The 408,851-nt window shown below is 37.3% G+C and overlaps 2 protein-coding genes, 1 long non-coding RNA gene and 1 other non-coding gene across 11 annotated transcripts; 2 read left to right on the top strand and 2 right to left on the bottom strand.

The window, feature by feature from the left end:
• The first annotated feature begins 47,407 nt into the window (after positions 1-47,407).
• On the top strand, positions 47,408-70,604 carry NTMT2 (N-terminal Xaa-Pro-Lys N-methyltransferase 2). 2 transcript variants are annotated; one of them, XM_012444558.2, is made up of 5 exons: positions 47,654-47,706; positions 60,677-60,825; positions 63,204-63,379; positions 68,241-68,490; positions 69,212-69,946. In XM_012444558.2, the coding sequence occupies exons 2-5, from the start codon at positions 60,747-60,749 to the stop codon at positions 69,481-69,483; spliced, it is 777 nt and encodes a 258-aa protein (XP_012299981.1). In that variant the 5' UTR covers positions 47,654-47,706; positions 60,677-60,746; the 3' UTR covers positions 69,484-69,946. The 2 variants fall into 2 exon arrangements, with proteins under 2 accessions (XP_012299979.1, XP_012299981.1); XM_012444556.2 differs by lacking the exon at positions 60,677-60,825 and having other exon boundaries at positions 47,408-47,706; positions 69,212-70,604.
• Positions 70,605-99,561: 28,957 nt separating this feature from the next.
• LOC105711706 (uncharacterized) lies at positions 99,562-385,318 on the bottom strand. 6 transcript variants are annotated; one of them, XR_001106126.2, is made up of 14 exons: positions 385,233-385,283; positions 384,312-384,377; positions 382,038-382,212; positions 370,164-370,273; positions 317,756-317,966; positions 306,580-306,736; positions 229,669-229,796; positions 211,022-211,158; positions 196,775-196,866; positions 192,354-192,424; positions 163,956-164,061; positions 110,086-110,140; positions 109,530-109,656; positions 99,562-104,766 (listed from the first exon to the last, which is right to left on the bottom strand). It is a non-coding gene; the product is annotated as an uncharacterized LOC105711706 (long non-coding RNA). The 6 variants fall into 6 exon arrangements; XR_010340354.1 differs by lacking the exons at positions 382,038-382,212; positions 384,312-384,377 and having other exon boundaries at positions 99,562-101,384; positions 102,643-104,766; positions 385,233-385,318; XR_010340353.1 differs by lacking the exons at positions 382,038-382,212; positions 384,312-384,377 and having other exon boundaries at positions 99,562-102,921; positions 385,233-385,318.
• LOC135272436 (U6 spliceosomal RNA) lies at positions 180,157-180,259 on the bottom strand. Its single transcript, XR_010340577.1, has one exon. It is a non-coding gene; the product is annotated as a U6 spliceosomal RNA (small nuclear RNA).
• A 352-nt stretch (positions 385,319-385,670) lies between the features above and the next one.
• On the top strand, positions 385,671-408,521 carry GORAB (golgin, RAB6 interacting). 2 transcript variants are annotated; one of them, XM_012444559.3, is made up of 5 exons: positions 385,671-385,813; positions 393,613-393,967; positions 396,893-396,994; positions 399,433-399,573; positions 406,420-408,521. In XM_012444559.3, exons 1-5 carry the CDS (start codon positions 385,753-385,755, stop codon positions 406,865-406,867), a joined length of 1,107 nt encoding a protein of 368 aa, XP_012299982.3. In that variant the 5' UTR covers positions 385,671-385,752; the 3' UTR covers positions 406,868-408,521. The 2 variants fall into 2 exon arrangements, with proteins under 2 accessions (XP_012299982.3, XP_064226548.1); XM_064370478.1 differs by lacking the exon at positions 385,671-385,813 and having other exon boundaries at positions 393,885-393,971.
• The last annotated feature ends 330 nt before the right edge of the window (positions 408,522-408,851 follow it).

Consider the following 408,851-nt stretch of genomic DNA (forward strand, 5'->3'; position numbering starts at 1 on the left):
CTGGAGTTCTAATATTTGTGAGAATGCAAAATCGAACAACCTTTTGGAAGATAGCTCTATAGTTTATTCAACAGTTAAATGTGTATTTACAATACAACCAGCAATTCCACACCTATGTATCTACCCAAGAAAAATGAAAACACATATCCACAACAATTCTTGCTCACAAATGTTCATGGTAGCCTTATTAATAATTAACAGAAAACTGGAAAGAACCCAAATGTCTATTAAAATGTCAATTGATACAAATGGTGGGATATTCACACAATGGGTACTACTTAGCATTAAAAAAAAAACCCAAACTACTGAAATAAGCAACAACATGAATACATCTTTAAAAAAACTCATTATGACGAAAGAACCATATGGTTTGACTCCATTTATAAGAAATTCTTGAATAGAAAAAAACAAACCCTGATCTATTATGACAGAAAGCAAGCAAGTGGTTGCCTTATGCTAGTGATAGATGGTGGATAGACTGCAGCCAGCAGGAGGGAACTTTAGGGTAATCGTTACCCACGTGAATACAATTATTAAAGCTCATCGAGCTGTATACTTGTATTGATTTTATTGCATATAAACTTTTAAATTGTGTATAAAAATAAATTATACATTCATTATGTTGTATATATTTTTGATGTTATTGTTTTAAAAGATATAATGAGCAAGGAAAAAAGTAGTAAGCCAAATGGGTGGACTAAATAGCATATTAAACACAGTTGGTCAGGCACGGTGGCTCACACCTGTAATCCTAGCACTTTGGGGGGCCATGGTGGGAGGATCACTTGAGGTCAGGAGTTCAAGACTAGCCGGTAAAACCCTGTCTCTATTAACAATACAAAAATTAGCAAGGTGTGGTAACACGTCCCTGTAATCCCAGCTACTCAGGAGACTGAGGCAGGAGAATCGCTTGAACCCAGGAGGCAGAGGTTGCAGTAAGCCAAGATCGCGCCACTGCACTCCAGCCTGGGTGACAGACGGAGTGAGACTCTGATTCAAAAAAAAAAAAAAATACCAAAAAAAACAAAAAACAACTTTTGCTTAACAGAGCATATTAGTGATATTATAGGGCAAGGCACAATAGTACATAAAAGACACAGAAGTATGAAATGTCATGGTACATTTAGGTAACCATATGTAGTTTGAGACAGAATTAGGTTTGGGTGAAACAGCATGAAACATAAGTTGGAAAAAGACAGCAGGGGCAAGGTCATGGAGAACCTGGTATAAGAGAACACGGTATGTAGATATTTCCTGCAGGCCCGAGGAGCCATGGAAGAGTTTTAATATAGGAAAGTCATATGCTGAGATTTATTACTTTTAGGAATATTAATTGCTCTATATTTTATCCACACAGCGACAGAAAACAGGGGTAATAATTACATTTTAATAATACTCCAAGTATGTTGTTTTTAAATTTCAATTCTGATTTGCTTCAACAGTACATAGAAAATCTCTCTTTCTTACCTTGTGATCGCCTTTGGGATGCCATCAAATGGCCAATGGGGCCCAAAGAGTCCATATCCACCGGCTATTAATGCCATTATCTTGCCACCTTTCTAATTAGTTTGAGTTCACGTAGCACATCTTACTTCAAAGGAGATTTCAGTTAAAAGGACCCTTTAAAATAATTCTCTTCTTGGTGGTAACCACTGTTTCAACTAGTATGACATAAGACAATAACTATGACATCATTGGGTTGCTCCTAGGATCAGGAAAGGGAGGGGTGTGGCCCACTAGAAGAATAAATAATGAATTCCTGTGCTTTTTTTCTTTAACCAGATCTCTTACAGCCTGAATAATACTTTGAGAAAATAGTCAAGCAATATGCCAAACTGATGAATCTTAAAGACATACAGTCAAACAAATGTGTTATTCAATACAAATTGTAGAGGTGTATTTAGTCACTTACGCCTATATGTGCACACAAACACACACACACACATCTATATTTGTGAATTCGTATATGTGGATTTATACATATATGTTCAAGTGGAAGTCCCTTGCAAGAGAGCACAGCTACGGTTATGCTTTCACAACAGTACTGTTATGCTTTGTAGAGAGATGCACGTGGCATAGTGAGGAAGGACTACCATCTGACTGTATCCAGCCATTTCATCTGTATTTATTAATTGAAATAAAATTGATGAGCAGGTATTGCTTTAGATTTGGGTATGGAAAAATGAATAGACACAGTTTTTGACTTGAAGAGCTGCACCCAAATTCGGTAGGGATGCACGCAAACTGAACAGATAAATGTAAAGCCATATATTCTGTGGTAGAGCTACATTGTGTCTCTATAGAAATCAAGGAGATGACTGAAATTGTTAGATACTTAATGCTGATTAGCAACAAGGCACTCTCCTAATTACTGAAGCTATAAGAAGTGTAAGACACAGATCTTATCCTACTGGAGTTACAAATCTAAGAATAGGCAATCACGGAACATGTAATTCATGTAATTCATGTCTCAGCCATATTTCCCACATACACATAATCCCTAGTCAAGTTTATTTTCTTCCTGGATTCTGTCATTTTCAACTGTTCTTATCTATTAATTTTGTTCTTATAAAGAAGATTATATACCATCTCTTTTCAATTTATAAACTTATAATTCCATAAACTCACAGTGATAAAAATTTCATTTGAGTTACAGATATGAAGGGGATCAGCTCTCCCATTCAATACACATGTGTTTAGTGCACATTATGCATTCCAGGCACAATTTAGAGCTAAAGTAGTAGCCCCAAAGATCATTTCACGGGATGGAATAAATTCAGGCCATGGCTATATATACTGGCATCCAGGGTTTCCTGAAAAGTCTTAGGAGCTCCTTCTTCACCTCTTTAAGAAGAGGTATTGCCATAACAAAGTGTTTGTGACATATCCTCAGAACCAGAACTGCCAGTTCATTCTAGATTAGTTCCTGGTAACTGCCAACTGGCAATAATAATGTTGAAGTTGGACACAATATATAAATCTATGCTTCCAGAGTTAAAATATATTTTGTTTTAATGGATAACATAATTCCAGCTTTTTAAGTATGAGGCTGAAATTAAATCATGTCATTAAAAAATTTTGACTTTAAAACTTTTACCTTTTGTATTCTTTTTTCTCCCTCCCTCCCTCCTTCCTTCCCTCCCTTCTTCCCTTCCTTCCCTACTTTCCCTTCCTTTCAATAGCACATGTGTTACAGAAATGATTACATATTGGAAATAGAATTGTTTCCAATTTTGGAAATTTTCTCCCAAATCCATGTCTCTTAAATATTGTTATCACTGTATCAGGAAAGGAAGTAGATATATATTGAGGACCATGAGAAATGGTGGAAAAAATCAAAATCTTTCCTGTGTTTGTTAGTGATGAAACATTTAAAAGTCATTTTTAGTTCATGCCTCAATACCTCATTCACATTGCCTATTTTATTTTTTAAAGGAAGAGGTAGAAAGTAAAATGCCTGTACTCCCAGCTTTTTAAATTATAAAATGTTTCTCTCAACTCAATCCTTTTCCTGTCCATCCTTCTCATTGGTGTCTGAATTTTTCTGTCCAAATGAGTCAGACATTTGAGAGGACGTCAACATTGCTCTGAATAAAAGATGCTGCTGAGTCTGACCCACAGGTTCTGGCCTAAAGACAGATGACAGAAGTACACAGACACAGGTGTTTTTCCTGTGACAGTGTGGCTAGGAGACCTATGGCTTACAGAGCCCGAAGGAGGAGTTTGGTCTTGCAGCACCCCCATATGCTGGAGATGTTCAAATTTATTTTAGAACAGATTTAATGACAAAGGTCTCTAGCAACCACCATTTGTGGGCGATTAACATTGCCAACTCCCCGAGTAGAGAGCAGTCATGTGTGCAGATGATTAAAGGTTGGGTCTAGGGAAATAGATAAACAAGCTATTTAAATAAACTCCTCTACATTCTCTTCTTATCTGTTCTTTGCTATTAGCTCAAGGTAAGAGGATTAGGCTGCCTTCAGCAATAACTCTTTCCTGAGGCTTTTGCAAAACATTCCAGCCTTCCAAGAAGGTTTGAGTCTTTCTATAATTTTTCCACCGCCCTGACTGATACCCTACATCTCCCCCTTTCCTGTTTTTTTTTTTTTTTGCATCAGGTTTTGTTGACTGCAGAGTACAGATGTGTGCAGCAACAGGTTTGTCAGGCGCAGCAGTTATAAGTCATGTTTTAGCTTTGCATTCTAGAATTAGTAAATAACATAAGCCAAACATGAGTAATCAGTAACATTCTTTTCCAATCAAGAAGTGACATGTTGTGTTACTTGGCACTTCAGTCCAATGCGTGTCATTAACAAGGGACACTGCTGGGGGTATTAATCCTTTCTAGCTAAGCAGTTGCATTGTTAGAGACTGGGAAGGGAGTGTCTGCCTAAGTAACAGGCAGAAAAAAGGTAGATTTAGAAGATGGGCTCAGTAGAGTGTAGTAAGTACAGGTTACAGGCAAGGTGAGAGAGTAAGAAAGGAATAAATTATCCGGGGTGAATGGTGTTTGTGTTTGGAGCAGGATTCGCTCGGCCTCCTTAGTTGTTTTCTTCAGTATTCCCCAGGTAATGTCTGGGGCCTGTGTCACCTGAGGAAGCTGCATCATCAGGGCTGCAAGTCCTGCAGGGTCATTTTCTTTATCTCTGGTACCAGGTTGGGTCCTAGCCACGCCATGGTATGGTTTGATGTGTTGTGCCGGAATCCAAAGAGGACCTAAGGGGGAGTGAACACAAGCATATCCTCTTCCCCATGTCAGCAAATCATTTGGACCACACCATACACTACTATTCACATCTTTCCATAAAACTGCAGGTTTTATGTCTTGAGAGGTTTTAGCAAAGTGCTTTTCTATAGCCAACTGAAATTTTTCATCTACGTTAAAAATATTAAGGGTAAACAAGGCTTGCGCTAGTAGTGTTACAGGATCCTTACCCATACTCCCCTGTTTTTGTTTCCTGAGCACATTTTTAAGGGTGCAGTGGGCACGTTCTACTATGGCCTGTTATGTGGGATGCCTGTGGAATATTGGACATTCCATGTGTGACAAGATTGTTGAAATTGTGAGCTGGCATAAGCTGGACCATTATCAGTTTTAATTTTGTGGGCTGCCCCATAAATGCAAAAGTTAAAAGAAGATGTTTAATAACATATCAGGTGCACTCTCCAGGAAGAGCATGTTCACTGATTAGGTAAGAATTGGTATCAATGGATACACGTGCATATCTTAGTTTTCCAAATTCAGGGATGTTTGTAACATCTGTTTGCCATAACTGTTAGGTTTTAGTCCTCTAGGGTTAACACCTGTAGAAGGAGGGGCTGTGCCTGTGAGCTGGCAATCTGGGTATTACAGGAGAATTTGTTTAACTGGTCTTTGGGTATGTTGTAACTGTTTAGTTAACTGGTCTTTGGGTATGTTGTAATTGTTTAGTTAAGTTTCTCCTATTTTCGTGGAAAAATTGATGCGATTGGGTGGCTCGGTCAAGCAGTGACATTATAACTTGTAGGTCCGCTTGATCATTGCCATAAGCCAGTGGGCCAGACAGTGAGATGTGGGCCAGTTTTGATGACTAATGATTGAAATATCTGCCCCTATGTCCAATAAGCCAGTAAAATTCTTATTTCCAATTCTCAAGGTAATCATGAGTCTCTGATCAGTGATTAATTGGTTCCAATATACTCCTGTGGCTCCAGTGCTTCCAAAACTTCCCTTTCCCCTTTCCTTTCCCTGGGCATTGGGGACTCAGTATGGTAAAAGTCGTAACTTAGTTATCTTTGATCTGGGGGAAGAATATGTAGACCTTTACATTCCATCATAACTATATCTCACCTTGATAATCACTATCAATTACTCCAGTGGACATAGTAATTCCTTTACTGGAGAGGCTTGATCACACTAGGACTAATTTCACTGTTCCTGGAGGCAGTGGGCCCAAGATCCCAGTAGCAACCCTTTTGATGTCTTCTCCTTCTTTTAGCACTAATTCACTGGAGCAGAGTAAGTCCAGTCTTGCGCTCCCAGTGGTGGCTGCTCTGAGACAGAGGACTGTGGGCTTTCCATTCAACTGAGGAAAGCCACTAGCGTTGCCCTAGTTTGGAGCAGGGCCTGGGGAAGGCCCCTCATGACGTTTCCCATCTGATTACTTAGGGCGTTGCTGTTTTTATCAAATCTGGACTTGCAGTCATTTGACCAATATTTCCCCTTTTTACCTTGGAGGCACATAACAGGGGATTCTCTTCCTGAGTTACCTTGGCCTCTACTATTGGGGCAGTCCTGCTTCATATGACCTGGCTTTCCACATAGAAAACAATTTGATTTTCTCTCCCTTTTCACGTTAGGAGGCTTTAATGCCATAGCCAATATTTTGGCTTTAGGTGTCTCAGTTGCCACCAGTTGGCATGCTCGTATTAGTCCCCTGAAGTAGCTGCCTTTCCTCTGATTGCCTGCATCGCTTGCTGGCAATCCACATTAGCATTTCCATAAGCCAATTGCAACAATAAGATATCAGCAGCCTGGGCATGATTAATTTGTCTCTTACTTGCCTGGGTCAACCAATTAATAAATTCAACAAATGGCTCCTGAGGCCATTGTCGGACATTTATAAAAGATCCCTGTTGAACTCTGCTTTTGGGAATTTTGTCCCAATCCCTGAGAGTGTACAAAAACACCTGTGCATAGGCTTGGGGAAAAAAACTAAATTGCTGTAAATTAGCATAGGGACCCCTCCCCTGGAGAATAGCAGCTATTATGTCTTGACTGGCCACTTGATTCTGGTTGGCTTATTGTTTGCCCAACTCATCATATTCTGCCTTCCAGGGGAGGTATTGACTGGCATCTAAAGTTGTTTTAGCTAGCACTGGCCAATCCCATGGTGTCATATGGAAGTTGTCTGCTATGGCTTCAATTACTCCTTTCGTAAATGGGCGAATGGCTCCGTTTTCTCTGATGTTTTTTTTCTTATCTCTTTATAAGCATACACCTGATTGCCTTGCTGATCTTGTATCACTGGGCAGGCCAAGAGCTCCCCTTCTCATGCTGCTTGCCTAAGACGGGGTCATAGCTGTAGTGTATTGCTTGTCTTTTTTCTAATTTATTGAGGAAGGGGGCTCAGGGAGAATTTCTGTCTCCTCTGTGGCACTTTTACCTGGTAATTGTGGGGCTGAGGGAGAAGGAGGAGGCAGTAAGGTAGGTGATGGTTCCTCTTCCCTTTTATTTTTGGGCTCTTCCATGTAGAGCCTTCTCTCTTTTTAAAAAATCTTCTATCAACCGGGAAACCACATTTAACAACAAGTGAATGAAATCTGAACCTGAAAAACCTTGACTTCATTTCTAAATTTAAAATCTACAGAACTTAAAATATGTTTTAAATTTTGGTTAAAATAAAATGCCCTGCTTTTGAAAAATCTTATAAAACTACTAGTTAACTATTCAGCTCTAAGACACAAGTCCGCAAAATCCTAAGCTCCATTAGTTAGCAAGTTTGGCTCCCGATAATACTTGACTGAAACTGATTCATTCAAAAGTTGAATGCACTTTGAAGGTTCCCAAATAGTTTATACTGCACACCCCGTAATGTAAAAACTCCAATTTACTAATTCTCCATAATAGTCTACAAAAGATTAATTAGAAATTAGATCTTGGGGAGCAAAGTTTTGCTTAAGGTATGTAATCACCACAAAAACAACTAAGGGATCCTATTTTCAGCCAATCCCTTTATAAAATCCTGTTCCAGCTCTTGGCCCTGTAATGAATTTCCCAGGTTGCTGATACACCACACAGAAAATGCCATTTCCTTCTTTCTTTCCCCCTTGAACTTCCTGCTCTAACTGTGCAGGCTTAGTTCATACTGTTTGAATTTACTTATTGTGGTTTGCATAAAATTATCCTTCACTCATCTAAACGTAGTAGATAATGGTTATTTGCCTATAAATCTAACAGGTACTAAGTTTTATTTACCCTCCTGCACTGTGGGCATTCTCTGAACAAACGGGCACTTGTTCTTGAAGCATTTTCCATTTTTATGAGATTTGGAACTGTTGGAACTGCTTGTTGCTTTGTGTGCTTTTCAGCAGCTTGAGGTTCCTTCTTTCACGGTGTTTACTCTGGAGCTGGTGTGAACAGAGGATCTTGGAAATTGTAGAGTGTTAATATCCTGGAGTGTGTCTTGCTACATGTAAAAGATTGGTTCTCTAGGCTGCTGAGAGCTGCAGCAGAAGCAGGCCTTTCACGAGGCACACAGACAAACACACTTAGTCATGAACGGTTGTGTACCTACTCTCACTCTCTCTGATCTCGTATGTGCACGAGCAGGCTGGGAAACCTGACCCCATGTTGACTGGAATGTTGCTTTGCATTTATTTCCAGAATATTTGTAATGGCACATATGTTTCTCGTTAACGCTCATGTTTGATGGTTCTAAGTAACTTTTTAAAAATTAAATAAACCTGTATCAAAAATTGTCACTTTGTGTTAAAGAAGCGCAATTAGGTCCCTTTGGGGGAGCAAACTGAAAAGAAGGAATGAGATGAAATACTTTGGCTTCTTTGTATGTATTTCTGTAAATGAGAGTGGCATTAAGACCTAGTCATACATATGAGGTTCAAGGGATTTTAAATAGCTTTTGAACAAATCAAGCACAAAGTAGCATTGCTTACACAAAGAAACTCATTTAAAACAGCCCATTAATGAAATGTGATTTAAAACCATGTCTGTTTTAAATATATGTTCAAAATTAAAAGTTACTGGGCCAGAAACAGAAAGTTAAGTAAGCTGATACCTGAATATAATAACTGGAATTGTTTCAGCCCATAAGGGCATGATTTGGTAAATTATCATACCTGGTATAATATACTTAGATCAAGAAGACTTCATAAATTTCTAAAAGTGCAGTGATTTGAATCTGTCTTTATTTTACCTAACAACCTAAGGGCCATCTCCAAACTCAACCTTGTAATGCTGTGGCCCTTTTAAGACAAAAAGGAAAAAGCTTATGTATGTATGTATGTATCGATCTCTATCTATCTATCTACCTACCTACCTATTTATCTTCTATCTTCATTTAGCTATCTAGCTATCATCTATATAGCTATCATTATTTATCTGTATCTCTGAATCTAAGTGGCTGAATCAAATATTTTGAGACCCAGATATCAGGTTGATACTGTCTCGTAGCTCTTTACCTATCCTTTTATTTAATTCTTTCATCCCATACATTTTGGATAGTACTTCGTATATTAATCATGTTTTTTATTTCCTATATTTTATAATGCTTTGACATCTTGGGAGGTCCTGGGGACTTAGGGAGGGACTGCCCCTCCCAGAGTTTTCTAATTCCTAGACATTGCTAGCAACTTGCCTGCGGGCATGCTTTTGATACGCAAGCCAACCAGTTAGAGCTCAGACTCTCAATAACCTCCTTTCTCAAGTTCTCATACACCAAGCCAATACTTCCCTGCCTTAAATTACCTGAGGACCAGGTACCAGATAACTGAGTACCACCCTAGATCCCAGAACTCACTGAAATTATTCAAACTCCTAATCCTAAGCAGTGTCCAATCCTAAGCTTACTCAATGTATCTACCCTACCTCACCCATTCCTTCCCACAAAAACCTAATACAGGCTCCGGTCCATACATTCCCCTTCTTTCCTTCTGTCTCCTGACTGACTGGGTACTTCCCCGTGTGGCCCTGTGTGGCACGGCATGTTCCTTCCTCTTGAGAACTGGAAGTAATAAACTATCTTTTCAATGAAATAATTTCCTGTTCTATTGGCTTCATCATGCCTGATTAAAACAAATCCTAGGTGTATTTTAGTACACTTTGGCACTTTTCCCTATCATACACTCCTGGCCTCTCTCTACCCATCTTCATTTCTATTCTTAAAGACCTTTGTGACTCTATTAACAGACATGCCTAGACAGCCTTTTTGGTGAGGTGTACTCTTGTAAAACTCCAATCCCAGAGAAGTCCCTTGGTCTAGAGGTAGTTAAGCACCATCTTAGCTCCTGGCCTTTATGGTGAAAATGCTCCATCCTGGCAGGCCCAACCCAGTCTCCACTGCTGCCTCGGGAGTGGAGATGAGTTCAATTGTGAGACACTTTTCTTGCTGGACCTGCTCCAGGATCTGCTACCATCTCAAGCTCAGAACTACACTTACTAATTATTCTTCAGATCTCAATTTCCCCATAAAATGTAAGACCCCTTTGCCCAATCTTCCGAGCCCATTTCTGTCCTTTCTTGAATATTCTCTCCACCATCTCCACTCAACCATCTTCTTACCATCCATCTAAAGTCCTACCAATCCTTAAGTATTCTGTGAAATCTTCTTCAATAATAACTCCTCTCTCTAAATTTGATTATATTTAATTGAACATTTTCTTATTTGTCATTTTCTCTTTATTTCACATGTTTTCAATTATATTTAAGTGAACATTTTCTTATTTGTTGTCATTTTCTCTTTATTTCACATATGCTTTTCTTATCTTACTTATCTTAAAATACTTGGCACTGTAAGAAAAGCTTGGAATTTGAAGTCAGAAGACTTGAACACATGTCCTAATTCAATTCCTTAAAAGTTATATTAGTCTGCTCAGGCTGCTCTACAAAATACTATGCTGTGATAGGCTTAAAGAATGGAGATTTATTTTCTCATAGTATTGATAGGATGAAAATCCCTGATCAAGGGCTGACAGGGTCTGTCCTGGTGAGAGCTCTCTTCCTCATTTGTAGATGGCTGCCTTTTCACTATATCATCACAAGTCTTTTGCTTGGTAAATGAGCATGAAGAGAAAGAACAAGAGAAAACACTCTGATGTTTATGATAGGGACACTAGTCTCATAGAATTCAGGGGCCATAAACCTTCCAAATGACTACAATTGTATATGTATATATATATTCAAAATAATAAAAGCTATTTATGACAAACCCACAGCCAATATCATACTGAATGGGCAAAAACTGGAAGCATTCCCTTTGAAATCTGGCACTAGACAAGGATGCCCTCTCTCACCACTCCTATTCAATATAGTATGGGAAGTTCTAGCCAGAGCAATCAGGCAAGAAAAAGAAATAAAGGGTATTCAATTAGGAAAGGAGGAAGTCAAATTGTCTCTATTTGCAGATGACATGATTGTATATCTAGAAGACCCCATCGTCTCAGCCCAAAATCTCCTGAAACTGATAAGCAACTTCAGCAAAGTCTCAGGATACAAAATCATTGTGAAAAAATCACAAGCATTCCTATACACCAATAACAGACTTAAAGAGAGCCAAATCAAGAAGGAATTGCCATCCACAATTGCTACAAAGAGAATAAAATACCTAGGAATACAACTAACAAAGAATGTAAAATGTAAAGGACCTCTTCAAGGAGAACTACAAACCACTGCTCAAGGAACTAAGAGAGGACACAAACAGATGGAGAAACATTCCATGCTCATGGTTAGGAAGAATCAAGATCACGAATATGCCCATACTACCCAAAGTAATTTATAGATTCAACGCTATCCCCATAAAGCTACCAATGACCTTCTTCACAGAACTGGAAAAAAACCACCTTAAACTTCATATGGAACCAAAAGAGAGCCCGCATAGCCTAGTCAATTCTAAGCAAAAAGAACAAAGCTGGAGGCATCATGCTATGTGATTTCATATACTACAAGGCTACAGTAATCAAAACAGCATGGTACTAGTAACAAAACAGAGATATAGACCAATGGAACAGAACAGAGGCCTTGGATTCAACGCCACACATCTACAACCATCTGATCTTTGACAAACCTGACAAAAACAAGCAATGGGGAAAGGATTCCCTGTTTAATAAATGGTGTTGGGAAAACTGGCTAGCCATGTGCAGAAAGCAGAAACTGGATCCCTTCCTGACACCTTACACTAAAATTAACTCCAGATGGGTTAAAGACTTAAACATAAGACCCAACACCATAAAAACCCTAGAAGAAAACTTTGGCAAAACCATTCAGGACATAGGCATAGGAAAGGACTTCATGACTAAAACACCAAAAGCATTGGCAACAAAAGCCAAAATAGACAAATGGGACCTAATTAAACTCCAGAGCGTCTGCACAGTAAAAGAAACAATCATTAGAGTGAATCGGCAACCAACAGAATGGGAAAAAATTTTTGCAATCTACCCATCTGACAAAGGGCTAATATCCAGAATCTACAAAGAACTAAAACAGATTTACAAGAAAAAAACAAACAAACCCATTCAAAAGTGGGCAAAGGATATGAACAGACACTTTACAAAAGAATATGTATACGAGGCCAACAAACATATGAAAAAATGCTCATCATCACTGGTCATTAGAGACATGAAGATCAAAACTACATTGAGATACCGTCTCATGCCAGTTAGAATGGCGATCATTAAAAAATCTGGAGACAACAGATGCTGGAGAGGATGTGGAGAAATAGGAACACTTTTACACTGTTGGTGGGAGTGTAAATTAGTTCAACATTTGTGGAAGACAGTGTGGCGATTCCTCAAGGAACTAGAAATAGAAATTCCATTTGACCCAGCAATCCCATTACTGGGTATATATCCAAAGGATTATAAATTGTTCTATTATAAGGACACATGCACACGAATGTTCATTGCAGCAGTTTACAATAGTAAAGACTTGGAACCAGCCCAAATGCCCATCGATGATAGACTGGACAGGGAAAATGTGGCACATACACACCATGGAATACTATGCAGCCATAAAAAACGATGAGTTCGTGTCCTTTGTAGGGACATGGATGAAGCTGGAAACCATCATTCTCAGCAAACTGACCCAAGAACAGAAAATCAAACACCGCACGTTCTCATTCACAGGTGGGTGTTGAACAATGAGAACACATGGACACAAGGAGGGGAGCATCATACACTGGGGTCTGTTGGGGGGAGCTAGGGGAGGGACAGTGGGGCGTGGGGAGTTGGGGAGGGATAACATGGGGAGAAATGCCAGATATAGGTGATGGGGAGGAAGGCAGCAAACCACATTGCCATGTATGTACCCATGCAACAATCTTGCATGTTCTTCACATGTATCCCCAAACCTAAAACGCAATAAAAAATATATATATTTAAAAAAAGAAAATCCCGGAATCACTCTTGATTCCTCTTTCACGTCTCTCACATGTAACTGATCACTGAACCATGATGATCTATTTCCTCTTAAACACCTCTAATTTCATCTATTCATCCAAAAAGCATTAATTGAGAACTTTTTATATGCCAGGCACTAGGAATTTGATGGCAAATTAGATTAGCCCAGACCCTACTCTCATTAGTTTTATAGTCTAACGGGCAGCAAGTTTTCTTTCACTAGGAAAGTGATAGGTACTCTGAGCTCATGGTCATGAGGAGAATGTCAGGATAAGGGAGTAAAGGGAGAAGCATAGGTTCAAAGTCACAAGAAAAAAGAAACAATGCCTGCTACTGACCTAGAACCAACCTTGACAATTTCAATTACTTCCTACCCGATCTCCCCACCTCTCTCTCCTGGAAGTCTATCTTCTGTCTGTTGAAAATCATTTCTTTCTACAACACAAACTTGGTTAATACACTCCTGTTTCAGAACTCTTGTTTCTCTTACTTACAGAAGGAAATCCAAACTTAATGTCATTACTAAGAAAATGTTCTTAATCTTTCTCTTAAGATGAATAAAATTAATTCCTTTTTTTGTCTTTGTTTTTGTAGCTCATCACAGCTCATGTTATTTATTTATTTATTTATTTAAGACAGAGTCTTGCTCTGTTGCCAGGCTAGAAAGCAGTGGCACTATCTTGGCTCTCTGTGTCCTCTGCCTCCTGGTTCAAGCAATTCTCCTGTTTCAGCCTCCTGAGTAGCTGTGACTACAGGCACGCACAATCACATCCAGCTAATTTTTGTATTTTTAGTAGAGTTGAGATTTCACCATGTTTGCCAGGATGGTCTCGATCTCTTGACCTCGTGATCTGCCCACCTTGGCCTCTCAAAGTGCTGGGATTACAAGTGTGAGCCACCACACCCAGCCAGCTCAGGTTATTTATATGACTGCCTCCCTAGATAGACTATGTATTTCTCAAGCCCTTTGATATTTTATAGTCGTATTCAGTAGATACATAGTAAATTAAGTTGAATTCAGTCTTTCACAAGTATCTTTTCTTTACTTGCTGAGATCAATGCACTTGATCTCTTTTATTTGATTATTCTTCTTCCAACCTTTGGATCCCAATTATCCATTAAACTCAGGCCTTGCATTTAACCAAGAAAGCTATTGGAGTGCATTTATCACAGTGATTCACAATTTGTAGAATCACTTCTCAAATATTTAGTTAAAAGAATGATCATTTTCTAATAAAACTGACTTAAAATACCATACTTTTTTCTTTTTTTAAAACAGAGATGAGGTTTCACCATGTTGCCCAAGCTGGTCTCGAACTCCTGAGCTCAGGCAATTCGCCTGCCTCACCTCCCAAAGTGCTGGGATTATAGGCATGAGCTACCATGCCTGGCCAATAACATACATTTTTCTATATAGATACTGACATCCTGACATTCTTGAAATCTAAAATAATTTTGTAATTTGATATTCCCAACTGCTGCTTTTTCTGGATTTTTTCTAGTAACTATCTTAATACATACTTATTAAATAATTAAATCTATAAATGTGGTGTTCAGTTTGATCTAGAAATGTTTACCAACAAATTTTCAAGCTAAAATTTCTAGATCACTATACCAAAGCAATTATTATTGGCAAGAAAACAGTATCCTGAATTTGTTCATGTTTCAAAATGCCCTGCATTTAAACTACCTATCTAGAAATATTTTTATGTATATATCCCTGCACATTGTTCTCCATATAAAAGATGCTATTTTATAACTCTGTGCATTTGCTTGTGCTATTTTCTTTGCCAAGAATATACTTTACTCTTTATTCTCCTTTATAAACCACTCTGAAAACTAGCTTTATCATTTTCTCCCCCATGAAGCATTCCCCAAGCCTCCGGACAGTTGAAGTATCCACAGAATTCTTTTAAAAATCTTTATCAGAGCACTTGCCACATTATACTGAAATTATCTTTTTAACATCTATCTTTCCCAATTGAGTGTAACTCTTCAAGGAAAGAATGTGTGTTTTATTCATTTATTTATTGGAGAATTTCTGACACACAGTGTGCACTCAATAAATGTTTATTGACTACTAGATTTTGATGCTTAACTTATTGTATGTGCCAAATGTATATTTAGGGTTGGCACTAGGCAGAAACGTGGAGTGTGTCTCGTACTCTTTTGCTGCATCTCCTTTCCTAACTTGCCTTTCCTATTCCATTGTTCTCAAGCATTTACAGCAGTCTTCTCTCATGGTTGAGAATATATCTGATTCGTCACTAACACTAAGATGTTATTAGGGAAATACTAAGGGAACGAAGTTTGTAATTTTAGACACCAAAACACCTGAGTAGAAAAGATATATTTTGAAGGGAATGGGACTTTCCAGTTCTGGTTAAATCATATTAAGCATGCCACTACCTTCTATTACTTTTTGCTGCTACAGTTAGGCATCTTGGGAATTCCACATCTATTCACTGTGATTTCTTTGACAATCTCCTAGGACAAAATTCAAAACACCATGTATTTTTACTATTCTGTGACTTCATTCATATAGTTACTCTCCCTGGTTTTCTTCTGTTGCTTATCTCCCTTTAAAATTTTGACTTATTTTTTCAGTGTTACCTCTCCTAGTAATTGCCACTAAAAATATAATTAATTGCTTCTTCTATGCTGTCCCAGCACATCTGTCTAGATTGTAGACTTTATTATGATATTATAAGTTGTTATATTCTTGTCTCTATCTCCTACTTGAGTATAAATTCTTTGGGATAAAGGATTTTGTCTTCTTTATATTTGATTCTCACCCATTTCAGTCCCTAGAAAAAGTTTGCATTACACTCATTGAAGGGTTGTTGTAGTAAATAAAGTCAGTAAAGCAAATGAACCAGCACATACTGGACACTAAAATACAGTTCTATATCTGGAATAAACATTTTATATGGAATAAACAATTTATCTGTAATAAACATTTCTTTCTGAGCTATAGGGTTGCATTAGCCTTAATGTTTCATTCATATAAATGGCATTAATCAAATGAACTGTACATGTTACTGTGAACATAAGATGCTGCTGACCACCTAAGGTAGAGTCTGGATGGCAGCAGAGAAAAATGCAGGAATTCAATAGGTGGTAGATTCATTGACTTAAAGACTCCTCAACTTCTGAAATCCAATGAAATGTTATATTCATGACCGGCCTATTCAGACTTAATGGGCAAAGTAGATGCTGACCATGGTGCTGAAGGTTTGAATTGCATGTAATGAGCTCTTAGATACATGGTCTTTCACATCACAAAAATCAATCAGTGCCAGTCTGGCACGTGTATAATTTATTTGGTTGGTTATATTTTTATGTGTGCCTAAAAATGCTGATATCAAAGCCCACAACTTTTGTGATCAGTTCTAATTAGTGTATCTCAATGTGGAGGACATTGAAATACAAGATACAAGTACCCGTAAACATTCATAAGAGCCAGGTCTCTTCATTAAGAAAAATCAGATTTACTGTGTAGACATTTATCCTCAAGTTCATCTATTGAATAAATGTTTGCTTCCAGTGCCAGAGGGGGCTCTGGAAGAATCAGCTCAACAAGTCCAAGGTCAGGCTGGGTCCCAGAAGAGCAGAGAGGACAAGTGGGCAAGGCCCCAAGTCTCAGCTCCCACTCAACTTCTGACTCTAGATCCCTGAGTCACTCATGGCACAGCCAGAAAATAGGCCCGTCTGAGGCAGGTCACTGTGCCTCCTATGCTGCTGCTGCTGTTTTTGCTGCTGGGCAGGTCTCAGGCTCTGGATGGGAGATTCTGGCTGCAAGTGCAGGAGTCAGTGATGGTGCAGGAGGGACTGTGTGTCTCTGTGACTTGCTCCTTCTCCTACCCTCTGAGGGGCTAAACGAGTTTACCCCAGCTCATGGCTACTGATTCAAAGAAGGGACCGACACAAACATGGGTACTCTAGTGGCAACAAACAACTCAAAACAAGTGGTGCAGATAAGCACCCAGGGATGATTCCAGCTCATTGGGGATCCCCACTACCAGAGCTGCTCCTTGGTGATCAGAGATGTGCAGATGGAGGATATGGCAGTGAACTTCTTTTGGGTGAAGAGCAGAAGCTTTGTGAGATATAATTTCATGAACAGACTCTTTCTGGAACTGACAGTCCTGACTCAGAAGCCTGATGTCTACATCCCCAAGGCCCTAGAGGATGGGCAGCCAGTGACAGTCATCTGCATGTTTAACTGGGCTTTTGAGGAATGTCTAACCCCTTCTTTCTCCTGGATAGGGGAGGCCCTCTCTTTCTAAGGAATTAGAACAACAGCCTCCCACTTCTCAGTGCTAAACCTCACACCCAGACCCCAGGACCATGCTGCATGGACTTCTCCAAAAAGGGTGTGAGTGCATGGTGGACCATCCAACTCTGCACGGCCTATGCCTCCAGAGACCTTGTTATCAGCATTTCCCGTGACAATGCACCAACAGAATTGGCCTCATCCTACGTTTCCTCCAAGAAACCAGGGCCCATGGAGGAGGTGGTTCTGGTGACTCTCGGCGGGGGAGAGGGGATGTGCTGTGAAAATCCTGCTTCTCTGCATCTGCCTCACCTTCCTCAGTGTCAGTTTCTACAGAAGGAAGGTGGTGAGGGCAGCTGTGGGTGTGGAGGCTGCAAACACTGTCACAGGCTAATCCCTCAGGCTTCCAGACTGTGCTTCCAGAAGCCTCCTTGTCCAGTTCCTCCACAATCTGAATGGCTGTGTTTCCTCTCCATTGCTGGAGAATGAGTGGCAAATGCCACAGTCTAGACTTGAAGCCCTTGCAGGGTCAGTCCCCTGCTGGACTCTGCTCCTAATCCTTCTTCTCCCTGCATCACCCAATGTCTCCCCACATCCACCAGACCAAGCCTCTGTGACTCTGAGACTTTGCATGTGTAGTGCCTTCTGCTGAAATGCCCTTCTCTCCCCATTCCTGCCTGTCCAGGTCTTGAAAATTCTTCAGGCTCAGTCTCAAATGTCACCCTGGGTTGTGAGTATTCAGTGTATGGTCTTGATGGAAGGACACTGAATTATGAATTCATAGGCTCACTCAGCAAGTATTGTTGAATATTTGCTATGTGCCAGGATTGCCATAAATACCAGAGCAGCATCCATGGACACAACTGCAAAAGTCTCTGTCATCCAAAGGTCTTGAGTAGATATTTTCTATAATATCTAAAAGTGCATTTAGGTTGCTATACTGGGTAAAGAAAATGTGATACATATATACAGTGGAATACTATGCAGTCATAAAAGGGAATGAAATCATGTCCTTTGCAGGGACATGGATCAGTTGGAGGCCATTATCCTCAGCAAACTAGTGCAGAAACATAAAACCAAATACTGCAAGTTCTCACTTATAAGTGGAAGCTAAATTATGAGAACACATGGGCACACAGAGGGGAATAACCCACATTAGGGCCTTTCAGAGGATGGGAGAAGGGGAAGGATCAGGAAAAATAACTAAAGGGTACTAGGCTTAATACATGGGTAAGGAAATAATCTGTACAACAACCCCCTCATGACACAAGTTTTCCTATGTAGCAAACTTGCATATCCTGCACATGTACCTCTGAACATAAAATAAATGTTAATTTGTTTTTTGCTTCTAGACGTAGTTGTAATATTTATAGTAAGAGGTGAGGAAAGATGTTTGGAATAGGGAAGTTCTAAATTAGGCAGACATGATGACATTAATCTGGAGATAGATTAAGAATGCATTTTTCCATTATGTTAGCATTAATTTTAGATGAAATGTTTATGTGTAAGTAGCTTAGGACTAAACAGACCTCAGTGTGGAAGTAGTGAAATGTCCTTACGCAAATTTCTTTCAAAGTCTGTTTTGGTGAATATTAGTGAATAACAGAATCTGCATATAGAGGAGAAGAAACAAAAGAACAAAATTTTTAAACACTGTTGCTAAAACATTTTTAAAGACAAGATTTTTCTATAACAAAAACTTTTTTTCCCATCCTGTAATTCTGGCTTAATTATCCCACATGATTGTTGAGGGAGTGAATTGAGGTAGTGAACATAAACACATTTGGTAAACTACAACTTCTTATGCAAATGTAAGATGTTGCTATTGCTATGTCAAGCTGGGTCTTGTTTCTAAGCCTTTCCAATTTTTATTCTACTATTCAAACTAAGATACACATACCCTGAATGGTATGTGAAGAGTTTCTCAGGGATACTATGCCTGAAATAGACTAAAGGAATAAATTTCCAGATCTTTGGTTTTGACATATACTTGTTCCTCAGACTGATCTGCCTGACAAAGCACCTGTTTTGGAGGGGCAAGTGTCACCTTCCCACCCCCTTTTCACAGTTGTCCTTTCCTCACTTTTCAAAAGAGGGACTTACCTCTTTCTTTTTTTTTTTTCATTTATTTATTTATTTTTTAATAAACGACTTGGTGGAGGACATACCTCTTTCTTACCCATTCAGGGTATTCCGATATATTTTTCTGTGGACAAAAATATTTATGGCTTCAAACAAATGGATAATTTTAAATATTAATGTGATATTCAGGAAATGATTGCTTTTGGATAATAAATCTATTTGCAAATTAAATTTCATTTCTTTGTTTTCAACAAAATTGAGGAAAACAATCAAGTTGTTAGCTGATATATCATTAAAATAATTTTTGATGATCAATCATATAGAACTTTGGCATATACATTAACAAATATAAGTACATGTATAGGTATACTGTCATAAAATTTCCATTCCCATACTATAAGAACTGTTTATCAGTATCTTCATATTAAAACAAGTTATAATAGAATTTATAGTGAACCCTGTCTCATTATAGTAGTAAGTTATTTATCCACAAATACATTACTGATAGAAAATATAAAGTCCCATCTATCTTATTAAAAATGCATTTCCAGGAACATACCTCAAAATAATAGCTATCCATGAGAGACCTACAGCCAACATCATACTGAATGGGCAGAAGCTGGAAGTATTCCCCTTCAAAACTGGCACAAGACAAGGACGCCCTCTCTCACAACTCCTATTGAACATAGTACTGGAAGTCCTAGCCAGAGCAATCAGGCAAAAGAAACAAATAAAGGGCATCCAAATAGGAAAAGAGGGAGTCAGACTACCCCTGTTTGTAGATGACATGTTTCCATATCTAGAAAACCCTATAGTCTCTGCCCAAAAGCTCCTTCAGGTGATAAGCAACTCCTGCAAGGTTTCAGGAACAAAAATCAATGTATAAAAATCACTAACATTCCTATACACCAAAAACAGTCAAGTCAAGAACCAAACCAGGAAGGCCATTGCATTGACAATTGCCACAAAAATAATAAAATACCAGTGAATAGAGCTAACCAAGGAGGTGAAAGATCTGTACTACAAGAGCTATAAACATCACTCAAAGAAATCACAGATGACACTGACAACATCCCATGCTCATGAATAGGAAGAATCAATATCATCGAAATGGCCATACCGCCCAAAGCAATTTATAGATTCAATGTCATTCCTACCAAACTACCAATGACATTCTTCACATAACTAGAAGAAACTATTTTAAAATTCATATGGAACCTAAAAAGAGCCCAAATAACCAAGGCAAGGCAAGTCAAGCAAAAAGAACAAAGCTGGAGGCATCATGCCTCTCAATTTTAAACTATACTGCAGGGCCACAGTAACCAAAACAGCATGGTACTGGTACAAAAATAGGCATGTAGACCAATGGAATAGAATAGAGAGCCCAGAAATAAGGCCACACATCTATGACCATCTAATCTTCAACAAAGCTGACAAAAACAAGCAATGAGGAAAAGACTCTCTATTCAGTAAATGGTGCTGGGATAACTGGCTAACCATATGCATAAGATTAAAACTGAATGCCTTCCTTATACCATAGACAAAAGTCAACTCAAGGTAGATTAAAAACTTAAATGTAAAACGCAAAACTATAAAAATCCTGGAAGAAAACCTAGGCAATACCATTCTGGACATAGGAACAAACACAGATTTCATGATGGATAAATCAAAAGCAATTGCGAAAAAAGCAAAAATTGACAAGTAGAATTTAATTAAACTAAAGAGTTTCTGCAAAACAAAAGAAGCTATCAACAGAGTAAACAAAATGCCTACAGAATGGGAGAAAACTTTTGCATCATGCATCCAACAAAGGTATAATATCCAGCATTTATAAAGAACTTAAACAAATAAACAAATTTACAGGAAAAGAAAACCATAGCAAAGGACACTTCAAAAGAAGACATACATGTGGCCAACAACGATATAAAGAAAAGCTCGACATCCCTGATCATTAGATAAATGCAAATCAAAACCACAATGAGATACCATCTGACACCAGTCAGAATGGCTATTAATAAACAGTAAAAAAATAACATACTGGTGAGTTTGCAGAGAACAGGGAATGCTTATGCATTGCTGGTGGGAGTGTAAATTAGTTCAAACATTGTGGAAGGCAGTGTGGAGATTTCTCAAAGAACTAAAAACAGCACTGCCATTCAACCGAGCAATCCCATTACTAGGTGTATACACAAAAGAATATAAATCATTCTGCCATAAAGACATATGCATATGTATGTTCATTGCAGCACTATTCACAAGAGCAAAAACATGGAATCAACTTAAATGCCCATCAGTGATAGCCTGGATAAAGAAAATGTGGTACACATACACCATGGAGCCATAAAAAAGGATGAGATCCTGTTCTTTGCAAGTACATGGATGAAGCTGGTGGCCATTACCCTTACCAAACTAACTCAGGAACAGAAAAGCAAATACTGCATGTTCTCACTTACAAGTGGGAGCTAAATGATAAGAACATATGGACACAAAGAGGGCATCGACAGACAGTGGGGCCTGAGAATGAAGGGTGTGAGGAGGGAGAGGATCAGAAAAAATAACTAATGGGTACTAGGCTTAACAACTGAGTGATGAAATAATCTGTACCACAAACTCTCATGACATGACTTTACCCATAAAAGACATATGCACATGTACTCCTGAACTTAAAAGAAAAAAAGGTATTTTCAATAAAAATTAAATTTTATTAAAATTATTTATCAAATCTGAAAAATATGATGTTTTGAATTCTTTATTTTGGAGTGATCAGGGTCCTTGGTTATTTTTCTCTGTCTAAAGTCAGTTCCTTTTAAAATTTCAAATAATCTTGGAGATTTAAATTTCATTAGTATGCTACCAACTCCCAAATTTATATCTCTAAGCTTCCTCTAAACTTCAGAATTATGAAGGCAATCACTTCCTCAACATCTGCTCTTGTTTTTGAAAAACTTTCAAATATTTAATTTTTATGGGTACATAGTAGGTATATCTGTATATATATGTGTACACATACATATACATATATATGGGTTACATGAGACATTTTGATACAGGCATGCAATGAGTAATAATCACATCAGGGTACATAGGGTATCCATCACCTCAAGCACTTATCCTTTTAGTTTACAACAATCCAATTATACTCTTTTAGTATTTTTAATTGAAGAAATTATTTTTTACTATAGTCATCCTGTAATGCTAGCAAATACTCGGTCTTATTTATTTTTTCTAATTATTTTTTGCACTCATTAACCATCCCCTCTTCCCCAGCAACCTTCCACCCCCACCTTCTACTCTTCCCAGCCTCTGGTAACCATCCTTCTCCTCTCTGTCTCCATGAGTTCAATCGTTTTAATTTTTAGCTTCCACAGATAAGTGAGAACATGGGATGTTTGTTTTTCTGTGCCTGGCTTATTTCGCTTACCATCTCCATTCGTACGTCTGAGGTTTCCTCCAAATCTGCTCTACAACAGCTTTTTCTGTAAGTTGAGGGAAACTCAATTTTCCCAGTAGTTTGATTCCTGAGCCTTGACACTGTTCTTGATTCTTTTCTTTTCCTTCTTTCTTTTTTAAAAATCCCACATTCACTCTGTTAAGAAATCCTATGAGTTTTATCTTCAAGCTATACTGGAATCTAATCACTTCTCACTATCCCACTGCTAAAAATGGCTCAAGCCTCCATTCTATCTTATCTGAATTAATGCAGTAGTTTCTTCTCTGGTGTCCCTGAGTCTACAATTGTCACCTTATAGTCTATTTTTATTCAATAACCAGAATCATCTTGATAAAACAGATTATATAATGTCACTTCTCTCATAATCCTGCAAAGTTAACTGTGATGCTTAATTTTATGTGTCAATTTGGCTGAATCATGGTGCCCAAATAGTTGGTTCAATATTATTCTGGAGGTTTCTGTCAGTGTTTTTGGATGAGATTAACATTTAAATTGGTAGACTTGAGTAAAGCAGATTATTTCTGTATTGTAAGTGAGCCTTGTTCAATCAGTGAAAGGCCTTAATAGAATGAAAGATCAACGTGACCAAGAAGGAGTTCTGCTGACAGCCTTCAGAATTGAACTGTAGCTGGGCTCTTCATTGGGTCTCCAGTCTGCTAGCCTGCCTTACAGATTTTAGACTTGCCAGCCTCCATAATTACGTGAGCCAATTAATTAAAATCACTTTTTTATTTACTTACACACACACACACACACACACACATCTATTCATTCTGTTTTTCTGGAGAATCTTAACAGTACCATTTAAAAAGGTTTCATACCCTTATCAAAACATCTTTTCATTTTTGCAATAATACAAGAAAAAAGATCAGTTAAAATGAATATTTAAGTTTTCTGTTTTTTCTTTTTTTGTATGTGTTTATTTTTCTAATATGTCCCTTTCTCTAAGTTTTCGAAATTGTTGACACAAAATATAAATTTTAGATTCTCTACTGCCTCTGTAGTTTTGCCCCATTTTTTATTCTTGATATACTATTTGTGATTTCTGTTTTTTTCTTTATGAGCATTTCCAGAAATCTGACAATTTTATTAATCTTTTAAAAGTATCAGCTGTTAATGCTTAGGTTCTTTCTATTGTTTCTTTGTTTTTGATTATTAATTTCTGTTTTTATCTTTATATTTTCCTCTACTATATATGGAATGCTTAGTTCGTTATTTCTAAACCATTTTTAGTAGCATATTTAATTAAGATTATTCATTACATAGTTTACAATCCATCATCTAAAACTCTTGGCGTCAAATATGTTTCAGAATTCAGTGATTTTAGATTTTAGAGTGCAATATGGTTTATAAACTTTATATTATAAAAATCTCCCATGGTGTCTGTGTCAATACTCTGTTCATATATTGAGTTGGTGCAAAAGTTATTGTGGATTTTGCCATTACGAAGTAATTATAACTTTTGCACCAATCCATACATTAAGACAATAGAGACTATAGTTTGTCTCATATCAGCTTGAGTCAGGTTTTCACGTCAAATTTTCTTAAAGTTGTTTTTCTGAGCTTTTGGTAATTCAGAATTACACACCAGGGATTGCTTTAGGTTTGTCTCAAAGTGACTCTGTTGTTGCTTAATCCAAAAATGTTCTAATTTTCAAAACAACGTATTGGTAAACTCATAATGTCATTAGAAATGTTATTTAGTTTCCAAATGTATGGAGATTTTGGGGTGATCTTTTAATTTTTTGAGGTCTAATACAGAGATATGCTCCAATCTTAAGTGTACCATTCAATCAGCTTTGATTAATGATTTCGGTTTTAAAAGCCACACCTGCATCAAGGCAGAACAGTGTCATCACCTCAGAAAGTTCCTTTTTGCTCCTTCCTAATTGGTTCCCTCCCTATAATATGATTTCTACCACCATAACTTAATTTTATCTGTCCTAGACTTTCTTATAAGTAGGATCAAACAGTACGTAGTTTTTGTTTGGGGGATTCTTTCACACAGAAAAAATGTAAAAATTATCCATGTTGTCATATGTATTATTACTTTGTCCCTTTTTATTGCTGAATAATATTCCTTTCAATATACCATAGCCATTTTGTGGCTATTAGGAGTAGAATTTCTATAAACAGTTTTTTTTTAAAATACATACTTTCACTTTTCTTAGTTAGATACCCATGAGTAGAATTGATGTGTTACATGGTAGATACATATTTAACCTGTTAAGAAACACCAGTTTTCTGAAGAAATTGTATCATTTTGCATTCTCAACAGTACTGTGTTAGATTCCAGTTGCTACTCATCTTCTCTAACATTTAATGTTGCAAATTGTTTTTATTTTTGCCATTCTTGAGTAAGACCACAATCTTATTGTGGTTTTAATTTGCATTTCCCAAATCGCTAATGATGTTGAGGAATTTCTTATGTGCTGTTTCCTATTCATGGAAAAGGAATAGAAGTAAGGCCTTTAAGTACCTAAGTGTTTGTTCAACTTTTTGATCATTTTTTTGCTGAGTTGTTTTTGTTATAGAGTTGTGTTTTTCATACATTCTAGATGTAATTCCTTTGCAGACATATATAAGTATTTTCTGTAGTCTATGGCTTGCCTTTTCATTTACTTACTGGAATTTTTCAATGAGTAGAAGAAAGATTTTAAGAATTTGATGGATCCCAGTTTATTATTTCTTCTCTTTGTAATTCATGCTTTCTTTGTCCACTCTAAGCAATCTTTGCCTACAAAGGTCATAAAGATACTTTCTTCTGCTGTTCTTCCTAGAAACTTGATGGTTTTAGCTTTTCCATCTAGTTCTATGATGAAGTTCATTCATTTTTGTGTATTGTAGGAAAGTGGGGGGGTCAAGATGTTTTGCTCATATGGTTATCCATGCTCATATGGTTATTCAAGCTCCATTTGTTGAAGAGATTTTTCACTCCCAGTTGAATTATGTTGGTGCATTTGTAAAAATAACTTGACTGTACATGTGTGGATCCATTTCAGGACTCTTTCTTCTATTTTCTATCCTTCATCAATGGCACACTCTTTTGATTACCGTAGCTTAAAAATTTTTTTGAAATCAGGTACTATGAGTCTTCCAATATTGTTCTTTGTTTTGAAGATTGTTTTGGCTATTTTAAGTCCTTTGTGATTTTCATATGTATGTTATAATTACCTTGTCCATGTATATTTAAAAGCCTGCTGGGATTTTGATTGAGATTGTATTGAATCTGAATTGATGTGGCAGGGGAAGAGGGAATCGATTGATAGCTTTATTTTATTTAGTATTGCTTCATTTATTTAGGTCTATTTTAATTTCTTTCAGCAATGTTTTATACTTTTTAGTTAAGAGGCATTACAACATCTTTTAATAAATATTAAATTTATCCCCATGAATTTAATATGGTATTAAATTACCATTTACCTATTGTAAATGGTAATTTTAACTTTTTTTTCTAATTGCTACTATATGTAAGAGAAATGCTATTGATTTTTGTATACTAATTTTATAGCATACATTTTTAAAATCACATAGTAAGTCTAGTAGTTTTCTTCGTTTTAAAATTCATTTATTTTACTTTCGGTGCATACTATATCTGGTATTTCCCCCCATGTTATCCCTCCCCACCCCCCTCTCCCTCCCCACCCCCTGCTGTCTCTCCCCTACCCCCGCAACTGCCCCCAGTGTGTGATGCTCCTCTCTCTGAGTCCACGTGTTCTCGTTGTTCAACACCCACCTATGAGTGAGAACATATGATGTTTGGTTTTCTGTTCTTGTGTCAGTTTGCTGAGAATGATGGTTTCCAAATTCTTCCAAGTCCCTACAAAAGAACACGAACTCATCGTTTTTTATGGCTGCATAGTATTCCATGGTGTATATGTACCACATTTTCTTTGTCCAGTCTGTCATTGATGGGCATTTGGGTTGGTTCCAGGTTTTTGCTATTGTACACAGGGCTGCAATGAACATACGTGTGCATGTGTCTTTATAGTAGAATGATTTATAGTTCTTTGGGTATATACCCAATAGCGGGATTGCTGGGTCAAATGGAATTTCTATTTCTAGATCCTTGAGAAATCATCACACTGCCTTCCACAATGGTTGAACTAATTTACACTCCCACCAACTGTGTTAGAATGTTCCTATTTCTCCACATCCTCTCCAGCATCTGTTGTCTCCAGATTTTTTAATGATCACCATTCTAACTGGCATGAGATGATATACCTTAGGAGTTTTTACATAAACAATCTTGTCACTTGTAAGTAAAGACAACTTTACTTTTTCCCAATTTCTATGATTTTTTTTTTCTCTTTGGTACAAGCTAGGATCTCCAGTATAAATTTCAATGAAAGTGACTAGCATGGACATCTTTGTTTTTTCTTAGAAAGAAAGCATTCACTATTAAATATACTATTAACTGTAAATGTTTTGTAGCTGCATTACAAATATTTTGCAGAAATTTCCTTCTAGTATTTGTTTGCTATAAGTTTCTATCATAAATATGTGGAATATGTTTTCTGCATCCATTGAAATGATTTTAAGATTTTTCTTCTTTAATTATATAATGGGGTGATTTATTTTGAATAACTTTCAAATGTTAAGTAAGCTTTGTATTTTGGTGCCAAATCCAATTAGTTATGGTTTGGTATGCTTTTTATGTATTACTGGATTCAATTTGCTAATATTTTGTTAAGGATTTTTGCATCTATATTCATAAAGTATATTTGTCTGCAGTTTTTTTTTTCTTTGACTTTAGTATCAGGAGAATGCTAGTCTCATAAAAATAGCTGTTAAGTATTTCTTTATTATAACTTATTATAACAGTACTCCTTATACTGTTAGGTGTTTATTTTTGAAATATTTGTAAAGTATTAGTATTATTTTTCCTTTAAATATTTGCTAGAATTCACTAGTATATCCTTCTGGGCTTGTTCAATGATTCTTTTCTCTGCTATGTCCAATTTACTGATAAACTTATTGAACATATTATCTATAATCCAATATCATGTTTTTTATTTCTAGATTTTCCATTGGACTGTTATACAATATTCCCCTGTTAAAATTCCCCATCTTTTCATGTAAATTGCCCATTTTTTCATTATGTTTTAAAAATTTTTTTTTAAATTATAATTATTTTAAAGTCCCTGTCTGATAATTCCAACATTTAGGCCATTTCTGAGTTTATTCCATTTTATCATTCCATCATGGGTCATATTTTCTCATTTTTTGAATTAATCTTGAATTATTGATTGAATGCAGGGTACTCTGAGTAAGTATAGTAGGTTAGGAGGTAAATAATATTTACTTTATGAAAAATATACTTCTCTCTGTGAAGTCATTAGTTGCATGATTAAATTAAACTGGTTTGTGATTGAACTGGGTTTGAGTTTTGTGATGGCTTGGTTACGTTCACGGCACCACAGGCTGGCTTCATGTGTTTCCAGTGGTGCGCTGTTGCTGTATTGTACTTCCTGTAAGGCCTGGAGTGCCAGACATATATCTCAGTTCGCTTGCTCTGGACTCAGAATTAGTAAGGTAGTCCTCTGTCTGTTTCTCAGTGCTTCTTCACTTTCCTCAGCATCAGGATGCTATTGCCTCATGCTTGGTGGAATATATGTGGGATAAAGAAGAGGGAGGGAAATTCCACTTGGTTTTCTGTCTTCGACCTCAAACTTAAGCAACCCTTGCTTTCCCAGCCTCGGAAGGAATCGCTGTTAGCAATCCTCTTCCTCCCCCAGTGCAGATATCTGCTGTCTTAGTCACTGCAGGGTCTAGAGCACAGAGGAGTTTCTCTCAGTTCTCCTGCTCTGTCCTCAGGCTTAGGCATGTTCCACCTACCTGTGATTTAGCAGGTGTCTCTCTCAGTGGTTTTGCCCTGCTTTCAATCTATTTCATAAGCTCTCAGTTAAGGACCATGAAAGTGCTGATGGATGCTGCAGACTCTCCTATACCCAAGGCTCTCAGGATTCTGATACTGTCATGCCATTCTACATGCAGGCTTTAGACATTTATTAGAACTTCAGCATTTATTTTTCTTCTTTCCCATGGCTGGGGTAGATGCCTTTCTGGCTATTCTGTTAAAGATAAAACAGTCATGTGTACTGTTTCTTGAGAGAAGCTTGTCGCTCTTCAATATAAGCTCATTAGGTTACCTTGTGACATCAGAATTAAGTCCTTACTTAGCTAACTCATACTTACCATCTAAATTTTACCTCCACCTGTATTTCCTAGGTGAGGGCTCCCCTGAGTTTTGGATCATAAAATGCTTTTGCTTTTTCCTGCTCCCCTTTCCTATGTGTAAGTTATCAAACCTTTACTTTTAAAATGACTGCAGCTTTCTCGAAGGCAGACTTTATGCCTGTCTCCACTCACTGTTACATATCCCAAATCCTAGTGCAGAGCCTGGTGTTGGTAGGCACTCAAGAAAATGTTTGTTGAATTGAATTGAAATTCTCACTCTATTTTCTTGGAGGCATTTAGAGGTCCCAGCTGAAATAAAAAGGGAGGGAAATAATTTCCTTTTTGACTTGAATGATACAATTTAAATCCCAGAGGGTCCACTAACAGTGTGAAAGAATTATCATCTCCTTCCATTTCCAGTATTGCTGGGAAAGTTACATGTCTTTGAAGTTAGGACCATGGTCTCTGCCATTGTACAGTCTTTGTTTTGTGTCCCATCTTCTCAACTAGTAGCTGATGATCTTGGACAAATTGCTTAATCACTCACAGTCTCTCTCCTCACTCATCAAATGGAGATAATACAATCCATCTCATTGGGTTGGTTTAAGAATTGTTGAATTACTATGTACAAAGACCTACTGGATATTTAATAAGTAGTCACTATTGTGTTTACTTCTTTTTAGTCCCCTCCCTTTTGTTTTCTCAAGAAGGAATGAGAAGGGCTCTCTAAAGAGGAACAGGCAATTATGCATGTCTCCTTCCTCTGCATCTAGTGTATTATTAAATTCTTTCTTTTCTTTTTCTTTTTACACTTCTTCTTTTCTTGATCTTTCTTCACTCATTTGCTTAAAGGTTATTGAACAAAATGGGGCAGAGAGAGCCAACAAAGGTCCTTAAAGTAAAACATGAGTATGTCAATATTAATCTACTGAAATTTAATCAGACAAGAATGTTCATCCACTTTGTGATGGTGCTGATATTTAAAGAGGCTGTGAAACTATCCAGAGGCTGAATATTCTTTGTTTCTAAAATTCCAACATGAAGTAAGGTTTACAGGCACAGAGGGAGTTCTGAGAGTTATGCCTTCTAACCCTAAGGCAAACTCAGGAAACTCCTCTGTGAGCTGAAGGCTCTGTATGACCTTCCCAACCCTTTCTTTGGACTCTTTTTCTTCTCAGAAAATATCTTTATTGACTGTGGAGTAGGGGTGTAAGGAATCGAGGAGGGGCTCTCTTTGGGTCTAAGGGTATCCAACTGTGATCTTCTTATGCCAAGAGCCTATGTTAATTGCTTTATCATCAGTGCCTGATCTAATTTGTCCAGTCTTATAGTTCAGTTGCATAAACACAGTTTCGCTACTACCACTTTTCAGCAGTAGCTCACCAATACTGGCAAAGTAACACTACTGTCAAGATAAAAGATTGGACCATCTGGCAGCATCAATCAGAAATAGTGTCATGAGTGCTAAACCAAACCCTCAGTCAAATGGGGCAACCAAAGATCAAGGTTAGGTTACCAGGCTGGCCTGCGATACAGGTAACAGATACAGCAAACTGGAAGAAAATCAAGAATGCAGAGAATCAGATCAAGTTTCCAGGCCAACGTTAGGAATATTAAAGGTAAGGGTCAAGTTGTTAAGGCAAGGAGAGGACCACAGAAAATCAGAACACAGGACAACTGAGGTGAGTTATTTAGCTGAGATCAGGAACTCCATAAGTCAACATCAAGGAGAATGAAAAAGTCTATTGATTCAGGTTTCAGCCAAGGACTGTGTAGAGTCAAAGACTTAGGACCAGTAAGACTAAGTAAGAATGCCTTGGAGCCCAAAATAGTTGGCTACATCTGGAAGTAGCATTGCCTGCTCCTTATCCTACCTTGCCTCCAACCTACCTATTTCCCTGAAACTTCATGGAAAAGGAATAGAAGTAAGGCCTTTAAGTACCAGCCTGTCCTACTCTACTAATTTCCTTTCCAGTCCTACTTTTGTTACAATGGTGAAGTATAGAGTTGCCTCCGTACAGCCCTTATTTTGCTTCTACTATCTTAGTCTCTGAGATTAGACAGATTCCAATGGTAGAGAAATGGTGATTAAAGGTTCATTGGTTCCCTGCCATATCCCGCCCATCCCATTTCTGATTCCTGCTCTCCACAGGCAACTCTTTTAGCTGTTTTTTTTTTTTGCATTTACCTGCTATTTCTAAATAATAGGCTTCTATTTCTGGATATTTTTCAGTTTTAAGTTCTATTGACATTCTTGTCAGCTGATGTTGAAAAGATGTAGTTTTAGGTTCTATTGACATCTTGGTAGGAATAATGAAGATTTAGTTTTCTTATGCCCCTGTCTGCTATCCCCACTTCACTTCTCCCATTTTCTCAAGATGTTGTAACACATTTTTGTTAAATTCATATTAATATTTGTAATATTATGATTATATGAATAGTATTTATAGTTGTGCCATGTAGTTATAAAAATTACATTTTCTATTCTTTATAACTTTTGGTTTTTCCTAGAATCGACGAATACCTCCCTTTTGGTTCCTTAATTTTCTACTTATCTGTCACAATACATTCCTCCACTCTGCTAATCTCTCCCTACTGTATTCAACATATCAGGTCATCTATATGGCACTTCTTAGAGGCCCTTTTGCTGGATTGATGATTTTCTAGAAATTGTTCATGTTGCCATTATGAAGATTTCTTTTCATTAACATCCTGGGGATTTTAAATATTTTTATGATGCATTCCCTGTTTTCCTGGATCTGTAGATTCAAAATACTACATGTGCCATAGTCCATTTTTAAATAATCACATTCTGCCCTTTCATTTTCATAGTATAAGCTTTGGGCTTCAAGGATCTGCTAATTTTTTTCTCAGTGCTGATTAATGGAATTCCAATTCTTAGCCTTAAACATTTCAGGCTTCCCAAGAGCTGGTGAAAGAAATCTGAGAAAAATTATGGTACCTCTCGTGTCCTTACAATGGCCTTAAAGGCCTCACATCCTGTGATCCCTGTGACTTGTCTTCTTTGGTCTCATCTCTAGTGTCCTCCCCCATGTTCACTCTGCTGTAGGCACACTGGTCTCCCAGCTGTTCCGTGAACACATGCGACATGCTACCACCTTTGACACTTCACACTGGCTGCTTCTTGGTCAGAAGGCTCCTTACCCAGATATCTGGAAGACAAACACCTTCATTTCTTTCAAGTCTTTGCTTAAAACATACTTTCTCAAGAGGACTATTTTGATTATCCCGTTTAAAATGACATGCCATCTTCTCTTCTCACTCCAATTTCCCCTTATCCTGATTTGTTTTTTCTTTTTACGTATCACTTAGCTTTCAACTAACTGTATTGTTTATTTTTATACCTTGTCTATTATGTAAACTCTAGGAGGGCAGAGATCTTTGTCTACTTTGTCATGAACATTGCCTGAGTGCCTGAAACAGAACATAGTGCACAATAAGTGTTTGAATGAATAAACTGAAAAGTGATTATTATATTCTTCTTCCATGTAATATGACAGAAGAACTTTATTTTAGTAATATTTTTGATGCAAAGATTACTTGCACAATCAAACTTTTTACTGCTTCCATCTGTCTTCCACAATGTAGATAGAACAATATCTCCAAAATGTTAACCTGGTGATGTCAGCCCCATCTCCACCCCTCCCCCACTCTGCTTAAGATACCCCAAGTGGCTTTCTATGGTTTTAGGATTAGGACAGAATTCTTTGATATGGCCTATAAAGCCCCGCATGGATTGCTTCTTGCCTAAGCCATAGAATTTTTTTTTTTTTTTTTTTGAGACGGAGTTTCGCTCTTGTTACCCAGGCTGGAGTGCAATGGCGCGATCTCGGCTCACCGCAACCTCCGCCTCCTGGGTTCAGGCAATTCTCCTGCCTCAGCCTCCTGAGTAGCTGGGATTACAGGCATGCGCCACCATGCCCAGCTAATTTTTTGTATTTTTAGTAGAGACAGGGTTTCACCATGTTGACCAGGATGGTCTCGATCTCTTGACCTCGTGATCCACCTGCCTCGGCCTCCCAAAGTGCTGGGATTACAGGCGTGAGCCACCGCGCCCGGCCAGCCATAGAGTTTTTGCATAAACTATTCTCTCTTCTTGGAATGCTCTTCTCTCTCTCTCTCTCTCTCTTTCTTTCTTTATTAACTACAGGAGCAAAGCCACATTCTAAAAGGGGAGGGGATGCAAGTGGGGGAAAGCCTGGAAATAGAGTCAGGCAAAAGGTTTGAGCCAGGCCCTTTGATTTGTTGGGGAGCAAAGATTAAAAGAAAAAGGTATTGTCTATTCATACTGCTTTTTGTAGTATCTTTGCATCCTAGTATTAACAGCCATTAAGTCAACGAATTACCTCTTTAAAAAACAGCAACACTATCATATGTAATGGAGGAGTAGCCCTTTTTTTTTTTTTCACTCCAATTATGCTTCTAGTTAACTCCTGCTTATTTCTCAGATCTCAGTTCAAGGGTCAATTTCTCAGGACAGTTTTCTCCAACTAGATTATATTCACCTTTGATAGGCTCTCCCAGCATTATGCACCGCCACTCTTTAGTACTTACGGTAGAGACACATACTTACATGCACATGTGTTATCTGGCTAATTTCTATCACTCCCACTAGAGTGTAAGCTTCACAATAATAAGGGAATGAGACTAGTTTTTTCTTGATTTGGTCCCTATTATCTAGTGCAGTGTCTGGATCATGGATTATAATAGAAAAACTATTTTAAAATAAATGTGTAGGTATAAAACAGCCTGTTTAGGCATCCGCTTTCATTATATATTAGATCTAACTCAAGCATAATTGCATAATGCTCTTGTTAGTGTACTAAGCTTTAGGGCTGGCCGTCTCTCCCTCAGATGCTATGCACTAAATTCTATAAAGTCATACCTGATTTGCATCCCCATTCTTCTATTGGTCTTCTTCTTGTTCTTAACAACTGCCTTATGTGGTTCTTCAAATACGAAATTTTTATTTCAATCATCATATCAGAATATTAATCATATTATTCTGGTGTCACATTGGTTAATACTGACTTGAAATGTAGTTTCAGAGTTTCACGACTCTAAGAACCACCAGTTTTCACTGTTTTATAAAGATGTATCTGTCATTTGCATTCCACATACATTCTAAAAATGTATATAAACTTCTGTAAAATTTCATAAAACTGCTCCAAGTGTGTGCAGAGCGTTCATACAACTCAAGAACTGACTATGACTTTCAGGCCTCAATAAAAACGTACAAGGTCTGGGTAAAAGAAGTGTAGGAGAGGAGGATGGGAATAAGAAATGAATGATGGCAAAACGAAATGGCCAGATGAGGCCACAGCGGATGAGCAAAATGAAGCCAGGAATTTTTTTCACGCTAGACTTCTAGTCTTTATTCTACAGAGTATGTAGAGGTGTGAAAAAATTTATTGTCTTCTGATATTTGGCTTACAACTCTTGTTTTCAAGATTCATTTTAGTTTTCAGAGGAATGAATTCTCTGCATAATGATCATTCTACTAACCTAGTCAATAAATCTACTTGTTTTTCTATCAGAGGTGATAGATTTGCTGTGATCCAGCCACAATCTGTTACCCAGTCCAGCTACTGGCAGGTTTCACAGACTTGTAAAAGAGATGAGTCAATTAGGAATCCAGCCTATAGTTATGAAGTAGAACAAAAGTCTGTAGGCTTCATTTGGCTTCAAATGCAAGTCTGTCATGCTTATTCTCCAGATACCCTGAATAGATGTGTATAAATGTAAATATAGAGATGAACTATTTTAAATTATGTCCCCTAAACCAGCCAACGTTCACAACTGCACAAAACACACATGCCTGCCAAAATACTGTTAAAGTCAGCCTGAAAAAATGACCCAAGGGAGTCAAATAGTTTGTGAGTTTGGCTGTCACTAGACATTTAATTCAGTTGAAGCACCCTTTATAACTGGAATGATAGGAAATGTCATAATGATCCAGAGATCTTGATAGATGCACCAAGAGTAAACGAGGGACAGCTTTTCAGCCTCACTTCATTATTGTCTGGCTTTCATCAGTGAGCCAGAGCCTGAGAGCCAGAGCTTGAGTGGCCCATTGAGTCTCTGCAGAGAAGGACGAGTTGGTAAAGTTTCAGAGGTTACTCTTGCCCAAGGTTGCTATTTTCTAGTAATGTTTCTGAGCTGTGTATGCAACTTAGTTGCTGGTGTCACTGGTGACAAGAATTTATATAATCATTCATTTGGACATAGTTAAACAGAAAAAATAAAAATACACTAAAACAAATATGCTCAACCCTAATATCAATAGAAAGACAACTGTGGTTAAAAACAAAAGGAAACGCAAAACATACTTGGCCTGATAAGTTGTTCTGTGTGAAAAAGGAAGACTGTCCAAGACATAAATCATGGCAACTTCCCTCTGCAGTAAGCACATTTTCCCCCAGAATTATCATTTTATAATCGGAAAAGCCCTAGAGTTTAAAGTATGCCTCGTACAAATGTCACTTCTAAGCTTCAGTGCTAATCCAGAGGAAATATTATCCTAGTGGTCTCCAAGGCCCAATGTCTAGGTGTCGGATACATGATAAACTTACGTGGAGCTTTCTTAGTGAGATATAGTCCTCCAGAGGATTGAATTTTTCAAGGCCTAGTACAACCCAGCCCTTTAAAATAAGATTTAAGCTTCCCTTGTCAGGTTCTTTTAAGAGCTTTTTAAATTTTTTTTATTTGCTGCTTTGACCAGGTTCTAATCCCTAGTCCCCAGTGACAACCTTTGGCCATCTCAACCCTTTCATGTCTCCTTTCCCATGCCTGGGGCAGCTTGCACAATTAAAGGTATTTTTTTCCACTCCCACAGAAGAGCCTCATGGAAATAATTTAAGATAGAAAATCAAACTTTTTTTTTTTTAGTTAAAATAAGACTTTCTTGCTACTTTATGTGTAGTATTGCAGATTTTTAATGATTTTTTCCATTCTATAGGCAGCTCTCTTGAATAGAATAATGACAGAATACCAAGTGTTGGAAATAAAAAATGGGTCTACCAATTTGAACTCTCCAAAGCACAGCTAAAATATAAATTTACTGCATATAGAAAAATGGCTTCCAGAGGTTTCCAAGAGGTCGAGGAAGGGGTTGCAGTGTAGTGCTTGATTGGGTGTCTGCTTTTTTAAAAAAGCAAAATACAATAAAGAAACAGGCTAACACTCCCTATGTAGTTGGACCCGTGGAGGGTGAGGTGAAGCCTGGTGGCCTATATGAGCCTGTTGGTAAAGCCTGTTTGCACTATTTTTCACACTGCTCTTTTATTCTAAGCTTAAAGTCTACTTAAATGCCCACTTTATCACAAATGTACATTGTTTATTAATCCAAATACCCATTTGTATTCTTGACAATAATTTTTACCAAAACCTATAAACAGGAATCTACTTTGTTTTTTCTTTTTGTTTTCTTTTTTCTTTTTTTTACTCTGTTGCACAAGCTGGAGTGCAGTGGCACGATCTCAGTTCACTGCAACCTCTGCCTCCTGGGTTCAAGCAATTATCCTGTCTCAGACTCCTGAGTAGCTGGGACTACAGGCACCCACCACCATGCCTGGCTAATTTTTTTATTCTTAGTAGAGACGGAGTTTCACTATATTGGCCAGGCTGGTCTCCAACTCCTGTCCTTGTGACCTGCCTGCCTCGGCCTCCCCAAAACGTTGGGATTACAGGCATGAGCCACCGTGCCTGGCCCAGGAATATATTTTGATGATTTTTTCTTAAATTTAATTTTGCTAAGTTTGGCCTAGGATTTTAGCCTTCTAAATCTATCATCCTGGGTGGTCGGTTGGGGTCATCCTGATTCAACTATCAACATACTACTTTCGTTTCAGCCTTGTTTTAGCTACCAACTATAGAAAGCTTTGGTCTACACCTTCTTAAAGTCACTAATAAAAATGTCAGTAGATTTTAGTCAAGGCAGAAGTTCATCCCTGAAGATCCTGGAGATAAACTAATGTCAAAGAAAAATCAGAGCCTACAGTAGTTAAAGTTCAAGTGGTGAAACCAGATTTTTGTTCAAGATTATTGCAACAGGGAAAAAGAGACTGCAGTATAGAACTGGGCTCAATTCCAAATACAGCTGGGCAAGTGGGAATTTATAGCCAAGAAGCAGGGTGTGAGGCAGTGGATGGAAAATTACTTGAAGGAAGCATCAAGGGTAAGAGGAGATCTGGCTCAACTGACTTGACAGGATTCTTGCTGGAGACAGGCAAGTGTGATAAGATCCGGAAGGTGGAGGACACAAAATTTGGTCAGATATAGAAGGTGACCAGATACTGAGGGTAAGGATTCTCTCTACACTAACTTAACAAAAATTTTGCTGAAACTGAACTCTATGTAGAGACAGAGAGAGAAGCCAAAAATTGGACCTCATTGATTAGAAGACTCAGAGGTGCCTATTAAAGTTTGGTCAACTGGAAAGGCATCTTGTCAGTCCCTCCTCTTGTTCAAGTAAAGAAGAGGCATTTTTTATCTTCTAAAAAATTTACATTTGCTTCTGGAGGCTCTTAGTAGAACCTCAGTCTGAGGTCATCAGTTGGAATATTTTTCTAGGCTAAATAGCTCTTTTATCTCTTTGGTTGTAAAACATGAACCCAATGTTGAACATCCTGTAATTTGATAGTAGTGTTAGCAATGAGTAAGATTAGTTTTCTGATGGTAGTTTCTAGAATACCAGTTTGCTTACTTATAAAGGAACAATCAGGAAATTATAAAGGGAAGGAAGCCTTGACTTGTTGGTTATAGAATTGAGTATATATTTTTTATTGATCCTTGACGTATCTAAAGATGCCAGATTAAGTCAGTTAGAACCCCACGCTAGCTCAGATGCATAAGGCATCCTCATGGGTCTTCCCATGATAATTTCAAAAGTGAATACCTTATGCGGAGGTTAAGGTGTAAGAGTCATAAGAGCAATGGGCAGCACTTGTGGCCATGGCAAGTCCAGTTTTTCAGATGGTTCAGCCAGTTTGTTCTTGAGAATGCTGTTGGTTTTTTCTATGATGCCTAATGACTAAGAGCAGTAAGAACAGCGTAGTCTTTGACTAATGTGTGTTGCTTTTCCAATTTCCTGTATAATTTTACCAATAAAACAAGATCTCTATCCCTAGAGATGGGAGTGGGGATACTCCAGCTGGGGAAAATTTATCCTGGGAAAACTCTACTGACAACACTAGACAGGTCATCAAGATAGAAAGTCAACAAAGAAACAATGGATTTAAAATACACCCAGCAACTGCAGAATGTCCATTCTGTTCATCAGTACATGGAACATTCTCCAAGACAGACCATATGATAGGCCACAAAACAAGTCTCAATGAATTTAAGAAAATTGAAATTATATCACATAATCTCTCAGACCACAGTAGAATAAAATTGAAAATCAACTCTAAAAGGAACCCTTAAAACCATGTAAATACGTAGAAATTACATAACCTGCTCTTAAATGATCATTGGGTCAACAATGAAATCAAGATGAAAATTAAAAAATTCCTTGAGCTGAATGATAATAGTCACACAACCTATCAAAACCTCTGGGATACAGCAAAGGCGGTGCTAAGAGGAAAGGTTACAGGCTTAAGTGCCTACATCAAACAGTCTGAAAGAGCACAAATAGATAAGCTAAGGTCACACCTCAAGGAACTAGAGAAACAAGAACAAACCAAACCCAGCAGAAGAAAAGAAATTACAAAGGGATCAGGGCAGAACAAAATGAAATTGAAACAATAAAAATACAAAAGATAAATGAAACAAAAAGCTGGTTATTTGAAGATATAAATAAAATTGATAGACCATTAGTGAGATTAACCAAGAAAGGAAGAGAGAAGATCCAAATAAGCTGAATTAGAAACAAAATGGGAGATATTCAAACTAATGCCACAGAAATAAAAAAGAACATTCAAGGCTACTGTGAACACCTTTATATGCACAAACTAGAAAACCTAGAAAAGATGGATAAATTCCTGGAAATATACAACACTCCTAGGTTAAACCAGGAAGAAGTAGAATAACAGACCAATAACAAGTCCCAAGATTGAAATGGTAATTTAAAAATCGCAAATAAAAAGAAGTCCAGGACCAGATGGATTCAAAGCTGAATTCTATCAGACATTCAAAGAAGAATTGGTACCAACCAGTCCTACTGACACTATTATACAAGATAAAGAAAGAGGGAATCCTCCCTAAATCATTCTATGAAGCCAGTATCACCCTAATACCAAAACTAGGAAAGGACATAACAAAAAAAGAAAACTACAGACCAATACCTCTGATGAATATAGATGCAAAACTCCTTAACAACATAGCAGCTAGCGAAATCCAACAGCATATCGAAAAGATAATACACCATCATCGAGTGGGTTTCAGACCAGGGATGCAGGGATGGTTTAACATATACAAGTCAAGAAATATGATATATCACATAAACAGAATTAAAAACAAAAATCATATGATCATCTCAATAGATACAGAAAATGAATTTGGTGAAATCCAGCATTCCTTTATGATTAAAACCCTCAGTAAGATTGGCACAGAAGGGACATACCTTAATGTAATAGAAGCTGTCTATGACAAATCCTCAGCCAACAGTATGCTGAATGGGGAAAAGTTGAAAGCATTCCCCCTGAGAACCGGAACAAGACAAGGATGCCCACTCTCAACACTTCTATTCAACATAGCATCCAAATCAGTAGAGGAAGTCAAACAACTGTCGCTGTTTGCTGATGATGTGATCGTATACCTAGAAAACCCCAAAGACTCTTTTAAAAAGCTCCTAGAGCTGATAAATGAATTCAGTAGAGTTTCAGGATACAAAATTAATGTACACAAATCAGTAGCACTGCTATACATCAACAGTGACCAAGCCGAGAATCAAACCAAGAACTCAACCCCTTTTACAATAGCTGCAAAGAAATAAAATACTTGGGAATATACCTAATCAAGGAGGTGAAAGACCTCCACACAACAAACTACAAAACACTGCTGAAAGAAGTCATAGGTGACACAAACAAATGGAAACATATCCCATGCTTGTGGATGGGTACAATTGATATTGTGATATAACCATACTGCTAAAAGCAATATATAAATTCAGTGCAATTCCCATCAAAATATCACCATCAGTCTTTATATAGAACTAGAAAAAACACAATCCTAAAATTTACATGGAACCAAAAAAAAAAAAAAAAAAAGTCCACATAGCCAAAGCAAGACTAAGCAAAAAGAACAAATCTGAAGGCATCCCACAAGGCCATAATTACCGAAACAGTGTGGCACTGGTATAAAAGCAGGCACAAGGACCAGTGGAACAGAATACAGAACCTGGAAATAAACCCAAATGCTTATAGCCAACTGATCTTTGACAAAGCAAATAAAAACATAAAGTGGGGAAAGGCCATCCTTTTCAACAAATGATGCTGGGATAATTATCAAGTTAGTGTCTCAGCAAGAAAATAACATTTTATTTTTCATTGAGCCTAACAGAATTCTACCATGTATGAGAATAGCTCAATCATTTGCCGAGTTAAAAAGCAGGCACACCACAATTCCTTAAAAGAAGTGTTCTCGACGAAAGAAAAAAAATGATTGGATAACATAAGTTGTAGATGAATGGAGACTTGCCTGGAAATCTTTATCTCACTCCCCAGTCTCGAATGACTGCTACCACAATTTTTATCTGAGCCTAATCTTTAATAAGTGAGTTAGAGAAGCTGAAGACTTTAACCTCCACTTCTTCCTTCCCTCCTTCCCTCCCTCCCTCCCTCCTTCCTTTTTTCCTTCCTTCCCTCCATCCTTCCCTCCATCCTTCCCTCCATTCCTCCCTCCCTCCCTCCCTTCCTTCCTTTCTTAGTGAGTGAAATAAAGAGTAGCCAAAGATGCCAGGTAGATGCTTTCCTGTCCTATGCACCCCAAATTATGATCCTAAAACAAAAGGGGCTGTGGGACACTCCATTACTAAGATGCAATTCTAGACTGGAGCCAAGCGGTTTCATAGCCTGAAGCCATATCTTGCAGAAAGCCTCTGATCTCATCAGTATCTGAGAAGCGTTAAGAAACTGTCCCATGCAAGTCTCTTAGGGGATACAGGGAAGTGAGTGGGAGATGGCTTCACAAACAAATCACTCATCATCTTGTGTTTCAAGAGGTTCACAGGGCATTCTGCCAAGACTCAGATTAGTTGTGGTTCAATCTTGTGTGGCCTATGTGGATACCTGCAAGGGTGCCAGTGCATAATATCAGAGGTAGTTTGGGTTTATTTCCAGGTTCTGTATTCTGTTCCACTGGTCCTTGTGCCTGCTTTTATACCAGTGCCACACTGTTTCGGTAATTATGGCCTTGTGGGATGCCTTCAGATTTGTTCTTTTTGCTTAGTCTTGCTTTGGCTATGTGGACTTTTTCTCCAATAGTCATTGCTGTGTTTTGGTTTCTTATTGCATAAATATATGTTATTTGTCAATTTTAATGTTTTTGAATATCTGGGTTGCTATAGTGTTTTTGTTAGTTTATTTGGTATTGTAATGAAAACTATTTTAAAAAATCCTTGCACATATCTCCTGGTGCAGAAGTGTAAGAGTTATTTTAGGGTATGTGCCTAAGAATGGAATTGTTCGATCTAGGATACACACATCATTAGCTCTACAAGAGAATGTCAAATTATTTTGTAAAATGTTTGTATCCATTTTCACTAAAACACAGTTTATAATGATTTCTGCTGTTCCATGTCGTCACCATGACTTAATTTTTGCGAATCTCACAGTGCATCTTGTTTTGATTAAAATTTGTATATTGTAGGTGATTAATGGGTTGAGCCTTTTTTTCAAATGTTTAATTTGTATTTGTATTTACTTTTCTTTGAACTACCTGTTAATGTCTTCTCTCGGTTTTTGCATAGAATCATTTGTATTATTCTTATTTATTCATATATTTAGTATACTAATTTCTGATTAATTATTCATGGTACCCATTTCTTACCCATTTGTTCTTCGATGGTTTCTTTTGATAAACAAAAGTTCAACATTCTAATTTCAATATAGTCAAATTATACTTTTTATGATTTTTGCTTTTTGAATCTTAAAAAAGTTATCCTTCTTTTACTCTTTTATCATAAAGATGTTTTCCCATGACATGTTCAAAGAATTTTAGAGTTTTTCTTTTCACATTTAAGTCTTCAATCTGCCTGGGTTAGAGGTTTGTGCATGATATGAGATGGGGACGCAATTATGCCAACACCAGGACCATTGTTGAAAATATCTTTTCTCTACTGCAATACTATCTCTGTCTTATGTCAATTTACCATATATGAATAGATTTGTTTGGGGGTCTGTGTGTATTCTGTTTAATTAATCTTTTTACCTATTCCTGTGCTAATAACACCCTGTATTAATTTCCTTCTCCTGAAGCAGATTTTTTTTTAGCTGTGCTTCCCATTAGCACTTATAAGTGGGAAATTCTTCGTCTGAAAATGTCCTTATTTCGTCCTCTGTGCTGAATTTCACTTTTAAGTATTATGAGATTTTAATTTGCGAGGTATTTTGAGTGTATGTTCCCAAACATTTAGCTTACTGTACTACTGAATGAGTATGCTTTTTTATGGCTGTTTTTCTTTCTTGTTTTCCTTACTTCCGACTCTCTCTTCATGATAATTTACTTTTTAACACTAGTTACTTCCCCACCAAGGGATCCCCTGTGAGAAAGAAAACCAAAATGGAGAAATTCAGAGTTTCTACCTTCTCTTGCTGAAGTCATATTTCTTTCTTCTGCATTCATTGTTTTTCTTTCCTGCCTGGAAATTGATGACTAGTAGGCTTGAAATCTATATCATAACTTCACTTACTCAGTATGAATATGGCCAAGAATGGTGTGAGGGGGTAGTAAATAGAGCATTGCAGCTGCCAGAGAAAAATTATTGGCATCAGGAAACAAACGCAATGAGCCAGAAACCAGTTCGAGCTATACCAGTATGAGAAACAGTCACAAAATCCCATGTGACCCACAGAGATAAACAAAAGTTGACAAAGGCATTTTGCAGAAATCAATGTCTTTCACTCTACTCAGGAATTATGAGTATGAAATATAGAATCTTAGAACACTTAATAATCCTCATTCAAATGTAAATAGTTAATGTTCATTTTATAGTGGAAGAAAATCAGTTCTGTAAAAACTGAGAGACTTGCTAATATCAATTGCCAGATAAGCAATACTGAGTGTCTTGAGACAGTGACTGCCATTCTGTCTCCCAGCACCAAACATCCTGACCTTTTCTGCACAGGAGGAGTCATCAAAACATCACTGAAATGGGGTTAAGAATCTGGATATGTGTTAAAATTGCTTGTATACAATACAAGAAGAACTAGACAGACATCATAAGCTATAACTTATCATTAGCTTACTCCAAAGGGTTATAATGATAATAGCTAACTGATGATAATGACTAACTGAACATGTACTGTGTGTTACGCATGGTGGTATTTTACATGGATTATTTCATCTCATCCTCACAATAATCAAGTAAGGCATATACTATTATCATCAGTTTTATATTAAAGAAGAGGAAAGTGAGGCTCAGGGAGACTAAGAAATTAGTTAGTTGAGATAACCCTATATATAAGTAATGGCAATGAATTTCTAACTCAGTTATATCTGCTTAATTCCAGGTAAGAACTTTCCTTCTTAATACCATGAAATAATCTCACTAGAAGTTTCTTTGTCCTGTTTGATATCATCTACTCTATCTTTATCTTCATGAGAATTTATTGAGTAAAAGTGATTCAGGATGGCATTTGTATTAGACAAAACTCCACGTTGCTAGTACAGAAAACCCAACTCAAGCTGGCATTAACAAAAACAGATTTAGATAATGTGCCCACTCCCAGATGAAAACTGGAACCAGGGTAACATTATGTACTGACTGGCTCAGGCATGGATGATATACCCATCTGTGTACCACAAATGATAACTTGAACTGTGATCTGGGCAATTACTGAAGCCAGGGATGGGGACAATCCCATCAAAATTGAATGGCTGTCCCTTTATCTGGGGAGGGAGAAAATGGCAAAACAGAAGCACAAGAAGATGAAGAAAAATAAATCAGAGTCAAATAAATGGAATCTTTACTTCCTCTCTCAGTAAAAGATTGACACACAAATAAAACTTAAAAAAAGATTATGGCTACATTCTGTATCTCCAAAAAATTCTGGCTGGGCTTAGTGGCTGATGCCTGTAATTCGAGCACTTTGGAAGGCTGAGATGGGAAGATTGCTTGAGGCTAGGGGTTTGAGACAAGCCTGGACAATATAACTAGACCCTGTCTCTACAAAAAAAAAACAAAAAACAAAAAACAAACAAACAAACAAAAAAACACCCCAATGTGCTGGTGCATGCCCATAGTCTTAGCTACTCTGGAGAATGAGGTGGGAGGATTGCTTGAGACTTGGGTGGTTGACGCTGCAGTGAGCCAGGATCACACCCCTGCACTCCAGCCTGGGTGACAGAGAGAGACCCTGTCTCAATAAAAAGAATTCATGGATAATGTATGAATTCATTATATATTGTGGCATTTTAACAAATTATCCCCAAATTTAGTTGCTTAAAAGAATTTGGGCCGGGCGCGGTGGCTCACGCCTGTAATCCCAGCACTTTGGGAGGCCGAGGCGGGTGGATCACGAGGTCAAGAGATCGAGACCATCCTGGTCAACATGGTGAAACCCCGTCTCTACTAAAAATACAAAAAATTAGCTGGGCATGGTGACACGTGCCTGTAATCCCAGCTACTTAGGAGGCTGAGGCAGGAGAATTGCCTGAACCCAGGAGGCGGAGGTTGTGGTGAGCTGAGATCATGCCATTGCACTCCAGCCTGGGTAACAAAAGCGAAACTCTGTCTCAAAAAAAGAAAAAAAAAAAAAAAAAAGAATAAACACATTTCTGTGGGTTAGCAACCTGGGTGTGACATAACTGGCTTAGGGGCTCTCATCAAGTTGCAGCCAAACTGTTAATTGGGGAAGGATTTGCTTCCAAGCTGACTTACACAGTTGTTAGTGGATTGCAGTTTCTCCTGGGCTGTTTGACTTAGCACTTGAGTTCCTTGACATGTGGGCCTCTCCACATGGCCACTCACAACAGGCAGCAGTCTTCCCACAGGGCAAACAAGCAAGAGAGAGAAAGAAGACACCCAAGACAATCTTTTAATAACCTCTTCTTAGAAGTGACATCCCATCACTTTCACCATATTTTATTCATTAGAGGTGAGTCCTTAAGTCCAGCCTATACTCAAAGAAAGAGGATTACAGGAAGAGGTGACTACCAGGCAGAAAGAAGGTGGGGATTCTTATGGACTGCTGTGGACTGAATGTTTGTGTTCCCTCAAAATTTTGATGTTGAAATTCTGAGCCCTAGTGTGTTGGGATTTGGAGATGGATGCCTTTGGGAGATAATTAGGTCATGAGGGTGGAGCCCTTATGAAGGGGATTAGTGCTCTTATAAGAAAAAACACAAGAGCTTGATTTCACTGCCTGCCATGTGAGCACACCATGTGAAGTGGGCAATCTGCAAATCAGACAGAGGGCCCTCACTAGATACGGGATCGGCCAGCGCCTTGATCTTTGACTTTAAACCTTCCAGAACTGTGAGAAATAAATGTTTGTTGTTTAAGCCACGTAGTCTGTGGTAATACGTTAGAGCAGACTGAACTAAGATAGGGGTCACCTTAGAAGCTGCCTACCATAATGTGTGCATTTGTGTATATTAGCATGTGTATATGGATGGGCAGGGGTCTGTGGGTACACATGGCATAGGGCCAATAGTGTAATTGAGATCTTACATATTTTCCTGTTAGGAACATTAGGGGAGCAAAACAGTAATCATGGTCCCTGTAGGGAACAGATGGAATTCACAAATTGGGAATTTGGACTGGTTTAATAAAGGGACTGTTTACAAATATGTGGGCAAGTACAAGAAAATTACAATGTGCCAGGCACAGTGGCTCATGCCTGTAATCCCAGCACTTTGAGAGGCTAAGGTGGGCGCGTCACGAGGTCAAAAGATTGAGACCATCGTGGCCAACGTGGTGAAACCCCTTTTCTACTAAAAATAAAAAAATTAGCTGGGCGTGGTGGTGCATGCCTGTAGTCCCAGCTACTCGGGAGGCTGAGCAGGAGAATCGTTTGAACCCGGAAGGCGGAGGTTGCAGTGAGCTGAGATCACACCACTGTACTCTAGCCTGGCAACAGAGCAAAACTCTGACTCAAAAAAAAAAAAAAAGAAAGAAAAGAAAAAGAAAGAAAGAAAAGAAACGAAAATTACAAGGAATCGGGCTTGTCACCTGTCGCATCACTCTCTCTGGGCCTCAAGCAGTCAGGTGAAGGAAAAATGAACACAATCGGGAGAGGATATTTGTATGAGAACACCCCTGTCAGATGTATGACCTTCTGTTAAAGGATATGGTCAGCTCATGGCATCTCCAAAGAGAAGGTGTCAAGGAAATAAATACCTTGACCTCATTTTCCTCCAGTCTCCTCCTGGCACTATCCATTGGCTAAAGCCAACCAGAAGCCAGAGGGCAACGGAGTCCACTGATGTAGGACAGCCTCCTGGGGAACACATAGTAATGTGTGAAGAGTGAACAGTAGATCTGGAGGGACAATCAGAAGATACCCAGTGCAGAAAACAAATGCACTTAAGAGTAAAAAATCATATCCATAGCAGGCAGAGAGGAAGAAACAGGCTTACGTGAATAGTTGTTGTTTACAGCAAGCTAAATGGAAGAGTTTGCTGACAGAGAAGGACATTTAACACCAAAACAAGCTTTCAAATAATTGCCTCTCTTGAAGATCTTTCAAAATATGAAACACATACACATCTCTAAAATGATTTGGGAGAAACCGTACTGATGAAAGGAGCATGGGTGGCTAAGATGACTTTGAAGGGTCCTTGTAACTTGAGGATTCAGTGTTCTAGCAGCAGTGATGGAAATTAGGGAACAAGATCTCCTGCAAAATATTCACAACTCTTTGAAATGGAAATTAGGCTATTCCAATTTAGAAATCAAATTAAGGCAAATATTCAGGGTGTTAACAGGCTGTGCTCTTGCCTGTTTGAAGTGGCGGCTAAAGGAGAGAGGCATGCTTTTTCCTGGATGAAGCAGGATCTCTTTCAGCCTGTTTTCATCTTTACTTAGCACCTGCTGGCTTGGAGTAGTGTTGCCCAAGCAATCAGACAGGGGGATGTGCCAAGAGCCTGACCTCCCTCCCTCTGTGTGCTGCTCCTCCTCCTCATGCCCCATAACAGCCTGTCCTGATATAGATGGACAGGGGACTGGTTTAAAATGACAGTCTCAAGTTCATTTAGGAAGAGAAGGCTAATTCAAAGAAACAGCAAGGCAAGCTTCCTTTCTCTGTGGGAATCATTATTATCCCCTTTGTCATGGCCCACCTGGGAGCCCATTTTGCCTTTAGATCCCGCTGGCAGAAGACCGACGATGAACTTTGTCGACATAGCATGTCTTTTATCCTTCACAAAGCCATTCGCAATGACTTCTTTCAGAGCTATCTCTACCTACTGGAAAAAATTCCCCTGGGTAAGTGAGTCGGAGCTACTAGATTAAGAAACGAGAAATGACTGAAGGGATTGTGTGAGGTCATGGGGCTTCTAGAGGAGAATTTAAAACAAGGACACTTTTCAGATAAAAACTCCACAACCAACGTCAATGGGCTGAAATGTTTCAATGGAATTCTTTCATGGAGAATACAAAGATTAAGTGCCTAAAATAGAATCAGGACTTTATTTTGGGATTTCCATGCACCCTCAGGCACCATGATTTGCTTCTCTGGGTGTGTGTTGCCTGAGTATCAGGCTTATAAAAACTCAGACATGTTTAATAGTTACAAAAAATTGTAACTGGGCAAATTTGATAACTCAAAGATGAGAGTATTAATGCATGAATATATTGAATAAGAGTTAAAAAGAAAGGCTGAATAATAGATCAAAATGTGCTTGGGTATGTGTGTGTGCTTGTGTACACACTTACAATCCTCTCTGGCCTTCTTGAATCACAAGAATAGTCAGAGAGCCTAAAAGAAGCAGATTTCAGCTTGGTTTTTGAACATTAAGAGAAAAATAGTCTGTCTCCATTTTTGTGATTTCCTCTAGTTTTCAGAGAATTGGACGATAGAGCAATGAAAAGCTTATCTGGTTTGTCTGCTCTACTTTTCTCAGCCTCTGTAAAAGCAGTTACTTCAGGGCACCCTAAATAGCACTGGAGGAAATAACTTACCATTAAAGAGTAAAGTACCCTTCTCCCTTTGATTTATATTTTCCCCCAATGAAAGCAAGAAGACTGTGTATCAGCCAGTCTGTTTTCTTAAGGTCGTCTGAAAGCCCCATTGTGCACTTGATGTGGTCAGGGTTTCCAGCTGTGGAAGCAGCTACATAATTCTTTGTATTGCATTCAGGCAACTGAATGTTAGCGGCCTACTGAAACCTCTTATTGTAAATCCATTTATGAGGAATCTTTAATTCTAAACATGCAAATACCTTCATCTCATATTTATATAACTTTCTTATAAAACTTTTTTACATCTATGACTTAATTTGTTTCTCATAGTCATACTATGGAAAAGATAGGGTAAGTTATCTTTATTTATTTTCCTGTCTACCTTCCCTCCTTCTTCCTTCCATTTTACTTTTTCAAATGAGGGAAATAAAATTTAGAGATGATGATATTTAATCTAGATAGAGTAATACCAAAGTAAAGACCAAAGTCCAGGGCTTTTTCTGGTAGACCACACTGCCCATGAGTAATTCTTTTAGGACGTATAATACATCTCATCCATATCCAAAAGGAAAAAACCTAGAGCAGTGTATGTGGAAGGTGATGATGTTCTAGTCACTTTATATACTAGCAGGGCATTGCTTTTCTGGAGACTCTCTTCAGGCCATACCTCAATAAGAGTAGCCTGGTAGCCTTGGTTTCATTAGACCGGAGAAAGATATCAATTACAATGGCTAAGAAGAGAGTCATTAACAGGCAGATGACTGCCAAACTTTAAAAATATTTACTAGAGAGAAAAAGAAGTTACCTTTGAAAGCAGCTGAAGATGAATTAAAAAGTTAAATATAATAGTACCTTCTGAAAAGCAGATGAAAATTAATTTGGCACAGTGGACTATAATTTATATTTAGCCTCAATCTCTTTTTTATCCAATAAAATCATCTTGATTTTGTGTTTTTCTTCTTTGTAAATATGCTAATGGTTTGCCAATAATTTTCACCCTTTAAAAAACATGTTAAGGCAAAGTTTTTGACAAAATATTCCATGGAAGTCCAATGTAAAATACAGGAAAAAGTGAAACTTTCCTGCATAGAATTGGGGGCAGGGTCCCTTTCTTGGTCTGTTCTCTTAGACTTACCAGTGTCTCCTGAGGCACTTCTATAATACCTGTGAGGTTCCATAAACACAGTTTGAAAACCATTACTCTATTCCAAGCCAACACTGCCTTCATTTTACTGATTTGCAGCTTTCCATAAATGGGCATTGCTTATTTGCTCTGACCCTGATGATTTTACCGTAATCAGTTTCCCCTGAGAGTCACAGAGCTAGCCTCGTTCACAGTACCTCTTTGATGATTAGAAATTGAGGGCTAGGTTAGTCAGTATGGACTGGGATATGCTGCAATAACAAATTAACCTTGGAATCTTGGTAGCTGAACACATAAAAATTATTTTTTTTCTTGCTATCATTTTCAACATGCATTATTGGAGGTGGAGGGGAGATTATATTCCACATAGGCATTCAGGGATCCAGGATGATAGAGGCTTTCCCAGCTGGAACATCAGTAGTCACCAGGCAAGGAAAGAGAGCAGCCAAAGAGAGCAGCCAAAGTTTTGTCTACTAACTCTTAAATACTTCAGCCCTAAGGGACATCTATTACATCTGTTTAGAATTCACTGACCAGAACTACAAGAATGTTGGGCAATATGAAGGGAGCACAAGTATATCTGATCACTAGCAAATGTTTCTGCCACAGGGAAAAATACTGTATTTTAGAGATAAAAATACCAGACAGTTCTTATTTTTTATCAATTCAGTCATATTCAATGTAAGAGACATTTATGGAATTTCATTATTGTCAAAATACTCTGCATTAGAAAGGATTCCATTCTTCAGGATTTTATAATGTGATAATGGATGCAAATCTACAAATAATTGTGTAATCCTTTTACACTAAGGGTGCAGGGAAATCAGGCTGTCAGTTCTGTGAATACTTAGATTTTTACAGCTTTTTCCTCTAATGGCAGAAGCCGAATGTTCAGAAATGAATCTGCCTGTAAGTCTTATCTGCCAGTCCAACTTTTCTTCAATTAGAAAGCATCCCTTAATCCTTGATTCACTCATTTAAACTTCAGTTTTTTTTCCAGGAGGTTATAACTTATATTTATGGAATGCATTTGCATGTATTAGTTTACCTATTGGACTCTCATTTCCATGAAAACAGAGACTCACCTATTTTTCCCTCTTCTGTATCTATTTAGCATTTATCATGGTTCCTGGCACATAGGAAAAACTCAATAAATATTGGTTAAATGAATTAAATGGCTTTTTACTAATAATTAATTGCAGATTAGCAAAGTTCTGAGTTCAAATTTTTGCATTGTTACTACTAGAAAACTAACCTCTGCAAGTTACTGAAGCCTCTGAGTATAATTTTTCTTAAAACTGTAGCAGAGTTGTTTGAAGGATTAAATGCAGGTATATATGTAAAAGTCGTTCTCCTCAGTAAATATTAGTTTCTTTATTTCCTTCTGCTGAGCCAGGCCTCTTTCAAAGTCAACATGTAGCTTTCTCTAGAACAGGCACTACCAAAGACAGTAAACGTAATTCAAAGTATGAGAGTTTTCAGGCTGCAGTATTAATTATGTTTTTCAGTCTCAAAATAAAACTTAGCCAAAAGAGATGCTTCCTCCCCAGCTCTGTTGAGGTGTTTTAGAGTCAGCTTCCTCTACTCTTGATGATTTCAAGACTTCATAGAAATGAAAATAAAGCCCTTCTTTCAAAAAGGTTAGGGAACTTCTCCTGTAAGGTCTGCACAGAGAGTTTGTTGTTTGGGGTAATTATATGGAAAGAATGGTGGCTAACCAGACTCTTTGATTCCTTCTTTCCTTCCTTCCTTCCTCTCTCCAACTGCCTATAGTAGGCAGCCAGTCTCACTCCAGCACACTATGTGGTGACATTCATTCATGGGGAAATCTGCTGAAACATCCCTAGCAAGCTTCAGAGATTCATGGAACAGCAAAGACATACATACTAAAAATCTCCAGTGGAAGACTCAGCTATGCTGTTGAACATAACAGATCTTCAGAAAGAACAAGCCCACCATTGTTCTCAGTGTTTTGCTGAGAACAAGTATATCTGATCACTAGCAACTGAGATATATTATCTCAGTTCATTTTCATAACATCCCTATTCAGTGCGCTGTTATTTTTCCCATATTATATTTGAAGAACTGATACCCAGAGGAGTTAAGTAACTTGCCAAAGATCCTATGATGGTGAGCTGAGTAGCAGGATTAGAACCCAGGTGATCTAACTCCATGATCTTTTTTTAAGCACTGCATAATACAATGTAAATGAAAACTTAACTAATGTGGGCAGCAATGGAAGTTTTACCATATTTTATGATTTGACAGGAATAGAGAACAAACATAGCCTATGAAGAGCAGTGGCTTTCTATTGAGATAATCAAGACAGGCAGGCCAATAAGTAGGTTTATATAATTTAGTTACACCAACCAAATTTCTGTTAGAAACTTGGTGTGAACAAATTTCCCAAAAGTGGCTATTCATGAGCCAACAGGAAATAGAACAGGAAAACAAGTTAGTATAAACCTCCAGTGTGTATACCAGTGCTCAAAGGGCCCAACTGGAGATGTCGTGATAACATCTCCATGTTCAGTAACAATCATTGAGGGATAAGTTAACACTCAGCGATTCTTCTAGTGCGATCCACATTTCTGAACACATAGAAGTCAATGAATATTCATTAATTATATTACTGAGCAAACTCTATTACTCTCAGACATTGTTAAAGCCTTAGCCCAACTTCATGTGTAGAACAATGGTTCCATGTGAATTAACAGAAAGACCAGGATGCTTTGCATTTAAATAGGCACATGCTAGGACCTGGTTATAGTGTTTCTTTTCTATGTGATACTAAGTTACCAAGTCTTTCAGATTCTCTTACTCATCTACAAAATGATGATTCTAATTCTAGTCTTATAGAATCATTGTTAAGATTAAGAGAGATAATGTGAAGAGATGACACGAAAGTACCTAGCATAATGCCTGGCACATAGGAGGTATCCTCTCTTGCACTGATCTCTTTTCAGAAGAATCAGTCTCTGAGAAGGAAATTAACTCTGGCTTTTAACTTTGATGGCAAAGATGTAGATTGTTTAGCTACCCCTTTGCCATCAAAGTTAAAAGCCAGAGTTAATAACATTTCCTATAAAGCACTTGGAACTTCCAGAATAAAACTTACCATACAGCTATTGGTATTTCAAAAATTTATTTCGTTCCTTTGATAAGCACTGCTGCACAACTCCTTGCACAGTGATACATTTTCAAATGTTTATCGTTACCTGTGCAAAACAAACGCTGCAAGACCATTTTTTCCTCTTTCACGCAATGAAGAAAATATAATTTTCCTTTTAATTTAGCAGATATATTTTTAGGTACAGAGTATGAAATGGATGACCTATAGGTTTTCTAGTTAAGTGGACCTAGGTTCAAGTCCCAGATACATGACTTTCCAGCTGCTTAACCTTGGGCAATTTAGTTAACCTCTTAATGCTTTGGTTTCTTCTTCTGTGGATGGGTATATAATGTTTATCTTACATATTCAGTTTGATATAAATGTTTTACATATGTGTTACATGTTAACATGTTTGATCAATGATAGTTACTATTTTTTAATTATTTGAGTATGCCTAATTGGGAGGACAGGTATTTCATAAACGATACCAAAGGTGTGACTTACGTGCGCTTGAGTCAGTTAAGCCCTATAACCATTCAGCTCTTTGTTGAAACTATATATTAGTCAAACCAAAAAGCCAGTTTTTATTCCATGAACATTCAAAGAAGGCCCGTCATAAAGTTAGCATAATGTTAAGTGCTAGGGTTACAAAATAAATAAGATACAGCCTCATCCTGAAGAGTTTAGTGTAGGAGAGAGACCTACACAAAGACTTTTTAAAAATGTGGTAACAGAATGATAGAGACCACTATGAAATTCTACAGAGATGCAAAGGAAGCATGGGGACTGCTGAGTCAAATCTCATCATGAAAAATCTGTCTTCAGTATCTCCACTTGACTTCTGGCCTTCTCAGATTTAATAGTAGTCAGAAAGAGAGTTCAAGAAAGTATAGAGAGTTAGGAAGACACTCAGCACATAGGTAGGGGATAGATCTCTTGCTGAATTTGAGAAAGTAGATTGTCCTTCCCTAATTTAGAAGTCAGGAAACACTAAACTAGCCCTCAGTAGAAAATAAAAAAAGCCCCATACAACTTTTAGAATAGGCATATAAACGAACAACCAGTATCAGCCTTTCCAAAAATATATCCAGCTAGTATCAAATGGCAGTATTAAACTCATATATATTATTAACTGGATAAAAAGTCAAAACCCATCGGTATGCTGTATCCAGACCTATCTCACATGCAACGATACACAAAGACTCAAAGGGACAGAGGAAGATTTACCAACCAAACAGAGAGCAAACATAAATAAATAAATAAAAAGCAGGAGTTGCAATTCTCACCTCTGATAAAATAGACCTTAAAGCAACAAAGATCAAAAGAGGCAAAGAAGGACATTACATAATGGTAAAAGGATCAATGCAACAAGAAGAGCTAATGATCCTAAATATACACGCACCCAATACAGGAGCACCCAGATACATAAGACAAGTTCTTAATGACTTATAAAGAGACTTAGCCTCCCACACAATAATAGTGGGAGACTGTAACATCACATTGTCAATATTAGACTGATCAACGAGATAGAAAATTAACAAGGATATCCAGGACTTGAATTCAGACCCAGAACAAGTAAACTTAATAAACATTTATAGAATTCTCCACTTCAAATACACAAAACACACATTCTTATCAGTACCATATCACACCTATTCCAAAAGTGACTACATAATTGCAAGTAAATCACTCCTCAATAACTGCATAGCATTTCACAGGTTTAAATGAAATATTGGTTGGTTGCTTGTTTGTTATTTTCTTCCCTTATTCCTTCCTGTCTCCATTGTCAAGCACAATTATTGGCATAAAAGAGGTTTTCAATTCCCATTTTTAGACTGCATTCTAGCCTGGGCAATAAAGCAATATGCCCGTTCTCTCTCCCTCTTTCTCTTCCTTTTTCTTCCTCTTGTTCATTCTTTTTTTTTCTTTTCTTTAAAAAAAAAAAAAATAGAATAGGCAATGTCCTATTTTAGAGATAAGAAACACCAGACACTTAAAGCCTACAGGGAACAAGTAAAACCTAGAGGGTTTCTCTGCGCAATTCAGAGACTTGGTAATGACAGCTTTCTAGTATCCTGGAACATTTAAACCTTGGATTTCACCAGAAACACTGATAAATTCCCACCTCTCCCCACCCACTGTGGGTGAAAAATAGAATGAGGAGGGTAGGGGTAGCATTTATTGAGCTTCTACTCTAGGTTAAGCACCATACTAGGTGTTTTCACATGCATTATCTCATTTAATAATCCTATCAACCTTGTGTGATAGGTTCTGATATATTTGAGATATCTGTCCCACCCAAATCTCATGTTGAAAGGTAATCCCCAGTGTTGAAGGCGGGGCCGGGTGGGAAGTGTTTGGGTCATGAAGATGGAGGCGGGGCCGGGTGGGAAGTGTTTGGGTCATGAAGATGGAGGCGGGGCCAGGTGGGAAGTGTTTGGGTCATGAAGATGGAGGCGGGATCAGGTAGGAAGTGTTTGAGTCATGAAGATGGAGGCGGGATCAGGTGGGAAGTGTTTGGGTCATGAAGATGGAGGTGGGGCCGGGTGGGAAGTGTTTGGGTCATGAAGATGGAGGCGGGATCAGGTAGGAAGTGTTTGAGTCATGAAGATGGAGGCGGGATCAGGTAGGAAGTGTTTGGGTCATGAAGATGGAGGCGGGATCAGGTAGGAAGTGTTTGGGTCATGAAGATGGAGGCGGGGCCGGGTAGGAAGTGTTTGGGTCATGAAGATGGATCCCTCATGCCTTGGTGCTGTCCTTAACAATAATGAGTGAGTTCTCCTGAGAGCTGATTGTTTAAAATTGTGTGGTACTTCACCCCACCTTTTACTCCCACTCTTGCCATGTGATGTGCTTGTTCCTGCTTCACTTTTGCCTATGAGTAAAAGTCCTCTAAGGCCTCCTCAGAAGCTGAGCAGATGCCAGTGCCATGCTTCCTGTACAGCCTGCAGAACTATTAGCCAATTCAACCTCTTTGTTTTATAAATTACCCAGGCTTAGGTTATTTCTTTAAAGCAATGCGAGAATGGCCTAACACAGACAACTGGTACTGATGAGTAGAGCATTGCTCCTGAAATGCCTGAAATATGGAAGCAACTGATACCTGAAAATGTGGAAGTGACTTTGGAACTGGGTAATGGGGAGAGGTTGGAAGAATTTGGAGGGCTCAGAAGAAGACAAGATGATGAAGAAAAATTTGGAACTTCTTAGAGTTGTTAAATCATTGTGACCAAAATGCTGATAGTGACATGAACCGTGAAGGCTGGGTTGCTGAGATCTCAGATGGAAATAAGAAACATCCTGGGAACTGGAGTAGAAGTCACCCTTGTTATGCTTTAGCAAAGAGCTTAGTTGCATTGTATCTGTGTCCTAGGGATCTCTGGAAGATTGAACTTAAGAGTGATGACTTAGCATATCTGGTGGAATAAATTTCTAAGCAGCAAAACATACAAGATGCAGCCTGGCTGCTTCTAACAGCTTAACCAAGATTTGGAAGCAAAGAAATGACTTAAACTTGGAAATTATATTTAAAGGGGAAGCACAGCATAAAAGTTGAAAATTTGCAGCATAGCCACGTGGCAAAGAAAGCTTTTGCCGAGGAAGAATCCAAGCAAGTTGTGAAACCACCTCTTGCTAGAGAGATTGGCATGACTACAAGTGAGGAAGGTGCTAATAGCCAAGATAAAGGGGAACAGGTCTGGAAGGCATTTCAGAGATCTAAGAAGCAGCCTCTCCTATCACAGACCCAGAAGCATAGGAAAACTGAATGGTTTCAGGGGACCAGGCCCAGGGCCCTGCTACCTGTGCAGCCTCAGAACACTGTTCTCCACATCCCATTCCAGCTCTGGCTGTGGCTCAAAGGGGCCCAGGTGAAGCTGAGGTGTCTGCTCTGAAAGACAGAAGTTGTGAGCCTTGTTAGCTTCCACATAGTGTTAAGCCTGTGGATGCACAGAGTGCAAGAGTGGCAGAGGCTGCCAAGCCTCTAGATTTCAGAGGATATATGGGCAGTCCTGGGCACCCAAGAAGAAGCCTGTTGCAAAGGCGGAGCCCCCAAACTGAGATAACCTTTACTAATGTGGAAGAGAAATGTGGGGTTGAAAGTCCCACACAGATTCCCCATTAGGGCACTGCCTAGTGGAGCTGTCAGAAGGGAGCCAACTGCCTCCAGACCTGAGAATGGCAGACCCACCAGCAGCTTACAACTTCAGTATGAAATAGCCCAGGAGGGGAGCTGCCCAAGAGCTTGGGAGCCCACATCTCATATCAGTGTGCCCAAAATGTGGGGCATGGAGTGAAGGATTATTTTGGAGAATTCAGATTTAATGACTGCCCTGCTGGCTGGGGTTCAAGCTTGAGAAGAACCTTTAACCCCTTTCCTTTGACCTATTTCTCCCTTTTGGAATGGGAATGTTTACCCAGTATCTGTATCCCCATTGTATCTTGGAAGTAAATGACTTGTTTTGATTTTATGGGCTTGTAGGTGAAGGTACTCATCTCCACATGAGACTTGCAACTTGAGACTTGGGACTTGAGTTAATGCTAGAATGAGTTAAGACTTTGGGGAACTACTGAGAAGTGAATTTGAAATGTGAGGACATGAGATTTGGAGGCCCAGGGCAGAATAACATGGTTTGGATATTTGTCCCACCCAAATCTCATGTTAAAATATAATCCCCAGGCTGGGTGCAGTGGCTCATGCCTGTTATCCCAGCACTTTGGGAAGCTGAGGTGGGTGGATCATCTGAGGTCAAGAGTTCGAAACCAGCCTGGCCAACATGACAAAACCCCATCTCTACTAAAAATACAAAAATTAGCTGGGCATGATGGTGGGCACCTGTAATCCTAGCTACATAGGAGAATCACTTGAAACCAGTAGGTGGAGGTTGCAGCGAGCCAAGATCATGCCATTGCACTCCAGCCTGGGTGACAGAGCAAGACTCTGTCTTTAAAAAATCAAAAAAATGAAAATAATCCCCAATGTTGGAAGTGGGGCCTGGTGGGAGGTGTTTGGGCCATAGGGACAGGTTCCTCATGGCTTGGTGCTGTCCTTCTTGTGAGTTCTTATGAGATCTGGTTGTTTAAAAACCCCACCCTTCCCCTTGCTCCTGCTCTGCCATGTGACATGCCTGCTCTGGCTTCACTTTCTGCCATGAGTAAAAACTCCCTAAGACCTCCCCAGAATCTTCGGAGATGCCAGTGCCATGCTTCTTGTACAGTCTGCAGAGCCATGAGCCAATTAAACACTTCTTTTTTTTATATAAATTATTCAGTCTCAGGTGTTCCTTTCTAGTAACACAAGAAAAGCCTAACACAGGTATCATTACCTCTTTATAAGGAAAAAGCTGAGGCTCACACAAGTTATGTAACCTCTTCAAGCTCATAAAACAAATTAGTGTCAGAGCTGGCAAACAAATCCGGGATATCTTACTCCAACTTTTTCCTTCCTCCCTCTTTTTCCTTTTCTTTCTTCATTCTCTTCCTTCCCTCCTCTCTTCCTTCCTTTTTTCCGGTTTTACTGTTACTTCTTTAATGGCTAAATTGAGAAGGGCTCACCTGCAAATCTCTTTTATGGAAGGTCTTACCCTTCATGGGGGCATCTACTAATTGGGTTTTTTTTCCTGTTACAAAGGCCTAACTTGATCAAATATTATCAGACCCAAATAATTTCAAAATTACTGTCTAAACCTAATTTACATATCTTTTGGAGAATTTTAGATCAATTTTTAATTGACAAACAGGTGTAACAGCTGGAATACATAGGCATTTAAAAATAGCTATATTCAACCATTTAAAAAAAGAAGAAAGGAGAGAGGATATTCAGCAGAAATAAGCATGTAGCTATCAACAAAAATTCCTGTTTGTCAGAAAGTCTTCATTTTATTGCCAACTTGAATAATATTGCCTTGAGCTGTTGTTTCTATCTCTGACACTGGATCAATACTTCCTTTCAAGTCTAGATTAAGATTTTGAGTGAGCATTCTGTTTTTCTCAAAATTTTTATATCGAAAACAGAAAAAGTCATCAAATAGCACATTTCCTCAAAGTAAATTTACTTCTTTGCATCTTAGAGTCAGAAGTTGAGACCTTAAGCAACAAAATTCTTTTGTTACCTGCAAAAGATATTCTCAAGGGAGGCATTAGAAAATTCTGAATTTTCTCCAGATAATTCACACCATGTGACATTTCTTTCCTGCTGATTTTTGTTTTTGATAACCCAAATCAAAAGTACACTTCATGGTTAAGGTCTTTTGGAGTCTTCTTGCTGCTACTTGCAGGCATCTGCTGCAGGCCAAAGCCATTTTTTTGTACTATTCTTTGAGCATGCAGCCATATGAATTAACTCCCCTGTGCTAGGTTGTAATCTCCATGAGAGAGATTGAGCTTTATGCTTATTTCCTGAATGTTGTATTAGGGCTTAACAACTGAATTATGAATAAATTGTCTTTCAATGTAAACTCTCTTGGATATTAACCTTTTCCCAAAATTTCATCTTTATTCTCCTTCAGAGTAAATAAACTTGTACTCTATTTTTCTTTTCACTACAAGTAACCAGTTGGAAGGTCCTTGGGAATTCAACTCAAAATGTAGGTCAAGCAATAAATACTACATTAAATCAAAAACAAATAGTGTCTAGTTTTTGTCTTGAACTACCCCAAATTTCACAGAGACACTGCAACTTTTTAATTAGCCAGTATATATATTTCTATAGTAAAAAGCCATGTGCTGGTGAATTATCTGAGTCAATATGCACAATTGCAGAAGCTATCAGGAGGGGAGAACCTGGGGCTGAACATGACACCTCATATATCTTTTTTTAGTGAAATGCTGCTGTCAATTAGGTGAAAATGAGAACTCAAGCCCATAACCATAAAAGCCCACCTATTGAGTCTGATGCCTGCTGAGATTGGCATTCACTTGTGGTCTAAATGTTGCTAGCATAATGGACCATTCCTATTTCTAGATGAAGGGTTTTAATAGACTGCACCAACCAGTTGACTTAAGCAGGTGATGATGAGTGTGGCTGCTTTGCTGCTTTGGTTGGATCAAAAGAGCCCTGGGCTATGGCTTGCCAATGATCTCAGAGCAGCATCCAACCCTGGGCAGCCTCTGTGAGCTGTGATTTCCTAGCCTGATTTTCTGAGGCATCCAGAATTTGGAACAGTCATATTATTGGTGATGTCTGATTTATAAACACTTACTAAGCCACTTGCTGTGTACACAACACTTTACCAAGTGCTAGGGAAGGGAGACTGGTGTAGGTCCATGGTTCTCAATGTTTTTGAACATAAGGACCATCCTTTTAATGTTATATTTTCTCAATTAGTAGCTAATTTGTGTATAAAATGGCAAAAAAGCTTCTATGTATTTATTAAAACTTTAAAAATATTTGTATTTTTAAAATCTATGCATAATATTAATATGCATGAAGGATATAAATAATATTGCTGGTCTCTGGAAAATAATGTACTACATGGAAACTGATTCTTGTTCTTGTTATCCCTTTCAGCAAATTCATGGTGATTCAGGGTACAAACATTGGCTCCAGTGTCTCCAAGTTGGAAAATGCCCATGTAACTCCATAGATGGAACATAGTCATAGTAATATAAGTGGTGATTTTTAGATTTTTAACTTTTAGAATCAAATTTGGAACTATGTAATTGTTTGATTCTGAACACTGTCCCATGTGTTAGTCTTAGGATTATTTGAAGAAAAATGCTCTTAGTTAAAGTGAAATAGGTATTTTTCTTTTTGATTTTTTCTACTCAAATTTATGCCATATTTTGGCTTGCTTCATGCCCTGATCATAACATTTTTGAACCACTGTATATTTTTCTTGGAGCTTTCAATTATCTTTTATTTTTGGTGGTTTAGATTACAAATATGTCTTCCTTAGAATATTTCTAATATCTCCTTGCTTCTTGCCTACTCTATTGCCTTGGATCTAGCTCATTCTACTTAAAGATATTATTTTTGAAGCCTATGCTTTGTCTTGTAATATAAACCGATTTCTTTCCAGATTTGATACATATCTGTCATTTTGGGATTTCTTTTCCTTGGATTCCTGGTTAATTACGTCATCTTTCGTCATGCATCTTCTTTTGATTGTAACCCTCATTGGGCTGGAATATAGCTTCAAGAATCTTCTGAAGAATGAATCTATAGGAGGTAAATATTCTTTGACAATTTGACTGGGTATTAAATTTGATTTCAAAAAATTTGATCTCTGAATATTGGTGGCACTGTCATTGTTTTCCAGTATTTCTGATGAGATCTGTGATATAAGCCTGATTCTAGTCTTATGAACACAGAGTTGCCAAATAAAATACATGATGCCAGCTAAGTTTAATTTTAACATAATCATCAAATAATTTTTAGTGTAAGTTTTTACCCTGGGATGTGTAATATTTCAGGAATACTTATACTAATAAATTATTCATTATTTGTCTAACGTTCAAATCTGTGTGTCCTATTTTTTTTCCTAAATCTGGCAACCCTGTTTGAAGGTCAACCACTCTTTCTCCTCTAAATGACTTTTAGATCTTCTTATTACTCTTTCTGTTTTGAAATGTCTTAAAGATGTGCTTAAATGTGGCTTTAAAAAAAATCTATGCAGCTCAGCACTTTGTTGGATCTTACAGTTGCTTTCAGCTCCAAGGAATTTTCTTCTATTACTTTCTTTAATGATTTTCTTCCCTTCATTTTATTAGTTTTCTATAATTCTAATTAGCTTGACGTTGGGCCTTCTGAATTGCTTATGTAAGTCTAGTCTTCTTAATTCTGTTTTGCAAATCTGTCTTTTTGTTTTATGTTCTGGAAATTTCTTCAACTTTATATTTTAAAATTTTTGGTTATCAAAACTTCAGTTTCTAAGAATTCTTTATTGTTCTTTTAATTATCATCTTCTCAGACTCTTATCTTTAATTTATGGATGTGCCTGTTCTCATATCTCTTCAAAGATAATGTGAGGTTTTTGTTTTATTTTGCCTTAAATTCTCATCTATTTCTGGAACTATTTTTGTTTTCTCTGAGTTCAATTATATTTATCTGAATCTTTGTTTTTCAGGATGCTACTTTATTCTCATGTGTTTGCAGATCATTGTTTATCCACATTTAAGAATAAACAACAAGGTAAATGATTCTAGGCAATGGATAGGCTTTCCTTTGTTTTGTGCTTGTCCCCTAAATAGAGAGGAAGACAAGAAGCCCTACATGTGCAGGTAGATTTTACCAGACTCTGACGAGTGGGAGTAAGTGATAGCACTTGGAGTCTTCTACATGTGAAAATGAGCAGTGTCCTAAAATTTTAATGCTAACTGGTCCAGCTCTTCCTAGGCAATGTATCTATTCTTTTTTAAGACACATTTTCCTTTTCTAGGATTACAGCTGTGCTGTCTGTTGCTTTTAGGAGGGTGCACTTGTCTTTTCACGTGGTTGTTCTCTAGACAGAGTTTTGATTAATGCTTTTTTTTTTTTTTTGGCTTTCATTCTCATTCTTACACTTGCCTTCCTGTTGATTCTAAGTCTGGAATGTAATTTCCTCTTGCGACTATTTTGGTCTGCAAATTCTTTAGCTTTGTTCCATCTGCTTTTTGTTTTCCAGAAATTTATTGGAATCATGAATCCATCAGTGAGATCCTCTCATTTTCCTCACTATTATGGGTTTAGTGTTTTAAGAGAATTCTCAGGGAATATTGGGAGGGAGAGAAGACAAATGCATGTACTCAGCCTACGATCTTGAACTGGAAGTTTCATCCTTTAATCTACTGCTTATCATTTTATTATGAATGTCTTCTGATGAAAATATTCTATATCTGCATGGGTGAATTTTGGTTTGCAAAACACACTTACATGTACTGTCATTTATTCTTCAGAAGTTGGAACACATATTTTTCTCATACATTTTTGAAAATAATGAAATGACAAACTATATGTGGATGTGCCTGGCATACTACCTAGTCAGAATGGCTGCACAATAATATTATGTCTCTTGTTACTAATTTATTTTCACAATGTAGAGCTCAAGGACATTTCTGTAATATTGGTATGAAGACATATTTGGATATGTGTTGCTTGAAAAAGATATAAAAACGGTTACCCGTACCTTATGATTAGAAGTAATTTTTTCATTAAACTTTATTATAAGCTTAATGAGAAATTTCTCAGAAAACATTTGGAGCTCAGAGATAAAATTCACCACAAAATTGATGACATTCTTTATCTTATTGTAGTTAACACTGTTAAAAATTTTAATACAGTGATATAGCTATGGGCTTATTAAACTAGTTATTAAATCATGAAAATGCTACATAATTGTCATTTATAGATGTAATCTCTGAAGATCAGAGGAGATAGGAAGTTTTCCCAGCATTACATAGCATGTAAGCCACAGAGCCAAAATTCAAACCCAAATTTTTTGACTTCAAACCAGTGCTCTTTTAACCATAGTACAAATTCATAGGCTTTTTAAAAGGAAATGCAATGCATAAGGCTAAGCTTTTAAATCTTATAAATATTAATAACTATTAATAATGTTTCATTTGCAGTGAAATTGTATGCTTTAACAAGCCAAGTCATCAATGGTGAGATGCAGTTCTATGCCAGAGCTAAACTTTTCTACCAGGAAGTACCAGCCACAGAAGAGGGTATGATGGGAAATTTCATTGAATTGTCCAGCCCAGACATCCAGGCCTCTCAGAAATTTCTTAGAAAATTTGTTGGGGTGAGTTATTCAACTACAGCTTGATGAAAAGGCAAAGTCCTTGCAAACATTGAGCTCATATTCCTCTGTGTTGTTACTTAAGTCACGACTAAGCTATATGGTTCAGTCAAGAGTTCAGCCTGAAATCCAGTTTTAAGATGTTTAGAAAGGATGAACTATTTATGATATGATAAATGTCGTATCACTGGTTTATCCCACTTGGCATTTCACCCTCCTATTGCCAACCAATCTTACATGCTTCAGAGGAAGGTGAATTAGCAGTGCTGATATAAAATTTGGGAATAAAGAAGACATCTCTTTTAGAGTCTCATAAACATTTGATACTCAAATGATTGATGAGAGATCATGCCCTTTGGGATCTTGGATTGACTTATTGATTCCCTGTAATAAAAATGAGATGTAGGAAGGAAATACATGAGTATGTCCAGTTTAAAAACAATGAAAGTAGAATCCTTTTATACTATTTTGTATACAGTTTTGATTTTACCTTGAAAGAATGTTATCCTTTTGTAGTCTTGCATTGAGTCAACCCTTACTTCCTTACTTTCATATCATATGAAGACAAACAGTATATTGTAGGGGTCAAAATTTTGGGCTTTAAGGCCATCTCAGTTCTTCTACTTAATGTATAAGCAACTTTGAGCTTGTTACTTAAATGCACCAAGTGTCAGTTTTCTCACTTATGACTAGGGCACAACAATAGAAGCTACTTCACAGGATAATGTGGAGATCAAACAAGATAATATATGTCAGGTACCTGTTTTAGTGCACAAAATTAGTACCCAATAAATCTAATTTATTGCTATTACTACTAATAACAGGCTTTCATATAATGTATTCATTGTATTTTGAGGAACTTCATTTAGTTGTTAGAAAAGACTTAACCCCCAAGATAAAGTTGCTATTAGTTATATTAAGGATGCAAAGGTCTAGTTGGTAACAGGTCTTGTTCCAATACATTACAAAGTCATTGGTTTGAAATTTGGAGCCCATTTTACTCTAATAAAAGAAACATAAACATTAGGCCACGGGGTTAGGTCATCACCTGATTTAGTAGCAAAACATCAATATCTCTAGCGTTGAGGTGAAGTTCACTTCAAATCCAATCTTCCTGGAGCACCCAGTGTGTGAGTCCAGAGCCTGACAGTAGAAAAAATGTGATCAGGATGAGGTATCTATGGGGGCCAAAGTGTCTGGACATCAGCTTTAACCATAAAAGACTAGGAAGTCTAGGGATGAAGACCATGGATATTTACAGGTTAGGTTAACTTGGAATATTTCTAAATCAGTGCTGCTGACTGGTTTCACTGAATGCTGGTCCTGAGAGAGTCAAGCTGCTAAGCATTTTAGAAGCATTATCTCATTCATGCCAATTCTTGGAGATAAGTGCTATTATTAGCTCTGTTTTTACAGTTGTGGAAACTGAGGCTTGAAGAGGTTAAATAAGTTGTCAAGATTACACAGCTGGTAAGAGACAGAACAGGGAATTAAGCCCAGCCAGGTCTGCCTGACACCAAACTTCCTGCTCTTAATCACAACATATTTTTTCCATTTGAAGCTAAGAAATCCTTGCTTTATTTATTTATTTATTTACTTATTTATTTGGTGGACCATAGACCTCAACTCTCCTCCAGTCTGGCTGAAAGCAATCCCTCCTGCTTGCCTCATGGTGAGGCTGACTTTGATCCCAAAGTATTTCAGAAGCTTAGTTAGTAATCCAGCTGTCTTGTCACTCTGTGTGGAATGCCAAGCTGACCACAGGGATGCTGGTCAGACAGAGCCCATAAGCACGCCCACAGACCTGGGAAAGGAAACAGCCTTGCACTAGCATATTTATGTTGGAAAAGAGGCAGCCTGCTCCTTTGAAACAAATATAAGGAGTCCTTCTTAGTAGACAAGGCTCATTGTAAAGCTGTGACTTCTAAGTACAAATACAGTCCTTTTTAAGGAATGATATTTTGGTAATTTGACCTTCACACCGTAATCTGCTAGATTAGCATTCAGGTCAAGATACAAAGAGTTAGGGACTATGAGTATCTGACATGACTCATTCTTGTGTCAACTGTGAAACGAAAGATTGTTTAATTTGAAGTTTTGCTTTCCTTTCAACACAGTGACACGAGACAGTGGGAAAAGGTGTTTAAACTAGTTGCAACTGTATTTACTTTAGCAAATAAACAAATGATACCAAGATGATGTCAATGCTATAGTCAATAACTTTCCTGTTTTAGCCTTCTAGTGAGTGAAAGCAGTAATTCATAAAAAGTCATCAGTATTTATTTGATGGTATTTATTATTTGACATTTCTCAGAGATTGGATAGCTAAAAAATCTGGGTCTACTAACTTGTTATATTTTATAGTTTTTATAGTGACACAAGGCCCTTTCGTTTTAGGTTTTAACTCCACTGGATAAACCTAAAATAATGTTCTTCAAAAAAAAATACATAAGCAGAATCCAAACTAAACTGAAATTTCTAATAGTGTTTTACTAGTTTATATGAACTCATAAACACGGCATAATAAATGAAAATAACAAAATGGGTTGGGCACAGTGGCTCACACCTGTAATACCATCACTCTGGGAGGCTGAGGGGGATCACCTGGGATCAGGAGTTCAAGACCAGCCTGGCCAACATGGTGAAACACGGTTTCTACTACAAATACAAAAATTAGCAGGGCATGATGGTGCATACCTGTCATCTGAGCTACTGGGGATACCTAGGAAGGAGGATTGCTTGAACCTGGGAGGGGGATATTGCCGTGTGCTGAGATTGCGCCACTGTGCTCCAAGCTTGGAGACAGAGGGAGATTCCATCTCAAAAAAAAAAAAGGAAAAAAAAGACCGTCTTGTTCTGAAATCACACATTGTATGTAGTTCTAGTCATATTCATTCAAGGGCATCAGGTTTCAATACAGTCACAGTTTCAGGTAGCCATGGTGTCCAAAAAAGTTCATGGTGCTTTATTATTCCAGGATTCTACTTCTAAAACCACTTTCTGCACTAACGAGAGCAACATGATCAATAGAGGCTTTTAGGGCCAAGTAATAGAAAGAAAAATTTGAAATGAGAATCTCTTATTAAGCACACACGTTTTTAGTAAAATCATTGCTAATAACTTAAAATAATTTCTCTATATACTGCTGATTTTTTTATGTTATGAATTCACCTAGAAGAGGCTTCTTTTACATGATTCATGCCTAGGCCTTCTTCTGAATTAGTTCAGTCTAAATTATATTTGAATGTGACATGTGGCGTAGTGTTAAGTAGAAATGGCAAATGCATGGCAATATACTACCACTTCTTCTCATGCTCGAGACAGACATCACTAATCAATCATAGATCTCTTTTCTGCTGAGTCTAAATGAAGTCTTATAATTCTTTTTAACACAGCATTAGACAGACACTACCAAGGGAATCAGAGTTATCACTTGAGGTGACATCCCTAATGTAGAACTGGCTTTGGATTCAGACAGTTCCTATTTCAAATTCTAATTCTGCCATTGACTATGAGATATTAGAAATCTGAGTTTTCTCATCTCCAAAATGAGGATAATAATCTATATTTTGGAGTTTTTTTATCATAATTATTATAGCTAAGAGCTTGTTATGTATAACTAATCATTGTGGCTATTATTACTTCATTTGAAAAGAAGCTACAATTGCTTTACTTTTTGGTCTTCATTGTACTTTTCTAGCATAACGAAGGCCATTTGGGTGACTGGAAAGCTGCTTTTCTGATGTTTCCCTCTGTTTGTACTTCACCTTTGATCCTTAGCCAATTTTTTTTTTTTATTCTTAGTTCCTGAGAAATCAAGAGTAGGCTTTTCCCTTGAGATCTTGATTGGCAACTTCAAGTATCTTGTTACTGTAATTTCTAACACAAAACCTTTTCAGCAGCTATCCCAATTATGACCAAATAATTTAGAACAGCTGAATTTTCATAAATCAGAAAAGTTTTTTAAATTTTACAGAAGCAAGTTTGAGAAAGTTTGCTTTGGCTGATTTCTCCTTACCCCCACCACCTTCCAATTCCCTCACCCCCAGTTCATTAATGCACAGACCTACTTAAAAAACCATTTTTAGAGTTTCATGCCCAATAAATCTTGTAGTTTCTGGTACCAAAAAAAAAACCCAGAAAACAACCGTTAGCATTAAAGGACACAAGGAAACTTTGCTGAAACTACCCTTTATCCATGTGAACTTGCTGCGTGCCATCAGGGCTGTATTTGAAATAAAATCCTGACTTGAGAATGGAACAGTTAGCATTGTCCAGCTCAGGTTTCCAAACTTACCATCAACCCAAGAGGATTAGGTAATTCAGAGCCTTCAAAATTAGCTTAGAAAAGATAAAATTCAATTATCCCAAACTGAAATGTTTCCACTGAATGAATCCATAAAGTAATTTTAAAACTCAGAAAGGTTCTTACTGCTCGGTTCTCTTTTGCTTACACGGCAGTAATGTATAGTGCAGAACCATTTAGCTGTGGATTTGTCTCAAATTTACAGTCATTAAGGTTTTCATAGGGCTATCAATGGCTCATTTTTTGGAGAAAATTGCCAAGTATTTAAATCTAAGATATTATTTTTAAAAATCTCATTTATAATTATTTGGATAAATAAATAAAGCAGAACTGGAAATGTTTCAATATTTTTTGAAAAGATAATTGAATGTATATCTTGATTGTCGTAGTGGGTACATGGCTATATAAATTTGTCCAAAATCGTCAAATTGTACACAAAAAATGGTACATTTTATTGCATGAAGTTTACCTAATAAAGTTGATTTAAAGAGGTAACTAGGGTGTGCAAGTTTCAAGGATGGTTCTCTGCACTTGAGGTATCAAGGTGCCTTTCTGCAGGGGCCTGGGAGAGCTGGAACAGACTGTGCCTTGGACTGCGGCTCCGGGATAGGAAGGGTCAGCAAACACGTCTTATTGCCTGTTTTCAACAGTGTGGAGCTGGTGGATATGACGGAATCTTTCCTCCTTGAAGCCCAGAACTATCTGCAGATCAAAGGTGACAAAGTAGAAAGCTACCACTGCTACAGCCTGCAGGAATTCACACCCCCCTTCAGGAGATATGATGTCATCTGGATTCAGTGGGTCTCTGGTTAGTCCTGCATGGTTTTGCCTCTGCTCTTCTCCCCTTCTTAGCCAGAGAATGAGAGCACAAGGGAAGAGTTAGCTGTAGTACTACGAGCACTTAGCTAGCCTTATGTGTCATGTGAACTCCCACAAAACTTTGATCCTCCAGATTTCTCCCCTGACATTCTCTGTACAAGAAAATTACGTTTCTCCTAGGATTTATGTTGGTTCTTGAACCAACCTAAATGGAGCGAGTGCCTTTGGACCAACCTAAATCCCCGAAGAAATGTAAATACTTGAAAAAATTTTAAAAGTGCAGTCAAAAAGGTTAATCCCCATTTATTGGCAGAACTAGACATTCTTAGATTTAAATCTCCAGGAAATGAGACAGCATGAATTTGATTTTGGAGTATGCGTGTGTGTCACACAAAGAAGTGGTTATAGAGGGGTTCTCCAGGGGACATGGAGGGACTCGTGGGGTAGACAATAATTTATCTCAAGCCTATGAAGTTGACAGGCTACATAAGATAATGAATTTTATAGACAGGGGACAGGGTCTTCTCTAAGAGGATATGTGTCCTCTTATCTAAATTTTCAAAGCCTCCTGTAACTAAACGAGGCTATTAAATCACTCCTGAATGAGTGAACAAATAGTCTCCTGATTCTTAGCTGTGTTCTTCCCCACTCATCTTCCATCCTCTCCACCATTTCATCCTATTTTCCCATTCACCTGGTCCCCCTTGTAGGGCACCTGACTGATAAGGACCTTCTTGCATTTCTTTCCCGGTGCCGAGATGGCCTGAAAGAAAATGGCGTCATCATACTGAAGGACAATGTGGCCCGTGAGGGCTGTATCCTCGATCTCTCTGACAGCAGTGTGACTCGGGACATGGACATCCTCCGGAGCCTCATAAGGAAGAGTGGGCTGGTGGTGCTGGGCCAGGAGAAGCAGGAAGGCTTCCCAGAGCAGTGCATCCCCGTGTGGATGTTTGCACTGCATAGCAACAGACACTCCTGAAAAGCAGTGCGAATGAATGATGGACTGCGCAGTGGTGATTTAGGACGGGGTTGCTCTCCTTCCAGGTGCCCCTTGTAGTACAGATAGGGATGGAGGGAGAAGGGATACAATGTATGTCTCAAAATTATTTATGATATAATAGGTACATGTTTTCAGTAATGGTATCATGCACATACTCTGATGAGATATGCACAAACTCGGTGGATTTTCTGAAAAAAGAGTGAAATATCAGGAAACATGCTTTAAATCTGCTTGCATATATCTAAATTGTACAAGCATGCATGAAAACAGAAGGCATAAAAGACAGCTTGCCTGAATCAATATTTGTAAAAATTGTCTTTCACAACATCCTAGGCAAAAATGGTGTTTTTTTTTCATCACAAGATGACATTAGCATTCTGTGTATCAAGGAAAACAAATAATTTAGCTTTTGGGGTTGTTCAAATAAAGCATTTGTATACTCAAAAAAGAAACAATCTCGACATGTTCCACACTGTCTTGCTTCCTGATGATTAGTATTATAGAACGTTCCAGGGGAGGTGGGGGGATGGGAGAAAATCTAGACTCCTTTCCCCCCTTCACGTCCGCTACATTTTACTTCCTTCCTCTTTGGTCCTACTACTTCTCTTGAACAAACATCTCCATCTAATTAGGAAGCCTCTAGTCAAAATAATCTTGTGAAAACAAGTCCATTATTTAATTTTGTCTTTAGCCTTTCTCTTGGCAGAAAAGGTATTTTGTTTCACTTTCTATTTTGGGTCAGTTTTACTACCCAATGATGTAATATGCATGTAACTTGGTAACACAAGTCTGCATTACAGTGATGGGGGAGTGTCTCCTTTCAGGAGAAAATGCTGTGCCCTGAAACTTCAGCCTTTAACATATAAGTAAATGTCATTGATAATCTAATTTTAGCCTCTGGTTTCCAACATTGTTGCTTCATTGCAGCCGCTCCTGGTCTTGATTGATGTGCAAAGAAATGGACAAGGAAATAATGAAACTGAAAATTGAACTAGCTGGATTTATATGACATTGGTTTAATTAAAAATAATCTAAAATTATTTTTAAAATACAATTCAATTTTTATTAGCAGAATGCTAAATATAACTGCTGTTGTCTTTAAAACACTTCAGCATTTCACATGGAAGCACATATTTGTGTTGATATGTATTGAGTCTTCCATGAAATGCAAATAATCAATTTAAGTAAAGAAGATCAACTACATGGATATGCTATCATCATAAAAAGTGTTTTTCAGGTGACAGCTCTAATTTAAGAGGAAAACAATTATGATAAAACATTTAATACCTTGCTGTAGCTTTACCTTGGTAGTTTCATTTAGTGTGCTGGAAAATTATGTCACCTACTCTGCTCTTGGCACCTTCCAGCTGTATGTTATTTGCCATGTTCTAGGGTAGCATGCCACGCAGAATCTTTGACAAGCAAGCCAGGGACCAGAACTAAATCAAATGGTAAACCATTACCCAACAGACTAAGTGCAACAAAACAATGGTACTAAGTGCAGCAAAACAGTGGTTTCAGGCCTTTGTAATTCTTAGAGCAAATTAGCAGAACCTTCTTTTTAGGCCCATATTGGGAATTTTCTATTTCTTTTACACAAGTGACCATAATTCTCTTAACTCTTGACTTTCTGCTTTGCCAATATTCATAAGCTGATTGACTGACATAGTTGTGCTGTGGGCTATGTGCTGTGGGTTATTCTCTGTTCTAGGCTTCTGAGCTTATGGAGGAAATGACATAATTTTCTTGCAGATACTGGTATATGATTTTCAACTCAATTGGGTCATTGAGATTGATCATCATTCCCTTTTCTCATCCTAAATCACATACTATTTTCCTTAGAAATTTTTCAGGTTTTTATTGCTCTTTACAATTTCCCAATTCCGTATCTCTGCTTAATTTAACTGAGAAAGTAGACACTGGGAGTAAATCGCATCAACACCCCCTTTCCCCTGACCTGGCCTTATATTGTTAATAACAGGTATAAGGTAAAGTGTGGCTCGGGAGAAACTGGAGCCAGATCATGCACACTATAGGTCATGTTAAGGTTTGGACGTGTTATTCAAAGAACAAGTGGAAGTTCTTGAAGGGTGTGAGTGAAGGGCTGATTTTTCTGCCTTTGGGAATAGAGTTGCAGATAACTGTGGAAAGAAGACATTTAGAGTGAGACCTACTCTAGTCCTCTTTGATCTAATCGAGTAAGCCAAACACACTGCTCCTGCTTATTAACACATTTGAAAGCTAGTGATACAAAAGACAACCTACATTATTTCCCAAATACTGGTCCATGGTTCAGCTGCCTCAGAATCACTTGGGGAGACATATAAACAGAGATTCTCAAACTTGATTCCCATAAGAGTATGGTTTTGTTAAGTTGGTCACTGATTCTGATTACTAGTTTTGTTTGAGGACACTGATGGGGAAGAGGTGTGGAGCTGGACACCTCAGAACCACAGAAAGGTAAGGCGAGGGAGGCAAAAATATGGGCCAGGTTTAAGGGAAATCCCTGGATGATGACATCCATTCTCCACTTCGATGCCAGTCCTTATAAGATATGAATCTGATCATGTTATGTATAAACTTCCTTTTTTTGAAACTTTTTAGGTTTGGGGGTACACATGACGGTTTGTTACATAGTTAAACACATGTCACAGGGGTTTGCTGTATATACTGTTTCATCACTCAGATATTAAGCCCAGTACCCAACAGTTATTTTTTTCTGCTCCTCTCCCTCCTTCACCCTCACTGCTCAAGTAGACCCCAGTGACTGTTGTTTTCTTCTCTGTGTTTATAAGTTCTTATCATTTAGCTCCCAGTTATGAGTGAGAACATGCAGTATTCGGTTTTCTGTTTCTGCATTAGTTTGGTAAGGATAATAGCCTTCAATTCCATCCCTGTTCCTGGAAAAGACACAATCTTGTTGTTTTTTATGGCTGCATAGTGTTCCACGGTGTATATGTACCACATTTTCTTTACCTGGTCTTTTATTTGTTAAAAACACGTGCTTTGAATGAAGAGACTCCCCAGACAGGCTTTGTGTGAGCAACATGGCTGTTTATTCACCTGGGTGCAGGTGGGCTAAGGCCGAAAAGGGTGTTATCAAAGGGCGGTGGGATAGGAGTTGGTTTTATAGGTTTAGGGTGGGCAGTGGAAAGTTACAGAGTAAGATCAGTTACAGAGGTGGGGGTAGGGGAAAGAAGTATACATTACCATAAGTTCAGTTACAATGGTGGGTGGGATAATAGTAGTTAAGATGGTAGGGTGGGGTGGGGAGTATTCACATTATTTTATCATAATAACAGTTAAGATGGCAGGGTGGGGTGAGGGGAAGCTTATGTTCGCAGAAGGAAGCTGCGGTCTGGGCTTGCACATGGAGGCCTGACATTATTGATGGGCACTTATGTTGATTCCATGTCTTTGCTATTGTGAATAGTACTGCAATGAACATTTGGGTGCATGTTTCTTTAGGATACAGTGATTAATATTCCTCTGGGTACATATCCAAATGGGATTGCTGGGTGAAATGGTAGTTCTGCTTTTAGCTTTTTGTGGAATTGCCACACTGCTTTCCACAATGGTTGAATTAATTTACACTCCCATTAACAGTGTGTAGGTGCTCCTTTTTCTCTTCAACCTTGCCAGCGTCTGTTATTTTTGACATTTTAGTAATAGCCATTTTGACTGGTGTGAGATGGCATCTCATTGTGTTTTTGATTTGCATTTCTCTAATGATCAGTGATATTGAGCTGTTTTTCATGTGCTTCTTTGCCACATCTATGTTTTCTTTTGAGAAGTGTCTGTTCATATCCTTTTGCCCAGTTTTTAATGGGGTTGTTTGTTTATCCCTTGCAAATTTATTTAAGTTCCTTACAGACGCCAGATGTCAGATGCAGTTTGTAAATATTTTCTCCCATTCCTTAGGTTATCTGTTTACTCTGTTGATACTTTCTTTTGCTGTGCAGAAACTCTTAAGTTTAATTAGATTCCACTTGTCAATTTTTACTTTTGTTGTGATTGCTTTTGGTGTGTTCATCATGAAATCTTTGCTCATTTCTATGTCCAGAATGGTATTGCCTCAGTTGTCTTCCAGGGTTTTTATAGTTTTGGGTTTTACGTTTAAGTCTTTAATTCCTCTTGAGTTCATATTGTGAGTGGCATTAAAAAGGGGTCCAGCTTCAATTTTCTGCATATGGCTAACCAGTTATCCCAGCACCATTTATTAAATAGGGAGTTTTTCCCCATTGTTCATTTTTGTTAGCGTTGTTGAAGATCAGATGGTCGTAATGTGTGGCCTTATTTCTGGGTTCTCTATTCTGTTCCATTGATCTATGTGCCTGTTTTTATACTGATATGCTGTTTTGGTTACTCTAGTCTTGTAGTATAGTTTGAAGTCAGGTAATATGATACCTCCAGCTTTGTTCTTTTTGCTTAGGATTGCTTTGGTGATTCAGGCTCTTTTTTGGTTCCATATGAATTTTAAATAGTTTCTTCTAGTTCTGTGAAGAATGTCTTTGGTAGTTTGATAGGAATAGCATTGAATCTGTTAATTACTTTGGTCAGTACAGCCATTTTAATGATATGGATTTTTTTCTTTCCATGAGCATGGAGTGTTTTTCTATTTGTTTGTGTCTTCTCTGATTTCTTTGAGCAGTATTTTGTAATTCTCATTGTAGAGATCTTTTACTTTTCTGGTTAGCTGTATTACTAGGTATTTTATTCTTTTTGTGACATTGTGAATGGGATTGCCTTTCTGATTTGGCTGTTGTTGGTGTACAGGAATGCCAGTGATTTTTATATATTTGTATACAAATATAATGTATTTTATATATTATACAAAATGTATTTATACATTTTGATTTTGTATACTGAAACTTTGCTGAAGTTATTTATCAGCTGAAGGAGCTTTTGGGGGTGAGACTAGAGATAGTCTGACTATCCAATAGGAAATTATTTGGATGCCTTTTATTTGTTTCTCTTGCCTGTTTGCTCTGGCTAGGATTTCCAATCTATGTTGAATAGAAGGGTATCCTTATCTTGTGCCAGTTTTCAAGGGGAATGTTTTTACCTTTTGCCAATTCAGGATATGGTTGGTTGTGGGTTTGTCATAGATGGTTCCTATGATTTTGAGGTGTGTTCCTTCAATACCTAGTTTATTGAGAGTTTTTAACTCCTTTAATGAAGGAGTGTTAAATTTTATTGAAAGCCTTTTCTGCCTTTATTGGGATAATCCTGTGGTTTTTGTCTTCAGTTCTGTTTATGTGATGAATCACATTTATTGATTTGTGTATGTTGAACCAACCTTGCATCTCAAAATGCTTGCAAACTGAATCCAGCAGTATTTTGTTGAGGATTTTTGCATCAGTGTCCATCAATGGTATTGGCCCAAAGTTTTTTTTGTTTTATTTTGTCTCTGCCAGGTTTTGGTGTTAAGATGATGCTGGCACTCTTAAACACATAGACCAGTGTTACTGTAAAGCAACACACAAACTAGCCAACATAGTAACCAGCAAACAGCACAATAACAAGATCAAATGCACACATATCAATACAGACTTTGAACATAAATGGGCTAAATTTCCTACTTAAGAGGCACAGAGTGGCAAACTAGATAAAAAACCAAGACCCAATGCTATGCTGTCTTCATGAGACCCACCTCAACCATAATTACATTCATAGGCTCAAAATGAAGGGATGGAGGAAAATCTACCAAGCAGATAGAAAAACAAAAAAAAAATAGGGATTGCAATCCTAATTTCAGACAAAACATTTCAAAAACAACGATGATCAAAAAAGACAAAAGAAGGGGATTACATAATGGTGAAGGGTTAAATTCAGCAAAAAGACCTAACTATCCTAAATATGTATGTACCCATCACAGGAGCACCCAGATTCATAAAGCAAGTTTTTAGAGACGCATAAAGAGATATAGATTCTCACACAATACTAGTGGGAGACTTCAACACTATACTGACAGTGTTAGATCGTGAAGGCTGAAAATTAACAAAGATATTCAGGACCTAAACTCAACACTGGGCCAAATGGATTTGATAGACCTTTACAGAACTCTCCACCCAAAAAACAACAAAATATACATTCTTCTCATTGCCACCTGGCACATACTCTAAAATCAATCACATAACTGGACATAAAACAATTCTTAACAAATGTAAAAGAACTGAAATCATACCAAACACACTCTCAGACCACAGCACAATAAAAATAGAAGTCAAGACTACGAAAATTGCTCAAAACCATGCAATTACATGGAAATTAAACAACATGTTCCTGAATGACTTCTGGGTAAATAAATTAAGACAGAAATCAAGAAGTTCTTTGAAAATAATGAGAACAAAGATACAATATGCCAGAATCTCTGGTACACAGCTAAGGCAGTATTAAGAGGAAAATTCATAGCACTAAATGCTTACATCAGAAAGTTAGGAAGATCTGAAGTTAACAACCTAACTTTACAATGGACTGGAGAAGCAAGAACAAATCAACCCCAATGGTAATAGAGATGAGAAATAACAAAAATCAGAGCTGAACTGATGGAAATCAAAACATGAAAAATGAGTCAAAAGATCAATGAATCCAGGAATTTTTTTTGGAAAAAATTAAAATAGATAGACCACTAGCTAGACTAATAAGAAAAGACAGACGATCCAAATAAACACAATTAGAAATGATGAAGAGAATGTTACTACTGACCCCCCCAGATATAAAAACAACCATCAGAGACTACTATGACCATATCTACATACACAGACTGGAAAACTTAGAAGAGATGGATTAATTCCTGCATACATACATCTTCCCAGGACTGAGCAAGGAAGAAATTGATTCCCTGAACAGACCAATAATGAGCTCTGAAATTGAATCAGTAATAAATAGCTTACTAACCAGAAAAAGGCCACGATCTGATGGATTCATAGCTGAATTCTACCAGATGTACAAAGAAGAGCTGGTACCATTCCTACAGAAACTATTCCAAAAAACTGAGGAGAAAGGACTCCTTCCCAATTCATTCTATGAGGCTAGCATCATCTTGATGCTAAACTTTCAATGATTCTCCACCACCAAGAGCATGAATTCCTATCTCCTTAGAATGGCATATAAAGCCTTTTGTGATTTGGCCCTGGCTTTCCTCTCCACTCCTGCAGCTGTACTTAAGTACTTGTAGGTCCCTGAAGGAGCCATGATTTGTGGCATTTTGACATGCTACTTCCTTGGCATATACATTTTATTCTTTTTTTGTCTGGCCCAGACCACTTAGATGTTGCTGACTCCAGGAAAGCTTCCGTTACTCTGCAGATGCTGGGCTAAGTACTCCTATTCTGGGCTCCCCTCTGTTTACCATATCACAGCACTTACGTGACTTCATAATCGGCTATTCACTTGCCATTTCCTCTATTAAATTCTGAGCTCCCTGATAGAGTATTCATGGTTAGAGTCTCAGTCTCTATTATTGGCCCATTGGCCCTAGTACACTTCAGGAACTCAAAAGCTTTGCTGAAAGAATGCAAAGTGACAATTAAAGTAGAAAGACCTAGGACAATCTTGATTTCTAAAGGCATCAAACAGGAATTAGAACAAAGCAGCAGGAAAAACTAAGGGCTTTTTAAGTTCCATGAGAACTACGGTGTGCAAGACTGCTCTAACAGTAATCAAACGATGCAAGTGGCAAGAATCAGGAAGTGCACAGAAACAAGAAGCTTGGTGCACTCTGGGATCAGGCAAACATCTGGGAGAAGACTGTTGCAAGATTGGATTGTGAGGTAAAATCCTGCCTAGTTAGGAAATCTGTCTTTTTTTTTTTAAGAGGAGACAATCCAAGGATATAAGCAATCTGATGTCCATAGTTTCATTAGCTGAGTGTGTACACTTGGTAAGAGAGATAGATATGTTAAAATTGTGAGTAGGTTATATTAATAACAAAATCCTCACTCATTTCCTGCTAAGCAAGAGGTCAGAAGAAACTAGGTTATAGATGACGTTAATCTTTCTGTGAATGTTGATTAGAAGGTGCTCACCTGATGTCACAGATGAGTTAATTGCAAACATGCCTGCAATCCCAGATGAACTTTGGAGGACCTCTTGATTTATATAGTGATTCATGAATGGGTGCACTCCTCATCTACCTGCTTTTTCGAGAAGCTGAGCCACCACTCCTAAGCACCGCATAGAAGTATGCAGTCTTAAAGCATCAGCAGTTTTATAAATTTGGGCCTATCATAAAAATACAAAACAAGGTGAATAAGGTCATCTATTTAAAGATGATCTGCTTTGTATTATGGACACATTTTGGCCCCATCTTGTTTTTTTTCTCTCCACCATTTCCTGTAACTGGCCTGTTTTGAGTGATGTATTGGAGAGAAGGCCTGTGTCAGATATCTTCAACTGCCTGTCATGAGTAATTAAAACCAGTTGTTTTATTGCTTTCCCTAGTCCCAGCTGACTCTTTGATACTTTGGTGTCCATGCCAAAAAACTACCTCTTATAATCATCAGAGGCCAGTGTTTTTGCAGAGGTCACTGCAAGCTAATTAAGCAAATATGTGAAAAATAGATTTAAATTATCTCTATTAGTAGAGTGTATGTATACATGTATTTAGAGTGAGGGTTGAGGAGAGACTTTTAAAATAATAGCTGACTTCCAGAGCTAGTAATTTGGTATCAGAGAACTACGTGTATACAGCACCTTTGTACAGTCATTAAGTTGGCACAATTTGACCTTTTGCTGCATGACAGACACTATACTAGTTTCAGCAAATAAACATATAGAAAATGTCTTAAAAGATCATGGGTCAGTAATGGGACAAACAGATACATAAATGATAGTAATAATTCAGGATAAAATGGACTAAATGAGTGGTATGTACAAAAATTTAAGATAATGTAGATAAAAGAGTAAGTCCCTTCATCTCTGGGATTTGAGGGAGGCTACAGAGATTCATTCATTCAATACACTTTTTTGTTTTTGTTTCTGAGACAGAGTCTTGCTCTGTTGCCCAGGCTGGAGTGCAGTGGCATGATCTTGGCTCACAGCAACCTCTGCCTCTGCCAGGTTCAAGTGATTCTTGTGCCTCAGCCTCCCAAGTAGCTGGGATTACAGGCATGAGGCATTGTGCCCAGCCTCAACACATTTTTTAATGCCTACTATGTGCCAGGCACTGCTCAAGAATGTCAGGCTATATCTAGGAATAAAACCTGAGGTCCTTGGCTTTGTAGAGCTTATACTCTAGGAGAGGTGGAGATGTCATAAATATAAATAAGTAAATTATTTTTTATGTTAGAAAGTGATATATTTTGGGCAGAGAAATAGAGAAGAGGGGGATTTGAATTCACGGGGGATGTTTATAACTTCAAAGAGTGGTCAGTATTGGCTTCATTGAAGAGGTAACATTTAAAGAAATATAAAGATGAGGGCATAAGCCACATTGATATCTGGGGAAAAAGGGAACAGCTAGTGCAATGCCCTAAGTCTTGAGTGTGCCTGGCCCATTTGAGAGACAGCAAGGAGGTCAGTGCAGCTGCAGCAGTGAATGAGGGGGAGATAGTGTAGTCATATATGAGCTTCAGAGATATGACTAGGGCAAGACTATGTAGGATCTTATAAGTCATTGAAAGGACTTTCACTTTTATTCTGAGTGAGAAGGGAAGCAATGCAGAGAAGTGACATATGACTTTTATCTTAAAAAGATTCCTTGCTTCTGTGTCGAGAAATGATAAACAGTGGGGTAAGAATGGAAGCAAGGAGACCAGTTAGACCAGGAGTTGGTAAGCTGTGGTGCATAATCCAAATGTGGCTTATTGCTTTTTGTAAATAAACTTTTATTGGGACATAGCCAGGCTCATTTGCATCACAATAATAGAGGTGAGTGGTTGCCACAATGACCGTATGGCCCATGAAACAAATACCATATGACTCTCTAAGAAAAACGATGCTCTCCCCTATATTAGAATATTGCTGCAATTCAGGAGAGAGGTGATGGTGGCTCAGACCAGGATGGTAGCACTGAAAGTAGTGAGAAGTGTTTGGGATCTGGATATATACAAAATTAAAACCAACTAGATTTGCTGAACGATTGAGTGAGAAGGTGTAATACAGGAAAAGTCAGTGATGAGTGTCAAGTGTTTGGTCTGAACTACAAGGAGAACATAGTTTCTACCATTTGAGATAGGGGAAGTTGGTGGTAAAACAGTTTTTCATGGTGAAAGAAGATGAATTACAGCAGCTTAAACTCAACATTGGTGAGTGCTGGGATGACACCAAGTGAAAACATTTTCAATTTGAGGAGCCAATTGAATATGTAAATCTAAGTTCAGGAGAGAATACTGGGATAGAGATGAAAAATTGGAACCCATCAGCATAGAGATAATGTTTAAGGTCATGATTCTGGATGAGATTACCAAAGGAATGAGTAAAAACAGAGAAAAGAACAAAGGATGAATCCTAGAACGCATAATCATTAAGTTTGGGAAGAAAAGGAAAAACCATTAAAGGATACTAAAAAGGAGTGACCAGTAAAATAGACTGCTAAATTAAATCAAAAGTAGGATGTTCTAGAAGCCAAGTGAAGAAAGTTTATCCAGGAGAACAGAGGAATCGAATATATCAAATATTAACTAATAAGTCAAATTAAGAAGAGAACTGATAATTGACTATGGCAATTTTGGTAGACTAGGTAGGAACAAAAATTGGATTGGAATAGATATAATGAAGTTTGGAAAGAGAATTACAGAGAAGGAATACAGTAAATAATGATTTAAGAAAGAAAATTGCTAGAGTAATGTCATTAAGTAGTTAAGACAAGATAGAATCTTGTTTGCAAATGGGAGGATTGAATTTTAAATAGGAACATGGATACATAAATCCTCCCTAAAGCAGGTGGGAGTTTATGTGTGCAGATTCTGGAGGGGATGGTAGGAGTCTATGGAAACCTTTTTTACTTGCTTTAATTTTCAAAGAAAAACAGAAAAAAAAAAGATCATTATCTGAGAGTAAAGATCAAGGTGGTGTATTGTGGGTTTGAGAAGAGAGGAGAAAGAACAAAATAGCCATCAAGTATATGGTAGAATGAATGGATTGGAAAAGTATAGTATGATCATCAAGCAGCAGACAGGCTAACTTAAGGTTCACAATCTTGTGCATTTGTCTTCAGCTCATTCTTTTGCATGGTTGTAGGCACAATGATAAATTTAACCAGGGTTGTGATATTTTCAAGTGAGTCTAGCAGGGACGAGGAATTGGGAGTGTTACATTTAAGCCATTGATTCATTTTGAGTTGATTCTTTGTATACAGTTTGATTTTGGGGTCTTGTTTCATTCCTTTGTATATGTATTTCCAATTTTCTCAGCATCATTTATTGAAGAGGATGTTCTTTCCCCAATGTATGCTCTTGGCACCTTTGTCAAAAATCAATTGGCTGTAAACACAGGAATTTATTTGGGGCTTCTTTACTCTGTTTCATTTTATCTATATCTCTGTTTTATACAAATATTGTGCTGTTTTGGTTACTATAGTTCTGCAGTATATTTTGAAGTCAGGTAGTATGACACCTTCAGCTTTCTTGTTTTTGCTCAGTATTGCTTTGGGTATTTGAACTCTTTTGTGGTTCTATACAAATTTTAGAATTGTTTCTCTATTTCTGTGAATAATTTCATTTATATTTTGATAAAGATTGTACTGAATCTGTAGGTTGCTTTGGGTAGTATGGTCATTTTAATGATATTAAATCTTCCAATCTTCAAATTCTTCCAAGAAGCGTGGAATGTCTTTCCATTTGTTTTTGTTCTCTTCAATTTCTTTAATCAGTGTTTTGTAGTTTTCCTTGTAGAAGCCTTTCACCTCCTTGGTTAAATGTATTCCTAGGTACATTTGTTTGTAGCTATTATAGATGGGATTGCTTTCTTGATTTCTTTTTCAGCTAATTTGTTATTGATCTATAGAAATGCTACTTATTTTACATGTTAATTTTATATCCTGCAACTTTCTGGAACTCAATATCAATTTTTTTAATGTTATTTCATTTATTTATTTATTTTTATACTTTGAGTTCTGGGATACATGTGCAGAACATGCACATTTGTTACATACATATACACGTGCCATCGTGGTTTGCTGCACCCATCAACCCATCATCTACATTAGTTATTTCTCCTAATGCTATCCCTCCCCTAGCCCCCAACCCTACAGGCCCCAGAGTATGATGTTCCCCTTTCTGTGTCCATGTGTTCTTATTGTTCAACTCCCACTTATGAGTGAGAACATGTGGTGTTTGGTTTTCTGTTCCTGTGTTAGTTTGCTGAGAATGATGGTTTCCAGCTTTATCCATGTCCCTACAAAGGACATGAACTCATCCTTTCTTATGGCTGCGTAGTATTTCATGGTGTATATGTGCCACATTTTCTTTATCAAGTCTATCATTGATGGGCATTCGGTTGCTTCCAAGTCTTTGCTATTGTGAACAGTGCTGCAGTAAACATATGTGTGAATGTGTCTTTATAGTAGACTGGTTTATAATCCTTTGGGTATATATCTAATAATGGGATTGCTAGGTCAATTGATATTTCTGGTTCGAAATCCTTGAGGAATTGCCACACCATCTTCCACAATGGTTGAACTAATTTGCACTCCCACTAATAGAAATAGTTTCTATTTCTCTACATCCTCTCCAGCATCTGTTGTTTCCTGACTTTTTAATGATCACCATTCTAACTGATGTGAGATGGTATCTCATAGTGGTTTTGATGTGCATTTCTCCAATGACCAGTGATGATGAGCATTTTTTCATACATTTGTTGGCCTCATGTATGTCTTCTTTTGAAAAATGTCTGTTCATATCCTTCACTCACTTTTGAATAGGTTTGTTTGTTTTTTTCTTGTAAATCTGTTTTAGTTCTTTGTAGATGCTGGATATTAGCCCTTTCTCAGATGGGTAGGTTGCAAAAATGTTTTCCCATTCTGTTGGTTGCCAATTCACTCTAATACTTGTTTCTTTTGCAGAAGCTCTGCAGTTTAATTAGATCCCTTTTGTCTATTTTGGCTTTTGTCAACATTGCTTTTGTTGTTTTAGTCATGAAGTCTTTGCCCATGCCTATGTCCTGAATGGTATTGCTATGTTTTCTTCTATGGTTTTTATGGTTTTAGGTCTTATGTCTAAGTCTTTAATTTATCTTGAGTTAATTTTTGTATACGGTATAAGGACGGAGTCCAGTTTCAGTTTTCTGCATCATTATCAACTCTAACAATTTTATGGCATAGTCTTTAGGGTTTTTCTATATACAAGATTATGTCATCTGCAAAGTGTGACAATTCAACTTTCTCTTTTCTAATTTGGATGCATTTTATTTCTTTCTCTTGCTTGGTTGCTCTGATGAGGACTTACATTACTACATTGAATATAAGTGGTGAAAGGGAGCATTTTTGTCTTAATCCAGCTATTAAAGGAAAGGATTTCAGCTTTTCCCCCATTCAATATGTTGAGATATGTTCCTTCTATGCCTACTTTGTTAAGAATTTTATAATAAAAATATGCCAAATTTTATCAAATCCTTTTTCTGTATCAATTGAGATGATTGTAAAGCTTTTCCCTTCATTCTGTTGATGTGATGTATCATGTTTATTGATTTGCATATATTGAACTATCCTTACATTCCTGGGATAAATCCCACTTGATCATAGTGTATTATCTTTTTTTGATGTACTGTTGGTTTAAGTTTGCTAACAGTTTATTGAGGATTTTTACATCTATTTTCATTAGGAATATTGGCCTGTGGTTTCCTCTTTTTGGTGTATGTCTTTGCCTGATTTTGGGAATGGGTAATGCTGACCTTCTAGAATGAATTAGAGAGAATTCCCTCTTGTTTGATTTTTTGGAACAGTTTGAAGAGAATTGGTGCTAGTTTTTCTTTGTTAGTTTGATAGAATTTGGCAGTAGAGCTATGGGTTTTTCTCTACCTGGAGACTTTTTATTACCAGTTCACTCTCATTACTCATTATTTGTCTGCTTAGGTTTTCTACTTCTTTTGGTTCAATGTTAGTTGTATGTGTCCCATAATTTATTCAGGGACTGTCGGGGGTAGGGAGTTGGGGAGGGATAACATGGGGAGAAATGCCAGATATAGGTGATGAGGATGGAGGCAGCAAACCACATTGCCATGTATTTACCTATGCAACAATCCTGCATGTTCTTCACATGTACCCCAGAACCTAAAGTGCAATAAAATATACACATACGTATATATATAGATGTACATATAATATACTAAGTCCTCATAATATTCCTAAGAGATAGGAACCATTTTCATCCTATTTCATAGAACAGTAAATTGAAGCATAAAAAAATGTAAGTAACTTACCAGAAATTACATAGCTAGAGTTGAACCTCAGCACTGTAATTCTCTGAGATCCTCAACACCATGCTCTAGTGTAACAGAACTATACCATGGCCTCCTGGAAGAGGTTACTTCTGCCCTCACTAGACATCTGAGGCCTGGTGCTGTCTCTGGGTCTTTTCTGGGATTTCCATATTTTGCTCTAGGCAACTCTTCTCACCTCCATATTAAAAAACCTGCCATATGGGGTTCTGAAAATAAGGACAAATTGTCACAGAATGGGTCCTATCTAGACCCTGCTCTTTTAATTCTGAGAAAAGAGTCTCAGAATTATATAGTCTCAGCTATACAGAACCCAAGTACCTTTTCTTTCTTAACTCCAAGAGTCTGCTCTCTGTTGGTGCTAAATATGGGCAAAAATGACAGGTTATATAAGAAGGACTCCTTTATATACATTTTGGAGTGATGGATGGCTGCTTGGTAATGACAGTGTAATAATGGCTTCCCTGAATCATCGTGCTATGCTTGGAAGAGGCGAGAAGTCAGAGACAACTGATTTCAGAAAGGCAACAGTTCTTCAGCTCAACTTTGTATGGGTCAGGTTCTTCGCTCCCCATGATAGGGATTATATTTCAGTCATCACTAATCTGAGAACAGGATCCAGACAGAGATTAATGAGAAACCCTAACCTTCTCTGGAATGTGGGTAGGTTTGGCTCCAGAACAACTGGCTTAAGAAGCCATAAGCCCAAATTGTCTAAAGTAGGATATTAGACCCTTGGCTAAGGAAAGATGAGTACTCTGAAGACAGACCCTGGTCTGGGGCTTGGTGTGCAATACTCAGATCATGCTCTCACCTTGTGAATTCAACTCTGTGATGATCAGGAAGAAGGTGACTGAGTATGCAAACAGGTATATTTAAATTTTAAGTTTCCCTGAGACATTAGGATGAATTATTTTAAATCCAAAGTGTGATGATCGTGACCCCTCCTTCAGAGAAGCATGTGAGAAGATTAGTTTCAATCTTTGGTGTCCTCCTTCAAACTGATAACAGGATTAATTTGTTCAATTGTTCATTCAACCACTAAACTGATAAGTATTTTTTGGTACCTTATGTATGCCAGGCATTATGCTAGGCACTGGGGATACATGGAACAAACTGATTTAAGTAACTTGAAAATTTGGTGAAGGGTGGGCATGAAATAAATATGCACTCAAATAAATGTATAATTTCAATTGTGTTAAATGTGAAGAAGGATAATAATGAGAGTGGGAGCATCTAATTTATATTTGAAGCTCTAGGAAGATCTTTCTCTTTAGCTAGTAAGTCTTGAATTCTTAGGAGATCCCACTTAGGGAAGGTTTATGAAATGAGGACTGCGATAAGATTCTCTGATGGGATCTCCATAAAAGTCAGAGGATATAAGCGTATTTGGAAGGGGAATAAATTTCCTTTCTGGTCTGCACATTCTCTCACACCATACATTAGCCAGATATGTGTTATTCACAGTTTCATTCCCAGCACCTAGGCACAATGGCTAGCATGTAGTAGGTGTTCATTAATGTTAATTGAATAAATGAATAACTTAAAAGCTGACATTTGTATACTTCCCTGTTTTTGTTTAAGTTGTTCAGGGCAGAGCTGAAAGTAAAGAGGCAGATTAAACTTTAGGAGATGAAATCAGGCCATAAGTCCCAGACTGGGAAGATGACCTACAGAATATGTGAACAGCTTGTGAACAATACCAGAAAAAGATACTGAAGTCAAAGACCAGTGGAAGGAAAAGGAATTATCTCATTATTGAGACTTGCAGGTCAGGATGAGGCAAGAGGTTCCTGCCAATAAGGTTTTCATTCCAGCCCTAGTGACTATCATCTAGGCCTTCATGCTAGAATGGCAGAGAATGCTGTCTCTGCTCTTCAGTGCCTTTCAAAAGACTTTCAATTAGGAGATGAACAAGTTCTGCGGATCTAATGTACTGCATGGGTGGTGAGGGATGTATTAATGAATTTGGTTGTGGTGATACACAATATATACATATATCAAGTCATCATGTTCTACACTTTCAATATATACAATCTATTTGTCACATGAATAGTTTTAGCAAGATATAAAGAAAATGAGAAGAAACCTCTTCAACTCTGGAGAGGCCAATGAGTCAGGAAAAGGCAGAATAAGGGGGAAGGAGAAGTATGGAGAGTTTGAAACAGAGAACAATGAATAAAATGTCTTTTCCTTTTTTTTTTTTCCTAATAACAAACTTTCTGAGATACAGAAAGTTTATTTTGGTTTAACTTTAGATAACTCTATTGATACGGCCAAGTTTCCACACTAATGTCAACAGCATCATTGTGCAGGCTCTGAAATGAAGGATAATGTGGAAACGATCACTGCCTGCAATAGGACATTATAATACTTGCCTAGTCTTCAATCTAAAAGTAGTTAACTTACTTAGCTTCAGTGGGCAAAGATCTCTCCTTTCTTTCTTCACTCTTTAAGCCCTCACTAGCCATATTCCATCCTCCGGAATGCCAGAAGCTTGGGGATGCCACAGCAGGTTAACTGTCTCTCTACCTCAACTTCAACTTTCTAATAAGTAAGAGTACCCAAGTTCTATCACATGCCACTTCTCTCCCTTGTCTTTAACTTAGGAAGGCTTGAGTAAAGCTGGAGTCTCACAAGGACCTGTGCTCTCTGGGCCCTTCTCTCTTTGCTGTTCCAGGAATGGCCAAGCACACTCTGGTGACAGGGGCTTTGCATTTGCTGTTATCTCTGCTTGGTATACACATGGTATACACCTTTTACTCACTTAGGGTCTCTGCTATAAAGCTACTTTCTCAAAGAGACGTTCCCTAATTCTCCCCTTTCCTCCTTATTTGCTGTATTTTTCTATAGGTAACCTCAGAGGAGAATGGATATATATATATATCTTTATCTCTCTACTCTAGAATGTGGGCTCTGGAAGGAGTTGTGTCCAAGGAAAAACTTCCCCTTCACTCTCCGTAGGTTTGCTGAAAATCACTGACAGATTAATAGGCAAAAAGGCATACAAATTTATTTGATCATAGTTTCCTGTGGCACAGGTATCCTCAGAATGAAGATCCAAAGATATAAGGGAAGTTGTTTACTTTTATGCTTAGGTTCATGGGACAGAATCCAGATTGTAGTGTAGAAATATGACTGGACCACAAAAGGCATGATCTAATGCTAACAGACAGAATGGGGAGACCCAGCAAGGCTTGTCTGGATTCTTCTTGGCCTCATGAGCATGTGTTCCTTCCTTCTGGGTATGGGGCAAGTCCCTCTTGGAATAGGGACCTGATGACCTACAGGCAAACAAGGTAGGTCAGATAACTTCTTTACGGCCAGTTTTTACACAAAAAGGTGAGAGGAAAGTTACAATAATAGTTTTAGATTTTATGGCAGGCTTTGATGAAAAGGGGTTCTCCTTTCTATGAACTGCCTTGGGGAAAGAGGGATTCTAGTTTCTATGGGTAGCCTCAGGGGAGAATGGGACTGAGAGACAGGAGGGAAGAAAGGTCAGAGCAAAACTTTTGCTTCTGAGGCTGCTTTCATTTTGCGGTATTGCTTTCTCAGTCCCAACATGATATTGCCTTTGCAATTTTATTGTCATTCAGTAGAATGCTGTCACATAGATGGTCAATACTTTTTTAATTGAAACACAACTCCCAAGGTGGTACAAAACCAAAGCAAGCCAAGTAACCAAAATCTTACCTGTGAGAGCAAAGATATTAGCACTAATACTGAACATATTTCTATTCATTTACTTATATTTTATGTCCCAGTTATCAGGCTTCCTTCCTCATGGATTCCTTTATTCTCACAGTCCTAAAGCTCAACCATATACTCCCCATCCCTGAAAGACTTCCCTACTCTTACAATTCCAGGAAGGACTAACAAAACAATACATCTGGTGACCCACTTAAAATGGGCCACACTTAAAGCTGTCCTGTGTTAAAGGACACCATCTTAAATGGACCACCCTGAATGTTACATGAGATGGTGCCTTTCTGCCAATAAGCTTAGTAGAGTTTTATAAATAAAAAGATGATGTTAGAGAGAAGGGTTCTTTCCCCATCTTTCTTTTTCTGTCTCTGCCTCTGTATGTCTCTTTTTTAATTCACATAGAGAATTTTATTATATAACTCTTCTGCTAAGCCATGCAATGACTAAGCAATTTCAACCCAGGGAAATGGTTCTTTTGGTTTAAGATCTGCCTATGATGATTTATTGATGCCAAAGAGCAAGATTCAGTTTTGTAAAAAACTAGGGCAGACTAGATTCTACAGAAGCAACTTTTCTAAGTGAGGATAGATCCTCTCATCACTTCTTGGTACCTACAGGATTTCTTCTGGGTCCCTAAAAGGAATCTCATGTTCAGGAGGAAAAACAACACAGAAAACAGGCTAGTTGACAGCTGTTTCAAGAATGCAGTTGCTGGCTATCTCCTGACAGGGGGTTCTGTTGTGCTTTGAAGAATAATATGAAAATTCAAGCTCAGAATAAGCTTCTGCAATTTGAAAATTAAAACTCCACCCTAAACCTTCACCAGAATCTGAAGCCAAATCCTTTTAGATGTGCAGGAGGGATCTGTTTACTGTGCATGGAAAATCATTTTCTTTTTATTAGCAAGCTCCAGGGTTTCCTGATGATCTGAAGGGCCCCTGCCTCTCCAAGGGCAGTCCTAGGGCATTCTTGGCACAAACAGAGGCCAGAGAGATTGGAAATACTATTTTGCAACATTTTCTGCCTGGTTTTAAAGTCAGGGAAGACAAACGGTTCTGATAATTTCAGCAGTACCTCTGAATGTGAATTGCTTCATTGTCCTGAGCTGACCTACTGAGGTTAAAAATCAAACCAAACCAAAACAAAAAAATAAAAACAAAAACTGAAACCAACATACCATGAACACTCTTCCCTTTCTCAGCCAGCCTGTTTGACCCAGAAAAAGGTAGCTATCTTGTTCCTAAGATCATCAAAACCAACACAAGACTCTCCTCATTGCTTTTTAGACTCATGGTGGGGAAGGGTGGGGGTGTATGGGTGGATGGCAGGGGGTTCAGTAGTTGTCTTAGTACATTTCTTTTGCTGCTATAAGAGAATATCATAAGCAATAGAAGTTTATTTGGCTTACAGTTCTGGAGGCTGAGAAGTCCAAGATTAAGGGGCCATATCTAGTGAGGGCCTTCTTGCTGCATTATAACATAGCAGAAGGCATCACATGGTGAGAAAACACGATATTGAACACAAGATTGAATTCACAGCCTCAAGTCCTTTTATAATTGGCATTAATCCATTTCTGAGGGTAGGAGTCCTCATGGGAGTCCTCATGATTTAAACACATCCCATTAGGCCCTACCTCCCAACCACTGTTGCACTTGGGATTAAGTTTCCAGCACATGCCTTTCGGGGAACACATTTAAACCATTACAACTGTCTTTACATCTTTTTCTTGATGTCACCATGTTCACTTTTATCTTCTTCCTATTGCTCAATTGCTCACCTCTAACAAGCAAGCCATCCTGACTTCTTCTCATCTCACCGTAAATCCCCACCAAGAGACCTCCGTTAACAGGTTTATCTTGAACATTCCCCCCCACAATGATCTCCCTATCTCTCAACGACAGCAAAAATATCATTCAGGGCCCCAAGCACTCTGCTGCTGGCATCCAGGTGTTTTTTTTTTCCCCACTGTCTTGCCGCTTATGTGAAATAAGACTGTTTCTAGCAATCTACTGACTTTTCTGAGATGCAGGATCATCCCTGGATTTCCTACCCCGAGACTAAACCCTTGAATTTCAGTGGGCTACAGGCTCCTTGGTCCAACCACAGCTCCACCAGCGGCTCCTCCGTCAGCTCCCTCTGCCTTTTAAATGCTCTGCAACCCACACACCTCTTTTCTCTCTATTTTAACATCCATTCACCGACATAAGAACTGCTCTTTGTTCATGTTTCCCAGACTCCAGCTTTTCTAGTGCCAGTGTGCTCCATTTGCTGAGTAATCCTGTCCGCCAACTACGGTTTATTACAAAATGAGTATGCCCTAACCCGCACTTCCATATGGCCTCATGATATTATTACAGTTACATTCCCTGACTACCATGGGCACAATGAAACACATGCTGCGAAGGTAGGTATGTGTTATGCTGGTTCCCGAGGCAAACTTTAAAAGAAAATGAGTGCAGTCTCCTTAGGACTTTTTCCACCATGGGCCCCTTCTTTGAATGGGGCTTCCTAATAGTCACTGTTTCTCAACCAATAGCATGCAATGCTTGCTTCTGAATCTTGTTTTTTAGTCTTTAAAACAGAGAAGTGATGATAAGTGGGGACTGTAATAAAGCCTCACTAGTGTACTTGATAATCTTACGTGCACTATGAAGTTTGAGAAAAGATAAGAGTGGGGCAATGGGTAGAGATGGTTTCATGAAAGAACTACCTTGGGCCAGGCATTAAATAGTTACTTTGTATATGCTCCTTATTTAAATGTGGCAAGAAACTTTCATTTCAGACTTATCATTGGATCAGTCTTTTCAGAGTTTATTTCCTAGCTGCTAATTTTCTGGATTCGTTATTAAGAGCATGAATTTAAGAAGCTGAGCAATATGAGTTCAAATAATTCTTCTTTTCTGTGTGTAAGCATTTTAGTGCCTTAAAATAGGATTATCAATTTCTCATCTGTAAAATACGGGAATGACAACGCCTACTTAATGAGATTGATGTGACAAATAATTGAGATATTTTAATCCAGCTGTGAATTACAGGGACTGTTCTATAGTAGGCAGTAAGTGAGAGCAGGGGTTCTAATTTTTACCTAGACATACGTTTCTGCCCAGGGAGCAGGCACCCAGAATCAATCCTGTTGGTATTAAAATTTTTTCTTTAAGTTTTGCAGATAAAAAGTAAGGCCATGGTTCATAAAGATTCTGAGCTCAGAGTAATGGGATCACGGGTACTCACAGAGCTAGTGAGGAAAAATGAAAGGAAAAGGGAAAGTCGGTACACACACATACACACACACACACACGCACACACTACCCCTCAGTCTTTCAGATAGGGTCTTTAACAGTGAACCAAGGTTCGCTTACAGAGCTCCCATAACAAATGACCATACGGTGAGCATTTGACAGAGGGAAATATACATCCTTTAAGGAATCTCTTAAGTTCTTGCAAATTCAATAAGAATACAAGAATGTCTTAAACATGAGAAGACGTTGGAAACATAGGGAAACCCTCAGTAGTTTATTCTTTGTTAAAACTCACAACATAGAGGTGTATGCCTACATGCAGCCCTCTGAGTTAGGACACATTCTTCCACACTACAGCCTGGAGAAAAACAGATCTGCGTGTCCTTTAATCCGTGACCACTGTAGATCAAGTTACCTCTTTGAAAGAACTTTTCTTTCTCTAGCCAACTAAATGAATAGAAAATGATGTACTTAATTGTTTTCTAAATTGCAATTTTTCTCTCACAGATGTTTTTTATCAGTGTTGAGCCCAATGGGCTCTGTCAGTCACACGGGGAGATGAAGTCATGTGGTAATAAAAGAGACAGGGTTGGGGGAGGAAGGGAAATACCATACAGTATATTGTCTAATTGAAAAATGTGCCACATAAATGCTGAACTTGAAATCTCTCCCTCCCCAAGGGCTACTCACGACAAACAATGTACACATCTTCTGCACTGGAAAGATTAGACTTCTCCCATTTCTCCATTATTAATTCAGGCCAATGCGAGAGTTTCCTTTTTTTTGTCTTTTTTGGGTTAAGTCATTCTGTCATTCTACTGGAACTGTGATGCAAGGTAATAAGATTCCCAAGTGAAAGCTTAAATGCAAAAGGTAATGGCATCAGGTCTAGAGGGTGAAGGTTACAGTGATGATGATAAAGGATAGCATTAGGTTAAACTGTAACTTTGTAGAAGGAAGATGAGAACTAGCAACAATATCCATGGATGTGTCTGAGAAATGGTTGCTAATGATAATGCAACTTAAAATGGAGGGGAGGTTAGGAATAATGGCACTTGGAAAAGTCAGAAAATCTCAGGCTTCAGTGCATGTTAATGAAAGCTGGAACCATGGGTAGAGTGAAGCAGGAAGGACAGTCAGAAGGGAAGCCTGCATGTATTTTTCACAGCAAGAAGGAGAATGCTACAAATGTAGGACTCATGTCAGCATGAGAGATTAGATGACAAATAGAGAGCTGATGCTCACAAGCAAAACCTAAAGAAGTGAAAGGTTTTTACTTCTCCCTCCCCCAATGCCCCATTATGGAAAACAAATGTGAACTGGCTGTGGTACAAAAGTGTTGGCCTAGAAAGTCCTTTGAGAGAGCTTTCTAGTTCTCCATCTATCTTCATTTGCACTGCCCTTTACCCACATTTGACTGTGCTTTAAATTTTCTGTAGGAAGTGACTTGTAACCAATGGGATGATAACTGAGGGGCTTTTATCAGCCCTCCCTGTAAAGAAGACCTCCCTCTTATATCAGAAAAAAAGGGCTCTTTCCTCCTGTCCTGCCATTGTCAAAGAAGGAGAGCATCTGGTCATTATATAAGAAACTCAATGAATCACTTAATTCATTTAATTTAGCTGTGTCTTACATTTGACTAAAACTAACTCCAGGGATTTCTCCAGGTTCTTTGATTGCACTGGAATCTTAATGAATCGTCCATTTCTTTGAAATATGAGGATTATTGCCCAAGTTATATAATCCTTTAACTAAATAGTATTTTTTTGGTAGTAATATTTGGAATAGCTAGATTCAAACTGCATGAGAGAGTCACCATGTATAATGCCAAAGCTTTACAGGGAAAAAATCACATTGCATTACGCTGCAGATGATTAGGGTTTTGTCTGGGCTTTAAAACATACTTCAGCCTTTCTTTTTCTCACTCTTCATCTCTGTATTAAAATAATCATCATCCTCCTCATCATTATTGTCATTGTCATCAGCATCATTGTCACTTTTCTCTTCCTCTTACCTTCCTGTTCTTCTTCCTCTTCTTTTTCCCTCTTCTGCCATCTCTTTCCTGTCTGTACCCTGCCTCCTTCTCCTCCCTTTTCTTTTTCTTGTCTCTTCTTCCACTTCTTTTCCCCATCTTCTTTTGCCTATACTTCTCCTTCTCTTAATTTTTTTCCTCTTTCACTTTTTTCCCCTCCCTCACTTCCTTCTTTCCTTTTTCTCTATTTTTTTTGAGTTTTTACTCTGTGCCAAAGTTTAGTGAAGCCTCTGACTTATGTCATCTCATCACATCTTGGTAATGGACCTAGATATTATTTTCAGACAGGCAAATGGAAGTATCAGAAAGGAATAAGTAATTTATCCATTTACATGGCTAGTAAATATGACTTTGGGTATCTCTAACTCCAAATCCATGCTTTTAGCCAAAACTTCTCTCAGAGAGATGAAAAATATTGGGGAGAAAGGTTGAAGGAATCAAAGTTGTAATTAAACTTTAAATTTGTAATTTGAGAGTATAAAACATAAATTTGCACTTGGAAAATTTGGAAGTTAATTGGATAAGATAATCAAAATACTTAGATGATAATATGCTTTGACTGTGTTCCTACCCAAATCTCATCTTGAATTGTAGTTCCCATAATCCCCACATGTGGTGTGAGGAATCTAGTGGGAAATAATTGAATCATACAGGTGGTTTCCCTTATGCTATCCTTGTGATAGTAAGTTCTCACAAGATCTGATGGTTTTATAGGGGTTTCCTCCTTCACTTGGTTCTCATTCTTCTCCTTCCTGCTGCCTTGTGAGGAAGGATGTTCTGCCATGTTTGTAAGTTTTCTGAGGCCTTCCCAGCCATGCTGAAATGTGAGTCAATTAAACCTCTTTTCTTTATATGATAAATTACCCAATCTCAGATATGTCCTTATAGCAGCATAAGAATGGACTAATACAGTAAACAGAGAGTGGGGTGCTGCTGTAAAGATACCCAAAAATGTAGAAGCGATTTTGGAACTAGGTAACAGGCAGAGGTTGGAACAGTTTGAAGGACTAAGAAGAAGACAGAAAAATGTGGGAAAGTTTGGAATTTCCTAGAGACTTGGAGGGCTCAGAAGACAGGAAAATGTGACAAAGTTTGTAACATCTTAGAGACTTGTCAATTGGCTTTGACAAAAATGCTGATAGTGATATGGACACTGAAGACCAGGCTGAGGTGGTTTCAGATGGAGATGAGGAACTTCTTGAGAACTAGAGTAAAGGTCACTCTTGTTAAGCAAAGAGACTGGCCATATTTTGCTCCTGTCTAAAGATCTGTAGACTTTGAACTTGAGAGAAATGACTTAGGATATCTGTTGTAAGAAATTTCTAAGTGGCAAAGCATTCAAGAGAAAGCAGTGCATAAAAGTTTGGAAAATTTGCAGCCTGACAATGCAATTGAAAAGGAAACCTTATTTTCTGGGGAGAAATTGAAGCCGCCTGCAGAAATTTGCATAAGTAATGAGGAGCCAAATGTTAACAACCAAGTCAGTGGGGAAAATGTCTCCAGAGCATGTCAGAAATCTTCATGGCAGCCCCTCCCATCATAGGCCCAGAGGTCTAGGAGGAAAAAATGGTTTTGTGGGCTGGGCCCAGGGCCCACCTACTCTATGCAGCCTCAGGACATGGTACTCAGTGTCCCAGCTGCTTCAGCTGTGGCTAAAAGGGGCCAACCTACAGCTAAGGCCATTGCTTTAGCAGATGCAAGCCCCAAGCCTTGGCAGCTTACATGTGGTGTTGGGTCTGCAGGTGGATAGAAATCAAGAATTGAGATTTGGGAACCTCCATCTGTATTTCAGAGGATGTTTGGAAATGCCTGGATGTCCACACAGAAGTTTGCTGCAGGGGTGGAGCTCTTATAAAGAACCTCTGCTAGAGCAGTGTGAAAGGGAAATGTGGGGTCGGAGCCTACACACAAGAGTCCCCACTGGGGCACTGCCTAGTGAAGCTGTAAGAAGAAGGCTACCATTCTCCAGATCCCAAAATAGTAGATCCACTGACAGCTTGTATCATGCACCTGGAAAAGCTGCAGACACTCAATGCCAGCCCATGAAAGCAGCCAGGAGGAAGCCTGTACCCTGCAAAGCTACAGAGGTGGAGCTGCCCAAGGCTGTGGAAACCCACCTCTTGCATCAGCATGACCTGGATTTTAGACATGGAGTCAAAGGAGATCATTTTGGAGCTTTAAGGTTTAACGATTGCCTCGTTGGATTTTGGACTTGCGTAGGGCCTATAACCCCTTTGTTTTGGTCAATTTCTCCCATTAGGAATGGGTGTATTTACTCAATGCCTGCACCCCCATTATTATATCTAATAAGTAACTAACTTGTTTTTTATTTTTACAGGCTCATAGGCAGAAGGGACTTGCCTTGTCCCAGATGAGACTTCAGACTTGGACTTTTGGGTTCATGCTAGAATGAACTGAGATTTTGGGGGACTGTTGGAAAGGCATGATTGTGTTTTGAAATGTGAGGACATGAAATTTGGGAGGGTCCAGGGTAGAACTATATGGTTTTACTGTGTCCCCATACAAATCTTGCCTTGAATTGTAGTTCCTATAATCCCCACATGTGGTGTGAGGGACCCAGAGGTAGTTAGTTGAATTATAAGGGTGGTTTCCCTCATGCTATTCTTGTGATAGTAAGTTCTCACAAGATCTGATGGTTTTATAAATGACTTCCCCCTTCACTTGATTCTCATTATTCTCCTTCCTGCCACCTTGTGAAGAAGGATGTGCTTGCTTCCCCTTCTGCCATGAGTCTAAGTTTCCCCACGCCTCTCCAGCCATGCTGAACTGTCAATCAATTAAACCTCTTTTCTTTATAAATTACCTAGTCTTGAGTATGTCCTTATAGCAACATGAGAACAGACAAATACATATGATAGGTTTTTGTTTGTTCATTTTTGGTTTTTTGAGATAGCGTCTTGCTCTTTTGCCAGGCTAGAGTGTAGTAGTGGTGCAATCTTGGCTCACTGCAACTTCCACCTCCCAGGTTCAAGCAATTCTCCTGCCTCAACCTCCAAAGTAGCTGAGACTCTAGGTGTGTGCCACCACATCTGGCTAATTTTTGTGTTTCTTTTGTTTTTTTTTTTTTTTTCAGTAGAGATGAGGTTTCACCATGTTGGCCAGGCTGGTCTTGAACTCTTGACCACAAGTGATCTGCCCACCTTGGTCTCTCAAAGTGCTGGGATTACAGGCATGAGCCACAATGCTTGGCCAATAGTTTTTAATAAAATATTGATAAAGAAGAAACGAAATAGGAATGTGATAGTACTTTGAAATATAGAAAGGCCTTTATATTAAATAACTATTAGATGTGTTTATTAAAACTCACAGGGGATGCTCAAGGATGAATGCATGTGCTATTACAAAGGACTCAACAGTCCTTGGAAAATCCACATTTGTATTAGTTAGAGTAAGCTATCAAGTAACAGAAACCAGATTACTGTAGCTTTACGCTTTACAAAAAGAAGTCTGGAGATGGGCAATTCCAAGGTAGTCACAGTGGCTTAGTGATGTCATCCAGGTCCTCCATTCTTTGTTTCTTTTTACACTACCATTTTGAGTATGTTGGCTTCTGTTCCTTAGACTTGTACCTCATTATGCTAAGAGAGCCATCCTAGCTCCTAGCATCACATCTCACCTAATTATGTTATTACATTTAGGGACAGAGGGAAAAAGTTTTTATTTTCTTGTATTTTTTTTTTTGTAAAAGAAAGGAAATAGTTTCCAGAAGCTGCTTCCACTCTACTCCCTAGCACACTTTCTCTTATGTTTCATTAGCCGGGTCTTTGTTACATGCCCACCTCTGTAACCTCTGTAACGCTGGCAGAGGAACTGGGATGGCAAGAAGGGCCAGAGAAGGAGCTAAACTTCTTAAAAAATATGAGATGTCTGCTTGCTAACTGAATATGTTTGGAGTTTAATTAGCAATGAAGAGGGTGAGATGGATGTTACATAAACAATGAACACTGTCTGCTATACCATCTTATCAATTTCACAGGTAAAAAATGTCTTCCTTAATTTCCCTCAACTGAGAACAAACCTGTGTGGAATATTTTGCCTTGACGAAGCAAAGACGGGGAAGGAGACAGCATCCTATGAAAAGTTATAGTTTCTTTCAAACTTTCATATATTCTGTTAGTATTCTAATATAAATACCAGGAGAATTTTGAGCAGAAAAGTAAAGGAGAATGACTGAAAATTAAAGAACAAGACACAATTTTTTTGAGAGGAGATATGGACAAATGTATATGTAAATAAATAAACATGTCACTGAAGATGGATGGAGCATTATATGTGGCACAGCACAGGAGAAATAGAGTTAACTGCAGTCATGACAAATGGGTGAGACAGGGACTCTGGAAAGGTCTGAAAGATTCAAAAGTAGCTTTCTCACTCTTTTTAAGAACCCAGCACAGTGTGTCAATGGCTGTTAAGAGTAATCTCATGTTCTAGATGGCTGCTGCTGCTGCTGATGTTAATATATGGTATTGGTGTTTACAACATGTCAGCCACTGTTCTTAGGTCTTTCTCCATGGTCACTTAACTATTGTGACTGCACTATAAAGTAGTGTAATATTGGGGTTCAGGGTGCCGTCAGCTCCCCTGAGAGGATGTTTCTCCAGGTTCTTGGCCTCCTGCCCTCAAGAATGAGAGAGGGGACCACGGCACAGTGCACAGTAAATGCCGGACTTAAAAGTGTTTGTAGAAAGTGATTTATTTAGAGAGAGAGAGAAATAAACAGCTAACTCTCACACTGAGAGAGAGAATCCAGAAAGATGGAATCCAGGAGAGGAAAGCAGCTTCCACATTGAGTGGAAGGGAATGAGAGCGTGTTCGATAGGGACTCCAGAGGGAAAATCCAGGATAGAGAAAAACAGCTTCCACAAGCACAAGAGTGTTCATGGAAGGGTATCCAAATGGAGTCCAAAGAAAAGGACTTTTAACCTGGGAGGACCTCCCACTTTCTCTAAGACCCTGGGCCAATGAAAGGAATTCCTTGTAACTTCAGCTAGAGTGATTGACTGTTAGTTTCTTCCCACGCCCGCAAAATTTAAACATAAACCATTAAATCTCCCAGATGGAGAGAGATGGGAGGGGGACATGGTGCTAGGAAGTTCTTGCCCTTAAAACTATGCCCCTTTGTGGACCCGGAAAGAGAACACCTTCTCTCATTCCCCCGCTCTGAACAGAAAAGCCCAACTTCTGTTGGAATTACTGACATTGATTCTCTTTAACTATTTCCTGCTGAAATGAGGCGTAGAAGGCCTAAAAGCCGGGCGGGGCTGACAGCCAGCAGCTGCTTCCTTTCCCTCACCTGCACCGGCAGAGAAAAAATGCGGCTTGCCGTGCCAGTTTAAAACCCACTTCGTAGCTGCTGCTGGGCCGGCAATGAGTTCCCCTGCCCCCGGTCACCATGTTGCTCCTGCCAGAACCACGTGCGTGCCTGGGTCACTCCCCACACAGGGACCTGCAGCCAGCAGGAAAACGCCCTGGGGAAGCCTTTTTCACACTGCTGCCTGGGACTGGGAAACGCCAGAGAGGCCTGCCAGAACCATGCGCCAGGCCACCAGGCTCCCCGATCCCCTGCAGGCTTCGGCAGTACCTCGTCCCTCCCCACTGTTTTCTTCAGCCTGGCTGCGGCTGTGCACACTGCTTAAGATGGGCTGGGTCGTGCCTCCAAGGCTCGGGGCTGCTGCTCCAGTTCCCCGCAGCCCTGCGGCCCCTTCAGGTGTTCTTAAAGAGACAGGACAGAATGGGGCCGGTTTTACTCACGATTTTGACGTCTTCTTCTCTGGCTGTACCCCTCTTCTGGTGTACCCCTTTTTCTGGTGTACCCCTCTCCTGGCTGGCTCGCCAAAATGTAATATTGGGCTCAAGGTGCCCTCAGCTCCCCTGAGAGGATGTTTCTCCAGGTTCTTGGCTTCCTGCCCTCTCAAGAATGAGAGAGGGGACCATGGCACAGTGTGCAGTAAATACTGGACTTGAAAGTGTTTGTAGAAAGTGATTTATTTAGAGAGAGAGAGAGAGAAACAGGAGAAGGAGAGAGAAACAGCTAACTCTCACACTGAGTGAGAGAATCCAGAAAGAAGGAATCCAGGAGAGGAAAGCAGCTTCCACACTGAGTAGAAGGGAATAGAGAGAGATGGAGTTTAGGAGGGGAAGACAGGCTTCCATGATAGAGTGTTCAAAGGGGACTCTAGAGGGAAAATCTAGGATAGAGAAAAACAGCTTGCATGAGAGTGTTTGTGGAAGGTGATCCAAACATGGAGTCTGAAGGGGTGTGGAAGAAAAGGACTTTTAACCTGAGAGGAACCCCCACCTTCTCTAAGACCCTGGGCCAATGAAAGGAGTTCCTTAGAACTTCCGCTGGAGTGATTGACTCTTAGTTTCTTCCCACACCTGTGAAATTTAAACATAAACCGTTAAATCTCCCAGATGGAGAGAAATGGGAGGGGAGCATGGTGCTAGGAAGTTCTTGCCCTTAAAACTACGCCCCCTTGTGGACCCAGAAAGAGAACAACTTCCCTCAGTAGGATCTATTATCATTCCATTCTTTTCCATGAGGAAACTGGCACAGACAGGTGATGAACTTTCCCAAGCTTCACACAGCTAGTAAATGGCAGACCTGTGATTTTTTTTTTCTTTTGTTGGTTTCTTACATTCTCCCAATAATGTTTGTGCACAATGATTGGCCGTTTCAAATAATCATATTGAGAATTTTAACAACATCTCTTTCATTACAAATTGATTCAGGAAAATTTGAATATTTATATACTTCACTCTTAGTAAGCATCTTTGGAAATCATTACCAATTCATCAAGAAGCTGTCGTAGCCACAGTTACATAATTCACAATAACTATCAATTAGGTTAAGGCTGTATAAAGAAGCTGCAAAAACCAAAAGAATTCTGAACAAGTTATGTATGTATTTCAGTTGTATTAGAGCAACAAGTTAAACAGCAAAATATTGTGCATATCCATAGCTCTTTAATTATAGCATAAGGGACTTTTTAACATCTAAGGTGATTACACTGAGAGTAGGTAAACAAATGACTTGATCCAGTGGAGGTTTATCTGTTGGCTCACTTCTTCTCTGCCTCTCCTTTCTTAGAATTCTGTTTCAGTTTGTAGTCTACTGGGGCCACTGTGATTGCATCTTCATTTAGCATGGAGCAGTGCAGCTTCATGGGATAAAGGCATAGTTCCTTGTCAGTATCTCTGCTTTTGATTCTCATGGTTTCTTCAACCACTTTTCCTTAACCTATTCAATGGCTAATAAACTTGAATCAATTTCAGAACCGCAGCTAAATATTTAAAACCTGGCAGCCATAAGTTTTTCCTTTTCATCCACTTGAAACTTAATTTCATTAAATTACTACCAGCTAGAGCCTTTATCAATCTAGCTCATTTTAGGATATTTTATCAAGGAGCCTTTCATGGTTAGCATTCTCTAAATGATCAACAACCTGCTTGTGATAGAGCGGGGCCTGGTACAACAGCTCCTGGGTGGGGATATACAGGCTCACGTGCAGCAGGTTCAAAGCTAATGGCCACTAATGATCTACTCTAGGTGCCATCTTATCAAGGCCAGGGCTGGCATTCAGCCCAGATATTCTAGCTCCACAGTTCATGTTTTTAACTCGTGGACTCTAGTGTCTGTGTTTTACCTAGCGTATTAGAGTGCTGAAGTTATGGTAAGGCTATACATTGTAAAAATACAGCTAATAAAGAAGACCAAGACTTTGTTATAATGTTGAGGAGAAAAGGACACACATGACAATGACATTGCAATGTTTGGGGAAAGAAATGAGAATCAGTCATATTTTCAATGGAAACATGTTGGGGGAGAAGAAATTTGCAGAGTAATAATCAGATATGTTTCAGGCTGGAAATTTGCAGAGTAATAACCAGACATGTAACCAACTGAGTTCCTAGGTCTTCGCCTCTGAGGGTAGCATGGGTTGATGGGCACTGCTGTCCTGGCAGTTCTTTTTTTCTCCATGTCACTGGCCTTTCTGGTTCACTTGGACCATAATAGCACTACTAGGCTGCCCTACCACAGTACAGTGTCTTTCACTGACATAGAGGAAATACCTTCTGAAATTGCAGACACCTGCAATGAGATGGAGACTGGGAAGAGGGGTCTTCATTGTGGTGGCATTTCTTGTCTAAGCAGGGATGTATCACTCAGTGGCAAGCTCTGCCTATCAGATAACGAATGAGGCAGTGGGCCATCCATCCAGGGTCTTGGAGCAATATCAGGATAACTCTGAGGCTTAGTTTATACGGTAGTAGTTTCTTCTGTTTGTTGTAATGCAAGGAAGAATGAGCTTTCAGAATCTTGTTTTTGTGGTCTAGTGGCGAACTCTTATCTTTGGGACAGCAGCCCAATTTTTCATAATTAATGAAGAAGTAAGTCAAAAGGTCGTTTCATATATGCATCTGCCTAAAGGTCATATGGAACTGTGGAACTCCATGACAAACTTGCAGAACGTTTCAATCTCCATCTGCACGCAGCCTGACAACTGTATTTTCATAGAATTAGAGACATATTTAAGGCATTTTAAGGTAGTGTATCTCATTTAAATCTTTCTCTTTATAGATGAGGAAACTGAAGGCCAGAGAGATGAAATTATTTTCCATGTTAATACAGAGACAGCTGGTACTGTAGCATATGTTATTTTACCTAGGATTCAATGCCCTTTCCTAGGCATCTTCCTGGCTTGGATAAATAACATAGTCTGGAAATGGGAAGGATAATTATAACTGGGACAATAGTGGAGAGAAGAAACTTCAGAAACTCTGACTAGAGCAGAAAGGCAAACCAACCAGTTTGACTCAGCACTTTGTTTGAAACTGAGGCTTATTGAATGTTAAATTGCAGGAGCCTCTATCCCCTTGACTGATTTTTTTGGTGGGGGGGGAGGGAGAATATCTTCTCACCCACATGAAAGTAAGGAATTCTTCCATAAGCACTTAAGTACTACTATGAAGGGAACTCAAAGAGGTCATTTACAAAATAGCTCCTTTACTCTTCCCACCAAGAATTCACTGCTTTAATTGAGGGCAGTGGTTTTTTGAGAACTGGCTGGCCCAGCATTAAGCTACATTCTAAGCTGGAATAATTTGCTTTCCATCTTACTCCTTTACCTTTGCCATTATCAGGGATTTTACTTTATTCATTAAATTGAAAATTGTCCTCTAAAGGTAGCATGAGTTTTTGGTTAAAAAGGTTCAAAAAATACCCCCCAAAATGTAGTGAGAATAAAATCATTTGAATTCTTGCCTCCCAGGCTTCTAGTTCTCTTTTCTAAAGACAGACTCTCAAACACGCTTCTTCTGTTTTCCTATGCTATGTCTAATTAAGTATATGTTACTATTTAGCTGCCTCTTTTTATACACAACACCATATTATTCTCACTGTGTTGTACCCTTTGTCATGTAATATTTTTTAAAGATGACTACCTATCTGTGTAGAGATTTACTTCACTCCATTTACATTTTAACATATTGATAAAATATATTCTGTTTTATCTGTCTTTCTAGTGCCTGACATGTGGCCAGATCCCAGAAAATGAGTTTAGCACAGAAGACCACGTGAACCATCCCAGAAAGGCCTGTTGCTTATAGGCTCAGGAATCAGGGAGCCCTTCCTATTATGTGACCCTCCTTGGTGAGTGTTTTATAGTGAAATCATACGTCAAATTGTGATTCTCAGATGACCTTCCCAGTCTGGCTTAGAGGAGAGGGTTGTAGGGGGAGGTTCTGGGAAAGCCGACTTGCCTTGAGTTTGTCTTCCTGGCTGCTGGGTGAAGGAGTTCTGCACTCCTACTCTGAGATTTCTCCAAGGAGACATTGGGTTTTCCTGGCAGGCAGAGCTTCAGTCTACTCAGCAGAATGTCTATGGTTCTGTAGCTTCAGGAGGAGCCAGGAGGCTGAGCTTCCAGCCAAAGGAAACACTGCTTCAGACTGAAGACCATGATTTGGCAGAGACCACGAGGCTTGCTGAATTTAGGAGAGGACTCTCTCATACCCCTTACTTACTCAAACCGCTCTTTCCCACTAAAAGAAGAGAATGGAGGTGACATAAGAAATCTGCTTTATTCACCGGCACATAGCAGTTGCTTGGGTGAAATGGATTCCAGTCCTATTTTGGTACAATAGGAAAGGCGAGTGCCTCCCTCTCTATCTGGGAAGACAGGAAAAGGAAGCCAGAGTCAAAATCAGACATCTCAAGTCTCAGCAGCAGTCTTGGTCTGTGCTTAGACAAATAATCTCAAGGCAACCCAAATCCCTTGTTCTTTGTGAAAACAGACAGTGCCAGAGTAGAACAGAATTAAATTGTTTCTCTTTCATGGCAGTTGACATGTAAAAACCATTCTATTCCGACCTTGTAGTCAGAATATCCTGACACCTCATAAATTATCTTAAGGGGTCAGGGCTCAGGGAGGTTTGGGAAGGCTGCGAGTCCACACTACAGTCAGCGTTCTGTGCTGCAGGGCAGCAGCGGCTGCGCCTCCCTCCTGGTCTTTCCGATAGGCAGGCATCAATGTGTAGGATGTGGAGGAATGTAGTGTCCTCAGAGCAAGTTTTTATGATTTGGGAACAGCACTTTTCCCTCCTTTTATGTTTGCAGAATTTTTATGGCCACAGCAACTATCCTCATGAAGATTTTTAAGGAAGTGAGAAAAGCACAATGATAGCTTCTGTGTCGGACAGAAATTCTAGGGTGGTTTTGTCTTAGTAGGAAAAAAAAGACAGGGGAGGGATGGAGATGAGAGAGACATATACATACACAAGATGAAGAACTAGAGAGAAAAAATGAACCAAGGAGAAGAGAATGCAAGGTGGGAAGGGGAAGCATGGGTGACAGGAAGAAAATTTTCCTTGATTCAGAGATACACCCCCCACACACACACTCTCTCTCTCTCTCTCTCACACACACACACACACACACACACACCTCTCTCTCTCACACACACACAATCACATACACACACACCCCCCTTCTCACTAGAGCGGAACTCTTAGACTTCTCTGCCTCCTGATGAGTTTCTTTTAGTCTCCACATTCATCTGTGCCTTACACACAGTAGGTGCTCCATAAATGTTTGCCTAGTAGTAAGATCCACAGACTGGTCCCCAGAGAGGGAAACAGATTTATTTTGGAAAATTCCAAGTATGTAAAGCAAAGTCATTTGGTGCAAACGGTATTCCTGTAGCCTGAACGACCATAAGGTTGAAAGAATCTGGGTATTTGTGGGTGTGTCTGGACATACTGTGTGTGGCAGTGTGAGTGGGTGGTCTGGATGGGTGGGTAATAAGGGACAGGAGGGCCCTTGAACATATAAAGGGCTCCATAACTACTGTGAAAATAAAACTAGGAATAGCATGCCCAGACCTCCAGTCATGCAGTGACCAAACCTGACCCTGGCAGAGATGAAGAAATTGTGGAGATGGATTCAAAAATTATTAGTCAATGTTTTTGGTCCCTACGGGCTTTTTTTTTTTTTTTTTTAAGAACAGCTGGGTGGGTTTCTGGCAAGGCAAATGACTGCCACAGCCTGTAGAATTCCACAGCCCTTCCAAGCTTTTTCTAGACTGTTTTGTTTTAATGTTTTTAAATTTCTGGTTCATTTTTTTCCTAATGGGATGTGTCTTCTGCTCCCCCCCTTGGACAAAGGATATGATTTCTCGCTGTCTCTGCTCTTGATTTCTTCTTTATGGAAATCGTGTCTTGAGAACATAATTATGATCAGAAATACATTAGAAGTGTATTTTTTTTCCTAATTGTTTCATCCCATTACTGATATCAGCATCTCTTCAGCATCACTGACTACTAAAGATGTGAAAGTTGGTAAAACAAGCCACGTCACGGATGGACGATCCTCCTCCCAATTCCTCTGGCCTGGAGAAACAGAAAAGAAGATCCAAGGCCGAAGACAGTTAAAAACCTGTTCACATCTGGCTTCTAAATAGGTTGCAGTATATGCTTTTCTGCAGCTGCTCCCGTGCACAGACACACACTCACTGGAATGTTCACTGCAATGGTGAAGGGAGGCAGGCACAAGACAGTGTTGATGGGATGCAGAGGGAAAGCCTAAACTAACCATACCACAACTGCGGATACCCGACAAGTCTGAGTTGGTTCATGTATGTCTTCATACATTTATCAACTAAGACGCCATAGCAAGCTCTATGATGTGTAATTTAGGTGATTTTTATTATTAGAGTAATATCAGTTCACAAGCGTTGGTAACACATCTTTAAACTTTGTGGTTATTTTGGGTATTAGGTGGCAAGTCTTAGAAATAAAGTTTCTAAGATGCTGGACATTACATGCTACAGGTTTAGACATTAAGGAGTGTCATAAAACTAAAATTATCTCTAAAAGTACATGGATAACAACCTTCATGCTATCTCCCTATTTCCTTTACACATCTTTTGAGGTTAACCTAACCATTCCCCAACTAATCAGCCTAATTCTTGATTCCATACAACCACCTCCTTCTTGTAATTGTGGTGTACATCTGTATGTATTTATGTTGATTCTGTATATTTTATTTCTCTCCCATTAGACCATAATCTCTTCGAGGATAGAAATCGGTAATTTTTTTTGGAGCCAGGGTCTCACTCTGTTACTCTGGGCCGCAGTGCAGCATCTCAGCTCGCTGCAGCCTTGCCCTCAGGGGCTCAAGTGGGAATCAGTCATCTTTATTCTGTATCCCCAAGTGCCTGGGATTATTTTGTAAATTCTATGCATAGTCAATAAATGAAGAACATATTCTACTCTTGGAGGAGCAATTTAATGCAAGGTTGCCTTGTTTTACTAACTTCTTTTCTAGTCAGTGATGCTTAAGAAATACTGATATCAGCGATGGGATTACACAATTAAGAAAAAAATACACTTATAAAATTATATAATACTTTTCCAAGTCAAAAGTAAATTACCTATGAATTTTCCATAGCTTTTAGGTAGCAAAATGGCCTTTAAATTGTAGGTGTACACTTCTGATCATAAGCAATTATCCATCTTTTAATGAAATACAAGCAATCTACTAAATATTTTAAAGTCAGTTTCTCTTGAGGTGTTCTCTTTAATTCTTGGAGCATTCCATTGGACTCCTCACTATCATCATCCCGTGGATTTTCAACCTGGTTCTATAGTCCAAAGAATCACACATGGACAATCAACTGAATACATCTGATCTATTTCTGAACAAGGTTCTATGTCCTCCGACACCATTAACCAAAACAACTGACTCGAAGTTCTGGTCCTTAGAAAATGCAAAATTGCTGCTCTAGCTCATTACTTCAATCCTCTCAGAATATTTTACTGGATTGCAGATTGATTCCTGTGTCAGCTCCTTTTCTCCCACTGTAATATTTGGCTCTGTGGGTCCTAGACACATTGCAAAATGCATTCTACAGCTTTCCTCCTCTTCTCTCTGGAGACCCAGCATGTCTCCCTTGGAATATCACCAAACTGCTTCTGCGTGCTGTTCTACCTTTCTGCATTAATTCCACCGATGCTGAGCTTAGTTCTCTTAAGAGACTCCCTGTATTCAGCTGTCTTTATGGGAAGAACTATTGAATGAATTTAGAATGAATTGCTAATTAATTAATAATGACATATTTCAGAAATATGTGCTCCATCTTTTATCTCTTGGAATATAAGATCTTCATCCCAGTGTTTCAGATTCATTCATCTATCCATTATCCTGGGAGAAAAGTATGATTTGTTTTATAAGGAATTAAACCAGAAAGATAGGAATTAGCTTCTGACATACAAGATAGATTTTGAACAAAACAATAGGCTTGAGAGGCAGCCAGACATTGTTGAGAAAGCTTGTGTCAAATAACTTATTTGCTCCTTTGGCATATGAACTACCTAGCTTGAAGTGCTCGTTCTCTGAGAACACCTCTCCAGCATAGAGAAGATGGCTCTTCTGCTACGATCCCTAGGCTAGCACCATGGCAGCAGAGGGGTAGTAAAAGGAAAGTCTACTCCTCTTTTGGCCCTAGGGACTGTGAGATAAAGCGGGTGGGAGAGTAAAGCAGTGAAGCAATTGAACATCTCTCTCCCCATTTACTATTAGGTAAATAGTAAGCTCCAAGAAGCAGTTAGGACTTGGGAGGTGGCCACCTTACAGGCTGCCTTAAACAAAGCTGGGTCACAGTCAGACCAACCAGAGAATGCAACGAGCTCAGGCAGAAGAAACTCTGAGGTCATCCTTTCCTGAGGCATGCTTGGTTCCCTTGTGCACAGACAGATTTTAGAAGAGTTAGGAAAATTGGCAAAGCGGGTGTTACTGTATTAGGGAGAGTGAAACAGTTCTGTAGTAGGAGTTGCAAGGGAGACCACCCCCCCAAACTAGGGCCTAATGATAGTCACAGCCAGACCTCATAAGGGTCTCTAACACCAATAAGAGCTGAGGTGAGGCAGAGTCAGCCAAGGGTCACTGCCGAGCCCTGCCAAGCCCAAGCTAAGACATACTAGATGGAAAGTTACACTGACCACAGACCTCAGCTGTTGGATGTCAGTGAGGCAAGCAGCACCTGTGTCGACAAGGAGGTACCCCAGAGACAGAAGGAGGGGACACTGCTCCTGAGAGCCCTGACTCTACCTTTATGGGCTTTGAGGTCCCACCAGTCATACTCCTCCTCCTCATTCATTCATGCAGCCCTGCCTTTAAGCCACAGCTGGAAGGCTTTCAAAGAGATTAGTGTTTTTTTTTTTTTCTTTTACAAAAAAGACATTAAATACTTCTTAAAATAGACTGTTTACATTATGGATCAAACTGAATTCCTAAGTTTAACTACATTTTTGGTAAATTTTTCTTACCTACCTTTTGAGAAACCAGATTGTTGACTGATAAAATACTAAACCTTACATTGTTTGCTCTCATCATTTGCTCCTCTCATTTAGTGACTCACACACATAATGGCTAGCAGTAGCTGAATAGCTGGCCTTTCCTAGGATATGGGTATTTTAATAGGTCATTCTTATTGGTCCAACTTGGTATATTGGAGGACTTAATTCTAAGGTTTAGAAAAGTTGTTGGCAAACTATAGCCCAAGGCCAAATACAGCCTACTGTCTGTTTTTCTAAATAGAATTTTATTGGAACCCAGTCATGGTCATTTGTTTACATATTGTCTGTGGCTGCTTCAGGGTTATCATGACAGAGTTGAGTAGTTGCAATAGAGACCATTTGGCTTGCAAAGCTAAAAGTGCTTATTATCTGGCTTTTTATAGGATGTGTGTCAACCCTTGATGTAGAATAATATATGGTTTTATCAAGCATCTTGTCCAGTACCCTTTCTGGACAGATGACGGCACAGGCCTGAGAAGTTAAGGTACACATCCAAGATCGCACGGAATGTAGGAGGAGAGATCAGGATGACAAACAGTGGAATTTTAAACATGGTGAAAGGTAAGTGGGGAAATCTACAGAGTTGAAGTCGTTTGAACAGTCTCGTCTTAAATAATGCCCCTGAGACTGCATGATTATTGTGAAAAAGCTTACTAACAAACCCAAGAGGAAAATAAAAACAATAAATGAAAATCCCCTTCAACCTGTGTAATCACCTGGATTTTATGACAGTGAAAAAGACTTAGTTCAATTAGTGGCTCTGTGCCCCCAACACTCATAAAACCTGCATTTTGGGACATTCATATGTTCTTGTTATATATTAGAGAAATGAGTCCCCAAAGAGAGTCTAATGTGTCAAGTTACGTAGTTTAGAGATTTGGAAAAGAACCTAAAAAACTGATTGCTGTACTCCAAAATGAGACTCCAACAACTAGGGATGGGGGTTGTCCGTAACCCTGATCTGTTCTCAAAGGCTGTCAGAGAAACAAGGGCTACATGATTTAGTGCCACCTCCCAGGCTCTTGGAGAAACACTGAGGAACAGAACATAGACCAGTTGGCACATTGCTCCCTCTGTCTGTCATTCCATTGAGTCTTCTCTACCTGCTTTCATTTTACTTCCTAACCCCATGTTCACTTTTTACCTCCTGTAGTTACTGGCCCTGCCACTCTGTTGAAATAGGGAGAAGGGCTTTTCAGCCCTCACCTCATTTGACCCCTCTGAGATATCTAACATTTTTGCCCATGCCCTTTTGAATAATGTCTTTCCTCCCTTGGCATCTCTAATGCCCTGTTCATGTGATTCTCCTGACTTGTTGCCTCTCTCCAGGATCATCTTTCATCTGTCCTCTATTCTCAGAGGTGGGCTATTCCTCAGGGTTATGATACCTATCTTTTTTCCATCGCCTATAAATTCACCTAGGAAATTTACTTATGCTCAGAGCTTTAACCACTAGCTAACTGGGATTGTCTCTCAAATCTGCGTCCAGTCTATATGTCTCTTCTGAACGATAACATTTACTTCCATTTGTCCACAGAACACCTATAGTCAATGTGCCACAAGTATCTCAAACTCAGAAAGTCTAAAGCTGAAACTATCATCTTTTTCTTACACCTAATACCTTCTCTAGTATTCTAAACTTATTACCCATCTACCCAGCTCTCTTCAGTGGTTCCCTGACTCTATGTGAAGTTTCTAAATTCCACAAAGCCTTCCTTGACCTGGCTCATGCTAGCCGCCTTGTATATGTGGCCTCCATTCTGCAGACCCTTGCAGTTCCTTGCTTTTCTCCTTACCATATTTCTGTTCCTTTGTTCTCCTTGGAATCACTTCCCTGTTGTTAGTTCAATAAGCATCTATTCAGCTTCCAAGATTCAGTTCCAGCTCTGCTTTCTCTGTAGTCACCCAACAAGGCACCGGGCACTAGAAAAGGAAGACCAGAATCCTTACTTCCTCACCTTTGCACTTTGAAGAGCTCTGGAATTCATCATCCTGACAGAGCAACTATGTGGCAGCAACCTGCTCCTTTTGGGCAAGGCTCTAGCTGACTGCACAGTTTGTTGTGGAATTTTCCAGTTCTCCCACCCATCCGGGATTATCTTACTAGCCTGGCTTTAATAACTGTGGGCCAAGTGAGTGGTAATTCTTGGAGTAATTTAGTCAGAGTGTTGTCAGTGAACATTCTGCTAGAGAAAACAAGGCAATAACTAGAATGGGGACAGTCTGGTTAGGAGCAGAGTATAGCACGTTATTCAGCATTTAGTACATTACAAAGAGGTAGCATAGCGGGGTTAAAGAGCATAAAGTCTAGAGTCAGGAGGATTGAGTTTGAATTCTGGCTCAGCTACTTACTAGCTTTGTGACTCTGGACAAGTGTCTCTGCCTCTCGGTGCCTCAGTTTCTTCATCTGTAAAATAGAGATGGTGATAATAGTACCCCCCAGATAGGATTGTGGTGAAGGGTATATGTGTGTATGTGAATATGTATATGTATATATGCGCACACACATGTGTTACCTGGAATACTGCCTACTATTTAATGTGTTGCCTCTGACTATTTTTAACTTGTTAGATGACAAAGGGGCAAACCAAATTCAGTAGCCTTGAGAAAGATCATTTTCAACCAGAGGGTTGAGTAGTTTCCCTCTTTTACACCAGTAAAAACAAACAAACTCTCAACTCTCCAATTAAACTGCACACTGAACAATAAGCTTATATACTTTGTGTTTGTTTAGTCCTTTATACTAGGCAAATAACTTTCACTTACTGTTATATGAGGTTGCAATAAAAGCAAGAAAAGAATAAACAGACTTTTGAACATACAATTCTTTATTTTATGTTTAAATACTTTGATGAATGTCTCCTTGAATAGTTTGAGAAGCAATTATAGAAACTTCAAACACTAGGAGCACTGTTAACATGAACCACTGCGCTCCTCAGTATACATGATCTCTATGGCATTTGCTGCTCACAGCCACCAAATCCCAGGAGGTAGCATATATAGGTATATTGCCCTCATTTTCAGTATAAGAAAACAATAAAAAAATTAACATACAAGTTCTATTTTCTGACTGCCTGTCTGATGTACATTGTTCTTTTAAAAAAATTTAACTTTGTTTTGCATGTATGATATTTTTTTCAAAAATCAGGCTGTGCTGAATCAATTGACACCCTAGAGATTCTGTCTAGAGGCCCTCAATGCCCTTTTGATAACTTTTTCCAAATTTGAGAAATTTTTATGATAAGTTTTATATCTTCACTGTTATTAATGGTGACCAAGAACCCTAGTGGTACAAAGAAACTAGGGAGAGCTAAGGGGATACCAAAAGGTAGAAAACAGTGCAACAACAACAACAAAAACAGGCTTATTATCTATTTGCCTGTTGCTGCTTGGCCAATGCTTTGTTGCATGGTGTTACCATGTCTATCTGTGTATCTACTTCTCTCTATTGCTAGCACCACCACCTACTCTGTTCTATGCCACCATGATGTCTTGCCTGAACTGCTATGGTATCTTCCCAACTGATCTCCCTAAAACCACTCTGACACACTTCTAATATATTCTCTAATTTGTTGCCAGAGTTACCTTTTCAAAATGCAAATCTGATCATGCCACTCTTCTTTATTTAAATCTGTTCAGTGGATTTCTTTTGGTCTTGAATAAAAGCTAAATTCCTCATCTGGGGCTATAAGATGCTGCATCATCTGGCTCCACCTGCTTATGGTAGAGATTGCAAGCTATTCATTAATTCCTATTCCTCTTGTTCCTGTGACAGATGGTTTACAGTTTTCAGATTCCCTTACTGTTAGGACCTAGCTCATAAATGCCTTCAGTGTGCATTACTCATGATCCTGCCAGGTGACTTGGGTAGTGATACTCATGATGACTTTGAAAGCCACATCTTGAAGATGAAGGGTAGTATCAGCATGAATCTCTGAAGTGGATCCCCCAGGATCTTTCATTACTGCCCTTGACCTGTGTTTTCTTGGAAAGTTATATGAGAAAGAAATATATACTTATAAGCTATTATGGGGTCTACTTGTTGCTGTAGGTAAGTCTACCATAATTAATAAGTTACATCTTCTGTCTCATCTACCCACAATACTGCCCATACCTCATTTCTCCACATCAGCTGAATAAATCTTTCAGTTCCTCATCCTTGCCATGTTCCTTTATCCCAGGGGATCTCTGCATATGCTATTAACCTTTTCATTAACACTTTCTGGTTAAATCCTGCTCATCCTTCAGGTCTCAGCTCAGGTATAACCACTTCCTGGACCCTCTCTGAACTCAAGTCCCACTATTAGGCTCATCTCTCCATGTACTTCTCCATAGATCTTGTGATGGTTGTGACTACGCATTTGTGGTTGTGCTTACTTATCTTATGCTCCTTCACTAGAGTGTAAATCCATGAGGGCAAGGACAGTGTTTGTTTGGGTTATTTAGCATCTACATATTGCCTTGACACAGAGACAATCAGTAATAGTTGTTGAATGCATGAGTCAGATTGTTGATTTTTATCATTGAGAAAAGCATTTTAAAATATTTTAAAGTAAAATTTATAGCTGTAAATTATGATGCAAAAATATTTTTTCTCAACATATAATATTACTTGGATACTTTGTGTTTAAGGGCTTTTAATAATTGCTGAAATGTCCTAAGATCATAATTTCAGGAAAACGAAGAGATCTGATGTGACAGCTCTTGATGTGGCAGCTCTTTACCCAGCTGCAATGGTTTAGCTTACTTGTCCTTAGCATTTTACTTTCCCTCATAGTTGATAACCAAATGCAATTTATGGACAGTATATTTCTTCCTGAAGAATCTTCTGGTTTTGGAAAAAATAGTAGGTGTATTAGTCCATTTTCACGCTGCTGATAAAGACATACCCAAGGCTGGGTAAATAAAAAGAGGTTTAATGGACTCACAGTTCCACATGGCTGGGGAGGCCTCACAATCATGGTGGATGGCAAAAGGCACGTCTTACATGGCAGCAGGCAAGAGAGAATAAGAGCCGAGAGAAAGGGGAAACCCCTTATAAAACCATCAGATGTCCTGAGACTTATTCACTACCATGAGAACAGTATGGGGGAAGCTGTCTGCATGATTCAGGGATCTCCCATCAGGTTTCTCTCACAACATGTGGGAATTATGAGAGCTACTATTCAAAATGAGACTTGGGTGGGGACACAGCCAAACTGTATCACTAGTGAATGAAATATACAAAGAATAAGTTATATTCTGGCTATAGTTTAGTGTAGTGAGGATAGAAAGAACATGGGCTTTGGATGAAATAGAGCTGGAAGTTTGGTCTCTAGTTAGGGTTGTAAGATATGTAACTATATCCCTTGGAACATTTCAGACATGCATATTCTAAAGAAATATTTATTCCATTGCACTCCAGCCTGGTAACAAGAGCGAAACTCTGTCTCAAAAAAAAAGAAAACAACAACAAAAAAGAAATATTTATTGTTTGAAATACATATTTAAGTAGCTATCCTGTATTTTTATTTGCTAAACCTGGCAACCCTATTTCTAGTTCTGCCACTTACCAGAACTTGGATAGGAATTTTACCTTGAGAGGATTAAGGAAGAGACACTATTTGAAATGCTTAGCATAGTGTCAGATACTATGTGCTGGCACTTAGTGTTCCAAAAATGTTTATTCTTTTTCAGATTCCACATGTAAGTGAGCTCATGTAGTATTTGTTTTTCCATGTCTGGCTTATTTCACTTAGCATTATGTCCTTCAGATTTAGCCATGTTGTCACAAAAAAGTCAAACTCAAAGAAATAGAGAGTAGAATGGTGGTTACCAGAGGCCAGTGGGGACGGGAGGGGTGATGGAGAAAGGGGAGATGTTGGTCAAAGGGTATAAAGTTTGAGTTAGACAGAAGGAGTAAGTTTTAGTAACCTATTGTACAGCATGGTGACTATAGGTTGCTTATTTCAAAACTGCAAAAAGAGTAGATTTTAAATGTTCTTACCACACAAAAATGATAAGTACATGAGGTAATGGATATGCTAAATACCTAGAGTTAGTCATTCTACAATGCATGTATATATATAAAACATTACATTGCACCTCATTTTTATATACAGTTGTCAATTAAAAATGAAATAAAATAAAAACATTCCAAATGAAAAAATAAAAAATAAAATTAGCAATATTTAAAAAATTTATACTTATTAATATATGTAAAAATGAAAGTTACTTTTGTTATAATAATAGATTCCATTATTTCTAAACATAGGAGCTACCATTGTGTGCCATATTATATACCATGTATTCTAAGAAGCCCTTCACATGTATTATTTTATTCAGTTTTTTTCAATGATCCTATAAAACAGATATGACATTATGTCCACTGTGCAGATGAGACACAGAGAATTTCGGTCATGGCCGATGTCATACTGCTCACGGTGGTGCAGCCTCTGATCCCACTGTGAGATTCCTGAGTCTGCTTCTTCACCACCAAGCCACAATTTCTGCCTGTGACAAGCAAAGCTGAGTCCATTATGGATGAGCATCCTTTCGTGTTTGACAGGACCACTTCCCGTTAGCCCCTTTGTACCCTGGGGCATTGGTGATACTGCCCACCTGGTAAATCAACCATCCCTTTTGCACCCAGAGCTGATTTTATAGAAATCTAAATACACTTCACTAGATTTACATGTTAACACTAAAAGAAAAAGAACGTTCTCTGTTTGCCTTTTAGTTGAGGCAACCCTTTGGTTTTATAGGCTTGTTTTAGTAAGTAATTATTCTGGTAATGCCAAGGCCTCCTTTATTGAGTCATAAATGCATCCTGGACAACTCAAAATAACAAGCAGGCCTTTTCCTTTGGGCCTAGCAGGCACACACTGTTTGGCTAGATGTGAGTTGGCTTGCCTGCCTCTGCAGGTTTTTCTCTTTTTCTGGAAAGCTCCTATGAACCCATGTGAAGGGGGGAAAGAGGATCAGATAATTGGGATCTTTAAGATGGTTATTATGAAAAATGTTCTGGAACCAATTCAAATACCAATCAGAAACCACATTGTTCAACTAAATCACTTTCAGATGCCGTATAAGACACAAAATACAATTATTTCCAGTTTAAAAATATAATGTTCCTTAAAAAAAACACAGTATTTTATTTTATTATTAAAAAAAAAAAATCTGCCTTGGCTGGATTTCAGGCCCGTCACAGATGATGTACAGACAGGCTTTGTGCCTTTCCCTTTGGATTCGGGGCCTGTAGACCTCACTGTAATGTATTTAAAAGTTCCTTAAAATGGATGTGACAGCTGTTTTCTTTATGTATTACAGAAATATACAGAGTTCAGAGGCTCCATGGCTACACGTTGGGCATGTATGTCATTACAGGAATGAAAAAAAGATGATGGCCAAATGCTGTATTAAAATCCCATTAGAAATGCCGGGAGGAATTTATGGCCCCAATTTCTTTTATCTGACAGGTATCAGTTTGGTGAAAGTTTTCTTTCTTGCCCTTTCCTCCCTCCCTCCCTCCCTTTCTTCCTTTTCTCCCTCCCTCCCTCCTTTTCTCTCTTCTTTTCTCTCTCCTTCCCTCCATTCCTTCTTCCCTTCCTCTCTCTTTTACTATCTTCCAATTCCTTACTTGGCCACAGAACGTATGAGTATTGTCTTTACTACTGAAAAGGCAATATTATCAGATTTCTGTCAATATTTGCTCCTCTTCCTTGTTTTGTAAGTTAGACAACTTAAGGTCCCTTTCCTTGACATTTTTACCCACTGAGGATTCATTGAACCCATAATTGTTTGTCTCAGCCATCATTACTGTGATGAGGAGTAAGGGGTTAACACACCATGTGACCTCAGGAATGATTTCTGTTAACAGCAGTTCCCATGTGATCCATCAGGCTCTGAGCATGAATTTTAATGGGCTCAGAACCACCTCTCTACTCTGAGGTCACTGGCTTTCAGAGTGAATCTTCCACAAACTGATTGGAACCTGAAGAATTTGCTCTGTCAAGAGAGGTATGGATTTTTTGCCTTCAGACCTCTAGGGTATGCTGTCACCCTCTGTGAAACAGGAGGGAAATACCAAACCATTACTTGGTTGAGTATAGAGTTACTTATGAATTAACATGGAAAAACTCAGTCCACAAAGCTGCTACAAGGTCTGACAACAGGATCAATAGGAGCCTGGAGGTCTCATTCTGGTCTGGCTTTGCCACTTACAAGCCATGTGGTCATGGGCAAGTTGCTTTATCTCTATTTGTTCAGTTCATTAAATGGTAAAAAGAGGATTGGCTTTGAATATCTCTGATTTTGTGGAACTAACCCAATGGGGCAGATGGGAAGATGAAATATTGCTGTGAGACAGTGTCACCAACAATACACAACAGGTTTTTTTCCCCAGATGTTTAGTAGGGGAAAAAGGATAAATAATTCTATACTTCAGGGAACTCAGAGTCACTGATAACACCTCTGTTCACTATCTAATGTTTTGTTCATCTCTATTATCCAGCCCCAAAACCATTTAAGGCCGTTTAAGATGAGTGGCACCATCTGCTCATCTCTGTATCCTCACCTCTGTGCCTGTCATGTGTAGGAAGAAAAGTAGAAACCTTAGGTGGTAAGGAGAATGAGGAAAGGGAAGGAGGAGGAGAAATCCAAAATGTAAGTAGAAAACCACGGGAGCAAATCAAGGCAGGAAATCAGAGAAATCAGGGCCAGAGAGCATCGCAGGAAGAACAGGTGGCTACCAGTGCTGAATGCCACAGGTAGGCAAACACGTGCTGCAGAAAGGCTGAACAAAAGGCCCTGCAGCTGGGGAATATCAGTGGTCAGGCTATGGAGACTACAATAGTTACTCTATTGTCACTTCATCTTGCAACTTAAAATAATATATACAGGCTGGGGCATGGTGGCTCACACCTGTAATCCCAGCATCTGGGGAGGATGAAGCAGGAAGACTGTTTGAGCCCAGGAGCTAGAGACCAGCCTAGACAACATAGTGAAACCCCAACTCTACAAGTAATACAAAAAAATTAGCAGGGGGTGCTGGAGCATGTCTGTAGTCCTAGCTATTGGGGGGCTGAGGTAGGAGAATCACTTGAGTCTGGGAGGTCAAGGCTGCAGTGAGTCGTGATGACACCACTGCACCATAGCCTGGGCAACAGAGTGAGATCCTGTTTCAAAAAAAATTATTCAACATATATATACAGAAACAGGCTTTTTTGTTTTCATTTTTATAAAGGGAAATTTTATACAAATATTTCTGTATATCTTGCTTTTTAACTTTTCAAATGCTGTGAAACTCTTCCAGGTCATTTGGGAGAGATCTAAATTCTCTAACTCAATATATTTTAAAATAATATTTGACAAAATTTGTATATATTCAAAATGTACAACATTATAATGTGTTATACATAAACATTGTGTAACAGTTACCACAATCAAATTAAACAGCACATCCATCATCACCCACATTTACCATTTGTGTGTGTGTGTGGGGGGGTGCGCAGGATGTGTGCATAATGACACTTAAAATCTACTCTTTCATCAAATTTCAAATAAATAATCAAAAAGTAAAAGCATTATTATCTCTAGAAAACAGGAAGATGGCACTGTCACTTAAGGTTGAATAAATGAAATATTGAAGAAGTGAATTTCACCAAATATTAACACATAATAGAAGATAAGTATTGTGAACCCAAAATATCTGAGAGAAGTCTCAGTCAATTTAGAAAGTTTATTTTTCCAAGGTTAAGGATGCACCTGTGACACAATCTCAGGAGGTCCTGAGAACATGTGCCCACGATGGTTGGGGTACAGCTTGCTTTTATACATTTTAGGGAGACATGAGACATCAATCAATATGTGTAACATGTACATTGGTTTGGTTGGGTAAGGCAGGACAACTTGAGGTGGGGGCTTCCAGGTTATAAGTAGACAAGAGACAAAGGTCACATTCTTTTGAGTCCTTGATCAGCCTTCCACTGAATACACAGTTGAGTCTGACTCTGTGAATCTCCATTTTTACATAAACAATAGGGCAGAGGAAGTAATCAGGATATTCATTTGTCTCAGGTGAGCCTCAGAGGGATGACTTCGATGTCTTTCTGACCTTTGCCCACAAGGAATTTCCTTGCTGGCAAATTGTGAGGGAGATATGTAGCTTTTTATCTTTGTAGCTATCTTATTTAGAAATAAAATTGGAGGCAGGTTTGCCTGATGTACTTCCTAGCTTGACTTTTCCCTTGGCTCAGTGACTTTGGGGTCTTGAGATTCATTTTCCTTTCAGTGTCAAATCTATACTCCTGATGTGTCTTTTAGTTACCACTCCCTTTAGACTATATTACGCACTTCTTACTAACATGAAATGGGCTACTTAGTGAACAGGGGCAGAATGGTCTAGGAATTGGCTAAGAGTACATCCAGATCCAGCAGATCGATGTACATAGCACCATAAGCTTACTTCCCATGACATCCTTGAATGAAATAAAAGGAAAAATTCAAACTGCTTGGTAGTAAAGAATTGGAAAAATAGCAGAAGATTAGAGTCAGTAGTAAATGACAAATGGGACATATCCTTGATGATCATTATGCTCAAATGACTATCTCAGCAGAGCATGCTCTATCTACAGAAAGGATTGGCTTAAGTAAAGCTATTATGATGGGATTAAATATTAACTTCAGATTAGAGACCAGCTCCAAAACAGAAAAAGAAAATGTTCTTAAGCAGTACCCTTTATATAATCTGGTATCAGTTTTGAGGAATAACAGAGTACATTCTGAGAAAAAAAATTGGAAACACCTAAAGGGTAAGGAAATCATGAACCAGAAGTATGGGCTTCTGCATTAAAAACTGTATTAGAAAAATTCGTTTCTTCTTTTGGATAATAGTTCATAACACTAGTGAGAAAAAAAAGTAGACTAAATGTTATTTATTAGAGTTTGTATAGACTATCTGGTTCAGAAATTGTAAAATTATATTTTTAATTTATTTTGAAAGTAGTTCCAATTGGCATAGAAATAAGAACCAAGAAAGGAAGAAGTCAAGGTGTTAGAGTTTAGGAAGCAATATGTTTTACATCTCTTTCTTATAAATATTTTCCTTGCTTCTCTGAAAGAAAAATAAATTGGAACATTAATGAAATTGGCATTTAAATCCTTACTTGGAGAGTGATAGTGAACACTAAAAAATTGGCAGAATTGAGAGATGAAATTATTTCTCTTCTTTCTCTGGATTTTACGAGAGATTAGAAGAAGAAAAATTATTTATTCATTCAAACATTTATTTCTCCATGGTCACATTGGTACCATAAAAAGTACAACACAAAGATCTAAAACAAAATAGCTATTCTTTATTATTTAAATTTTCTTCATCTTAATTTTCTTATCTGTATAATGGAAATTATGACCACTATTTCTGAGAGTTATCGTGAGCATTAAATGTGCTGATCTATGTAAAACAGCACAATGCTTAGCAGATAGGAGTGATGTTAATAACAAATATTATCGAGCACTTACTATGTGCTAGGTTCTCTGTTAAATTTTTTTGTATACAGTAATTCATTTGATGCTCACAACAACCTTATGGTGGATGGAGTCATCTTAATCTCATTTTATAGTTGAAGAAACTGTTGTTTAGAGATTTTAAGTAACTTGTCCAAGTTTGTAAGTAGTTTGGCTGAGGTTCAAACCCAGAGAGTCTGACTCCATTGCTCATACCTGGGAGCTATTATGGTTATTATTACAACTACTAGGCTGAGCTGAAATTGCAGCAATAGGAATTTAAATTCAGACATAACGTTCTTAACTATAGAGATTGGGGGAAAAATGGAATGGAAGTTTTTAAAGTATGAAAATCCTTTGAGACTTTTAAGCACATCCCAGACATCAGCTGGGGTCCTACTATCTCTTGGAGACTTAGGTCAATTTGGTTTAAAATTTCAATAGTACTGATAAAAGTTTAGAGCTACTTCTACAATTTCTGTGAATTTTCAGTGACTTCCTTATTCAAGTTTTCTTTGTATTATATTCATCCTGCATCATTCAGACACAAATTCTACCTTCCCCCAAAATGTCATTAGTTTAGTCGTTTTACTGAAGATCTGAGAGGTTATGGGAGAAGTAACATCACATACAATATTATTAATTTCCTAACCTTATCTCCATTCTCCCCCATTTTACACAAGAGCAAATATACTTGACAAACATGCTGATTTCAAACACCTAGTAACCAGCATCCCAGGCAGGATTCTCCCTATTTGCAGATAGGCTGATCATGCCACTGCAGGTGGGAAACAAACCTCTCCTTCATCTGTCTAGATATTCTTCTTAAGCCTTGAATTTTCTTTCCATTAACAAAAGAAAAATAAAACCAGACTCATCAAAACTAATATAAGTCAATCATCCTGTAAATTCCTATTGAAAGATCAAGAGGTCAAAACTAGAAACAGTAAGATTATTTTAGAAGTTAGAAATGTTAGCTGGGCATGGTGGTGCACCTAGAATCCCAGCTACTCAGGAGGCTGGGGCAGAGAATTGCTTGGACCTGAGAGGTAGAGGTTGCAGTGAGCCAAGATCACACCACTCTACTCCAGCCTGGGCAAATAAAACTCCATTTCAAAACAAACAAACAAACAAAAAGTCAGAAATGTTTCAAAAACATTCATCTGTATGGACCGCAGGGAGGGGATTCCTTCCCATCTGATTTCCAGTTGGGTTGGGCCAAAGAGAAGCCCTGGCAGGAGATTGGAAAGAGGGAAGAGAATGAGGTCAAGTTGTTTATTACCTCAGTCTCCCTTTTGGACACTAAGTGATCATTAACCTGATGCCAGAAGTCCAGTCAGTCAACTCCAGGGAGAAAATTGGCAAAAGAGAGATCTTTGCAATGCTTTATGCTCCTGTGGATCTATAAGCGCATGTCAGTATAGCCAACTAAATACATAGCTTCCCTTAGCCTTGATACATGTAAAACTTCTTTTTTTCAAAATTCATGTTGAAAGGAATGTTAGAAACTAGTTTCTTCTTTTCAAGGGAATTGTCTTTATAATAGGGCCTTAAATTTTCTTTAAGGCTCTCTTGCCTGCAGGCAATCTGTATAAAAGCAGATTGGTACAGAGAGATCTGGGTTCCAGTTCAGACTTGGTATCTACTAATGTAATGAAAGGAAAGTTTACAATAGTCATATCATGTATTCACCAGTGCACTTCATCATTTAACATACAGTTATTGAGTATCTAGTTGTATCAGGCCCTATGCTAGGCACTGAGAGAACAGCAGTGAACAACACACTCCCTGCTTTCAGGGTGCTTACATTTCAGTGGGAACAAAAAAATCTGTAATATTCTAAGAGAAAAATAAGGCAAGGCAAGAGGACAAAGAATTATAGGGGAGGGGCTCCGAAATAAGGTGATACGTGAACAGAAATCTAAATAGAATAAGGGAGGGAGCCATGTGAAAATTTAGGGGAAGAGTGTCTTAGGCAGAGGGAACCACCAGTTCAAAGGGTTTGAGATTGGAGTGTCCTTGGTGTGTTTCAAGAACAGAGCAGAAACCAGAATGATGGCTGCAGCTGAATGGGTAAACGATGAGATCAGAGAAGTAACCTCACTTTCCTTCTCTAGCAAATTCACCTCATTTTACTTTCGCTACTGAATTGTTGTGAGATCTTAAAATTTGAGGGCAGTGTTTATAAAGTGACTAATAGAATATTTCTCATGTGATAAGTCCTGATGGTTCTGACATGGGGTAGGGGTCACGCCTTATTTCTACATTTCTCTAGACTCTTTTCCCATCCTTGTAATAGGCCCAGAAAAAATTCATATTGTTCAAAGAGACTAAGAAATATTTTAAGTCACAGCCTAGTTTCTAATCAAGTGAATTTTTTTTGGCATGATTAGAAGTGAATTTCTTTAGTTCCAAATTAGTTTCCAGCCCTTCTTTATTTATTCCATTATGATTTATGTGGCCATGCATGCTTTCTCTAACCTTCCATTATTTTTCTGGATTTATGTTTTGGCTAGTGAATCAGTCCTACCCACCATAATATAAAGAACTCTTACAGATTTTTAAGGAAGTTTTTCACTTATAAAAGTAATAAAAGTATTAATTTCCTTTTCAGATTATTTAAATGGATCATAAAACAGCCTCATTTACTGAGCTTACATTTCCTTGTGTCCCAAATAACCAAGAGAGGGTGCATGGTCTAGGGCACTAAAGCGTTTATGCACACTGGTGGTCTGAAAGGTTTAATGTCTCTTCCTGGAGTGATTAATTTAAAGCAGGGCAATACTGGCTCAACATTATTATTTCATCTTAAGTACATCTGGAACTCCAGAGTGAGCCATTGTTTAACTCTATTGGAGAAAAAGAAATGCATGCTCATAATTCTTACCTATTACTAAAGCAATTCTTCAATTGCTCCTCGTACCTAGGAGGCAAAGCTCATATCACCTTGAACAGGAGACAGGAAGTGGCAGAACCATTTCTGTCTATTGATGAGGCAAGGACTTAGGGAGCAGAGTAATTGGAGTTCAGTGAGGCACGAGGCTTCTATAATTTTATAAATTGAGCAAAAAACTGAGAATTTATTCATAAAGAAAAAAGAAATCCCAATAAATAACAACTAAAAATTGTGGCTAATATTATAAACATCACAAAATCAAGAAAAGTAGCATAATATTTTAAATTAATTAACTCCCTGACTTACAACTATGCATTCTTCTTGTATTTTTGACTGCATACTCTTTGATGAGACTTTATTACTAACTAATAAGATTCTGTAATATTTTATACATAGAAAATACAAAGATATCTTTGTCTTTCCTTTAGCATAGTTGATTGAAATTTACTTTTTGTTACTCATGGTTTGGATGACCATAACTGTGTCTTACTACAGAGACGTATTTGCTGTTTATTGTACTGCTCCCAGATTGTACTCTATCAGTATAGGAATTGTGATAATTCTAGTACTCTATTTCCCACAGTTCCCATTAACTGGGAAAATAGTTATCATGTATTTATATCTGTGCATGCTACATTTTATTTCTGTCAGGAGAGATCACCAATCTACTAGACATCTATAGAAAACAAATCACTGATGAGAAACTTAAAATGTATGCAATTGATGACTGGTAAAATTGGCTTCATACTGGCCTCTGGCTTTATACATTCCATGCTTCTTTTGCCCTCCATATCCCATGTTCTCCCAGCACCAATGCCGTGGACCTGTTCATATTGCAACGTAATCTCCAGCCCTGCACCTTCGTAATGAACTGGGAAGAAAGCACAAGTAGCAGTAGGAGCCACCCTGGATTCGACTTCTAATCCACCATGGCTAGCAATAACTTCAAACACACAGAATTGGCTGTAGACTCCAGCCAACTGTCCACTCCTCTCCCTGCACAGAAGAGGAAGTATGTGGGAAAGAAAGTCAGAATGGAAAGAGACAGTGGTCTCAACTGATTGTGGTTAAAATATCCTACTTTTGCAAATTTTACAAAAACCTGTGACTGTGGCCTCCTAGGGCCTTGGATGAAGGCCAGGTAACTCAACAGCCACCTAGAAGCTTAAGCATCCATAACTTCACCGTGACTCTTACTCCAGGGTAGAACATAAGAAAGGGTTTTACTCCCTCACCCTATTGTTACAAGAGCACTAGAGAAGAGCTCCTCCTGCTCAAAACTAGTTCTTCACTGCGATCTAGTTGCTAATACCTCCAATTAGCCAATGAAATTAGATGTTGTCTGTAACTTTGTTCCAGTGTTTATTCAGAAAATTCAATAGGTGGCACTTCCCATGTGATTTTTAGAAAGTGTTGAATGTTTGAGTGAAAATGATAGGAAAGGATAAAATCAATTTATTTTCTGTCTATCCAATGATAGGATTCCTTTCCACAGAGATTGTAAAATACGTTCTCACAGTTTTGATTTTTTAACTTTTCTATAGATTTTATATTTTTTCTTTTCACTCTTCTGTATTTTCATCTCAAGTGATAGGCTTTCTTAGCAATGGTTTAGGTTGAGAAACACATGCTGAGAAAATGAGTTCTTGATTGTATGTATTGATAGAGCAAAACCAGGGATAGAAAACCTGGAGTTCTTGATTGTATGTATTGCTAGAGCAAACCTGGGTAGGTTATGGTACTGTGTTTTGGGGCATGCTGTACTTTGAGGAGTCTTTCACGGTAGAGATTAAGGTAGGTAAGCAATACAGGGGAAAAAGTGCCCCTGACACACACACACACACACACACACACACACACACGAAGGCACACACAGCTGGGTCTGAGTCCCTTCCTTCCATAAGTACCCTTTCAATGACATTCTGTATTTTTTTCCCCTATTTAAGCCTGTCTGTGATGTATATTTTAACTTAATCCATTTAGATGGAAATACCTACCCTGCGCTTAGGTGTAGGATTTTGTTGGCCACTGTCGCATGGTTGAACACACGGCAAGCACAAGGTTAATCCACTCACTTGGGAACAGTGGCAAGTCTTCTTGACGTAATTGTGTCCTATAGAGTCCATTTGTATTTTACTGCCATTTTAGAAATTTGGCTCTACTTAGACCAGAAAGGAAATAAGCCACTGCAAACTTTCTTTTATTTTCTTTCTACCTTTTTTTTTAATTTTCAGTGAGAGCTTCCAATTAAAAAGAATAAGGAAGAACAGGACATATTCTCTGTAAGAACAGAAAATGCTACATGGTGCTTTACCCTACCTGTCTGATTTCTCTGTTAGGAATATAAGCTTCACAAGGCAGAGAGTGTTTTTCTAATCAGGTATCTTTTTTGTTGCTCTCATGCCCCTTAAGAGAATTTTGACAGACTATGTTGTTTTTCATATGCAAGTGATCAAAAATACATAAAAATTATGATTTTTAAATATCAAAAACAAAGTTGTATTGGAGATGCTTTTCTTAGTGTGATAGGTGGTTGGGGTTTATGGTGCTTTGATTAAATGAGGTGACACAAACATTTCAAATTGTTCCTTCGTTTGACATCCCAGAGATTATTACATCACAAGACAACGCATAGCTCCCACAGGGATAACAAAGCAAATGGGAAGGAGAGGGCTATGAAGAATTCTTGGAAGGCACCTAGGCAGATTACTTTCAGGAAGAGTGGATGTGGAAAGTAAGTGCTTGGAAATTGATTTCCTTAGTACAGTTTGTGTTTGCATGTCTCCTAAAGGTTTTATGTACTCCTAAGAGTAAGTATACCTATTTGAACAAGCTGCTCAATATAGTTCTTAAAATAGTCTACAAACATTTTACCCAAGCACAGTGAGAAATAACAGTACAGCAAGAAATGAGAGTGGGAATGATTAGAAGGACCTCTTTGAGGCCTTGGTAGTGGGTAGGAGCACAGTGGGAGGGGCTCTTTTTAGATGTGCTTTAATCATCAGGAATTCTGATACAATTACATTTTGACTATGATATATAAACTTCATTTGATTACCATTGCCAAATATTCTTTACTCTTCACAAAGTAATGCCTTTTAAAACTTTTTAACTGTCAAATAATAATTGCATCGATTTAGGGGGTACATAGTGATGTTTTGATACATGTTTACATTGTGGAATTATTTAATCAATCTATTTAAATTTACTGAAAAAAGCTGAAGCTATTAATCTCAGCCTTGGTGGCTTCTCTTAATTTATGCTTACACAGGAGGCCCTATTCATTATGAAATGTCACAGACTCTCACAAACAAGAGAAGAAAATGTGAAGAAACCCCTCAAACAAAATGAGCTAGGTTAATTCATACTGACAAATGTGACTCACTTAAAATTGTTCCTAATATCAGTTCATGATTTACTTCAAAAGTTCTAAATATTTGAAAATGTACAATAATTTAAATTATTTCAATTTATATAGCAAATAAACCATGCTATTAAAATAAAGGAATCAGGTTCATTTCAGAAAAGTGAAAAAAGCAAGATCTTACTGTAAATCAACTGTTTTCAATTATTTGGCATGAGGTCTTACATATTTTTAATGCACGTGTTAATTCGCTTAGATACCCTGTTACAAGAGTTCTGAAACATTGTGAGAAAAAGTGTTCTTAGAGCACTTTGGCAATGGGAGCCTCACCTCACTCTGTTATGTGATATCCCATCTAGGTTTTAGTTAAACCTGGAAACATCTTTTTCCTCAGGTGAAGCAGCAAGTCTTGCTTAAGCAAAGCTGGGGAAGTCAGAGCCTGGTCCAAGGCTCCGATGTGTTTGTGGGGAAAAGCAAACACTTTTTATGGGAAAAGGAAACAAAGGAGAAGAGAGGAGGAAGAGGAAATTGGAAAAGAAGGGGAAAAGAAGAGGAAAAGAAAAAGAAATGTTGAGAGAAAGAAAAACAGACAGCTGTGCGTGATTGGGAAGGAAAGGATACCATGGCTCCCCAGTCTTAGTGCTAATGCCGTTGTTACCTAACTCTATTTAGGGAACTTTCCAAAACACAGAGAAGCTTTGTGGGCCTGGCTTTCAGCTCTTATGCAACAATTGTTTTGGGAGCAGTCTGAAAATTTCACAAGAGAACTGAGTTCTCCAGAGACTGACAGTGTGACTGAAAGATCAAAGATTTGGTGCAGTGGGACTAAGCTTCAGGAAGCCTTCCAAATTGTGAAGATTTTCCTCCCTGTCATGGCAGTTAAGACATGTGAAGATAGTAGTTTGAGACACCTATAAGCAGCTTTCTTCTTAGTTCACAATGTTCCATGAATGTCAGTGCCCTCCAAACCCATGAGAATAAAGTAGCCAACCAAGATGATTACTCTCAAATCATTGATAAAAGGAGAGAGAAGTACAGAGATACATAGTGATTTGTGTGGGTTGCCAAAAAATTGCACCAACAGTTTGACAACTGTTATTGCCTTCAGGTTGATGAATTGCAAAAGCAGCATTGCTGTGTGTGGGTGGGGAGGGAGGAGGAATTGCATGAGTAAGAATGAGATGAGCAATAGTTAGGTGGGGTGAGAATGAAATCTTCAGTTATTGGAGATTCTGATATATTTATCAAACCAAAAGATGATCTAAAAGCCATACAATTAAGACTTACATTAGGGCAGACTGTGATAAGCTAAAGTTAATATAGTGTGTTGTTTTTGAAAACACAACATAATTAATAGCAACTCTGTTTTTATACTTGCTTGGTTAACAAGAGGAAACACAGATAAATCAAATACTGGTTAGCAATCTTTAATAACCAGGAGATGCTTAATATTTATTTAGAAATCCCCAATATTTTATAAATCATTGTCTTGGTTGCTGGGACAAACTCAGAATACAGAACCCACAGAAACCTTTCAATTAATTATACCAAGGCTTTCCAGTTCATTGGTACTGCGCTTTAGAACTGTCTTCACAACTATACCTGGAACTTATTAGGCCAGGAAGGCAAGGCATTGGGATGTTTTTATTATAGTTAATATCTGGATTTAAAAGGCATTAAATATCTTCTGATTTCTTCCTTTTTCTTCAACTGTACAAGAATGTTTTGATTTGATATTGTAACTGAAGACATTCACTCTGCATTCATCACCTATGGAGTGATCAACTTTCAACCCTTTGAAGTTTCCTAAATTAAGCCTTCTCCTTAAATATCCTTAAAGCAGCATTTTTTAAGCCTGTAAAGATCCATGAGCCCAAGAATCCCTGCATGAAGTGCTTTTGGCTTCAGTCATCCAGTTCCACTCTTCCCATTGTTCAGTTATCCACATAACAGTTAACCAGATTCTGGTTTTCTCTCATGCCTTGTGGCTAAAGTAATGTTTACCCAGATTGATAAAAATGAAAATTCAAATTATTTATGCAGAAATTCATTCTGTTACTACATATCTCCTTTCCATCACAATTTTAGAAGCTTAACCATGATACGCAAAGTGCATTCTGAGGATGAATAACCAGTCATAGTTGAAGCGTTTGGATAAGAAAATAGCAGAACAGGACAGGGCCAGGTGATAGTCCTCATCTAAATTTTACTCCAAGGAGCACCAGCACTTTTATCAACTCCCACTGCAGTTAAATTAAGATGCTTTTTCCAGAAGGAGTGAGCATTCAGACATTGTAAATTTACAGGGGCGGCTTCCAAAAGTGACATGTGTTTCTCCTGGATTATTCCACTCAGAATTCTAATTAGGAACAACACTGATTAACCCCAGAACACAGTTTCTGGGAGAATCTTCTGTTATCCTGACTAATTTCATGAACTTAGAGAAAACGGGAGAAGCTTGTAACTCATTATGGCAAAATTATGCAAAGCGAAACCTCTGACAAGCTATATCTATAAAAAAGATATGAGACTGACTTTTTTTTTCTTTTCTGTAAGGAAGGAGGCACTCTGAACTCAAAGGTTGTTTGAATGAACTGTTTCAGCACTGCCTTGTAAATGCAGGCCATTCAAATAAAAGAGAATAAATATCTGACTGAATTTTGTCAGCACGTTAAGACATTTATTATAAAAGGACTTAAGAAGAAAATAATGGCCACAGTTCTTCAGAAAACGTGTACGAATGTGACAAAACACTGTGGTGTTGTAAACTCAAGATAAAATGGAGTGAATGAAAAAACAAATTTCCCCAAAGTTAAGTTGTATCACAGTGTTTATTTATCTTGAATTCACCCATCTTTACCCCATTTCCACCAGTGTGCTCTGGCCAGGTCACCTCGCTGAAATCTGCACTTTCTCTTGTGTACCCTGCCAAGCCACTCTACACAGCTGCCAGAGTGATTAAAAAAATAACACGGGGTTATGCTACCTCTCCTTATCTAAAATTTGTCAAAATGCCCATTGCATTTTGAATGAAATACAGATTCCTCTCAGATCTCATTTCTTATCACGTCTTTCTCAATCATTATGTTCCAGCATCACTGATATTTCTGTTCCTGTAAAATATTCTTGCCTCAAGGCTGTAGACCTATGACCTGCAGTTCTCTTTTTCTCACGTGACCAGGCTGTCTCCTAGCCATCAGGGCTCATATAAGCTCTTTCTTTTCTTTCTAAATATCTTATCAAAATCAGCCTGTGTATTGTTCATTTATCACATAATCTTGTTTTATTTTCTTCATAGCACTCTACTTTCTGAAATTATCTTTGTTTATATGTTTAATGCCTTTCTTCTCCACTAGAACGGAAACTCAAAGATCAAGAAACTTTTCTGTCCTTTTCACTGTTGAATTGCCAGAGTTTTAAACAGTGCTTAACATACAGTAAGGGCTCAATAAATAAACAAATAAATAAATAAATGTTCAGCTCTCTTGGCTGTCTCTCCAGTTTTCAAGAATATTTTGATGTCTCTCAAAAGAACTATATGCTTATAGTAGTCTCTGGAGTTCTTGGGTTTGAGTTGTGGAATTACTTTATAGATGAAGCAAAATTTTAATGAAAACCTTCGTTTTTAAACCCTTTTGGGTAGTCTCATAGAACCTCATTTTATAGACAAGTAGGGTCAGGGATTTGGGAAATGGGGAATTAAATTAGTATTTCTGAATGCTTATTATGCTTTAGACACTGTGATAGGGATTTGATACATGTAAAGCAACGTGCAGTCTTCTAAATTGAATTCCATATGACTTAGACTGTTTAGAAGGATGGGCCTGCAATCAAGACTGTATGAAATCAGGGATAGCTAGATAGAATTAGGGATAGCAAAGGGGCAGATGGTAAAATTATGGGCAGTATGATATTGTAGAAAAAGTGTGAGCTTCAAATCAGGTCTGAGCTCAAATTCCAATCTGCCACTTACTAGTTGTGTGACCTTGCATAAGGTACTTACAACTTTAATGTGACTCATATTTCTTATTTATAAGGAATAGAGAACAAACAGCATTTACAAATGATTAATTCACAGTGTTGTAAAGATTTAATGACATAATATCTCAATATGTAAAGTAACTAGGCCTATTGCCTTCCACAAGACGCTTAATAAGTGGCAAGTTATTATGACATACATTATTAGTTACCTACCCAATAGCTATACTTCCTTTTTTCTTGTCAATGAAGCCCTAATTTTGTTCAGAGTACTAATGTCTAGTCCAAATGATGGGTCATGTTTGATGTAAGACAATCATAAGCAACCTGTTTCCCACTTTCCCAGCTTCCTTTGTAACTATAGGTGGTCGTGTCATCCAATTCCAGATGACAAAACTAATGGGAAATTCAGTGTCTCTGTGTGTGTGTGTGTGTGCATGTGTGCACATGAGCATGCATGTGCATGTGTGTGCATGCATGTAAGTGATGGGAGAGGAGCTTCTGGAAGAAATGCAAGTTTTTCTTTTAAAAAGCAAAATATTTCAATAATAAAATTTAGCACTTGAGCTATGTTTATTTTTGAATGGTTTTAAAATTAATATTTTTATTTTTATTTTATTTTGAGACGGGGTTTTCCTCTGTTGCCCATCTACAGTGCAGAGGCACAATCATGGTTCACTGCAATCTCCACATTCCTGGCTCAAGTGATGTTCCTACCTCAGTCTCCCAAGTAGCTAGGACTATAGGCATGCACCACCATGCCTGGCTAATTTTTCTATTTTTTGTTGAGATGGGTTATCACTAAGTTGCCCAAGCTGGTCTTGAATTCCTGGGCTCAAGCATTCCTCCCTCCTTAGCCTCCCAGTGTTGGGATTACAGGCATGAGACACCACACCCAGAAAATTATTATTATATTTAATTGACTAGCAATAATTGTGCATATTTGGGAGTACAGAGTGATATTTTGATACATATATACAATCTGTAATGAACAAATCAAGGTAATTAGCGTATCTATCAACATTTATCACTGCTTTGTATTGGGAACATTCAAGATCTTCTCTTCTAGCTATTTGAAAATATACAATCAATATTGTTAACTATAGTCATCCTACAGGGCTATAGAACAGTAGAATTTATCCCTCCTATTTAGCTGTAATTTTGTATCCATTAACCATCCTCTCCCTGTCCTCCTCTCCCAACTACCTTGCCAGTCTCTTAGTAACCATAATTCTACTCTTCTATGAGCTCAAGGTTTTTATCTCCCACATATGAGTGAGAACTTGTGTTTGTCTTTCTGTACCTGACTTATTTCACTTAACATAACATCTAGGCTTATCCATGTTGCCACAGATGACAGGATTTCATTTTTTTTTTTTTTTGTGGCTGAATAGTATTTCATTTTCTATATATCACATTTTCTATATCCATTTATTTGTTGATGGACACATGTTGATTCCATACTTTGGCTATTGTGAACAGTGCTGCATTAAATACAAGGTATCTCTTTAATGTATTAATTTCTTTTCCATTGGATAAATATCAGTAGTGGGATCACTGGATCATATGGTAATTCTGCTTTTAGTTTTTTGAGGAACCTCCATACTGTTTTTCATAATGGCTATACTAATTTACATTCTCACCAACAATGTATTAACATTCTCCTCTCTTCCTATCCTTGCCAGCAAGACTGTTTGTCTTCGTAATAATAGGTATTCTGATTTCTGGAGAAGCTTTGGTATTTCTGATATAAAAACAGAAACTGGTGGTCCTGTTTATTGCCCCTTTCTTGCTGACATGAATGTGGAAACAATGGTTTGTGATGAAGAAGTCATCTTGCAACCTTGAGAGAAAGCTTTGCAATTTTTGAGCCACTGAAGCAATGCCAGGAGAAGCCACTTATTTGCAGACATCCCATGTTTACTTAAGCACTGTTAGGTTGCTGGCTCCTGAAAGCATTTCTAACTGATGTAGGTGTGTGTTTATTTGTTTGAATGTATGTGTGCTCATGATGTAGGTGGGTAGAGCATTTAAATATAATGGCAGTGAGATATACATTACTTGTACCAAAATTACCTGGTTCAGTGTCACCTAAATTTTTACCAGGTAGAAGCAGGGATAATTGCCAATTTATTTAAGGTCACATTTCACACATGACAGAGGTTAAGAATCTAAATTTTTAATTTCATGAATTAAATCTGATGCTCAGGATAGCAGTCCCTCCAACATACTTGCTATATTTTATTGTGAAAAAGAATAGCATGTGTATTTGTCAAAAGCTAAGTTTAAAAAGAAATTTACTTTTCATTTTTTATGTTAACCTCATTATATTTCCTTTTATAAAAACAAAATATATTCTGTTCATATTTTTGACGTTTGAGTAAAAAGCAAACAACATATATAAAAAGCCACATTTTAAAAAATCTTATTTTAGATTTTTACAATTTAAAGTGTATATGAGAAAATGGCTTAAAATCAAACATACTTCAATGAAAATGTTTTACTCTGTTATGTACCATATAAAACATACTATAGTATGTAAAACATATTCTTAGAAGCCAGAATTCTAAAATAATGCTATAACCAAATAGTTTTTAAAAGTGTATACAGAACCACAAAAGACCCTGAATAGGAAAAGCAATATTGAGCAAAAAGAACGAGCCTGGAGGCATCACATTCCCTGACTCCAAAACATACAACCAAGCCACAGTAACCAAAATGGCAAGATTCTGGCATTAAAAACAGACAGACTAATAAAACCAAAGGAAGGATCCAGATATAAAATCACACATTTACAGCCACTGATTTTCAACAAAGGTGCCAAGAACATACAATGGGGAAAAGGACAGTCTCTTCAAAATATGGTGCTGGGAAAACTGGATATCCGCATGTAGAAGAATGAAATTACACCTCTATCTCTCATCATATACAAAAATCAACTCAAAATAGATTAAAGACTTAAATGTAAGACCTGAAACTATAAAACTACCTGGAGAAAACATAAAGGAAAAGCTCCATGGCATTGGTCTGGGCAATGATCTTTTTTGGATATATCTCCCAAAACACTGGCAACAAAAGTAAAAATAGACAAATAAGATTACCTCAAACTAAAAAGCTTCTGCACAACAAAGAAAACAATCAACAGAGTAAAGAAACAACCTACAGAATAGAATAAAATACTGGCAAATATACATCCAATAAAGGATTTATAATTAAAATATATAAGGAACACAACTTACTAAGCAAGAAAATGAATAATCTGATTTAAAAATGGGCAAAGGATCTGAATAGACACTTCTCAAAAGAAGACATGCAAATGGCTGTCAAGTATGTGAAAATCTGTTCGACATCACTAATCATCTGGGAAATACAAATTTAAACACAATAAGATATCACTTCACCCTTGTTAGAATGGCTATCAAAACGACAAAAAGATAACAAGTGTTTTTAAGGATGTAGAGAAAAGACAACACTCACATATCATTGGTGGGAATGTATGAAAAATGGTAGAGAGGTTCCTCAAAAAATAAGAAAAAAAGATAGAACTACCATATGATCCAGCAATCCCACTACTGAATACATTCTAAAGGAAATGAAATCAGCATGTTGCTGGTTTCTGCACTCCCATGTTCACTGCAGCTTATTCACAATAGCCAAGATGTAGGATCAACCTGAGTGTCCATCAACAGATAAATAGATAAAATGTGGCACATATTCACAAATGGAATACGATTCAGCCATAAAAAATGAATTCCTATCATTTGCAACAAGATAGAAGGACCTGAAGGATGCTACGTTAAGTGAAATAAGCCAGGCACAGAAAGATAAATACCATATAATCTCACCCATATAAAATCTAAAAAAGCAGAGCTCATAAAAGTAGGGAGTAAAATGGTAGTTACGAGGAGCTGGGGTGGTTGGAGGGTGGTGGGAAAATGTTGGTCAAAGCACACACAATTTCAATTAGGTAGGAGGAATATGTTTAAGAGATATATTGTACAACAAGGTGACTACAGTAAACAATATATTGTTTTCTTGAAAAATGCTAAGAGAGAGGATATAAGGTGCTCTCACCACAAAAATGATAGCTATGTGAGGTAATGTATATGTTAATTAACTAAACTTAGTCATTCCACTATGTATATATATGTCAAAAATCATACTGTACGTGACAAATACAGTCATGTTCTGCATAATGATGTTTCAGCCATGACAGACCACATAGATGATGGTCCCGTAAGATTATAATACTTTACCTTTGCCATGTTTATGCATGTTTAGATATGCAAATACCACTGTGTTACAGTTGCCTACAGTATTCAGTACAGTAACACGCTGTTCAGGTTTGTAGCCTAGAAGCAATAGGCTAGCCCAAGAGTCTAGGTGTGTAGGCTATACCATTTAGGTTTGTGTAAGTTCATGCTATGATGTTGATACAATCACAAAATTGCCTAAAAATACATTTCTTAGACTCATTAGGTGACACATGACTGTACATACAGTTTTGTTAATTAAAAAAACAACTAATTTCAGGTGCTTAGTTAATGTAATTTGCATAATAAACAATATTTACATAGTATTACAATGTGTCAGATATTGTTCTAAAATCTTAAGTCATTTAGTCTTATGAACTCTATGGGTTTGGTGCTATTATTACTGTCATCTCCACTTTATAACTGTGGGTCCTGCTTTACAGATACATTGAATAATAAGCTCTATGAAAAGTTAACATTTGAACCAAAGGAGTCTGGTTCCAGCATCTTCCCTCTCATTCACTGTGCTCTGTGGCCTCCCAAGTTACATCACTCATTATATTTCATGTGAACAGAGTTACAGTACTTATATAATGTGTGCTGAGCTATACTTCTTAACATGTACTGTTTGTTCTTTTATCTGAGTATTTGAAGATATCTTTCTGCTTATTATCCCATACAGGTTGGAATAAATGGGCTTACCAACCACACTTACCCTCTTTTTCCCAGTAAGCTAACAAATCCGTAGGTGGATCACTAGTACCATGTGCACTCAAACAACAATTAGAACAAAACTCCCTCTGGAGCAAATCCTAAACTAAAATTCTTATCTGCCTTAAGAATCAAGAGTCAGTTGCTCCTAAACACATTCAGCCTGCAAACTGCCAGCTCAGATTTGGCCTTTTCGATCTATTTCATGGCCTGGACTTCAAGGGTGTTTATAACTTACTCTATGTTTTAGGGGAACCACACACTTTTTTCTTCTTGCTGTTTGTCATTGTGACTTGGGAAATATGAACAAAGACGAGGACTAATAACCTCCATTTTGTAAATGGAACAAAAGTTTCATAAAAGACGTGGAACAGAGTACTCCTTTATTTGTACCATGATTAGGCCAACTCTGAGGTGGAGAAAAGAGAGAAAAGCAAGAGTTAGAGGTATTTAATGAAAGAAAGCAGAGAAGTATGAGAATAAAATGTACAAGAGGAGCAGGAGATTCAGAGACAAACAAGAAAGTCAAGGAGCCTGGGTCTGGTGGGTGGAACAGGTATTTGAAGAGTGTTGGAAAACTGAAAAGTGTGCTTCACCCAGTCTCTTGTAGAAACTACAGTTTTAAAGGAAGCTGCCCAGTACTGCCTCTCTGCTTGGATGCTCCTTAGGCATCTAGGAAATAAACAATTAAGCCCAGCTCTAACCACATCCTTTTTCTCCTGGCATTTGTAGCTTCCCTCCATTCTCCAAACCTTTGATATTATTCCTAAAGTTAATCACTTGTTTTCTCTGTGCAATGTCCCATCCCTGCCTCTGTAGTTCTCTCTGCTGTGAACGGCTCTCAATTATGCATTTATCCTGGACCAGACCATACCCAGGAAGCCACTTTTCCAGATGTAGAGAAACCACAAGAAAGCTCCAGAAATGGAAGTTCCAGCTTGCTCTCCACAACTATTTCATTTTTCTCTCCCTCTCACTTTCAAGTTTTTCTTTCAGTTTTGTATGTGGAATTGGGCTAACAGGAAGACCAGATTACTAGAGCTAACTTTGGGGAAAGCTTTGTAAAGGAGTTGCTGTGAAATCTCACTAGCCCGTTACATAGCCTGACTATTGCCACTTCATCTGCTTTTCACTCCTTAGTGTCCCACAAATTGGCTCCTTCCCTCACCACTCCACTAAGTCTGATCCCACAGAAGTTTCAAATAATCTCCCAGTTCATGACTCAAAGGGAAGCTGTTCAGTCCTTTTTTAAAAATGAATACTCTTTGACAACATTTTTTTTCCTCCTACCTGCAAACCCTTCATGCATGTCTTCCTCTCTGATTGTTCCTTCTAATTTTTTCCTAGTGGTCCCTTTTTCCTATCTCATCCTTACATTATGGCATCCCTAGAGTTTTGGTTCTGTCCTCTCCTCCCCTTTCTTATCCTCCCCTTTTTTTATTCATTGATTATGTCATCCCCTAATCCCCCCACACCCATCACCAAAATGTTGAAGGCCTAACCACTGGTACCTCACAATATGACCCTATTTGGAAATAGGGTCACTGCAGCTGTAATTAAGTTAACATGAAGTTATACTGGAGTAAGGTGAGCCCTAAATCCGATTGATTGGTGTCCTTAAAAGACAAGGAAAACATAGACATACACACATACAGAGAGAAGTCAGCCATGTGAAGACAGAGGCAGACACTGGAGTTGCGCTGCCACATACCAAGGAATACCTGGGGCTACCAGCAGCTGGAAGAGGCAAGGAAGTTTCCTATACTAGAGGCTTTAGAGAGACCCTGGCCCTGCCAACATCTTGTTTTCAGACTTCTAGGCTCCAGAACTGTGAAACAACATATTTCTGTTGTTTTAGTCCCAGTTTGTGATACTTTGTTTTAGCAGCACTAGGAAACTTATAGTCCTCTCCTCCCTCTCATCTCTCCCCCTCATTCCTTCCTTTTCTCTTTCCACTCCTTCCCTCCCCTTGAATTTCCTTCTCTTCCCTTCTAGTCCTTCTTTTCTCTTTTTTCTTTATTCTCTAGATAATGATAACATCTACTCCCATGACTTCCATGACCATATATACCCCAATAGCTCTCGAATCTCCTAAACTCACACCAAAGCCAAATTCATTGTTTTCCCTTTATCTTCTTCATCTGAGTGTCCTGCCAGCATTGGAAATACAACACACTCAACACAGAGCTCAAACTTGCTTTTCTATCTCTGTTCTCTGGCAGATTGTGTTTTCCTATGCTGACTGCCACAATATATGGCTCATCCTTTTTGTAATGTGCCCTTGTAACTCCTCCCACTGAGAACTAGGGATATGTGTCCTCTCTATGGACCTGGGTAGACCTTTGTGACTATCCTGACCAGTAAAGTAACTGGAGTCACAAATGAATTCATGTAACTTCCAAGCTTAGGTCATAAAATTTCCGTTCACTTCTACCTGGTTCTCGTGGCACATTTGCTCTTGGAATTTAGCCACCATGCTATGAGAAAGCCTAGACCACAAAGAGAAGCCACATGTAGGTGCTCTGGTTGTCAGTTCTAGGTACGGCCCCAGTTGAAAGCCAATATGAACATCCAGGCATATGAGTGAGGAAGCCTTGAGATGACTCCAGCTTTAGCCACCATCTGACTGCAACACATGGGAGATTCCAAGCAAGACACATATAGCTAAGCATAATCAACTTTCAAACCATAAGAGATGATAATAAAATGATTGTGTTATTTTAAGTCACCAAGTTTTGGAGTAAATCATTTTGCCGCAATGAGTAACTGGAGCTATCTTTTATTTTGGTTAATGAAACATTTACCAAGTCACATATGTTTGTATTCTTAGTCATCTGTGACTCTTCCTTCTTAGTCCACAAATTCAATCCTCAAGTTCCTGCCAATTCTATCTCATAATTTTTTGTTGACTATATCCCCTTTCTTATATTCTCTGTTTCCCTGCTTTTGGAAACCATTAAGCTATTCATATAAAAGAGGATAAGAAATTAAACTCGCTGTCTAGGCTTCAGTCTCTTCCTGCTCAAATCCATCCTCATGCTTATGTGAGACTGATCTTTTAAAATACACATCTGAGCTGTGCCCCTTCCCTGCCTGCCATCTTCTGTGTTAAAGATAATGCTGTATGAAAAGTTACTCTTCATATGAGGTCCTCCATACTCTATTTCCCCAAACTACTCTTCCAGCCTTGTCACTTGGCTTATACCCCAGGCCCCCTCCATTCTAGCTACTTGAGCCTACTGGTTTTGTCCCAGGTGAGCAACTTCCAGGCTCGTCTACCTTTGCCCATGTTCTTTCTTCTTCATAAATGCATCTATCAGCATTTGCTGTCCAATAAACTCATTCTTCAAGACCTAGATTACATATCACTGCTATGAGGAACTTTCTCGGATCATTCTCTTGCTTGCCAGAAGTTACCGTTTTTTTCTCTGCTGTAATAAAACCTTGCAATACTTCTCTCATTTTATTATAATTATTTCTGTCTAGGTGTCTTTCCCATTAGACTGAGAAATTTCTAGCACTAGGACCACTGAATCTAGATTCAGTGCTCAATATTGGTGATTTTAAGAAGAACAATGTACAATATAGTCACTATCATCCATCCATTATCTATCCACCTATTCATTGTTCTATCCTTCTATACATCCACCTCCTTATTCATTCATTTATTTCCCTATCAAATATTACCTGCCAGTGGTACTTTACTCTGAGGAAAGAGTGAGCAGATCATCTTTCTAATTCTGGTTTAGAGAGTCTGAAAGCTAAAGCCTTGCCTTTGCCTTGACAGTGCATAGAAAATTTTGTGAACAACTTTAATAACAAAAGTAAAACATGTTTATAAAGTTAAACACTGCAAGAGCCACATTAAGTACATCATTCCATTTAACTCTGATGAGAATATTGGAAAGTAGATTTTATTGTTGAGTAAATCGATACTCAGAGATTAAATATAATAACTTACCCAAGTTTACAGTTAGTAAACAGCATTGCTAGTTTTGGATCCGAGTCTGTTTGATCTAAAGTTCATTTTCTTTCCACAGTAGGTCACACTTTATTTCTCTGTTTAGTGTCAGTGATCATTTCCTTAGTAACTACTGCATTGCCACTGTTTCCAGATCATCCAGATGTTGGTCTACTGGTAATCCAAGCGGGGCACTATTAGTCCTGACAGCCTTTCCACCTAGCGTCCCAAAGTTTAGTTTCCCCAGCTGGCTAGTGAGCAGTATCTTATTTATCTTTCACTCAGTTATTCTGAGCAATTCAGAAATTGAGTTTTCATGATGCTGCATAGACAGATGTTCAATTAGTCAAAGATGGATTTGGGAAATTGTAATTAGAGACAGTTTTGTGTTCAAATAGGGCATGTAGGGGAAAGTCACAGCTGAGGAAGTTAAGGGTTGTGGGTGTGGCTGTGGCATCTGTGTATGGGTCTTTGTGTCTGTGTGGGGTGAGAATGCAAGCACATGTGCTGTCTGCAGAATAAGGGCATCTGTAGCTTCAGTGGTTCTGCTGCAACTGGGCGTTTTGATTGTCTGCCTGTCCATGTGTTCTTAGGTGCACATGTGGCTTCTCTGTGGGTGTGCCATCATGTCTGGGTATGGGTTTCTCTGTGTGCATGTGGGAGTGCTGGAGGAAGAGCTAACATCAAAATAGTTTTTCCAGACTTCCATCCAGGACCCAAGACTTGAAGCAGAAATGATGCCAGAAGCATAAATGAAATTTGCTGCTGCTATCTTAAGTGGGAGGCATGAAAGAGTCAGAAAATGAAATGAAGAATTCATTAGATACCCCTTTCCTCTTCTCTTCTTAGTCTTAAAAAATCTTCTCCCCATTTCTACCTCATCTCTTATCTGTCCAGGTGAGTTATTTTTCACTCAGCCAATGTGTCATCAAACTAAATGATTATTTCTGTGTTTCCGTCTCTAAACACATCTGTCTTTCTTCCACTGACAAGGAGGGAGAGCTGTGAGACCTGGAGAAGACTGGCAGGAAGTTTCCAGGCACGGTACAGAAAGCCAATGCTTATCCCGCCATATTGAATCATCAGGTTGACTACATGCCAGGTGTGTTCTAACACAGTCCCACCCCTCCTCCAGAATGCTCCAGTGAAAGGCTAAGACTGTGAGAGAGGGGATGAAAGGTAAAATACCAAGTGGAATTATGATAGAATATGAAACAAGTCAATCGGCCACGTGAATTGTGAAACATAAATTGTATTTGCGCTGCATCAAAGCAATATTTGCAAAATAAGGGGAAAATCTATGAAAGCATCTAGTAGAGAGCTCCAACTAATATCCAAATCAGACTTTGACCCTCTCCAAACATTTTAATTAGTATCTGTTTTGACTGGTGACCCTGATACATACAAATGAAAAGTTCTTTATTTTTACTTTTCCATGACTTTTGGGTAACGAGAAGCATAGATTTGAGACTAAATGAGAGGCAGGAGATTGATTCAACATGCCTGAGAAATATTAATGGATTTTTGTTCTTCTGTTGAATGGCAGCAATGCAATGGGGACAGCAGTGACATGCTTCCTTTTAAATTGGAAATGGGGGAAATAAAGTTTGCCATCTGCAGGAGTAAGTCTGGAGACTGTAAATATGTGGCTGAAGTGTTTGGGAACATACAAAACTCCAGTTAAGGTCACCTGGGTGTAATTTTGAGCAGGCATTTCCAGAATGTGATTTTAATTTAGTAATTGGAACCCAATTGTATTGTACTTTACATGGAGAAAGAATTGAGGGCACGGAAGACAGTTAGTCTGGATGAATAAAAAAGAGAACTGCAACTGAGCAGCCTGGAGACTGGGAAGTAGGGCACACAAAGACTCCACTCACCTCAGGGCATTGTGAGGCAGTGATCCTCCACCCACAGCACCACCTGTAGCATAAGTATGAAGCTTAAGGTCATATGTATTTCCATTTGTTTTTATTCTCTGCTTGCCAAACGGCATTTTTAAAAAAAGGGTCTCACTCTGTCACCCCAGCTGGAGTGCAGCAGCATGATCATATCACTGCAGCCTCAAATGCCCAGGTCAAGCAATCCTTCCACCTCAGCCTTCTGAATAGCTAGGACTACAGGTGCATGCCACCATGACTGGCTTATTTATTTTTAAAATTTTTTGTAGAGTCAGGATTTCACTATGTTGCCCAGACTGGTCTCAAACTTCAGGCCTCAAGCAATCTTCCCTCTTTGACCTCCCAATGTGCTGGGATTATAGGCATGAGCCACTGTGCCCAGCCAGTAAGTAGCATTTTTATTATGAACTGTTCTGCTAATGAGAAGGTGGTACCCTGAATGCGGAAACATCATTATTCTATACCCTGGAAGGAGTATCTCTCAAGATGGGTGGAAGGAGAGGCTCTCCTGAGTTTAGAGACAGGCCTCTCAGGACAGATGACAATGGAGAGACATTGACAGGGTAAAGGCCGAATTTAGAATTGTATCACCTGTGAGGTCTATTGGTGGACAGGAAGCTGGATCTCTTTTGGAAAGCACTTTTCTATGAACTACATTGAATGCTTAATAGGCTGGGCCATTATTTAGAAATGATGCCTATAGAATGAGATAAAAAGCGTTGCTATATGCATATTTCAAACCCCTTTTTTGTCCCTAACACTGAAAAGGACTAAAGCTTGTCTGACTTTTGGCTATTTCTTTTCCCCACTCTGCAACTATGGTTCTGATTTGCTTGAATAGTTTTTGGGATTTTTGTGATGCACAGTTGAGAAAAAAGTGGTGGGTGAGGGGCAGTGGGGAGGTGGTGCTGGGGAAGCAAGAGGTACAAGATCAAAACTGGGTCAGTTTTACAGGGATGTTTAAGGAGATTACCTGTAATTTGTGAGAAATATGGATTGGGTCGAGAAATAAGAAGTAATTAGTCTTAAAGGAATATGTGTCCACTTCATGGAATTTTTGAAAACACAAGTAAAATACTTGTTATTCTGAAATTATTGTGGTTGGATGAAATGCATTCTTTTAAATTCAGCACCTGTATGGATCAAAACTACATGGAAGTTTATGCTAGGAAGGTTCTGCATGTATTTTATTGCTTATTATTCTAAATTATTTGCCCTAGAAGTTTTAAAATTGCTATTTTGCTTGTCTGGTTCAGAGAACCTTCAGTCATGAACTATTAACCCAATATTTCTAATTGGATAAGATATCACATGTTAAATCAGACTGTTCTTCAGAGCCCCGAACAATATACCCAGCTACGGGTGGGTCATTTCTCGTGGATGACCCTTCAGCATTTCAAACTCACATGTTCTTAGCATTTTACTTTCCAACTCTTTCTCTCCTTTAGTGTTCCCAATCTCAGTGAATGGTACTATTTTATGCCCAGATCTCTAAATCAAAACCATGGCGACTTCTTAATACTTCCTTCCCTGTTATCGACCTCCCAATTTGTCTAAATATTTCTAAAATCTGCCCAATTATCTCCATCCCACTGCCATGACCTTGGATCAGACCACCATTACCTCTCACTTGGATAACTGATACAGCTTTGTGACTGGCTTCCCTATCTCCAGATCTTCCTTGACCCATACCTCTAGATGAAAATCGTGCCTCTATTTGGTTGCATTTCTATCTGGATTATGCCTTTCTTATATAGTTCTCATTTAACATTTATTTTGAAGTTTCTTAGTTGCTTTGTACATATGTGTTTTATATTGATTGTATTCTTAAGGTTTTCTGAGACCTACATTTTAATATTTATTCTATTTAAATTTCTTCACCTTTTTTTTTTTTTTTAAAAGCTATTAATCAATGCTTCTTATTAATCCCCACCCCCTTCCCTACCTGAGACCTTCCCCAGGGAATTCATGTCTAATTGGCTGGACTAGTTACATCGCTACTCACAGGGCTCCCTTTTACGTCTTCCTGCATTGGATACACAATTGGCTGGATCCCATGTCTTCCTCTTTCTTGGTTTCTTCCAGTAAGTGACAGTCTAGGAACGGGTGAATGTGAGATCCAATTTTGGAGTTTTTTCTTTTCTTAAAATATATTTATTCTGCCCTCATACTGATAAGTAATTTGGCTAAGATTCTAGCCTTAAAAATTTGATCCTTGAACTCAAAGAGCTTGTTCTCTAGTACTATACAGTTTTACTGACAAGATGTCTGTTTTTCTCTCTGGAGACTTTTATCATCTGCTTTTTATTTTTCTTGTTTTAAATTTTTATAATGATTTTCCCAAGGTTGAGTCTTTGTTAACTTATTTGCATTTTATGGAACCATCCATTTTGCATTCGTTCTTTGGTATGGGCACACTATCTTGTTTATTGGTCTGATTGTTTTTTGCTTTCTCTATTCTCTCTTCCCAAATATCTTATTTGTTGGATGTTGGCTCTTCTGAATTGATCTTTTAAATCTCTTATTTTTCCATGTTTTCCATTTCTCTTTATTCCAAGTTCCAGGAAACAAACTAGATGCAATTTGATTTTTCACACAGTCTGATGCTCTCTGGCATCATATGTCAATGAAACCAAAGGCCCTGCTACAACCTTAGACTTCTTTCCCAACCTGTCCTGATCTGCATTTTCTATTTGACCCCTGCTCTCTTGGCTCTCTCTTCAATTTGCAGTCCTTTTTATCACCTTTGTTTTTGGCACAGGAAATTCCTGAAAATTTTATAAGCTATTTTAAGACATCTCTTTAGATCCAACAGGGACTTGGAACAATACGTGTTCTTATAAGGACTGCTACCATCATACACATTTGTTTTCAGCAGAAATAATCCTCTGTAAAATTACAGATATTGATCTTCGTGTTAAAGTGACTCCTTTTACAGAGTGAAGAATGTTTTTGTAAATCAAATCAGGTTTCCTAATTTTTCTATTGCTATGGAAACAGATTTTCTTATATAGTGTTTGGAGAAATGAATGGGTACCTCTATTATGCGAAGTAAAAAGGGTAAGAGAAAATACTGGAAAATTTCACAGCCACTTTTTTTCTGACCCTGGGTTAATAATATGTAGCTTACAGAATATACAGTTCTTTGCCATGTACTAGGCTCTGACAGAGTAGGGATCCTGTCTCTGAGCATGAGGTAGAGTAATTTATTTCTACCCAAGTCTGGGTCGGAATAATTATAATGACATTGACTATATTAGCTTCATTGAGAGACAAAGGCCACATCTTGTGATGTAGACACATTGTATAGATGAGTAAACAGACTCAGAGAAGTCTTTGCCAGGAGCTGCACATCTAGTAAATGTCATTGCCTTGCACACTCCTGCCTCTCTACCTCTCATAATCTTTGTGCTCCCTGGAATAATCTCCCTTCTTTTTGCCATTCAAAGGTGCTAGCAGTAGGGTATAGTGATTAAGAGCTTGGGCTCTAAAGGCAGACAACCATGGATTTGAACTTTTGCCTCATGACTTAGCAACTTTGATCCAGTTAGTGACCCGATCCATCACTGTGACCTTACAAAGTGATTGTAACCATCTAGTTCCATTCTCCACTCTCTCCACCTTGCTCTCTGTCCCACTAGTCTGATCTCTGTGCATTTTATCCACATGCTCCCTTGATCTGGGGCTTCTGGTTGATTTTATCTGATAGAAAGCCTCAGCAGGAAATTAGAGTATGGGAAGAGAAAGAAAATGGGGATGCTTATTCCTTCCCTCTTTTCTTCCTGCCAGGTGCCCACCTGACTTGGCTCTCTTTCTGGCTTCTGGTAATTATTCCTTTCCTTCTTTCAGGTTTGGGGATGACAATGGCCTCAACAAAATGAGAAGGAATAATGCAGCATCCTTTTATAAGCATTGCTACTATTATACATTTGTTGTCAGCAGGCCATAGAATAAGCAGTGCTTATAAAAAGGTACTGTACTATTTCTTATGATTTAGTTACACCCTACTTACCTTTTGGTAAATAGTTAATAAACTTTCCTCTAATTAACCTACTTTTAGGAAGCCATTTGTTTCCTTCCGAACCCCACAAAGATATCTTTATAAGACTCAGTTGTCTTATCTATAAAGTGGGCTTAAGAATATTATTATCTTATAGATTTGTTGTGAGGGTTAAATGAGATAACAGACCTAAAGCTTTAGGCATAGTACATAGAAAGCACTTGATAAGTTTCAGCTATTACTATTAATAGTCGCAACATCATTCATCTTAAGGTCAAAATTAACCTACTGTTGATTCTGATTATTTCTGGATTCTGTTTTTCCAACGTTTATGCATTTTCAGTTTTTCCTGCATTAGCCTGTGGTAAGAAATGTTTATTTCTCATTTTTTTTCTTTTTCATGTCTTGTCCTTTTAGCTAACCAACACTTTTCTTCAAAGATGACTAGTAGGTAATAATAGAGGAGCATTTATTAATAAGCAGGCTGAGAGAGATTATGGATTACATAGATATTGAGTTCCTATTGCTAACACACACACACACACACACACACACACACACACACACACACACACACAGATTACCTGGCTGCGTGCAATGGCCCACACCTATAATCCCAGCACTTTGGGAGGCCGAGGCAGGCAGATTATGAGGTCAGGAGTTCGAGACCAGCCTGGCCAACATGGTGAAACCCCATCTCTACTAAAGATACAAAAATTAGCTGGGCATGGTGGCACATGCCTGTAATCCCAGCTACTCAGGGAGCTGAAGCAGGAGAATTGCTTGAACCTGGAAGGTGGATGTTGCAGTGAGCAGACATCGCGCCATTGCTCTCTAGCTTGGGTGACAGGGTGAGACTCTGTCTCAAAAAAAATAATTAAAAAGGATTACCTGCCCACCTCTGATAGCCTAATCCATCCCTGGAGATAAGAACAGAAACTATCTTTACAAATAGAATAAATCCAAACCTGCTTAGAAGTGTGAAGTTCTGGCAGGAGTTAGTAAGATGAACTAATTGACTTTAGCTTTCCTAATCTAATTCTATGATTGATTTTGATAGAAAAAGAAAGTAACAGACAAGATACCCAGGAGCAGGTTCAAAGTCACCAGTACCTAACACCATCAAGTTTTAGTCTGTGTTGATCTAAATGCAGAGCACAGCTTTGCACACGGAAGAGTTTAAAACATCTCAGGAACAGATGTAGAGACACTCTTTTCTTTTTTAGCAAGAAATGTGGTTACTGTCGGCCACCACAGTCAGAACCAGAGGACACCATGCCGGCTAACGGAAACCAGATGCTCTGGTAAAGAAAGCTATGGATAAATATGAATTATTTTCGGTGGAATGACCTTCAATTATCTCCCTTAATGTTTAGACCTGGTTCTCTGCCATAATCTTTCTTTGAGTACTTAGAGAAGAGATCAACAAAGGGGCACCATTATAGAGTGATTTATGGAGGACATGGACAAGGGTCATCTATGGAATGTGAGAGAAAACAGGAGGGGAAAGAGAAAAGAGGGAGAGAGCGCATGCAAGAGAGATTGAGAATAAACTCAAGATTAAAAGTAAAAACATGGGAAATATAGTTATGTAGGTAGAGTCCTGGCTAGGAGCCAGGAGTCCTGGGTACCAGTCCTTCTTTTGGTACTAACTCATTGCGACAGGCTGAACCAATTCAAAATACATTTATTGTGAATCCAGTCTTTTAGCTCCATTATGCCAAGATTCTCCCGCCATCACACAATGGGGCTAGTTTTTGTAGATTTTCTAATTTCCAGGAGTATTATAAGATTTGATAGTAAGATGATCTGTTTTTCTTCACCCCAGCTCTTTAATCCAGTGCTAATTCCTTTATTTCTCATGTCATCCCAAGCCTACAGTTAATGTCTTGAAGATGCTGAGACTGAATCATCATTTTTTTCTCCCCATCCCTTTTCTTGACCACCTTTCCATTTATTAAACCACTTTTTTTTTCAGTTTAATGACTTCATTTTGATAGCTACTGCACACCCTTAAGAAAAGTCAGGGGTGGACTGGGCGCTGTGGCTCATGCCTGTAATCCCAGCACTTTGGGAGGCTGAGGCAGGCAGATCATGAGGTCAAGAAATTGAGACCATCCTGGCTAACATGGTGAAACCCCATCTCTACTAAAAATACAAAAAATAGCTGGGCATGGTGGCCTGCACCTATAGTCCCAGCTACTCGGAAGGCTGAGGCAGGAGAATCGCTTGAACCTGGGAGGTAGAGGTTGCAGTGAGCAGAGGTCACACCACTGCACTCCAACCTGGCAACAGAGCAAGACTCCATCTCAAAAAAAAGAAAAAAAAAAGTAAAGTCAGTGGTAGTGGCACTAGCAGGAACTATTTATAATAAGCAAACTGTTTATGAAAAATATAATCTTTAAGAGAAGACTCACTTGTAGACTTATAACATCTCTTTCATTGCAGTTTGCTAAATTTTTTCAACAGTTTCAACACCCACAAGAATGTCCCTATCTAAGTGTCTTACCAAACTCAGACTACTGATTGAGAAAGTGAAATTCATCTCATTTCTTTTTTCCTGTCTCCTTGATTCTTTCTCCTTTACTTAAAAGCAATTTCTCTTTTTCTGATCTATTCATCTTAATGGATTCACAAGTTTTCTAGAAATCTAGATTTGGCAGAATCTTCTCTTTTTCCTTATTAAGTTTACTGATTCTACTACAACAGTTGTTTTAAAAAAAAACAGGAAAGATTTATTTTAGAGTTTGACTGAGACCTCAGGCTGAGAGTAGCTCAAACAAATGAATAGTAAAGACAGACCCCAGCCATATTTTCCTTCTCAACAACATTTCTTCCATTTGTTCTCTCCTCTCTCTTCTTAGTTACAATTTTTTTCCTTTTTTTCCCCTAAACACACACACACACACACACACATACACACACACACACACACACACACTTTTATTTCTTCTATCTGAAAAAAAAAAGACTATGAATTTACTTGGACTGCCAAGGCGAAATGTTACAGACTGGGTGGCTTAAACAACAAAAATTTATTACTTACAGTTCTGGAAGCTAGAAGTCCAATATCAAAGAATTGACAGGTTTGGTTTCCCTCCAGGTCTGTCTCCTTGGCTTGTCAATCGCTGTCTTCTCACTGTGTCATAGTTTTCCTCTCTGTGTGTACATTTCTATATGCCCTAATCTCCTCTTCTAATAAGGGTACAAGTCAGATTGGATTAAGCCAACACTAACAACCTCATTTTAACTCCATTTCCCCTTTAAAGGCCCTATCTCTAAATACAGTCATATTCCTAGGTACTAGGTTGCCATATGTACCTCCTATGAATTTTGAGGGAACACATTTCAGTCCATAATACAAACCAACCAAAAAAAATTCTAAAATTCTCTTTTTAACTTGACTTTTCTCTTCTACTACTACCTAATTTCCTACTCCTCTTTATAAAATAAACTTCTCAAAAGAGTTGTATATGCTTGCTGTCTCTGTTTTCCCTCTCATTCTGTCATAATCTCACTCCATTCAGCTTTTTGCTTTCGCCACTCCATGAAAACTACTCCATGGCCAAAGTCACTGATGATCTTGCTGATAAATCCAGTGGTCGGTCATTCTCAGTGCTCATTTTATTTGATACGGCATAACATTTGACACAGTTGATTATCCTTCTTCCTCAACACCCTCTGCTCCCTTGGCTTCCAGAACACCATACTTGATTGATCTTCCTTTTGCTTTCCTAGTTTTGCTGGTTCCTCCTCTTTTTCCAGAACTATTAATATTGTAACAATCTGGATTCTCTTCTCTATCCACATTCATTTGCTTCCTGAATTTATCCAATCTCATAATTTTAACTATTATGAATATACTAGACTCCAAAATTTATCTCGCTACCTTTCTCTTTTACATCTCAAATGTCTATGTATTATTTCCATATGCTCATAATAGGCATAAAATTGAATTCCTAATCACCCTCCCCAAACCTGCCCCATTTGTAATCTTCTCCATCTCAATTTTTGGCAGCTGTATCTTTCTGGTTGCTTAGACTAACAATATTGAATCATCCTTGACTCCTCTCTTATTTCATTCCATATATTATTCACCATGAAATCATGTTGGCTCTAGGTACAGAATTGATTTAGAATCAGATCACTTCTCACTATCTCTGTTACTACTAATTTGAGCCAAGACATTATCTGCCCTCACTTGAATTACTATACTTGACTCCAAAATGGTCTCTGTGATTTCATATTTGACTCCTTGAAGTCTATTTTCAGTACAGCAACTAGAGTGATGCTCTTAAAATACAAGTCAGATCATGTTACTTTTTGACCTAGAATCTTCCAGTCACTCCACATACTACTCAATTAAAAAGTCCGTCTTTACAATGACCAAAAGACCCTTAATGATCCCACTCTTTGATCTCATCCTCGAATATTACCCCCCTCATTTATTTCACTAGCAATATTGGTCTCATTTTTTTTTTTCCTACAACACAGCAAGAACATTCTGCCTTAAGGCCTTTGGATTAGCATTTTCATTTAAGGCATTTGTTTCTCAAATACCCACATGGATAACTAGTCCTCTCTCTCAAGCCTTTGCTCAAATTACACCTTTCAACCAGGCCTACCCTGATCTCCTTTTCAAAACTGTAAATTGCCGCAAATCCAACTCCATTTCTGACCCATTTTATCTAGTAAATAGAACTTATTACTTCTAATATATGATACAATGTGCTTAATTGTATAATACAGGCATACAATGTGTAATGATCACATCAGGGTAAATGGGATGTCTATCACCATAAGCACTTATCATCTCTTCATGTTACAGTCTAATTATACTCTTTTAGTTATTTTAAATTGTACAATAATTATTGTTGACTGTAGTCACCCTTTTGTGTTATCAAATTCTAGATCTTATTCATTCTATCTAACTATATTTTTGTAGCCATGAACCACCTCTATTCCACTGACCCTCTGTATTAGTCTGTTCTCATGCTGTCTAGGCTTGGGGCTTGCACCTTCTGAGAACACACCCTGAGCTGTACCTTGGCCCCTTTTAGCCATGGCTGGAGCAGCCAAGATGCAAGGCACCAGGTCCCCAGGCTGCATATAGCAGGGGGTGCCCCGGACCTGGCCCAGGAAATAATTTTTGCTCCTAGGCCTCCAGGCCTGTGATGGGAAGGGCTGTTGCAAAGGTCTCTGACATGTCCTGAAGACATTTTCCCCCTTGTCTTGGCATTAGAATTTGGCTTTTCATTACCTATGTAAAATTCTGCTGCTGGCTTCAATTTCTTTCCAAAAATGGGTTTTTCTTTTAGACTGCCTTGTCATACTGCAAAGTTTTGAAACTTTTATGCTCTCCTTCCTCTTGAAAGCTTTGCCACTTAGAAACTTCTTCCACCAGATACCCTAAATCATCTCTCTCAAGTTCAAAGTTCCATAGATCTCTAGGACAGGGGCAAAATGCTGACAGTCTCTGCATAGCAAGTATGACCTTTACTCTAGTTTTTAAGAAGTCCCTCCTCTCCATCTGAGACCACCTCAGCCTGGACTTCCTTGTCCATATTACTATCAGCATTTTGATCAAAGCCATTCAACAAGTCCCTAGGAAATTCCAAACCCTTCCACATCTTTCTATCTTCTGAGCCCTCCAAGTCTCTAAGAAGTTTTAAACTTTCCCACATTTTGCTGTCTTCTTCTGAGCCTTCCAAATTATTTCAGCCTCTGCTGATTAGCCAGTTCCAAAGTTGCTTCCCCATTTTTCAGTATGTTTAGAGCACAAATTTACTGTATTAGTAATACAGTAAAATTTACCTGGTTCATTACCTGGTACAAATTACCTGGTACAAATTTACTGTATTAGTCCATTCTCACGCTGCTATGAAGAAATACCTGACACTGGATAATTTAATGAGGAAAGAGTGTTCAATTGACCCACAGTTCCACAGGGCTGGAAAGGCCTTAGGAAACTTACAATCATTGCAGAAGAGGAAGCAAACACTTCCTTCTTGACATGGTGGCAGGAAGGAGAAGTGCCAAGCAAAAGAGAAAAGCCCCTGGTAAAACCATCAGATCTTGTGAGAACTCACTCACTATCATGAGAAAAGCATGGCGGTAACTGGCCTCATGATTCAATTACCTCTCACTGGGTCCCTCCAATCACATGTGGGGATTATGGGAACTACAATTTGAGATGAGATTTGGGTAATGACCCAGCCAAACCATATCGCCCCCCCAACTACCCTTTCCAGTGTCTGGTAACCATCCTTCTATTCTCTATCTCCATCAGTTCAATTGTTTTAATTTTCAGATCCCACAAATGAGTGAGAATATGCAAATTTTGTCTTTCTGTACCTGGCTTTTTTCACTTAACAAAATGTCCTCCAGTTCCATCTATATTATTGTAAATGACAGGATCTCATTCTTTTGATTGGCTGAATAGTACTCCTTTGTGTATATATATCACATATTCTTTATCCATTCATCTATTGGTAGACATTTAGGTTGCTTCCAAATCTTGGTTATTATGAATAGTGCTGCAATAAATATGCAAGTGCAGATATCTCTTTGACTTATTGATTTCATTTCTTTTGGATAAATAGTAGTGAAATTGCTGGGTCACATGATATTTCTATTTTTAGTTTTTTAAGGGACCTCCATACTGTTCTCCACATTCGCTCTATTAATTTACATTCCCACCATCAGTGTACAAGGGTTCTCCTTTCTTCAGATATTTGCCAGTATTTGTTACTGCTTGTCTTTTGGATTAAAGCATTTTAACTTGAGTGAAATAATATCCCATTATAGTTTTGATTTGTATTTCTCTGATGATCAGTGATGTTGAGCATGTTTTCTTACACCTGTTTGCCATTTGCATGTTTTCTTTTGAAAAATTATATTAAGATCTTTTGCTCATCTTTTGATCATATTATGACATTTTTCCTATTGAGTTGTTTGGGGTCTTTATATATTCTCATTATTAATTCCCTTGTCAGATGAGTAGTTTATAAATATTTTCTCCCATTCTGTAGGTTTTCTCTTCACTTTGTTGATTGTACCCTTTGCTATGCAGAAACTTTTTAACTTGATGTGATCCTATTTGGCTATTTTTGCTTTCGTTGCCTGTGCTTTGGAGAAACTACTCAAGAAAATTTTTGCTCAGACCAATGTCCTGAAGAGCTTCCCATGTTTTCTTGCAGCAGTTTTATAGTTTCAGGTCTTAGATTTAAGTCTTTAATCCATTTTGATTTTACTGTTGTATATGGTGAATGATAGGGATCCAGTTCATTCTTCTGCATGTGGATATCCAGTTTTCCCAGGTTCATTTATTGAAGAGCCTGTTCTTTCTCCATTGTTTGTTCTTGGCAACTTTGTTGAAAATTCACTGTAGATGTATGAATTATTTCTGTTTCTTTTATTCTTTTTCATTGGTCTGTGTGTCTGTTTTTATGCCAGTACCATGCTGTTTTGATTACCATAGCTCTGTAGTATAAGAAGAAGTCAGGTAATACAATTACTCCAGATTGTTTATTTTTGCTCAGGATGGCTTTGGCTATTCTGAGTCTTTCATGGTCCTATTTAAAATTTAGAATTGTCTTTTCTATTTCTGTGAAGAATGTCATTGGTATTTTGATAGAGATTACATGGAATCTATAGACTGCTTTGGATAGAATGAGCAATTTAACAATATTTATTCTTCCAGTCCATGAACATCAAATGTCTTCCCATTTTTTGTGCCCTTGTCAATTTCTTGCATCAATGTTTTGTACTTTTTATTGTAAAGATCTTTCACTTCTTTGGTTAAGATTATTCCTGGGTATCTCATTTTTAGCTATTATAAATGGAATTACATTCTTCATTTCTTTTTCAGATTGTTCACTGTTGGCATACAGAAATGCAATAGATTTTCATATGTTGACACTGTTGTTGATACATAAACTGTTGTTGATACTGCAGTTAATACCTGCAACTTTACTGAATTTATCAGTTCTAATATTAATATTTTTTTGTGTAGTCTGTTTCCAAATATAAGATTATATCATTTGCAAACAAGAATAATTTAACTTCTTTCTTTCTAATTTAGATGCCCTTTATTTTCTTCTCTTCTCTAATAGCTGCTGTGAGAATTTCAAGTACTATGTTGAATAACAGTGGTGACAATGGGGATCTTTGTTGTGTTCCAGATCTTAGAGGAAAGGATTTTCATTTTTCTCCACTCAGTGTGATACTGTCTATGGGTCTGTCATATATGGCTTTTATTTTACTGGGGTATGTTCCTTGCATATCCAGTTTTTTGAGGATTTTTATTAAAAAAGGATATTGAATTTTATCAAATGCTTTTTCAGTGTCAATTGAAATGATCATATTTTTTTCCCTTCATTCTGTTAATATGATATATCACATTGATTGATTTGCATACATTGATTTATCCTTGCATCTCAGGGATAAATCCTACTTGGTCATGATAAATGGTATTTTAATGCGTTGCTGAATTCAATTTGCTAGTATTTTGTTGATGACTTTGGCATCAATGTTCATCAGGGATCATGGCCTGTAATGTTTTTTGTTTATTTGTTTTGATGTGTCTTTTTCTGCATTTTGGTATCAGGGTAATACTGGTCTTGTAGAATGAGTTTGGAAGTATTCCCTCCTCCTCTAATTTTTGGCACAGTTTGAGTAAGATTGATATTAGTTCTTCTTTAAATGTTTGGTATAAATCGGCAGTGGGTCCTGACCTTCTGTTTGCTGGGAGATGTTTTATTACTGCTTCTATCTTGCTACTTGTTATTAGTCTGTTCAGGTTTTAGATTTCTTCCCAGTTCAATTTGGTAGGTTGTATGTATCTAGGAATTCATCCATTTCTTCTAGGTTTTCCAATTTATTGGCATATATTGCTCACAGTAGTCTCTAATGGTCCTCTGAATTTCTACAGTGTTAATTGTAGTGTCTCATTTTTTCATCTCTGAGTTCATTTACTTGAATCTTCTCTCTGTTTTTCTTAGTCTGGCTAAAGGTTTGTTAATGTTAATTGAAAAAGACCAACTTTAGCTCTTGCTTTTCTAGTTCTTTATAATGCATACAATGAATTAGGTTGTTTATTTGAAGTTTTCTGCTTTTTTGATGTAGATATTTATTGCAACAAACTTTCTTTTCATTATAGCTTTCGCTGTATCCCATATATTTGGTATATTGTGTTTCCATTTTCATTTGTTTCAACAATTTTAAAAATTTTCTTCTTAATTTTTTCTTTAACTTACTGGCCATTTAGGAGCATATTGTTTAATTTCCATGTGTTTCTATGGTTTCCAAAGTTGCTCTTTTTATTGATTTCTAGTTTTATTCTATTGTGGTCAGAGAAAGTACTTGATATTATTTCAATTTTTAAAAAAAATTTTAAGAGTTGTTTTGTGGCCTAACATATTATCTATCCTTGAGAATAATCCATGTGCTGAGGAGAAAAATGTGTATTCTGTAGCCATAGTGTGAAATGTTCTGTTAATGTCTATTAGGTCCATTTGGTCTATAGTGCAGATTAAGTCTGGTGTTTCTTTGTTGATTTTCTGTCTGGATGATTATTTCCATTGCTGAAAGTGGAGTGTTGATGATGAACCCTGCCAGGACTAGGTCCTTCCCTTCAAGGCAACAGGTTCCCTTTTGGCCCTTAGTGTGTTTAAAGATGTCAATCAAGAACTAGGGCCTGTAATGGAGGCCTCAAGACTTTGCTAGGTGTTTTAGTGTGGCTGAGCTGGTATCCAAGTTGCAAAATAAAGCCTTCCTTACCCTCCTCTCTCTTCTCTTTAAGCAAAGGGAAGGAGCTCCTCCTGGAGCTGCAAGCTGTGCTGCTTGGAGTTGGGGAGGGATGATGCAAGCACTCCCTTAGCCATCTTGGCTGGTGTCTCAGTAGGACTGCTTGCATTCTAAGTCCACTGGTTATAAGCCCAGCACAACACAAGGACTTGCCCAGAAATTGCAGTACTTGTGGCCTAGACAACCTTTCAAGTCTATTTAAAACCCCAGTACACTTTAGGCCTCAGTGGTGGGGCTTGCCAGAAACAGGTTCCCACTGCTGGGATGGGTGATTCCCAATCTCTGGCTAAGGTTGGTCTAAATGCTCTCTTCAGGAGTGCTGGCTGAGTTCTGCCCAATCTTGCTTTCCACTGTGACAGGACAGCACTGAGTCCCAATTTGAGGTACAACAATCCTCGCACTCTCCCTCTTGCAAGCACAAGGATTCTCAATCTGTGCCACATGGCTGCTACAGGAGAATGAGGGAGGGGTGGTGTCAGCAATTCAAGACTCTTGCTTATTCTCTTCAGTGTCTCTTTGCTTGCTATGATGTTAAAATCAGGTACCATGATTTCTCACCTGATTTTTTGTTCTTATGAACATGCTTTCTTGTGTGGACAGTTATTCAATTTGGTATTCCTACGGAAGGGAATGATTGCTGAAGGCTTCTATTTGGCATCTTGTTTCACCTCCCTCCTTCCTAATTCTGTTATGAGACCCTATGTATGACTTAAGCATGCAAGTATCTTGCTCCTACCCTGTTTGTTCAGACCTGACACTTAATTCCTTCAGGCGTCATTCCTCACCTCAGTGCCAATTCATATGAGCCTCCCTTCTAATCTTTCATGGCTCATTCCTACACTTACTAAACAAGACAGCAGTATTTTTCACATTTAATACTATTGATGTGGTTTGGATGTTCATATCCCCTCAAAATTTATATGTTGAAATTCTAACACCCAAGGTGATGGTAGTCGGCGGTTGGGCTAACTGGGAGATGATTAGGCTCTGCCCTCATGAACAAGATTAGTGCCGTCATAAAAGAGGTTCTAGAGAGCTGGCTTTTTTTTTCATCATGTGAAGATACAGTGAGAAGTGGGAATTTATCTCCCACTTCCAATCTTTTTTCACCTAACTTACTCTTTTATTGTTTCTAGATTAAGCTTCTGAAAATACAGTTATGAGCTTATCATACTTTGAGTAGCTCCCAAAGATGACTGAATAAAGCCCAAATCCTTTGGCTTAGTATTCCAGGCTGTTGACAACCTAGCCACAGTTGGCTCTTCAGCCTCATTTCTCACTATGCCCTCATACATACCTTAAACTTTAGACAAAATGGAGTACTTGATGCTTATTAAACATAGCTAGTAAGTTTCCTACCTCTATGCTTTTCTCAGACTGTTAATTCTGAATGTAGTGTTCTTCATCCTTTATCTACCTCTTGAATTTTTTATCTCAGACTTAGCTTACGTAACATCACCGCTATGAAATTACCCTGAAGCATCCTTCAATGAACAGACATTTTCTTTCTTTAAACTATGACAGAACTTTATCTGAACTTCTCTTCCAGCTCTGATTACTTCTGCCTTCTGATATATTTGTATACATGCTTGTCTTTTTTCCCCTTCCTCCACCCCCATCCCCCCAACCCGCAGACTACAAGCTTTCTTTCACTAGGCTGAATTTTATTCATCTTGATGTGCTTCACAGTTCTTAGCTTCATGCCTGGGACCTCAGAGACACTCAGTGACACTCAGTTAAAGTCTGTTTAATAGATGTTGAATCAGTTTCTAATTTTCTCTATTGGACTGTGTAATTCTGTACTAAGTACTTTTCTCTTACAATATTCTACTCTTCTGTCATCTACTTCCTCTTCTTCTCTGGTCCTTTTTAGTTCTGACTTTACAATAGATCTCATGCTTTAAGTTAATTAAAAAAAGAGTATAAATGAATTAGGAAATGCCTCAAATCACTATTTCTTCATGTATGCACTTACCAAATTGGTCCATGTATTTTAATTGCAGAAATATAGGTTCTATTTATAGCACTTATATTTTCATTGTGTGTTATACAGTGTTAAAGTGTTTTTATATTTATTTTATCACATAATTGTCAAGGTCTAACTGGAAATTGTTGAGGCATATTGGAGACCAGAAGTACTAAGAACCAAATATCTTGTTTGATCCAAGATGGTTCTACTTTAAAATATCCTTTCCTGGCGTTAGACTATCTGTCTCAGTTTTGGCTTCAGATGTTATGCTTGGTATGATAAGCAATTCCTATGCTTTGTTTCTTTCTTGTTATTAGTACTTGGGGTCCTGAGTGAGGGTAGGAAAGGTGTTGCTATTTCAAAATAAAACTGTAACTGGCTTTGTTGGTATATATTCATTTTGGTAGCTTTGTCTTTCCATGTGAAGAAAAATAACTGTCTGAGAATTGACTAACCAGCCAGGATTTATTGAGCAACTACTCTGTACCTAGCAATGTGCTAACTTAGAAAGACCTTGAGGGATAAAACGAAATCTTATTTGTCCTTGTAATCACTCTCTCCTCTCCAATGGGCCAAGTTTAATCTACTAATTAAAATATGTATTGCCCCTGTGCTACGGACCAGGCACAGTGTTTAGGCACTGATATGGGAAGATAAATATGTCTGGTATCTGCTTTCAAGGAACCTATAATAAAGGAGAAGAAACAGATAATGAAGGAAAATGATTACAATATAGCATGGCAGGTTCTGTATCAAATATTTCTTAAGGATGTGATGAAAGCACTTAGAATAGCTAGCTCAGGTATCATTCCTTTCTAGAAGCTTTTTCTAGGCCTTAAGAGGTTCAATAGACTCAATTTATGTTCATTTAACAAAAGAATGATTATGAAAATTTAACCACAATAAAAGGCCAAAAGTAATAAAATGGAATGGTGGAGGTAGAGTGTAGGATTTTGCAGAAAGATCACTTGTGATGGGTAGTTTATGGGGAATAGCACTGAATTCCCCAAACCTAATCTAACTGATGGTCCCAAAAGTCTATTGAATGTAAATTCTTGGTCTGATTGCCCTATACAGCATTATAGGTCAGGTTCTGATAAAGAATGTTCTAATATATTCTTTAGAGTTAAAACTGGGATAACTGCCTGGATTGATTTTTGAGTATGTGATACTTTGATCCTCTGAACAGAAATTATATTGATATTCTATGCAGCTATGAAGCTTCTCTTGACTCTTTGTGGGAATTTGGGAAGGAAACCCTGAATGAGTGTGGAAGAAAGTCTGTAAAATGGCCTACTTATGCTTATTAAAAGGTATTGAAATCTCTCTAACCAAAAGATGAGTTCTTCACAGCTAGGAAAGAAAGAGTTGGATTCTATTCTGTGCCATCTATCATAATCTGCTAGCTGCGGTTCAGCAGTTAAATATTTACTACCAGCAATGATAGCAGAAGCGAGAAAAGTCTAGTTTGATTTTCCAGATCTAAGGCTGCATTTTGAACTGCCACTTAGACAAATGCTTTGACTTAAAGCACTGAGCCAGCTTGATTTGGAACTGTCACCACCAAGAGAGAAAATGTCTGGAATACTGCAGTGTCATTTCTGGGCAGTCTGTCTTTTATGACTTGTCATGCATTACTAAAGGGAGACAAGTGAATACTGTGTACATGAAATCATTAGTGCTGTCATAGCAGGCAGAAGAAAGACCACCAGGCAGAACACAAGACCACCCAACACAAAACATGAGCTGCCATTAGCAACATGGTTGAGACTATATGCCCTTGACATTTGCCTTTCAGAATGTTGAGCCACCAAGCATGCTGTGGATAATTATTGCTTTGTGATGATATTAAGCAACTCTCACAATGTGGACCACCAGTTCTGGTTTGGGTTTCTTCTTTTTATTAGCACCATCTGAGAATGTCTGTGGTAGAGACTTTGGTGAATTTCATCTGTCCTGTGGCCAAAGGAATGAAAGGAAGAGCAGCTTAGTTTGTTAATATGGAAAAATTCAGCAAAAAAAAAAAAAAAGAGCCCATGACACATGTCTGGAAGAGGCTTCAGTGAGGGATTTTTTAATTTTTCAAAGTATATGAGAATGTTTTACTACTGATTATTAAAGTACACTCTCTATGCAAATAGCCTTATACTAATTAGCCCTATACTAATTTCAGAGCTGTGGTGATTTTTTTTTAATTTGACAAACTTTTCTAGTTAGTACTTCTATTTCACACAGACCTGGCTATCTCCTGGTTGAAAAACAAGCCAAAACAAAATAAAGCATTTTTTTCCCAAAATAAGTTAATATGATTTTAAACAATCATACAGTTTTAAAATTTTATTTATTTATTTATCTATTTATTCGAGATGGGGTCTCCCTCTATTGCCCAGGCTGGAGTGCAGTGGCATGATCTCATCACTGCAACCCCCGCCTCCTGGGTTCAAGCGATTCTCCTGCCTCAGCCTCCCGAATAGCTGGGACGACAGGTGAATGCCACCACTCCCAGCTAGTGTTTTGGTTTTTTAGTAGAGATGGGGTTTCACCACATTGGCTAGGCTGGTCTTGAACTCCTAATCTGGTGATCTGCCTACCTCGGCCTCCCAAAGTGTTGGGATTACAGGCATGAGCCACCATGCCCAACCAGGTATTTTTATTGTTAAAATATTTTTGTAAAGGAAAAATTAGTTCAATCTCTTTACTTTATTTGCCTTTGCATCAGACTTTTTTCTTGCCTTTATTTCAGTTTATTCCACTTCCAATTCTTATATTGAATGTCTTGGTCAAATTTTTAAACTTGAATTTACCAATACCGCTTCTCGTCTGACTCATTTATTCCCTGATAACAACTTTCTTGTTCAAGTTGTTTTCTGTGTGTTTGCTATTTTGTTGATACTTGCTTCTCTTGTACTCTTGTTCTTTCAGTCAACATTTTATTGAAGTTATTTACAGATTTTCTCAGGCATGTAAAATCCATTAATCATGTACATATCTGTTTTACCTTTATGATTTCAATGCCTTTTAAATTCAACTGTTTTTTTGAGGAGTTTCTATTCTTTCTGAAAATTTTGAATTCCAAAGAGAATGGATAATTAATCCTTAATAAGTAACTCAGTATCTTAGTTTTCTTAAAGAAACTTATTTAGATTGCAGATCTTTAAATTAACTTAGCACATTATGTTGTCATTGCTTATAAAATCTACCTTTAGTGGACGCAAACGAGAATTACTTTAAAAACATATATGAAGAGGTTAGATTTTATACCTAGTACATAAATCTCGAGTCAAAACTTTTGACAAAAATACCGTTAAGTTGAAATTGAGTTATCTTTCACAGAAGCCAATTCTCCAGCAGAATCAGTGGTAGAAGTGGGGCTCTTTACCATTCCAGTCTGTTGCTCTAATAAGCAACACGGGTGTGTACAGGTGAGATTTTCATGCAGTTAGCATTCATTCAGAGGGCTACATCTTCTAAACCTTTCTAATTCAACAAAAGCAGAGTATGCAAACATCCTACACAGTGCACAACTACAGATAGTTGATGAATAAATGTCAGGAGCTAAACATAACTAGAAAAAGCTGTAGAACAAAAAAGAGACAAAATCGTAAAAGGTCTAGATCCGAAAAAAACATTCATGAAGATCATGGATTTTAGAGTTTAGACCCCTGATTCATCTCTACTTATGCATAATCTGTTTTGGAACCCATTGCATATGCCACTATTTCCAGTAACTGATCCAAAATTGAGTTCCATCCTGGAATGTTGTGGTTTCCAAATACTAAATTGTTTACCAGATATAGAACAATACAGATTTTTCATCAACTTACCCAGGCTGCTTCTGACCACCATTTCCTTAGTATCCTAACAAGAAATTCTGAATTTCTCTTAGTGGTATATAAGCTCACAGGCTGATGTGAATTTGTGTTCTTTCTCACTGAGGAGATTTCTCTGCTTTCCCATGCCCTGCATCATTCTTTCATCCCTAGGGCCTGATCTTTCCATTTCCTGTGGGGTAGATGCTTGGCCCAAATGTGTGTAATTATGAAGTTTCCCTTGGGATCTGGGGTGGTGGGAGGGGATAGTTCTTGGTGCCTGGTGCACACAGTTTGTGTCTCAGGAGAAGAATCATAGAAAACAATTAACTGAGCATTTGTCAAAAATACTGGCACGTGCGCATGTCTTTTAACTCCCCAAAGATTTGCCTTCTGCTTTGCTAACCTACTGGCCAGCCAGATGGAAAGACTGCCAAGCACATCCAGCTAATGTAGCCAGAAGGCCACTCCATTTGAGTATCTGGAAATCATTCTTTCACTCACTTGGGAGGTTCTGGGGCCTCTTTATTTCTTCAGAAACAAGGCCCACCCCAAAGATTTCAAGAGCACATTGCAGCCCAGTCTCCACAAGTGAACAAGCTGTGAGAGTTGGAAATCTGCAGCTCCTCTCCTGCTCTATTTAAGGCAATACATTTTTTTTCCCAGCAACACAGGTTTACAGCCTCCCAAGATCCTTCTCATGAAAGGCAATAGAATGCAGTGTCAAGTTAAGTTAAGATGAGCGATTAGGGAAATCTGTAGCTACTGAGAATGAGGTTTCCAGTTGAGTATCAGAAGCGACCACAGAAGGTGAGGGTTTGCCTCTTTTCCATCTGTTGTCAGAACTAATGAAGAGAAGCAGAAGGCATTGGTTTGCTTCTCAAATTCCCCGCTCCGCTTCTCACTTGCCAATAATGATGCACTGCATAGGGGACGAATTTTCATTCCCATATCTCTTCTCTTGTTTTGGTGGTGGGCTGGCCACATCCAGAAGGGAAAGAGAAGTGAAATTCCCTGAATGTAGATGGGTGGGCAAGGTTCTACACCAAGGTCAGTCCTTGAGCAGGAGAGCTCCTTTACCTGCAGCACCTCACCAGAATGTTTGCAAGGCAACGACATCGATATGAAAATAAACCCCACCCTTCACTCTGCACTTTTCTCCTTCTTGCCTCAGACTAAAATGCCCCTCTTTGTAAAAAATCGAGCAAATACAATAAAGATAAAAAAGTGACTGACAGAAATTTAGTGGAAATATATTTACACTGAACTCTTCCTCCTCCCCACCCCTTCCATTCCTTAAATTGGAAACAATACTTCAGTAATGATCGTTCTGATACATAAATGTAACCATATCACTTTCTTGCTTTAAAATCTACAACTGTTATTTAAAGTCAAGTTAATGGTCTTTAGCATAATACGCCCCCACAACCCCCACCCCCGCCAAACTCAAGCCATGCTGAATTATTGCAGCTCCTTAAATCATCAGGTACCTTTAGAGTTTCCACACCTGCACACAAGCCACTCCCTATACTTGAAATGCCTTTATTCACTGGTCTTGCAAAACTGCTAATTTAAAATGCCATTCAGATGTCCCTTTCATTTGAAAATCTTCTCCAATTCTACAAGAACAGCACTTGCTCTCTTTGCACCACGGAACTGTGTGTGTAGCTCTTTTATAACATGGTATTATACTGGTTTTGTTACTGCTGTTTACTTGCATGTCCCTCCTGGTGGACTGATACCTTTGGGGGCAGGGGTTTTGTATTATTGTCACATTAACCCCAAGGTTTCTGAATGACTGCAGTGTAGTAGGTTCATTACACTGTTGCAGAATGAATGGACAAAACTGGTAAATATAACTCAACTTTATATATATTTCCCCATTTTCTAAATTCTCACCTTAAGAAAGATGCTTTTTCCTCCTTTTCCACATTTTGTTGAAGTAGTACAGCCTTTCATCTCTTCCCCTTATTCCTATTTTAAATTATTGATTGTATAGTTTCTTGGAAAAGAAGGTATTTGGCACAGCATGCTTCTCTCTACTGTCACCATCATGGCTAAATTCTCCTATCAGAGATCCAGAGACCCCAGCTTCTCTTAAGCAGCCTTCTCTCAAGGCCGCAGCACTCCCTGGGGTCTGTGCTCCCTCTTATTCATTGCACTGGGGCCCAAGAGTGAAGAACACTTCCCTTTATGCCCAATCCCTTGGTTATTCTCCCTTCAAATATGTAAACAGTCCCTTCATTAAATGCTGTTTACCCTTTGAATGAGCCATTTCTTTCCTGCCTCGACCCTGACTGATACTGTGGTCGACAAATAATAATAATTAACTTACTATTTATTAATCTCTTAATTTATAAACAAAAATAGGGATTTATTTCACTGAGTTATATCATATCCACAATGATATCTGTGGGAGTCAGGAGCCAAAGTCTTGAAAATGTTTAGTGAGCCCAGAGAAATATTCTCCACTGAAGCTGAAATTTGTATTTTCAGACTTTCCTGTTATATACATGAGTCTCACTCATGCAACAAACGTTTATTAAACACCACTTTCTCTTTATTCTTATCTTTCAACTTTTTGTCTTATCTTTTCCCTTTTCCATGTCAGAATATTCTTAAATCATAAGTCAGAAAACTTAAACTACTGGCTATGTAATTAGGCAAGTCACTGGACCTTGGTTTCCTTATCTATGAAATGGGGAGGATAATACCTCTTTTACAGAACCCACAGAGCTGCTGAGTAAATCAAATAGAACAGTTTTATATACAACCTATAATTACATTTACTACTTTTGTTGTTTTTGCTGCTTTCATGTTTTTAATTGTTGATGTCTCTCCTTAATAGTGCTTCTTTTTTTAAAAAAAAAAATTCTTTTTCTTTCTGCTGTTTTAGGTTTTCTTCCCTTTCCATGATATTCTTTTCATGCTCCTCTTCCACAAGTGCCACCCTCTTGACTAGTCTTTTGGAAATACCCTGAATGACCCGTTATTCTATACTTCAGCTCCTTTGGGACTGTCCTATTCCTTTTTCTCTCTTGCCTTGGTGACTTTCTTAAAAGCATGTTTAAAAAAATATTCCCCCGTGGTAAAAGGATAAAACTTCTAGAGAAATATAAACTTGGACCTAGACTGAAACAGATATATAATTGTCCTTTGTTGAAATGGTTTGGCTCTGTGTCCCCAGTCCAAATCTCATCTTGAATTATAATCCCATAGTACCCATGTGTCAAGGACAGGACCTGGTGGGAGGTAATTGGATCATGAGGGCGGTTCCCCCATGCTGTTCTTGTGATAGTGAGTTCTCACAAGATCTGATAGTTTTATGTGTTTACCATTTCCTCCTACATACACTTTTTCTCTCTAGCCACCTTGTGAAGAAGGTATCTGCTTCTCTTTCCTCCATAATTGTAAGTTTCCTGAGGCAATCCCAGCCTGGTGGAACTGTGAATCAATGAAACCTTCTCTGTTGATAAATTACCCATTTTGGGTATTATCTTTATACCAGTGTGAGAATGGACTAACAGATTTGTTTTGTGGTTTTTGAAACTAAGGTTCATAGTAAATACCAGAAAGGTTTCTAGGGTTCAATTGATCACAGCCTGAATAGTCTCTTCTTATGCTACTGTTGTAATTAGTGGTGTAATAACACCACCAAGGTATTGTCCGTTTCTCACAGCTGGCACTGAGATCAATGCTGTCTCCACTGCACCACATTGTCTCTGCAGAAGTTTTCAGTGTTGCTCTTTTATGAGATGGTCTCTTTAATTAACTCATAGGATGCACAGAATTTGCATCACTCTTGGTTAATATCTACTTTCCAATGACTTAGTTGTTTATTTTTAAAAGTTACTCTTAGCTCCTTAAGGATGTGGAAAAACTCCATGAAGGAAGAAGTGAATTCAGCACTAAAAGAACAATTTTTTTCAATCTTAACTTTAATGTCATTTCTATTATTTCTATTAAATAATTCAAAATTGAAATGATTTGTCCATATACATGTTTTAATTATTTTGCAGTGTGTGGCATGTATTCATAAAATATTAGTTTAAGAAACCAAATATAAGATAGACTGAGTTACTGGCTTACCTTCAGGCCACATAGGAATCACAACCAGGATACAGTTCTTAAGAATCTTAGTTGACACCAGAGATTGTCATTACCCAGGGTCTCTCCTTGGAGGGGACTTGGTGCACTGAAAGTGGAGATCATGAAGGCATCAAAGAATGCTCAGAGAATCCCTTGAGAAGCATAGTAATAGTACTTTTCTTATAAAGTGTGAGCATTTATAAGAGAACTTCATGAAATGACCGTTATGGTGCTTTATTCGGGGCTCTTTAGCATCATCGTCGGCAGTGGTGCTTTAATAGAAAAGCAAACAAAAATCACCTGAGTTGATGAAAACAACTATGGAAGCATCTGGTACGGTATCTAGCAGAGAGGAAGTATTAATTACCTCTTCATTCATAGAAACAAGGAAGGAAAAAGGGGAAGGAGAGAGAGAAAAGATGGGAAAGGCTTTTAAAAACAGATGATACATACTAGAGGCTGGGAAGCATGAGTGGGTGGGTGAAGCAAGGATGAAGAGAGGTAGGTTAACAGGCGCAAACATACAGTTAGATAAAAGGTACAACTTCTATTGCTCAACAGCAGAGTTGAGCAACTATAGTTACAACAATGTGTTATATATTTCAAAATAGCTAGAAGAGAGTAGCTTGAATTGTTCCCAATACATAGAAAAAATAAATAATCAAGTGATAAATACCTCAAATATCCTGATTTGATCATTACACAACCTATGTATGTAACAAAATACCACATCTACCTCCATTAAAATGTAAAATACTATGTATCAATAAAAAGTAAAAATACAAAATTAAAAGCAGGTTTTAACAGGCAAAATAACCAGCTAGCATCATAAAGAAAGGATCAAATTCACACATAACAATATTAACCTTAAATGTAAATGGGCTAAATGTCTCAATTAAAAGACACAGACTGGCAAATTGGATAAAGAATCAAGACTCATCAGTGTGCTGCATTCAGGAGACCCATCTCATGTGCAAAGACACACATGGCTCAAAATAAAGGGATGGAGGAATATTTATCAAGCAAATGAAAAGCAAAAAAAAAAAGCAGAGGTTGCAATCCTAGCTTCTGATAAAACAGACTTCAAACAAACAAAGATCAAAAAAGTCAAAGAAGAGCATTACATAATGATAAAGGAATCAATGCAACAAGAAGAGCTAACTATCTTAAGTATATATGCACCCAATACAGGGGCACCCAAATTCATAAAGCAGGTTCTTAGAGACCTACAAAGAGACTTAGACTCCCATACAACAATAGTGAGAGACTTAACACCCCGCTGTCAATATTAGACAGATGAACAAGACAGAAAATTAACAAGGATATTCAGGAGTTGAACTCAGCTCTAGATCACACAGACCTAATAGACATCTACAGAACTCTCCACCCGAAATCAATAGAATATACATTCTTCTCAGCACCACATCACACTTATTCTAAAACTGACCACATAATTGGAAGTAAAACACTACTCAGCAAATGCAAAAGAACGGAAATCATAACAAACAGTCTCTCAGACCACAATGCAATCAAATTAGAACTCAGGATTAAGAAACTCACTCAGAACCACACAACTACATGGAAACTGAACAACCTGACTACTGGGTAAATGATGAAATTGAGGCAGAAATAAAGAAGTTATTTGAAATCAATGAGAACAAAGATACAACATACCAGCATCTCTGAGACAGGGCTAAAGCAGTGTTTAAAGAGAAATTTATAGCACTAAATGCCCACAAGAGAAAGCAGAAAAGATCTAATATGACACCCCACCCTAACAGCACAATTAAAAGAACTAGAGAAGCAAGAGCAAACAAATTCAAAGGCTAGCAGAAGACAAGAAATAACTAAGATCAGAGTAGAACTGAAGGAGATAGAGACATGAAAAGCCCTTCAAAAAATCAATGAATCCAGGAGCTGGTTTTTTGAAAAGATCAACAAAATAGCTAGACTATTAGCCAGAATAACAAAAAAGAAAAGAGAGAAGAATCAAATAGACCCAATCAAAAATGATAATGTGGATATCACTACTGATCCCACAGAAATATGAACTACCATCAAAGAATACTATAAACAACTATATGCAAATAAACTAGAAAATCTAGAAGAAATGGATAAATTCCTGGACACGTACACCCTCCCAAGACTAAAAAAGGACGAAGTTAAATCCCTGAATAGATCAATTTCAAGTTCTGAAATTGAGGAAGTAATTAATAGCCTACCAACCAGAAAAAGCCAAGGATGAGAAGGACTCATTGCTGAATTCTTCCAGAGGCACAAAGAGGAGCTGGTATTGTATTCCTTCTGAAACTATGCCAAACAATAGAAAAAGAGGGACTTCTTCCAACCTCATTTTATGAGGCCAATATCATCCTGACACCAAAACCTGGTAGAGACACAACAAAAAAAGAAAAATTCGGGACAATATCCCTGATGAATTTTGATGTGAAAATCCTCAATACTGGCAAACAGAATCCAGCAGGACATCAAAAAGTTTATCCATCATGATCAAGTTGGCTTCATATCTGCAATGCAAGGCTGGTTCAACATACGCAAATCAATAAACATAATCCATCACATAAACAGAACCAAAGACAAAAACCTCATGATTATCTCGATAGATGCAGAAAAGGCCTTCAATAAAATTCAACATCCCTTCATGTTAAAAACTCTCAATAAACTAGGTATCCAGTGGAACATATCTCAAAATAATAAGAGCTATTTATGACAAACCCACAGCCAATATCATACTGAATGGGCAAAAGCTGGAAGCATTCCCTTTGAAAAGTGGCACAAGACAAGGATGCCCTTTCTCACCACTCCTATTCAACATAGTATTGGAAGTTCTGTCCAGGGCAATCAGGCAAGAGAAAGAAAGAAAGCGTATTCAAATAGGAAGAGAGGAAGTCAAACTGTCTCTGTTTGCAGATGACATGATTGTATATTTAGAAAACTTCATCATGTCAACCCAAAATCTCCTTAAGCTGATAAGCAACTTCAGCAAAGTTCAGGATAAAAGGTCAATGTGCACAAATTACAAGCATCCCTATACACCAATAATAGACAAACAAAGAGCCAAATCATGAGTGAACTCCCATTCACAATTGCTACAAAGAGAATAAAATTCCTAGGAATACAACTTACAAGGGATGGGAAGGATGTCTTCAAGCAGAACTACAAACCACTGCTCCAGGAAATAAGAGAGGACACAAACAAATGGAAAAACATTCCATGCTCATGGATAGGAAGAATCAATATTATGAAAATGGCCACACTGCCCAAAGTAATTTATAGATTCAATGCTATCCCCATCAAGTTACCATTGACATTCTTTACAGAATTAGAAAAATTACTTTACATTTCATATGGAACCAAAGAAGAGCCTGTATAGTCAAGACAATCCTAAGCAAAAAGAACAAAGCTGGAGGCATCATGCTACTTGACTTCAATCTATACTACAAGGTTACAGTAATCCCAGCTGTTTGGGTACTGGTACCAAAACAGAGATATAGACCAATGGAACAGAACAGAGCCCTCAGAAATAATGCCACACATCTACAACCGTCTGATCTCTGACAAACCTGACAAAAACAAGCAATGGGGAAAGGATTCCTCATTTAATAAATATTGTTGGGAAAACTGGCTAGCCATATGCAGAAAACTGAACCTGGACCCCTTCCTTATACCTTATACAAAAATTAACTCAAGCTGGATTAAACACTTAAACATAAGACCTAAAACCATAAAAACCCTAGAAGAAAACCTTGGCAATATCATGCAGGATAGGCATGGGCAAAGACTTCAAGATAAAAAACCAAAAGCAATGGCAACAAAAGACAAAATTGACAAATGGGATTTAATTAAACCAAAAAGGTTCTACATAGCAAAAGAAACTATCATCAGAGTGAACAGGCAACCTACAGAATGGAAAAAAATTTTTGCAATCTATCCATCTGGCAAAGGCTAACATCCAGAATCTATAAAGAACTTAAACAAATTTACAAGAAAAAAAACAACCCCATCAAAAAGTGGGCAAAGGATAGGAACAGACACTTCTCAGAAGAAGACATTTATGTGGCCAAGAAACACATGAAAAATAGCTCATCATCACTGGTCATTAGAGAAATGCAAATCAAAACCACAATGAGATACCATCTCATGCCAGATAAAATGGTGATCATTAAAAAGTCAGGAAACAACAGATGTGGGAGAGGATGTGGAGAAATAGGAATGCTTTTACACTGTTGGTGGGAGTGTAAATAAGTTCAACCTTTGTGGAAGACAGTGTGGTAATTCCTCAAGGATCTAGAAATAGAAATACCATTTGAACCAGCATTACTGGGTATATACTCAAAGGATTATAAACCATTCTACTATGAAGACACAGGCACACATATGCTTATTGCAGCACTGTTCATGATAGCAAAGACTTGGAACCAAGCCAAATGCCCATCAATGATAGACTGGATAAAGAAAATGTGGCACAAATACACCATGGAATACTACACAGTCATAAAAAAAGGATAAGTTCATGTCTTTTGCGGGGACATGGATGAAGCTGGAAACCATCATTCTCAGCAAACTAACACAGGGACAGAAAACCAAACCCCACATGTTCTCACTCATGAGTGGGAGCTGAACAATGAGAACACAGATACAGGGAGGGGAACATCACACATCAGGGCCTGTTGGGGGATAGGGGATAAGGGGAGGGATAGCATTAGGAGAAATACCTAATGTAGATGACCAGTTGTTGGGTGCAGCAAACCACCAGGGCACACGTATACCTATGTAACAAACCTGCACATTCTGCACATGTATCCCAGAACTTAAAGTATTTAAAGTATTGAAAAACAAACAAACAAAACAAAACAAAAACAGAAAAAAATGGACCTAAATTCAAGTTGCTTTGTGTTTCAAATATAATGTAAATAGAAGATTTGGGTCTCTGCAAATCATTTTATTTGTAGAATTTGTGGCTTACACTTGGAGTAACATTTTGAATTTAACTTTGAGGAGTTATTGAAAAACCTATTTATATTGGGCTTTCTTCTCATACATTTGTATACTTGAAATAACTTGGCCTTTTAGCCAAAATGTGTAAGGTCTATTTTATATGTAGTTGCACAAATTCAAATACCAGCTCTACCATTAATAAAGTACATGGAGCTAGGAAAAGAGAATCTTCTTAAAAGAGAATTCTCAGTTGGCAGATCACATTTGTTATGAACATTACTGAGCTTCATTATAATATGCTCTATATAAATGTGCTCTGTAATTGTAAAACTCATCACATACAGTCTCTGAGGAATTAGTGTTTTGTTAAGAAATTTTGTTAAATTTCTAAGATGTTTTAATTTTTAATGCTTATATGCTGAACACAATAATAAATGATAGGAATATCTTCCTGTGTTATATGGGGAAGAGCTGAAGTGGGATATTTTCTCAAAGTCAGTTTCTAGAGCCTACCTAGAATTCAAAACCCACAGCACCACCAGTTTCTTCCTCAGGAGGCCCCATTTCTTAATTACATAAAAATGTAAACTTCTTTGGACAAGTCCATTCAAGGCTCACCAAGGACTACCCTTTCTACCTTTGTGGACTATGAAAGATAGTCTTTTCTATCTATGAAAAACTCCTTGTGTAAGCCCAGGATTTGGAAGCCACCATCCTCTCCTGAACATAATGATAACAGTTGATGTTTATTGAGGACTTACTGTGTGCCAAGCAGTGTTATAAGTACTTCTCACATGTTAATCGCCAGGAAAGCCTGTGACGTGGGTATTATTATTACTTTCATTTTACTGATAGGGTGCTTAGGCAGAGAGGTTAGAATTTGCTTATGTTGTATAGAATGGTAACTGAAAGGGCCAGGATTAAAACCCAGGCAGTCTGTCTCCAGAGTCCTCACTCTTAATTTCTTTATAAACATCCTGCCCCTTTCAGCCTTGCCCTAAGTCTCCCAAATAAATGAAGTCTCATGTGGTCACCTTCTTTCCCAGTTAATGAAAATATTCATGTCCTCTCTTTAAAAGACCACATGTGTAGCAGTTGCTAGTAGTGACTGAGACTTTGGCCATCCTCAAAGAGAGCCACAGTGTCTGCTTGATAAAAGCCATAATTTTCCTGACCTGCTCTGGGGCTGGACCCCTCAAAGAAAATGCAGGCAGACACTTGGCAATGGGGTTCTCCCAGACTCTCAAGCACAGGGCTGTGTTAGTGTTGGCAGGGGGGGACGGTTTGCTTCCTCCCTGTTTCATGAACTGTCACATCAGCCTCTTTGATCCTCCCAGGGTCTCAAGTGTGCCAAGATCATTACTCGACGTTATTGCTCTGTTTCAGATAATTGCCAGAGAAAACGCTTGGTAATGACCAAGGTAGGGAAATATCGCTCCCTGCACGGTATACCATTTATATATTGCATACTCAGAAAGGCTCCAGAGTGGAGGCATTGCTTATTTTTATTGTCCCAAAGCCATGAGGGGGAAAAAGGGGGAATGAACAGAAATTGATACATCTGGAACAAGAGCCAGGCATGATTTACTCACATTTTTACCTGACCCGAAATTGCTTATTTAGAAAAAAGAAACATTATAAAGTCTCAGGAAAATGTCATGAATCAGAGCCAGCATGATTTCACATTAGGGCTTCATAAACTGTGTGTGCGTAGTTTTTTTTTTTTTTTAAAGCAAAGAAACTGTCCAGGAAAATCAAATGAGCCAAAGGTAGCTCTGCCACCATGACCATCACCATAGAAACCGTGTAAGAGCATGATAGCACAGCACGAGAGGCCCATAGCTCAGGACTGCAAACGGATGGAAACCTGCTGGTTCACTAGAGGCCATTCTTACTACAAAAAGAGGATGGGCACTGACTTGGGAAAGTAACAAACAAGAGACAACAGACTCACTATTATACTGTTGCCTTGAAAATGAACTGATCATACACTACATCACTGAAACAACTACAGGAAGTCAGAAGAGAGAGAGAGGAAAAAGTGGATTAAAGCCTGCATTCTACTTTAATAGTTCCCTTACTTCATGTGCTCTTAGCACTTTGTAAGCAATATGAACACAATTTTGAAGCAATTAGATAATAAGTGCTATTATTATAGCTACCAGCTGGAAGAGACTTTAGAGACCATCAATTTTTTAAAAAATTAACCGTACTCCAGGCTTTATTTGTTTTTTTTTTTTTTTTCTGAGATGGAGTTTCGCTCTTGTTCCCCAGGCTGGAGTGCAATGGCGCGATCTCGGCTCACCGCAACCTCCGCCTCCTGGGTTCAGGCAATTCTCCTGCCTCAGCCTCCCGAGTAGCTGGGATTACAGGCACGCACCACTACGCCCAGCCAGTTTTTGTATTTTTAGTAGAGATGGGGTTTCACCATGTTGACCAGGATGGTCTCGATCTCTTGACCTCGTGATCCACCCGCCTCGGCCTCCCAAAGTGCTGGGATTACAGGCTTGAGCCACCGCACCCAGCCCTTTATTTGGTTTTCATCTGTTTTTTCATTAATGTCCTTTTTCTAGTTCAGGATTTGATTCAAGGTAGCACAGTGCATTTAATTGTCATGTCTCCCCAGTCTCCTCTGGTTTGTGACAGTTTCTGTCTTTCCTCTTTTCTCTCGTCTTTCTTTCTTTCTCTCTCTCTTTCTCTTCTTCTTTTTTACCTTGACAGTCCTGAGGAGTGCTGGAAAGGTATCCTGACAAATGTTCTCCAGTCTGAGTTTCTCTGATGTCTTGCTCATAATTAGACTGGGATTATGAGTTTCTGGGAAGAAGATCATAGAGATGAAATGCCCTTCTCATCATATCTTATTGAGGGTGACATCTCTGGGCATATTAACCCTCATCACTTGGTTAATGACATGTTGGCCAGGTTTCTCCAGTGTAAAGTTACTATTTTTCCCTGTCCCTATTCTATTGCTTAGGTTTAAGTCACTAAACCTAGTTCACCCTCAGGGTATGTGTAGAGGGGTAGCAAGTTTCACCTTTTCCTAGGGGAGGGAGTAATTACATATATTATTTCAAATTCTTCTGTAAGGAAGATTTAACGTTTCTATTCATTTATTTTTATTCAATCATTTATTTATATTGGTGTGCACTCATATAGATTCACAGATTGATCATCCCTAATCCAAAATCCAAAATCCAAAATCCAAAATGCTCCAAAATCTCAAACATTTGGAGCACTGACATAATGCCACAAGTAGAGAAATCCACACCTGATTTCATGTGATGGGTTGCAGTCAAAACTTTATTTCATGCACAAAATTATTAAAAATATTGTATAAAATTATCTTTAGGCTATGTGTATAATAAAAAGCATAAATGCATTTCCTGTTTACACTTGGGTTCCATCCCTAAAATATCTCATTGTACATATGCAAATTTCCAAAAATCTGAGAAAATCTGAAATTTGAAGCACTTCTGGCCCCAAGCATTTCAGATAAGGATAGTCAACTACTATTTCATATTTTGGCTTATAATCTAATGCCATGTTGTTTATTTTGTTGAACAAATTACTTCAACTTTGGCCACTGGGAACTCCTTTGGGTTCGCTTCTGTGTCCCCCATCCATTTGTGTGTTGAGCACTTCCTTCCTTTTGGCACTACAAGATCCTCCAGCTTCTTCTATTTTACCTGCCCCAGCCCTCACATTAGGTATTTCTCCAAGGAATCCTGGTTCCTTTTATTCAAGCATGGTATTTAGAAACCAAAGAGACCATCAATTTTTAACTTCTTCATTGGTCAAATTAAGAAGCTGAGGTGCAGATGACAAAATAAGTCATGTGATGCATTATCTGACATTGAGTTAGTGGAAGGCAGGGATTAGAAGCCTGGGTCTGACCCTTAGTTTGATAGTGTTTCCGATACTCCAGTCTTTGCTATATATCTCTGCTTTTCCAGCTAGCTTGTGAGCTCCTTGAAGGTAGGAAGTATGTTCTCTGCTCTTGGTACAGTCTCCATTGTGCCTTATATAAAGCTGAGCATGGTGCAGATAATAGATGCATGAAGAGAATCTCTGCAGCACCTGCTTATTTAGCCTCACTCTTCTCTGCTCAGGTCAGACCCTCATTCACTCTTGCTCTAGACTACTGCAGTTTCTACAAATACAGTGGTTTTCTTTTTCTCTGATCTATCCTACTCATTGTTGCAAGATAAAAGATGGAACTGCAGAGTTCTGAAAATCTCTTTCTCAACACCCATTTCATGGAATAAAGTTAAACTCACAATTCAAATTTATTCCCTTTTTCCATTAATCTGAAATCATATGTGGTCTCCTGTGACTATATTAGCAAATACTGCTTCATCATAGATTGCCCAGAAAAGAGGGGCCCTCAGATGTAAGCTGTCTCAGCTTTCCTGTTTTCTATAACTAATTCTATCTCTGTTTTCCACCAACTTTACATTTTTCATTTCTGTTCCAGAGTAAGTGTCCCTATTTCTTTCACAGGTTTTAACCAGTGCTAAACCTGACTTCCCTGAGATAGTGCTCCAATGGTTATTATTTCTGAGCCTTAAATTCCTACTCTTTAATTTTCTATTGGTACATTCTGTTGAACATGTTTATAGGCTGAATTCTTCCTCATCCTAAATAAATAGATACATGAAAAACCTTCCCTAGCCCTTTCTTCTTTATATCATGCCATTTCTCCTTCCATTCATTTTTACATTATGAGAAGTCTCTACTCACAGCTTCTGTTTTCCCACTCACTATTAACTCACTTATCCTACCTGACTTTAGATTCCCCCACTGAATTAATCCTTTACAGTATCCCTAAAGTGTCATGAATGATCTCTTAAAAGATTTTAATGACTCCATCAGTCATGGTTTAGTAGGAAATGACACATTCAAAGGGTTTAATTTTATAAAGCGAATTTTGGTGAGGTGAAATAACCCGGTGGGAGGTTAAAGAAGCCAAGCAGGGTGGTGAGGTATCCAGAGACCAGCAAGAGTGGAAGGCAAGTGGAGAAAGAAGTGCTACCAGAAATGAGCATGAGCTGTAGCTGCCTGATATAAGCTGTGGTCTTAGCAGAGGAAAATTGGCTTCTGTCAAAACTGTGGATCATTCAGGGAGGGAGAGCAGAAGAAATTCCCTTACTTATCTTTTATCTTACCCATGATGTCCTGTTGGTATCTCCCATTGGTTAACCCAAAGTTAAGACAGAGGGCAGGAAGCTCAAGTAACACACTTTGTAGAGGTAAGTCCTTTAGGAGTTCAGAGGACAGATAAAGGATTTCAAGGGGCAAAGAGAATAACCAGCATAGTTACTTATCTGATTTAACAATTGGGAAGATTTTTCTGCTCACTTCTGAAAGTTTTTCCTCCCTCTGAGGTCTGTAATGCTATCTCCTGACTTCTTTCAATAATGTATGGATTGAAAAGAAAAATGAGCACCTCCTGTGTTGATAGGGCTGTGTTAGGCACTGGAGATTCAGTGGTGCAAAGAAAAGTACTCTCCCTTCAGAAACCTTATGTTCTGAAAGTTTCTTTTCAGTCTGCTCTACCAGCTCTTTCTCAGCCGTCCTGGTTTACTGTTGCCATTCCTCAAAATTCTCTCTTCAGATCTCTTCTCTCACTGGGAAACCCAGTTTATCTCCAGGGATTTTTGTTCTCACATGTATGTGAGGACTTCCAAATCCACATTCTAAACTCAGCTTCCTTGCTTATTAGAAAAGAATTTAAGGTGCTCAATATGATGGCCTCAATCTTTTTTCCTCTTATCTTACCGTCTCTTACATTCTCTGTGCTCCTCCTTTCCATAAAAGGATCCAAGTCAGGGTTTTTGTTTTGTTATGTTTTAATCTGTTTTTGTTCATTGATGTATTATAGTGCCTGTAATAGTATCTGGCACATAATAGGCACTCAGTAAATATTTATTGAATAAAGACTGAATTGCTTCCAGTGAAATTGGATTACTCTCTACTCCCTAACCATATGACCTTGTTTATTTCTGCCCCTTTGCTCACATAAATTTTTTTGCATCATTCTAGCTTCTATAATCCAATCTCCCTCCAAGATGCAATTAAATATCTTTCCTATGAGCCCTTTAAGATACAGCCTAAATAGAATTAATCCATTCATCTTCTGTATTGCCATTATATCGTTTATATTTCTGCTTCAGCACTACTATTATTCCATATATTATAGTTAAACATATGTATGCTTATCTCCTCTTACAACATTACTAAAATGATCTAGGCTAAGTTATTTATTGTCATTTATTCTTCACATTTCCAAAGAGCCTGGAAAAGTATTTTGTTGAATTAAGAAGCTAAACATTAAGTCCCAGCCCAAATATATAAATTAACCTCTCTCAGTCATTTTAAAAATGTTTAGGATCTGTCTCTATACATAATTGATGTGTGTCAGGAAAGTGAGCGCATATTGCACCTTTATTTTTGTAGTTTTGGAGAGGTGTCAGGTGGTACAGCTGAAAAAGCAATGTCAGATAGCACCAACTAGATAGACCTTTAGTCTCTATAGTCAATGAGTCCTCAATTAGAGTGGCCTTTTGAATCTTCAATACTGCAGTGCCACACCAACCTATTTGTACTCTGAAATTTATATAATCCAGGCTCAATTAACTCAATTATATTGATAAGAAGTCATATTGATCCAGCTCCATACACTCTGAAAACTAACTTTTGCAGAAAAATAATTATCCTATAGTAGATATTTACAGAGATCCAGAATAAGTTTCTGCTAATTTGTAAATATTAGAAGTTTTCATCTAAGTCTACATGGAGATAATTGAAGTTTGTTTGTACTGATTCAACTGGAACTATTTTTGAATCTATTTATCATACCCATGTGTGGAAGATCAACAGTCAAGTCCATGTTGGACTTTAGCAATCCTGGTCTGTCCCTTCTTTATTCCTCCACTAACATATGGTGAAGAACGTGCTTCCATGTCTCTCTTTATATTTTTTGATCTTGGCTCCTCCTGTTCCACAGAAAGTGACTATAAAGGCTAGAACACATATGGAGTTTAAGAACTACTGCATGCAAATTAACTCCTCCGACTTTTAGAATATAAAAAATCTCTCACTTCCCTCAGGTTGCAATTAGTTAGAAATTAGTAGAACCATAGCTTCCCAAGGACAACTGTAACCTTTCAACTAAAAAAATAAATTAGACTGATGAAGAAATAAAGAGAGTGTGATTTATTGCTGGCCAGCTCTTTGCCAAACCCATTTACGTTCCTTCCTGGGCATGTAGTTAGAATACATTTTCCAGCCTCTATTAAATCCATGTCATGTGACTAGCTTTAACCAGTGTAATCTGAGGAGAAGCAATATGTACTACTGAAATATCTGCTCTATAAATATTTCCTGTGCTTCAAACTCCATGATTTTTTCCTTGCACAGTTTGATGCAAGTGAACATGGTAACTTGGAGCCACACGTTGAGAATGACAGAACCACAAGACAAAGGCATCTTGGGTCCTTAAATCACAATATGGAGAACTGGCCAGTGATTAGGAAAACTTATTGCAGACTTTATGTACTATATTTCTATCACTTTTGGGGTTAACAACAGAAGAGAGGAAGAGTCAATGGAAGTGTTAAGAAAGAGAAAGGTAGAATAAATTATGTAAAGATTTTAATATAGGGTCATATATATTAGAGATTATTCTATGATAGTTGATGTAGCTGGAGTGGCTGTTCATACTAAGTTCCTACGGAAAGCAAGACAGCCTGCTGGTAATAAAGTGCAAACTGAACCTTTATTAACTTTCTCTAGGCCTGATTGCTCATGGCCAGCAATGTGAGAGGGACAATTTAACATCACAAACAGATATTCATGAGTCTAAGACTGAGCAGTGTAATCTAAATATATATCTAGGAAAGAAATCTTCCTCTAAAAGAAACAATTCCTAAAATACACTGTCATCTCTTAATTCCAATCTTTTACATTAATGTGAAGAGCAGCTTAATTCCTTCCAGTTACAGTGACTCAAACCTCTCTATTCATTTGCTTAAGGAAATCCTCATTGGGAAGGTTATTCCAGCTCAAAGTGATGCATTGCCTCAGACTTTATGTCAAACCTCTGCTTCCCAGGAGGCAGAAAAATACTTAAATCTTTTAGATAACAGATTTATCCAGAATCTATGCAAGAAGGATTCCAAAACATTTTGTGGTTGGATCTGGATTCCATACTCTATACAGCATTCCTTTATCTCAATATATTTTTTCAAAAGTGATGAGATTTAATTTTGGACATGACACTCATGTAACTTGTCATTATTCCCTTCACAAATGTACCTAGAGATTGCTATTACAAAAAAATTGGCAGAGAGACATTCTAGTTTTACTAGATACGTAAATGGAAACTTTACAAAGTATTTTGAGATAAAACATACTGAAATCAATATCATCCATGAGATAAAACATAAAATCAACATAGATTATTGGCTAAGATTTTTGGCCTTGTCTTCTAGAAAAGTAGGTACACTTGCTTAGTTATGCTGAGTAGCCTTGCATGGACAATCCTGGTTTATAATTCTTCCTGTTATTCAGAATCAGTTCCAGGCCAATGAAAAAAAGCTACTAGCCAAGGCTTTCATGTGAACAATCTCCAAGTGTGCTATATGTAGCATGGCCAAGAAAATGTGGTGATCACTTTCTGTAAAATCAGCATAATTTCTTTATATGATCAAATAACTCAAAGTAATTTCTTCTGAGTAGCTTGAATTATTTATAAACTTCCTTAAGACACAGACTAGGCGCTCTGGTTACAAATGCTGAGATTTGATTAATTAGAAGGGGAGTGGGGGTGGGGTGTTCAAGGAAGTTTTCATTTACATATTCAATAAACAGTCATCCAGCAATCTTTTTTTTTTAATTGCATTTTAGGTTTTGGGGTACATGTGAAGAACATGCAAGATTGTTGCATAGGTGCACACATGGCAGTGTGATTTGCTGCCTTCCTCCCATCACCTATATCTGGCATTTCTCCCCATGCTATCTCTCCCCAACTCCCCACCCCCCGCTGTCCCTCCCCTATTTCCCCACCGACAGACCACAGTGTGTGATGCTCCCCTCCCTGTGTTCATGTGTTCTCATTGTTCAACACCCACCTATGAGTGAGAACATGTGGTGTTTGATTTTCTGTTCTTGTTTGAGTTTGCTGACAATGATGGTTTCCAGTTTCATCCATGTCCCTACAAAGGACACGAACTCATCATTTTTGATGGCTGCATAATATTCCATGGTGTATATGTGCCACATTTTCCCTGTCCAGTCCATCATTGATGGGTATTTGGGTTGGTTCCAGGTCTTCGCTATTGTAAACTGTGCTGCAATGAACATTCGTGTGCATGTGTCCTTATAGAAAAACGATTTATAATCCTTTGGATATATACCCAGTAATGGGATTGCTGGGTCAAATGGAATTTCTATTTCTAGGTCCTTGAGGAATCGCCACACTGTCTTCCACAATGGTTGAACTAATTTACACTCCCACCAACAGTGTAAAAGTGTTCTAATTTCTCCACATCCTCTCCAGCATCTGTTGTCTCCAGATTTTTTAATGATCGCCATTCTAACTGGTGTGAGATGGTATCTCAATGTAGTTTTGATTTGCATTTCTCTAATGACCAGTGATGATGAGCATTTTTTCATATGTTTGTTGGCCTCATGTATGTCTTCTTTTATAAAGTGTCTATTCATATCCTTAGTCCACTTTTGAATGGGCTTGTTTGTTTTTTTCTTGTAAATCTGTTTCAGTTCTTTGTAGATTCTGGATATCAGCCCTTTGTCAGATGGGTAGACTGCAAAAATTTTTTCCCATTCTGTTGGTTGCCGATTCACTCTAATGACTGTTTCTTTTGCCGTGCAGAAGCTGTGGAGTTTGATTAGGTCCCATTTGTCTATTTTGGCTTTTGTTGCCAATGCTTTTGGTGTTTTGGTCATGAAGTCCTTGCCTATGTCCTGAATGGTTTTGCCTAGATTTTCTTCTAGGGTTTTTATGGTGTTAGGTCTTATGTTTAAGTCTTTAATCCATCTGGAGTTAATTTTAGTGTAAGGGTCCAGTTTCTGCTTTCTGCACATGGCTAGCCAGTTTTCCCAACACCATTTATTAAACAGGGAATCCTTTCCCCATTGCTTCTTTTTGTCAGGTTTGTCAATCAGATGGTTGTAGATGTGTGGCATTGCCTCCGAGGCCTCTGTTCTGTTCCATTGGTCTATATCTCTGTTTTGGTACCAGTACCGTGCTGTTTTGATTACTGTAGACTTGTAGTATAGTTTGAAGTCCAGTAGTGTGATGCCTCCCGCTTTGTTCTTTTTGCTTAGAATTGACTTGGCTATGCGGGCTCTCTTTTGGTTCCATATGAAGTTTAAGGTGGTTTTTTCCACTTCTGTGAAGAAGGTCATTGGTAGCTTGATGGAGATAGTGTTGAATCTGTAAATTACTTTGGGCAGTATGGCCATTTTCATGATATTGATTCTTCCTAACCATGAGCATGAAACGTTTCTCCATCTGTTTGTGTCCTCTCTTACTTCATTGAGCAGTAGTTTGTAGTTCTCCTTGAAGAGGTCCTTTACGTTCCTTGTTAGTTGTATTCCTAGGTATTTTATTCTCTTTGTAGGAATTGTGAATGGCAGCTCGTTCTTGATTTGGCTGTCTTTAAGTCTGTTATTGGTGTATAGGAATGCTTGTGATTTTTGCACATTGATTTTGTATCCTGAGACTTTGCTGAAGTTACTTATCAGTTTCAGGAGATTTTGGGCTGAGACGGTGGGGTCTTCTAGATATACAGTCATGTCATCTGCAAATAGAGACAATTTGACTTCCTCCCTTCCTATTTAAATACCTTTTATTTCTTTTTCTTGCCTGATTGCTCTGGCTAAACTTCCAGTACTATATTGAGTAGGAGTGGTGAGAGAGGGCATCCTTGTCTAGTGCCAGATTTCAAAGGGAATGCTTCCAGTTTTTGCCCATTCATATGATATTGGCTGTGGGTTTGTCATAAATAGCTTTTATTATTTCGAGATACATTCCGTCAATACCTAGTTTATTGAGGGTTTTTAGCATAAAGGGCTGATGATTTTGTCAAAGGCCTTCTCTGCATCAATTGAGATAATCATGTGGTTTTTTTCTTTGGTTCTCTTTATGTGGTGAATTATGTTTACAGACTTGCATATGTTGAACCAGCCTTGCATCCCTGGGATGAATCCTACTTGGTCATGGAAAAATATGGAACTCTTCACGAATTTGTGTGTCATCCTTGCACAGGAGCCATGCTAATCTTCTCTGTATCGTTCCAATTTTAGTATATGCGCTGCCAAAGCGAGCAGTCATCCAGCAATCTTGACACTTACGTGGCAGACACTTTCCAAGCCTTGGCATTCCATTCTTTTCTTCCAGATTTGTGGAAAGACTTGAAATAATAATGATAGGAAGAAAACTGACATAGGCCCAATAATAATGATAGGAAGAAAACTGACATAGGCCCACAAAGCACCAGGTGCCATGCTCAGTGTTTACCCTTATATTAATTTAAACACTTAAAAAAATTCCAGAGTTACATACATAATGGTATAATTTAGCATTTCAGCCTAACCTTAGAAAGCATGCCAAAGCACAGAGCTTGATCTTCTTATACCTCACAATGACAGCTGAGCTGAGATTTTTATTAAAATGTGTAGATAATTAGATGCCACAAAAGATCTGTTTTGAATCAAATGTGGTTGGTGTTTCAGGGTCATCTGGAATTTGGTGACCAAATACAAATTCAATGCTATTATTATTATTGTCATCTTTTATTTATAATAGAACTCGGCATAGTGCTTACTATGAGCTGGCATTGAAATAAGTATACTACTTTCTTATTTCATTTATCCCTTTCAACAACGATTTGGGGTATGATATTTATTCCTATATAAAAATTACTAGTTTAAGATTACATAACTGGTAACAGGGAGATCTTAACTTAGGCACCCTTAGGGTATCAACATAGAGTAAGATTCAGTGATTGTATTCTATAAATTGTCTTTACACTGGTAAATTCAAAGCTTTGGAAATTATTTTAACAGTAGGAAATGAAATAGCTTAGCTATGTCTGTGTAAATTTTATGAAAGATAAATATGGTCAGAAATAAGTAGGCCAGGAAAGCATTACCCTTTTGCTTTTAGAATAAACACAAAATGAAATTCATGCACATTTCTCCTTTTTCTCAACTTAAAATATATATTTTTAAATAGCTGGATAATATACTTACAGTTCTAGTAAACTGATGTATTGTATAGTCTGTATGTATACCTTTCTAAGATAAAAATCTAGAAATGCTGGATAAAATATAGCAAACATTCTTTTTTAGTTATAGCTCAGAATGGGCAAGTCTCAGGTTTCAGACTCAAAGAGCAGAGTGAAAACAAGTGAAGAAGAAAAAAATGGTAGAATACGTGTTTATGAGGTATGTCTGTCATTAAACTAGGGGACAGTTTCTATTGACCTACAGACACAGATGGTGATGCCTTGAGAGCATGGAAAGTAGAGAGTTAGAACAAAGACCATCTACACAGATCCAGCATCTGAAAAGGTTGTACCTTTAATTAAAGTGTAGAATGGAAAAAATAAAACAAAATTTAAAAACCTACCTAACAATGATATACAGACATGGCAAGGAAGTTTATATACCACTATTTGGGTTTTTAGAGGAGAATGAAAGGATGTCTCCTGATAACTTATAAACATGGTACTCTCTTCGGCAGGTGTCTGAGATTTAAAGTTGCATGGCCTACTTGATCTAGGAAACCCTAAGCTTATAAAATAACAGCAAAATTGGCCTGTGTCTGGTGATACTCCTGGGTCATTGGCAGATGCAAACATAAAACCAATTTGGAATTTCACCCATAGGTAAAAAAGATTGACAGAGAAAAAAACCTACCCAATTTAAAGGAAAGTTTCTATTAAAAATTACAGAACATTGAGAGAAAGAATATGCCATGAATGATAGTTAGCAAACATGACAAAAATGCCAGATGGGAATCTTCAAGTATCTGAGATAATTTATTAACAATATGAATTTAAAGTGATTTGCTAAAAGCATACAAAATGAAGTCAAATAAGTGAATAGGACATAAAAAGAAACTGAAATATTTTAAAAAAGATTTACTTCAACAATTTTTACATTATTAAAATTAAATATTAGTAAATAGTTTAAACAGATCAGAAGTCTCTGAAGAGAAATTAGTAAACATTAGAAATAAGAAAATTTCAAAAAAATTAACACAATGAAAAATAGTAGGACAAAAATTATGTATAATAAAGTCAAGAAGACCCAACATTTACTTGATTGGAGTCTAGAAGTACAGAGTAAGGAAATGATGAAGAGAACATATAAAAGGGATAGTGTTTTTAAAGTTTCTAGAATTAATTTACAAATGAATCCTCCTATTTAAGATTTACAAAAATTTTAACAGGGGAAGAAAAATAAATCTACACTTGTGAATGTTGTAGTGAATTTGCAGAATACTAAAGACCAAACCTTTGAAGCAACCAGACTGAAAAGATAGATTACCTATAAAGTAACAGCCATAGAAATGAGAACAGGCTATTTAGTAACAACAATAAAGGTCAGAAGACAATGCAATAATATTTTTAAAACACTGATGGGAAATAACTCTCTATCTAAAATTCTATATACTCACTAAATTATCCACTTAAGAGTGAAAGCAAAGTAAAAATATTTCCAGTCAAAAACAGAATTTATCATTCAGAGACTTTCACTAAAAAAAAAATCTAAGAGTGAAGTAAAGGTGCAGGATTGACAAACAGACAAAGCAGGGGGAAGAAAACTTTACTGTTTCATAAATAGAGCTTACAAAGTTATTCATCTATGTATAAAACAAAATTAGTGTCTTACTTTGTATTACACACAAAAGTATATTTCAAAACATGAAAACTTTAAAAATATTAGGTTAAAATATGTCTTTGAACAGAATTTACAAAATAAGACATAAAAGGCAAAAATTATAAATGATTGATAAATGTAATTACATTAAAATAAAAGACAAAAATGTAAAACCAATGAACAGAAGTTATTTGCAACACATATAACCAATTTGCTAAAAGTTATTTGCAACGCATAAAACCAATTTGCAACACATATAACCAATTTGCTAAATACATATGTGTTGCTATATGTATTTGCAACACATATAACCAATTTGCAATTGTATTCATCACGATAGGCTAGGTTATGACATAACACCAAAATTTCAGTGGCTTGAAACAATAAAAGTTTTTATCTTGGTCATGCTACATCTCACTGAATCAGCAGTGGGCATTTTAATTTACACAGAGACCCAGGCTGATGGAGCACCCACATCTTGGGCATTGGTAAGAGCATAAAAGAGGGAAATAAAATTTTCAAGGATTCACACTGGCAGTTAAATGTTGTAACCTAGAATTTACCTACGTCACTTCTATTCATAATTCATTTGGCGGAACTAGTCAGATGGATTCATCTATTCCTAAGGGAACCAGGAAATTAAATCTTTCATGTGCCAAAAAGAAAGGAGAACTGGGTATCAGTGAGCAGCACTACTGACTGTCACACTGACAAAATATTTATATTCAGAATATATAATTAGCTAATACAGATTAAAAAGAAAAAATTAAAATTTAAGAGAAAAATGAGTGAAGGGTTTGAAAAAACAATTCACAGAAGCAGGAAACCAAAATGGCCATGAAACATATTTTAAAAAGTTCAACCTGATTAGAAATCAGGGAAATTACAATTACAAATAAGTAGACAATATTAAATGACCATCATAATGACTAAATTAATGTCTGATAACACCAAATGATGGTGAAGATATAGAGAAATGGAAACCCCAGTACATGACTATAGAACTCTACATTGATACAATGACCTTGAGAAGAAACTGCAACATTCATTTAAGTTGAACATATCAATATTCAGAAAGACTACTTCTTATGTCTCTCCTAGAGAAGCTCTCACACGTATGTGCAAGGAAACAAGCTCTAGGATGATTGTTTTTAGTTCAATTTACAACATCAACAAAGCAAAAACAACCTAACTGTTCTGCATTAGGGAAATGTGAACCATGTATATACAATTGAGTAATGTATTGCAGTAATTTAAACCATCTAATTAGGTAAATGTCAACATAAATGAACCTGACATGATACTGAAAACTCAAGTCACAATAAGGTAGATTTTTACATTTATACCAAATATTTTTTATTGCAAACTTTTCAAACATGAGAAAACACCACTACATCTTTGTTAAAGACACAGAAACATGTATGTGTACATATAGGAATGTGTGTTTCACATGTGTATATTAAGTACACAAGAATTATAAATGTCAAGTATAAAATAACAATTACCTTTGGGAGAAGAGAGGAAAAGAACAAGTGAATTTCAGAATCATTTGAAATAGTTTACTTTTCAAAAAATAAAAGGAAGATCTAAAGCAAATATGGCCAAAAGTTAACGTCTGTTTTATATTGGTGGTGGTATACTGGGGAATATTTTCTTTTTCATTTGTTTTTTAAATCAGGATTTTATTTTGAAATAATTTTAGATTTATGCAAAAGTTGCAAACAAAGTATAATAATAAATAAATAAATAAACTAGGTGAAGGGTTTATGGAGAATATAGTATTTTCTGAACCTTTATATATTTCTAAAATTTCATGATTACAAACTAAAAACAAAAGAAAAAATAATAAATGCACTTATAATCAGGATGGAGCTTTGAAGTCACGCTTTAAATTTCTTCTCTAGTCCAAAGGCTTAGCAGTGAAAGATTTGTATTTGTGTATATTTAAAAGGCATAAAACATGGTTAAAAAATTAAACAATGTTAAATATATTTGCTGATCTGATAGGGAATAAAGAGCAAAGCAATAAGCTAGAGAAGAAGACAAGGGTCTGGCAGGCTTTGGAACAAGAAACAGTCTGAAAGAAATTGGACTCCTATGAGGTAATGGGGAACATAACAAGTTCCACACATGGCAAAGCATGAGAGCCAGGCTTGCTGTGAGAAATAGGAGGCTGCACAAATCTAGTGGCAGACTAAAAAACAAACCAAAATGCCCTCATAGAAACAAAACAAATTCAAACTTTTATTTAAGATTAACTCACAAACTAAAATTCTAAAGCATATGAAAAAACTAATATTTGCAGCCAACATACTCAGTAATCAAGTGATGTCTTCCTTCTCAACTACAGTCTCTGACTTACGATGGTTTGACTTGCAATTTTTTGACTTTATGATGGTATGAAAGCAACACATATTCAGTAGAAATCATACTTTGAATTCTGAATTTTGATCTTTCCCTGGGCTAGCAATATGCAGTACAGTACTCTCTTGTGATGCTCGGCAGTGACAGTGAGTCACAGCTTCCAGGCAGCCACATCATCACATGGATAAACAACCATTACTCTACAGTGTACTGTGTTGGCAGCATGTTTTGATATTGTGTTTTGTATTTTTGCATCCCACTGTGTCTACAAAATGTCCATCTGTGTACAGTATTCAACATTTTATTATAAAATAGACTTTGTATTAGATGATGTTGCCCAACTATAGGCTAAAGTAAGCGTTCTGAGCATGTTTAAGATAGGCTAGACTGAGCTATGATGTTCAATAGGTTAGGGGTATTAAATGTATTTTTGACTTAGGATATTTTTAATTTATGATAAGTTTATTTGGGACATAACCCCGTCGTAAGCCAAGAGACATCTGTAAATGAATATAATAGAGAAATCTAAAAGTGATTTTTAAAAATAATATGTTTAAGATTCTCATATATCAAGACATAATAACCTTATAAAGTAGAAAAACGAGTCATGAAATAAAGACCAAGAGACATGACTCAAAGACAGATGGGTAGCAAAAATGAAGAAAACTGAATTATTGGAATTGAAAATATAATAATTAGACCAAAAATATCAAAAAGATGAGTAAATATCTCATATAAGGGTACGAGAAAATATTAGTGAAATGGACGATACTACTCAGGAAATTTTCTCAAAGTGACACAGGAATAAACAAAGGATAAAGTTAGATGCTTCATTATTAAAACTTCTAAAGGTAGAGAATAAAGGAAACATGGAAAAACAATATTTAAATGAATTGATATTCATAGAAAACTTTTTAGCCTTAAAGAAGAGTCCCCATATTTAAAGTAAATACCAAAGCTATGCAAAATAACTAGAAGTAAATTCACATTCTAAACATATTGTAGTAAAACTTCACACCATCAAAGGCTAAACTTCAGTAAAAGAAAAAGTAAATCCAAAAGGGAAAAAAGAAAATGCATTCTTATTGCATAAAACTTGAAAATCAGAGAAAAATAGAATAAAATAAATATAATAAAATCTGGCTTATGTTATTAGCCATAACATCTGGACATGTTCACATTTTATTTCCTTTCACTTTAAAAATTTATAATTGTTTTTTGCATTTTTGTATATAATTATAGTAATATTGCATATTAAAATTTGTATACTACTTTTTTAAACTAATAAAACAATTATTTTCCTGTTATCATGCTAGTCTTGTAAATATAATTTTTGAAACATTCATAATCTGTCAAATTGCTTTTCTGTACATTGATCTTTAAATGTGACTTACTTTAAACAAGAATAGAAATTTCAAAAATAGTACAAGAAACTTTGAGATCTCTCTCTATATGTATATATCCTATACATTTAATCACTACCATATATTTTTTCAGTGCATAAGCACAAGCATGGTAAGTAGCTAATCTTGATTAAGAAAACATCAGTACACTGAAGATAAAAATCCAAAACAAAGAGTAAGCCTGGTTGAAAGTCCTAAAGATAAAGGAAGAAATAAAGAAAGTCTAATATTTCCTGCACGATTCTTATTTTTGTATTTTTTTCCTTGAGTTTTATTCACGACAAAAAAAAAAAAAAAAAAAAAAAGCCCAGGACTAAGAGAAATGCTAGCTAGATACCATTTAGTGCATCCTTTCCCTACATCTGACAGACGGATAAACTGTTCTGAGAATAGGGTAGGCTTAGTGAGATCCTCCGCTTCTATGAGCACGGTTTTTCCCCAAAGAAAGCTACCATGGCGGTTGACAGTCCATTGGCTTTGGTACTGGCTCATCTGAGATCAAAGCCCAGCTGTGTCTCTTACCAGCTGTGTGACCTTGGACAGCGGCTCTAACTCTGAAGAGTTTTAGTTTCTTTGTAAATGAAGCAAAGAATATATAACTAATGAATTTATTGAGAGAATTAAATGTGATAATATATATATAAGGGTTCCTTTGGTCTACCTTCTCAAATAGCTTCCTCCATTCTTCAAATTACTTCAAGATAGAGTACAACAAGTGGAATTATTAGTTCAACTGGTGTAAAAACTTATAGCCCTTGATATACGTTTCCAAATTTCTTTTTTACAAAATGCTAATTTAACTGCCATCAGCTGCACCTGAGGTTGGCAGTTTCACCACACTATTATAAGAACAAGGTGTCAGAATTTAAATGTACTAGTTGATTATTTAAAAGAGAAAAGTATTTTATTACTGCTTAAAGTTATATCACTTTGATTAATGGTGGCAGTGAAGATTTCTCATATACATGTTTCCTGTCTTCTGACTTACTTGTTCATTTATTTAAATTGGTGCATGGGCTTTTTTTTTAAAAAAAAAAAAGCATGAAATATATATATATATATAATTTCCATCTGGTGCAGAGACTGTATCATATTTATTTTTTGCAACCCCAACACTATGAACTTGCTGAGAATAATGCTCCCTCAGTACATTTTTTTCAATCCCATCATTTTGAGTATATTCACAAAGTTTTGTTAATCATCACCACAATCTAATTGGCAACATTCCAACACCTCCAAAAGAAATTCCATATACATCAACAGTAATTTCCCACTTTTGCTCCCCTTTCCCACCCTAGCCCCAAGCAAACACTAATCTACTTTCTCTCTCTGTGGATTTGCCTGTTCTAAGCATTTATCATCAATGTATTCAAACAATGTGGGGTCTTTGATGATTGGATGCTTTTACTTTATGCATGGTTTCAAGGGTCATCAATGTTGTAGCATGTCTTAATATTTCATTGGTTTTTTTTTTTATTGTTGTATGACATTCCATTGTACACATATATCACATTTTGTTTATCCACTAATCAAATGATAGACATGTTGGTTGTTTCCACCTTTTGTCTATCATGAGTCATGCTGCTATTGACATTCATGTACAAGTTTTTGTACATAAATTTTCATTTATCTTGTGTATACATCTAAGAATAAAACTTCTGAGTCAAACAGTAAATCTCTGTTTAGCTTTTTTCCCTTTCTGTTTAGCATTTTGAGGAACTGCAAACTGTTTTCAAAATAGTTGCCCCATTTTATATTTCCATCAGCACTACATGAGACTTCTAATTTCTTCTCATCCTCACCAAAAATCGCTGCAGTATAACTTTTTAATCTTAGTCATCCTAGTGGGTTTGAAGTAGTATTTCATTGTAGTTTTGATTTGTACTTCTCTAAAGACTAAGGATACTGAACTTTTCATGTGCTTATTGGCCATTACATATTCTTGTTGAAGAAATTTCTGTTCGAATCACTTGCCTATTTTATAATTATGGTTTTTGTCTTTTTATTGTTGAGCTGTAGGAGTTCTTTATATATTATGGATACAATTTTTAAATAAGATATGATTTTCAAATATTTTCTCCCATTTCATGAATTGTTTTTGCATTTTCTTGGTGGTATCCTTTGATGCAAACATGTTTTTAATTTTGATGAATTTCAAGTAATCTATTACTTTCTTTTGTTGCTTCTGTTTTTGGTACCTAAGAAACTATTGCCTAGCCAAAGGCCACAAAAGATTTACTGCTATTAAATAAGCCCTGTTGTTTATTAGGCATTTAATCAACCAGCTATTGAACCAAACTTGCATTCTTTGAGATGTTTTATAGTTTTAACATTTGTATTTAAGTGTATGATCCATTTTGAGTTAATGTTTGTGTGCGATAGAAATTCGATTTCATTCTTTTGCATGTGGACATCAAGTTATCCTGGCACCATTTGTTGAAACAACTATTTTTTTTTTTTTTGCCTACTAAATTTTTTGTCACCCTTGTTAGGAATCAATTGACCATATGTGAATATTTATTGCTAACTTCTCAATTGTACTTCATTGATCTCTGTATCTATCTTTATGCCAGTAATATCCTGTTTTAATGACTGTAGATTTATAGCAGATTTTGAAATCATGAAGTATGAGTACCCCAATTTTTAAATTCTTTTTTAAAGATTGTTTTGGCTATTCTGCATTCCTTACACAAGAACACATGAATTTTATGACTAGGTTTTCCATTTTTACAAAAAAAAAAAAAAAAAAAAAAGAGGCAGCTGAAATTTGGTAGGACGGCATTGAAACTGCACATCAACTTTGGGAACAATTGCCATCTTATTGCTATTAAGTCTTCCAATCCATAAACATGAGCTACCTTTCCATTTGCTTATTTATTTATTTCAACTATGTTTTCAGTGCACAGTGTACATGTCTTGTACTTTTTTGTTAATTTTTTTCTTATGTTATTCTTTTGCAGCTATTATAAATTACATTGCTTTCTTAATTTTATTTTCAGAGTGTTCATTGGTAGTGTACAGAAATAAAATTGATTTTTTAATATCAATCTTGTATCCTGCCACATTGCTGAACTTAATTATTTGTTCAAATAATTTTTTGTGGATTACTTATGATTTTCTATATACAAGATTATGTCACTTGCAAATAAAGGTAGTTTCTACTTCTTCCTTTCTAATCTGATTGCCTTTCATGTCTTTTCTTGCATAATTGTCTTGGCTGGAACCTCCAAGAGAGTGTTGAGTTAAAATAATGAGAATAGATACCCTCTTCTTCCTGATTTTAGGAGGAAAGCATTCAGTTTCTCATCATTAAGTATTAGAAGAGCTATAGGTTCTTTATAAAATACCTTTTATCCAGTTAAAAAAATTACCTTCTTCTATTCCTGGTTTGTTGAGTGAATATATCATGTTTTCTTGAATTTTGTCAACTACTTATTCTGAGTCTACTGAAATGAACATGAAGTGTTTGTCCTTTATTACTATGGTGTATTATACTGATTGATTTTCAGCTATTAAGCCAACCTTGCATGCCTAGTATGTATATGTACTTTAAAAATTTAAATAACACTGTATAAACTCCTTTGTGCATATAATATTTTTGGTATTGTGGACTATATCCTTAAGAAAGAGACTCTCAAGTGGAATTCCAGAATCATAATTAATTTATAAACATTTTAAAGCTTTTAATTAATGGAAATATACATTTTCATTGGGATAAATAACAGTAATATTTATGCTGTTGCCTCAGGAAGTAACAAGTTTCCCCTTTTTCACACAGGTGCTCAAATATATGTTCATAATATAGGGGTTCTTAAAGTTTTTTTGTTTTCATTTTTGTTTTGAGACAGCGTCTCATTCTGTCACCCAGGCTGGAGTGCACTGGCATGGTATTGGCTCACCGCAACCTCCATTTCCCAGGCTCAAGTGATTTTCCTGCCTCAGCCTCCTGAGTAGCTGGTATTACAGGTGCATGCCACTATCTCCTGGCTAATTTTTGTATTTCTAGTAGAGATGGGTTTTCATCACATTGGCCAGGCTGGTCTTGATCTCCTGATATCAAATGATCCACCTGCCTCGGCCTCCCAAAGTGTTGTGATTACAGGCGAGAGCCACTGCGCCCAGCCAAAGTTTTTTAAATATAAGCTTTGCTGACCTCTGATCATTGACTTATTTTATACACCTCAAATACTAAGAAGAATTCTGATTTAACAACAGAAAATTCTGGAAACCAGAAATCACAACTGAAAAAAATTTACTTACAGAATTATTGCTTGGGCATTACAGCCTGCTTTGGAAGCAGACACAACTATGTTCAAATCTGAATTCTACCACTTATCAGCCATGAAATCTTCATCAATTTCTGTAACCCAAATAAAACTTTATTTTATCACCTTCTTGATGGAAATTGTAACCTTTACTTATAGGGTCATTTTAAATGTGTATAGAGCAAAATATGGTGTCAGACATTAAAACTGCACAACAGGTCGGGCGCGGTGGCTCAAGCCTGTAATCCCAGCACTTTGGGAGGCCGAGGCGGGTGGATCACGAGGTCAAGAGATCGAGACCATCCTGGTCAACATGGTGAAACCCCGTCTCTACTAATACAAAAAATTAGCTGGGCATGGTGGCGCGTGCCTGTAATCCCAGCTACTCAGGAGGCTGAGGCAGGAGAATTGCCTGAACCCAGGAGGCGGAGGTTGCGGTGAGCCGAGATCGCGCCATTGCACTCTAGCCTGGGTAACAAGAGCGAAACTCCGTCTCAAAAAAAAAAAAAAAAAAAAAAACTGCACAACATATGATAGCTATTTTCATTGTTTCTTGTGGTAGTAGCTACATTTTTGCTTGGTAAAATTTTTTTTTTAATTATAATTTTAAGAACAATAGGAAAATAACATTTAAATCTTGTCTCCCTGACAATAAAAGGCACTGTTAATGCTCAAGAGAATTAGTGCAAAGATTTGATACCCTGGCTCCTCCATTATAAGTTCTCAGTTGAATGACAAATCCCTGAGTAGTTTGATAGCAACTTTTCAAATATTTTTGTTCCAATAATGTACGTATTTTAGGCAAAAATTTGTGTTAGTAAAAATCAATTTCTTTTTTTTTCAAATTGTACTTTGGGCTCTGGGGTACATGTGTACATCCTGCACCCTGCAGGATTGTTGCATAGGTACATACCTGCTATGGTGGTTTGCTGTCTCCAACTCCCCACCCTTCGCCTACATCAGGCATTTCTCCCGGTGTTGTGTTATCCCAGTGTTATCCCTTCCCATCCTCCCCGCAGGCCGCCCCACCCCACTGTCCCTCCCATCCCCTCTCCGCCCCCCGACGTAGCCCAGTGAATGTTGTTCTCTTCCCTGTGCCCAAGTATTCTCATTGTTCATCACCTGCCTATGAGTGAAAATATGCGGTGTTTGTTTTTCTGTTCTTGTATGTTTAAAGCACATAGAAACCTTGAGACATTAGTGAAAACAAGCAGTGGAATAGTAATAATAGCATACATGTGTATATATGATACTATATAAATATTTATAATACTATACATAATGATATATATACATATATAATTACATTTACTCTTCTTAACAACTCTGTGAGGTATTGGTATAATTTTCATTTTATAAATGAGGAAAATACGGTTCAAAAAAGTTGAAGAACTTGCCTAATATCACGGAAAAACTAGGAAGTAGTGCTGGGCTTGTTATTAGACTACCTTTCCCTCAGAGGCCACTATACTACAATATCACTACATAATAATACTTACCTTAAAATACATGTTTCTTAGCTTCCTGGGAAGAACCAGAGGAAACAATTCTTTGGGAATAGTTGGGACTTCTAGATGACAGCGTAAACAAAGAAACACAAGAAAGAAAATAAACTTATTAGCAAAAATCATTGTAATTTAAACTTTTAAAATATTAATCTACTTTATAGCATTAGATAGAATTTTAAACATAAGTTGACAATAGATTTGAACACTTTTAAAATTGTCTTTGATGAATGAATGTAGTTACGCTTATAGCTAAGGGTAGGCACTTTCTGCTTCATGGTACTTCATCATGAATATTTAGAGAGCTGGCCAGGGACTTGGAGGGAAACATCCAAAGTATTGATTATTCAGTGTCATTAAATGTTTTGGAACTCTGTCCCTTACATGTTAATATTACCCTTCTGTGGTTTTTAGTAAACAGTATGTCTTAGAAGACCTTTAATCTGGCTAGAATAGTTTATATTAAGTTGATTAAATAATAAAACAAGCACTGTTGATTGCTTGTGTATGCCAAATGCTTTCTTACATTATCTCATTAATCTTCACAATACTTAGAAGTAAGTACTACTGTCACGTCATTTTATGAATGCGGCAAAGGAAGGGAGATAATTTGCTAGGAAGCATCAACTAAAATTGACAGAACTCGAAGTTGAGACCAAATTTGTTTTGATTCCGAAGCCCATGTTTTTAACTACTGGTTAATACTACCTCTTGTAAGCACATAACATGACCTCAAGATATATATGACCTAATTGTTGCTTTCTCTGTATTTCCTTCCAAAAGCAAAAATTAGGTAGGCGAAGTTAGAATCTTAGAGGAGTCTCCATCTCTGCCAAAAATCTGAACCAACTGAGAAGTAAGACAAAATAGCAGATCAAATGGGGGCAAACTATCACCTGCATTAACGTAAAGCCAATATTAAAGTAGTAACTTAAATTCATGGGCAAGTGAACTTCCCAGTATTGAATCCTAGACAGGGTTGGCTTTGCAGACATGCAATCTGGTGGCATGGGGCCTCATGCTAAGAGTCCCACAGTTAGGATTAAATGTTCCATGGTTACATTGTTAAAATTCTTTATTTATTATGATTTTAAAATTTATTTATTATACTTTAAGTTCTAGGGTACATGTGCAGATTGTGCAGGTTTGTTACATAGGTATACACATGCCATGGTGGTGGTTTGCTGCATCCATTGCCCCATCATCTACATTAGGTATGTCTCCTAAAACTATCCCTCCCCAATCGCCTTAACCCCAGCTATTCCTCGCCGAGCCCCATTGTGTGATGTTTCCCTCCTTGTGTCTGTGTGTTCTCATTGTTCAACACCCACTTATGAGTGAGAACATGCGGGGCTTGGTTTTCTGTTCTTGTTCAGTTTGCTGAGAATGATGGTTTCCGGTTTCATCCATGTCCCAGCAAAGGACATGAACTCATCCTTTTTATGGCTGCATAGTATTCCATGGTGTATATGTGCCACATTTTCTTTATCCAGTCTGTCATTGATGGGCATTTGGGTTGGTTCCAAGTCTTTGCTATTGTGAACAGTGCCACAATAAACATACGTGTGCATGAATCTTTATAATAGAATGATTTATAATCCTTTGGGTATATACCCAGTAATGGGATTGCTGAGTCAAATGGTATTTCTATTTCTAGATCCTTGAGGAATTGCCACACTGTCTTCCACAATGGTTGAATTAATTTACACTCCCACCAATAGTGTAAAAGTGTTCCTATTTCTCCACATCCTCTCCAGCATCTGTTATCTCCAGATTTTTTAATGATCGCCATTCTAACTGGCATGAGGTGGTATCTCATTGCAGTTTTAATTTGCATTTCTCTAATGATCAGTGATGATGAGCATTTATTCCATATGTTTGTTAGATGCATTAATGTCTTCGAGAAGTGTCTGTTCATATCCTTTGCCCACTTCTTGGTGGGGTTGTTTGTTTTTTTCTTGTAAATTTGCTTAAGTTCTTTGTAGATTCTGGATATTAGCCCTTTGTCAGATGGGTAGATTGCAAAAAATTTTTTCCATTCTCTTGATTGCCAGTTTACTCTAATGATTGTTTCTTTTGCTGTGCAGAAGCTCTCAAGTTTAATTAGATTCCATTTGTCAATTTTGTCTTTTGTTGCCATTGCTTTTGATGTACTGGTCATGAAGTCCTTGCCCATGCCTATGTCCTGGATGGTATTGCCTAGGTTTTCTTCTAGAGTTTTTATGGTGTTAAATCTCATGTTTAAATCTTTAATTCATCTTGAGTTGATTTTTGTATAAGGTGTAAGGAAGGATCCAGTTTCAGCTTTCTATATATGGCTACCCAGTTTTACCAATATCATTTATTAAATAGGGAATCCTTTCCCCATTGCTTGTTTTTGTCTGGTTTGTCAAAGATCAGATGGTTGTAGTTGTGTGGTGTTCTTTTTGAGGCCTCTGTTGTGTTTCATTGGTCTGTATCTCTGTTTTGGTACCAGTATCATGCTGTTTTGATTACAGTAGCCTTGTAATATAGTTTGAAGTCAGGTAGCGTGATGCCTCCAGCTTTGTTTTTTTCTCGCTTAGGATTGTCTTGGCTATGCGGGCTCTTCTTTGGTTCCATATGAAGTTAAAGGCGTTTTTTCCCAATTCTGTGAAGAAAGTCATTGGTAACTTGATGGACATAGCATTGAATCTATAAATTACTTTGGGCAGTATGGCCATTTTCATGATATTGATTCTTCCTAACCATGAGCATGGAATGTTTTTCCATCTATTTGTGTCCTCTCTTATTTCCTTGAGCAGTGGTTTGTAGTTCTCCTTGAAGAAGTCCTTCACATCCGTTGTTAGTTATATTCCTAGGAATTTTATTCTCTTTGTAGCAATTGTGAATGGGAGTTCACTCAAATTCTTAACAATTTTATCTTTGAATTTGTGTTTTGCAAGTGAAGTTCAATGTGACAAAGAACCATGCTCTGGGGTTTGGAGCCTTGTCTCATACCCAGTCTCCACTCCTGCCTTCTTGCCAGAGTGAGTCCTCATCTGACTGCTCCCAAGCCCCAGCCCACCTGTCTTCTCCTTCCTCACTCTATAACCACTGCCACCCCCTACCCAGGCAGGGGCCTAGATGGGAGCTTGGGAAGAATCAAGAGTGAGTGCATATATCCATGGCATCTTTTGGAGAGGCTTAGCAGTGGCTGTTCCCACTGTGAGCTGGCAGCAACTTGGTGTGCATGGTGGGTGACCAGCAGAAGGCCACATCTCAGGAGGGGTAAACCTCTCAAATCTCCACCATTTTCCCACTCCAATCAAAACACTGAGCATTACCCAGTGCAGAGGTTTAAAGATTTTTGGGAGTAACCTATCTGCTGTGAGATAGGGCTGTGCATTTGTAGAAACGGAAGTTTTTCATCAATTTTCTCAGGCCCCACCCCCTGATTAAGGCCTTGTGTTTCAATCCAGTGGCTGGTGAGAAGGGGAGACATTCGACCTAAGCTGTTGCTGTTTTTCTACTTATTATATCTCCAAGTTTTTTCAACCATGTTTTGTAGTTTTCAATGTACAGTGTACAAGACTTGCACTTTGTTGTTAAAATTATTCTTTAATATTTTATTCTCTTCAATCCTACTGCAAATATGTTTTCGTAATTTCATTTCCAGTTGTTCATTGCTACTGTATAGAAATATAACTATTTTGTATATTGATCTTATATTCTGAAAACTTGCTGAACTCATTTATTACTTCTAGTTGTTTTTTGGTGAAGTACTTAGGATTGTCTACATATAAGACTGTATAATCTGCAAATAGAGTTTTTTTTTTTTTACTTCTTTCTTTCCAGTCTGGTTGGCTTTTATTTCATTTTATCACAAATTCCCTTGGCTAAAACCCCCATTACAATGTTGAAAGGAGTGGTGAGAGAAAGCATTTTTTGCTTATTTCTGATCCTAAGGGCAAAACATTCAGCCTTTCACCAATGAGAATGATGTTAGTTGTGTTGTTGGTTTTTTAATAGATGCCCTTTAATCAGGTTGAGAAAATGTCCCTTATTTCTAGTTTGCTACCATTCTCTATTGCTAGTTGGAATGTTTATCTCGTATGGCCAGCTTGAGGCACCCCCACAAGAACAAGACAACAAATACAAATTGAGAATCTTGGTGGTTTTGCATAGGAGTTAAATGCTCTGATATTTGTATTTAAAATTATTATTGCAGAATATGAAGATAAATGAAAATAATCATAGTAATAATAATTTAAAATTTTAGTTTACTTAGAATGATAATGAATAGCAAACAAAGCACCATGATAAGTTGAGAGTGAAAGTGGAAAAAAGGAAAAGCTTTATGTGTTCCTTTAATGGCATATTTTTCCTGTTCTTTAAACAAAGAGAGTCACATTTTCACTTCACTGGGTCCTAAAAATTAGATAGTTGGTCTTTACCTTAAAATTGTAGTAATGTATTCATTTGCAGCACTGGACTGGGACCCGTTTTCCTCTTTGGCAGGAACATGTATCCCGTGAACATTGCTTTTCTAAGAAGGAGAAAAGAAAATATAGGGCTAAGCATCTCCAATTCTCCTCAAGATCACCAATCAGCTGAGTTACTACTTCCTGCCCCCTCTACTGCTGCCCTTCCAGGAGTGAGCAAAAGGATGGAGAGAGGCCACAAGTGTTGCATTAATGCACACCCTGCACATAAGAGGAAACACCAGGAGCAGGAAATATGCCTTTCCCCTAAATGGGGGAATTCTCACAGGATGAGATACGGGTCACAAATAAATATCTATTGCATCAAATGGAACCTCTTCAAATGAACCATCCTTGATTTAGCTGACGTTGGTGGAAGTAGCAGAAAGGTTCAGAGCCAAGTTAAGATAAATAAATGAATATTTCCGTGTTTATAAAATAAATTTATCATTATTTTACTCACATTCGGTTGACCCACCAAAGTAATAAAAGAAAAAATAAATAATGTCTGAGATTCAATTAGATCACTGGGATATTCATTTTCCTATTTAAGTCTCCTTATCAATACTGAAATCAAGAACATAACTTGCTTCAAGCTAGGAAGACAACTCAATTACCATCTGATTTTTGCAGAATATCATATTATAATAGGCAAAGTCATCACCAAATCTTTACAAGTAAAGCTATCATCAATGCAACTTTTCTAAAAGGAGGTTGAGTAGATATTTTTTGTTTAGATGTCTTTGTCTCTCTCTGAAGCCCTCATAGTGAAAAGAAGAGAGGTTCTTGAACCATTTTCTAGACCTAAGATTTAACTCTTGTCATCTTCTACAATGTTTGACCTATTGCCTTTAAACTTGAAATGGTCCTATTTTCATTTATTTAACGTATAAAATGCTACTTGGTTTTTATTCACTACTTAATTTTCATTTGTGGCAATCAAATGGTTTTCAATGATAATCACAATGCTTGTGTTTTATAGTAAGCTATTTTTTAAAATTAATGTGTTTCCCTACTGAAAAGTATTTTTATTTTCATTTTTAGTGAGTTACACCCTCATGTAAAATTAAAATGTTGTGACAGATGCAAACTTCATTCTTTGGCTCTTTCTGAAATTTTTTATTTTTATGTATATAATAGTTGTACATCTGTATGTACATAATAGTTGTACATATTTATGGAGTACATATGAATCATTGATACAAGCATACCATATGTTATAATCAAATCAGGGTAACTGATTCGTTACCTCAAGCATTTATCTTTTATGGGGGGGTTAGGACCATTTCAATTCTACTTTTCTAGTTATTTTGAAACACACAAAAAATTTGTTAACTAGTCACCTTACTGTGCTACCAAACACTAGCTCTTATTTCTTCAACTTAAAAAACAAACATTATCTAAATGAATAACAATTGATAAAAGAAAAACAAAGGGGTCCTTCTTCCCCATATACTCCCATTAGCCTTAGGGCATCCTTGCTGAAAACATACCTAAAGGAGTGTGGTCCTTTTATTTCATTTTCTCACTGGCTTAGGCAAGGCATTGAATGATCAATAAAATGTTAAGAAAATTCTTAGGTAGATGACAGGGTGATGGATGCAGCAAACCACCAGGGCACATGCATACCTATGTAACAAACCTGCACATTCTGCACATGTACCCCAGAACTTAAAGTATAATATATATATATAAAAGAAAATCACTTAACTTTTAGGATTCTAGTTATGATTAAGTGACATAATTTAAAAGTGTGCAATATTACAGTTAGCCAATGTTCAGTACTCAATAAATAATAGTTATTTTTATTTCCTCTGGAATGGAAGCAGAGTAAATTGAAGAGAAAAAAAGAGGAAAACAATGAAGATAAAGAAGGAAAGCAATAGCAACAGAAAGGCTAGTGCTCAGGTGGAAGCTGCTGAGGAATTTCTTATGTGGATGTTGCTACAGTGTGGACAGGATTCATCCTCACCAAATGTCATGTTGAGGCTTGGCCCTCAATGTCTTGGTGTTGGGAGGTGATGCCCTTTAGAAGTAATTAGAGCCTTATGTTGGATTAATGTCTTTATTTTGGGACTGGGTTAGTTCTCATGGGAAAGGAGTAGCTCCCTTAATAATAGGCTTTTCCATGGCCAGGCTGCCTCTCCTGTTTGCTCTCTTTGCACGTGCTTGTTTCCCATTTCACTTCTCCACCATGCTATGGTGCAGCACGAGGCTCTCATCAGAAGCCGCCAGACATAGCTGCTCAATCTTGGACTTGCCAGCCTGCAGAATGGGGAGCTAAACAGATCTCTTTTCCTTACAAATTATCCAATCTCAGATATTCTGTTATAGCAAAACAAAACAGACTAAGACAGAAGTGAACAATGCTACAGATAGAGATTGGAAATGAACATTCTCCTTTCCAAAGTGCATTATCTTCTGCTGGCTTCCCACCCTACTGCTAATCTGGAACACACAGTATTGAGGGAACAAAAACAGGATGTAAAAAGTGAAAGATATGAGTCAGTGAGCAAGGGAAAATATGAGACAAGGGAAGAAAGAGAAAACATAAATAAAATTTAAAAGTATAGAGGAAAATTAGGATAATAAAATAATAAAGAAAAGGTTAACCAGTTTGGATAGTAATACAGATTAGCAGGCAAAGGACCACCAACTTTTTTTATTAATTCAAAAAAACAGGCAGAGCTTAGTTCTGTTAGTTTTGACCTTTAAGTTTTGAGATTTTTTTAAAGGTTTGTGAGTAGGCTAAATCATGACAAATGCCTAATTTAAAATTGATTTAGCTGCCAATCCCCTCTCCTGTGAGAACCAGCTGCCAACTCTGGTCTAAGACAAATAAAAATACTTGGATTAATTTATTCAGCAACAGAAAAACATGTCTCTTTTTTGGTACATTGGAAATAAAATAAATAAGCTCTGCTAAGGAGACCCATATAAAGGGAGAAGCCTTTTTAGGAAATGATCGGGTCAGGGTCTCCACTTTTGAAAACTAGGGTGGACTGAAGGTAGCAATTCTTGATTGAAAACATGATTCAAGCATTGGTCCAAGTGGGCTTTTTAGGGATCACATGTGTTGGACACTATTCCATATCAACTATTTTATTTCCAGAACACAGTGACTGGAAAGGTTTCTCATTCCGACTAATGTTTAAAAAAAAAACAAAAACAAAAACAAAAAAACACATGGTATACTTCTCTGATCCCATGCTAGCAACCCTTCCGGGAACAACTTACAAGATATGACAGCTTTGCAACAAAGCACTATTAACTCTCTCCTTTTGTTGCTCTTCTCACTGAGGCTCTTTAGAGGGTGCAAATGCCCTATTTTGAAGAAGAGACTTTGACACTGTGCATAGCAAATACAAACAGCAAATTTATTCTAACAAACTATGTAAGCCAATGTCCTCCTCTTTGATCCATTTTGTGTGTGTGTGTGTGTGTGTGTGTGTGTGTGTGTGAGAGAGAGAGAGAGAGAGTGCATGCGCGCATGCCTAATGGTTGGCATGCCAATAAAGCTCAGAGCCTGTGGCACAGAAAGAAAGAGGTGCAAGAAGCCTACAAGTTTATGCTGTCAGGGAAGGATTTCTGGATTCCTAGCTCTAAAGGATTTGAATCACCTGCCTGCTTTCGGAAAGTGTCCTGTTTGTGTTGGGGGAGTCCCAGGGCAGACTTCCATTACAGAAATTGAGAGATGTTGTTGCCTTAAACGCTCCAGCACCTTTCCCAGGCTTGTTACATGCCATTCACTCATTCCTTCATTCAGTAGATATTGATGAAACACCCCTGACTCAGAGCTGGGGAACACGTGAGGCCAGGGAAGGCAGTATGCTAGGATTTGTTTTAGGAGATGAAAAGGTCACTGACCATGATCTTGAATAAGCAGAATTGTGCCATAGGTGTGAGTAATTCAGGTATTAGAGCCAATGTTAGAAGAATAAATTAGAGTCAATGTTAGGACAATATAACAGTAAAGAAAAGGTTACATATTTTGGGATATAATACAAAGTAGCAGGCAAAGTAGCACTAACTCTCAGAAAGTTTTGGGTCTGTGTCCTAGACCCTCCATTTTCTAAAACCTCCTTGGGCGTGCCATTAACTTCCATGAGGTTCAGATAGAGAACAGTGCTTACCTCACAGGGTTTTTATGAGCCTTAAATAAGATAATGCTTTACCTAGCCCATTATTGCCTGTCTCATAGTAACTATTATTAGTATTTTAATAGTCTAATGTTAAAGCACATCTCTTTCTTCAGACCCCTAAATTAAAATAAAGAAGTATAACTGTTATTGCAGGGTATAATCTCATATTTAGTAAATATCTCTGGGGATAATTCTAAGTGAAGAAGTTGAGCCCAAGGCAACTTTGCCAAAAGATCTTGATCTTTGAATGCCTAATAGTGACTTATGTTCATTAAAAAACTCTCTTGTTGGCCAGGTGTGGTGGCTCATGCCTGTAATCCCAGCACTTTGGGAGACTGAGGCAGGTGGATCACCTGAGGTCAGGAGTTCAAGACCAGCCTGGCCAACATGGTGAAACTCCATATCTACTGAAAATACAAAAAATAGCAGGGTGTGGTGGTGTGTGCCTATAATCCCAGCTACTCAGGAGGGCGAGGCAGGAGAATCGCCTGAGCCCAGTAGGCAGAGGTTGCAGTGAGCTGAGATAGTCCCACTGCACTCCAGCCTGGGCAACAAGAGCAAAACTTCATCTCAAAAAAAACAACCGCACCAAAACCCACAACTGTCTTGTTCCCACTGTATTGCCTGGTGGTTTGTGAATATAAACTGATCCCCAGAGAGACTGATGTCCACTCTCTTAAATTCTGAGAGAAGCCCTGTGCCCCCATCCGAGCCCACTTTACCATGTCCAAGACTTTCCAGACTATTTGAGAGCTGAGCATTAGCGAACCTGAGAGCTGAAAGGAGCCTTGAAGGTTATCAACTTCAGCTCTACTCCATTGCATGAGCTGAACCATGTAGCAAGTAAGAGACATTGGAGAGGCTACCTGTGGGTGATCATTTAGTAAATGGGAAAAACAATCATGCCATTTGGGGGCTTCCTGTGTTGATGATGGCTGAGCATCAGAGACTGTGGGATTGGTGAAGGAGATGATTGGCCAGCCTGCTGGCTATGGGAATGAACTATGAAATGGTAGGAAAGTGTCAAGAACGCCATTGCTTTCGCCATCTGTATGGTATTAAGATATATGCGTTCGCTTTGTGTGTACTATTTGGAAATACATTTCTACATATACATTTATATAGAGTGTTAGCAGTAACAGCAACAAAAAGGTTCCAAGAAGTAGTGATAGGAAGGCAAGGTCTCCAAACTGTCTCCAAAGCCAAGATGAAGGAATAGGATGAAGTGCCTTTCCAAAATAATGAATAATAATAATAATGGTAATAATAACCAGCTACTACACCAAGAAGCAAAGGGTTAAGTGGTGTTGTTCATTGTCACATGATGCTGGGAAAGAGCTGAGCAGGAACCTCAGGGATCCAGGGATCAGGAGGAGGCACATCTTGCCTGCACATGTGGCCTCTACCACAAACACTTCAAAGTGCCTCCTCAGACCGACATAACATTCTGACGCCGACTGTAAATGCCCTTGACACGCAGAGTGGAAAATATCAAACACTCCAACAGTCCCCCAAATGCAGTGTCTCTGTACTGGGAAAGGCCTTAATGAGCCTGCAGTGAAGGGAGGGAGGGGGGTTTGAGGGTAGGGCTCAGAGCCAGAGAGAGGGGAGGAGGCGTAACGGGTGGTTCTGATTTAAGGCTTGTACTGATACATGCCGGCGTGTGCAACTGGGCTCAGGCTGCTGTGAATCTAAATGCCCTAGGACCTTGCAGAACAGCCGAAGCATCAATTCCAGGCCTTGCTGAGTCAAGACCCTACTGAGACTGTTTCCCCTTGCACATTCCAGAGCATATGACTCTTAAGTGGAAGAATTTCCTGGCCCACAGAGCTATACTTTTGCTGCAAAGGAATCTTTGTACCCAATTTTCTCTTGCATGGTTCCCCTCTATTCTTATTGATAATACTTTGTGACGCTGTCCACTCTTTGGTAAATTTTAATGACAGAAAACTTAAGAAGCTCTTCCATCCCATGAAGCCCCACTTGCTTTTCTGTAAAGAGGGAGTCTTTCCAGGGGGTCTGTTTATATCATCTCCTAGAAAATGCTCTACAGAGTCAGTAGGTTAGTCCAGACAATGTGGAAGCAAAGGGTAGGTCCTCACTTATATCTCATCTTCTTTCCAATCTATTATTGGAACCAAACCATGTGCTGGGTTGGTTCATTCATTCTTTCTTTAATTTGCTCACTGCTTTTGAAACACTGGGGTACATAAAATTCATAAGATATCACTATATAATAGGGGATGCGGGCAAATAAAAATTAATTACAGACTAGCATGTACAGTGCTACAATAGAGGCCTGTTACAATGTGCCAGGATCACAGGGAAGAAAGTGACTATGTCAGCTTTAGGCACTGGGAACCCTTCCTTTAGGGGACTATATTTAAGCTGGGCTTTCACAAATGGGTGAGATTTCACCAGGCAAAAGATGCAGCCAACACAAAGACACAGGAGAGAGCAAATCATTGTGAATTTGGGAAAGGATGAATTTTGCGTGGTTTGAGTAGAGAATATGACAGCAACAGTGTTAGATAAAGCTAGAAAGGGCATATGTGCCAGGCTAGTGCCTTCATTACAAAGTCTAAAGAGTTTAATGTAGAGCTCTGATTCAATAATAGCTGTGTTTTAGAAGGGCACATTTAGTTTTGGAGTGAAATACGATCAGGAGATCAGGAAAGGGGAAAGGCTGGAGGCTTGCTGTATGTGACAGGCTCTGTAAGTCTGAAGAACATCATTTGCATACTTATGTTTGAACAAATAACTTCTATTTGTTCCCAGGTCTGCTAAACTCTCTTGGTACTGCTGCTTCCAACTCCTTAAAGACGTAGCATATAAATTAATAGTGTTCTCAAGGCACTCTTTTGACCTCTGTTTTAGTCTTTCCAGATCATGTGTTCTAGGAGAGAGAACTTTGGGAAGTCATCAAAACCACTGGTCCATTATAGAGCTACACCCCAGGGGGAGTATGGAGGATGAAGTCCAGCCCCTGGAGAGCTTGAACACATTTTTACATAAACACGAAGCAAATGGGAAATTTTGGCCAGAAAAATGTACTGACTTAAAATGTATTCTGTTACTAAGCTTATATCAAATAGGCCCAAGGGGACCTGTCAGAAATTTTCTTGCAAATTATGTTTACGTGTTTTTAGATGGTGTTTGGGTGGTTACAGTTCTTCTAGTATAGTAACCTGGGAACAGTAGATAAGTGACTAAAAAACATGGTAATGGAATCCCTTGTGTTAGGTTCTAAAGTTTTTACCTCTTCAGGGAATAAAGAGGATTTAAGCCATGAAGAGGAAGGGATCTGGAAGAAAAGAATCAGTTGTCAGTGTTGGGTGTTTTGTTTGTTTTGTTTGTTTACAAAATTTTAATTGTCACTGATGGAGAAAATACCCCAGAATAAAAGGATTAATTTGATTGATGAAACCCAGCAGATTTTATATAATTTAAAAATAACTAGTTGGATCTGCTCTAAAAATATTACATCTTGTTTCTCTCCACAGAAAGACTGTCGGTAGTCAAAAGTCATTGCTTCATCTCGAATATTGGCTCTGATTAAAAGTCTTTAGACGGGACTCAGTTATTTGTTACTGGAAACTTATATAGCTTGGCCTGCAGGCATTGACCATATTGAACATGCACATTTGATTTATCCATCTAACCATCTCTACCATGTATAGAATACCAAACAGTGTGCTGAGATCTTCATATGCATTGTGTTATATTAGCCAGTCTTACAACAACCCCATAAGATCAGTCCTACTAGTAGCCCCATTTTACATGTAAGGAAATTGAAGGCTCAGAAGGATTAAGTTAACTTGAAGCTCCCAAGGAGTACAAATGAGATCTCAATCTAGATCTGACTCCATTATGCTGTCTAACACACTGATATTTCTAAAGAAGGACACTAAAAGCTGTTATCTGAGTATGAGGGCAGAGAAAGGAGAATGAATTTGGTTTAACACAATCAAGTAGCTTGCATGATTAAGGGGTAGAACCAAAAACTCATCTCCGTTGTCTTTGGTCTGGGCTTTGCTTTTGACCCTCTAGAGCACAGGAAGCAGGGGACTGTTATCCCTGTGTCTGGAGTTGAGTCTCCAGGTCACCTGGCAGAGTTGGACAAAATCACCACTGCAGCAAGCTCAAGGTCTGAAAGCAATTATACTAGGCCTAAAAATAAATGAGCTGCAAGTAAAACAGAATTTAATAATGTCTAATTTATAAATTCCCCCTGCTTTTACAAAGACACCAAGCTCTTACATGTGGAAATTCTGTGTTTTAGTGAAGAAGGGAAGTGAATTACAAGGATTTTATTCCTCAAAGAAGCTGCCCCTGCCAGACAACTTTTCTGTGAGCTCATTGCACAGGCAATTTGTCCTTGTGCACTTGGCACCTTGCTCATCTCTTAATTTAAATGGTCCAGGTGGGTGAGCAGAACTCCTTAAGGCCCTCCTTGCTCTCTGCCACTGAGCCAAGAGAACAGCCTTTACTGAAGTTCCTCTCTCACTGCTCTGACTCCTGACAATAGAAGAGGAAAAAATAAAACCATAAATTTGGTTTTGGTGAGTGTCTTCATGTGGTAACCAGCCTTGAAAGGAGCCTGAGCAAATGTTCTGCTTCCTCCTGCACATGAGCTAACAACCTTCAAAGCCAGGAAGAAATAATTCCCAGGTTGCAAGAAAAGAGTAGGGTGACAGGTGAATTTGTTCCTCATTTGGTTCCAACAGAGATCTTGAATCCAGCCAAGACACTGGAAATCTTCGTCACCCTTTGAATGGAAGCAACAGGTCCCTTGAAATGGCATAATATCAATGTTTTAGATTGGAATAGAAAATTTGGATGGCAAGAGGACATGATTATCTGGATATGCTAAAGGCACCTCATCATTTCCCTGCAAAAATATTACCTTGGGGCTGGGTGCGGTGGCTCACGCCTGTAATCCCAGCACTTTGGGAGGCCGAGGCGGGTGGATCACGAGGTCAAGAGATCAAGACCATCCTGGTCAACATGGTGAAACCCCGTCTCTACTAAAAATACAAAAAATTAGCTGGGCATAGTGGCACATGCCTGTAATCCCAGGTACTCAGGAGGCTGAGGCAGGAGAATTGCTTGAACCCGGGAGGTGGAGGTTGCGGTGAGCCGAGATCGCGCCATTGCACTCCAGCCTGGGTAACAAGAGTGAAACTCCGTCTCAAAAAAAATAAATAAATAAAATAAAATTACCTTGACCACATTGTAAGGCCGGTAGCCTCACTGGGAGCATGGACGCAGGCCCCCGCCTCCTTTTTTCCAAAGCCCGGATGAGCTCAGGCAAGCTCAGACATGCTCAGGCATGTTCCCTTCTCCCATGCTCGCACAGCCTGACCTTCCCTTAAAAAGCCCAGTATGCAAACAAGGTGCTGCAACCCTAGCCTCTTTCTAGCCAATAGCAGCCAAGTCTTTCTAACCAATAGCAGCCAAGTCTTTCTGGCCAATAGCAGCCGAGCCTTTCTAGCCAATGGCAGCCGAGTAATTCTAACCAACGGCAAGCCAAGTCCTAGCTGAGGGCTTGTAATTCTACCCAGTGACAGTCTTGCTCTCCCACAACCAATGGAGCTATTTCACTCCCTATAAAACCCCATGTCTGAGAGGAGTCCGTGCGACTTCTCCGGCCCCTCCTGTCAGGCCACAGAACCTCGTCCGGGAGGCTGAATCAATTCCTTCGCATTGGATCTTTTTGTGCTGGCCTCAGTTTCTTTCGTTTTAAGCTCGGCAAGAACAAACCTTACACACATGTCTTTTATCAGTGAATGATTCCATCACATACCAAGGCACCCACATTGGAACCCTACATTCTTCTTTCAACCTTATCTCCCAGTTAAGTCCTGTTGTTTTTCTCCTGAATGTCTCTTTTCTCTATCTTCTTCTCTTCACAACCATTGTCAATTGTCCAAATCCTCTTAATCTCAGCGTCCTCACCCATCCTCCAGAGTGATGCTTGTAATCAAGGAATAATTATCATTATAGCTAACATTTAATATGGGCTCACTAAGTGCTGGGCACTATGCTAATAACTTTGCCTCTATTCTTTTATTTACTTTGATAATAGCACATCCTGCTCTACAGTTTTTAATAATTTCCTTCACAGAAGAATAAAATTGCATTCATTAATAGAGTGTAATGATCTGGCCCACTCCTGACCATGATTCACCTCCTGCCACTGTCACCCTTTCACTTGGCACCTGCATGATCAGGCACTACTCACAGCTCCCTTCACTCACTCTCATTTTCTGTGCTTTTAGACATGCTGGCCCTTGTCCCCTACCTGCACCCCCTCACCCCAACTTTTAACCTCTGGTATCTCATTACAGGATCACTTTCTTAGATGACACAGTTTCACCACTGCACACCTTAGAGAATAGTAAGATGAATATTTTGGAACTTTACTACTAAACTTCATTGCCACAAATTCTCAGTGCCCTCAACGTACTATGAATTCTATATTCAAACAATCTATGCCAAAAGGAAGGCTTTAGATAACTGTTACAAAACCCAAATCACAATTTTTGCTAATAATCAATATTTAACCGGCCAATCCAGTGATGGGGTTTGTGAAGACACACTCCTTACGTGGCAAATTTTGCAACCAGATTCTCTTTAGGACAGGGTTCTTTGTCTGTTTTATTTCATGCTTTCTTCCCACTTTCTAGGACCAAACCTAGCATATTTTAGGCACTTGAATATTTATTTTGTTGATACCAAAAGACACTTTTATGGCTATAATAAACATTTGGATATGTACACTTAATTTTCCCCCACATTTTAGTTTTCATTTTTGATGATGATGAGAGTGTAAACATTTCTGAAAAGCAATTTAGCAATATGTATCATGACCCTAAAATAATGTATACACTTTGTGGCAGAGACTGCAAACTGCCTACTCAATATATATTTCCCTCTTCTTTACTAAGAGAAAGAAGTACTTCTTTACTACAGAAATCCTTCATGATTGAGAGGAAAAGGTATCCAGCTAAACTTCTACATTTCCCAGCCTCCTTGCACCTAAGTGTGGCTGTGTAACTGAGTTTTTATGGCTAGTGAGATGTAAGTGAAATTCTTGCGAAGGGCTCCCAGGAAATCTCTTTAGAAGGTGGACAGAACATTGATGAAACTTTGCTTCCCTGTCCTTCCTGAAGTCTAAAACTAAGGTTAGACGGCCAAATCTTTTGCAGTTGTCTTAGACTTATTGAGTCAAAAAGGGTTTATTACAGGCTGTTGGAAATATACAGAAGTTTTAAATGGGCTGTGAGGCTTACCAAGCTGGGGAGTACTGGCCAAGGACTGCATGCAGGGGAGATGATGTTCTGAGGCACATCCCTCTGCCATGGCCTTATTGCTCACCACTTGGTATTTATGACAGGAGAATTTCAGCTCATCTTAAAGAGCCCAGGCTCCTCCTCCTTGATACCATCCTTTCCAGAGGATCTCGCCTTTCTCTTCTTGCCTACCACCTCCCGAACTCCTTTCTGCCTCCAAGACTTGCAGCAGTGTGTGTGCATGGAGGAAATCAAATCCCCTTAGAACCTGGAGCTACCAGGAGATCTGGAAAGTATCATTCTCCTTTCTACTTTTCCAGTCTCTGAAGTACAGAAAGACACAAGCAAAGGGGACTGGAGCAGGTGTTGAGAGAACCAGTATGAGGCATTTGCCACTCTCTCAACTCTGTCACCTGCAGTTCTTTGTGTCAGGGCTGTCGTTCCAAATCAGCAGGGATATCCAGCAGTGGGAATAAATAGTGAGGTTTGTTTCATGCGTGTTATGCTGAGGGAGAAAAAGTTACAGAGTCCAGGAAAGAGAGGCATTTAGAAGACCTCAAAAAATGACAGGAAATATCAATTACCAGCTAGGCATAGTCAATTCAATAATTCTGGGGAATCATGTCTTCTAGCTGGCCTCCTGCTCTGGCCATTGTTTCCTTCTCTGCACAATAATCAATGTGATTGTGATAAAACTCAAGGCACATCAAATTTCTCTTCCGCTCAAAACTCCCCAAAGACATCCCTGATAAGCCACAATCTGTGCCCTCCTTGCTCCCTCCTGGACCTCATCTTCCACCTCCTCCCAATGTGCTTCCTTTTGGCCACTGCAGCCTTTGTGTCTCTACCGTTCCAAGTACTCTCCTCCTTAGGCCTTTGCTCTGCCACTTTGACTGGAATACTCTCCCCAGGTATCTGTGTGGGCTTTTCCTAGGTGACATTTTTCAGTGAGGACTTCACTGGCTAGTCATCCCTTATTAAGCCTCCACTACCCACCAACTTTCTATGTCTGTTCCTCTTTATTGTTTTCGTTGCACTTTTGCCTCCAGTGTACCATGTATTTCAGACATTTGTCTTATTTACAGATCATCTCTTCCCACCTCCTAAAACAGAAGTCCAATGCAGGTAGAGATCACTGTGTCCTTTCTTCATCATTGTCTCCAAAGAAACTAGAGCAGTACCTGGCACATGATAAATGCTTTACAGATACTTGTTGAATTGATGAATAAATGAATGTACTGGTTAAATTAAAAAGCCATCAGACTGATGACAAAATAAATTTTTCCATAGAGGGATCTAATGTAAGTGGGATTTCTAAGGAGACAGAAAAAAAATTTTCTGACTCCCTCTTCCTTCCATAGTTCCCTGGGGTGAGGACTGTGGTCGGAGGCTGTCTGCCAGCCACCTTCTGTAAAGAAATCCTGGGGTTGACATAGCTGTGGCTGGGAAAGAACGCTGGCTGGGGAACCAGGAGAACAGACTGCAGCCTTGACTCTACCCTTCCCACTCATATGGCCCCTGATTTTACCAATGGAGAAACAGGATTCTGTGGGCTGCTACTTCCTTCCATGGTGTATTGGCCCTGAAGGAACGATTCACTGATAAGAGATTTATCCTCCATAGGTGTAACTCTAATGCTCAGGGGCTACATTTTTAGCCTTTGAATTTCCTCCAGAAAGGCTCATAGCTGTAAAATTCCTTCTTCCCACCCCATAAAGTGGGGCCACATCCCCTAGGCTGTGGCCTTCTGCAGGCTTATGCTGACACTAAAGGTCCACAGGGCTGGCCACGGCTGGCCCCTTTAGGACACTGCATCTCTTCTGCTGCTGCAATCTTGCTGTCCAACCTCCGCTGCTTCCCTAAATACACAAGCTTTCCCTGCACCTTTCACATGAGTGTCTTGAAGGAATCCAGGAACATTTTTCTTTAACCTGCCTGAGATTTGTTTTGGCAGGAGTTCTAAAGGCTGAAGTCTTGAGAGATTTGGGCTCTGTTAAATTATAGACATAAGTTCAGTGAAGTAAATAGCTCAGGCAAAAATTGGAGTACCCTCTCTGTTATTTCTGTGCTTGAAACTACCCATTCTCCAAACCTGACTCTAGAACTGTCTTCATCCACAAAGTCTTCCCAGGTCACCAGAAGGAAGGGCATCCTACTCTCCCAGTGGCTGGGCGGCAGCACAGCATGGAAAAGGAGCCAGGCTGATCAGATGCCAGGTCCTGTTAGCAGGTAACCTCAACCAAGTTCTCGAACTTCCCTAAGCCTCCGATTTCTCAGCTTTAAGCAATGATAGTGACAATATACTGCATACTTGAAAATGCTAAGACTGTAATTTTAAATGCTCTCACCCCCCAAAATAAGTATGTGAGTTCACGGATATGTTAATTAGCTTGATCTAACCATTCTACAATGTGTATATATATCACAACATTATGTTGTGCACCATAAATAGATACAAATTTTGTCCATTAAAAACAATTCAAAAATAATGACAGTGAAAATAATAGTACCTAACATTTATCAAGGGCTTAAGCCAGGCACTGTGCTAGATACATTACATTGTCTGTTTTAATCAATCATCTTTTACAACCCTGTGAGATGAGGTATTTTATTATCCCTTCTTTACATATGAAGAAGCTGAGGGTAAATGGGATGATAATTTATACCTCATTGGGTGCTTAAAAATACATGCATCTTATCATGCAGTAAGCACTCAATAAATGTAAGTTCCTTCACCATCACACCCACTAAACCAATTTGTATATGTTATTTTCAACACTTACCATATATTGTCTTATATAGTGATGTACAGTACAGTTCCATCCTGATTAGAGTGTACAGGACAGGAGATGAGGGTTAGAGGCCTGGGCTCCTGCCCTTGGACATGTTACTTCATCTTTATGCACCTCAGTCTCTTTCACTGTAAGATGGGAATAAGACTGTTACTCTAAGGATTCATTGAAATAATATATGAATATAGTCTAGAATAATGCCTGGCATACAGTAGCTATTATTACCGCTATTATTTATCGTTAAGGTTAAAATACATGTCACTTTTTGTTCAAAGTTTTCTGAACAATAAGACAAGACTGTTCGATGTTTGTAATCCTGTTTGGGACTTCATCCTATGCCTTGGATGCTATGAAATTATTTCTCAAAGTGCATCCAAAGGGACATCTGCATCAGAATGTCCAAAAAGCTTGTTAAAAGGAAGTATCTTGTGTATCTCCCCAAAGCAAATGAGTCATGATCTCAGGCAGTGATCCAAAATTTTGTATTTTAACAGTCTCTTCAGGTGAGTCTCATGGACACTGAAGTGTGAAGACCATTTTACTAGGAGCACCAAATATCTGTGAATGAAATAAGCAAATGGGCATATGATTAAGCTAGTGCTAATAACTTTAGGTTACAATGACTCTGGTTTTGCTCCTAACACAGAATTTTTTACTTCAGTTGCTCATTTGGCTTTTCCTTGTCCCAAATCCTCCTCTAGTCCATTTCCTTGGATAGGTGGGAGAGCTTTCTATTTAGGCATAGGTCTTCCTTAGTCTCTAAAAATTTCCTGGGAGTTTTACACGCCAGCTGATTCATCGACAACATGTGCATAGACTTATGCACACTCGGGATTCTGGCCTCTGAGTATCATCCTGAAGCTCTATTAAGACAAGTTATATTGATGAAGGATATAAGAAAACAAATACCTCAAAACTTTCAAAGTACTATACTAATAATTTTAATTGGCATTTAGATCTTTTTGACCTAAACATTTTAGCAAAGGGAAGAACAAAAACTTGAGTCACATGAAACATATGAATTATATACATGGGTATTTTGGATTTATTTTCACACCAACTAGATGTTTTTAAAGGATACTTTTTAAAGCATCACTAAAGTAAAAGATTATTGTTCTATAAAGACATGTCATGTCAACATTTCAGTAGAACACTACTCCTTTAAAAATAAAAGAGGAAAGACAGAATAGTGATGTGGTCAGCAGAGTTATAAATTAGATTCACCTGGCAGAGTTCATTCTTCAGGTCTGAGGAATGTAAAAGAACACATTTCTAGTGAATGAAAAAAAAAAATCCACAGAAAAAGAGACTAGTTTCAAAACATGAAAGGAGAGGTTACAGTCTCAAAACCCTGACTCCAGCACAAACAGCATGTCCAGGTTAAGAGTCATATTCCCTGGGTAATTTCTGTATCAAATATGCAACATTTTACAAGCCAAACAAAAGCTGTCAATCCCAACAAGGCCCAAGCTAGTTTAATTTCCCCCACAAAAAGGAAGATAATAACAACCTAGAATTGAACACTGTTTTTTATTAATAGTGCCTATATATTAAGTTTTTAGTTGAGCCAGATAGTAAAAAACTACACACTAAAATGACTTCTTCCAGAAGGTAGTAATTGTCATATGCTAAAAAGCTCACCCTAAAGTTGTATAGCGTTTGCATGGTATCAGCTCTAGCAAATTTCACACCTCTTCATGCTTTAATTTCTTCATCTGCAAATTTAGAAAAAGTATTGTGCCTATTATGCGGTTGTGAGGATTCTATGTTATAATGCCTATAGAGCTCTTAACACAATTCACTGCATACCATAAGACCTTAATCAAAACTAGTTTTTATAATCATACAAGATTTAACTTGGAGACAAAGATGTCCATCTGTATTGGAATGAATAATCCATGTTTATGACCCTAATAATAACAATGAGATATGATGTTGTGTAGTCCTAGCAGGGGAACTAAAGCTCACATGGAAGCTGAAGAACATGGAAGTAAATCCAATTATCTGAACACTGAGCAGCAGGAAGTGTTTGATATATTTTAGTTGGACATAGCGAGCTGTAAAGGAGATGGTACTTTTAAACAGGCCTCATGTCATCAAGAAGTTTCTATGCCAACAATAATTCATCATATATTTAGGAAATAGTGCCAAATGCAACCCAGATTATCTGAGTTGTAATTTCTAGGGATAATGGTCATCTGTTAACTCCCTTGCCTCTGAGATATACAAAACACTGAATATGAATTTGTATGTTTTCACAAGTTACACTGTAATAGTGAGGGAGTGGGTAATATTAATTTCTGTTTCCCATTGGACAGAAAGAGGTTCAAGAAGATAAAACTTCTTGCATAGAGTCACTCAATTGAAATAGAAACTCCATCTCAACACCAAATTTCAACTTAACTTCTGTAAAACTCACTGCTTTCACCTGGGCTTAGAGTGTACAGTAGCCCTGATTTCCTTTGGTTTCATTTTCAAGAGTAATAACTCATAAATTTAAACCAATTCCATGGTTTGTCCTATCACTGGATATGGTTTAGGGTGTTTTTCTTTGCAGCTTCTAAGAAAATGTAATGCAGGTGTGAGTCTCATGCTGGGCAGGATTAGAAGGCAGTGCAGTCATGGGGGCTCTGGGGACCCACACCTTTGGTTTTCGATTACAAGCAGGTGCACCAAGCTGGGATCAAATACAAGATCTGAGAGAGAAAGGCTCACATTCCAGGAAGCAGCCTCACCTTCCAAGCAGGATGCCGCAAGGTAGTTGGGTGAAACTTGAGGATCAGAGAGATAGCTGTCCTGAAAGGAGCCCCCATCCATGAGGAAGTTTTATATATAGAAAATGAGTGTCAGAGCTTGAGATAATGACCAGTCAAGATAAGAGCAGTACGGTAGAACAGTCTGCTATAATAGATGCTGAAAGGTCACTGACATAGAGCCTATTATTTTAAAACAAATGGATAAACAAAACTGTAAAGAAAGTAGAATCTGTAAAGAACAGATATTCCAAAACTCGCAAGCAGAAAGCAAATGAAATAAGAGAAAAATAAGCTTTTTGGCACCAGTGTTAGTCATCATTTGTTATTCTCAGAAATAAAAAATATATATGTCTAGAAATATATACCTTAGGGAAAACATCAGAAACACAGCAAAGATTTCTGCTAGATGTTCATCACTGTGTTACTCAGATTAATAAAATAATGGAAGTAGATTTAACGTTCAATGGTGAGAGCATTGTAAATAATTTAGCACATATTAATACAAGTAAATATTAGACAGCCATTAAATAAGTTTTTAAAGACTGTTTTATGACATGAAAATGTTGACAATATTGTATTTAGTAAAAAAGCAAGGCATAAAACACGTATGCAGTTTGATTTTCTGCAAAAGAAACACAAGAACATAAAAGAGAAAAAAAAAAAACTGGAGGTAAATGCTATAAACAATGATACCTTATCATTAGGTGATGAATTTGTGAGAGATTTTTGTATTCTTTATGTTTAAATTTTAAAAAAATACTGAAAAATACAACTAGCTTTCAATAATATGAAGAAATATTATTTGAATAAAGATTATATAATAAACAAGCACAGAAAGATGGCCAATGTGCCTGGAAACCATTTTTTTCCCTACTAAAAGCTACTGTGCATATTAAACCTGAAGAAAAGCAATTCTAAATTAACCTTATGCAGCACCAACCCCATGACTACCTTGATTCAAACATACAGGAATTCACCAAGACCACACTACTCAGCTGGCCTCAGGAATGCACATGTCTGAGCCATTTCCCTTCGGCCATGTGGGGAACATCATTCCCATATATCCAGACTTGTAAGCAGTCCAAGTTCTGTCATTTTCAGTGGGTAAAGGGGGGAAGAGGGCTACGTGATGGCATGCATAGAATCACATATCATCTCTTGTGCCATTACATCTTACCAGCTTTCTCCAACATGCTGTTTATTTTTTTCCCCTCAAGAATTTGTCCAAAATTTGATATGTGTAAAAGATGTCTGTTTAGCCTTCCTTCCTTCAGTGTTTTCACCATGCATTCAAATGTGTGATATAAAAAGAAAACTATCTGATTACCTTTAAAACTTTTATATTGTCTGCATTGAATTATTTCTATTTATTGTTTATTTGGTTTTTAAATGTTCTCCTCTTGGAAAGTGAGCATTTTCATATGCTGCAAGTAGGAATATGAACTGGTACAACATTTTTAAAGGATCTTTGAGTGATAAAAAACACATATACACATATGTTCATATAAGTTTACCTACTTGAAAGTATGTCATACCCTTTAACCCCAAATGTCACTTCAGCGGGTTTATTCTAGGTAAAGTAATCAGCAATATTTATAAACGAAAGTTTTGTTTTTGCTTTCTTTCCTACTTTTAGGTTCAAGTGGTACATGTGCAGGTTTATTACATGGGTGAATTCAGTGTCGCCAGGGTTTAGTGTACAGATAATTTTGTCACCTAGGTAATCCACATAATACCTGATAGGTAGTTTTTCAATTCTCATCCTCCTCCCACCTTCCACCCGAAAATAGGCCTCAGTGTCATTGTACTTGACACCTGGGTTTGGCATCTAAATGCTGAAAGGAAAAAAAACACAGACCACAGTAGGACAAGATAGATTCCCCCTGTATACTGCTCTTCACCCAACACTTTCCTCATTGCCAGAAGAGTATTATAAATCACTCCCTGATCATTCTTCATATGTTCCCCAGATTGTAGTTCATTTTCCTGAACCTCAACTTACTGTGCTTTGCTGGACTGTAAGACCAGAGTGTGATATTGAAACCAGGCTTAACTCCTTCAGAACTTTACTATTTGTATTACTCAACCCCTGTGGTTGTGCTCAGTGTTAAATCTATGGTGCCTCTACCCCCACTAAAAGCTCCCTGGATTTTGTTTAAGGAGGATGATATCCTTTGTTACTTCTGAGTGGCCTATGGACAATTTTGTTGAACCCTTGAGAAGTCCACTTACTTTGTCTTGTTCAACCTACTTCAGAAGCCATCAGATACAGCACATGTAGTGGCTCTGTGACACGAAGATTCTGATGCTGGGGACCAGGAATATATGTTGTCCTTATTACTGAGGGATACTTTTACCTATCTCAGTATAAGCTTTAAAGGGAAATGAGTGTGGTTAAGGGTACATGGATCATTAAGCTTTTTTCCTCTATAAATTATGATCTTTCCTCCAAGTTTAATTTGAATGTCAGGCAATAGGATCACAGTTCCAAGAAGAAATGTTTAAGGCCTGAAGAAGGGAAGAATGGGGAAAAGAGGTACTATTTTAAAAAGTCTCTTGAGTTTTAAGTGGAGATACTAAAGGAGGCAGGATCAAAGAGATCTTTTCATAATACTGGTAATAATTATTACTGATGATAATTTAAATACTTGATTGTCTCCACTGTATTCAAAGGAGACTTGTGGTTTGGTTATGTCTCCAGAAATTACGGAATATAAAACACAGTTGGAAAGTTGCACATGGACCAGACTTTGTAAAAGAAAGAAATAGCATTTGAAATTTAAATAGAAGTCATGGAAATTATTTTGCAAATATAATTTATTAGGGGAAGCAGAAAGAACTCTAACCATAAAAGAATAAGGTGTCACATGTTTTTTACAAAACAACATAAAGGGAGCTTTAAGGATGCCTTAGAGAATATAGTAATAAATATCAGTAATATAATGTAGGGATTGGGTATGATGAGTGGAAGCAGGTAAATAATAATTAATTATTCACTGGACCAGATTCTAGTGTAGGGGTGAGTAGAGAGAAGCCAAGTTACAATATTTGTACAGAGAATACCATGTTCTCTAACTCCTTGTCTCCTCCAAAACACTATATCCATTTGAAGAAGGGTTCCAGCCAGAACTCAGTTCTTCCATGGCTCTCATGTCTGACAAGAAGTTCTGTAAAAACATGTCTTGCCAACCTGCACACCACTCATGTCCTGAACTTTCTGGAAATTTCAGCCCTCACTGGGAGAATGGGATGTTTGTTTTACGTTCCCCCTGCCAGGCCCATAGGAGTTTATAACTGCCTGTAGCTGGTGCCAGCTATAAAGATTGAAGTGTGTAGAGATCAAATATAGATAATTAAGTTAGACATTGCTAATAATCACTGACACATCAACAAATCAACAAGAGAATTTATCAAATATCCTTTATATATAAGGCCAAAGGAATATAAATAAACTTAAGACACAGTTGCATTCCAGGGACCTACAATCTAGTTTTAGGGAGGACATTAGATATTAGCTATTGCTAGGTATTGTTAGTCAATTTTTCATGAAGATCCACATGAATGGCATGATCAATAAAAGCCATCAAGTTCAGATAAAAGAGAAATAGATCACCAGGAAATAGAGTGATCACAGAGTCTTCAGAAAATGTATGAGACCAGAAGAAGGAGGGGAGCAAACAAACACACCTTGACTGATAAACTGTTAGGGGTTAGGCACCTCATATATGTTCTTTTACTTAATCCTCTCAATGAGTATCTGAGGTAGCTTGTATTCTTATTTTATATATGAGAACGAGGAAGCCCAGAGATACTTAGAAACCTGTGAAGGTCACAAAGCTAGTAAACAGAAAGGTCAGTATTTGAACTCAATGTCAACTGATTTCATAATCTTATACTCTTTGCATTTTATTACGAAGGATGGATGCATGTGATGGGCTGAGAAGAGGTCAGAGAGCTGATTTAGAAAACATAGGTGCTGATTTAGAAAACATAGCATTTGGCATGTTTCTAAACCAACCCCTGAATAAATGATTGAAATTAGTCCAGAAATTGGCAGCTGTCTGAGTGAAGGAATGAGGAAAGAAACATGGCACCCCAACACACAGAAGAAGATGCTACAATTGGAGAGTTTTTAGCTAATTATTTCTTGTTTGTGGTTTCTCCAGAAGCAGACTGAGGGACAAAGATTCAAATGCAAGCAGTATATAAAGGTCAAACTGGAAAAATTGACAGGAAAGTATAGGAGTGAGACAGAGAAGAGAAGGCAGCAAATGCAAGGTGAGATATTAAGATAGTGACCACTGTGGGTAACAGAATCTTAATCTCACAGGTGAATCTTTGGAGAACATTGTAAAAAACAAGGCTCAGACTCCTCCACCCAAGTATCAGAAAGCTAGAGGATTTATACACCAGCTCCTACCAGCCATTGATTACTGTACACTCTGCCACCTGCAGAGGGTACAGTAGTTATTTCTCTGATACTGCTTGTGTACCATGTATACAAAAAGAGCTTTATCCAAGGCTTGGAAGAAAAGCCCAAGGAGAAGCCATAAGATACTGATAGCTGAAGCTGGCTACCTGAATGACATGGTTAAGGCCTAGGGATATGCACAGGGCACTGAGAGCACCTGCTACAAACATCAATATCTTTGACGCTGGCTTTGCGATATTCTCTATTATTCTATCCTCTTTGAAGTGTATGAGTATGCAGATCATTGTCTCTCAAACTTCAGAGTGCATAGGGAGCACTTGGGAAGCCTGTTAACAAAGCAGATTCTGGAACCTTACCCATTGAAATTCTGACTCCTATTTCAGGGATGGAGTCCAGGAATTTGCATCATTAATAAGTATCCCAGATGATGTTGACACATAAGGTCTGTGGATCACACAATGAGAAACAATGCCTGGACTCTCCAACTATTATACAGAAAGCATACGAACAAGAGGGAGGCTGTGTGATTCAGTAAAGAGGGATGGCTTTTGGATCAAGGTATCCTTGAATATGAAAGTTGTCTCCATTACTTAGTGATCTTAGGAAAGTTACATAATCTCTTTGCTTCTGTTTCTTTACTTATAAAATTGGGATAAAAGCACCCATCTCAACTGTTTGCTATGATAATTAAATAATGTAACACATAGAACAGTCCAGAGCAGTGTAAGGTACATGGTAAATGGTCAATGTTAATTCCCTCCTTTTTTTCTTAGAAGATTAAAATCTGTTGACAAAGAAGTACCAATGGCAATTGATTGTTAGTGCTGTTTGACAAATTATACCTGAATAATTTATACAAATTATAGAAGAAAACTCAGTGATAAAACAATGCAGGCTTCAGCTCTAAACTTACCCTAAACTTTTTCAGTGTTCCTAAAAATTGGGCTATTTTTTGTCTTCCACTTACAACCACACTACCTAATGATTATCCTGGGGCTATCAAAAGAAATGCTCACATGTCAAGGAACAGATGAGGTTGATCTGGCTTCTAGATCTCACCCAAAGACCTGCACTCTAGATTCTCATTCTTAGACACCGACTTTCTATACTAGAAGCTACTGCATTTGGTTTATTGGCTTTTTGTGTTTCCAGGAATGATGTTTCCAAGCATATATTGGGGAAGAAAAGGATGATATGAAGAAAAAGATTAGAGACAATACATAGACTATGATTTTGGATAAATAATGCCTATTTATTATCTTATCATACCCAAATTTATTGGCAATCAGAATGAATTTGATTATAATAGTGTTACCATAATATAGACCTAAAAAGATTAATACTAGAATACAAAGTAAAATGCTTTGCACTTAGTAGATCCACAGATGCTTGTTGAATTTACTGACATCAGTCAGGGTACACAGTTACTTTTATGCTTCCTCAACATCTCTAGGTATAATCATTTTCTCCCCATGACTCATCTTTTACCTAGTTTGGCCTAAGTGTTAACCAAATCTCTTTTGCCTTAGTTTAAGGTAATTGACTTCTACTTTGTCCTTAGAATATGAAGAAAAACATAACAAAGAACGAAGCTTTGTTGACTTAATTGCATAAATAACATGTCTAGACTAGTAGTAGTGATTTAAAAGGAAAAAAAAAAGCTTCCTATAAATGTTGATTCGATTTCCCTGATATGGGTCTTTTGCTATAGTACAATGTAACACACAAACATGGAGCAAGGGCATTTGTTTCTTCAAACACAGGTATATGAGATATACATTCCAGCATGTAAAAATCACCAGAAAAATAGGCACTGCTGGACATGAAGTGTGAAGCATGAGCCGAGTAGAAAATCACTCTTTTATCTAACCCCAAGAAACCACACCTTCTAAAGCAGTCACTTTCCCCATGTTGACCCAGGAAAGCCAGTGTAGCCTAATCATATAAAGACAGACTTGAGGGCTCTGCCTGATTCTTAAGGCCTGAGATCTAGTCACATCTTGACACCTTATTTTCTCTAATGTAAAATTATGGGGTGGGATGAAATGATTGATAAACTCTCCTTCATCCCTAAAGGTGATTTGTCTAAAGAAAACATTTAAGATAATCAATAATAACTACAGCTGACTCTCATTATTGGCAGGAAGAACAAAGCTTTGTTCTTTGTTATATTTTTCTCCATATTCTAAGGACAAAGAAGAAGTCAATTACCTTAAACTAAGGCAAAAGAGATTTGGTTAACACTTAGGCCAAACTAGGTGACTAAAAGTCTCAAACACTAAATTAGTAGCAAATACTGAACAATTGCTCCTAGGGGAAATACAGAGTTTGGTTCCTGCAAGGCTCTGAGCACAACATTTTTCATCGATCAATAAATAACCTTTTTTTTACGTATGTTTTTATTTTAAAATACATTAATATATGTTGTTGGTTTATTAACATTGAAATCATAGCCAAAAGCATTGTAACTCATGACTGGATGGAGCTCATATAACAGGGACACTTTCTCTGCAAGGTACGTTTTGCTTTGGATCACTACATAGTACATTAGCACTATAATTGGAGGCCATTCCAAATAGCAAAATCACTAGCAAAACACAAAAATGCAAAAAAAAAAAAAAAAAAAAAAAAAGGCATTAAATAGACCATGGAAAGAATACACAGAACATCACCTTGTTCCACTTCAGGTGGGAACCTGTGAGTCAGGAGACCCAAACATTTGCCTGGGTGTGTGTCTGTGAATGACCACAAAAGAGCCACAGATATTGATTTGGCAGTTACAAATAAGTTTTAGTGAACAGGTAAATACACAAGTACAGAATCTGCCAATAGTCAGAAGCAAGTGTACATTAAAAATATGAATACATTTTGTCCTCTTGCTTCTGAAAATAGCAAATTTTCTCCAAAACCTTAACTTAAAAGCAGTGTAGTAAGCCCCTGAGCTCCCTGTGTGTTCAGTAAAATTACAACCCCATCTCACAGATGGTGAAATGTGGAAATGAAGCAGCTTCCTGCATGTCCCCAAGCAGTACAACTGCCAAGCCACGATAGCTAAGGAGTGTGAAACTAATCCTGTGTTTGGCCCACTGGGCTGCCTTGTTCCTGCTCAGTTACCTGCTGTATGATGTTCTCCCTTCACTACTTGTTAGCTACATCCTGCACTCAGGCTCTGTGGTGGAAGTCTGAAAATCATTCTGGGACATGACTTCTGGAATTGAAACAACTGATTTTAACTCTCAACCTGTAATTTTACCCTGTAAGAGCGTTACCTGATGACTAACTGGCTGTTCTTTTACCATATTTTTTTTCAGAGATGGCATTGCTGACATTTGCCCCTATCCCCTGTGTACAGGGAAAAGTCTCAGCTCCATGGCCTCCTACTTGGGACACTCCAGTCTCATCTATTTCCACATGTATGTACCTAGAAACCATACTGGGCTATTCACTGTTCTTTATCTGGAGGGCAAGAATCCATTTATATTTATTTTTAAGATTCCCTTTTCTTTCTCACCATGTCTGTAGCAGTGCTTGGGGCATAGAACAGACTTTAAACATATTGATGAAATTGAATTCTGCTCTGCAGAACACATTTCCCCAGCCCTTTTAGAACTTGTAGTTGGAGGGAAACAGTAGTATGGAGTATTTTCAGACTTGCCAAACACTTTATATAATTTATCTCACTTAATCCTTAACAACCCTGCAAATCATTATTTTTTTCCCCATGTTATAAATGGAGAAACAGGTCTGAAAGAATTTACATAAATTGTCTAAAGTCACAAAGCTAGTAAATGCAGAGCTGTGACTGAAACTTAGAACCTGTTTTTCCTATGGACTATGGCTTAATTTATTGGTAGCAGTAATGCCATATATTTCACCAGCTGCAGTTTTAACTGAACAGGTAATTTCAGTTTGAAAAAGAAATAATTCTATTCTACTACTCATTGCCTAGACCTTCATAGGTAGACAAAAAGAGTTGTGAAAGAAAATAAGGATTGGAGTATTCAGGTTAAAACCATCTGCCATTTACCCATTGCCCTTTAAGGTTTATATAAAAGGTTCTCTGCCAAGAAATATGAAAGTAGTCATATGCTGGGAGGACCATGTTACAATGTTTATCTTTCAAACAAACTGAGATTAATTGAAGTAATATATCACAAGTTGAATACAAACAACAGTATCAGAAATCTCTAAACATAGTATACAAAATGGCTCTTATTTTACAGCTATTCATCTTTCACCTAATTACACAGCTTCTATATTACCTCATACAAAGATAAGCAGCTGCCTTTCTTTTCTCTCCATTAGTAGCTGTTGGACATTGTTGGTCTGTCTAGAATTCAGCAAATATTACAATTCCCATTATATAGATGAGATTCAGAAACCTTAATTGTTCCAAAAGATTCTTTTGCATCAGTTATGTGCCAAGCATTGCATCTGACAATAAACCCTGGATTTGGTGACATCTTAAGATCCCTTTCAGTCAATAGTCTATTCTTTTCTGTGGTTACTCTAAGGAGAATTAACAAATTCTTTCAATAACTTTAAACCCATTAAAAGTCTTTGGAAGAATGTATAAACCCAGGAAGAGATTTTTTCTGTTTTCTTTTTTACGTTTGCTGAAATCATTCCAACATTCTCAGGGCTATGATTCTACATCTTTAAGATCTGCTTATAACAATACATTGATCTAACATCATGAAACCTTTAGAAAGGTCCTTGTCATTCTCTCCATAACAACCATGTTCAGATTTAATATTTCCAGTGGTGATATTTCCACTGCTGTGCCATTTTCAGAGCCTTTTCATGATAGTTATTTAAAATTCATCTCTCAGTGACTGTTTCTATAAGTCATAACTCTTCTTGAATCACAGAGAACAAATCTGGATAGTTTTTAAAGGACTCTATGTGGTGTGATCATAAGTCCCTGACAATACTAGTTTATGAGTGTTGCCCTGGTTTCCTGTCTATTTTAGTATCTATCTCAGATTTGTCATTGTATGGTGAAATTTTAGTGTAATTGTTGTTTTAGAATAAGCTGTAAATAGTTGGGTAGGCCTCCCCTTTCCTCTTCCACTTCTGCCGTGGTCTCATCAAGTAGCATGTGCGACATGCATGCAGTTCACAGCGTTCTTACCCTCATAAATGGCCGAATCTAAAAGATCACCAGTGATAATTCATCCCTCTTTCCCTGCCCCTTTCCTAATCGTTAATATTTCTTCTTCAAAAAGAGCTTGCTGATAAAACAAAGTGTGCTTGGATATAAGTTGCTAGGGACAGCAAACTCTTTCCAGTTTCGGGTAGTTCTGGGAGATGTATTTGATAATCTATCATGGCTGGCCATTTGGTATACCAATCAGTTATACTGTGATCAGTGACAAGGCCTGCAAGATACATGAAGTTACCAACTTGCAGTCAACCAGGAGACTGTGAATGACAAATATAATAAATTTATTGTTCCCTAGCAACAATAAGGTAAAAGAAAAAAAGTGGATGTCTGTGATATGGTTTGACTACATTTAGGTTGATGCAAAAGTAATCGTGATTTTTGACCTTGAAAGTAATGGCAAAGACTGCAATCACTTTTGCACCAATTTAATATGTCCCCATCCAAATCTCATGTTGAATTGTAATTCCCTGGTGGGAGGTGTTTGGATCACGGGGACATATCCATCATGGATGGTTTAGCCCATCCCGTTGGTGATAAGTGAGTTTTCTGAGTTCTCAGGAGATCTGGTCATTTAAGTGTGTGATACCTCTCGTCTCTCTTTCTCGCTCCTGCTTTTGCCAGATGAAGTGCCTGCTCCCTTTCACCTTCCACCATGAGTAAATGCTACCTGAGGCCTCCCCAAAAGTAGATGCTGGTGTCATGCTTCCTGTACAGCCTGCAGAACTATGAGCCAATTAAACCCTTTTTCTTATAAATTGCTCAGTCTCAGATATTTATTTATACTTTAATAGCAATGCAAGAATGGCCTAATACAGTGTATTGAGTTGAAAAATAAGAAGCAAATTTTGTTTTCTCAAGAAAGTTAATAATAAACATGTAACATATATAAAATATTTGTTGGCATTTACCATTCATCATGGGTTATAGTGATATACTAACCACATAAAAACCAGAATATACAAATCTGTTGGAGAAGCACCAGACATTACTGCAAAAGTAACTAGTTTGTAAAGACCATGTCCCATTTGTAACCATAGAAGGTACCCTTCGTAGCCTTCTGTGAGATATGACTTTTCATTTGGATCAAATTGCTATTTTAAATTACTTTCAGTCATTTTTCACTCCCTGGGTTTTTTGTTTGTTTGTTTGTCTTTTGTTTTTTTTGTAAATGAAATAAAAGTAAAGCAATAGCTGTTAGTAAATGGCTCAATGGGCAGAAGAAATTAAGAGTTAAATAAGGACAGTTTTGTTTTTGTATATCTTTTTTTAGAGACAGTTTTTCTCTATGTTGCCCAGGCTGGATTCCAATTACTGGGCTCAAGAGATCCTCCTGCCTTAGCCACTGAAGTAGCTGATACTACAGGCACGTGCCACTGCTCCTGGCTTGACAGTTACGTCAGTGCCATTAAAATACCTCAAGTGAAAAATCTGTTCACTCCAATCTATGCAATTTTTTCATCAAATTCATGGAATCGAAGTCAGTCTTTTGGAAATTCATTCTCCTTACAGTGCAAAACATCTGACATTATTATGAATGCCACAGTAAATTCAATTAAAACATTTAACATTAAAGATAAAATTATATGTTTCTGCAATGATAAAACAGCACAAATTTTGGTGAAACAATGCTCTTAATACAATCAGAAGTTTATAGAGCAGAGGTGAACTTAGAATTGGATATGGTCATATATACTTCATAATTATGTCCAAATAAGCTGTGATAGTCAACCAATACATATGGAAACTATAGTGGTCAAATTGTACAACTACATTTATTAATACACAGAGTAATTAAACTCCAAAATTTTATGACAAAGCTGATGTTAAATTTTTAGAAATTACTTCAGTGTGAAGTATGTACATTTTCTGTTTGTTATTTGAAATCAGCTCTTAAAATTTTTGCGCTTTTGAAGAGCTACTTTGTAAAGCAACCCAAGTGTCCTATAACAAAAACAAACATTTTTGTAAGAGGTTTCTCTCAACTGATTTGAATTCTTAAAAAACTCCATTGGAAATACTTAGTAAAAATATTTGATAAATAAAATAGAAAAGTACTTTAGCTTTTAAAGTTTATAGATATTGTATCTACTGAACTATATTGAATATCTATGTGCATGTCTCGATGTACACATACACACACAATATATTAAACTTGCAAAGAGAAAGACATTGAAATGTATCCCTACAAAAGCAGTTAAGAAAGTGATCAAATTAAATAATGAGAGTTCAAATGACATACTTGATAAACTTTTAGCTCTAGTGGGGCCCTAGTAATATTAACAGTAATCAGTAAGGATTAGCTTTGTGCCGGCTACTAAGCAGACAAAGCGCTTCGTGACTTCTCTTTAATGTTCTCAATGATAAAGGAGACATGGTTATTATTCCTGTAATTTTTTTGTTTTGCTTTGTATTTTTGTTTTTTAGTTTAGTTTGTTTGTTTATATTAACAATCTGTAGCCGAAAACAGTGAGGTGGCTTACCAAGATCACTAAGCAGGAGGGAGAGCCAAGGTGTGCTGGTGGTCATGACGCTTACTGCAACACAGCTATCTCTCCTGTAACTGCTCAACCTTGAAAACCTATGCCTTGCCACCAAAACAATGTTACCAAGCTTAATTTCGCTTTAGATTTTTTCCTCCAAATTAAAGGTACTAGCCCCTTCTGAGTAAAGTCATAATTCACCCTCGAAGAGAGATGAAACTTTCCAATAACTTTAAATCCTTCATTTTATAAATGAGGAAACTAAAATTCCAAAGTGTATTTAATTGTATCTTCAAAGATACAATGCAAGTGAAAGCAAAGCTGGTCCTAGAAGCCCTGAGGCTTACTTAGATCCCTCCCCTAATGCATGGCCATACCTCAGATAAGACTTTAAATAACAGATGCTGAAGAGGATGCGGAAAAATAGGAACACTTTTACACTGTTGGTGGGAGTATAAATTAGTCCAACCATTTATAGACAGTGTAGTAATTCCTCAAGGATCTAGAAATAGAAATACCATTTGACCCAACAATCCCATTACTGCATATATACCCAAAGGATTACAAATCATTCTATTATAAAGACACATGCATACGTATGTTTACTGTGGCACTGTTCACAATAGCAAAGACTTGGAACCCACCCAAATGCCCATCAATGATAGACTGGATAAAGAAAACGTGGCACATAGACACCATGGAATACTATGCAGCCATAAAAAGGATGAGTTCATGTTTTTTGCAGGGACATGGATAAAGCTGGAAACCATCATTCTCAGCAAACTGACCCAAGAACAGAAAACCAAACACCACATGTTCTCACTCATAAGTGGGTGTTGAACAATGAGAACATACGGACACAGGGAGGGGAACAACAGGTACCCGGGCCTGTTGGGAGGTGTGGGGCTAGGGGAGGGAGAGCATTAGGAGAAATATCTAATATAGATGACAGGGTGATGGATGCAGCAACCACCATGGCATGTGTATACCTATGTAACAATCCTGCACATTCTGCACATGTACCCAAGAACTTAAAGTAAAATAATAATAAAATAATAATAATAAAAAGATTAAACTCCTTGGAATGAGAATCAGAAAAAAATAAATCTCCACATGCGTGTTAGTGTAGATCTAAATCTTCACTCTTACACCCAGAAAGCTTGATAATGCTTCTGTACAGGTAACAAGGCCTTATAGCCTCAGGGTGTTCAGTCAGAAAATTACAATTACATTAAGAAAAGTTGGCTTAGTAAGAAAGAAAGATCTTGGGAAAGCATGGACTGAGGGAAAACAGGCATCCTGAAGTTGCCTGTATTTTTATTAAGGCTCATTGTTTCTGTGAGAATACTTTATCTGCAGGATGAAAGGAGCATGTGTCTGAAAGTCCTGCCTTCCTTGACTCATCTCCAAAGAAATGAAGGACAGGACCAATGTGGCTCCTAGCCATCCATGCTCCTGAGGGCCCCCAAAAAGGCCTTTCCCTGAGTATTCAGATGATACCATCAGCTTAAAATGTCTTTGTGTAGGGCTGGCTGTACCCAGAAATCTGGCAGCTGAGTGTTAGGAAGAAACTAAGAAATCCTTGAAAAATATGAAAGGATCAAAGGTGCTTATTCAAATATTTTCAAAAGATCTCTGGTTTTAATAAAAACCAAATGAGATTGGATAGAGAAGAATCCAGAGACTGATTCTGGTGTGGAAAACTCATTGTGGCAAAGAACAGAAGAAAGGAGGATACTGATGGGAACATTGCTTATTTGGAAGCAAAGGATTAAACAGTGTGCAATTGAATTGTTCTGCCCTTGAACCTGGAGGAGTGCGCAGGAGTAAGCAATTACTTAAACAGACACATCTTTCCTAAGAGATATAATCCAAGAAAAATAATGACTTACAACAACAAAGAAATTAAGGAAAAGAGAAGAAACTCTGAGCCTTCCCTCTTACCAGAAAAGCCATTTTATGCCTCGAGAAGACTTTCAACATAGAGTACTGACTTTATTCATGCATTAGTCAGACATCAGCACTCCAGCAGTTTGGATAAAAGAATGTTCTAGAGAAATTATGGATATTCCTCTCTTACCAACCAACCAACCAACCAACCAACCAAGCCAAGCAAAACTACCCTCTACACACTTTTCTTTAGAGTAAAATATAATTTAAGTGCATGTTATTACACAGAATAATTGTTCATAACAAAGAAGATCTATTCACTTAGCAAACTCTTAATCTTTAGCTAGACCAGAAATAGTTAATGTTCAGATCCACACACATATTGAGGCTTCAAAACTAGCATAGAAGATTCTCTTTTATAGAACTCCATGAGACTTATCTCTGTATTCTCCATGAAACTTTAAAAAAGGCTAAATTATATTTATCCATGGGCAGGGGGCGGGTCAATGAAACTGATGGCAGCAATCTTCCCTTATAAATTGCAGATGAATAATTAAATGAAATATAATACAGTATAACACTAGAAATGAAAAACAAAGAGAGAGGCATAATACCTGGTGTTCACAGGGTATGAAGAAAGAGATACTTCGTACACAGGATGTATGAGTTTAAATTGGCATAACTATTTCTGTAAAACTGTAGTATTTGTAACTTTTTCAAAAGTTCATCCTCTTTGACCCAGCAAATTCCAGCTGGAGAAATGTATCCTAAAGAAATCATGTATGTATAGAAAGGCTTAGCTACAAAGATGGTCAGTATACATTGGTTTAAAAATGAAAAAAATATATATTGTAAATTTTTTAAAAGGAGATTAAATAAATGATGATGCATTCATTTAATAACTATTTTATAGCCAATAAATAACAGTATTTTAGTAAATATTTAGTGATGTGGAAACATATATGGAATTAGTGTTATACAAAATTAGTGAAAAATATTCAGAGTATTTATGCCTATGTTGAAATTCGAATGAAATGTATTCAGTTATTAACGGCAGTTATCTTTAGGTGGTGAAATTACAGGAGTTTTAAAATTACTTTCCTTTATACATATATTTTCAAAGTATTTATATTTATAGTTGACATATTTGGTGCATTATCCAAACTTCCCTTCAAAATTAAACAGCCACACACACAGCCTTGTCCAGCAACAGCTGCTCTTTGGGCATGGGTGATTCTCTGACTGGTCTAGGGAGAGTTGCCTGGTCCCACATGACCTCTCTTTGGGCATGGGTGATTCTCTGACTGGTCTAGGGAGAGCTGCCTGGCCCCACATGACCTCTCTTTGGGCATGGGTGATTCTCTGACTGGCCTAGGGAGAGCTGCCTGGCCCCACATGACCTCACTCCTTAGGGTGGCTGATGAATCTTGCGATGCACCACTTTCATGGGTTATGAGAGAGGGAAAGAGAGGATAAAGGGAGGGAAGGAGGGTGAGATGGTTGGTCCCCAAAGCTGCCTCCATTTTAATAATTTCCTAGTGCCAATTAAAGTAGATATATACCTTGCAATAACTACTACTCTTCTCATCTGTTTCTTGTAAACAACTACAAAAGCACAATACCAGCCTTATCTATTATAATCAGGAAATAATGCTAAATTTTATTTTCAAATAAAGCTATAGCAGGGTAATAACTTTTTATGCTTTCTGAATTATACAAAGATAATTAGGCATATTTTATATTCTTGGCATCCTGTTGAGCAGCATATGCTTTTCTCAAGAGATTAAAGCTGTCTACTCTGCTTCTCTATTTTTAGAATTCTGAGCAAATAACAATATTGTTTTATTTGAAGCTCGTATAAGACTTTCCCCCTAAATGTGAGTCTTAATCTTGTAGAAATTCATTTATCATACCTCTTCCAATGCAATTTCCTTTATTTATTAATGCTATATTCTTCCCAATGCATTTCTGAGAGTGGCATTTTAGTAACATCGTGATCTCCAGCCCAGTGTGCTTTGGAAACTGAGAATCCACGTGTGGTCTGCAAGCAGGAAATATTGTGTTAGAAGAAATAATTATTAAAGGGGTGGATGAACAGAAGGAAGAGATCTTAATATCAGTTAAGTATGTTTTTTCCTGTCTGTCATATGCTTAGCACTGTGCCAGTCTTTGGGAAGCTATGATGATAAGGATGATTTCTATTCTTAAGGAGCTTAAAATAATGTTATGTTGGACTGCAAGTTAACAGGTTTAGATCCTCCCTATCAGAAATCTATTTTTATGGGTGACTTTCTCCTGAAGGCTGGACCACCCTAGAATATGTGAAGCTCTGGAAAAATACATGGGGTCTTTGTCTATAAACAATTTGAGTCACCTTTAATCACTGTTTCAGTCCATTCTGGAGGCCCAACCTCATGCAGTACTTCAAAAGACATTCCATACTAGCCAGTGGGAGTAATCAGCTTGCCAGGCCAGCACCCTGAACCCCTGGAATAACCCCACAGATGGGAATCTTAGAGCTCCTCAGGGCATCTAATTGGTTCCACACATAGGATAGAAGTTTGACTGAGATCCACGAGGGTCCCTGTCTTGGCATGGAAAGCTCTATCTGGATGACATTGTGGGCCCCACCTGTCTCAGGCACTGGAAGGGGACTAGAAAATTTTGAGGAAGATCCTCCAAAGCACAGTGCCCATAAGGTATGGGGCTCGGGGCAGGAGTTCTTTTCACTGAGGTCTAATGGCAGTACTAAAGGTAGACGTTTCTCTTTCTCTTCCTTTTTTCAAATGCCCTTCCCTCTCACTCGCTTTGTCACATAAATACCCACAGTGTCCAAGGCACTAAATATAGTAAGTAATGACCTTGGTAATGGAAAATTCTACTTCCGTCCCTAGAGTCTGACATGCCATCACTAAATTTCCAGACAGCTTATCATTAATGACAGCAGTATGGGCACATACACATTTAAATTTACATTCCAAAACTCCAGGCAGATAAGGGAACATGGATAAAAGCTCTTGCTCCTATATTCAGAACATATGACTCATATATATATATATATATATATATACACACATACATATATACATATTTTATTCCTTGACCACTTAACTGTGAGGTCATGATACTGATGAGCCACATGGACTTCTTGTAAACCAAGAGCCTTCCACCAAATCAGGATCACTGAGCTATTACTACCTGGACAGCACATAACTTTCAGCCAAGTGCTAAAGACCATAGGCAGAAGTTCTGGCAGCTGGAGCCCCAGAGGATGAAAGTGGGACGCTGAAAGGAGATGGCGTCTAGTGCATTCTTTGTTCCAGACACAAAGACTGAAGTATGAACCCTGTGAAAAGAAAGATCACTAGCAAAAGCTGAAGGAGCCTCTCTTCTTAGACATTCAGCGGCATAAGGCAACTCAGTGTAGCTTTAGAGCACAGATGAGATGTTCTATAAATTACATCAAAATGTCACTGTTTTCCTTTTTATGGTGCTTTTTCACAGAGTGGACCCCTGACCTACAGTTGCATCTGGAAGCTTGGTGACTTAGGAGGTACCAGGAGATGGTACTCTCAGCTCAAGTACCAGTGTCCTCATAATGGGAACAATGGCAGAGATGACAATTGTCAGGTTTTCAAGAGTCCTGAGGATGTATGAATATCAGCTTTTCATAAATGGGCATCAGAGAGGGAGAATAGAGCAGGTGTGGCATTGAACTGTGGCTGACAGATATCAAATCTTTCATTCATACTCCAAACTGACATAATACTTAATAGAGGTCAATTTTCTTCTTCCACTTCCCAGAAAAATATTTCTTAGAAAAATGTAAAGAACTTAGGATTTAGCCATAGACCTGAATTCAAATCCTGGCTTTTTAGATTAATTGTCTTTATTTAAAAAAAAATTAAAACCCACCTCCTGCACAATAATTAATAGTCTTTCAACAAGCCACTTGATCCTTTATAGAGACTTAGTTTCCTCATCTGTAACATGTAGAAAATATTAAATTAATATAGGTAGTACAAGGATTAAATAAGCCCTGTAAGTCTGTTACAAAATCTTTTGTGTTACTAGTCATGTGGTCACTATTTTCTAAGGGCCTACAGTTATTGTGTTCCTCAAAGTATACATGAGGATATACTGTCCTTGTTTTTCAAACACATAGGCTTCTTTGCTGGATCCTCACCCTGGTTGCCAGTTACAGTGGTAAATAATTGGGTACAAGTGCTTGTTTTCTACCAACAGTTGTTGGAGGCAGAAAACTCATTTCTTCAAGCCCTTTAAAAGCTACAAGACACTAATACATGTCTGTGTGCCAGCAGTTTAGAAATGAAAGTTTCCACATTCCTTGCGCCTGGTTTCATTAGTTTACCCCGCCTTGTTGGTGTTAAGGCTTTGTAAATAATCAAGACAGGATTGATTTGTTCCATAGCAAAGTGTAAAGGAAAACAGTCAAGAAATCACTCCCGTCATCATTCCCCACCAATCACACTACTCTTTAAAATTGGGCATAAACCTGTGTAGCCTTTCTCAGTTGGGTGAAAGATGATTTCGTTTCAGTAATCTTCAGGGAAATTATTTCTGGTTTGGTACAAACATGCCATAATAATGCAGCAGGCTTCATAAAGAGCCCAGTTTGATTTCTCTCTGGCTAAAGGGATACTTGAGATGCAGTATTATTAGGATTTATGGTGTTCAGTCAGACCTACCTGGATGTGGCCTAGAGTAATGGAAGGAACATTGAGGTGAGAATCAGAATACACGGGGTGCTTAAAGGTCTCTGGTGCTGGGGTTTAAAAGCCTCTTAGGCAGAACCCTGTAAATTCCAGACTAAGGCTGCCCTTTAGATATGAATAGAGAAAGGGGCAAGAATCTTCAACGAGAGTAGACCTACTTTTGTAGGTTCTACATACTAGATCTCCACATACAATCAATCTCATCCACCAATATAGTCTATAAAACTTTTCTGTTGTCCAGATTTTATCTATAACTTCCTAAGTGATAGATCCTTGCACCTATGCCTGAACACCTTCAGTAGTAGTTCTCCCAAGGCAGCTGTCTTTGGACTGATATTTCCTGAATTCTCTTCTAGTTCTATTGATCTACGTCAATGTATGAACGTAAACAGGAAATACAATGGTGTGAAGACAGATTAAAGGCACTTGCCTACAATCTATAGCATCTCACAAAGTTACTTTTTTTGTCCGTAGCCAATGCACACACAAACAATTTTAAATTTATTTTTGTAATGTATTTTTAAAACATGTGAAACTACCCCCTTTCTTTGACACAGGGTGTTGCTTTTTCTCTTCAATACAGAAAACATTCACATCAGGATTGATTTAATTTTTTCCCTTTTAAATCATAAACAGTCCTGGTACAAGAAGCAGTAGCTGTTATTGATTAAAAGTTCATTTGCCTTGCCTGGGCTGATGATTGATACTTGGAGGGCAGGAGGGATGTTGGATTTGGGCTGGGGGATTGGAAGTGGGGCAATTTTGTCACATTACCTGTTCTTTATAAGAGTGTTAGTGTTGGAGGAAATTTGGGTTTGGGGAGAGAGGTTGTTTTCTCTGTGTAAATTTTAGTAGATGTCGGTCCACTTCTTTGTTTCGTTTTGTTTCTTGCTACGCTGGGTTCACCAGCTTTAAGGACCTGCAGTGCACGTGAACTTGTGAGAGGTCCTCTAAGTGGGCTTTTAATGGTCTGTTGAATAAAGCAGCTACCAGTTCAGGAAATGCATGCGTTTTATAGGTGCATATTTTCAAAGCTTCTATTTGTGAGTGCCAGTTGAGAAGTGCCTTTGTATGTGTTCTTCATAGACCCAGTATAGCAATAAAGACTGCCTTTGGAAGCATTAAAAAGCAAAGAATAAATTTCCATGTCCCACTTATGCTTCTAATACAAAAATAATAATTCTGTGGTTAAAAAGATCTTACCTTTGGAAAAGTTATTTGAGCCCATCAGAAAATTATAATTTCACAAGTATGGCAATCAAATTCTTTGAATAGGTTTGTCAATATTTGTACTCAAGACATGGGATCTTAAAGACGGTAAGAAGTAGTTAGTAGTTACAACAGAACTCTTAGTCTTCAGTTTTCTCATTTTTCTGTGTTGTGAACATTACCTCCCTTTTAGTTTTTAACTGTAGCAAATATATACCATACACTAGAAATCCTTGAACTTGTCAGTTAGCAGAACATCTGGAAGTAATAGCAATCTTTGCACAACACCATTTAATATTGACATATTAAATTTAAAATAACAGAATATATAATATGACACCAGGTTTTATTAGATATTAATAAAGGCAATGGGTAGCAGCAGCAAATATTTAAGAAAAAATGTGGTAGGAAACCTTAGATCTGAAAGATATTTTATTAAATTTATTTTTCTGAAAAGTTAAAAAGACTGCTATTATTCATATGGCACAGTACCCTGACTAAAATTATGGGAAAATGGTCTTCTGTAGAAGGCATAGTTTGATAACAAGTATCATGAGTACAGACAACATGAAAATTTTGAATAAGCTTGTAGAGAGCTTATGTATCATAAGTTCGACTTTTAAAAAGTTGCTTTAAAGTTCTTGGAATTATCTAAGCCAAAACCAAAGGGAAAATGCAAATAAGGAAATGCTGATGGATTTGGATACATACAATGTAAAACCAGTTTGTTGCATAAAACATTATGAGTAAAATTAAAAGGAAAAAAAGACAAATTGGAAAAAAAATTGCAGTATTTATTATAAAACATTACTATATTTAAAATGAGAGATTTTATAAATCAATAAGTGAAAGACTAATACTCAGCCAAAAATTAGTGGGCAAAAAAGATAGTAAGCCACTTATAAAAGAAGAAATGCAAGCAGCCAATGTATGTAGTAAAAATTATTCAACATTATCGCAACAAAATACAATGAAATGACATTTATTTTTATCAGTCTGCAGGTTTAGGGAAATAGATGCAGTCATACACTGCTATGTATGCTGGCACAATTTTCAGAAAAATAATTTGGGATCGTCTATCAAAAGACTTTAAAATGTTTATACCTTTAATGTAATAAATAGTTTCATTTCCAGACCTGTTGTTATCTCTCATTGTTTCCCTTACACAAACGATTTTGTGGGCATTCATTGTATTTGCAATTGAAAAATTGTAAACAAGTCTCATTGTCTAATCCTAAAGAACGGATTAGTAAATTATGATGCAGCACATGATATTGTAGTGTGAGCTGTGTAATTATTATACTATTGATATTCCCTTATTGATATTAATTTATACTCATAATATTAAATTTAAAAGTAAGCTTCAAAGATGTATTATGCTAAGGTTCTATTTCTGTTAAATTATATATGCAGATTAAAAAGCTGGGGGCTGGGCTCAGTGGCTCACACCTGTAATCCCAGCACTTTGGGAGGTCCAGAGATTGAGATCAGCCTGGCTAACATGGTGAAACCTCGTCATTACTAAAAATACAAAAAAATAGCCGGGCATGGTGGTGGACACCTATAATCCCAGCTACTCGCGAGGCTGAGGCAGGAGAATCACTTGAACCTGGGATGCAGAGGTTGCAGTGAGCTGAGATCGTGCCACTGCACTCCAGCCTGAGTGACAGAGCAAGACTGCATCCAAAAAAAAAAAAGAATAAGAAAAAAAGAAAAAAACCCAGAAAACCCCCCCAAAAACCAAAAAAAAAACAAAAACAAAAAGGTGAAAGTCTGCATATCAAATGTTTATGCCATTATAGCTGGGTGGATTGAATTATGTGTGTTTATTTTGTTGGTTTTTCAGCCTAAACGTTTTTTTTTCTGTAATGATTATGTGTGTTAGATTGAGAAAAAAAGGAAAATTTATTTTAAGCTCCATTCTGCAGAAGCTATCTAAGGAGATTAAATGACATATCTAGCCCAAGTTATATCATTACCACTAACCATCTTTTTTTCCCTCTAAAAATAACTTCTCTTACAAATTCTTCCTTTCTAGAGTGCTTTTCACCCATTTTACTCATGGGTCATCTCAGCCATGATGACTTTCATATTCCTCCAAGGGACCATAAAGGTTTGTTTCTATGCAATAAACTCTCCCAATCACTAGTAATAAAATCAAACTACTGTCAATTAAGGTCTTTGGGAGACAAAGGCCAAGTCAATGAATAGCTTTGTAGGATTTGAATGAATTGATGAAGAAATAAGTCAGACTCTTGGCTTTCATCTTTCGTCCAGCCTTTGGAATAAGAATGTTAACTCAGCCTATTTAATGTTTAGGAAAATCAAAAAAAGAAAAAGAGAACAAAATTTTAAAACTTCAGTGTCCAAGCATAAAGATATTCACTGCTCTTATTTTTGAGCACCTATCCAAAGGAGATTAGAATGGTCAAAATATGTTTAAAATAAATAACCTTGAAAGAAAAACAACAGAAACAATATACAGGTTTTGGAATTGGTGAGACCTTGGGTGGTCCTAGATCAGCCCTGCATCTTGCTAAGCTCTGAGCCCTGTGTTCTTCCATCCTTGCATCATGTAAGCTGTGGGAATAGATGAGGCATTTAATCTTTCTGAGGTGAAATAATCCCAAAGTAGTGTTGTTACAAATATCAAATAAAATTAAATTTAAAACATACCGCATTAGACAATTGATAAATATCAATCATCCTTCATTCCCAAAAGATAAATATGAGGGCAGGGGAGGAGAGAAGTCTCCTTCTTCTCTAACACCCATGTTCGGAATTTCAGGAACAGTCCTTGCAGTGTGGTAGGTGAAATATATATGTGTTTGGAGGGAGAGAAATGGGTATATGTTTGGAAGGAGAAAACATTTTAAAATAATTTTAACATCCACATGAGAATAAGAACTAAGAAAAATCCATGGTCATAAAGTACAGTAACTACTAAGATACTGTAGAACCCAGGAAAGCTTTGAGCCTGCTACAAATAGATCATTATTTTTTAGAATCAGTAGGTTCTGTCCTTGCCCTGCCTGCTGGATGATGCTGAGGAATCTTAGCTATGCCACTGAATGCCTACTCCAGTTTTGTTCTTTGCCAAGTGAGAACGCAATATTTTTTATCTTGTAGAATATACCAACAAAACATAATAATTTTTTAAATGCTTTGAGTGCTTGAGAAGGCAATAGTTCCTCCAAATTATTGTAGTTTTTGTAATTTTTGGTGTGGCTGAAGGTGTGGGTTTTGTCTTGAAGTCTAAAGCTGGAGAAAATTCCATCTCAGTTCCAGTTGAAGTGAGAAATGCTTTGGAGGAGATCTGAAATTTTAGGAGCTCTTGAAACATGATGAATAGGTAGGAAGTTTAAGGAAAAAAAAAAAACATTTTGTGATGTTGGGGGCTGGGGCTGAGGGTTGGGAAAATGGGAATGGACACGTGGTTTGTACCTCATACTGAATGTGGTTTGAGAGAGTTGGTGTGAATTAGGCATATCACAAATGTGAAACGCGTCTACCACAAGGTCTGCTATTGTGGGTTTGAGTTTGAAATGCTGAAGTGTTTCTTTAGGATCAAAGCTTTGGCAAGGGAAGGTGGGCAGGAGGACAGGTTCTGACTAGCCAAAAGCAAAAACTTCAAATTTTCCTAAGGAGACACGTAGTCTGAGAAAATGCTGTTGGTTGCTCAAGTATACGTGTTCACATTTATTTTGGAGTACCTTTTGAAATTTCTTAAGTAAAAATGCCTCTGCTTTAGAAATGAGCAATAGCTGGTAGCTGTTGGTTTTCTGTCTCTGTGTCTCCTCTGCCCAGTCCTTTTGAGGCCTGTTAGCACTTCCTGCCTGAACCCTCTTGAGGAAAGAGAAAGAATAATCCTAATAAGTCACAGTCTCCTTCTTCTGCCATAAGCCTGGTTAGCTTTACTTGAAGTCAAAATGACAATAAAATATGAATGCTCATGTATTTAGAGAGGAAAAGAGGACCTGGATAGACAAATTCCTCATCTGGGACCTGGGCCTCCCTGTTCCTCAAAGCAAAGAGAGAAGGACCACTCAATTCCATCACATCAGGAGCACCCAGCTGGCAAGGACAGCCCTCAGCATTCACACCAGATGTCTACTGCATCTTACAACCTTCTTGAGAAGTTAATTTTACAATAAAGGCAAAGCACACAACTGGCAAAGGTCCCCTGATGGAAACTGGAAATGTCAGGGAACAAACAACACAGGAAATAAGAGATCCCTTTAGGTACTGCTCCCTGAGCTCCATCCAAGAAGAGTAAGGTGGAATCCCATTCCCTGCCACAAACCCGCTGCTCATCCTGAAGGACTGAAAAACCTGAAAAGTAAGTTGGCCTCATTTTCTCTGCACCTCTTGACAACTCCCTATTCCTAGTCTCACAGCCTTCTTTAATTCCCTCCAAATGGAAGACTTTAAATGGAGTAAAGTCCTTTCTCCTATTAAGTGCAATAGAAGACAAACTCCTTGAGGCAGGGATTAGATGTTATTTAAATTTGTATTTCTACTGCCCAGCAAAGAGACCTTCATATAGTAAGTGCTCAATAAATGTTTGTTTATTGTGTGCATCAGTTTGTTCAACTATCCAAAACATTGCCTATGGTTTCACCACAGAGGAATGATGTCGAATAAAAAATCCAATTAGATGAACTTCATAAAAAGATTTGATATTTGCTAGATTGTTAAGAGCAGAGATCTGTATTTTATTTTTGTAAACTTCACAACACCTGGGAGAGTGCTCAATAAATCTGTGAAATGGAGGAATTAGGATAACTTCATATTCAAATAAAAAAATTTTCATTTCTCTGGTTCAATTTAGAAAATTGTTAGTACAATCAGAAATAACAAAGATAGAGACAAAAATAGCCAGTCAATTTTACACTCTATTTCTCTTCCTAGTAGATCAGGTGTCATCAACCTAATATAAGAATAAGCAAAAGATTTATTCAATTGTCCTCAGTGTTAGAACAAGATCGACAAGCGTTAAGTGCAGGTGCCTGGCCTATCCAGTACAAGTTTACTAGTTCTGGTTTCTGTTTTTCCATATTCTCCTGTATGTTAGTCCTTCTCTTGTGATCAGTGCCATCCACATGAAGTCTGTGGTTCTTAGAAACAGGAATTCTTTCTTTCTTTCTTTTTTATTGTACTTTAGGTTCTGGGGTACATGTGCCGATCACGCAGGATTGTTGCATAGGTACATACCTGGCAAGATGGTTTGCTACCTTCCTACCCCCATCACCTATATCTAGTATTTCTCCCCACGTTATCCCTCCCCACCCTCCCCTCCCCTGCTGTCCCTCCCCTAGTACCCCCCAACTGACTGCAGTGCGTGATGCTCCCCTCCCTGTGTCCATGTGTTCTAATTGTTCAACACCTATGAGTGATACTTTCTTAAAATGAAATTACCAACAGCAGCCCATATGAACAGCCATCCCACAAGTTAAGAATAAAGAAGGTCCTCAGAGCCACTGTCATGTCCTTCAAACAATAACCAGTTTTTAAGAGACCATTTTTCTTCATTATGCCCCAACAATTGCCACTCTTTGTACCTAACTCAAGCTGTTTTCTTAGGCTTTTTCAACATTTCCTATAATATAACATAGTACAAGGCTTGTCATATAAACTGAAAACAGAAAGGAGAAAAAGAAAGACCATGATCACCTTGATGGCAATACAGCAGAATAAAAAGACAAGTTAATTTTACCAGGTTTTTGCAGCTATCGGTAGTTTTCCCTTCCTATTTCAAGGTAGCTAAGATATTTTATTTTCTCGATTGAGGGCTTTAGAATTTCAAGGAAGCAAGCAGAACTCAGCAGATGATCATAAGACAACCACTGAGTTGACTGAGTTTTGGAGCTGAGCTCATTGAGGGGCATAATAATAGATTGTCTCAAAGGGGTAGAAGTGAGTTCCGGGAGGATTTGAAAGTAACTGGGTAGGAAAGAGATTTAGGGAGAGTATCTCAGACAGTCTCTCAGAAAGAAAATGGGAGTCCTACTGGTCTAGGGAGCTTGGGAAAACAGAAGCCTGCTTGTTCCCTTTCACTGGTCTCCTCCTTTCCAGTGAACTGGGGAGGTGGCAATAACTTAGAGGACATTGACTTCCTGGTACATTTAAGGGGATGGTTTGAGATATGTGGAAGTTCACAGCTTCAGCAGAATCACTAGAACCCATGTTGATACAGAAGTAGCAGGACTGCCCACCTTTAAGGGAACAGGTTTGCTTGGACAATAAACATATCAATGGTGACCAATGTTGACTAAAGACAAAAAGGTTTCTCTTACTGTTCTGGGTTGCCTAAAACTCTCACAGTTCTTGAATGATACCAGAGAGGTGAGATATTTCCACACTCACTATTCTCCAGGAATATCCTCTACCAATATTACAAATGTGTGGTTTTTATATTCCAATATCCTAGTTAAATTAGGTTTTGAAGAATAAATGTATTTGCCATTTATTGCACCCTGGAATTATAAACTATAGTTCACACTTGTTACAAAATCAATATATAATTTTAGGTCTAAGAATAGGTTATATAGCCCATGTAAAATGTGTGTAAGTAATTTACTAACTTAAAAGAAAGCCTTCTAATTCATACATGTGGCTATAAAAAGCCCTTTGGGAAATCCTGGCAGGGACTTTCAATAAGACTCAGCATTCAGCATTTTATTTAATTCCTGCTTATATTAATTTTTTTTATTAAAATTGTTTATTTCCTAAGTGCTTTATACACATTAACTCACCTAGCCACACAATAACCCCATGAGGTAGCTGATATTATTATAATTTTACAGATCATGGAAAATGAGTGACAAAGACATGATGAGACAAGATAAGTCAAAACATTCAGCACTTTTGAGTCCTCGACTTTAAGAGACCCCACTGTCTTTAAGAATGGTCCAGAAAAACTGTGTGTGTTCCCACAGAGTAGCAATTATTGATTGTAGCTCATATGACAGGTGTCTTGGCAAACAGGAAATGAATGACAGAGCCTTCTAACAACTGTAATTTTAAGAGACACATCAAGAAGACCTGAGTATTGGATGAGGAACAGATGGCTTTCATCTTCCATTACCACAGCACATAGGAGAATGCAGCAAGTCCACGTGGGTGTCAGAAAACAAAAATCTTGTGTATCTAGCACTTAACACTCTCTCTTCTGCTTAAGGAAAAAAAGTAAATATGTCACAATAATTGAACCTGCACACTTAAGGCTCTAATAATCAGATTCTCATGAAGATGAGAGGGGAGAGAAAGAAGAAGAGGAAGAAAAAAGGAGGAAGAGGAGGAAGGACAGACAGAAGGGAAGACCAACAATGTGATTTTGTTCTTTGTTTCCATTGCCTCTTCATGGCTGAATCACCAAGTGGCACACAAATATTAACTCTAAAAGATATGTGGAAATGTGAAGAGTAATCTTTATGATTCTGACAGCTGGTGATAAGCAGCAGCTGGGTTCATGAATTCCATAGCCTTCATGGGTATATTGTCAAAACATTTTGATGGAGGAGAATTAAAAAATTAACAACTCTCCCTTCAAGCCTTGCCTACTCTGAAATATTTGTTAATAAATTGGAGTAATGTATTCATTAAGTCATGTGCATTTATGTGCTTTTCAGTCAGTGGATCCTCATTCCTCCCATCCATTCTATACACTTTTCTTTTTCTTTCCTTGGTTGTCACCAAAGCATCAGAACTACCCCACCTCTTCAATTCCTAAGCTGTTCTGCATACACTGCCTCCCTTAGATCAGCCACTACTGGGCCTAGGTATTTTGATTCAAACAATAATTGACTGAGCTCCCATGCTCCCATTTTCCTTCCAGGGATTCCTGTGGTTTAAACCAAATACTATGTAGCTCTAACCACTTAAAACAGAACCACTGATTAGGACACAGAAAGCTATAACAATTGGATACAAGCTCCTGTTCTGAGAGTGACCAACATCCTGGCCTCTGACAAACAGCCAGTCCAAACATACTGGAGATCAAATGGAGCTTTAGTGGAAGGGTGGTTAATTGTATGTTGGTTCCCATGGACAGAGTCCATGTTTCCATGTGTCATTTACAGAATATCCAAGAGGAATTATAGGAGAGGCTAGATGAAAGGCTTGGTATAAGTGATAAACAGAGATGAGAGAAGCAAAGAGTGGTTGGGTTAGATGAACTTGTCAGAAGGTTACTTGTGGACATTAAAGCTGGGCACTGTGCTCTGTGTGGCCTGAATATAGGCCCTTGCTTGGATTTTTAGAAGCCCTATTTTCTTAGGCTCAATATTAGGATCCAGTTACCTGCAACAGAGCTTTATTTGATCTACTTGAATTTCTATTTGTCTACAGATATTTGTTGAGTAGCTTCCATGTACCAAGCACCAAGTGCCGGAAAGAAGCAATGAAAAAGACAGGCTTTTTTTTTTTTTTTTTTTTTTTTGCCTTCAACTTGGTTTTATTCCAGTTGGACAAAACAGAAATTGACAATTAAACAAAGTTACTTTGGGTCATAATAAGCGTTAGGAAGAAAAGTAAAGGAGTTAAACTGGGAGAGATGCTAGAGAGTACTGGGATGCTAGAAAGCCACTGTAAATTGGATGTTCAAGTGAAGCCTCCTGTACTAAAGGGAAATGTATTTAAGACTTTAAAGATGCAATGGAGCCAGACATAGTACAGGAAGACATGGGTGGGTGTGTGGGGAGATCATGGAGAGTATTTGAAAGGAAAAGAAGTATTACACAAGACAGAATTCAAGCAGGACCTTGACGACCTGTATGTTCAAAAGGAGGCTCTGTGGCTGGAGCCTCATGAAAAAGGTAGAGAGGAGAACTAGATAGGGTTGGGGAAGCCAGCAAAAGCCACATCATGTAGATCTGTACACCATGGTAGAGTTAAGACTTTATTCTAAATGGAATTAAGAAGCTTCTGAACAGTGTGGTCACAAAAACCACGTACTCCTCTCTTCACTACAGTTCAGTAGTCCATTCTCATAAGTTTGCATTTGACAGTCTGACAGCTACATTAAGGATACTGAATCCTAATATTTGGTCAGTACTGAATTGTTCCTTTCTGTTTTGCTTTGCACAGTTCCCACAATCACTTAATGCTCATTCCAGATTTTACTTTGCTTGTGTTCTATATTAGTTTCTGTCCAATTAGTCACGGGCCATCTCACCTATGGGTGGAATCATGTTTTGCCCAAATAGGGTGTTCAGAATTATAGTGAGTGTTTATTATTCAAAATGGTACTATATTGATAAGAATCTGTGTGAATGCATCATGAACGATAAGAATATAGGATTACAGACTATTCACTCATGGTTCTTTACATCAAGCCCTTTACATCAAGGACCAACTGTTCTCTCATTTGGCATACCCAGCCTTATAACTTCTTATAATTTACCATTCTTTTACCATTAATGCAAGAATATAGACATTAATTCAAATGAATGGCACCTGGAGATTGATTTTTACCTTTGACATTTCTCCATGACAGGAAGGCTATGAAGGATGTCTTGCTAAGAAAGGGACACATGATACCATTCTTTGTCTGCTGCTAGATTCATGTGAAACGAACAAATTGGGATTTTAACTCAAACCATAGTGTTAATTAAAAAACTATGTATTAAGTTTCTTATTAACTGTGAGTTAAGACAATGGACCTTCAGCTAAATACTTAGTAAAATCAGAGACTCAAGCCTGGAACTAGTTTTCCCTAAAACATACATGGAACAGTTTCCGCTACATAATTTCACAGAAGTATTGGCAATCTGACATTTCCTAGGCATCTGGGTTCATGAATATTTAGATAGATAGAGTGCTGAATACTTTATTGAATGATGACATCTGGCACTCCTAGATTAAATGATGCTTCTAGTTCTAAGAGAAATAAAATAGATTACTATGAAGGATATTAACTAAAGATTCACTTATTAATGAGAAAAATTTATTCCCTATCAGTCCAACAAGTTTTTTCTAGGTACTAACCTTGTGCAAGATAATGTGCTAAGGTCTAGGAAAAACAGTAAAAAGTTCCATACTTACGACTTTGTACCTGATATTTGCTAGTTTCTAAGGAGGTTGTTCTTAAAGCCATAGGTATCATTCAAAATGTGTCTACTGAGAAATTTCATGATTTTATTCGATATGCTGCAAAAAATATTTTTTTACATAAAATCAGGGCTGAGCACGGTGGCTCATGCTTGTAATCCCAGAACTTTGGGAGGTTGAGGAGGGTGGAACATGAGGTCAGGTGTTTGAGACCAGCCTGGCCAATGAAGTGAAACCCCGTCTCTACTACAAATTCAAAAAATTAGCTGGGTGTGGTGGCAGGCACCTGTAATCCCAGCTACTCAGGAGGCTGAGGTAGGAGAATTGCTTGAACCTGGGAGGTGGAGCTTGCAGTAAAAAAAACAAAAAACACGTCTCTAAAAAAACAAAACAAAACAAAACACAGAAGTCCAAGGATATGAGTTAAATTGACCCTAAAGAAATTTCTGGAAATATAGGGGGCCAAAGTGAACTCACAGATCCCAGCTTAAAATTGTTTTGTTAAAGGGTCTTTAACAAAATATGTGTGAAAAAGTTTCATACATCTTGTCTTTCCTTTTCTAAGGAACACTGTATAGATGTCAATTATAGGTAAAGCATATTTGCATTTCCTAAACTCTTGTTTTTTTCTCATTACAAACTATGTGTTTATGCCAGGTTGTTAGTGCCACACAGAATCCTTAGACTTTGATGTTCCATACTTTAAAGTGTGAGCTATTGTATATTTCCTTGATATTTATACCTCACTGCTTTTTTTGAAACACAAATTCTCTGCCATGATGCTTCATTTCTTCACTAGCATCTCCACACCCCTATCCTGAATCCAAGAACCACATCAGTTCTGGTCTAATGATTGCAATACCTTCTATACATGTCTTTTCTCTAAAAATACCAAATCATTCTGAACTGATAGCTGCTCATGGAAAGTCCATTACTTTGTTACTTCTGGCAGGCACATGTGTTTTTCTTTGGCTGGCTAGCCTAGTGGTGTTTCCAGCAGCATGGATAACTGGCGACTCTGTATAATTCCTTCCGTTAGGCCTGTCAAAGTCATGTCTGACACAGGTAAACTGGACATGACTATATAAATCCACCAGGACCTACAGTGCTACTCTGAACTGTCACAGCCTGCCAGATAGTCTCCCTAGCATTTCAGTGACTGGTTAGAGCTTTCTGGGTCCAGCAGAGTTCTTCTCCACAAGATAGGATTTCTACAAGCGAACTTTGTCCTCAAGGTTTATGTTTTATTTAAAACTTAAGGCTCCAAAGGCTTCGGGTCAAATTCCATTGCCATTTATTTCCCCTTGCCATTTAGAACTGGACTGTCCCTCAGGGTCCCTTTCCTGAGCCTTGGACCTATCACTCCCCAGTTGTGTTTCTGACCTTTTCACTCTTCAGCCCTAAATGCATTATTGTGATCCACATACTGGCTTTCTCTTCCAGGGCAATTTTGAATAAACTTGTAAATAGGGATTCAAGTTACTTTTTCACTTTCATGCCATGGTATTAGTGACCTCTGTGGTGCCAGAATCCCCTCCTTACCCTTGCATTGGACTACCCTCTGAGAAGTCACTGTCTTTCCCACATTCTTCTAAAGTTTATTGACCAAGCATGGGAAATCCAGTAATTTTCTCCATGAAATACTCCTACAATTATGTGTTGTGCTCTCTCTAGTTTCTATCATGCTCACTGGCCCTTTAAAATACATCTTTGTTTTTGCCTAGACAAAAATTCTCTTAAAGAAATAGTGCCTACTGTTGACAATAGTAAAGACTTGGAACAAACCCAAATGCCCATCAATGGTAGACTGGATAAAGAAAATGTGGCACATAGACACCATGGAATATTATGCAGCCATAAAAAAGAATGAGTTCATGTCATTTGCATGGACATGGATGAAGCTGGAAACTATCTCATTCTCAGCAAACTAACATAAAAACAGAAAACCAAACACCACATGTTCTCACTCATAAGTGGGAGTTGAACAATGAGAACACATGGACATAGGGAGGGGAACATCATACCCCAGGGTCTGTCAGGCAGTGAGGGTCTAGGGGAGGGATAGCAGTAGAAGAAATACTTAATGTAGATGACAGGGTGATGGATGCAGCCAACCACCACGGCACGTGTATACCTATGTAACAAACCTGTATGGTCTGCACATGTACTCCTGAACTTAAAGTATAATTTAAAAAAAATAGTGCCTATACTCAGAACTGTGCTTCGTGCATACAATAGACTCAACAAGTATTTATTAAACATATTTTAAAAATCAGCATCATAAGCTCATTACCTCTAATTTGAGTTTTTAACATAACCTGGATCATTGATGGCTTTCTCTTTAAAGTTTCTATTTTAGAGAATTCTTTGTATTTTTTCAAGCCTGAAACCTTTAAAAATAGGAGGCTGAAGAATTCCATTGTTAGCCAAAGTGGTATTGTGTTTTAATTTCAAGGTAAAAATGTACATTGCTTCATCTGTAGCGTGAGTGTAGATTTTATGTTTGGCTCCTCAGGATAAATTTACCTTATAAAAATCACCTCTGATAGCAGAGAAAAGCCACCATTCATTCTTACTAAAAATAAAACCTCTCAGCTTAATGGAACACAAGATGTCTCCCTTGCACGGAATGTAATGTAGCTGGGATAGAATTCTCTGTTGGGCTTTTTATCAAAAAAATGGCCTAGTCTCCTTCTCCTTCTCCTTCTCTGAAGCATTGGGTAGCTGCCAATTCATTCAGATTCTGTGAGCATCTGGTAAAGCTCTGACTTGATTGCCTTGGTCAGATTGGATAGAAGCAGACCCAGGTGTTGCTCTTCTAGGCATGGTTTCCTTATTACTACCTTGAAGTTGATCTACTCTGTAAGTTCAATCACCTTGAAAATTATCCTCCAGTTTTCCATCAATCACAGTGCCTCAGTTAGTCAGTTTTTTCGCTACTTGGATTTTGTGTGAAATATTTATTAAATTAAATTACACCAATGGACTCTGGGATTCACAAATATATTGGGGATACACTTAGAGTTACTTATCTGACTGAATTTTTTCCTGAGGGTGGCGGGGGCATAGTCAAAGGACTATCTTCTATGAGTGGTCTTCTAGACTGCAAAAATCCAGATCTTGTCAGCATTCCATAATTTCATTAACAGAATTCTGAGTGTGTTTGATTGGTATGAATAGCCTTAAAGATAAGTATTAGTCCTTGGTTGCCAAAATGTCAGGTGTAACTTCAGCATCTTTTTATTGTTTAAGCATAAACAGAGGTATTTTTGGAGTTAATCACATTTAAAACCATGTAGTGTTTTCAAGTCTATGTTTGTACATACCACGGCAATGCTTTGAAGGAATTCTTGACCATACCAATTATTATGGGAAGTTCCTACATGGATAAAATGGACTGCCTCAGGTAGACCAAGGATTCATTTGAACCAACTTGTTTATTCACAAGAGAAAGGTTTCAAGTTTTCATGTTTTATCTGTGAACAACTTTCAAACATATAAAATGGCCTGTGGACATGTCCAACATAACACCCTTCAACTCAAAAACTCCAAAACATGTGAGAATTCATCGATGATAACAAAGCCCATTAAGGAGTTTTAAAGTAAGCAAAGGAGCATAAAATTATGAAATCTTATCAATAGTTTACAAGCAGAAATATGATAAAAGGAAAAGGACAAGCTTTATGCTGTAGAAACACAAGAGACGAAGGCAGTAGTAATGCTTTAGGACATCAGGTGGAGGTCTAACAGGTGCACACTCCACAAAACTTTCTTTAAAGAGAAGGCTTTCAGAAAAACAGAAACCTATGCAATTTCTTTTTACCTCTGCTGGCTCACATTGGATTGATTCTCATTTTCACAGTTGCCTGATACTGGTTGCATGGGTAGGAGCCCTAACCTAGGAAGGAATGTGGTAGAGGTAGAAAAGTATCATTTATTTAGCAGTATGTTACATTGTTTTGTTCGTTTATTGTTTCCTGTGTTATTATGGTCTCAACAACTAGAATGTGTACCAGTGGGCACGGATAGATGGCATATATTAATACTACCCTCTCTACAGAAAAAAGCAGAATATATTATTCTATGTAACCAAATTCTGGAGCCAGGGCTTTGAATTCTATCAGTCTGTGCCCCTTCTACTTTTTATTATCTCTTCTATCTTTGTCTCTTTTTAACTCTTCCTTTCTTTGCCTGCCAGTCCCATTTTCTCAGGCCAGCTTTAGACATAGCTGTCAGCAGAATTCAAGTTAACATCTCAGCTTTGACACAAAAATGAACAGAATCAAAGAATACTTTTTGTATTGTATTAAAAATGCACCACCATGTTTCATAGCCGTAAGAGTGACTACATCTTGAAGGTCTTTCATCCACAAGTGAAATGTCAACATGAAAATCTTAAGTATTTAAAAATATTTAATAAAGACACTTTTTCAATTAACATTGTTAAATGAAATATGCATTTTAGGAAAAATATAGTAAGATGGCAAATATAATGTTCATATACTGGTGGTGGGAACATAAAAAGGATGACCACTTTGAATAATAATTTTTCAGTATCCGGGTGCAGTGGCTCACGCCTGTAATCCCAGCACTTTGGGAGGCCGAGGCAGGTGGATCACGAGGTCAAGAGATCGAGACTATCCTGGTCAACATGGTGAAACCCCGTCTCCACTAAAAATACAAAAAAATTAGCTGGGCATGGTGGCGCGTGCCTGTAATCTCAGCTACTCACGAGGCTGAGGCAGGAGAATTGCCTGAACCCAGGAGGCGGAGGTTGCAGTGAGCCGAAATGGCGCCATTGCATTCCAGCCTGGGTAACAAGAGCGAAACTCCATCTCAAAAAAAAAAAAAAAAAAAAATTATGGCTGGGGGTGGTGGCTCATGTCTATAATCCCAGAACTTTGGGAGGCCAAGGTGGGTGGATCACCTGAGGTCAGGAGTTTGAGACAAGCCTTGATAACATGGTGAAACTCCGTCTCTACTAAAAATACAAAAATTAGCCAGGTGTGATGGTATGCACCTATAATCCCAGCTATTCAGGAGGCTGAGGCAGGACAATCGCTTGAACTGAGAGGTGGAGGTTGCACTGAGCTGAGATTGAGCCACTGCACTTCAGCCTAGGTGACAGAGCAAGACCCTGACTCCAAAAAAAAAAAAAAAAATTATACATGTACAGTATAACTCAACTTTTCTATTCCTAGTAGGTATTTATCCAAGAGAAATAAAAGAATATATTCAGAAAAAGTGAATACACAAATACTCATACCATGTTTATACGAAATGGCCTAAATCTAATGTCAAACCAAATGTCAAACAAATGGTGAATGGATAAAATTTGTGGTATATTTATACAATGAAGTAATAATTAGGAAATAAAAAGGAATGAACTACTGATATATACTACAACATGGATGAACCTCAAAATAATTATGCTTTTGTACAGGTGGAGTTATACAATATGTACTAATATATATAAAAGTATGAAAAAGTATCAAAAGTATGAAAAAGCAAAGTAATATTTAGTGACAGAAAGCAAATCATTGACTCGGGGAATGGAGGCACATGAGAAAGGGTAGGTGAGACAGATTATAAGAGGACATAAGAAAACATTTGAGTTGATGAATATGTTCATTATCTTAACTGCACTGATGGTATATATAGCCATATATATACATATGTACACACATACATATACACACACAAAGAAATTTTTCAGATTATGTGCTTGGAACATATGCTTTTTATTGTATGTCAACTATCAAAATAAAACAAGTTAAAAATTATGTGGAGCTCAACTAAAGTGATGCTTAGGGAAAAGATTATATTATTGGATACTTATATTAGAAATGAAGGAAGGCCTGGTGCAGTGGCTTACACCTGTAATCCCAGCACTTTGGGAAGCTGAGGTTGGAGGATTGCTTGCGGCCAGGAGTTTGAGACCAGCTTAGGCAACAGAGCGAGATCCTATCTCTACAAAAATAATTTTTTTAATTAGCTGGATGTAGTGGCTCACACCTGTGGTCCCAGTTACTTGGGAGGCTGAGGCAAGAGGACTGCTTGAATCCAGAAGTTTGAGGCTGCAGTGAGCCATGACTGTGCCTGGGCAAAATGGTGAGACCCTGTTTCAAAAAAAAAAAAAAAAAAAGAAAAAGAAAGAAGGAAGGAAGGAAGGAAAATAGAGAAGAAAAGAATATGCATATGATCAAATAAAACATAAAGCAAACAGAAGAAAGGAAAAAATTAGATAACAAAACTAATGCAATTTAAAAGATAAAATCAATAAAGTCAATGAAACAAAAGGTGTTTTACTTGGATAGACCAAAAAAGTTAACAAACTTCTTGATTAGACTGATTAAGAAATAAAGGATATACAAATTACCAACATTAGGATTGAAAGAGAAACATCATGTGACCTACAAAAATTAGAAGGACAGCCGGGTGCGGTGGCTCACACCTATAATCCCAGCACTTTGGGAGGCCGAGGCGGGTGGATCACGAGGTCAACAGATTGAGACCATCCTGGTCAACATGGTGAAACCCCGTCTCTACTAAACATATAAAAAATTAGCCGAGCATGGTGGTGCATGCCTGTAGTCCCAGCTACTCGGGAGGCTGAGGCAGGAGAATTGCCTGAACCCAGGAGGCAGAGGTTGTGGTTAGCCGAGATCGTGCCATTGCACTCCAGCCTGGGTAACAAGAGTGAAACTCCATCTCAAAAAAAAAAAAAAATTAGAAGGACAATAAAAGCATATTATGAACAACTTTATGCCTATACATTTGATAGTACATGTGGAAATGGACAAATTTCTTAAAAGAGACAAACTAACAAAACTTATTCAAGAATAAATAATGTAAATAAATAGCTCATTAATTATTAAAGCAATTGAACTAGAACCTAAAAGTGTGCACCCTAAAAACTCCAGGACCAGATGTCTTCACTGTTTAATTCTACCAAGAATCTATGAAAAACCTTTAAATTTTACAAGAATTCTGCCAAAAAATAAAAAAAGGAAGGAACACTTTCCAATTCATTTTATGAGTCAACACAGCCTTGACATCAAAACCAGACAAAGATATTACAGTGTAAGAAAACTATAGCCCAATATCCCTCATGAACATAGATGCAAAAGACCTTGACAAAATTTTAACTAACTGAATCCATCAATATATAAAATTAATAATATATTATTATAAAGGTGCTTTGCAGGAATTCAAGGTTGGTTTAATATTCAAAAATCAATAAATTCAATTACTGATTCAACAGACTAAAAATGTATAAAATTATCTTCCTTGATGCAGAAAAGCTTTTTTTCAAATTCAAAACCCTAATTGACAAAAATTCTCAGCAAACTAGGAGTGGAAGAGAGTGTTCTTAACATAATGAAGGACCTCTATGGAAAAATCACAGCTAACATCATACGTAATGGTAAAAGCCTGAAGTCTTTCTCCCTAAGATCAGGAATAGCACAAAGCTGTCTGTTCTCATTATTTCTATTTAACACTGTAGTAGAGTTTCTAGACCAGAGTTTCTCAACATCAGTATACTGACATTTTGGGCCTGATAAATTTTGGTTGTTCTTGAGTTGGCACGTGCATTGTTGTATGTTATCAGTATCCCTGGCTTCTCTGCACTAGATTCCAGTAGTACTTGTGTTAATCAAAAATTTTTCCAGATGTTGCCAAATGACTCTTGAGGAGGGACAAAATGATTCCCAGTTGAGAATCACAGTTCTAGTGAGTGAATAGTGAGAAAAACAGGAAAAGAAAAGAAGGAAAAAAGAAACAAATCAGAGAGGGAGAAATAAAATTGTCTATTTGCAGTATATTATTGTCAATGAAGAAAATTCTAAGAAATCTCAAAGAAAAGGCACAAGAGCTAATACATAAATTTAGCAAAGTTGAAAGATACAAAAAAATGCAGAAATCAGTAGTATTTCCATATCTGACAATAAACAATGAAAAGCTAAAATTTAAAATTACCATTACAAAGGAATAAAAAATACTGAAATACTTAGGATATCTTTAACAAAATATTTGAAAGACCTATACATTGACAACTATAATATATTATAAAGAGAAATTTCAAAAGACCTAAATAAATGAAGAGATACATTATTTTAATAGAACAGAAAAGTGAATATTATTAAATAGTAATTCTTACTGAATTAATCTATAGATTCAATGCAAATCTAATCAAAATACCAGCAAGATTTTTTTATAGAAAGTAAAAAGCTAATCCTGAAATTTATATGGAAATTCAAGAACTTAAATATAGCATAAAAATGTACATATATATGTGTGTATATATAAATACACACACATGTAAATAACAACCAAGTTAGAGAAATTGTACTATTTTCAAGGTTTACTATAAAATGATATTAATCACGGTTGTGTGGCCAGGCACAGTGACTCATGCCTATAATCCTAGTACTTTGGGAGACCAAGTCAGGTGGATTGCTTGAGGGAGTTTGAGATGCTGAGCAACATGATGGAATCCACTCTCTAAAAAAAAATACAAAAAAATTAAGCGGGGGTGGTTGTATGCTCCTGTAGTCCCAGCTACTAGGGCAGCTGAGGCAGGAGGATCGCTTGAGCTCAGGAGTTGGAGGCTGCAGTAAGCTATGATAGTGTCACTGCACTCCAGCCCAGGTGACAGAAATACAAACCACTGCTCAAGGAAATAAGAGAGGACACAAACAGATGGAAAAACATTCCATGCTCATGGTTAGGAAGAATCAATATTGTGAAAATGGCCATAGTGCCTAAAGTAATTTATAGATTCAATGCTATCCCCATCAAGCTACCTATGACCCTCTTCGCAGAACTAGAAAAACCACCTTAAACTTCATATGGAACCAAAAGAGAGCCCGCATAGCCTAGTCAATCCTAAGCAAAAAGAACAAAGCTGGAGGCATCATGATATCCTGACTTCAAACTATACTACAAGGCTACAGTTATCAAAACAGCACGGTTCTGGTACCAAAACAGAGATATAGACTAATGGAACAGAACAGAGGCCTCGGAGGCGATGCCACACATCTACATCTGATCTTTAACAAACCTGACAAAAACAAGCAATGGGGAAAGGATTCCCTGTTCAATAAATGGTGTTGGGAAAACTGGCTAGCCATGTGCAGTAAACAGAAACTGGACCCCTTCCTGACACTTTACACTAAAATTAACTCCAGATGGATTAAAGACTTAAACATAAGACCTAACACCATAAAAACCCTAGAAGAAAGCCTAGGCAAAACCATTCAGGACATAGGCATAGGCAAGGAATTCATGACTAAAACACCAAAAGCATTGGCAACAAAAGCCAAAATAGACAAATGGGATCTAATTAAACTCCAGAGCTTCTGTACAGCAAAAGAAACAATCACTAGGGTGAACTGGCAACCAACAGAATGGGAAAAAAATTTTGCAATCCACCCATCTGACAAAGGGTTAATATCCAGAATCTACAAAGAACTAAGATAGATTTACAAGAAAAAAACAAACCCATTCAAAGTGGGCGAAGGATATGAACAGACATTTTTCAAAAGAAGACATATATGAGACCAACAAACATATGAAAAAATGCTCATCATCACTGGTCACTAGAGAAATACAAATCAAAACCACATTGAGATACCATCTCATGCCAGTTAGAATGGCGATCTTTTAAAAATCTGGAGACAACAGATGCTGGAGAGGATGTGGAGAAATAGGAATGCTTTTACACTGTTGGTGGGAGTGTAAATTAGTTCAACCATTGTGGAAGACAGTGTGGTGATTCCTCAAGGATCTAGAAATAGAAATTTCATTTGATCCAGCAATCCCATTACTGGGTATATATCCAAAGGATTATAAATCATTCTATTATAAAGAACACGCACACATATGTTCATTGTGGCACTGTTTACAACAGCGAAGACCTGGAACCAACCCAAATGCCCATCAATGATAGGCTGGACAAGGAAAATGTGGCACATATACACTATGGGATACTATGCAGCCATAAAAAATGATGAGTTCATGTCCTTTGTAGGGGCTTGGATAAATCTGGAAACCATCATTGTCAGCAAACTGACACAAGAACAGAAAATCAAACACCGCATGTTCTCATTCATAGGCAGGTGTTGAACAATGAGAACACATGGACACAGGGAGGGGAGCATCACACAATGGGGTCTGTTGGGGGGCTTTAGGGGAGGGGCAATGGGGAGTGGGGAGGTTTTAGAGAGATAACATGGAGAGAAATGCCAGATATAGATGACGGGGGGATGGAGGCAGCAAACCACCTTGCCATGTATGTACCTATGCAACAATCCTGCATGATCTGCACATGTACCCCAGAACCTAAAGTACAACAAAAAAAATATGTGAGACTTGGTTAATTTATAAAGAAAAGAGGTTTAACTGGCTCATGGTTCTGCAGCTTTGCAGGAGACCTGATGCTGGTATCTGGTTGACTTGTGATGAAGCTTCAGGGAGATTATAATCATGGCATAAGATGAAGAAGGAGCAGGCACATCATATGGCGAAAGCAAGAATGAGAGTGGGCGGGGGGATGATGCGCCACACCCTTTTAAACAACCAGATCTCATGTAAACTCAGAGCAAGAGCTCGGTTATTACCAAGGGGATGGCCCAAGTCATTCATGAGAGACCTTCCCTCATGATTCAAACACCTCCCACCAGGCCCCACTTCCAACACTGGATATTATAATTCAACAGGAAATTTAGGCAGGAACAACTATCCAAACCGTATCAAACCAAACAGCAGAAAACATGTGAACAAGTTAGGAAGTAGGGCTTTCTTTTGATGTGTCAGCATAAAATACCCAGTATCTAAAGTGGAGAAATCTCTATTTTCTGCCAAACACACCCCCACACACCACGCATGTGCATATGCGCGCATGCACGCTCGCACAGACACACATACTTACAATGTCTTTAATGCAAAGTTCTCTCAAGGAAAAAACTTTTGTCATTAGCTGATCCAATAATGAGAAGCTATTTGGTACAGACTTAGTAAAACCTTCAAATGAAACCAGCAGAATAACTGTCAGAGTTTCTATATTGAAGGTAACTTGAGGAGTTGCTCTGATCCTAGCATAGTCAACCTGCTTGCCAGAAGGCCAGTAAAATGTGGAAGAAGTGAGGCAAAATTGGGAATGCTGAAGGGGAAGCCAGTGCTTATAAACATACCTTCACATTTTATTTTTGAATTCAACCTTCACATAGGTCCACTCAAAATCGGGCTGCTAAGAGTCAGTGGATTTTTGAGATATCCAGAACTTGTACATTTTTTGGAAGCACTTTTAAGCTATTAAGAGGATAAAAACTAGTAACGCATGAGAAAGTAATAGAACATTTTAACTTTATCACTTGTAATAGCTAAATCTATCAGAAATGTGGATAATTTAGATTAAGTGAGAATGAAAATTCTTTATTGTATTCAGTAAAATTCCTACCATTCTCTAGCTAGTATTTTAGAAGAAAATGATGTAAATATTTTCTCTTTTAGTTGAAAAGTGTCCAACAGAAGAAAGGAAGAAAGTAGTAAATTTCTTGGAAAATCTTCACACGTGGGACTTTCCTTTTGGACATTTAAGAATTGGATTCACTTTAATGTTTGTTTAAAATGAAACAAAAATATCAACTAATCCACTTGAATTGTTAAGTCTAAATTTTTCTCTAGTAACAGTAACACAAGACCTTTGGTATTCTTTTTTCCTTCCTTATTCAGTCTAGGGAAAGACCAATGTAGGTTACTTTGGGAAAGTTCTTTGCATTCCACAAAAACCTTATTCCAATCTTTATTTGAAGAAGCAAAATATCACCAACTGAAGAGATCTTTGTCATAATCTCACACCAAAGGATGAACGGTTTCCTAATAACCTATAAACCATCAGGTATATGGTCCATCCAAAACTTAAGAGTTAGTTAGTGTCCTTCAGAGATGAGTAGCTACTCAGGAGAAAGTGTCTAGAAAATCAGACTTCATATACTGCTATAATAGATAGCAGAGGACTGAGTACATTACAGAGTGCCAAGAAAATAAGGCAGATAATAAATTAGGTCACAGGAGACAATGGTTTTCTGTTACCTGAGGAATGACTCATTAGAAGGAAACAGAGGAAGGGTTTTCAAATCCCACATACATTATAGTTATCTACAAAGGTGATTACATTGCCACTAAGGTCAAATAGATAATGATTAATAACTATAAGATATGCTTACTCACATGCAGAAGTAAGTTGAAATGGCCAATGCATTTTTTGTTGAAGCCCAGGATTTAAAAATGACATATTGTTTCTGTTTCTATGGCTACATCCTCTATTTCATCATTGCAGGGTTAGAAAATGGAAATATTTTAGTTTCTAGCAAAAATCTAATTTGCGGAGTTCTGTATTTCCTTGAGTCCAAAAAATTCTTGCTAGCAAGACTTTGGAGAACAAGAAAGAAAAATAAAATGTGTGTTTTGTATCGATATTTTCCAATTTTTTTTTACTGTGGTAAAATACACACAACATAAAATTTAGGTGTATTTTAACCATTTCTAAGTGTCAGTTTAGTGACAGTAAATACATTCATATTGTTGCCCAACCATCATCACTATCCATCTCCAAAACTCTTATCATCTTGCAAAACTGAAACTTTATACCCATTAAACAATAACTTTTCATTTCCCCTCTCCCTAGACCCTGGCAAGAGCCATCTACTTTGTCTCTATAATTTTGATGACTCTAAGTACTTTATCATATAATTGGAATCATACAGTGTTTCTCCTTTTGTGACTGGCTTATTTTACTTAGCATCATGACTTCAAATTTCATCTACATTATAACATATGTCAGAATTTCTTTCCTTTCTAGGCTGACAATATTTCATTGTATGTGTGTAGCATGATTTTTTTAATCTGTTCATCCATCCATAGACATCTGGGTTGCTTCCACATTTTAGCAATTGCAAATATTGCTGCTGTGAACATTAGTGTATAAATACCTCTTTGAGACTCTGTTTTCAATTTGGAGGTGTCATATGTCCAAAAGTGAAACTGTTCAATCATATGGTAATTTTATTTTTAATTGTTTGAGGAATGGCCATATTACTGTTTTTCACAATAGCTGTGCCATTTTCCATTCCCACCAACAGTTCACAAGGGTTCCAATTTCTCCACAACCTTGCCAATGCTTATTTTCTGTGTGTGTGTGTGTGTGTGTGTGTGTGTGTGTGTGTGTGTGTGTGTTTACAGTAGCTGTCCTAAAGAGTGTGATGGTATCTCATTACAGTTTTGATGTTCATTTTCCTAATGATTAGATGTTGAGCATTTTTAAGTGCTTATTGGCCAACTGTATATCTTTTTTGGAGAAATGTATATTCTGATCCTTTGCCCATTTTTGAATTGAGTTGCTTATCTTCTTGTTGCTGACTTTTAGGAGTTCTCTATATATTTGTGATATTAATCTCTTATCAGGTGTATACTTTGCAAATTTTTTTCTATTCTGGGTTGCCTTTTTACTCTGTTGATAGTGTCTTTTTTACTTTTTGTGGGTACATAGTAAATGTATATATTTATTGGGTCCATAAGATGTTTGGATACAGTCACGCAATGTGAAACAATCACATCATGGAGAATGAACTATCCATCCCCTCAAGCATTTATCCTTTGAGTTACAAACAATCCAATTACACTCTTTAAGTTAATTTAAAATGTACAATTATTATTGATTATAGTCACTCTGTTGTGTTATTAAATAGTAGATCTCATTCCTTCTCTTTTTTGTAACCCATTAACCATCCCTAACTTCCCCCATGACCCACACTACCCTTCTCAGCTGATAATAATCGTCTTTCTACTCTCTCTGTCCATGAGTTCAATTGTTTTGAGTTTTAGATCCCACAAATGAAAGAGAACTTATTGTCTTTCTGTACCTGGCTTATTTCCCTTAACATAATGATCTCCAGTTCCATCCATGTTGTTTCAAATCACAGGATCTCGTTCTTTTTTATGGCTAAATAGTAATCCATTGTGAATATGTACTACACTTCCTTTATCCATTCATCTGTTGATGGATCCTTAGGTTGCTTCCAAATCTTAGCTATGGTAAACAGAGCTGCAATAAACATAGGAGTGCAGGTATCTCTGTGATATACTGATTTCCTTTCTTTGGGGTTATATATCCAGCAGAGAGTTTGCTGGATCATATGGTAGCTCAATTTCTTCTTTGTTTTTTGTTTTTTTTTTTTTTGCATTTTTTGAGGAACCTCCATACTGCTCTCCATAATGGTTGTACTAATTTACATTCCCACTAACAGTGTACAAGGGTCCCCTTTTCTCTACATCCTCGCCAGCATTTGTTCTTGCCTGTATTTTGGATATAAGCCACTTTAGCTGGGGTGAGATGATATCACATTGTAGTTTTTGATTTGCTTTTCTCTGATGATGAATGATGCTGAGTACTGTTTCATAAGCCTGTCTGCCATTTGCATGTCTTCTTTTAAATAATGTCTACTCAAATCGTTTGCCCATTGATTAGATTATTAGAGTTATTTCAGCTCCTTATATAGTCTGCATATTAAACCCTTGTCAGATGAGGAGTTTGCAAATATTTTCTCCCAATCTGTGCATTATCTCTTCACTTTGTTCACTGTATCCTTTGCTGTGCAGAAGCTTTTTAACTTGATGTGATCGCATTTGTTCATGTTTGACAAGGGTCTAGTTTCATTCTTCTGTATATGGATATCCAGTTTTCCCAGCACCATTTATTGAAGAGCTCAGGTGCTAGCCCAATTTGTTTGCAAATATCCTTTTCTAATCTGGGTTGCCTTTTTACCCTATCGATAGTGCCTTTTTTATTTTTATTTTTGTGAGTACACATTAAGTCTATATTTATGGGGTACATGAGATGTTTTGAAACAGGTATGCAATGTGAAATAAGCACAACATGGAGAATAGGGTATCTATTCCTTCAAGCACTGTCTTTACCCCAGTGTATGTTCTTGGCACCTTTGTGAAAAAGGAGTTCACTGTAGGTGTGTAGGTGTGTGGATTTGTTTCTGAGTTATCTAGTTTGTTCCATTTGTCTATGTGTCTGTTTTTATGCCAGTACCACGCTGTTATGGTTACAACAGCTCTGTAGTATACTTTGAAGTCTGGTAATGTGATTCCTCCAGTTTTGTTCTTTTTGCTCAGGATAGCTTCTGGTATTCTGGGTCTTTTGTGGTTCCATCTAAATTTCATAATAGAACTATTATGTTTTTATTTCTGTAAAGAATGTCACTGGTATCTTGATAGGAATTGCACGAAATCTCTTTGTACACAGTATTTGGACACACAGTGACACTTTTGTTAGCACTTGAAAGAAAGAGCGAGTGGGAGAAAATGACATTTTCTTTTCCACTGGATGTGAACCTGGGATCAAGTGGGCCCAGAGTTCCAAGCAAGCACCTTGGCATTTCACAGAAACCTAAAAATAAAGCCATTGCTCAAGAGGCAGAACTAAAACATGAGAATAATTAGTTCTAGAGGCATTCGTTGAGTGTCTGGATACAGATATGTATGAAAACGGTTTTGTCCCAACCCTTTTTAGTTAGGAGAGCCAATGAATCCACTTACTACCACCCCTGGCTATTTTGTTTTCTGAGGATTTTGTTTATTTTTTTGTTTTTGGCTTAACCTAAATTTAGTTAGGTTTTCCATCACTGCAGAAGAATGAGCTGATAAAGATAGTGAATAACTAAATCTACAAAATTTATTCCAAAATTAAGAGTTCCTAGTGTTTGGGGTTACATTTTAAACTGGGTGTGGTGTGTTTCACAAGTAAAATTGACTCTCAAAGAGCTAAATTTGAAGATAATTATTTAAACCTACAATATTCCACTAGTACAACTATTTTCAAGATAGATGGAAAGGTGGATAGATGGGTGGATGGAGAGAGAAAGAGAAAGTTTTACTTGGAGGTCTATGGTGAGCTTTCAGGGGCAGTGTTGAAATCTGGTTCATTATTAAAGCAGGCTGTGGTTAAAAGGGGCAGGGATGGAAAATTGTTTCTTGGCAACTTGTTAGAGATGTGGGGTTAGGCCGGGCGCGGTGGCTCAAGCCTGTAATCCCAGCACTTTGGGAGGCCGAGGCGGGTGGATCACAAGGTCAAGAGATCGAGACCATCCTGGTCCACATGGTGAAACCCCGTCTCTACTAATACAAAAAATTAGCTGGGCACGGTGGCGCGTGTCTGTAATCCCAGCTACTCAGGAGGCTGAGGCAGGAGAATTGCCTGAACCCAGGAGGCGGAGGTTGCAGTGAGCCGAGATCGCGCCATTGCACTCCAGCCTGGGTATCAAGAGCGAAACTCTGTCTCAAAAAAAAAAAAAAAAAAAAAAAAAAAAGAAAAAAAAAAGAGATGTGGGGTTGAACTGTTGAAACAGCCACAAAAGTCTATTGCCATAAGAGAAAAATAAAACTCTTAGAGCAGCTTTATACTGGGCCAAGCACTGTGTTAAGTGCTTTAGGCATGATCTCATTGAGTTCTAAAAGTGATGTAGATTTCATATTATTATGAGCATGTTAGAGATGGGGAAGTTAGACTGGAGAAGTTAAATAATCTGTTCACATTTTCACAATAACCAGGGAAGACTGGGTTTGAACCCAGGTCTGTCCAATTCCTAGCCTCATGCTTTTACCAACTAAATGGTAGTTCAGCCCTGGTGCTACTTATAATCTAGAAGAGATTTTATTGACACTTCTTTGCTCCTGTTCATGCTCAGGACTTTTTTTCCTCTGATGATTCTCATATCAAAATCCTCTTGATTGAAAATCATCAAGCATAAAATATTGACTCATAACCATGGAAAAGTGTTTTATCTTTCCTGGAAATTTTCTTCTCTGTTCCTTAGTCCAGCTCATCATAATGAAAATGTTTTTTCTCACGTGACTTTGAATTAAATCAAAACATATCATTTAATTTTTTAAAGCATGAAATCTCAATGTTCTTTTTTAACCATGTCAAGGAGGGTTTTGTTTGTTTGGCTGGTGTGTGTTAGTTCAGTTTTTCTGCAGTGAAGACTTGTTCAAAGCCTTTAAAATCTAAAGGAGTTAAAATTAAATCTGTTCTGGCTTAGCATGCATCTTAGATGTGTCTTGGAAAACACTGGTCTATTGGTCAAAGTTGCCTGATAGCAGCACTATTTTAGGGGAGTAGCTTACAAGAAGAAATTCATTTTCTTAGCTTCTCCAGGATGGGTTGAATTCTACTTGATCCTGGCTGATGAATGGCAAATATGTATGTTTGTGACAGTCTCATACAGGATATTCTGGGGTCTGTTTTTACCTCTAACAGGAACACATTCTCAGTCTAAGAAAAAGCTGGTTAATATTGAGGTGTCTACAGAGAGGTGAGCATCTTGGCCAATTAGAATTGATCTAATTAAGATTTCCTACTAGCTGAGGCAGACTAATTTTTTTCCATTTGTTACATTTTAAAGCATCTTTAAAACTATTTTTACATTAAAATGTGAGGACCTGAAACTTTTCATTCCTCAAAAGTAAAAAGAAATTTAACAAAACATATTAAGTTTGAAAAAGACAAAGATTTTTTTATTGTTGACCACCCAGGTATCATACACAAGTTACTTATCCTTCCATACATGCAGTATCCTTCTCAGTTCAGACCAGTACACATTCTCCTAAAACTAGTACAGTGTATGCTTTGAACATAAGACTTTTGGAAATAAACTTCTTTCAAGCATCCAAATATTCTGGAAGGAAAGTAAGAGTCAGCTTTTAAAAATTTGAAAATGTAGGCAATTAGAAAGAACTCTGAGGAAGGGCAGCTCTTCTGTTGCGGAAGGGAAAATTTGGTTTTACTATGAGAGCAAAATTCTCCTGGAACAGAGAATAGAGAAGCCACTGCATGCGGTCCTTAGGCCAGCCATGTGTCCTGAAGAGGGAACACGAAGTTGGAAAGCATCTTTCTGGTGATTTCCCACCAGGTCAATAACATGCAGTCTGCTTCGGAGAGTATGTAACTAGAGAACGTTCCCTCTCTTAACTGCATAGCTGTGACACTGGTAAGCAAGAGTACTTAATTTATCGTTCAACTGTGGTCATATTATATAAAATAATAACTACTCAGATAACTATCACCATGCCCTGCATCAGGACATTGGGGACTCTGGCATACTTGCCATGGCATCCTCCTGGCAGAACAATTGGAATCCTATCATTATTGTTAAATAATGCAGCCAGGCACAGTGGCTCACACCTGTAATCCCAACACTTTGGAAGGCCAAGGCGGGCAGATGATCACAAGGTCAAGAGTTCAAGACCATCCTGACCAAAATGGTGAAACCCCATCTCTACTAAAAATACAAAAATTAGCTGGTTATGGTGATGCATGCCTGTAGTCCCAGCTACTCAGGAAGCTGAGGCAGGAGAATCACTTGAACCTGGGAACCTGAGGTTACAGTGAGCTGAGATCGTGCCACTTCACTCCAGCCTGGTGACAAAATGAGACTCCATCTCAAAAAAAAAAAAAAAAATGTTGAGCCCTGGCTAGTCTCTACACTCAGAAGTTATTCTCATGTTTAATTATAAAGGCTACATAAAAACTTATTTTTAAAACTTGTTAGACTGAAAGTGTAAATTAGTTTGACCATTAGGGAAAACAGTGTGGCAATTCCTCAAGGGTTTAGAACTAGAAATACCATTTGACCCAGCAATCCCATTTCTGGGTATACACTCAAAGGATTATAAATCATTCTACTATAAAGACACATACACATGTATGTTTATTGTGGCACTGTTAACAATAGCAAAGACTTTAAACCAACCCAAATGCCCATCGATGATAGACTGGATAAAGAAAATGTTGCACATATACACCATGGAATACTATGCAGCCATAAAAAGTGATGAGTTAATATATTTGTGGGGACATGGATGAAGCTAGAAACCATCATTCTCAGCAAACTAACACAAGAACAGAAAACCAGACACTGCATGTTCTCACTCATAAGTGAAAGTTGAACAATGAGAACACATGGACACAGGGAGAAGAATATCACACACCAGGGCCTGTTGTGGGGTGGGGACTAGGGGAGGGAAAGCATTAGGAGAAATACCTAATATAGATGACGGGGTGATGGATGCAGCCAAACACCATGGCACATGTATACCTATGTAACAAACCTGCACATTCTGCACATGTACCCCAGAACTTAAAATATAACAAAAAAAGGAAATATGTGATAAGTATATTTAATGTGAGATTCATACTTTGCTAAATGACACAAAATTCAGTCTTTGAGGGAAAAGTATCACTAAAAATATATGGTATGGAAGAATCAAACACAACCTGAAAATGTTGTAAGTGCAGATAAAACAAAGAGCAAACATTATTAGGCTCATCACTCTATTTCTCTTCTTAAAAAATTAAAAGAAAGAAAGGGAGATAGGGAAATGTAGTGCACATTAAGGCAGCCAGCCATATGCCAGGAAATGGCTAGCTTTACAATTACAGATTATTTTATTCTAGGCAGGCTTCTTAGACACTAAGAACAACAGTATGCAACTCATGGTAGGCACTCAAATGGTTGGCCATCTATCTAAAGTGACTCATCTAGTTTTCATTCAACATGAATGAATTAGATAAATAATTTTATAATGATAATATTTAAATAAATATTCAATAGATATTTCAATATTATTTATTGGTAGATCATTAACTACAATGTAAACAGAATTTCCAGATGAAAAGTATGGACATAAGTCATTAATTGACGCTCTCATTAGGGGGAGGACTGATGATAAACAACAGAGAAATTAGAAATCCTGATAGATGATTTAAACATACTGATGCATGTGCTAGTCAATGCATTTAACAAGAAAAGAAAGAACAAAGGAAGAATCCACTTTAAAATTCTGTTCTTACAAGTTCTAGCCAGAGCAATCAGGTAAAAGGAAAATAAAAGGCATACTAATAGAAAAAAAAAGGCTAATTGTCTCTCTTTGCTGATATGATTCTATACCTAGAAAATCCTGAAGACTGCCAAAAGGCTTCTAGAACTGATAAACACCTTCAGTAAGGCTTCAGGATACAAAATCAACATACAAAAATCAACAGCATTCTTATACACTAATAATGTTCAAACTGAGAATGAAATCAAACTGAGAATGAAATCAAGAACACAATCCTGTTTATAATGGCCACAGAGGGGAAAAAACATAAAATACCGAGGAATACATTGAACCAAGGAGGTAAAAGATCTCTACAAGGAGAACTACAAAACGCTGTGAAAAAAATCAGATAAGACACACATAAATGCAAAAACATTTCATGTTCATGGACTGGAAGGATTAATATCATTAAAATGGCCACACTGCCCAAAGAAATCTACAGATTCAGTGCTATTCCTATCAAACTACCAATTTCATTTTTTACAGAATTAGAAATAAACTATTGCAAAATTTCTCTGGAACCAAAAAGAGTCCAAATAGTCAAAGCAATCCTAAGCAAAAAGAGAGCGAGAGGCCTCATATCTCCTGACTTCAAACTATAGTATAAGGCAACAGTAATCAAAACAACATGGTACTAGTACAAAAACAGACACGTAAATGAAACAGATTAGAGAACCCAGAAATAAAGCTGCACATTTGCAACCATCTGATCTTTGACAAAGTCAATAAAAATAAGCAATGAAGAAAGGACTCTCTAATCAATAATTGGCACTGGGATAACTGGCCAGCCATATGAAGAATGAAACTGGATCCCTGTCTTCCACCATATAGTTTTATAGTTGGGAGTCTTGCATTTAAATCTTTAATTAAAGATTTAATACTCAAAGATTTAAATGTAAGACCCCAAACTGTAAAAATCCTATAAGAAAATCTAGGAAATACCATTGTGGACATCAGCCTTAGCAAAGAATTTATGAGTAAGTCCTCAAAAATAATTGAAACAAAAACAAAATTTGATAAGTGGGACCTAATTAAACTAAATAATTTTTGTGCAGCAAAAGGAACTATCAAATAAACAGAAAACTCATAGAATTGGAGGAAATATTTACAAACTATATATTTGACAAAAGTCTAATATCCAGAATCTATAAGGAACTTAATTCAACAAGCGGAAAACAAATAATCCTGTTTAAAAGTGGCTAAAAGACATTAACAGATAATTCTCAAAGAAAACATATAAGCAGCTAACAAACATACAAAAAAATGCTCAACATCACAAATTAGCAGAGAAATGCAAACCAAAACCACAATGAAATATCATTGCACACCAGTCAGAATAATGAGTATTACTAAAAAGATTAAAATAAAACAGCAGATGCAGACAGGGCTGCAGAGAAAAGGGAATCCTTACACAGTTTTAGTAGGAGTGTAAATTAGTTCAGCCACTGTGAAAAGCAGTTTGGAGATTTCTCAGAAGAACTTAAAGTAGAGCGACCATTCAACCTGGCAATCTTATTACTGGATATATACCCAAAGGAAAATAAATCATTGTGCAAAAAAACAAAACAAAAAAAAACATGCACTTGTATATTTATCATAGCACTATTTACAATAGCAAAGACATAGAATCAACCTAGGTGCTCATCAGCAGTGGATTGGAAAAAGAAAATGTGGTACATATACACCATGAGGTACTATGCAGCCACAAAAAGGAATGAGATAATAGCCCTTGCAGACACATGGATGCAACTGGAGGCCATCATCCTAGCTGAGTTAGCACAAGAACAGACAAACAAATGCCAGAAACATGTTTTCACTTATAAGTATGAGCTAAATACTGGGTAGATACAAACATAAAGATGGGAACAACAGACGCTGGTGACTACTACGGAGGTCAAGGGGAGGGAGTCAAGGGCTGAAAAACTACCTCTTGGGTACTATGCTCACTACCTGGGTGATGTATAGTACCCAAGAGGTAGGATCATTCATATTTGAAACCTCAGTGTCACCTAATATATTCAGGTAACAAACCTGCACATGTACCCTTGAGTTTAACATAAAAGTTGAAATTATTTAAAAAAAAATTAAAATGTTTTAAAAATTTTTAAAAAATTCTGCTTTTTGCATTCTAGAACTTTTCAGAAACTGCAGCAAAGGTTCATTTTGTCCAGGCTTGGCATAAATTAACATCACACCGATGGACTGAATTGCTACGCTTTGGTGTGGACAGTTCTCAAGAGCTTGAAAAAGAAGTTTGTGCACAACAGCCTGCAATATACCAAGAGACAATCAGCTGAGAAGATCTTTTGTAAATATATACTTCCCTACGCAGAATTTCTTTTAGAGACACCAGACTACTTGGAATAAAGGAGAGGTACCTGAGCCTCCACTTCAAACTCAAAACAAGATCTCATTCAAACACTAAAAAAATTGGCCAAACTTTTTCCTAATAATGCCTCTGGATTGTGAGATTTGGTCCTGTCAGACCATCAATAGTGATTAAATATACACTACGTGCAATGCATAAGTGAGTTTGGGGTTTTTGGGGAAAGTACAAGAAAAGCATATGATATGGTCCTTGGCCTCTGAGAGCTTATGGCCCAATGGAAAAAGGACTAGCACATAACTGCTTACAAGAAATGCTGGACTAGAGCATGCTTTTAGCCAAATTGCTAAAAAAAAAAATTTTCAATCATCATGCTTGTTGGCAGTCTTTCCTTTCAAGAGTCCCTCCCCACTTCCTTTGTATGTTACGCAAAAATCTCATGTGGCCTACTCAGGAGCCATGTATTCCAGAACACCACCCACAGAACATACCCAGGTGCTTGCAGCCAAAAGCTGTTATGTTCCCTATTTAATATTTATGATCTTCCATACTGGTAGAAATCATTATTGTATTGTCATTAGAAAAATTATCTGACTAAACAAAGCTGAAGGAAGTTGCTATTAACTTCTGAGACTAGAAACAAATACAATATTGCTCATGGTTGTGCTTTCTAATTATTTGCAGATGACCTCAGCCATGTGAATGTGCAGAGAGGGAATGGCAGACTTGAGTACTAGTTTTTCAGCATTAGGGTTTTTTTTTTCTTTTCTCAAACCACCAAATTTGTTTACTAGTTACTTTAATCAAGATAACTAGGACAAAGAAAAATAGAAACAGCAGTGACTGTGCAAAAAAAAAAAAAAAACTGACTCACATATGAATTGTCTTAATCTTAAGGTTGGGTGGGACACAGTAATCATTTGAAACATTCCTTTACCTTCAAGTAGGTCCATTCTTAGACCATTAAGACTTTCTCCTTCACTATATATATATATATACACACACATACATATACACACACACACACACACACACACATATACATACATACACACATCTTTATATCTTCTATATGTAAATATATGTTTATGTTCATTTCCACTGCTGTATAGTAGTCCATTGCATGAATTCACATACCACAGTTTATGTAACTATTCCACTCCAAATGGACATTTAGGTTGTTTCTATGAATAACTACTGTTATGAACATGCTGCCATAAACATTTTTATACTTGCATTCTGGTGCATGCATTTCTCTCTAATGGGGTTCTCAAAGGGTGATCCTTAGGAGGTCCTCAAAACAATCTCATGGGGGTCTGTGAGTGCAAAACAATTTTCATAATACTAAGACTTTATTTTCCCTTTCTACTTTCAGTCTCTCATGAATGTAGAGTGGAATTTTCCAGAGGCTACATCACGTGCGACACTGTGCCAGACCAAAAGCAGAAGCAGATATGAAAATCCAGCTGTCTTCTAGTAAGTCAGACATTAAAGAGATTTGCAAAACTGTAAAATTATGCTGCTTTTCCCCTAAAATTTGTCTTGCTATGGAAATAATTATTTGGATTAAAATGTTATTTAGGTTAACATCTAATTGTAATACTATTTATAACAACATTGTTATTTTAAACAAGTAAATATTTTAACTTTTTCTTATTTTTACTTTAAATACAATAAATATCTATAGATATAACCAACATAAACAGAGCTTGTAATAATCTTTGAGAAAATTATTAAGTTTGAGGACCACTGTACTGGATCATAAGGTATATATCTCTTAAAATTTAATAGCTAATGCCAATCTGTTTTCTAAAGATTTTGGATATTTCTTTTTCCCACCAGCAGCATATGAGAGTTTCCACTGCTTCATATGCTCATCATCACTTGGTTTTGTCAGATTTCTGTCTTCAAATCTGATAGAATATTAACATATGTCATTACAGATTGGCTTTGCATTTTTCTGATTACTAATAAGATTGCATCTGTTTGACTTTCTTTTTATAAATTGCCTGAAGTGTTTTATGCATTTTTTTCTATTCAAATGTCTGTCTTATTTTTGGACACATAAAAACTTTATTATTTTGAAACATATTTTTTGCCAATTATACATGCTGCAGGTATGTGTTAAAAACTATACTGATTGTTTTTCATAGTGTTTCTATGGTTTTCTTGATGAACAAAAGTTTTTAATTTTATGTGATCAATTTATCAATCTTTTACTTTATGGTTACTTGAAGAAATCCTACCTTATCCTGAAGTTATTGTCGTTTACTACTTCCTATAAGTATTATTTTTTTATTTTCAAATTTTGGCTTTAATTTTATCTGGAATTTACTTTTATGTGTGGTTTCATTTATAAGTCCATTTTTATTTATTTCCCACATGTATACTCAATTGTCCTAGTATCATTTGTGGAAAATTTATTTTCCCCACTAATCTCTCATGCCGCCTTTGTCAAATATCATGTGTCAATCTATGATTTGTCTTGTTTCTGGGCCTTTTTATTGTGTCTCATTTGTCTATTTGTCCCTGTGCAAAACCACATTGTCTTAATTACTTTGTCTTTATATAAAGCAAGTTCTCACATTCTTCTTTAAACATGTCTTGTGTTCCTGACACCCTCTAATATTTTAATCTTATGCTACTTTCCCCAACTAGTAATCATGCAAAGTGTTGAATTAGTGCATTCAGCACAATAGTAGGAGAACATTTGTTGGTAGCAGATGAGTGCAGAAGTGAGCATTTAGAGCCCACAAAGGGTTTTGTCTATTTCTAGTTTAAATGAAGAAATATGTCCATGAATTATCTTAAGAATTAATTTTACCTATTAATAAACAAAATCAATTGGGATGGGAAATTCCATTTTAGTCTTACTTGATTTATTGAGCTGAATCTGATAAGCTAATGGAATGGAAGCAAAGAAAGAGACAAGCATGACTTTCATTTTTCTAAATCTGTGGCTAAATCCTTTATTTCCTTCAAGTTTTCATTACCATAGTAGAGTTAACTCAGCCAGAATGGCTGTGCCTTGAGGCATTTCTTCCTGGAGTGATTTGAGAACAGAGAATAACTAAATCACTTTTACATACCAGAACCTGCATCAGAGCTGGTGCACAGTAGGTCCCAATAAATAATAATTGCATAAGTAAATAATTTTTTTCAATCTGAGGATAGGATCCTTTTTAAGGATAACTACTTATAATATAACTCTATTGTTAACTCCCCCTTTTCCAGGAATATTTTGTTTTTGGTGAACAAAGACTGTAAGTAGTCGCTGAGTATAGCTCAAATGCCAACATCTACATGAGACTTTCTCTAATCACCCTGTTGAGGAATTATCTCATCTTCCTTAGAAAACCTATGCATTTGCCTGAACTATTTACCAAGTATGATGGTTAATACTGTGTCAAGTTGATTGGATCAAAGGATGCAATATTCATGCTGGTGTGTCTGTGAGGGTGTTGCCAAAGGAGATTAACATTTGAGTCAGTGGGCTGGGGAAGGCAGATCTCCCCTTAATCTGGAGGCACAATCTAATCAGCTGCCAGTGAATATAAAGTAGGCAGAAAAACCTGAAAAGAGAGATGGGCCTAACCTCCCAGCCTTCATCTTTCTCCCATGCAGGATGCTTCCTGCCCTCCAACATCGAACTCCAAGTTCCACCATTTTGGGACTTAGACTGGCTCTCCTTGCTCCTCAGCTTGCAAACAGCCTATTGATGGGACCTTGTGATCATGTGAGTTAATACTTAAACTCATATATATATACTCATACTCATATATATACTCATATATATATATATATATATATATATATGAGTTTAAGATACACACATATATATGTGTGTGTATCTCCTATTAGTTCTGTCCCTCTAAGAGAACCCTGACTAATACACCAAGTGTGATGCATATGATTCTAGTGTCCCGTTAAATTAGTCAGTTTGTAAAAATCTCTAGCACCAAGTGAGATGATATATGATAATCTCTCATAATAATGCATATTAGCATGTTAAAGGTTTTAGTAAGTCTCAAAAATAAAATTATTTAAGTTTGGTTCAGTATTTATAAAATCTTTGGCATAAAATCCTTTTTCATTTGTAACACCTATTAACATCTCAGGGGTCATAAATGGTGTATGAAACATGATTTAGGAAATGCTACTCTACTATTCATTTAACTTTTATGATTTGTGAAATTTTAGTTACTTGCACACACACATTTTCTCCCTCTCTAGAAGTGCCCTCAGAGCGGGGATCATGTCATACATACTTGTTATCCCCATGAAACCAGGCTTTCCTCCCAAAGGCTGCTTAAAAACAATTCAGGCACAGACAAAGCTATAGACCTGTAGTCCTGGACATTATGGAGGGATTACAATTCTGAACCTGAGGAATTTTATTTGTAATTCAGTAAGAATTACTGGCTTAAAGTTATAGTGAAAAAGTTACTATTGTACTTGAGTTGAAACTGGAAATAACTGAGAAAGCCCAAACATGGTTTTAAGCTATGTCAAGATGGTTTAAGGAAAGAAAACATGAAATAGTAAAGTTACATTCCCAGATGTATAGGATGTGGCTGTTAGTAATGTATCCAGATTAGTGTGTTGTAGAAAATGGCCTGTTGATCACATGCATCAGAATTCCTTGGGGAAGCTTGTTGAAATACAGGTTCCTGAACACCATTGCAGATCCACTATATCATTTGGGACTTGGATCCCACGGTACCTGCAAATTTGTTTTAATACAATTTTCGAAATGATTCTATACCCATTGAAGTTTGAGAATGACTGTTCTAAACGTATAAGGCTTGGCATTTTCAAAGGAAATACTTTTCCCTTTGTAATTTAAGAAAGCTGTTGCCTTAAGAGACAATATATTTATTCTAATGACATTGGTATTTCTCAATTCAAACTTTTTTTTGGGAATACTCCTTTTGTGTTGCCATAACTGCCTGTAAAACATTCTTTGGTATCTACTCAGTGACGCAAATCTGAACTTTTAAAGAGTAGATTTGAATGTTAGCAACTGTCACAGTCATTTAGGAGCATGTCTGGTGAGTGAGGTAAATGACCAAGCATATGCACATTTTCACAATCACTATATTTGTAATGAAAATTGTTAAAATGTTACATTTGGCTTGTTGAAACAAATATTTAAAATGTTATGTTTCTAAACAATCCTGAAAATACATTTATGCATTGCTGTTGTACCAGAAACATGTACACATAGACATTAATTCAACATGAAGCCTCAAATTTCATCCATGTTGATGACTTTTAAGCACAGATGTTTTCAGATCAAGTTTGTGTATAAAATAAAGAAAGCTAGAAGCCACAATTAAGGGGGTTCATGGGGATTGTATTATCAATTTTTAAATAACACTTTCACTTGGTTATTGTTGCTTGATCTCATGAAAATCTATTGTTTTAAATATCCACTTTTTGTGGGCTAATTTCTGTTTTGACTCCAGGTTCTCTACTGGGTTCTTGGTTTCTGAGTCCTCCTGCCTCAAAGAAGCTCAGTTATTTGAACAACTCTCTACAGATTCATATTCTCCTGGCACCAAGGAGAAAATAGCAGTAACAAGCAATGAGCAAATCAGCATATAATTTGTTAGGTGTATGAATTAAATGCCAATTGCAAATTTCAAGGCCTTCTAAGTTCTAAACAAGTTCACAAAAATAATTTCAACATTAAAAAAAATTTTTTTTAATCTCAAAACAGCTTTCTCTCAGTTAAATTTATTGTTAAACATCTTACTGAGTCATTTGTCTTCTAAGCCTTAGTCTTGTCATCCATCAAATATATATAATAGTGAAATTGACTTTAAGGCATTTTTGAAAGAATTAAATAAAATAATGCAAGTCATCAACTTAGCACAGTGACTAACACACTAACTGATCAAAATGTTAGCAGTTGTTACTATCAGCATATCAAGCAATTGGCACAGTACTTGGCTTATGTGATTGAATAAATTATACCTATTAATAATGTTATTTTTTAAGAATCTAACTTATACAAAGTCAGATTCTTGTTTTATTGATACATATTAAATATACATATTTTGGGGGCACGTGATAATTTAACACATTCATATAACAAAATCAGGGTAATTGGGTTAATTGTCACCCTAAATATTTATCTTTTCTTTATGCTAAGATATTCCAATTATTCTCCAGAATATCTGCTTTACCCAATTTTCTGATGTTGGGGCTACTACAGAATCAAATGAGGTTTTGCTAATTAAAATGTCTTTAAAAAAAGACTTTAAGTTATTATGTGAATGAAAAATAATTACCAACATTTCTTCCTCTTTTTGTCTCACAGTCAAATATATTTATGTCAAGAATTCATTCTATCTTTGGCAATTCTATCTCCTTGTCACAACTAGGGTGCAGAAAGATGACTGAGTCATCTCATATTCCAGACCCATTTTTTAAAAATCCTAATTTGAAGGTCAAAAAAAGTTTAGTAAACCTCTCATTTCTATTTTTTCCTCTTCTTCCTTCTTTCCTCTCTTTCATTCTTCTTCTTCTTTTTTTTTTTTTTTGTACCGTGCCCTCCACCCTCTGCAATTCTTGGCTCTTACCAGAGGAGGGGAAAAACTGCCTAAGTATCATGAGATAGGTGGCTCTCAGGGGTACTTCTTGTCAAGCAGGAAGTGCCAGAGATCTTGTAAAATGTCCAATACAAATTTTATTTTGCAGACTTCAGGGGTTTACATCTGGATACACATCTGCATTTTCTGGGTGCTGGGCCAAACTTCAACATTCAGTTTATCCATTACTAATAAACATGTCAGCAGTTTCTTTGCTCTCACATCTGTTGTGAAAAAAATGTTATCTTTCCTGAAGTATATTTATTTTGTCTTTAATACCAGTTTTCATGGATTACAAACTCAAGATATGCCTTCACTTAACAAATTCAAAAGCATATGCTGGAAGGTGCCTCACTAGAGTGATGAGATAAATTAAAGATGCATATTATATCTTAGATTCTGAAGAGGAAATCAATGTAAGGAATAACAATGACTCTCAGGAAGGTTATGCCAATTGAAACTAGTTGCCTCTTAATCAAGTTCATCTCAAAATCTATTCAAGGCACTCTATGCATCACAGCAATTCAACAAAAAGTTTAAAAAATGTATCAGTTGTTTCATTATGAAGGCTGTCTTCAGTCAAGCAGATGACTTCCTTTCCTATGGAAACCACCCCCAGGCACTTGCATATCTCCTTCTATATTTTCCAGAATATCTGCTTTACCCAATTTTCTGATGTTGGGGCTACTATAGAATCAAATGAGGTTTTGCTAATTAAGATGTCTTAAAAAGAAGACTTTAAGTTATTATGTGAATGAAAAATAATTACCAACATTTCTTCCTCTTTTTGTTTTACCGTCAATTATATTTATGTCAAGAATTCATTCTATCCTTGGCAATTCTATCTCCTTGTCTTCCCTTAGTAATGCCTCACCCTGTCAAAATATTTGATCAGTGGGAAATTGTTATCTCTCATGTAGGTAAAAACTGCATATTTGGAAATTCACCAGCATGTAGTATAAACAAGCAAGTAAGAAATGTGATTAGGACTGTCAAAGGTATATGTGTATCCTCTTCAGAATCTGATGTTATGGATATTCCTAATACCATATACCACCCTGTCGAATCCAGAGCTACTTTCTGCCCAACTGGGCAATAGCCAATATCTAATAAAGTCAGGGAGAAAATGGGGTGAAATTCCTTAACCTGTCACCTGTTCCTTCAGCCCCATAAGATAAACCAGCAAACTATGAATTCATTTATGAAGCTATTTGCTAAAGGATTAGAGTAATATCAGAAAAATCTATCATTGAAAGAATCGTGATTTGTTAATAAAAGAAAAATCAAAGATACAATAGAGAGGATCAAAAAAGCCAAATATTTATCTTCTAAAAGTCTAATAAAACTGACCCACTTTTGGTAAGATTAAAGGGGAAAAAAAGAAGGCACAGATGAATAATATTAAGAATACAAAAGGGGACACAACTGGAGAAGGAACTCTGTTTAAAAAGTAGGAAGAGAGTATCATTAAAGGCTCTATGCCAATACCTTTGAGGAATTAGGTGAGATGCACACATTATTAGAAAAACATAACAAAACTGACAGAAGAAATAAAAATCCTGGAGAACTTTTTATTATTAAAGAAGCTCAATCCAATTAAATCTTCTCACAAATAGAGCACCAGGTAAAGATATTTTACAAATAAATTATATCAAATATTTAACAAACAGGTAATTTCAATCTTACACAAAACTTTTTCAAAGAGAAGAAAAAGAGGAAAACTGCTCAACTCATTTTGTGAAGCTAGTTGTACCCAAGATATTCCTAAACAATTATATTGAAAGGGCTCACCACACCAGAAATCTTTTTTTAATATAAAATTAATCTAATAATTAAGTAAATATGGTATTGGTACAGAGATAAACACATAGCCCAGTGGAATGAAATATAGAGCCCCAAATAAACTCGGCCAAATATGGAAACCTGATAATATGACAGAGCTTTCATTACAGATTAGTGAGGAAAGATTAGACTTTTCAATAAATAGTACTGGTCCATTTGCTTATTCATAAGAAAAAGAAGATTCTATCTCATACCACGCAGTCATACAAAATCCATATAGATCTAGAGCAAAATATTATAGCTTTAGAAAAAACTAACAGAATAATTCATGAACCCAAGGCAGAGGAGGATTTCTTAAACAAAAATTCTAAAATGCTAATTATAAAGAAATTTGACTATATTAAAATTAGGAACTTTTGAACTTCAAAAGAAAACACTAAAAAAGTTAAAAAAAAGTCACAAATTGGTAGACAATATTTACAATACATTATGAACAAAAAGTCTAGAATCTAGAATATAAAAAGACCTCATAAATAAACAAGAGAAAGACAGACCATTCAGTTTCTTAAAAGTAGGCAAAATGCATGAATATTCATTTTCATATATTAGAAGAGGAAACAGGAATGGCCTGTACGAATATAAAAATGCTCAATTTCATTAGTAACTAGGGAAATGCATATTAATATCACGAATAAGATAAAATTTCACACACTCAAATTTGCCAAAAACAAAAATCCAACTGTTAGAGAGATTGTAGAGTAATCTCCACAATGGTACAGCCACTTCAGGAAATAATTTGACATTACCCAGTAGTGTTGAAAATACTTATAGCCTATAATGTAAAAATAAATTTTACTCTTGGTTTTATACTCTAGAGAAAATTTTTAATGAATAAGCCAGGAGACATGAATAAACATGTTCATAACAGCAATTTTTGTAAAAGCCAATAACTGGGAATACCCAAATATCTATCAATCAAAAGTAGAAAGTATGAATAAGTTGTGAAATAGTCAAATAATGGAATTCCTCATTGCAATGAAAACTAAGTAACATGCAAGTCACAAAAGGCTATATACATATGGTGCCATGTTTTTAAATCTCAAAAAAAGCAAAACTAAACATCTCTTAGGGGCATATGCATAAATAATACAATTATTTTAAAAACCAATGGAATAATAATTATTTGGAAGGGAGTCAGATACAATCAAGAGGAGCCTATAATGGCTTCAACAACATCAACAATATTCGATTTCTTTCTTTCTTTCTTTCTTTCTTTCTTTCTTTCTTTTTTTTTGAGACAGCGTTTCACTCTTGTTGCCCAGGCTGGAGTGCAATGGTGCTATGTAGGCTCACCGCAACCTCCGCCTCCTGGGTTCAAGCAATTCTCCTGCCTCAGCCTCCCAACTAGCTGGGATTACAGGCATGTACCATCACACTTGGCTAATTTTGTATTTTTAGTAGAGATGGAGTTTTTCCATGTTGGTCAGGCTGGTCTCGAACACCTGACCTCAGGTAATCTGCCCACCTCGGCCTCCCAAAGTGCTGGGATTACAGGCGTGAGCCACCGTGCCTGGCAATATTCTATTTCTTAAACTCAATGGCATATACACAAGTGTTTGTGTTATCATTTGTTAAAACTGCACACATGCATATATGCAAGAGTTATAGGGATCAAGTTGATTGATGTATAATTTTGTGTGTGTTTATTTCAAATGTAATAAATATAGAAAGTAAAAGAGAAGAAAAAAGTGTCAAGAATTTAGGATGTATTAACAGAAAGATGTTAAGTTCAGGACAACTTAGCAGGACACTGTGCATCAGGACCTGGATAAACAAAAACATGCCAATCAGTGACTAAAGGCAGTAAAGAGGTGACAATGAGTGTCATGATTATTTAGTCTTCTTGGAGAACAATTTTGATCTGAAGCCAAAAAGTTGTTGAATAAGGAGCTAAGATAAAAAAGTATCTAAAGAGAGGCAGAACTTCAACTGGAGGTATGGTAAATGGGCAAAAATGACAGTAGGGGTGAAATAAACAGTCTTAATTTCGAGAGAAATTGGCACTGACAGGAATTTGGGAACTCTTTCCTGTGGGAAAGCTGCATCAGAACACTGCTGCCTTTTAAGAATCCACCACAAACATTTCTATTCATAAGGGATCAAATTTTATGTTTATGTGGACCTGGAGTGTATAAAACATGTTCTCAAGATGGTCTTTTATAGAAATGAAGTAAATAGACTAAACAGTGATATGTGAGTTTTCTCCTCTAGAAGTAGTAAAATAATCTTTCTATAAGCTTTTAGAGGACAGCACAAGGATACTTATTAGATGACCAAAGACAGAAAATGAGTAAATCACAATCAGAACATTTACATTCAATGTGTATTTTCAGACAACTGTATGAGTGAGTTTGAAGCTTGGCTCAGATGCTGAACAGACTTGTGACCTTGGCAAAGTCATAGCATTTCTGTGTTCCAATTTTCTCAACTGCAAAATACAGAGTTAGGCCTTTGCTTTCTTTAGTATTTTCTAGTCCTAACACTTCACAGTGCTAAGATTCATAAATTTAATAATTCAATTCCAATTGTGGTTTCCTTAATCATACAGAGAAGCTAAAAGAGAAAGATGCCCACAAAACTTTTCCTTCCCCAAATTACCCATCTTTCAGTTTGGCTTAAAGAGACCTCATCTCTATAGGAGAAGCATGTGCTGGCAGCCCAAAGGGCAATCATCTGCTAGCCTCAAAATCCTATTTATCTGTACACCATCACTGGAAACTGGATACTTTATTCCTAAAAAACATTTTTGGGACTGGTGCACTGCTGGCTCAGCCTACAGCGAACCTCTATCTAGAAAGTGCCCTTCCAAATTTGCAATAGAGGACTCTTTGGTTTCAGTAAAGAATGCTTGGAGGTGAGGGTGAGAGTAACACATTTTTTCTCTTTTACCATATGAATTTTTGTTTTTATGGCCTTCAGAAATGAAGCAATTTTTATCTTAAAAGCAAATATTTGTACTGCTCTTAAAATGCTAGCATTTGAAAACCAATATATATTGGCTGGCCAATAACCTGGGAAATAGACATGCAGAACCTTAATAATGATTGAATACATGAAGTATTTTTCTTTTGTTTTTATGTGACAGCTGGATGAGTTTCAACTTCCTGCTCACAGCACAGGCTCTGAGCTTCCAAATCTGGGGGTTTTCCTTTTCTTATCCCCGACTCCTCCCCATCTCCCCATCCCCTTCTTGCCTCCTCCTTCCTTTTTGGGAAAACACAAATGTTTTTGATTACATAATAGCTGCAAACTTTATATCTCCCACTTCAGTTGTTACACATCATAAACAGGGGAGTGAACTTCAGACTCCATTAAGACAAAGGTTGGTCTGGACTGTTGGGAGGCCTTTTATGTTGGTATGGTAGGGGGAAAAAAGTCTTTAGAAAAAGGAAATATAATAGGCCTGACTAGAGACTGCACTGACTGCTAACCACTAACCACTCGGCCTAGAGAATGACAAAAACTTCAATTATGGTCAAGACAAAAGTGAGCCCGGAGTTCAGAACCAACACAGCTCCTGCAGGATTCACTTAACCCAATGAGAACTTAGTATGTGGGGACCAATAAACATCAAAATGTTAAGCAAGGATAGAAAGAACTTGTATAAAAACACTGAGCAATGTGCACACCATATTGATTCAAATTCTCTCTTCTTTAATCTGGAATTTTCTTTTACATTTTCATATACACATAAGCCTCTATTATTGCCATAGTGCCCACGTAAACAATTTGGAACCTGAAAGGGCAAGGCAGCGCTTCTCAATCAGCCATCTACAAGTATTTACTGAGCACCTCCTAGGTAGCAGGCACCATTCTAAATTCTTTTGCTACTTCAATGAAAAAAACTTATCAGTTTAAAAAACTTTTATCAAGGTCTCTACTGAAAAAAGAGAACGGCAATTTTAAAAAGCAGCATGAATAAGCATATTTTAGAAGTGATAAGTATTGTGGAACACTAGAACAATGAAGACTTACACTGGCTGGGGTAGGAAATGTAATCTTAAATAGTGTGGTCAGTGGAGGCTATGTTAAAAACAAAAAGTGACATGTGATCCAAGGCAACATTGAGTGATAGGAGAAGGGAGGCTTAGTGGTGTTTCTATATTTGAAAAAAATAACTACTGGATAACATCCTCAGTTTTCCTGTTTCCTTGGTAAATTTTTATGCTATCCGTTTATGTGACTCCAGATGACTGTCTTTATACATTACTTGTGAGTCTATTTAATTCAATATAACACAGTCATTCTTTACTGGGCCTCTACTATATAACTGGTACTCTTAGGTGTTGAGGGTGCATCAATAAGAAGAAAGGTGAGATCTTTGTGCTCCTGGAACCTCCATTCTAGATACAAGAGGCAAACACATAAAATAACATGATATTAGGAAGTGGTAAGGGTTATGCAGAAATAAATAGACTAATAGCAGGTGGGTGGAGGGACATCCTTTGATAGAGTGGTCAGGGCTAAACTCTCTGGCTTGGCCCTCAGATCTAAAGATTATAGTAGATAAGGTAAAGAATTTTCCAAGTATAAAGAATAGGAAGCACCAAATCCATAAGAGTGAGGTCAATCCATTGACCTGTTCTAGGAAGAGAATGAAAGCCAGTGTAACCAGGGAATGAAGAGTGGCAGGAGATCATAGTAGACACTTATTATGAGTTGAATTTTGCCCTGCTGAAATTGTGATTTATAACTTCTAGTCTCTAGAACTGTAAGCTAATGTATTTATTTTGTCTGTCACTCAGTTTGTGGTACCATGTTACAGCAGCTCTAGCAAATGAATGCGAACAAGGACATCCCCAGACGTCCAGATTTTAGTTATGTTTAAATAGATCATACTGATGTTGCCATGTTGTCATGGAGGTACAATCAAGGAGAGCCTGATGATTTCTCCCCAAAAGCTCAGTAGAAGTTTACTCTTTAGCCATTAAAGAGCAGCCATCATACATAGGAGAGCTGACTTGATTTTTGAGTGTTGTTAACATTAGTATCTTTTAAAGTACCTTTTTTTGGATAAAAGTTTTTAAGAAAACTAACATGCAAATTTTTGAATACTCAAATCAATTATGTAATATATAATTTAACTCCTTTTATGATTCAGAAGTATCCATTTCAGCTCACAAAAAATTTAAATCTGAGTGTGATGGGATGTAGGAGACATTGGAAGTATAAAAATAAATGAAGCTGTGCTCTTGATCAACTTAGAGTCTGAGGGAAAAGACAGATACATAAAGAAATAATATCAATCTTCGGCAGGGGATAGTAAGTAGAGGTACATATGGGCTCTACAGGAGCACAAATGAAGGACTCGGTGGTGCTTTTGTGATGGAGCTGATACCTGAACCAAGGATTGAAAGTGAATAACAATCTGCCAAAGAAAGGAGAAACATCACTCCAGAAAAAAAGGGAGAGCCTAGCAAACCCATAGCTGCACAGCCAGTATCAGTGACTGGCTCCCCTAAAAGCAAGAGTGGAGACAGAGAACTGAGGGCAAGAAGAGGGGTCTGGTCCTGAAGGTCCTCGGATGGCCAGCCAAGGCCCTTGACTGCTCTGTAGGCAGTGGGAATCTGCTGAAAAGATGTAAGATGAGATGCACATTTCTCCATGTATATCAGTCAGGTTCTTTGGTTGCAAACAACAGAAATCAACCCCAACAAAAAAGGAATTTTTAGAATTGAAGGAAAAGCTGAAGACACAGGACTTGGGAAGGTTAATTTAAAGCAGCCCCAAGACTGAGGTGGCAGGATGGTAGTGGATATCCTCATCAGGGATGCACCAGTTACAACTTTGTTTCTTGAAAAAAAAAAAGTTATTTTGCCAAAATAACACATGTATAATACATGTGTATAAAACACCAAATGATATTACAGCAATTATATTATAATAATTAGAAAAAAAATCCCATCCTGATTTCAACTCTAAAGAACTACTTTTAACCATTTTATCTATTTTTCTTTCTAAAATTTATCTCTGTATTTGTAAGTTTAAAAAAATGCTTATTTTGCTAACCAGAATTAAGCACAAAAATATCATTTTGTCAGCCATATGGAAAATAAGTTGGAGAGAGTGGTGGAAATAGAAGCAGGAAGATTAGTTGGGAGGCTACTAGGGTAGTAGAGAAGCAATTCTGTCTTGCTTCTATGGCCCTGAATAACTCTAACATTTACACTATTTGCAAATAATGTACACTGTTTATTTTGAATATAAGCAAGATGGTTATGACAGGATGAAATGTTTATTTATCATATATCAAAAAATTTGGTCTACATCCAAAATAGTTGTAATTCAGGAAAAGCATGAATATATATTTTAGGGTTGAAAGAAATCCCTTTAACAGCAAAAGAGGTTTGGAATATATGGCTTTCTATCTTGTTTACCAGCAGAAATGTAGGCTCAGTCAAAGCTTTTATTTATTGACTGGGTAAACTTTTCAAGAAGAATGAAAACAAGCCTTTAATCAATATATTTACACACATACACACACACACACACACATATATAAGTATGAAATACAAATATATGTATGTATGCCAGTGTATGTATATATCCATTGTATTAGTCCATTCTCACACTGATATAAAAATACTATCTGAGACTGGGTAATTTATAAAGGAAAGAGGTTTAATTGATTCACAGTTCTACATGGCTAAGGAAGTCTCAGGAAACTTACAATCATGGCAGAAGGTGATTGCCATGCCTTCTTCACATGGCAACAGAAGAGAGAAGTGAAGTGTGAGCACAGGAAAAACTGCTGCTTTTAAAACCATCAGATCTTGTGAGACTCACTTTCAGGAGAACAGCATGAGGGTAACCAAGTTCGTCCCTTGACACATGGGGATCACAACTCAAGATAAGATTTGGATGGGGACACAGAGCAAATCATATAATCTATACACAATATATATATATGTGTATGTGTGTATATATTATTTTCATAATCTACACCTTTACCTTGATACATTCCTGAAATTTGGATCCCAAAACAATGTTAAACATTAAAATTTTGAAAGTCAGCACCAGTTTGGATGACCACTGAAATGAATAAACCATTTGCTTCTATAGGGTTTTCATAGTGATTTGTCACTAAGAGAGCTATTTCCTCAATCTATTCTGCTAGACTTTTTCAGGTTTGATCATTTAAAATCTTATAAAGTTTTTGGATAAAATCCAGAAGGTGAAAAATTTCACAGGACAAAACACCAGATTTCTTCAGGGAATAAATGGCAAAGAAAGAGAACAAGGAAGAACCCAAAGTTTAAAAGAGATATAAAACATGATCACTACATTCAATGTGTAAACCTTGTTTGGATCCTGATTCAGACAAAAAAAATTGATCAACTATTAAAAAAATACATAAGATAATCAAAAAAAACATAAAGAGGTTTGACTATATTAAGGAAATATTTTTTACTCTTCATGGATGTAAAAATATTTTACTTATGAATTTTGTTAATGATCCTTACATTTTAAAGATACTTAAGAAAGTTTGTTTTAATGAGATGACATGATGTCTGAGATTTGCTTCATGATAATTGAATGATAGGAGATAGAAATGTAGATGAAACAAAAGTAACCTGAGCTGATGACTAGTGAAGCTAAGGTAGGAGCAGGGAGGCTCATTGTGTTAGCCTCTCTACTTTTGTACATGTTAAAATTATGGATACCAAAACATTAAAAATGTTTTTTCACGTACAAAACATAGTAATCTCCCTTATACATGGATTTGCTTCCTGTGGTTTCATTTACCTGCTGTCAACTATGGTCAGAAAATATGAAATAAAAAATTTTAGGAATAAACAATACACGTTTTAAATAGCCATTCTGACTAGCATGATGAAATAGCGCACCATTCCACTTCATCCTTTCTTCATCTCAAGGAAAAAGATAAGTATATAGTACAATAAGATATTTTGAAAGAGACCACATTCATGTAACTTTTATTATATTGTTTTAATTTAATATTTTGCTATCAGTTATTGTTAATTTCTTACTGTGCCTAATTTATAAATTTTACTTTATGATAGTTTCATATGTACAGGAAGGAACATAGTATATATAGGGTTTGATGATATCCATGGGTTCAGGCATCCATTGGGGGTCTTGGAACACAATCCTTACAGATAAGATGTGATTACTTACATGATTCAAAGTTTTTAGAACATAATTTAAAACATTAAATTCTATACCTAAATTGCTAAAGTGCATTGTTATAAATATATCTCCAGCTAAAGTGGTTATTTAAAAATCAAGATGGTATTATTCTTTATCTAATACACTCTGCCCAGTTAATTCCAAAGTAAATATTATTTTGATATACCACTTAGTGATTGATGTATATTACAATTGTAATCTTACTAAATTAGAACTTGTGATGCCTGTTGCTCTCCACCTTACACTTTTACAGCCTCACATCAGATTCGAGCCCAGGAGGCTTCCACTTACTTGAGCTGACAGTGTCTCAACTCAAGGGTACTCTTTTTTTCCTCCCTGGGGCTTCTCTAATGTCCCAGCATAGTATGCCAGCATGATACAGTCAGCAGGCATCCAAAGACAGCTGACCCTCAAGCAATGGTGGATAAGAGACCATATGTAAACACTTCTCCAGTTGGCCTTTAGGTGAAGAATTCTCAGGGACATTCTATATGCCTCTCAAAAGATCCTGGTGACATCAAGCCTTATTTACCCACAGAGTGAGCGCTTGGGGTGCACATTTGTTTTGGCTTTGCATCTTTTTTGTTTTACTTCCTTGGTTCTCAGCCTTGCTCCCTAAAACTGCCTGCCAAATAAAATGTTTTACACAAATTATTACACATTTGCTTTTGAAGGGAATATAACCTAAAATAAGACAGTTTTGGAAAGTTATATTACACTTGAAGTACTAATATTTTTCAAAGACAATGTTATAAATTCTAAAACTTATAGCTAAGATACTGGTGTTTATCAATATTCATTTGTATTCCAATACCTTAGTTATAAAATAGGCCTCCATTTAAAATTTCAGGTAACTATATTCAAGACAATGTTTGCCAAATCTGAGTGCACATTATAATGATCTAAGGTGATTTCACCATACTTTCCAAAGGAATTTACAGATTCAATGCTATTCCTATCAAACTACCAATGACATTCTAAATAGAACTAGAAAAAAACTATTTCAAAATTTATATGGAACTGAAAAAGAGCCCAAATACCCAAGGCAGTCCTAAGCAAAAAGAACAAAGCAGGAGGCATCACACTACCTAACTTACACTACAGGGCTACAGTAACTAAAATAGTATAGTACTGGTACAAAAACAGAAACGTAGGCTGGTTGCAGTGGCTCACACCTGTAATTGCAACATTTTGGGAGGTCAAGGCAGGTGGATCGCTTGAGCCCAGGAGTTTGAGACTAGCCTGGGCAATCTGGCAAGATCCCGTCTCTACTACAAAAAATAGCAGGGCATGGTGGCATGCACCTGTGGTCCCAGCTACTTGGGAGGCTGAGATGGGAGGGTCACTTGAGCCTGGGTGGGGCAAAGTTGCAGCAAACCTAGATCATGCCATGGCATTCTAGGCTGGGAGACAGAGGGAAACCCTGTCTCAAAATAAAATAAAGCCAAAAGCAAAAACAAAAACAGACCCATAGACCCATGGAACAGAACAGAGAGCCCAGACCTACAACCATCTGATCTGTGACAAAGCCAACAAAAACAAACAATGTGAAAAGGGCTCCCTATTCAATAAATGGCACTGGGATAAGTGTATAACCATATGCAGAAGATTGAAACTGGATCCCTTAAACCATATACAAAAATCAACTCAAGATGGATTAAAGACCTAAATGTAAAACCTAAAACTATAAAAACCCTGGAAGACAACCTAGGAAAGACCATTCTGGACATAGGAATGGGCAAAAATTTCATGACCAAGATGCCAAAATCAAAACAAAACAAAAATTGACGGAGGAGAGATCCAAGATGGCCGATTAGGAGGAACTCGCGAATGCAGCTCTGAGAGAAAGCGCAGAGGGTGAGTGGACGCCGCATGTCCAGACGGATATTTACTGCCCACAGACCAGGAGATTCACAGGGGGAAGAGCACCACAGGTCGCCAGCGCTGCTGGCTTGAGTGGCGCGGCCGCCGCTAGGCCTGCACCCTCAGGCAGGGAGCAGCGGCTCCTTCTGCAGAGTGAGTGCGACTGAGTCCTCTATAAGCCAGCAAGGGGAGCTGAAACAGGGAGTCAAGCCAGGAAATTCCCCGGGCAAAAACGCGCCACGAATCTCAGAGCCGCCGCTTCAGCAACGGCTCACTGGGCAGCGGATTTTTACTGCCCACAGACCAGGAGAATCACAGGGGAAAGAGCTCCACGGGTCGCCAGCGTGCCAGCTCTGTCGGGGAGGGGCGCCCTCCATTGGGATACACCCTGCAGTTCCTAGGGCAATTTGCTGCAACGAAGGTAACCCGCCACTACAGAGACTCCGTCACTACAGGGGCGGGCCATCATAGCGGAAACAGTTCTAACTACGCCCATATAAACAAGACTGCAGGAAAGTTCACAAGGAAGCTGGGCGGAGCCCACAGCAGCTCAGTGAAGCCTCTACAGGCTGAGTGCGACTAGGCTGCCACCTTGTGGGCAGGGAAAGCAACAAGAAGACAGCGGAAAATCGTAACTCCCTAAATCCCCGGGACAGAACACCGGGAGGGAAGAAAAAGGGGATTTATGAGTTCTGCTGCTGCAGACTTAAAATTACCAAAATCAGAAAGACAGCAACTACAAAGTCGATAGGTGGATAAATCCACAAAGATGGGAAGAAACCAGCGCAAAAAGGATGAAAACACCCAAAATCAGAACACTTCTCCTCCTACAAGGGAGCACAACTCCCCACCAGCAAGGGAACAAGACTGGATGGAGAATGAGTGTGAGGAAATGACAGAATCAGCTTTCAGAAAGTGGATAATAAGAAACTTTCGTGAGCTAAAAGAACATGTTCTAACCCAATGCAAAGAAACTAAGAACCTTGAAAAAAGACTTGACGAAATGCTAACGAGAATGGACAACTTAGAGAGGAATATGAGTGAATTGATGGAGCTGAAAAACACAACACGAGAACTTCGTGAAGCATGCACAAGTTTCAACAGCCGAATTGACCAAGCAGAAGAAAGGATATCAGAGGTAGAAGATCAACTCAATGAAATAAAACAAGAAGGCAAGATTAGAGAAAACAGGGTAAAAAGGAATGAACAAAGCCAACAAGAAATATGGGACTATGTGAAAAGACCTAATCTACGTTTGATAGGGGTACCTGAATGTGACGAAGAGAATGCATCCAAGCTGGAAAATACTCTTCAGGATATTATCCAGGAAAACTTCCCCAACCTAGCAAGGCAGGCCAATATTCAAGCCCAGGAAATACAGAGAACACCACAAAGATATTCCCCTAGAAGAGCAACACCGAGGCACATAATCATCAGATTCACCAGGGTTGAAATGAAGGAGAAAATACTAAGGGCAGCCAGAGAGAAAGGTCGGGTTACCCACAAAGGGAAGCCCATCAGACTCACTGCAGATCTCTCAGCAGAAACCCTACAGGCCAGAAGAGAGTGGGGGCCGATATTTAACATCCTTAAAGAAAAGAATTTTCAACCCAGAATTTCATATCCAGCCAAACTAAGCTTCATAAGTGAAGGAAAAATAAAATCCTTTGTGAACAAGCAAGAACTCAGAGATTTCACCATCACCAGACCAGCTTTACAAGAGCTCCTAAAGGAGGCACTACACATAGAGAAGAACAACCAGAACCAGCCACTCCAAAAACACATGAAACGGTAAAGAGCATCAAGGCAATGAAGAATCTGCATCAACCAATGGGAAAAACAGCCAGCTAGCATCAAAATGACAGGATCAAATTCACACATAACAATATTAACCCTAAATGTAAATGGACTAAATGCCCCAATCAAAAGACACAGACTGGCAAACTGGATAAAAAGCCAAAACCCATCAGTGTGCTGTATCCAGGAAACCCACCTCACATGCAAGGATACACAAAGACTCACAATAAAGGGATGGAGGAAGATTTACCAAGCAAACAGAGAGCAAAAAAAAGCAGGAGTTGCAATTCTCATCTCTGACAAAATAGACTTTAAAGCAACAAAGATCAAAAGAGACAAAGAAGGAAATTACATAATGGTAAAGGGATCAATGCAACAAGAAAAGCTAACGATCCTAAATATATATGCACCTAATACAGGAGCACCCAAATATATAAGGAAAGTTCTTAAAAAATTACAAAGAGACCTAGACTCCCACACAATAATAGTGGGAGACTTCAACACCCCATTGTCAATATTAGACAGATCAACGAGACAGAAAATTAACAAGGATATCCAGGACTTGAACTCGGACCTGGAACAAGCAAACCTAATAGACATTTACAGAACTCTCCAGCCCAAATCCACAGAATATACATTCTTCTCAGCACCACATCACACCTACTCTAAAATTGACCACATAATTGGAAGTAAATCACTCCTCAGCAAATGCAAAAGAACGGAAACCATAACAAACAGTCTCTCAGACCACAGTGCAATCAAGTTAGAACTCAGAATTCAGAAACCAACCCAGAACCGCACAGCTTCATGGAAAATGAACAACTTTCTCCTGAATGTAGACTGGATAAACACTGAAATGAAGGCAGAAATAAAGATGTTCTTCGAAACCAACGAGAACGAAGACACCACATACCAGAATCTCTGGGACGCATTTAAAGCAGTCTCTAGAGGAAAATATATAGCAATAAGTGCCCACATGAGAAGAAAGGAGAGATCTAAAATTGACACCCTATCATCAAAATTGAAAGAGCTAGAGGAGCAAGATCAAAAAAACTCAAAACCTAGCAGAAGACAAGAAATAACTAAGATCAAAGCAGAATTGAAGGAGATAGAGACACGAAAAACCCTACAAAAAATCAATAAATCCAGGAGCTGGTTTTTTGAAAAGATCAACAAAATAGACAGACCACTAGCCAGACTAATAAAAAAGAAGAGAGAGAATAACCAAATAGATGCAATAAAAAATGATAAAGGGGATATCACCACAGATGCCACAGAAATTCAAACCATCATCAGAGATTATTACAAGCAACTCTATGCACATAAATTAGAAAACCTGGAAGAAATGGATAAATTCCTGGACACTTGCATCCTCCCAAGCCTAAACCAGGAAGAAGTTGAAACCCTGAATAGACCAATAACAAGGGCTGAAGTCGAGGCAGCAATTAAGAGCCTACCACCCAAAAAAAGCCCAGGTCCAGATGGGTTCACAGCCGAATTCTACCAGACATACAAAGAGGAACTGGTACCATTGCTACTGAAACTATTCCAAATAATCCAAAAAGAGGGAATCCTTCCCAAATCATTTTATGAGACCAACATCATCCTAATACCAAAACCCGGCAGAGACTCAACAAGAAAAGAAAACTACAGGCCAATATCCATGATGAACATAGATGCAAAAATCTTCAATAAAATACTGGCAAGCCGATTGCAACAGCACATCAAAAAGCTTATCCACCATGATCAAGTAGGATTCATCCCGGGGATGCAAGGCTGGTTCAATATACGCAAGTCTATAAATGTAATTCACCACATAAACAGAACCAAAGACAAAGACCACATGATTATCTCAATTGATGCAGAGAAGGCCTTCGACAAAATTCAACAGCCCTTTATGCTAAAAACTCTCAATAAACTAGGTATCGACGGAACGTATCTCAAAATAATAAAAGCTATTTACGACAAACTGACAGCCAATATCATACTGAATGGGCAAAAACTGGAAGCATTCCCTTTGAAATCAGGCACTAGACAAGGATGCCCTCTCTCACCACTCCTATTCAATATAGTACTGGAAGTTCTAGCCAGAGCAATCAGGCAAGAAAAGGAAATAAAGGGTATTCAATTAGGAAAGGAGGAAGTCAAATTGTCTCTATTTGCAGATGACATGATTGTATATCTAGAAGACCCCATCGTCTCAGCCCAAAATCTCCTGAAACTGATAAGCAACTTCAGCAAAGTCTCAGGATACAAAATCAATGTGCAAAAATCACAAGCATTCCTATACACCAATAACAGACTTAAAGACAGCCAAATCAAGAACGAACTGCCATTCACAATTGCTACAAAGAGAATAAAATACCTAGGAATACAACTAACAAGGAATGTAAAGGACCTGTTCAAGGAGAACTACAAACCACTGCTCAACGAAATAAGAGAGGACACAAACAGATGGAGAAACATTCCATGTTCATGGTTAGGAAGAATCAATATCGTGAAAATGGCCATACTGCCCAAAGTAATTTACAGATTCAACGCTATCCCCATCAAGCTACCAATGACCTTCTTCACAGAACTGGAAAAAACCACCTTCAACTTCATATGGAACCAAAAGAGAGCCCGCATAGCCAAGTCAATTCTAAGCAAAAAGAACAAAGCAGGAGGCATCACACTACCGGACTTCAAACTATACTACAAGGCTACAGTAATCAAAACAGCATGGTACTGGTACCAAAACAGAGATATAGATCAATGGAACAGAACAGAGGCGTCGGAGGTGACACAACATATCTACAACCACCCGATCTTTGACAAACCTGACAAAAACAAGCAATGGGGAAAGGAATCCCTGTTCAATAAGTGGTGTTGGGAAAACTGGCTAGCCATATACAGAAAGCAGAAACTTGACCCCTTCCTGACACCTTACACTAAAATTGACTCCAGATGGATTAAAGACTTAAACATAAGACCTAACACCATAAAAACCCTAGAAGAAAACCTAGGCAAAACCATTCAGGACATAGGCGTAGGCAAGGACTTTATGACCAAAACACCAAAAGCATTGGCAACAAAAGCCAAAATAGACAAATGGGACCTGATCAAACTCCACAGCTTCTGCACAGCGAAAGAAACAGTCAATAGAGTGAATCGGCAACCAACAGAATGGGAAAAAATTTTTGCAGCCTACCCGTCAGACAAAGGGCTGATATCCAGAATTTACAATGAGCTAAAAAAGATTTACAAGAAAAAAACAAACAAGCCCATTCAAAAATGGGCAAAGGATATGAACAGGTTCTTTACAAAAGAAGACATACATGAGGCCAACAAACATATGAAAAAATGCTCATCATCACTGGTCATTAGGGAAATGCAAATCAAAACTACGTTGAGATACCATCTCACGCCAGTTAGAATGGCGATCATTAAAAAATCTGGAGACAACAGATGCTGGAGAGGATGTGGAGAAATAGGAACACTTTTACACTGTTGGTGGGAGTGTAAATTAGTTCAACCATTGTGGAAAACAGTGTGGCGATTCCTCAAGGACCTAGAAATAGAAATTCCATTTGACCCAGCAATCCCATTACTGGGTATATATCCAAAGGATTATAAATCGTTCTACTATAAGGACACATGCACACGAATGTTTATTGCAGCACAGTTTACAATAGCAAAGACCTGGAACCAACCCAAATGCCCATCGATGATAGACTGGACAGGAAAAATGTGGCACATATACACCATGGAATATTATGCAGCCATCAAAAACGATGAGTTCGCGTCCTTTGTAGGGACATGGATGAACCTGGAAACCATCATTCTCAGCAAACTGACACAAGAACAGAAAATCAAACACCACATGTTCTCACTCATAGGTGGGTGTTGAACAATGAGAACACATGGACACAGGGAGGGGAGCACTATACACTGGGGTCTGTTGGGGGGGAGGGGGGGATAGAGGGGGGTGGGGAGTTGGGGAGGGATAGCATGGGGAGAAATGCCAGATATAGGTGAAGGGGAGGAAGGCAGCAAATCACACTGCCACATATGTACCTATGCAACAACCTTGCAAGTTTTTCACATGTACCCCAAACCCTAAAATGCAATTGAAAAAAAAAAAAAAAAAAAATTGACAAATTAAACTAAAGAGCTTCTGCACAGCAAAAGAAAAGTATCAACAGAGTAAACAGACAACCTACAGAATGCGAGAAAATATTTGCAAACTATGCACTGACAAATATCTAATATCCAGCATCTATAAGGAACTTAAATTTACAAAAGAAAAAAAAAAAACATTAAATAGTGAGCAAAAAAGGAGAGGAGGAGGGCCAAGATGGCTGAATAGGAACAACCCCGGTCTGCAGCTCCCAGTAAGACCAACGCAGAAGGCACATCCCTCCCCCAGCCAATGTAAAAGAACGGAAATCATAACAAACAGTCTCTCAGACATAGTGCAATCAAATTAGAACTCAAAATTTAAAAACTCACTCAAAACTGTACGACTACATGGAAATTGAACAACTTGCTCCTGAATGACTACTGGGTAAATAAAGAAATGAAAGAAAAAATAAAGAAGCTATTTGAAACCAATGATAACAGACAATATACCAGAATCTCTGTGACCCACAGCTAAACCAGCATTAAGAGGGAAATTTGTAGCAATAAATGCCCATGTCAGAAAGCTGAAAAGATCTAAAATCCACACTCTAATATCACAATTAAAAGAACTACAGAAGCAAAAGTAAACGAAGTCAAAATCTGAAGTCAAAATCTATCAGAAGACAAGAAATAACTAGGATCAGAGAATAAATGAAAGAGATACAGACACAAAAACCTCTTTTAAAAAAATTAGTGAATCCAGGATTCATTAATCTTTTTTAAAGATTAACAAAATGGACTGCTAGCTAGACTAATAAGATAAAAAGAAAGAAGAATCAAATAAACACAATAAAAAATAATAAAGGGAATATCACCACTGATCCTGCAGAAATACAAACTACCATCAGAGAATATTATAAACACCTCTACATAAATAAACTACAAAATCTAGAAGAAATGAATGAATTCCTGGACACATACACCCTCCCATGACTAAACCAGGAAGAAGTAGAATCCCTGAATAGACCAATAACAAGTATTGAAATTGAGGCATTAAGTAACAGCCTACCAACCAAAATAAGCCCAGGACCAGACAAATCAAAGCAAAATTCTATCAGAGGTACAAACGAAGCTGATACTCTTCCTTCTGAAACTATTCCAAACAATAGAAAAAGAGGACTCCTCCACAGCTCATTTTATGAGGCCAGCATCATCCTAATACCAAACATGGTAGAGACATAACAAATAAAGAAAATTTCAGGACAATATCCTGATGAAAGTTGATGCAAAAATCCACAATAAAATAATGGCAACCCAAATCCAGCAAAACATCAAAAAACTTATCCACCACGATCAAGTTGGCTTCATTCCTAGGATGCAAAACTTCTTTAACATATGCAAATCAATAAATGTAATCCATCACATATACAGAACCAATGATAAAAACCACATGATTATCTCAATAGATGCAGAAAAGGCCTTTGATAACATTCAGCATCCCTTCATGCTAAAAACTCTCAATAAACTAGGTACTGATGGAACATATCCCTTCATGCTAAAAACTCTCAATAAACTAGGTACTGATGGAACAAAATAATAAGAGCTATGTATTACAAACTATATCCAATATCATATTGAATGGGCAAAGGCTGAAAGCATTCCCTTTGAAAATCGGCACAAGAGAAGGATGCCCCCCTCTCACCACTCCTATTTAACATAGTATTGGAATTTCTGACCAGGGCAATCAGGCAAGAGAAAGAAATAAAGTGTATTCAAATAGGAAAAAGGGAAGTCAAATTTTCTCTATTTGCAGATGACACGATTGTATATTTAGAAAACCTCATTGTCTCGGCCCAAAACCTCCTTAAGCTGATAAGCAACTTAAAGTCTTAGTTTACAAATTAAATGTGCAAAAATCACAAGCATTCCTGTACACCAACAATAGATAAGCAGAGAGCCAAATCATGAGTGAACTCCCATTCACAATTGCTACAAAGAAATAAAACACCTAGGAATATAACTTACAAGGGATGTGAAGGACTTCTTCAAAGAGAACTATAAACCATTGCTCAAGGAAATAAGAGAGGACACAAACAAATAGAAAATAATTCCATGCTCATGGATAGGCAGAATTAATATCATGAAAATGGCCATGCTGCCCAAAGCAATGTATAGACTCAATGCTATTCCCATCAAGCTACCATTGACTTTCTTCACAGAATCAGAAAAAACTACTTTAAATTTCATATGGAACCAAAAAAGAGCCTGCATATCCAAGACAATTCTAAGTATAAAGGACAAAGCTGAAGGCATCATGCTACCTGACTTGAAACTATACTACAAGTAACCAAAACAGCATGGTACTGGTACCACAGATATATAGACCAATGGAACAGAACAGAGGCCTCAGAAATAATGCCACACATCTACAACCATCTGATCTTTGACAAACCTGACAAAAACAAGCAATAGGGAAAAGATTCTCTATTTAATAAACAGTGCTGAGAAGGGAATGCTAGCCATATGCAAAAAGCTGAAACTGGATCCTTTCTTTATGCCTTATACAAAAAATTAACTCAAGACGAATTAAAGACTGAAATGTAAAACCCCAAACCATAAAAACTCTAGAAGAAAATCTAGGCAATATCATTCAGAACATAGGCATGGGCAGACATCATGACTAAAGCAATTGCAACAAAAGCCAAAGCTGACAAATTGTATCTAATCAAACTAAAGGGTTTCTGCACAGCAAAAGAAACTATCATCAAAATGAACAGGCAACCTACAGAATAGGAGAAAATTTTTGCAATTTACCCATCTGACAAAGGTCTAATATCCAGAATCCATAAGGAACTTCAACAAATTTACAAGAAAAAAAAAACATCAAAAAGTGGGCAAAGGATGTGAACAGACACTTGTCAAAAGAAAACATTTATGTGCCCTACAAACATATATATAAAAAAGCTCATCATCAATGGTCATTAAAGAAATGCAAATCAAAATTGCAATGAGATACCATCTCACACCAGTTAGAATGGCAATTATTTAAGTCAGGAAATGGATACTGGTGAGACTGTGGAAACATAGGAATGATTTTATACTGTTGGTGGGAATGTAAATTAGTTCAACCATTGTGGAAGGCAGTGTGGCAATTCCTCCAGGATCTAAAACCAGAAATACTACTAGACCAAGCAATTCCATTACTGGGTATATACCCAAAGGATTATTAATCATTCTACTGTGAAGACATATGTATACGTATGTTTATTGCAGCACTATTTACAATAGCAAGGACTTGGAACCAACCCAAATGCCCATCAATGATAGTCTGGATAAAGAAAATGTGGCACATATCCACCATGGAATACTATGTAGCCATAAAAAAGAATGAGTTCATGTCCTTTGCAGGGACATGGATGAAGCTGGAAGCCAACATTCTCAGCAAACTTACACAGGAACAGAAAACCAACACCACATGTTCTCACTCATGACTGGGAGTTGAACAATGAGAACACATGGACACAGGGAGGGGAATATCACACACTGGGGCCTGTTAGGGGTAGGGGACAAAGGGAAGGAGAGCATTAGGACAAATACCCTATGGACGCAGGGCTTAAAACCTAGACGATGGGTTGATGGGTGCAGTAAATCACCATGGCACATGTATACCTATGTAACACACTGGCACATTCTGCACACGTATCCAATAAAAAAGTGGGCAAAAGATATGAAAAGACACTTTTTAAAAGAAGACTTACATGTATCCAGCAAGCATATGAAAAAAAGCTCAATATCACGGATCTTTAGAGAAATGCACATCAGAACCACAATGAGATATATCTCACACCAGTCAAAATGGCTATTATTAAAAAGTCAAGGCTGGGCACAGTGGCTCACACCTGTAATCTCAGCACTTAAGGAGGCCGAGGCAGGCAGATCACAAGGTCAAGAGATCAAGAACATCCTGGGCAACATGGCGAAACCTCATATGTACTAAAAATACAAATATTAGCTGGGTGTGGTGGCACACACCAGTAAGGTCCAGCTCTTCAGGAGGCTGAGGCAAGATATTCACTTGAACCCGGGATGCGGAGGTTGCAGTGAGCCAAGATCACGCCACAGCACTCCAGCCCGGTAACAGAGCAAGACTCCATCTCAAAAAAAAAAAAAAAAAAAGTCAAAAAAATAACACATGCTGGCAAGGTTGTGGAGAAAACTGTTGTTAAGAGTGCAAATTGGGCCGGGCGCGGTGGCTCAAGCCTGTAATCCCAGCACTTTGGGAGGCCGAGGCGGGTGGATCCCGAGGTCAAGAGATCGAGACCATCCTGGTCAACATGGTGAAACCCCGTCTCTACTAATACAAAAAAAATTAGCTGGGCACGGTGGCGCGTGCCTGTAATCCCAGCTACTCAGGAGGCTGAGGCAGGAGAATTGCCTGAACCCAGGAGGCGGAGGTTGCGGTGAGCCGAGATCGCGCCATTGCACTCCAGCCTGGGTAACAAGAGCGAAACTCCGTCTCAAAAAAAAAAAAAAAAAAAAAAGAGTGCAATTTAGTTCAACCATGTGGAAGGCACTGTGGCAATTTCTCAAAGACCTAAAAATAGAACTACCATTCAATCCAGCAATCCCATTACTGGGCATATATCCAAAGTAATATAAATCCTTCTACTATAAAGACACATGCACATGTTACGTTGATTGCAGCACTAATCACAATAGCAAAACATATAGTTAACCTGAATATCCATTAATGGTGGACTGGACAAAGAAAATGTGGTGCATTTGCACAGTGGAATATTACACAGGCATAAAAATGAATGAGATCATGTCTTTTGCAGCAACATGGATAGGGCTGGAGAGCATTAGTCTAACCAAACTTATACAGCAACAGAAAACCAAATAACACATCTTCTCACTTTAAGTGGGAGCTAAAACTTAAGTGTATATGGTCACAAAGAAGGGAACAACACACACCATCCGAACCTACTTGAGGATGGAGGGTGAGAGGAGGGTGAGGACTGAAAAATTACCTATCAGGTATTATGCTTCTTACCTGCGTGATGGAATAATCTGTACATCATAGCCTCGCGACATGAGTTTACCTATATAACAAACCTGCACATGTACCCTTGAACCTAAAATATAAATTTTTAAAAATGACACAGCTTCTTTTTGTGATGTGTGTGTGATGCCCAAGAATCCCTATTAATAATAATAATAATAATAACAACAACAACAATACAAGTGATTCTGATGCTTAGGCAAGTTTGAGAATCAATCATCTAGAATACTTGATATATTAAGGAAGAATACTCCTGAGATTCACAGGAATAATTCTCTTGCCTTCAGGTGAGATTATAATCCATTTTTTTTCCTGGGATGGTGTAGATATTAAGGACACAGATTTTACTACATCTTTTAAACACAGAGTATTCTTCTTTATAGCTATTTTGAATCCTTTATGTCACAGTTTAAGATTTTTCTTCTGTTTTATCCACAGTTTAGATGTTCTGTATCAAAATATAAAGTCTACATGCTCTTAAATCTCTTTTGATTATTTTTCTTTTTCTTTTTTCTTTTTTTTTTTGAGTCGAAGTTTCGCTCTCGTTACTCAGGCTGGAGTGCAATGGCACAATCTCGGCTCACCGCAACCTCCGCCTCCTGGGTTCAAGCAATTCTCCTGCCTCAGCCTCCCGAGTAGCTGGGACTACAGGCGCACGCCACCATGCCCAGCTAATTTTTTTTTGTATTTTTAGTAGAGACGGGGTTTCACCATGTTGACCAGGATGGTCTCGATCTTTTGACCTTGTGATCCACCCGCCTCGGTCTCCCAAAGTGCTGGGATTATAGGCGTGAGCCACCGCGCCCGGCTGATTATTTTTCTAGGTTAGAAAGTCTCGTTATCTTTCATGTTTCCTCATGTCTCATTTTGCAACTCTTTACATCATCCTTATAGGTCCAAACCCTCCTTCATGTACTTACAAAATTGAACCCATTTTTCAAAGCCTAAATAAAAGTCTGAATAATACTTTTAAAAACTTTTCTAGTAAAATTTCAGGGTTAAGAGTCATGAATAGAAATTGTCACATGTCTTGAAACTGAACAATTCCTCTCCATATATCCAGGATCATCAAGGTGTAACTAAGGTACTTGGAGCCAGATCCCTGCTCTGTGAGATACCTGTGATAGAACACAGTAGTGGTTCTCAAACTAGCATGCATCAGTATTGTCTGGAAGGACTTGTTATATACAGATTGCTGGGACTGACCAAACTTCAGGGTTCCTAATTCAGCATATCTGGACTGAAGCCTGAGAATTTATATTTCTAATCTGTTTCCAGGTGATGCTGCTGGTGGTGGTGGTCCAGAGACCACAAATGAGAACCACTAGACCAGGGAGATCTTGTACATCATAGACACACTGGTTTCTCTTGACACAGAATGCATCTCAGAAGTCAAGTGTAATTTTGCAGATGTGTAAACTGGGGTTTAAGGAAGCCAAGTGATATTGCTTGAAGCCATGAAGCAGAACTAAAAGCTCTCTGCTCCCATCTCAGAGCTTGCCGATTCTACATTACTCTGTTCAGCCAGTCTCTGTGCCCATGACTCCCATGGTCCGAATAATGTTTGAGGTCTATGAATGTTTCCAAAAGTTATAGGTCTTCAACCTCTCAAAAGATGATTTTAAGCATTCTGCATTAAAATCTTTCTAAAATGTATTATATGCTTCTGGACCTCACAAAGAGTTTGTAGGACATACTCAAACTAATTTTTTTTTCAGTGAGGGGTCACTACTATGGTGGGAAGAGTAGGTTTAGTAGAGGGAAGGGCAAATACCAGGAGCTCATTCTAGACACATCAAGTTTGAGATATATATGAAGTGTTAAAGTTAAAATACAAGTAGGAGCTAAAGAATATTGATCTGGAGCTCAGTGAAAATTCTAGATTAGCGATATTAATTTGTAAGTCATTAGGACATAAATATAATATAAAGACCTTTGTTTTACTACATTATGTAAAGTCTGAAAAGAGGTAGAGAGGAGAAGAAATACAAGAACCAAGCCCTTAGGGCACTCCAATATTTGAAGATTGGAAAAATGAGGAGAAATCAACAAAGACCAAGAAGGTAAAGCCAGAAAAACCAATATATCCAAACCAATATGAGAGCAGGTTGAATTTATGGTACAGCTGCAGATAGTGTATAAATACAAAATTGCCAGACGTTGGGGCTTCAATTCAGATTACATCTATTTTCTCAGTGAAATAGGAAGCAAATCGATGAACAAGAATATAAGTATAAAATGAGACCGATCAGTACGGCTATGTGTTTTTCTCCAGCCATATTCAGTTGTATGGCGGCAGGCAGGGAACAGACAGTTATGTTCAACTTTGTAAGTTAAATCTAGGAAAATATGGGAAAGTAGTTGATAGACAAGGGCACTGTGGATGTTTGCCAGGGGAATTATTAAAATTTAATGAGGGAAGTAAAGACAGAAGAGATTAGGGGAATGGAAAAGCAGTAGGATCAATGAGTACCAGATAACTATACTTTAAGCCAGAAATGTCACTGGAGAATACTGAGTTAATAGAGTTGTCTCTAATTTTTTGGAAGTAAATGAGGTATTACATAAAAAACTCTAAAAATTCTATCCTTGCTTCTGTTGGTTTTCTGCAAGCATTTTTTTCTCACTCACTGTTAAGCTTTCAGATGTCTCTATTCTGCCACTGCTATCACTTTGTCCAACCCTCTTCTTTCCACCTACCTCCCTCTCCCACCCGCAACAAGTACCTAGTCTTACTTTCTGCTTCCAGTGGGCCATTGAATGAGAAAATGAATTACTAGAATTGTGTGTAAGAGTAAATAGGATTCTGAGAAGATGGAATCAGATTCACAAAGTGTTTGGATTTTTCACTGGAAGTCATCCAGAGCTGAGACACTTCCTACCTTTTATGCAGCAATATTCCAAATAGTTACATTTACTAAATGAGTCATTTCTCTGACATCAAATCTGTAGTTGGATCCAAGTTTGCTATGTGCTGAATGAAAAAACTTGAGTGAGCCTCTACTTCTTCCTCTAGACCATAAGCCTCCTAAAGGTTAGAGCCAAATTCTATATATTTTTGTATATCTATTGCCTAATGTAGTATTTGGATCATGAAAGATGTTCAATACTTTTTAAAAATAATTAGATGAGTGAGAATCTTAGAAAAAAAGTAAGCATTTTAATCAGCAGCAAAACTACATGCAAATGAAGTAACAGTAAATAATGTCAAGCAACAAATGGTATTCCAAGCTCTATTTTAGAGAGGGAATACAGTTGATCCTGTGAGGCATTTAATATAAGGTAAAAGAATGAGGTCATGTGGGAAAAGGCTAGAGTGCTACATGAAGGTACATACGGAGCCAGCACACTCCTGAGTATATTCCCATTTCTCCAAATATCATGTGTGGTAGCCTGAACTGAGGCCTCCCAAGATGCCTTTATCCTAATCCTTAGTGCCTGTGAATATTACCTTATATGGCAAAAGAGACTTTCCAGGTGTGATTAAATTAAATAACTAGTGATAAACATGTTATGCTGGATTATGCAAGCGGGCCCTATATAATCATAGGGATTCTCTTAAGAGGGAGGCAGGAGATGAGGGAGACAGAAAGTGATATGATAACGGATGAAGGATAGAGAGAAAGGGATTTGAAGATACTACACAACTGGCTTTGAAGATATAGGAATATGGCCATGATCCCAAGGATGTAAATGGTCTCTAGAAGGTGGAAGACAGCAAGAAATGAATTCTCCCCTAGAGCCTCCGGAAAGAACCAATCTGGCTGGCACCTTGACTGTACCCAATTAAAATTTATTTCAAACTTCTGGCCTCCAGAAGGATAAGATAACAAATCTGCATTGTGTATGTGGTAATTTGTTACAATGGGAATAGGAAACTAACACGCACGTTTTCACATAGGATTTAAGAGAGAATTAATGAAAATTTAATTAAAAATAAAGATAAATATATGTGACTTTCTTGCCAGTGTACTACAAATTCCAGTTGGTTTTAGCAAATGCAGTTATTTGGTTAAGAATAATTTTGAGGGAAAAGGCACTTTGGAATTGGAATAAAGAGTATTGTTCATATTTTAGGGTAGAGAAAACGTGATTATGTAATTGATCAAATTCACCAGGGCACACTCAAATAGAAAGTTTCTTGCCTTTTATTACCAGCTCCTCATGGGATCAAGTGATTCTCCCCTACAGCACACTTTGGACAACCCTTTTCCTTTATCCCCACATAATCTCTTATTCTCTAACAGGCCATCTCAAAACTGTTTAGGTGGCAAGGACATTAATGACCATTTTCTTATACAAATTATACCTTTGTAAGTAGATAGCATTTCACAACTTAGCATCCTAATCAGATTCAGCCCCTTCTAACTCAGTTCTCCTCAGCCTGACTGAGCCATTTTTAATCCTACTTCTCTATACTGGACACTAGACAAATCCCTGAGTTGGTGGAAGAGAATGAAAGAAAACATGATGAACCAACTGAAGCTGAAAAAGTGATCAAAGAAAAGAGCACCCCAGGCCTAAAAAATCAAGGTCCTCTCTATAGACCCAAATGAAAGTTTGTGATGCAAAACTGCTGTTGCTCAAAATGACCAAACTAGTCTCAGGGGCTTTGCTAATGACTCTGCCATCTAGGAAGGCAGAGAGCTTAAAATATAATATTTTTGGGGTAAGGGACTAGCACAAGATTACAAGAATATCAAATGTAAATGAAAAGCTTTGGCCATAGCAAACACCGAAAAACTGTCCACAGGAATAGCTTACCTAAAATCCAACTAAAACAGTAAGGCCCCTCATTTAATTGCCTTTAAATAGGAAGTCCAACCCTTAAAATGTATGCCTAAGGATGACAGAACTCTTCACTGAAACTTCTCCTGTAAGGAACCATAAATCACTCTATGGATCCCAGAGCAAGGAAATCACCTAGTGTATGAGCTCCCCTCTAGAACTTACTTACACTGGGAAGTGGATTAGGATGGTGAAGTGGCTTTGAAAGCCCTGCTTACTATGAGAAACACTTAAGATTAGGGGTACAGTCAGGACTACTTATCACTCACAAGGAGACAACCAGAGAGATTTAAATAAACATTTTGAAATACACTAAGGACCCACAAGCCTCGATAGAAAGTAAAAAAGACAACAACATGTAGAATTTTTGCTATCTGTTCCTTGAAATGATACAGTGATAGTTACTCCTTTTATAATAATTTAGATGCAGTGATAGTTACTCCTTTTATAATATTTAGATCAACTCCAAAGTATCAAGTCATGAATACTCTGTAATTCTGTAGAAACTACAAAAACTGAAGGAATGGTGGCCTGAATTTTTTTGGTGGAGACAGGTGTTTCTTTAATTCTTCCTAGAACCTCTTTAACAAATTTTCCTTCTCTATTCAATCTATTGCAGTGGGGAGGGTGATGAATAAGAATCATTTGCTTCATTGCTCTAGTAAGTCTGTGTTTAAGGAATGATGTCAAATCTAGTGTATACACTAGAGTAGGAAAAATATTTGGAGTCATTATAAATTGTTCAAACCCTCTCATCATCTGCTATATTGCTTTTAAATATAATTTGTCACAAGACCCGCACTTCCTACTTAGGAAGAATAATAATGACAATACTTACCATCTTCTATGGAAAAACCAATATAACCAAAGTATATGAAACAATAATTTTTAAGATACTGGATATTAAGAAACAGAGAAAAATGGTCCCAGAGAAACAGGAAATGAGTAAGGTGAACCCAACAATTACCTCAGATTTCTGCCTTGTGAGAGCTGACAGCTTTTAGCACATGAAGAGAGAATCCAGGTAGAGTTCAGGGGATTCCCTGAGTTGAAGAGACAGAGCTAAGAGTCCAGGGAGACCAAGGTAGCTACAGTTCACAACACAGAGAACCAGGAAGTACACAGCTGCACAAAAGAAGAAGTCCAAGAACTTGCAAAGTGTCCCCCTTGAGTAATTCATTAGAGTACTGATCAGTGCATGCATATAAAGAAACCAACCAAGCTAGGGAAATAACTACCTGAAAAGTTTAATGATAATAACATGTGGCAATTACGCAGCATCTGGAAGAGTATCTGCCCTTATCACCATAGGAAAATGTCATAATTCACAATGAATTAAAAAGAGTACTCAGAATAATCTTTCCTCTGTGGTATGGAATAACTAGTGATAGATCAAATAATACTTTGGTCCCACGTAATGCATCTCAAGAGTCATACACAAAAAGATAAACTGTTTCTAAGTAACCTAACTGCATCCCAAAAGAAAACTCAAACATACTTAGAGGAATACAAAAATAACCAGTACCCAGAAAAGTAAAATTCACAATGTCTGGCACCCAATCAAAAATTATCGGGAATGCAAAGAAGCAGGAAAACTGAATCCATGATGAGGAGAGAAAACAGTCTATTGAAATTGACACAGAACTGGCACACATGTTTGAATTAGCAGACAAGGATATAAAAACATTTACTGTAACTGCATTTCATATGTTCAGAGAATTATGTAAAAACATAAAAGAAATTTTTAAAAACCTAATCAAACTTCTAGTGATGAAAACAAAAATGTCTGATGATAAATACACTGGATTAAATTAGAAGCAGATAGGACCTTACAGAAGGAAATATAAATGAATTTTAATACAAAACCAAAAATAAACTTCCCAAGATAAAGCACAGAGAAGAAAGAATTTAAAGAATAAATAAAACAGCACCAGTGAGCTATGGAGCAACTTCAATCAGCCTAATATAGATGTATCTGAAAGACAGAAAGGAAGTGCAAAAGAGATACTTGAAGAAATAATGGTCATTTAAAAAATGATTAAAAATGTAAACTCAAATATCCAAGAAGATCAATTAATTCCAAGTACAAGAAATATGAAGAAAATGACTGCACCTACCAAGGGAAATTATAATCTTTGTGAAGATTTTAACTACAAATTAAGTGTCCTTATATATCTTATAACAAAGACTAGAACTGTTCAAATTGTTTATTTCTTCTGGAGGGAGTTTTGGTAATTTGTTTCTATCAAAAAAATCGGTCCATTTTATTTAAGTTGTTGATCTATAGGATTCTATCAAACATGAAAGGAAGAAGTAATACCAATTCTGTACAAACTCTTTCAGAAAAATTGAAGAGGAAATAATATTTCCCAATTTATTATTTGGTTTTAGTATTATTGGGATTCCAATTCAGAAAAAAAGACATAAAGAAAGATAATGATAAATGTAATATTTATAAACAAAGATGCAAAAATTTTAAACAACACTTCATCCAAGCAAATGTAACAATGCAAAACAAGAAATAATATATCATGAACAAGTGGGGTTGTTCCATGAATGCAAGGTTGGTTTAATGTAAAAAATCAATTTATGTAGTTTACCATATGAAACTATAAAAACTAAACCATGTATCACTTCAATAGATTTAGGAAAAGCACTTGACAATATCCACATCCATTAATTATCACAAGTCTCAATAAACTAAGAACAGACTGGAACTTTCTTTACTTGAAAAAGGGAATCTATGAAAGATATATTGCTAACATCATCCTTAATGGTGAAAAATTAAGTGTGTTCCCTTAAGTAATAGAAGATAATAAAAATGCCCACTCTACTGCTTCTGTGTATCATTATACTGGAGGCTCTACCTAGTCAGTAAAGACTGTTAAGAAAAATAAATGAAAGTTGTCCAGATTGGAAAGGCAGAAATTGTATTTGTTCACATATAATAAGGCAATCTATGAAGAAAGTCATATGGAATTTATGAAAATGCTACTAGAACTAATAAGTGAGTTTAGGAAGATTATAGTATACAAGATTATAAACAAATATAAATGTTATTTCTATATGCTGAAAACAAAAAATAAATTGAAATAAAAATATAATTTACAATAGCATCAGAAAATATGAACTACTGAAGGATAAAGCTGACAAAAGATTTACAAAATCTATAAACTAAAAGCTATAAAATATTGCTGAAATTAAAGAAGACCCAAGGAAATGAAGAGAGATACTGTATTTGTGAGTAAATAAAATCAATACAGTTAAGACATCAAATCTCCCCAAATTGATCGATAGATTCAATAGATTCAAACTTCCAGTAGGACTTTTTTAAAAAATAGACAAGCTGAGTATAAAATTCATATGAAATTGCAAAGAAAAGAAAACAAACAAAACATCTTTGGAATAGAATAAACTTTTAAAGTCAGGACTTATTTACAGCTGCATAAATCATGACAGTGTGGTATTGGCATAAAAATATAAAAATAAATCAATGGAAAATAATAGAGTTTAAAAATAGATTCACACATATATAGATAACTGATTTTCTACAAAGATGCAAAGGTGATTCTGTGGAGAAGGGATACTGTTCAACATCTGGTTCAGGAACAGTTGAATATTCAAATGCAAACTCTGACTATCATCATACTTTTTATCATATGTATAAACTCAAAAATGATCACAGACCTAAATGTAAATCCTAAAATTATAGAACCTTCTGAAGAAAAAATAGGTGAAAATCTTTGTGACTTTAGATTATGCTAAGATTTCTTAGATAAGACACCAAAAGCATGATCCATTAAACAGGCCCCTAAAAGTGACAGATGGTACTTCATGAGAATTAAATATTTCTGCTCTTTGAAAGACACTGTTAAGAACATGAAAAGACAAGCCACAGTCTGGGAGAAAATATTTGCAAATCATATATCCAAAAAAGAATTTGTATCCAGAATCTATAAAGAACACATAAAACTCAGTAATAAGAAAACAAACAACCTAATTTTAAAAATGAGGAAAGATTTGAACACACACTTCATCAAAGATATCTGTATGGCCAATAAGAACACAAAAAGATGCTCAATATTATTGGTCATTAAGGAAATGCAAATTAAAACCACATCACTACACACCTACTAGAATGTATAACATTAAATAGTCTGACCATACTCAGGATTGGTGAGGATGTGGAGGAACTGGAATAGCTGATGGAAATGCAAAATGATGAAACCATTTTAGATGACAGTCTGGCAGTTCCTTAAAAAGTTAAATATACACCTGCCATGTTATTTCTACTCCTTCATAGAAATTAAAGCATATATTCATACAGAGGCTTTTTTATTCCCGATTTACTCATAGTATCAACCATTATTTGTATCAACCACTATTTTTTAACTAATAATAAATGCAGTAAATGATATTATTTTTATATATTCTTAGCAATCAGTCACTTGAGGTCTGAGCTACCTTTAAACACACTAAATTTCTCCTGCCTCGCACAGTACTTAGAATACAGCAGATGTGTGACTGTCTTCTTTATGCCAGTTAAGGGCATAATGTAGATATCTTGTCCTATTTGAGACTTTTTAAAAAAAGAAAAAAAAAGCAAATCCTTAGCCCCAGAGAACACAAGAACACGCTGAAGTTTGAGAAGCACAGCTCTTAGAGAAAAGCTTTATGGTATGCCCCAGCTATTTGGAAATTATCACAAGACTCATGCTAGGTATTTAATATCCAATAACCAAGCGCATACAGAGAGAGGCCATTTGGATTTGATGGTGGAAATAAATACAGCAGTACCCACTTATCCACTGTGGCCTTTTTTTTTTTCTTGAGACAGTCTTGCTCTGCCGCCAGGCACGAGGCTGGAGTGCAGTGGCGCGATCTCGGCTCACTGCAATCTCCGCCTCCCAAGTTCAAGCAATTCTCCTGCCTCAGCTTCCCAAGTAGCTGGGACTACAGGCACATGCCACCACACCCAGCTAATTTTTGTATTTTTTAGTAGAGATGGGGTTTCACCATGTTGGCCAGGATGGTCTCAATCTCTTGACCTCGTGATCCGCCTGCCTCAGCCTCCCAAAGTGCTGGGATTACAGGCATGAGCTGCTGTGGCCCTTTTCATAGTTTTAGTACCCGTGGCCAAGCTAGGGTCTGAAAATAGTACAGGGAAAATTCCAGAAATAAACAGTTCATAAGATTTCAATCACATGTAATTCTGTTTAACATGATGAAATCTCACATTGTTCCACTTTGTCCCCTCAGGATGTGAATCATCCCTTTGCTCAGCATATCCACACCTACCCACTCATTAGTCACTTAGTAGCCATCTTGGTCAGCAGATGGGAAAAAAACAATATATATAATTGGCCCTCCATATCCACATGTTCTGCATCCACGGATTCAACCAACAGTGGATTGAAACTGTATTTTTTAAATAGAACAATAAAAAATACAGTATCACAACTATTTATATAGCATTTACCTTGTATCCAGTATTATAAGTAATTTAGAGAGGATTTAAAGTATACGGGAGGATAAGCATAGGCTATATGCAAGTACTACACCACTTTACATTAGAAACTTAAGCATCTGTGGGTTTTGTTATCCACAGGGGTCCTGAAACCAATACCCTGCAGATACTGAAGTATGACTGTATAGGGTTTGGTACCATCACTGGCTTCAGACAACCACTCGAGGTCTTGGACTATCCTCCACAGATTAGAGGGGACTACTGTATCTCGAAACTAGAAGCAACTGACTTTGGCCTTCCTATTATTCTTGATAATGCTATTTTATTCATTAAGATTTTCTTCAGTTGCTAGTGACAGAAATAAACTCTAACTGGCTCGTGGAAAAAGAAAATTCAGCTCTGGAGCATACATGACCAATTCACACAAGTGAAATGAGAAATACAAGAATCAGAGCCTCAGGACCTTTAGCCAGAGACTCAAAGCCACAAGATATCTTCTGTCTCTGTCTGACAACTGTCTCCACTTGGCTTCACTCTGCAAGCACATTCTCTGCACACTTCTGCTAGCAGCCCCAGGTTCCTATCCTCCTGTCTTGGAAAGCTTAGAGAATATGTTTAGTTCCAGGGAAGGATTATGAGTGCTTTTTCTTAGGTCATGTACCCATTCTAGATCCATTCACTGTAACTAATGAAATGGGATACTATAGGTAGACCTCAGCTATCCACCTTTCCACCTTTTAGCCAGGGAACAGAAAGGTTATTATTCCAAGAAAAATAATAATTCTCACAGTTTGCTGTGGGTGTGATGTGTTGTTGGATGATGGGTAAGAGAGTTCAAATTGAGAGGGATTCGTGAGATTGTTGAAATGAAGGAAGCACTTTTACTTACATAAGCCTTTATCAAAATGTTCTTCTTTGAGCCGGGCTGGGGACATTGCAATGCTCTCTTGCTGGATACCACCTCCATGTTGAGGACGATCAAATTTCCCAAGATTCTGTGAGCCAGGTGAGTCTCTAAGTTATTCTGAAACCTCAATAATCCAAACCTATTAAGGAACAAGATGAAGTATTTTTGTTAGTGATGCCTGACAACAGTGGTTATCAGGATGATTCCAGAAAGAAATGCATGTCACTACCTTGAAGCCTATGCTCATCCTCCCATATACTTTAAATCCTCTCTAGAGGAGTTAAAGATTGTAGCAAGCTCTACAGAACTGACACACAGGTTCCAAGAAGAGCACTAAGGAAACAAGTATGATAGGGGCACCATTCCCTTTGATTTGTCACACTGATTTCATATCTGCTGGAGAAAGTATAAATGTAAATCCAGGGAAAAGTCTTATTTTTATTTGTTCTCATTTCCTGAAAAAATTTGTTTCCCCATCACATTAAAAGATGGCAAAAAATCTAGAGAAAGTATAAATTTCTTCACAAAATACTAAGGTAGTTCTGTTTTTCAGATTTCTTTTTGCAAAGATAAAAATCGTACCAAACTGATTGAAGATCATTGCTGAGAACATTGATACATCTATAGGTGCATCACTGTAATTTGTATCTGAAAAATGGGCATTTGATTATGTTTATTTATAAGAAGAAACAACTAGGAAATTCTGTCTTGCATTTCATTGGGGACTCCTTCTCTGCTTTGAAGAAATACCTTAGCTATACTGTAGAGCTCCTATATTGTCTATTACTCTGCTTCTTGGTTTCTTGGATAGAATTTATAGCTCAAGCTAAATTTTTACATTCTTAACTGTGCTATAAGCATCAGTTTGTCAGTTGAGATAGTTTTCCAGCCTCTAGAAACATGTTCAAAGTAAAAACAGGATGGGGGGATTATCTGTTACGGGTTTTCCCTTGCCTGAATGGGTCTCCCAGGAATGGATTATTTTGGTGCTTAGCATTCCTCTTTGGAGTTTACTTTCAGAGGCTTCTCAATCTGGTTCCCTTTATTCTCTCAGTAACCCAGAGGTTTCAAAGGTTTCTATTCATATCTTTCAAGTTTGTTAGTTTCTAAGAAAGTTTAATGCCTACTCATCACCTGCATCTTTCCCTTTGGGTCTTTGCACCAGGAGGCAGATGCAGTGTTAAATAACTACTCCATTTATCAAACAATGATCCATCCTTGGGACTCTCCAGTGCTCTAAATCACAGGCTACACTGAGCAACATGTAAATGGCCACATTTTTCTTCATTAGTCAATATTAATAAAAGGAATGCCTCAGTTAAGAAAGAGTATTCAAGTCTAAAAGCCTCAAGAATCAGAAGTCATGAATGAAAACTAATTCTAGAAAGACTGAAAAGGGAAATAACCCTTAGACATTGATTTTTTCTTTTTCTTTTTTTTTTTGACAGAGTTGTGCTCTGTCACCAGGCCAGAGTGCAGTGGTGCAATCTCGGCTCACTGCAACCTCTGCCTCCTGGGTTCAAGCAATTCTCCTACTTCAACCTCCCGAGTAGCTGGGACTACAGGTGTGTGCCACAATGCCCAGTTAATTTTTGTATTTGTAGTAGAGACAGAGTTTCACCATGTCAGCCAGGATTGTCTTAATCTCTTGACTTCCTGATCTGCCCGCCTCAGCCTCCCAAAGTGTTGAGATCCCAGGTGTGAGCCACTCTGCCAGGCCTAGACATTGATTTTAAAAAATTTCCAGTTTCCATGGAGTAGCCCCCAAATTCTTAAAAATTCCTTTAAAGCAAGTTGAGCTCAAATGAACTATTTCCAAACTTCTTTCTCATCCCTTCTCAGGAAAAAAAGTAGTTTTCCCAACAAAACTCCCTTCAGAGTATTTCCCCTTCCTTTACTGAATTATACATGTGCATTCATAGATTTTCTCAAAAAACGTAAGAATTATACATGAATCATGATTGTACAACTTAAATATTCTCAAAGTAAATGCATCCATGTAAATGGTGGAACAGATAAAAAATGAGAACTCATCACAACTCCCAGAAGCTCCCTTGCATGTCTTTCTAGTTATTATACTATACCCCAGCTCCCAACAAACGGTAACAACAATTCTGATTTATAATACCAAAGATAATTTCTGCTTGTTTTTGAAATTTATACTCCTGTTCAACACATACCTTTTTTGTGACTTGCGTCTTTCACTCAACATTTCATTGAATGAAATGCATCTATGTTGATGCATGCAACTGTAGTTTGATCATCATTACTATTTAGTACTTCATTTTTGTACTTCATTAGTACAGTGAATTTAGAAAACTGATATTATGTATTAAAGATAAACATATGTATTCCCTATGACCTAGCAATTCTACTCTTATATATCAACAGATGTAAAACTAAGTATGTATTTGTTAATATATGTTTTTAAAAAGTATCTCTATTCAATATATACCATTTTGTGTCTTGCTTCTTTTACTCAACATTCATTGAGTGAGATTTATCCATGGTGATTCATCTAACTGTAGTTTGATTATAGTCACTGTTATTTAGTACTCCATTATACACATGAAGGACTATTTATTTATTCATTCTGTTATTATGAACATTTGGCTTATTTTTTGTTAGACTGTTAGCACTGTCACAAAAAAGGATTCATCTGAACTCAGTGGCAGTTCTGAAACTGAAATGTTTCTTCAGAGTTGTACAAGTTGGGGCCAAAGGCAGGGCTTTTATAACCTCCATTCATTAGACAAAAGCTTCCCTGGAAAGGTGGTGTGACATCAGTGAAGGAATTCCAAGAGAAGGCTGACAGATAAACGCTTTTATGTAGCAGCACACCCAGCAGCTAGAGAAATAATTATCCTTTCCATCTCAAAGTGAGGTTGAAAGTGAAGGCTGGGCCATGTAGCACAGTACACACTAAAAATCCTTTCCATACACACAAAGATTTCCAAGAAAATTCTTAAGTCAACATTTGCCAAAATTATGAGGTCACATCTCCATCATATTATGGTGAAAAAAACGTATCAAAGGAACAATTAGAAACCTTTATTTAAAAAGTTTATAATTGTAACCCAAATGATAGTAGCCATAAATAAAGTCATCAACATTTAAAAACCAAATTTTTGGCTGGGCACCATGGCTTATGCCTGTAATCCTAGCACTTTGAGAGGCTAAGGAGGGTGGATTACCTGAGGTCAGGAGTTTGAGACCAGCCTGGCCAACATAGGGAAACCCCGTCTCTATTAGAAATACAAAATTAGCTGGGCATGGTAGCAGGTGCCTGTAATCTCAGCTACTCCAGAGACTGAGACAGGAGAATCACTTGAACATGGGACTCACAGGTTGCAGTGAGCTGAGATCACACCATTGCACTCCAACCTGGGCAACAAGAGTAAAACTCTGTCTCAAAAAAAAAAAACAAACTCAATTTTTAAAGAACTTTTTTTTTTCCTGCTCCTGGGTTTCCCAGTTATTTCTGCAAGATCCCAAGACAGGTTTTCCTGTGTGGGAGAAATATGTAGGCTCATACATCTCTTTGACAGTCTCCTTGTCAAGGCATTCTGCATCTGAGTGCTCTGACAGTGCCCTGTCCTACCAGGCAAAGCAATCTGTGCTGATGAACATTTTGTCCCTCAGACTGCTAGACCTACATTGTAATATGAAGCACTGAGAGAGTTCTTTCCTATTCTACGTTGCACTTTGTCACTGAGCCTCATAGCATCTCTGCTTGTGTGCAGAGTCCCCAAAAGTCTTTCTGGGAAATAGATCCTACAGCTTTGATCTATAGTATCTCTCTACAGAAAGGCTAAAAACAAATTGATTAGACCAGATGGAGAAGAAGACATCATGCCATTGTCTTGGCCATTGTTGTTCACCCTGATTTTTGCTCTCACTCATAACACCTCTCTCTGCCTCCTACACAAAAGCCTGTACATATGGATCCTCCATATTCATGAGTTCTGCATCCTGGGATTCAAATAACCACAGATAAAATATATTGAGAAAAAACAATTTAAAGACTACAATAATAAAAATAATACAAATTTTAAAATATAGTATGAGAACTATTTACATAGCACTTACATTTTATTAGGTATTATAAGTAATCTAGAAATGATTTAAAGTATACAAGAGGAGGTGCATCTGTTATATGTAAATACTATTCCATTTTATATAAGAGACTTGAGCATCTATGATTTTGCTATCTATAAGGGGTTCTAGAACCAATTCCCCACAAATACTGAGGGATGACTATACTGATATCAATTCATGCAAACAGATACTTGCAGAGATCACAGGTTCTTCACCTCTACAAGCCACTAGACTACGAATCTCAGTTTGGACTCACCAAGGAACCCTGCCACACTATTAGCAGAATCTTTCAAAATGCTTATGGTTAACACATTTGAGACATATACTTTTTCAAATTCTTCTATTTAAAAAATTTTATTTGTATAAATACGTAGGGTACAAGCATAATTTTTTTACATGGATATATATTGTGTAGTGGTGAAATCAGAGCTTTTGTGTGTCTATCACCTGGTTAATGTACATTGTACCCATTAAGTAATTTCTCATCATCCAACCTGCTTCCATTCCCTACCCTTCCAGGTCTGCAGTATCTATCATTCTACTCGATACCCATGTGTACACATAATTTAAATCCCACTTATAAAATTGGTAAAAGCATGGAATCATAAAAATCACACTTATACACTGTTATAGGCAGAACTGTGCCCTACCTCTTCCCACCCCCAAATTCACATGTTGAAGTCCCCATCCCCAGTACCTCAGAATATGACTATTTAGAGACAAGGTCTTTAAAAGGTATTATGTTAAAAGAAGGTCATGAGGATGGGTCCTAAATCAATGTAACTAGTGTTCTTATAAGATACTAGAATACAGATACACATAGAAAGAAGAGGACATGGAGACACAGGGAGGAGAAGATAAGTCATTTACAAACTAAAGAGGCTTCCGAAAAAGCAAACCTTCCTGACACCTTGAATCTTGAACTTCTAGCCTCCAGAATTGTGAGAAAATAAATTTCTGTTGTTCAAGCTTCCCGGTCTGTGGTACTTTTGTATAACAGTACTAGCAAACTAATCCATACTTCTTATTTTAAGTTAAAACATTAAGCTTTATTCCTCTGCCAATATTTCAATGGAAGGCCAAAACCCTTATTTTTAATTAGTAGCCACTGATTGGAATATTCAATTTTCTCTCTTTCATTAACCACACCCATAAACCACATACAGTATTGTCTATGATTTTAACTTCTGGTTTCTCTCACCTGGAGAGAGAAATTTAAGACAATGTGAAGCAGCTTACATCGTCATTTACATAACTTGTTTCCAATCTTTTCAGTCCCAATCATTTTCTAATTTAAGAATGTCTTGGCCATTTACATTCATCAAGTGTTTGCAAAGTACTTATAGAAACTATTGATTTCTCCAATATATCTTTTATCATTTTATGTACTATTTAATTAAACAATATAAAAAATAGTACAACTGGTATAAACAGGTTAAAAAACAACATACTCATGATAAGCATATAACTCAACTTGTGGGATGTGAGGTATATAAGCTTATTGGAGAGTATCCTACTAGCTGCAGACTTTGGTAAACTACAGGCATTAGTGAGTATGCTTTACAGAAAGCCAGGAGAGTCAGTTAGGGTAGCTTAACAAAGTTTGTTCTATATTTAGAAGCAACAGCATGGCATTTCCAAGAGAAATCCATTTTTAAAAAGCCTTCACATACGCTCTAAGTTTGATACTCACAAAGCATTGCTTCAGGTACATTAAAAATGAAGGTGTAGGGCCGGGCGCGGTGGCTCACGCCTGTAATCCCAGCACTTTGGGAGGCCGAGGCAGGTGGATCACGAGGTCAACAGATTGAGACCATCCCGGTCAACATGGTGAAACCCCGTCTCTACTAAAAATACAAAAAATTAGCTGGGCCTGGTGGTGCATGCCTGTAATCCCAGCTACTCAGGAGGCTGAGGCAGGAGAATTGCCTGAACCCAGGAGGCGGAGGTTGCGGTGAGCCGAGATCGCGCCATTGCACTCCAGCCTGGGTACCGAGAGCGAAACTCCGTCTCAAAAAAAAAAAAAAAAAAAAAAAAAAGAAGGTGTAGTCTTTATAGGTCATGCAAGTCTAGTTTCTTAATTGTGTTGCTCACTGACTTTGTCTACTTGTTCTAACAGATATTAATAGAGATATGTTAAGTTTTCTAACTATGCTTATGGATGAATCTATTTCTTCTTTTAATTCTTTTTTTGCTTTCTATATTTGAAGACTATGTTTTTATCTGTATAAACATTTAGGATTATTATATCATCTTGGTATACTGCCAGTAAAAAATGTCCTTCTGTGCCTATTGTAATTTTTCTCACCTTTAAATATTCTTTGCATGATGTTAACACCAATATACAAGCTTTAAATTGTTGTTTGCATGGTATATATTTTTGTACCTTTTTACTTTCAACTTTTTTGTATACTTATTAAAGTGTCTCTTATAAGCAGCTACAATTGTGTGTGTTTTTAATGCAAATCTGATGACATTAGTCTTCTAAATGAAATATTTACTGCATTCACATTTAATGTAATTACTGGTATATCTGATTTCAAACCTGTCATTTTACTATTTGTTTTCTTTGTCTTTTAATTAATTATGCATGATTTAACTATTATGAGTGGTTACTCTAGATATTATAACATGCATTCTTGACATATAAAAGGCTTGTATAAAATACTGCTTTTACCATTTCTTATTAATGCAAATAACTTGGGACTTTAACTCCTTTATCCACATCTATATTTTGTATTTTCAAAGTCATATATTTTGATTCTATATGTATTCTCTAACCCCACAAGACATCATCATTATTATTATTCAGATTCACGTAAATACAAATGGTTCTTGCAATGATTCAACTTATGATTTTTTTTTTAATTTAAAATGGTGTAAAACCAGTACTCACTGAGTATGCTCCTCAACATATGACTGGGTTACATTTGGAAAAACCTATTACAAGTTGAAAATATTGTAAGTCAAAAACACACCTTCAAGTTACAAATGTTTTCTATTTATGATAGGTTTATTGGGATAGAATCCCATCATGAGCCGAGCAGCATCTGTGTTTATCCTTTCCATTTTTTGTATTCTGTTTTAATTTCTCCTTATTTCTTTCTTCAGTCCCATGGTTCAATGCAGAATTACTTTTTTTCTGCCATTATAATTTCCATTAGAATTATCTTCATGAACACCCAATTATTATGAGAACTCTCAGTATCTGATTGCCTGGAGATGTGTCTATTTTGCCTTAATTTTGAAAGGTAATTTCATCAGGTATCGAGTTTGAGGTAGGAAATCTTTTCTTTTAGCTATTTGAATATAATACTTTGTTATTTACTAGCTTCTATCATTTCTATTGAAAAGTAATTTTTCTTTTTAAAAATCAATAAAATCGATATAACTTTTAAATCTGAGAGCTATTAATATTTTTTTCTTTCTCCTTGGTTTTTAGGAGCTTTATTATGGTTATTTTATTATGGTGTTGTTTACTTCATCATTTTCTTTGTGGAATTCATAACTCTTCTTGAATCTATGTCTTGATGTTTTTCAAGAGTTTTGGAAAATTATCAGCCATTATCTCTTCAAATATTGCTTCTTCCCCGTTCTCTCTCTTTTTCTTCTTCTAAGATTGTGATTACTCATTTGATAGATATTTTCATTATTTCCTATCTATCTTTTATCTTCTATGCTTTCCTTTACTTTGTTTCTCTATACTTTTTTCTGAATAGTTTCACTGACTTATCTTTTAATTCACTAATTCTATTTTTGGCTATGTCCAATTGGCTCTTAAACCCACAGATTAATTTTTAAATTCAGTTATTGCATTTCTACTCTAGAATTCCAATTTAATTATTTTTCTGGATTCCAGTTCTGTACCAATTCTCTTCATGCTGTCCTTTTTAGTTAGAATATTTATCATAGTTATTTAAAGGTCCATGTCTGATAACTCTAATAAATGTCTCTCCTATAGGTCTGTTTCATTTTTTTCCTGTTTTTTTTTTTTTTCTCTTCAGTTTTGATCATTTGCCATTGCCTCCTGGAAAGTGTGGTAATATTTTATTAAATGATAACATTGTATATGAAATATTTTAGTGATACCTTTATGCTTTTGGTGATGTTATCTCCCTCCATAGAGTATTTATTTTGTTTTCAGTGGACTATTAGCCTAGGAAGATTGCTTTAATAGAACAAGGGATTAGACTGACATGACAGTTTGTTTCAGTCACTGGAAGGACTTACTCTGTTCATTAATTCCAATTTGCATCCCTTTAGGGATCTCAACTAAAAAGTTTGTTTATCAGGTCCCTGACACATTCACAGATTCTAATATCTAGTTTTTGTCCTCTCAGTTCCATGAAACTGCCAAAAGCAGCCCTCAGTTTCTCAATGTTGATCTGGATAGGAAAGGCAGCTCCAACTTTCAGGCTCCTCTCCTGGTTCTTTTATCATTTTGACAATCTTGAATTCTCAATTTTTGACTGCCTTATAGCTCTCCAATGTCATCAAAATGATTTTTTAAAATTTATCTAGCATTTCAAGTTGTATTTCATAAGTTGACTTCTGAAAGTATAATTTCTTGGTCAAAGTTACAGACATTTTAAAAGTCTAAAACATGTTTGCCCTATTATCTCCAAAAATATTTGGCTATCTATATTCTAATAATTAGGCTTAGTTTTAAGTGACTATCTATAACTTTACATTTTTTTAATTTGAGAAAAAACATGAAAATATTTTTAACCTGGAAAAGATTTTCTCTACCCATCCAGCCATAAAATTTTATTAATGGAATTTTTACTTTATTCTTCACACACAGCAAAAGATCTCTTTGGGCCTGATTCAAAATATATTAAACTTCACTCATAAAGATATTTTATTCCTAGGAACATGTTTCCATTTACATCATACAGGGAGTTCCCATGAAATTCTTGTTGTAACCTTAAATGCAATTGCTTCAATAATTGCCAAAATAAAGATCTGGTGGGCAAAGCCTAGGAAGCAGAAAAGTAACTTAAAGTTTTGCACATGGTCCAACATTTCCAGCATATGTGGGTGGCATGATAATTTCCATGCATCTTCTGTTGCCACCCATTAGGAATGCACCTAACTGAACATGTTAATAAGAGTCAGTTTGTGGCTCATGAGAGGTAGAAAACTCAAGCTCTGCACTTTGTAATGACAGGAACAAATGCTGTGTGGCCTCTTAAGAAAGCTACAAGAATACGGGGTTTAGGGCACCTCAACCAGAGAAGCTAACTTCAAATTACCAGACACATCTATTATGAAGTGTTGAAAGGAAAAAGACAAACAAATAATAAAGTTACAAAATAAAGTTTATTTTATCAAAATTAAAACGGCTTCCTTCCCTCCACTTCAGAGTAACCTTGAGATGGAACAGTCTGAGGATTACATTGCTATAATCCCTTAGCAGTTAGTTCCACAGCAGGAGGTTCCTGCTACAGACAAAATTATAGGGTTAGGAATGTTCACAATTCAGTGACCCGATTGGCTGACTGTTCCTTAGAGCTTTAGAATTAAATATTTATACATCTAAATGGGAGCAAAGAAAGGAAAATGGTCCATAAAGAGAGTCCCAGAGCATGTATTATTGAAATAACAGATGGAAATATTATATTTTTGAAACATTCTTTCTATAAAGAAGTCTTTTGAACTGTGTTTTGGTAGGATAAGCTGAGCCAAAAGTGGAGCAGAGTGAGAGAAAAAATAAGGTTTTATATTCAAATGTTGGTGTCAGCAGAGTATAAAGTTAGCACTTCCCAAAAAAAGGCATGTCCCACAAAGCACTGCAGCACAATGTGTTTGCTCTACTTCACATAACAGTCCCAGAGGAGAAATATTTCAAAATACATTTTACCATCACTGCTCAGTTTGTGCGTGGACTCTCCCGAAACTTGACCTCTGACATCTTTGCAGAGGGTGTATGGTGGGAGACTGAATTTTTTATGTTTCCTAAAATGACTGAAACCTAAGCTAAGACTCAGGTTATTATCTCGAAAAAGTTGTTGGCTACCTCATACTTGCTGAGAGTTTGGTAAGAAGTATATTTAAATTGTTGGTTTTATGCCACATGGGCAATAGTGATTGGTTATCTAGGCAGGGCTTGCAGACTAAAAATGGAGGCATGCAGAAAGCAAGAAAGTAGGCACAAGGCCAGATGAAAAATTCATCACACTTCCTTTATTTTCCTGTATATGGGAGCCTGTGCCCATGACAGAACCAACAACTCAGCATTATTCTGTTGTCTTTCCAGGAAAAATATCCCATTACTAAGCAATCAATTTGAAGTGCTCCATGGCCAGTCCAATTTCTCCATCATTTAGTTCTGAGGACATGGTTCAGTTATCCTGCTAGTCTTAGCTATTAGCTGGATCTGTCATATAATGATGTGATTTATTTCATGGCAACTGGTAGTTACTCTGGTTGAAAAAAAGAAAAAAAATGGAAGCCACAGAAACACAATTATTTTGACCTTGTATCCAGACAAGATTTATATTTGTGACAACTATGTAATTCTTAGTTGAGTCTCTTCTTGGGGGAAACAAAAGGAAGACTATCCTGGGAGAAGGACTATTGGCTGGGACTTAAGAAATGAAGGCATTGCCAGTTATCTTTCCTTTAGTATCCTGTTAAGTCCAGGGTATTGACAGATTCACATCAGGTGATCTAGGTATTGATAAGAGTTTGGGGATGTGGTGTTTGTATACAGGCCCTCAGCACCAAACAAGTCAGTTGGCAAAGGGCATAAATCCAGTAACCTATGGCCTTTGAAAATTCAGAATGAGCAATAATATGGCAACTTCTGTCAAAAGAAAGAAACATGAAAGAGAAAAAGAGATAGTAACTCACTTGCACCTACCAGTGGGGACACCTCAGAGCAAAGCAAAAAAAAATACTTTAGTAATGGCTGCTTGGGTGACAGCATCTGGTTTAGGGAGTCAACTCAGAGAGACTCAGAAGCTCAGGGTTCCAGCCAGGAGCAGAAAGGACTCTTGGCAGAGCTGTTTCCTGTACCTCTTTTGATCATAAAGCTCAGTTTTGGAAAGGTTCTCACCAGTCTTGTGGTTTCCTGGTCGTGCATCAGTACATTCTGGCTGAAACACTTCCCTTCCTTCAGGCCAGCCCCTCCACCAGTGGCTCCCAGCTCCATGGTTCACTCTCTTCAGCTTTGAACTACACTCCAAGGACACTACTGGCTGCAGCATAAACCTCAAATGAGAGCTTGCAGTTGGGATGGTAGCCCTCCCCTCCTTGTGATGGGGATCCTAAAAGGAAAAAAACAAGGGTAAACCCAAAAATCCATAGAAGCATAGAGTTTTAGAATCAATGAGTGGTTAGCACACAATCTCTTTTTCAATATCGTATGCAAGAGAGTCACCTGGGCAACTGGTTAAAATACAGAGATTCCTAGTCCAAAGTCAGATCTTCTAAATGAGAATCTTTAAGTAGAAACTGGGAATCTATGTTTTCAAGAATCTCCTTGGCAATTCTTGTGTATAGTCACTGTATAGTATAATTTATCCGTTTTTATAAATTAGAAAACCTAGGCCCAGAAACATTAATTAACTTTGTCAAGGTAAAACAGGTGGCCTAAATCTGATGTTGTGCTCTTTCTATTGTACCACACTGTTCTTCACTCTTCTTTCTTGTGATTCTGTAATCGGGCTTGGGTCTCATACTTCCTAACCATGCACTCTTCCTGTGTGCTATGAGCCTATGTATGTCTCTAAAAATAACTCAGTCTGTTTATATAAGGTCACTTTCAAATCCCAGTATCCTCACCTCAGGCAGTATTAAACAAATGTGTAAGTTCAGAACAGCTATTAGAAAAGATAATGCTCTTATTCATCTGTTCTTGATGAGAAGTTATATATGATGTGACTAGGGACACTGGCAGTTTGGATAGCTCACAAGTGCCCTCCCCTCCCAAAAAAAAAGGATTCTACAGACACTTTAGCAAGTGATAATTATACACAGTCATTCAAAATTTTCAGGGTTATTTATAGAACAAAGTTTCTGCTAGATGGCTTGGGTATGCTACAAAGTAGAAATGGTTAAGCAGAAGACCAAAAGATTCTCCAGTGAAAATGGCTAATTTTTCTCTAGAAACTGAATGATATTAGAAACTCAAATTTTGCAATGGATCAGAACCATCATAAGCTGAAAGGAGCACTAAGAATGATATATGCTTCATCATTCCCATGCCTATAGACCGGAGTGTGAACTGTGCCAGGAGTTACAGACTAGCTCAGAGAAGTCATAATACCATGTGATTAAGTACTTCGTGGTATATGCATAGAGGAAACTTTTAAAATGATGCAAGAATAAATTGTAGTTGACAATGCAACTTTTGAAGTCAGATAGATCTGAATCAAAATCCCAGATCTATGACTCACCAGCTGTGTAGGCTTGAGAAAGTTATTTAATTTCTTTGTGTCTTAATTTCCTTATCTATAAAATGAAACCTGAGAGGGTTCTCAAGAATATTAATGCATGAGAGAAGGAAGAATGTATTGGGGAGGGGTACTGGGTTTTTGAAGAAAACAACAGTGACGGTGAGAAATGCAGGTAAACCAAACTTATCCAAGGAGAAATACAACATTATCCAAGGAGTAGCAAACTAAAAATATTTGTATGATAATTAACGTAAATATCAATGTGAGTTTTGTCACCAAATCTCACGAGTCCTGTGCCCATATTAGGACATGTAAAGATCATCAAATATGGCTAACATATACATATTGGATAAGCCTCATGAAATTAGAGAGTTTATATGTTTGTTCACTCCCATGCTTATTGTTCAGTTATGGAATGAATGAATAGGTCGGTAGGATCTAATAAGAGCCGAAAGTCTTCATACCTCCACAAGAGAGGAGGCCAATAAATATATAAATACCTCTGAGCCTTCTGTGTGACTGCCTATCTGTGTGCAGTTGTGTGTGCCAATTCTCTTTGCCATGTAGCCAAGAGACGAAGGTTAGGTTCTGTTGTAAGAACAAAGTAGATTCCCTGTTGTGTTGCCAAAATGTCTTAAACTCTGCCTCAATACCGATGAACTTGGGTAACACCTGCTTAGATAAAAGTTCTAATATTAGTAACACATTGCCTAATAATTGGTATTATCTCAAATTAGATGCCATGTCAAGAAAGCCATAAGTTTGTCCTGAACATTTCCAAAACATTGCTATAACATAATGGAGACGTGGTGAAAAGGTCTTGGAAGTAAACAATAATTTAATAAATTCTTGTATTACAGTTGAAGTCCACTACAGTTGAAGTCCAAAGCCATTAAATTGGCAGAATAAAATGAAGAGGGAAGAAGGGGGAGGTAAGAAGAAAGAAAAAGGAATGAATGAAGGAAGGAAGGCCAGTGAGCCAGCCAGGCAGCAAAGAGAGTACAGGATCATATACTGAAGCCAAAATATAAGTAAGCTAAAACTTGCAGTTATTTTCGAATGTATGTTCTCTTAAAATATCATTAGCTCCACAAGTTAAATTAGCCACTATAAAATGAGTCAAACTGTCACAAAGAACAAGAGTAGTTCCCTCTTCACAGCTCACTGATGTATACCGAGTCCCTTGGTGGTGGAAGTGGTGCAGCATGCTGGTTATGAGCTCAAGCTTGGGGTCAGAGAGATGAAGATTAGCTCTGCCTCTCACAAGTTCTGTGACTTCAAAGAAGCCACTTATGCTGACCAAGCTTCAGTTGTTTTTGTTTTTTGCATAAGGGATATAAGAATATATACCTCACGGATTTACATAAAGACAGTGCTGATAATAAATCCCAAAACATGGTACACAGGCTCAACAAATGGTAATTACCATTTTCATCATCAGCATCAGCATCACTAATATTATTGGCATCTTGAAATATCTCAATATCTGAGATCCTGAAATATCTCAGTTTTACTATCTAAAAATGTATTATGTGAGTTGTGTGGAAAATGGGGCTGGGAAATGTATTTATTGCTGGAGTTCCTGGGAGAAACATCTAAAAACTATATTCCCCTGTGGCAGTTGAAATTACTATACTTAGCTTTTATACGTATCCTTATGCTCACAAACTGCACACAGCTTTTTCTGTCCTTTATATTCGACCTTCTGGTTACACACAATAGATTTTACCTTTTGCTGATGAAGCAACTAAAGCAAAGAAAAATGAATTACTTGGCCTGGGATCATAAGATGAGCCATAATTATCATAATTCCCCAAATCCCAGTCCTGAGTTTAGTCAAACAAACTGGAGTTTCTATGGGGTTTAACAATGAGTCAACCCTAGAGATATCTGGGACAATTTTAAGACAATCCAAATATACTTTGCATTTCTTAATTGTATTATACAAAAAAAAGTAAACTGAACAGAGTAATGAAGAATACAAGGCTGTGTAGTAAAAATAGTAAGGAGTCTTTTAGGTTCTACTATAAAAACAAAGTAGATTTGATTCATGAGCTACAGGAAGATTATTCTGCTAAAAGAGAACCAAAATAATGAGGTAAGTTTTAGAGAGAAATGATTAACATAGTCTGTGTGGTTACTACGGTGGTTGCATGGAGACTTAAAATATTTAAATAAAATAAGAAATTCTGTGGGGCCAGAGAGCAGAAAAGAAGAACACAGAAGAAGAAGTAAGGAGACCTGGCTCTGTTCATCATTAATTAAACTGCTTAATGGAGATCATATAGTTGCTAAAATGGGGATATGTATCCTAACCCTAAAGAATTGTTACGAAGATATGAAAACAAAATATTAGCTTTTTAAAAACTAAAAATAATATACACACTAGGTATTATTGAAACTTACTTATTAGGAAACATTGATTATTTCATATGACCACCCCTGTCTCTGCCAAAAGAAACCCCAGAAAAAAATCTAGCCTTGAATCCCATTCTCTTTTACCCACAAGTTAGATGTATATTAAACATTAGTATTGGATATTATAAAAGATTCAAAGATCTATAAAACATGAATTCTGCCCTTCAAAAATTTGACTGGAATATAAAACATAAAAGGTATATAATTACAGAAAGATAAATCAAGACATAGTTTGATAAATTACTAAAAGATTTCTACATAAGACCACCATAAAAATTTATTCATGTTGATGAAAGCTGGAATGGTTAAGGTGAGCAAAATAAAAGGAGGTTGAATTTGTGATAAGACATGGAGAAATTAAATTGTTAAAATGTGTGATGTTTTTCACATCATACTGAGAGTTAAACATTTACCCTACAGAAATTGAGAAGAGTCTAAAAATATTTTAGTAAGAATGAATCTTTTGAAAGACCCATCTAGCATGGTGGTTTGGAAAAAGAATAAAAGCAAGAAAACTCATTAGGAAACATTTGTGATAATTCAAATACAGGAACAAAGGCCTGAAATACAGTGATGGCTGTGGGAATTAAAATGAGACAAATATACAAGAAATTTTTAGAGAGATTTCTTGGGAAAAAAATCTACCAAATCTGACAATTGATTCAGTGGATAAAGTAAAAATCAGCATAAATATCAGACAAAAGAGACGATGGTTTTAAGTCTCAGTTGGGAAAAACATGGTCCCACCTAGAGATATAGAATGTCACAGGGAGAATATTTTGCTATTATAACTTTTAAGAATAAAATTTTCAGCACAGTACTTGGGGAGTAGTAATAGCTCTACAAATTACTACTGTCAGATATGCTTACAGCTGTCTCAATAAATCAAGGGTAGGTTAGAGAAAATCAAAGACTTGAAAAAAAAATAGGGTTATATTTAGCAAAATCCAATAGTCTGTAAATATACGATCTACCTTGTGGACTAGGCATTATCCACTGTGACATAAGCAGACATATGAAGTTTACATGGCCTTAGGAAAATGAATAGTTAAATTTTCTTAGGTGTTATCAAAGTCTAACTGTTGTAGTGTCCAGAGCATGTGGGGTGTATATCAATACATTATCTCTTCTTATACTACAGTCTAAGAATGATAATACATTCTCCCAATAATTCATGACCAAAAAAAAAAAAAACTTAATAATTGTGGTCAGCAGAATAATGGTTCCCCAAAGATGTCCATTTCCTAACCCCTGGGACCTTGAATGTGCTACTTGACATTGTAAAAGAGTCTGCAAAGATAATAAATTTAAGGATCTTGTGATGGGAGATGACACTGGATTATCCAGTTGAGCTTACTATAATCACAGGTCCTTTTAAGTGAAAGAAGACAAGAAAGTAAGAGTTACAGAGGGATTGGAAGATGCTATGCCTCTTAATTTGAGATTTAAAAAGTGGCTATGAGCCAAGGAATGCAGGCAACCTGTAAAAGCAAATAAACAGATTCTCCCCTAGAACCCCTAAAAGATATGCAGCCCTTTCAACACCTTAATATTAGTCCAGTGGGACTTTGCTGAACTTCTGACCTACAGAATTCTGAAGTAATAAATTTGTATTCTTCAAAGCCTCACTTGTTACAGAAACAATAGGAAATTCACACAATAATATGGTGTATATTTGTTGACTAATTTATGTTCATTGTTGAAAATTCAAAGTCTATAAAAAATAATCTTTTTAATAATATGATGACCAAATTTGCTTTTCTGGCAGTGACAGAATAACATGTACCTGATTTGTCTTTTTATGAACAACTAGAAACTGAACAAAATATAAGAAACAACTCTTTTTAGATACAGGACTATATTCTCTATAAGAAAGGAGGAAAATGAAGTGACCTCTACAATCCCCGAGCTGTCTCCCTGAAAACACTTTTGAGACCACATTTGAAATTCCAGGCACCCAGAGGGATGAGACTTTTTAGAACATTTGTACCATACGACAGAGACCATACATTTGTTAAGCCTGTGTACCAATATTGTACCTTAGTTGTAGAACTAAACTAGCTCCAGAAGACAGGCAACTCTAGACCTACACTAAGAAAGTTTAAAAATAAGCCTGAAAAATTTAAACAAAACCTCAATTTATCTAGCTGGCACTCAAAACAAGAGTCTACACTCTTCAAATGGAAGAAAACAAAATACACAGACTCTTCAATGTAATATTCACAGTGTTCAGCAACCAATCAAAAAATATTAAATATGATCATAACCAAAATAAAAATGAATTGATAGAAACAGATGCAGAAATAATAGATATGGTGGAATTAGTACACAAGAATACTCAAACAGCTATTATAAATATGATCATGAAGTTAGTAAAGCACGAACATAAGAACAAGAGATATGGAAACTAAAGAAGAGTGAAATTGAACTTCTAGAACTGAAATTCATATCGAGAACTTCACTAGATGGGAAAAGCAGCCAATTAGACATTATAGAAGAAAAGATCAATGAAGTTGAAGACATAGCAAGAGAAACTATACAAACTATAGTACGCAGAGAAAAAAAGCTAAAGAAAAATATAAGATTCAGTGACTGTGGAACAATAAATCACATAGTTTAACATGCATGTAAATGGATTCCCAGGAGAAAAACTATTTGAAGACATAAAATCAGAAGTTTCCCAATTTGATGAAAACTATAGCCCATATATCCAAAATGCCCATGCATTCAAGAAGCAAAATAAAAACAAAGAGAACCACAGGAAGGCCTCTCATTATCAAATTACTGAAAATCTGTAATAAAAAGAAAACAGTAAAAGCAGCCATAAATAAAAAGAAACATTGAATTCAGGGAAACAAATATAAGAATGATTAATGACTTCTTAGATATAGCAAGAATACAATGAAACAGTGCCTTTAAACTGCTGAATGTAAAAAATGTCAACCTAGAAGCTAATATACAGAAAAAAATCTCCTTCAAACATGGAGATGACCTAAAAGCATTTAAATACAAACACAAGTTGAGAGAATTTGTCACTAGAAAATATACATTAAAAGAAATGTCATGAAGTTCTTCAAGGGCAAAGGAATACCAGATGGAAACTTGGATCTATAACAAAAATGAAGAGCTCTGAAAATGGCATATTTGGACAAACGTTAGAACCCTTTGTTTAACTGTAATTTACTTTTTAAAATCTACTGTTTAGAATGGTAACAACAATGTATTGAAGGCTAATACGTGTAAAAATATAATCTGTGACAAATATTAACACAATTATGACACAATTTTATGCAAATAAAATCTTTGGTGGTAAGAGTATTACATTATACATAAAGTAGTATATTATTTGAAGGCAGACTAAAGAAGTTAAAGGTGCTTTTTATTAAACTCCTGAGAAATTACTAAAAAAAAAAAAAAAGAAGACCACATTGATAATAAGCAAAAAATTGACATAGAATATTTAAATATATTCAGTTAAGACCAAAAAAGCCATGAAATGGTAAAAATATATAAACAGGAAAAATAAAGATATATTTAGGACAGTAAAAAAATATGATGAAAGGATTAAACTTAACTGTATTGCTAATTACACTCAATATAGATGACCAAAACATCTCAATTAAAAGGCAGAGATTGTCACATTGGATAAAAAAGCAAAACACAACTACATGTTGTCTAAAAGAAATACACTTTAAATATAAGAATATCAGAACACCTGGGGAGAAGAAAAGGGGGTTTATGAGTTCAGCTGCTGCAGACTTAAAATTACCAAAATCAAAAGACAGCAACTACAAAGTCAATAGGCGGATAAATCCACAAAGATGGGAAGAAACCAGCGCAAAAAGGATGAAAACACCCAAAACCAGAACACCTCTCCCCCTACAAGGCAGCATAACTCCTCACCAGCACGGGAACAAGACTGGACGGAGAATGAGTGTGATGAAATGACAGAATCAGCTTTCAGAAAATGGATAATAAGAAACTTCTGTGAGCTAAAAGAACATGTTCTAACCCAATGCAAAGAAACTAAGAACCTTGAAAAAAGACTTGATGAAATGCTAACGAGAATGGACAACTTAGAGAGGAATATGAGTGAATTGATGGAGCTGAAAAACACAACACGAGAACTTCGCGAAGCATGTACAAGTTTCAACAGCAGAATTGACCAAGCAGAAGAAAGGATATCAGAAGTTGAAGATCAACTCAATGAAATAAAACGAGAAGGGAAGATTAGAGAAAACAAGGTAAAAAGGAATGAACAGAGTCAACAAGAAATATGGGACTACGTGAAAAGACCTAATCTACGTTTGATAGGTGTACCTGAATGTGACGAAGAGAATGCATCCAAGCTGGAAAATACTCTTCAGGATATTATCCAGGAAAACTTCCCCAACCTAGCAAGGCAGGCCAATATTCAAGTCCAGGAAATACAGAGAACACCACAAAGATATTCCTCTAGAAGAGCAACCCCAAGGCACATAATCATCAGATTCACCAGGGTTGAAATGAAGGAAAAAATACTAAGGGCAGCCAGAGAGAAAGGTCGGGTTACCCACAAAGGGAAACCCATCAGACTCACAGCAGATCTCTCAGCAGAAACCCTACAGGCCAGAAGAGAGTGGGGGCCGATATTCAACATGCTTAAAGAAAAGAACTTTCAACCCAGAATTTCATATCCAGCCAAACTAAGCTTCATAAGTGAAGGAAAAATAAAATCCTTTGTGAACAAGCAAGTACTCACAGATTTCATCACCACCAGACCAGCTTTACAAGAGCTCCTGAAAGAGACACTACACATAGAAAAAAACAACCAGCACCAGCCACTCCAAAAACGCACAAAATGGTAAAGAGCAGCAACACAATGAAGAATCTGCATCAACCAATGGGAAAAACAGCCAGCTAGCATCAAAATGACAGGACCAAACTCACACATAACAATATTAACCCTAAATGTAAATGGACTAAATGCCCCAATCAAAAGACACAGACTGGAAAATTGGATAAAAAGCCAAAACCCATCAGTGTGCTGTATCCAGGAAACCCACCTCACATGCAAGGATACACAAAGGCTCAAAATAAAGGGATGGAGGAAGATTTACCAAGCAAACGGAGAGCAAAAAAAAGCAGGAGTTGCAATTCTCATCTCTGATAAAATAGACTTTAAAGCAACAAAGATCAAAAGAGACAAAGAAGGACATTACATAATGGTAAAAGGATCAATGCAACAAGAAGAGCTAACGATCCTAAATATATATGCACCTAATACAGGAGCACCCAGATACATAAGGCAAGTTCTTAAAGACTTACAAAGAGACATAGACTCCCACACATTAATAGTGGGAGACTTCAACACACCATTGTCAATATTAGACAGATCAACGAGACAGAAAATTAATAAGGATATCCAGGACTTGAACTCAGACCTGGAACAAGCAAACCTAATAGACATTTACAGAACTCTCCAGCCCAAATCCACAGAATATACATTCTTCTCAGCACCACATCACACCTACTCTAAAATTGACCACATAATTGGAAGTAAATCACTCCTCAGCAAATGCAAAAGAACGGAAACCATAACAAACAGTCTCTCAGACCACAGTGCAATCAAGTTAGAACTCAGAATTCAGAAGCCAACCCAGAACCGCACAGCCTCATGGAAACTGAACAACTTTCTCCTGAATGTAAACTGGATAAACACTGAAATGAAGGCAGAAATAAAGATGTTCTTCGAAATCAATGAGAACGAAGACACCACATACCAGAATCTCTGGGACACATTTAAAGCAGTCTCTAGAGGAAAATATATAGCAATAAGTGCCGACATGAGAAGAAAGGAGAGAACTAAAATTGACACTCTATCATCAAAATTGAAAGAGCTAGAGGAGCAAGATCAAAAAAACTCAAAACCTAGCAGAAGACAAGAAATAACTAAGATCAAAGCAGAATTGAAGGAGATAGAGACACGAAAAACCCTACAAAAAATCAATAAATCCAGGAGTTGGTTTTTTGAAAAGATCAACAAAATAGACAGACCACTAGCCAAAATAATAAAAAAGAAAAGAGAGAATAACCAAATAGATGCAATAAAAAATGATAAAGGGGATATCACCACAGATGCCACAGAAATTCAAACCATCATCAGAGATTATTACAAACAACTCTATGCACATAAATTAGAAAACCTGGAAGAAATGGATAAATTCCTGGACAGTAGCCTCCTCCCATGCCTAAACCAGGAAGAAGTCGAAACCCTGCATAGACCAATAACAAGGTCTGAAGTCGAGGCAGCAATTAAGAGCCTACCACCCAAAAAAAGCCCAGGCCCAGATGGTTTCACAGCCGAATTCTACCAGACATACAAAGAGGAACTGGTACCATTCCTACTGAAACTATTCCAAACAATCCGAAAAGAGGGAATCCTTCCCAAATCATTTTATGAGACCAACATCATCCTAATACCAAAACCCGGCAGAGACTCAACAAGAAAGGAAAATTACAGGCCAATATCCATGATGAACATAGATGCAAAAATCTTCAATAAAATACTGGCAAGCCGATTGCAACAGCACATCAAAAAGCTTATCCACCATGATCAAGTAGGATTCATCCCGGGGATGCAAGGCTGGTTCAATATACGCAAGTCTATAAATGTAATTCACCACATAAACAGAACCAAAACCAAAAACCACATGATTATCTCAATTGATGCAGAGAAGGCCTTCGACAAAATTCAACAGCCCTTTATGCTAAAAACTCTCAATAAACTAGGTATCGACGGAACGTATCTCAAAATAATAAAAGCTATTTATGACAAACCAACAGCCAATATCATACTGAATGGGAAAAAACTGGAAGCATTCCCTTTGAAATCTGGCACTAGACAAGGATGCCCTCTCTCACCACTCCTATTCAATATAGTACTGGAAGTTCTAGCCAGAGCAATCAGGCAAGAAAAAGAAATAAAGGGTATTCGATTAGGAAAGGAGGAAGTCAAATTGTCTCTATTTGCAGACGACATGATTGTATATCTAGAAGACCCTATCACCTCAGCCCAAAATCTCCTGAAACTGATAAGCAACTTCAGCAAAGTCTCAGGATACAAAATCAATGTGCAAAAATCACAAGCATTCCTATACACCAATAACAGACTTAAAGAGAGCCAAATCAAGAACGAACTGCCATTCACAATTGCTACAAAGAGAATAAAATACCTAGGAATACAACTAACAAGGAACGTAAAGGACCTCTTCAAGGAGAACTACAAATCACTGCTCAACGAAATAAGAGAGGACACAAACAGATGGAGAAACATTCCATGTTCATGGTTAGGAAGAATCAATATCGTGAAAATGGCCATACTGCCCAAAGTAATTTACAGATTCAACGCTATCCCCATCAAGCTACCAATGACCTTCCTCACAGAACTGGAAAAAACCACCTTAAACTTCATATGGAACCAAAAGAGAGCCCACATAGCCAAGTCAATTCAAAGCAAAAAGAACAAAGCGGGAGGCATCACACTACCGGACATCAAACTCTACTACAAGGCTACAGTAATCAAAACAGCATGGTACTGGTACCAAAACAGAGATATAGACCAATGGAACAGAACAGAGGCGTCGGAGGCGACACACCATATCTACAACCACCTGATCTTTGACAAACCTGAAAAAAACAATCAATGGGGAAAGGATTCCATGTTCAATAAGTGGTGTTGGGAAAACTGGCTAGCCATATGCAGAAAGCAGAAACTGGACCCCTTCCTGACACCTTACACTAAAATTGACTCCAGATGGATTAAAGACTTAAACATAAGACGTAACACCATAAAAACACTAGAAGGAAACCTAGGCAAAACCATTCAGGACATAGGCGTAGGCAAGGACTTTATGACCAAAACACCAAAAGCATTGGCAACAAAAGCCAAAATAGACAAATGGGACCTAATCAAACTCCACAGCTTTTGCACAGCAAAAGAAACAGTCAATAGAGTGAATCGGCAACCAACAGAATGGGAAAAAATTTTTGCAGCCTACCCATCTGACAAAGGGCTGATTTCCAGAATTTACAATGAACTAAAAAAGATTTACAAGAAAAAAACAAACAAGCCCATTCAAAAATGGGCGAAGGATATGAACAGATCCTTTACAAAAGAAGACATACATGAGGCCAACAAACATATGAAAAAATGCTCATCATCACTGGTCATCAGAGAAATGCAAATCAAAACTACATTGAGATACCATCTCACGCCAGTTAGAATGGCGATCATTAAAAAATCTGGAGAAAACAGATGCTGGAGAGGATGTGGAGAAATAGGAACACTTTTACACTGTTGGTGGGAGTGTAAATTAGTTCAACCACTGTGGAAAACAGTGTGGCGATTCCTCAAGGACCTAGAAATAGAAATTCCATTTGACCCAGCAATCCCATTACTGGGCATATATCCAAAGGATTATAAATCGTTCTACTATAAGGACACATGCACACGAATGTTCATTGCAGCACAGTTTACAATAGCAAAGACCTGGAACCAGCCCAAATGCCCATCGATGACAGACTGGACAGGAAAAATGTGGCACATATACACCATGGAATATTATGCAGCCATTAAAAAGGAGGAGTTCACATCCTTCGTAGGGACATGGATGAACCTGGAAAACATCATTCTCAGCAAACTGACACAAGAACACAAAATCAAACACCACATGTTCTCACTCATAGGCGGGTGTTGAACAAGGAGAACACATGGACACAGGGAGGGGAGCACTATACACGGGGGTCTGTTGGGCGGAGGGGGGATGGGGGGGGTGGGGAGTTGGGGAGGGATAGCATGGGGAGAAATGACAGATATAGGTGAAGGGGAGGGAGGCAGCAAATCATACTGCCACGTGTGCAGCTGTGCAACAACCTTGCATGTTATTCACATGTACCCCAAAACCTAAAAAATGCAATAAAAAATAAATAAATAAATATAAGAATATACAGAGGTTAAAAGTGAAAGAATATAAAAAGATACCACAGAAACACTAAACAGAGAAAGCTTATGTGACTGTTAATTTCAGGCAAAATACAGTTCAGAACAAAAAATACTATCAGGAATAATAAGGCCATTTCATAAGGATAAAAGAGTTAATTCATCAAAAAGATGTAACAATTCTAAATGTGTATGCACTTTATAATATAGCTTCAAAAATACATAAGATAAAAACTAATAAAAATGAAAGGAGAAATAGAAAAGCCCACAGTTATAGTTGGATGTAAAAACATATCTCTCCTAGTAATAAAACAAGTTGACAGAAAATCAGTCTAGAAAACTTGAACCCTATCAACCAAGGTGAAACCTAATTGACGTATACCAACAATGGCAGGATAGGCTTTTTTTCACATGCAAATTGGTCACTTACCAAGATAGACCATAAGCTGAGACATAAAACAAATCTAAATAAGTTGAATGGATTGAAATGATTGTAGTATGCCCTCTGACCTCAGCAAATTTAAATAAGAAACTAATAACACAAAGATACATGAAAAATCTCCATATACTTAGAAATTAAACAATATACTTCTCAATAACCCATGAATTAAAGAAAAAAATGTAAAGGCAAATAAGATAATATTTCAAACTATATGAAAATGAAAACATAACATATCGAAATTTATGGGCTACAGCTAAGTTATTGCCTGCAGATAAATTTACAGTTTTAATGCTTATATTAGAAAACAATATGTAATATCAGTGATCTAAGTTTTCATTTTAAGAAGCTAGAAATCAATTAGACTATTAAGCATAAAATGGAAAAAAGAAAATAATAAAGGCAAGAGAAAAACTCAATGGAATAGAGAAGAAAAATCAGAGAAAAAATATCTAAAAGTTACTTTTTTTTAAAAGATCAGTAAAATTAGAGACATCTGGCTAGATTGACCAAGAAGACAAACTCTTTAAACCATAACAGGGAAAAAAAGCAATACATTTGACTTTATAAAAAAAATTTTTTTAACTTTCTAAAAGAGAAAATCAGGAAATTAAAATGTAAGCCATAGACAGGGATGCAGTGGGATATCTGTAATACATATATTTCATAAAAGGATCGTATCCAAAATATATACATGTAAAGTATCCACAACTCTATAATAAGAAAAGAAGCAACCCAATTTTTTGAAAATGGGCAAAAGATTTGACTGATTTCTTGCAAAAGAAAATATATAAATGGTCAATAAATAGGAGGAAAGAAGGTCCACACAATCTGTAATCAAGAAAATACAAAAAATAGGCCCACAATGAGATATTACTAGACAGGCATTTAGAATGGCTAAAAACATTTTAAGCTGTCAATATTCACTGTTGTTATGAATAAAAAGTAAGGAAATTTTTTATACATTGATGATGGAAGTGTAAAAGTACACCATTTTGGAAAAGAGTTTAGCAATTTGTGTAAAATTAAAGTACACTTACCATTTGGACCAGTGATTCCATTTTTGGATATTTACCAATGAAAATCGAGAACATATATTCACAAAAAATCTGTATACGAATGTTCATAACAGCTTTATTAATGATGGTCTCAAACTGGAAAAACCTAAAGTTCCATTAACAGATAAATGGTTAAACAAATTATGATATGAATGCTACTTAGCAAAAGAAAGAAAGAGAGAGAGAGAGACAGAAAGGAAGGAAGGAGGAAGGAAGGGAGGGAGGGAAGGAGGGAGGAAGGGAGTGAAGAGGGAGAGAAGGAAGGAAGGAAGGACAAAGCGAGGGAGGGAGGAGAGAATGAGAGAAGGAAGGAAGGGAGGGAGGAAAGGAGGAAGGGATGAAGGAATTGCTCACATACGCAACAGCAAGGTAAGTTTCAATATTATGTTGACTGAAGAAAGTTAAAAACAAAAGAGTACATACTCTTACATTGTATGTCCATTCCACTATACTGTTACACATTGCATCATATGACATCTAGAATAGGCAAGACTAATATATAGTGACAGAAAGAAGGTCAGTAGGTACTTTACTGAGTAAAGGGAGGGATGCTGACAACAAATGGGCATAAGCAAACTTACAGGGGTGATGAAAACATTCTATATCAATTCAAGTAATGGTTATATGAGTTTATACATTTGTCAATACTTATTAATTGTTCACTTAATACATGTGCATTTTATTGTATGTAATTTATATTTCAATGATGCTGATTTTAAAAGAAAAAACTATTTAAACATCTATAAATCTGTCACCCAATTTTGTCATAATTCTAAGTTTTTCAACCTTCAAATTCATATTTGAGATTATATTCTATGTACTATTTGATACCTGTTTCTCTACTTGTACCATTTATAAGCACTTGATGCATACCATCAGTAATTATTTGCAGATATTTACTAGCTTAATGATCCCTATGATCCTTTATTATTTTAATAAAAATGTGTCTTACAGTTTGGTATTTAGATTTTCAGTTTTTCACTTTTAGAAATAACATTCCAGTCATCACTTCTACACATAAAGCTTTGTCCACATTTGTATCAGTTCCTTGAGAAAGATTTCTAGAAAAGCAATATTGGCTTAGGTTAAAGGATACAAGAAGAAGATATTTATATGTGGCCTCTACTTTTCTAGAATTTTACTTACAAAAATTCTGCTTAAAAGATGAGCCACAATGACAAACCAAGACTATGATTCTTATTTCAAGATGATTTGCTTGCAAGATATATTTTAATTAATTAGCACCTTAGAAATTGGGGCAAGATGGCCAGGCACAGTGGCTCACTCCTGTAATCTTAGCTCTTTGCATCACTGTCAGATGCAAAGTTTGCAAATATTTTCTCCCATTCTGTAGGCTGTCTGTTTTGTCTGTTGATAGTTTCTTTTCCTGTAGAAAAACTCTTTAGTTAAGTCCCATTGCCAATTTTTGTTTTTGTTACAATTGTTTTTGTAGTCTTCATCATGAAATCTCTGCCAGTTCCTATGTCCAGAATAGTATTTCCTATATTTTCTTCCAGGGTTTATGGTTTTAGGTTTTACATTTAAGTCTTTAATCCATCTTGAGTAATTTTTGTATGTAGTAAAAGGAAGAGGCCCAGTTTCAATATCCTGCATATGGCTAGCCAGTTATCCTAACACCAGTGGTTGAATAGGGAGTCCTTTTCCCATTTCTCGTTATTGATATCTTTGTCAAAGATCAGATGGTTGTATTATAGGTATGTAGCTTTATTTCTGGTTCCCTAACTGTTCCACTTGTCTATGTGTCTGTTTTTGTACCAGTACCATGCTGTTTTGGGTCACCATAGTCTTGTAGTTTAGTTTGAAGTCAGGTAATGTAATGCCTCCCAGCCTTATTCTTTTCACTTAGGCTTGCTTTGGCTATTCAGGCTTTATTTTGATTCCATATGGATTTTTTAATAGTTTTTTTTCTAATTCTGTGACAAATGTTTTTGGTAGTTTGATAGGAATAGCATTAAATGTGTAGATTGCTTTGGGAAGTATGCCCATTTTAACAATATCGACTCTTCCTGTCCGTGAGCATGGAATGTTTTTCCATTTGTTTGTGCCATCTATGATTTCTTTTAGCAGTTTTTAAATTCTCATTTATGGATATCTTTCACTTCCCTTATTAACTGTATTCCAAGGTATTTTATTCTTCTTTTGGCCATCGTGAATGGGATTGCATTCTTGATTTGGTTCTCAGCTTGGATAATGCTGGTATATAGAAATGTTAGTGATTTTTACACATTGATTTTGTATTTTGAAACTTTGCTAAAGTTGTTTACCAGATCTAGAAGGTTTTGGACACAAACTATCAAGTTTCATAGGTATAAAATCATATCATCTGGGAAGACAGTTTGACTTCACTTCCTATTTGGATGCATTTTATTTATATCTCTTGCCTGATTGCTCTGGTTAGGACTTCCAGAACTATGTCAAACAGGAGTGGTGAGAGTAGGCATCTTTGTCTTCTTCAGGTTCTCAAAGAGAACGCTTCCAGCTTTTGCCCAGTCAGTATGATGTTGGTTGTAGGTTGTCATAGATGGCTGTTATTATTTTGAGATATGTATCTTCAATACTTAGTTTGAGGGTTTTTAACATAAAGGGACATTGAATTTTATTGAAAGCCTTTTCTGCATCTATTGAGATGATCATGTGGTTTTTGTTTTTAGCTCTGTTTATGTGATGAATCACATTTCTTGATTTGCATATGTTGACCCAACCTTGCATCCCAGAAATAAAGTCTACTTGATTATGGTGGATTAGCTTTTTGATATGTTGCTGGATGTGGTTTGCTAGTATTCTGTTGAGAATTTTTGCATCTACATTCATGAGGGATATTGGCCTGAAGTTTTCTTTTGTTGTTGTGTCCCTGCCAGGTTTTGGTATCAGAATGATTCTGGCTTCATAGAATGTGTTGGGGAGGAGATTATCCTACTCCAATTTTTGAAATAGTTTCAGTGGGATTGGTATCAGCTCTTCTTTATATATCTAATTGAATGTGGCTATGAATCTATCTGGTTGGGGACTCTTTCCGGTTGTTAGGATTTTTATTACTGATTTAATTTCTGAACTCTATCGGTCTGTTCAGGATTTCATTTTTTTCCTGGTTCAATCTTGGGAGGTTTTATGTGTCCAGGAATTTATCTGTTTCTTCTAGGTTTGCTAGTTTGCATGCATGAGATGTTCATAGTAGTCTCTGAGGGTTTTTCTTTTATTTCTGTAGGATCAGTAGGAATGTCCCCTTTGTCATTTCTGATTTGTGTTTATCTGGATTTTTTTTCTCTATTTTTCTACTTAGAGATCTGTCAATATTATCTATTCTTTCAAATAATCTATTTTTTGCTTCATTATCTTTGGTATGGCTTCTTATCTGTCATTTTCGTTCAGCTCTGATTTTGGCTATTTCTTGTCTTTTGCTAGTTTGGGAGTTGGTTTGCTCTTGTTTCTCTAGTTCCTCTAGCTGTGGTTTACCCAGGTTGTTACTTGAGATTTTTCTAACTTTTTGATATGGGTATTTACTGGTATAAACATTCCTCTTAACACTGCTTTAGCTGTGTCCTAGAGATTCTGGTATTTTGAATCTTTGTTTTCATTAGTTTCAAATAATTTCTTGATTTCTGCCTATCTCCTTGTTTATTCAAAAGTCATTCAGGAGCAGATTGTTTAATTTCCATGCAGTTATATGATTTTGAGAGATCTTCTTGGTATTGATTTTAATTTTTATTGCACCATGGTCTGAGAGTGTCATTGGTATAATTTGTCTGTTGCTGTTTTGTTGTTGTTGTTGTCTGAGATGGAGTCTCGCTCTGTCCCCCAGGCTGAAGTGCAATGGCATGGTCTCAGCTCACTGCAACCTCTGCCTCCTGGGTTCAAGTGATTCTCCTGTCTCAGCCTCTTGAGTAGCTGGGTTTACGAGTGCCAACCACCATGCCTAAGTTTTGTATTTTTAGTAGAGATGGGGTTTCATCATGTTAGCCAGGCTGGTCTCAAACTACTGACCTCATGATCTGCCCACTTCAGCCTCCCAACATGCTAGGATTAGCCACCGTGCCTAGCCATGATTTGGGTTTTGAAAAAAATCTTTGAGAAATGCTTTATGGCTGAGCATGTGGTGGATTTTATAATATGTGTCATGTACAAATGAGAAGAATGTATGTTCTGTTGTTTTGGGGTGGAGAGTTCTGTAGATGTCTATTAGGTCCATCTGGTCAAGTGTCAAGACAGATCTCAAATATTTTTGTTAGTTTTCTGCATTGATGGACTGTCTAATACTGTCAGTGGGGTTTTAGAGACCCATGAAGAGACTCAGATAACCACCCAATTAATGGTTAAAAACTTGTTTTATGAATCTGGCTGCTGCAGCATTGGGTTCATATATATTTAGGAAACTTAACTCTTTCTTATTAAATTGAATCCTTTAGGTAATGCCCTTCTTTGTCCTTTTTTATCATTATTTGTTTACTGTATGTTTTGAATAAAGTAACAGTAGCAACCCTTGCTTTTTTGGTTTTCTGTATACTTGGTAGATCTTTCTCCATCCCTTTACTTTGAGCCTATGGGGGTCACTGCATGTGAGATGAGTCTCTTGAAGACAACTACAGTTGGTCTTGCTTCTTTATCCAATTTGCCACTCTGTGCCTTTTAAGTGGGGTGTGTAACCTGTTAATGTTCAAGATTAATATTGATATGTGTGCATTTGATTCTGTCATCACATTGTTAGCTGATTGTTATGTAGACTTGACTGTGTAGTTGCTTTATAGTGTCAATGGTCAATGTGCTAATGTGTGTTTTTGTGTTGGTCACTAGCAGTCTTTTGTTTCCATGTTTAGCTCTTTAAGGATGTCTTGTAAGGCTGGTCTGGTGGTAATAAACTCCCTTTGCATTTGTTTGTATGAACAGAATTTTATTTCTCCTTTGCTTATGAAGCTTAGTTTTGCTGGATATTAAATTCTCAGTTGGAATTTGTTTTCTTTAATGATGCTGAATATAGGCCCCCAATGTCTTCTGACTTGCACCATTTCTGCTAAAGGGTTTACTGTTAGCCTGATGGGGTTCTCTGTGTAGGTGACCTGTCCCTTCTCTCTAGCTGCCTTTAATATATTTTCTTTCATCTTGATCTTGGGGAATCTGATGACTATGTGCCTTGAAGATGGTCATCTTCTACAGTATCTCAAAGGGGTACTCTACATTTCTTGAATTTGAATATCATTCTCTCTAGCAAGGCTGGGAAAATTTTCATGGAAAATACCTTCAAATATGCTTTCCAAGTTGCTTGCTCTGTATCCCTCTCTTTCAGGGAAACAATGAGTCATAGGTTTGGTCTCTATAGAATCCCCTATTTCTCTGAGGTTCTGTTCATCTTTTAAAATTATTTTTTCTGTATTTTTATATGACTGAGTTGACTGGAGGACCCACTCTTCAAGCTCTGAGATTCTTTCCTCAGCTTGTTGTATTCTACTGTTATGACTTTTGACCGTATTATAAAATTCTTGCTTGAGTTTTCCAGCTCTATTCAATTAGTTTGGTTCTTTCTTAAAATGGCTATTTTGTCTTTTAGTTCTTGAACAGTTTTACTGGATTCTTTAGATTCCTTGGATTGGGTTTCAGCTTTTTCCTGAATCTCAACAAGCTTCAATGCCATCCAGATTCTGAATTCTATGTCCGTCATTTTAGCCATTTCAGTCAGGTTAAGAACCATTGCTGGGGAGCTAATGTAGTCACAAGGAGGTAAGAAGACATTCTGGCTTTTAGAGTTACCAGAGCTTTTACACTGATTCTTTCTCATCTCTGTGAACTGATAATCTCTTAATCTTTGCATTGCTTTCTTTTCAATAGGGCTTTTTGCTTTTATATTCTTGGAAGCGTTTGAGGGTTTGACTGTGGTTATAAGCTAGGTTTAGTCAACTGGCTTTACTTTTGAATGATTTCAGGAGACCAAGGCTCAGCTCAGCACTTCTGGACTGCATACTTGGGGTCCTGGGATCAGGCCCACAGCATTTTTTCTCTGACTCCTCAAAGTTAAGCACCTGCTGTGCTGGAGGGGCTCGGGTGCTCCCTGTCCACTGGCAACAGCACTCCGATGGGGAGTGCCAGACAAAGCATTTAGGGAAGTGGCAGCAGGGTCCATGCCAGCAAAGCAGTCATGGGAGGCTACAGGCAAGTGTGTGCTGGCAAATCTGTGGAGTGCAGGCTGCAGGCACGTGCTTGCTGGCAGGGGCCCATCTTCAAAAGCTCTTTAATGATTAGGCAGGGTTAGCTCACTACCGCAGTGGTTACCAGGAAGCACCCTGTTTGGGAATCTGAAGCTGCATTGCAAATGAGTTCAGCCAGGCAGGAACTCAAGGAGAGACTGGTGGCAGACAGGGGAATTCTCAGATTAGATTTTCCCTGTCCCACAGGCAAAATATCCCTGTTCTGTCCAGGTCCAACAGTCAACAAAGACCAAAGCCACCTAGAAGAGTATGGGGAGCCTTGAGGAGTAGGCATCTCTGGCCATGCTCCACTGAAGCCATTCCCATGCCAAACCCTGTGGGTTCCATGCAGGCTGTAATCCAGTCCCTGCTAATCTCTAAGCCAATCTCTCTGCCAGCTGGCAGAGAGATTGGCTTAGAGATTAGCAGGGACTGGGGGGTTGCTGGCAGGTCTCCTGCAGCTAGGATTCTGGAGGTCCATGGAGAGAGTGGTCTACTGCATACCTATTTAACTCACCCTCCTGCAGGAACCACTTGGGGACAGAAAAAAATACTGGTGCTCACTATTTTCTACTTACATATGTTGTTGGTATATTTATTATACTCTCCAAAGTCATTCCAAGAGACACAGGGAAATGAAGAAGTATATCATGGCAAACAACAGAACAGAACAAATAACCAAAGAAACCAAAAGAGAGTGAAAACTTAAGGTCTTACAATTCATAAACCATTTAGATATTAAGTCCAAAAAGTTTGAAAGGTATATTGCAAGTAGTAGGCTAAATTCATGATTAATAAAAACTATTTAACATGATTGTATTTTCTATGTTAAAGTTTTATATTGAAATCATCTTAGTGCCTCCTTCATCCTGAATAGTTAAAGCTGAAAACACCATAATATGAGTATCTCCAAAGGAAGGCATTTTCTTATTAGGATAACACTTTTCATAGATTCCCTGATTATAATACTAGTAAAAATTCTAGATGATTATTATTTTTCGTTCAATGAAATCAAAAGTTAACCTAATTTCTTATTTTACGATGCCAATGACTATCATATGCCCTGTTAATAACAACTTTGGGCACAATAAGTAAACAAACATTAAATATTCACATTGAATTTAAGATTTATTCCAATTATGGAAAAGTAAACTATGGGCAAATACATTTTATCATTGAGGATACTGTACTTTTAAAATAGCAGATCTGAATTCAGTGAGTTCACTATGTAGTGATTTTGAGACAGTAAGTATCAAAGGAATGGATCTTTTTTGCTCTTATTTGCTTCAATTTAAAATGAGATTATTCTCTTCCTTTCTGAAAGTGGAGAAAAAGAAGGAAGACAGGGCAGAACAGGAATCTTTGAGGAACAAGTCTAGCTCTAAGGCTCTCAGGTTACAGTTCCATGTTTCTCAATAACAATAACATCACTGAAAGGGAACAGATGCTAATTTGATTAATTCATACAAACGCTTGTTTTAACTTTCATTCTCATCTGAATCTATTTGCAGTTCTCAGAGAATTTCTACCTTTGTAACCCCTGATTTTGAAAGGGACTTTAGAAGTTGATGATTTTAGGAGTTGATGAGTCATTCTTTCTTCATAAAATCTTTGACGACAAGCTCCAATAGCTAAAGTAGACACAGCTTCCAATAAGCAGGACAGCAGCTCCATTTCTAATAAGTTAATCCAATGGTTTTTGTCATGAGCAAAACAAGAAATCATGTTTTTAATAATACTAAAAGGTCGCTGCATCTTGTTAACATCTGGAGTTCAATCACTTCTGTGCTAAAAACCGGGGAATGCTTCAGCAGGGCATAAATCTTGCCCCTTATTGTACATACAATCCAGATGCTGGAGGAGAATTAACGTTTGTTTGTAACACATCTGGTGTCGGCAGCTTTGAGTAAGCTCGAATAGAAAGAGTGTGGAACTAACGCAGCATTACACCTTCACTCAGGCCAGGGGTTCTAGACTGAAGGTCAAAGCCTTCAGGTGTCCCTTGGGGTTTAGCAATAAACTGCACTAATCAGCTCTGGCATAGTGTTAAGTGAAGGGTGTTTTGAATTTTCCACATCAGTTTTGCAGCCCTGTAATTCTACATTCCAACTGTCTGCTTTTGACAACTTTGTAGATTTGCCACCATCTTAAGCTTCAAATGAAAGAAAGGCCCAGATTCATTTTCAGGGTTCAGACTATCCCATAAAATGGGGGAGGGCATATGATCACTACCAGAGCAGTAATGAGCAAATAATAACAAGACTAACCTTATCTGTAGATATAAAAAGTGACTTGACGTCCCATCCATGAAAAGCAATAAAGTCAAGTCGAAAGAGCACTGAGTTTCAGTTAGGACATCTAAGCTCAAGTCCTATCTCTGGTACGTATGCAGAAGTCCAAAATTAACTGGGTCATATTTTCTCACAGGGGATGTGTAAGAACCAAATCAGATGATGGCTTTTTGTAACAAAAGGATCAGTGGTAGCAGGGTCCATGCCAGCAAAGCAGTCATAGGAGGCTACAGGCAAGTGTGCGCGGGGAAAGCAGTGGATCAGGTCCACTTTTCATGGAAGAGTATTTTAATTCACTTTGTAATATAACCTTCCTTTCCCGCTTTGTTATCGTCAGCATATTCTGGGTTTTAAACTATAACAAATATCTTGCACCTTAAAAACCTGCCACATAATTTGATGTTTTACAGTCTTTGTCCATGTTATTCCTATTGCTTATAATGTTTTCTTCAATTCATTTGCCTACCTATTAATTTCCAGACACTTTGGACTAAGATTCCTACTTTATAAAGCACTTGTGCATATCTCTAGCATAGTACTTTTTATGGAGTGTTATATATTGCCCACTGTTTTCTGTACCTTTTTCCTTGGCTAGATTGTCATCCTACTTCATGATAACAGTGAAAGAAAAGGTGGTAATTATTAGAGGCATTTAATAATAAAGTCTTTTTTTGGGTGTGTGTGTGTGTCTTGCTCTGTCATCCAGGCTGGAGTGCAGTGGCATCATCCTAGCTCACTGCAACCTCCCTTCCCATGTCGAAGTGATTCTCCTGTCTCAGACTCCTGAATAGCTAGGATTACAGGTGTGTGCCACAATGCCTGACGAATTTTTATTATTATTTTTTTTTGGTAGAGATGAGGGTTCACCATGTTGGCCAGGCTGGTCTCAAACTCCTGAACTCAAGTGATCTGCCTACCACAGCCTCCAAAAGTGCTGGGATTACAAGCGTGAGCCACCACGCCCAGTCCATTTAATAATAAAGACATAAGAATTCATTTCATGTTATTGCAGATAGCCTCCAATTAATTCACACTCCTATGAGAAAATTATTTGTGATGGTCTAATGATACAGCAGCAAATGCTACTGGGTAACTGGGGGATTTTATAGTAGGATTTAAAAGAGTACCTAATTAACTGTAAATGTGTTTTTATGATGGCACTGTGCTCTGTTGGGGGTCAGGTTCTGAAATCAGAGAAGTAAGATACACCAGCAAAGGCAGATAGGAACCAAGATCATCTGAACCAAAGACAGATTCACACACTGTCTGGCTCATTTATTCATTGAGGAAAATGGTAGGTAAAATCTTCCACTCTGTTCAAAGTGTTCTTCATTTTAAGTTGGCACAACATGTATGGTTGACATTTTATGAGTTAAATATGCATATGACATGGTCCCACTAATCACATATTTTAAATTTGATTTCTGTATCTGTAACTAGAAACCCAGAAGACGCCACTTTTCAATTTAGACTTGAAAACTGCCACACCACCAAATGAATCATATAGAATAAAATTACAAGACATGAACATTGGAAGAAAAAATGTACAGTATAAAAGTAAGATTGACAAAGGTATTAATGTCTCAAAGAGACTGATTTCTAGTACTAATATCATCCTAATAACTTCACTTTGTTTTTGGAGAACGCTTGCATATTCCTCAGTACTTTGATATGTCTCATTCATCCTGCCTACCTGTGGAATAATGGGCAAGATAGATCATGCTTAGGGTGGAAGGAAAAGCAAAGAATGGATACATCAATCTAAAAATAGCCACATAAGTAATACCAGTTTTCCAGTAGAAAGTTTTCTAACTTATAAAGGCTTATTATGGAAAAGAGCTTAGATTAAAGAAAACATATTTAATTCAGGTATGAACAATAAATAACTAATAGATAAAACTAATGAAGTGCCAAAACACACACCCCCCCCAAGACAGAATTCACAACCAACAGATCTTCACTGTAAGATATATAAAAGACCATTTTCTAGAACGAAAGAAAACAATGAAAGTTGAAAATAGGAGAAGCAATGAACATCTTTGTGAAAGGTAAACATGTAGATAAATATAAAGTATTGACTGTTTAAAACAAGAACAGTTGCAGTATTTTATGGGGATTATCACATATAGAAGCATATAACAATAGCAAAAATGGCAAAGGTGGAGTAGGGGGTAATAGAGGTATACTGTTCTAGATGCTTTACAATGTTGGAGAAGCTAAAAAGGTATTAAGATAGACTATAGTAAGTTAGCGTGTGTCTTATAATTTTTAATGTAACCACTAAAACAATTATATTAAAAAGCATAACAAATGCCTAACAGAGGAGATAAAATGGAACATAAGTATTTTATTATTACAAAGCAAGTATAAGAAAGAAACCAAAACAAGGGAAAAACAGAAAACAAATAGCAATATGGGAGACTAAACTCAACTACATCAGTAATTGCATTTTATGTAAATGGATGAAACACTTCAGTTAACAAGATTTTCAGTTCACATTTTTAAAAGAATACAATTCTGGCTGCTTATAAGAAACATACCATAAATATAAAAATACATAGTGTTTATAAGAATGTAAAAAAGACATACTAAGTGAACATTAACCAAAAGAGAGCGGATATGACTAAACTGATATCAAAGTAGACTTTAAGATGAGAAAAATATGGAGCAATAAATAAGGAGTGATATTTTATAATATTAAAAGAACAATATCTTCATGAGAACACAAAATCCTGAATAATCTGTACCTTCTCCTTGTTTGGAGATTAAAGCTGACTTCATAAGACTAGGTTAGAATTATAGTAGGCTCTTGAACTTTGCTTAAGCCCCTGTCTCTACAAAAATAAAGATAAAAACATAATTAACCAGGCATGGTGGCACATACCTGGAGTCTCAGCTACTTAAGAGGCTGAGGCAGGAGAATCACTTGGATCCAGGAGTTTGAGGCTGCAGTGACTGACTGTGCCACTACACTCCAGCAAGACACCGTTTCAAAAAATATATATAAAAGCGTAAACAATAAACTGCTCTTCCTTAGTTTGCTTTTCTATAAGTTGCTTACGATCCCAGAGTCACATAACTGAAAGTCAAAAAAATTTATAACTTCTCCAACTACTCCTATAGATAACATCATTATTGTGAAAATTAAAAATCTGGTCTTTGAGATATATTTCAGATTTAGCATTTTGACAGACCAAGAGACAAAACTTGGTCCAGAGGCCCCTTTTTTTGGAAATGACTCAGCCACACAAAGACAGTTTAGGCACCCCTGTGATTTCATCCCTAGCCAATCACTGTTTCAGTTCCCCAACCCCCTGCTTGCTAAAATACCCTTCAAAACCCTAGCCGCTGAAGTTTTAGGGAGGTGGATTTAAGAAATACTTCTCCTCCTCCTGCTTGGCTGGCCTTGTGATTATTAAACTCTTTCCTTGCTGCAATACTGCTGTTCTCAGTGAACTGGCTTTTCTGGGCAGAGGGCAAGAATCTATTAGGCTGCCACACAACCACATGATTGAGGCTTATATACCATCTCAGGCTTACCAAAATAAAAGGTGTTTGGAGCTCTGTGCAGGGAAGATAAGAGGAGGATATTATGGTAAATAAGCCTTGTCTTGTTATACAGATAAGATCTCTCAGATAGTAACAGTTGTCTCCAGGATTAGCTTTCTTCCTGGTAAACATCATTGCAAAAGGGGAGATGTATATTCTGTTGTTAGGCATTTAGGGGAAGGTAAGAGCTCTTCCTGCACAGGTTCTCAACTGTCTTTAGCTCAGAATATTCTATATAACAGAGTCATATTTTGAGGTGGCATATTCTGGTATCTTTCAATAACATCTTTAAGTAGTTTCTTACTCAACTCACCTAATAAAATGGCTTTGTAGAAATTTTAGCCAAGATGGCCAACTAGATACATCCAGGAAGAGCATCTACCACTGAAAGACCAGACCATTAAGAAGATTGGCACACTCTAAGCAGATCCAAGCATTTGGAGTGTACAGAGGGAGGACACAGACCCTGGGTTGAAATGGGAGGAAGCTGGGACCCTGCGTGGCGCTGCTGAGTACCATGGCTCTTTCCTGGCCCTAGCAGTTTCTGGGGCAGGAGTGAGTTGAAAAGGTGAGAAGTGACCTACTCTTGCCACAGACACCTGGAATCCTAACTGGAGGAGACTCTGTGACCCCCATGGACATCTGATCTAATAGGGAGAGCTGTTTGGAGAGATGGTAGAAATAGGACTCCAGCCTACATAGAGCCCAGAGGGTTGGGTATGGAAATAGCCTTAGTGGGGCATGGCCAGGGAAGCCCATCCTCTAAGGCTCACCACACTCCTCTAGGTGGCTTTGGTCTTGTTGACTGTCAGACTTCGACATAACAAGGCTTTCTTCCTTGTGGGATAAAGCCAATCTGATCTGAGCACCCTCCTGTCTGTCAGCTTCTCCCAGAGTCCCTGCCTGGCCATGCTTACTTTCAGCACAGTCTCAGATGCCCAACAAGGGTGCTTCCCTGGTAGCTGCCACTACAGCTCCTTTGTGTGGTGGTTCACACCTGTAATCCCAGCACTTTGGGAGGCTGAGGCAGGCAGATCACTTGAGATCAGGAGTTCAAGACCAGCCTGGCCAACATGCTGAAACTCCATCTCTAAAAAATAATAATAATAATACAAAAATTAGCCAGGTGTGGTAGTGTGCACCTCTAATTCCAGCTACCAGGGAGGCTGAGGAAGGAGAATCACTTGAACCTGGGAGGTGGAGGTTGCAGTGAGCCAAGATCGCACCACTGCACTCCAGTCTGGGTGACAGAGGGAGACTCTGTCTCAAAAAAAAAAACGTGGGTGGGGAGTGGATAAAGGAGTGAAGGACATCAACAGACACTTCTAAACTTCTAAAAAGAAGACATACAGCCAAGCACAGTGGCTCACACCTGCAATCCCAGCCCTTTTGGAGGCTGAGGCAGGTGGATAACCTGAGGTCAGGAGTTCGAGACCAGCCTGGCCAACATGGTGAAACCCCATCTCTACTAAAAATACAAAAAAATTAGGCATGGTGGTGGGCACCTGTAATCTCAGCTCCTCAGGAGGCCGAGGCAGGAGAATTGCTTGAACCTGGGAGGCAGAGGATGCAGTGAGCCGAGATCATGCCATTGCACTCCAGCCTGGGCAACAACAGCAAAACCCCATCTCAAACAAACAAGCAATAAAAAAAGAAGACATACATGTCCAACAAGTATATGAAAAAATGTTCAACATCACGAATCATTAGAGAAATAAATATCAAAACCACAATGAGATATCATCTCACACCAGTCAGAATAATGGCTATTATTAAAAAGACAACAAATAATAGATGCTGGCGAGGTTGCAGAGAAAAGGGAAAGTTTATACATTGTTGATGGGAATGTAAATTAGTTCAGCCACTGTGGAAAGCAGTCTGGAGATTTCTCAAAGAACTAAAAACAGAACTACCATTTGACCCAGCAGTTCCATTACTGGGTATATGCCCAAAGTAATATAAATCATTCCACCATAAAGACACATGCACATATACGTTCAACACAGCACTATTCACAATAGTAAAGACATGGAATCAACCTAGATGCCCATCAACAGAGAACTGGATAATGAAAATGTGATACATATATACCATCAAATACTACACAATCATAAAAAAAGAATGAGATCATGTCCTTTGCAACAACATGGATGGAGCTGGAGGCCATTATAATAAACAAATTAATGCAGAAACAGAAAACCAAATACTGCATGTTCTCACTTATAAGTGGAAGGTAAACACTGAGTAGACACGGACATATGGAAAGGAACAATAGACACTGGAACTTACCTGAGTGTGGATGGTGCGAGAGGGTGAGGATCCAAAAATTACCCATCAGGTACCATGCTTATTATCTGAGTGACAAAATAACCTGCATACCAAACCCCTGCAACACTCAATTTATCCATATAACAAACCAGCATGTGTACCCCCTTAACTTAAAATAAAAGTTTGAAAAATGCTTTGTAAATATTATTTGTCATTAATACTGTATTCTATGTATTAATTCAAAATATTAAAAGCAGCTCACCCTCTACCCATACATACATGTATTTTTTAATGGAATTTTGTGTTAATATTCCCAGGTACCTAAAGCTACTCTTATCCACAATTTGCATCCTCTACCTTTCCTAAAAAGCCTTCTTCCAGGATTTCTTAAATGTAAACATAAATAGCTTACATAAACGTATGCATATTTTTTATGCAGCATCTAGTAATTCTAACATTTAATCAGAAAAGATAAAGTAATGGTGAAAGTTCAATATTCCCATTTTGCTACCAATTACATTTTAGAAAATAAAGTAAAAAAGCAAAAACGCCAACACAGGCTATTCTCATTTCAATTTTCTTTTTTTTCTGGAGACAGAATCTCGCTCTGCTGCCCGGCACCAGGTTGGACTGCAGTGGCATGATCTCGGCTCACTGCAACCTCCGCCTCCCGGGTTCAAGCAATTCTCCTGCCTCAGCCTCCCGAGTAGCTGAGACTACAGGCGCGTGCCACCATGCCCAGCTAATTTTTGTATTTTTTTAGTAGAGACGGGGTTTCGCCATGTTGGCCAGGATGGCCTCCCAAAGTGCTGGGATTATAGGCGTGAGCCACTGCGCCCAGCCTCAATTTTCTTTACAGTTTTTTCCTACTGTTGTTTGTTTGACAGAAACTCAATAGCTTACTGCAGGGTGACTGCATGAGGAGAAATTTTAAAAACATTAATAAAAATAATAGCTTAAAGTATTTGCCCCTTAATGCAAACAGAGCTTTCTTTTTATTAAACAAGTGTAAGACAGGGAAGGAGGACTTGAGACTTGATTTAAGCCTCTGAGCATTAGGCCATTTAAACTCAGAGTTGTAGAGAAGAAAAATAATTTTTTTCTTCACCCCTCTAAAGGTTCTTAGTTGAAACAGACCCCTTAACAAAAGATTTGCAAGAGAAAAATAAATAGAAGTTTATTAACATGTAAACCTCATGTGTAAATGGGAGCTACCCAGGGAATGAGTAACTTTTCTAAGAAGTAGCTTTAAGTTCAGGCATCATCTTCAACTGAAACAAAGAAAGAATGGTATGGGGGAAGGCTTACTACCGGGAGATGCACAGAAAAAAACATGGAAAACCAAGGGTAAGGATACTGTGCAGATTTAAGTTGGTGCCTCCTCCACTGATGAGAGTTTCTAGTGATTTTGTCCTTCTCTTCCTGGTACAGAGAGATGCTTTTATCAACGGGTATTTCCTTTTAGATGTCAATTTCCCTAACAAAAGGGTAAAGGAAAACTTCTACTCTGTTTACAGAGCTCCTCCTGTGTGTAAGATTTCTTAAAACAGTTAGGTGTGGTGGTTTACACCTATAGTCCCTACTACGTAGGAGGCTGAGGTGGAAGGATCCCTTGAGCCGAGAGTTCAAGGCCACAGTGAACTACGTCAAGCCACTGCAGTTTAGCCTGGGAACAGAGTAAGACACTGTTTATTTCTTAAGAAACATTTTTTAGGTGGCATATTCTTGTCTTCTGCAGTGGTTATCACCATATTGCCCTCCAATGAGGTTTAACAATGTACCCACCTACTAATTATGTATAAGAGTACCTGTCACTTGCCATCATCAGCACAGTATGCTATTAAACTTTATGATCTCTGCCAATCTAGTGGGTGACCAGGGGTATTATAGTGTTACCCCTTTCCATGAATATAAAATGTAATTTGTGTGTTTCCTGTATATGGGTCCACTTAAATATCTTTCTGTTTAAACTAGATTTGTTTCCTTTCTTTTGTAAACTATTCATTTCAACTGTTCCAAGACACCTGTTTTATATATAATTCCTAGGCATGAAGTTGTGTTCTTCCTGTTAGATCAAATCTGAAAACAACAAAAACTTACAAATATACTTAATAAGAAATAAATGAGAAGTAAAGAAAATTTTTAAATGCTCCTAAGAGTCACAAAATATGCACATATATTCACATACACACATACCATAAACATACATGAACACATACACATTTGAACAACTGGGAAGGAATACCATGTACTTGCAAAGGGATAGCCCCAAAATATGAAAGTGTCAATTTCACTTAAGTTAATTTATAAATTAGATATATTTGTTTTAGAGGGTTGATAAGACTAAGCTACCCTCTAAAGATCATCAGAAAAATAAACAAGTAAAACATGCCAGAAAATTTCCAAAAATCTACATCAAGAAAAGGAAACTATTTCTACCATATTTTAATATGTATTATAAATATATGTAAAATTTAATCGACTTTTAAAAAAATTGATACTTGTACATGAGTAGACATATAAGATTATGAGACAGAAAAGAAAATCCTGAAATACATTCAAATATATACAGTTAAATAATAAAAATGCAGAAACATTTCAAAGTGTCATTGAAAAGATGGATTATATACTAACGCTATGGGAAAGCTAGGTAGCTACCTGAAAAAACAAAAACCTTGGATTTATATTCTTTACAAGAATAAATCTGAAATTGATCAAATATTTAAGAAATAAAATCATAATAGTAGGAAAAAACCCATGAAAAAAATTTTTATTCCAAGTGAGAAAATTTAAGTAGAAACAAAATCCAGAAGGCATTAAAAAAATCTATAAACTTGATACAAAAAATTTAAAGAAACTACGTGGCAACAATCACAATAAAGTTGAAGTCAAGTAAAAAAGGTGAGAAAATGTTCACATAAGAAATAAAGAGATAATTTCTCTAATACATAAATAACTCCTATTTATCAATCAGAAAAAACCCAACCATTCAGTAAATTAATGATCAGAGAATGTGAGCAAACTGATCATAGAAAAGAAAATATAAATACCTCTTAAATATATGAAAATTTGTCCAGAGTTGAAGGAAACACTCTTATACATAGATTGTGCACATTTAAACCAATAAAATCTGTTTGCAGGGCATTCTGACCATAGCAACCAAAATTACAAATGCACCTACCCATTAACCAGCAATTCCTCATTTAGAATATACTCTACAGATTTACTCACATATATAAAAAATGAAGTGTATACAAGATTACTTATTGCAACTTTGTTTATAAAAGCAAAATATAGTAGTCATCTAAATATCCATCAATAGAATATTGCTTATATAAATATAATGTATACATATAATGGTATATTATGAATAGTAAATAAGGAATAAAAAAGATTTTTACATACAGATATGAGATGATCACCAAAATGTTTTTAAAAGGGAAAATGACATAGAACATTGTGTATAATATACAAACATTTGAGTAAAATTTAATTGATAGGGAGAGAGATAAAATATATATTTTAACCCCGGCCACTACATTTTATATTTCAACATCAACGGACCATATACTATTCCCCATATACACATTTTTGTTAATGCTATTATACTTTTAATTACATTATTCCCTATGTAGATCGACTTTCACCTTGATTTTTTGCTTGCTAAAATTCAACCCATCTTAGGATCGTGTAAATTAACCTCTCTCTTCTGTTCTTTCAATACAATTACCTGAATCTAGGTTCTTTTTCTAATAAAAAGTAGTAAAAGCTATTAATTCCAATAACACTAGAGGAAGAGAAGGGAGGGAAAAGGAACAACTACTAAATACATATCTGCCAGACACTTTAATGTTCTATGACATTTAAAAAAAAAATTCTAAACAACTCTTTAATTCAGGTAATATTCCAGTAACAAATGCTGTTACCAGTTTGAGAAGATTAGAGAATGTTTCCCATGTCACACATCCAATAATAGGAGGTGCAGAGGTTTAAACTCAAGTATTTAGGATTCTAAATCCTTTTTAACTATACAGCTTTGTACTTGATGGAATTCCTGCCCCATTTCTTTAGAATCCGAACCCTCAAGATCATCTAGCTTGACACTCTCAATTGACAAATGAGGGAGAAAGAAAGCAGGAGAGGTTAAGAGCTTTGCAAACTAGTTTGTTAGTGTCATTGGGGTTGGATAGGGGTCTATAAAAACATATGTATGTAATTAGGACAAGGATGTAAGGTCGACCTGGCACTTTACACTTTTATAATAGAATTTAGGATTAACAGGATAATTGATAGTCTTTAAAATTAAAAAATTGGCACACACCACAGACAGGAGGAGTTTCAGGAATGGAAAGCATAAACATCTGAGAATGAATATCTATCTGCAAAAATTAACAACCATCCATAACATTTATAAGAATTCTTTAGTGTCATTAATTCTTTGCCAAGCATCTTCCTGTGTTAAAGACAAAATGAGTTTTTGACATTCTTATACAAAGTCCATGTGCCCTACAATAAAATCCTGAGGGCTCCAGCACTTACTTGCCTCCTCCCTCCAATATCTGGCTCCCATCCCACAGCCTCTACCACACTGGCTCAGGAAGTAGGCAATTTCCTGCCTTGGCTGAGCCGGATATTAAGACCTCTTTGTTCCCTTATCTCTGAGAAATAACACCCCTCTGAAATACTCCAATGGCTGACTGATTCATGCTCAGACTTACCTAAAGGACCTCTCTGCTGTTCTTTAATGTTAGTGTTGGCGAAGGCAGAGCAATTCACCCACATTCTAATCATAAAATGTCATAGGGTGATATGGAGCACACTGAATAATTATAGTTCGTAGACTAATATTAGAATAAAGAAGATTTTTAAAAGAACTATTAAGCTAGGGGATCTTCCTCTCTGCCCTTATCTTCCTTCACTGACCAATCCACAAACAAAGCCATTTTATGTCCACTTGCATTTATAAAAGCATCCTTTCTCATACAAGACATTTTAAATAGATTCATTTATATTGGTACAGACTAAACTGAAACTTCTAGGCTGTGTAACACAGGCAATTTGACTATTCTCCTTGGAGGCAATACATACAGAAATAACAACTGCTGACAACTTCTTGGTACCTCCCAATGTATGGAGACACATGACATATCGATCTATACACATAGCCTGTGTTCTCTATTTGACTGATGGTTAGTAATACCATCTGCACATCCACAGCTTGTCCAGTTTCCAGGTTTCTTCCATTTAGTGGAATGTTCTTAATACAATATTCCTATTCAACACTTCAAAGCCCTTTCAAAACATTTCACTTTTCATGTAATGCATGCCCTACATTCCAGCTTCTTTTGTTTTGTTAGCTTTCTGATACCAGGAAAAGCTAAAAACAGTACATCATGATGACCAAGCACAGAAAATGCAATTTAGAAGTAAAAATGAATGGAACACAATCTTCCTTCTTCCTTCACTGGCAAGGTTAAATAAGCCAAAATAGAACTAAGAATTTTTAAAGACCATTTAGTCTCACCAACTCATTTTACAAGTAGGGGAACTAGGCTCTGGGTGTTGAATAACATTTTAGGTTGTGAAATGGAGTAAGCTCCAGGTAAAGGAAACAACATCTGCATAGACACAGGGATGCTGATTATGCCACCAGAGGAAGACTTTGACTAGATGGGCCATCAGGAAGACTAGAAGAAAAGATTAAATAAGTAGGTTGAACAAATTTACAAAGGACCTTGGAATTTTCATTTGCAATTTGTGGGTCAATTTTCTAATTTCATGAAATGTAGACACTGAATCATATAGGTCAGACTTGGAAAAGAACTCAGAATCTCAGCTCTTATTTCTGTCCTTCATAATACTTTATTTAGTTGTCATTTTATATTAATTTAACTTTAAAATCTTTGCCATCCACTAGTTCGTAATCTTCATAGCATCTGGCAGTCTATAGGCATATAGTAAATACTCTAAAACTATCTGCTGAATGAATAAGGTCACCTGAATTACCCTTCTACACAGAGATGGCATCTTTTCTTACAGTTTCCTGAACAGTTGACTCTCTATGGTCTCTCTGAAAATACTCAGTGATGAAGTCTGGCTATCACTAAGGAAACCCACGCCCCTGTCAGGCCATCCTTACTGAGAAGGTGGTAACTTCTTTTGGAAGAGGGAGGACAGACTAGGTTACCAGGATAGTCTAAGTCCAAGAACACTAGAATATTGAATGTTTCTATGTTTCTGATAGGTACTAGTGTTTAGCTAAGATACAAGAAACTGAAATATGTGAGGACCTTTTTGTACTTATTCAAAAAGCGGTATAGAATTAGGCATTACTGGCCAGGTATAGTGGCTCAACCCTGTAATCCCAGCACTTTGGGAGGCCGAGGTGGGCGGATCACCTGAGGTCAGGAGTTCGAGACCAGACTGGCCAACATGGTGAAACCCCATCTCTACTAAAAATATAAAAATAGCCAGGCATGGTGGTACATGCCTGTAATCCCAACTACTTGGGAAGCTAAGGCAAGAGAGGTTGCAGTGTGCCAATATCGTACCACAGCACTACAGCCTGGGCAACAGAACAAGACTGTCTCAAAAAAAAAAAAAAAGACATTACTAGACACATTTCACATATGAGGTAACTGAAGCTAAGTTTTGAGTACTTTATTCAAGTCAACACAACACATGGTAGTGGTCTAAATTTGAAATCAGGTCTGGCTTTGAAGATCAGGTTCTTTCTAACCTGCTACATTGCCTCTATTAAAAAATATAAAACAGGGCCGGGTACACCTGTAATCCCAGCACTTTGGGAGGCTGAAGTGGGTGGATCATGAGATCAGGAGATGGAAACTATCCTGGCCAACATAGTGAAACCCCATCTCTACTAAAATACAAAAAATTAGCCAGGAGTGGCAGTGCACACCTGTAGTCCCAGCTATGTGAGAGGGCGAGGCAGGGGAATTGTTTGAATCCAGGAGGCGGAGACTACAGTGAGCAGAGATCACTCCACTGCACTCCAGCCTGGTGACACAGCGAGACTCCATCTCAAAAAAAACAAAAAGATATGTGATATATATATGTAAAAAACAGAATTGCTACCCTCAAATAAGACACAATCTAGCTGGAGAGACAGATTTAGAAACATCTGTTATAGTATTTATCACTAGTACATAAAATGTCCTAAGCACAGAGATACAACTGTTAGTTCTTCCTGGAGTTTGGAAATGTCATCAAAGGTTTTACCAAAGAGGTGCCTCCTGACCTGAGTTGTGAAGGTGATTGTCAGGGGGAATCAACCAGACTCAACCAAAATAGTCTCTCAGAAGAAGAAGTCTAAGAACTCAATGCTGCCAGATTTTCTCATTGGGACACACTACGTCCCAGCCAGGCTAGGGACACACCTAAGTCATTATGCAATAATTTCAGTGGGATCTTTATCAGATTTTGCTTGCTCGCTATGTTAAAACCCCTTCAACTCTACCCCCTTACCCTACATGTGCACACGTGCATGCAAACACACACACAGAGAGAGAGAGAGAGAGAGAGAGCGCGCAACTACCACCACCATATACGCCCCATTGCATGACTAGATAAATTGTCTCAGTGCCTTTTCTACCATACTCACTGTCTCTGACCATTAATAAATAAGGTACTCAGTTTATATAAATGTAAGGGTGCAACTGAAGGAATTTTAAATGCCAGACATGGTCAATTTAGCTGTCTTAAATGCTTCAGTCATTAGTCTGCACCAAACTTTTGGAATAGAGTGTAAATACAGACTAGGCAACAGCAGAGAAATTTCCTGGACTTCTCAAGTTCATGATGGAAATCGGTGAATGTCTTCAACAATTTGCTCTTAATGCAGATGGAATCAGTCTTTCATGGAAACAGATACCTCCCTGTACATTTATGGCATATGAAAAAAACTGTGTCTGGCTTTAAGGCAGTCATGGACCACCTTACTCTCTTGCTTAGCAGAAACTCAACAGAGAATTTAAAATTAAAACTCCAGCGTATTCATCACACAGATAACCATACAATACTAACAGGCTAAAAATAAATCAAATTTGCTGTAGTATAGTACTCAAATACTATATGTATTTGAATATAATATTTGAATATGGTATTCAAATACAACATGCCTTAGAAGAAAACATTACATTTTAAGTTCTTCCATGCAACACAAAATGATACAGCAGCTGATGAAGCAGAAAGTGAATGTGTATCCAGGATACACTGGATTTAATGCCTACTTTTATAGCTCATCAAGGATACTGAGGCTAAGGGTAGACTGTGTCAGGGATTTTAATACAATCCCCTACCACCAGGTTAAGAAAAATATTGAAAAACAATGATGGGAAGTGATATGAACACTATGTGGAAAGAAGTCTAATTTGAGAAAGGACATGATTTCCTTAGTCTTGAACTTGATAGGCCTCAAATTCCCAACACTCCATGATTTGTACAACTGGATAGTCTTAATGATGTCATGGAAGATGATGTGGAAGTGGCATTAAATCTTTACAATGAGACCTTAGAAAGCAAGTGTTGCTGCTACTGAGGAGAGTCCAAAGAGTTTTCTAATACGTAGAACTCTAACATATTCAAAGGGGCCAAATATAGTTTTGAAAAAGAGACCCTTAAAATGGGAACCCTAAAAAATAGGAACCACAGCAGTGAAGCATTAAAGAAGATGCCAAAAGCACTCACCCACATAATTGAGTGACGTCAGGAAAGAAGATAAAGCAGATGCTTTTAAAAAAAACTTCATTATTTCTAGATTCATAGAAAGACCAGAAGGGGATTAGCCCAGGATAAGAAAGTTGAGAAGACTATGTCTTAACAGCATGGTGTCTCTTTCAGGCTGTCATACTACCTCTCTCAGGGAAAACAGTCTTGGAACATTAGAATCATAATGAATATTAGAGATCATCTAATATTATAATACAGCTGGGAAAACTGAGGCACCAGAGGTAGTGATTAATTCAAGGTTGCACAGCTACTAACAGGTCACCCAGAACTACGGCCTACCTTTCAGACTTCTTGTGTTCTCTGGTTTAGGAATTAGAAGCCTGGATCTAGCCCTGGTTCCTACAACAATGAGCTATCATACATTAAAAAGACTATAATCTCTCTATGCCCAGTTTTCTCATCTACTCTGTTTCATGGTTAGAATAAAATGAAGATGTGGCATGTAGCATTCATTATAAAAAAGAAATAGTACTATTCAAAAATAAAATATTTTTACCAGATGGTATCTTCTTGGAGTTTAGGTAATAACTTTGTATCTTTACCAGGTTCTAGCACAGACATTACATAAATATCAGTGAAATGAATTGAAATATCTTAATATCTTCCATTTATATGAAGTCAAAATAACCCAATTGTGTATAGCAGGGAAACCGTCCAGCAGAACTACTTCCAAGAAGGCTATGTTGAATTCTCAAAACAATAAATGTACTCTTTGGGGAAAAATAATACCCATCTGCAACATAATCTTAGACCTGGTGATCATATCTAGTAAGAATTCAGTGATACAAAGCAGGGTGGGAAAAAAATTATTACATGTCCAGACTTTGGAACCCAACAAATAATTTATAATTATTATGCAACTTCTTTTCCTTATTTCTCTATTTCAGTAGAGAAAACTTCTACTGAAACTAATCTTTCCTATATTAGCAAACTAAATAAAATTTAAAATACAGGACCATTTAGACAATTAGGTAATTATTCAATATAATGGACATCTACTTAAAAATACCATCAGTCTATATGAACCAACTCATTCATTAAATACCTCAATTAAGTAATAACTTAGTTTAAGCTAAGCATCTGAACTTTCTAAAAATATAATCTACTCTTGATACAAACTGACATTATTTCATTTGCTACCTAGTTTTAAATGGAAGAACACACAAGTTATTTAAATTCATAAAATGTTGGTCTTTTGTTTCTGTTTGTCTCTGTATCTTCTTAAATGTCTTTCCAGTAAACTAGGACATCAAATGTCTTATGCTAATGTCTATTCTGTTGCATCTTCTCAGAGAACATTCATGATTCAGCACATAAGAATGACATCTTCCTTCCAATTTTGAAATCGGCTGAATCTCAACATATTAATATTTTGTGAAATTCAACCAACTTTTTGCTAGTACTATCAGGAAAGAAACTGGTCCAAATTAACAAACTTGATTTTACCTCTCAGCTCTGGAGCATAGCAACATTAGTTAATTCCATCATCAGAAAGTTCCAGAACCAAATTCTACCAGATAAAATGGTACTAGTGCAAAGGAGATAAGATACCTGAAAGAAACCAGATTGATTTTCAAATTTGGTTTCCCTCACTGAAGAAATTCCAGAGTGCATTTTAATATATAGCACCTCTACTGCCATGATCGAGACGATCTTGGGGTCTTACATTTTTGTCAACTGACATTTTTCAATTTGAAAAGGCGGAAAAATACTCCCAGAGACATGATCATCATCCCCGTATCTTATGACAGCAGTGCTCTAGGTTGTTCTCACCCAAGAATTTTGATGTGTTAATTACGGTCACGGGTAAACTTTGTTTACTCAAAACAGATAGCAATATTTTAATGTCTATTAGCAGCTTCCTGAATATTTAAGTTTAGGGAAAGCTTATTCTTATTTTGCTCACAGAATTTCAAGAGGAGAGAAACTGCTTCTGCGGGATCGAAGAAGACATCCCAAATAGTTTAGCCTGAGCAAAGTACAGGGATTTGCTTAGTAATAGTCTCCACATCAGGGTGATAAGAGGAGACAAGATGAATGTGAGCATCAACATGTGACCTGTGTATTGTTCAAGGGATGTGAACTATTTCTTTATCAAAAGTCAGACAAAATAATGAAGTAAATTGATTGGCTCCAGTAGTTCAATGAGGATCCTCAGGATCCTGTAAGATAAAAGATCCAATGTTATTGCCGAAGGCTATATGGAGTCACATTGCAGACCAGAGGCTTTGGAGTCAGACAGATTTGAGTTTGAATTTTGGCTCCATCACTCACTAATTGAGTGACCTTGGACAAGTCACTCAACTTTCGGAACCTGGAAAGTGGGGTAACACTGACTACCTCAGTGGACTGCTATGGGAATTGAGATTAAGTGGCAGGCGAATGTGAATGCTTAACCCAGTGCCTGGCATAAAACAAGAATTGAAAAAATGTCTAATCCAAGGGGTCAGAGACGTGACCAAAAGGTTTTACAAAAGGTTATATGTACTAAGCAGAGAGGAGTAGTATGCTATCATTATAAATGAGAGAGCATGACAAGTCCAGAAACTCCAATTAAATCTTCTGTTTTTCTAAGTAAAATTATTATTAGTAACCATGTAAATGAAGTTAGGACTAGCATTAAAAAAACAGATTTAAATAATAACTGGGGATACTTTTAAGAACAAGATGGGTAAAGGATATCAAACTGTATTATGATTTGACAGTGAAGAAGTTTATCAGCTAAAGAAGACAAAAGGAACACTGCACAACATAAACATTCAAGTAGTTCCACTGATGTAAGCTCAAGTATCAGCTGATAATTTTGAATATATGAATTGGTACTTATAATCATGATATGCCATTAATAACCTTTCCTGAAGCATTCAGAAATTTGGTAGCAAATGAGATACCAGGACTGGCCATTCACACAGTTGCTGTGCAAATCATCTCAAAAAGTTGTTACTGCCCGGAGTCTTTCTTTCAGCAATAAAGGTGAAAGTACAATAGCCTTCAGAGTATTTCTAACTAAGAGTTTCAATATACCCCTTAAGAATTCCTTCATGTGTACTTGGCTGGGTAAGTGGAGAATGATATAATAGTCTTCATTGTCTTCTGAAGTCAGTTGTTGCCCATCTTATCTGAAAACTATTTGTTCAATAGATAAGAAACTAGGTTGTAATTTTCACATATACATAAGCCAAATCCGTATTTTTATTCTTGAAAGGGCTAAAAACATATCCTGGGCTCCCAAAATTTAGTTTATTCTAAACATCTGAGAAACTGCTGACAAGCTGCATGTCTAGAGGGAGGCAATAGAACCTAAGAAGGGAATGTATATAATTTGAATAAAACATGTTCAACATTCCATTTTTAAAAATATTTAGAAACAAAAAAAAAAGGATAAAGGATTTTCCAAAAGCTACAGAAAGTAAAAGGTTCAGTATAATTTTCTTGACTGGTAAAGGAACCCAGAAAACAAACAGAGCAATTATCACTCCCCATCTCTTCACCTATTTGGTTTTCGCTTTTTGCAGACAGGGCATAAAATAATTTCCAGAGAAATATGAGATTTTGCTTTATCAAAAAAGGGCAGAGGTTATAAAAAGGTTGAAAAGCACCTATAGAAACATACCAGCTGGAGAACTATTTAAACATCACCAGAGACAACATATTCTCCCCATGAGGCATGTTGCAGGAAGGAGATGAATCGTGGTCTTTAATCTCCTCTGTGGTAAACGGAGCCCCCAAAAATCAGATTGTAAACATTGGAATACTAGCTTGAGTGGTTCCACCAAAAGACTTCATTGCAATGACTATATTAGACCTTTGTTGTTATCCGTTCTCTTAGAAGCAATAACTTTAGTTTAGATAAACAAGATTCCTGAAAGGGGATTCAGTGTTTTACAGAACCGCTAATCCTACATTCATTTTAAAATGGAAAAATAAATATTGCCCTGAGGATTGTCAGTTTTATGTAAACTTATACATATTACTATTTTTAAAATGACCTTTCACTTAATTGAGACTTGTATTGATATGCCCAATTTTACTATAAAAGCAGAGTTTTTTTTTTTATCATATTAAGAGTATGGTTGACTGTGTTATGAGTATATGACTTCAGCACCTTCTATTAGATTTTTATTTCTTTGCTTTATTGTGACATCTGCTCGGGGTGTTCTCAATCTCATTTCTTGGATATGTTTCTTCATCCATGTTAGATTTTTAAATTAAAATAATATTTTACACAAAAGAAAAAAATCACTTTCTTTGGGCAAAATGACTGATCCGAGATCATTTGCACAGCTCTGAACAACTATATAATGGCAAGTCTTGATATTTCATGTGCTACAAAATTTCTAAAGGACCCAAGAAAGTTTTTGTTAATGATAGATTATGGTTATAACTGCAAATTCATATTGTCAAAATTATCAGCTGATACTTGAGCTTACATCAATAGAACCACTGCAGTGTTTACATTATTAATATAATGGGAATGTAGAATGATTCAAATAAAACAACTGAATTGCATCAATGTTAGGCTCTGGGTTATTGTTGAGTGGGTTTTGTAGGAAAAATGCTTATGCAGCTCAGCCAGTAAACATGTTATATCACCTTGCATAAAAGATATATAAAGACAGTGTTTACTGCCATTGATAAAGCCTCAATGTATATGTGCCAAAGATAGGACTGGCTGGCTGAAACTGCAGAGCAGAGCTGCTCTGCAGATAAAGGACTCAACAAGACAGCTAAGCCAATCCAGAGGTAGGCTAAAATAAGACTATAAAATCAGTCATGGAAAACAGAGAGCTTTTGGATCATCTGCAGCAGCTGGGACAGTCTTCCCGTCATGTCCAGCTGGGCAACTCTAAACTCCTTTTATGTATGCAGATGTTTTAGCCCAGTGAACAGCTCATGACTAGGAAAACACTGTGTGAGGTGTACTTAACTCTAGAGTACACCTAGTGCTTCACTGGCACTAGGTCCCTACATCAAACTCAGATGAGTTATTTAAAAATCAACTGTGTAACTGTGGGCAATTTAAATAAGTCATTGCATTTGTAAGACTGATCACTGGTGTTTTTGTCATTTCAATTGCCTTGCAAACCAGGACAAATTCCCATGTGCTTTTCTAGTAAATGAAGAAAGGAAGAAGACATCAAATATTAGATGTCATTAGAGATTGGATACAGATGAAGGAACAAATTATAATATGGATCCATACCACTAGAACTACTCTTAAATGGAGAAATAATTTGAAAGGACTTACATGGTTAGCTTGGTAAAGAAAATGTAATAGGAGTAGAATCTTCTAAGGCTTTAGTCCAGACTTACTTATTGGCTTCAGGATAGTGAATTCAGAGAATCATTCTTGGATTTAATAATTTCTAGATTTTCTTTTGAACCTAATGAATTATATTGGCATTTAAGTCTTCACGCAACATAAAAGGGACCCAACACTTTTGAGATGGGAGAAACAAACATTCTATATATTGGTTTGCTCTCAATGAATATAGGCTAGAATATTGTGAGACTATTTTCAGGATTTTGATGTCAATTTCTATACCTACTGGCATAACTAAGACTAACACCCCATTTTCTCATTTTGTATGATGTTTTGATTTCAGGAATGCAAGTTTTAGTTAACATTTAAGTATCTACAATACTCAAAATACTGATATTTAGATATATTAGGAATGATCTTTGTCCAAAAGACAGTAATCTCATAGAAATGTAAGTTAAGGGAGGCCGAGGCGGGTGGATCACGAGGTCAAGAGATCGAGACCATCCTGGTCAACATGGTGAAACCCCGTCTCTACTAAAAATACAAAAAATTAGCTGGGCACGGTGGCGCCTGCCTGTAATCCCAGCTACTCGGGAGGCTGAGGCAGGAGAATTGCCTGAACCCAGGAGGCGGAGGTTGCGGTGAGCCGAGATCGCGCCATTGCACTCCAGTCTGGGTAACAAGAGCGAAACTCCGTCTCAAAAAAAAAAAAAAAAAAGAAATGTAAGTTAACTTCAAAAAGAAATTGAGCTTGTCACCCCGGTACAGTTTCTTACTAACATACACATAGTTGTTTGAGGATGGAGGTAAAACGTTGGTTTTAATGTGCATTTCTTTTCTGGAAAAAATGAATAATAGTTTTTATCAGCCTAGAAATTGATCAAGATCATTATTTTGGTGTTTCAGTTGTAGGCTCTATTTCTATATAGTACCAGATGTCTATTAGGCTGACAGTTTGTTATAATTACAAACTGTATAGAGAGAATATCTGATAAAATCTGAAGAAATATTCAACTACTATTTTAGCTTGAAAAACTGCTTTTCTTGGAGTAACTGACCATATATTTGTCATTCAGATTGATCTGGCTTATTGCTTGGGGGAAGGAGGGAAAGGAAAAGGAAAAGTCTTTGAGCAATTTAAAAGTAAGTAGATGTCTTAATATATTTAAAAAAAATAATTGGGAATGTGAAAGTACTGGTGGCAAAATGTAATTCTTTTTTTCTTTTAAAAATTATTTTAATTGACATAATTTTATACATTTATGGGGTACAGTGTGATAGTGATACTTCAACATATGCATACAATGTATAATGACCACATTGAGGTAATTAGCATATCCATCATCTCAAACATGTATCAATTCTTTGTGGTGGGAATATCCAAAATCTTCTCTCCTACTATTTGAAAATATAGAATAAATTGTTATGTCACCCTATACTGCTATGAACTATATTCTTCCTATCTAGTTTTTGTATGTTAACCAGCCTTTCCCTAATCTTCCCACCCCCTTACCCTTCTCCAGCTCTAAGTAATGACTATTCTACCCTATACTTCTATGAGATCAATTTCTTTAGCCTCTACATATAAGTGAGAATGTGCAGTATTTATCTTTCTATGCCTGGCTTATTTCACTTAACATAATGTCCTCCAAGCTCATTCATGTTACTGCAAATGACACAATTTTGTTCATGTTTATGGCTAAATAAGATTCCATTGTATATATACCACATTTTCTTTATCCATTTATCTACTGATGGACACATAGGTTGATTTCATATTTTGGCTATTGTGAATAGTGCTGCAATAAATATGGCAGGGCAGATCTTGTTTTAACATTTGGAATTATTTTCCTTTGGATATATACCCAGTAGTGGGATTACTGGATGGGAAGACATATAAATGACCAATAGATATAGGAAAAAATGTTCAGCATCACTAATCATCAGGAAAATACAAATCAAAACCATTGGGAAGTACCAACTTATCCCAGTTAGAATGGCTATTATCAAAAAGACAAAAATAAATTGGTGAGGATGCAGGGAAAGGAGAACTGTTATTCACAGTTGGCAGGAATGTAACTTAGTACAGCCATTATGAAAAAGTAAAATAAAAAAGTAAAAATAAAATTACCATATGATTCAGCAAAATGTAATTCTTCACATAAAGAGTTGAAATAAATTCTAAACTTAGGACTAATATTAACTATAAAATTAATTTTGGAACACATACACACACAAATATATATATGTATATATACACACACACACACACACACAGAGTCAGGAGTTACTTAGCAATGGGGATATATTCTGAGAAATATGTCATTAGATGGCTTTGTTGTTTTGTGAACATCACAGAGAGGATTTAAACATAGTGGTATAGCCTACTACACATTGAGGCTATATAGCATAGCCTATTGCTTTTAGGCTATAAACCTGTACAATATGTGACTGTATTGAATACTGTAGGCAACTGTAACACAATGGTAATTATTTGTATATCTAAATATGTCTAAACATAGAAAAAGGACTGTAAAAATGTGGTATTATAATCTCATGAGAGCACTATTATATATGTAATCTGTACTTGACTGAAACGTTGTTATGTGGTGCATGACTATATATACACGTATGTATCATGGATACCAAAGCACCTAAAATTCAAAGCCACAAAGTAACCTTATCATTTTACTAACAGTTTTTGAACAGGAGAATGGGCAATCTTAGTAACATAAGTTTAAAAATACTGTGAACAATCTGAAGTAGTCAGAGTCACTATAAAATAAAATGCATCAGAGGAATAAAGGAAATTTAATGACAAAAAGGTTGCCTACTGATATTCAACCAACCCAGAATCCACTATTTGAAATACAAAGTATAATATCTGGGGTTCCTGGTATTGAAAAGTAGAGACTATCTTGCTGAATTTCATATCCCTGAAGTTCATGACACAGTAGGCACTTAATAAGTATTTGTTGAATGAATTATATGAGTCTGAACATTCCACAAGCTAGGCATACTTGGGCCAGTTGGTACTGACTCCACTGCTATCACAATCTTATATCAGTTTCAAGTGTTAATGTCTGTTGTCTTAGATGAGTCTACAGAGAAGAGAGCTCTTGGCAGCATTAAAAATGTGGAATTAGTTTTTTAGAGCCCAGTCAGAAGGTAAGCAATGAACTGGGAGGAAAGGGAAGAGATAAGGAAATATATTACAAATGAAATATATACATCATATTTATGAGAACACATAGGCTAGTTTATAGCCACAACCATTATCCGAGTAAAGGGGGTACTACTTTATTCATCCTTATGAAGAACTCTAGTGGTTCCCATCATACATCATCATTGATATGATTTGATAAATGTCTAAGGATGGATTTTTCTTACATATACATGGATACTGGGTAAGGTAAAGTATACATAAATCAGAATCCAATACAAAATCCTACTCATAAATGAAAAATTTCCAACAGTCTGAAAAGCACTTTTGTGTTTGAACTATACCTATTCAAAATATGCAATCTTGTTTTTATATGAATGGGATTGGCAATAGTAGAAATAATGACAAATTTGTCTCCAATGGAAATAGAATCCTCCATCCTCCCCAGTCTGTCTTCTGTTCCCTTGGCTTCCAACAAAGAGGCTCTAAGAGAAGAAGCAGCATTAGGATGCCACTGGTGGTGGTGACTGCTGTTGGCTGCATCTTCACCCTGAAGTGCCTGTCTGTCTAGTGGTGGAAATAAGGGTCTCTGTAGCCCAACTAGCCACTTCTATGCTGCCACTCAGTCTCCAGTGTTCATTATCGAGGCCAGATGAGGGCAAAGCCTTCCATTCCTCTCCTCATTCCCCTCCCCCAGCTGAGCATGGAATAGACATTAAGTAAGGCCTCCTTCTCGAAGAGCATTTCCCCCACTTGAGCATTCTCTCACAAGACCCCTTTGTTCCCTGCCCTCCGCCCCATCTACATGCTGCAGCAGCAGTCGCCCAGATGTTCTCTATCAAAGCCTGAGCCATGCCAGCGAGCTTTGGCACGCATGAAAGTGCACTGAGTACTGGCCCTCCAGAAATACCTTTTCCCCCCTGATTTCTGCAAATATTTTTAAATGTTAATGGGTTCCACTCACCCACAACCTAGGGGGAGGTTGCAGAACAGGACTCTGTGTGTCCAGCAAACTAGCAGCCTGAGGATACTGCTTGGCGCCTATGTTCTGTCCCACCCTCGGGGCATTGGCTAGGGTTCTCCAACCTTGAACTGTAGAGGCCAGTTTGCCAGCACATAGCTTTCTAGTGACAGAGGTTAGATAGATCGTTGACAGGAAAGCTGCTTTAAGCTACAAAAAAAAAAAAAAAAAAAAAAAAAAAACCAGAAAAAAACCAGACCTAAGCTGGCTCTAAAGTTTCTGAGAGTAAGAGAGATCCTTTTAGTACCACTGAAATAAGATTTTGAAACGTTTATTTTCTCCTCTTAACTCATCCTCTCTCATCCTCTTCTTTTTTCTTCTGTTTAAAAATATACACTTTTCCTGGTTCAGTACATAGGCAAAAAGTAATTTGACCTATGCTTTGGCATTTTGTATACCATGTCCCTTTTAAAGCCCCTATACAACAGAAAATGGTTCATTAACAAAAGCCTCAGTACAAATTTCAATAAAATGTAAATTAGAATATTTTAGATGGAGGTGGGAAAGTAGCATGCATTGGGAGAGAAAAAGAGAAGGGTGGATGACATGCTTTTCCAGGAGAGACTTAATCGTCTTACTTGCAATATGACAGTTGTTTTAGGGCCTGGCTAGAAGCCAGGTAAAAGATAATGTAAGGCCACCTGCTATGGGCTGAATGTGTCCATGCCCACTCCACACCCCCCACTCCCGCCAAAACTCATATGTTGTAACCCTAGTGCTCAGTGTGATAAGATTTGGAGAGGGGGGCCTTTGGGAGTAATAGGTCATGAGATTAGTGCTTTTATAAGAAGAGAGAGAAAACAGATTCTCTCTCTTTCTCTCTGCCATGTGAGTACAGTAGAAGACAGCCATCTGTAAACCAGGAAGAGGGCCCTTGTTAAGATACCAACCATACAGGCACCCTGATCTTAGTCTTCCAACCTTCAGAACTATGAGAATAAAAGCTCGTTATTTAAGCCACCCAGGCTATAGTATTTTGTTTCAGTAGCCTGAAGAGACTAAGATACTACCCTTAAAGAATACTTTGTATTTAATTCTGTCCCAATAGCCTCACTCTGAAAACAAATTGTTTAGGGTATATTGACCTCTCAGGCCTCTGAGAGTTTCTCCATAGCTAAATCTCCATCTTTTGCTTACAAAGTTACAAATGCTTGAAGTAGGTAGGCCATATGTCTTGCCCCTGCCCATGCTTTGAACTTTGTTCAAAGAAGGGTGGTCATTACTTTTTTATGAAGTAAAAATGAACCCTCAAAACTCAATAACAAGAAGACATACTAAACAGCATAAAAATGGGAAAAAATATTTGAATAGACAAGTCACCAAAGAAATGATACAGATGGCAAATAAGGACATGAAAAGATGCTCAACATCAGATGCCATTAGGAGAGTGCAAATTAAAATCACAATGAGATACCACTATATACCTATTAAATGCCTCAATTTCTTTTTAATGATAATACCAAGTGCCGACAAAGATGTGGAGCAACTGGAACTCTCATATATTACTGGTGAGAATTCAAAACTACAGGAACAGTAATCAAATTAGTGGTTCCTAGGGACTGGAATTGGGGAAAAATGTTAATAGTTGTTTATATTCTGTGTCCTGGCAATACAGGTTCATGTTTTGTTTCCTGTATTTGTTTATTTTTAAAAATTTCCTCCAAATAAAATTTTTTTAATGAAGAAATATATACACTGTGCTAGATAATCTCCATTTGCCCTTCCAGATAAATTCACTATCTTTCTTTTTTTTGTTTTGTGCCCTGTGAGGCTTTTCCTGTTGGGTTAGGCTAGTGGGAGGCACTAGCAGGAATGAGTTGCTGGGAAGAAAAAAAGGATGGGGTATTTATTCCTCCGGCTCCCTCTCTCAGGCAACAGGATGGCAGTGGCTGACTTCCTCTACAGAGGGCCACAGCTCCTGCCAAAGTATCTTCTACAACTACAACTTGAGCAAGCAACAGCCATCAAGTTCTTGGATTCTGGTTATCACTTCCTTTCCTCGTTCCTGTGGCCTTGGTGATCACGGCTCCTAGCAGTTGCTATCATTCCTTGTTAATTTCCTTTAAAATAGCTCATGCCTTTGTAAATGGTCCCTTCATTAAATTTTTCTCAATTATCTAATTTGAGTGTGTTTCTTTTTATGTTACATGCTAATACCTTGCTAACTCTAGGTGCTCCATAATTTGAATCAAAAAGATCTTTCTTTTGGAATCTTTAACAAAAGTTCATCAAATTAAAAAGTAGAAATTAATTCCCCAACTAAAAGTATATGCCATCAACTGTAGCATATGTAGCATAATTATCTATCTATCCATCCATTTTAGCATTAGGTAGCCAGACAAAGCTGTTGCTACTTACATACCTGGACTGCAATATTTGACTGTTCTGTTTGGCCATAGAATTATAATAATCAATCAGTGCTATATATATATTTTTAATGGCAAAACATGCATTGTACTCTAAATATGTTCAGTATATTGTTCACTAAATTTCACAATATAACCTTTATTATCACTTACGGAAGAAACTTTTCCTATGCTTAAGTTTTGTTTTGTTTAAAAAACAAAACAAAACATGACACTGCATATCATTCCTCCCCTCTGTTTTGGTTTTGAAAAGATTCAGAGCAAAAATTACGATCCAGCTCTAGAAAGTATATAAGACCTGGAAAGACAGTGTTTGTGTACTACCCTCATTCTCTGCTATGTATTCTTTTTCCTAGTCTTATTTTCCCTTAAATTATGTTTATTTTCATACATATAATATAATTGCACACATATACATATATATTTACATGTCTGTATGTGTACATACATATATCTGCATGTGTATTTTTAAGGCACCTTAAATTCTTTCTGGCCTAGGCAGCAATATAAAGAGTACAAATTTAGTTTCTTGACAGATGATTTCTATTAACTAAAAGCAAGAATATAGTTTAGCCACATTACTATTTAATCTCCATTTTATTAAAGTAATCTAAAGATTATCTGGCCCAGAACTGTTCTAACCTTAAAATTTGTGCCCTTTACAAACTATCTGCCCCTCTGAATATAAGTAACAGGTTTACTATGTCTCTTGTCCACATATGCTGAAAGAATCTCACATAATTTCAATTACTGTAAAGAACATTAAAATATCTGAAATGATTGGCTAACTATAGTAATGACTAGCTTTCTTCAAAAAATATATTTGAGGCACAAGAATGTATTGACTAACAACACAAACCCTTTAGTCAGACTGCCTGGGTTAACCCAATTACTAGATGTGGTAATTTGGACAAGTTACTCGAATTCTTTGTCCCTCAGTTTTCTCATCTGAAAAATGGAAAAGATAGTAAGAAAGTTGTGCAGATTCGATAAGATATGTAAGAACAGAAACTGTCAAAATAAGTATTAGCTACAATTATAGTAATAAAATACTTTTCCTGGAAAACATCTTTCCTAGAACTATCATAAAAATGATGATGATTTTCAAGGATCCAACTCAAAGCTCATTCAGAGCAAAGCAATGGTAAAAATTCTTTATGAATAACCAGCAACATAAATAAAAAGTCACCACTTAAATTTCTTCTATTTATGTTCATTTTGTGAAGCCACCAATTCTACAGCTACTTAAGTTTCTGACTAGGCAGTTGTTCAAAATGCTCCATTAGATAAGGTGACTAAACCCTGTCAAAACTTTACCAGGAGGTCTATGCCCAATGTAATGGTATTAGTCCATCTTACCTAGTTAAATCATTTTTCTCCTGTTAAACTTGGGCATTTATAACTGATTGCTTCCATGTTGCATGTTTAACAAATATAAAGTCATTCCTCTTCCGTAGTTTCCTGGAGCTGGTTGATGCCACTGGCATCAGCTGGTAAGGGGTGATTGTATATATCTTTTCTTAACTCCATTATTCATATTTACACTATGGAAATCAACAATCAGGTTTTTTGTTTTCTTTCTGGAAAGCCCTTTATTAAACATTACCAGCATATCACTGCCCCTAGTCTAAAAGAACCAGCCTTCACAAAGTCTCAGAGTTAGAATACACACAATAACTTTTATAATTGTAGCATGCATCAAGAGCAAGTATTAGAGGCTATCTTGATTTGCATTTATCAAAGAAAGGTGGTGTTTTAAAAAACAACAAAACAATTGGGTTTCTATCTGGAATATTCATATTTGTGAATCTAGCTTTTTGTTCTGGTTTAAAATGTGAGCCTAAATCTTCTCAGTTGCAACAGTAACTACTGTCACGATGCTGTTTGAAGATTCCTTATATCAAATTAACTTGAAAATATTGACACATGATATAAGTACCCTCAGAAATTCAGTCTGATTTATTCAAGTTTAACTATAGAACATTTTATTTTGTTCTGGAAATTCTATAAAGGCATTCTGCCAAAAGCATTAAATATTTGATTTTACTTGTTAAGATTTGTAGGAACTCCTTTAAATTTATTATAAAAAATAACAGCTACAGCAACACATTTTCCCCTTTCATTAAGGTACTGAAAAAAAGAACTTTAAGAGCTTTTCCATAAAAATGCTCTAAAATATTCCATTAAAATTAAAAGGCAACTGCCATATCACACGTGGTCAGATTTAACTATTCAAAGTTATTTTAGGTATATCAGCCCCCAAAGACCAAACTACCTGAGAGTCCAGCTGTGTTCAAAGTAGATATGGATCTACAGAATTCAGCCTCTACAGTGGGATAGGGCTGGTACAAAGAGTTGTTAGATCAGAGAAGAAAAGAAGAATTCTGAGTCAATATTAGTATTCTACTCCCTGAAAAGCCTCATTTGATTGTAAGATTATTGTTAAGGAAACAATTATCCCAAGATGATCAGGGAGAAATCTACGATAGAGCAAGGAGCTTAGAACAAAAGCCCAATAGTACAATTCCAATAGTAATAGCCATGTGATCCCATGCCAGTAATGGTAAATTGAGAATCTTAGTATCAAGTAATTTTCTAATTGTGAGAAATAATTGCATTTCAGTTGAGATCTTAAACTCTCATCATTACAAAAAGTATCTTTAAAATGCTACAACCATATGCATGTTTGTTGTTAACTATTATACTCCTTCTGGTATGGTTCTCCTTGCCTAGTTTTGTTTTATAACAATATTTATGCATTTTAAATATGGTTCAAACATTAGCGGCCACAAGGATACGTAACTCCATGCATAAGTAACTTATTAACGTATTTCTAAGGGTGGTCTGTTATACATATATTTAATTAGCTTTGGAATCAGATCTTTAAATATTTGTTTTAATGTCCCAAATATCAACAAATAAAAGTCCCCTAAATTTTTCAAGAATTTATTATCAATTTTGTGCTTAAATCTATTATCTTTTACCAGTATCCTTGTTAGGATCACCCAGAACCCCAACAAACTGACATAAGGTGCTTTCACCTGAGTACCAGATGCTGATGTCTTTGGAATCTTATTTTTCGATATAAAAGAGTTATCAAAAAAAAGGTAAACTAATAACCAGAATTGTTTTTAATATGGACATAATAAGACAGTAATGAAATTAAAAAAAAAAAGAAGACTTGCCAATAATTAACATTTTACTTTTTGAACCAGTGTTAGACACAGGATGTGAGAGCAGGAATATTTTTGTTTTATTTGCTTTGTTTACAGTCAAGTAAGAAGTACAGGGCTTGAAACTATACATACCTGGGATATAATTCTGACTCCTCCATTTACTTATTTGCTTGACCCTGAGAAAGTCACTCAGCTTCAAGTAACATCTGTTTCATCAGACTTCTTTTCAGGCCCATCAAATACTGAGAAAACAAAAATAATAGACATAACTTTCATGACCTTATTTACATAAAAACAGTGTCAACACTTAAAAAAAGGCAATAGTAACTAACATTGGATTAGGCTACTGCCTTTCCATGGAATATCCCTGTTTAAGAACTTCTCAACCATTGCTTTAGAATGATTTCTTACTGTTAAATACGGCTATAATGTTAATCCTAAAAGTGAAGGATTTCTTCAAATTCACACACATCATCACTACTTGCTTGCAGGCTAGTGGCCATTGGCTTTTCTTCCACCTAAACGAAGGAAGGAGCCCTTTCTAGTCTACTTGCCTATTCATTTACTGTGAGCTCAACTCTGTTACTTGGAAAGCTGCCATACATTTATGAGAGCCTAAGGGATATTAGATGATTGTCATCCTTCTCTTGTTCCCTCCCACCCCACCAAATGCCCTGGCAAGGTTGCCGCACCTGGACACTGAATTCCCTGCAGAGTCCCTTGTTACCAGAATTGTGGAAAACTTGGATTGAGTTCAGAGAAGAGCTACTAAAATGGTTAAATGACTGAGGGGGCCAATTTATAAGGAACTCAGAAATGTTTGGTTAAGTGGTAATTACCCTAAAAAAGGTGTGGTGAGGGGCATTAAGTTTAAATTCCAAGCCATACTTGGCAAGAGGCCTCCTTTCAGTCAGCCTCCACATTCAGAAATACTCTGAAGAAGGAGTAGAATCTAGGTTTTGCTTGAGACTCCAACTCCTTCATAGGCTGCTTGGGTGGTATTCACACTCAAGTGTAGTAACCTCTACAAACAAGCACAGAAGGCAACACCACTAACGCAGAAAGCTCATTTAAGACGACTGCAGAATGCTTAAAGGAAGTCTTCTCAGGAATAAGGAAGAACAAGCCTTGGCTGTGAAAAGCCAGTCCCTACATCCCACTTAAGCACCTATCACACCCCACACAACCAATATCTGCTTGATGGGTGGTGTCATTTAATAAGAACTGCGAGCTGAGTCCAAAGTATACAGGTCTGTCTAAAATATACTGCTGGGATTATTGATTCCATTTACCTGACAAGAGTTTCTACTTGACCAAAGAGGAAAACCTAAGAACAGCTATAATAGTCAAGAAAGCAGAATGAGAAAATTTCTTATAACAGCATTTTCCAAAATGTCTTTCAGGTGATGTCAGTATGTGTTATACAAATTAAAAAAGAAAAGAACCTAAAAACTGGAATAAATGAAGTTAAACCTTGTATGTTTATGATGTGTTTGTTTTTGTTAACAGTAAAACCCCTCAGAGCCATTAATATGCCAAAGCCTACTATGTCTCACTAAGAAGAGTACAGTGTATACTATTTCCTAAATTTAGATTAAGCATGGAGTACTTTATTCTGTAAGCACAGGACCTTTGTATTCACAGCCACTTCCATAATACCTTTTACAATGCTGATATTCAGTAAATGAGCAATGAAAATGAATGAGTCTAGGCTAGAACCCAGGTCTTAAATCTCAATCTACTCCTCTTTCCACCACATTCATATTCTAGTTACTCTTTACTTACAGTGAATCTTTTCACTCTATATAAATGAAATTAAATTTGTTAACCAGAAGCAGACTGATCTGAAGCTACTAAAGCTCAAGCTTTCAGGCTTCTCATTGGGCTTCCAAGTCCCAAGAACTAAGTGTGTATTTACAGTGCTGCATTTACTTTTTACTTAAGGAGGCCTCACAAAACTGTATAGCCTTAATGTTCTGCACAACCAGCTGCTACTATATAAAATGAAAATAAGTTTTTACCAAATGTATAAGTTGTCACTGAGATGACTGAACTGAAATTATTGATGATACTATGGATGAAAATACACTTTGGACTACTCTGGGCTCATCTTTAAGAGATTTCATCTGTGTAGCTGAAATGTAGATTCAAATAAGAAATAATTCTGAGTTCATTCTTTCTATATTCTTCATAATTATGTTAACTTCAACCATCTCACTTCTTTTTCTTTTTGAAAAGGAATCTCGCTCAGTCGCCCAGGCTGGAGTGCAGTGGCATGATCTCGGCTCACTGCAACCTCCACCTCCCAGGTTCAAGCAATTCTCCTGCCTCAGCTTCCCAAGTAGCTGGTACTACAGGCATGCACTACCATGCCTGGCTAATTTTTGTATTTTTAGTAGACACAGGGTTTTGCCATGTTGCAGGCTGGTCTCAAACTCCTGACCTCAGGTGATCACCTGCCTCGGCCTCCCAAAGTGCTGGGATTACAGGCATGAGCCACCGTGCCTGGTCCATCTCACTTCTTATATGCCTCTTAAGATGTTTATCACTTCTATTATTCCATTGTTTTTTTAAATAAGCATTTTTCCCAAATAATCTTTCTTCCAATCTCCCTACCCTTCAATATATTAAGACTATAAATACCCACTATGAAAACATCACATTGTAAATATTTCTACAGTTGGAATTCTTTCTGAAGACCACCAGAAGCTTCTGAATCATTTTTTTCTATGTAGTAGGGACTGACATTTATAAACCTGAATCTATAGTGGCACAATCTGGTGTTCTACTTAATTCTTTAAAAATTTCGGGTATATTGACCTTGTCTTTTGAAATATCCTGTTGGCTGCCTGAGATAAAATAATTTCCAGCCTAATCTTCATCTTACCTGCTATCCAGTTGACATTAAGGCTTCAACATCATATCTCATTATTTAATACAAATGAAAAACACTTTATTCTAGAACATTAAGTCAATAACAGTAACAGACTGACCTTTGTAATTCATTTTTATCATGATTGATAAACCAGTTTAAGCTTTCACTATAGATACCCAAAGCTTTGCAGATTCCTTCTAGACTATTCATAATTTAACAAGATATTCTAACAACCACGCACAAAAACATCACTTCCAACCTCTTTGTATCTTAGAGCAAATAAGGGTTTTACTTCCTCATTTTTCACATCAAAAATTACAAAATTACAAAACTGAGCACAAAGGCCGTAAGTTTTATTTGCCTCTCTTTCCTTCACCAAGTCGGTGACTATGAAAATATGCTGAGCCTAAAATAGCAGTTGTGTACTGCCAGGTTAGCCTTACTCATTTCCAAGCCAAAGGGGAATTGACAGATACCCCCTTTACAAGTCTAGTGTTTGTAAATATCAAATGAAATGACTTCATTCAGTCAATTATTTCTGGAGAAAGCTGGCAGAATAACGTGGTAATTAAACTGAGGACTGATGGAAACTATTAAACAGGAGAGCTATTTTGCCTGGCAGTTCTAGTTAATGCTTTTTATGTGTTTTCATTTTTTAAAAATGCTTGAAATACTAGTGCACTTAAAAAGAATTGCCTCTTCATTGTAACACCTATTTAAAATTTCCAGTGAAGACAGTATAAGTAAAAGAAAGGATAAACTCAATTTTCTGGTATCTTCTTAGCGTCAGTATGATTTCCTTATTTTAAGTATGACAAATTCTGAAATCAAAACTCAACTGTATTCAAATGTAAGTAGAACATAGCCATATCCCAAAGCCAGGCGCAATATAGTCAAGACTCAATTGCCTGGGTGCTGGGTATTCACATCATACTGAATATGCTATGTTTGCCCAGTCTACTCTAGTCTTCCTTAGGCTCCTCCAGCTGGCCACCAGCTTGATTCATTCATCCATCCATTCACTCATTCATGCAACAATATTAAGCCACCATCTCAGGCACTGTTTCTAGTTACCTGTAATGCAGCAGTAAACAAAAGCACTTTCCCACATATCTCTCCTGGCTACCTAAAAGTTAGGCACTCAGGGACAAACAAAAGTTCTAACAAGAACAAATTGGAATCTAAAAGCTAATGGAAAGACCTCTGAATGCTTCCAGAAGGAAAAATGCAAGGTATTAAATTACTTACAGCTCTTCGTTTTTAAGTGATTTACTTATAAATAACCACCATATTTCCCAGTTTTTGATGAATGGATACAAAGGTTTAAATAAGGTAAACTTTTAGGCCATTGTTAACAGTCTGAGCAATGGATTAAGAGAAGTTGGCAAAAATTTAGAACAACTTAGGAAAACCAAGCCAGAAAATTTCAAGGTAGAGTAAAACTGAAAGAGTTAATAACTAAAAACAGCTTCTGCTATACTTCATAAATATTTCTCATTTTTGATTGTTAGAATACATGATATTTCTATCATACATTTAATAGTACATGACAGATAAATAAGCATACTGAATAAATAAACATATTCTTTTGAAAATGTAAATATTATGGGGATGTGGAGTTAAGGACCATCGGACATTCACATTCTGTTCATGTGAGCTACAAAAAATTTAATGAAATGTTTGTAACAGTTCTCAGCAAACTTCGAAGTAATAAGAAAGTAGATAGTAGTAATTAAAATTGTAGATTCTGAAGTTATACTGCTCAAGTATTCAAGAGCTAGTATGTGAATTCTAGCTCTACTACTACCAAGCTATGAAAGCTTGGAAAACAAACTTAATCTCTTGGTGCCTCAGTTTCCTCACCTATGAAATGGAATAATAGTTGAAACCTATGCTGGGACTTGCCCTTTTGATGAAAACTGAGTAAGTAACAGGGACTGAATGTATGCTGCCTTCTAAAACCACCCAAAATAAACAAACAAATAGATGACAATAGTTTTCAAGACACTACTGGATATCAGGCAACCAAGGACAGTGATCTCTAAGAGATGAGAAAAAAAATGAGGCAAGACCTATGATTGCCCCAGTTCACTACCCTGAGTTTCTTAATCCTGAGTTTTAATATGATTGCACTGTGGTCTGAGAGAATGTTTGTTATGATTTCTGTTCTTTTGCATTTGCTTATAAGTGTTTTACTTCCAATTATGTAGTCAATTTTAGAATAAGTGCAATGTGGTGCTGAGAAGAATGTACATTCTGTGGTTTTGTGGTGGAGAGTTCTGTATATACCTATTAGGTCCACTTGGTCCAGATCTGAGTTCAAGTCCTGGGTGTCCTTGTTAATTTTCTGTCTTGTTGATCCGTCTAGTATTGACAGTGGGGTGCTAAGGTCTCCCACTATTATTGTGTGGGAGTCTAAGTCTCTTTGTAGGTCATTAAGAACTTGCTTTATGTATCTGGGCGCTCCTGTATTGCGTGCATATATATTTATGATAGTTAGCTCTTCTTGTTGCATTAATCCCTTTACCATTATGTAATGGCCTTCTTTGTCTCTCTTGATCTTTGTTGGTTTAAAGTCTGTTTTATCAGAGACTAGGATTGCAACCCCTGCCTTTTTTTTACTCTCTGTTTGCTTTGCAAATCTTCCTCCATCCCTTTATTTTGAGCCTATGTGTGTCTTTGCAAAGCCAGAACACCTCTTCTCCTCCAAGGGATCACAACCCCTCACCAGCAAGGGAACAAAATTGGATGGAGAATAAGTGTGATGAATTGACAGAAGCAGGCTTCAGAAGGTGGGTAATAACAAACTTCTCCGAGCTAAAGGAACATGTTCTAACCCAATGCAAGGAAACTAAGAACCTTGAAAAAGGGTTAGATGAAAAGCTAATGAGATTAACCAGCATGGAGAGAACATAAACAACATGAAGGAGCTGAAAAATGCAGCACAAGAACTTTGTGAAGCATACCCAAGTTTCCATAGCCAAATCAAAGAAATGGTATCAGAAATTGAAGATTAACTCAGTGAAATAAAGTGAGAAGGCAAGATTAGAGAAAAAAGAGTGAAAAGAAATGAAAGAAGAGTGAAAGTCTCCAAGAAATATGGGATTATGTGAAAAGACCAAATCTATGTTTCATCAGTGTACCTGAAAGTGACAGAGAGAACAAAACCAAGCTGGAAAACACTCTTCAGGATATTAACCATGAGAACTTTCCCAACCTAGCAAGGCAGGTTAACACTGAAATACGGGAAATACAGAGAACACCACAAAGGTATTCCTTGAGAAGAGCAACCCCAAGGCACATAATTCAGATTCACCAGGGTTGAAATGAAGAAAAAAATGCTAAGGGCAGCCAGAGAGAAAGGTCAGGTTACCCACAAAGGGAAGCCCATCAGACTCACAGTGGAGCTCTCAGCAGAAACCCCACAAGCCAGAAGAGAGTGGGGATCAATATTCAGCATCCTCAAAGAAAAGAATTTTCAACCCAAAATTTCATATCCAGCCAAACTAAGCTTCGTAAGTGAAGGAGAAATAAAATCCTTTACAAGTAAGCAACTGCTGAGAGATTTCATCACCACCAGGCCTGCCCTACAAGAGCTCCCTGAAGGAAGCACTAAACATAGAAAGGAACAATCAGTACCAGCCACTGCAAAACCATACCAACTGTAAAGACCATAGACACTATTAAGAAACTGTATCAACTAACGGGCAAAACAACCAGCTAGCATCAAGACGGCAGGATCAAATTCACAGATAACAATACTAATCTTAAATGTAAATGGGCTAAATGCCCCAATCAAAAAACACAGACTGGCTAACTGGATAAAAAGTCAAGACCCATCGGTGTGCTGTATTCAGGAAACTCATCTCACAGGCAAAAATAAGACTATTTTTTTTTCTTGAGACGGAGTCTTGCTCTGTTGCCAGGCTGGAGTGCAGTGGCACAATCTTGGCTCACTGCAACCTCCGACTCTTGGGTTCAAGTGATTCTTCCGCCTCAGCCTCCTGAGTAGCTGTGACCACCGGCACGTGCCACCACACCTGGCTACTTTTTGTATTTTTAGTAGAGACGGGGTTTCACCATGCTGGCCAGGATGGTCTCAATCTTTTGACCTCATGATCTGCCCATCTCGTCCTCCCAAAGTGCTGGGATTACAGGTGTGAGCCACTGCACCTGGCCAAGACTATTTTCAAGTAACTTAACTGTATCTCAGAACAAAGCTCAAAAATATTTATAGGAAAAACAAAAATAGCACCCAACAAGGTAAAACTGACAATGTCTTGAATCAAACAAAAGATTACCAGTCATGCAAAGAAGTAGGAAAATATAAATAATGAGTAAAAAGATCAATCAATTGAAATGTACCTAGAACTAACACAGTTATTAGAATCAGCAGACATGCATATTAATATTTGTCATTCTTGTATTCCATATGTTAAAAAGTTACAAAATACTTTAAATGATCAAAGATATAAAAAATATCTAAATTGAACATCTTGAGATGAAAACTACAATGTCTGTAATAAAAAATATATTAGATGCTATTAATAAAAGATTAGACAATAGAGAAAAAAATATTTAAAACATTAGTGAAGTTAAAGATTTAGCAATAGAAACAATACAAAATGAAGCAAAGAGAGAGAAAAAGATGTTAAAAATGAAATGAACATCAGTGAGCTACAGAAAAACTTAAAGTAGCTAACATGTAATAGAAGACCCAAAAGAAGAGAAAAAAAGAAGGAAAAATGGAGAATAATATATTTAAAGAAATAATGCTCAGAAAAATTTCAAATTTGATGAAAACTATAAACCTGGACATTCAAGTATCTCAAAGAACCCCAAGCACATAAGGCAATGAAGGGAAGGAAGAGAAGGGGAGAGGAGGGGAGGGGAGGGAAGAAAAGAAAAGAAAGAGAGGAAGAGTGAGATCGAGGGAGAAAGAAAAAGAAAGAAGGAAAGAAAGAAAAATGGAAGGAAAGAAAGAAAAAAGGAAGAAATCAAGCAAGCTACACACTACACCATGGTACATCATATTCAAATTGATCAAAAACAGTGATAAAGTAAAAATCTTAAAAGACAAAGAAAAACATTCATTATGTATGAAGGAGCAAAGATGAGGATGATACAAATTTCTCATAAGAAATAATGCAAACTAGAAGAGTGGAAGAGTATGAAGTAATGAAAAAATGTCAAACCAGAATTTTATATCTAATGGAATGTCTTTCAAAAACCAGGGCAAAATAAAGACTTCTCCTATAGACAAAAGCTGAAAGAATTAATCAACAGCAGACCCACGCTGTAAAAAATGCTAAACAACAACAACAACAACAATAAAAAAAGGCTGCCAGGTAGAAGGAAAATGATGCCTGATGGAAATATGAATCTACACAAAGAAATGAAGACTGCAGAAAATTTTATCTTCATGTGTAAACATATATTTTTATTTAAATCTGCTTAAAAGTTAACTTAATATTTTAGCAAAAATAATAACATTGCAGTGTGGATTTTAAGATATATGTATAAGTAAAAGGTATGAAACAATAGCATAAAGCTAGGAGAGAAAAAGTGGAGGTATACATTTATAAGGTTCTTATGGTACATGTGGTATAATATTACCTGAAGATAGATTATGATAAGTTAAAAACACATACCAAAACCCCAGAGCAATCACTAAAATAACAGAGTACAGCTAATAAGTTTACAAAGGAAATAGACAGTCATTAGAAAAAGGCAAGAGGTAAAAGAAACACCAATTTAGCAAAAGAAAGTTACAGTGGCTATATTAATATCAGACAAAGTAGATTTCAGATCAAAATTGGGGGGGAGGAAAAATCATTTCATTATGATAAATGAGTCAAAGAATCAAGAAGACATACAAATACATTCATTCACCTATTATTATTATAACTGAGTTTCAGAGGTAACTGTAAGAAGTAATGCACAAAACTAAAGTTATAGGGTATCTCTCATCTTTCAATAAACAATAGTACAAGGAGTCAAAAAATGAGTACGGATACAGAAGACTTAAAAAACCTAATCAACCAAAATTGACCAACTTGTCACTAATAGAATGATCCAGTTAACAACAGCAGAACACATTTTCACTTCATTTGAACGCAGAACATTTTTAAAGGGTAACTATATTATGAGCCATTTAAAAAGTCTTAATAAATTTAAAATGATTCAAATTATCAAATTAAATTTTTATGACAGGGATCTAAAAATAGGAATCAATAATAGGAAGGTCTGTAGAAAATCTCCAAAATATTTGGAGACTAAATAATAAAATCTTAAATAATCCATGACTCAAAAAATCAAGAGGAAATAAAAAGAAATTTTAAATTTAATGAAAATTAAAACATAGCATACCAAATTCATGGGATGCTGTTACAGTAATACTTAGTGAAAATTTTATTGCATTAAGCACTTATTTAGAAAAAAAGAAAAGCTTTAAATTAATGACTTCAGTTTCCACCTTAAGAAACTAGGAAAAGAAGAGCAAATGAAATCCAAAGAAAGCAGAAGAAATACAACAGTAAAGATTACAGCAGAAATCAACAAAATATAAAACCAATAAACAATGGAAAAGTTCAACAAAACCAAAAGCTTGTCACTGATAAACCTCTAATGACAGTGACAAAAAAAAATTTTAAAGAGAGAACACACAATTAACCAGTATCAGTAATTAGAGAAGCTAAATCACTAAAAGTCTAGAGATACTAAAAGAATAATAAGTATATGAGAGGTCTCCACGCCACCCTCAGGTTTGATGATTTGCCAGACTCATAGAACTGAGAAAAGCAGTCATACTCACAGTTAGAGATTATTACAATGAAAGGATTCAGATGAAAATCATCAAAGGCAAAAGACACAGAGGGAAGAGTCCAGGAGAAATCAGGTGTGGGCTTACAGTTGTCCTCTTCTAGCATATTTGTATGGACAACACTTAATTCTCCCAGCAATTATGTGTGACAATGCATACTAAGTATTAATTGCTAACAAGGAAGCTCATTTTGATATGTGGGGTTCTTATTGGGGAATCAATCACATAGGTAGAGATCACTCATATAACTGACTTTAGCTACCCAATCTCCAGCCCCTCCAGACATCAAACTGATACAGCATGGCTCAGGAAAACACACAAAAACAGCCATTTACTGTAAATCACGTTGTTAGCATGAACTATCTGGTAAGGCCAAAAGCCCCAGGTATATAAAAATGATCTTATCAGGTGGGATATTCTAAAAGTTTGGATCTTTTCTCCTAGGAGCCAGTCAAGAGCTAGTCTTTTCCTTGGCAAGTGCAGGGTTTGAGCATCCCAAGCCCACTAACTCTTTACTGCACAATAACAGAGTATTATGAACAACTTTATCCCAATACGCTGAAAAGCTTGGATAAAATGGACAAATAAGAGAAAAAACACCAAAGTCACTCAAGAAGATTATGTGAATAGTCCTGTACTATTAAAGTTATTAAATTTGAGTTAAAAACTTTCCCACAAAGGAAAACTCCAAATGACTTATCTAGTAAATTCTATATCAATGGTATAGTCTGCCAAAAAATTTGAGAGACTATTTCTCAACTCATAGCATCAGAGTATTACCCTGATCCCAAACCAGACAAAGACATTACAAAAAACAGAACTACAAACAGATATCCCTCATGAACATATGTAAAATTTCTAACTAAAATATTAACAATTAAACCCAACAACATATAAAAAGGATAATATATCATGTCTAAGTGGAGTTTATCCCAGAAATACAAGATTGGTGTAACAGTGGCCAATCACTCAATGCAACTGACTATATTAACAATCTGAAAGAGATAAATCATATGATCATCTCAATAGACTCAAAGAAAGCATGCATCAGAATCTATTATCCATTCTGAGAAAGGTTCTCAGAAAACAAGAAACAGAAAGGAATTTCATAAGCTGATAAAGGGCATTAATAAAAAATCTGAAGTTAACGTTAAGCTTAATGGTGAAAGACTTCATGTTTTTCCCTTGTGATCAGAATCAAGTCAGGGTATATGATCTCGCTTCTTCTATTCAACATTGTACTGGTCAGTCTAGCCAGTGCAATAAGGCAAAAAAGGAAATAAAAAGCAACTAGTTTAGAAAAAAAGATGTAAAACTGTTTATTTGAAGACATGATTGTCTATGTAGAAAATCCAATGCAATCTACCAAAAAATGGTATCACAACTAATAAATGTGTTTATCATGGTTAGAGGATACAAGGTCAACAATATGATTCCACTTTATTTCTATATTGTCTTAGTTCATTTGGCTACTATAACTAAATATCTTAGACTAGATAATTTACAAACAACAGAAATTTATTGTTCAGTTCTAGTGGTTGCGGAGTTCAAGACCAAGGTGTTGGCAGATTTGGTGTCTGGTAACGGCTTGCTCTGTGCTTCAGAGATGGAATCTTGATGCTGCATTTTCACATGAAAAGAGCAAGCAGACTCCCTTAAGCTTCTTTTATAAGGGCACTAATCCCATGCCCATCATGAGGGCAGGGCTGTCATGATCTAATTACCTTCTAAAGGCCCTACCTATTAATACTGTCACATGAGGATTAAGTTTCAGAGTATGAATTTTATGAAGTATTCCAAAATTAAGACTGTAGCAGGTATAAACGACAAACTAATTAAAAATTGAAATTGAATATAACACTATTTATAATAGCATCATGTTATTAATTACTTAATATAAATCTGACAGATGTGCAAGACCTATTGTTTTGAGAGCCAAGAGCTAAACTGGGGTTGTAGTACCATAGTGGCTTGTAACCCTGACCTTACAAGAAATAAAGAGAAACTAGATATGGGTGTTTAGAGAGTGCCTTTCATGGGATACTTCTTTTACCTGATGGGCAGCCTAGTTGTCTGACCCACAACCAGGGGGTCCCTCACAGGGGAATCTTGTTTATACTGGCAGACACTACTGTGGCTCTTGTCTGACCCACATCCACTCTATGCCTTTCGGACCACTGATCTGGCACTGGGAGTCCAATCTGTTTCTCTGGGGCAAAACTTGGTCTGGGGTAGCCCCTTGTTCTTCAGATGAAAGGCACAAATTCAATCACCACAATAAGAAATAAGTTCAAAGATTTTTACTTACAGATCCTGGGTAAGTCAGAAAGGCAGTCCTATATCCCCAAGTCTCAGGTAGGAATGAAGAGTCAGGCAAAGGAGCGGGACAGGAAAGGAAGAGAGGCAACTGGCAGTATATATAAGAAAAGTAGATAGGTCACTTTACATTCCAAGATAAATGCTGGTAAAGCAGGGAGTTCAGTCTGTAGACAGAAGAGATGAGAAATTTTAATTAGTGCTGTAAAAGTTATAAAGAACATAGAAATGGGCAGGTGCTACTTAGACAGGGTGGTCAAAGAATGTCTTTGTGAATATTTTTGGCCAAAATGTAAAGAAGCAGGAAGAGACAGTCAGACAAGGGAAAGATAATAATTAAAGGACAGCATTTGGGAACGCCCTGGTTAGGTAGCGGGGCAGGGGGTAGTAGAAAAGAGTCTAGTGTATTCTAAAACCCCAACGAATGCCAATTTGGCTGGATTATAGGGAGTGCAGACTAAAGGGAAAGACAGCCTAATGATCACATAAGAGAGGTAGACAGGGGTGAGATCATATAGGATCATGCAGGAACAGGGATTTTATTCAAAGTGTGCTGGGAAGGCATTTTACAGTTTCGACCAGGCTACAGACATGATTAGTTTTCATTTTTACTCTAGTCGCTCTGATGGAGAATCAACTGGAGATATTATCATCTAAATTGTCATAGATGGTCCCCTTCCATAAACACATAAAAATGCCAAATACTGTATAACATGTTCTTATTTATGTAAACAAAAAATATGTATCATAGAGCTTAAAAAAAGAAAGCAAAGATGTAGAAAGGGGGGTCTCTACCTAGAAATAGGTCCTGGGGATTGGGATTCCTACACATAATTTGAATACAAGATTGTGAAATAAAGCTGAGGGTCTAGAAAACATAGACCATGTGACTACAGAAGATTAAAAAAACTCCAGGCACAGTAGCTCATGCCTGTAATGTCAGCACGTGGAGGCCCAGTTGGGCAAACTGCTTGAGCTCAGGAGTTCAAGACCAGCCTGGGTAACATGGCAAAACCTCATCTCTACAAAAAAATATATAGAAATTAGCCAGGCATGGTAGTGGCGCCTATAGCCCTAGCTACTCTGGAGGCTAAGACGTGGGAGGATCGCTTGAGTCCTGAAGACAGAGATTGTAGTGAGCCAAGACTATGCCATTGCACTCCAGTCTAGATGACCGGGTGAGACCCTGTCTTTAAAACAAAAAAACTTAAGACTGTTGCTTTGGAAAAGCAGTAAGGACGCTTGTTATCTGTGAGTAATATTAATATTACTATGTTTTTATTTACATAATCAAAAAATACATCATAGAACTTAAAAGAAAGCTAAAGATATGTAGAAACAGGGATTCTAACTAAATATAGATCCTAGGGACTGGGATTCATACCCATATTTGAAGACATTGTTGAAATAAAGTTGTGCATAATTTGTATATATATAAAGGCACTTAAAAAACTGACACCTGAGTCCTGTGTCATATATGGGGGTGGGACCCAAGATCCAAATTTACAGTAGAAGCTGAAAAAAATTAGCGTAAATCTGGTTTAAAACAACCGAAATCTTATGACCAAAAAAACCAATCTGTAGAGATACTTTCTCAACCCAGGGAAGAGAAAACTTCTGCAGAACAAAGAACTTTGAAGATAAATTCCACTTAAATATTACACATCATTTGAAGAAACCAGCCACCACGAGGGAGAGCCAACAGAAACAACAAACAGGAGATTCAGAACCTAGCAAACTGGAAATTTTAACTTTATACAGATGGATTTTATTATATTTTTACTATATGTCACTCTTGCTTTGGTTCTCATTAAGGGCCAATGCAAGACCTTTTAAAGTATCCTAATTTACATCTCTATTAAGATTACGGATAATTTTTGAAATTCCCCTAGAGCGAACTAAAGAACATTTATGCATAAAATTCAACATGGGGCACACAAGGTGGTTTGTTATTAGATGAATTAGATGGCAGTTGGCCTGAAAATGGGAAACTAAATTAACTACCAGATTGCCACTGATCCCCATCTACTACTTTGGAGCTAGATAATCTGTACCTTGAATGTATCTGGTCTATGTTCAGAAACTGGAGGGAACTGTCTTCTCCAGTCCTTTTGGATGGCATTTTAATTGTTTAAAGTTATGAAAAATGAGTACGCATTTAAAATGAAGCATCTGCAGCATCCCCAAATTTCAGAAACCACTTTAAGTTTAAAAGCTCAGATTTACACAGGAAATTCCAAACATCCTTCACTTTTTGATCACTTACTAAATCTTAAGTACTCATTTCGACTTTTTTCTTGACGTGGTGTTTCATTTTGCAATTTATTCCTTTCTGTTTAAAAATAACAACACACTAAAGCCAAAACTATTTTAAAATGTAAGCCAAGATGAGGTGTTTTGTTCTTATTGCAAAAATAGTGAAAGAGAACCATGAAAAATAGAATAACTAGGTCTCTTTTAAATCATCCTGATCTATGTGCATTTTGACAACGCTTGCATCTTTTAATCTTTGCAACCCTACTTGAAATGAGGAAATAGGATCTCAGAGAGGTTAGTGTTCAAGGCAGAACCCGAACTCCTACTGTATTAGGACTTCCTGCAGGATACTAAGAAATGCTTTCCCATCCCCCAGCGCCGACATTTTACAATGTCTTCTCTGAAAAATAGATTTAAAGAAAAATATATGGAGACATATATGAAATCTGGGCCGGGCGCGGTGGCTAACGCCAGTAATCCCAGCACTTTGGGAGGCCGAGGCGGACGAATCAACTGGGGTCAGGAGTGCGAGACCAGCCTGGCTAAACCGGTGAAACCCCGTTTCCACTTAAAATACAAAACAGGCGGGCGTGGTGGCGCGCGCCTGTAATCCCAGCTACTCGGGAGGCTGAGGCAGGTGAATCACCTGAACCCGGGAGGCGGAAGCTGTGGTGAGCCGAGATAGCGCCACTGCACTCCAGCTTGGGCAACAGGAGCGAAACTCCATCTCAAAAATAATAATAATAATAAATGAAATAAAATCCCTTAGGAGAGAGGTTACATATTAGAATCATTCACAAAGGAAACAGCCCACAAGCAAAAGACATCTGGGAGACGCACTGGCCTGCGAGAGACCTGGTTATGCCTGTTCCTTTCTCGTTCATTATACCCCACCCCTTTTAAATGTTTCTTCAAAGTCAAAATCCTAAACCTTATCATTTCCTTGAGTCAATCTGAAGGACGCCTCCAGCGCCGTGCACACCCCCAGCCAAACACACGGACTTCCGGGCAAACTAAGAGCCACAGAGCGCACTGCTCCCGCCCCACAGGTACAGGACCCCAAAGGCACTTTGCTCTCCCATTTCCGCCACCGACTCGTAGCCCCTTCCCAAATACCTGTTTATCTCCACCCTCATCCCCATCGCCATTTCCCCCTTTAGCTCCTGAAGCGATTAACCAACAACAATGAGAAACAACGAGAGAGGGACAGAGAGCGAGCAGAGGCAAGCCAAGGGAAAGTTTTCCTCAGGCAGTTTGTCAGGCACTGCCGAAGGCAGCCTGGAAGGGAGCCGGACCCTGAGGCCGGGAGAGAGAGGGCCTTGTGTTTGGAGCCCGACGCACTGATTGGCTGTTTGGCCGCGGCCGAGGAAAACCCGGATGCGCTGGGCAGCCGTGTTGGCAGTCAGGGCTCTGAGATTTGGGCATTTTTGGGGTGCCGGTGTCCCGGGCCAATGGCGCAGGGTTGGGCAGGCTTCTCTGAGGAGGAGCTGAGGAGACTAAAGCAGACTAAAGGTAACAAGATGGGTTTGCAGTGGTTAAACTCTTGGGTCTCAAGGAGAAGGGGCGGGGATGCAGCGTTGGCGGGGGAAGGGGGCGTGGAAGTGGCTAAGTTTGTGTTAGCGGAAGGCGCCGTTAAGTGTGGACTGGATTCAGGAGATTTCAGAGGTGGAAGTACTGGGAGCCACGGCGGGAGGGGCAAGCCAGAGAATTGGGACCTTCTCTTAGGAAAGAGGGCGCAGGAATACACTGCAGGGATTTGACTCTCCTTCTGAAGGGAATGGGACTTGGGAGAGGAAGTGCGCCTATAGCCGAGGTGTCTCCGTTAGGGAGGATTGCTGCACGCATCTACGGTTGGAAGGTTAGGGTCAGGGTAAAGGAAGGAGGAGCGGCGCACACCGTGTTAGAACTGTGATAAATTTATAGAAGCAGACTGGAAAAAAAAAATCACGGGCATCTGAATAAAGGCAAAAACTCAGTACTTTTCACAATTCACCTGGAATGTTGCATTCACTTCTGGTTGCCAGATGATTTTTGCAGTTCTTTCCAGTTTTTGAGAATCAGCAAACCAAAAGGCTCTTTGAGAGGGTAGATGTGAAGACTTGATTTATTTATATACATAGCAGTCCTACTGACTTTGGAGTAAGCTAATCTTGTGCTTCTCTCTGGCTTTATAGAGTAATCATTGAATGGGCTTGTACAGTTGTTGTTGTTTTTGATGAAGGAATTGCTGATTGTTTATGGAAGACTTAGTAATATTAGTTGCACTTTGCTTGTGGTTGAAATTTCGCAATGATCTGTATGGTTATCCTGGTAGTGCACACAATTTCTGGACAAGTTTACATCACTCTTGGTACCTTAATTCAAATACTTTATTTTGAAAGAAAATGAAATAAATCTTTTATTAGTGTTTGTGGGGAAATTGGATATTGCTCTGGTAGCTTTTGCATTTTTAGCATAGATGTAGAATAATCTAGGGCAGACAATTGGGAAAGAAGTAAATTAGTTCGATAGGGCTAATGTAGATTATATCTACTGGGGACATTTTGACTGGTCCAGGGGACTTTAAAAACTCTATCATAAAGGTTATACCACACCATGTGGTTAATTGATTCTGTGTTGCTTGATATACTCAAATTCTTTTACTCTGTGTTTTCACCATCCATCCACTTACTCTGATGTACTGGGTACAAGTGCCCTGGCCTCTGGTCTGACTCCAGTAGTCTCATGAGAAGACAAATCGTAAAATTATGTGATAGTAGATGTTACAAGAGCTTGTTTCAGAGACAAGAGGAAACTCACTCTGCTGAGGATTGGATGGAGCTTGGGAAGATTTCACAAAGGTTGTGTGTTAGCAGAGGTGCATTTTCCAGGGTAAAGACGACTTAATATAAAAATCTAAATTAAACAATATATTCGTTATGTAGAAGTCTGTTTTGAAATATCTCTGCAATTGGAGGTAGATGGAGGATGGTAAGGACCTGAACTTCAAGGCCCACTGTAGAGTGTGGAAACCAAATCACTAGTTTGTGACTACCTCGAGGACGGAAAATATGTTAACATCCTTGTATTCTCATAGCCCAACATAGTGATTGGCGTATAGAACTCCCGGCTCTGCCTCTAAATCTTTTCACCTTGGATTCCTTATTTGTAAAATTAGAAGATTTGGTTCTTTAATTTTAAGGCCACTTCTAGCTGTTCTCTGTCCTTAAAAATGTATTGAATAATCTAGGAAGATGGAGTTGGTTGCCAGCAAAAATAAGGACAATAATACTCTGAAGACCCCTGTGTGTGTGCATTGAGGAACATGGTCAAGAATGTTAATAGTCTTGTTTATAATATTAAGAAGTTGGAAACAACCAAAGTGTTCATTAGCAAGGGAATGGATAAATAAATCGTGGTATACTCATCTAGTAGGCTACTGTACAGCTGGTGGGAATATATTAATATTAACTGTAGTCGCATGCATTAACACGTTTGTTAATACAGTATATGTAATTACACTTGGCCCTTAAGCAACACAGGTTTGAACTGTGAGGGTTCACTTACACACAAGTGTGCATTTAAAAAATGCAGTATTGGGGGGTTGCAAAACCTGATTATGTGGAGGGCCAACTTTTAGTATATGTGGTTTTCACAGTGCCAACTGTGGGACTTGAGTATGCACAGATTTTGGTATACCTGAGGATCCTGGAACCAATTATCCTCGTATACCAAGGGTCAGCTGTATGTATAATATATACAGTCATGCACTCCATAACAGTATTTCAGTTAGCAATGGACCACATATACAGTGGTGATCTGATAATATTGTAATACTCTAAACTTTTTCCATGTTTAGATACACAAATAACATTATGTTATAATTGCCTGCAGTCTTCAGTATAGTGACATACTGTACAGGTTTGGAGCTTAGGAGCAAAAGGGTGTACCATATAGCCTAAGTATATAGTAGGCTATGCCATCTAGGTTTGTGTACATACACTCTCTGATGTTTACACAAGGACAAAATTGCCTAACAACACATTTGTCAGAATGTATTCCATTGTTAAGTGACGTATGATTGTATATGGTGGGGAGGCAAGGGAATGTGATCAGGGAGGGGCAAATATATAGGGAATTTCAGAGGTATTGATAATTATGAAATCAGGTTAAGGTAAGTTAAGCTAAAGTAACAAATAGCCCTAATATGTCAGTTGTTTAAAATAAAGATTTGGTTTTCACTCTAGTTTCTTGTTTAATGTGGGTTTGGCAGGTGACTGTGTTCCACGGTCACTCCATCTTTTGGTGCTGTCGTGTAGAAGTTCACCATGGTAGGAAGAAAAGTAGATTGAAAATTGAACATTGGCAATTAAATGCTTTCATCAGTAAATGACACGTTACTCCTACTTACATTTTATTTACCAAAAGCAAGTAATATAACTTGAGGTACAGGAAATACAATTCTCTTGTGTCTTCTAAAAGGGGGATTATATCTATTCTTAAACAGTAGTTACTTCTACTACAGTCATATTTTATTTCTTAAACTTACTTTCTTTAAATAATTCATATAGGTTGGAAGAGTGTGTGTGTGTGTATGTGTGTGTGTGTGTATGAGGGTGACACATACATATATTTGATGTATGATCTATTTCATAATGAAAAATTGGAAAAAAGCAGTACAGCCACATGCTGTCAATTTCTAGTTAAATAAATTATTCAGAAGAGTTATTCCTCATACTGATTTTTTACCATTACATTATGAATATCTTCTCCCAGTTTTTAACTTGTCTTTTCACTTTTATCTTTTTGACAAACAAAATATTTTGTTTTATTTTTTGAAACTGGGTCTCACTCTGTTGTCCAGTCTGCAGTGCAGTAGCGTGATCATAGCTGACTATAACTTTGAACTCCTGGGCTCAAGCGATCCTCCTGCCTGAGCCTCCCAAGTAACTGAGATTACAGGTGTGTGCCATCACACCAGGCTAATTTTCTTTTTTTCTTCTTTTTCTTTTTTTTTTTTTTTTTTTTGTAGGGATAGGATCTTGCTGTTTTCCCTAAGTTGGTCTCAAACTCCTGGGCTCAAGCAGTTGTCACCCCTCAGCCTCCCAAAGTGCTGGGATTACAGGCATGAGCCACCATGCCGGGACTTAATTTTAATACATTCAAACATGTCAACCTTTTTAAAATAACCAATATTTTTTTCATTTTAAGAAATCAGTTTTCTACTACAAGATCTGTGTTAATCTGTGTTTTCTATTAAGAACTTTTGTTTTGGCCGGGCGCGGTGGCTCAAGCCTGTAATCCCAGCACTTTGGGAGGCCGAGGCGGGTGGATCACGAGGTCAAGAGATCGAGACCATCCTGGTCAACATGGTGAAACCCCGTCTCTACTAATACAAAAAATTAGCTGGGCATGGTGGCGCGTGCCTGTAATCCCAGCTACTCAGGAGGCTGAGGCAGGAGAATTGCCTGAACCCAGGAGGCGGAGATTGCGGTGAGCCGAGATCGCGCCATTGCGCTCCAGCCTGGGTAACGAGCGAAACTCCGTCTCAAAAAAAAAAAAAAAAAGAACTTTTGTTTTATATGATATGAGATATGGCTCGATTTTTTTTTTCCATAGAGATAACCATTTTACCCCAGGTCTATTTATTAAATAATTCTACCTTTTGCTGTTGATTTTCATCCTACTTTTGTCATATACCAGTGCTTCATACATGTATGAATCTTTGTTCTGTTGCACTGGTCATTTGTTTATTCCTGTGCCAATACCACGCTGTCGTAAAGCCTCATAATATCCTTAGTATCTAGCTCTTCTTTAGAAGAAGCCTTGCTATACCTTTTTTTTTTTTTTTTTTTAGAGTCTCCCTTTGTCGCCTGCAATGGCGTGATCTTGGCTTACTTCAACCTCTGTCTCCCAGGTTCGAGTGATTCCCCTGCCTCAGCCTCTGGAGTAGCTGGGTTTACAGGTGTCCACCACCACACCTGGCTAATTTTTGTATTTTTAGTAGAGATGAGGTTTCACCATGTTGGTCAGGCTGGTCCCGAACTCCTGACCTCAGGTGACCCACCCACCTTGGCCTCCCAAAGTGCTGGGATTATAGACGTGAGACACCAAACCTGACCACTATTCTTGATCTTCTGTCTTTTCATATACAAATTTTAATAATTTTACCAAATTTGATGGAAAACCCATTAGGAGTTTGGATTGCAATTTCATTGAATCTTTAGATCAATTTCATTTTATATTATTAGCATTACCACTAACATGGTTTATGTCTCCATTTATTGAGTACTTCTTTAAAGTCTCTTAATAAATTTTAGAGTTTTCCCTGTAAAGGTATTAAACATCCTTTTGTTATATTTGTTTCTAGATAAGTGATAATTTCTGTTATTGAAATATCTTTCTTTTAATTGTGTTTTCGAATTGTTTTCTGCTAATATATGAAAAATACAAGCCAAAAGAAAAGTCAACAAAATACATGAATAGATATTTCCTAGAAAAGGAAATATGAAGAGATCACCACCAAGGAGCAGAGAATTACAAATCAAGAACACAGTGAGGTACTATTTTACACCCATTTGATTGACAAAAATTAAAACATCTGACAGTATTGTATATTAAAGAGAAAGTGCATCCACAGTATCTTATACATTACTAGAGGGAATACACTTTGGAAAGCATTTTTGTGACCCAATAGTTCTAAATATTATTATTTATATAATATCTGAAGCAAATTCTTGTACATGTAAAATAAAAGACACAATATTGAAATTTACAAAAGCAAAAACCTGTAACCAACCTAAATGTCCATCATTGGAAGAAGATCAGTAGACTCTAGTTTATTGACACGATGAAATGTTATACAACAAAATGAATGACTGCTGCAACATGGACAATATGAATGACTATTGACAGTGTAGTATTAAGTAAAATAGATGTACAGCACAAAACCCTTTTTATAAAGTTAAAACAACTACGTAAACACTTTTTAGAAATATTTGTAGATACAATATGACTATTAGAGAAGGAAGGGAATAATCAACATGATTCAAAAGATAATTTTCTGGGGTGGAGGGAGCAGGGCTTAAATAAAGGATATGGAGCGTATATCGCAAACTGGTAGCCCATTGGCTTAATTTAACCCAAAAATGTATGTGGCTTTTCAGCTTTGCCTCCTTCCTTTCCGCTTCTTCCTTCTTTTTCTCCTTTCTTCCTGCCTGCCTGCCTTCCTTTCTTTCCCTTCCTCCCTTCTTCCTCTTTTGTTCCTTTCTTTCTTCTTCTCTCTTTCTTTTATCCAGTCTTTACATTTCTTTTAAGTTAATAATGGTGATAATCATTGTGTTGTTTGCCAAGCCAACTGTGCTTGTTGCCTTTGGGAGTAGATCCATGTACTAGATGAGCCATTGAATTGTGAGCAAAAGTGTTATGTCACTACTGGGTCAGAGCAATTGATTGCTGTAGCAAGACCTTGCTGAGCTCTTCTCCCTGTGTTATGGTGACCAGCAACACTGAATACTGACTGTACAGTCAGCCTAGAGCCCTGAGATACTAATCAGCAGAACCTCTCTGTTAGCCTTTAGTTGGCACATGGAATTAATGAAAAATAAACCTTGTGGTTTAAAACCACTAAGATTTGTCCATACAGCATAATCTAGATTTTCCTGATCGATATAGTTCCCTACATTTAAAAATCAAGATATTTTGCATAAAGTCTAAATTGTAATCATAAAAATCAAAATATCTGGCTATGTTGAGTTAAATGTTTTAATGATAGCAATTGTCTAAAGGTGACTATGAATTGCCCCCTTTACACTAGACTTATGCTTCTCAGTTCACCACAGTCTCCTTGACATTTGCAGCCCCTAATACACAGTGTGAGAAACAGTATATTCTGTGTTTAAGTGGCCTGATTTGCTTATTGTTTAAGATTAGCATTTTCAGTCTTGTAGGTAGGTTCTGTAAAAATACAAAATAAAATATAAGTTATTACCTGAATTTCAGAGGAACTATTAATAATTCAGCTAATGAGTTCAACAGGAAGGTAAGCAGGCTAAGTGATGTTTTTTTGATGGTGTGAATAAAGATCAGAGCCCAGAATGTGTTCTTGTTGCAAGATATGGGATACTTTGTGTTTCTGGCTCACGTCAACAATAACATTTGCTTTTGATAGTACTTCAGTCTTTTAAAAAATATTTTCTGTACCTGACTCATTTAATTCTTACACCAGCTTCATGCATTGAGTACAGCAGGTTAATTTTCCAGCCAGTTTGATAGATAAGGAAACTGAGATATTGAATAAATAATTGACTTACCTGAGGTCACTGAGCTGGGAAGAAGCAAAGCTGGAATTGTGACTCTAGAGCTTTCAACTATACTTTGGGAAACTCAAATAATAAGCTTGTTTTGCTTCAAAAGTCACTATGCCGAATTTGAAAGTCCTATTTTAGTTGTTCGTTTATAAGGACTCATAATTTCACTTCCCAGGCATTTTAAAGAGAATGCTATTTATACAGCTTATTAAATATAGTGTGAATGTCAGTCAGATTCTCCAATTGTCTGCCCTAAGAGTTAACACTGGTGTGGACAGTCCAAAAAGTATAGTAGAAGTATTATTATTTCATTTATAACTTAAAAAATATTTCCCCCCAGTTGTTTTATGTTCTTCTATTGTTTTGCTAAGGCTATTATTAAAATTAGTTTGAATGCATTGATTAGAGCCTGACTAGGCTTTGGGACTACAACCTTGGATTGTTCTGTAAAATGAAGGAAAACAATTTAAGGTTAACTAGCCTTCCTAGAAATAAGAGACTTTACTCAATTACTTCCTGTTATAGCATCTTTGTACGTATCACATATGTATCAAAGTGCCCTGAAAGCTGTTAAAAGTTAAGAGAGGTACGATAATCCCATTTGAAAATGCAACCACCATTTTGTTTCAGGAGAGCAGACAGAACCATAAATCAAATTTAAAACCAGGTAATTCAGTCATCTCCCTGGTTTGGTCAAAATTAGTTGATTTCTTTTGACAATTACGAAATCAAATTGAAAAAGAAACAACACTTTGTGACCCACCTAACTCACAGACGGATGGCCTTTCTCTGAAAATAAATTAAGAGATAGGCAGTTTCTGTTAAATATTAACATTATGATCTGAAAACTATTGAAACTCTAAGGAAGATGGCTGGTTTTCCCTAGGCTTTCAACATAGAGAATAAGTTGGGAGAACCAGTGGAATTATCAAAGTTTAATGTTAATTTTTTATTTTCTTAGAGGAATTATAATTATATATGCTACTCATACAGAGAAATTTTTCTCTCTTTTCTTTTACATAGATCCATTTGAACCACAGCGACGTCTTCCTGCAAAGAAAAGTCGACAACAACTTCAGCGAGAAAAAGCCCTTGTAGAGCAAAGCCAAAAACTTGGGCTTCAAGATGGGTCAACCTCATTACTTCCAGAGCAGCTGCTTTCAGCACCAAAACAGAGAGTTAACCTTCAAAAACCACCTTTTTCTTCCCCTGCTCTTCCTAGTCATTTCATTCTCACCTCTCCTGTTGGTGATGGACAACCACAGGGCATTGAAAGTCAACCAAAGGAACTGGGACTTGAGAATTCCCATGATCACAACAATGCTGACATTCTACCTCCAAAGCCAGATTGCAAATTGGAGAAAAAGAAAGTGGAATTGTTAGTAAGTCTATATGAAACGTCTATAAGACTTATTAATGTAAACCATTTTTCCCCAGTGGGCTTTGAGGAATATAATTTGTTTATTTTAATATTTCTCTCTCATATTCAGTCCTAGAAATGTGGTGAATAAACTTTTGAAAAATAGCTACCACCTACATATAAGCTGGACACTGTTAGGCAATCTGTGTGTTCTGTTACTTAGTCTTCATAACAGCCTTACAATGCATGCTTATTATTTAAACTTTATAGATGAGGTATTTGGGACTCAGAAAAGTTGATACCTTGCTAAAGCTAATACACTGCTAGTAGGTAGTAAAGTTGAGATTTACATATAAGTGTCTGGATCCAAAGTTTATACCCTTTACACTCAGCAGAAGCAGTTCTTATATGCATAATGCTTCTCCCCAAATTGACCCCTTTCTCCAACTTCCAGACTATTTCCGTTGGCCCAGAAATTGGAACTTGTGGAGAGACATGAAGGGATGGTCAAAGGAGAGAGTAAAGGAAATTTAGGGGACTAATTATGTAACTCATTTCATCATTAGATTTCTTTTTATTCTTTCTTTACTGTCTTTGTGTTAGAAACAGCCTTCACAATTTAATTTAGCTGCACTATTCTTGTGGAAGATGCCATTTTTTGATTTAAAAATTCTTAGAATGTTTTATTTGATAGCTTATGTTTTAATATATACTCTTATTTCTTTGTTTCCTCCTGATTTATCACTCACAGAGGAGAAGGAATGACATTTGTCTCTGTTTTCCCTTTTCTGAGTTCCTTTCAAAGTATCGTTTTAATTTTTTTCTAATCTTTGACATCTTTTTAATCTCTGCTGATCCAGATTTTATCCTGTGAGTTTAAAATGCTTCCTGACCACTAGGGGTTTACATTTAAGAAATCATTTTGACAAGAGTTATAAAACCAGATGAATTATGAAACCTGCATTGAACAAGTGCATACATTTAAGTGTCTCTAAGTGTAGTTTACCGGCAAAGGCCTGAGACAAGTAGGAGGTGAATTTACATTGAGCTGGACAATTCAGATTGGATGTCATAGGGAAATTTACTCTTTTTTTAGATACTTGGAAGAATTTTCATAAAAGATGTGTAATTAAAGTCATTCATGTAAAGGAGAAATTCTGAAATTTTAAGGAGGAGAAAGGGAAGCTGTGTAGTAGAGAATGCTTAGCAGTGATAACCTAATTTCTCTGGGAGAGGTGGCAAAGGATAAGCCAGAGAATAGTAGAGAATTAAAGAAATGAGGAAGGAGGCCAGGTGTGGTGGCTCACACCTGTAATCCCCGCACTTTGGGAGGCTGAGGTGGGTGCATCACTTGAGGCTAGGAGTTTGAGACCAGCCTGGCCAATATGGGGAATTCCCATTTCTACCAAAAATACAAAAAAATTAGCCAAATGTGGTGGTGCATGCCTGTAGTCCCAGCTACTTGGGTGACCAAGACACAAGAATCACTTGAACCTGGGACGTGGAGGTTGCAGTGAACTGAGATTGTGCAGCTGCACTCTAGCCTGGGCGACAGAGTAAGACTCTCTCAAAAAAAAAAAAGAGGAAGAATCAGAAGCAGGGGATAAATAGTAGAAAATTAAAGAAGTGAGGAAGGATCTGAGGCAGGGGATGCCCACCTAGCAAGTTCACTGATGCAGCAAGATACCATTAAGCTCTCTGAGGGCTAAAGGCCTCAATCAAAATAATGGTTAGAGAAATTCCAGATGTCAGCATTGTAGATCATTTGGGAGAGAGTGCACGGTGAGCTGTGGAACTAAGGTGCCTGATGAGGAGATGCCTACAATAGAAGTGAGAGATGACCAGTCCCAACACTAAGGCGGAAGGTGTAGGAATGGAGAGAAAAGGACAATTTTGGAAGTGGTTACTAGATTTGGGAGTAGAGACATGATATAATGGCTATAAGAAGTGACAGTAATAGGAATAAATAGCTTTGCCAATTCCTTATTTGAGTTGACATCAAGCTTGTGACTTCATGGGAAGTTTTAATATATTTATTTTAGAATTAGACAGATTGTAAGATAATATATGTTTTCAGATCTGTGAATTTTTTCTTTAGCCCAGGATTCCAGTCTTAGTCTTAGTGTTTTTATTTTGAGACGGAGTTTCGCTCTTGTTACCCAGGCTGGAGTGCAATGGTGCGATCTTGGCTCACCACAACCTCCGCCTCCTGGGTTCAGGCAATTCTCCTGCCTCAGCCTCCTGAGTAGCTGGGATTAGTGTTTTAATTTGTTTGAAAATGTCTGAGTTGGGCTGGGCATAGTGGTTCACACCTGTAATCCCAGCACTTAGGGAGGCAGTGGCAAGAGGACAGCTTGAGCCTAGGAGTTCGAGACCTGCTTGGGTAATACAGTGAGACCCCATTCTCTACAAAAAGGAAAAAAAAAAAGACAAAAAAAGTCTGAGTTGGGAAAAAGTGAAAAAATTGAAAGAAAATATTAATATATGAAATAAACATTGGTTATTGTCTGAAGCATGTTAGGGTGGTGGAGACTTTATAGAAAACTGTAAAAGGTATAAATAATATGACATCAGCTACAGACCAATTTATTTTAATCTCCATTCTGCATATAATACATAATTAACTTACACAAATTTCTTTGTACTCCTAAAAACATTCCACAGTATTCTGGCTTCCAGTTTGTGGGTTCTTAGATTATATACATATAATGGATTTCAGAGGTCCAATTTATGTAAGCCTCTTTACTTCAGATCATAGTCTTTGTTCCCATTAGAACAAAATAATGAACTGCAGATGGGTTTCTTTTAAGAAGACTTTTGAAAGAACGTATACATAAATCTTCTTGATTAAATTTTATACTTAGGGGACTGAGAGTGGTAAGGTGTGGGATAGGGTAGCAGTTTCTTTCATAAACCCATTTTTATGCTTTTTTTTGCCCCCAGGCAAGAAAAATCTCGTTGGGAAGTCCTCCAACAAGAACAACGGCTAATGGAAGAGAAAAATAAACGTAAAAAAGCTCTTTTGGCTAAAGCTATTGCAGAAAGGTGAGGCACCTGAACCAGGAGAGGCTGTTTGTAACTTGTAACCAGTTCTGTCATGTGTTGTATTTATTTTCCCTTGTCTCTTCTAATAAACTGATATTTTTTCTTCAGCCATTACTTTTAAGGCTAACTAAACAAACTATCTTTTGTAAGTGATGCTGAAATTCCAGTTATAATTTATTTTAAGGAGGACTTTTTAAGCATAGAGCATATTAAATTTGTAAATATAGTTGCAGTTAAAACTTAAAGACCTTCATTAGTGCTTCCAGTTTTAACCATCTACACATTAATAAGGGAAGCAGTAAATAGCCATCAGTATATGTAAATTAGCAACAAATGCAAGTTTTAATTTTTATGTGGGGAGGCCTTAATGGAGGAATAAGGTTTTCTACATAAGTGACATACTCCTGTGAATCTTAATTGTGTTTCCTGTGGGCATTTTTCTTAAATAATTTGCCCCACCTCCACAAGTAGAAGATACGTGATATAGTTTAACTTTTCTTTGATGACTCAGGGTCATTATTATGAGCGCTGTGTGAGATTCAGTTTTGTTTTCACCTTCCAGTGTCTGTCAGCAGCCCCTTCACATTTACAGCATTGTCCCAGCCCCACACAACAACATTCCCATTTGTCTCATTCTTCCCATCCGCCATCACTCTTGCTGCCCTTCCTTTTAGTTTGTTGTTTCTAATTTCCTGCGGTCTTAGGAAACTAAGTTTAGTCAATAAATTAATGGTTGAAAATAGTGAAAACTAAATGCAAGGGAGCATTTAGTGTCATTTTCTTTTTAGACTTCCAGAAAAGTCTGTGAGACTATTACTGCTTGAGGCTACAGTATGTGTAGGGGCAGGAGAAGAGGTGGACAGAAGGGGATGGATATAAGAGTAGTTCAGGCCGGGCGCGGTGGCTGACGCCTGTAGTCCCAGCACTTTGGGAGGCCGAGGCAGGTGGATCACGAGGTCAAGAGATCGAGACCATCCTGGTCAACATGGTGAAACCCCGTCTCTACTAAACATACAAAAAATTAGCTGGGCATGGTGGCGCGTGCCTGTAATCCCAGCTACTCGGGAGGCTGAGGCAGGAGAATTGCTTGAACCCAGGAGGCGGAGGTTGCGGTGAGCCGAGATCACGCCATTGCACTCCAGTCTGGGTAACAAGAGCGAAACTCCGTCTCCAAAAAAAAAAAAAAAAGAGTAATTCTGAATTTTGTCTACAAGAGGAGTGAGTGTGTTTGAAAAATGATGGTTTTCTTTTTCTACTGCTGGTACACCTTGATCTTTCTTGAAGCATAGGAAATATGCAACTCACTGAGTGACAGTGTTTCAAGGGAAAAAACGAACAGATAAAAGAGTAGTGCCCTCTTTTTTTAAATAAGTGATTATTTTAAAATAATTAAAGCATTTTAGTAGTCTTCAATTTCTAAGAGATGGGAAAGCTATTTACTGTAGTTTTACAAAAAGATCTACAGGCTTGGCAGTTCTCATAAGTGCTTTTGATTTGAGACAGAAAGCACCAGTATAAACAGAAGTGTAAGGAAATAGAACATGTTTGAATTATTAATAAATGGACAATGAAGTACCTGAAGTAAAAGAATCATACTGTTAAGTGAACTTTTGTAGGCAGAAAGGAAAGGTAAATGCGTAAGAGTAGAAATCAAGAGAATGTGCTATGTAACATAGTGGATTTATGTGGGGATTTTTCTTCTTCCTTCACAATGTGTGTGTAAATTTGAATTGAGTGAAATCATGATTAAAGGGTTGCTTTTGTATTTGCTTGTTCCATTTTTTAAGTATATATTGTACTTGGGAGAGGGGATTGAGAGATGATGAGGTTGGATATACTTTTATATAAGGAAAATAAATGTTTTGATGTTTAGCTCCATAAAGAATTTTGGGGACTAGTCATTTTCCTAGAGAACAAGAATCAAAGCAATAAAGGTTTGGGGAAATGGGTCCCAAAAAAGTTAAAACTAAATAAATGTTTTCAGATGTATAAAGAGATGTGGTTTAGTATAGGCATCTATCTGTTCTTAATATCAGGTAAGTATCAAACAAATGAAAATGGGCTTAGCAAGAAGAAGAATTAAAGACTAGAAATTTGGAAAGCTCTTTTGAATGTTTCAATGTGAAGAGAATGCGGATATATTCTTTTAGTGTTTGTTCTCCTTACAGAATGAACATAAATATACAAATGAAACTATTTGCTGAGTTTTTTTTTAGTCTTATTTGTTGCTTTGTTTATGAAACATATGCAAATACAAAATTTGGAAAATTCAAATGTTAACTAGCATTTATTTTATTTCAATTTTTCTGTTTTTTTTTTAACTTCTAAAATATAAATTGTAAACATATACACAGTATTTTGCTTTTTCACTTATATTGAATATGGACACATGGTTTTAAAATGTTCTTATTTTCCCACTCACATACCTGATTTTCTAGATCCAAAAGAACTCAGGCAGAGACCATGAAACTAAAGCGGATCCAGAAGGAGCTGCAGGCTTTAGATGACATGGTATCAGCTGACATTGGAATTCTCAGAAACCGGATTGATCAGGCCAGCTTAGACTATTCATATGCTCGGTGAGTTGGGGAAGTTGAATATGAACAAGGAGTATGATTTAATTAATGTTTATTGCCAGCTGTTCCAGGGGCTTTTATGTATGTATCATCATTTAGTCCTTAAAACAACCTCATTCAGTGCTGCATTTATTCCTCTTTCCTGCTAATTCAAGTGTCTCCTCTTCAGTGAAGTCTCCTTTAACTCTGCCCTACTAGTTAACCTTGTTTGTGTGACATTCTTGCATTATTTATTTACATTTACATTATTATTTGCATTTTAGTTTTTGCTGCTAAACCATCAGCTATTTAATGTTTGGAAGTTTTTTTATTCATCTTTCAGGATCTAGTAAATATCTGAGTGATTTGCTCAACACTGTTATTTTAACAGCAAGTCTGTGTTCTTTCCATTAAAATTTTTGATACCTGATATGGTCCTATAGGACTGAAGCCTAGTTCTCACTTTAGCTTTCATCAGAGTAAGAGGATCTAGTTTATTTTTTAAAAGCTTATGAATATTTTAAACCATATCCTCTGTCTTAGATATTTGAAATATTTTTCCTTTTTTATTTTCAATTATACTCTGTATGAAATGGTTTGACATGTATGTTTCCTTGGTTTCGAACATTTGCATTTTTTAAAAGAGAAAAAAATGTCATGGAGTATTTTTAAAATGAACTAACACATGTAATGAATTACATGGACTTTGCAGACAGATAAAAGGGCAAAAAATTATGTCCAATTTCAGGGTTTTCAGCCCTTTCAACATTGCTTTAATCATCCTGGTTTGTCTTTTTTCACAAGGGAATTCTGTGTTAATGACTCAATTTTGTATCTTTCTCTGTTACACTAGAAATCAATCAGAATGCCTCATTAGGCCGGGGTAAACCACTACATCAGAATGTTTATATAACAATTTATTAAAGCGGAAATGCTTGATTGTGGTTTTTGATTAACTGTTGAGTGTTTAAGAAAGAGGCTAGTGGTTGTCCTTGTGATTTTTGTAATTGTTGTTGGACCATATGCTGTTTGACTTAATGGGTTGTCTTTATTAATTAACTGCCTAAGTTATGCCGTCAGTAGCTGATATCCAGAGGTTCCAGGTTTTCATTAATAAGGTCATTAAAAGAGGTAACAGATTTTATTTAACATTAAACTAAGCCTTGATTCGTAGCATATTTTATTCTCTGTAATAATAAGTTTTCCAGAGGAACATTTGTATGCCTTTGTAGTCATTTATACGAATAACTCATATTACAAGGTGTAGTACTAGGTACCTCAGTAGAAAAGTAATTTGATTTTAATTCTGTCCTACTGGAAACTGGAAAAAGATGCCTTTTTGTATTGAATATTATATAAGGAATGTCATAGCTATGGCCATCTAAGAACCACAAAGAAGGTGGGATTACTAAAGGAGAAAACATCTATAGTCTATAATATCCTAAATGAAATTTTAGTAAGGTGTTACATCTTTAGTAAGTAACAGATGACAGTTTCTCATGGTACTAATATTGATGTAATTGAATGTAAATAGATGTTGTGTGCTGCTATCTTTATATATATATAGAGAGAGAGAGAGAGAGAGAGGGAGAGAGAGAGAAAGAGAGAGAGAGAGAGAGAGAGAGATGGAGTTTCGCTCTTATTTCCCAGGCTGGAGTGCAGTGGCATGATTTTGGCTCACTGCAACCTCCACCTCCCAGGTTCAAGTGATTCTCCTGCCTCAGCCTCCCGAGTAGCTGGGACTACAAGTGCCCACCTCCACGCCCAGCTAATTTTTTGTATTTTTAGTAGAGGTAGGGTTTCATCATGTTGGCCAGGCTGGTCTCAAACTCCTGACCTCAGGTGATCTGCCTCCTCAGCGTCCCAAAGTTCTGGGATTATAGCCCTGAGCCACTACACCTGGCCAAGTGCTGCTATTTTTAAATCGAAGCTCTTGCACTGAGTCAGGGAAACAGACAATTGTGACTAGGGCCATAGTGTGTCTTGTTCATGCATAAGATTAAGGTTTCATTTTCTAATTTGCATTTGTGGTTACTGAGAAATCACAGATTGGGAGGAAAATATTATGGTCCAGATTTCGAGTGGAAGATAATCCCTAGGACAGTCAGTTTTTATGCGAGATTTCCTTGGTTTTTCTTTTTTTTAATAAAAATAATATCTTAGTTCTGTAGTATTTGGTATAGTGCTGCGTCCACAAAAGGTTCTTGAATAGTGAATAGGCCAGAATTTGCTTTAAAAATGGTTTCTGTAGAGCAGTGTTTGGATAGACACCTTTAAGAAGAATAGAATAGCACTTTGAGTGAGCCAATTTGAGAGAGTTGCTGCTGCTGCTACTGCTACCGTTCACCACTAGGATTACAATATTGCCAAATGTTGTGCAGACCAGCTTATAAAATCCAGAGTGACTGCATGTAGAACATGTTTTTAAGTCACTGTTGACCATCTAGGTTTCATAGACATCCTCATACACACAAACATATACCCACAGACAAATATTTTTAAATCACTTTATGAATTTTTTTTAAGTAAGATTAAAAGGGATTGTGTAAAACAACTTTGTTTTAAAATTTTAATAAAAATGTAAGCATGGTAGCCATCTTTGTATCAAGTAATGTTTGACTGACAGACATAAAAAGCTGAGAGAATATAGTTAGATCCTTACAGCAACACAGATAGTCTAGATACTTGTAAAATATTGGGTGTAAGTTCTCCCTACTAAAATGATTAACTGTATGATAATATCATTTTTCCTTCTGCGAACAGAAATATATTTTTCACTCATTGATTCTTAAGTTTGAGAAATTCACCTAGGATATGTTTTTCTGAAGATTCATCTGAGACTTCACGTATGATCAGTTTTATCATCTAGAGTGTAGAATGTGTCTGCATTTGTTTCTTAGGACTGCCATAACAAGTAATCACAAACTGGGTGACTTAAAACAACAGAAATTTTTTGTCTTGCATTTTTGGAGGCCACACATCCAAAATCAGGGTGTCAGATTGTGATTTCTTCAAAGACTCTAGGTATCCATTTCTTGCCTCTTCCAACTTCTGGTGGCTATAGGCATCTGTTGGCTTGTGGCCACGCCACTCCATTCTGTGTCTCCATAGTTATATTGCTTTTTCTTCTCTCTCAAAACTTCCTCTGCCTTTCTCTTAAAAAGATGCATGTGATTACACTTAGCGTCCAACTGGATAATCTGGAATAAACTCCTCTCATAACCCTTATCTTAATCACATCTTTTTTCATATAAGGTAATTTTCACTCATTTGTCATAGAAAGTAATATTCACAGGTCCCAGGAATTAGGAAGTGAATATTTTTGGGAGGCTATTTTTTTTAGCCTACCACAGCATTCATCTTTTGATTTCTGTAATGGTTGTAAAGTGTCTTCCTCTGTCAGTTGTCTATACTTTGCTAATGCTGGATAGGCAGAAAAATGAAAAAATATTCTCAGCTGTGTTTAATGAAAACTAAAAACAGGTTACAAAAATAGTGTTTTCAGTTTTATATCTTCTGGAGGTGACATAATACTTTGTACAGCACAGTAAAGAAGGTCAACAATGATAATTTATTGTATCATTCCTTTAGATCATTGTTTTCTTATTTTTATTTCTCTTTATTACAAATGGGAATAATTGATAAATAATGATGAAATAATTCCTAGAACGATGAAATGGCAAAATGTTTCAAGATACAGAAAATATAAAAATATTGCAATAATTCTATAATATATCTTCGATTTATGAAAGGGTTCATTGCACCTCTCTAGTAATTGCAAAATAGAGATCATTTTATTCTGTTTTTTTAAATAAGTAAATTTTCTCGTTATTTGAAAGACTTTTAAGAAAAGATAAATCATGGAATGCTAATTTGTACAAATAGTGAGAACTGCTCAGAAAAGGAACTGAAAAACTAAAAGTAGATCCATGGAACCCAGTGGTATACGGGGTTAATGATTGAGTTTTTAAACATTTCGGGGGATACCAAAACAGAGAGACAATTTCTAGAATCCTTTAAAAATAATATTCATTAAATCATTCAATGCCTTTTTAAAATAACAAAACCATTCTATAATTACATTCCAGTTCACTCAGTCTTACTATGTTATGTATAATGCTCTTATTATTTTGTTCCAGAATGTCATCATATACTAATTTGGTATTACCCAACTGACCATAGGCTGGTAGTGCAGTTTGTTAAACTAATCAATATTTTAAACATAAATCACTCTATAGGAGAATATATATTCATATTTCTGGCCAAAAGGACTTTAAATAAATAAACAGAATACAAAATCTTCAGTGATTTATCCAGGGTGATAGATCAGTGGAAACCTAGGGACCTATTTGCAGATGTTAATTTCAATTCAGTATTCATGAGTCCAGACTATAAATCTCTACTAATTGACTTTGACTGGCTGAAGGAGACCTCAGACTTGCAGAGAAGGGAGGTTTGAGGCAGGGTCAGGGCAGGGCATTCATATACCTATAGAGAATGTCAGAGCTCTTGGCTTGTTGCAAGAACATTACATAAACAAGGTATGTTATAAAGTATGGAAATAAGGGAACTAGGTATCCAGCAGAATTCCTTTAGAGTAATCATTTTAACATAGAGAGTTACTGAAATATAATGGGTGCTCTCATTCTTGCATTTACTGTATTTATAGTGGAAAAAAAGGAAATATAAACAACCATTATATAAATGAGTTTTCAAGTTTAAATACCAGATTCCTGGATTTTGCATAATCTTAATTTTAAATCCAAGCATACTAATGTACCAACAGTACTTTTTGATTCTGGTGCTCTAAAGGAGAAGTTCTGTTTCTTGAGGCACAAAAATGGAAGCTTGCCCCATTTATACTGTTTAATCCTCAAAACTCCTATGAGATATTATTATCATCATTGTTTTACAGATAAACCCAGACTGAGCTTAAGTAACTGCCCAGAGTCACTGTACTGGAATTTTCAATTATTGCATGGCTTTTCCCCACCCCCATCCACAGGAACTTGGCTGTGTTTTGTACTTAGGATGCTGACCCTGGGGCATACCTAATTAGAATAAAGATGGGCTGCCGACTCTAGTACATTTAATCCATAGGCTGAACGGTGGTTTGTGGGATGACCTGACATTAAGAGTTCTAGTTAAAACTGAGATGAGCCAGGCCAACCCAGGTTCTCCTCTGAAAGTATGGAATTGGATCATTGAGAGATTGAGTGGAGTGAATATGATATAGAGTGCAAGTGTTGGCCATATTGGGCTGTTTCAAAGCTAAAATGAGAGAAAATGTGTCGCTTCTAAGCATTGAAGAAAATAGCCTTTGATTCTGATGACATGACTATGAAATTGCCTTTTATCCTGCAATAAAACCCAATTTTTACCTGAGCTAGTTTGACTGGTTCTTTGCATCCACAAAAAACTTTGACCAAAACGGGTACACGTGGTAAATGTCAAAGGAAGGTTTTGAACCCTGGGTTGTCTAAAATGATAGCCGTTTATTATTTTCACTGTATTTTCTTCCAAGACCGAATCCTAAATTAGAAGATATACCTGTTTCTTTTTTTGCTATAACTCTTGGACTAGAAGCTACTTACTACATTAAGTTGATGTAGGCACTCATAACAGGTAAAGCAACGTGGCCATCACAACTACTAGTAGTAATGAAATTGAAGAACTAGTTGGAAATCAACCTTTTTTCTTGCAAGAGAGGAAGGACATTCTTGTTGGCAGAAAGAAAAGCAACAAATTGTATAGAAAAGGCAAAAGACAGTAAATGAAGATATGATAACTCTTCTTTTTGTACGGACCTAATGCAAAAGGAAAAAAAGGAAGATTGCAAGGTGACTTTTCCAGTAGAATTGCCCTAGTACACATAAGACTGGTGTTACCTATCAACAGAGTTTATATGTGTGTAAATGTGTAAAATTTCCTAATAAGAGCGTAAGAGGAGTATTGGAAAGAGTGAGAACAACTTAACCCAGGGATTCTCAACTGAGAGCATTTTTATCCAATAATGGACATTTGGTAATATCTGGAGACACTTTTGGTTGTCAAAACTTTTGGGAAGTACTGGCAACTAACGGGTAGAAGCCAATGATGCTGTTTAGCATCCTGCAGTGTATAGGACAGTTTCTCACAACAGATAATTATATGGCCCAAATTGTTGGTAGTGTCAAGGTTGAGAAATCCTGTGTATAGTGATCCAGAGGTTTTCTACTTGATGTTTACTTCTTGCCCTCACCCAGTATCACTTTGCTGGGTGTGTTCTGTCCCATTTATATTCATCTCCCAACCACTGTCCATATTCTTCTCCTTCATCAGAATTTTTCTTTTTTTTCTAATTCATTAATCAAGAGATAGGATTTTCTACTTTATCTCTTCTCTTCTCATAAATTTAACCAACCATGTGCTGAAGCTATCTTACTCTAGTTCATGTGGATTTTGTGTATCTCTTCCCAATTCTGCATTCAGTAATATCACCTTAGGGGCTTGAAATTGGATGGAGTGGTAGTATTTATACCTTGCAAATGTAAATGCTGCAAATCAGGACTCCCCATCCTCCCACTCCGGGGTTAGCATACCACTGAATTACCCGTTTAGCCTGCCTTCACTCAAAAACAGCTTTGGAAAGAAGAATTATTCGTGCAGAATAAGATGTTATATCAGGTGAATCCAAGTAAGGCTTTTGTGAAAGTTTCAGCAGCCAATGCTTGGTTTGTCTAACATGTAGACAAGTGTTTATAAAGTATTAATATTCATATCTTCATTATATATTTTTCCCAGTTTTGGAGTTTATTGTTTCTAGATCCTCTTTTGAATATCTTCTTCAATGGAAAACTGATGGACCTATCTTTATACACATCCTTACAGGAAGCGGTTTGACAGGGCTGAAGCAGAATATATTGCAGCAAAGCTAGATCTACAGCGCAAGACTGAGATAAAAGAGCAACTCACTGAACACCTTTGTACAATCATACAGCAAAATGAGCTCCGAAAGGCTAAGAAGTTGGAGGAGTTAATGCAACAACTAGATGTACAAGCTGATGAAGAGACTTTGGAGCTTGAGGTGGAGGTAGAGAGATTGCTACACGAACAGGAAGCAGAAGCAAGGAAACCAGTGGTTCATTTGGAGAGGCCATTTCAGCCTGCTGAGGAGAGTGTGACATTGGAATGTGCTACAGAGAACAAAAAGTGTCAGCAACAAGCTGTTTCCCCAAAGGTAGACAAACAGTGTGGAAATTCCAATGGCATCCCCTTTCTTAGTCCAAACTGCCCAAATCAAGAAGATAATGACATTTCAGCTGCTTTGGCCACATGAAGTTTTGGTATTCTTTTCAACTAATATGGCATTCAGTAAAGTATACTTTTTGCAGTAGATTATGCCCTAATCTCCAATAAAAACCTATTTAAAACAATGCTAATTTTTGAATTCACGATAAGTTTTCTTAAGTTAGTATATTTGGCCATTCTAAAATCCAAAATTATGATAATTTTATTTCCAAGAGTATATTTTACCTTTAATTTGGCCTAGTTCTTTCAGTGTTCCATTTACTCTTTTTACTGAATAAAATAAATGACTTAAAAGGATGGAAGAAAAACTACGTGGTTGGATTGTTTTTAGACCAGGTAAATATAGAAAAGTAAAATGGAAAAATGATACTCAATACCTAGTTGTACTCATTTCATTTCTCCTGGGAGAAGTATTAAGACTGAAAGTCCTATTTTATTTAATCAGTAAAAAGGCACAAAAATTACAATGTGAAAAAGAGAAAGACAGGAAGAGAAGAAAAAGTTGCAGGTTGAGTTATCTATCTGGATATCACTAGAGTTGTAAAACACAACTTGGAAATCGGAATTTATATGAAGAACCAGACAACTTAAGCCAGCATCACTTTTGTCTTCAATTTGCTTTAAATGGTTTTAGTTTACAGCCTGCGTTTTGTTCTTTGAAACACATACATGCATGTATCTGTAAATATATTATATATGTAATTTTATTATTATATTGTCTTTCCTTTAATCGATGAATTGATTAAATTTAGACAAAACATTTCTAAAGCGAGGCTGAAAATAATATAGAAAATCTCATTGCTCCTTTTGATTATCAAAAAAAGTTATCTATAAATATGTATTTGATATGTTGGACATAAATTAACCCGTCATGAAGCATTTAAATTGTTAAAATGCTGATTTTCTTATTAGTTTGTTAATTGCCTGTTACTAATACTTGGCCAATACATTGTGCTATATGTAAATGTGTAAGTAAATATTGTAATTTTCTCACAGTCTGAATATTACATTAAATTATGATTTATTTATCAGAAATTCCAAAAAGTAAAAATATTACCTTTGAGGACTTTTTTTTTTAAAGAATTATTATACTAAAACATAAGGACAAATATAAGCTTGTATCCATAAAAGTTTCTGAAAAAATTAGGGACATCCTGTTCTTTTTTTTTGTTTTTGGAGACAAGAGTCTTGCTCTGTCACACAAGCTGGAGTTCAATGGCGGTATCTTGGCTCACTGCAACCTCTGCCTCCTGGGTTCAAGTGATTCTCCTGACTCAGCCTCCTGAGTAGCTGGGCCTATAGGCACCCGCCACCACACCTGGCTAATTTTTGTATTTTTAGTAGAGACGGGGTTTTACCATATTGGCCAGGCTGGTCTCGAGCTCCTGACCTTGTGAATCCACCCACTTTGGCCTCCCAAAGTGCTGGGATTACAAGCGAACCACCTTGCCTGGCCATCCTGTTTTTAAAAGGGTTCGTTTGAGGGTATTATCTTCTAGTAATATAGATGAGCTTTATATTATGTAATTTGAGTTGAAAGTATAACATTCCATTACTGACTTCTCTAAATAGAAGCATTTTCAAAGATAGCTGTGTTTTTATTTATGAATGACGAATAAAACTCGGAAGTTTCATTGTCCAACACACACTTATTTTTCTAAGGAATAAACAAGTCTGATGTACTTAGAGTGTGTTTTTCATTTACCTTAAAAAAGGTTTCAAACAGTTTAGTATGTATTCTTAAGCAGTGTGTGGCATTAATGCATCTTGGATCTCCTTGTGGTACATACAGTTACTTACTTTGGTTAAGCCTCTGTTAGGGAAAATTCATTGTCAATGAGGTTTCATAATATTGGTTAAATATAGGTATGAAGAAATGAGAACCATGAAAAAAATTTGTTAGAGTAGACTTCAGAGATAATCTAATCTTTTTTTTTTTTTGAGACTGAGTCTTACTCTGTCACCCAGGCTGGAGTTCAGTGGTGTGATCTCAGCTCACTGCAACCTCCACC

This window comes from Aotus nancymaae, unplaced genomic scaffold (assembly GCF_030222135.1).
Source record: "Aotus nancymaae isolate 86718 unplaced genomic scaffold, 86718_ANA_hifiasm-v0.15.2.pri h1tg000108l, whole genome shotgun sequence".
Taxonomy (NCBI): domain Eukaryota; kingdom Metazoa; phylum Chordata; class Mammalia; order Primates; family Aotidae; genus Aotus; species Aotus nancymaae.

What these genes read in the sequence shown, in the direction of transcription:
- GORAB (XM_012444559.3), top strand. Translation starts at nt 385,753, where the DNA reads ATGGCGCAGGGTTGGGCAGGCTTCTCTGAGGAGGAGCTGAGGAGACTA. An exon ending in GCTAAAGCTATTGCAGAAAG is followed by an intron (nt 396,995 to 399,432) that starts GTGAGGCACCTG and finishes CTGATTTTCTAG; the next exon opens with ATCCAAAAGAACTCAGGCAG. An exon ending in TTAGACTATTCATATGCTCG is followed by an intron (nt 399,574 to 406,419) that starts GTGAGTTGGGGA and finishes ACATCCTTACAG; the next exon opens with GAAGCGGTTTGACAGGGCTG.
- NTMT2 (XM_012444556.2), top strand. Translation starts at nt 47,553, where the DNA reads ATGGCCCACCTGGGAGCCCATTTTGCCTTTAGATCCCGCTGGCAGAAG. An exon ending in ACTGGAAAAAATTCCCCTGG is followed by an intron (nt 47,707 to 63,203) that starts GTAAGTGAGTCG and finishes TTTCATTTGCAG; the next exon opens with TGAAATTGTATGCTTTAACA. An exon ending in CTGGATTCAGTGGGTCTCTG is followed by an intron (nt 68,491 to 69,211) that starts GTTAGTCCTGCA and finishes TCCCCCTTGTAG; the next exon opens with GGCACCTGACTGATAAGGAC.